Raw genomic sequence first — 576,716 nt, 5'->3', positions numbered from 1 at the left:
ATACAAAAGCAAACTAACAAATGGGATTGCATCACTATAAAAAGCTTCTGTAGAACAAAAGAAACAGTCAACAGAATGAAGAGACAATTTACAGACTGAGAGAAAATATGTAAAAACCATATATCTGATAAGGGGTTAATATCCAAAATATATAAGAAACTCAAAATAATTGACTAATAATGGGCAAAAGAAACGACAGATATTTTTCAATAGAACACAAATGGCCAACAGGTTAATGAAGAAATGCTCAGCATCAATAACTTTTAGGGATGTGTTATAATGGCTAGTATCAAAAAGATTAAAAATAAGTGTTGGTAATGATCCAGAGAAAAGAAAACTCTGTTACAGTATAAATTAGTACAGCCATTCTGGGAAATCGTATGGAGTTTCCTCAAAAAACTAAAAATGGAACTACCATATATCCAACAACCTCACTTCCATTGATGAGTCTTGTCTGAACCAATTATCATCATAATGATGCTGAGTGGTGATTTTCTATTTCTCTCTGTCCTTCTAGTTCTTAGTGATATTTTTATCACAAGGAAGAGTCTTCAGTTCTCCTACATTTATTTATTTATATATTTATATTACCATGGACATGTGGGTTTAAATTTTATTTAGTGGGTTACAATCCTTTACTATCATTGCTTACTTTAAACTCAAATTGTCTCAGATATTTGGGCAATGGAATAGAATCCCTTTCAGAGGTGGCTCCTATGTCCTCTTAAAATGCCTTTATCCTTCTTCAAACAATTCCTGATTTTCTGGCATAATGAGATGTACCAGGCTCATTTTGAATTTTCCCTGCCCCATTTCTGGAATGATCCATTTCTATAAGGATATCGTTGCTTCCAGGCCCTCTCATTGGAAAGAGATAGAAAATAGACATGTGCCCATACCTATGCACATACCAATGCTCTGAAGAAAAAAGTGACTGAGGTAGGCCATATAATGGTATCCTTAATATGTCCATGTCATTATCCCTAGAAACTGTGAATACATTAGGCCACATGACAAGGGGGAATTACAAATGGAATAATATTAATGTTGCTAATCATCTGGCTTTGGGGTGGACTCTTCAGGTAGGCCCAATGTAATCAAAAGGTCCTTAAAAGTGGAAGAGGGAGACAGTGTGAGAAGACTTAGCTAAATATAGCTGGCTTTTAAAATGGAGGAAGGGTGGCAAGGAATCAAGATTGTTCTCCAGATTCTCCAGAAAGGAACAATCCTGCCAACATCTTAATTCTATCTCAGTGAAATAGGGTTGGACTTCTCACCTGACTAACTGTAAGATAACAAATATATGCTGTTTGAAGTCACTATTCACAGTGATTTATTATAACAGCCATAGAAAATCAACACAGTGAGAATAAGTATGTCAAGTCAGGAAAAACAGGCCTGTTACCTTTGGAGCAAATAGAATCACAATTATTTTGACTTGAAAGAGTCCCCCCCCCCAACTAACCTGAGAGACAGTCAATATTGTTTAGAGTATAGAAATTGAGACCCATAATAGAAGTGGAATCAACAAAATCTCTGTCTCATGAAAAACCTAGGTACATATGGGGCTCTCTCTGAGAAGCCATTAGGGATCCATGACTTCTTCTGTCATAATGCCTCACTGATCCCATTGCAGAGTCCAAGACAGTCACACCACATTCTTATTCCAGCCAGTGGAAGGGAGAGAAAATGATAGGTATGACTCTTTCCTTTAAAAGTTTTTACATGTTACTTCAATTCACATGATATTGGCTAGAACTTAATCATATGGTCACATCTGTAATCCAGTGAGGCTGAGTAGCCCTGTGTCAGCCTAAAAATTCTATTAGGATTGAAGAAAAAGAAAACAAATATGGAAGCACAACCAGCCATCTCTTTCATATTGTATAAGTAATATTCCTCATTTATGTTGGTTCATTTATAATTGTATATAATTTTTGTCTGGCACAACTCTGTGGAAAGAGAATGCTAAAGTCAGGGATATTTCTATTTCATATATTGATTCCTTTTTTTTCTTTTTTCGGTCAAAGGAATGGCACCCAGGGCCTCATGCATGCTGGCAAAGTGCTCTGCTATTGAGCTACACCCACAACCTCCTATGGATCGATTCTTAATCAAAGAGAAATGTCATGGTTTGTATCTGGAATGTCTCCCAAAAGCTCATGTGTTGAAAGCACAGTCCCCAGTGCAGCAAGGTTCAGTGATGGAGCTTTTAGGCAATGATTGGATCATGAAGGCTCTGCCATCTTCAGTAGCTTAATCCACTAATGGCTGAATAGACTCCTGGGAAGTGGAACTTAGTTGCAGGAAGAAGATCACTGAGGCAAGCCCCAGAAGGGTCTATCTCCTGTCAGCTCCTCTCTCCTCTCTGCTCTCTTTTCTCTCTCTCTCCCCCTGCCTTTTGGCTGCCATGAGCTGAGCTGCTTCCCTTCACTGTACTCTTCCACCATGCCTCACTCAGGCCCAGAGCAATGGAGTCAACTAACTATGGGCTGAAACCTTGGAAACTGTGAGCCAAAGTAAAAATTTCCTCCTTTAAGTTGCTTATGTCAGGTATTTTGGTCACAGTGATGTAAACTGATGTAAAGTTGACTGCTGATTTCCATGGCTCAGTTTAGTGGTCCTCTTGGTGGCTTGATGTCACTTATGATTAGGGTCCTTGAATCTGGGTTTTGTTCTCTATTTCAAGTTTCTCCTAAGTCTCAGCTCCAACTTTCTAGCTTCACATCCACCTTCTCCTGTGTATCCTGAACTCTTGATGTTTCTTCCTCTATTCCTTCACTAACAAGTGCCTGCCCCAAACAAACCTAAAACAAGACCATCTCCTTAGTCTTTCTTTGCATTGCTTCTACATTCCATTTCTATTCACTACCATCACAAATTATCACAAACCTAGTAACTTAAAACATTAATTTATTATTATGCATTTCTGTAGGATAGAATTCTGACCTGGGTCTCACTCAGTCAAAATCCAGGTATGTACAGAGCTGCATTCCTTTTGGAGGTTATAGGGGACAATCTGTTTCTTCACCTTTTCTAGCTTGAAGATGCTTCCCTCATTCCTTGGCTGATGGCCTCCTTTTTCCATCTCTAAAGCCAGCAACAGCTGGGCATGGTGGTACACACCTATAATCCTAGCTACTTAGGAGGCTGAGGCAGGAGGATCTTTTTTTCTTTGTGGTACTGGGGATTGAACTCAGGGCCTTACACATGATTGGTGATCACTGTACTACTGAGCTGTACCTCCAATGTTTTTCTATCTCATTTTTAGACAGGGATTTGCTAAGTTGCCCAAGCTGGCCTCAAACTTGTAATCCTCCTGCTGAAATGTCAACATGTGTGAGTGCTTATATATTCACACAGCCTGGGTGACTTAGAGTGATCACCTATGATGTGTGAGGCACTGGGTTCATATGGAGCACTACAAAGGAAAAAAAAAGCCAGCAACAATAGTTTTTCTCATATGGCTTCACTCTGACCTCTTCCATAGTCATCTCTGACTCATCTCTTCTGTCTCCCTCTTCCATTTTTTTTTGTTACTGGGAATTATTGAACTCAGGGGCACTCAACCACTGAGCCACATCCCCAACCCTATTTTGTATTTTATTTAGGGAAAGGGTCTCACTCAGTTGCTTAGCACCTTGCTTTTGCTAAGGCTGGCTTTGAACTCACAATCTTCCTGCCTCAGCCTCCTGAGCTGCTGGGATTACAGCACTCAGCTCCCTCTTCCACTTTTAAGGACAGTTGGAATCACATTAGGCCACCCATATAACCCAGGAGAATCTCCTTAGTTTAAAAATCAGCTGCTTAGCAACCTTAATTCCACTTGCAACCTTAATCCTCCTTTGCCATGTAACAATGTGTTCAGGGGATTAGGACATGGCCATCTTGGGGGCAAATGGGCTTATTCTTCTAACCACGACTCCTATTTATATTCTTCTTCCATTGTGCCCAGAAACACAAGTGAAATTCTCCCTTCCCTCTCCTTCTGGCCTTTCTTTCAATTCTTGCTCCCACGTCAGGTCATTATTCAGTTTAAGGGTTAATACTTGAGAAACAAACTTTCTACCAATTATCATCTTATTTTGTACATAGTCACTTTTTCATTATAAATTATTCTATAAATAAATGAGTCATTTCACAAATAGCAAAATGAGAGAATAAGCCAGGCACAATGGCACACACCTGTAATCCCAGCAGCTTGGGAGGCTGAGGCAGGAGGATCACAAGTTCAAAGCCAGCCTCAGCAATTTAGCAAGGCCCTAAGCAACTCAGTGAGACCCTGTCTCTAAATAAATACAAAAAAGGGCTGGGGATGGGGCTCAGTCGTTGAGTGCCCCTGAGTTCAACCCCTGGTACCCACCCATGCCCCACAAATGAGAAAGGAAGCAAGCTTTTTTTTTTTTCTCTTCTTGTTTTTGTTGTTTGTGTTTTTGCAGTGCTGGTTATTGAACCCAGGGGTGCTCTACCACTGATATCCATCCCCAACCCTTTTTCTTTTCTTTCTTTCTTTCTTTCTTTCTTTCTTTCTTTCTTTCTTTCTTTCTTTCTTTCTTTTTTTAGATAGGTTCTTGCTATCTTTTGCTGTTGTGCACACTGGTCTCAAACTTGTGATCCAGAGAGATGGCAAACTCAATCAACATTTTTAAAACTGCCTGTACTTGAGTGCAAGTTCTAACCAGTTGACTTTGGAAATTGAGGCACTCCATACAAAGTGAGTAACAGCCCTTAAGAAATGGAACACAACCTCACTCAGAATGATTCACCAGGTCTGAGAAATGGAAGTATTAATGTCACTGTGATTTGGGGAGTTATGTCTGAGACCTCAAGGCTGTTTCTGAATAAAGGAATAAGTGAGGAAAATGGGGACAGAAGGAAAATGTCCTTGAAATGTTTTTATATTCAGATCATTTTCGTAGAATTAGCCAAACTGCAAAAGGATCATTAAGGCCTGAAGCAGTGGGATTTGGTAACAAGAACCTGGAAAGGGGAGTAAAAAAGGCTGGATTCCCACCCAGTCTTTATCACTGACTTGTAGGACTAACCATGATGAGTTCAAGTGTTATCATCTTCAGGACAAGGAGGAAGACACTTGGCGCCAACCACCTGCATGCTTATCCAGGCCAGGAAAGCAATTCTTGCTCCTCCTAGAGTCGAGAGCAGATATGAGAGAGTGTCTCTCATTTGTCACTCTGTAATAGTTTACATCTGATGGGACTGTGTGGTGGAATGACTTGGCTTGGAAGACTGCCAAGGCACCATCCAGCTGTGCCCATCTGAAGGTCAGTGACACAGTCCTTCCTCAGCTGACAGCCACTGCTCTGCCCTTGAAGGGCCCCAACCTCTGCTGCACTCTGGAACCAAGTCCCCTCTGAGGCCTGGGTTGTGGTTTTACACTGTACTTCCCTCTTCCTTCCTGAAAGATGAATCAGACTGACATGATCCTTGCCACTTTGAGGGAAACTAAGCAAATGTGAGTAAGTGTGGGTGTGTCTCTTGTGAATGTTTCTTTTCCCATGAATCAAATAGTGGCATTTAAGATCAATTAATTTTATCAAATACACTCCATGCTTTATTTTCTTGTTTAGAAACTAACAAACCAATGTATTGCCTATTTACATTTTACTCTGTTTTTTTTTTTGTGTGTGTGTGTAGAGGAAGTTTTTTATTTGGTCTAATTAGTTATACATGACAGTAGAATGCATTTGGACACATCATACATAATGGAGTATAACTTCTCATTCATCTGGTTGTACGTGAGTTATACAGGTCGTGTAATCATATATGCACAGAGGATAATAATGTCCAGTTCATTCTACTGTCATTCTTACCCCCATGCCCCCTTCCCTCCCTTCATTTCCCTCTGTCTAGTCCAAAATACATCTATTCTTCCCTAGCCCCCACCCCTTTACCATTTGACCCAGTTATCCCACTCCTTGGTTTATACCTAAAGGACTCTGTGTTTTAACAATGTGGCAGGGGGATTGTGAATAAGAAAATTGACAAATGAGATTTGGGGATTTAAAAATATCTACAGTTTTGTATGTGTGCATGTGAATATATGTCTTTCTGATAAGGTCCATAACATGTCAAATTTTTTATTTTATTGGTTGTTCAAAACCTTACAAAGCTCTTGACATATCATATTTCAAACATTAGTTTCAAGTGAGTTATGAATTCCCATTTTTACCCCAAATATAGATTGCAGAATCACATTGGTTACACATTCACCTTTTTACATAATGCCATACTAGTGACTGTTGTATTCTGCTACCTTTCCTATCCTCTACTATCCCCTCCCCCGCGCCATCTTCTCTTTCTATCCCATCTACTGTAATTCATTTCTCGCCTTGTTTTTCCTTCCAATTCCCCTCACAACCTCTTTTATGTAGTTTTTTATAACAATGAGGGTCTCTTTCCATTTCCATGCAATTCCCCTTTTCTCTCTCTTTCCCTCCCATCTCGTGTCTCTGTTTAATATCAATCTTTTCTTCCTGCTCTTCCTCCCTGCTCTATTCTTAGTTGCTCTCATTATATCAAAGAAGACATTTGGTATTTGTTTTTTAGGGATTGGATGGCTTCACTAAGCATAATCTGCTCTAGTGCCATCCATTTCCCTGCAAATTCCATGATTTTCTCATTTTTTAGTGCTGCGTAATACTCCATGGTGTATAACTGCCACATTTTTAATCCATTCATCCATTGAAGGGCATCTGGGTTGGTTCCACAGTCTAGCTATTGTGAATTGTGCTGCTGTGAACATCTATGTGGCAGTATCCCTGTAGTACGCTCTCTTAAGGTCTTCAGGGAATAGACCAAGAAGGGCAATAGCTGGGTCAAATGGTGGTTCCATTCCCAGCTTTCCCAGGAATCTCCATACTGCTTTCCAAATTGGCTGAACCAATTTGCAGTCCAACCAGCAATGTACAAGAGTACCCTTTTCCCCACATCCTCTCCAGCACTTGTTATTGTTTGACTTCATAATGGCTGCCAATCTTACTGGAGTGAGATGGTATCTTAGGGTGGTTTTGATTTGCATTTCTCTGACTGCTAGAGATGGTGAGCATTTTTTCATGTATTTGTTGATTGATTGTATGTCCTCCTCTGAGAAGTGTCTGTTCAGGTCCTTGGCCCATTTGTTGATTGGGTTATTTGTTGTCTTATTGTCTAATTTTTTGAGTTCTTTGTATACTCTGGATATTAAGGCTCTGTCTGAAGTGTGAGGAGTAAAAATTTGTTCCCATGATGTAGGCTCCCGATTTACTTCTCTTATTGTTTCTCTTGCTGTGAAAAAACTTTTTAGTTTAAGTAAGTCCCATTTGTTGATTCTAGTTATTAACTCTTGTGCTATGGGTGTCCTATTGAGGAATTTGGAGCCTGACCACACAGTATGTAGATCGTAGCCAACTTTTTCTTGTATCATAAGCAGAGTCTCTGATTTGATATCAAGGTCCTTGATCCATTTTGAGCTCACTTTTGTGCATGGTGAGAGGAGGGGATTCAGTTTCATTTTGTTGCATATGGATTTCCAGTTTTCCCAACACAACATGTCAAATTTTTAAGAGAATCCATGAGTCAAAAAAGAAAATACCAAATAGAGTATAAGAATGTTCCATTACTAGAGCATCAACATCAACTATTGTTGTCCATTGATGGAGGCAAAGGAGCTACAGAAATAAGATCATTAATAATTTAATGTATTTTATATTGAACATCATGTACTAAAAGTTCTCTTGACAACTCACTCCTTAACAGAATGTTCAGATTAACCAATGCTCTCTGTTTCATCTGTAAAATATATTCACGGATGCCCTAAACCTTGAGTCCCACATTCTCTCACATTTTTGTTACCCCTACCCCCTAGTGAGTTGATCCATGCCAAAATTCATTGAGGGCTACTGCCCATTCTATTCATGCCAGGACATTCTATTTTTGTGATTTGATGAAAAGTCTTTAAAAATAATCAGGAAAAGGAAGCTGCAAAGTTGCATTCTTTGCAGATTCTTAATTAAGGCAAGTTGATTTTTTTATATACAAAAAAAGAATCTGTTGAGTTAAATGTGGGCCAGACAACTGTAGAAGCTTTAATGAAACTAGACAAGGAGTTCTGCACTCTGATTGCATGACAGGTATCTTTCGGTTTCTGCTTCACTTTAAAGAAACACATGGAATTATATACAATGTATCAAGAGTATAACTTGTGTAAGCAGAGAAATACTCATGGAAAAGCCTTGGCCTTTCATCAAAGGATTGAAGGATTAATGCACATTTACACATTTTGAGTTAGCATGAAAAGATTAAGAGATATATGAATCATTTTTATGATTACCACATTTAGCCAGCCTTTTCTTTGAGCCAAACAACCTTCTATCCTCATTGAATTAATTCAGAACAATTCTATTGTACTGGGAGTTTCAGATAAGAAGAAACAATGGGTTCCAGGACCCATGATTTTCAGGGAAAGATGATAATATTAGTGTACTTTCACTGTTCTAGAAAAAGAAAGCGAATGGATATTTTCAACTCTACAGATGATTCTATACTCAGTTTCCATATGCTCTTGATATAAAATTTAGGCTTTTATGTCAGTTTGAGTCCTTCAAGAAGCAGATGCTAAGGTAGGCTTAGTTGTGCAAAAGGTTTATTGAGGGGAATTTGTGTAAAGGAGAAAGAATGAGGAAAGAGGCTTAGGCCAAAACACAGGTTTTAAACCTGTGAAGGAAGAAAGGAAGGTACAAGGGAAGAAAGAAAGAGTACAAGGAACCTTGGACTATAGTGTAGCTCTGAGAAAGTCTTAGCAGATGGGAGACACTAGAATAAAGACTGCCCCTAAGGGAAGTCCTGTGTTAGGCCAAAATGGCCACAGTTGCTTCTACTGTGCTCAGTCATTGCAGAGCAGTAATTTGCAAATGGTCCACAGAGGGGTGGCAGCTGCAGCCTATTGGCTAATAATGCTCAGTCATGTAACCATGACATTTTTTTCCATTATAAATTGTGGTCATTGGAAATAAACACCATTGTCTAGGTGGCCTGAGATCTGTAGAGTGTACAGAAGATAAAGAATCTGATTATGTCCAGCCTTTGAGAACTCATCTTTCTTTATCTGCATCCAAAACCATGCAGCCAAAATGATTTCTCTTGGATTTTATTATAAAACTGATGAAAGGCTTTACCCAGGAATATGAATAAATTGCTTCTTTGGTAGACTGTCTTCAGATTTAGCAAATGTTTAGTGAGCACTTGGTATAGCTGTTCCTGGTGCTATTACAGAGTTATACAGTGTTGGCCCATAGCAGAGGAGACAGATCATAAGCTAACAAATCAATGAATGTGACAGCAGTGTCTATGAAGCAAATCAGATAGTATAACATGCTACAACGGGACTATATAGGAGTGGTGGGATAGAAGGGCTATTTGAAGACAAACCATACAGGAAGAGGAGGATGAGGGTTAGGGCAGAGGAAATAGCAAAAGTAGATTAAATGGGAGGCAGTTTTTTGGGTCTATGGAGAGAAAGGAACAAGGGCCATTTGTAGAAACAGGAGCCATCTGGATCTTAATTTTAACCTTGATGGTTCCAACATTTCTATATGGCAGGATGTTGAAAGTGGTAAGATGCTGAGAAGGAATTTTTGGTGGGGGATGGCAGAGGTGTGGTGAACAAGGGGATATGGGAGGTAGAGGAAAGCTGTAGAGCACTTTGCATAAAATTGAGCAAAATATCCATTGTGCCTACCAAAGAATAGAGGTTGTGGAAGGACTCATAATAATTATGATATGATTAATGTCTCCAACTCAACTCACTCTCAGCCCTACCATATTTTAAAGATCACTATGACTACTGTGTAGACAATGCACATAAATGAGAAAGAGTCAAAGCCTAGCAGTTACTTATGAGTTTCACTGTACTGACACAGGTAAGAGATGGTAGTGGCTTCCATTAAAGAGGTAGCCATGGGAAAGGGAGTGGAATTGATAGCTGAAGATACTTGGTTTTGGGTGAGAATACAATTGGCACAGTCACTAGTTCTGTGACCTCCTGGGCATCACAGAATACTTCCCTAAGCTGTGCTTCAGTCCCTTTTCTTTATGGTGTGTTTCTGAATTCTGACTTGTAGTAGACATTATCAATGATCTACTATGACCAACCCAATTCCATTTTGTCATTTCTATGTACTCATCTTTTAACTCTAAAGTGATTTTACCACCAATGGTATGCCCTTGGGACTCTGTCAAAGTACTTCCCTTTAGCTATTGAAAAGCTTTGCTCAAATAGGTAAACAGCTGGATGTGCCTAGGACTTTCTATCCCTTGCATCCTCATCCCTTGCCCTGTTTGACCAACCCTTAGTCAATGACCAACATTGACTAAGCCTGGCTCCCTGGACCTGAACTGGGACAATTATGAGGTGCTACTTACCCTACAGAGCTCCCCTGCAGGACTGGGTTGAGTCTACCCTCTATGGGACTCTGCCTCAGAATTTACCTCACTTGACTTCTTCCCCTTCACCATCCTACTTCTTCCACATCCTGATTGGCTTCTTCTGAGAGCATTTCCTGAAAAATTCACTCATGCAAAAAGCCTTATGTCAAGGTCTTCTTCTGAAGACCTCAACCTAAGACAGCACTCTTGTCCTGGAGCTTCTTTTAGGACTAGGGCTTCTCTGATTTTACCTGTGCAATTCTAAAACTTGATCTAGAATTCTGCAATTCTGCAAGTCTCATAAGGATGGCAGATCCCACAAATTCCAGCACCCCTCCCCCTAAAAAAAACCTCTAAAATCTAGAATTTGGGTTGAGAGTGAAGCTCAGAGTACTTGCCTAGCATGCACAAGGTCCTGGAATCCATACCCAATACTGCGCATGCGCGCACACACACACACACACACACACACACACACACACACACATTTTGAAAGTTAACTTTGAATCCTTTACTCCCTTTATGAATTACACAACTGAAAAACTCTATAGGTTATAAGACTTTGCCATTTTTTTTGCCAGTTCATGTTTGAATTATCTAATTTCTTTGCCAATTTTTCTCAAAAATGAAGATAATAATATCTATCCCAACAACTCGGGGAGCTGAGGCAGGAGGATTGCAAATTTGAGGCCAGTCTCAGCGATTTAGGAAGATTTTAAGCAACTTAAGTAAGACAGTTTCTCAAAATAAAAAGTAACAAGGACTGGGAATGTGGCTTAATGGGTTGAACCCCTGGGTTCAATCCCCAGTACTAAATAATAACAATAACAATAATAAATAATATCTAACTTAGAGAACCAAAATTGGGTATATAAAGCTCTTATTATAGTGCTTAGAACAAGTAGGTACTTAATAGTTGATGGTTATTTTTAGCCCTATAATAGCTGATTAGTATCTCTTGGGCCACTGGGCCATGGACCTGAGCCAGTCCTTAGTATTTTCCCCCTACTTTGTAGCAAAATGAGTAGACTGAAGACAATGCAGTATTCTTTCACTACAGCTGAAATTGTTCTGCTTTTACTGTCAAAAAGCCTCATATTTTCTTAAATTGTTGTGCTAATATATGGAAGTTGTATTTCTAATGTTTATTATTTTAAAAAAACTAAGAAGTGGCAATCTGATATCAATTCCCAAATTTTCATTTGAGATCCCAAAACCAAAGAATCTACTTTCTGAGAATTCTACCAAATAGAGAGAGCTGCTATGAAGTGAATACTGCTCTTTTAGAGTCTTTGTTTCCAACATTTTTCTGCCATGACCTTTGTCATATTAGGGCCACATTTGTGACCGACCCTCATGGGCATCACTCCCAGGGTAGCCTTTCCTCCCCTACTCAAGAAAGTTTGTTGTGCAATTGGTTGAGAGTATCATTATTACAGGCATAACCTTGATTCTATGCTAGTTCCTTTTTCATAAGTTAAAAATCTAGTCAGGATTTTAGCTAGTACTACTAATAAATTACTTATAACATATCCTATAACCAATTTTTATTTTATAACCGAATGGCCCAAAAAGGTGGTATAGAATCACATAAGACTTGGATAACATTCTAGAAGACAACCTACTCATTTTACCCCATGCACAATTAACTCAGGGAGAAAAGGAAGAAAGTATAGTCCAAATACAGTTTCTTTTTCTGCATAAAGAAAGGCATCTTTTTATGAAAATAACAAGTATAAATAGTTAAGTATTAAGTTGAACCATATGAAATCTCCCACAGCATTTTCATATGGTTCAACCTAACACTAATTATGAACACTGGCTGGATTTTATACATTTTATAGATATAATATAGATTTAAAGAGGCCCCGCCTCACTCTTAACCCCAGCCAGAAACCTTCTTAAGTAAACTGCACTTAATTTGAAACTCACTGATCTTGGAACATCCACTCCAGTACTAAATAAATGGAGCCTAATCATTTTTTGTAGATCCAAAAGCTTCCAGGAAATTCAACTGAACCCAAGTCTTTCTTTACCCTTTAGGGGCAACTTCACTACCAATGCCTTACTCCTGCTTTGGGAATGAAACTTCAGGGCAAGTTTTGGTATTCCCCACTGCTCACTTCGTTACAAACTTCTTGAGACAAGTATAGAACAGATAATCTGAGCATGAATCAGATTCAACCATGTTCTGACTTTATGACCATAGACCCTTTTCTATCACAAACTCCTTCCTAATTTTCATACATGAATGTTTTACTCTTTTATTTCATGGCTTTAATCTACATTGTATTTCCTTCTTTCAGGCTGAGAGGAAAAATAAGCTATTGTCCTTCAACATGACTGATTTTTAAGTTATTTTTAATTGTAAAAGGAGAAACCAAAGAAGCAAGAAAAACTAAGCTCTGGCTGCCTATCCACAAGATGGTATATTCAAATAAACAGGTATTCATGACTCTTATAAAAACAGATAACTTCATGTTGTTAGCCACATTCACAGGGTTTTACACAACATTGTAAGACTTGATCTCTCCCAAGAATCACCAAGTCATGCCATACCTTGGTGTCTGCAAAATGTGGGGTAAAATTCGTCCCCACTCATTTTCCTTCAGGGAATTGGTCACAATTGCTTGCTCTGCTGTGGTTGCCCAACTTGAATCAAGTGATGCTTTGAGTCAAGTTGCTTTTTCCTTAACTGAGAAACCAAAGACAGACCGCAGTTAACAATAGCCTTAAAAATAACATCTTGGGAATAATCATCACATGCTTCTTTATTACAGGAAATGCATACCAAATGTCGTCTTGTATTTAAGCCTGAAAAGTGGGCAGGGCGTGGGCAGGCAATTACACCAGAGGCTATTTAAGGAGGGCAGGTTTTCCATGATTGGCAACAATTGCCCTTAGAACTCCATCTGTTCTGGACTTCATTTCATATGTAACTATTAGTGCAGGTGTCATGGGTTAATATAAAAACAAATTGATTGTCATGTAACCTTTTTGATGTAAGTGGCTCATTTGGATCTCTGACATGACCGCAAGTCCAATATGAGTGAGGAGCAAAAACAAACAAACAAAAAAACAATCTTGCAAGGACTGTGTCTCATGGTTTTTCAGTCCTTGCAACCAGAGACACAAATTTAATTTCAAGGCCCCTTGAACACAGAGGCCCTTTTACAATTCTCCCCACCTCCCCAAAAAGCACAGTAGCCAAATGCTGTAGCTACATCATTCATGGGGCTCAGTACAAAATGAAAACACAGGACCCCTCATTCAAACAGTGGGAAAATGAATGCTATTTAAAGGTACTAAAATCTAAAGCTTTTTTCTTTCTTCTGTGGTTTCTTCTTTGACTTGTCATGGTGTTTCTCGCTTGCTATTTAATGTCATTCTAAGTAAAGCAAAATTAAAATTTCAAATTATTAGCGTGAATTTACCACACATCTCATATAGCAGGATGCCAGTTACAAATGCAAATGTAGGAGCATTTGACCCATATGTGGAAGCACCAAAATTACACAATTTACATTTCATACATTTATGTGTATTTTGCCCTTACCAGAAGAGTGCAAATGCTACACAAAACTAATTCAGCTGTTTTTATTTCACTTGTTCATAGGCACACATTTGACCAACACCCTTCGTCAATGACTTGTTGATGAATAGGTAAGGAGAAGAAGGAAAAGGATCTATGGGTTGTCCTATCATTCTCTTTCCTTCTATCTCACTATTTTCTGTGTTTGTGGTTGACTCATATACAGAAGCAATACAAGTAAGAAAGAATATGAGCAGGTTCCTTGGTCCTCTGTGTTTCTTAGCATGTCAATGTCTTAGTTCTGAAATCAAAGCATTTCTGATTTGAAAAGAAAGTGTGGACTTTCAGAGCTGTCAGCTCCTCTGCTTACTCTGGTGTAGATATAACACACTTTGAGAGTTTTGCTGACTTCACATACAATTGTGGTCCACTACAATTCTGTTCTCAGGGGGCATCATGAACACTAAATGCTAATGGAGCATCAAGGACCAACAAACAGAAACGTGTATTACCTGCATCTCCTCTACTGACCTGCATGTTCTATTGTTCCACCAGCCCTCACTAACAGAGCACAAGTTTATAGGCAAATTTTTTAAGAATTTCAAGAAAATAACATCAGGGCATTAAGCTAAAGCACAGGGCCCTTCTGAGGATGGACTCCAGTATGACTATACAGATTGCACATCCTTGAAGCCAGCCCAGAGATATATTATTTGTTATACTTTAACATTTACTGAGAACCAGCTGATGTGTGTGTGGGGAAAAGTGAATTAGGACTGGGAGTTATGGCTCAATTGTAGAGTACTTGCTTAGCATCCACAAAAACCTGGGTCCCATTCCCAGCACTACACACACACACACACACACACACACACACAAAAGTAAGTAGGGCAGAGCATAAGAATGGTTCCATGCTATCAGCCTAGGTGGATGAATGAATAAAGAAAATGTGGCATATATACACAATGCAGTTTTATTCAGCCATAAAGAGAAATGAGATTATGTCATTTGCAGGAAAATGAATAAAACTTGAGAACATTACATTAAGTGAAATAAGCCAAACTCACAAGGTCAAGGGTCATATGTTTTCTCTCATATATGGAAGCCAGAGAGGAAAAAGTAAAAGAAAGATGTGGGGAGGATCTCATGAAAATCAAAGGAAGATCAATAGGAGTAGAGGAAAGGGACCATGGTGCAGGGAGGAGGGGAGAGAAAGGGGAAATATTAGGGAATGATATTAATTACCTGCACACAATACAAATTATACTGTTGTATTGTGTGCAGGTAATTAATATGTAACAGCAAATCCCTTTGTTGTGTGCAACTATAATGCACCAATTAAAAATATGAAAAAAAAGAATGGTTCCATGCTTTAAATCTTTGTGAGGGCTGTTGGGGTGACTGTTATGTTCACATTTCCAGTAGATGTACTACTTGCTTAGTTCCTGAGATGATGCCTACAGTTGTAAGAAAATATCTAGCACTCTTGGGGGTATGCCTTATATATTCCAAGTAGAAATCCCTTGAGACAACACAGGGGAAAATACAAGATTTGTGCAGCTGAGACTTAATGCCAAGTGAATGAGCTCAACCTGACATTCAGAATATATTACCCAGGAGGTTTATTGTAAACACACTACAGAGGGAAGAAGGTGACCAGATACCATTCCTAGCAGCTTGCCCAAATAGCAAACTAGTGAGCCCTGGTGGTAGTGTTGTTGAACTTGAAGTAGTGGCAGAAAACAAAAATTTTTACTTTATTTTTTAATTGTAGCAAAAAAAAATACCACAGAACATAAAATTTTCCATCTTAACCATTTGGAAGTATAGGTCAGTAATGTTCAATAGAGTCACATTGTTGTGCAAGTAGTCTCCAGAACTTTTTCATCTTGTAAAACTGAAATCTTATACCCATTAAACAGCAATTGCCTACTTTTTCCTCCTCCTAGCTCCTGGCAACAACCATCTCTCTTTATGTTTCTACCAGTCTGACTACTCATGTAAGTGGAATCATATAGTAGTCATTTTTTTGTGACTGGCTTACTTTTAACTTAGCATAATGTCCTCAAGTTTCATTCATATCATTTCATGTGTCAGAATAAACTTCCTTTGTAAGGCTGAATAATATTCCATTGTATGTACATACTGTATTTTTCTCAGCCATCTATCTATTGACAGACACTTGTATTTCTCCCTCAACCCTTGACTTTCATGAATAATGCTGTTATGAACATGGATGTGCAAATATCTCTGAGACCCTGCTTTCAATTGGCTATAAACCCAGAAGAGATGTCACTGGAAAAAAATCATACTGATCCATGTCTGTTGGGAGATAACATGATGTTTGGAAATATCAGGAGACTATCTTGGAAATTTGAGGAGTAAGAGAAATATTGTGGAAGTACCAAATTTGAAAAAGTCTAAGTGTATCCTATGCCATTGTTCAACAGTGTAACCCTCTGAACTGGACAGACAAAATCTTTTGACTAAAATAAGCATCAAGACAAATACTCTAACCAAAAACTTTGGATGGGACTCAAGTGAAGCTAAAATAAGTACACTGAAAACATGTAGAAGAAATACTGGCCATCCAATTGTTCTTGGAAAGATAAAACTATTAAGACAGTGTTTATGGGTTTGTAACTCAGCACTTGGAGCAATGTAAAAGAACCCTCTGTGGAAAGATAGCAATCTACAGACAAAAAACAATGTCCCTGGTGAGATATTACTACAATGCCCTGAAGTAACCCTATTGAGAATACATTAGTGTTCAACACTTAGACCATCAACAAGTTACCAGGTCCATGGTGGATGGGTTTTAGAATTATAGAACTTTCAAGCTTATAAGAGATTATCCAACTCTCCTAATTATAAAAGGAAGAAACTAAGGCTCAGAGAGGTTAAGAACTCTCCCTGGACAACAAAACTAGTTGGTGACAGCATCAGGGCTGAGTTTCTCAATTCTAATGGTGATTCTGTTAATATCCTCAAGGCCACCCTGATAGCAGCAAGTCCATGACTATTTGACAGTATAAATAAAATAGTTTCAGCCTGAAAAGATGAGAGCTTGAAGAGTTTCTTCTGTAGTATGGCCAGGCTGCCATTGATGCTGTCCAAATACACTATCCCAATCCAAGGATTTAACAGATGTTTTTTTCAAGGCACTTTTAGATGTTTGATGGTTCCAGACAATTAACAACACAGAGGCAGTAGTCAGGGTCCCAAACGGATACACTAATATCTCTCCTCTCCTTTAGGTTAATTGAAGACATTAAGAGCTCAGAAAGTTCCTGATAAAATGAAAATATATTCCCCAAGAGGGATTGTACAGTAATCCATTATAGACATTAACATACTAATAGGACTTCATTGATCAGATTAGTTATCTGTTTGTTAACTTGCCAAGCATAGTATTTCCTGGCATTGGGGGACAGGACTAGCTAGGGACCCACATATTTTTGTTGAGTATAGAGAGAGATCTAGGAGAGAAAGTTTGGCTCAGCCGGGTGTGCAAATATGGGGTGTCTGTTTGGGGGCCCAGAGCAAGAGGAAAGTACAGGACAGGGACTAAAGAACACCTAAAAAGAAGGCATAGAATTGTCAAGGAAAACTTCACTTACCTAACCATTTTATCATGAAGGACTGCTAAGAATTCTTTTCTTCGGGGATAAATGTGCACATGATTCATACTCTGTGCAACTGTGAAATAATTTTTGATCATTGAACAATGATTTTTTTAAAGGTGGATCTGCAATGTGGTGCTTTAAGAACTGGACACCAAACTGTCCATACACCCTGCTGTGGAGGCAGAAAAGGGAATGCTCCCTCTCCTGCCCTTCATAAAGGGGCATGACTGACATCTCTATAACAAAAGACAAGTTAACAAGAGAAAAGCACAACAAATTTATTAATGTGCACATGTACATGGGGAGTCACACAAAATATAAAAACTCACAGAAAGGGCCAGCTGGTTGAAACTGAAATACCTTCTTCATAGGAGACAGGGAAATGGTGTGTGTGTGTGTGTGTGTGTGTGTGTGTGTGTGTGTGTGTGTAGTGACAAGTTAGGGAAAGGTGAGGGACAAGACCTCACTGCAAATAATGGGTGTCTTATTATGGAGACAAAGTCTCCCAGGTAATCTTTAGGAGCTGCTCCAATAGCCTAGATAAAATCCTGTCTGGGTGTGGTTACATTTACTCTCCTCTCTTCTCCAGTGGTTAATCTTTCCTAGATATTTGATGAAATTTCCTGGGGAGGGAGTTTAAGACAATTGCATTTCTTTTGGAAGAAGTTTTTTTTTTTTTTTTTCAGTCAGATAAGGGAATTTCAGAGAGAGCCCCTCCCTGTCCTTCTGAGAGAAACAAAGAAGGTTAGAGAGATCTTGATTTTGAGGCATTTCTTCAGCTTAGCATGTGAAAGCCCCACACTTTGGGGGTATCATTTTTCTGAGTCCCAACACCACTGAAATATTCCTCCTTGAAAGAGAATAACTAAACTTGGCTAGGATAGCAGTCATGTTTCTATAAAAGGAAGGGAAGGAAAAATATAATGAAAAAAGTCTCTAATATTCCACCAATGGAAGAGTCCCCCAATTTGAGGCAACTGTGTCCCCTCTATTACTAGACAATTCAGAGAGATGGACATTCCAACAGACCCTATGGGAATTGGTTGCAATGAAGGCAGAGTGAATATTTATTTTCGTTACCTTATCTTTATTTTTCCTATATCCATGTGCTGCATGTTGATTCAGTCATTAGAGACTATGAAAGTTCAGATAAGCTCAGGGAAAGCCCACAGTGATGGTGGTGGTTTTCCATGTTTTGTTGAGTTCGTGTGTCTGTTTTGCAGTTAGTCATATTGGGTGACTGGTTCCCTGGGTCCAACTCCTGATACCCAGGAAATTCCAGTGATGCCAGTATCTTTGGGTTCAGACACAGAGAAACTCACACCACACCTCATCTTTGTGTGGGGAATTTGTTCCAGATGAGTCTGAGGGTATCTGAGATGATTAATTGGTTCTTGGGGAGGTCCAGAAAACTGTACTCCTCTGGGAGACTCAGAACTCTTAAGAAATTTCAAATAAGAATACTGGGCAAGCATTATTTCTCATTGCTTTCTAGAACTCTTGCTACTCCCTGGTAAACCCCTTGTTCCTCTCCTGCTTTCTCATTGACCACTAACAACATCACAACAGATGCCTTTTTTAACACTTTGCATACAGTATCTCATTTATTCCCACTATAACCTTGTTAGATAAATGCTATTATTATTCCCCCTTTAACAGAAGAGAAAAGTGAGACAGAAAGTATGGAATGAACTGCCCCAGGTCACAGACTGACTGAGAAGGTAGGACTGACTCAACCTTGTGAAACTACGAAGTTCATGGTCTTGGCTACAAACTGTTTTGTCTCCTCAGCAACTTGGTTTCTTTGGAAAGAGGGCAGGCTCCTTATTCCTCTGCTTCATACCCTATTTCTCCTATCCTGTACTTTGGAGTCTCAGGTCAGAGCCCTTCTCAGGAAGGGCTGGACTTTGAGGAAAGAATTCCTTTGCTTCTATGCACTAAAAGCTGCCGAAGGTCAACAAGGCCAGGGCCCTGCTCTGAGCCCAAGGCTTGGAGTCTGGCTGTCTGCTTAAGAGTTTTCATTCCCAAGGGACAGCTGCCCAGGAGAGATGGCCATCTGGGAACAACCTTCCTGATGTTCCTTTGGCTACACATTTTGTTGATTTCCTTAAGTGTGTTTTTTTATGGGGTTTCTGTTTCTTTTCTGGCTTGGTTTGTGACTTGACTTCATTTCTGTTTATTTCTTATTATTTGGCCCAACACACTGGTTTTCATTTGATTTTTTTCCCCTCTCAGGCTCCTGGCCTACATGACCTGTGGCTCATTATGCTGTATGATATGTCACCCTGACTGTGTGTTTTGTCTGAAGTCTTTGGAAGCTAAAACTTAAACCCTGTGAAAAATGGGATGGAGAAATGATTCCAGTCTTTCAATTTAGGTGAAGATCATCTTATGAATGAAATACACAACCATGATTAAAATCACATCGCCTTATTCTAGTGTCATGGATAACTAATTCGAACAAAATAAAAAATAAATTAAAAAAAAATCACATCACCTTGATTGTTCACTACTTTCTTTACTGGTAAATGCTACCTTTGACCAGAGAAATGAAAAGTTGTACTGCAATTGTGTACAATGAATCAAAATGCATTCTGCTGTCATATATGCCTAATTAGAATGAATGAATGAATGAATAAATAAATTAAAATTTGAAAAATGTTATCCCATAAAAAATAAAGCTGTCACTGGAAATGTGGCATCAATAGCTTTAAAAAGAAATAAGAAGGTGAAACATTTCTGGACCTTCTCTTTTGGACAGCCAGTGCTGGGGCAGAGAAGTCTGAGTGATCACAAGCTCAGAACCTGAAAAGTAGAATATAGGCCCAGTAGGATGAGATACAGAAAGTTTAACAGGGCAGGGGACACTCAGTCACTCCCCATAGAAAATCATCTGTCATGTACATATGGGATATCTTGTCTGTGTAACCTCCAATCCAAGATAATGTTCTGAAAGTTTTTTTTAAAAAAACTCAGCTAGTGGGCTGGGGATGTGGCTCAAGCAGTAGCACACTCGCCTGGCATGCGTGGGGTGCTGGGTTCGATCCTCAGCACCACATAAAAATAAAAGAAAGATGTTGTGTCCACCAAAAACCGAACAATAAATATTAAAAAATTCTCTCTCTCTCTCTCTCTCTTAAAAAAAAACAGCCAGTTTGTAGTCTGTCTGAACCTAATTATTTTCCTTACTCATCTAACCATGTGTTTGGGAGACTTCTGGAAGAAAAGAGGGGATTCTAAATAATACAATAATAGACTCTGGTTTTAATGCTACTGAGAGAGGGGAAAAACCACTCACACAATAGGCTTCCTGGGTTATAGTGGGGAAGAACTTTCAAATATCATAAAACACTTGAAGGAAAAGTCCTAGTTAAATAGTCCCCAAGTGTGATTAAATTCATGGGACAGTGAAAAGCTTGGTCTTGAATTTCTTTAGAAGTTTTAACAGTTTGCTATGTGCTAAGATTTTAAACTCAAAGGTCTGAGTTCCAAATCCTGGCTATGCAACTTACTAGCTGGGCAATGTTGGGCATTCAGTTACTTCGTCTATAAAATGGAAATAAGAATGTGTATCACTTAGAGTCTCAACTGAGATATGCAAATGAAGTGCTTAGTACAATACTGACACTTCACTTTTCAACGAGTGGTTATTCTTCTATATTATTCTACCACTGCATATATTTTCAGCTAGTATTTGTTGAGCCCCTTATGCATACAGCCTAGCACCCTGTGAATTCACAGATATTGGTTCATGTATACTTACAGTAAGTATTGGAGAAAAGTTGGCTTATTATTCACCTAATTTTATATTTATAGAAACTGAACAAGGGCTGACTTTGACAAAGGCATACACAAAGCATTCAAGAATCAAGGATAAAGTTGAAAGATCTAGAAGTTCTTATCCAATCTCCTTCTCTAGTATTCCCACTACCCCACAAAACTATAGTAGAGTGGACATAACACAGGACCAGAAGGGTCAGGAAGATTTCCCAGAGGAAATGCAAAGATTTGAAATTGTTCACTGGATGTTGGAAGGGGAGAAGGAAAACAGAGACAAGGGCAGGTAGAGCTTTCCACACTGGGCCTCACACTGGGGTCTTCCCTCCACCCTCTACCTTCTTTCCTAAAGAGTGTTCATGTCCAGGGTCTAATTTCAAAGTCCTCACACCCACTTCAATTGGGCATGTGGGGTTCAACGGACACATAGAACACTGCAATTCTCATAGATCAAAGAATGTGCCCAACAACAAAATAAGTCCATACCCATCAACTTGTGTCAATAAACATTGGATAATGGTATATTTGTAGAGGTCATAGAACAAAAATGTTCTATATACAGGTGGTCCCTGATTTATAATGGTTCAACATTATTTTTCAACTTTATGATGGTGTGGAAATGATATGTATTCAATTCAGATCATTTCTCAAATTTTGAATTTTGATCTTCATCCAGACTACAGTATGCAGTCTGATCTTTTCTGTTGATGCTGAGCTGTAGCAGTGAGCCACAGCTTTCTGTCAATCATGTGATCACTAAGAGGAAATAACTGACACTCTACAGTGTGCAGGATTGCTAATCTGTGATGTGGATTTGATTGGGTATATTCGATGAATTTTCAACTTATGATATCTTCAATTTATGATGGGTTTATCAGGACATAACTGCATGTGTAAATCAAGGAGCATCTGTAATTAAGAAATGCCCTTTGGAGTACTAAAAAACAAGCTTAAATTCATGAATAATGCTCAACTTTGGCTGGACATGACAATAATTCTGAAACTTTAGGAGCTAGGGTCAACTTGGCACTTAATCATAAAGACAAGTTATTTCAGGTCACCTAGCTCTGTTGTGCTCCCTTTTCTGAAATAGGAGAGAGAAAAGATTGCCTCTGGTAGTTAAGGTCACTGTCATGGTGAATCTTTGCTGTGTTTGTGAGCCCATCATTCCTTTTTCTTTTTCTGGTAATAATGTGAATTCTTCCTTTGAGTGTTGCTCTTCCCTGACTTCATCCATGTGATTTTGTGAGGCTGCCCTTCATGATATCTCTGAACACCCAAAGACAAGAGCATGGAGCAGAGGCCTGGACATCCATAGCTCCATTTCCCCTGGACACAGTGATGACTCAAGGGATGGATGTATGCTTCCAGTCAGGTTAATCAGCGATTCCCTTGGATTTTTCTAAATAGATCTGAGAGGAAAGAACTCTATTTCCTTCTCTGTCCCCAAGATGATAAGGACATAAATCTAAAGGAGCTATGGCCAGACTACCACCAGATGGAAAATAAAGGTAAATTAAGGATTCATGGAAGGATATTATGATTTCCATCTCCCATCTGTATTGGAAGGCAATGAAGTGGACATAGAACGAAGCTGAACAATGGTCCTGCTGGAGTAGAGCTCCCTAGTTGTAGGGGTCCCTGGAGCTAGCTGCACCCCTGCCCTTCTGTGTCTGAAGCTGGTGTGAGTTATGTTTCTGCCACTTGCAACCAAGAATCCTGGCTAATGTGGAGGGGAAATTCAGCCAGGTACACTTGGAAGAAAATACTTGACAAAGTAAAGTAGTATTCAAAGTCATACATCCATTAGAGAAACATTTAGAGGAGGACTATGAGCCAAGCAATGAAAATCAAAAGGGTGGAAGGCAGATTACATTGGTTCAGCCATGTAATCAACATTTCTTTGGCTACCTAGAAGAGCCAAGTGTCTCAATGAAACGACAAATTTGGATCTTTCATCTCTATACTTGTACTTACACTTTTATGTTTTGCATAGTATTTCAGGACATTCACAAACCTCTCAAAGCTAATTGGGAACTCTCTTCTAAAGGCTACGAAATGCACCTGGTGCTAATGATGATAGTAGTGATTTGTATTTCCCCTTAGCATCTTGATAGCTGTATGATGTTATTTATACTTCATTTAAAATTCTGAAATAATGAAACACTGACCATAACAGGGGAGTTCACAATATTAAATTGGATCATATATGTAAAGCTCTGGTACAGTGGTTGTTCGTGTTGCTGCTCAACAAATGTAACTATCATCATCATAATCATCATCATTAGATTAATGAATAGATGTTTATGAATTGATTTACTGATGGTGCAAAGATATTGTGTATCTACTTTTTATAGTCAACTTTTTATTTAATTTAGAATATGTCATTCTAATTGTTTCATTGCATTAATACAGGAGCCCTCTGGTGGTCAAAATTATTGCAAAACATTACCTTTATTTAAGTGTTTTAAGGATTCATGTAAGGATATTATGATTTCCATCTCAATAAGAAATGGGCTTATATATAGTACTATGGGCTGAATTATTCCCCCTTAAAATTCATATGTTGAGGTCCTAACCCCCTGTGCCTCAGAATGTGCCATTTTGGAAAAAAGTTCTTCAACTTATATTAAAATAAGGTCATTAGGGTAGGCCCTAATCTAGTATGACTAGTGTCCTTATAAGAAGAGACGATTTGGACACAGAGTTGTAGGAAAGAATGGCCACCATGTGAGGATACATAGAGAAGACAGCCATCTGCAAGGCAAAGAGGCTGGCCTCAGAAAGAATCAACCTCTTTAATAGTTTGATTTCAGATTTCAAGCCTCTCTAGAACTATGGGAATAGGTTTCTATTGTTTAATCCACCTAGTTTATAATGCCTTGTAACTTGGCAGCCCTAACAAATCCATATGGATACAGTTCCCAGTCAATAGACATCAGTTTGCTTGTTAGTGTAAATTTTGCAAACAGGTGTAACTTACTGTCTTCTCTGAGGTCCGTTTGTACATAACCTGGGATGATATATGACATAAAACATAGAAGTAAAGAATTTTTCTGAATGTGAGCCACATGAAGTTTACCTTGTTTCATAGTCAAATATTAACCACTGAAAATGGAACTTATCTGAATACAATGGAGAATTAGATATAGTCCAAAAACATCAAACAAAAACAATAGAAGCCTTTCTACTTTCTGATACTGGAGTTGTGCCCAGGGACATTCTAACATGAGCGACATCCACAGCCCTTTTTACTATTTGTTTTGAAACAGGGTCTCACTAAGTTGCTGAGGCTAGCCTCAAACTTACAATCCTGCTACCTCAGCCTCCAGAATAGCTGGGATTACTACTGAACATGGCTAGAAGCCTTATTTTTTTATGAAATATTTTACTGGTTCTTTTTAGTTATATATGACAGCATAATCCATTGTGATATAATTATACAAGCATGGAATATATCTTATTCTAGTTAGAGTCCCATTGACAGGGTCCAACATATGTATTGGAACTTAATCCTATAAATAATTATAATTTACAATAGCATAGTCATAATTTGCTATAGTTTTTGCTTACATTCTTGCCCAAACTTTTTAAGAGCTCCTTAGGGTTTCTATTTGTCTTATTTCTACCTTTAAAGATGATCAAGAGAAAATTCAAAGAAGGTCAGTAAGAAAGGTGAGTGACAGGTGCAATTTTGACTTTCTTTCCCAAGCTCCTTTCACTACCTCCTGCTGCCTGGCCATGTTTTCCATTTGACATGTGCCCTCATTGCAGAAAGATTATTGAAGCATCAGTACTAAATAGAAGATTTATTTTTCATGAGTAGAGTGGCAAGTCTTGTATTTATGGATCGAACATATGAAAAAAAGGTGATATAAAATGGTTAGAACTGGATAAAAAGGTGGATATTGTGATCTCTTTTCCAGAGTATCAAATTGCTTTGAGATGTACAGATCTGAGGAGGTTTCTACACCAGGAAGAGAGATGAGAATAAATAAACAATCTTTTCATCCTTATAATTTCATAATATTCTGTGCAGTCAATACAATCGGCTCTTCATAGCTACGTGTTCTGCATCCAAGCATTCAACCAACTAGAGTTTGAAAATGTATTTAGGTCACAATGGCTGTGTCTGTACATGTATAGGCTTTTTGTTGTTATTCCTAAATGATGCAGTATAACAATTTACAGAGTATCTACGTTATATCAGGTATTACAAGTAATCTAAATATATTTAAATTATATGACAGGATGTGCACAGGTTCTATGTACATATTGTACCATTTAAATAAGAGATTCAGGGATCTGTGGATTTGGGTATTTGTGGGTAGGGGTCCTGGAGCCAATCCCCCGTGGATACTGAAGATTGACTGTATTTAATGAGAATTGGTGTGATCTCTCCCAGTTCACAGAAGTATTCTTTTGTTAGAATAGGGAGTCTGACAGTTTTTTCTTAGTTTGAAGTTAATCTCTTGAATAACAGACCCTCAGTCACATTTTAATACAGAACAACTAAGTAAATAAGAATTGATAGAAAAATTATCTAACTTGTAGAATTCAGCACTAGTAAAGTGTTCCCACACCAGCTAATTAAATTCAAATGAATGAAACTACTGCATTAAATGCAGTAAGGTCTGATTGACATGGAGTCCATTTATTCATGATGATTTAATCTAGGTTAAGCTGACGTTTACCTCTGCACTTTTTCTGAAGAGAGAATGTGCTAAGGAAAATACTATAGTGTAAACCATAATGGTGGAAACCATTTTCATCTTGCATAAGCAAAAATAATTGCTTTAAGAAATCTTGGTGCATTTGTTGTTCACAAATGCATCCCACCCGTTATGTGGCTACAGAGGAGCTATGTGCTCAGTTTGTTGAATCCATCAGTGAATTCATGAATACAAAGTATGCAGCTTTGCTGCCCCTCAAAGAAGGCCCCAGAGGGAGTCTGCCCACCAGGATGGTGGTTCTCAGAGTGGGCCTCAGACCAGCAGCATCCATATCACCAGGGAACATGTTAGAAATGCTAATTCTTGGGCTTCACCTCAGACCTACTGAATCAGACACTCCTGGGGTGGGGCTCAGCTGTCTGTATTTTAATAAGCCCTCCAGGGGATTCTGATGAACATTCAAGTGTGAGAACACTGCACAAGAAAACAGTTTTTTGTTAGATGTGTGTGTGTGTGTGTGTGTTCTTAATGACACGCAAAAGAAATAAAAATGTCTTTCTGAATATTCTGTTCTTTCACTATTTCAGAGACCATCTCCAAATGAGTCATGCTGAATGTTTGTTTATAGTTATGTGAAGAGACCAAACTGATGCCCATTGTCCTGACAGGAATGATAGACAGATCAGCCTCTGGGTCTGGCAGACCTCCTACTGGTAAAGGATGTGGAAATTGACCAGGATTTGGAGTTCTCAAGTGGTTGCATTAATTACCAAATTATTTTTTTTTATCTCTCTCTTATTTAAGTTGTGTTGCAAATGAAATCCAATCCATATTTCCCCTAATTTACATTTAAAATGGTTCAAATGTTGGTAGGAGATGACTGAGTCCCCAAGAGACCTTTTGAACCTATTACATTTTTTTTCTTCAAAACAGGAAGTTGCACTTTACTCAGTGCAAACAAAGCTTAGCCTGGAAAGACCTGATTTGTATTTAACTTTCTTAGCCCCCAAATTTGGAGTATATTTTAATTTTCAGAACACATTTTTCTCCCACTCTCTTATTATCCATCACATAAGCTGCCTTTCCTTCTAATAGAAGCTAAGTTGTGAAAGCTTTAACCTTATTTTCATAATCATATTCTTGTCTTTTATGGTTAAGGGATCATGCACGAGTTACACCCCAGTTTCCCTCAGTTCAACAACCATTTATTGTTGTGTGCACAAAGAAATAGAACTGCCTGTGGGGAGGGAGGAAGTAAAAACATATTTCAGAAATGAGTTGATCTCAGCTGAGGAATGAGAATCTGTTGCACTAAATATGTTTTGGTTATCATTTGTCCTGGATTGCCTGAGAATTAGACATAGAGTCTATATTAGATTTTGGAATTTTATTGGAGATTATACAGAGCATCTCCATATTTGGGAATGAGCAATTTAATTAGTGGCTGCAAGAGGAAGAGGAGGAGGAGGAGGAGGAGGTAGAGGAGAAAGAAGAGGAGGAAGAGGCAGAGACAATCATGGCCACCTGCCTGGGTCAGATGGAATACAGTCAACTCTCTTGTATCCAACTCCTCAGTGTTCCCACAATCCTTTGTGCACACCTCAGTCCAGACTTTCCTTCAAAGCAACTGTTGGTTGACTCATCTGTTTCTCTTACTATGAATGTGAACCTCTTGAGGGCAGGGAGTTTCTTCTTTCTCCAGCAAGCAATAAAAAGGTGCCCCTTATTCTTCAATTTATTCTCTTAGCTAGTTGGCAATTTGAGGCCTCGTGGAGGATTATAGATATGTTGTCACTTGGGTCTTACAACTAGGAGTAGAGGTTTCCAGCCAATGTAGGGCAGGACCTTTCTCAGTAAGGAGGCCAGAGTTGAGGAATAAAGGGGCAGGCTGCCAAGTAGTCAAATGTGGAGGCAGAAGAGCCCTGAAGAAATATGGTGAAAATAGGGAGGGCACAGAGGTAAACATCCCTCACCTCCACCTCCATCCCTACTCCATTCAGGTGCTTCTTCCTGTCCAATGTGCCAGTGCTCCAGTTACTATTGCTGGGTAGAAGATCACCCCAGAGCCCTGGTTTAAAACAACAGCATTCATTTTATTTTCTTAGTTTCTGCAAGTCAGAAATTTAGGAAGGTCTCTTGGGAAGTTCTGATGTGAAGTCTCTGGTAAACATATAGTCAAATAGTAACTAGAGCTGGAATGATGGTGGGGGGGCTAGAGCAGCCAGGGCTTGCCTGGCTGGACATCTTCCTTTCTTCATGAAATCTCAGGCCTCCCCAAGGAGTCATTTCATATGGCCTAATGTGCTCTTCCATAGAGACTTCAGGGTTATAGATTTACAGGGAGACTCAGGATGCCACGAGCAAGGTAGAACATGAGATCCCTTTAATGACCTAGTCTCAGAGATCTTATAGTGTCATTTCTTCCATACTTTATTAGTTGAATAGTTCTGAAAGCACACCCACTTTCAGAGGGAGGGGACATAGGACATAGGACATAGGACATCCTATAGGACTGAAGGGAACTTCCCTTGTGCCCTTGGAAATTTCAACAACTGAGTCTGCTAAAATAAACTGACAATAGATTAACGAGAAGAAAATCAAACAATATTACATGCCTTGAAGGCATCACAGGAAAGTGAGTATCCTACAACCCAAAGAGATTTAGAAGCTTATGTACCCTCTTTATAGGGGAGAGGGAAATGGGGAAAGATAGATAATTTAGAGGATGAGTAAATAATTTTTAGGGGACATAAATAAGCCTGAACAATAGACAATAGCCTAGGCCAAATTTTCCCTGGACTCTGAGTGTTGTGCCAATTCTAGTTTTTTGTTTTTTTTTTTTTCTCTATGAGTTAATCCTCTAGTGGATCTAGCATTAGGATAGATAGGGAAACTTCACAGAAAGTCTCTTCCTGAACTCGGCTTGTAGCTCAGTGGTAAAGTGCTTGCCTAGCAAGTGTGAGGCACTGGGTTTGATCCTCAGCATCACATAAAAATAAATAAATAAATAAATAAAGGTATTGTGTCCATCTTCTTTAAAAAAAAAAATAAAAGAAAGTCTCTTCCTGCCCTTCAGAAGGGAAAGAGGGGTGAGAGACAGGGGAGCCAGAGAAGTTCAGAGTTCAAAGAATATCAGCATATCAAAGTGCTATATTTGAGGATATTACTTTTTCTGAGCCCTACATTCTCTGCTTCATGGTAGGATGAGAGTCAAAAGCACACTGTAGAAGAGTTAGTGAGATGGGAGACAGAGTTTTGGCCATCTTTGGGAAATATATGGTTTGTAGCAGCCAGGAAGAACTATGAGGTCCTTTTCCTCCCTACCAAAATTGTTTCCCTATAACTTGCCCCCCTCCTCTGAATACTACACTTTTTATTCCAGTTATATTTTTTCTTTTTGTTTTACACTAAGAGAATCTGGCACAATGTTAACCTTAAATACCTTAAGGTTTCTTTCTAATGAATGTGAATTCAGGTTTCATAAAACTTAAAAATACCACAGATTTGATTATTCATACACATACCCAAGTAATTTTCCTAAGGAAATACTATTTCAAGTTCTCTGTTAGGGGGAAAAAGTTAAATGAAAATCAATATTGATGGGTAGTGCTGTACAAAAAAATGTGTGTTGTAAGTTATTTTACCACAGAGGTAGTTTCCTGTGGAAACTGTGACTAGTGGTAAAGCTCAGTTTTAAAATATTTTGAGATACAAGCCAAAATATTGGGTGGGGAAATATAATTTGCTATTACCCAAAGAAAAGTCAATTACTTAGTACTAACATTTAAAAAGATATGATTAAAGTTTGTATCTTTGCTAAAGGTCATTTGTACCAAGTCCAATATCAGCTAGCATGCATAGGCAAAAAAAAAAAATACTAATAAATTCATTCACCAACTGTAGACAATTTTCTCCTTCTAGAAATTTTAGGTTGTTTTCTTTTAAATAAAGAATTGCCAGATTTTAAAATTTCACTGAAAGTATCTAAAGTAAATAGCAAGTCATTACTGAGCTTGGTGAAATAATGACTCTTATCCTTAATTACTTCACTACAAAAACCTGGTGCTATTCAATATATTCTACACACAAATTATTGCAAAGGCAAAATTCAGCCATCACAGATTTATATTTCAAAAAGAAATATTAATTACCCTTGTCTCTGCTTTCCACATTGATGATTTGTGTAATGAGCTGAAGCAGTAAGACTCGGGAAACCATTTTCATTAACAGTAAACTAAGAACAATTAATAACATTTTTTTTAAGTAGAGAGAAATCATTACTGAGGTCTGGATAATTGAATTGTATAAACTTGTTGAAGCTTCACTCTAACTATAAATGTATTTGCAAGTAATTATCACCACAGCATAAATAACTTTATAATATTTTACCTGAGTCAACATGAGTCAGATTTGCAAAGCACCAAGGAAAATAAGCTATTAGTTGATTCCTTATCCAAGAAAAGCATGTTACTTAGTTACAAATAATTCCAAAATTCCCAAAAGAATGAGTAGGTGGAGGCTAGTTCTGTATAGCCCATGATCCAACTTCAGGAGATGTGGAGGGGACCTGCCGATAGGAAGGCAATCTTCTGGTAAACCACAGCCCAAACTTCCTCTACTTTTATGAATAATGTTGAGTTACTAAATATGGAAGTCTGAGGGCTATTACCATGGCCTGAGGCAGTTTTCAGAATCTTCATGTGGATAGTACCTGAAACACATCTCTTGAGTCACCCCTAAAATCAAGTGTTCAAAGACCTTCTGCCAAAGAACTTCAAGATTGTGAGACAAAAACCTCACGGGAGCTCACAAAATTATGTGAAATTCCCTGAGTTTGTATTCACTTTAAAGCAAAGAAATAAAATAAAGTAGAAATGAAAACACTGTAGTAGTCTATAAACAATCTAAATATTATCATTTCATGTTTTTTAGTACAAATGCATTCATTTTCCTTCTCCCTACCAAAACTTCTGGGTGCTTTGCTGAATCCTATCAAATAATTATTGGGGATTCATGTTTCTGGAATGAACAGAGGGTAGGACCAACCTATCTAAAGTGAAAGATCAAAAGAACATCAGTATTTGAAATCTCACTTGTAAGACACAGCCATCTTGTACTTATAAGAATTATGCATTCAGCCATATTCTTACCCATAATTCTTGTGGACAAGGAACCAATGGAGATTTGTATTGGAATGATTATGTTGTGTAGGCTTCACCTCAGACTGGTAAATTGCTGGTCACTGATCCTCACAGAAAGCATTTCTGCCAGGATCAGTATTAATTATCACAGCTGTTTCTCTGAGGTGAATATGGGATGTAGTGCCCTAGTTCCTCCTAGGAATGTGCTCATCGGAATGAAAGAAACATGTTATCTGCTTCCTATCTGATTCTATGTTTATAAATGCATACTTACATCTAACCTTGTCCACATGCCAGTTCTGGATCACTCAAGGCATTCATTTGTTGTCTTAACTTTAGAAACTCTGTCCCAATAAGTTAAGAAAGTCTAATCAGTAAAAGCCATCAAGTTCCTAGAGATTTTTTTTTTGTAATACACAAGGTGTTGTTAAGCAAAATAACTTAGTTCACATTTCTTTCCTTGAATTTCCCATTTTCTATGAGTTGAATGTTTCTGCCCCCAACTCCTTAAATTCTCTCTGTTATAGTATTAGTAAGTGGGGCTTTAGGGAGATTATTGGGTCTTGAGGGTGGAGTCCACATGAATGGGATTAGTGTCCTCATAAAAGAGACCTTAAGTTCTCTCACCCTCTTTCTTCCACATGAAGTTAAAAAAACAAGATGACTATTTGCAACTGGAAGAGGGCCCTCACCAGGACTGGACTTCTCAAGAAATAATTGTTGTTCAAGCCACTCCATCTGTGGTCTTCTGTTGTAACAGCCCAAATGGACTAAGACACCACCTAAAAAATGTCCATTCACAACTCAAAGTGGACTGTAACTATACAAACATTACAAAAAATATACAAGTATATAAATGCCATTTTCTTTGATACTGGGGATTGAAACCAATTTTGCACTGAGCTAAGTCTCCCACACTTTTTAAGTTTCATTTTAAGACAGGGTCTTGCTAAGTTTCTGAGGCCAGCCTAGAACTTGTGATCCTCCTGTCTCAGCCCCCTAAGTTGCTGGGATTATAAGCATGCACCACCAGGCCTGACTGTACCCTCCATATTGTTTCTCCCTAAATTCTCTGTGTGACAATCCTCTGGGAAAATGAGTACTTTTCCTCCCTGTTGCCAATAAAGATGTTCTGTTATCTTGCAAGTTCTACTATCAGGGAAGAGTGATCACTAAACAACAGAAAGGTCCTCATGTATAGTAAAACACTGCATGTGGGTCTTCTCTGGATTGTTTATTTGCTGTACATAATTCTATATCCCAAAGTTTGAGACTGTTGGACCGACTGACTAGGGTAAAGAGTCAGAGTTAATCAATACCTTGTATAAAAGACAATTATATTTTTCTCTTAAGTGTTAGTTTTTATTTAAAATATTATAACCACTGGAGCAATACATATGTTCATTCATCAAACATTTTCCGCTTCGAAACTATACAATAGTATTGTCATGTGCATCTATTTTTTTCAAATTAAAAAACTATTCTCACACTTTCTTCAGGGCCCAATGGCAAGGTATTAAAGGACATGAGAAGCTGAAGGTCTCTGTTCAGTCCCCCTTCCTCCCCCAGTCCCCAAGCTGTCTCCTCCATGGTACCCTCTGAGTAATATTTGCACACCACAATAGCAATAATCATTTCCTTGATGACACCTGACCTGAATGAATGTTACACCTACAGAGAGTGACTTAGGAAGGTTTATAAGTGCAGGATGACATTTTCATATTGTTATCTCCATTCAGTTTAATCCTATCCCAGCTCCAATTTTGAATACAATACTTGATTCTCTCTTCTGATGTCATCACCTAGCAATACTGAATTTCTGCATCAAGGGACAAGAGACAGTCTCGTTTTGTAACAGCATATTTGCCACTATAGATGATAAATTCAGCAGAGTGTGCCTATTACCTGTTGGATTTTCTGAAAGTCATTCGTGGATATTATTGGGTCATGACAGTTCAGGAGGTGAAGCGAACAGAGATGTCACTTTCATTCATCTTTTTTTTTGGGGGGGAGGGGGTACCGGGGATTGAACTCAATGGCACTCAACCAGTAAGCCACATCCCCAGCCCTATTTTGTATTTTATTTAGAGACAGGGTCTCCCTGAGTTGCTTAGGGCCTCACTTATTGCTGAGGCTGGCTTTGGACTCATGATCCTCCTGCCTCAGCCTCCTGAGCTGCTGGGATTACAGGTGTGTACCACCACATCTGACATCTTTCATTCACCTTTGTCTCAGAAAAGAATATGAGCTCTTGTTTCCCTGATATTTTTGAAGGACACTGGAAGATTTCTTCCTCCACATTTATTAAAACTTCATTGAAAGCAAAACCTTTTTTTTTTTTTGCTTTATTATGCTACCATCTAGAAGGATTTCTAGGTACAGAAGCAAAATCTAAAATTAAATAGTCTTATACAAATGTTTGCAATATTATTATTACAAAGTTTAGCAACAAAACATGCATCCCTAGCAGTGTCAGTGAACATCTTAGTACATCTAAGATATTGAGATGGTTCCTTGGGACGCCCATGACTTAGAGGACTATGATATGATCCTGGCATGATTGTTGTGCGTCACACCTTAACACACATAATCTTCATCCACCCCCAATGTAAACTATCAGGTGAAAAGTGAGGAAATTTGCAAACAAATATACTCAAAAGAGCTATTGCATTATCCACACAATTTGCACTAGCATTAGTCATCCAAGAAAGAAGAGTCTTACTACCAGATATGAATTCTACTTGAGTAGTTTACAAGCATTTTATGCCCTCAGTGTCTCCAGGGATCTGCCAACAGTCGGGATACACCAATGAACACACTAGTCAGATGTCTCTGCTTGGTCCCTTCACCCCACTCTCCACCCTTCTCTTCCCTGTCCCTGCCAGGACACTGTAGGTCTGGATTCCATCAACAGGACTCCCATGCTCTCTCACTTCCAGTTGTGTTTGACCCATGGAGAGCAGCTGCACAAGATCAGAGAGACAGAAGAAAATGAAGGCAGGGAATTTATGCCTTTGGCGCCCTCTTTGCAGTTTTGCTTCAGGCTAGGGACATCCCTTAACCATCTTTTCCAGGTACACAATGCTATGACAACTCAAAATCTCACTAGCCCCTTCCCAATTCCAGGAATGATGCCCTCCCCTCAGCATTTCAGACATGGGAGTGATAACAACTTGGTTGCTATGAGTTACAGGTTACTGCACTATCCCTTGTGGTTCCTGTATGCCAACTTTGTAAATAAAACCTCCTTAAATTATTCACTTGTGATGCATCAACTATTTCCTGTTAGAATCCTGACATACATCAGTATAATAGAATGTCTGGATTTTTCAGGGTATCTCAAAGACACCTAGGAGGCAGTGCATACAGCAAAAGGTAAGGGACAACCTCTTCCCAGATCAGTGGAGAGTTTGGAGGCTGAGTTCTAGATAGGGGGATATTGGAAGAAAGCAGCAGGAAAGATGCATCAAAATTTTTTTTAATTGTTTTTCTTTAGTTGTAGATGTACACAATACCTTTAATTTATTTATTTTCATGGGGTGCTGGGGATCAAACCTGGGGCCTCACACTTGGTAGGCAAGTGCTATACCACTGAGCCACAACCCCAGCCCCTATATCAAATTTTTATAGTTTATAATTTGCTGCTATCGTAGTGCCCTTAGTGATGCAGGTGGAAAGAAACTGTGAGACGTGGAGCCAAGAAAAAAAGAACTCAGTTTCATGCCCCTTCCAGGGAACTGTGGCCTTAGCTTGTAATCCCTCATTGACTGAGGTCCTTGAGAAGGTTAGCTTCGGCCATTTTTATAATTAAGAAGTGAGTGTCCTTTGGAATGATTTTCTCAAAATCTTTTAAACTCTGCAGGAAGAAGTCAAGCAGTGAAAAGTTACAGGATGATAGGTTTATGGTAAAGAGATGGTATTTAAACACTCTTAGGAATTTTGTCCATGAATTTATGCAAATGAAGAAACATCAAGCTAGCTAATAGTACCTACCAGATGTTAATGGCTCTGCAATAAAGAATTGCAAAAGGTCACCTAGGTCAACATGCCACCTCCAGTTAGGACCAGGTTTATTCCATCAAACTCTACCCATTCTAGAAGATCTTTAGGGAAATGATAATAATCTTTAAAACTTTTTATTCAGATCCACATTAAAAGAGAAATGAAGAGTTAACAGTTATTTTTGTAACAGGCTGTATAAGTGGTGACTATGGGATAGGCCAGATCAACATCTAATCTTTAATAGAATGTTTTTCTTCCTGTCTCGCCCATCCAGCTTTGGAATTCAGGAACTAGACACCTGCCTCATGTTTAAAAATATGTATATTGTGTCTAGGCTGATGAGAAAATATCCTGGGAGGAATTTCTGAAATGAGTACATAATCATTATGTTGTCTCTTTGGTTGATCTGTCCATAGATCATCTTGCTTAGGTTTTACTACATCAGAGAGCCAACATTTATGCATGATTGCTTGATTGGGAAAAAAATGTTTCTAAGAAAGAATTTTATTTCATCATGATGTGGCAATTTAGGGATTTGGGATCAGGCACCAACTCCACTACCAAAAAAACAAACATCAAACACCAAAAATTCAGGGGTTTGTCACCTAACTAACTGCCATGGGTTTGTTATCTCATTGCCAGGGATTTGGTTCTCTCATGAGGGGATAAATATAGATAATAAGTAATGTCCCTTTCAGCTAGAATGAAAACCCTATTTGAACCCTATTTGAATATGGGAAGATAGAGAGTCCCAGGTATGTTAGTCAAGACTCTTTTAAACTAAATGATTGCACAATTATACATAATTGTACAATTAGTCGATATTCTGCATACAAGGGACTTAGTGGTAGAGCATTTGCCTGGCATATAGGAAGCCCTGGATTCCATCCCTAGAACTGCTGAAAAAAGAAAGAGTGTGTGTGTGAAAGAAAGAAACAAAAAAGAAAAATTCTGCATAACAACTCCAAAACTTGTAGCTTGTTAACAATTAGCATTTATCTCTAGATTGGGGATCTGTGGGTTAGCTGTGGCTTAGTTAGGCTTAGCTGCTCTTAGCTCTAAGTTTCAAGGTGGGTTCAGGTTTACTTCACATCTCTACTCATTGTTGGACCATCAGCTACCCAGATGTATTCTTCTCCTGACAGATGGTAGAAATAAAAAAGAATGGATTGAGTGGGAATACACAATACCTCATAAGGCCTCAGCTAGAAACTGACATTTTTTCACTTCTACATATATTTCCCTTGGCTGAAGCAAAGCACATGGCCAAGACCAAAGTCAAAGGGTCAGTAGTATATCTCCACTTAATGTCCTGAAAGACACTGCAAAATACCATGGAAAGGGTATAGATATATAAGTCCATTATAAGACAGTAATGAAAAATTAGGAACATAAATTGGATCTACTATCCTATTGTCCATTGGGCACAGCCTATGATCTCTAAATCCTCCAGCTCTGATTGGCATGCCACTCTCTTTCTATAGCAGTAAACCTGCCACATAATCAGTGAATTTTACTAGCCAAGCAGAGCTCTAGGTCTTTGAGAAGGGGTTACTGGTGGCCTGGTAGGAGGAGACACCCTACTATTGGCCAGCCACCCCAAGACAAAGCTAAATTGGCATCAGTGGTCTGAGTCAGATAGGCATTTGTTGAAGCCCATATTCATCTATATTTGGGAAAGCAAGAGAACTGTCTTCAGGTCCCAGAGACATTTCATGAATTCTGATGCAGTCCCAAATGATTCACCACAGTCTTTAGGTTATCCAGTAAAACAGATCTCTCAGCTCTTCTCAAAAGTTTTTATATAAGAGATCCAATATAAAACTATAGAAATTTCCCACAGTGGCAGGTCCAGAAGGTCTAGCAGAGTTGTTAACTGCCAGAAATGTAAATGACCAGACTTAAATCAACAGAAATCAAGAGTTTCCTCTCTCACTCCAAATCCATTGAGTCTTCTTGAAACCTGATATTTATTCTTATTTATGTGAAGATGTGCATCTGAGTCTGCGTCAGGAAAATCACCAAGCTACCCTTCTCAGAGATGGTCAGACCCATGTGGAGTATTCTCTTCCTTGTTCTTATTTTGACCCTTAGAATTATGGGTTGTAATGGAAATGTTGGCACAATCTGAACTCTAGCTGTGGATTGAATAAGGGGGCCTCACGTCTGTAATTTTAATATTTTTACATGTAATCTGCCAACACATATACCCATAATGTAAACTTACTTGGTTTGACTTTATAAATTGGGTGTTTTTGGCAACTCTAAGACCTGCAGGGAAATCACTCTGTCATTAACAACTTAGTTTATTTAATGAGCCATTAGTGAAAGAAAGTGTGGGAGGAAAGAGACAGCTCAACTCATATCATTCTTCCAAACTTCAACCCAAGAAATACACCTCCTTCAGATGGTGAGGCCTCCTTTCCATGGACAGTCATTCACCATGACTGTGAGAAACCATCATGGTCTGTTTCCAGGCTGAATGGCAGCTATGACTTCATCCTGCTGCCTCAGTGTCAAGCCAGACAACTTCAGTTGGATTAACTTGCTGGCCAGGGAGGGAGAGAAAGGCTCCCATCAACAAGCTACTGGCTATGGGCCAACCTGGTCATCTCTCAAGAGTGACATGGGTTTATAGCTACTCCTGAAAAAGAGACTGTCTCCAAAGGATATGAAATAAGCTCAAATATGAAAGAAGACTTGTGCAGAGATGAGATTCTGTTATGTGATTGCTTTAATTAATATCTTCTCTGGAAACCATTCTAGTCTATTCTGTTGATGAAAATTGATTTTTTAAAAAATATTATAAATATTTCTTAATATTTAAAAATATTAAAAACATAATATTAAAAATATTATGTAAAGTAAGTGAAAAGAAAAAATTTCTTTTCCAGAGGAAATGAGATTTAAAAAATGAAAATATGCAATCAAAGTCAGCCTTTGCTCTAAAGTTGAATTTTAATGTTCTGTGGTACTAACAATGGGCATTATCAGTGAGCATCATACCAAGCTTTACAAGAACTGTCATGGGAGAATTATTCCTACCAATTAGTAGTTCTTTTTAGTTTAGAATGTTTAGTTTATAAAAATCTTATTACTTCAAATTTTATATAGTTATATTGGAATAATGTTCTTCACAGATAGAAAATAATAGAATGTTTTCTCCCTTGACCATATGATTCCAGTGATTATGTATTAATACAAATTATCCCAAATCTTATTGGCTTTAAACAAAAATTTATTATCTCCTGCTTCCTGTGGGTCAGAAATCTAGGTGTGGTTTTCCAGGATCTCCTGACTCAGGGTGTCACACAAGGCTGCAAAGTGTTGGCCAGGGCTGTGGTTTCATTTGAAAGTTTGACTAAAGACAGTCTTCTTCCAATCTCACCCACATGATTGTTGATAGAATTTAGGCCATTGAATTGAGGGTTTCCAGTAATAGTTAGCTGTTAACTGGAGACCTCTTTTATTCTTTGCCAAATGAACCTATCCAGAGGACAGCTTCTAACATGGCAGTTTGCTTTCCCAAATGCAAATACTCCAAGTGAGAGAGAGTGTATAAGAGATCCTGAGCAAACAGGAAGTCAGTCTTTTGTAACCTAATGTCAGAAGTGATATCCCATCACCTTTGCTATTGTGTTAGTCAGCTTTTTGTCATTATGACAAAATACCTGAGAAAAACAACTTAAAGGGAGGAAAGATTTATTTTAGCTCACTGTTTCAGAGGCTTCAGCCCATGGTCAGCTGACTTCATTGTTTTCTGGACCTGTGGTGAAAAAGAACATCATGGCCAGAGGTGTGGCAGAGCAAAGTTGCTCACTGCATGGTGGAAGGGAAACAGAGAGAGAGGAAGCATCCAGGGATAAGATATAGTCCCAAGGGAATAACCTTAAGGACCCACTCCCTTCAACTAGGTTCTACCTCCCACAGTTTCCACCACCTTCCAATAGTCCATTTAACTGTGATCCCTCAATATATTGATCCATTGATGAGGACAGAGCCCTCATAATCCAATCATTTCTCAAAAGCCTGACATCTGAACTTTGCTGCACTGGAGACCAAACCTTCAATACATAAGCCTTTGGGAGACATAACAGGTCCAAACCATAGCATTTGTATTATATTTATTAGAGGCAAGTTGCTAAGTCCATTCCCACTCAAGGGAGTGAATATTAGAAGGAAGAGACCATTATGGGTCATTTTGGAGGCTGGCCAACCTATATATTTTAGTCATTTAATAAAATACAGATTTTGGTAAGGAAAAAAATATTAAGACAAATATACTAGAACTTGGAACATAAATGTATGTTGTCCCTACTGAATTTAACAATTTACAAGGCTCTAGCTATTCCAACGATGCCACCTTTACTCAAACTATTTTTCAGATCAATTTTTAAAATTATGTTTCACAGTTGCTTTTGGTACCTGTGGCACTTTCTTTGCACTTCCCCAACTTTATTCCAGACCAAAAAAGTGGCTAGATTTTTTTTTCATTACAGGTGAATTTGAATAATGGAAAGAGTTAAGACACATTTGGTTAAACTAAGATTAGATATTAAGGTTGATAATACTGTTTTTAATCTTAGCTTTCATAAACATGAAGTTAAAATTTTTTTAAAAAAAATTGGCCTAGATGGCAGCACCTGAAAAGAATTATTTTGATTTAACTTTCATTTGGATGCTTAAAATCTGACACTCATCTGAAGATTTTCAATATGCATCCTTCATTGTCAGAACTTACATATTTACATTCTTTCCTCTTCATCCACTATTCCAGGACTAATAAGTATAGGCTTTGTTGAGACAGACACTAGGGACCAAGAATCCCTCAAAACCAAGAGAGACAAAGAATCCCCCAAGTAGGCTTTGAGTACCCCCCCCCCACCAGGAACAGATAAGATGTTTTTATAGCAGTACACACTAGGGTCATCCATATGTGCTATCTAAGAACACCTTTATGTTTGCATTTGAGTCCATATAAAACTGGTAGGCATCACCTGCACCCAGCAACCCCTTTAAGGCTGAGTTGAAATCCAAGAACACCCACAGCCACTAATCTTAACCTGGTTGTGCGAAGAGGGGCAGCATAACATTACATCACAAATGAGGAGGGATTATTTTCCAGGGATCACCCTATTCACAATCTTTAGGACTTATGAGCAGAATGTTTCCTACTTGTTAAGTAAATGTTCCAAATTGTTTTGTCCAATTTAGCATAACTGATTTCCATTAAGCTCTGTTTTCCTAGCTCTGGGGCTAGAAGTGAGGGGCCGGGCACTAGTTCTGGGTTGACCTCTCAGTCTGTGAGAAATGACCTTGAGCCTATCCTTCCATTCCCTTTGGCCACTCCCCCTCCACTTCTTTCCCTTTCTTCAAACTTAATGAGCAAGCCTATTGTCCTGATACCCCTAATAATGACTATAATCATCATCATTATCATATTATTATTATTATTAATTATATTAATGATAGGGAATTTCTTTATTACTCCATGTTAAAGCACCCCTCTTAAAGCATGGAAGCATCACTGACCATGCTCAGAGCAACAAACTTCTGGGTATAGTATGTATTTGCCTTTGTAAAACTAAAGTAACAGGAAGATCTTACTAAGTTTTCCTTTTTAAATTTTTTTCTGCACCATTTCACTTTGCTGGGGACTTCTGCTCTTCAAGGACCAGAGTCTCTCACTTTTTGTGATAGACTATCACATTGGTAGCTTCTGCTGAACTATATCTCCCTGTATTTATGCCTTCATGTGTTCTGCCCCATAATGACTAAGAATTTGACAGTGTATGAAAGGGTAAAAGAAACTGAAGTTAAAATGTAAAGGACCAGGTATTGTAAAGCTTCTAAGCTGCAAAGCCTGAGTTAAAATGTAAAGGACCAGGTATTGTAAAGTTTCTGAACTGCACACAGAACCTGAAATTCCTGTAGCTGTTAAGACAATTCCCGGGACTGCCCATTAGATATGTGTAGGAATCCCCCCTGACCACTTAGTTGTTTAACAACTTGGGCCCAGTGCAGCTCAGCACGTAGGCACCTCAGGGCCCAAACCAATCAGTTTGAATGTACCCCCCTCCTTAGGACTGACCTATCACCCCCGCCCGACCTGTTCCCGCCAATGAATGTACTAATCATGTTTGAGAGTTGTTGTTTGATTTTCCCATGCCTCATGATGATTTGTTCTGATGTATGCAAAGCTCCCACCCTCCCCAAAAAGTGTACTTAAGCACTGCTTAACCCCTGCTCGGGGCTCTTGGCCGCTCTCCCTTCTTGAGTGAGCATGGAGCCCCAGTGCGCTGGATCAATAAACCCCCTTTTGCTGTTGCATGAGTCGGTCTCTTGGTGGTCTCTTCCTCCGTCTTCGTGGGTCCCTTACATTACCATGTGACTTCCTTTGGCCAATGGAATATTAGCAAGCATAATGCAAAGCAGAGACTTCAATGCTTGCACAATGGGAAGTACCTTTTAATACACTACTTGGAAGCCCATTACCAAACTATAAGGAAGCCAACATTAGGTACTGAATATTGAGAGGCCTCATGTAGAGAAATCCTAGAGGATGAGAGGGCAGCTTGGATATTCCTAGCCCAACTAAACTCCCAGCTGAATGCAGCCCTATGTCTGGCTTCAGCTATATGACCTGGAGCATAAGGTGACTCAAACTGAGTCCTATCAACTCAGAGAATCATAGGAAATAATAAATTGTTGTTTTTACACTAAGCTTCAGAGTTACTGGTTATGTGACAGAAGGTAACTGAAACACTCTTCCTTCTCTTCTGCAGCAGCAAAACAGGAAAGTGGAAGACAAGTCTTTAATATTTGAGAATCCATTGTCTGGTTGTAGGTGGTCTGAAGGCCTTACCCAGATGTTGTTTCAGCCACTAATTAACACCTCATTTCAAATTGTAGATTGGAAGGTAGGTTGTTTGGGGAAGGATCTCTTCTTATAGAAGTTTAACCCACAGGCAAAATCTGGCCCGCCACCTGCTTTTTTAAATAAAGCTTTATTGGGAAAAAAGAAAAGAAAAAGAGGGCTTACTTATTTAACTACAAATTTTAGGATTCCTCTCTGAGAAGTAGCCAGGAAGAGAATATTCCTCATCCCTCAATTCATTCCTTAACTGATCCAGCCTTTTATTCCCTTTCATCCATTTAGTATTTGTTCTTTCCTTCTTTCCTTCCTTTCTCCTTTTCTCCCTCCTTCCTTCCTTCGTCCCTCCCTCCCTTTCTTTCTTTCTTTCTTTCTTTCTTTCTTTCTTTCTTTCTTTCTTTCTCTTTCTTCTTTCTGGGGATGCACTCAGGGCCTGACACATGTTAGCCCATATCTCTATCACTGAGCTACATGCCAGCCCCATTTAGTATTTACTATTCTGTGAAAATATGTTTTTCAGATTATTTTCTCAATTTGCTCTTCCAGACCCCATGTTTATCTTTTCTCCTTCCTTCTCAGTGCCCTGAGGTTGACCCCTAGGGGACTGTATCACTTGAACTCACCAGATCTCTGGTTTCCAATTGGGTTGGGCACTAATAGGAAATCAGAGGGTTGTAGTAGAGAAGTCAGGAAATATATCTCACTCTCACCCTACCTCCCCATAAGCCACAGTTTCCTTTATAGGCAGGAAGTGCCTCTCCTCAAGATTCCAGTAACAGTGTCCTGCTCCTGCTCCATTTATCTACCTTTGTTAGTCCCTGGGGTGCATGACTAACTTTGTTGGTTCTCTTATCCCTATCAACACTTCTAGAAAGGGTGTTTTTTCCTCAATGTTATTAATAAAAGACATGCATAAACTGGGAATATTCCTGTCATCCCACCTACTTGGGAGGCTAAGGCAGGATGATCACAAATTCAAGGTTAGCCTCAGCAACTTAGTTACACTTTGTCTCAAAAACAATTCTTAAAAAGGGTTGGAGATGTTGCTCAGTAGTAGAGCACTCCTAATTTCAATCTCCAGAACTGGAAGAAGCAAAGACAAGAATAAAAGACATACATAATTATTAATAATATCACCTCACCTATATAAAGCCAAGAGCCCCCTTGTTGAATGGGTATTATTCCAGCCAAAGCAAAGGAAGGAGATGAGGTAGAAGGAGCTTTGACTACTTATTTGTGTTTCAAGAGGTAAAGAAGATGCATCTCTGCCCCTGAGATGGAGTCCCCAGAACTGTAGAGTAGAATGACATTTGCAGACCTGTGAGAGGTAGGTGCCTGAAACCCATCTGGCTGGAGGATTGTGCCCTCCTGGTGGGCCACAGTGGTCTGGAAACAGTAAGATTTTATTCTAGCAGAGCCAGCAACAGCAGGAAGATGGAGGATATAAGAAGCCTCAAGGGGCTTTGAGGGAGGGATGGCAGCCATGAAGCAGCAATCTGAACAATACCAGAAGCATTCAGGTGTCCAAGAGGACAGACCATCAACTACAGATAGAGCATGGGGGACAGCTGACACAAATAGAAGATGCTGGAACCTTTGCCAATCTGGCTCTTAAGTCACTTCAAATTTGATTTTGAGAAAGAAAATGTGGTAAGACTGGATCCCCAAGGGTTACATAGTGGGTTTTTTTTAGAGAACTACTTTGTTTTGACAAGGTTTCCAGTTATGGAAACAAAAATCTCCTGCACATGAAATAAGATTCTGCAAACATACAGGGGATCACCAAGAATCTCTTCTGTAAGTCATAAGCCATTCTAGAATAGGAGGGTATAAATTATAAGCTCAGTTGAAATTAATGATTTAATCAGGTCCAGCCATGAGTGCTTAATGAAAAAAAGACAAGTTCAATTTCTGGACGTGGTGTTTTACTAGGATTTTCATTTGTAACACACTGAGTAGCAGGATAGAGAATTTGAAAAGGTGTGGTTAAATGTTGGGAAAACTGTGAGAATAACACCTCTATATATGTGGTCTTACTTCCTAAAGAGAAAAGAATGAGAAGAGGGAGGGAGAGGGAGAGAAGAAAGGATCTGTTGAGAAAAGGCAAAACGTTTTCAGTAGAGAGGTTTAAAAATGTCTCTAGAAACATGGCCACAATCTCCCTATGTGCATCATAGCAAAAGAAAATGGAGCCCAGAGTTGTAGTGCACGTCTGTAATTCCCGTGACTTGGGAGGCTAATGCAAGAAGATTGAAAGTTCAAGGCCAGCCTGGGAAATGTAGCAAAATCCTGTCTCAAAATTAAAATTGAAAGCGCTGGTAGTTCAGGGGTAGAGTTCTTACTTAGCATGCATAAGTCCCTGGGTCCAGTTCTCTGTATCTCCTCCACCAAAAAACTATGGGCTTGAATAGTTGAATAGATATTAGTAATTATCACTCCCTAACCCCTTCTCATCCCTTGTATGAAGTTTTGAACCATAATTTTTTTTTTTGTACCAGGGATTGAACTCAGGGGCACTCGACTACTGAGCCACATCCCCAGCCCCATTTTGTATTTTATTTAGAGACAGGGTCTCACTGAGTTGCTTAGGACCTCGCCAAGTTGCTGAGGCTGGCTTTGAACTCGTGATCCTCCTTCCTCAGTCTCCTGGGCCACTGGGATTACAGGCATGCACCACTGCACCCAATTTGAATCACAATTATATATATATATATATATATATATATATATATATATATATATATATTACAAATTAGAACTTCAACCTGGGCACAGGAAGCAAAATTTTAATCTATAGAAATAGATATTGCCAAAGATCTGATACTGTACATACTTTCTCTTTCTGAATCCATGTAGCAATTCTAAGCAACAGATATCATTATTACCTCAGTTCCACAAATAAGGAACCCAAGATATAGGTTTGGTAAAATGCTCAATGCCTCATGATCAGAAAGCAATTTCAACCCAAGTTAGTGCTTTTTCACTACTGGAAATTGGGAATAGAAAATATGTGTATGGGGGCAGGGGATCAAGTAATTGACATCTTTAGTAAGTTGGTTCATGTAAATTTTCAAATTTTTTGTTTTCCAAAAACTATCATTTTGTTTAGTGATATTAACACCAACTTTATGTTAGTTTTAATAGTGGCTTATTGACTACAGACTTTTTTTTTCCATGCTGGGAATGGAACCCAGGGAAGCATGCATGCTGAGCTTGAGATCTACCACTGAGTAGAGCTCCAGCCCCAACAAATTTAATTAGGAGTAAAAAGAGTAGACTTGGGAGTAGGTGTCTTGTTCCACCAGGTTAGTTGGATAATCCAACCATCTCTCTGTTTCCTCTTTTTCAATTCCTGATGGCTCTTAGAAGGGGACAGGTTTGCTTCATTTCAATTAGTTTCAAGAAATGATTTCAGTGCCTATGCACCAAGGAATTAACATCTAAATCTACAGGATAAAAATGGTTTATATATTCATGCAAGTCTCCAAAACATTTGGTATGAATTCCAGAACAAAAAGCTTCTTTTCTTGCTAGAAAAGCATATGGATAAAATTTGAAGATGCTAATTTGCATTGAATGTGAAAAATAAACAAACTCCCAGCATGCTGTGAGCTAGGTTGAATTTTCATCTTCACCTCTCAAATGGAGCCAGAACCATTCCAACCTGCTTTACCCATTATGTGAATATAACTTGATCTAGAGACACATCATCCACAGGGCACAAAGTAATTTGCACACTGTGCTCTGGGAGTATAAATCTGTGCCAGATCAATAAGGAGAGAGGGGGAAGAAAAGGGAGGTCAAATGACTGAAAATGACAAAGTGTCATATGCTAAACCTAGTTCACCCCTGGTGTATTTTTTTTTTATTTCCTATATGGCCATAACCCATGACCTTTGCCATGGAAACTTGGTCTCTGTGGTAAGGTGAATTCTGAATGTATTATTCATCTTTGATAAGTTTTTAAATTATTTTTTAGGTTCTGGGGCTGGAACTCAGGGCTCTCACATGCTGAGCAAGTGCTCTAGCGCTGTTACAACCCCAGCCCATCTCTGATAATATTTTGAGCAGGTTGCTGATGTCTACGCATCAGGAATCTGCTTCTGAAAGTGAAATGCTAGTTTCTTCTGGATCACTTGAAATAGATAAAAAGCAAAGATTAGTTATTCATGTACATCAAATTACAGGTGTGAAAATGAAGCTGTAGGAATCTAGGTGTGTGTTAATGAGGATTAATGTCTGAGGAAAACAGTGTCAGTTTATTTTTTAACATATGTTTGACTTTAAAAACTGCCAATGTGGGAAAACTCACAGGATGTTGGCATGTGTGAATGTGGCAGGATTTGCAGTCAAAGGAGACCAGGGTGATAAAACTATCACACTGATGTCCTGTCCTATTACTCATCTCCATCCTACTCTCAACTCAAGAGCTGCTGCCTGTGGGTGATATAGAAGATCAGGAAAAATATGTTCACTTCTAAGTGAGAAGCAGAATAAAAGGCACATCACAGATATATATTTGCAGTAGTATGGTCTGTAGTGTGTTGGTAAATGTTTAACAACTGGCTCTCCAGAAAGAAAAAAAAATGATGTGTGACAGCTGCCAATTTTCATGGTATAAATATTACCATTATAGTCAATTTCAAGCTAGTAACTGGACCTTAAGGGACCCAGAGTTGGGAAGAAATGAGAAGCTGGCTCCAGGATACAACTGAATGTGACCCTCTCCTCCTCCAAATCCAAAGGATCCAGTTGAATAGGACACTCCTCTGAGTCATATGAAACGGACCAGTTTCTGTTTCCAAAGAAAAATGACTGATCAATTTCTTGGGTTTGCTCATACTGACTCCTCTATTTCAAATACTTTGCCCTCACTTGATTTTATCCAGCTATGCCCTACTCATTCTTCACATCAGTGTAACAGTTCCCAACCCCAAAGGTTGATGACATTTCCATCCTACAACACCATGGTTCCTGTCAGCTAAGGTTTGGATATGGTTTTGGGTGTGTCTCCCAAAAGTTTATGTGTTGAAATTTGAACCCTAGTGTGAGGTATTAAAAGTGTAAAAACTTAGTTCAACTATGCTGTTCAGAGTTGGGGGTCTGTGGAAGGTGATTTGCATTAGATAAGGTAAGAAGGCTGGAGCCTCCACAATTGAATCCTGGCAGCTTTATAAGAAGAGAGATACTTCAATATACACAAATTCACAGAAGCACACACATGCACATGTGTGCATGTATGCTCATGTACACACACACACACACACACACACAACCTGTCTTTATCCATTATCCATGTGATGCTCTGTGCCATCTCAAGACTCTGTCCGCAAGAAGACCATCACTAGATGTGGCCCTTAGCATTGGACCTCCACAAACATGAGCCCAAATACAGCTCTTTTCTTTATTATTTACCCAGTCTCTGGTATTGCATTATTAGCAACAGAAAATGGACTAATATTCTGCACAAATAACATTCTGTTTTCGGAGTCTGTTCACTGCTTTGGGAGCTCCTTGAGAGCAAGGCCTGAGTCTTCTGCACCATTATATCTCTGGTATTTAGCATAGTGCCTTACCCAGAGTAAGGGGTTAATAAATGCTTATGTATTGATTGGAGCAGGGCAGGAGGTAAAGGAAGTGAGGGATGGATCTTGAATTATCATCCCTGAGCTGCTTCCACCAAAAAAACACAGCTAAACAGTTGACAGAGCCGCAGAAACACTGTTGCCATTTGAAATGTGCTAATTTATTTTATCACTTTGATTACAAATCATTTATTAGCTCCCCTGCGTTTCCATGAGGACTGTAGAATATAGCTTTGGACTGAGACTCCATGTTTAAACTCAATTCCTTCACTTCCAAGCTCTAACTTTGAGACCAGCTCTGTATTTTCTCTGTGCCCTATTTTGCTCTGTTGCACAATGGAGAGAATTGGAGTATGGAGCCTGCACAGTTGACGCAAGGAAGAAGGAAACAATAGTGTTCTGCACTTAGCTGACTGTTTGGCTCACAATCAGAGTTTAATAAACGTTAACTAGTACTGGTAAATTGCTGTTCTACGTGTTTTCTGTTAATTGATTTGCTTAACCAGGAAAAAAAATTATTTCCCGAGCCATAAACACTTAGTGCAAGGATGTCATATTCCTAGGAACAATGAATTAGCTATTTCTTAACTTTCCCTTTGCCTGTCCACACCTGGTGACAGCTCTGATCAGCAACTGCAGTGACTTGAGGTGAAAGAGTGCCTGGTGTAACAGAAAAGGCTTCAAGGGTGGACATTAGTACTTCATCACTATGTCCCTGCTTGCCTCGGAGATGATTATGCACATTTCAGTTAATTTCATTTCAAGTCATTTTGTGCCTCTCTTTGTTCCTCTTTGCCCGTCTCTGTCACTTCACATAATCTCAGTTCAGTCTCCCTTCCCTCCTATTTTTCTGTCTCTCCCATTTGCAAGCTCCAAACATCCCCTTCACACCAGCCATGCACTGACCCTGAGGGATACAGAAGGCAAAGTAAAGCAACCTGGAAAATCATTATAATTAACCTCTAGAGGACTTTAAACAAACCTGGAAGAACTCCAATCAACAGTTACCTTTTTGAAATGCTTCCGTGTATGCATTTCTCTAAACCCCAGCATTCCAAATCATTAAAAACAAAACATCATTGAAAATGTTTTTCTTAATCACTCATTTTGCAAAAGCTTTTTCTCAACAAAATGATCTTATTTGTGCTAATAATATTCCTATTGTTTTCTGTTAAAAATATTACAACAGAATCCCAACTAGAGTGTACACTATTTGTTGGAGAAGGGGCAGAATAACCTGAAAACCTAAGTAACTCAATAACATGGCTTCTGAAAAATGTTTTCTAGCATAGCCCATTTGTAAATTTAGAACTCCTTGTCTATGTTGTTGATTAAGTAATTTGTTTTATGGGTTTCTTTTGTCACTAGGTATCCTTTTAAGCCCCAGGAGAACCTGGGCAGGGCAAGATTATCTCAAGTACCACCTACACAGCCATGAATACATAGTCAGGGCACAGCTTTTCTGACCTTTTCTACAAGGAACAACCCTTTGCTTTTGTAAGAGTCTTGGAGAGTGTGAAGAGGGAGTACAGCAGGACACAGCAGGCTGTGTGTTTTGCTGAAATTCAGCTTGTTGATCCTAGATGCAAAGCTTATCTGCTTTGCTCCAAAAACACATCTTTCTCAACCTTTGTAGACTTGGATGGCAGTTAACACAGCGACTCCAAGCGGAGTCACTATGCATGCTGAGTGGCTGAGGAGCCAGGTTGTTAGGAGGGGACCTGCCCCTTAGAAGCCCAAACTGAGTTCAAATATTATCCAACCACCTTAAAACTAGTTTTAAAAACTCCTCTCAATGAGGGAACAATGTCTTTACTACTCCAAATATATAATTATTGAATTAAGTACATAGTCACCATATTAAATGAAGACATATTGGTAGGCTGGCAAAAAACATCTTTAGAAGGTGCAAAATCCTGGGATGTCATCTTTTCCCCCACTTTTAAAATTAGTTTTAGTTGTAGATGGACACAATGCCTTTATTTTATTTATTTATTTTTAATGTGGTGCTGAGGATCGAACCCAGTACCTCACACATGTTAGGCAAGTGCTCTACCCCTCTGATATTCCCAGCCCTCTTTTCCCACATTTTTATTGGTGCATTATAGTTGTACATATTGATGGGATTTGTTGTTATATATTCATACATGCACACAATATAACAATATAATTTGGCCAATATTATTCTCTAGCATTTCTCCCCTCCCTCCCTGCCTTCTACCCCTTGGTCACTTTCCTCTACAAATCTCCCTTTCATTTTCTTTTTTTTTATTGGTTGTTCAAAACATTACAAAGCTCTTGACATATCATATTTCATACATTAGATTGAAGTGGGTTATGAACTCCCATTTTTACCCCAAATACAGTTTGCAGAATCACATGCGTTACACATCCACATTTTTACATAATGCCATATTAGTGACTGTTGTATTCTGCTACCTTTCCTATCTCCTACTATCCCCCCTTCCCTCCCCTCCCATCTTCTCTCTCTACCCCATCTACTGTAATTCATTTCTCTCCTTGTTTATTTTCCAATTCCCCTCACAACCTCTTATATGTAATTTTGTATAACAATGAGGGTCTCCCTCCATTTCCATGCAATTTCCCTTTTCTCTCCCTTTCCCTCCCACCTCATGTCTCTGTTTAATGTTAATCTTTTCTTCCTGCTCTTCCTCCCTGCTCTGTTCTTAGTTGCTCTCCTTATATCAAAGAAGACATTTGGCATTTGTTTTTTTAGGGATTGACTAGCTTCACTTAGCATAATCGGCTCTAGTGCCATCCATTTCCCTGCAAATTCCATGATTTTGTCATTTTTTAGTGCTGCGTAATACTCCATGGTGTATAAATGCCACATTTTTTTATCCATTCATCTATTGAAGGGCATCTGGGTTGGTTCCACAGTCTAGCACCACCATTCGACCCAGCTATTGCCCTTCTCGGACTATTTCCTGAAGACCTTAAAAGAGCGTACTATAGGGATACTGCCACATCCCTCTGATTTTCTTGAGACCTACCTCCTCCACCTTTGTTTTTCTTTTTCCTCTCTAGCTTCTGCATATGAGAGAAAACATACTTAACCTTCTGAGTTTGGCTTTTTTGCCTAACATGATTGAAGCCAGATTTACAGATAGGTAGTTCGTGTAGTTAGGTAAATCGGGTCTAATATTGAGTAAGATAATTAAAATGGAGGCCATTATTGAGAAGGGAGTCCAGGAAACAAGAGCAACACTTGGAGAAATTGAAATGTTAATGTCCCCAAGGCTGGGAGCCCAACCTAAGGAAATGTTAATGAAGTAGCTCCCAGTAAACAGGGAGGTGCTAATCAAAGCTGCCCAAGGCCCCTCCTGCCCAGATTACTCCTCCAGCCCACCTATCCCCCACCTTTCAGGCCTTTCCACCTGCATTCTATCACTGAAAGATAAAGGGAAACAAAAGACATGAGTGTGGGAAAGCTGAAAGAAGACCTTAGCTATAAAAAAGGGAAGACCTCCCCCTTCCACGGATTCTGCCTTTCGGGTCTCCTTCTTCCTCCGGGAGGAAGTCTTTTCTGCTGTCCTTTAATAAAGCTTCCACTTTCCACTCTACACTTGCCTGGCGTGCTTCTCTGGTGTTATACTTCAGCATTCGGGGAAGCAAGGACTTATCACCAGTAAACAGAGGTAACATGATGATCTCTAGTTTTATTCATTTTCCTGCAAATGCCATAATTTCATTTTTCTTTATGGCTGAATAAGACTGTATTGTGTGTGTGTGTGTGTGTGTGTGTATGTGTGTGTGTGTCATTTTCTTTATCCATTCATCCATTGATGGATACCTAAGCTGGTTCCATAGTTTGGCTATTGTGAATTGTACCATTATAAACATGGGTATGCGTGTGTCACTAAAGTAAGATGCCTTTAATTTTTCAGGGTAAACACCCAGAAGTTATATAGCTGGATCATATGGTGTTTCCATGCCTAGTCTTGTGAGGAACCTCCATACTGATTTGTATAGTGGTTGTACTAATTTATACCAACAGTGTAAAATTGTTCCTTTTTCTTCACATCTGGGATGTTATTTTTAATGTCAGTTGTTGAAAGAAGAAGCACTTCTTTAGACCAGAAACCAGATCTGAAAGCTAGGTCTTAGGTAAGTAAAGGAAACTTGGAATGTGCAGTCTTGGCCATAAAAAGATTAAGTTATCTTGAAAAGCCCTAGGTGATGGATAGGGCCACTAAATACAGTTGAGTAGGTTGTTCACTGTGTAAGAGTACTTGGTCAGTGGAGTTGGTAGAACCTGAAATTCAGGCTGTCATCTACTCAAGATCAGGAAGGGCTGCATCATCCAGAGAGGGCATCTTTGTCAAGTTCACACAAAGATGTGTTAAGCTGATCAAGTCCTTGGGTAGCAGGCTTCATGATGGCATCATCCACATGACAACAGAACCAGAAAAATAAGAGTCAGAGAAGAGCTTGACAATTTGGTTTGAGGACACAAATCCCAACACAGTCCATGAAAAGGAATATGAAAACACACTGCCCAAACCAGGGTCCAAAACCTATTCTTGAAACCTTGTACCACTATCTGTGTTTATCTTTTGTTTTTCCTTAGAATTATATAAAGCTTTCTCAAAAGTTCCAGTCTGTCTTGATTGTGCTTAGAGAAACCATGGGAAAGGTTCTGTTTGATGTTTGGGTCACATTGTCAGAGTCATCTACTCCCAGGGCCCAGAAAGGTGGTAATGGAAGAAATTAGAACTGCCCAGCTTCACCCTCACTCCCTCTCAGAGGGCCTGAGAGAGCTCAGCCTGCTTAGGAATCGTTTGGCTTGATTTTCTTTTTCAATTAGGGGAAATTAGTAGAATCTCTTTATGTCTTTTTGGAGGAGATGCTGAGGACCCTTTAGCCAACCCTATATTGGTCTTCTTTGGGAGGACAAAAGGAAATCATCCAGAAAGAGAGGAATAAAAATACTGCTTTCTGCATTTTTTTAAAGATCTTCAAGGAATTCCATGAAGTGGTAACTTGCATCTCAGCTTCTCAAAGGGAAAACTGGGAGTTCACTGTAGCAACCATCTGAATAGGAAGCCATCTGTTTGGGTGCTTTCCCCTCATAAACTTGTGAAAAAATTCTTGCCCTTTCTAGAAGTGTGGAGGCTTCCAACAGGGCCTGAAATCTTCACACAGTTGGCAAACAAGTGAGCAGAGTCAACTGTTGATCCGTTTAGTCCTTAGAGCAAGGACTTGTCTTTTTTCTTCCTGTATTATCACAAGGGATGGCACCTAAGAATGTTCAGGAATTTCAGAGATGAAGCCTAACTGCCTGCCTTGTCAAAAACACCTTCTATGGCCAAGGTACAAATCCCTGGAGTCAGCCAGAACTGCCTTTAACTTTCAGGACATTGCTCCCAGACCAGATAAAGAACAATGCCTTGCACTGTAATGGATGGACACTTGTGCACTGTGGCCTGGAAAAGCCCAAAGCTCCCCTCCCTACCAAGTACCATTATTTTCCAGTTATTTTTTACTTTTTAAAATGAAAAGGATAAAGGATTTCATTATGGTAAAATATATAAAATTTACCATCTCAACCATGTATAAGTATACAGTTAAGTGACATTAAGTGTATTTGCATTGTGGAGCAACCAATCTTCAGAACTCTTATATTGCAAAACTGGCACTCTGTCCCCATTAAATGACTGCCCAGTTCCCCTTGTCTCCAACCTCTGGCAACTACCATTCTATTTCCTGTTCTTGACTATAGGTGGAATCATACAGCATTTATCCTTTCGTGGCTGACTTCTTTCATTTGGTATAATGTCTTCAAGGCTCACCTATGTGACAGTGTGTTTCAGACATTTCTTCCCTTTTTTGTGGGGAGGTGTTGTCACGAATTGAACCCAGGGACACTCGACTACTGAGCCACATCTCCAGCCCTATTTTGTATTTTATTTAGAGACAGGGTCTCACTGAGTTGCTTAGGGCCTCACTAAGTTGCTGAGGCTGGCTTTGAACTCGTGATCCTCCTGCCCCAGCCTCCCAGCCACTGGGATTACAGGCAGGTGCCACCATGCTGGGCTTTCCTTCCCTTTTTAAGGCTGAATAAATACTTCATTATATGTGTATACTACATTTTCTTTATCCATTCATCCATGAGAAGGATATTTGGGATACCTCCACATTTTGCCCATTTTGTCTAATGCTACTACGAATGTTTTGTAGGTATATCTCTTTAACTCCGTTCTTTCAACTCTTTTGATTATATGCCCAGAAATGGAATTGCTGAATCATAAGGTAATTGTATTTTTAATTTGTTTTGGAGAACCACCATACTGTTTTCCATCACAACTCTATAACACCTCTTTTTTATTTAGATCTGTGCATCCCCTCAGTATCTTTTTAATTTTCATTCATTAAGATGGACATGACCCTCCTAGTTATTCATGACAGCCTTTCCATCTTACCCCAGCCTCCATCAGAAGCAGGATACTTTGGCAGAAGAGGCTGTTTGGGTTAGTCTCAATGACAGTGCCAGGTGTGCTGGTGCATGCCTGTAATCCAAGTGGCTTGGGAGGCTGAGGCAAGAGGAGCATTGGTTCAAAGCCAGCCTCAGCAACTTAGCAAGGCCCTAAGCAACTCAGCAAGACCCTGTATCTAAATAAAATATTAAAAAGGGGCTGGGGATATAGCTCAATTGGTAGAGTACTTGCCTCACATGCACAAAGCTCTGGGTTGAATCCCCAGCACCACCAAAACCAAACCAAAACAAAACAAAAATATTAAAAAGGGCTGGGGATGTGGCTCAGAGGTTAAGTGCCCTGGGTTGTTCAATCCTCTGTAATAACAACAACAAAAAGATGTTCAAATGCCCATATCCCCATAATGATGTTATAGATTGATCTGTGATTCTTGAAGTTCTCTGAATTCTGGCACACGATGGTAATTCCAGTGATTTCGGAGGCTGAGGCAGAAGGATCACAAGTTTGAGGCCAGCCTCAGCAATTTAGCGAGGCTATAAAGCAACTTAGAGAGAACCTATCTCAAAATAATTTTTTTTAAAGGGCTGGGGATGTGGCTCACTGGTAAAGCACCCTTGGGTTCAATCCCTAGTACAAAAGAAACAAATCTGAATTCTTGATGACCTTTTTTATGGTCCTTCACTTAGAATGATTGACTTCATCACAGGATCATAAGACTTCTCTCTCATGTAACAATGATGGTTATCATGATGAAGGGACTGAGGAGTAGAAATTGCCCTGGAAGATCCCAGGATGTGGCAGCTGGTCCAAGAAAAACAAACTAAGAGACTATGGTCCCCTTGGTTTTCTGTCTTAATCCCTAACCTGAGCATGCTCTAAGGAGCACAGTGGATCCCAAGAGAGACATGAGTTCTAGAAGTCCCTGGAAGGGACTGACAGGTTAACCAGATCCAGCTGAAGAGAACAAGAGACATTCGATACAAGGCTTAGTCTACTAAGGACAGTAGGGGCTGACTGTGGACAGTGGAAAAAAGCTCAAGGGAGGCTGTTTTCTAGGGACCAGAACAAGGAAGAAGTAATTCTCTGGAAGCTATTATAAACAAACAGGAAAGCAAGCCAATTTCAGCTCAGAAAAAGGATGCTTCTTAAATCCTGCTTCTTTAGTTAAAATGAGTGTGTGAGGGTTCACAGAGCACTCCCAACCAATGAAAAGTTGTGAGTGCATCTTGGCTTATAGACACATTCCAGTCTAGCAGAAGTAAACATGGGTGATATGGATCAACAAGGCAGCCAAACATCTCCAGGGCCCATGAGCACAGACCCTGGATCTAATAAAAAAGTCTTCATCCTGTTGTTTGAGGGGGTATACACAACTCCTTAAGGGATTCTGGAAAATTCCTTTGACTTGCCTGCAACATCCGAAGAGTCCAGTGTTTTGCATTTTCTAGATTATGTAACAACAAGGACAAAAAAATCTGTGCCCAACTACATTAACATTTGCTTATTTTCTGTGACGTGACGTTAATTTACAGTGATGCAGCGAAGCAAACATGCTCCTTTCTCACAGAAACACTGCATAAACAGAGCTGTTAATCTTTCCAATGAACATATCGTTCTTTCTATTGTATGTCTCTGGAAAATTTTCAACCGAGTTGGGGTCATGTGGGCTCAGTAAAAGTTACAAACCGGTTAGACCTTGTCCTTTGAGTGACCATGCAGAAGTTAGAGATGGGGAAAACAGATGAATTCTTCCAGGTTTTTCCTCTTGTATTGCATACACATACAAACGAGAATGTTTCAAGTGGTTAACGTCTATAAGGGCCACGGGAGTCTATTTCTGGCACATAGGTCACAAATAAAAAAATAGACTCCAATAGGAGAACTTCCTATTTTTAAGAAGACTTCAGCTCATGTGTCTCTGATCATGAGAAGCCTAAACAGAGCCATTCCTAGAGCATTGAGGACAATGGCCTTGGGATCCTCATACTAGAATGACAGGGGGCATGAGAGGGGAGCAGAAAGAAATGGATCTATCAGCTTGGGCTAAAAATAGCTAAAAACATAAGCAATTGTGCCACCTCCCCATGACTCATTCCCAAGGCCAGGTTGGATGTGCTTTCCCTTGGGCACATCCCTTTAAGCAAAAGGTCTTTGTGTGTGTGTGTGTGTGTGGTTTTAATCTACTTCAAGGCTGTCTGGGGCTTATTTTACCCTCATTTTATATTAATAAAAATGCTGTGATTGCAAGGTAGGAAAAGAGGGAGGGAAGGAGTGTATATTTTGTAACAGGGTTTAAACACTCTCCCTCTGAGTCATCTTTATTTTTTTAGGTTATATTCTATCATGTATTGTAAATCACATCCTAGAAGACTATCCAAAGAGCTTCAAATCTTATTCTGTGAAAATTTTGCACAGGCAGTTACCTGACTGATCATAAAATAGTAAATCTGAAGTCGTAAACTGGTTAAATTAGACTGTCTCTCCACAAAAGCCTCTAGCAAAATACACAGCCATGTGAATGATGGTAGCCTCATCATAAATCCAGAATTTTGTCAAGATCCTACAATGCATTATTAATTGTTTCCCAGCTTGGGGTAAATCAGGCTTCCTATATTTATTGCTTTTTTTTTAATTGAAGCTAGAAGAACAAAGCAAAAGGCATTTAAGTGAAAAATACAGGATGCGACACATGGGATTAAAAATACCTGAGCAAAAGCTGATATGACCCCAAATGCATCTAAATTTAGGAGCTAAGGGTATAGTGCAGTGGTAGAGCACTTTCTTAGCATGCATGAGGCCCTGGGTTTGATTGCCAGCACCATAAAAAATAAATAAAAGTAGGAAATAAAATGCAACCCAACCTCTTTCGTTTCCTTGTGGTTTAAAGAAGCCTCCCTACTTCGTGGTGATTGTATTTGATGTATGCCTACGATGCTCAAAAAGAAAAGCATCTGTTTTCTCCAAGTCATGGGCATACCTCTTATTGAACTTTTATTTATTTCTTTTCACCAATATTGCATTTTTTCAAAAATTGAAGGTTTGTGGAGGCCCTACGTTGAGCAAGTTTATCACTGCCAGTTTTCTAAAACTTCAAATGATCATTAGCATTTTGAGGGGAGTACTGGAGATTGAACTCAAGGGCACTTTCCCACTGAGCTACAACCGCAGCCCTTTTTATTTGATTTTTTTAATTTTGAGACAGGGTCTTGCTAAGTTGCTTAAGGCCTCACTAAGTTGCAGGCCTCAAACTTGTAATTTTCGTGCCTTAGCCTCCAAATAGCTGGGATTACAGGAATGCACCACTACATATGGCAGCAATGCACGTGTGTGTGTGTGTGTGTGTGTGTGTGTGTGTGTGTGGTACTGGGGGGGTGAAACCAGGGGTGCTTTACCACTGAGCTACATTCCCAAGATACAGGGTCTTGCTAAGTTGTAGAGGGCCACTACGGCCAACAGCAATTAAGTATTTTCAAATTAAAGTATTACATTTTTAAGACATGATGCTTTTGCACACTTAATAGACTACCATATAGTGCAAACATAACTTTAATATGCACTGGGAAATAAAATATCTCCCATGAGTCTCTTTATTGCCATATTTGCATTATTGTGGTAGTCTAGACTGACCTTGCAATATCTCCCTATAAGATATGGCTGTTTCTGCTTCCCTCCACCAACTCTAGGCAGAGATAGTCCTAATCATAATCCTCATTCTACTCACAGTTCTGGGGGATTTTGTGAAGCCAAAGAGATATAAAAATGCTCTCTATGTCCCTGGTGCTCCCTATGTTCCTGGTGCTTTCTTTAGAACTGTGGGGAAAAAAGAATCAGAACCAGGCACAGTGGCACATGCCTGAAATACCAGTGCCTCAGGAGGCTGAGCTGGGAGGATCGTGAGTTCAAAGCCAGCCTCAGTAATTTATCGAGGTGCTAAGCAACTCAGTGAGACCCTATCTCTAAATACAATGCAAAATAGGGCTAGGGATGTGGCTCAGTGGTTGAGTGCCCCTGAGTTCAATACCCAGTACCAAAAATAAAGAAAGAAAGAAACAAAAAAAAAAAAAAAAGAAAAAAAGTGGAAAAAAATGGATTGGACTCCCCAGGATCCAGAAAGCAACTAGCCTTCAAGATTTCCACACCAGTGATTCTTAGCTCCTCCTTTAAGGCCATGCCTATCTGTTCTTATTATCTCTTCTCACCAATTCTGTTCTTATTGGCCCAGGTCATCTAGTGAAGACCAGGACAACTTTTATGGAATGAGCCAAAATCACTTTCCAAGAAAAAAAATCCCATGGAAGATAACTCCATCAACTTGGGTGCCTTCTCCCTGCCTTGATTTCATTAGGACACTGAAAAGCCATTAGTGACCGGAGTTTTCCCCAAATGGGAATCAAAATAACTAACTTGTCAGGGAAGAGAGCCTGACTGGGGTCAACAGGATCCTTATATTTTGGTTCCTAAGTGCTCTGTGTTTCATTGTGTTTTGTGCCAATTAGTCCATCATGGTATGAATCTCATGTGGAGAACACACTCATAAATCTGACTGAAAACCAGAACATGGCATGACCATTTGACTATGGGAAAAATCAACATGATTTATGAGGTATTATGACCCAGTGAGCTGTACTGTACTTTTTTTCTCTGCTGCCTAGTTTAACTGTGCTGGTCATGTGTTTGGCCCACTCAACCTTACAATTGCAGGATTCATGGCCTGCTTCTAGCAGAGAGATGGGTCAGGGAGGAAAGAGTGAGGAGCGGGAGGAAGAGTTGCTGTTTAATTACTGCTTATTTGAATATTAAATTATTTTTCATTGAAAACAGCTAGATTCAGCAGTCTGTGGCTCAGGCCACATTTTTCTGCTAATGTGACCAGGGGCCCTATCTCATAGGAACTCTGAGAAAGCCCACACTTGAAGTAAGTGTTCTGGGAAATCTTGTGAATCAGGGGCAGGCTGCCATATCCAAAAGGGACACCATTATAAAGGCCTCACAATTCAGCTACTTTGGGGGACTTTGGTGGAGGGAGGATTCTTCTGAGAATCCTTCCGTGTACATACTTCTTACATTCCAAATTCCATTTTTGTGATTCTTGACTTCTTCTGCTGTGGGTTTGGGGGACAAAATGTATTTTGCTTCCATTCATATGGCTAGTGAGGGTTGACCTGAATTGGGGGAAGCTTCTACTACACAGGTTCAAAGTGGCCAATTACCAGAATGTTTCACCCAGGAACACTGCTCTCGAAGGAGGTACAGTAAAAGTGATGGATGCTTCTGCCATTTCCACAAGAGTCCAACCCTAGGGCATTCTGGGAATTCCTGGTCATGAGAAAAGAGTAAGACAAGAAAGGCTGAAGCGGGAATCAGAAGCAAAACCTTCTGGACTCAGCATATGTGCCTCTCTCCTGGGAGGGTATGTAAGAACACATCTCTAAATCAAAATGGGCATAGAAAATAATTTGTCCAAGGTTGGGGCAGGAAGGCAATGAGGCTCCCAAACAGCAGGGTTAATTGTGTCTATTGGAGCAGACACAAGTGAGCTTGAATGATGGGGCTAGGCTTAGGGAAGAGGGATGACTGAAACTACCCTAGAATTGTAAGCTCCATGAAAGTAGAGACCCCATTTGTCTGATTTTCATGCTCCCTAATTGCACATTAAGGGCTCAATAACAATGTATGGAATAAACAAGATGATGAGTCTCCCCAGCTGGCAAAGCAAGAACACTAATGGGCAGAATAATAATTGTACCTATCTCAAAAGGTAGTTATTAACATGAGTTAAGCCATGTATAGTAGTGTCCCTTTATCCATGGCTTTACTTTCCATAGTTTCAATTACCTGCAATCAAACATGGTTCAAAAATATTAAATGGGCTAAATGTGATGACCCACCCCTGTAATCCCAGCAACTCAGGAGGCTGAGGCAGGAGGATCACACATTCAAAGCCAGCCTAGACAACCTATCAAGACATTGTCTCAGAATAAAAAATAACAAAGCTGGAGATATAACTCAGTCATGAAGTGCCCCTAGGTTCAATTCAACATTACCCCAAATAAATAAATAGATAAATAAATGAATACATGGAAAATTTGATTAATTTTTAAAAACATTATAGTATATTGTTATAATTTTTCCTATTTTATTAGTAGTTATGGTTGTTAATCTTTTACTGTGTCTAATTTACAAATTAAACTTCATCATAGGTACATATGTATAGGAAAGAACACAGTATAGATAGGTTCAGTACTGTCTGTGGTTTCAGGCATCCACTGGGGGTATTGGAACATATCTTCTGCAGATAAGAAGGGATTGCTGTAAAATGCTAAGAATAGTTCCAGGTAAATAATGGTCTCTCCTGCTATGTGTACTGGTAAGAGGTCTTTCACACTGTTGATGAGGGATCTCCCACGTCAGGACAAGCCTGAATTGATTCCAGGGCAGAATGGGGTCCAGGCCACAGATAGGTGCGAATAGGCTGGCAGGGAGCAGCAGACACATTTAAGCCTGGCCCAAGTCACTTCTCAGTAGCCAAGTAGTTCAGAGATGAGGCTTTGGAGACAGACAAGTGGGTTCAAATCACTGCTGTTATGTTTTCTGTGACCCTAGGTAAGATGCAAAATTCTCTGGGCTTTAGGTGCCTCATCTATAAAATGGGAGTGAAAGCAGTCTTAACTAAAGAGTCATTGTGAGGGCTAATGGGAAAATGCCAATTTTTTATCACAAAGGTTGGTCTACAAGAAATATTTGAGGGGCTGGGGTTGTAGCTCAGTGGCAGAGCACCTGAGGCCCTGGGTTCAATCCTCAGCACCACATAAAAATAAATAAATAAATGTATTGTGTCCATCTACAACTAAAAAAAAAATAAAAAGAAATATTTGATAAATGGAAGCTAAAGTTAAGCTATAGTTCTATTCTTGGAAAGTTTCCCAAAGGTTCATATCTGGAAGGCCTGGTCCCCAGCCTGTGGCAATTAGAGAGAAGGAGTCACCTTTAATAGGTGGTTCCTATTGTGAGAACATTAGGTCATTGGGAGATGTGCCCCTGAATGGGATTGTGGGATGCTAATCTCTTCCTCTCTTTGCTTTCTGGTCACCATGAAGTGAACTGGCCTCCCCCATCACATACTCCTGCCTTGATGTACTATATCACCACAGGTCCAAAGCAATAGGGCCAAGAACCATGGCCTGAAACCTCAAGCCATAACAAACCTTTCCTCTTTATAAGTTTCTTATCTCAGGTGTTTTGTCTCAGTGATGGAAATCTGACTAACACAAGCTAGTACTATTATTAGTCAAATTCTTATCTAGCGTCTTATTATTATTGTACTCTTGCTTAGGCCCCCAAGACAGTGCATTACACAAAGTGAGTATTTAATAATTACATGTGCCGGGCTGGGGATGTGGCTCAAGCGGTAATGTGCTCGCCTGGCATGCGCAGGACGCTGGGTTCGATCCTCAGCACCACATAAAATAAAATAAAGATGTTGTGTCCACTGAAAACTGAAAAATAAATATTAAAAAATTCTCTCTCTCTCTCTCTCTCTCTCTCTCTCTTTAAAAAAAAATGCATGTGCCTAGCTCTTCTTCCCTTTCTTCACCCATTCTGCTGGGTTTGCTTACATGTCTATTGGGTAGTGTGTAGTAGGGAGAGCTGGCAGTAAGCTAAAGAACTCAGTCTCACTTCAAGATGCAGGTCCAGCTGGCTCAAGGGCACTCCAAGTGTGTTTCACCTTCTTCCTGGAATAATAGCTAGTTAAAGCATGTTCTCATGACAGTATCTGAAACATGTGAGTGCAGGTCTGGCCATGCAGCCACATTTTGAAGCCCTGCTTGAGTTATATTTGCTAGCATGTCATTGGCAAAACATGTCATGTGGTCAAGTCTAAAGTCAAAGTGTGGAGAAAAAATATACTCTGTGGGAAGAACAGCAAAGTTACATGCCAAAAGGCACAACTATCAGGAGAGGTAAAGAATCAAGACAAATAATCAAAATAATCAGAAAGCCTTCCCTGATGATGCCCCAAGATATTAAATATTATTTCTGGAGTGCTATAATTCCTTAGATATGGCTTTACACCAGGACTTTCTACAGTAGCTTCTAGATATCTTTTTTTTTCCAGCCTCCAGAACTTTCTTTTTCTGTTAATTTTCTTTCTTTCTCCCTTGCTTCCTTCCCCCCACTCCCCATTCCTTCCTACTGGTGATTGAACCCAGGGTTACTTTACCACTGAGCTATATCCCCAAACGTTTTTGGCTTTTCATTTTGAGACAGTCTCACTAAGTTGCTTAAGGCCTTGCTAAATTGCTGAGGCTAGCCTCAAACTTGTAATCTTCCTGCTTCCTCAGTCCCTGGGAGCTTTACAAAAGTAAGAATGGTGTCTTATTCCTTTCTCTGTCCCTAGCACCTATCACAATTTCTGGCACATAGTAGTAGGTATCTCATGAATGAATACTTGTTTTCATTGATGAATGTGTATTTGTTCTCATGACTGAATGGATGTTTGTTCTCATGAATGAATGTATGTTCATTACTCTCTGTTCATCATTTCACATCAGTTTCTGGGCTGTCAAAGTTTGGGGTGAATGGGGCCTTGGCAGCTTGTGATAATCCCACCTAATATCAGATCATGCCCCAGACAGCACCCCTTTTCATAAATGGCTCATAGACCTCTCTCCCTTGTGTGCCTTCTTTCTTATTCCAAAGCTCTGGCTTATGTTCCCACCTAGGTTCAGACTTAAGAACAGATCTCTGTCTTATTTTATTCACAAAGAAAGGAAATATTTTCTTTTTAAATAGTCATCACTTTTAGCCAGCCTTGGTGGTTTAACCACAACATTGTTTAGTTCTTCTGAAGTCATTCTTATATCCACACTATCAAACTCTCTTTATCAAGGAGCTCAAAGCAAGTTCTTGGAGGCAGTACCACAGACCATTTCTGTAATGACCAATGAAGATCTGAAAGCCACAGACCTTTTAGCTCTATCCTTCCCCAGGATGAGTTCCCAGTACAAATAATAACTCTCCACACATAATCCAAAGAGAGATTTATGCCTTCTGCCCTTATACAACTAAGACTGAAGTCATGCCCTGAAAGCCAAGGTTTCCAAAGGTAGATAGTGAATTAGGTTCCTTGCATGATTACATTTGGTTCATGCTGCAAGCAGACCCACCAAGGAAGTTCAGAGCTGTTGGTTTTATTATTTTAAATTTTTTTTAAAAGGCTCAGTTTACTTTTTCTTTTTCATTAGATTTCATAATAGTGGACAGTTCTATGTTCTGACATAGACTATTTGCTTTTCTAAATACACTTTTTACAGTAAATTAAGAAGTCTTTTACTCAATAGGATACTTTCTAGATTTCCAATGGGAGTATTTTTGCCCTAAGGAAAACTTGTATTGTCAAAGTTGTCTTCATGAATTGCACTTGAGGTCAAATTAAAAACAGCCTTTGGAGCTCAATTACAGAATTATGGAAATGATAGGCCTTGAAGGAAAAATAGCTCTTTTACTTCCTGGAAAAAAAGTCTAACTTGAACTTGTAAAGTTAAGCCACAGTGCTAGAGCTATGAAAGGAATATTTCTTTTCTTCTTTCTCTTATTCAAAAGCTGAACTCAAATAAAAAAGTGGACAAAAAGTGCCTTCAACACCTTTGTTTGTGACTAGCTAAGTGCTGTGGAGGAGACAAAAGAATCAGAAAACATGGTGCCTGTTCTCTAGAATCCCAAACTCACACATGAGAAGCAACCAAAAGAATACCAGAGGACTGGGGATGTGGCTCAAGCGATAGTGCGCTCGCCTGGCATGCGTGGGGCCCGGGTTCGATCCTCAGCACCACATGCAAACAAAGATGTTGTATCCTCCAAAAACTGAAAAATAAATATTAAAAAAAGAATACCAGATTACACAGTGTAATCTGGTCCAGAGCTTCTTAAACTTTAATACACAAACAAGTCACCTTTGATTCAGGAGCTCTTGGGTAGGGTCCAAAGCATTTCTAAAAAGCTCCTAGGTGATATCAATGCCTTTAGTCTGTGGCCCACACTTTGAGTAGCAAATCTCTAATTGTAGAACATGCTGGAATATTGTAGGAGAACTTAAAGCTGAGGGAGATTTAAAAAAAAAAAAAAAAGGTGAGAGGTTGAGGAATATACAGGCCAGGTACATAATGCATTTAGCAAAGCCAAAGTCCAATGGAAAATTGTCACTTAAAGTTTTGCCTATGTGTATTCTTACTAAAACTCAGGTTTAAACTCAAGTTTGCCTATGTGTATTCTTACTAAATTGAAGAAATGTAAATTGATTTTGCCCTCGCCTAAGAGGATAGAGTCCTAATATGTATATATCACATTTGATATAATATTTCATATTGTAATTGTCCATCAGTATTTGTTTAAGTCAGTTTTTTCACTGCTGTGACCAAAAGATCTGACAAGAACAATTTTAGAGAAGGAAAAGTTTATTTGGGGGCTCTCAATTTCAGAGGTCTCAGTCCATAGATAGCAGGCTCCATTTCTTAGAGCTCAAGATAAGGCAGAACATCATTGTGGAAGAGTGTAGTAGAGGGAAGTGTCTCACATGATGATCAGAAAGCAAAGAGCTCTGTTCACCAGATACAAAATATATACCTCAAAAATATGCCCCCGATGACCCACCTCCTCCAGCCATACCCTACCTGCCTTCAGTTACCACTCAGTCAATCCTGTCAGGGGATTAACTCGCTGATTAGGTTAAGGCTTTTACAACTCAATCATTTCTCCTCTAAACCTTCTCACATTGTCTCACACATGAGCTTTTGGGGGACATATCACATCCAAACACTAACAGTATCTGTGAAGGATTGGTTCCAGGACCACCCCCTATGTTGGATACCATGGATGTGTAAATCCATTAGAAGGTGGGTGAAATATTGGTGCAGTATTTGCATATAAGCTATGCACATCCTGCCCTATACTTTAAATCATCTCTAGAATATGTATAACACCTAATACAATGTAAATACTACATAATAGTTGTTATACTATATTGTTTAGGGAATGATGACAAAAATATGTATATGTTCAGTATAGATGCAATCCTACTAGGTCTCCCTATATGGTACATGTAATAACATTTCTTTTTATGATGTTTACAATCCAGGGATGGTTAGATGCATGGATGTGAACTGCAGATTTGTAGGATCAATGTGTGTGTGTGTGTGTGTGTGTGTGTGTGTGTGTCTTGTTCATCTATTTCCATTGAATATTTTGTGACAAAAACGCAAAAGTACAATCATCCAAGGCTAGTTATAATCAAATGAACTCCTGAATCCAAATAAGGTTTGGTGAGGATTGTCTACCAGGACAGATAGTTTTAATAAGCTGCATTTTGGTTTCATAATATGCTTCCAAAAAAGTCATGTGACTTGGGAAATTATGAAAGAAAACCAAAGAGAGAACAGTGACTACTTAATAGACAGAAAATTCTGTTGACTTTTTTCAGAACATTGACTCTGTTCAGCCTTTGGAAAGGAATTGGAAAATGAATCTGTTTCTTTGTATTATTTTTATTAATGAGGAAAACAGTTTTTCCTTCTATCACACATACCAAAAAATGTTGAGTAAATATTTTAAGAATATCAGTAGGAAGGAACAGCAAATTATTAGCTATTGTCCCTATCAACTCACTCTAAAAGGAAAGCATTTAGAATGGTTTAAAGGAGGAGTATTTTCAGCAGGAAGAGAGTTCAAGCAGTGGCCATAGTACTATTTGCTTAAGGCTGGAAAAGGATTGTGGAAAATAAGGTTGCCAAGGTGGGTTGTGGCCAGATGGTAGAGAACCAAGTAAATGCCCAACTAAGAATCTGGATGCTCTTCTTTAGGTAAGCACATGTTTGATCTAGAGATGAAATGAAATATGAAAAGGGCTGTATTAAAGTAAATGGTAGTTGGCACTTTGTAATGCTTGCTTGAGCCATTCACCCACTTAACAACTCCTCATACAGTTCTGAGGGTGGTTCTGTGGAAAGGACTGTCCAAGTTCAAGGTAAATGCAACAGCAGACCGCTAAAGAGAAAGGCAGGCTAATCCCCAGTGCCCTGAACTATACACAAACTAGAGACTTCTCAGACACCCCAAAAGACTCAAAGAATAAGTGATCCTCAGTGGAGCAAAATACCTACTAGGTCCCCCAGTCTCAGGGGGCATCCATATTTTTCTCATTAAGTTATTCATGACATAAAGTATTATGTCTTGCTGAGGATGGTGGAAAATATTTCACTGAAGTCTTAAGTTGGAAAAAAAAAAAAAACTTAAGAGATTTTTTTTTCTCTTTATGACCCCAAGCCAAAGAAAAAGTTTGTCACTCTGAATGTTTATGAGAGGGGGTAAGCCAGAAGAGCAGACACAGCCAAATCCTTCTGACTCATTACTGAGCTGTAGCAGCAGTGTGCTCAATTAGCAGGCAATATAATTTACCCAGCCCCCAGGGTGGGGGCACTGGGAGGTAGTGGAGGGGAAAGTGAGGTGGAAATGAAAATTTGCAAAGTTATAAATTTACTTAAGAGAGCAAGATGACCCCTCTGAGTGAAAGCCAGGTCTACATGGCCATCAGTCACTTCTGAGCTCTAATAGGTCATTTGTTTGACCTTGCTGTCTATATAGCTAAAATGAATAATGTATTAGCAATGTGGGAAGCCTCAGATCCTAAAAAGGGGGAATAAATCAGCCACAATTGTCAGAGGTGGAAGAGGCATAGATTTAGAGCTGGAACTCCATGGGGCTGGGCATGGCTTTTCTTGGTCTGAAGTTGCCAGTTTTTCTTCCTGTGGTCAGGGTAGCTGCGGTGATTCCCAATTTGAAATGAGTTCTGGACTGAATTTTCTTCTGTTTCTGCTGAGGGAGGGTTGTTGCTGATGAACAGCACCCCCCTGGATATTGAGATGATTTTGACCATTGTGTTTTTTTAAACACACTTTTGTTCTTTGTTTTTGCTCTTACATTCTCATTGATTATTCTCCTGATGTATTTATTCATTCAAATAAGATCGTTTTCACACTTCCTATATGCAAAGTGCTATGCAAGGCATGGAGAAATACAATGTTCGCCAAGATTCAGGCCTGCCCTCAATTGGGCTTTCAGTAGACATCATGCAGGGACAGTGCAAAAGTGCTGGGTTCCAGATTATTCCAGAATTGCCCACATGAATTCACTCCAGACCACAAAGGTGGTGTAAGCCCTCTTCAATGCAAATGGAATTTCTTTTCTGGTTTGCACTGTAAAAGAGGTTCCTGATTGCCACATAGTACAAGAGGAAAGGATAGTTGTTAGAAATTTCTAGAACTTTCTTCTCCCTATGTAACAAGATGACTCTACGTGAGTTTGAAGAATCAAACCTGGGCTATCATATGTGAGGCTTCACTTCCTCTTCTGACCAATATTCTGATCAAACTCCTGTATTATACATCCCAACCCCAATCCCAAGCTAATGCTCAAAGCTGTATTTGTTCTATATTGGTATTTCTGTCAGAAGTGAACACTGGCTCTTCCATAAGGGATACTATGGTTGCTTGTTGGTGAAACCAAAGAAATCTAAGAGCAATGGACTGATTTTCATACATGAAAAATAAAAGAGTATACCTATTTCAACATCTCTGAATGGAAATGTGTCTCTCAAGCAATCTATTCACTTTCTATCTAACTATGATGAGATAACTTTTAAAGTATTAATTTTTGTCCTTCCTCTCATCATGTATTTTTCCCCTTTCATTTTCCTGTTTCCAGCTGATAACCAGACTCTGAGCTTTTCACCTCAGAGAAAGCTGGCATTAGGGGAGCTCAAGTTTGTTATGTGGTATGCCATTGGGATCATAGGAAAAGCAAAGGCATATGTTTGAATGAGTGTTCCCCAAAGGTCAATATATAAAACTTAGTCCCCACAGTGGTGCTACTGAAACATGGTGAAACCTTTAGGAGGTGGGGCCTAATGGTAGGTTCTTAGGTTATTGGGGGCATGCACTTGAAGGGGATGGTGAGATGCAGTAGCCCATCCTCTGTCTCTCTGCTTCCTGGCTTGTAAAGTAACCGCTCACTCCAACATGTGCTCCTGCCATTGCCAACCACCACTCTCATCAGAGACCAAACCAATGTGTGACATGATCTTTGAGTTTGAACCTTGTTGAGAGCCACAGCCGAAGGGGCCCCAGCAAAGGGATTTGGCTGACAGCGGTGAAAGCAAAGTGAAAAATTTGCTCTGGGTAGATAAATACAAGCCAACTTCACTCAAGACTATAATTGGACAGCAAGGTGACCAGAGTTGTGCCAATAAACTGCTACGCTGGCTCTGAAACTGGCACAAGAGTTCTCCTGAAGAGAAGAAACATGCAAAGTTTGGTAAATTTGCCGGTAAAGACAATGGCTCTAGTTTTAAAGCAGCATTGCTCTCAGGCCCTCCTGGTGTTGGCAAAACCACCACAGCTTCTCTGGTGTGTCAGGAATTGGGATATAGCTACGTGGAAAAGAGCTATAGTCCTAATAAGTCAACTAAGTGTGAAAACTCAAAAGAATCTCAGCAACATTCCAAGTCATCAGGAGAATCCTCTTCTCCAAAGGCCAGTTCTAAGTTGGCACTTACGAAAGCAAAAGAAGAGAGTTCCTATAAAGAAACAGAGCCTGTGGCCTCAAAAAGAAAAGACAGTGCCAATGAGTTGAAAGGAGAGAAGAAAACTCCTAAGAAAACCAAAAGTTCTCCAGCTAAAAAAGAGTCTGTAAGTCCAGAAGATTCTGAAAAGAAACGAAGTAATTATCAAGCTTGTCGAAGCTACTTAAATTGAGAAGGTCCCAAAGCTCTGGGCTCCAAAGAAATACCAAAGGGAGCTGAAAATTGCTTGGAAGGCCTTATATTTGTGATCACAGGAGTACTGGAGTCCATTGAATGAGATGAAGCCAAGTCTTTAATTGAACGTTATGGGGGAAAAGTAACAGGAAATGTCAGCAAGAAAACCAACTACCTTGTCATGGGTCATGATCGTGGACAGTCCAAGAGTGATAAGGCAGCAGCCTTGGGGACAAAAATTATTGATGAAGATGGACTGTTGAATTTCATTCGAACTATGCCAGGCAAGAAGTCTAAATATGAAATAGCAGTTGAAGCTGAGATGAAGAAAGAAAAATCCAAATTGGAGAGAACACCCCAAAAAAATAATCAAGGAAAAAGAAAAAGTAGTCCAACCAAGAAGGAATCAGAATCTAAAAGGAACAAGCTACACCCATAGCACAAGAGTTAATAACAAGAATCAACAAATGGGACTTACTTAAACTAAAAAGTTTTTTTCTCAGCAAGAGAAACAATAAGAGAGGTAAACAGGGAGCCTACATCCTGGGAACAAATTTTTACTCCTCACACTTCAGATAGAGCCCTAATATCCAGAGTATACAAAGAACTCAAAAAATTAAACAATAAGAAAACAAATAACTCAATCAACAAATGGGCCAAAGACCTAAACAGACACTTCTCAGAGGAGGACATACAATCAATCAACAAGTACATGAAAAAATGGTCACCATCTCTAGCAGTCAGAGAAATACAAATCAAAACCACCCTAAGATACCATCTCACTCCAGTAAGATTGGCAGCCATTATGAAGTCAAACAACAACAAGTGCTGGCGAGGATGTGGGGAAAAGGGTACTCTTGTACATTGCTGGTGGGACTGCCAATTGGTGCGGCCAATTTGGAAAGCAGTATGGAGATTCCTGGGAAAGCTGGGAATGGAACCACCATTTGACCCAGCTATTGCCCTTCTCGGACTATTCCCTGAAGACCTTAAAAGAGCGTACTACAGGGATACTGCCACATCGATGTTCATAGCAGCACAATTCACAATAGCTAGACTGTGGAACCAACCCTGATGCCCCTCAATAGATGAATGGATAAAAAAAAATGTGGCATTTATACACAATGGAGTACTACACAGCACTAAGAAATGACAAAATCATGGAATTTGCAGGGAAATGGATGGCATTAGAGCAGATTATGCTAAGTGAAGCTAGCCAATCCCTAAAAAACAAATGCCAAATGTCTTCTTTGATATAATGAGAGCAACTAAGAACAGGGAGGAAGAGCAGGAGGAAAATATTAACATTAAACAGAGTCATGAGGGGGGAGGGAAAGGGAGAGAAAAGGGAAATTGCATGGAAATGGAGGGAGACCCTCATTGTTATACAAAATTACATAAAAGAGGTTGTGAGGGGAATGGGAAAAAATAAGGAGGGAAATGAATTACAGTAGATGGGGTAAAGAGAGAAGATGGAAGGGGAGGGGAGGGGGGATAGTAGGGGATAGGAAAGGTAGCAGAATACAACAGTCACTAATATGGCATTATGTAAAAATGTGGATGTGTAACCGATGTGATTCTGCAATCTTTGTAATGTTTTGAATAACCAATAAAAAAAATTAAAGGAACAAGCTAACTCCTAAAAGGGACAGTTCTGTAAAGGCAATAAAAAAGGACACACAGGCCAAACAAACAGCTCCTCAGGAAAAACCCTCAGAGCCCAACTGCCACCACCGGCTTCCCACAAGCCTCTCCCACAAAAACACAAGCCTCTCCCACTCCCACAATCCTCCTGCTCTTGAGGCCGATTGGCTGGGTCGCATGGGCGGAGCCAAAGAAGTCCCCCAATGAGCAGCTCCATGGTCTGAAAGGGCAGGGAAACAGCCCAATGAACATCACTGCAGAGGAGCCAATCAGCTAGATGTTGCTGGGGCCGCTGTGAGCCAACCATCAGCTGGCAGTCTGAAAGGGGGGGGAAACAGCTCAATGAGCATCTCCAATGAGCATCACCACAGAGGAGCCAATCAGCTAGATGTTGCTGGGGCTGCTGTGAGCCAATCATCAGCTGGCAGCTGGAAGTTTGCTGGGGCCCCTTTGGCTGTGGCTCTCAACAGAACCTCCATACTGGGAATTAAATAAATCTTTTTTCTTTCTAAGTGAGTTTCCTCAGGCATTTTGCTGTAGTAACAACAAAATTTTAGTTGAACCTTACTAGAAAAGCATGTTAAACCTGAAGTATAGAGATCCAGGGAAACCCAGAAGGGGCCACATTTTTGGCCCTCTAAGAATAATGGAGGCCTACATCCTGGGGAGAGGACCAAACAAACCTCAGATACGAAGGACTGTGAGATGCCTCTAGGAAGGTTTCCATTAGCCACAGGGGCTCCCATTCTAGGTTAGCATGCTGTGCTCTAAGCATGCATGTAGGGAGTTGGGGAGTGTGTGAGTTAGGAGGAAGAAAGCTAACCTAAATCTTAAAGGAGGGTGCGCGCGCACGCGCGCGCGCATGTGTGTGTGTGTGTGAGAGAGAGAAAGAGAGAGAGAGAGAGAGAGAGAGAGGGAGACAGAGAGACAGAGACAGAGAGAGACAGAGAAAGAGAGAGAGAGAGAGAGAGAGAGATAGAGAGAGAGAGAGAGTCCACAGACAGAAACAGAGAGTCAGGAAGAGAGAAGGGGGAGAAAGAGAGGTTTAAAATGGGGGAGGAAATTCATCCAACAATGATTTACTGAAAACCCAAAGCATTCTAGGAACTGTATTTAGTAATGGTTTGTTGCAGACTTCAGAAAGAAATCATGAGAAATGCTATAATATTGTTAATTTTTAAAAAGTAGGAAGTTAAGTTGGTTTTGAGAGGTCACATGTGACACACAGTAGGTACCTTATGGGTCTTCAAAATTTAATGGGAACAGAAAGCAGATTGGTGGTTGCTAGAGAGTAGGAGCAGGATAGGGTGGCAGTGACTATTTAATAGGCACAGGGCTTCTTTTGGGGTTGATGGGAATGTTCTGGAATTAGACAATGGTGGTGATTGTACAACACTGAAAGCACTCAAAACCACTTCATTGTACACTTTAAATGGTTAAAATATTAATTTTATGTTACGTGAATTTTATCTTCCTTAAAGGAAACATTTTTTAAAAAATACAATGGGATGGCCATGACATTCTTGCTTGTTGAATTGCTACCTGTATATTGTAAGGAACTGTACATTTCTTTTACATTAAATCAGGGCACTAAGTTTGCTGAACTTTTCTGAGATTGACAAGTGATCCCAACTTTTATTATCTAGCAGAAACTTTTGTAAAATCACATGATCTATATCTTTTAGAAAAATATTTTTAAAGAAAACAAGTAATAAATAAGCTACCTTTTGAAAGAAGCTTATGCTATGGAGAGAGCCTAAATGTTTGGAAATTGTCTTTATTGTGTTGCTTACTTCATTGTGTTACTTCTGGTCACAAAAAATGATATATGTGGGTGACACTTAAAATTTTATATTTGAACACCTATAAAAAACATAGCCATGAAATTTCCAATCTTGTTTAAGTATCTTCCAAATGGAGATATCTGCAAAATGCTGCATTTCCCCCTGGTTTTAGAACAGTCTGATATTAAAAGATAGAAATTCACTAGCCAAATTTCAATAAAAATCTGCTTAACTGATGTGATTTTGTGTATCATGTTGACTGGGCCACTGGGTGCCCAGATTAAATGTTATTTCTGGATGTGTCTATGAGGATATTTCTGGATGATATTAGCACTTAAATTAGTGGATTCAGTAAGGTGGGTTGTCTTCTCCAATGCTGTTAGGCATCATCCCATCCATTGAAGACCTATAGAAAACAAAACATGGAGGAAGGGAGAATTTGGCCTCTTCCTGCTTGCCTGGTTAAGTTGGGTATCAATTTTCTCTTGCCCTTGGACTGGAATTTATACCATCAGCTCCCCTGACTTTTAGGTCTTCAGACTCAGAACTACACCATGGGCTTCCCTGGGCCTCCAGCATGTAAGTGGCAGAACATAGGACTTCTCATCCTTTATAATCATGTGAGCCAATAGGATATTTATCTATCTATCTATGGATATACCCAAACAGAATGCTGTTTACATACTCCAGATAAACCAGAAAATGTATCCATGGCCTTGTAAGATGTACACACCCAAATATAGGCCATAATGGAAGGTTCAGCTCAAGGTTTTAATACATGGTTATCATCTTGCTTTCATATCTATCTAACTATATATTTTTCTTCTATGGATTCTGTTTCTCTGGAGAATCCTGATTAATAAAATTGATATGTGGCTTTTAAAAATATATATTATGTTATTATTCAATGCAGCCAATAATTGAAAATCCCAAAACATTTTGTGAATATTGAAAAAATGATTCTAAATTTTATAATGAAGATGTGGAAGACTCAGAATAGCCAACACAATGTTAAAGGAGAAGAACAAAATTGGAGGACTGAACTACATACTTCAAGACTTACTATAAAGCTATAGTAAGCAAGACAGTGTATTAGCAAAAGAGTACACAAATAGATCAATAGAACAAATAGAGAGCTCAGAAATTGAGCCACACATACAGAGGCAACTGATCATTGACAAAGAAGAAAAGACCAGATAATGGAGAAAAGATGATCTTTTCAATAAGTGGTTGCTAGAATAACCCAGATATTCACATGTAAGAAAAATGGATCTAGGGTTGGGGTTGTGGCTCAGTGGTAGAGTGCTAGCTTTGCACGTGCAAGGCCCTGGGTTCAATCCTCAGCACCACATGAAAGAAAGAAAGAAAGAAAGAAAGAAAGAAAGAAAGAAAGAAAGAAAGAAAGAAGAAAGAAAGATATTGTGTTCATCTACAACTAAAAAAATTAAAAAAAGAAAAATTGATCTAGACACAAATCATATATTCTTCACAAAAATTAATTCAAAATGAATCACATACTTAGAGGTAAATGAAAAACTATAAAACTCCAAGAACATAACATAGGAGAAACTCTGAATAACCTTGGATTTGGTAATGAATTTTTAGATACATTAAAGATGTATCCCTAAAAGGAATAATTGATAAGCTGGACTTTGTTAAAATTAAATCTTCTAGGCTGGGGATGTATCTAAGTGATAATTTGGTTGCCTCACAAGTGTAAGGCTTTAGGTTCAATTCCTAGTACTAATAAATAAATAAATAAATAAATAAATAAAATTAAAATAATAAAATACTTGGCTCTATTAAAAGACACTGTCAAGAGAATGAGAAGCTGGGGTTGTTGGTCAGAGGTAGAGTGCTCGACTAGCATGAGTAAGGCACTGGGTTCAAGCCTCAGCACCACATAAAAATTTTAAAAAGATATTGTATCCATCTATAACTCAAAAATAAATATTTTTAAAAAGAGAGAATGAGAAGACAGGCCACAGGCTGGGGAAAAATATTTTCAAATGAAATATCTGATAAATAACTATTATCCAAAATATACAAAGATCTCTTAAAACTCAACAATAAGAAAATGAACAGCCTTATTAAATAATGGACACAAGATCTGAACAGACTTTTCACCAAAAAAGATAAGCAGGTGGCAAATGAACATACAAAAATATGCTCAATATCATATATCATTTGGGAATTGCAAATTAAAACAATAATAGGATACCATTACACAACTATTAGAACAGCAAAAATCTAAAATACTGACCACAACACCAAATGCTAGAGAAATGTGGAGCAATAGGAACTCTCATTAATTGCTGGTGAGAATGAAAAGTGATAGGTTCATGTTGAAAGATAGTCTGGAAGTTTCTTACAAAACTAAACAGACTGTTACCAAAAATATAGCAGTCACGCTCCTTGGTATTTATCCAAATAAGTTGAAAACTTATATCCTCACAAAAACCTTCACACAAATATTTGTAGCAGCTTTATTCATAATTGGAAACGACCAAGATTCCTTCAGTGGGTAAATGGATAAACTGTGGTTCATTCACACGATGGAATTTTTTCAATACTAAAATGAAATGATGTATCAAGCCATAAAAAGACAACCTTGAGTACATACTACTAAGTAGCCCATCTGAAAAGCCTACATGCTATATGATTCCAACTATAGAACATTCTAGAAAAGGCAAAAACTATGGAGACAAGGGTCAGTGGTTGGTTACTGGGTATAAGATGGAAAGGGGATGAATAAGTGGAGCATAGAGGATTTTGAGGAAACTGGAAATATTCCCTATGAGACCATAATTGAAGATACATGCAACTGTACATTTGTCTAGACCCATAGAATGTAGAATACTAACAGTGAACCCTACTGTAAACCATGGACTTTGGATGATGATCATGTGTCAATGTTCATTGATCATTTACAAATATATCTCTCTGGTGTAGGATAAGCATAGTAGGGATACTGAGTGGGAGCAGGTGGTATGTGGGAAATTTGTACTTTCCACTCAGTTTTGCTGTGAACCTAAAACTGCCCTAAGTATAAAGTCTATTTTTAAAAAACAGAATGACCACAGTCTAAGGAAGTGATTCTCATTTCTAAAATGTGCAGCCCACCAGTAAAACATTTAGAGTATGCATATTTATCTTTTGTAAGTTTTGTTAAGTACTGAATATGATTTTATTATCTCTTATGTACAGTATAACAAATGAACTAAAAATAGAAATCTAAAAAAAGTTATTATTGCTTATTTTATGCCTATCTCACCCTTTCGGGATTTCTTAGTGTATGTTTTAGAGTATATAAAATGAGGTAATCAGGAATACAATTTATAAATAAATAAATATGCAAATATTTGGAGTGGGCTCATGATTTTTTTGGGGGGGCGGATGCCAGGGATTGACCCCAGGGGCACTTGACCACTGAGCCCCATCCCCAGCCATTTTTTCTATTTTATTTAGAGACAAGGTCTCACTGAGTTGCTTAGAGCCTCACTAAATTGCTGAGGCTGGCTTTGAATTCATGATCCTCCTGCCTCAGCCTCCTGAGTCATTGGGATTACAGGTGTGCACCACTGGGCCTGGCACGATTTTTTTTTATACATTCCAAGTTCCACCAGAAGGAGAGATGAGGAAAGAAACTGGATGCAGGGATTTCATCTGACAGGTGATCCTAGAAGCAAGGGTGAAGGAATGTGGAGGAAAAGCCCATGCATTATTCAACTGGTTACTTCTGCAGGTCACTGAGGTTCAGTCCTATTAGGGACACCCTGATATATAACCAAATGTGTCCTGGCATTTCTCTATTGACTCCCAATCCATGGAAGTGTTAACTCTGCCTTCACACACCCTCACTTCTGGTCTTCCCAGTGTGGGCTAAGTTCCAGAAAGCAGTAGAAAGTGGTTGATCCTTAGGGTAGGACTCTGTGTGGAAACTGCTACAGGGATATGGTATGAAACACCAAAAGCATTTCTTTTTTTAATATTTATTTTTTTAGTTGTACAAAATATCTTTATTTTATTTACTTACCTTTATATGGTGCTGAGGATCAAACCCAGGGCCTCGCATGTGCTAGGGAAGCACTCTACCGCTGAGCCACAACCCCAGCCCCACCAAAAGCATTTCTAATAAGGCCTATGTTAAAACACAACTTTGGAGATCCCTAGTTTGTTGAATAAATGAAAGTGTGCTAGTCCCCAACCCTTTAAAAGCAACACATCGTGCAAATGTCAATTATGACATTGTCATACTAATTATTATTTACTGTTTATATATATTTCTCTTTCTACTCTCCTGAGAGTACCTTCAGGATGTTTTGACATTGAACTAGGTGAATATCCCAGACCCTTTGCTTACTGTCTATGTGACTCTGAACAAATAATTTTATTTTTTTCTCAGCCTCAGTTTCACAATTTGTACACACTAAGGATAATAATGCCTACCTCAAGTTAGGGTTAAAATGAAAAAATATGTGTTTAAGTGTCTGGTGCAAAGACACCAATCAACAAATGAAAGCTTGTTTTGTTTTGTTTCATCCTTAGCCTCTCTTTCAGCTGGACCCAGTAGATGTATCACTTGGGGACTAAATAGTGCAAATCTTTTTTTGGGGGGTGGGGGGTACTGGGAAATGAACTCAGGGGCACTCAACCACTGAGCCACGTCCCCAGCCTTGTTTTGTATTTTATTTGGAGAAAGGGTCTCACTGAGTTGCTTAGCACCTCGCCATTACTGAGGCTGGCTTTGAACTTGTGATCCTCCTGCCTCAGCCTCCCAAGCCTTTCAGATTACAGAGATGTACCACCAGGTCCAGAAAATAGTGAAAATCTTAATACAGAAAATGTTGAACTCAACAGAACTTGACTCTGCTACCCATCGATTTCTGAATCTTGAGTGAGATCTTTCAAGTCTTATAAACTCTCTACTGAGTTAGTTCACCTTTGTCTAAGCACATATAGAATATTGAACATAAATTAAATATGGAACCCATCACAGTAAAGAAATACAGAAGTAAAGACAAGAGTACAATGAGTTCTACTAAACAACTTTGATAATTACCAATCTTCTTTCATCTACACCATCTTTCATTTCTCCCTCCCCATATTATTGTGCTGCAATCACAGACTGATATGATCATAACATCTTCTCTATAAATATTTTTGTCTTTATCTCCAAATGATAAACTCTTTTTAAAAATCACCTTAAAATTAATAGTTTAAGATAATCAAACTCTAGTCATTGCTCAACTTTCCATCTATCTCATAATTTTTAACTATTCTTTTGTTTCAACTGGTGTCTAAATAAAGTCAACATACCATGCTTGAATAATTTGCCTTGTATATCTTTTAAATTTTGTAGGTGCCTTGTCTTCTTTCTTTCTTTTCTTCTTCCATTCTCTTTCTTTCTTTGTTTCTTTTCAATTTGTAAAAACACAGGATCATCTACTGTTGTGACTGTGCATGGTATACAGCATGAACAATGAGAAGTTGTGCTCCATTTGTGTACAATGTGTCAAAATGCATTCTACTGTCATGTATAACTAATTAGAACAAATTTTAAAAAACTTTTAAAAGACACAGGATTCTTTGTTCTGTAGACTCCCTGTGGTCTGGATTGTGTTGATTACACCTCCATGATGTCATTTAACACATTCCCTGTCTTCTTATTTCTTATAACTTGGTAATGAGATCTAGAGGTTTGATCAGATTTGGGTTTGTTCTTTTTGACAAGACTAGTTCATAAATGATGGTATATTCTTTCAATAGGAAAAATATAACTTAACTGTCTCTTTGTGATGTCACCAGCCATTGATGATCAATGCCTAAATCTATTAATTTCTGTGTTGGAAACTTAGATTCTGAGCCATTAATAAAGATGGTAAAAAATGCTCATCTGAAGGTGACTCTCAACAGCTCTGTAAGATGTCTCTTTTCCAAACTGGAAAGCCATGAAAGGCTGAGTTTAAACAGGACACTTTTTCTTATCCCAACATCTCTTGTTCGTGACTTTTTAATCTGTTTGAATCCATTGGAACAACCTCCAAGTTCAAATTCAAACCAAATTTAGTTTGGTGCATACAAACATTTCCCTGGGCTCTGGAACAAATTGATAATTAAAGACTAAATGTGTGACATATTCAATATTCACTGGACCCACCACTTCTATAATTCACAGAAAGGGGATAGTTTGTTGAGGTAACAGAGTGTCCTTTTCCCCCATTCCAGGGCTTTGTCACACAGCCACTGCTGTGGGGAGTGGGTTTCACTACTGGCTAAGCCCTTATTTAACAACTTTATTAATGACCTACAGTATATTAAACTACCTATGAATGAGTGCTCCCTGAATGAAAAACAAGAATAGATCATGCCCAAAATAGAATGTCATCCCAGGACATATAGGAAAGTGACTGGCCCACCACTTACAAAAAGGTCTGGACTGAAAAACAGGTGTGGGAATAAGAAAAGGGCCTGTGTTAATATTACATAACAAAAATTGAAAAGTGATGGTCCTGGAAATTACAGAACTATATATGCACATGTTATTTATTTATTTTTCTTTTCTTTCTTTCTTTTTCTGGGGAGGGGAAATGCAGGAATAAAATTAGAGCAAGACAAACATAAGTTCTAAGAAAAAATGGATACATGAAAATAACTTAACTTTGTCAAGAATTAACAAGAGCCAGACGTGATGGCTCACGCCTGTAATACCAGTGGTTTGGGAGGCTAAGACAGGAGAATTACAAATTCAAAGCCAGTCTCAGCAATAGTGAGGTGCTAAGCAACTCAATGAGACTCTGTCTCTAAATAAAATACAAACTAGGGCTGGGGATGTGGCTCAGTGACTGAGTGCCCCTGAGTTCAATCCCAGGTACCCCGTCCCCCGTAAAAAAAACAAAAAAGTATTAACAAGAATTTCCCACCTAAAATCATTGCATAAATAATGTGTCTATAATTGCTTTTGATTTTTAAGGGCCTCGATTTTTTTAAGAACACATTCAGTAGTAAACTGGAAAAATCCATGTGCTTCAATCCAAACAGATTTTGGGAAGGGCACAAACTTAAACATCATACCCAGAGATGCATTAGGAGCTCAGTGGTCACCAAACAGTGGTCTCTTGGGTATGCCAAGTACTTTACAAACTCCATTAATTCTAACAACTTTATGAAGTTGCCATTATTGTCTCCATTTTATTGAAGAAGAAACTGAGGCTTACAGAAACAAAGTGACTTGCCCAAGATGCTTTAGCTAGTAAGTGGTAGAGCTTGTTTTAAAAATGTAGGTCTGTCTGTCCATCCAAACTTTCATATTACTGTGCTCATGGCAGTTTGGAAACAGCACAAGGCTCTGATATTTATAGAGCACCTTCATCTAAATTGCCCACCAAAAGCTACTAGGTAGCTTTCCCAAAGCTCAACAAATAAACACAGTACTCTGAACAGCTATACTTTACTACTAATGACAAGAGAGTGTGAGGCCTCACTCTTGAATAATGCCCCTTTGGGTCAGTTTTGACTCTGTTATACTTGAGACTGTCAGTGACCTGGGGAATACAATAATAAATCTGCTAAACATGTTTGCACAATACAACATTCTGCACATGGGAGAAACCAGGGAAGAAGTTACCATCTGGGGACCACACTATCCAAATCTCCTAATAAAATTAGGGAAACAGCCAGAAACCAAGAGGAAAGAGATCAGCAAAGATAATTGCTCAGATTCAAAACAAAGTAAATTCAATACAATAAAACTCAAGGCAGCCACGCCCTTACATGACTAAGACACCTGCACACTTAACTCCCAAACATGTTAGCTAAGTAGCTGTGTCATCTAATCAAGGACCATAAGAGACCATGATATGCACGAATATTGCACATGGTAATTCTACCATTTAAAAATTCAGAAAGACCTCATGAAAAACTACAGGGAAGATGAAATACTCTATAAAATCTAAGAAAGAAACTAGGATTAGACAATAGGCAAAAAAGAAAATAGGAATACTTTAATAATGGTTTCTAAGGAGATTATGAGTTTAATCTTATTGGAGGTGATTAACTATTGTGAATTGAAAAAAAAAGTTGCCAAGCATGTTCTTAATATTAATCCATTCTAATGAAATAATTATTTCTGTCAGGAAAGTTTTTCTTATTCTCAACCCAAATCCCAGATTTTTCTTATTCTTTTCTCATCCTGCAATGGCACAAGAAAGCAACTTTTTTGCATAACTCATTGTTTTTCTGTTTTTATTTTTGTTTTTTTGGTACGGGATTGAACTCAGGGGCACTCAACTACTGAGCCACATTCTCAGCCCTATTTTGTATTTTATTTAAGGACAAGGTCTCACTGAGTTGCTTAGCATCTTGCCATTGCTGAAGCTGGTTTTGAACTCATGATCCTCCTGCCTCAGCCTCCTGAGCTGCTGGGATTACAGGTGTGCACCACTGTGCCCAGCACATAACTCATTCTTTACTAATTATTTTAATTATTCTGCATTTCTATTTCACATTAAATGGGAAAACTGAAACAAACTTGTTGGCTAGGTTATCTTGGGAGGAAATTCGTATAAGAGTAATAAAATAAGTATATATATATATATATATATATATATTCATAAAGGAAGTCCCAATGGCGACAAAAAGAAGTCACATAGCACCAGCATTGTAGTCAAATTGTTCTTTCCAGATGTAGGATTGTAAATTTATCCTTTGAGCAGAAGTTTCACTTTGAAACAACCCAGAAACTAAAGGTAAGGAACTGCAACAACACTTTAGTTTCATAGAACATTTTACAGTTTACAAATCATTTTGCATTATTTTCTGATGTGGTCAGCCTGTAAATTCAGTGAGGGTTATGGTATGAGCATTGTGATTCTCTTCTCTTCTGACAGATGAAGGCTCTCTGTCTCTTTTCAGGAAATATTGATGAAATGATTAGGACATTATTATTAATAGGACATTAAAATGTGTCCTATGTTGGGGCTTTCCAGAGAAACAGAACCAATAGGATATATATATATATATATATATATATATATATATATATATATATATAGAGAGAGAGAGAGAGAGAGAGAGAGAGAGAGAGAGAGAGAGAGAACCAGGAGAGCCAATGGTTCAATCTGAGTTCAAAGGCCTCAGGGCCAGGAGAGCAGACAGTGTAAGTCCCAGAAGACTAATGTTCTAGCTTTTTCTAGCAAATTCTTCCTTTCTCCACATTTTTGTTCTATTCAGGCCCTCAACAAATTGTACCATGCCCACCCAGAATGAAGAGGACCATCTGCTTTACTCAGTCTACCAAATCACATGATAATCTCACCTAGCAATGTTTATACAGACGGTATTACTCAGCTTTCCATTGCCAAGACAAAATACCTGAGAAAATAATTTATAGTAGAAAAGATTTATTTGGGCTCATAGTATCAGATGTCTCAGTCTATGGGTCACATGGCTCCATTGTTTCTGGGCCTGTGGTGAGGCAGAACAGCACAGTGGGCAGGGTGTGGTGATGAAGAGCTGTTCCACCTCATGGCAGCCAGTCAGAGACAGAGAGACATGAAAAGACAAAAAGACATAGAGAAAATAGGGGCCTGGGACAAGATATTCCCTTTAAAGGCAAGCCCCTCCCCAAATGACCTACTTCCTCCAACTAGTCCTGCCTCCAAAAATTTCTACCACCTCCCTATAGGACTATCAGCTGGGGACCAAGCTTTTGGGGACAGTTAAGAGCCAGCCCATAACAGAGACATGTGCAAAAATGAGGTTTAGCCAAATATTTGGACACATGGTCCAATCAAGCTGACACATAAAACTAACCATCACATCCCCTCATCTGACCTTAAGAGGGGTCGTTTCTATGTCTGAGGAGCCCTAGAAAGGGCTCCATCTTAGCTCTGGCCTAGAATATACTTAGTTGGTCACCTTAAGACACTTCCTCTCAAGAAGGTCCTGAGGAAATCACCTTTGAAGGTCCCACTCAAGTCTGGACACCACAAACCCCTCCCAAGGTGAAAACAAACTCATCACCCAAAGCCAGGGCAGAGCAGCCAGCGGTGAGAATTGAAAAGAAGCTCCAAGTGTGAAGAGCAACCAAACAGGGGTCATTTAGAAAAAAAGTATCATCGAAAAGTCTTGGTGTGATGCAGCCTGAAGGAGATGTAGATGGCTCTTAAGTCAGACTCACCTAGATGCACACATGAGCCCTCCTCACAGGACAGGCTAAGTCAGCCAATCTTTCCATTCCTCCTTTTCCTCGCAGGTAGGAAGGAGATGACAATGTCTCACTAGGCACTCCTGGCCCACCCAACAGGGCTGCCTCTCACAGTCCTCATGTTGAAAGAGAGCATCCCACTATGATTCCACTTCTATGCACTTCCAGACCAGGCAAAATGAACCTATGAGGTCTATGGGGGTCAGGCTTCCACAGTGTATATATGTATCAAAATTCAACTTACTGTACCCTTAGGATCTGGGCATATTACTGGACAATGTATTTTAATAAAAATCTCCAAAAAAACCCCCATCTTGTTGGGCTATTGTGAAGAATGAATGAAATAGTATCAGGCAAAAATGTCAAGTGGAGAACCCAAACACACAGCAGGTATTCAAGAAATGATGGATAAAACATTTTTCTTAAAAGACTTAAATTAATGTCTGCATCATCCACAAATCCAAGAGGATTTCAGAGCAGGGAGAGATGGGACTTCTATTTTTGTAATCTCCTGGCTTCACTGGCCATGCAGACAGGTACTGCAGATGAAAACTGGTAATAGGCATGGACCCATAGGTGCACAGACCTGAGATAGCTTGGGGCAGAGTCACAGTTCCTAGGAGACCAAGGAGAGGCCTGGCTAGGGATTCCCACTCTATAGGAAATAGGCTACGGTTTAGAGACTCAGAGAGAGATTGAAATGGGGCATAGGAGTGAGGGGGCAGGACAAGGCTCTACCTTCTGGAAATCAGTGTCAATACTGGGCTTATGTAGGAGGTGGAGGCCAGATTCTAGGACAAAGCAAGAAGAAAATAAAGGTCTTTCTGAGTACATAGCCTGAGCATTAGGCCTATCTCAGAGCCTGGGATGAAAGCAATCCTGGAGGAATCAAGTTGGCTCTACTATCACTCAAGCTATCTAGAATTGTCCCAGATTTAACACAAGAGCAACACTTCTTAAAGGTTAGCATGCACATGAATCCTCTTGGGATACTGTTAAAAGGCAAATTTATTGGGCAAGGGGGAGTACTGGGGATTGAACTCAAGGACACTCAACCACTGAGCCACATTCCCAGCCCTATGTTGTATTTTATTTAGAGACAGGTCTCACCCAATTGCTTAGTGCCTCACTTTTGCTGAGGCTGACCTTGAACTCGTGATCCTCCTGCCTCAGCCTCTAGAGCCGCTGGGATTACAGGCGTGCACCACTGGGCCTGGCTAAAATGCAGATTTTGATTCAGCTGGTCTGAGATGATGCCCCAAATTCTGCATCTCTAACAAGCTCCCAGGTAATGCCCATGTTTTTTTTTTTTTTGGTTTACAGATCACACTGAAGTTAGCAAGAACATTAGAGAAGATGCTCTTTGTGGCAGCAATAAGATGACTGACATGATCCACTGGATCTCTTCAAATATCTGTTTCCTCTGACTCTGAGCTCAGAGAGAGGGCAATAACACCTTCTTCCCTCCACACAAAACACTAAAAACATGGAAGTCAATATTCTAGGAGGCATTCTAAGAACCCTGCTCCTATTTATTCTGGATTTAAAACACTGCTATATATGGTGTTACAAGGAGATTTATAGCTTTTAATCTTCTCATATAGCACAACTGCTAAATACAGTATAATATATGTGACAGGAATTAGTCCAGAATTTATTTAAGACTTTTCCCCCTCAGTTCATATGTCAAAAAAATTGCCATTTCCAATTATTTATTAGCAGCGTGATGTTTTTCAAGGTGGATGCATTACTCTTGTTATCTGCTTTCAATTAGCTAAGAATTTACTATGCTCAGCCAAATGTCCATTCATCAGCAAATTCCACATTCCTGGCAGTCTGATTAACTTCCCAGGGCTCTTCCTTTATAGTTGAAATAAATGAGGCTGTCTATGTCTCATGCTTTCTTGCTTATGGAAGGAAACTGAATAGATTTTGAATGGAGAAGAAGAAAGGAGGAGGAAGAGGATAAGGAAGAAGTAAAGGAGGAGGAGGAAGAGCTAGAGGAAGAGGAAGGAAGAAGAAAAACCCTCAAGCAACCAGGAGAGATTCAGATGAAGACACACACCTATCTATAAACTACTCCACCTTAGAGCAAATTCAGCCATATCAAAACCCAGCAGCTCAGAGGTGTAAGCCCTTCAGTAGAAGGTTAAAAGGCTTGAACTTGGCCTTTCATTCCCTCCTGTAGGGCCTGATGTAATGGGAGATGCTCAAGCTTTGGAACCAGTGAGGCTTTGCTCTATATCTCCTCAGCCCCTGAAAACCTGAGCACCTTGGGTAAGTTATTCAACCTCCATTTTAAATTCTCCTAAGTTTTGTCCTCTTGAAAATCAGGACAGTAATGAGTCATCTGCAGATTGGTCACGAGTTTAAGAGACATTGTGTTTATGTAATGACAATGTCAGCTGAAATAACAATGCCATTGAGTTTCAAACACAATTTGGTCAGATGTCATGCCATTTGGGCATATGGTTCATGAAATAAGAACACAATATTATAAAATAGAGCAAATGAAGAAGCACAAGCTATTGGAAATTAAAGTAGGGTGCTTAAAATTTTTATTTTTATTTTTTTATTTTTTTTCAAAAAGCATTTACTATTATTTTACACTCAGTTTTCTCTAAAAATATAGAAAACAATCTTTAATGTCTGATTATAATTTTTACTTGTTATGTCTTTCCTCCTTTAATATCTAGTTTCATTGCTGCTACAGAATATTACTGTTTATTAAATTGCTTCCAATGAAAACTTTTTTGGGGAGCTCTATTTTTGTTTTACCAGTTGAGTATTTTGTCTTCTTGGTTTTCCATGTATACTCTTGTCTAGAATCTGCTTCCTTTGGTGTCTACTGTTTCTAGAGTAATTACATCTCTTTTACCTTTTCCAATGGTGTTCTTGTTCTCAGACATTGTTGTTCCAACATATTTTCTGCCTGTGGTTTTTTTTTCTTTTTTATTAGTTGTTCAAAACATTACAAAGCTCTTGACATATCATATTTCATACATTAGATTCAAGTGGGTTATGAACTCCCATTTTTACCCCAAATACAGATTGCAGAATCACATCGGTTACACATCCACCTTTTTACATAATGCCCTATTAGTAACTGTTGTATTCTGCTACCTTTCCTATCCTCTACTATCCTCCCTCCCCTCCCCTCCCATCTTCTCTCTCTACCCCATCTACTATAATTCATTTCTCTCCTTGTTTATTTTCCCATTCCCCTCACAACCTCTTATATGTAATTTTGTATAACAGTGAGGGTCTCCCTCCATTTCCATGCAATTTCCCTTTTCTCTCCCTTTCCCTCCCACCTCATGTCTCTGTTTAATGTTAATCTTTTCTTCCTGCTCTTCCTCCCTGTTCTTAGTTGCTCTCATTATATCAAAGAAGACATTTGGTATTTGTTTTTTAGGGATTGGCTAGCTTCACTAAGCATAATCTGCTCTAGTGCCATCCATTTCCCTGCAAATTCCATGATTTTGTCATTTTTTAGTGCTGCGTAATACTCCATGGTGTATAAATGTCACATTTTTTTTTATGCATTCATCTATTGAAGGGCATCTGGGTTGGTTCTACAGTCTAGCAATTGTGAATTGTGCTGCTATGAACATCGATGTAGCAGTGTCCCTGTAGCATGCTCTTTTTAGGTCTTTAGGGAATAGACCGAGAAGGGGAATAGCTGGGTCAAATGGTGGTTCCATTCCCAGCTTTCCAAGAAATCTCCATACTGCTTTCCAAATTGGCTGCACCAATTTGCAGTCCCACCAGCAATGAACAAGAGTGCCCTTTTCCCCGCATCCTCTCCAGCACTTATCGTTGTTTGACTTCATAATGGCTGCCAGTCTTACTGGAGTGAGATGGTATCTTAGGGTAGTTTTGATTTGCATTTCTCTGACTGCTAGCGATGGTGAGCATTTTTTCATGTACTTGTTGATTGATTGTATGTCCTCCTCTGAGAAGTGTCTGTTCAGGTCTTTGGCCCATTTGTTGATTGGGTTATTTGTTGTCTTATTGTCTAATTTTTTGAGTTCTTTGTATACTCTGGATATTAGGGCTCTATCTGAAGTGTGAGGCCCTAAGCAACTCATCGAGACCCTGTCTCTAAATAAAATATAAAGAAGGGCTGAGGGTGTGGCTCAGTGGTTAAGTGCTCCTGGGTTTAATCCCCAGTACCAAAAAAAAAAAAAAAAAAGGAGAAAAAGAAAAGAGAAGAATAACAAGAAACAAACAAAACTAAGGAATGAAGCACAGGAGAAAACAATAAGAAAATCAGGTGAAAGTACATTTTATCTATCTCATCACTTCCCCTACCCCAAAGCAGGTCTGGTATTCAGCAAATACTAAGGTGAGAGCTTCCTTAGGTACCCGTATGTACTATGTGTGAAACCTTTCTCTGTGTGTATTTCACTGATGTAGGCTCTAATGCAATGTCTGAGCTACTCAGACGGAAGTCTCTTTGAGGATTGATTTTCAAAGAGCACATTGAAGAAATGCTGGGATATCAAGAGCCAAGTTTAAGATGGGTTCCTCAAAGAGAGGCCAGAGCCAAGAGAGGGCTACATGATCTGAAGAAACCAATACAAGAGAATTTAAGTTTTCTTTTATTACCACCCCTCCCATGCATCCAAGAAGAAAAGAAAGAGAGCAACAGATCAACAGAGACAGGGAGAAGGCCAAAGGAGAGCTAAATCACGTATTTGACAGCTGGAGTTATAGTTACCAATGGCCATGGAAGTTCCTAAGTGTATGGGTGGCTAATATTCATTGTAAGTGTGTGAAATGTTGCAGGGAAGACTCCCTCCTTCTCTCTGGATTGTCAGCAATAAAATCAGCTACACACAAATGACTTTGTGTGAATGGGTTGATTTTTCTTAAGACAGGGTCTCTCTATATTGATTAGACTGGTCTGCAACAATACATGAGATGGCATCAAACTAAAAATCTTCTTCAAAGCAAAGGACACAAACAAGAGCATGAAAGGAGAACCCATAGAATGGGAAAAAATCTTTACCACCTGCTTCTCAGATATGGCCTTAAAATCCAGGATCTACAAATAACTAAAAAAAAAAAACAAAAAACAAAAAAAAAACCTTAGCACCAAAAATAAAAATAACCCCATCAATAAATGGGCAAAAGAACTAAATAGACTCTTCTCAAAAGAAATGGTCAATAAGTATATGAAAAAATGTTCAACACCTCTAGCAATTACAGAAATGCAAATTAAAACTACACTGAGGTTCCCCTCTCACTCCAATCAAGAATACAAGTAACATAAATGCTGGTGAAGATGTGGGGGAAAGGGTGCACGCATTCATCATTGGTGGGACTGAAAATTGGTGCAACCACCCTGGGAAGTGGTATGGAGATTCCTCAAAAAAACTAGGTACAGAATCACCATATGACACAGCTCTCTCACTCCTCAGTATATGTACAAAATATTTAAAATTAGCACACTACAGTGATGCAGCCACAACAATATTTACAACAGCACAATTCACAATAGCTAAGCTATGAATCCAACCTAGGTGCCCTTCAACAGATGAATGGATAAAGAAAATGTAAATATGTATATATATATATATATATATATATATATATATATATATATATATATCATAATGGAGTATTATTCAGCCATAAAGAAGAATGATTTTATGGTGTTTGCCAGTAAATGGGTGGAACTAGAGACTATCATGCTAAGTGAAAGAAGCCAATCCTCCCAAATCAAAGATTGAATGTTTTCTCTGAAATGCAGAAACTAATCCAAAATAAGGGGGGGATAAAAAATGCAAGAAACATCAGTAGAAGAGACAAAGGAAAATGAAGGGAAGGAAGGAGGAATGGGATAGGGAAAGACAGTGGAATAAACCAGACATAACTTTCCTATGTGCATATATGAATACACCACAATGAATCTCACCATCATGTACATCCACAAGACACTGATTTAAAAAAAAAAAAACATAAGTAAATAGCACAAAGTACAGCAGAGCAGAGGGAAGGGAACAGGGGGAGACAAGAGGAGAAGAAAAGGGGGAGGAGCTGGGGATGTGGCTCAAGCGCGCTCGCCTGGCATGCGTGCGGCCCGGGTTCGCTCCTCAGCACCACATACCAACAAAGATGTTGTGTCCGCCAACTAAAAAATAAATATTAAAAATTCTCTGTCTCTCTCTCTCTCTCTCTCTCTCTCTCTCTCTCTCTCTTTAAAAAAAAAAGAAAAGGGGGAGTACTGGGGACTGAATCAGAAAAAAATATATTCCATGCTTTTATAATTATGTCAGAATGGATTCTAGTGTTATGTGTAATTCAAAAGAACTAATACAAAACTGAGAATGTAGTTCAGTGGGAGAGTACTTGCCTAGTATGTGTCAGGCCCTGGGTCCCATAACCAGCATGGTGGCATTAGGGTGGGTGGGAAGGCAGAATGATTTGCAATTCTAGGTCATAAAAGGCGACATGGCTTCTATTTAGTTACCCCCAAACAGTCCTTCTTCAATGATCTTCTTGAGATGCACCCTGTGGGCCTTCTCTGAGTTGCACAGAGAAGTCACATGTATAACAAACTCTTCTGAGCCCAGGTAAAACCCCAGACATCATGGAGTCATGCCCATTTTGCCCTTTGTAAGCCAGATTCCCTGCTTCAGTCACTCAGAGCAGCACTAACCAAAGTGTGAATTCAAGGAGACATATGTGATGATGTGGCTTATGACTTCTCCCTAAGTACTAGGAGCTCCTTGAGGTCAAAGACATGCTGCTTTCTTCATTTTCATGTATCTAGGGTCTAAAACAGTGCCTGGCATATGGTAGGAGCTCATTGATTTCCCATTACTCATTTATAAAGCCTCTCATTTACTATGTGTCCAGTGTCCATTATTCACTTTAGCAGAAGAACAAATATTGTCTGACACAAGGCTTAGTGGTCAGACTTTCAGGCTTAGAGTTTAGCCTTTTTGAAAGTGAAGTCTCTGCTGTGCTTCTTTTTGGTTGTGTGATCTTAGGTAAGCTAATTGTCTTTCTGTACCTCAGTTTCCTCATCTGTAAAATGGGCACGATGATTATACCTACTTTTTAGAATTACTGGGAGTATTAGATACCTGTATATGTCATATGCTTAGGACATCATTTAACATTTGGTGAGCATCCAATAACTGCTAGCTATTTTATCATCAATGTTATTATTCTATTATTATTACAAGGCAATGCCTCCAGGAACCAAATTACAAGTCCTCCCTTATAAAACCAGCTCCCAAAGGAAGTCCCCAGCTCTAAGCCAGCTGTTACCTCCACTTGACTGTTTTATTTGTTGGCTTTAGAGACTAGGGGACTTATTGAATTTGCTACTCACCACACATCTGCATGTATCATGCAGTGGGGGACTTATAAAAACTGTCACTTTTAACCCAATGAATCTTGGGTACATAAGAATCACCAGGGGACCTTGATTAAAATGTAGATTCTAAAGCTCTGCTTTAGCCAGCCTGGAGTAAGGCCCAGAAATGTGTTCATTTAATAAGCCTCCCTCGGTCACTCCAACACAGGGGTCCTTGGAAATTCTGTCTCAGCAGACGATCTCCTTAAAGCAAGAGCCACCCAAACCTTGAATCATCAACAATCACTCAAATAGATGGACTTTTCCCCAACTTCTTTAACATAGGGTATCCAAAGAGTCAAGAACTATAAACAGGATAGATGTATATTTAAACAATATCTCAGTTCTATTTAAAATAATATACTCACTATACTTTTTTTTTCAAACTCCAGAAATCTTCTAAGACAAAGTGTTCTGAAACTTAAAGCAATAGCTTCAATAGTTTATCTGTAAAAAGTTAAAAATAATATGTTAATAGGTGACAACAACTATACTATAGAATGTCTTCAATATCTGCAAATGTAGGGAAAAAGAAAGTATTCATAAGTAAACGATTATAAATGCATTTATAAATTTATAAATAAAAATATAAATAAGCTGGGCATGGTGGCGCATACCTATAATCCCAGCAGCTCTGGAAGTTAAGGCAGGAGGATTGTGAGTTCAAAGCCAGCCTCAGCAAAAGGGAGGCCCTAAGCAACTCAGTGAGACCCTCTCTGTCTCTAAATAAAATATAAAATAGGGCCGGGGATGGGGCTCAGTGGTCAAGTGCCCCTGAGTTCAATCCCTGGTACCAAAAAAAAAAAAATACACTTCAGAGTGATCTGAAAGCCTAAAAACACAAAGAAAATACTATAATTACTAGAGGTTGAGGGGAAAATATCTCAAGGTATTTTCCATAACTAACATAATAAATTTATCCAATGGTTCCTGGATGTTCAGATCCTTGTAGAATGTCATTACATCATGGCTCACTGTGGTTACATCATTCAGATAGATCAGGGACCACACACATCGTGTCTTGCTCCTTCCCTCCCTTCCTCTGTTTGTTTTCCTTCTCACAATCATTTTCTGAGCACCTACAATATGCACAGCACTCTGCTAGACCTGTGTGTGCTGTGTGTGTGGGGGGGGGTATGGGTGTACATGTGAGTCCATTCTCCTTGGGATATAAAATATAAATATCAGACACACCTAAATGTTATTAGAAGCACTCATCTGAGTTAGAAGAGTGATTCAGAAAATTCATGTTGTGAAATTCTAGGGTAGAGATGTCAAATTATCTAGGACATTTTACAGGGACAGATCATTTTCAAGGCATTTGATTGTACTATGTGAAAACTTGCTTCAAGGCCGGGCATGTTGTGCACACCTGTAATCCAAGGGACTCAGGAGGCTGAAGCAGGAGGATCAGAAGTTCAAGACCAGTTTCAGCAATTTAGCAAGGCCCTAAGCAAGTTAGCAAGACCCTAACATAAATAAAAAACATAAAAAGGCCTGGGTCTGTGGCTCAGTGTTTAAGCACCCCTGGGGTCAATCCCTCATATCAAACAAAACAAAACATCTTGCTTCAACAGTCTCTCTGTGTAGGATATACTCTATAATCACAAACAAGCTCAATAGCAGGCCATGAATGAGCCTTATGATACAGTGAGAGCATTTGTTTAATTTGGAAATTTTCAAATGAGAGCAGATTCTTGATTCAAGGTATTGTATTTAATTCTCCACACCATGAGACTTGGCCCCCAACTCAGGGATAAGGACAATGAATGACATGGTACACAGTTTCTGACAGGCTGGATATTGCCACAGGTACAGAAGTAAAATTTTCCATCTCATTTGTCCTAGTTCCTCCCATATAGATCACTTTGGGTGGTAAAGAGAGGGAAAAAATATGGCAACTTTAGCCTCCACAAAGCAGGAGAAAAGAGAAATGCCTTGTTCAAAATTATAATTCATCATCCAATTCAAAGGAACCTGCTGGAAAAAGCCTCGGGCTTTTATAGAACTCATGCCTATTCCCAATCTCCATGGGAATTTGCCTGGAGCAGAGTTTCTCAACTTCGGCCACCATTGCCATTTAGGTCTTTTTGATTCTTTGTTGTGGGTGACTGTCCTGTGCACTGTAGGATGTGTACCAACATCCCTGGCATCTACTCACTAGATGCCAGTAGCACTCGCCCCGAGTTGTGACAGACAAATATGTCTCTAGACATTGCCAAATGACTGCTGGGTGCTCAAAATTTTCCCTGGGGTGCTTTAAAAAGTGCTGATGCCTAGGATCCACCTCCAAAGTGTCCAATCCAATTAGTGTGGATGTGGCCTGGGCTTCAAGGCTTTTGAACACTTCCCAAGGGCTGATCTCAGATTTGCCTACTAATTTTGACTCTGATAGGGACCAGTACGCAGATTTAATATCTGATGCCATATTGTTTTAGTAATGTCCCTAGTCTGCATCCATCTGTTTGAATAGGCTTAGAATCGGTCTCCAGCCCATGTACCCAGCACCTGACCTTCAATCTACTTACGTTAGTCTTTCAAATCAGAACTCTATATTTTCCACAACTGTTTTTCATTCATTTATCATATCTTACCAAAGAAATTCAGACATCAACCTCAGGCCATTGGGATGCCACTTAAAAGCAAGGGATCTTTGTGACAGTTCCTCAAAACACCTTAAGAAGAATGTGCTATTGTTATGACGTGGGTTGTTCCCTAAGACTCATATGATGGAAGTTTGATCCCCAGTGTGGTGATGTTAAGAGGTGATGGGGCCTTTAAAAGAGGAGGAGCCTAGTGGGAGGTTGTTAGGTTATTGGAGGTATGCCCTTGGAAGGAATTAGGACTCCAGTCTCTATGGTTTCCTATCTTGCTGTATCATCTTTCCCTCTCCCATGCACTCCCACTGTTGTGAAGCCATTGCCATGACCAGAGCCAAGTCAAGGCAGGTGCCATGCCCTTAGATCTCCAGAACTGTGAATTAATATGCTTGTTTTCTTTATAAAGTTCACAGTCTTGGCATTTTGTTACAGTAATGGAAAACAGACTAATACACAAGGCTTCTCTTTCCAGTCCTTCTTGTGAAATTAAGGGCCATGCATAGGGTGCATGCAAATGTGTTCAGGAGAAAGCACTGAGAAGTAAAGGTGAAGAGAAAAACTTACACCTATTCCTCTCCTCTTGATATTTCCTTGGACCACCTCTGGGATGGCAACATGCCAAGATAATGAGCATCCATACTAACCCTTCCATTAACCTAACCTCATCTGAATGAATTACAACTTCAATCTACTATCTAAACTTTTCAATTCACTCTACCTCTAGCTCTACATCCAACAGAAATGTCTGCTTATATTATCAAAAGGTAAGTACTAGAATGTTTGTGGCAGTACTTTCCATAATAGGTGAAACTAGAAACTATCCAAATGCCCATCAACAGCAGAATGGATAAGTAAGTTGAGATACATTCTCACAAAGGTATAGTATAGAGCTATGACAATGAATTACTCAGAACTACACACAACATACTGGTGAATTTTACAGATATTACATTAAGAAAATAGAAGCCAAACCCAAAAAGTATGTGTGTATATATATAATAATATAAAATGTATATAAATCACCAAAATAGTTAAAACATATTGATAATGTTAGATGTCAGGATGGAGGTGACCCTGGGGAATTGGGATAGTGACTAGTAAGTATGGGGGGGGGGTTCTGGGATACAGCAGGTCAAGCTTTGCTTTTTTTGATTTTGTCAATGTATTATAGCTTTATGTAATAGTGGGTTTCATTGTTATATAATCATATGTGTATGGAATATAATTTGCTCCATTGCAGTCCCTAGCACCTCCTCCATCCCCCTTCTCCCCTCTCATCCCTCCACCTTTGCTTTTTGATCCAGGTATGGCTTATGTGACTGTGTTCACTTTGAGAATATTGATTGAACTGCACATTTATAATTTATGGACTTTTCCCTTTGTATATTATACATCAATCAAATATTTAAAACTTAAAAATTACTTTCTCGGTCTCACCTGCTGTATTGTTACTCCCCAGTTAGGAGATGGAGGGCCTTGATGTTACTGTGTCTGGAGGAAAGCAAGTACCAGAAAGCTCCTCTTGTCCTTGTCATCATCCCTGTTTCACCAGTAGAGCTCCCTGCTTAGGGGCATAGACTGGAAGCAACCAGCACGGAAGTGAGAGGACTCAGTGTCTCCTGGCCCATTTGATGGGGCTAGGACAATTCTGGCGACTATTGACCTCTGGAGACTACCAACAGAATAATCTAAACTGAGCAGAGAACTGTGGGATTCTTTTTCTTTTAATCTCCATTGTTTATCCCTAAATCAACAACCTTACAGCAATGACACAGCCAGGCTGTGACTCGAGGGTGGGATCCACTGGTGTGGCCTTTTGGTATTCATCACCCCAGCACATCTCACTCCAGGCTACACAGCAGCTAATGTGTTTTTCCCACAGATGACCCCATTGTATTCATCCCAACATCTGGGTGATATTCTGGATTGCACGAAAATATGAATCAGAGTGTTTATTTTACTAGCAGAGTACACCTGCAGCCCAAATAGTGTATGCTGAGCAGCTGTTGATGACTATAAATTGAGACCTGGGTGAGGAGTTGTAAACCCTAGAGGTTCATCCTTAGCAAGAAGGATCCAAGACTTTCAAATTCAATCAATCTGGACACTATTGAGAAAAGAGAGACATCATTACAGACAGATAATGGTTTGAAATCTCAGCCAGTGATGATTGGGGAAGCAGATGTAAGCCAGGATGATTTTTATATGTTTCGATAGCCCCTGCCGGGTGGGAGATTAAATAAGCAAAAGGTCTGATTGGTAACCACATTTGGGCCACTGAGCAATTGCAGAGAGGTAGAAGCAATCATACCGTCTGTGCTTGCCAGAGAAAAGGAATGGGGTTAAACTGCTAAAGGCAATCTGTTTTGTCACATATCTTTATGTACTCAGACATTCTAAAACCCAGTTATATAATTCTCCTAAGGTGCTGCCAATTTGAGACAGGGACTGCCCCGTTTTCAATGTATGCAGTTGTTCAGCCATTCATTCTGACATTTGAAAATTCTTTTTAGAGCATATTTGTGTGTGAGGTTCTGGGAATACAAGGAGTCCACCATCCAATTGGCCTAGTTTTGATTGCTGCACAATCAACCACCCCACAACTTGGAGTCTCAATGCAAGGTGGGTGAATTTCTTAGTCAGTTAGAGCTACTATAACAAATACCATAGACTGGGTGGTTTAAACAACAGACATCACAGTTCAGTGACTGAGAAGTTCAAGACCAGGGTGTCAGTATATTTGTTTGTTGGTGAGATCTCTCTTCTTAGCCAAGGCCCACTTACTCACACATCTGGCAGTTGATGCAGGAGAGACACCAACAGCTGAGAGATGGACAGCTGGATGTCCTTGGGCATATCTCTCTAGCTGTCTGTGATGTTTCCAAGTGGCCCTCTGGCATGATGGCCTCTAAATAGTCAGCCTTCTTACCCAAATGTTCCAGGATCCCAAAGGAGAGTTCCCGAGAGCCAGACACAAATCATGTTGCCTTTTATGAGATACATAGCATCCTTCTCCTGAATTCTAGGTTTAGAGGCAGCCTGCCCAGGTTCAAGGGGAACAGAAAGGCTCCACCACATGGAAGATTAGCAAGAACACATTGGCCTCCAAAATACTGCTGTAGCTCCTTTTTAAAGTTTTGCTTGTGGTTAAAATATTCATAAAACATAAAATGTGCCATCTTGATCATTTTTTAATATACAGTTCTGTAGGATTAAGTACATTCACATAGTGGTGATCTCTGGAACTCTTCATCTTGGAAAACTGAAACTCTGTACCCATTAAACATGAATTCCCCATTCTCCTTTCCCCCAGCTTCTAGCAACCACCCTTCTACTTTCTGTCTCTGTGAGTGTGAGTCTTCTAGATTCCCATATAAGTGGAATCATGCAGTGTTTGTCTTTTTGTGACTGGCTTATCTCACTGAGCATAAGGCCCTCAAGGTTTATGCTTGCTGTTGCATTTGTCAGAATTTTCTTCCATTTTAAGGTTGAATAATATTCCATTGTATAGATAGGCCACATGTGGCCTCCATTTTGAATATGATCTACCATACTACAGGAGAGCAGAGACCAGTCAACACAATTCCAGTACAGTGGGGTGAGTGGCTGTAACCAGAAACACAGCAGGACACTGTGAGAGCACAGAGGAGAGGGAAAGGCTTCCTGCAGGAGGTCATTCACTTTAGACAGGCAGGCATTATGAACAAGCCTTCCAGAACTACACCTTCTTAAGGCAGAGCTGACAGGAAGCACAAATTCCCTGGGGCAAGAACTCTGCAGTGCATTTGGGATTGCTGCTGATGTACTCACATGGAGCGTGTAAAACTCATAAGGAACAGGAAGCTAATGTGTCCTGGGGTGAACTTTTGACCCACAGGAGATAAGGAGATGGTAGATTCTTGTCCCTTCCTCTTCTGAAACAGTTGCAAGATGCAGTCTTTGTTCAGTAGCTTTTTTGAAGCCAATTCATCAGCTGGAACAATCAGCTTCACTTGATACTAGAGAGGGGCCCTTCAGTAACATACACTGTTGGATCTCCATCTTCCCCTGACTCTCTTCATTTGTCCTCCACCTCAACTTCCTGAGGTTGCACATTCTAATATAATAATAATAACGAGTTTTACCCCAGACTGTAGTTTCTGGGGAAATTCAGAGCTTCAGGAAGACATGATCAGTTTCGACATTCTGACTTCTGTACACTGGGTCACTTATGTGGAGGCAGGTATGGAAGTCAAGACAAACACATTAAGAAGCTCTTGTAGTTGTCCAGGTAAGAGATAATAATGCCTGAGATGAGAAGGACAGGGACACTAGACCTTGTGTCTTGGAGGCACAGATGACAAGAATAGCTAGTGGATGAGATGTGATACAACAGAGAAATCAAGAGTGACTCCTAGGTTGATGGCGTGGGAAATTAGTCAATCAATGATGGTACTTTTTCCCAAGATAGAGAATTCTGGAATAATAGAAGAGTACATACTTTTAAATGTTCGTCATATGTTTTTGGAGCATCTATTCTGTTCTAGAGCAGGCGTCCAGAATATGCTGCCGTGACGTAAGGATTATTTTGAGCTAAAGACATTTGAGAATTAGCAGTTACAGGAAGAAGCTTTTTTTTTCCTGAACTCCTGGTACTTTTCTAAAAGTATACCCTTCCCCAATAATTCAATTGCCATAAATCCCTTTCCTTGGAGTTTTACAACTACTAGGGAGGACTGACTCATCACCAAAGAGGAGAAATCAGCAGTAGTGAAGATAAGAAATAGCCTAAACAGAAAATGTCGTAAAACTATCACATCCCCCATCTATTCTTCTAAGAGCCCCTAAAAGTCATTTGTTTTCCCAGAAGTGCCCCTCTGTCCTTCCTCATCTCTTATTAAGATGGTACATAAGTCCTAAATTCTAACACCTCTTGTGACAATTTTTGTCAACTCCTATGTATATGTATGTAATTAAATCTGTTTTCTTGTCTTGCTAATCTTTTTAATTTAAAAAATTTTTTTTGGTCAATTTAATTTGCAGGTCCCCTCAAAGAGAACATAAGAGGATAAAGGAAAAGTTTCTCCTTCTCAACATTAGTCAGTTTGTTAGGTATGTGGGAACCAAACCCAAAGGCCCTGTCCCTTCAAAAAGAGCTGAGCAATGATAATACTGCAAAAAGCCATGAAAATATCATGACAGGGCATCAAATGTCACCTCCAGGGAGGGGTAAAGAGTCAGGAAAAGAACCCTAGAAAAGCTTAAGTGAAGTCCTGAAGAATGAGAATGAGTTAGCTAAAAGAAAAGCAGGGAAAGAAGGTGATTCAGGTAGCCAATGCAAATATTGAGGAATGTGGGAAGGCATGGCCCTTATCATTAAGAATGTTTGTGGTGCAGGGTAAGAGGAAGGGCAGCTATGAAAGGAGAACCTGGAGGCAAAGCCATTCTAGGCATGCTGAGACATTGGTCCTTTTGCATGACTGCTCAGGGGAGCTTCTAGCAGTGTTCCTAAAACCACACATAGACTTCACTAGTTTATGTTTTTGCTCAGTGGATTTTCTCAGCCTAGAACATTCTAGACCCCATTCTCATGCCCACCTCCTGACTCTGCTTTTAAAGTCTTCATCCCTGACTGCCTGCTCTGCTGGATCCCTGCCTCCCCACCCCTCAAGCTATGGTTCACTGATGCTCCCAGGTCCATGATGCCATGAGTCAGCTGGGATCTCACCTCTCCTTTCTCTCCCAGCCTTACTCCTTAAAATTTGGACTCTGTCTTTCAGTTTATAAGCCAACCGAAGACCAGAGGAATATAGATTCTGTTTACTAAATGGCTAAAGTTGTTGCCTTTGAAATATGAGAGAAGGTTAGAACCAGGAAAAAAGACGCCATCCATGTATGCCAGGGAAGAAAACAAATCCCTGCAGCCAGATAAAAGGAGAGGGTGAAGAGTCATCAAAGATGGCTCTCATCACTCCTGAGTTGAGAACATGGAGATACTCTCCCCTTGAATCCAAGCAGTATCCTTTTTTTAGTACTACGGATTAAACCCAGGGGCACTTAACCACTGAGCCACATCCCCAGCCCTTTTTATTTCTTATTTAGTGACAGGATCTCACTGTTGCTAAAGATCTCACTAAGTTTCTGAGGCTGGCCTCGAACTTGCAATCCTCCTGCCCTAGCCTCCCAAGTCGCTGGGATTACAGGTGTGCATTTCACCATGACCAGCTGGATCCAGCCTATCTTTAGCTTTCAAGTCATGGTGTCAGAGCTGACTGTTCAAGATAGTGATGTAGGCAGTTGCCCCCATAGATCCACTAGAACAAGACCACCAACCTTTTTTTACACAGCACAAGAAAAGGCATTCATCGAAAGGCTGATATGTTCTGCCAATTGCAGACCCAGCCTGGCTCTGAACCAATGGCTGGAGGGAGAAGGTAAAAGTTTCCATGTCTCCTTTTCTGCTCTTATTCCCTCTTGCACATATGGGATTTATTCTTTACAGGTTTAGAAGTTACATTGAAAATAACTCAAATGACCAAAACGTTTCATTGAACAACCCGTAATAAAGATAAAAGCCACCTGTGCTGGGGGAGGGACCAACAGCCAACTCTAAATTGCCCTGGTGTTTGGAACTTCCTGAATGGAATTCTCAAGCGCCTTCCCAACAATTTAAATTAGAGCTCATCTGTCCGGAGTTGATTAGAACTAGTCCAAAAATGGGGTCACCATATTTCAATCAAACAAAGAAACGAAGAAAAACAAAACTTCCTGAAAAGACAAACAAAATCAAAAGGAGACAAAATCACAACTATATACAATGGATTCAAATAACATGGAGTTGCCTTATTTTTGTACAGAATCTGGTAGCCTATGTGTCCATTTATACATACACATATGCATACAGTTTCCCACTTAGTGCATTTTGGAATCCCTAAGATTATGACCCTCTCTAAAAGAATAGCAATATAAAGATGGGACTTTTATGGTCATCTCTACAGTTAGATTGACCTCATAAAACATTGCAAATTATATACATGCATATACACATACACCAGATTCTTAACTTACGTAATTGTATGGGAATTTCCAGAGTTATATTGGTTGAGAATTTGGCTTCAGTTTCTCTTATTATAGAAATTCCCATCGACTAGCATGAGATGAGACTACACACCCATCACCACAAAGCTTCATGGGGTGAGAATCTGGCCCTCAGAATACAGGATAACGTCCATCCAAAACCTGATGGAATGAGTAAATGCTTTTGGCGTCTGGACCTCTATGAATCACTGTGACCCAGTATGGAAAGCCATAGGCTGCCTGTCCATCCTGTAGGAGCACAAGCTGTTCTTGCCTCAGTCTCCCTGTCTGTGAAATGGGTGGACCTATCTATCTCTTTCTCCCCTCAAGCTCTGAGCATTCTCTGCTGTTTATGAAGAGAATACCCAGAAAACAGGCATTACGAGCAGGAGCCAGGCATTTGTTGCTAGGGAAAATGGATTTATTTGCTAGGTTCATGAGTGCCAACACCACTAATTGAATTTGTGCCAAAACATGCATTTAAAAAAATGTTGTTCTGTTCCATTCATTATTTATAGAACATCACCTAAGGGCAGTGCGTGCTATGAGCCAAAAATCTCATCCTGCATTTTATCAGAAACCCATTGAAGGGAAGGAAAGAAGGGAAAGGGAGGGAGACAATAAAATGAGACTTCTGGAAAAATCTAAAGGAACTTGTTTGGCGTGTTTTGTCTGGACAGCCATGCCCACAGGGTGACTCGATAATAATCTCCAAATACAAGGGGTTTGGAGAGCAGCATTCTTTCTCACCAGGAAAGACAGAAAAAGGCAAACCCCCATTGCAGCATGAAAGACTTAGGGTAGTTACAAGAGAAACTTCATTATCAGGAGCCGTTACCCAGAAAAAACTGAGAACAAAGGAAGATCTTTAGATGAGAGAAGGGTCTCATGTCCGTCAGTCAGTGTAAGGGTGAGAAGGTCCGTCTGATGTTTCCCCAACCCTGAGACAATAGATATCCCTAGAGATCAGCAATGCACCAGAGGATTGTTCTGGTTTAGTCTAGTGCCGTCATCAGGGCAGGATGGCATGTTAGAAGTGTGGGTGTTGGTGGGAGAGAGCTCGCTGTGGATATCACACTTGGCAAATGACTTATCCTCTCTGCACCCATTTAAGCACCTGAAAAATGAGGATGATCATTCAACACCACCACTGCCCCAAGCACTGCCACAGACTACAGAACTTACCATCGCTAATGGAGGAGGTGAGCTTACTATAATAAGAAGAAATAAATAAGTGAAATATTCAGCAAGTCAGATGCTAAGTGCCAAGTGGGTAAATTAAGCAATGAAGGGGGGATGAGAGAAAGACACTTCGATTTTAAGTAGGGTGCTGGGGACAGGTCTCATGCTGAGACAGTGGTTTCTGAGGAAAGATTGGAAGTGCAAAAGTGAGCTAAGAGGTTGTAGTGAATGGAATATGCTCCCCAAAATATATGTCCATGTTCGAATCCCCAGAATCTGTGACTGCAACTTTATTTGGAGAAAGGGTCTTTGTAGATTTGATTAAGTTTAGGCACTTGAGATGATATCATCCTGGGTTATCTGGGTGGACCCCAAATCCAATGGAAGATTTCCTTACAGGACAAATAAGAGAGGAAGACAAAGCAGAAGGCCATATGGAAATGGAGGAAGAAATTGGAGCAATGTGGTCACAAGCCACAGGAATGCCTGGAGTCACCAAAAGCTGGAATAGGCAAGAGAAGATTTTCTTCTTGAGACTTCAGAGGGCACATGGCCTTGTGACACCTAGATTTCTGACTTCTGGTTTTCAGAGCTATGACAGAATCAATTTTTCTTGTTTTCAGCTACCATGCTTATTATAGTCATATATTATGACAACCCTAGGAGACTCATACATAACAAATCTAAGGGAAGACTAATTAAACAGAGAGAAGGGCAGGTGCAAAGGTCCTGAGGCAAGTCTTCAGTCTGCCTGCTTAGAAAGGAGCCAGGAAACCTGGGTGTTTGGGGTGGAAGGAAGGAGAGATGGGTTTTCTGCAGTTTAAGATTCTAGAGGCATTATCTCTGACAGCAAGCACTTCCCACAACTGAGCAGCAAGTCCTTGAGGAAGCAGAGGGTGCATGTCCATATCTAACATAAGCCTTGAGCCCAAGTGAGAAAGCTATCACTAAATAATGATGGGTCAGGTGGGGAAGACGGAAAGTAGTAACATTTTGACTATGTTTATGAGGGATAATAACACCTGGATTTCTAGTGGCTTGGATGTGCATAAGATAGAGGTCAAGGATGACTTTGGTCTGAGCAACTAGAAAAATGGTACTGCCATCCACTGAAATGGGCAAGGCTGGAGATGGGACAGGTTTGGGAAAAAGGCTCAGGAGTTCGGTTTCAGGCAGGTTAGGTTTAAGATGCTTATTAAATATCTAAGGGCAGATATCAGATAGTCAGATATATGACACAAGAGAGATGTCTGCATAACTTTCCTGTGTTCATATATGAACACATGACCAGTGAAACTCCACACCATGTACAACCCCAAGAATGGGAAGTGATACTCCGTGTATGTGTGATAGGTCAAAATGCACTCTACTGTCATGTGTATGTAAAAGGAGCAAATAAAAAATTATTTAAAAACTTACTTTAGCATTTCTTATAATGCTTATATCCTGGCAATAAATTCTCCTAAAAAGAGAGAAGAGGGGGTGTTGATATGTCTGATCTGCAGAGATAAATTGGGAAAAAATCATAAATTTATTGTTAAATCTCTCTCACTTTCATACTGAGAATTGAATCCAGGACCTCATGCTTGCTAGGCAAGCATTCTACCACATGGCTACATTTCTAGCCTTTTTTATTTTTATTTTTTTTTATTTTGAGGCAGAGCCTTACTGAATTGCTGAGGCTGGCCTCCAACTTGCAATCCTCCTGCCTCAGCCTCCTGAGTTGCTGGGATTACAGGTACCTCACTATGCCCTCCCCAAATTCTCTTTTCAGTTTCATGAGTTTTGAAAAAGGCACAGAGTCCTGTAACCTCCACCACCACAGTCAAGAATCAGAACTGTTCCACTATCAAAGGATTGGGATTCCCTCATATTGCCCCTGTCATCAAACCATCCCCCTTAGCCCTAGACTTTGGCAACCACAGAAGTATTCTCTGTCCTTTTAATTTTCCCTTTTCCAAAATGTCATATAAAGAAAATCACACAGTGTGTAGCATTTTGAAGCTGACTTCTCTCAGCACAATGCTTTTGAGATTCAATCATGTTGCTGTGCTTATCAATATTTCATTACTTCTTTGCTGAACAATATCTACTATGCAGAGGTACCCTATGTTGTTCACTCATTTGCCCATTGGAGGACATCTGGGTTGCCTCCGTTTACTGACAATTATGAAAAAGCTGCTGCAAGTTTTATGGGAACAAAAGCTTTCAGTTTTCTTGCGTATATAACTAGGAGTGAGATTACTAGGTCATATGGTAAGTGTGTGTTTAACTTTGTAAGATACTGTCAAGCTGTTTTCCAAAGTAACTGTGCCATTTTGCATTTCCAATAGCAACATCAGATATACATTTATTTACTTATTTGATGTTCTAATTGGTGGTGGGAGTATCTCACTGTGGTTTTCATTTGTGTTTTCCTAATGACTAATGATATGGAGTGTCCTGTGTGTGTGTGTGTGTGTGTGTGTGTGTGTGTGCGAGTGCATGTGCATGTGTTGTTGGGGATGGAACCCAGGGCCTATTGTATGTTAGGCCAGAGCTCTACCTTGTGCCATATCCCCCATCCATCTGTTGAATGTCTTTTTATGTGCTTATTTTCCATCCAAATATCTTCTTTGGTGAAGCATCCATTCAAGTCTTTGACCACTTTTAATTGGGTTATTTGCTTTGGTGGAAGATGGAAAATTTTTTATAGAGCACTGAAAAGTCCTTTGTCAGATATGTGATTTGCAAATATATTCTCTAAGCCTGTAGCTCATCTTTTTATTCCTCTAAAAGTGCTTTTGGCAGAGCAGAAGTTTTAAATTTTGATGAGGCCCAGTTTATGCTCTCTTTTTTTTTTCTTTTTTAGGTTATTTTTTTGGTGTTGTACCCAAGAACTCATTGCCTAATTCAAGGTTACAAAGGTCTTCTCCTTTATTGGCTTTTGAAAGTCTTAAAGATCTAGGTTTGACATTTAGGTCAATGAACCATTTAATTTTTTGTATAAGCTGAGGTGTAGTCAAAGTAGATTTTTTTGGCTTATGGGTATTCACTTTGTCCATTTAGGCAGCTATAAGAAGATGCTATAAACTAGGTGGCTATAAATGACAAAAATGTATTCCTCATAGTACTGGAGGCTGGGAAGTTCCAGATAAGGCACTGGTAGATTTGATGTGTGGTGAGCTCTTGTTTCTCATAGGTGGCACCTTCTTGCTATGTTCTCACAGAAGTGACAAGGATCCTCTTTTATAAAAGCATTATTCCAATCTGGAGGGCTTCTTATGACCGAATCACCTCCCAAGGCCCCTGCCATCTAGTACTATCACCTCAGATGCTATGTTTCAACACATAAATTTGTAGGAGGACCATAAACATTTAGACTTTAACAGGTATCCAATTATTCAAACACATTTGTTGAAGCTGTCCTTTATTTCTATCTCTGTGCACCTCTCTCTCTCTCTCTCTCTCTCTCTCTCTCTCTCTCTCTCTCTCTCTCTCTCTCTCTCTCTCTCTCTCTCTCTCTCTCTCTCTCTCTCTCTCTCTCTCTCTCTCTCTCCTTGGAATTAAATCCAGGGCACTTTCTCCACTGAGCTACATCCCCAGTCCTTTCTTTGAAATTTTGAGACATGGTCTCACCAAGTTTCTGAGGCTAGCCTCAAACTTGCTATCCTTCTGCCTCAACCTCCTGAGTTACTAGGATTACAGATATGCATCCCCATACCCAACTATGTATGTTTAATCCTCCTTTCCCAGGGCTGGGGGTGTAGCTCTGTGGCAGATTCCTTACCTAGCATATGGGAGGCCTTAAGTTCCATCCCCAGCACCAAAACAATAAAATAAAATAAATTTGATCTGTTTTCAGCTTCACTGTCTTCTCTTCCTGTCATCTCTATTCTGTGTTGAACTCATACCAGTGGTTTTAGTTGTTAGTATTTTCTTTTGTTTTATTTTGCCACACTGGAGATTAAACCCGGTGGTACTTCACTCCCTAAGCTCCTTTTATTTCTTTATTTTGAGACAGCGTTTCATGAAGTTGCTGAGGCTGGTCTCAAATTTGCAAGCCTCCTACCTCAGCCTCCTGAGCCACTGGGATTACTGCCATGTGCCACTGAGCCCAGATTGTTTCTTGTTTTTTTTTTTTTTTTTTTATCTGAGATATTACATTTTTCAGTCCTGAAATTTCCACTTGTCTCTGTTTTTATACTTTGGATTTCTCTCTTGACAGCTTCTGTCTTTTCATTCATTTCAGGACTGTTCACTCTAACTTCATGGAACATCCTTAGAGTAGCTGCTTTAAAGTCTTTGCTCATTCTAAAATCTGGACCCTCACCATGTTGGCATCTGTTCAGTGTTCTTTCCCTAGTGAATTGGTCAGATTTTCCTGGTTCCTTGTATGTAGAATATTTTAGATTTCATTCTGGGCACGTTGACTATTACACTGGGAAACTGAGTCCTATTAAAATCTTCTCGAGGATATCAGTAGATTTTGTTGTTGTTTTAGCACGATATCAACATGGTTGGGTTAAGACCACAAGTTTTGTACCACTTCCTCTGGTCAGTGCTTCAAATGTCATTTCAAGATTGAATGTCATTATTTCTCTTGTGTGTGACCCTCAGGAGTTTGTGTGGGACTTAAGGGTCAACCACTCCTATTATGATTTCTTTCTAAAGACTTTATGAGGTTTCTTTGGGCCTGAGCTGCTCATGCGCAGCTGACTCATGGTAAGCACAGGATTTGAGTCAGTGCATTCACAGAATTAGGAAGATTCCCTTTTCCAACTCCCTCTTCACTGATTCTCTCTGTACTCTCTGGCTTCCAAGGCCCCTTTCCCCGAATTCGTTTGGCTGGAAAAATGGGTTTTCCACCAAGTTGTGACCCTCCCCCAACAAGAACTACCCTCAGTGTGAAGCAGCAAGAGACAGAGAAAAAAAAATGATGTATATACTTGTGGAAGCCTGACCCCCATAGACCTCATAGGTTCATCTTGCCTGGTCTGGAAGTGCATAGAAGTGGAATCATAGTGGGATGCTCTCTTTGGTCTGGCTTGTTTCAATCAACATGAGGACTGTGAGAGGCAGCCCTGTTGGGTGGGCCAGGAGTGCCTAGTGAGACATTGTCATCTCCTTCCTACCTGCGAGGAAAAGGAGGAATGGAAAGATTGGCAGACTTAGCCTGTCCTGTGAGGAGGGCTCATGTGCGCATCTAGGTGAGTCTGACTTAAGAGCCATCTACATCTCCTTCAGGCTGCATCACACCAAGTCTTTTCGATGATACTTTTTTTCTAAATGACCCCTGTTTGGTTGCTCTTCACACTTGGAGCTTCTTTTCAATTCTCACCGCTGGCTGCTCTGCCCTGGCTTTGGGTGATGAGTTTGTTTTCACCTTGGGAGGGGTTTGTGGTGTCCAGACTTGAGTGGGACCTTCAAAAGTGATTTCCTCAGGACCTTCTTGGGAGGAAGTGTCTTAAGGTGACCAACTAAGTATATTCTAGGCCAGAGCTAAGATGGAGCCCTTTCTAGGGCTCCTCAGACATAGAAACGACCCCTCTTAAGGTCAGATGAGGGGATGTGATGGTTAGTTTTATGTGTCAGCTTGATTGGATCATGTGTCCAAATATTTGGCTAAACCTCATTTTTGCACATGTCTCTGTTATGGGCTGGCTCTTAACTGTCCCCAAAAGCTTGGTCCCCAGCTGATAGTCCTATAGGGAGGTGGTAGAAATTTTTGGAGGCAGGACTAGTTGTCATCACAGCAGTGGAGATCTAACTGGGGATAGCCTCAGGACAGAACCAAGAGAGAATAAAAGAATAAGGAAACATGTAAGACTGCTCCTGAACTCTCTTGCTCTTAGAGATCTCTTTCCCCAGTCCTCTAGCCAGAAAGACTAGGATTTTTATTAGAATCACCTCCAAATTTTGTGACTCAGGCCACCAATCCACCCCCATGTCAAATCAGGAGACAGAGAAAAAAAAAAAAAAACAGAACAGCAATCTCACTGGTACTGATCCTTTAGGTTTGAATTCCCTCCCATGTCCACCTACTATTGTCTACTTTTTAGAGTCCTTTGGCAGTTACTTTGTGTATTCTGTCCAGAATTTTCAGATATAATCAGTGGGAATGATAGACTCAGTGGGTTTACTTCATCTTGGTTGGCCTTGAAAGCTTTGTTCATGCATGTGTGTGTGTGTGTGTGTGTGTGTGTGTGTGTGTGTGTGTGAGAGAGAGAGAGAGAGAGAGAGAGAGAGAGAGAGAGAGATTCATTATATTTTAACAATTTAAATGATATATTAGTGATATAAAATGATCCATATGGAACAAGATCACTACCAAACAAATGGATTTAGATAAAACAGAAAAGAGGCCCTAGAATTGAGGCCCAGGGTACTCCACCAATTAGAGGTCAAGGAACTGAAGAGCTCATTCTTATGACCAGAGAGAATGAAAACTCAGAAAGCCAAGTATCCTGCCTGGTAAGAAGAGTATTGCAAGGGGGAGGGAGTGAGGACTTGGGTCAACTGCTACCAATAAATCACATAAAGATCCAGAATCTACCTTTGCATGGCCCCTATGGTTGTGGGAGAACTAACAGAAATAATGCACAGAATGCACAGTGTATGCCCAAGAAGTAGAAAGAATTATGTAGTTCCTAAACATCCCTCATTCTTGACTTTGCCTAATTTTGCTTCTTCTCTTGGTATATTCACCTTTGCTTCTCCAAATTGTGACCCAGTGTAGATCTCACCTGTCCTCTGAAATGCTTTCTGGAAACTCTAGATCTCAGGGACCTTTCTCACCTCTGGGGTCCCCTGACTCCCATGACCTGCATTGCCAGGCTGTAAAAGGCAATGCAGTATGCAGAAGTTGGCCACACACCAGCAGAAGAATGCCTGTTCTGGAATCCCAGCTCTGCTATTTACTAGCTTTGTGAATTTTGTAAGCTACTAAGCCTCTCTGACACTTTATTTTCTCATCTTTCAAATCATATAAACATGACTACTTCATCCATGTAGGTACAAGGATAAATGAGAAAATATATGCAAAACCTTTGGGTTCAGTCGATGATGGTTCTTTCTCTGCTTTTCTGCTGAACATCTTAGCATGTATGGCCTCAGCAAAGCTTTTATTTATTTGTGTTTTTTTTTTTTGTTTGTTTGTTTATTGGCAGTACTGGGGATTGAACCCAGAGGTGCTCTACCACTGAGCTATATCCCCAGTCCTTTAGTTCTATATTCTTTTTTTACTTTTATTTTTTAAAATTATTTATTTATTTTTTAGTTGTAGATGGATATAATGCCTTTATTTTATTTATTCATTTTCATATGGTCCTGAGGATCGAACCCAGTTCCTGATGCATTCCAGGTAAGCACTCTACCACTGAGCCACAACCGCAGCCCTTTACTTTTTATTTTGAGACAGGGTCTCACTAAGTTGCTGAGACTGGCCTTGAACTTTTGGTCCTCCTGCCTCAGCCTCCCAAGTAACCGGGATTACAGATGTGGCACCAATAAGTTTCCTGAAGGGTTGTAGGAAGTTCACACTTTCCCTTTGAAGGCTCTATATTTGAATCTTCTGAAATAAATTGGCAATAGGAAGATTCACAGGAGAAAAGATATACAAATTTATTTGGTCATAGTTTTATATGGCACAAAAGCCATTGAAGATCCAAAGACCTAGGATGCAATGTCCATATGTTTAGGTTAGATAAAGCATGGACAATCATGTAGAAAGCTTATTGTATCAAAGGGGCATGAACTAATAGAATATCTTTGAGGCAGGGGTGCTGGAGGTTGAACCCAGGGCCTTGCATGTGCTAGGTAAGCACTATATCACTGAGCTACATCCCAAGCAAACCAATGGTATAGAATGAGGGGAAACCCAGCAAGGCCTGTTTATTAGACTCTTTTTGGCATTGCTGTGCAGCATTTCTTCCTTCTAGGAAGAGGACAGAGCTTCTTTCTGAAATGGAAGTCTTATGGCCTATAATCAAGCAAGGTCTGATAATTAATTAATTTATTTATTCCTTTTGTTTTTTTGGTGCTGAGAATTGAACCCAGGGCTGATTTACTACTTAGTTACATCTCAAGACAGAGTCTCACTGAGTTGCCCAGGCTGGCCTCAAACTTCTGTTCTTCCTGCCTTGGCCTCTGAAGTTGCTGGGATTATAAGCATGTGCTACTATGCCCACCTACAAACTATAAAATTTGAGATGACAAGGAAATGAAAGCCATAAAGTAGTTAAAGCAATAAAATATTAGCTAATTTAAATAAAGCTAAAACAAACAGGTTAAGAAAGGAGTTCCAGAATTTGGTGGCTGAGGCATTATGTGATGGCAGAAAGAAAACTGGGTAGACAATCAGAGGAACTGGTTCTGGTCTCATTTTTGCTCCTTATCACTTAGATGGTCTATGGTTAGGATATGGTTTAATTGTGCTCCCCTCAAAGTTCATGTGCTAGATAGAAGTCTGGGCCCTGGGTGGCAGTAGTACGGAGTGGTGGATCCTTTAAGAGGTGGGGCCAAGTGGGAGGTCCTGATGTCATTGGAGACATGAGATTGCTCTCATGCAACCCTTTGAAAATTCTCAGTAGAGGATTGTTAGAAAAGGAGCAAGCTTGGCCCCACTTGCTTCTCTTTGCTTTTTGGCTGAAGATCTGACTACTTGCTCCTACACATATTACTGCCATTGTTGTCATGAGATGACAGGGGCAGCCCATGCCACAGAAACTATGCATGCAATTTGGGCTTTGAACCTCTAGAACTGTGAGATCAATAAACCTCTTTTCTTCATAAGTAGAATGTGTCAGTTATTTCATTATAGTGTGCCACAGTCTGGATGGGCACAATTCAGGAGCCACTTGTCAAAAGAAACTAACTTTATTTTTAGAACTACAAACGCCAAGCAAAACACCTCCTCAGGAAAAAAAAAAAAAAAAAAACCTCAGAGCCCAACTGCCACCACCGGCTTCCACAAGCCTCTCACCCCCACAAACCTCTCCACCTCCCACAATCCTCCTGCTCTTGAGGCCGATTGGCTGGGTCACGTGGGCGGAGCCAAAGAAGTCCCCCAATGAGCAGCTCCGTGGTCTGAAAGGGCAGGGAAACAGCCCAATGAGCAGCTCGCTGGGTCGCGTGGGCGGAGCCAAAGAAGTCCCCCAATGAGCAGCTCCGTAGTCTGAAGGGCAGGGAAACAGCCCAATGAACATGACCGCAGAGGAGCCAATCAGCTAGATGTTGCTGGGGCCACTGTGAGCCAATCATCAGCTGGCAGTCTGAAGGGCAGGGAAACAGCCCAATGAACATCACTGCAGAGGAGCCAATCAGCTAGATGTTGCTGGGGCCGCTGTGAGCCAATCATCAGCCGGCAGCTGGAAGTTTGCTGGCAGCTGGAAGTTTGCTGGGGCCCCTTTGGCTGTGGCTCTCAACAATAGTGAAAGAAGCTGACTAATACATGTGGTTCTGACTGAGTTGATAAATCACTTCTTCCTCCCTTCCGCCACCATTCATGTACCTTGGTCTTGTCTTCGAAATAGGGAAGCAGAGGCCTGGACAGGTGATCCCTAAGCTCCCTTTTAACACAAGAACCCATTCACAGAGTGGTATGGTGTGGCATGACTTTCATCACAGCTACTTGGGAATCCAGGGCAGGAGGATCACAAGCTCAAGGCCAGCCTCAGCAACTTAGGTCATCTCAAAATGAGATAATAATTTTTTTAAAGGGTTGGGGAAAAAATAAGGGGACTGGGGATGTAGTTTAGTGGTACTGATTAAACTGGGTTCAATCCCCAGTTTCAGGGGGAAAAGAAAAGAACATATTCATTCAACATACATTTGGATGCTGGGAATACAGAAGAAAACTGACATTCAGTGGCCATTGTTCTGAGGGTAGACCACAAGTATATTCAATTCCATATACTATGTTTTCTCAATTGATATAAAGAATAACCAATAAGTCAAAGTCATTTCCTGTTTCAACCATTGTTCCTAGTATAGCCAACTTCTTGCATGACCAAATACAAAAGCAGAAATGAATTTAAAAGGAGCCGGGCTCAGTGGTTAAGCATCCCTGGATTCAATGCCTAGTATCAAAAAAAAAAAAAAAAAATCTAAGAGAAAGCCAGGCACAGTGGCGCACCCCTGTAATCCCAGTGACTTTGAAGGCTGAAGAAGGAGGGTTGCAAGTTCAAAGCTAGCCTCAGCAAAAGCAAGGCGCTAAGCAACTCAGTGAGACCTTGTCTCTAAATAAAATATGAAATAGGGCTGGGGATATGACTCAGAGATCAAGTGTCCCTGAGTTCATTCCCTGCCCCACCCCACACACAAAAAAAAAGAATTTAAAAGGACAGATTCCCTTTACCGTTCTTTCTCTCACTTTAAGATAACCATATGCCATATTATATTGTCCCCAAAAGACACCAGACCTGTGTTTCTCAGGGTCACAAATGGGTGACTTGCTAGCTTCCTTCTGTCCTGATCTCATTTTCTGACACAGTTGTTCAGATAAAAGGGAAATTCCTTCAGGGAGACATTGACCTTTTTTAGGGAAAAATTAAGTTATGGTAAATCAATTTTATGCTTTGTTTCTGGTCTACATCAGCTTCACCTCTGGATTGGACCAAGCTTGGGTACACTGGGTCATTACTGTGATTTATCACAAGCAGACTCCCTGGCCCATTGTTCCCTTTCTGAAATAAACTGAGAAAAATCAAACTAACCTTCCATTCAATGGATGATATTCTAAATGGCAGCTCCCTTCATGCATACACGGAAACCATGGGCAGCTCAGATGATTACTGTGTATGATGTGATACCCACAGCTGTCTATCCGTCACAATGCTGTTCCCCAAGGGTACATCCACTTCCAATCATTTATCGCTTTCCTTCAGCTGTGCTGGTGTGCGGGCAGGCGAGGCAGGGTATTTGGGAGCCCAGGGCTGCTGCCATAAATCGGAATCCCTAATGCCAGATGCACACTCATCCTTCTGCGTTAATTTATTGCAGGGGTTGATTATTATTGTTTACACCAAGACAGGCTACATTTATTTTCCTGGGTGAAGAAATACAGCATCTCAAACATTTAAATCTCTTGAATAAAAGTCCTAAGGACAGCGAAGCCCACACTGATGGTGGCAGCAGTGGGAGGGAGATTGGACTTTGAAATTAGCAACTCACCCAGGTATTTTCTGCAGGGAAATAGTCCTCAGAGATATGGCCTTGCTTATCTGAATTCAGAAGGACATTGTCAATTTCAAATTTGGACATGGATTTTTTTTTTTTTTTTAGATTCAAAGTGGCTACAGTTCTAACCAGAAATCTATAGGGCATAAGGTTGGTCTTTTTATCTCAAGCCTCCCCCAGTGAGACACTTAGGTCCCTCCAGCTTCTCAGCAATCATGTGGGCCCCTGTGAGGGAGGAAAAGACCCTTCTGATACATTATTTTATTTAATCACTGATTTTTTTTAAGATCCCTAGATTTAATCTTGTTACACTGGGAATTAGAAAGATACTGTTTTCTTATATTTCTGAAAGGGAAACTTTTGGATATGCTGATAATAGCTAACCAGCCTGAAAAGATCTCAGCTGTGAACTTGGACTTTTAAAAGGAAAGAAGAGTCAAGTGTCAACATAAGGTATTCATGTGGATTGGCTTAAGATCAGCCGATCACAGCTCTCTATCTATCTATCTATCTATCTATCTATCTATCTATCAATCATATACCTAATATCTATCTATCATCTATCTATCCCAGAATTCCTCTGGGTAGAGCATTGTGAGGAACACACTTATAGAGGAAAGGGAAAAATAAATAAATAAAAAGTGGCTGGGTTTATGTATTAGAAATTAATATGTCTCTTTGGGGGACTAGTTTTATGACAAGTTGTATCATTTGTCGAACCGGTTGGGGGTCTGTGCACCACAGTTGTTCATTTTTTCAGGTGCTGTGTATTCCCCATGAGAAAGTCTTCATCCACCGTTAGCCTCATCCCTAATGGCCTATATTAATTTATAACTGAAGGGAATTGCAAAAATGTACTATGTTTCACAGAATCAAGGCAAGCTGTAGCAACCCTTTTAAAGTCATAATAAATTAAGCTGCAAAGAATGCCTGTCTTTATCTTGCATCATTTTTATAGTTATTGCAGCTATTTTTCTTATGCTGGCTTAATTAAGATATGTCTTTGGGGAATTAACTTCTGTTGGAAAAGAACAGAATTTTTAAAATGGCTTTGTAAAAAATTTCTGTGGATTTAAGAGTAGGTGCTGTGGGTTGATTAGATGGTAAAGAGAGGTAGAGAATTCTGGCTTGGGAGTTTCATTCAGGTTCTACCACATACTCACTAGGTGACTTGGGTGTCACTTTCCCCTTCTGGGCCTCAGACCTAGAGGAAAAAAAAAAAGATGGAAGAGCCAATCTCTGTGACCTTTTCCCTGGTTCTTTGACCACCCTCAGGTTGATAACTGCCAGACTTGTTCACATCAATCAAGAAACATACCCAAATCACTAAAACCTGTTAGTTTTTAATGACTGGACTGGGTAGGCTGCTCAGTATCCAGATTGATCGGTCCATGGCTGGTTGTTATGACAACCAGAAACATTGCTGCAAAAGCCAAGGATTCGGTGGAGAGCAGTGGACACAACCAGAGGCCCCTCTGCCATGGGAGCTTTAAAGGGACCTGGTTGGCCCCGTGGATTTGTTCTCTCCAGCCCAGAGCCGACACTGGCCCCATTAGTCTTTCTATCTGACATGAGGTTTTGTGCTTACTCGTTTTACAACAGCTTTGTATTTAATCTACAAAGCAACCCTGGCTGACTTGAAAAGCCCCTTGGTGTAGCCAACCATGGCCTGCTCTTCAAGCTAAGCTAATTATTTCTTTGTTTATGAAAAATATCCATATGCCTAGTAAATTCTTAAATACATACATCTTTATTTTCACATTAATTTGATATGACATGGCTAAAGCAATAACTCAATCTGGCTGGTTAAGGGGGCGTACAAAACCCTTTTAAGGTTTTCTGATTACTAACTCCTCTTTACTTCCTCTTGAAAAAAGACCTACTTTTCCCTCCCATCAAAGATAAATTATCTAGAAATCATTCCAGCCAGGCTTTCCTGCAATGGGCCACATTCCACCAAGCAGAACCCTGGCCTCCACCACTTTGGGTAAATCACTACATGGTGGAGCCATCTTTACCATAAGTCAGAAACATTTCCTCTCTGCTTTAGTGCTGTGTGATTGGTCGTGGGTTTGTGCAGTTCCTGGCACAAGGAGAGCCTTTTCCTCCTTTGCCAGGTTTCTTTCAGACTTGCTACAGCCTGGTTTCAACTCTGGCTCAGAAACCAACCCACAAAACTACCTTCCCAATTACTCTTTTGGCCTGGAGAAAGTTTCCTGTGAAGGCCTCAGTCAAAGGCCTTGTTGTTCCCGGAGCTGGTGCCCCAGTGGGGATAGGCCATTGCCAACCATGGCTCCCTTACCCACCCCAGCCCTGGGGACTGCTGGGGGACTCTGAGTTCCCACAGACCCACAGGCAGGCACCAAGAGTCTGGGACACCACTGAGCAAGGTTGCAAGGCATAATTTGGGGGTGCTGAAACTCCTGACTCAGAAACTAGACCCTGGTGGAGCTGACTTTGAAAATAAGAAAGAAAAGGTTGTCAAGAAACAGCAAATAATATGGATTAGTTCTCAAATTAACACAAACCAATTTGGGATTCCAGGGAACTTAGCAGGAGACCTCCTTCCATGTTCCCAAACTCCATTCCTCCCCCTGCCCATAACACACAGTGTTCCCTTTCTCAGGAAGTAATTTCTGTTAAAAAACTTTTATTGCCTACTTTATGGAGATTTTATTCTCAGATTTATAATACTTCTCAGGCTCCATATACATAAGCCATGGGATCTGGATTTCTGAAGAGAGAGTAGCTGTTATTTATTCCAAAGAAGACCTCAAATTTGGCCAATGTTGATTTCTTTAGGGGAAACTCACCACCACCACCACCACCACCAGAACTGAGAAAAGGGCAATGCTCTAAATGTCTGTAGTGGCTGAACCTCATGAATGAAGTCACCTCAGCATACAGATTTCTCCTCACCCCTCTCATTATAGCTCCCAGTAGCCTGATCGTGGCACAGGAGACATTAGGCCACAATATTTGCTGGGCACACTCTGTATACATTACAGTTCAAGACAAAAAGAACAAGGAGAATAGAATCCAAACTGAAAGCTCAGGTCCTTGCAGTCTCTCATCAGGGTTCTGGCAACCATTTCTCCTTCATACTCTAATCCAGTGGTTCTCAAACTTTAAGGGTGTTGGAATCATTTGGAGCCTTATTAAAATGGGTTTCTTGTCTTATTTAGTAGGTCTGGGGTAGAGGCAAGAATCTGAGTTACTAAAAAGTTCTTAGATGATTCTTATCTTCATAGATCTACTTTGAGAACTACTGCTCTAATCCATTCCTCTTTGTGTTTCTAGAATGTTCCTCTAGCATAGGAGTCTGATAAAATACTCTGTACCTGGTCACCATGGAGTAGACTCACCTCAACATGGCATTTAGAGCTGACACAGTTTGGTCCCAGCTGGTGTGAGCAGCCACCACCTCATACATTCTATGTTTTAGCTCTTAGATTTGTTTCCCTCAGAAGCAAACCCTAAGACAAAGATTTGAAGATCAATGCCAGGAAGCTGTAGTATGGAAGGCAATGAGTAAGACAGGGAAGGAAAGGAAAGCAAAACAGGGTGAGTTAATACGATTACTGATCCAGAAGTTGGGGCTCAGTCTTACCAGGAGTCTCTCAAGACTGCATAGAATCTACCTCAGAGTGGTCTTACTTGAATGAGGGACTGGGGGGATTAGCTATCACTTTCTTCCTGTGACTGGTTGGAAACCACTTCTAGACCAATTAACTGCCCATTGCTTCCACTGTGCCCTGTGTACCAGTCTAGCCTCACTCTGAGAATCAGAGAAAGTCTGCAGATGGGGTCCCAGGCACTAGAATTAGTAAGCCTTCTGGTCAGGGTGCACGGAATGGAGAGAGCTGAGGATTCTTTGATGGGGCATTAATAGCTTCTGCTCTCTGATCTAACCCATTCTCTTCATGTCCTGCTCTTCTGCACAGATGGGACCAAACCTACCTTCTCCAACTCGGGCTCTCTGGAAGACAGAGCTTTGTACTGGGCTGAGCCAATTCTTTGGGGCTTGGAAGGGCAGGATCCTGGGTTATCCTTAACCAACAGAAGTTTGTGTCACCAGATGAACTTAAGAAATTTAAGCAGGGAGTAGGCAGAAGGTGAGTAGAAATAGCCCTGGGAGGACCATGGACACTAGGAGGAGATGCTGCATGGTAGGTGTTGACCTCAGTTAGTGACAAAATGGCCAACATCTCTGTGGGTGGAGTCTTTTGAGATCATCAATTTTGGATAACACTTGAGCCCTTTTGCCATTTTTAGGTCAACAATGGCCACCTGCCCTGCAACAATTTTTAAATATAATAGAATATAGGAGAAATGGAATTGGAGCATCCTGGTACCCCAAATGAGCACTCTTATGGAATGTATGCTGAGCTGGTCCCTAGATGTCTTTTAAGACTCCTGGATGTGGTCACTGTGACTATACTCTGATACTTGCAGAAAGTGCCACTCCTCCCAAGTGCTGAATGACCCCCCTTTCTCTATCTATCTTTGCTTCAGGCATCCAGCCCAAAGAATTAATTCCTTGAGAACCCAATAGCATGGAGTACCAGGATCATAAATGAGTTGAGAGCATTCTGTTCCTCAATTTTTAGGCAGACTTTTTGCTCTTCTACTATCAAGGTTGTAAGAGTGCAGATTTATGGATTGCTCAAAGTGACTCAGAGAAGCAAACATGTATGACATTGGTTGTGTGGGTGGGCAAGAAAGACAAGAAAAATAAGTCACTGAAAATTCTCATTTAATGTTACATGGTAACTTAACATTCACTATATAAAAATGTCTTCTTTCTTTTTAAAAAAAAATGTATAGACATTTTTCCTAAGGAATTTCTGATCAAAACAGTCTTATGCTTATAAAATGTTAGTGAGTAGCTGGTTCATATCCCTTTTCTTAAAAAAAAATACCTTATCCTTTTTAATCACAGTTGAAGTGATATATACATGAACTTTGCAAAGCATAAGAAAACATAATTTACTTGACATGACTTGGGGAGAAAAACTGAAATATATTAAACAATCCTCAACCACATTATTTAGAAAGAAGAAAATCAGAGACACTAATTGCCCATGATGGCTATTTATACAATATACCACTGGAGTGAAGGGATGCTGGCTGGTCTTGAAATAGGCAGTTTAAATTTGATCCAGAAGGCAACCAGTAGAGCCAGGAAAGACACATAATCTGGGAGGTGACATATTTTCTCTGTTAAAGTTCAGTTATTGAGATGATAAAGAAATAATAAGAACAGGCCCTAAGCCTAGTTCAGAAACATTACATTAAACTACCAAGTGGGAAAAGTTTATCCCCTTTCCTAATTCATTCCCTACCTGAGTTCCATGATCCTGAGGATGGTCCCTAAATGCCCCAAACTCAACTGAGCAAACTCCTGCTCCATAACAACCCTTTCTTTCTTTCCTCTACATCAACCAAAACCTACCTGTTTGGTATCTTAACCATCAAAAGTTTTCTGTGTGCCAAACTAGCCATCAGCTATAATCTAATAAACAGATTCCCATGCAGGTATCAAGGTCTAATGGTGGCACAATTTCCTGCCTCAATCTGGGTATCACATAGGAAGTTGTGATAGGGAAACACATTCAGTTGCCAAATCATTTTGTTCCTGGTGTTTAAATTAAAGGATTTCTATTAGATACAAAAAGGGGAAAGGTCTATCTTCATATTCTACCAAATATATAGGCTTGCTTGAATATTTAAAAATAACAAGTCTAAGGGGGTTACCTTAGAAATTTCAGTTCTATTAAATTAGAAATACATTTACATATTTCCATGGTGGACTATAAGTGCTGATTTCCATTTCACAAATCAGTCCTTTAGGCAGTATACCTGGAATGTCATCGGTGTCTCTAAACCTTAAAGTATTTGCTTTGACTCACTGTCAGGCAATATAAATTGTCAACAGAGTAAAAGATGGGTCAACATAGCCACCTAAAAGACACTATCCAATATGTGTTAATAGTATAGAAGATTCACTCAAATTCTCCAAAAAGGCCACAGGCCCCCTCCCAAGTGACCTTCACACTCAAAACATTATCCTTTCACTCCCAAAGATGTTGTAGCTAATGTCAAATTGAATCACTTTGGGGGAGGGAATGGAATGAAGTTCAACTATGGAGCACTGGCAATATACCAGGCCATATACTAAAGGGTGTCCATCAATCTTTATTGCCTTTCTCATCTCAAAAGCTTGTAACATGGCTATTATCATTCTCCATTTCTCCAAGAGAACCATCAAAAAGAAAAAAAAAATCCTTGCCACCTAAATTTAAAGTGATAAAACCCAAAATGGCTCCATGTCCCATATGATTTCAATGAAAGCAATGGTTCTCCAGTGTCTCTCCCAGACCATTGGCATCAGCACCACCTAGACACTTGCTAGAAATACATGTTCTTGGGCCTCCTTCCAGACCAACTAGATAAAAAGCTCAGAAAAATCTCAAAAACTTGGAGAGTTGCATTTTAACAAGAATTCCCAATGATGCTGATGCTCCTTAAAGTTCGAGAACCCCTGTCCCTGACCACATTGTTTCTCACATGCCATGACCATTTCCAGTGACGAGCTGGCCACAGCTGTGCCCCTACCATGAGTGTTTAATCCTTATAAGCCTGGAGACAAGCCCACTCCTCTGTAAACACCCTGTTCTCCAATAAGCTCTTTCTCCTCTGAGCCTCAAAAGCTGGCATTGCCTATAGAATCATTTTGCCATTTATCACTTATGTGTTATGACAACTGGATTCTCAAACTCTTAGACCTTTGTACTGACTTAATATTTCACACTTGTCTCCCACTTAACAGTGCCTGACAACAGTGGTTTACAGAAATCAACAAGCTTCATAAATATTAGTTTCCATGTGAATGACTTCATCAGAAGTTCTTTTTTTGGGGGGTGGGGGGTACCAGGGATTCAACCCAAGGGCACTCGACTACTGAACCACATCCCCAGCCCTATTTTGTATTTTATTTAGAGACAGAGTCTCACTGAGTTGCTTAGCCTCACCATTGCTGAGGCTGGCTTTGAACTTGTAATCCTCCTGCCTCAGATTCTCCAGTTGCTAGGATTATAGGCATGAGCCACCACACCCATCAACTTTATCAGAAATTCTAATGATCACTTAGTATATTGTAAGAACACTGGAATATTCTTCAATCTGGAGAACACCCATTAAATGACAAATAAGAATATCTCCTCCTCAAGACCAATATTTCTTAGATTGTAATGAGCACATGGGAAAACTGGATAGCTATATGTAGAAAAATGAAATTAGACCCCTATCTTTCACCTTTACAAAACACAAATCGAAATGGATCAAAGAGTTAAGAATTAGACCAGAAATCTTACTACTGCTAGGAGAAAACATAAGGTCAACACTCCATCATATAGGTGCTGGTACTGACTTCCTTAACAAGACCCCAAAGTGCAAGAAATAAAACCAACCATCAATAAGTGGGATGCCATCAAACCAAAAAGCTTCTGCACAGCTAAGGAAACAATGGTGTAAAGAGAGCTCCTACATAATGGGAGCAAATCTTGTCCATGTACTCCTCCAGTAGGAAATTAATATCCAGAACATACAAGGAACTCAAAAAACTTAGCATCAAATATATATATATATATATATATATATATATATATATATATATATATCCCCCACAAATAACCCAATCAACAAATGGGCAAAAGAATGAAACAGAAACTTCTCAATAGAAGAAAGACAAAAGGCCAATAAATACATGAAAAAATATTTAAAATCTCTAGCAGTCAGGAAAATGCAAATCAAAACTACATTGAGATTCCATCTCTAGTCAGAATGGCAATGATCAACAATACAAACAACAGGGGCTGGGATTGTGGCTCAGCGGTAGAGTGCTCGCCTAGCTCGGGTGCAACCCGGGTTTGATTCTCAGCACCAAATAAAAGGCATTGTGTTGTGTCCATGTACAGAAAAGATTCTCTCTCTCTCTCTCTCTCTCTCTCTCTCTCTCTCTCTCTCTCTTAAAAAAAGAATACAAACAACAATAAATGCTGGTAAGGTTGTGGGGGGAAAGTTACATTTGTACATTGTTGGTGAGACTGCAGGATAGCACAGTCACTCTGGAAAGCAGTATGGAGATTTCTCAGAAAACTAAGGATGGAACCACCACCACATGATCCAGCTATCCCACTCCTGGGTATTTTCCCAAAAGATATAAAATTGGCATACTACAGCAATACAGCCACATCCATGTTTATAGCAGCACAACTTACAATAGTCAAATATGGAATTAACCTAGATGCTCACCAATAGATGAATGGATTAAGAAAACACACGTACACACAAGAGAGTTGTACTCAGCTATTAAAAAAATGAACTTATGGCATTTACTAATAAATGAATGAAAATGGAGAATATCATGCTAAGTGAAATTAGCTAAACTCAGAAACTGAAAGGTCAAACGTTTTTTTCTCATATGCGGAAGCTAGAGTAAAATAAAGGAAAGGAGGAGAAAGGATAAGATTACATAAAGAACCAATCAAATATAAATTAAGAGATGAGCAGAAGGAAATCTAGTAGAGGAAGGAGAAGAGGACAGAACAGCAGGGGAAAGGGAGGTGAGAAAGGGGAAATCATGAACTGAAATTGATTTCCATGCATGTCTGAGTTTCTAGGGGTGAACCCAACTACTATGTATAGCCATAAACATCTAATTAAAATATAAAAATAAATAAATAAATCCTAATGAGCACATAAACCATCTGAAGATCTTGTTAACTGCACATTTCATTCAGGAGGATTGGGGTTGAGCCTCAGATTTTAAATTGCTACAACTCCCAGGTGATGTCAATGCCCACAGACATTTTGAGTAGCACACACAGCCAAGGTGAATGAGATCTTAAAGGATCTGAAAACTGGGACACAAGGTCAGTTGAGGTGGGGACCAATGTGACTGTCTTTGGATATTTGGAGGTGAGGAATACCTCCACATTTAGCTGGCCTAAGAGCCATGAGGGGAACTATAGTACATTTAGAAGACTTCAACTACAGCTCACTAGAGAAGAACTTCTAAATAATCAGAATCTTCTCTACCGTAAATATATTACCTTGAAATATCTGTACACTGTCCCTGCCCCAATGTCACCAGCCCTGGAAGTGTTGCTGCAAATGAAGGATCATTGGACAGAGGAATCCTGAATGGGACAAGCTGGATGAGATGGTCCTGGGGCAATGCACAACAGGATTTAAGTATGGGGCTAGAGTGTGGCTCAATAGTAGAGCACATGCTTAGCATGCGTAAGGCCCTGGGTTTTATCCCCAGTGCTGCAAAAGAAGATATAAAAAGATTTACTTAGCATACAGTCTTATGTATATTGTCCTTGGTTTTATTTTATTTTTGGTACAGGGAATTGAACCCAGGGGTGCTTTACCACTGAATAAGGCCCTGGGTTCACAACCCCAGTCCTCTTTTGTTTTGAGACAAAGTCTCGCTAAGTTGCTGAGGATGGCCTTGAAATTGTGATCTTCCTGTCTCGGTGTACCCATTCTCAGTCACCAGGATTACAAGCGTGCATGATTGCCCTACTTCTATGATTTAATAAGACTCCTATATATAATCTCTATTGCAAGGATCATTCTCCATTTCATTATATGGGAAGATGTTTACATTTTGTGATGTTTTTTTATAACCAACAGGAGCTTATTACAAAATTCTGATTACTGTGCTGTTTGTTATTTCTTTCTGATTTTATATTTGTGATTTTCTTCCTTGAGCTTTTGATCATTACCTAATTGATACAAACAATTTACACTCTTCTTTATAAATGTAAGACCATGGATTTATGTTTTTAAAACCTTTATTTAATTAATCAACTAATTTATTTCTATGTGGTGCTGAGGCTCAAACCCAGCGTGCTAGGTGAGCGCTCTACCTCTGAGCCACAACCACAGCCCCACCATGGATTTATTTATCTTTAAATACAATGTTATTCACGTTCCATACATGTTGTAGGGTTTGTCTGAGATAGGGTCTCACTCTGTTGCCCAAGCGGCCTTCAATTACTGGGCTCAAGTGATCCTCCTGCCTCAGCCTCCTGAGTATCTGGAATTACAGGCACACACCACTACACAGGGCTAGTGTACAACTTTATTGAAATATAATTGATGCATGATAAACAGAACTAATGTACTTTCTGTCAGCATAAAAAAGTTTGCATTCTTTGGAAATTTATATAAATAGAATCATACAGAATGTGTGCTTTAATTTCTGGCTTTTTTTTTTACTTGGCATGTTTATTTTGAGATTCATCTATGTTGATGCATGTATCATTTGGATATACTACAATGTATTCATTTACCTGTAGATAGAAATATGTCTGGCTTCGAGATTTTGGCTATTACAAATAAATCTGCTATAGCATTTATATATAAGTCTTTATATGTAAATGAGATTTCATTTGTCTTGGGTTACTACCTAGGCATAGAATCACTCTGAAAATGTATGTTGAACATTTTAAGAAACAACCTATTTCCCACGTTGTTGTACCAGCCTACATTCTCACACAGTGTACCAGTGACTCCCTACATTGCCAAAACTGGCTATGATGTAATATTAGATTTCTATTAGGTATGTATAGGAATCTTGTTATGGTTTTAATGTGCCTTTCCCTAAACTATTCATGTTGAACATCCTCTTAAGTTTATTTTCCATCTGTATACCATGCAATAAAATGCTGACTAGAAGCAATAAGTTTGTACCTTCTAGATGTTTCCTGATCTTAGAAGGAAAGCAGTCTTTCATCTTTACATATGATGTTAGTTGCAGGTATTTGTGTAGGTGCTTCTTATCATATTGAAAAAGTTCCCTTCTTTGCTAGAATTTTTCAAATTCAAGAATTCTGGATTTTGTCAAAATTCATTTATAAAAATTCATTGAAAATTATTTTCCCTTTTTGATCTGCTAGTGACAAGATTGGTTTTTCAATGTCGAACCACAGGCCTTTCTAAGTTAAATTCTACATGGTCATAATGTAGTATCACTTTTAAAGATTACTGGATTTATTTTTTCTAAAATTTTATTAAGAAATGTTGTGCCTGACTAAGGAGGGTCCCAACTACTAAGGAGGCTGAGGCAGGAGGATGGCAAGTTTGAGATCAGGCTCAACAACTTGATAAGACTTGTCTCAAATATAAGAAGGGTTACAGGTAGGCCAGTTGCCTGTTGCCTGGCATATGCACACCCCAGAACCAAAAAAAAAAAAAAAAGAAAGAAAAGAGATGCTGCATCAGTGTTCTACCCCCTCCCCAAAAGTTTGTTTTGGTTGTTGTATTAAAGTAATGCTCAACTCACAATGAATTGAGAATTTTCTGGAAGAGTTTATACAAAACTGGTTATTATTTCTTGACTAAATATTTGGTACAATTTCCCACTGAATCCATTTTTCTCCTGTCTGAAGAACTATCTTTGATTTCATGTGAATTTTAGAATCAGTTTGTCAATTTCTACAAAAACGCTTACTCACATTGTGATTGGGCTGGCATTGAATCTGATCAATTTGGAGAGAAGTGCTCTTGATGAATGATTTCACTTTTTCTATATCTGGAAAAGTCCTTGTCTTCTATTAAATTTTTAAAATTAAACCTTTTATTTTTATATAATAAATTCACATGCAGTTCTAAGAAATATTACAAAGAGATCTCATGTATCATTTCCACAGTTCCCCCAATAGTAACATATTTAAAAACTATAATACTATATCATGATCAGGGTACTGATATTGACAGTGAAGACAGAGATTCACATCATCACAAGGGTTCTTCATGCTGCCATTTTATGGCCACACCCATTTCCCCTCATCTTATTTTTCATACCACCTGGTAACCTCTGGCAAACACTGATCTGCTTTTCATTTTTATAATTTTGTCATTTTAAGAATGTTCTATAAATGGAATAATACAGTGTTACAGTTTGGATCTGGAATATTCTCAAAGGCTGTATTGAAGGCTTGGTCCCCATTGCAGCAATATTTAGAGGTAGGGCTTTGGGGAAGTGATTAGATAATGAAGCCTCTGATCGCATCAATGGATCAGTTTGTTGATGAGTTCATAGTTGAATGGACTATGGAGAAGTAGAAGACACCACAGGAAGTAGGACCTAGTTGAAAGGAGTAGATACTTGGAATGTACCCTTGAGGACTATATCTTCCTTCTCTCTTAAGCTTTCTCTCTGCTTCCCAGTTTCCATGAGGTGAACAGTCTCTGTCATGCCCTTCTTCCATGATATTCTACCTCTCTATAGGCACAGAATCAACAGAGCCAAGTAACCATGGACTAAAACCTCTGAAACCATGAGCCAAAACAATCTTTACTCCTTTGTTTTCCCTCAGGTATTTTGTCACAGCAATGAAAATCTGACTAACACATACTATATGTAAGCTTTTGAGGTTGGCTTTCTAAATACAGTTTAATTCTCTGTAGACACATCCAGGTTGTCACATTGCATCAATAATTCATTGGCTTTTATTGCTGAGTGGTATTCCACAATATGGATGTGTTCCAGTTAAACATTAACCCATTGAAGGACAGCTGGATTGTCTGAGCTGTTATGAATAAAGCTGCTATAAGCATTTCTATATGGGTTTCATACCCTGGCGTGAAACTGCCATCAGGAAACTATTTTTTCTCGTCTATTCTCCCTCAGACCCATTTATCTTTCCAAAAAGTCATTTGTTTCTCCATAAGTACCCTTTCTCTCTCCCTTCTAATAAGTCATTTATTCTCCCAGAAGTGCCCCTTTGTCCCTTTCTATCTCCTGTGAAGATGGGATGTAAGCTTTAAATTATAACTGCTTCCTTAAGTTAAATTTTTTTGTGAGCAGTCATGTGTATGTACATAATTAAATATGTTTTCCCCTTAGATTAGTAATCTGTCTGTTTCAGTTCAATTTGCAGGCCCCCAAACACTGAATATAAAATGGTAGAGAAAACATTTTCCTCCCAATAACAGCTAATCATCCAACAAAGAAGGTAAAATGAAATCATAACAAAAATACGATTAACCCAAAGGAAGAAAGAAAAGAAGATAAAAGGAAACAAAAAATTGAGCAATTAGGAAACAATAGAAATATGGTAGATTTAAATCTAACCATTTCAATAAGTAAATTAAATCTAGGTAATCTAAATACATCAATTTAAAGGCAGCAGTTATCACATTGTTTATAAAAGCAAGACCCAACCAAATGCAATCTATACTAAAGGAATTTCAAATATAAAAATACACATATGTCAAAAGAAAAAGAGCTGGGTTGAGGACACAGCACTTGTCTAGATGTGTAAGGCCCTGGGTTCCATCTCCAACATGACAGAAAAAATACACCATGGTAATATCAATAAAAAGAAATCTAGAGTTGCTTTATTATCACATAATATATTTTTTCATGTAAAATGTTATTTTAATCTTTGCTAGAAACTCACATATTAATTCAACAAAAGTGGCCTTACATGAGGGGTCTCAGAGGTTCAATACCCTTGTTAGATTTCTCTCTTCTTTTAATTTTTTCCCTACATTTTGCATCTTCTGTAAGTGGTCAAAGTCAACATGTCAAAGTTGACCTGGTATGTCATGGCCAAAAGATTGTACTCTGACTCCATCTTTTTATTTATTCATACAATATTTGTTTTAAAAATATTTTTAGTTATCAATGTACCTTTATTTTATTTATTTATGTGCAGTGCTGAGAATTGAACCCAGAGCCTCACACACGCTAGGCAAGTGCTCTACCACTGAGCCACAACCCCAGTCTCACAGACAATATACACTTTAAGGCAAAGAATATTATCAGGGATAAGGAAATTCATTATATAATGATAATCAAGAGGACTTATCATTCCTAAATGTTTATGCAGGTTAAAAACAGAATTTCAAAATATATGAAACCAAAACTGAGAACAATAACTACAGTCAGAAATTTCAGCATCATCCTCTGAATAAGTGTTGGAACAAGTAGACAAAAATTAACAAGATATAGAAGATATGAACAACTTGACCTAATGGACACTTATAGAACATCCCACAAAAGAATTATAGGATAACACATCCTTTTTCAAGTGCACATGGTAGTACATTAATCAAGATAGGCCAGGGCTCGGGTTGTAGCTCAGTGGTAGAGCACTCACTTAGCCATGTGTGAGGCACTGGGTTTGATTCCCAGCACCACCTATAAATAAATTAATTAAATAAAAGGTCCATCAACAACTAAAAAAAAGGCCATATTCTGGGCCTTAAAACTAATTTAAATGAACTAAAAACATATGTCATACAAATATGTTCTCTGACCACAAGGAATTAAATTAAAAATTATCAGAAAGATCCTTGGACAATCCCCAAATATTTGAAACTAAACAGCACACTTCTGAATAACCTATAAATCAAAGAATAAATCAGAGAAATAAGGAAGTAACTGAGCAATCAAATGAAAATGAAAACACAGTACATCAAAAATTTGTGGGATATCATTAAAGCAGGATTTAGGAGGGTTTCATAGTACCGACATTAGAAAAAAAAAAAGACTTTGAATCAATGACTTTGGTTTTCAATCTAAGAAACCCAAAAAGAAGAGCAAATTAAACCCAAAGTAAATAGAAGAAGGAAATTATAATGATCAGAGCAGAAGCTGATGAAACAGAAAAACACTAGAGAGATTTAACAAAATGACAAGCTTCTTCTTTGAGATCAATAAAGCTGATTAATCTCTAGCCAGACTGACCATGGAGAAGAAAAGAATAGAGAAATTATAGTATCAGGAAGAGAGAGATGACATCACTAGAGAGCCTTCAGATAGTAAAAGGAAAAAAAATTGAACATTAATGAATAACTTTAAGTTAATAAATTAAACAGACAACATGAAACAAACAGACTTCTTTAAAGACACAAACTACCAAACTCAACAGCACAAGAAATATGTAACCTGAAAAGCCTTACATTGGGCTGAGAGTATAGCTCAATGGTAAGCACTTGCCTAGCATGGGTGAGGCCCTGCATTCAATCCTCAGCATACACACACACACACACACACACACACACACACACACACACACACCAAAAAAAACCCCTGTACTTATTAAAGAATTTGATGATTTAAACAAGCAAATCTTCCCACAAAGCAAACTGCAGGTTCAGATAGTTTCACTAGTTTACTTCTATCAAATGTTTAAGGAAGGAATAATACTAATTCATGGGGCTGGGGTTGTGGCTCAGCAGTAGAGAGCTTGCCTCACACATGTGAAGCACTGGGTTTGATCCTCAGTATCACATAAAATAAAAATAAAAACAAAATAAAAATATTGTGTCCATTTACAACTAAAAATAATATTTGAAAAATACTAATTCATGAACTCCTCCATACATTTGGAAAGAAATATTTCTCAACTCATTCTTTGAGGGCAATGTAATCAAGAAACCCAAACGAAATAATGACAAGAAAACTTCAGATCACTATCCTTTATGAACATAGGAGAAACATTTCACACAAAATTTTAACAAATTGAACCTAGTGATACTTAAGAAGAATAAAACATCATGACCTAGCAGGGTTTATTCCAGCAATGCAGCTGGTTTAACATTTAAAAATTAAGGTCATTTTCAAAGAACAGTGGGAAAAAGGCTGCAGTAAACATTTCTCCAAAGAAGATACACAAATGGCCAAGAAACACATGAAAAGATGCCCAACAGCATTAGTTGTTAGAGAAATACAAATCAAAACCATAATGAGCTACCAGTTTATACTCACCCGCATTTCTATAATAAAAAGGGAAATAACAAGTATTGGCAAGGATATGGAAACCTTGGAACCCTCCTACATTTCTGGCTGTTATGTCAAAAATAGTTTGGCAGTTCCTCAAAAAGTTAAATGTAAAATAATCCTATGACCTAGGATTATTTTATATTTTTTTTCAAAAGAACTGAAAACAAGTACTCAAACAATACATGTAACACATATTCATAGCAGCACTATTTACAATAACCAAAAGATAGAAACAATCCAAATGTACATCAATGGATGAATGGATAAAGAAATTATGATACAGCCATAATATGGAATATTATTCAGTCGTGAAAAAGAATGAAGTGCCAATACATGCTACAATATGGATAAACATCAAAAACATTATGCCGGGTTGGTTACAGAGCAGGGATAGAGCACTTGCCTATCACACATGAGGCCCTGGGTTTAATTCTATCTACACACACACACACCCCTACACTCAGACAAATGCTAAGTGAAAGAAGATTCAAAGGTCACAAATTCTATTTACATGTAATATCTAGAATAGTAAATTCATAAACACAGAAATCAGATTGGGGTTGGCAGGTTCTGAGGATAGAATAGGAGTAACTGTTTAATAGGCATGAGGTTTCATTCTGAGTTGGTGAAAATGTTTTGGAGCCAGAAGTAGTGATTTTACAACTGGAAATGTACTAAATGCCACTGAATTTTATAATTTAATTTTATGTGATATGAACTCCACCATAATAAAACATTTTAAAAATCATATCATTTACTATATTAACAAAATTTAAAAAAACATATGATCATTTTAATAGATATAGCAAAAGCATGTGACAAAATCCACTACCGATTTTATCTTTCAGTACAGTAGGAACAGAAAGGAGCTTCCTAAACCTGATTAAAGACATCTACCAAAATCCTAGCATGAACAAAATATTTTCCTCTTAAGTTCTATAAGAAGAAAGGGATGTCCACCCTTACAACTTTCATTCACATTGTACTAGAAGTTCTAGCCAGTTCAATAAAATAAGAAAAGAAACAAAAGGTACATCTATTTGAAATGAAGAAGCAAAACTTTACTTATTTATAGACTAACATTAGCGATGTAGAAAATCTGATCATCTATGATCATCTATGTGAATTCTCCATATAAAAAAATCTAATGCTATCTATAAAAAAACTGGAAGACTAGTAAATGAGTTTATTAAGATTAAGGGTCACAATGTCAGTGTATACAAATTGATTTTATTTCTATTTTCTAGCAACAGAGATTGAAATTTTTAAAAACTAGCATTAACACATAGGAAATAATGCATGCAATATCTGTACACTAAAATCTACAAAACATTGTTAAGATAAATAAGCCTTAAGTAAATAATATACTATGTTCATGTGTCAGAAGGCTCAATAGAAATATGTACATATCTATATATCTATCTATCTATAGATATAGATATTTTATATTCTATTTAGAGGCAGGGTCTTGCTGAGTTGCTCCGTGCCTCACTAAGTAGCTAAGGCTGGCTTTGAACTTGCATTCCCCCCTGCCTCAGCCTCCCAAGCTGCTCTTGGGATTAAAGGTGTGTGCACCATCACACCCAGCAGACTCAATACTTTTAATATATTTAATTAATCCTCCTCAAATTGATCTGAAGATTCAGTGCAAACCCAATCAAAATCCTACTGGAATTTTAGTATCAATACTAAAACTCATATGGAATGCAAATGGTCTAGAATAGCCAAAACTACTATGCAAACAAGGACAAAGTTGGAGAATTAACAATACTGGTTTTGAGACTTATTATGAAGCTACAGTAAACAAGCAATGTGGTTGTAACCGACATATAAATTGAGGTAGGATAGAAGAATTTTTAAAAATAGAAAGAAAAGAGACATAAAGGACAAAGAAATAACATTTCAATTGAGAAGTTCTGCATACTTTTCCAGTCCTGTCATTCCCTAAGCCAGTCTCTTTCCCAGGCTAGTCACTCTCAAATTCCTAGAAAAATCTGTAGATTTTTTTTCTTTTACTAATTATTTTTATTAGAGCTTTATAGTAATAAATAGTAGTTGGGTTCATTCTGACAAACTCATACATGGATAGAAATCAATTTCAGTTCATGATCTCCTCCTTTAAAACTTGTATATCTTAGAGTTAACTGTAAATTTATTCACTTATGATAATCACTTTGAACATTGTGAATTAACCCCCCCACACACATAAATAGAATAAGTAAAAAGAGATATGATATTTTGAGGAACCTATAATTTAGGCAACTTTATAGCTCTATTGATCATATATAATGGTGACCACATTGGCCTGAGGATCCTGAGATTGACCAGACCACTAGCACCTATCTTGAGATTACCAGACTGATATCATTTCTACATACCTTCCCATATGTGAGAGGTGGCTCTCAACAAGATTCCTTTAAAAGAAGAGCTGGGAACCTCCAAACCACATCTCTCACTCTCCAGATGGCCTGAATTCTCTCCTAAATAAGCCTCTGTCTGGCAAGTGCTAAAATTCCTTTCCATCACATCTTCAAAGAATCCCCACTGCTCCTGAGTCAAGTTCCCCCTTCTTTCTGGGAACTCCTTAGAATCTTCTCTGGAGACACGTATCTCCCTTGACAAATCCAGAAAAGAGTATATTCAAAGAATAAACTTCATTAAAATAAAAAACTTTAGCTTGCCCCCCGCCAAAAAAAACTCTGTTAAGAGAATGAAATGACAATCAGAGTTGGGGAGAAAATCTTTGGAATTCGCATATCTGCTAGAAGGTCTAAATCCAGAATAATAAAGAACTCTCAAAACTTAATGAGAAACCACCATACAATAAGACACTACTAACACACCTATTAGAATGCCTAAAATTAAAAGGACTGACCATACCAAGTATTGGTGAAAATGTGAAGGACATTGAACTTTGTACAATCTTTAAATATGTGTAGTTCAAGCCAGGTGTGGTGGCCACAACCACAACCCTGGCGATTTGGGAGGCTGAGGCAGGAGGCTAGCTCATTTGAGGCCAGCCTCAGCAATTTAGTGAGGTCCTAAGCAACTTAGTGAGAACCTGTCTCAAAATAAAACAAAAAACAGCTGGGGATGTGGTTCAGTATCCTCTGGGTTCAATCCCTAGTACAAAAAAAACAAGTGTGTGTGTGTGTGTATGTGTGTGTGTGTGTTTTTGTGTGTGTGTGTGTGTGTGTGTAATTCATTGTATGTCAAAGAAGCTGTTTTTTTTTTCCCTTTTCAAAATTATTAGTTGGTAATATGCCAGGCACTGTGATTCTCAGACAACATGCTCCTCCTGGGTTAACTTATCCAGACTCACAATTGCCATCCACACTCTGATGATGCCACTTTATCTATTCCACAGGCACCTTAACTTAGCATGCTTTAGGCAGAATTCTCCTATTTTTTCTCTGATCTTTCCCAGTACAGTGAATAGCAACACTATTTGCCCAGCTGTCTGTCAAAACTGACCCAATCAAACTGGGGATGGTGGCAAATACCTGTAATTACAGAGATTTGGAAAGCTTGGGCAGAAGGATATTAAGTTCAAGGTCAGCCTGGGCAACTTAACAAGAGCTGGTCTCAAAATAAAAAGGACTGGAGATGCAGCTCAGTGGTCCAGGGACCCTGGGTACAACCCTAGTACCAAAAGAAAAAAAAAAAGACCCAATCATAATTTTGATTTTTTTTATCTCCCTCATCTCCAACATCCTAAATGTGTCATAAATCTCTCCACTTCTCACCTACCTCACCAACATTACATTAATCCAAACCATCCATCATTTCTCTGGCAATAATCTCTTTTTTAATTAAAAAATGGTTTTAGTTGTAGATGAATGCAATATTTTTGTTTATTTATTTTTTATGTGATGCTGAGGATTGAACCCAGTGCCTCACACATGTGAGGCAAGCGCTCTACTGCTGAGCCATAACCCCAGCCCCTGGCAAAAAGAAAAAATATATATCTTTTAGTCAACCTTCTCATCTCCAAACTTGCTTGACACTTAAGGTTTGCACACACAAAAAGCAGCCAGAGATTTTCAAATATAGCCATGATGTTTTCATACCCAATATTAAAACTCTTTTAGTAACTTCTCACTCCCCACCTTCAAGCTCAAACTCTTTAAGGTGAGTTATGCACACGAGGTGGCCCCCAATCTCCTCCCAATTCCCCTCACCAATTGTCCTCTCTCGCCACTTCCTTTCTCCCTCTGCTGGCTCGGGTGATTGTTAAAACTGGGGATATCTGCAGCAGCCTGAAATGGCTTTTGGGCTCCTGTTCTGTATTCCATGGGTGGCCTCACAGCAATAATGAAGAGCAGTGGAAGCACAGGAGACAAAAAGCAGGCAAAAGTAATTTTTATCAAGCTCCTTTTTGAGTCAGATGTTCTTGTACAGGCAAAATAGGAAAAAGGAAACACAAAGATGACTTTGGGGGAAGAATTTCTAAAGGAGAATGCATTCTTGTGTTTTCTCCAAGCTACAGCTCCTCTGGATTTTAATATTATAGTGAGTGGGGTCATAACAAGAATTTCCTCTATTGTTGGCTACACAGATGCAAAGCGGTGCTCAGGAAGCTGGGAGATTGATGAATAGTTGGTTTGATGTATTTGAACCATTCACCACTTTGAGTTAAATGTGCATATTCTGTTCAAAATAGACAATGGGGAGGGGCGGTCTCCCCTTCCTTCTCTAACTTGCATAACATCAGGCCTCACTGCTTTAACTAATGAGTATTTAGAAGTAAAGACTCCTACTGATTCCAGCCAGCCATTAATTCTCGGCTTGCAGAGCCACTGTGGAGTTTTTCATCAGTCACATTTTTTAGCCATTACCAGTTGCTTCTGAGCAGTAGTGCTGACCCCTGGATTCCTGTATATGTCACACATCAGACACATAATGGGTTCCCTTGGAAGGAATTTTACTGGGCACCAGGAACAGACGCAAAGAAGATGCACATTCTGGCCACTCTGTTGACAAAGGTGTCTCAGAACTGTTAGTTTTGGGGAAATGTAACCGACTTTGAGTGAAAATGTATATATAAACCAATATGTAACCTGGTCGAAGGCAGCAGGTGGAGGTGAGCTGCAAAATTCTCTTAAACTAATCACCCAGTCAGCACTGCCCTTTGTAATAATGATGTTTGCTCCAGGTTTATTATTTTGCTCAATAGCTTCATTGATCTTGCCTCAGTGGGCTCTCCATTTTTACACATTACATTCTCTTGAGAATTGAAAAGCACTGTGTCTCTGAAGATGCTCAGTCAACTTGAAAAGACTCATTTTTGCAAAGGTCTTAACCTGCCTTCAGCTTGAAGCAATTCAGACTTTGCCCAAGCAAACAGGAGGGCAGAGAAGCATCACTGGAGTATCTGTTTCTACCATCATTTGGAAGCTGTTTTTCTGAAAGGTCATTTACAGACCGATCATGAAGGGTGTTCAAAATTCAGGGATCTATACTCATAACTAAAGAGAATATACATATAATTGGGAACAGGGCAATTCATTATTTAATGGATTCTGCATTATTCAATGTCATAAATATTTTGTGGGAAGGCCTACTGTTCCATTAAATCTCCAACTATTAAACTTATAATGAGCAAAATCATAATGTGTGGAGGAAGGGAAAGTCGGGAGAAGAAACACACAGAAAAGGCCATGAAATAACTCCCACTCAAATTAAGATAAATCCAAGTTGGAAAGGCAAGAATTACATGGCTTTTCTTTTTGAATTTGAGAGAATCTCATTTTATTCATCAATAATTCTCTGCTATTTGAAAGAAGGAAGGGCAAATTAAATATCTTAAACTCATGACTGAGGGATCCAGAAAGACAAGAAGCTCTTCAACCCCAAATAACAAAACTTCAAATAGCATAGCATTAAAAAAAATACCAAGAATGGTATATTTGACATTAATTGAATCAAAGGCAATACACAGAATAAAGTAGGCAAAATGTTCAAACTACTAGAAAGCATGAAATTTAAAGTGCTCTGCATTTCCTCTCTACTGTGTAAAAGTTTAACCATTTTGGTGAGTACTAAGTCAGCCAGTAGACTTCTCCACAGTACTTTTCAAATGGTTAGGTAACAGGTGAAAAAGGGAATAAAAGGACAAATTAACACTGCAAATTAGTCATCTTCTGACAACATCCATATTTCACAACAGTGACTCAGCAAACTACTTAATGTGAACTTCAATGGCTTTTAATCTGTTTTGTAATGAAAAGACCTGACTTGATTTGGGCTTTCATATGACTTTATCAATCATTTCCACAGTTCGGAGAATACTAACAATTAGTTCTTGGGACAAAAGTTTGCCTATATTAACCTTCCACCCACCCAGACAGCCATAGGCAGCACTTAACTTTTCCATTAAAATGAGAAAATGTCAGGAGCTAAAAATATAAGTCTATGCAAAGGTGTGAAACTTCTTTCCACATTATTACCTTGGAACAATGACAATAGTTAAGGTTTTCTCTTTTTCAGAGGGAAGAGGCAGAGATCCTAGCCCTTCTCCCCACCTCCCCCAAAGGTTTGAGTCACAGGGTTTCTTTGTGCTGAAAACCAGTTATCATCTCTGCTTGAAACCTAAGCAGAATTTGGGGACCACCTGGAACCAAGTGGGGCAGGGAGCTTTCCAGATGGATTATAAGACAATTCATTGATATTTACATAAGGAGAATAAATGTTTTTCCTAAGATAGCATGTCCCTTCAGTATCTTCAGACCACCAGCAAGAGAGGGAGGTACAGAAATTCTATTACATTAATAGTCTTTGTTTTTATGGCTTTGGCATTTATTAACTAGTGGGAGCTGTTTATTGGGTCATAAACTTTACTAATGGGGATATTATCTCTAAATTATAAATCTCCTTCAGTATATGGCTTAGTTATAAAAAGAATAATTATTTAAAGTGTCTGTATGGCTGCAATGTATCATGTTTATCGGCATGATTCCTATAATGGCTATTTCATTGTTTTGTGGGCTTGAACTAGAAATGATCAGGGCAATAATACACATCTATGCAAGAGAATAAGCAGTTGTTACCCCAAAAACTCAGAAGTGTTCTCTTTGGTTTCCTTCCCTTTCTTTTCTCCTTCTGCTTCTCAAATGAAGTAATTACAAGCTGGTATAAAGGCTAAATTATCTATATATCTCAGCTCCTGAGGAAAAGATAACCAAGTAAAGAGTTGAATAGGTAAGTGACAAATGTGTCAGCTTGAAAAGTTCCAGGAAAGTGTCATCATTCTAAAAGCTTACTCTCTGGGGAATAGAAAATCTTAAAGTGACAAAATGGCTTGGCACTGTCAGTTGTCTTCAAAAAATATAAAAATCCTGGGACAGAACTCACATAGTCAAAATTAGGGTTTATGGGTAGATGCTTCTAGTATCTTAATTGAATATCCTGGTTTATTAGAAGTTCTGTGGAGTCTATTTTAACAATGGTACATGTGTAATTAATTATCCTAGATGGCTTGTATAGAAAAGTCACCTATTGATTAGCTCAGTTTAAAAAAAAAAAGATGAAAAATCCATTGCTGTTGAGCAAAATTGGTCCACCTGAGTGCCAAGAAGCCAGCTCACTTCTAGGCAAGATGCTACAAATGTGGAATGAACGAATAAGGAGACAGGCGGGGTCCCTGAAATGTCATCAGCATCTCGTCCTCTCCTCAGAGCAGCTACTGAAAGGTGACTGGTGCAGTCCCTTCCTGACAGGGTTGTGCCATCTCTGAGAACACTGAGTAAATGGATTTATGATACACAGCATCCAACAATGGGGATTCAGGTGGACTGCAGAAGATTTCTAATACTAAGTTCCCGGAAGTCTATGGCCATGAGTTTTAATCAAATGTAGACTCTATCACAAGAATTCTGCTGAAGAAAAATAAACATAGAACCAGGGAGATGTAGTTTCAGAATATTTAAATCTCTGGGCCTGGGGGCTGTTGGTATGTATGAAAAATAGACCAAAACAAATCCTTGAAATCTTCAGCATTCACATCCTTAAATATTTTAGACATAATACACTTTTGGTCATACTATAATTATATACACATGCATATATTCCTAGGCTAAAAAGCTGACTTTAGATTCAAAAAGGGCATTAAAAATACAAACACTGCATATGTTTCAATTTTTCACCCAAGTGTGTGTGTGCTGGCAGGGAGGAGGTTCCTTTTCTTCCCATAACTTTACTAATTTCAGAAAATAAATACATTCACTCTAGAGAGGTTTAAGACTTATTTGATGAGGTGAGTTGCCATAAAACTTAATTATATAAGTAATAAACACATGTCAAAAAGATTTAAAAAATGTTTATTAGAATCACAACTTATTGCTCTGATATAATTTGATTTTAAATTGTCATATACAGCTTTCAAAAACTATTTTATTTTTATATTGCAATAAATCAAAATACATTGGATGGAAAAATTATCGTTAAGATTCTTTGGTATTCATAAATCATACATATGATAAAAATGTTCAACATTTCTTTAAATGGCATTTTAATAGTGCTGGTACATTAGTAATATAATATGATGCTCTGAAAAACGAAAATGACAAAAGATTAATTGTGGTTTATAGATTTCTATTCAATATGAACCTTGTTTCTTTTTGCTTTTAATAAAATTATATCTACTAAAATAAACTTGGCAAAATTAGAGAGGTACATCAAAGGAAGTTGATTCAAAGTGTCATGGTTCCTCCTCCTCTAAGCCAAACACATCCCTCAAAAGGTCTAAGTATCTAATGAATTTCACAGGAATAGGTGATGGCATTCCGAGCCAAACATCTTCACATTTCTAGGAAAAAACAAAGATGGATATAATTAGAGCCACATTTCAAAACACAGTTTTGAAAATTCAACATCAAATTGTTTCTTGCCATTTGGTAAACAGTTTATTTTCAAAACATAATTCTTTGCTGTCCACTTCAGGATCATGAGGACTTTGGTATATTAGATTCTTTCCTCTTTCTCTCTCTTTTTTCTTCCAGTGCTGGGGTTGAATCCAGGGTTTTGTGCATGCTAGGCAAATGCTCTACCACTCAGCTATATCCCCAATCCTAACTTCTGTATCTTGATCCTTCACTTGCTGCCTCTCTTAGAATTAAAAAGGTCCACACTCTGCCATGTGACTGCAGACCCTCCCACAGAAGAGGAGGAATGTTTTCCTGTCCCTTTGATATGGGCTTGGCTACATGAATGGCTGTGGCTTGCACACTTTTAGTGCTGGCCTGTTATACTTTTGCTACCACCATGAAAAGAGCATGGCCCTGGATACTGTTGGCTCTATAGAAAACCAGGCCTACTTGCAACCTGGAGCTCAGCCCAGTTACAGCCATCCAAGCTCACTTGACTTATAGGCCCATGGGCAAGAAACATAAACATGTCTTGTGAACCACTAAAATTTTGGGAGTTGTTTGTTAGGCAGCACTACTGTAGTCATAGCTCCACTATACTTTATTAAAAACTCAACTTTTTTCCTGTTTATTTTTAAGTGTTGCTGGGAATTGAGCCCAGGGCCTTGTGCATGCTAGGTGAACACTCTAAAACTGAGCTACATCCCCAGCCTTAAGAATTCAATTTTAAAAATTCAAACTGGTAGCTATACTGGCAGCTTGGGTCCCATTTCTTCAATAAGCTGTTAAAAGAGCACTGGATCACTCACAGTATCCTTTTAGGGATAAGCTACCTTATATATACAGTCATGTGCTACATAACAGTGTTTTTGCCAATGATGTACTGCATATCTGACAGTGATCCCATAAGATTATAATGGAGCTGAAAAACTCCTACTGCATAGTAAAGTCATAGCTGTCATGATATTGTGACACAACACATTACTCATACATTTGTGATGCTGGTTTAAACAAACCTAGTTTGCTGCCAGTCAGATAAAGGTATAGCAAATACACTAATGTACATAAGTATGAACAGTTAGAATATATTGTTGGATAATGATAATAAATGACCATGTTGCTGGTTTATGCATTTACTAAAATTTTAATCATTAGAGTGTACTCCTTCTACTTAAAAGTTTACTGTAAAACAATGTACCATGTTATGCTATGGTGGCCTCATATCTTGTGTTTACCATGCCTCTTGATTTCATTATTTTCTTTTGTGCTTGATTTAATCTCATATCACTTTATTCATTAGGGCTCTAGAGTAATAGGCTGTACTATATGTATACACACACATACACAAACAGCATATGGCCCAGGAATATACTAGCAGTAACAAGTTTGTGTAAAGCATACTCTTAGGATTCTCATACAACAGTAAAATCACCTAATGATGCATTTCTCAAAATATATCCCTATCATTAAGTGACATATAACTGTATGTGTATGTGTATATATATGTGAAAACTTTTGCATATGCTACAATGGTCAATTAATATTAATATCAACAGAGGGAAAGTCCATAACTGCAGTTGCTTATATTTCTATTATCAAGGTTATATAAAATGTTCTATTTCTTCTTTTGTTTTGTTTCTTGTAGTGCTAGGGATAGAACTGAAGGCCAGGTGCATGCTAGGCAAGTGCTCTACCACTGAGCCACACTCCTAGCCTACAAAAAGGTTTTAAATCTCCACCGGTGTTACATTAGTATCCACAGTCACAAGGTGTCACAGAAACACAGGGAAAGGCTCAATAAGTCTATGTGATGGAATTTTGGAAGCACACTGAGTCAGCAAGGTTTCAGTTGGGCCTTATGGGATGAGGAGCACGTTTGCAAGGGGTTAAAGCACTGAAGGGTGCTCCAGGCATAGGGAATAAAATAAGCAAAGGCCTAAAGACCTCAATATCTATTTTCAAGAAAGAATGAGTAGCCCAATGTGGTCTGTAAGGGATAGTTCATACTTGAGACTGTGAAGAGAGGAAGCTACTGGTTGGTCTTTTCCAGAGGAACAGCAGAAATCTGATTAGAAACTGATTAGATAACTTGTTGGGTATATGGCGAGTAAAATGAAATAGAGAAGCCAATTTGATGGTGACTGTGACAGTCCTGAGGAAAGATAACTGCACCATAAACCAGAACAGGTGAAGCTGGGCCGGAGAAGACAGGCTATGTGTGAAAGATTCTATTGCAGGAAGACACAGAATAATAAGAAGGTAAGATTTGAAATGGTGATAAAGGAAAGGGATAGTAATATGGTTTGAATAATGTACCCCCACACAAATATATGTTGAGTTCCTGACCCTCCATATCTTAGAGAGCGACTTTATTTGGAAATCAGGTTTTTGAAGATGTAATCAGGTAGATTAAGATGAGGAAGATGGGGTCATATTGGAGTAGGGTAGAGCATTACTGCAATAAGACTGGTGTCCTTAAAAGAAGATGGCCACAAGACACAAGGGGAGAATGACATATGATGACAAAGGCAGAGATTGGGATTATGTAGCTGTAATCCAAGAAATGCCACAGCTATGAGGAGGCAAGAAAGGATTGCCACACAGGTTTTCACCTGTTTTTAATTAAAAAACTACTCTGGAAAGGAACATAAAGATTCCTAAAAAAATTAGGAATGGAACCACTATTTGATCCAATTATCCCACTCCTTGGTATATATGAAAAGGATTTAAAATAGCAACACAATTCACAATAGCTAAGCTATGGAACAGACTTAGGTGCTCTTCAACAGATGAATGGATAAATAAAATGTGATACATATACACAACAGAGTATTACTCAGCCATAAAGAAAAATGACTTTATGACATTTGCCAGTAAATGGATGGATTTGGAGACTTTCATGCTAAGTGAAATAAACCAATCCCCAAAAACTAAAGGCTGAAACATTGCTCTGATATGTGGAAGCTAATGCACAATAAGTGGGGAGGGGCAAGAATAAAAGTTCAGTGGAGTAGACAAAGGGGAATGGAGAGAATGGAGGAGAATGAACCTGACATACCTTTCCTATGTACATATATACCACCATGAACCTATCATGTACATACATAAGAAATTAATTAAAAGTAACTGGATACATGACAGAACAATCAATAAATGGAAGGGAATGGAGTTATTGGAAAGGAAGGAGAATTAGACATACTAGGGACTAAATTAGAAGAATATGTATTCCATGCTTTTATAATTATGTCAAAATAGATTCTACTATCATGTATAACTAAAAAGAAACCAATAAAAATAATTCTAAATTTAGTAATAGTTGACAGTGTCCATATTAGTTTCCTAGGGCTGTGGTAATAAATAACAATAACCTGGGTGGCTTAAATCAACAGAAATTGATTCTTTCCCAGTTTAGGAGGCCAGTAATCTAAAACCAAGGTGTCAGCAGAATACACCCATGCCCCTCCCCTAGATTGTAGAGGTTGTCAACCATCTTTGGAGTTCTTTGACTTGCTGAGACAGTTCTCTGCTTCTGTGTTCACATGGTGTTTTTTATATGTCTCTATTCTTTATGTGGCTATCTTATGAGGACTCTAATCATTGGATTGACAGTCTACCCTAATCCAGTATAACCTCATTTTAATGGATGATATCTACAATGATCCTATTTCCAAATAAGGTCACATTCTGAGGGTAGATATGAATTTTGGGGCAGGGGAAATATGCAACCCAGAGCAATAGCATGAATAAAATAAGGAAAGCAGGAAGAAAAAGAGTTAAAAGAAATTTCAGTGGAGAAATGAGGATCAGAGGGAGGCAGTATGTTCAATTTTGGACATTTTTATTCCAAGTTCCTATAGGACATCACAGTGAAGATTCTGGTAAACACCTGGAAATACAGTTCTCTAGAGTACACAGCTCACATCCAGACTATACAAAGATGTGGAAGTCACTGAAATAGGAGTGATCTGTAAAATTATGGCAATTGATAATATTGATGTGGAATCAGAACCCCAAGTACTGGCCTCTTTAAAGCCCCGAATCTTAATTTAAGAGATGATTTATGATTATGAACTAGTTGAATATTTTTGCAGGGTTATAGGAATCTTCTCAATATCTAGTACTAATAATAAGACATTTATTGGTTATTTAGTATATGATAGAAGCTCTTTTAAGTGTTTTACATGAATCCCATTGTTTAATCGTCACAGAAAGTCCCCAAGAGGAAGATGATATCATGATGCCTATTTATAAAAGAGAGAAACAAGTCATAGAAGGATGAAATAGCTTATCTATAACCAAACCATCAGTCAGTGGAGAAGCTTAGATCCTATCCCTGGCTGTGAGACTCCAGAGCTATGCTTATCTACTAGGCTGCCCTCCAAGACAGCAATGGAGTGGGCCTGTTCAGAAGTAGCTAACCTCCATCCCACATAGCTACATTTGGTTCTGTCATTTTCAGCAAGAAAAGTTAAGTAGAAAAAAATATTCTTGAATTGAAACTTTTTTTTTTTCTCTCAAGAATGCCGCCTCTCAGAGACTGAGCCCAGTCCAACAACTGGCAATGTAAAGAAGGAAATGACCCTTCTGAATTCTTTCTCAAGGGTGCTTTGTGTAATTCATATCATATGGAACTTAATGAAATGGGCTTCCTCACACCAAAAAGTAGTGAACCATTGTGAACATATTAAGCAATATATTTTAATCAATGAAGGCTGAGATCAAGACATTCAACTCCTATTGAACACATTCTCAAAAAGCTGATTAAAAAATTTAGGGCAGGGATTCCCAAGATGGCCGTGAATAGAGTGCATCACACCCCGTGTACCGAGCCACTGCGCGGGTGAATAACTAGTTAGGACGACAAAAGATTATCTTGTTAGGAACTTACAGCAAAATGGGGGTGCACCGAAACCTAGAGGAAGGATTTCCAGCACCGAGGGCCGGTAATTGAGTCTCATACACGAGCCAACTGTGCAACCGGAGATCCGGGCTGACTGATCCGCGCGGCCCGCCCCGAGGCTACAGACGGCGGGGAGCCACCGAGAAGCGACCAGCAAGCAGGGAGATTGCTGCAGATTCTGTGGAATCATGCCGCCTGAGCACTCACGGAGCCCCGGGCTGAGTTCGGGATTTCAGATGGGGAAGGAAGCGGGACAGTTCTATCCCCCACAACAGAAACTCCACCAAGGAAACCAGCGGCCACCATCTTGGAGAGCTGAAGTAACCACCGCCACTCTCCGACAGATTGCAACAATAAAACAGGTGCATGTTACTCAGCTCATCTCCCATACAGCAGGGAATTCGCATAAAATCTCTCCTAGGCTCTCCGGGGTAGGGATTATCAGAGCAAGCCTGCATAAAGATGCAGGGAAAAATAGAGACACCCGACCTTCAACTCCCCCTCCCGTCAGAGGGGAAAACAAAACCTGTATTGCCAGCGCTGGGGGAGGGGCAAGCGGAAAAAATCAAAACAATAAAGTGCGGGGGGAGGGGTTCTCAATAGCCACCCTCCACGCCCAACAAATGGCAGGCCCAGAGTACAGTTTGAACTGCCGAGAGGCATCACTCAGGGGAAATCTGGTCTAGCAGGAGAAACCAGGACTAGCAGGAGAAACCAGGGGACTAGAGGCCAGGCCCAAGAGACTGGGTGGCTGGAGTCCGCTCCCCGCTGGCGACCGACCACGCGACTGGGCAGCTAGAGATTGCCCGCCCACCAGCAACAGCTGGCCCATTGCCCCTGCGACTGAGCAGCTGGAAACCGCATGCCTGCCAGCAACCAATCGCCCGCCGGCTGCCCGTGCGACTGGGCAGCTGGGGAATGCCCGCCCGCCTGCGACAGCCGGCCCATTGCCCCTGCGACTGAGTGGCTGGAGACCGCATGCCCGCAGGCGACTGATTGCCCGCCAGCTGCCCACGCAACTGGGCAGCTGGAGATCGCCTGACCGCCGGTGACCGACCGCACGACTGGGCGGCTAGAGATCACCCGCCCGCCAGCAACAGCCCACCCGCTGTCCGCGCCACTGGGCTGCTGGAGTCTGCACGCCCACTGGCGACCGATCACCCACCAGCTGCCAGAGCGACTGGGCGGCTGGTGACCGCCCGGCCAAGGGCATCCGGGAGCTGAAACCAACCAGAGACAGTCCAGTCCCACCCCTCCATTCGGACACCCCAGTAAGGAGCCTGGGGCCCGCCATAGCAGAGAGGTGACGTCACTGGAGCTCGGCCGTCGGAATTCCTTCCCAGTGGAATCCACTTTAGCAAGCATAGTCTACCAAAACAAAGGAGAGACAACAGAGATGTAAAAAACCAAAACAAATTTATAGAAGAGAGCAGAAACACAGCAATCAAATAGACCTGGAAAGTATCGTGAACATCATGAAAAAACAAGGGAAAAAAGGAGTACAAACAATGCAGGACAACTTAAATCTACAGGAGGACCTAGAAGCATCAGAAATAGGGATAGGGAAAGAACTCAAGGCATACCTAACTCAGATGGAAAGGAATATTAGAGAAGACATGAGACAGCAAGTCCAAGCAATAAAAGTATATTTTGAAAATGAATTAAACAAACAAATTCAAATGGCAAAGAATGAACTTTACCAGGAGATAGAGATCTTAAAAAAAATCAAACAGTAATCCTAGAAATGCAGGAAACTATAAACCAAATTAAAAACTCAAACAAGAATATTACAAATAGACTAGATCAAGTAGAAGTCAGAACATCAGATAATGAACACAAAGTTTATGAACTTGAAAAGAATATAGTCAACACAGAAAAGATGCTTAAATCCCACGAGCAACCTATTCAAGAGATATGGGATGTCATAAAAAAACCAAATTTGAGAGTCATCAGGATAGAAGAAGGCATAGAGAATCAAACCAAAGGAATGGACAACCTATTAAATGAAATAATTCTAGAAAACTTCCCAGAGATGAAAGATGGAATGGATTGCCAAATCCTGGAAGCCTACAGGACCCCAAACATTCAAAACCATAATAGACCAACTCCAAGACATATAATTATGAAGATAGCCAACATACAGAACAAGGAGAGAATGTTAAAAGCTACGAGAGAAAGGAGGCAGATTACATTCAGGGGTAAACCAATTAGGTTAACGACTGATTTTTCATCACAGACTTTGAAAGTGAGAAGATCCTGGAACAACATATTTCAAACACTGAAAAATAATGGATTCCAACCAAGAATACTGTATCCAGCAAAATTAAGCCTCATATTTGACAATGAAATTAAAATCTTTCACAATAAACAAAAGCTAAAAGAATTCGCAGCCAGAAAACCAGCACTGCAAAGCATTTTGAGCAAAATACTACAAGAAGAGGAATTGAAAAATAGTGCCCAAAACTAACAGCAGGAGGTATCTCAGTAAAGGGGGAGGAAAATAACCAAAAAGTAAAAACTAGCCAAACTAAAATAAATAAATAAATAAACATGACTGGAAGTACAAATCATATTTCAATGGTAACCTTAAATGTTAATGGCCTAAACTCACCAATCAAGAGACATAGGCTAGTAACCTGGATCAAAAAAACAAATCCAACAATATGCTGCCTTCAGGAGACTCATATGATAGGAAAAGACATACACAGGCTGAAGGTAAAAGGTTGGGAAAAATCATACCACTCACATGGCCCTCGGAAGCAAGCAAGAGTGGCCATACTCATATTGAATAAAATCAACTTCAAACCTAAGTTAATCAAAAGGGATAAAGAAGGACACTATATACTGTTAAGGAACCATCCACCAACAAGACATAACAATTATCAATTTGTATGCACCAAACAATGGAGCTGCAACATTCATAAAACAAACTCTCCTCAAGTTCAAGAGTCAAATAGACTACAACACAATAATTATGGGATTATGGGTGACTTCAACACACCGCTCTCACCATTAGACAGATCCTCTAGACAAAAGCTGAATAAAGAAACTATTGAACTCAATAGCACAATCAATAACCTAGACTTAACTGACATATACAGAATATATCAACCATCATCAAGTGGATACATGTTATTCTAAGCAGCACATGGATCCTACTCAAAGATAGACCATATATTATGCCATAGGGCAACTCTTAGTAAATATAAAGGCGTGGAGATAATACCATGCACCATATCGGATCATAATGGAATGAAACTGGAAATCAATGATAAAAGAAGGAAGGAAAAATCCTACATCACATGGAAAATGAACAATATTTTACTGAATGATCAATGGGTTACAGAAGACATAAAGGAGGAGATAAAAAAAATTCTTAGAGACAAATGACAATACAGACACAACATACCAGAATCTATGGGACACAATGAAAGCAGTTTTTAGAGGGAAATTCATTTCTTGGAGTTCTTTCCTCAAAAAAAGAAAAACCAACAAATAAATGAACTCACACTATACCTCAAAAACCTAGAAAAGGAAGAGCAAAACAACAGCAAATGTAGTAGAAGACAAGAAATAATTAAAATTAGAGCAGAAATCACCGAAATTGAAACAAAAAAAAACATTGAAAAATTGAAAAAACTAAAAGTTGGTTCTTTGAAAAAATAAATAAGATTGACAGGCCCTTAGCCAGGCTAATGAAGAGAAGAAGAGAGAGAACTCAAATTACTAACAAACGGGATGAAAAAGGCAATATCACAACAGACACTACAGAAATACAGAAGATAATTAGAAAGTATTTTGAAACCCTATATTCCAATAAAATAGAAGATAGTGAAGATATCGATAAATTTCTTAAGTCATACGATCTGCCCAGATTGAATCAGGAAGACACACACAATTTAAACAGACCAATAACAAAGGAAGAAATTGAAGAAGCCATCAAAAGACTACCAACCAAAAAAAGCCCTGGACTGGATGGGTATACAGTGGAGTTTTACAAAACCTTCAAAGAAAAATTAATACCAATACTTTTCAAGCTATTTCAAGAAATAGAAAAAGAAGGAGCTCTTCCAAATTCATTCTATGAGGACAACATCACCCTGATCCCAAAACCAGACAAAGACACTTCAAAGAAAGAAAACTACAGACCAATATCTCTAATGAACTTGGATGCAAAAATTCTCAATAAAATCCTGGCAAATCAAATACAAAAGCATATCAAAAAAATTGTGCACCATGATCAAGTAGGATTCACCCCTGGGATGCAAGGATGGTTCAATATACGGAAATCAATAAATACTATTCACCACATCAATAGACTTAAAGACAAGAACCATATGATCATCTCGATAGATGCAGAAAAAGCATTTGACAAAGTACAGCATCCCTTTATGTTCAAAACACTAGAAAAACTAGGGATAACAGGAACTTACCTCAACATTGTAAAAGCTATATATGCTAAACATCAGGCTAGCATCATCCTAAATGGAGAAAAACTGAAGGCATTCCCTCTAAAATCTGGAACAAGACAGGGATGCCCTCTATCACCACTTCTATTCAATTTAGTTCTTGAAATACTAGCCAGAGCAATTAGACAGACAAAAGAAATTAAAGGCATAAAAATAGGAAAAGAAGAACTTAAATTATCACTATTTGCGGATGACATGATAATATATTTAACAGATCCAAAAGGGTCTACAAAGAAACTGCTAGAGTTAATAAATGAATTCAGCAAACTGGCAGGATATAAAATCAACACACATAAATCAAAGGTATTCCTGTATATCAGCAACAAAACTTCTGAAATGGAAATGAGGAAAACCACTCCATTCACAATATCCTCAAAGAAAATAAAATACTTGGGAATCAACCTAACAAAAGAGGTGAAAGATTTATACAATGAAAACTACAGAACCCTAAAGAGAGAGAGAGAAGAAGATCTTAGAAGATGGAAAAATGTACCCTGTTCATGGATAGGCAGAACTAACATCATCAAAATGGCGATATTACCCAAAGTTCTCTATAGGTTTAATGCGATGCCAATTAAAATCCCAATGGCATTTCTTGTAGAAATAGATAAAGCAATCATGAAATCCATATGGAAAAACAAAAGACCCAGAATAGCAAAAGCAATTCTAAGCAGGAAGTGTGAATCAGGCAGTATAGCGATACCAGATTTCAAAGTATATTACAGTGCAATAGTAACAAAAACAGCATGGTACTGGTACCAAAACAGGCGGGTGGACCAATGGTACAGAATAAAGGACACAGAAACCAATCCACAAAATTACAACTTTCTTATATTTGATAAAGGGGCTAAAAGCATGCAATGGAGGAAGGATAGCATCTTCAACAAATGGTGCTGGAAAAATTGGAAATCCATATGCAACAAAATGAAACTGAATCCCTTTCTCTCACCATGCACAAAAGTTAACTCAAAATGGATCAAGGAGCTAGATATCAAATCAGAGACACTGTGTCTGATAGAAGAAAAAGTTGGCTACAATCTACATACTGTGGGGTCGGGCTCCAAATTCCTTAATAGGACGCCCATAGCCCAAGAGTTAATAACAAGAATAAATAAATGGGACTTACTTAAACTAAAAATTTTTCTCTCAGCAAGAGAAACAATAATAGAGGTAAATAGAGAGCCTACATCCTGGGAACAAATTTTTACCCCTCACACTTGAGATAGAGCCCTAATATCCAGAATATACAAAGAACTCAAAAAATTGAACAATAAGATAACAAATAACCCAATCAACAAATGGGCCAAGGACCTGAACAGACACTTCTCAGAGGAGGACATACAATCAATCAACAAGTACATGAAAAAATGCTCACCATCTCTAGCAGTCAGAGAAATGCAAATCAAAACCACCCTAAGATACCATCTCACTCCAGTAAGATTGGCAGCCATTATGAAGTCAAACAACAATAAGTGTTGGCGAGGATGTGGGGAAAAGGGTACACTTGTACACTGCTGGAGGGACTGCAAATTGGTAAGGCCAATTTGGAAAGCAGTATGGAGATACCTGGGAAAGCTGGGAATGGAACCACCATTTGACCCAGCCTTTGCCCTCCTCAGACTATTCCCTGAGGGTCTTAAAAGAGCGTACTATAGGGATACTGCCACATCAATGATCATAGCAGCACAATTCACGATAGCTCAACTGTGGAACCAACCTAGATGCCCTTCAATAGATGAATGGATAAAAAAAAATGTGGCATCTATACACAATGGAGTACTATGCAGCAATAAAAAATGACAAAATCATAGAATTTGCAGGGAAATGGATGGCATTAGAGCAGATTATGCTAAGCGAAGCTAGCCAATCCTTAAAAAACAAATGCCAAATGTCTTCTTTGATATAAAGAGAGCAACTAAGAACAGAACAGGGAGGAAGAGCATGAGGAAAAGATTAACATTAAACAAAGACAAGTGGGGGGAGAGAAAGGGAGAGAGAAGGGAAAGCATATGGAAATGGTAGGAGACCCTCAATGTTACACAAAATTACATAGAAGAGGATGTGAGGGGAAAGGGGGGGAAACAAGGGAGAGAATTGAACAACAGCAGATGAGGTAGAGAGGGAAGATGGGAGGGGAGGGGAGGGGGGATAGTAGGGGATAGGAAAGGTAGCAGAATACAACAGTCACTAATATGCCATTATGTAAAAATGTGAGTGTGTAACCGATGTGATTCTGCAATTTGTATTTGGGGTAAAAATGGGAGTTCATAACCCAATTGAGTCAAATGTATGAAAGATGATATATCATGAGCTTTGTAATGTTTTGAACAACCAATAAAAAAATATAAAAAAAATTAGGGCAATTTTTGCCCTGAAGTGGTATTTTCTAGTTTAATCTTATTATAGGGGAATGGTACAAACATCCAGATTCAAAATTGCTATCTCCTGATAGGTATTTTATAAAGTTTTTAATATAAAATGAATAAAACACATATGACTCATTTTATTATGATGGGCTATTCAAGGAATGTATCCTCTTATGAAATAAGTCAGTACTAAAGGATCCTTCTCAGAACTTGTTAGTAAAAGTGGATTTTTTTTAACATGGAATCATGATTTACATGCTAATAATAAAAGAGAAGAAATAGAAGAACTTATACTGGAATAATAACTCAGGAGTTGGAAATGAGAATCAAATTTATTAGCAATAAGTCAGACTTGGGCAAAATGAAACTCAAGTAAAGACCTAGGAGGTTTGAAATTAAGGGTAGTTTAAGATAATAGTTTATTTCTTTAAATCCTGACTGCTCCCTATAGCACCCTGAACGCCTTCCTGACTACTCTAGCTCCACTATACTCTTTGTTTAGAATCAATATCACTTCACTTGATCATTTTTCCCTTTCTCACTGTTCTCCAGTTTCTAGATGGGAGTGACTTTTTCTGTCTCAAATATTTGATAAATGCCATAGACACATTTATAGTGCTTCAGGAACCCAGGATCCATCCACTGCCAACCCCCAATTTTAGGGAGATGCCCTCAGGCTATCCAAAAATAGAGTAAAGCAGGGAGTTTTCAGAGGCTCAGGCAATGGAGTAGGGCATCAATAAAGTAGAAGGAAATGTACCTTTTTCATAATTTTGCCTTTAATTGGATCTACCTAAAGGAATTGCATGGCTGGTCCCTTTGTAAAAATAAAGAGCATTTGGGCAATTTAATAAACCCCTGCCAGGAGTGGTATGGTGGTAAAAGCTACCTATTATTTCAGAGACTTGGGAAGCTGAGGCTGAAGGATCCCAGGTTCAAGGTCAGCCTTAACAACTTAGCAAGATCTCGTCTCAAGAATAAAATAAACAGGAGGATGTAGCTCAGAGATAAAGTTTAAGGATATAACTTAGAGGTAGAGCACCTGAGTTCAATTCCTATTCCTGTCAAATACACACACACACACACACACACACACAAACACATACATATGTGTGTATCTATGTATGTATATATCCCCAAACTACCAGCTATCAGTGTTGTTCTTTCTAATAAATCTGTAAGTGTTCCAAACATTATACAAGCCTTAAGAAAATCTAGGCAGTGAGTTAAAATACTGACCTTTTATTCATCCTACACTATAAAATACAAAGAAAACTCCAGATCACGTGGTTTTCCCAGAAGTGCATGTAAGATTTTGTTTTTGATTGAGATTGAACCTGGAACTTGTGCATTCTAGGCAAGCACTCTACCACTGAGCTACATCCTAGCCCGTGCATGTAAGTTAAGTGGGAATAACACCTAAGTGGGTAATTCTACAACAGGGGGATTCATCCACAGAAGTTAATCCCTCCCATTCCAGATGAAGATGAGCCTGCTTCCATCTCTGCAATACAGGCCCTTGGTGACACGGGTTTGAAATCTATGTGTCATAGGCTCTGCCAGTGCTCCTTCCTACCCTCTTACACTTTCCACTTGGTCATACTCCAGTGTTCCTTTGGCGTTGAGATTCTACTTGGCCTCTGAGGCCCACTCTGACTGCCTCTGGGACAAGCCAAAAGTGCCAGGGAATTATTTTCTTTCCCCTGCTTTGAGAGCAGTCCTCAACCAATGACTGAAGTGAGTTGACAGATGAATACTGCAGCTCCTTTGCACTTTGGATGGGATAACTCTGAGGAATATGTTGGCTGCTGGATCCCAGCATTTCCTAACAGCCCTAAACTCCAGTCATCTACACTTATAACTGGTTTGATAATGTATCCTTTAAGTAGCTCCCTCCCTTCACTTTCTCAGTACTTCTAATCCCTTCCTAATGGTTCTTTCCTGCAAAACTGTATAAGCTCAAATCCTTGTCTTCAACATTGCTTCTTGAGAAAATCAGATGAAGACACTAAGCAATTTTGCATGTATCAAAATTAAGAGCATGTTGCCAAGCATGGTGTGCACACTTGTAATCCCAGTGACTTGATGGTGATTTACATGAGTGCACACATGTGCAACTATTCCTCAGGCAACAGTTGCATATGCCTGTAATTCCAGTGGATCAGGAGGCTGAAGCAGGAGGACTGTGAGTTCAAAGCCAGACTCAGCAACTTATCAAGACTCTGTCTCAAAATAAAAAATAAAACAGGGCTGGGAATGTGGCTCATTGGTTAAGTGTCTCTGGGTTCAATCCCCAATATCATTCATAAATAAATAAATAAATAAATAAATAAATATTTAAGGGCATGCCTAAGAAAGTCACAGCAGAGCTTGGAACAAAGTAACTTTCTGGCAAACTGACGGTGAATCCAGAGTCTTCAATGTGATTTCCAGACAGTTCCCAAATCTCAGAACAAAATTTAATGTAATCTGGAGTATTGAATAATATGTGCCACATAGCATTTTCTGGAAAAGGGAAAAACTATGAAATACAGAATGACATTCAATGATATAAAATTGTGATTCTAAAATGACTGGGAATCATCATCTCTGAGAGGGTCCTATGACATATTCCAAACTGGCTGTCACTAGAACACTTAAGATGTCAAAGAAGTTGGCAATAAATTACTCGTTCATCAATGGTAAAAAACTGTAGCTGTCGATCTGTAAAAAATCATACACCCTTGAAATGGGAAGCAAAGATGGCACTGGATGAAAACCCAGTAAACAGCAGCTGCCCAGTGAGAATAGCAAAGCTGTGTGTGAGCTAATAGGCCCTGGATTTATTTGCTTTGACATTTTTAAAAGGAAATTTAATTGGATTATGTCTTCTTTTAGTTTCAAATTTTTCTACTGTAGTACTGGCCACCAGATGCATGAGGGGAAAAGATCGGGAGCCAATTAAATTCCACGCTTCACTGAAACAAGGTTATTTTTATTCTTCCCAACTGCAAGGCTGATAGAGTCATGTTAGTGACTTCATCATGTTACTCCCTTCTACTAGCTTGGAAAAGAATGTTTCTATGGAAAATATCTATGTATTGTAGAAAAGTCCAATAGTAGTATATATGAAATCAAAATTATGGTTTTGTTGGACTCCCTTCCTTCTAATAAGGGTGACATGACCTTAGAAATAATCAAATTAGGTACAAAAATATAAAAGCAATTAAATTTTAACAAAGCAAATTAAAATTCATTTTGGGAAGGGGATCTTGCAAATACTTCTTGAGATAATCAAGAGCATTCTGGTAACATAAGGAAAAGCTCATATATAAAATCAAAAGATTGGGTTGGGGTATAGCTCAGTGGAAGAGTGCTTGCCTAGCACATGTGACGCACTGGGTTCAATCCTCAGCACCACATTGAAATAAATAAAGTAAAGGTATTGTGTCAATCTACAGCTTAAAAAAAAGAAAGAAAATTTAAAACAACAAAAAATTTGCTAATAATTTTCTGTCTTATCATGGGCAATAGCAATTTTTCACCTTCACTTCCTTATGCCCTAGACAAAGCTTCAATAGATGTCATTTACATGTAAGTGTAGCTAAGAGAGCTGTCAATTATAAACAGGAAAACCTTCCTTAGAAGTACATTATAGTAAAAGTAAGTTTTCAAGGAAACATGGAATTTTTGAGCTTTAGCCTAATGTTCCAATGCTTCAGATCATATTAGATTCCAGAAACAGCATCTCCGACTAGGTTATTGCTCTATGTTAGGTAGTCAGCATGTGTTTACCAGTTACTTTTTTCAATCTAATGAAAATGGATAATAACCTTTTATTTCAATTCTTAAATTCAATCACAAATACTACAAATAACTTCTCATTTTAAAAGTTGGCACTAGCCCCTCACTATATATGCCTTACTTTTAGGAATGCCTCTTGAGTCTTAGCTTCCAATGTACAAATTAGGAATGATATTTATTTGGGCAAGATGTTAGGATAATAAAATGTCACAGGGCATTCTGTGCTCTAAATGCCAAAAGGAGATCCTCCACAAGTAGGATGTCCAAAGATTTATCCCAAGGTGTACCCAATCACCCACTACTTCCCACTGCCAAGGCCATATATTATCCTGTTGTGAGAAAGAGGGAGCTTTAGAGCCAACTGCTAATACTTTTGCAGTTATAGTGCTTGTAAAATGAAGCCATGTACAATTTTTCTCAGAAATGTCACAAGATAAGACACCAGTCATACAGTGCAAGTTATAAAGTTTATATGAGAACCAATTTAGTGTTATTTTTTAAAACGTGACTTCTGAGATTAACCAGACAGGCTCAAAACAGTGGGACCTATTCTGCCAGCTTTATAGCTACCATCTGCAAGCAAGCACAATAGAATGGGAATGGGGTCTCCAGGCTGTGATAGCACCAGGGCAACATGCTGACACCATAGATAGTCACATAATGGAGTGAGAGGTAAATTACAGCCCCATGGGCTGTTGAGGGGCCAGACAAAGTGATGACCAAGGAATATCCCCCACCCCCAAGAATCCAGGCTATAGGCCACTGAATGTAGGCCACAGCCAATATCCATCAATGCAGGGGGGGAAAAAAAAAAACATCTGTTACCAAAGGGCAGCAGGACTAATCAAAGATAGATTAGCTATAACATAGTTCTCTTTACATTTTGTTTGTTTGCTATTGGAATCCACTTCTATTATCTGAGGCCATGTGACTATCACATGTAGGGAAGCTACATCTGAGCACTGGTCCTGACATCCAGTAGACCAAGCTCCAGGAGCTATTTATTAGTCTGGTCTGGCTTTATACCCTGGCTAGGCTATGGGGCTTGTTCTCCTGAGATAAGGTCTTTATTCTGGTAACAGATTGAGCTGGGTAATTCTCCATTTATCACTCAAGAGACTTCACCCTGCTCTTGCCCTGGGAGGATGACCTATGTGAATTACATCAGCTTCCTTAATTTCTGGCTTCTAGGGTTCAGCTAATGGGAGGTGGTGTCAGGAGATGGGGGATAGGGAGTAAGAGAAGAGAGATGTCACACTGACTTTCCTCCTCCTTGCCCTGCTCCTTCCCTTTTGGCCCTCAATTTGGTGGTGGCTACAGTAGCAGTAGTTCAATGATTATGTTCTCCAACTACTGCTCCAAATCCTTTGCTAGGCTCTAGTAATGCTGGTCCCTGCCTGCTTTCCCAGGCCTAAGCATGCTAAAAGCTTTCTACCATTGCTACTCTCTGAGTGTTCCACCCTCTTTCATCAAATCATCTCCATGACCCCTTTGAGCTGTGTGCATTTCCTGGTGTTACCTCACTGGAACAGGGACTCATCATGCTCAATCCTTGGTGAGGATGAAAGCTTGAGAGTCTATCGACTGGCTCCCTCTGATTGCTGAATGGTGCTAACTTCTAGATTCCTGTCACTGTGCTATTTTGGAGATATGCCCTTCTGGAATTCCCTAATACCCAACTGCTTTTGATCCCATATCTGTGTACCAAACCACCTCTCTACTCAGCCTCAGGTTAGACAAAGCCCTGGTCCTGTTCCTGGTTTTTGTCCTTTCCCGGCCCACTCCATGTACTATGAAGGTGCTCTAGATCCTTACCTAAACATTAATCCTATCTATTAACACCTGATGCAGGCAGAATATGTTGAATGTAGCACTCAGCTTTCATCACTCAAGAAGTCCTTTTTCATTTCTCAGTGTGTTCTTTGGTACACGGAAGAGGTCATACTGAGAAAACATTCAGCCCATGAGTAAATCTGAGTTCTGAGTGAAACTTCTAGAGAGCTGCCCATGTCATTTTTTATGTCATTTCTGGAACTTTAGCAACTGTCAGCCTGTCCATCTCATACAATGGACAAAGTGTGTGGCTTTCCAATCCCAGGCCTCCACCTACACCCTGCTTCCACACAGAAACTCAGCCTGTTATTCCTTATTCTCAGAAGATATTTAATCTCATCACTTTGTACTCAGTGCTAGGACACTGCCACAACCTGGTGAATCTTGCCTTGAAGCTCCACATGTCATTTTTGACTAGGGCAGACTCCCCAAATGTTGGTGATTCCTTAAAGTATAAGTGAGAGATTTTTTTCTGCCCAACCAGGCCCAGGGACTGGCAAATCTGGTCTAATCCCTCCATGGCCTATTGTGGCATAATCACTCTCCTATTAGTTCCCTGCCATGCATGAAAGATCTGACAACAATGGAGGAGGCTGGCTCACACTACCAGGCTCCAAACTGACACCAAAAAACAACCAACAGGGGCTTCAAGAGTGGCTGGTTACTAAGCTGTGATGTGCCATCTAGAATCTCCTTGAGGAAGCACTTGGTGGCCTAAGTCCTGAGGAAGGACAGGGATTCCCCTGAAAGGATTACCTCAACTACAAAGATGTCTTGGTTGCAAAGAGCCATACTGTCTAAGGTTATTTCTTTTCTTGAACCAACTCACAGAAATTTTTTTAAAAAGGCCAGGGGCTAGGGATATAGCTCAGTTGGTAGAGTACCCTCAGCACCACACACATGCAAAAAAAAAAAAAAAAAAAAAAAGACCAGGCTAGTTTGGCCCAACTCAGGATAACTCTGAAAGATGATTCTAGCTCCAGAGCTCTCTATGGGTCAGACAAGCTGTCTTTAAGTATATACTACACCTCAACTTCTCCCTCTGCTCACTCCTGATTCTTTCCCCTACTTTCCACAGGAGTTGATTCCAAGGATACTCTCAAGTAAACATCTGCATGTTAGGTTCCACCTGCTCTCTGGAGAACCCAACCTGTGACAAGATATGATCCACAACTATCTGGAGGCATTATTCGATATTAACATTTAAGCATACATATATTCTTCACTACCAATTCTACTGTATGAACTATGTAACACTGTGCTTGACCCATTCATAACTAAGTATTTTTACATGAGATTATAGATTCATTCATAACATTCCCAAGCTATCTTATATCCTCTTGATGAAACAATGACAAGCTTAGCAATACCAGAGTGCTTTGGAATCTGATTAAGTTCTCATTATGGGTTATACTGATTGGGTAGCATTTGATACTTGTTTTCAGTTCTTTTTAATTGATCTAAAAAAAGTTGTTGGGCTGGGGTTGTGGCTAAGTGGTACAGCACTCACCTAGCACATGCAAGGCCCTGGGTTCAATCCTTAGCACCACATAAAAATAAATAAATAAAATAAAGGTATTGTGTCCAACTACAACTTTATACACACACACACACACACACACACACACAGTGGTCCCTTCCAAATGTCTCTGGAAGACTGATATCTTTCTAGGCTCAGTAAGCAGAACTGATGGGACCATATGAGTAAAATTCATAAATGAGTAACAATTAGGAAGAGCTTGCTGCTAAAGAACAGGCTCTTTCTAATGGGACATTTTCAGCCTATAACTGTTCTAACGCTTACTGTTAAGCACAGAAAACTATCTTAGCCTTGGAAGGGACTGCTCAGGGCCAACTACCCTGACTTGAGGAAGGTAAGGCATTTCCATTTTATAAACAATGACAGAACCTAATTTAAGCCACACTATGGGAAAGGTATCACAATAAGTGCCTCATGTATATTGACTCAGTTCCTTACAACAACCTTAACGGAGAGATACTCTTATCTCCATTTTTGAGATGGGTAAACCTGAAAGGTTGACTAATTTGTACAAAGTCACCCAGTTAGTTGATGATGGAGTCAAGCATTTGAAATCAAATCCCTATGGTTCCAGACCTCTACCTTACACTCTCTCTAAAGCACCTGAGGCTCAGTAACTGTCTCAGCTGACAGAGTTGGTAAGTCATAAAATGGGGAAGAAGTGATTGCAGGAAGAGTGAATCTTTGACCCTCCCATGCAAAGTAACTCCACCCCCAATGTGTGTGGTGATCTTTTTGTGGGTCAGGAAATCAATTTAATGGGTCAGAAACAACATTCAAAAGAGAAAGAAAGAGGATGGGAGAGAGGAGAGAAAAAAACAATGGAAGAGATAAAGGGAGGAAGAGAGAAAGGAAAAAAGAAAACAAATCTAACTACATATATAATGTCGTGAGTAGTTACAAAAGCATTCTTTCATGAAACTTTTGTTCATTATGTATGTGCATGCTGGGTTGTTGTGAAAAATACATGTAACTTACCCTGGGTTGTAGTATAAAAAAGTGATTATATTTCATTCAAACTCAACAGTCATCAGGAAAATAAAAATTAAAGTAATAAGATACCACATTTTTTGAGGCAAAAACATAAAAACAACAAAAATGCCTATTAATAGAGTGTTTAAAAGATTACTATATATCCATATATACCTAATAAACAATGGCTTAGGTCTATACATATTAAGCTAGAGGAATTTTCCATGATTAGGAAAAGCACACTACAGATAAATGTATGTGGTATGATACATTTTTGTGCAAAAAAAAAAGATGAAATCTCAGAGGTGAACTGGATAGTGGATTGGGTGGAATGGAAGAAGAGAGAAGTAGAAAGCAAATCAAGGAGCTTTTGCTAACTAGCGAAAATAAGTACATGTATCATTGAGGGTCCCAAGGGAAATAGAGGACAACACACAAACAGCGTAAATAGACAAGCTTAATAAATAAAGTGACTACAATCATCATTCAGTATCTGAGGGGGATTTGTTACCAGACTCCCCACAGATACCAAAATCTTCTGACAGCTCAAGTCTCTTACATAAAATGACACAGTATTTGTATCAGATCTTTGCATATCCTCCCACACACTTTAAATCATCTCTAGATGATTTATAGTGGTTAACACAATGTAAATGCTGTGTAAATAGTTGTTGTACTGTATTGTTTAGGGAATAATGACAAGGAAACAAGCCTGCATGCGTTCAGCACAAGCACAGTTTTTTTTTTCTTGAATATTTTCTATCCATGGTTGGTTGAATGCATGAATACAGAACCTGTGGATACAGAGGGCTGACAATATTTTACAAAGTTGTGGGAAGTGTTTAGGAAAATCAACAGAGGATTCTCCAGTCCCCAAGAGTTGTAACAGCAGGGAGCCATTACAACTACCTGGGTCTAAAGGGGTATATAATGTTGGAACCTGGAGTGACAGCTATATGGACAGAATCTCCACACAGGATCTATGAAGCTTGGTAGGAGGAGGATATAACTGGCAGGAAGGGAAATGATTTCTCTCTCTTCCCACCTTCAACTTTTCTGCTGGTGCATCCCATTGGCCAATCCAACTAGACGCCTGAAAGCTAGGGAACACACTACTGTGGTCCATAATGGTCAGGCCCAGGACTGATTTGGGCAGGTTCAGAAAAGGGTAGAGTGACCTAGACATGGTACTAATAGAATAAATGGATAACAACCAACACAGAATACTAGGATGTTAAATGAAAAGGTAGAACATCAACTGAATTAAACATTTTTATATATAAAATTTTTATTTCATAATTTTATACATAAAAATTACTTTATAATTTTACATAATTTGTTCATATTTTAGTATTTTATATATACAAATAAAACATAAATTCTATGTCTAAACATTCATGTTTAAATATTCACATGGATAAGGTTTAAAAGACTACCAGGGAAAATGACAGTATTAATTTGCTTTTGTGGTGATATTTTGGATATGGGTTCATTGAATCCAGTATCTTCAATAATAATTTAAAAGATATTTTTCTTCTTCTTCTACTTTGTTTTTTGGTGATGGGGATTGAACCCAGGTCTTCATGCATTCTGAGTACACACTCTACCACTGAACTATACCCCCAGTCAATGTTTTTCTTTTATTGTTGGCAATAGACTAGACGTGAATTAAGAATCTGACTCTACCATATACTTGTTCTTTTTCTAACTTCCTCATCTCTACAATGGGAATAATAAAAGTACCTACCTCATAGGGTTTCTATGAGGGTTAAATAAGCAAAGAGTTTTTGAGATCTTAGGTCAATGGTTGGCACACAGTAAATGCTGTGTTTGCTGTTACAATGGTGACATCAAAAGCCTCCTAATGGGTTCCCTGATGACAGAATAGCCAAAAATCTCACATTGGATCTGCCTGTCTTTACCTGTTTTGTCCAGTCTACCTACCACCGTGCCAGAGCAAGCTCCCTGTGAAGGGCACACCTGATCATGTCACTTTCTTTCTTAAAATTTGCCAATAATACATATATATACATACACACATATATATTCTATTTATTTATTTATTTATTTATTTATTTAAGCACCAGGGATGTAGCTCAGTGGTAGAGCTCTTGCCTAGCATGCACAAGGCCCTGGGTTTGATTCCCAACACTGCAAAAATAAATAAGTGATTTATTTTAAAAAATGTTTAAGGACTTGGAAATGCTAACTACCCTGAATGTCATTATATATTATATATATGTATCAAATTAATACAATGTACCCCATAAATATGTATCATTTTAAAATAATTAATTTAAAAAATTACAATGAAAAAATACATATTTGTTAGTGGTCTCCAGATAATATTCAAGACAACATTCAAACCTCACCCATTTGTAGGCAACTCCAGTCATCCTTCACTCCTCCCTATGTGCCTTCACTCCAGTCACACCAATTCTTCCTGGCTCTGTTCAAGTACCAGTCTGCCCCATGTCCCAGAGAGCTCTGTTGAGAATGCCTTTTCCATATCACATCACTTTCCTACTTTGCTACTGTTACTACTCATCACTGAACTGACAAGCATTACCTCCCCAAGAATACTTCCTGTCCACTAGCCTGATTTAGAAGCAGCTTCTTGGGCTGGGGATGTAGATCAATGGCAGAGTGGTTGCCAAGCATGCACAAGGCCCAGGATTCCAACCCCCCATCCCCAGCAACACACATGTGCACACATGCACGCACACAGCTGTATCAATCCATAAAATCATGAGTGTACTGATTCCTCATCAGCAGTGGGTTCCTCAAGGATAGCAATGATGACCTTTATCTTTAGACACCAGCATAAAGCAGAGAACCTGCTAAGAGTGGACACTTAATTCTGATTTATCTGAGGATTAAATCTATAAATGAATAAAATAAGTAACTTACCTGATTCGAAGTCACTCAGCTAGATAAGTGACAGTGACAGAAATCAACTCCAGTTCTATTCAACTCCAAAGGCCACCACTGACCCTCAACCATCTGGAAGTTCTAAGGCTGCCCTTGAAACTCAGAGTAGTTGCATGCCTGAAGGAACTCCCAGGGGCACTAGATCAGCTCAGGCCAGAATGAACTGGTCAGCAGGAATAAATACCTCCTTTCTGGCAGTATCAACCACATAACATTTGCTTTATCAAGGGCCTTTCCCAAGAAAATCAATTTCTGGAGCATGTTAAAATGTAAACAAACCACCACCCACTCACCCACTCCTTAAAGATAATTGGTCCAAAGAGGTCTTAGAGAATTCAGACAATTCCACAATGTTGAGAGCACCATCTGATCACATGAACTTGTTTTCCATAACCAAGCAGTTTTCTACTGAGTTTTTATTTTAAATTTGACCCCGCCATAAAATGTGCACCTCCATCTTCTGTTGTCTCACATGGCAAACCTGTGTGTACAGCCACCGTTATGCTGGGGATTCAAGACAGGCACCATTTGAGATTTGCTCTTGTGGCTTATAATGATGTTACCAGAATCCTCTGATAACAGTGTTTATATCTATTTATAACTGTAAACTATTATCCCTTTTTCTATATAATTGGAAGCAACTGAGGTTAAAAAATTCAGCTGCATAAAAGTCATGCTCTTAGAGAACAGATGTTTGCTCAGCAAGGAAAGTGAATTAGCCTTTAACATAAATACCAAGAAACACATAAACACTCTTTCCAAAAGCACTGATGTTGATATTTTACATTGAAAAATAATTTAAAGATACAGGATGTTAAAAATGCAAGATAGTGCCTATTAATAAATATTATTTGAGTTGTTTCTAATTTGGGCTATTATGAATAAAAATGCTATAAATTAAAAAAATGCAAAGGAGGTATCCACAGCTGGTTTTAAAAACAGGTGCTATTTACCTCTTTAAGGTATGATGGGGCCGACAGTTCAGGCATTGGATTCATTCTCCAGTTCAGGGCAGAGAAAAATGACTCATAATTTATTTGATGTTCACTATCTTCAAACCTGCAAATAAATGACTTGACTTAGTCTGCAGAATTCAGGACTCAAATGCCAGTTTACATTCTCATGTATATTTCAGTATCTGATATTTTTCTTATTTTTATTAGTTTATTATCTACTCACCATCTTCAAGAATATAAATTCTGTGGGAGCAGGGGTCTCACCTATCTAATTTGCCAAAGTATTCTTAGCACCTAGATCAGTGCAGGTTCTTAATAGGCATTCAATAAACATGTGCTAGAGTTGTCAAAGAAACAAATTTCCATACTTAGTAATTAAGATCCTCATTATATTTTCTTAAGAATATTTGAAGGCCTTTTTAGTTTAATGGTTGGCATCAAATGCTAGTAAAATAAAATGTCTTTATATTTCTTAATACCTTTTAAATCTTTAAAACAAGCCTAGATTAGTTTTGTCTACTAGTATATTTTTGGGAAAAATAAAAGGTATCCTTATTATTTGTTATATAGCCATTAAAAGGGCTTATTTAGATCCATATTTGCTATCACAGAAATAAGTTTGGGGTATATTGTTGAACAGAAAGGAAGTTATAAAATGTACATACAGTTATGATCCTATTTTAAGTTTGTATTTATTTTAAAAGGCATAGAAAAAATCTGGTTCTAACAATAGGCTTACATAAGAAAGCTATCTCTGGAAAGAAAAATTATGATTTTGGCTTTTTCTTTACACTTTTATGTATCATGTGAATTGTTTTAAATTTATAATCAGAAAAAGTACATTTTCATTTTGAAAAAATTAACAAATCATTATCATGCACCATAAATGTCTAGGTTCAAAATAACCAATAGTTTTTAGACTACTTGCATGATTTATATATTTTTGTGACAACTATTTCTTAATTATGGACTCTGGCTAAAATTCATCCTTAACTTTGTTTTGGCCATCAAGATACAGTAGTTTCCATTCAATTGCTATAATGACCTAAACATTGTCTAAATACTTCTTAGTACAATACCTCAATACCACTGATCCTAAACTAGAAAAAATTATGTCAGTTTTAAAAGCCAGTTATCTATTAATCATGTAACACCATTTTTGAAGGAAATGACAAACATCACCAAGACATTCTTTTAAGCACTCTGTTCCAGGCACCTGCCTTTAAAATAACACTCATAATAAGTCAGATTTTTCTTCGTTCTTCAAAACATGGTAAGAAAATAATAGCTCACATTTATAAACTAATAAAAATCAGCACCAACAAATTAATGTTATAGTCTAATATAACATAGACTCATCAAACTAAACAAAGTGGGATAAACAGAGTGATCTGAGGAGGGGAACAGGAATTCTGTAATTCTTTTCTGTACATTTCTTGGCCAAGGCTTCTGGGATATAGCTCCAATTTGCCACCCCCTACCACTCTTTACCCTTTAAATTTTGTCTTACTCATCATTTCAACTCCTTAAAGGACATGCTCTGTTTATGGAAATATTTGTAGCCAAAATGTAGGACCATTATTTCTTTCATTTGTGTATATTTGGGGAGAAGAACTAAAACTCAATCAATTAAAGATATCTTCTGAGAAGCTTTCCTTTAGCAGGGAGCCTTAAAGAAAGCATTTTCTAACACTCTGAGTAGAAGCTGAAGTCAGAGAAGGAGATCATATAGAGCCTTTGACTTTTATTCTGAGGAAAATTAAGAGCCACTTGACTATATTGTACAGAATAGTTAGGGGACCTGCAATGTTCTGAAAGATCATATCCCCTGGAAACTCATATGCTGAAATATAATCACCAATGTGATGATATTAGGAGATGGCATTTGGGGAGAGGTGTTCAGATCATGAGATCAGAGACCTCATGAATGAGGTTAGTGTCCTTATAGAAGAGACCACTGAGAGCTCCTTTGCACTTTTTGCCATGTGAAAACATAGCAAGAAGGAGCCATCTATAAGCTGGGAAGTGGTCCTTCTCTAGATACTTAATGTAAGAGCTCCTTGATCTTGTACTTCCCAGCCTCCTGTACTGTAAATATATATATATATATATATATATATATATATATATATATATATATATATATATTTCTAAGCTACTCAGTTTATGGTATTCTGTTGTAGCAGCCTGAACAGACCAAGATAGGACCTAAGACATTTATAAAAGAGGATATTAACTGAAATACTAAGAGTAGAATATAGCAGTCAAGGTGGAAGTGGAAGGACAGCTAGTAGTCTCTTGCAGTAATCCACACAAGGAGTAATGGTAGCTTAGACTGAGGGTGGTGGCAATGGAAAGTGACAAACTCCGAAGGTATTTAGAATGTGGAATTCCTAAAGGACTGTATATAGTATGTAAGAAAGGAAAAATTCAAGATGACTTCAAGGCTTTTGCTTGAGCAACTGAAAAGATAGAACTGCCTTAACTGAGATGAGAAAGACTGCAGGATGTAAATATTGAGAATCAAGACCCCAAGTTCAGTTTGGGCTATGTTACACTTTGATGGGAAGTGAGAAATTTGGGCTATGAGTCTGAAGTTCAAGGAAGAGGTCCATTTCAAGATTTAAGTGTGGAAGTCATTAGCTATATAGATGCTATTTAAAGGCACAAAACTGGGATACTGGGTGAGATCATCAATGAAATAATTGTTTCTATCTGTTTGTATTGTACAGAATTTAATTGTCAGTAAATCCCCACATGAGTTACACAAGGCACTTACACAATCCTAGAGTTTAGAAGTGTACTATTTCAGTAATTGGGAAACCATTCAAAAGACTACCAACTAGAAATAGGATCACATCAGACTTTACTCCTCATATACAATCCAATAAGCAGTTCTGTGGGTTCTACTACCATAAGCATAGTACAGATCTATCTACTTCTTTCCATCTCTTTCACTTCTCCCAAATCCCAAGCCACTATCATCTCTCACCAGGATTTTAGCAACAGTTTACCATCTTGGTCTTGCTATTTCTATCTATATTGCAATAGACTATCCTTCACCAGAGTGATCTTTCTGTAACATAGATTTGCTCGATCATTTTCTTGCTTGAAGTCCTCCAATGACTTCCCAATATACTTAGAACACAAGCTGAACTCTCATCAGGGTTTACAAACTCAACTTAATCTGGCTTCTGCAGACTTCTCTGATCACATGTTCTCACCTGAAAACTCTCTTCTTGTTACAATGTTCCAGGTCTACTGGCCTTCTTCTGGTTCCCTGAACATGCCAAGATTTCTCCTAGAAATGTAAAGCAGTTGTGTCTTCTGGTCCCTTTGTTTGAACTCTCAATTCAAATTACAATTCATAGCCAGGTGTGGTGGTGCATGCCTGTAATCCCAGTGGCTTGGGAGGCTGAGACAGTAGAATCATGAGTTCAAAGCCAGCCTTAGCAACTTAGCAAGGTCCTGAGCAACTCAGCAAAACCCTGTCTCTAAAGTACAAAAAAGGGCTGGGATGTGGCTCAATGGTTAAGTACCCCTGAGTTCAATCCCTGGTACCAAAAATAAAATTATAATTCCTTAGGAAGATCTTCCTGGAGTCTCTCTTATCTGAGTCTCTGTCTGAATTTGCACTTGTCCTGGATGACAGTGTTGGAACTCACAGAAAACTTCTGGAAGTCACCATAGGAAGTCCTATTATTTCTATTATTTGTTACCACTCACTGATATTTGTTCATATTTACCCAGCCCCTTTCCCTGTCTAGCTCATAATGTGTCAGACTCAATATGTCTAACCATTTGCCCATTTGGAAAGGATATTTCTGAATCAGATTACACTTGAGAAGGATCAAAAGCCATAAATAAAAACTGTATGTAGCTCACAAATGATGTATAATTTTTTTTTGACAAGAAATGAAAGATGTCATCTTACCCAAATCCCAGAGCTAGAAAGAGTTAGCTAATGTGGTAAAATGCTCCAAGTTTTTCTTTTCAGTTTTGTCTTAGAAGACCTTGATGTATGTGGGAGTTTCCCCAAGGGGCAAAGGAGAGAAAAGAACAAAGAATATTTCAATAAAAGGGATAAAACCAGCTAGCTGATGCTTCTTGAAAAAATTCTGTGCTTTTGGGAAGTGGACAGACTTGCAGTAAATCATAATGGATTTTCCACCAAATCCTAGTTTTCACCTGTAAAGGAATAAAAGTGGGGATAAAAAGGAAGAAACACAATGATGAAGATAGCTGGAACAGATAAAAGTGGAAAAGAGATTTCAAAAATTTTTACAAGATGAGCTGGGTGCAGTGGTACATGCCTATGATCTCAGCTACTTGAAGGCTGAGGCAGGAGGATAACAAATTCAAGGCCAACCTGGGCAACTTAGCAAGCCTCTGTCTCAAAATAGTTTTAAAAAGCCAAAAAGGCTGGGAATGTAAGTCAGTAGCAGAATGCCCCTGGGTTCAATCCCTAGTACCACTTAAAACAATTTTTTAAGGTGAAAAGCAGATCAAGGATTGGCAACTGACTTGGTAGAGCAGAGGAAAGGAAACTGAGCTCAAAGTGTCTATCTGGCAGGGGATGAAAGGGAAAGTATCATTGAGAGACCAATCCATGTGGCCTGCAAAATTCCTAAGAGACTCCTAAGTGCAACATTCAGGTGCCAATAAAGGCAGGGATAAAGTGTGGCATTGAAAACAAGGACTGTTGGAAACTATAATTAAAGCAAGAGTTGAGGGACCCCCAAGTATCTTCTTCCACACTGTGTTTCTCCCTTTAGGAAGTAAAGAATAGCTCTATTTGACTAATTCTAAAGAGATTGCAGTCATGGAGAGGTGGCATAATGGAGACAGAGAAGAACCTGAATTTGAGAGCACTCAGCCCCCTTCCTTCCCCTTTTCTCTTTCCAGAACATCAGTGGCCATGTTTAAACTCTCCTACCTTCTCTGATCCCATCCTCCTTTCTACTAGGGAAAGGAAAATATAGGATTCTTCTCTAATATCATAAATGTTTACAGAGAAATCTCCAGATTTCAGCTTCTGGGGATTCCCCAATGAAGAAGGAGCTTCAGAAGCTGATTGATTGTGCAATGAAACCCACCAATCAACAAGACTCCCCTTCCCAACCAAAGTGTCCAACATTAAGGACAGAAGTCAAAATGGGGGGTGGGGTGGGGGGAGAACAGGAGAACAAGAGAAACAGACAGTTCAGGGAGCAGAGGGCAAGATGTGAGCTAAAAGGATATATTATTCTCCTGAAAAGAGAACAGAGGATTACAAAAAAGGAAATGTATGGCCTCAAAACATGTGCTTGGAATTAAAAAATATGAGAGTGGTAGAATGATGCAGTTAGATGGTTTGGAACACAAAGTGGAGTAAATCCCCTGATAAATACATCTAATGAAAATGAGAAAATTTGAGACAGAAAATGTCCAAATGTGGGAGATCTGAAATCTTAATAATAGGAGTTCTCATAAGATAAAAACGAAAATGGAACAGAGGAAATTATTAAATAACTAATAAAAAATTCTCAGAAACAAAGGGAAGAGCCTGCAAAGTAGAAGAGCCCACAAAGTGGTAACCACACTGAATTCACATATGAACACTTGAAGGCTGAGGCAGGAGGATAATAAATAAAAGGCCAGCCTGGGCAACTTAGCAAGCCTCTGTCTCCAAATATTAAAGTCCCTATCATGAACTTCCAGAACATCAGAGATAAAGAGCAGATCCTGAGAGCATACAGAAAGAACAGGTAGTAATGAAAACTAAGATTACGCTAAATTCTCAATCATCACAACAGGTAGTTATCATTTATCTATAAATGATAAATCAAGAAAAAATATTATGCACATCCTAAATGCCTGCAAAAGCAGCTAGAAGGGTTAAAGGCAGCCATTGATATGGCCAGAGAATGCCATTGATGGAATAAGCTCATCAGAATGATTGGATTATTTTTATTATATTTAAATTAAAAATGTAAGGGGTGTTAAAAGCAGGTGACAGATCCTAAAACATGCTTTTCTAGGTAGTAAACATGGAAACATCCATCTTGGAAAGAAAGGAGTGCTACTAATTGGGAGCTTGCTCACTTGGAATTAGTCTCTGAGTCTTCCTCCCTGCTCCCAAATTCTGCATTTAGCTTCTTCCATGGACCACTGATATGGTGAGATTTTTCCTGCCATCATTTGCTATTCTGATACACACTATACCTGTAACATGAAGTTATGAGAGAGCCCTAGGATACAAGGGAGATCTCCTGTTCTAAAAACAGAGCAGGTTGGAAAAGAAGTCAGGAGAAACAATTCAGAGATGGAGAAAGGTTTGAACATCAGGTAAATGAGGACAAGTAGGCTACTCAGTGCTTATAGTTAGCCTCGAAGGTTATTACCCCTGTCACTCATCATAGAGTCCTCCCTCTGGCCCATGACTAGATACATCATTTGCCAAATCCAAGCCATCCTTTCAAAATAGTTTGGAAAAGCCTGTGAATTATATAGAAAATATATTACCTTATTTCATTGTCATATTGGGCTTTCACTAAAAAATATGATCCAGATTCTCCACCTGAGTTCCCTACTTTATTCCTCTCCAAAGGACATTTGGGTCTTGCTAAAACTCTGATTGACAGATTTGCTACTCTGGAAGAAATTCATTTTAAAAGTCTTTGAAGGCAATTCCAAAGAAGAACTTTCTATGGCAACATTGTTGGAATCAGTGCAGAGCCTTCCAGGGTGACTGCCCTAAAGGGCAATGCTAATTCTGGCTTTTAAGTGTTTCTATGCTTGTTAAAAAGTCAGCCTCCTTACTTTCAAGTCCCAGTTCACAGTGCTAAAGTGTTTTCCTAAAGCCTCCATAAATTCTTCTTTCCCTTTGAAACTTCAGCAATCTACCATTACCTTCACTACACAAACCATGAGACATGTTTGTGCAAGAAGGGGGAGGGAAGGCAATTTCTCTGGTTCCTCTCTAAATAATAATGGCCCCCAAACATGCTCCCTGATGCTTTGCTAGGTGGGAGTTCTTAGAAGTGAGTCTAATGGGACATTTGACTGATGTTCATGCTCCCCCTTCCAAAAATGATGAATAACTTGAAAACTGCAGAAGCCATCCATCTCCTTGCCACAGGGAATAATGCTGAGCTGCTTTATTTCTACCTTCTACAGAGGTTAAGAAAAAAGGGTTAGTGGAGGCTATATTTTACTGAAGAGGAACCTGCTTCCTCTCTTTTGCAAAGGCTATCTCATCACTTTAGGGGAATGGGTTGAAAAATAGAAAAGACAGAGAAAATCCATATTTGACTCACTTAGTTATGTTTGGTTTCAGGTCATTACCAGCAAACCTGGAGGTGCACCCTGAGACACCTTGTAAAATTCTTCCAGGCCAGAAAACTTTAAAAAAAAAAAAAAAAAAAAAAAAAAAAAAAAAAAAAAAAACTAGAGTTCTGGGCCACTGCATTGACTGGTCACAAAAAGTTTGGGCTGGCAAAATGGCATTGCTCAAGCTGCCAATGAGTAACTGGTTATCTCTAAATTCCAATTGTGGATTCAACACAGAGCTCTTTGGTAAGGTGGGTTACAGCTGCCAAGTACGGACTGTGCATACTGTGCTCTGTTGGTCCACAGAGTTTGGGATTATGTAAAAGAACTACAAATTTGACTATAAAACACCTTACATCTGGAAGGACAAAATTCATCTGGGTGGGTAGGTATGAATGTGTGACACAATGAAGAAGAAAGAAAGGGGGCATGGTGAAGAGAGAGAGAGAGACTGAGAAAGCAAGCATTCTTCTCTGAAAACTTTATCAGTACATCAGTCTGAAACATCAGCAGCCACAAGGCTCAATGCTGTCCTTCAGCCTCATTGCCAGGTATTGTTGGGTGAAATTACATATGCATCCAAACCCTGCCTCTGGGAAGGGTGGGGGGCAGGGCTGGGGAGAACATAATGAGATGATTTTAAAGCCCTGTTAACTTTTTCCATTTTAATAGATCTTTCTGGATGAGGCACCAACTCTCTTGGGAGGCCAGTTCTAAGGCATTCCATGGAACCCAAAGCCAGCTATAAAAGATTGGCTTGGGGCAGAGCTGATGGGGAAAGAGTTGCACTTGAATTTCTAGTTATTCCAAGTCTAGATTCAGAAGGCCTCAATTAGGGGAGGAAGCCACCTATTTACACTCCAGTCCCACAAGAAACTCAGGATGGAATGACCTCAGAACTCTCTTCATCTTTTATGGTTTGAGAGTCAGAATTTCTTGCCTATTAGTAGTGACGAGCATTTACATTCAAATTAAGGCTCAGAGGGGTTGAGGAAATACACCAAGACCACATAACCAGAAGCAGCAGAACTAGACTTCAGAGTCAGGTCTGGTGGATCCCAAGCCCCGGGTTTTCTCCTCCATGAACAATACATCAGCACAGGATAAGTCTGTGAGGCTGCAAAGATGAATGAGACATAGTCCCTACCCCTAGGAGCTGAGATAGAAACAAAGAGGGCATCTTAGGGAGTTTTTGTTCTAATTCCATTTGAGACTCACTTTGGACTTAAGCATGTTCTTGCAGTGAGACTCTCCTTAGACCTCCATGTTTGCATTTATGAAATGAGGAATAATGGCTACCATCAATTAAAATACACCTGTTAATATGCTCAAGAATGTACAAAATATTCTTAGGTCCTTAGTACTATGTCAAGGCAAAGTGTCACTCCTATTATTAATGGGTAATAGGCACTGCTACAAAGAACATTTAAGTCTGATGTTCTGTGCATTAGTGAAATGAATTTGTGTAGTGAGTAAGGTGACCTCATACTAGCTCTCACCATACAAACTGATGGGGACTGGAGCAACTGAAGGTGAAAAGATTTTGAGGTCCAGATCTTGGCTTGGATTGTGCTAATTAGGAAAAGACCTAGCTGAATTACAATAACAATGGGAACGGAGCAGACAAGAAATCTTAGTACCAAAACACCAGGTCAGGAGAAACAACTGGGTAACAACCAGTGGGTGAAAGAAAGTACCCAATTCTTCAGTCATACAGTCTTTCATCTTGTGATCTGAATCCATGCAACAGTGCCACTTGACAACTGCCTGGACTTATCACAAAGCAGGTAAATCTACCCTTGGGCAGAGTGTGCACTGAACAAAATCAACAAACTCCATGCCTGCCTCCCATGGGAGACTGCAGACGTCAGAGGGGGTTCTGGCTTAGCATGCCATGAGGAGGCTGTGCAGAAAGAGACTCTGGTCAAGGCTCTGTAAAGCTCTGTGGAGTCTGTGGGGAACAATAAGAATGCAGAATATAAATGTAAGCTGCAGGCTGATGGGCCCATTAGGAATTAGGGCAGTCTTTGAAAGGAATCTGCGGAGATGATGCAAAACACCAAGCATGTGACCCAAATCATGGCAGGGCATATTGGAAGGAGAAGGGAATGGGAATGAGACATTTTCTAATCTGATTAGTCTGAAGTTTCCCCTGAGTGTGGAGAAGGGTCACCACACAATTAGAGGCAAAGTTAGACTGAACATGGTCTGCTTAGCAGTGGAGAGGGGTGAACTCCTTAAAGCTAAGCTGGGCAGGGAGGCAGATGTGTTTAGAGACAGAAACAACTTTGAAAGCAAGTTACAGAATCTTTTTTTTTTGCATTTAATGTCAAATTGTAAAGGCAAAGACAAAATAGTCTGCTGAGAGAATGGGAGGATGATGACTTGGTGGCCTCAGCACTGGCTAAGAAACCTCTAGGTCCTCCAGAGGCCAGGCTCCCACATTACTGGACTTTCTAGGACAACTCGTCCTCAGGCCCATCAAGAGATAATCTAATAAACATCCCAGCTTCCTGACTAGAAGACAGCTTAATGTGTGAAAAGCATCCAGATCCAACTATTGAAAAACAAGGCTTCCTTCATAAAGAAGGACACAGGATTCTCCCAGTTCATTTCTAAGTCAGACTGTGTGGTCTATGGTCCCTTACTTCAACTTCTCTCTTAGACCCTAGTCAATAGTTAGCATCAGGTGCTGTGTTGGGTACTTTATATACATTATCTCAATTACTCCTTTGAATTAGTAGGAAGTAAATACTATTGTTTGTTTGTGTTAGTCAACTTTTTTTGCTGTGACCAAAATACCTGACAAACAACTTAAAGGATGAAAAAGTTTATTTTGGCTTCCAGTTTCAGTCCATGGTTGGCCAGTCTATTGCTTTGGATCTGAGGTGAGGTAGCACATTGTGGTGAAAGGAGGTGGTAGAGGGAAGCTGCTCAACTCATGGCAGTCAGGAAGGAAGGGTGGGGAAGAGGTCAGGGACAAGATGTCTTGTCCCCAAGGGCATACCCTCAGTGACCTACTTCCTTCAAAAATGCCCCTCTTGTCTTCAGTTTCCACCTCCTCCCAATAGTCCATTTAAATTATTCATCCCTCAGTGAAATAATCCACTGGTGAGGTCAGAGCCCTCATGATCCAGTCACTTCTCAAAAGCCCCACCTCTGGACATTACTACATTGGAGACCAAGTCTTTAACCATGAGCTTTTGGGAGACATTCTGAACCAAATCATAACACTCTTTTTATTTTAATTTTTTTTTATTATTAGTTGTTCAAAACATTACAAAGCTCTTGACATATCATATTTCATACATTATATTCAAGTGGGTTATGAACTCCCATTTTTACCCCGTATACAGATTGCAGAATCACATCAGTTACACATCCACGTTTTTACATATTGCTATACTAGTGTCTGTTGTATTCTGCTGCCTTTCCTATCCTCTACTATCCCCCTCCCCTCCCCTCCCCTCCCATCTTCTCTCTCTACCCCATCTACTGTAATTCATTTCTCTCCTTGTTTTCCCTTTCTCCTCACTTCCTCTTATATGTAATTTTGTATAACAATGAGGGTCTCCTTCCATTTCCAATAACACTCTTTTTAGAGGTAAGGAATCTGAGATTTAAGCAGGTCCAAACTCTTGCTCAAGATCACATAGCTAGTAAGTAGATTCAAAGAATATGAAAAACAAGGTAGGGGAGTAAAACTGCCAAGATGTGACAATTCATTGATTGTTTACTGGTGGTAAATTAAAGGGGTTAGAAGCAAGTGTTTGCGACTGAATGGATCAAAAGTCAAGTCACAACTCTTCATTATAAGGTAAGGGATAAAAAGAGAAACATAAATAACCAAGCAAATGTGAGGGGGATTCATGGATATGGTGGCATTTGAAATGGGTCTTGAAGGAAGAGCCGGCTTTCAGTAGGTAAAGAAAATTGGGAGCTATTTCCAATGAAAGAAATAGCCAGATAAAAGGCAAAAAAGTAGGAAAACATGAGAAATATGTATAAAATGCTAGATGGCCCAATTTCACTGGCATATCGGGAAAATGAAGGAGTGCTTTGGGAATGTGATAACTACAGAGAATCCTGACTCCTAGGCATGCGTACTTCATCTCAGGTCTTTTACACCAGGATGACTTATTTATCTTTCATACTACTACTAGAAAATAAAAGAAAATGAGCTAAAACTAACAAACAAACAAAACAAATAGAACCGATAGTCTAGAAAATTACTCCAGGTCAATGTAACACATATACACACACACATCCAACGGGCTTTGCCCTTCTCTTGATTCTCCTCCTGATGCTTGGACCCTAGTTCTCCAAATGGGAATTTGTTTTTATCTGTTCCTTTAGTTTATCCTTTAGTCTCAGACAAAGGACACCCCACCCAACCCCTGCTTGAGAACAACACTCCAACTGGAAACCCTAAGTCCCATGATGAAGAAGGAGGAAAAGTAGTTTAAAACTAAAGACATTGGTCTTAGGAAGCAATGAGATACTACAAAAGGTTTGTGAATAGAAGAGTGACACAATGATATTTTTGCTCTTAGAAGATATTTAGTTGTAGTCTGTAAAGGTAGATTTAAAAATTTAGACACTGGTGGAAGAAAGACCAAGGTGGAGGACCTGAAATAGTCAAGAAGAAATGTAGATCAGAACAAGTGTAATGATAATGATAATGAAGAGGAGACAGTGGGTATAGGCAGTAGGAAGGAGGTAGAACTCTTAAGACATCCTAATATATTGGCTATTGACAATTATTCAAAATTGATAGAAGTGGGCTAGGGTTTTAGCTCAGGGGTAGAGCACTTACATAGCATGTATAAGGTCCTGGGTTTGATCTCTAGTACAAAAGAAAATTTGTTAGAATCAAGGCATGCACATTTAAAAGGTTCAGGGATCAAGTCACAATGCTGCTTCTTCTAGACTGTAAGACCTTATTTCTCTAAACCTCAACATCCTCATGTATAAGACAGGAAGGATAATAGTTCTGACCACACTACGTTATTCTCAAAAAATAAATAAAATAATGCATCCAAAGCAATGATTACAATACCTAGCATGAAGCCAAAAATGTCAAAATTATCAAGACATCTAAGTCAGTGGAGGAGCTGGAGCAATACCATAGGAAACATAAAAGATGACCAGAATCTTAGGAATGGGACAGGTGCTGCCAGAAAGTCAGAAGTCATGTTCAATAGAAGCAATGTGTTTTAGAAAGCAATTCATTATGCTTTCCTTTTATGGCATCATAATCTGTATATTATTTTTTATATAGTGCTCCAGCAAGTCCTATGCTAATAACCCTAGATCCTTTTACCACATGTTTTTAGTCATCAGGAACTACTGCTTCAAAAAACCTACCCCAAATTTTACATCTAATGTTCTCATAATCAGTCAAGTTGTACATTTAATTTTGTCTCAGAAACCTATATATATGTAAGTGTGTGATAATTTCAAAATGATAATAATTCATAATAGGCTCTCTAACATTTAAAATCATGACTAACTTCTCCTTTTATACTATTTAAATGGAAGTGGCTCTTCAATGATATAATCAAAATAGTTATGGTCAATTTAAGGGTAATTAAAGGGAGATGTAAAAGCAGAAATTGTCTCTAAAACAAAAATATGCAGAAGAATCCCATCATGGGGATATCTTACTTACCTGGATAGTAAGTTTCTTAGAAGATCATCACTCAAAGGTAACCTGGAGGACTTGCACAGCCTTTGGATGTCTTTGGTGGGTAATACATGTTTTCTACATTAAAACAAAATGTATTGACTTTTATATACTTTGTGTCTCTCTGGTAAAATTGCATGTTATAAGAAAAAAAATACAAATGTGATATGTCCTAAAAATATGCACATGAAAGTAAGTCTGAGAACTTGTATTGGAGTTCATAGTAAGGAAAAACAGTCATATTGCATTTCACCAACTTTTTCCATTTTAGAGGTCACCAGATTCTGTCCTTATGAAGGCCTCTCCTTCAAAATTCAGATTCTTGGTTGGTGATAGTACTGCCTATTAAGGCTGTAACCACGAGTGTTGCTCTTAGTAATCGATCTGCATTCTTGACCACTAGTCAAAAACAGTTTTGATATCTGAAAACATCTCCTAATTTGACAGGCATCTAGAGCCTCCAACACAAGTATGATATGACTTGAGGGCATTTTTCTGGTCTTTTTTTTGGATCCAAACCCAGCTGGGGCCTTAACATTCACTTTGATTTTGTCCAATGCAAGTCAAAACGACTCTAGAGGAGGCCCAATGGTCATTTCAGTAGTCTCACTTGGCCGATGTTTTCCCAGGCACTATGCAAAATGAGAAACAACAAGAAAGAAAGTGGGCTCTTTTCTTTGCAATGAGAATGTTGATATCTCCAATCAAAGGTTGTTGGATCTATAAGAACCCCATGCTGTCTGATTAAGCAACCCCAATACTCCCAAGAAGTTTTCATTTAGCAACGGAGGGTCAGTTTCCTCACCCTGGGGAAGGGGCACCACCATGGTTGAAGGTAGAGCCAGAATTATGCAAAGACCAGTCCAAAGATCCTCTGGGAGGTTCAAGGAACCTTAAAGCTTTAATGAAAAATAATATTTCAATAAGGATGCATTATAGATTAGACAAACTATGGCATCTTCAAAGATACTTAGGGCATGTAGCTGGTCATTTGGGTGTAGACTTCAAGTCTGGGGATGAACAAGGGGGTCAGAGGGAAGAGAAATGGCAGTGGTATGTAGGAAAAGGGCTAGAAGCTAGAGTGAGAACTAAGATTTTTCTAACTCCAGATAAAATCAATAATTTTTACGTCTCCCCACTATATCAGATCTATGGATAAGATGAAATCCAAAACATAGTGAGATGTTTGGATCCATTTGTACATAACAATGGTTTAAAAAAACTGTACACACACATGTTCACTGTACTAGAAATAGATTGCGCTAAACATCATTACATTTAAGAAGAAATGATTTATTCTAAATTTTATTTATTTATTCATTTTAGTTGTTGATGGACTTCTATTTTTTATTTACATGTGGTGCTGAGAATCGAACCCAGTGCCTCACACATTCGAGGCAAGCACTCTACCACTGAGCTACAACCCCAGCCCCAAGAAGAATAATTTCAAAGAAATTCTGTAGAAAGTTTAATTATAAATTCCCTGCCCTGTGTATTATAAAAGTCACATTTATAAATCCCAATTAGTACTAAAACAATTTAAGAAGATATCTTGGAATTAAATCTGCTAATGTCTTGATTTACTATGCTTCAGTTGAAAACTTCTAGAAGCAAATGAAAATAAAAGGGGAGAGCCTATTCTTTTAAAGACATAGGGCCTCCCCTGTCCCCTAAGTATTTAAGGTGTCTTTGCTAAAAGGTAGAGTATGATGAGACATATCAATTTTCTTTTTGCCCTTTTGGATGAATATAAATTCCTTCATTACTCAGGTTCACATAAACTTAAATGATTTATTAGAATCAATAAAACGAAGCTTACTTTTCTCGATCTTCATACACACAGTTAAAAATGAGTCTGTCAAAATTTTCAAATATATTTTTCTTGAGCTTTTCATGGGCCTGTGCAATTAAGATATTCACATCTGTACTCATGTCCTCAGGCACACGGTAGTGGCGTGCAATGGTGATAACCTCCTGGTCTATAAGCCTCCCAGATGTTACATTCATCAATAAATCTCTGTAAAGGAAATGGGAAAATGATATCTAAGAATATTTTACCTCTCCTTCTATTAAAAAGATCCAAATTTCATTTCATGAAACTTTTACCAACAGTGTAGAGGTCAGAAAATTAAAGTCTTTTAACTTAATTCTTATACTTTAGCAGCAGGAAGGTACAAATGCTAGAATGAAAAATCATCAGTACTATGGTTTATAAGCAAAATGGCATTTTTTCCAGAGTCAAATTTCTATCAGGTAACAGCCTACAACCAAGAAGTAAATTGTTGAAGTCCTTGAATGGTCAAAATACCTGTCACTAAGTTCATGACTTTAAAAATGTCTATTAAACTTCCTTACACAAAATAGTAACTGACTTAGGTTTCTGGTTTCCCAGGACACAAAATTTATGAATCAATAAATCAGAACTGTGTTTTGGGGATGGGGAAAGCAATTATGCACTTTTCTGTAATAAAAAGTAAAAACTTAAAAATAAGAGGAAAGTTAAAAGAGTTATGTAAGGATACATTTGTCTGACTCTTTAGAAGGCAAATGGCAGTGAGATTATTCAGCAGAGATAAAAATAAATAACAACAACATATTAACAATGGAGGCCCAAAGCATAACAAGACTATTTTGTTTTCAGCATGTCCTGTATGAAGCTATAGACTATGGTAGCATACATTAGGAAGAATTATATAAGTGATTAAAATGCAAAAATATTATGGTGGTTACATGAATTAGCTTCCATAAGAAAAACTTTCTTACTTGAAATAATTCAACTCCCCAAACTCCCAAATAATTCAACTCCCCAAAATCCCAAATAAAGGAATAAAATTTTATTCTAGATTGGTTTTTCAGAAGAATGGCTTTTAGTTCTTTTAGATAATTCTGGCCATTATCACTATCATTTAAGAATTCTAGCTGGGTACAATGGCACATACCTGTAATCCCAGTGGCTCAGGAGGCCGAGGCAAGAGGATTGATTACAAATTCAATCAAGCCTCAGCAACTTAGTGAGGCCCTAAACAACTCAGTGAGACCCTGTCTCTAAATGAAATTTAAAAAAAGGTAAAAATGGCTGTGGGTCAGTGGTTAAGCACCCCTGGGTTCAATCTCCAGTACAAAAAAAAAAAATTCTAGGTTCCCCTAGAATTTCTTTAGATTGAGTCTAAGAAAGCCCATAATGTTCTTTCCAAAGGAAATGCATTTTACCTACATCTACTTCTCAAGATTTTGAGTTTTTTGGTTTGGTTTTATATTTTTAATGGGAAATGAGGGCCAAATTCAATCAAGGGGAGCCCACAATTTCAGAGAGTCAGGTCAGATAATCAATCAGGAAATCTGACAAGGGGATCACTCTATGGAAAACACTATAAAAGATACTCTGGCATCTAAACTTTTCAGTCCATACTCCAAGCATACAGATGAGATCTCAAAGCTGCAAGATTGTAGAGCCAATTGAATGAAATGAGTAATAGCAATAACAACCTCTACCATTTACTGTGGTCTTGCTATATGCCTGGTCATCTGCTGCCAGGTACTTTTAGCATGGATTGTCTCATCTGACCTAAGAGGTAAGGTACTATTATCATCGCCATTTTACAGATGAGAACACTGAGACACAGAAATGTTAAGTTATCCACCCAATATCACAAAATCCAGAATGAAAACGCTGTCTGGCTTCAAAGCCCATGCTTCTGTATATTCCTCTATCCCCAGTCCTCCGTTGGGAAAGAAGATAGAATAGAAGTGGAGTGGAGCTCAGGTGAAACTTCCTAAAGGCAGTGGATTTTGAGCTGATTTTTTTCAATGTCCCTCTCTTCCTTTTACTATCCATGCTATAGTTTGAATGTGTGTTCCCAAAGTTCATGGGTTGGAAATCTAATCCTCCAATTCATGTGTTAATGGTTAGAAGATAGACTTTCAGGAGGTAATCAGGATTAGATGAGGTCATGAAGGTAAGGTAGGGCCCCTATGATGGCATTAGCAGCTTTATAAGAAGAGGAAGAGAGACCTGAGCTAGTAAGCTTGCTGTTGTGCCATGTGATACCTCCCACCATGTCATGATGCAGCAAGGCCCTCACAAAATGCCAAGCAGATGCCCACATCATGCTCTTGGACTTCACACACTCCAGAATCATGAGCCCAACATGTGTCTATTTATTGTAAATTACTGTGTCTCAGGTATCTTGTAATAGCAACAGAAAATGGAATAAGACAATTCATTACCTCTCCTTTGAGGACTATCCTTAGCCAGCACAAAAAGGTAAGAGAAAATAATTTCAGAAACATTGAGTCACCAGCCATCTCTGACAGGGTGGGTAACTGATCATAGAAGAGGTGCTACAAGGAAAGCCCTGGCTCATTTGCAGCATTGGTCATGGAATAATCAGTCACGATCATACATAAAATGAAAGACTATACAACTATTAATGCTTTGTTGATTGGTATTTGTTTGTATAAAAGATGTCTAGGCAGGGACTGGGGTTATGGCTCAGTGTTAGATAGAGCACTTGCCTAGCATGTGAGGCCCTGGGTTCAATCCTCAGCACCACATAAAAATAAATAAATAAAATAAAGGTATTGTGTCCATCTACAACTGGAAAAAAAAAGAGATGTTTGGGCTATGTTGATGTAACATTATCCCAGTGAAACTCAATATATAGGTGCATATAGAGTCATAAGGAGAAAGAAAACACAGGGACGAGATGGACCAAAACATCAATAGCAGTATCCTTCATTGCCAAGATTTCTTTTTTTAAAAGGCATTTTCATTTTTCTCAGCTTTTGTAACAATCAAATATTACTTTCATTATCAGAAATAAAACCTTTCAAACAGCTTTTTCCTTTTGCAAGTAGACTAGTGTGTGAAGAGGAGCAAGCAGCACACACCCAAGGACAAGGAAAAAAAAAAAAACATGTGCAGCAATAACTAGAAACTTTCCACACACCTTTAACTAAACTTATTATAGTACCACCAGATCATAAAAGTTTATTTTCCTTTTCATTGGATAAACTGAAATTATCCTGGCTTCACTGCAGTTAAAATTTATATCTGCTGGGATTTTGTATGCTTGGATTTTAAACAGCTCAGTATTCCACAGCATTACATGGCATTATGTGAGAGCTTCTAACAAGCTATGCCATACTTAAAACTGTCATCAGTCCTGCAGGGCATCAGAGGACTTGCAGCAGCTACCCCTGTGGCTGCAATACCCACAGGAGGCAGATTGCTGAACCAGGGATCTCAACCATGGCATCTCAGTCTCGCTTTGCAGATCTCAACAGGCTTCCACTACTTTGCCCTGCATTTGCCATGTGTGCCTTTTTTAGGACTTGCTCCATTTTATCTAGTTGGGCATGGTGGTGCACACCTGTAATCCCAGCCACTTGGGACCCTGAGGCAGGAGGATCATGAGTTCAAAGCCAGCCTCAGCAACTTAGCAAGGCCCTAAGGGAGACCCTATCTCTAGACAAAATATTAAAAAGGGCTCAGCAGTTAAGCACCCCTGAGTTCAATCCCTGGTACCAAAAAAACAAAACAAACAAACAAAAAAAAAACTTTTAATAGGCCTCAAAGAATTAGGATCTTTTAAAAAGTAGTACACTCCATTTTTATTGTGACAAAGTACACATGGCATGAAATTCACCATTTGTGACATTTATGACATTGGCAATATTGTGCAACCACCACTTTTATCTAGTTCCAAAACATTTTCATCATCTCAAAGAAACCCCATGCCCATTAAACAGTTACTCTCCTTTCCTTCCTCCCCACAGTCCTCTCTCCTACCCAGCAACCACCAATTTGCTTTCTACCTCTGGATTTGACAATTCTGGATATTTCATATAAATGGAATCATATGTGGTCTTTAGTGACTTGCTTTTCTTCCTTAATACATGTTTTCAGGGTTCATTCATGCTGTAACATGCTTAGGTATTTCACTCTTTTTTATGACTGAAAAATAAACCATTATATGAATACACTACATTTGGCTTATCCATTTGCTCTGATGGATATTTGGGTTGTTTCTACCCTTTTTTGGGGGGGGGTGGTACTAGGGATTGAACTCAGGGGCACTCGACCACTGAGCCACATCCCCAGCCCGATTTTGTATTTTATTTAGAGACAGGGTCTCACTGAGTTGCTTAGCACCTCACTTTTGCTGAAGCTGGCTTTGAACTCGTGATCCTCCTGCCTCAGCCTCCCAAGCCACTGGGATTATAGGCGTGCACCACTGAACCCAGCATTTCTACCTTTTGACTATTGTCAATAGTACTGCTATGAACGTGTGTAAAAGATTTTGTTTGAACATCTGTCTTCAGTTCTTTTGGGTATATGTACTCCCGAGTAGGATTGCTGGGTACATACAATAACTCTACATTTAACCCGTTGGGAAAATACCAAACATTTTTCTGCACACTTCACTTTTGCTGTGTAGCAATTGCAAAAACAAAGGTCCAAATTCCATCAAGCATAGACATTCCTCACTTATAACTTCAGAGTGAACTGAAATAAGATATGATGCCATCATCTGATCTCAGTACTTCTTGCTCACTCATTTAAGGGGAATAAAAATGCATTTAAAAAGTGGTTATGAATTGTATTGATCATGTGCTTGCTGGTTGATATTAGCTAATATTAAGGATTCAAAGGTCAACTTACCTTTGTCTTTACCCAACATATTTTATACAGTATAATACTGTATTATAACACTATTATTTAGTTACTTTCATAAGGGATACTGCCATGATTTTCTCTGGTTTTGTAATTAAAGTCATAAAACTGAAAAAAAATGCCAAACTGCTCTAGGTTATTGAGGTAACTATGCAGAATTTTTGAAACATGAAATGTTAAACAGTTTTACAAGACATAATTCCATTAAAGTCATCCAGTCAAGTAATAGTGAATCAAAACTTCCTTTTAAAGCTCTGAATCTCACGGTATTTTCTTACATATTGAATCATTCAAAGTCTAAGCAATGTCTTTCAAATAAACTTTAAAAATTAGTTTTGGCACAAACAAGACCTCAAGAGCCTAAACCTAGGCCCAAAGGCTTGCAAGAAAATCTGGTTGAGCCTAAATTAAACCAAGCAGCAGTTTTGATCACAACTAGGTAGCACTCTTTCTCATTCCGTTCCATTTGATGTTCATCGAATAAAATGTGTTTCCTTCCTCTAATCAGAAGCCACACACACCTGCTCACATCCTACACTCCCCCAGGCTTTCTCTTACACCTGTGGCCTAATCTGAAACTGCTGCCTTACTGTCACTACATCCTAGTATGGCATACTATTTGATTTGTGCACTGCCAGAGAGCTGTGTTGGAGTAAGGAGAGATGGAAAGATGCATCCAAGTGGGGCCAATACAAATGTCTAACCAAACAGACTTTGTTAAGGGTTCAAAACTGGACTCCAACTGGAGTTCAAAGCCATTTACAAATTCTTCAGCTTCATCAGAGAACCTTGCCATTACATATAGCCATTTGAACTGTGCAATGTCCATCTCTAGAAAGTGCATTTATAGACTTATTGTATAAGTGGTTTTCTCTGGAGTTGTGTAACATAGTGGCCTTGCCAGGGAGTCCAAGGAACTCCAGAGGAAAGGAGGCAAAGGGGGTAACTGCAGACCATAAGAAAATCATCCATTCCAGCCAAGACTGAAAACCTGTTTTCAATTGGGAGGTGATGTGGTCTAGTGAGGAAAGTGTGAACTTTGAAATTACACAGTCCTGGATTAAAAGTCCAGTTCCATTATTTCACTTTTAAATGGAAACTATGGTAAATTACTTAACTTCTCTGTGCCTTGGTTCCTTATCAGTAAAATTGGTAATCATCATATGTGTCACAGAATTTTCTTTTGCCATTGGAGCCAGGATGATCCTACTAAACATCAGGCCACTATCCTGTTCAAAACCCCCTGAGGGCTTGCCAACTCTCTCAAAGCAGAATCCAAAAGCCTCATGATGGCCCCTCCTCTTCTGTCTCTCAAAACTCATCCACTCTGACCCTCCCATCTTTCCCCTCTGAATGCACCTCACTGCTCTCCTTGCTTTTCCTCAAACAAGCCAGGCATGTTCCAACCTCAGGGTCTCTGTACTTGCCATTCCTTCTAGCTGGATGAAACATTCTTCCCCCAGAAAGTTACAGTCCAGTCTTTTACCTCTTATAGGGTGTCTTCTCACCTGCTTGGATATCAGTTTCTACATAAAGCCTTTTTTTCAACTCCTTCCTCTACAACTTTAGCCCTTTCCCTGCTTTCTTCTCCTCAGTGCCATTCATTATACCTTAACCTGGTCTAGAATGTCCTTATTTTACATATCATCTTCATCATTTCTCCACAACTAGAATGTAAATTCCACAGAGGGCAGGGCTATTGATTTATTTTGTTCACTGCTGAATCCATAATACCTCAAATGGCTCCTGGCACACAGTAAGGCCTGTATAATAAATAGTTTTCTGAACAGATCAAAATTGAGGATGAAGTTATCAAGATATGAAAAGCATTTAGCATAGTGCCTGGAACTACAAATGCTCAATAAATGCAAGCATTTCTCTATAATTCTCATCATCTCACAATGAAGTTAATTTCAACTGAAGCTACTTAAAGCGTAGCTTCTCTTAATTAAGTTTATCTTAGAGGAATGTAAAATGTTTTTGATGACTCTGAAATATTTGAATTTATCTTCAGCATATAAAGGGAAAATGGTCCACTTGTTTTAAATAGTCATATTCAGGAGTAAGTTTGAAGTGATAAAGTATCAAGCTCCAGGTGGGCATTACTTTATATACTGGATCAGTCTCAAAAGCTCCACAAATACTCAATTTTTAGAAATCAAATGTAATGCCCTCTTTCACTCTCTGTTACATATAAAGAGATGCTGTCTTCATTTGGGTCATATTTAATTGGCAAAGGAGCTCAACATCTTAGCAGCAAATTCCTCTAATTTTTATCAAGTTCTTAATGACAAACAAACACAAAGAACCTTGAAACAAATCCTTTTGAAATGAAAGAAGCTTATGATAGTATAAGTAATTACTGCCAAATTCATCTATTTTGAAAAATGACTTTTTGATAAATTTTCTAAAACAGAAGTACAGTCACATTGAAAATCATTGACCCTGTTCTCTTATTCCAAATAAATGTACACAGTTCTTGTTTTCTGTATTACTACTCTCATCCTCATTTCACATCAAATACTACAACTTTTCCTGTTTTGACATGTAGTGAAATTTACATGGCAATTTTAATTTATTTAGTTTGAAATTCAGTATGTCTTGGTACACTCAACTTCAGGGCTGTTTAAAGGTAGCCAAACAAAAAGATATTCTCATGCCATTAAGAGTGATTGCTATAAAACATTAACAGTCTATTCTTCATAGAGGCAAAATTTTAGACATGCTTCAAAACATGCATCTATAATTATTCTGCAAATTGGTATAGTATGCATTTAAATGAACTAAAGCAATAATGAATTGTTTTTTAATTTTAAATTGTGTCAACACTTCTTGGTAAAGCAAATGCAAGTCTGGATAATGGTGACTAACTTGCAATGTGGGCAGGAAAGAGTAAATATTCATTTTGTTTTCAAGCAAAGTTCCTCATTTTCTATCACCTTCCTTTTCATTAACACCTACACTGTGTTCAGGGATCATTTGTCTCCAAGCAAATTACACTTGTTTGGCTTTTTGTATTTAACTGTTTCTTGCTTGGTTACCAGATGTTTTAGAGGCCTACAAGACCAAGTGGAGCACTGCAACGATAAAGGGTCCTTATGTGCAGGGTGACTCCGTACAAACCCACCAGTACTTACTGATCACAAATGGGCTAAATACCAGATGGGCCCTGTGCCCTCTGGGAGCTTATAATCAACTTAGTAATTCAAGACTTAACTCATTTCAAACAATTATGAATAAAATAATCAGATTATTCATACTTTTGAAACACATTTTAAAATATCAAATTTATTGGCTTTACTGTATTATAAAAGTAATATATTTCCAATTATGGAAAATTTGGATAATTCATAAAAGTGAGATAAAAAGGGAAAGAGGAGCTGGGGCTGTTGCTCTGTGGTTGAGCTCCTGCTTTGCATGTCAGAGGTTCTAATTCCATATCAGTACCACACACAAAAAAAGAAAGAGAAAGAATGAAAGAAAATGAAAAGAAAAACCATACACACTTCTGATACTCCAAGTATAACTAAATAAATACCCTGATACCTTTCTTTGAGGTCTATTTTCTATACAGGGGTTTTAGCCATTCTTTTTTTTAATAGTTGAGAACTTATTTTATAATCGACTTTTTTCACTTAATACAACATTTCCATGTTGCATATATTCTTCTGAAACCAAAATACCAAACCGTACTTCTGTTATTGGATATTTCAAGGTTTTATTTCAATTTTTTATATAAATAATGTCATAATGAGCATCCATTTACATAAACATTTGTCTGTATTTACAATTATCCCCTTTAGACCATGTTTCAGATGTACAATTAGTAGAGCAAAAGAAAAATTCTTTTTGGGGGCCAGTAATTATTTATTGATTTTTAAATTTTTAATTAATGTATAGTAAGTACACACACACACACAAACACACACACATATAATATAGCAATATAACTTGGTCAGTATCATTCCCCAGTATCTCTTTCCCTGCCCTCCTTACTCCCTCTGGTCCCCCTGCTCTATTCTATAGGTCTCCCTTCCATTTTTGTGAAATTTCCCTACCTTATTTTCCCCTTTTCTCCCTCTAGCTTCTACATATGAAAGAAAACATGACCCTTGAATTTCTGAGTTTGGCTTATTTCCCTTAATATAACACTCTCAAGTTTCATTCATTTTCCTACAAATGACATAATTTCATTCTACTTTATGGCTGAGTAAAACTCAAATGTGCATATATACTACATTTTTAAAAATCCATTCATCCATTGATGGACACCTAGGCTGGTTCCATAGTTTGGTTCTCATGTATTCCATTGCTATATATATGAGTATGCATATATTATTGTAGTATGCTGGCTTCAGTTCTCATGGTGCTAAGTTGCCTTTATCCTCCCATATGCAATGGATATCATCCAAATTCAAAGTGTTTCCCAATTTGACAGGTAAAAGTGATGGTTTGTTTTAATTACTAATGATTTGATAACTAATAAACATCTCTTCACCTTATTTGTTAAGAAATTATATTTCTTCTAGTGTGTTCTGTCTATATGGGTCCCTTGCCCATGTATCTATTCATCCATCCAACAAACATTGAATATTAAACTCCAGGTCAGTTGATGGAGTATAAACACCAATGGATTAGATTTGACCTTCAGCCCTCAATCCCTGTATCCTAGAGTTAATGACAGACAAGAAGGAAAGCAAACTCAACAAAACAGAAAAAAAAAGGGCTACAATAAAGATCTGGCTAGAAGTTCAGAAAGAGGACCTGTCATCCAGTCAAGCACATGTCTATGCCAGGTAGGATTCACTGCAGAGGTGGTAGTGGAGCAGACCTTGAAGATGAATGATAATTTGTTAATCAGAGAAGTGGAAAACAGGATGGGAAGGAGGAAGATGGGAGGAATGGGAGAAAGAACCATATCCTTGAATACTAAAGAAGGCAAAAAGATGGTACACTGTAGGGAGTGGGGGCTGCACAGAATATTAATATCAGAAGCTATTGTTATTAAGTGCTCAGTGTATGCCAGACATTGAACTGTTTCACATGTATGAACTTATTTAATCCTTATGATAATTCTTTCATGATTATATTCATATTATTATTTTATATCATTATTTGTATCTGTGTGCTCAAGGGCACATCAATAGTGAGAAGATGAAGCCAAGATTTGAACTGAGATCTCTGGGATTCTTAGGATGACTAGATCTTAGACAAAACAAAGCAAAAGATAAATAGGGAGCTGGCAGGTGGGGCCCAATCATGACAGGCACACATGTGGGCCATGGCCCCCCTAGTTTTCTTTTACTGATGAAGGGAATATCTTGAAGGGTGTTGAGCAAAAGAGCAATAGAAATAGAGTTTGACATCAGACTGAGCCCTAAGGAAGAAATGGGAAGGTGGGTCTGCCATTGAGGGCTTACTGGGACGATGGAGAGAACAGGACAAGAACTAAGAGCTGAGAGTCATCAATTAGGTCTCTTGTTGAGTTTCTAGGAGACAAAGCCATCATGGAAGCTAGCTTTGGACAGTGGAAGAAACACCCTTCTACTGAGATGAAAAAGGAAGAGTGTAATGTTATAGATGTAGGGGCAGGTGGGAAGTTTATATCTCAGGATCTCTCTATTCTCTGCTTATCTGGAGATGAGGTTTTCTATTATGAATGGGAGGGAAATGATGAGGTTCAGAGCTTAAGAGTGAGAAAAGTTTGAGACATCCATGTGGGGAATGGGAAAAGGCCTTGCTGAGTCTTGACTCCATCTGTAACTATTTCTTCATTCTTTTTTTTAAAGAGATAGAATTTTTTAGTATTTATTTTTTTAGTTTTCAGTGGACACAACATCTTTATTTTATTTTTTATGTGGTGCTGAGGATCGAACCCAGGGCCCCACACATGCCAGGCACTACCGCTTGAGCCACATCCCCAGCCCCTATTTCTTCATTCTTAACTACATGCTAATTCATCAATTATTCATCTGAGAGTAAAATCATATTTCATCCTTAACTTTGATAATTAGTTAAATAGAGGTTTATAATATTTTAAGGCAATTTCAAGTTAATCCACATAAAATTCCAAATGGAATTATAGAACCTAGGAGCAAACCACATTTTACTGCCATCTGTGTCCTTGATTTCTTGTTCCCTGGTGATCCTTTCCTTTCAGCATATAGACAAGTTCATGTCACCCAACTTAAAGGGGCATCAAATCCTAATCTTTTACCTTCTGACCTGCAAAGTCATCCCAGTGGTGATCCATCAGCCTGGCAGACCCTGTCTTTCACAGAAGCTTTATGACAACAAAGAGTCACAATGGTGGTATTTGGCAGTTGTCTAACCCTCTCTTGGCAAAGAAAAATCCCTAGGGTTCCTGAGCAAGTAAGGAAGAAGGGGAAGAGAAGAGGTCTCAAGAAAAATTTAACAGAAACTATACAAGAATAATTCCTGATCCAGGCTGAGTATCTCTAATTGGAAAACCCCAAATCCAAAATGCTCTGAAATCCATTTCACATTTGGGTGTTTTTTTTTTTAAATTAGGGATTCTCAACTGGTAAAGTCTATACAAATATTCCAAAATCCCCAAAACTCTGAAATCTGAAACACTTCTAGTCTAAAGCATTTTGGGTAAGGTATGTTTCACCTGTAAGATGGCAATTGAGACTCAAGGAATCAAATGAAACAGCAAAACAGGGGATCACATGTCAACATGGAGCAGATAGATTCTGTCATAATGGTTCTAGGGGCAATCAGGGAAATTACATTTATGGTCAAAATTTCTCCTAGGCCTCTCCCTAGCCAGGCCATCTTGTTTTATGTTTCAATTTTTTACGTATTGATGTTGTTATTTTCTATTCTACTTTTCTTTTGCAATTAAGACTATATACTTGGTTTGCTCCTAGATTCTGCAATTCCATCTGGAATTCTAGGAAGATTAACTTGAAAATGTCTTAAAAATATTATAAAACTTTATATACCTAATTATTAAAGATAAGAATGAAATATGATTTTACTCTCAGATGAAATATGGGGAATTCAGCTCCTTATTCCCCTACTGTCTCTTCCTAAGTCTTGGTTACTTATCTGTGGTATAAACCATGTCATTTGTCTTTAAATTTTTTTTTTTTTAACAAGCCGGGTGTGATGGCACATGCTTATAATTCCAGTGGCTCAGGAGGCTGAGACAGAAGGATCACGAGTTCAAAGCCAGCCTCAGCAAAAGTGAAGCACTAAGCAACTCAGTGAGAACATGTCTCTAAATAAAATACAAAATAGGGCTGGGGATGTGGCTCAGCAGTCAAGTGCCCCCAAGTTCAATCCCTAGTACAGCCTCCCCGCCCCGAGATTTTAACAATATCATTCACCACTTTGAAAAGTTTTACCTTGGAATTTACATGTGTGTGTATATGTGTATCAAATCTGCTTAAATGTTCAATGTTATTCTAACTTTTTAAGATTAGTTGCCCCCCTTGAGTTCTTCATTTTGACTTTTTTTCTTGATGTTCTAAAGTAATGCATTACTTTGGGCAATTTACGAAAGAAACTATTTTCAGTTTTTCTGAAGATTTTAAAACATTTCTATTGACCCATGTACAAAAAAACATCTTGTCCCCAGTTTGTTTACCCTCAAAGCACTGAAGATTTAATCCAGTGCCTCCTTGCATTACCTGCGGTCATAGCTTTTCGGTTTTTAGGTCACTGGTTCTTCTGCTGCTGGTGGTGTTTTTAAGCTTTGTTTTGTAAGAGTCTCTTCTATGTTCCTCTACAATTTTACCAAGCTCTATTTTGTGATCTCTTTTCATATATTTTGCTTTGAATAGTGAACTCTCTCAATTTACAGACACTTTTCTTTCACATTTAGAAAATAATTTTTTAGTTGGCCATGGGCACAGTTCAGTAGTAGAGGGCATGCCAAGCACAGACAAGACCCTGGGTTCTAGCACCTCCCCAAAAGAGAAAAGGAAAAAAAGAATTACTTAGAAAATGACCTTTGAATGTCACTTTAGTTTCATTTGTTCAGTTTCCTCTCTAGTTGCATTTCTGTTCTCTTCTAGCTCATTGTTGCAATCCCTTTTTTATTTTGTTCTATTTGGGAGTGTTTCTAAAGATAGTTCTCTGGTTTACTATTGAGTCTTCTCTGGTGTCCAGTCTCCTATTAGTGCCTTCTGCTTTCAAGTTTTGATTCAGAAAATATGTGTTTTATAGGTTTTAATACTCATTTTCCCTGTTTTGGTCTGTTTCTCAAAATGGCCTGCTCTTGATGAAACTATGATACATTTTGCTGGAATCATAACTAGTTTCTAAGAATAAACAAACAAAAACCAATTTTCATCCAACAAATCACTCTTGGAATCTGCATGAGAATCCATGTTTAGTTTTTCACTGTTCATTCAACTTTACAAAGAGGTCCCTACAGCAGTCTTGCTTGGTGTGTGGCTGTGGATCACAAATCCCACAGTCTCTGTCACAGATGGGGGACAAAATCACATGTGCCTGTGTATATGCAGAGAACAGTTAAGGAAAGGGAGGATTTAACACATATATCTTAAATAAATGTGCCAATATGAAAAGATGGCACATTTATTTGGGAAAGAGAGAGACAGAGAGAGACAGACAGACAGACAGACAGACAGACTTGATTTGAAGAATAAGAAGTCACATTTGGGTTGGAAGTTTGGTAAGGAAAGAAGAGGATAGGTGGCAGAGTGAAAGTGAGATTTTTGTCACAATTCACTAACCAGTGATAGGCAAATTCAAAAAAAGACTCTCAATGCACAGTGTCCCCAGAGTTGTATAGTTCATAATAAGCACGACCTAAGCAGTGGCCCTTTCCTGAGACCACTTTGTAGACTCTTGGGCTTATACTTAATAACAGCTTGTCATTAAGGCAACTGTGTCTTCTACATGAAGATACAATTCAGAAAAGGAAAAAGTATAAGTCCATCAATGAGTAAAATGATTTACTTCCATACCAGAATATGAAGTAGAAAATTTTCTGACATTTTCACCATGGTTTATTTTTGGATTTGTTCTGGGTCTTCTATGAAGAATTCTGAGCTTGGGGGAAGGCAGCTCTGGGCTGAGGATTAAATCACTTATCTGAATTAGAAGTCACAGACACAGCCTAGGCAAACCACCCAACTGACCAAATTTTGACAGTGGCTGGAACTTTTTAAACTTTGCAACGTCAGTAAGAAATCATTTTCAGTCCAGATAATATAATGGGAACTTGTTCCTGGCTCCTTGTTTTAAACACTGTGTGCCTGAAATCTATGTAATGAATCCTAGCATGTAACCACAGAGCATCAGCCCTAAATATAGCAGTTTTAAAAGTAATAGAAGAAATCCATATGCTGATAGCTTCCTCTGTAAAGCATATATGGCTCTAAATCAAAAAATAAAATAAATATGCCCATCTATTAAGTGTTTTACATTTCTACTTATAAAAATTAAAGAAAAAAATGAGCATGAGTCAATTAAGATAAAACAAAATGAGGAAGCTGCTTGTGAGTCACAACCCTAACTTCCCTGCCACTTCAGGTCCCAGCCATATTCCCTGCTCAGGGAGGGAGTGAGCAGCTCTGGCAGGTGCTGGTGCACAGTCCCTTCCAGGTCACAGAATTGTCACTCACAGGGTTCAATTTGCACCAGACTGATTTGCTGCAACAGCAACTAGCCACAGCCATGGCCATGTCATGTCTAAGCCTGCTACAGGAGCAAATTAAACCTGCCTGGCAGCAGCAGGGAACCTCAGGACACAGTGAGCTTTGTCCACAGTGAATTCTACCCCCTCTGTGGAATACTGCATCACTCCTTTCCATATTCTCCCCATATCTGGACCTTTTCCCAGGTGACTCTGTTGTTCCAAATTCTAAAGAGGTACATTTTCTTTCCTGTTCCTTGACAATGGGGTCAGCCACAAGACTTATTTTGGCCAATAGAAGGATGCAGAACTCCAAGCATGCAGATTTCAAGGTCTTCCATGTTTTTCATTCCCTGTCTGTACTTTTGCCATACTGTAAGAATAACATTTCTGGGTTTTAGCCTGCTGCTCTTTGGAGGAGAAAGACAGTACAAGGATTCAGCTTGACCTGACTGTAGCCATTTTGAGGCATAACCACCATGATCATCCTGAGTAATCTTAGTCTGTTTTCTGTACATAGTTTCCCAGCATACTATAAATAGACAAAATCATTAGAGTGCTATGTGGGAGCTTTACTATGGGATGGTGGTGCTGAATATGCCTGACATCCTTGATATTAGCTTGAGATAAACCAGGTACATACCAACTTGGATGAAGTCACTTTTGTTGTGACCATTATATAAACTTCCCTCCTCCTGATCCACATTGCAGGGATCCACCTATTTTGCTGCCACCCAAAACTATATGTAACTCTCCAATAAACCTCACTCAGTGCAACCCTGAGTCTCTCTGCCTCTTTGGTCTCATGGTACCCAACAACTGGTTCCACCACACTGGAACCAGGTTGTTCTGGAACAGATAGACATGTAGAACAGAACAGTCCCATCTAGGCCCAGGCCAGATCAAATGACCCCTAGCCAACTTCTGGACCTGTGAGCTAAGTAAATGCTTCTTTTGTATAATACTAGGATTCTGAGACCATTTATTAAACATTGAAACTATGCCAACCAATGATTAATCCACTCTCCCAAATCCCACCCTTGCATTCTTCTTCATTCAGAAGTCAGCAAGAAGCATATTCACGCCCCAGATGAAGCTGAACTTCAGGAAGCTGGGCACCTGGGCCAGCTTCATGTTCCTAGCACAATTGTTTTGACTGAACAGCATTCTAGTGGGAAGTTAACATTTTTCTTCTAAGTAATACTATCAGAAATAGCCATCTGAGGTTCATCCCTGGGTATCTGGGGCCCAAGCTGCTGAGACCACCTACCATAGGGTCATCTTTGTGAGCAGCCAGAGAAGAATATCTTTTTTGGGCTCTGCATTAGGATTCCTTCTTGGCAAAAGGATTATTGTTGCAGTTGAAACACCATGAATCCTGTAAGTGATCCTGGTTTCCTATTTTTTAAAATAGTATTTACTTTTAAAAAATATTTATTTATTTATATGTGGTGCTGAGAATCAAACCCAGTGCCTCACACATGCTAGGCAAGCACTCTGCCACTGAGCTACAACCCCAGCCCACGGTTTCCTATTTTGTGCTGAATCCTTGGAAGCTCAGAGCCAGGCCTGTGGCTCACTGCTAGTAAATACCCCTGACTTTAGAGCCTGTAAATATACTGTCAGCCCCACTTTTAGGCCCACCATTCTTTTCTACTTTTATGTTTTCTTTTACTTTTGTTATTTATCTTTTTATGTTATAGAATTGTTCATGTCTTTGTAACCCATCTCAAATTCATTTCTGAAATAAGGCAAAATAGCAATAAATAAAAAATTAATTGAAGGAGTATATACCCCAGGAAGTTTTTTTTTTTCAAACCTACCCCAACTGTCCCCATCCCAGAAGACATCTTTCCAGAAAGGTAGACTAAAGGAAGACAATTTTGAGAAGAAAAAAGGTATCACAATTGGTGGAGGCAACTGCTAGGCCATCCAGGAAATACACATGCTTTCTAGATCCAGAGTGTAACTTTCCTGTGGCCAGTGGAAAGGGAAAGTGAATAAAACAAGTGTCCCTGGTATGTTCTGGCTTGGTGTTTCACATATGTTAACTTATTTAATGTCCCCAGTAACATCCTCAGTTATTCTCATTTTGCAAATGAAGAACCTGAGAATTACAAAGCAAGTTTAAGCTAGTTAGAATCTAAATCTTTAATTTATATAATGAAATTGTTAGACTGCCTAGTGTAAATCCCAGGTTTGCAACTTAATACCTGGTCCTGGGTAGTTTCCTTGACCTCTCTATTCTTCAGTTTCCTCACCTGCAAAATGAATTATGATAGTATTCACTTTTTAAGACTGCTATGTGGAATAAATAATATACAGTGGCGTTTTCTGTAGCATTTGCCACATAGTAAGCAACATATAAGTGTTAGTTATTATTATAATTATTAGTAAATGGTAGAATGAATTGCCCTTTGAGAAAGGCCAAAGTAAGTCTAGGAATGCCCTATTAATTGGATCCTAACTATTGAGTGAAAATTGAATCCGAACACAGGGCACTGCCTTTGATCATTCATTTATTCTTTAATAAAAAGATATGCTGAGTGGTACCAAGTAAAATGCAATGAGTTCAAAGAGTCAAAGATTACTGTGAGCTGGGGTGGTCAGAACATCTTAAGAGAAGAAATGTAATCTGGACCATATCTGCACAAGTAGGCAGGAGAAAACTGGATATCAAAGGAGACCATCTCCAAAATGGTGTAGGAAGCAAGTGACTCATCTTTGAACCTCTTACCTACCATGGGACCTGTCACAGAATAGGTCGAATATATGTTGACTGAATGAATGAATAGTGAACTTACATGGTTCAACACCATAATGAGGCACACCTTCTACACACAGAACCTTGGGTTGCAAAATTTACTTGAATGAAAATCAGTAAGGCAAGGTCTGCCTATGGGAGCCTAAATGTCATTACCCTCCTGCCCCAAAGTGTCCTCTTATTTTATATCCTACTTTATACATCATAATTCTCCCTTGGAGGAACTACAAATTAGCATTTACTTACTGTTCCCAATTCATTAAACAAAGTTTGAGATTTAATTAAAGAAGAAGGCACGGGTGGCACTAATGGGGTCATTTGTTAGCATCTATGTAGCCACATAGCTGCCTGATTTTATTCATAGAAACTTCATTTAGAAAACAGACCATTAGCACATTGTATTCTGGATGAAATAGTAGTTTCACTGTTAATGATTACCCACTCCCACAAGAATATAATCACGGAAAAAGAAATAAAATAAACACAATATAAATATATATGTATATATAAAACCTCCAAAAAGACTTGGTCCTTTTTCCACTCTTTAGAAACATAAGAAATATTCTATCTGTTTTGGCACAATATTATATGGTTTATTTATTCTTAAATGCCAAGAATTTTTTCTAGCATCCCATAAAACTCAAGGTTATAAGAATGGATATGCTTCAAAAATAGAAAGAGAAAAGCCTGAGAGTGATTAAGATTTTTAAATAGTGGAGCCGATTTTAACTAGGCCTACATGATCACAGCCAAATCCACTTCAGCATAAGTGTTAATAATAATGTGACATTCCCTAATAATAATGTGTCTAGTCAGTACTTTCCCCAATGTAATTTTAGAGAGTCTTATGGCATGGTAGAGAGATTGTGTGTGGCAAAATGGCAGACGAGGTGGCAATTAAAACTCAAACTCCTGGCTGAGCTTGCAAAAAAGGAGAGAAATTTCCCTAGGTTTTCAGGCAAAGGAGGAGCTGACAACCAGACGGGAAGGTGTGCAAGCTAATAGGGAGCAGCTGTGGGGACATGGGGATCAGCCCTTTAACAGGTAAGAACTTAAACTTTAATGCTCTCCCAGGCACAAGGCTACGGCCACCGACAGGAGCAATTTGGAACTCCTACATGTGAAATCTGTGCCAGAAGCTAGAACTGTAAAAGGCTGCAACTGATGTGAAAGAAGGATTAGTAAACTCTACCCATTGGCCAAGAGAAATGACAATGAGGCTTTTTAGAGCTTTGTCTCTAGGTATGAAAAATATTATCTGAGAGAACTCTAAGCCAACATTTTACATAATATGAATTTGAAGTACAAATTTATTTTACCCACGCACTATATAAAGCTCCAAGGCAACAAATTAACATCAAAATTAAATGAAATTTGGCCAGTTTATAAACCAGGCTAGAGAGGCAAAAACAAAACTACTCTGAAAGTTCTACTTCTGGATGCTAAAATTAGTGGGTGAAAGTTTGAGGAAAATTAGGATGTGCATAGACTCAAAATACTTCTCTCAAGTTATTTATTAATTACAAAAGGACTTTACAATTGAGAAACCTGATAGTTACCACATTAATCAAGGGATCAAGGTCAACATCACCAGCAGTAAAACACTGACATTAAGAACCCTTTAGTGTGACCCACAAAGAAGAACAAAACATCATTTCTGTGGTGTTCCTTCCAAAAACGCATTATCTCAGGCTAACCATGAGAAAATATCAGAAAACTCCAAATTGAAGGACATTCTACAAAATAAATGATCACTACTCTTTTTAAAGTATCAAGGTTATAAAAACAAGGAAAGGCTGAGGAACTGTTACAGATTACAGAAGACTAAGAAGAAACAATGACTAATGCACTGTGTGATCCTGGGTAGGATCCTAGAACAGAAAAAAGAACCTTAGTGTATAATGGTAACTGCCGGCAAGGATGTAGGGGAAAAGGTACACTTGTACATTGCTGGTAGAACTGCACATTAGTACAACTACTCTGGAAAGCAGTACAGAGATTCCTCAAAAGACTTAGGAATGGAAATACCATATGACCCAGCTATCCCACTCTTTGGTATTTATCCAAAAGAACCAAAATCAGTATACTATAGTGATACATGCATACCAATATTTACAACAGCACAATCCACAATATTCGAGTTATAATGTCTAGCCACAGATGAATGGACAAAGAAAATATAGTCCACAATGGAGTTCTACCCAGCCCTAAAAAATAATGAAATTATGGCATTTTCTGATAAATGGAAAGAACTGGAGAACATCATGCTAAGTGAAATAAGCCAGACTCAGAAAGTCAAGAGTTGAATGTTTTCTCTCTATGTGGAAGCTAGAGAACAAAAGGGGAGGGGGTCTTGTGAAAACAGAAGAGAGAGCAGTAGAGTAGAAGCAGAGGACCAAGGGTAAAGGAAGAGGGGAGGCAAAGGGGAAGAATTGGGGAATAAAGTTGGCCACATTATGCTATGTGCATATACAAATATATCACAATGCATTCCAATTTTTTATATAACTATAATGCATCAATTAAAAAATAAATAGAAAGACAACCAATAGAGTAGGGAAGGGGCTTGGGGAGAGGGAAGAGGGGAGGTAAGGGGATAGTACCAGAGATTGAAATGGAGAAAACTACTGTATATGCTTTTTTTTAGTTGTTGATGGACCTTTATTTTATTTATTTACATGCAGTGCTGATAATCAAACCCACTGCCTCACACATGCTAGGCAAGTGCTCTGCCACCGAGCCACAACCCCAGCCCTGTATATGCTTTTATGAATATGTCAAAAGAAACCGGGCTGGGGATGTGGCTCAAGCGGTAGCGCGCTCGCCTGGCATGCATGTGGCCCGGGTTCGATCCTCAGCACCACATACCAACAAAGATGTTGTGTCCGCCGAGAACTAAAAAATAAATATTAAAAATTCTCTCTCTCTCTCTCTCTCTCTCTCTCTCTCTCTCTCTCTCTCTCTCTCCCCCTCTCTCACTCTCTCTTAAAAAAAAAGAAACCAAAAAACCCCACTATTATGTATAACTATAATGTACTAAATAAAAAATAAAATTTAAATTTAAAAAAATCAGAAAACTTCAAAAAAGGTTTTTACATTACAATATTGTCCAAAGTTAATTTTCTTCTTTTGATAATTATGCTATGGTAAGATATTAATATGAGGATATGCTGGGGGAGGGGTATATGGAACTCTCTGTAGTACTTTGAAAACTTTGCTGTAAGTTTACAATTAGTTCAAAATTGTAAAAAAAAGTTTATAAAAATAACTACTCTAAAGGGCGAACCCAAGCAACAAAGGAACACTGCAATGAAAAAAGAAAGTACAATTTAAGATGATCTCATAAAACATAAAAGGAAATAATCCTCCATGAATGAGAATCAGCAGATGTAATAGAGGGTTAGTGGTACCCCTTGAATTTGGGACAACATAACAAAAATCAGTAATAAACCATGACATTATTGTGTTTAAAATTATTAAAGAGATAAAACAGAGAAGCCATTAGAAGAGTATGTGATACCATGGAAAAGCACAGAAACATACCAGTAAACATAACAGTACAGTTATTGAATCAATTAACTAGATGAAAGACTTAAGGAAAATGTCAGGAACACAGCAAATAATGGAAAACAAATAAGAACAAATGAGAGGTGAGAGAGAAGGGACAATGAGAAAAAGTGAGAGTTTAAGAAGGAAAACAGAAAATGGATGAGAGAAGCTATTTGAAGAGATATATGACTCAGAATAATTCTCAAACTCAAGAATTACAAATAGTCCCAAGATATATCATAATACAACTGCAGAAAGCCAAACACAGGAAAATGCAACCAAGAGGGAAAATGGCATAAGATTACAAAGGAATAATTATATTAATAAGAGACTTATGATGTCCATAATGGAGGGTAAAATAGAACAATGTCTTCAAAAGCTCAAAGGAAAATAAGTATAATTCTAGAATTATTTACCCATTTAAACTTCAAAAGAGAAAAATAAATTCATTTCAAAAAATAACTTTATTCCCAGAATTATAAAGCAAGTCTCAATAAATATCAAAGAATCAATATCATGCAAACCATGTTTTATACCTAAATGTAATGAAAAGTGAAGAACTAAAAGAAAGCCAACCTGTACACATTTAGAAATTTCAAAACAAACTTTTATATAATTATTTCTCCCAAAAGAAATTATAATAATACTAGAAAATATTTTATATGGAGGATAACAAACACACTAAAGGTAAAAATAGTACTTGGAAGGCACATTCAAGCCTTAACGTGCATTTCTTAGAAAAGAAAGACTGAAATCAGTGAAACAAATGTTCAATTCAAGAAGTTAGAAAATAAAATAAACACAAAGAAAGTATGAAGAAGGAGGTAGTAAAAATAAGAGTAGGAATTAATAAAATGGAAAACAAAGTTTTAAAAAGGGTTAACATGTTGAAATCTGTTGCTCTAAAAAATTAGCAGAATAAACAACTGTAGTAAAATTGATTTTTAAAAAACACACAAACTATAGTAAATTTTAAATCAGATTAAATGGAAATTCTAAAAACTATATAATTTTTAACAGCAACTTGAAAATAAATAGGGAGTTGGAATAAAATGTAATACCCTTACATAAAGTGAGTCATTAATCTACCCACTAAAGACAGGAAGGATCATATGGTTTGACAGGCAATTTATGCAAACCTTCAAAGTATTGACAAACCTGCCTATTACAAACTGCCATAAGAAACACAGAGTGAATGTTGTAAAAATTGTTTTAAAGAGCTATTATAAAACACTGCTATTTGAAGTAGATGAACACTGTAGGAGAAAGAAAAAGTACAGGCCCATCTCCTTTATGAACAAAGATGTGAAAATCCTAAAGAAAATATGCGTCTACCAAAAATCTATCACAAGTGAAGTACTTAATAGTGAAATATTATAAACATTCCTTTGAAAGTCAGAAAAAAGATAAGTATACCTCCAAATGTTATTTATCTTATATGTTGCATTGCAAGTGCTAGCCAATATAATAACAGGGGGAAAATGTCATAAGAATCAGAAAAGAAGATGCAAATCTGTTATTTTTATAGTTTTTATAATATGGACCAAAATAAAATCTAAGAGAATCTATGGGCTCTAAGAACTCAAAGAGAAAATGAGATCAACATAAAAGAAACACTAAAAAAATCAATAGTATTCAGACACACCATCAACAATCAACTAAAAATGTAATTTTTAGGTAAAAAAAAACATTATTTACAATAGCAACAAACAACAAAGTATTATAAAACAAGATATACTATATTCATAGATGAGAAGTCTCTATGTCAGAGTGACAGAAATTCTGCCCCAAAATTAACCTATAAATTCAACATTATTTTAGTCATAATTCAACTTTTTATAGAGCTAGAAAAAGTAGTAATAAAATTGATATGGATGATTAAAAGTCTAGAAAGTCAGGGAAGATTTGAAGAAGAAAAATTAGAATTTACCCTGCTATCTATGATCATGAACTAATCATGATGTTATAGTAACAAATCAAAAGAGGTGGCATGGGCCAATAGAAAACAGACAAAATTAACAACAAGATATGGCCTTCTTTCCCAAGACCACGGTTGATTTTTTTTTAATTTTAATTTATTTTTAAGTGTACATGCAGTAAGTTTCACTCCTTGGTGTACAGTTCTATAATTGTGATGGAAAAGTCATCTAAACTCATAAAACCTTCTGCCTCTATTTGGCTCAATTCAGGTGAAAGAAGGAAAGTTTCCTACTATACTTCCAGATGAAAGGTCTAAATACAAAGAATATTTTTGCATGTTCTGCATTATAATTAGATGTATGACAACAGATCTTTTCACAACAGCAACTTCCAAGGTGTGGCACAGGATTTCCCCATATCTATAAAAAGAACTAGGAAGCATGACTTTGAGGTACTAAAGGATATCAAATTGTCCCCTAAAAATCAAAGATTAAATACTTAGTTTATTTTAATTCCTTGGAATGCATTAATGAACTGCTCCAGTTAATATTGCTGTTAAACAAATTACCCTAAAAATAAAAGGCTAAAAACAATCATCTTGTTCTTTTCATGGATTCTGTGGGTCAGGAATTCAGACAGAGCCTAGAAGAATGTCTGAGGCTTTAACTTGGAAAATTCTGTAACTGGGGACTTGAATCATCCATGGCAAGGGCCATCAACAGATCTTAGCTGAGTCTACCAATTAAATTACCACCTATATAAGTTTTTTTAAGTATAGACTGAGCTTCTTCTTAGCATGATAGCCTCAAAGTGGTAGGACTTTCTATATGGTAGTTCAGGGTTCCAAAAGCAAGTGTCACAGCACACAATACATAATCATCTACATCTTTTCTGACCTGGCCTCAGAAGTCACACAGCATTACCTGTCCCATTCTATTGGTTACATATGAGTGACAAACTCACTCAAGATTCAAGGGTAAAATGTCCCACCTTTCAGTAGAAGGAGCATCAAGTTAACATTATAAGTGAGTATAATGGATGAGAAATACTATTGCAACCATCTTTGGAAACTACAATCCACCATTTGTACGTGGTACACAGTTTCCTTTAGTTAACAATATCATTAGCATTCACCAGTTAGCTGGGATAATAGTGAGGATTCTTCTGTTCTCAAGATATGGGAATGTATTGCATAAGGAAATTGCTGAAAATTATTAGGAAAAATATTTTTTTAAAAGCAGCCTTTCATGGGGCTTGGTCTATGGCTCTGCGGTACAGTGCTCACCTAGAGCATGTGAGGCCCTGGGTTCAATCCTCAGCACCACATAAAAATAAATAAATAAAGGCATTGTGTTCAACTACAACTAAAAAGTAAATATACTAAAAAAATTTCAGCTTCCTTTGCAAGGAAAATTTATAATTTTAATAGTCAAAACTATACTACAGAAGAAAAAGAATGGTAAGACATTGTCACTAATTTACTAAGAATTTGAAAGTTATAAAAACTCTTCCATTTCAAAATTATATTTTAAAGCTTTAGGTTTTTTCTTTAATATATTCTAGACCATAATATAAGTATTTCAAATACGTGTTTTAAGAATATAAGATAAACCTCAATCCTACTTCACATCACCTACAGAATAATTTGAGATGAATCATATACTTAAAGAGGAAAACTAAAATTATAAAACAGAAAAAAACACAGAAAATATCTTGGTGACTCTGAGGTAGCCAAAAGCTTCTTAAACAGATTACAGAAAACAAAGATTGGCAATTTGGACTTGGAAATATAAACTAGTACAACCACTTTGGTAAATGGTCTGGAAGATTTTTTAAAAACAAAACATATACTTATTCTATGGTCCAACAATTCCATTCCTAGGTATGTAATTAGGAGAAACAAAAATGAATAAAAGATGCCACAAAATGTACATACTGACTAATTTTATTTGTATGAAATCCTAGAACAGGAAAAAAAATCTATGGAGAAAAAAATCAGAATGCTAGGTTCTTTTTTTTTTTCCTTTTGGTATTGGGAATTGAACCCAGTGGTGCTCTACCACTGATCTACATCCCCAGTCCTTTTCATTTTATGAGATGGAAGTCACTTTAAGTTGCTTAGTGCCTCACTAAATTTCTGAGACTGGCCTAGAACTTTTGATACACCTGCCTCAGCCTCCTAAACTGGTGAGATTATATTTGTGCACAACCACATCTAGCTCAGTTGCTGCTTCTTGAATAGGAGATGTGGGCAGTGATTGACTGGGATGGAGAGTGTTCAAATTTTGTTTGGTGATGGTGATGTTCTATGTTTTAATAGAAAGTTGGGTTGTACAGATATATGCATTTGTAAAACTCAGCAAATGTATACTTAATGTTTGTGTGTTTTATTGAAAATTAAAAAAAATAGTTGTAGATGGACATAATACCTTTATTTATTTTTATGTGGTGCTGAGGATTGAACCCAGGGTCTCACATGTGCTAGGCAAGCACTCTACCACTGAGCTACATATCAAAGGAAAAAAAAACTATAAATAAGTGGCAAGCACACTGAAATATTTAGAGGGAAGTAACTATCTATGATTTTCTTTGAAATGCACCAAAATTAAGATGAATTAATGGAAGGATGGAGGGATGTATAAATGGAGAGATGTGTGAAAAAGTAAAGGGGAAAAAAAGCTGGGCATGGTGGTGCATACTTGTAATCCAAGTGATTTGGGAGGCTGAGGCAAGAGGATTGCAAGTTTAAAGCCAGCCTCAGCAACTTAGCAAGAATGGAGGTATAGCGCAGTGTAGAGTACCCCTGGGTTCAATCCTCAGTAACACACACACACACACACACACACACACACACAGCAAATAAAGTAAGATGTAAATCTTACATGGTACAAGTAGATATATGGGTGTTCATTGTTTGATCCTTTCAAATTTTTTGACATTTAAAAATCTTCATGAATTACTGGGTAAAAATGAATGAACAAGATTTTGGGTCTAATCTCATTAGAATATGAAAATTATAAAAAATTCCTCTATCTCAACATTTAATTTTAAAATTCTAGAATTTTATAATTACATATTATAAAACATTTGGACCCACAATGTAGAAATTACAAGAAAATATATTAAAAAAATTACTTGACTCTCATGAATAATTAGAGTAGAACATCAACTGCAACAATCCATAAAGTGCTCTATTATGATTCTGAGCCTCTTGACTTTTGCCCAGAACATTCTGCCAGCAAATGCCATTAGCTCTTTATGAAAATTGAGGAAAGAAATAAAAATGTTATTTTTGAAAAATGTTCAGAAAGCTCTTTGCCCAGGCTTTTTGGTTTTATTTGTTTGGGTTTTATTTCATTTTAATTTATTTTTGTTTGTTTGTTTGTTTGTTTATTTCTACAATTGCTCATTGTCAAAAACAAAAACGAGGCCCAGTCTTAAGTGTGTTGCCCCCTAGATTTCTTTAATATATGCACATTCCTTGAAATAATTATACAAATATACATGCACATACAACCTTTAAACTTTTGGCATAAATAGGACCATATTATACTTAGTTCTAAATTTTGATTTATGTGGTAACTGTCGGTGGTGTTTACCAAAATTTGATTTCCCTTTTTCTTCTGAGCACAGTGTGGGGTCCTGTGACTAGTACTGGCCAGTAAACTGAGGGTATAAATGATATGTATTTCTTCCCAGGTGAGAATTTGCTGTACTTAACCCTCTGAAGTTCTCTCCTTTCTCTGGCAAAGTAACTGGCAACATTCAAGGTAGTGACTATTCTCTGAGCTTCAGTCCCTGAGTAGATACTATGAACAAAATTCCTTTGACAAACACAATGGCTACGTAGATTGAGCAAGAAATAATCTTTTGTTGATTTAATTCCCTGGGATTTTGGAATTGCCTGTTACTGCAGCATTAAGTAGCCAATCCTGACTGATACAATGAACATTTCTTCAGGTATGCATATTTGTTCACTTCAGGTTTTCTAATGGCTAAAGAATAATGATGCAGTAGACTATATCCAACTATTTCCCAACTGTTGGGCATTTGATTTGTCCATTTGCTATATTTACTATTACAAAGTTTGCTGCAGTAAATATCATGTATGTATCTGCATGCAGCCATGCTTTTGCACCCCTTTGCAACACACATATGTCAATCCATTTGTCACAATTTTCCCAATAAAAAAATTTTTAAAGTTCAAGTACTAAGTAAAAGTGTCTCAATACTAGATGCTGGCAATTGCCCTCCCAAATGCTGAATAATTCAAATTACTATCAATAGAAAATGAGAGTATTACCTCACACACTCACCTGGAGTCAGTTACATTATTATCTTAAAATTGTACCAATATAATATGTATAAATAATGTTTTATTGTTGTTTCAGCTTGCATCATTATTGAGCAGGTTTTCATTTAAAAACCATTTGTATTTCTTCAGTGAACTATCTATTCTTATCTTTGACTCATTTTTATCTGTTGATTTTATAGGAGGATTTTTAAGTCCTTATGTTAATCCCCCAGTTCTTATGTTGGTTGCAAATATCTTCTTTCAGTCTGTCCCTTGTTTATTTTTTTGGGGGGTACCAGAGATTGAACTCAGGGGCACATAACCACTGAGCCACATCCACAGCCCTATTTTGTATTTTATTTATAGACAGGGTATGAATTACTTAGCAACTCACTATTGTGGAGGTTTGGTCTGCCTTAGCCTCTGAGCTGCTCTGATTACGGGCATACACCACGGCACCTGGCTGTTCCTTATATTTTAAAGGTTGTTTATAGCATCTTTTGCTTTAGGGAAATATAAAATTTTTCTGCAGGCAATAAGGGGAAAGCCCTTATGGTTTGTGGAACTGCTCCATCAAAAATAAAAATATATAAAACATTTTCAAATTAATTGTCAACAAAATCTCTGTTAATAACCCATTCTTTATCCAGTGATTTGAAATGTTCTCCATATCTTAAAGTCCATAAAAAGGGACCTTCATACTCAATAGGCCTAGTTCTCTCCTCAACCCTGAGAAACAAAACCAAATCTAACAACAGCAATAACAGAAACCTACTTTGTAATATTGATTGCAATTGTTTCAAATCTACAGATTAATTTGGACAGATTAGAATTTTTACAATATTGTCTTCCCATTCAGAGATATCATAAAGTTTTAAAATTGTATTCATTTTAATCTTACACATTTCTGTCCAATTTATTACCAGGGCTTTCCTAATTTTGTAATACAGTGAATAATATCCCTTTTTGCAATACATTTCCTAATTGGTTACTGCTGTGTATATAATTTTATTCTATTTAGCTACTTTTCCAAATACTTTTTAAGAATATAACCTTTATTATTTTTTTTATTTTTTTAATGTGGACTGAGGATCCAACCCAGTGCCTCCCCTGTGCTAGGCAATTGCTCTACCACTAAGCTACAAACCCAGCCCCCAAATATTCTTAATAGTTATATTTTTAAATTGGTCATTGTGAATTTTCTAGGCACACAGTCATGTTTGGTTTCTAATTTTAAAAAATCAGCCTTTAGTTCTATTCGGGGTTATTTATGCAGTGATTCCTACATGCTTATTTCCATAATACCTAGGGTAACAAAATAAAAAAATTTTATGGCTAAAAGAGGGCTTTATAATGATCTAAGCCCTGGATAAAACAATAAAGATTATAGAGACTGGGAAGAAATGCAGAGAAGTGCTTCTATTGAATGAAGACAGGTGCCACTCACCTGCAACTGATTACTGTCATGGGAAAATATAGTTCCATTTCTATTTTCCAAGAGGTACTAGATATATAAATTTTTATGTTTGAACTCCTAACTTTAAAACACTAAACAAAATAAACAACAACAACAAAATTTCCAGTTTTCAATCTTTAATCTTGTATCTAATCCAACACCTTCATTTAAAGCAATTTATAGGGCTGGGGTTGGGCTCAGTGCTAGAGTGCCTGCCTGGCATGTGTGAGGCACTGGGTTCGACCCTCAGCAACTCACAAAAATAAATAAATTAAATAAAGCAATTTATACTCAGAAAGTAGCCAAGTGTAGGGAAGGGCTTTGAATCTTGTTTAGCTGCTTGGTAAGTCAAAACAGCATTGTCAATTACTAAAACTAGGTAGGTGTATTGCTTGGTTTGGTCGCAAACAAAGAGTTTAGTCCTTAATGTCAATATACATTTGTGTTCCCTGTTTAGCTCATGTTGGTTTGGATTTGCTATCTCTAAAACATTCACAGAAAATGAAAATGGTCTCATTTATTTTAGTTTTTCCCAGTTTTATTAAAGTATGATTACAAAGTAAAAGTTGTGGGGCTGGGGCTGTGACTCAGTGGTAGAGCGATTGCCCAGCATATGTGAGGCACTGGATTCGAACTCCAGCACCACATAAAAAACTAAAAAACAAAGGTATAAAAAAAGTAAAAATTATATGTATTTATATTGCACATTGTTTTGATATATGTATGCATTGTGAAGTGGTTAAATCAAGCTAATTAACAGATCCCTCATCTCACTAATTACCTTTGTGTGTGTGTGTAAGATTCACTCAGCAATTTTCAAGAATACAATATTATTAACTATATTCACTATGCTGTACAAATAGATCTCCAGAACTTAATCAACCTAACTGAAACTTTTGTACAAATGGTACCTTTAAAGTAGCCTTTCTATATTTAGGTAAATTCCCATACTATGTTCCCTGCCATCCCAAGAGGGACATCAGCTCAATTTCCTGGCCTTCCATGCAATTAGAAACATGCACATAACCCAGAATCCACTAATCATGAAGTTTTCAGAAAATGTTGATTGAGAAGGCAATAACAGGAGAAAACCAACTCAATAGGGTCCATGTTTGGTGTCAGAGGGGTTCAGCTCTCAGAGGTAGCAAGAGGCAAAAGTGGCCAAAAGTGGTGGTAGTGATGGTTGCAAAAAAAAAAAAAATGGGAGTTCTTAGCAACAATGCAAGTGTAGCAAGGACTCATGGGTAGGGACAGTGGTAACAGAGGTCATTTTTTCATCAGGTATCTCTACAGCCCAGTTCTGGGCTTTGTTCCTAAAATTCAGTCTCAAGCTTATTTCTCTGGTCTTTCGAAAGATACTGTGAACCACCCAGAATCCTTTTAATAAATTCCCTTTCTGCCTAACTAGCCAGAGAAGATTTTGCTTTTCTAAAACTAAGCCCTCACCACTACAAACACCACCACCAGGCAGTGATAGAAGCAAATAAAAAACCTTCATCTTTTTTTGATTCCCAGGCCAGCTTTCTTTCTACCACATCACATTATTTATATTTAATGCTTTTTAGTAAGGCTCAAAATGCTGTTCTCAAAGATATGCTATGAGTACTGACAAAGCAGATGCTTTGATTCATGATAAGAACCTATGTTTGAGTGTGTTTGGAATTTATGTGTTTGTTTATCTTTGTTTTTGCTTCTGTTCATACAGATTCATAGACTAGTGGCTTCCTTAAAAGATGATAGCCTACAATAAAAACACCAACAGCAATGTACACAGAGTACTCCAAATAAAGATAGAGCAGAGCCATTCAAAGGGAGAGATAACCATCCTAGATAAATCAGAATGAGATCATTACTATGTTCTAAACACTAAATTTACAATCTGCTTCCTTGAAGTAAGGACAGTAACATGTTAGATTATATTAATGTTTCCCAACCTGGATCCACAAATGATGTTTATTATTTTCCATGTTCATGGCCTCAAAGTTTTTAAGAGATTCTTTTCCAACTTCATTTATTAATGTTTTAGATGACTCCATCACAGGTAAAAATATAGCTTACTGAAATACTGAAAATGGCATGTAGATTCATATAACTATTCATGATGACACCAGGTTACCATATTGGGATAAAGTGTTTTTGTTTTTCTTTCTTTCTTTTTTGAGTATCTACCATGCACTAGTCAGTGGACTACAATAAGAATTTTATAAACTGTATCAAATTTATTATTCATCACAACAGCTCTATGTAGTAGGCATTATTATCATTATTTTCTAGATGAAAAAAATTGTTCAACAACTTACTCAAGGCTACCAAGCTGGTAAATGAGAGAGCTGGGATTTAGATCTGGGTTTGCCGACTACAAAACCAGTGATCTGATCTATTTATAGTACACTACCTCCCTCAGGAAGAATTTCAGTTTTATAAGTGAGAACATTTCCCGAGGCTCTAAATCTTAGAAGGAATTTATTATATGGATGTTCATAGAAGAACTACTGACCCACGATTAATAATAGAGGTCTGAGGAAGAACTGTGTAATAATTCACTGAAGCCTGATACACTGGGTTCTGGAGGGACCTGGGAAAGACACAAGGGTGAACTGATTATGGCCACTGCCCTCTAAGAACTTTGCCCAAGTAGGGAGAAGAGATGAGAACACAGAGGACCAAAATATGCACAAGTTACATGAGGCCAAATGTCAACTCTGATGGGCAGATCAAGGCTCAGAAAGGTGGCCAGAGGGAGGGAAAGGCCATGTCTTCCCTGGCATTGGGCCTTCACCGCTGAAGCTACATGTAATTTACAGTCCAGAGCCTGCTCTGGAAAGCCCCACCTACCTATGTTCCCAATTTTGTGAAATACTAGCCCTGCCAAACCTAGACCCTGCCCTGCTCCCTGATGAAAGACCTCACTCTGAGAAAGACCCTCTGCTGTCTTTTGATAAATCAGAAGCTCTCATAGGTAAATCTCAGACTGTAAAGAAAGGGTTGCAGAGAAACAGATCTAGGTAGAGGCAGAGTGGGTGACCCTCACAAAGCCAAAGAAAAATGTTCCCTGCCCATGTGAAAAAAGCAGAACCACTCTCTACTGTTTCTTAACCTATCCCTGCATCCATCAAGTCTATCCTAAGACCAATGTCTCTGAGAGGCCTACCTGTTAATCTATTGTGCAGAGGTAGTTTACTGGCTCCTATCTTTGAGGTTTTCCTGAGAGGTTTTCCTGAGAGAGAAGAAAGCCGAATGCCAGGGCTTGGACAACACAGCAGGTCTGGGCTCTGAGGCACTAAGAATATACTGAGAAGGCCAGGGAGCTACACTGGACAGAAGCCTAACAATCCACCTTTGCTTGTCTCTACTCTTCTCTATGATTTCAACACACAAATTTGAAAAGGGAACACTTTATAAGTGTATTATAAACCTATATTTTAAGAGTTTCAGAACAGCAAAATATAGAAAGGCCCACAGGGACTAATAATACAGATCAAAATGCATGGTGGTGAATCTGGCTTACCCAAGTCACTTGACTGGTGAGGGTCAGGTCTATCTTTCCCTGACTCCAGTAAGCCAGAGACAGATGGCCCTTCTCTGACGCAAGATAATCAATTATTTATTTGTTTGCTGCAGGCTGTAGACTGAATGTTCCTTGAGAAATAGAATCATTCATTAAATTATTCAACAAACATCTATTGTACTTGGCAGGATCGTGGAGGCAGGGAAATAAACAAGTAACAACTCAATAGGGGGCTTCCAGTGGATGGTAGATATAAAACATTTTGGCACATTGCTTGGCCCATAGTAAGTGCTCAATAAATGGTGGCTTCTACAGACGTATCCTTCTAGCAAGATATAAATAAGGAGGAAGAGGTAGACAAGGGCCAGATCTCACATGATATGCTGAGAAGCTGGAACTAGTCCTGCAAGCAATGGGGAGCTGATGCAGAGTTCAGAGCACAAGAATGACCTAATCAGACTTCAGGAAGGTCACTATAACAAAACTTTGCAGGATGAGAGTTAAGAAAAGATCAGTTCTGCAGCTCTCCAGGAGGTCAGAGGAAACTGTGATGCAAATGAAGCTGGGAATGGATGGTAAGCAAAGTTTCCAAAGCATTCAATTCCATATGATGGATGGGAAAGGTGGAGATAGGAGGGAGGGGAGAGACAAGCTGAACCCAGGCCTGGGTTCTGGGAACACATATAGTAAACTTTACCAAGATAGCATCCCGAGCTGCAATTATCTGAAAGAAGAAAATGAGGTCAATTTAAGGGAAGTTATTTCAGGAAGCCTAAGGAATATTCAAAGGGGAGAGATCCCAGAGATGTCTGTATTTTCAAGTCTATCATTCTGGATAAGGGTCTGAGAATGAGGAACTAAAATGGAGACATCAACCTATTGGTGAGAGCCAAAGCAATCAGGCTAAACAAAATGTAGCCACTCAACTAACATTTATTAACACTGCGATAAGATTAAAGCAGAAAACAAGAGACAGAAGGTCTCCACTCTCAAAGAGATTACCTTCTGATGAGAGGAGCCCCCCCACACACAAACACACAAATAAAAGAAAGAAAAATATTAGCTAGAGAGCAAAGGATAAGATTAGAATATGATATGAAAAGTAACTAGATATGTAGTTCCTTTGTCTTTGTATAGGCAAGGGTGTGGGGAGCAAAAGAGAGGTCTGAATACAACGTGCAGGGGCCACACTTGTGGGCCAAACACAGTGGCAGACCCAAGCCCAGAGAACTCAGTGAGTATCCAACCCCAAACATGTTATATGATCCAGGACATCTTGACTCCTGGCCTATACTCCCATTTGGAGACTGCTACAGTTTATATGTGATTTGCCCCTCAAGTGCAGATGTATTTAGAACCCTGGTTTCCAGTATGGTAATGTGAGAGGTGATAGGACCTTTGCGAGGTAAGGCCTAATGGGAGGTGATTTGGTCTCTGGGGGCACTGCCCGGGAAGTGATTAATGTAGCTCTCATCATGAGATGGGGCAAAGAACTGGTAGCTGATTATCAAAGAAAAGGACATGGGTAAAAGGACTTAAAATCAGCATACTTACAGTGACCAGTCACATCAATGTTTATTTATAGCAGCTCAATTCACAATAGGTTAAACCAACTTAGCTGCCCTTCAACAGATGAATGGATCAAGAAAATGTGGTATATATACACAATGGAATATTACTCAGCCTTAATGAAGAATGAAATTATGGCATTTGCAGGTAAATGGATGGAGCTGGAGAATAACATGCTAAGTAAAACAAGCCAATCCCCCAAAACCAAAGGCCAAATGTTTTCTCTAATATGTGATGCTAATTCACAATGGGGGCGGATGGGGAGCTAGGGAAAAATAGAGGTACTTTGGATTAGACAGAGGGGAGTGAAGGGAGGAGAGGGAGTATGGGGGTAGGAAAGATAGCAGGATGAATCAGACATTCTTACCCTATGTGCATGTATGACTACAGGACCGGTGTGATTCTACATCATGTACAACCAGAAGAATGAAAAGTTATACTCCATTTATGTATGATGTGTCAAATGCATTCTACTGTCATGTATATATAACTACTTAGAACAAATTTTTAAAAAGAAAAGGAAATGGGTAGACAGCAATAGCCTGGGGGTGGGAGAGGATCATACTTACATAACACAAGCAATCACCCCCTGGATGGCTCTCTTCCTGCCTTTTGGTCATGTAAGCATGAGAAGAAAGGAAACCTAGGGAAACTGAAATCTATAAAAGGGACAAGATACCCCACTCCCTTAGGTATCATCTCTGGGCTCCCTCCTCTCTGGAGGGGTGTGTGTGTGTGTGTGTGTGTGTGTGTGTGTGTGTGTGTTGTGTATCTGTCTGTCTGTCTCTCTCTGTTCTCAGGTATTTAATCTTTAACAACAGGGGAATGAGGGCCTGATCCTGAGATCCTGATTTTCAAGACCAGTATCAATTGGACCCTGGTTAGTTCTCATGAGAGGGTTATTATGAAAAAGAAAGACTGGTCCCTTCCCACTCTATGGCTTTCTATTTTGCCATGCGATCTCTCCTACATGTTCTCCACCATGATGCTGTATCTGACATGAGATCCTCACTAGAGCTGAACTGATACTGGTACCATGCCTTTGAACCTCTCAAATTGTGAGCTACATAAATCTCTTTTCTTGATTACTTTAGATAGGATAGAGGAAAAAAAAGCCCCTCTGGGGATGAGTCCTAGGATTTACATGGAAAGGATGATGATGGGGACCTTCCTAGCAGAGAGAAGTGCACATGCACAGGCATGGATGCAGGAAAAGAGCTGGATGTGCTTGAGAAACTGAAAAGCAACCAGGGAGGCCAAAGAACAGGGCTGGAGAAAAAGAAGTGTCGATGCTGGAACTATAAACAGAATCCTATTGGCTGCAGTCAAATATTTGGATCTTATTATAAGGACAATGGCAAGCCACTGGAGGATTTCTTCAGGCCAGGCATAACCTAAGGTGATTTTAGTCTTAAGGAATTTCTGGGATGGGGAGCTTTTTCTTTCTGAGCATGCAGTGCCTTCAGGCCACCCCTCCAATAGCAGTGTGGTCTCCATCTGCAGAGCAATTTCTCCTGGTTAGAGATCCTGCTTGGCGTAAATGCTTCCCAAAAAGTCCCCATGAACTCCAATAGATTTTGCAAGAGTACTGGGAGAATGGATGCTTTTGTAAAAGGACACAAAATAATAAAACAAAACCGCTCCCTCATTTCTGATGGAAATTTCTTGTTTTCTCCTCCACTGCTTTCCATTAGTCCATGGCCTGAGTAATTAATTATCTTTGCTCTTTATTCTGCCTCCATTTATTTTCCAAAACACCATGAGTATGTGTATGTGACTATGAACAATAACAAAGGACTATAAATTCTTATTGATCCCAGAAGGTTGGGAATTCTAAACAATAAAAATATGTCCTCTGACTGCTTCTCTCCAAAGAACATTTTAGACACACAAAAGAGCTTTGTTAAAACAACAAATGAGCTCTTAGGGCACTGTGGGCCTCCTGGTGGCTCCAGGCCACCAGGTAGTGATGCAACAGGCAACTGTAGACACAAAGTTGGAAAGACCTCCCTGCTACCCTTGCCTGGGCTAGCTTCCTCATTTCTCAGTGCACATCTTGACTGCATCAAGCCCAGTTTACTATATAGCTTTCAGCCACTATTGTTTTCAGAAGCCAGAATTCTCAGCCTAAAGAGAATGTCCCCTTTGTCCTCCATCCATGATTTAATTTACATTCTCCTGAAGGCTCTGTTCACTTTGTTTTCAAGCTAAGAAGTCTCACAATTGTACTTAGACCCTGAATTTGAATTTCTCTGTGTTTCTGCTGTTTGGAAGTTTGCCTAGGTCAGTCACTGAACAGTCACGGGATTCAGCTTTACCTTAGAGAAAACCTTTATTGTTCATAATTTTTTAATGAAATGTCCAACTACGGTCAGATTTTCCCCTTCAATTCCTATGTTTTTGTCTTTAGAATCTATATATGAGAATACATATACACAGATACATACACATCACCTTTTCTCTTGCTAATCAGTAAAGTTTTCATTATCTTTTCCAACTTTATTGCATTCCTAGGGATATAGCCCTTCTCTGTCTCCCAGATTTTGGAGGGAACTCTTAACTGAACTTTTTTCTACCTTTATCATTCAGATGCACCATTCCCAGCATTCCTTGGATCTTTCAACACCATGATTTACAAGACAATGTGAGCATCTGACTTCCTAACCTTCCTTCAGTCTCTGTTCCTACCTAAAAACTTATAATATAAAGCTTACTAGAATATTAATAGCCCAAATTTGACCACAAAGTAATACAAATGCAAAATGCCAATTTCTAATAAAAAGCCTATAGTCAACTGACTAGGAGACACTAAGAAAGCAACTGTTCTTGGTGCTCTTCAGACAATCTTGAGCTGGAAACAGATTGGTTGCTAGCAGAATATTGCTTACCTGAATGTATTATAATCCAAAACCTTTGTGTGTCTAGGGTCAGCAGTTGCAAATACCTGCTTGATATCTTTTGATTTCGATTCTAAGTCTTTCAGCTTTTGTAGGGCAAATTCGATGCTGCTAAATGGAAACTAGAAGAGAGAAATGAAAGGAAAGACATATTTAAATATACCTGAAACTTCAGGAGCCCAATATTTATGATGGCCAGCAAAGAGACTGTACATGGTAAACCCAAAGTTAGCTAGAAATGCCTTTCTATAGAGACCAACACTGAGAAGAGATGGCTAGCTTTGTTATCTCTTGAGCTATGCCTTTAAGACAACAAGTGTCATTAGCCTAGGCCCCAAATCTGAGACAAATGAGCTTAAGAGACAGCAGGCTACAGAGATAAGAAAACAATCTGCTTCCACTTCAGCCTCCTCCTCCCTGTAACCTTAGACATGGGCCCAATATTTTGGCAAACCCTAATGCAGAGAATGGGGATTCAAAATTGGATAAGTAGACCCTCATTTTCTCCAAATATTAGAATGCCCCCTACAACCCCAGAAACTTTTGGCTACCCAGGCAATGCACTGATCAGAGCACAGCTAGTTGTCAAAGATCCATACAGGCAGTGTAATACTCATGCAGAAAGCCTACTGTTCCTGTCTCCTACCCTGTGATTAGCCTTTTGACTTAGGAAGAATATTTGTTATTCAATTCAGTAAAGCACAAGGTTATAAATAATTACAGCTAAAAGATCAAAAATGAGAAGATGAAATTTTAGAATAAAAACATTGGTGGTAATTTAGAATAAAGCTCCCTCTCTTCCACCACAAAATGATCCAGGTGGTTTGGCACCTATTGCAGACCCCCACTCCATCTCCTTTTTTGCATTTCCTTTCATCTATTTCCATGATATGATCTATTAGCTCTTTTGAAAAGACTCCTCGGACTGGTATTAAAGAGTATATTAATCTTCCTCTGCCTACTATGCCCTTGTTAAGAGTAGTTTTAAAATAATGTAATTTTCACTTAAGATGCTGATACTAGATAATGTCCTATCATGCTTTTATCATTCTGAAAGAAGAAAAGCTCTTTATTCCTTAAAACTATATATGTTTTGACTGAGAGTGCAACTCAGTGGTAGAACAGTTGCCTAGCATGCCTGAAACCTCAGGTTCAATCTCTAGCATGAGGAAAAAAGAAAAAAGAGGGGAAAAAAAACTATAACTACCTTTTTACATACAGGTAATCCTTGACTTTCAATGGGGTTATGCTCCAATAAATCCAATGTAATTTGGAAACATCATAAGTCAAAAATACAATGAATAAGCCAGGCACACACCTGTAATCCCAGTGGCTCTGGAGGCTGAGGCAGGAGGATTGCAAGTTCAAAGCCAGCCTCAGCAATGGCAAGGCGCTAAGCAATTTAGTGAAACTCTAACTCTAAATAAGATACAAAATAGGGCTGGGGATGTGGCTCAGTGCTTGAGTGCCCCTGAGTTCAATTCCTGGTACCCTAAAATAAAAATGTGCACTGAATATACCTAGCCCAGCAAATATCCTGGCTTAGTAACACAGCACACTGTAGAGTATGGGTTGTTTCCCCTACTGATCAGAGTTGACTGGGAACTGTGGCTTATGGCTACTGCCCAGTATTGCCAAGAGAGGATAGGACTGCACAGTATTAGCTCAGGGAAAGAGAAAAACTCAAAATTTGAAGTACAGTCTCTACTAAATGTATATTGCTTTTATGCCATGATAAAGTAAAAAAACCCTAAATTGACCAATCATAAATTGGGAACTGTCTGTATATTTTATATTAAGGCATAGGTTCACCCTCTATTTTGAAATAGAATGCTAATTTATAATAGTTACAACAACTGAACTTTCTATAGGCCACATAAAGTTAAGCACGTCACACATTATCATCACATTTAATCTTTCTAGCAAATTTATGAAACAGGCATTCTTGTTACTCTTATTTCAAAGATGAGGAAAATGAAGGTCAGGTAAGACACATGGCTTAAGTCTCTCAGCTATGGGGTCTGATTTCCAATTCAGGCCTGCTGGTCTCCAGAAATTTAACTCCCCAATTATAGAGTTTCTTACCTGAGTTCAGTATTTTATACAGCTAATGGTTCATGCTTTTATGATAACCCAAATCTCTAATATCACAAATGGAGAGATGATGTGGCAGCCAGGCTGCTCAGGCCTCCTATCAAGAGAGACCCTGTGGAGAAGAGCATCACAAGCCAACAGCCTCCAGCTGCCACAACTTCTAGATCTACACACGGTCCAAATGCAGTATCCCTAATGATGCCACAGTCTCCCTTGGCTGTCTCACTCAGTAATGGAACACAGCAGGGGGAGCAGAGCTGGGCACTCCTGCCTGACTCTGAGTGTCTCAATTGGGCAGTCTTTGCTCTGGGCTCTCCCTCTGCCTGGCTGAGACTTTTTCAAAGCTGCATGGCCCAGATGAGGTTCTTCCCATCCACCCTTCCTTCCTAGCCCCAACAGGAATTAGACCTGAATTCTGGTCTGAAGACTCCATCCACCCACTGTCTCCTTCTGCTCCCTCACTTTGTCCTTTAGAGGTCTTTCCCCAAATACACCTCTTGCATTTATAACTCTGTCTTCTGCTTCTCAGAAGTCCCAAATCGATATGGAAGATGGGATACACGTGTATTATATGGAGAGACTGATGCTAACAACTTAACCTTGAGCATTTTATATGTAAATAAGACAAAACTGGTACTGTAGTATATAAATGGCACACAAATATTGTTATGTAACAGGTGAACTTTTAAAATAAAAAATTTCCAGACAGATTTTTTTCAATATTAGGCAATGATTCCCAAATACACGTTTGCACACTGAATGAGTCCACATTCAAAATTAAGATTTTTCCCAAATGTTATTTTTACTGAACAGAACTGCCATAATAGCACTTTTAAGAACAGTAACCATCTGCCACCTTAATTCAAATTAAAAAAAAATTTTTTTTTTTCAGCTCACTAGGGCCAATTCCTCCTTAAATTCTTTTTTAGGCCTCAGGTGGCCACAGTTATAGGAAGTTGCAACCCCAGAAGCTATTGAGTTCCCTTGGGGTTTCTGTTTGTTCCGGTCTTGGCCTTCTCTGTTGCCCTGTGCCAATTAACTGGGATGGCACAGTGTGTGGCACCGGATTGTCTTCCTTTCCTATACTTGCTGAATTTCTTTCTGAAAACATTGTTAGTGTCAGCAGAAAATGCAGGAAACTTGATTCAACCCTGGGCCAGCCTCCTGCCTCTTCCTGGAATCCGTGATGCTGGGCAGTGGAGAGCCAAGCGTGTAAACAGAGGAGACAAGGACCTGGCCTCTGAGATGGGACCTGTGGCCAAGTTGCACGGATCCATTATTCATGCCCACATGTGTGAATGCACAATGTAAAACAGTGGCAAGATGAAGAAGAAAAGCCCCTAGAGAAAGAAAAACACACATTGCAGAGGGCTGAGAGGCAAGTAAAGAATTATACAAAGTAAATTCACCCTGTTTGTATTATTCTCCATGTAGTTTAAGGTGTACTCATCAGCGTTGAGCAAAAGAAATAGGTAGCCATTCACGTTCAGTTTGGCTCCAACATACAGCTCCTCAGACTTGATATATTCTGATAGTTCACTTTTAAAGATTTCTTGTCCAGGCCTCTTAACACGAATTCTTTTCAAAAACATTCCACCAGTGAGCCCTAGAGAAAGAGAGAAAAGTTCATGGGTAGTCTTTATTCTTAAAAGAACCATGTGGCTTGCCTTTAGAGTTGCTTCATCCTCAAACACGGACTATACAACTTACCTGTGAACTCATATTGTCTATTATTCTCAGACTAAAGGGAGGAATGAGGCAGTGGACAAAGAAATAAGACTTCCTAGGTGAATGTATTAAAGAAAAACATGGTATAGTATTCTAGCCTTTTTCTTCTTTCTCCCTTCCTAATCAAATAAACACATAGCAAAGACCTGCCACATAAATATTCCTGCAGCATACTGGGAGTGTGTAACATCAGGAGGTTACTCATCTTTGGAGCACATTTGAATAGAACCATTTAGAAAATGTCTCACTTGTGCTTATTTCTACTTATTTGTCTTGCACTTTTTCTGACGTGCAGATTAAGGGTAAATTGTCCCACCTCTGTGAAGGAGATTTCTTAAGTATTTGAAGACAACTGTGGGGGTCCCTTTAACTTTTTTTACATATTTTTTAAAATTTAATTTATTTTGAAGTGCTAGGGATGGAATCTAGGGCCTCAAGTGTGCTGGGCAAACACTCTACCACAATATCCCTAACCCCCTAACTTTTTTTTTAAACAGGTAAAGTATCTTTGCTTCTTTGAGTTTTTTATCATGTATTTTACTTCCCAGAATTCTCAACAACTCATCTGTTCTCTTCCAGGCATTGGTTTTTGTCCTCTTGGAAAGTAGCAAGCGGAGTTGCACAGGAAACTCTGAATCAGAACTGAAATCTACAGATCTGTGAATACAGTCTGAGACCAGATGAGATTTTGTGGTCACTACTACATCACTATCAGATCCTCCTACCACATTCTGATAACACAAGTGGTGGAAAGACACAGGCCTTGAAGCCAAGTAAAGCAACATCACATCCTGGTTCTGTCACTTGCCTGCTGGATGATCTTTAAGAGTTATTTAACCTCTCTTAACTTCTGTACATTCTCATTGGTAAAATGGAAACAAAATTTGTGGGGGCCCAGGAAAATGTACCTCTCAAATTACCTATTGTAGGGAACATGACTGGTAGAGGACCCCAGCTGTCATGTTCTGAAATCCATCCTCGAGTATATGCTGAGGTCATACTTCCCACAGGCTTCTGCCAACAAATGACTACACAAGGCAGAGATGCTAAGATTGGCCCATTCCTATAAAGACAAGGACTCTTCCAACTAGCAGCTTTGGCTCAGCCTTGCAGAAATCTTCTTAGAATTCCACTGCAGTCTAAGACCTCCCTTCTTCTTTCCCTCTGTCCTTTACCAGAGTCAGAACTGTACTGCAGTATGATGGCTCTCCCAGTCTCCTCTGGCTCTCTCCACATTTTTCCTCACCAGCATTTCCCCTAAATGAATATCTTGGAGATAATCCTGTCTCATATTTGTTTCTTGGAGAACTACTACTAAACTTAACCTCTTAAGAGTTCTTATAAGGACAATAGCAGGTACTGAGTAATGGCCACTACTATTATAAGCTTTTCATTGACTACTATCACCCTTTCTGTTTTACACATGCTGCAATTTACTTGGCCACATCTTCCCCACTCTGATGCATACACTTGATTTTTTGACTATTTAGAGTATGACTTATATTCATCCCTATTCAATTTCATATCGTAAGATTTTCTACTATTCAAATCACTGTGGAGTCTTGATTTGGTTATTCAAATTATTCATTACTCATTGGTGCGATAAGGGCTCATACCAGCTCACAAGAGCCAATTGTTGAATTTTCAAAGGTTTTGCAAGCCAGTTTTTTTAAACTGTTGGCTTCTAAAAACTGGCTGTGATTGGGGTATTCACATCAAGGAAAGTGACAAACAGTACAAATCAGGACTTTCCATTTTTTTTTTTCAAAGAGCCAGTTAACCAGCACATCACTGATTATTCTTCCCAAATGTGTGTTTTCAGCACAGATAAATGATATAAATATGTTGAGACAAAAAACAGAGTCCTGGGCTGGGGCTCAGTGGCAGAGTGTTTGCTTCACATATGTGAGGCACTGGGTTCAATCCTCAGCACCATATAAATAATATATGTGTATGTATATATATACAGAGAGAGAGAGAGAGAGAGAGAGAGAGAGAGACAGACTGACTTACAGTTCCATAGTTTGATAAATCAACAGCTCTCCTCAGCAATGGCCATATAATCAGCACAGTGTGGAGAACATTCCATTAGGCCCAAGTGCAAATAGCATTAACAGACAGAAGGGCCAGAGAAAGATGGATACTGAAGATTAAATTTATATATCTGGAATTCTTGTCAGAGCACCAACAAAAATCTGTTAGGCAGAACTATCAAGAGTATATACTTTCTCTTGGCTTGCTGGCTGAGAGTGGCACTGGTGGCAGCCAGACCTTGATTTTGAAATACTTAGGTTCCATAGAACTACCTCATGAAAAAGAGGGAATAGAAGCAAAAGGGATTTATCCCAGGCCCCCATCTCTGAGACAACCATAACTGTTCCTTGTTTATCATTTTGTATATTTCAGCTCCCATTTAAAACATTTTTGCCAAAAGAAACCTATTAATTTTTTTTAAAACCCACTACCAGGGATCATATAGGCTACAGACTCGGATCATATTCCCTAATCTTCAAAATGAAGAGGCAATTAAATGTTCTCAGGAAAATACTCTGAGAGTGTGTCTCTTACCTGAATTCCTCTCTATAGGTTCAAACACTGAAAGTGTATCATCGCTGAGAAAATATGAAATAACAAACATCCTGTCCACATCAGCACATTTGTCTGTGATTAGTTTTGCAAAAAACCGGAGTATATTGCTTACATTGCCATAGCTAAACAGAAGAGAAATAAGAAAGCATTATACAAGTAATCGACATATCATGTTGGTTGGGGGGTGGGCAGCAAGAGGCATGCTATGGTTTTAAAAATACGAGGTTGAATTCTGCAAACAGAGAGTCCAACCATCTTCTTATTAAGGTTCTCAATCTAAATACAGAGGAATTGCCTCAGTATATTAAAACACATCTTATTCATTACATGTCCTGGGTAAATGGATCCAACACACATGTCATAAACATGCTGCTCAAACCAATCACATTCATCAGTTGTTCTGTAATGACAAACCTGGCACCAATCACAGTAATCATGTCAAATATAAGGGCAAGCACCTGGCACCATTGCCTGAGCTAGTCCAGAAGGTGTGCTCTGCCCATGCCTGGGACAACCTCAGTTTTTTTACTACCCACTATCTGGCACCCATGGCCCTTCTGCCTTGTACTCCATATACCACCCCTCCCTGACTTCTCCCCTATCTCCACAGCATCACTCCTGATTCCATTGGGAGAAAAGTTAACTTTTCCCTTTCAAATGCTATAGCAAATAGCAGCCATGCCTCTTCATTTTAAAAAATATATTTTTTTAGTTATAGATGGACACAACACCTTCATTTTATTTATTTATTTTTATGTGGTGCTAAGGATCGAACCCAGGGCCTAATTCATGCAAGGCAAGCATTCTACCACAGAGCCACAACCCCAGCACAGCCTCTTCTTTTTAATAGCACTTATTACCTGTATTGCAAGTAACCATTGCAGGTCTATTTTCCAAGGGGAAGCAATGTGTCTTATTAATGACTACCTAATATAGCACTTTTTAACATTATAAGTACTATACTCAATAAATGGTTAAAGAAAGCTATACCCATACAGACTAGGGGTTGAACTTAAAACTCTGTGCATGAATAAAATAGTAGGCTGAACATGGGATCAAACTGTAGAATTAAAAGTTCCCAGAGGTGATTTGTTGGTCACTGAAGAAGTTAATTTATGGTTTCTAAGCAGAAGCATGTCTGTGCACCTTTGCTAGTGAAAGGTGGACCTTGTAACAAACAGTAAGCCTTGGGGAGGTCTTTGAAAATCAAAATCACTGCCTGAAGAAGCACAAAGTCAAATCAGGCCTTTGTCGTTTCCCTGTCATGACTCTAATCAGAGAGGTCCTTACTTGAAGAGTCTCCTATGCCAAAATACACTCTTTGTAATCACAGTGATAAAAAGCATAGTAATATTGGTTCATAGAGGCAGAAAGTGCTTTTCTCTATGCCTTTCTCAAATTATCCAAGAACCTGGGCTGAGAAAGCATGGAGCCAAGATTCTCAGCTTGAGGCCTCAAGTGAGACAGAGTGCAGCCATTTGTAAAGCTAGTTCCAAGGCAGCCTGGGCAAAACATCCCAGAGGCCATTGATGTTTTCTTAGTGCCTAGTTCTCAGGCCTCAGGAGGACCTCACATAGTGTTAGGGCCAGTTATGCTTTGTCAACTATCTTCTCTGGCATATAACTGAACTTATAAGTAACAAATAGATTTACCAGCCCACTCTCATGAAAAACCCATAACTTTTCAGATACCTGAAATATTCAAATGAGGTCTAGTCACTGGGAAAAATGAATATTACTGTTAATGTAACTTCATAGAACTTACATAAATTTACAAGTGTATAAATTAAGTGTGAACTTTTCAACATGCCAAATTTTCACTTAAATCTAGTGTTCTGGGGACCTCATCAATCAAGAATACAATCTCAGTAAAATCTTAAGACAAAGTTTATTGTGTATAAAAGTCACCTGGGAAGCTTGTTAAGTATGTAGAATCCAGAGTCCCATCCCTAGAGATATGGACTCAGTATCCAGCTGACTCTGGAAACCTGAATTATTAGTAAGCACCCCAGGAGATTCTGATGAGGTGGTCCCCAGAGCACACTGTAAGAACCACTGCAAGAGTCTTCATATACTTCCTTGACAAAGAAGCTAATTATCAAACTTCTCTGAACATTCTTTATCACAATATTCTGCCCTTCCAGCTTATCTTCTATTCAGACCCAATTTTGTGTTATATAAACTTGTACTTTTAGTTGGTTGTTTTCAAATTGTGTTTATTCCCATTGTTCCAAATATATAAATTCCTAGATCCAAGAGTCATGTCTTAACTTTTACTATATAACACAATTTTCTATAATCACCACCTTGAATTTGTCTCCCATTTTCTTTTAAATACACTTCCATTAGGGCTGCTCTACCTAAACTGTTCTTATAGAGGCTAATGATGACCTCCATAATGCCAATTCCAATGCTTAATTTTTCCTTTGTCCACATCAAAATTGACCAATCAGCAGCAATTGGCAAAAATGACCACTCCTTCTTCCATGATACTCTTGCTTCGCTTGACTTCTGGAATTCTGCATTCTCTTGGGTTTGATCTCTCCTACTTTTTTCCTTTTCTGTGTGTGTGTGCTGGTTATTCTTCTTTTTCCCAATTACTTAATTTGGGGTATCCCAAGTTTTATTCATGCACTTGTCTCTATGTATCTATTTTCTCCCTTGATGATCTCATCCAGTCTGAAGACTCTAGTATAACTTGGCATCATGACTTAAAATACTATGTACATACGGATGCCTTCCAAATTTCTATCTAACTCAGACCGCTTCCTTGTACCCCATCCTCATACATCCAACTGCCTTTCAATATTTCCACTTGATAGCTAACAAACATCTCAAACTTGTTCTAAAACTGAACTTCTGCTCTTGCCCTCAAACTTACTCATCTACAGTCTTTCCTATCTCAGTGGCTGGCAACTCCACCCTTCCAGTTGCTCAGGACCAAACCCTGAGAGACAACATTAGCTCCTCACTCCTGTTGTAACACATATCTCATCTGTCAGGAAATCCTACTGGCTCTACCCTCAAAATATTTCCAGAATCCACTATTTAATTTCATCACTTCCACTGCATTCACCCAGATCTGAGCCACCATAACTTTCCTCTTAGACTACAGCAGTAGCCTCATAACTGGTCTCAATTCTACTATTGTCTTCTACAGTCTACTCTCAACACTGTGTTGGAGGGATTCTTTCAATATGCATGTCAGAACAAGTCACTTCTCTGCTTAAATGTCCCAGGGATTCCCTCCTTCTCATTCAAAGTCAAAAGATTCCTTATAAGGCCCTCTGTGATCCCATCCCATTACTTCTCTTACCTTATTTCGGTGTATTCTGCCTTTTACTCATCTACTCTATCCAGTTGACCTTCTGGATGGTTCTTGCACATCCCAAGCATGCTTTTTGCTCAGGACCTTTACACTGACTGTTCCTTCTTCCTGGAACACATTTTCTTCCCTCGGGTGCATCAGAACACACTATTTAAAACTACAACAAGGGATGTTCATCAACCCCAAACTCCCAAATTCTCTTTATTTTCTTCACAGCAACTAAATACTTTCTTTACTTTTCCATGGTATTGAACACATTATATATACTAAATAATGTCTTTTTGTATTATTTATTATCTTTATCTTTTACATACCTCTTGCAGCTAGAATGAAAGTTCTAGGCAGACAGGGCTTTGTGTCTGTTTTGTTGTCTTTTTAAAAATAATTTTTATGTTATTGAATTTTTTATACCTTTATCTTATTTATTTTTATGTGGTGCTGAGGATCAAACCCAGTACCTCACTCATGTTAGTAGGCAGTGCTCTACTGCTGAGCCATAACCCTAGACCTTTGTGTCTGTTTTGTTCATAGAAGTATCACAACTATGGCAAATACCTAGGTTGGTCTTTGGCATGCAGCAGGTGACAGGAAACATTTGTTGATCAAGAAAATGAATGTTCATAATCTGCTTGAATCAAATGTATGAAATATGATATGTCAAGAGCTTTGTAATGTTTTGAACAACTAATAATAAAAAAAGAAAATGAATGGATCATCCCGAGCTACACATCTACTAAAAGCCTCAAAAGTAGCTAGAGCTATAGAGTCTTGTGGTTGGGAAACACATAAAGGCTTATTTTTATTGATGGGGAAAAAATTTAAAGATGGGGAATATGGCTGATGGGGATAGCAGATGGACAATATCTGGAACAAATGAGAAACTAATATTAAATCATGAGGGTTGGGGTTGTAGGTCAGTGGTGGTATGCTTGCCTCACACGAATGAGGCACTGGGATTGATCCTCAGTACCATATAAAAATAAATAAATAAAATTAAGGTATTTTGTCCATCTATACCTTAAAATATTTTTTAAAAGATTAAATCATGAATTCTGGATGCTATATAGTCATGAATAGCATAAGTATGGGATATTAACCTTCCTGGTAGGAAGCCATCTGTCCCTTCCTTCCATCTTTAAGAAATGGATTAATGGATATTTACTCTCTTACTCTGTCCACTTATTCATCCTCTCCTCTTTTTGTGGTGAGGGGGTAACTGGGTATTGAACCCAGAGGCATTCTACCACTGAGTTATACGCCAAGTCCTTTTTATTTTTTAATTTTGAGTCAGGGTCTCACTAAGTTACTTAGAGCTTCTCTAAGTTTCTGAGGCTGACCTCAAACTTAGGATCCTTCTGCCTCCACCTCCTAAGCCACTGGGATTCCAGGCATGTGCCACCACACCTGGCTCCATTACTCTTCATATTGAATAAAATATTGAGCTGCCCCTAAGTATGCAGTCAGCATTGTTCTAACTCTTAGGGAGAGCCCATAAATTGCATAAATGAGTAGTCTTCACACCTGCAATAAGTACAACTTTTGCAATAAGAAAGACATACTCCAGAAAAGAGATTCAAATCCAAGCTCAACTAAAAATTAGCTGTTTGAGTTTGGGCAAGTTACAGAGCCTCTCTGAGCCTCAGTTCCCTCAAGTGAAGAATAAGTGCAGTAATTATCTACTTTCCAAGGCTGTTTTGAGGATAAAATGATACTAAGTATTATAAAGTATTTAGTAGATAGTAACCACTAATTGCTTAATGGTATAACAGAATAGTAGTAATATTATTAGAGAAATAATCAGCAGAATACTGTGGGCACACAGAGAACAAAGTTACTAAATCAGTCTGGTACAGTGACAAAGAAATTTTTCTGGTTCTCCCAAGTCAGACTAGACAATGTGCCCAGCAGGTCATCGCAGTGATGTTTATCTGGACAATAAAGATGATCTCCATGTCTATCAAAAACCTCATAGGCTTTAATTTGAAATGATATCCTCCAATGACTCATAGTAGACAGCATTAACCTCATAACAATAGCACCCAGTAAATTTATTCGATAGCAATATATAAAATCAATATATGTCATGAATAATTTCATGTTCAAATTCACATTTTCTTTATTTGCATTAAGAAACTATCTTTATATGGTTTGTGAGATCCTCTTCCTTAGGTTCTCACAGTTTTGAAACCTTGGGTCATTCAAACTCATGCATAAGTCTCCAGCCGAATGTGCCAGTTACTATGGAAACAAGGTCACTGTGTGGGAGGAGTCTGATAGAAGTGTATTCCTAGCACAGAACAAGCAGTGGACAGAAAGAAATAAAATTAAAGACATTTGTGCCTATACCACAATTCTCTAGCTACAATAAAATGACACAAACAGAATGCTGTCTGCAGTCAGGGTTCTGTAGGCAACTTTATCCAGTGCAGACAGAAAGAGAGACTAAGTCAACTACCCACAAAGAACTGCTTTACCCCTGGGTTCCAGAAGCAACACCCTAGATAATATTTCATCATGTTTACTTATAATAAAACTTCTTTCTCTTTTTACAATAAGGACATTTTTCCTGCGCACCTCCTTTGGGTGGCAACCCTTAAAAACATCAGTTAGCGGGAAATGTCCATCAAATAGTCCTACCCTGGAACCTCATTGTAAACACTGTTATCAATAAGAGAGGAAGGAGAATAAGTTAGTGTCTCTCTTACATGATGATCAGTGGTTCTCAAACACTGATGTGCCTCAGAATCCCCTGGAAGGCTTATGAAAACAGAGTGCTGGGCCCCACCTCCAGAGTTTTCCATCTCAACTGGTCTGGAGGGAGAGGCACATAATTAGCATCTCTAACAAGTATGGGGACCACACTTTGAGTAGCACTGAGTTTAGATAATAAAAACCTGGGTTGGGGCTGTGGCTCAGTGGTACAGCCCTCGTCTGGCACTTGTGAGGCACTGGGTTCGATCCTCAACACCATATACAAATAAAATAAAGGTATTGTGTCTACCTACAACTAAAATAAATAAATTTAAAAAAATAAATAAATAGATAGATAAAACCCTAACTCCTTAAAAATAAAAGATTATTTCTTGAAAGACAAAACATCACATCATGGCAAGGGCATACTTTCCATCATTCTGTATAAGTCTCAAAAAGATTTCAACCATTTTTACAGATATAGCACAATTATTGTTCTCTCTCCTTCAAATGTTCAACAACAGCATCTGACCTCATTCAATTTGACCAAATTCAGGGTGCTGTCTTATTTCCTTCTCCTAGTTTTACTGCACATTCCCTTTATCATTGTTCTCCCCAGGATCTCCTGACTCATTATTTTCCTCATGCAGGACTCCAGCTTTTAGCGGGCATCCTATTGAAGCAGCTGCAGTATTTCCCTACCACTTTTCCCCTGGATTTCTTCTCCACAGTCTGCTCTCCCTGCAGAAGAAAAAAAGTTACCCTAGGCAGTGCCTAGATTCTACATGCATGACTCAGGAGCAGATTTTACCTCATAGAATATTAGGGATACTTTGAACATCCATCTTTTGAAATTATATGCAGCCATGTGAGCGATCTATTGTTACTGAACTTACCCAAAACTCTCAAATCAAAACAACAACATTACTTATTTTTCAAAATAACATTTTGAAAAACACTTATATATCATTGAAATCTCTATAACAAGGGCTGGCAAACCACAGTCCATGGGCCAGATCCAGCTAGCCACCTGTGTTGACATGGTCTTTGAGCTAAGAGTGGTTTTTACATTTTTAAATGGTTGAAAAAATAAAAAGAAGGATATTTTGTGATATCTAAAAATTACATGAAATTCAAATGTCAATGTTCATAAAAACAGTTTTATTGGAGCACAGTCACACATGTGTTTACATTCTGTCTATGGCTGCTTTCATGGCACATCTGGATGGTTGTGACAGGCCATATGGCCTACAAAGCCCAAAATATTTACACTGACTCTTTTTAAGTTTGCTGACCCCTTCCTCTACATCCTTTCCTAGGGATTATCTTCAGGAGAGAGACAGACAGGCAGATAGATAATAAAAAGCACCACAGATTGGGGATGATATGACTTTAGGATTCCCCAGATGATACTGTAAAATAAACATTCATGTAGGAACCTGGAAATACCTATAAGTTAATCAATTTCACTAAAAGACTACAACAACATGTCCTTGAACTTGAAATTAGATGAGCTTTTTTTTTCCTTTTTTAAAAATTTTTTAGTTGTAGATAGACACAATACTTTTATTTATTTATTTTTATGTGGTGCTGAGGATTAAACCCAGTGCCTCATGCATGCGAGTCATGTGCTTTACCACTAAGCTACAACCCCAGCACTTAGATGAGCTTTGTGTCACCTCTTTTTATCATGAGGACTGTCATAAACCCCAAACAGATTTGGAAAAGATAGGACTCAAATCATGGTTCCCTCAAGCACCTGTCTTCTTCCATGAATTTCTTGAAGTTCCTCTGGTGAGGTGTGGGCACAAGGCCTATGCAGGAACGGAGAGAATCCTCTTCAGACCCAAAGCCCGTGTAAGGTGGAAATTTCCTTTCTATTTTTGGAAGAGGAGGAGCCTTGCACGAAATGGAGGTAAAGTTCTCTATAACAAAACAAAGGAAAACAAAACATCAAATATTTTCTTTTGCCCTGATTATGGCTGTTTTGAAAGGTTTGTTATGATTTCAAGATGAACATGGAGATCTTTGTAGACTATTTTAAACTCTTTCAAACAAAACATGGCAAAATCCTGTGAGAGTAGGTTCCAATCATGTTTACAAAAACCACAGAAGTCACTTAATAATTGCCATTGGTTCAAAAGAAAAAATAAGAATCTGTGTCAAATAAGTAAACATTTATCTTTTGTCATCACATCCCAATTTGTGAATATTTTTGTTCTTCCCCTGATTTTTCCAATGATATGAAAATTCAAACTTGAAACTTTATGCCCCATTCCATATTTTAACCTGTAATTTATCCCTCTCCTATCTTCAAACAACACTCACTAATAAAATTCTTTTCCAAATAGGTCTGACTCTTGACTATTTTACCTTTCCCCTTTCCCACCCGCCAGTTCTTCCTCCTAGACCCACTTTTCCAGCCCCTTCCTTTGCCTCCAACAAACTCTAGGACATGACACTTCACTATCTAATTCAAAAATAAACACAAAATAAAACCTCTTTCTTCTCAACCACCAGTGCTCCAAGTTACTCTTGTTCCTGCCCAAGGAAAGACTATAATTTTATTCAAATGGTGAATAAAGTGTAAAGAAGCAACAAAATAAAACAACAAAAACTTTTTAATGCCCAACTGCCTACTCTCTCAAAGGGAGTGCTGAGTGGTAAATACTGCTGGTTTTCTTCACTTATCATATGAGGAAAGAGATGTAGAGAGAAACCTGGGGACATATCTGTAAAAGCCTAGAAGCTCTTAGGTACTCATTTACACTGTTGTGCAATCTCCAAGAAGCAACTGTGCTTTCCAGAAAAATAACATACTGACCAGATATCCCCAAGTCACTGTGTTTGCCCCATCACTAATGGCAAAGAAGATACCAGGATCTTTCCTAAAAACCAAACCACAGAACCTACTTTCCATTCTTTCCCAAACTTGAGTATGCTATAGGTATTTTGGTTGTGTATGATAAGCAAAGATTTTCTTCTATTGTTCTAAGAGAAGGAAAATTACATTTTTAATGCACATCACCATAAGAGAAAATGTGCTTCAATTTACTATCCAAGACAACCTAACTCTAAAATTTGAGGTGTTTTTGCTTTTGTTTTACTGAATTATCAAAACACTAAGGATCTTAAGCCATTCCTAACTCTGATATGAAAACATTTTCAGCTTTCTCTTTTCCTTAGACTTGCTAGTAGTCTTTGTGTGAAATTTCCCCAAGCACAATCCCCCCAAAAGAATACCATTCCACCCTAATAGAAACTGTTCACAGCAGATATGTTGACAAAGAGAAAAGGTGCAGCCAGTCGGCCAATATGGGGGAAACTCTCCTGTTGTTATTTCTGTGATGACTAAAGCAAAGTCTTGGTAATAAAAAGGAAAGTTCAAGTCTCAGAATTAGAACTATAGTAGACTCTACCATTGCTCACCATTTCATCAAACACACCACCATCTGATATCTTCATTTCAAGGCAAGCACCATAGAGATAACAAAGAGCTCTATGTGATTATTAGAAAATTGGGACATAAGCGGTTTTATACAACAGGGGACATATACATACAACTTTACATACTAACCTAAGCGGTCTAAACAGGAAGACACACACTTAATCACAAAGTAATTAAGAATGTATTCTACAGCTACCTTCCCCCTACCCTAGGTTTTATAACACACTGTTGTTTTCTCAACTACATAGTTTTGGCAACAGATTTAAGTTAACAAAAGAACCAATTTAGAGTTTTCCTCTGCACCCACAGTGCCATCTAGTGTATAAAAGCTGAGAACTGATCCACTCCATCACCCCTGACTTTTGTAACACCACATACATTAATTTTTGGAAACCGTGGCTCAAGACCCAACTTTAAACCATATTTTTTTCTGGGTAACACACATACATTCACAAAGCTGTGAACTTCTTCCTGAATGACGAGTTGGATGTCTCTGGTTTTGTAACATCCCAACCTCTTGCATGGTTCAGGTATTTAAAAATATTTGTTGAATAAATGTAAAGTATACATTTTTATACAAAGCATCCCCAAATGTCTTCTGTAACTGGTACTTTATTAGATCCTGAGACATTGCCTGTCTTTCAAATGTTCTGGCTTCTCTGTTCCCAAATGACTTGCAAAAATACATAAGACTGAATGCCTATCCATGATTGATTGTATTCCAATAAACTACAGAAAGATGAGGTATAAAAAGGAGTCTTAATGTTCCTTCATAGTGATTTTCTATTCACCTTCTCAGTTGGAAGCACTTCTGAGAAAAGTCTTCAATTACCTCAAAGTTTATCTTATGTTCTTATAACCCAGAGATGGAGCCAGGCTCTGGGAGACCTACAGCTTATTTGATTTGGAAGAAGCTCTTTAAGATAAAGAATATCGAGGCTGGGGCTATGGATCAGCGGTAGAGCATTTGCCTGGCATGTGTGAGGCACTAGGTTCGATTCTCAGCACTATGTATAAATAAATAAAATAAAGGTCTATCAACAACTAAAAAAAAAAATTAAAAAAAGATGAAGAATGTCAGCTGCAAACAGTGGCATGAGCCAGCAGTCCCAGCCACTCTAAAGACTGAGGCAGGAGGATTCAAAGTTCAAGGCCAGTCTGAGCAACTTAGCAAGACACTGTCTCAAAATAAAAAATAACAAGGGCTAGAGATGTAGCTCAGTGGTAGAGCATTTTCCTAGCATGGGTGAGGCTCTGGGTTTCATCCTCTAGTACTGCAGGAAAAAAATGAAAATTAAAAATGACAAATTATTGAGACAAAATTAGGCCAGGTCTTTGGGTTGGGACCCCCCCCCCCAAAGGAAGAACCTTGAAGATTTAGCTTCATTAGCTTCAAGGTAAATTCACCTCGCTTTTACTCAAGACCTAGGTCAAATTATTTCAGTGAAACATTTATTTGGGGGTCAAATGATTAGTGAATCACACAATGTTAGAGCTATAAAATCCTTAGAAACCCTCTAATCCTCAACCATCTTCTCTTCATAGGGAAGGTAAAAAAAGCAAAATTGTTAGGGTCCATCAAGGTCATCTGGTGAAATCACAAGCCAATTCTATCCCTGTTGCTGCAAGTTGGGATGGCAAATTTGCTCAAGTGATCATTAAACATTTCATTTTCGATGTTCTGCTGCTTCTAGTGCCAAAATCTCAGAGAGAGCTAGAAATGACTTACAAAATTAAAGATGCTTTAGGACTTTTGGTCAGCCTTAATCTGAGTATAGCCTACTAAGGGTTCAAAGGCAATAGGGATGAATGATCATGATACTAGTTGGGTGATATCAGCCACTAAGGATCAATGACAAGAAAATGCTCTTATAGAAAAAGAAATAATAACCCAAGGCAGAAATTTCTAGGTAAGAATAATTTACTTTCAAATCCCTGTTCCTTTAGTGGAAGAAATACCTGCTGAAGCCCCTGGAGCTTTTTCCAACCTTCAGACTATAAGACTGACATATTTCCACCAGCTTGTCTGTGTTCAACTACTTCAAACATTGAGGGAGTGACCTGCTATAACCCAGCAGGCAAGCCAGGACCAAAGGGATGGCCACACTGCCTAATGGAGGAGTCACACTGGACTGTGATGGGCAAGAAATCAATGAAATCTCCTTCTCCTTAGAATCCTTAAAGTATGTAAGAATCTCATCTTTTCAAGAGTCAAATGTCTGTTGTTCTTCATTGAAATTATTTAATGCTTATGCCAACTGTTATGGCATTTGACTGCATTTATTAATCCTTAAAAATATTTTTACCAAGATGTCACAGCCGTTAATGAAGAAAAATAAAGATCATTGATTCAAATTTTTTAAATGTCAGAAAGAACTATATCTAAATAACATTAAGTATATTAATTTAACTTTATCCCCCCAAATCAGGAAAAGCAAATGTAAAGATGATCAGAGAATATTGATCCATTCCCCTTACACTCAATCATAGATATAATTTCTAGTCATTAGTTACACTGAGTACACTGTTGTAATTCAAGAAATGTTGTATAATAATAATGTCTGTTAAGCGGGATATTTTAACATATGTTATGAGAAATATAAAAAATCAGTGTGACTATGAAATGCATCGTAATTTTGCATTTGCATAATTTTGTGTTTAAATGCAAAATGCTCATGTTCACTTTAAAGAAACAAACTACTTTTTTTAACATAATAGGGTAAGTCTATAGTGAACAAAAGCTGTAGACACAAAGAAATTAAGCACCAAGACTCAACTGAACCGGACTACGGACATTTGAAGCTGATACATTGACCCAGGATAACTCGATTTGGAGCACACAAGGGATTTACAGGGCCTCTGAAAATTCCTGTAGAAGCTGCTAAGACACAAATGATGTATCAAGTCTCTCCTGCATGATATTCATTTTCCCAGATGCAAATTTTATATTCTCAAAATCAAGCTGACAAATATCAACCAAATGCTGTGCTCTAAGTTTAAGGAATTGTATGATGTTTTAGAATCTTTACCACATCCTTTGTATTAGGGTAATCTTTCAATCTTTCACCATGACCTTTATATAAAAGTAATCTTCAGATGTAAGTTATAGATTTCAGTGGCCCATCATCAAATTTTCAACTTGCATTGAAGACTTATTGATTCTAAACAGGTATCTACATTTATCAAAGGCCAAATTCTTTTCCCCAATGATCTAAGGGTCACTAGCAGCTTCTACACCTGCACATTTCTGTCTCCCTCTTATCTAGTTGTTTTGACCCCCAAACAATTATGCTCAACCATTTCCACTAAAGAGGACCAATTTTAGAAAATAAGAGACCCCTAATTTGGTCCCTGTAGGACCCACACATTTGACTAACGTGGCATGCCGATGCAGCGGAACAAGCTCCCTTAATGAACCTAAGAGTAAAACTGAAAACCTTTTTTAATCTAAACCCATTGTATATTTTGTGTTCCTTCTCTTTCACTAGAAAAATTCCCAGGAGGCCAGGAATGCTACACAATAGGGACACCAAGACACATAAGGTGGGCTTTTGTCTCTCTACAGACAAATCACCCAGTTTGTTTTTTTGTTTGTTTGTTTGTTTGTTTGTTTGTTTTTTGATACTGGGGATTGATCTCAGGGGCACTTGAAAACTGAGCCATATCCCCAGCCCTATTTTGTATTTTATTTAAGGACAGGGTCTCACAGAGTTACTTAGTACCTTGCTTTTGCTGAGGCTGGCTTTGAATTTGAGATCCTCCTGTCTTAGCCTCCCTAGCCACTGGGATTACAGGCGTGAGCCACCACACCAGGCAGCACCCGATCTTTTAAGAAGCTGTGATTCCTTCTGGCTTCCATCTCACCCTTCAGGAAAGTGTGTTTATATGAATGCTCCAAGCTTCAGAGGGAAGCATGGTCACCCTTTCAAATCTGTGGCTTTTGCATGCTTGAACTAAACCAGCACAGACTGAAAATACTCAGGGAAAACTGTGTCTGTATTGAACATGTTCCGATATATTTTTTTTCTTATCACTGTTCCCCAAACAATATAGTATAACTACTACTTACATAGCATTTATGTTATATTAGGTATCATCAGTAATCTAAAGATGATTTAAAGTAGCCCAGCATGGTGACATGTACCTGTAGTCCCAGCTCTTTAGAAGGCTGAGGCAGGAGAATTGCAAGTTCAAAATCAGCTAAAGCAATTTCATAACATCCAGTCTCAAAAATATTAAAAAAATAAAATACATAGGAGGATATGTGTAGGTTGTATGCAAATACTATATGCCATTTCACATATAAGAAACTTGAGCATCTTGAGATATTGGTATGGGGGGAATTGGGACCAGTCCTCTGTGGATACTGAGGGATTACCTATAGGACTAAGTATCCCTATCCCAGCTCTAAACCCCGACCTGGGAGGTCAGAAACTCTCATCAACTCCTAGCAGCATACTTGGAGCCTGGGTAGAGGGCCTAGCAAGCGGGCAGAGCTGGTCAGCATTCCTTCCTATTATTATTAAATTCCTAAAAGTAGGAGTTTAATAAATGAGGGCTTGGGTTTCGGATTTTACATCATATCCTCCACCTGTTTCTAGGACTCTCATAACACCATGTATCATACTGTAGGTCCCAACTTCCCTTCTAGCCTAGAAACCCCTTCTCAATCCTTCTCTATCTCCTGAGTCTATTGCACTGACCTGTATATAATAGGTGCTTTAATAAATCACTACTTTTTATTCTGAACTGAACTAATATGATTGGAATGGAATTGATATCTATGAAGGGAGAAGCTAGAAACCTGTCTGAGCCTTATCAGGAAAGGTGAAACAAATTGGCACAAGAGAATTCCCTAGAGAATTCAAGGAAATGTTTCTATTGCAGTAAGCAAGAATTGAATAAAAAGCACTTAGATTTCCATTTTATTTGACCAACTTAAACATTTACCCCATATCGCAGTGAGGCAGACAGCCATAAGGGAAAAAAAATAGAAACCCCTGGGATCAGGCAGACAAGTTCAGATCTTGGTTCATTCTTTGCTTGCTATATGACTGGACAAATGAGTTCCTTTAAGTCTCAATTTCTTTGCCTTTAAAAAATGGGGATAATGAGGGCTGGTTGTAGCTCAATGATGGAGTGCTCGCCTTGCATTTGAAGGCACTGGCTTCAATCCTCAGCACCACATAAAAATAAAATAAAGGTTTTGTGTCCATCTACAACTAAAAATATTTTTTAAAAATGAGGATGATGAGTCTACCCATGAAGGATTGTTGTTAGGAATATGTAAGATAACAAATGCCCCAGAGCTAGCAAATGCACAGTAAACAATAGCAATTATGAGCTTAACATCTGAAACTCAGAAGTAAAAGCATAGCTAGGAACAAAAAGTCAAAATTGGAAAATATTCTCTAGTTAGCATAAGTATCACTTACCAACTCCATATTTAGCCTTAAAATAAGACTTTGTAAATTCATCACAGTCGCAGAGGAGCACTTTCCTTCCCCACACATTGATGTAGGTTCCTACAGTCAGGTCACTATCTTTGTAATACTCTTGGTCTAGTTTTCCTAGCTAAGAAAAACAAAGGAACATAGCATTGGCACCATGGACCTTCTAAAGAACTAGGTACCCTCTCCCAAAGGGGGAAAAACACTTCAATTATATTATTTATAACTAATGTTTAAAAATCAAATCCAAAAGTAACCAATCAGTGTTAACATTTGAAAGCATTATTTTAGCACTGTAGTAATTGCAAAGAGCAATGCAATACATGTATTTCTGTATGCATGCAGGCTCATTATTTATATGATAAATGCCAGTACAATGTATATATTTGTATATTCATTGATTTCATTAATACTCTCACCAGGGATGAATATGTAACTCACCCCACTGTTCAGGTTCCAGGGAAGACACACTGAAAACAGTAATAAAACATGAGGATCCTTACCTTGTATTTATCTAACAGGTAGCCATCCACTCGCTTATCTGTGAAGCCACCATACACATTGAGAACTGCTCGGTCTGTTATCTGGCCTGGTTGATAGATCCCAGGTGGGCCATGCTGGAATACAAAATCAAAGCAAGGCGGATGGCTTCTGAACATAGAGACAGTGTACTTCAGGGACACATGTAGGAAATATGCAGTATATGGTTCTTCTCTACCATCCAGAGGAAGACACATAGTCCACCACGCCTCCCTACACTGCCATAGCCCTTGTGGGCTGGCCTACACTCCATGCATTCTTTAAGGCCCTGATAAAGCCCTGTTTTGCCCTCAACCCTTCCCATTCTACAGGTAGCCATCTACACACTGAGAACTGTTCAATCCATTACTTATCCTCAACCCAAACCTCACCAGCACCTACCACAGGGTTCTACCACTTTCTCTGGTTCTCTAATGTTTTAATCAGCAGCCATCTTTTCTCTTCATTAAATTACAACCCTCCCCAAGGAAGAACCCCTGCCTCCTTGGCTTCTTTATTCTGATTAGCACCCTGCCTCATCCTGAGCTCAGTGAATAGAGTACCTGCTGGCCCACAGAGTTAGTGCAGTGAAGTGGAAGGAGCAATAGACTTGGATCAGCCTCTAACAGAAAACCCGGCCTGTGGCAAGACAGGGTACTGCCCAGTCCTGCATTCTGGGCTCCAGGTGGTCCCAAGCAGTTGTGTGAGCTGCAGGAAACACCTTAATTAACTATGTGAATTGATCGTGATCAAAAGCATCACTTATGGACAAGAAATCTGAATCTTTCCTGATACATGTGACATAAAATGGAAGTCTAAATGTGTGAAATTTATGATGCATGTGGTATAAGTAGGTCACATAATGTAGAACAGTACACTTGGATGCAAACTCTCTTTTTACCACTTACTAGCTATAGGACCTGGGACAATGTATTTATCTTTTCAGAACTTGAATTCCTTCATCTTTTTCACTACAACGTTACTTAACTGTTTCCTTTCTGAAAAGAAGCTGTGAGTTTCAAGGGAATATCCATGTGTTTTGTATCTCTCCCCGCAGGAACCAAAACTCCATGAAGCAGGACTTAATCCATTTTCTTTCTCACTGTAACCTCCAAGGTAGCACACAGTTGGTCCTCAATAAATATGTGTTGAACAAATAAATGAAATTAAGTAACTGACCCAGCTATCCCTCTCCTCAGTCTATACCCAAAGGACTTAAAAACAGCACACTACAGGGACACTGCCACATCAATGTTTATAGCAGTGCAAGTCACAATAGCTAAACTGTGGAACCAAACTACATGCCCCTCAGTAGATGAATGGATTAAGAAATGTGGCATATATACACAATGGAATATTACTCAGCAATAAAAGAGAATAAAATCATGGCATTTGCAGGTAAGTGGATGGAGTTGGAGAAGATAATGCTAAGTAAAGTTAGCCAATCCCCAAAAAACAAATGCCGAATGTTTTCTCTGATATAAGGTGACTGACCCATAATGGGATAGGGAGAAGAAGCATGGGAGGAATAGATGAACTCTACATAGGGCAGAGGGGTGGGAGGGGAAGGGAGGGGGCAGGGGGTTAGCAATGATGGTGGAATGTGATGGTCATCATTATCCAAAGTACATGTATGAAGACATGAATTGGTGTGAACATACTTTATATACAACCAGAGATATGAAAAATTGTGCTCTATATGTGTAATAAAAATTGTAATGCATTCTGCTGCCATGTATTTTAAAAAAATAAAATCAATTTTTAAAATAAATAAATAAATAAATAAAAGAAATGAAGTAACTGATGTCAAGGCATACTGCAAATGTCAGGTATATCATTATTATTTTATATTTAGCCTATCTGCAAAGTCATTCTAAAAATGGGCTTCCCTGGCTCCTCCTGGCCACCTACTGTGCATACCCCAGAGGCCTCCTCAGGAATAAATTCTGCCTCCCGCTGCCTCCAAGCAACACAGCAGGACTTTCTGGCAGCGGGCTCACAGAATCTGGGAGAACCTTCTGTGAGGACCAAATGGCCAGCGGTTGTGTGCATAGGAAATGAGTGTTACAGTAACCTTTTCAGGAACACTAAGAACTAAGTTAAAAATACCTTATCTAAATTAGAAATAAAATATAACATGGAGGAGTGTTAACACCTTATAGATATTAACAAGTCCTTAGATAGTGTTGTTTACTATCTTTTCTTATTAAATCCTTACATTTACCTCAGGAGGGAACCACTGTTAACTGCATTTTAGAAATGGGAAAATAAGCTCAGAGAGGTTAAGTGACTTGCCCAAGGTCACATAGCTATTAAGAGGCAGATCCCTAATTCTAATACAAACCTGCCTTTGTGTTGCTCCTGCTGCACCCAAGTTTCAATAGCTCTCAAATTACCAAAAGTATTTGTAGAAATCAGTCTGACAATGCTTTGTTAAATAAATATCTTTTTAAAATTTTTTAGTTATAAATGGATATAATATCTTTATTTTGTTTATTTTTATGTGGTGCTGAGGATCAAACTCAGTGCCTCACATGTGTGAGGCAAGCACTCTGCCTAAGCCACAACTCCAGCACTGACAATGCCTTTTAATAGTAAATAAAATGCAAAAGCTGTTACTGACACTAACTAGTGGCTAGTTATGTAACTAGTCACTACACTTGGAAGAATCACTCACATCTGTGCATATACTTGTGTACGTGTGTGTGCACGTGTACACACAAACATGGGTACATTTGTATGAGTATTCACAACCCAGACCAACACCATGGGCTCGCCTCAGGAGAGCTTTAGGGGCCACACACACAATGCCCCATCCAAGGCCATGAGCAAATCTTTTACTAGGGAGTCCTTTACTTTCATTTGACTGATTGTGAACTCAATGGCAAATATGTGCTTTCTCTTAGATTTTACTTTTTACCTTTACTTACCTTAAATCCAGAATGTTTCAATTCTAATTGGTCAGATTCTGTAGATTACTTTCATAGATGTATATTAACAGAGGACACAAGATGAAAATTTTCTAAATTGCACTACTATAAAAGGGTAACTATCAATACACAGTCATAACACACAACATTCCCAATAGTGACTCAGATCTCTTGACCCACAAGCAAACTTAGAAAATGGTTGTGTATCCACTGCTGACCTTGGGTAGCTTACTCCTCCGGAGGAACCATGACACAGCATCTCGGCCTGAGTTGTGTGGTATCACTTCTTTGATTTCCACAGTATCGTCAGACAAGAAGTAATGCAGGACGAGTTCTCTCCGGTCCCCAAACAACGAGTCTGAGTCATCCCATAGGCAAAAGAATCGCAAAACCTTCCCATCATATTGGAGGAACTGTTTCAGAGTGTCAAAGGACTCATAAGGACGAAAGGGATCTATACAGTCTAGTTTCTGCAAATGGAGAAAATGTCAGAAATAGTTGCAGGTTTTGCATAGTCACTTCTGGGATGGAAGCAATAAAATGACATAAAGATACATTTTCTATTGACTATTCTATGATATTTTTAAAGATTTCAACTGGCTATGACTTACATATGTATGCATCTATAACCAGTTTTACCCTTAAGTATACTGACAAGCATCAGGAAGTTTTTCCTACTTTATTAAACATTATTTTAATACACCAAATTATCCTTCTGTAATGTTTTTTAAAACTGACTTTTCTCAAAGACTTAAAGCTTTTGTTTGGGAATGGACAAAATTAACCTATGGTGACAAAAATCAAAATAGAATTGCTTCTAGATAGGGGATTTGGTCAGAAAGGGGGACAAAGGAACTTTCTGGAGTGATAGAAATACTCTACATCTTTTTTTTTTTTCATTGCAGTGCTGTAGACTGAACGCATGACTAACATATGCTAGACAAATGTTCTACCACTCTACTACATCTCCGGTCCCAGTCCAATGGATTACTCAATTGTATGCATTTTCCAGCACTCATTGACCTGTATGCTTTAATACTATGAATTTGATCCTATGCTAATTATAACTCAACTAAATAAAATCATGTGTCTTTTCACTGGAACTTCATATCTGTGAATGCTTCTGAGTCATTCAGATTTTTATGAAGGTAAAAAAGAAGAAATATATTCATGATTTTATTTTGGAAATGGAAGAGGAGCAAATGGAGAACTTCTGTTCCACACAGAAGCCCATGTCACCTATCCTCAGCCCCAGAAACAGAGAGCTCTGCAGTATTCTTTGGTATAGCTCTCCCCTCCATTTGCATGTTCTCAGCCCCATCTTGGAGCAAAACTGCCTCCATTCTAACTGATGAAGCTAAATAGGATTGTTATATAAGGAAGTACTCATTGGCAAGGGAAGTATTGTCCCAAATTGGGTTATGTAATCATTTTGGAAATTCTTGAAATGTTCTATCTGTCCAGGGCAGTCTAAGTACAATCTTACCCCCCAAGACAGGGGGAAATACAATGGCTTTCCATAGACTCTTCAGTCTTTATTCTTGATATTTAAACAAAATTAGGGAACCACCACTTTCATAGATTAAAAAAATATTGTGGGGGGACTAGATGATCTCTTAGAAATGCAGTATTGATTATACACCATTGGGATCCTTTTCAGTTCAAGTTAAATTGTCTAATTTTACATTTCAAGGCAGCAAACACTAAAGAACTAAATGCATAAAAGTCCATATAAAAGGTTATATTGGCTAATTGTCCAAGGTTTCTATATTCACTGAATATAGAATATATTCCTGAGGGAATAAATGCTAAAATGATCCTCCTAATCAGAAAGAAAATTATTTAAAACCATTTCTTGGCTGTTCTTGGTATTTATTCTCAATTCCTGGCAGAATACTTCTTTTTTCTTTATAAACTTATAAAAATCCTACAGTGCTTTTTGCAATTTCATATAAGAGATCACCATTCACAATTGCTATCATATAATACCAACGGGTAGTGAATGAGTTGAGCCATTTGCAAGGGGTGGTAATTCAAATGAGTCCATTTCCTTCAGGATCTCTCTGGTGCTTCTAATGACTTTGTATTTATCTAGACTCTTTTGTCTAGGACATTTGGAAAAAATAAAAATGAGCCTAAACAAAAAAAAAATCTCTTTATACGCTGATACACCTTCATTTTATCTTAGATACTGCAGAATCAGTTTTATATAAATTTTATTTATACATATACATGTATACGTATGTATAATTCTCAGGAGGTTTGTATGCCTATAACATTAAAGGATAATTTGGCTGATACTAGGAGACAGGTATAGATTAATAATCCTACATGCAGCTTTTAACAAGAAATCAAAGGAGAATTTGATTTTAAATTTTGTTATCTTTCTGTAAGGAAATGAATTCTAAGTTTTAAAACAATAAAAATCAGATGAAAGGAATCTATAGGAATAAAAATGAGACTAGTGGTTGTCCCTGGGTAGGGAGAGGAACTAATTAGAAAAATGTGTAAGAGAACTTTCTGGAGGGATGGAAATATTCAACATCTCAATTTGGGTATAAGTTGTATGGGTATATGCATTTGTTAAGATTCATCCATTAGTATATTTAATGTCTGTAATTCACTGTGTATAATCATATGTCAATAAAAAAGAAAAGGGAAACAAATGACAATAACAAAAATCAAGGTAAGACTTAAGAGATTTGCATTCAGACCCAGCAAGAAGACTAGTTTGGTATGTGACTTCCAATGACACTTCCCCTTTTGGATATTTAGATGTTTTTAGAAAACATAAAATTTGGGTCAAAGAATCATTTAAAATCTGCAGAAAGATAACAATAATACTAAATCTTCACTCCCTTTAGTAACTGGGATCAGACTTTGAAGAAAAGCATCTTTTCATAATAGGGAGACAATAGAATCATGACCCTCTTCACTATTTCAGGACATTTCAGCATTCAATGTCACCATAAGAAGAGATGGGAATTCTAAGGAGGAAGAAAAAGGTAGACCCACAAGGATTGGTATAGTAAGTAAGTAGCAGAGAAGCAAAGATTTTTCCAGCCAGTGTTAAGTAACTAAACCCAGGAGAGACAAGCCATGGAACTGTGGGCCCAACTTAAATGCTCTAAGTGATCACAAAGGGAATCATGGGCTCCTAGAAACTGTTCCACCTAAGCAGCTCACAGAATGCTCCTGCCTGGAAAAGAAACTCCACAGAAAAAACTGGTATGTGTGGTTAGTTAAGCAATCATTCCTGTTCTGAGGCCAACTCGTAGCCTTCCCTTCAACCCAAAGGAGAACAGGACAACTCGAGTAATGATGGCCCCAAAAGCTCTTTCCCAGCTGCATCAGGAACACCCTTTACTAACCCTCCAAGACAAGAACTCACAGACGCATCAATTTCTTACCTCTCTCCGCACCTTCATATAAGGATCTTCTGGACAATGTCCAGGGGGATTTAATTTCACTCCTATTTTCTTCAAAAAGTTTTTTGTGAATGCATCACATTCATAAATCTTGAATGTCCGGCCATAGAAGACAACATCTGTGTTGATATTGAAATGATATACAGTATAAAACTGATCATCATCAGGGGGTGGGAGAGAAATCCGATGACGGCGGATAAAAGTCCCTGTGGCATGAAGTAAAAGACAACTGTTATATCATGCAGCAGCTAACAAGAAGTTACAGTACATCTTAGTAAAAATTCTATATGCCTTCCAACAACAGGGCAAAGGGCTTGTCCTAGGAGGCATTTAGTACATTCAAACTCTAAGGGAGTCAGAGGGAGCTGAGACCTCAGAGGTCCAAAGTTCTTTTTTTTAAATTTTTTAGTTGTAGATGGACACAATATCTTTATTTTATTTATTTATTTTTTATGTGGTGCTGAGGATCGAACCCAGTGCTTCATGCATACAAGGCAAGTGCTCAATCACTGAGCCACAACCCCAGTGCAGGTCCAGAGTTCTTTGACCAGCCTGGCACGTCAGTAGAGGGGTCTGAGTGGTGTTAGGGAAGATATTTTAATAAACCATAAATACTGGGGTGGGGTAAGGTATGAAAAAAGAAGACTATAAGAAGAGTGACCAAAAATGCCACATTGCCATCATGTCTTCATAGAATAAACAGGTTCAATTTCAGCCACTAACACTCAATGTACGCAACTAACTAAGGCATTAAGGCCCCAAAGCAGAGTGCTCATAAAAATACATATTCTTAGCTCAAAAAAAAAAAAGTCAATAAGCTGAAGTATGTTAGGTGCCAACAAGGTGATTTACAGCTTCGATAAGTATGAATGACTTTAGGCTAATGTGAAGCTTCATGATTTCTTTTCCCTCTATCAATTTAATCTTTCTTCTTCCTCTACAGCCTCTGTCCACCTCCATCCAACCACTGCCATCAGGTGGAGGTCACAGGAGGCTTCATAGTTTTACCCAGCACTCTGGGTTAAATCTTGTTTTTGTTTAACCAGGGACTGAACTCAGGGGCACTCAACCACTGAGCCACATCCCCAGCCCTACTTTGTATTTTATTTGGAGACAGGGTCTCACTGAGTTGCTTAGAAAGGTTTTTAATCTCATCCCATCATCCCCTTCTTTCAGATGCCCACTTGCTTCTGAGAAAAAGGGCAGTTTATTACTTAGTAGCAGTAACAGTAGCAATAGAACATCTGCATTTTTTTGCACCAGCTTCCTAAGCCCCAATTCCCACTGGAGGACACAATATGAACCAGACAACAGCTGCACACCCAGTAGGTTATAGGACAGGAGAGGATGCTAGAGCTTAGGGAACCCGAATCTGCTACAGTGAGCGATAAACAGCCTTATTAAACTCAACAGGCAGTAAGCACATTTGCCCTTTGTTCTGGAGGGTGACACTACCTCTATCTTCTGAGGCTAAATGCAAACTAGCAAAATCTTCACTGTGCTCTAGAGGGAGAGACTGTCTTTGTCTTCCAAAGCTGTTTGTATATATAAATGCCCCTGAAGAGAGTCCAGAACAAGGAGCCTCAGCGAAAGGTACAAAAATGCAAGATACCCATGGAGAATTGTCTCTTAACATGTATAACTGACTTGGGCCTGAGAACCATCTCCAAGAGCGAGCAGAACAACCTGAGGATCTCAGGGTTCAATAATAGTTGGCTTGTGTAACCTTTCTATGGAGGTATTTTAATATAAAGATGTCAACCTATCTTCTTTGTATTTTATGTGGTACTGAGAATGGTGCCTTTTCCAAAATCTAGAAATACTTAGAAATTATTCATTCCTTATTCATTAAGGAACATTTAATTAATATCTTTATGTGCCAGGAACTGTGCTGGGCTCTGTTCCATTACTCCACTTATCATCTTTTCACTCTGTTGAGGGGAAATTAACTAAAATCATTTTCATCTTCTTTTCTTTGTAGCAATTTTTAATTACTTGGTACATTAAATTAAAATAATAAAGCTATAAAATTAGAAGTGGCCTAGAATATTTTTAAATGTACTACATAAAAGATGATATAATTTTACTGCAAAAAATATTCTTCAATTAGCCTTTAATTCATGCCACTGAAAACAGTATGCAAATTATTTAATCATTCAAGATTAGACATTTAGAACAAATTGCATACTTAAACATCTATAAAAGGATGGGCATTTCAGGTATTTTCAGGATCCATTATACACCTTTTTAAAAATACTTACATTGTGACAGTTTTTAAACTATATAAGATTAACTCAATAGTGAGGAGCTTCTTCAAAACTTCCATCTATCTTGCATTTGTAGTTCATTATAAAAATTCAAATAAGCAAGTTAGTGCTGGTTTTTGTTCTGTAAGACTCTGAAGAGGAAACCTATATTTTTCTAGATATGAAGAACTGGCCCACCCACTGGGCTTTTAAATAATAATAATCACAATCATCATCATAGCCCTAGGATAGAATTTCAGTTACATTTTCTCATTTAATCTTCAATAATCCCATGAGACACTTAATACATGAAATATGAATATTCAGTTTATGAATGAGAAAACCAAAGCTCAGAGCACTTTGAGTGCTTAAGTTGCCAAGGCCAAGGTCATGTCCTAACAAATGGCAGAAAAAAATTGAATTTGAGATTTCAGACATGAACTAAATACCATTACTTTCCATAATTTTCACTGAAATGTATATCACTGTACTGTAGCCATAAATTACTTAAGGGAAGGAAAGGAGCCATAGGCAAAACAGAATAAAAATGGGCAGAAGAGCCAGCCACCATGAAAAGGAGAGAGACTGACTATGGAGCTCTTTCAAAAGAACAGCCTAGCTCTGTTCTAAGGGCAAATTTCCAGAGAGGGCCACTTGTCCAACAGCAATCCCCACTGTAAGGACAGCATCACAGCCTTACCTGTCCCTCCCAGGAGCCTGCATATCTCAAGCTCCCATACTCCTCTCACCAGATATTTCTTAGGAGAGGCCAGGGAAGTTCTTTGTAATAACAAAAGAATCCTGACCATTCATGGGTTGGAGAGAAAAGGCAGGGCTAACACTACACAAGAAATTTTTTGTTAACCAGGATTCCAACATCACAATCGCATGTTAATCAGAAAACTGATGTGGGCCATTTGAAATGTATAGTTGCACATGAGAGCTTTCAATAATATATTCCTGGGATCTCTCAACTGTGTCCTTTGAGGATTAAAAATTCTATTTATTGTAATTTGTGTGTTTTTAGTCTTCCATGATAAATGGCAGGAGTTTATTCTGGAATGTCAAAAAATGGGCAGGATGCCATGTCTTTGGCACACAACAAAAAGCAGCTGGATCATCAAGGTAGATAAGCCAAAATAATGTTACAAAATGGAAAAAACAACTAAAGCATCATGTCTGCCCTTTAAGTTTTCTGAAGATGTTCATCTTCTTAAGTGCCCCTAATGACAACAGGGACACATGTCCAAGCATCAAGTGCCCCCTTTCCAGCTTGTCCTCATCTTCGTATTTTACATCTCTCTTCCTTTTAAAAAGCCCTGTTATTTGACTATATTCTGTAAGCTTTAACTTTCTAACATTCCCCTATGATTTAGATCAAAGTGGCCATATAACCATTTTTGTTTAGTGTGTTTTCACGTCATTCAATAGGGACCTGCCTTAGATTTGGCTCCTAGCACTAAATTTAGTTTTTAGGAACTCACCTTCCAGAAGTAAGTTTCCAACCTCTTACATCTATCTTAATTGTAAGTATGTTTATTTCATTTTTGTATCACTGCAGACCTTGGGTACATCCAAGACTAGAGGGAGGCACTTCTTAGGTGAATAAATATACAACTCGAATGTTCTCTTATCATCATGTCTACTAAGTTTGTATCAAAAAAAAAAAAAAAAACTAAGAGCCTTAATAGTGATCAACACGATAGGGTACCTTACCTCCCTTTGCCCTCACTGTATTACTCCACTAAAATCACTATTCCAGTTTTTCTATTATTTTTCAAAAATGTTATCTTTAGAGTTTTGGTTTCACAAGAATAACTTTTTTAATATAGATAATCTAGCCCCTGCCTTTAAGCAAATGAATAAACATTTTAGAATTCCATATCTCTGATCATAATGAAAACTAATAACCCTATGCATTTCCCCCTTAGCCACTGAATAAGCACCCAAATGATAGCTGGGCAGTTGCTCTAGTGTCCTCTTGCATTACCACCTTCTTACCTAGTTTTCTTAATACAGACTCTATGATCTGCTCCCAAATATCTCCCAACTCCTTACCCCACCCTTTACCACATTTTTATCTTGTGTTCTACCTTTTTCTTGCATCTTTATCTGGGGAAACTGTGTGTGTGTGTGTGTGTGTGTGTGTATGTGTGTGTGTGTGTGTATTCCTGGGGATTGAACCCAGGTATGTTCTACCACTAAGCTACATCCCCAGCCCATTTTTTATTTTTGAGAAAGGGCCTTGAACTTGTGATCCACCTGCCTCAGCCTCCCAAATTGCTATTATTATAGACATGTACCACCATGCTTGACTCTGAAGAAACATTTGAGCTACCACTCAAATGCCATCTTCTCTAGTGGATATTGGTTTATCCTCCTCTGATCCCTCAAGTACCTGGTACCATTTATGATGCCTGCATTGTTTTATAGCCTTCTCCCTTCCCCCCTTCCTCCTTTCCTTCCTTCCACAAATATCCATTGGGCAGCCACCATGTACCAAATACCTATCTTCTCAGACTAGCAACTCACCTCCACTCTTAAATTCTACATTATTCCATTCCATTACTGCTCCAATGTTCACCCTCCACATTGCCAGATTTAGTTGATTGAAATACAGGATACTCAGTTAAATTTGAAATCCAGAAAAATAATGAATACATTTTTAGTATAAGTATATCCCATGAAATATTTGAGACAGTTACACTAAAAGATTCTTCATTGCTTCTCTGAAATTAAAATATAACTGGGCGTCTTGTATTTTATCTGGCAGTCCTACTGCTACCCCCTTCTGCTTTATGAGATATAGCACTTATATATGGTGTATACCTAATATGAATGGGGCTGATTTCTATTTTGTGATTACATTTGCTTCATTCAAGTAGATTATCTCAGAGGATTAAAAAAAGAAATACTACATAATTGAGGAGCCCAAACAAATCATAAGTGAATTTATCCAAAGATGTACTAGGAACCATATAAAAGCCAGTTCTTGACCCCAAGACTCCAGAACAAAAAATTCTGGGGTGGGCTAGGAAATTCTGATGATTGCTCCCAACTGAAAACAACTGGTATGGACCATGCTGGAAGTCATGGCATGTTTCTATTCATTATCTTTTCTTTAGCATAAATTAGTTTGGATTTAGTAGCATTAGACTGACATTTATTCTGTTAGACAGGTAGAAGTTAAACTACTGGGTTTACCTCTGACATTCCTGGCCTGACATAAAATTATTTTAACTACATTCCAGCAGAAGAGCAACAAATTCTATAAATATAACATATCTACCCAAAAGAAAGTGATGTCCTAACAAGAAATGAAAGCAAGCCTTGAATTGAATCAGTGATTTACTTGACTCATAACACACAAATCTCTTTGCCAACAAGAATTTGTGAATATTAAAAATATGTTTTTCTGATTAGAAGCTGCTTGTAACTAAATGCCTATTTTGGCACCATGCTAATGGATGCATCTTTTGTTTCTGGCTTATTCCAAACTCTGGCCACCCTTTAAAAAAATTACATGGTAATAGAGACAATTAGTTTTTTTTTACATATTTATACAAACATGGAGTATATCTCCTACTGAATTGTGAGATTCACTGTGGTGTATTCATATATGTATATAGGAGAATTATATCAGATTCATTCCACTGTCTTTCCTATTCTTAGCACCCCATGTGGGGAGGGGCGCTATAATTCATCTATTTGCACTGATTTCGGAATGGTCAGGTCTATGAGAAACAGGTGCAACCAGCCTCCTAGTTCATTGGGAAAATAGCAAAACCCTGTGAAGTGACAGGAACACTATCAGTGCACAGCACCTAAACTTGACCCCTAGCCTCTTCCCAGAGCCCACAGGTACACGGAAGGAAGGCAGGTCAAGACCACTCAAACCACCCCCCCCACCCACACACACACACAAACTACCTAGCCCATCCCACCAAGGTCTGAACCCCAGGCTCATTAAATTTGTTTTCTTTTTCCCTATTATTTAATTTAGGAAAGCATTTAAAGGCTTTTTCAAACTATTCACTGTCCAGACAGAACTTTTTTAGCAAGAATCATGGTATTAAATATTTCAAGAGATACTGGTTTCTTTCTAAACAAAGTTTGACGACACAGTGGTTATTCGTGTTTGCTTTCGACAGGATTTGCTACAGCCCTCCAGGTTTCTCCACTCTGCTGACAAACTCAATGTCATTACACAGTGTGATTACTGTGTATTCTGTCCACCACCCTTGAGCTGCAACTTCACACAGAGAAATGTCCTGATCACACACAGTAAACTGATGAGAAATTCTACAATTTTCTGCAAAGATTTTAAAGTAGTCTTTCTACTCAGGGTTCTTCTTTGTCTTTATGAATAACAATCTTTCTTTATTACATAAAAATTATTTCCAAGTGCATCATTATGACTATCTTCAACTTGTCTTTGGAATCTACCTTTGTGAGATTTGAAATTGAGGCTGAGAGAATTGAAAATCTTATTAAGAGCCTTTCCAAGATCATCCTAGAGGTTGTATTTCATATTTCTTCTTGGCTGGTTTAATAAAACAAAAATGCACTGGACAGGGGCCAGTGAGCTATAGGAATATGAGTTTTGACTTAAAAAGGAATAATAATAAAAATATAATCCAGGTTTGGGATATACATAATGTAGGTTTGGGATAGTGTGTGGCCTTAATTGTATCATTTGGGCAAATTTGATGTTTTGACTGGGAAAGTAATCAGAAAATAAGCAGTTTGGTGAGAAAAGATCAGAGCAGTGTTAAGTGAAAACCTTTAAGAAAAAAAGGTTAAAGTAATATTGTCATCCACCTAATCAAATACACTTGAGTAAAACAGATGCTCACAGAAATGAAAAGTTGTAAATTATCTCTTTCTGTACTTAAAAATAATTTTATAAACATTTTTAATACATTCTTTACAAACTTTAAAAACTTATATATGTTATATGTTAAAAATGACCCCAAAATCTAAAACTACAGTCCCTTAAAAAATAAAATGTAACATTTTTAACCTTAAATTATGACAAAACCTTTTTTAATATGTTGGGCTGAGGTTGTAGCTCAGTGGTAGAGCACTTGCCTAACAGGTATGAGGCACTGGGTTCAATTCTCAGCACCGCATATAAATAAATAAATAAAGGTCCCTCAACAACTAAAAAAAAATATTTTTTTAAAAAATATTAAGGCATTTCCATATTTCCTAGACCATTCAGTCAAGTTTGGAACCAAAGAACAATGAGGACAACTTATATGGCCTTCTTCTCCCTCTACTAGAAAAACCAGCAGAGATACTAAATCAAATCCTCTTCCTCTTTGCACCACTTCAGCAGCAGCACTCCTTCAATACAGTGGAGCAGACTGATTCTGGTCATGATCTGAGTACTCATGATTCCCAATTCACATTTTTAGTCTTTATTTTTATAGAAAATTCATCCTGAAGTTCCACCTGCCTAGTGGATATCACACATAGATGTCCTAATTCCTTCAAAGGTCTCATGCCCCCAAACAAATGTACCAGAGCAACAAACCCCAATCCTGCCCCATACTCTGTGCTCCATACTCCTGGACTGTTTACAAAGGTATCACCATCCCTTTTACTAGAGATCTCTGAAGCAATCAGCTAGAACTCTGGTATAGCTCAGTGGTAAGAGTTCTTGCCTAGTAGTCACAAGGCCTTGAGCTCAATCCCCAGAAACACACACACACACACACACACACACACACACACACAAGCAAATTACCCCCTAAGCCTGTTTTCTTTTTAGTAAAAGTCACAATGGCAATACCAACTTTAGATAGTCATTGGAGGATTGTATGAGATAATAATGGTAAAGTACTTACTTTATCATTAGATATTTCCCTTTCTCAATCTCTATATTTAGTCACCAAAGGCCTATCAACTCTGCCAACCAAAGGTCTCTCAAATCTTTCCCCAGCTTTCTAGTCCTACTTCCATTGTCTTGGTTTGGACACTTAGCATTTCTAGCCAGAACAACCATAAAACTCCTGGACTAGTCATTATGTTCCCTTTCCTCTTCAATCTGGTCTGTAAACTCCATGAGATCAGAACATGATGGGTCTTAATCATCTTGTCCTTTCTCCCAAAACCCAGAATAGTGCCTAGCACAGAACAGGTATTCAACAAACACTTCTTGGCAATGCCAACTGGCTTCAAATTCATCACCCCAAGCACCAGACACAATAAAGCCATGCTATAAGAAAAGCCTCAGTCTTATTAGCATTGAGGGAAGTCCTTTGCACACTGAAATAAGGCTATATGACAAACTTTTCTCAGAGGCCCCTGGCCTCCAAATTCCTGTTTCTGCTCCCTTGAACTCATTATAGTACACCACTGTGGAAGCATCAGGCTTAAATAAGTAGTTAGTAAGCAAAAACTTCATTCAACACAGGCACAAATCACAAGATGTGTTAAGTAATGACAAGAAGGAAGTAAGTAGGATATGTATGTGTTAAAAACAGAAAGGAAGGGATGGAAGGACCAAGAGATAACTAATTTTCAGTAGGTATTAAATATACATGAGGCACCTGGGCTCTAAATATTCATGAGACACTAAATATACAAGAGACACTAAATATTCATGAACACTCAATATTCATGAGGCCTTAATTCGGCCACTCATTCATTAGCAACAACAATTCTGGCCCCATGGACCCTCTGTCCAAGAAACACAAACAAAACCCATGACTATTCATCACTCTTACTGGCGAGCTACAGCTGTGACCAAACAACTCGTCTCTCCAATAGAGAGATGATGTGCCCATGGACCAGGGCATTTTCTGTCTGTGGTTCTCCTTGCTTGACCCTCAATTCTGGTCTCCAAACCACATTATCCACAGCTGAGGTTGTGAAGGAGAAGGGGTGGGGAACAAACTATTGCTTATCTCAGGATTAAGGCAGTGTGGTCATTCTACCCACTTGAACTTAGCCCACAGTATGTAAATCTACCCTTTCCGCTATCTTCTCTCTGTGCAGTTTTATTGTGGGGTGGGGGTGGGGTGCTGCTGCTGGGAATGGAATCCAGGGCCTTGCCTATATTAGGCAAGTGTTCAACCACTGAGCTACATCCCCAGCCCTTGTTGTGCATTTTAAATTATGTAATCTATTGTATGATTCATGTATTTTAATTTCACCCACAAGTTTCTGATCTGTGGCCTCTGGGGGAGCATGTATGCATACTTTTTAGGTTGCATCAAGATAATATCCTAGGCAACACCATGGCTGGATACCACATAGAGGACATGGTAGAAGATGCAGAAATGGAGGCAGGGAGACCATAGTTGGCAGTTATTCCATCCTCCAATCAAGAGATGAGAGTAGCTCGGATTAGAATGGTAGTAAATAGGCCCAAAAGACATGATTAAGTTCAGAATATATTTTGCTAGGAGAATGAAGAACAGGAATGGTAGGTAAGTATGAACAAATGGAGAAAGTAAAAGAAGTAGAGATTGTAGTAAGAGAAAATAATTCAGAGTCTGAGATAATGGAGATGGGACTATTCCAAAAGACAAAGAAATGACACTGCACCCAAAGACTGTGGTTGTTCAAGGAACAAAGACCCTGGAAGAATATTTACATTAATGATCCAACCAACAAAGAACATTTACATCAATGATCAAACCAACACTCAACTCCCCTGCAATGCCTCCACTAAACCACCAGTGAAAAACAACACCTGACCCTTGCCCAGGGGCATCCATTTATTGCAATGAATGTGACTCTTTACTCCTCCACTCCTTCACCAAACCCCCACCCTTAATTCCATCCAAGGCCAACCAGGTCCATCCACTACAACTTCTGGCAGCTCTCTGCTTGTAAGTTCTTTCTCTTTCTGACCTCTAGCTTCCATCCTTGAGGATACAGAAAATGTGATCATCCTTCCTCCATATGATACTCCCTTAGATATCTAGAAACATTTATCAGACACACTTGAGTCCTCCTGTTACAGAAAAATATTGTTTTTCAGTATTCTGTCTTACACATAACAAACTTTCAGTCCTCACACCATCATGGTTAATTACTGTCCCATGAAGGTAGCCATAATTCAACATCATCCCAAGGGATGGACCCATAGCACAACCAGAACTAATCGGTCACTTCCCTTGATATCTTCTTCCATACTCTAATAATGCAGCCTTGGATTAGTTCCTCTGGTGGTGGCCATGTCACAGAATTAAAACACAAACACACACACACACACACACACACACACACACACGTATCTGTAGCTGAAGTTGAGTACAGAAAAAGTGAATGCTATACACAGGGTGAAGGAACAAGGACTTCCTGTTAGGGTACCATCAATGTTTTGTTAATTACCATAAATGATCTTAGTTAACAGGAAAAAGAGAGGGTAGTTTAAACAAATGACAGTAAATTCAGGAAAGAATATCAATCTAAAAGTGGCAACAGAATAGCTTTCTCTTCTCCATTGATAATGTTGTGCAAAAAGCAATTGTGGCCGTGACAAAGAGACCAAAGGATTTGAGGACAAAGTCAAAGACACATGAGAATTTGCTCATACTGGAGCAGCACCTGAAAGGATACAATATGCCACAGAGCAGTGAGAAAAATGATTGAAGTGTGTGGGGTAGAAGGCTGATTAAGTCACTATGACTAATTAAACACTAACAGCATCCTTCTATCACCATTGCCAACAAGTTAGATACCTAAGGATTAGCATGAGCTTTTTAAAAAGCTAAAAGAATGGCTGTATATAAAGGCAAGAGTTAGAAGTGAAAGAATCATAATGCTGCTTAAAATAGATACCTTGAGGCAGTCCACTATTTTTCACCTCTGGTTCATTCACTTGAATTGTGTCATCTTCAAGGTAGAAGTAGATTTTATAGTATCTTATTCTATAGTTTTCTTGGTTTTTATCAGGCACTTCATCTTCCACATAGGCATCAAAAGATAATACCTGTTGGAATCATAATTAAAAACCATGAAAAAAATCAGCAAACTTAAAAATCAATAAAGCCCATAATTGTCATTATTAAGAAAAGGGTTGAGGAGATTTTTTTCCAAGATATTCCACACATCAGCAATGAGAATGGATATACAATCAAGGTTACAGTACATACAGATTATTTTATAATTTCATCACCATCTGGTTAGAACAAAGGAATGATATTCAAGTAATAAATCCACCAATCAGCCCTACCATAAACTTAGTTAGAGTTTGTCTTTGGAATTTCACAGTGGGATTCTAAATGTATGTGTTAGACAAAATATTCTTTCTCACATGATGAATATAAGTTTTGTGATTTTTCCCATCAAAAATAACACAAAGCTACTTTGGTTCTGGGCTAAAATTATCCTGACTCTTGCTCCTACTGACTGTTTATCCTGAGGTAATTCAAACAGGCAGATCCTAAATTATTCCAAAGCAAGGAGACTTTACCTCACACTTTTCCAGGAGCCTCAAAGAGCCTAGTTCAATGCTGGATCCAGACTCATCTCATCTTACATTGTATGGCCGGGGGCAGGTGGATTCTAATGCTCTTATGGCAAAAATCAAAAGATAGTAAAAAATATCTGGAATACCCTGGAAAACTGTGCCTTTCTGCAAGTGAAACAGTCCTTTTCTCTCCTGTTGAAGCAGATATCGGTCTGCCTTTTCTTCAAGATCAGGTGAAAAAGTCTTTATGCTTAGGTGCCATGTGGTATAAATATGTACCTTTAACCTTTGGAATCATCCCCAACAGGGCAACCTGCTCACACATTGAGGAGGACATGGAAATCAAGGACACTTGTGGGAACAGTATTATTTACACTACCATTTCAAGTTTAACCTGGAACTCTCAAGGAGTCTGTGCTCCATTTAAATATTCCCATTGTGGGGCTGAGGTCATGGCTCAGAGTAGAGTGCTTACCTAGCTTGTGTGAGGCACTGGGTTTAATCCTCAGTGCCACATAAAAATAAATAATTAAATTAAAGGTATTGTGTCCATCTACAACTAAAAACATTTTTTTAAAAATATTCCCTTTGCCTCTCACTTTTGTTCAAATTTTATCATTGAAGTTGTAAAAGTTAATTATGCATATAACTCCAAGGTTGTTCAACATAGACAATATGTATATTAATTTACTTTCTAGGGGCACTCAGCTATCCTAAATAAGAATAAACATTCCAGGAGTAGTTAGCAAATTTCTATCAGAAACCCATACTTCAGAAGTAGCTAACAAAATGCCTGATCAACACAAGAAGCTTTGTTAGTCACCATGTTAGAAATGAGTTTAATTAGTAAACTGATCATATTCAAAGCACACAGATCAGTTACCAGTGTTGACCAAGCCTGTCCTTATAGGAACAGGTTCTAAGAATCTAAGGATCTGGAGAGCCCAGGGGTCTATAACCTTCAACACAGCTCCTATAACTTCATTCAAATGGTCCTATATTCAGTGGCTTTCTTGGGGAATTTATCTGGCCTGATTACAATTAGTTTAGCAAAAACCCAGTGCTAGCAGGGTATCACATTTGTATTGAGAAGGTTTTTTTTGTTCTGGGGTAATGAACATTTTGGAATTAGAGTTGATGGCTGTACAACATTGTAAATGGACTAAATGTCACTAATTGCACACTTTAATTTGGCTAATGGTTAATTTTATATTATGTAAATTTTACCTTAATTACAAAAACAATGTTAGACACTAAATTGTGTTGGACATTTTAAATTATCTGAATTATATTTGGAACACCTAAAAAGACAGAGATCTGGGGCTTCATTGAGATTTCAGCACAGTAAGTATTCAATTTGAAACCTTTTTTTTTCTTTGTAATCAGGTAGGAAAGTGTGAAGAGAATATTCTTAGCTCTCATCCACCCCTACATACTGAATGCTACTGGTATAAATTTGTGAATGACTAAACAGGCATAGGCCAGTTGACAACAATTATCAAGTACATAATCATTAAAATATTTACCGATGAAATGATGCATAAAAAGAGAAGATATTTAAGGGGGAAATAAAGAGAGAAAGACTGGGTTTCAATATGCCCAGAAGATGAACACACTGGTATTTCATTTTCTGGTACCATGAGAATACAGGGCTGCCAAACTCCAACATGAAAGAGAGAGAACAAATCTGAGAATGATGGAGATAAAAAAGGAAGAGGGAAAGGAAATTGTAAAATGTGGCAAAGTAGAATGTGAGAGAAGACACCAAATAGATTTAAAGTGATCTCACAAAGATAAATGACCTAATTGCAATGGAACCTGCAAAGAATCCAGAAAAAGAACCTAAAATAAAAACTGTTAGAAATGAAAATTTATAGAAACATAATTACAATACAAGGTTTTATCATAATTTATAAGTCAAGCAGAGACTAGATAAGAAAGGTTCTAGAAGATATAATTGGCTGCAATTTTCTTAAAAACAGAATGTCAATGCTCTTTGGCAGGGTGTGTGATCTTCAGTTCCCCACAGGCCTCCACAGGCCTTACAGTATTTATTAGACAAGGTTACCTGCCTGATCCCCAACGCATTTGGAATTTTGATATTAGCCTAGAGGACATAAAATATGAAATTGGTTAGCTTTCAATAATAGGTACATGGTTTCCTCATTATAAAGGGGAAAACATTTTCACATACATATTTCTGAATTCAGAGTCTTTTTACAATTAAACCAAAAAGAAACTCAAAGCAGTCAGGAGTGCATTTTGATGGGCAAGTAGTTACAACTTAATGTATGGTACAAATTTAGCTTTGCAGAGAAAGAATTAATCATATTTTCATGTCAATCATTTGCTTTGCACTGCATATCCCAAATAGCTGGATTTTAACATTAATTTAGATTCCTGGTTTTTATTTAAAATGTTGTAAAAAGATTCTTGTCCAGTGTGGCACTAACAACAACAGCAAAAAATACTAACTGTGTGTAGAAAGTTTTCTGTTACAGGCTAGTCCACGCAATCATAAGGCTAAAGCAAAAGCCTAATGTCTCAGAATACATCACACAATTCTTAAAGATGGGGAGGTTGGTGTGACCAATGCATGAATGATAAAGACTATTACTCAGAAACCAAACATGTAAGTGTCAAAAACTCACAGCTGTATTTTCAGCAAAGTTGTTAGAAAAGAGGATGAAACATCAGTAATGTTAAATGAGTATTGACAATTTACAAAGAGTTCAACATCACAAATCTTGTTTAAAATGTTTACGAAGCCAAGTTCAGTGATGCAGGCCTGTGCCTGTGGTCCCAGCTGTTCATGAAGCTGAAGCAGGAGGATCTCTTGAGCCCAGGAGTTGAGAAGAAGAAGAAGAAGAAGAAGAGGAAGAAGAGGAGGAGGAGGAGGAGGAGGAGGAGGAGGAGGAGGAGGAGGGAGGAAAAGAAACAAGGGTTGGGGAAGTAGCTCAGTGGTAGACTGCTTGACAGAGTGCTTGCCTAGCATGCAAGAAGCCCTGGATTTGATCTCAGTACCACAATAAACAAACAAACAAACAAACAAACAAACAAACAGTTTAGGCTCTCTGTAAAAAAAAGGGGGCTCAGACTTAAATTGTGAAGCACTCTTAGAAAAGATATGTAACAGTGAGAATAAATGCATGCTCTTCTAGGTTAGTAGATAACAAAATTTTGTTACATTTAATTCAGTGTTATTTATTCTTCCTGAAAAAAGCTATCATTAAATCAATGGTTTCTCTCACAACTATAAACATCTTAGAATCAAGGAAATAAATGATAATAAATTTTGTGTTACATATAGAAGAGGCTCCTTTATACAGGGCAATGGTAGATTTATAGAAATTTACTACATCTGCCGCAGTCTGGCTGGGCACAATTCAGGAGCCACTTGTCAAAAGAAATGAACTTTATTTTAGAACCAAACACCCGCACCACACAGCTCCTCAGGAAAAACCCTCAGAGCCCAACTGCCACCACCGGCTTCTCACAAGCCTCTCAACCTCCCCCACTCCTCCTGCTCTTGAGGCCAATTGGCTGGGTCACCTGGGCGGAGCCAAAAAAAGTCCCCCAATGAGCAGCTCCATTGTCTGAAAGGGTGGGGGAAACAGCCCAATGAGCATCACTGCAGAGGAGCCAATCAGCTAGAAGTTGCTGGGGCTGCTGTGAGCCAATCATCAGCTGGCAGCTGGAAGTTTGCTGGCAGCTGGAAGTTTGCTGGGGCCCCTTTGGCTGTGGCTCTCAACATACATCAATTCACAAAAACAAGAAATTTTAAAAAACAGAAATTATATAAATTGTCACTGGTCACAAAGTAATACAATTAGAAATGTATAATGTAACTGTTAACAAAACTTGTCACTTCTAATAACTGCAAGTGAAGATAAATTTAAAACCGCAAAAAGTACAAAATCTAATAAAATTTAAAATTATATAAACTTATAAGATATAGGCAAGCCTGTAATCTGGGGATAAATTAATGAATTTATATTATTATACAAGAGAATTTACAGCTTGAGAGAGGAAAAATTGCTAACCTTGTTTCTTAGCTTTGGCTGCACATTAGCAATTAAAATAAAAAGACCAGACCTAAGCCTAATTAAATTAAATTGGAATCATTGAGGAGAGGAAGGAATTAGTATATTTTTAAAAGCTACTGATGGGGCTCAGGACATGCTGCCCCGAAATATGACACCTTGACATTTGAGAAGTCAGAAGAAACAGGATTGTTTCCTGACCTTCCCTGCTGTTCTCCTAAGAAGCAGGTCATAAAATCTAGGAAGGTCACTTTCTGACCTTTTCCCTCCCTCTTTTCCTGAAGACCCTCATGCCACAGGAGTCTTCCCTATACCCAGAAAAGAATGCCACACAGGGATACAGAAAAGATTCTGAACAAACAGGTCCTGCTAGGTTCCCCTCAATTTATTACCATTAGTTTATACCTTTTGTTCCCAATCATACTTCTGCATGACTGTCCATAAAAAAATAGTTCTCTCATTTCTTTGAATCTTCATCTGAAGGCTCCCATGTCAGATTAAATTTTATTAACTAGATTGCATGGTTTCTCTTTTTAATCTGTCTTTTAGAGATTTCTCAGCCATGAACCATGCATGGATAAAGAAAAGATACTATTTTTTCTCAACCATGCTCCCCAGGTAATTCTGAAGAGAAGCCAGAGTTCAGAACCAATAGTTCAAAAAAAAAAAAAACTCTTGAATATGCAAAAATTTGTCATAAAGATAACAAGTGGACCCAGCAGTTCTGGAGGTTAAGGCAAGAGGATCGCTAGTTCAAAGCCAGCCTCAGCAACTGCAAGGCGCTAAACAATTCAGTAAGACTCAGTCTCTAAATAAAATACAAAATAGGGATGGGGATGTGGCTCAATGACCCAGTGCCCCTGAGTTCTATCCCCCATAACAAAAAAAAAAAAAAAGGAAAAGAAAACAAGTGGAAAGCAAAAAGCACAGATGAATTTAAAAGGAGAAAAACAACTACAATAAACAAATCCAGGATATTTTAAAATAAATTAGCTAAGATTCCAGCAAAGCTAATCAAGAAAGAAGATAAATAAAATCATAAATGAAACAGTTTGTGACACATATAATAAATTAGAGAAATTATCTTAAATTAAACCTGAAAGTAAATTTTAAATTCACAAATAAGTAATTTTCTATAATAATTATGACTCATCAAAAACAATGAATAAGCTAATAATGAAGGAAGATTGAAAAAATTATCAAAGAACTACTCTAATAAATGCTCCAGCTGGGATGATTTCCTAATGGATTCTTTCAAACTTTTAAAGAAAAAAAAAATCACCACATTATATAATTCCCCCTGGATACCAAAAAAGAAAGTCACAAAGGTGAATTCTAATGCCTAATAGATGTGCTGTAAAAAAATAAACTCTATAGCAGCAGTTCTCACATTGGCTGTACATTAAAACCACCTGTAGAATTTTTTAAAAATCCTAATGCTTGGGCCACACCCATGTACACACACACACACACACACACACACACAATCAAGTCAGAATCTCTCTGGGTGGGTCCGATATCAGTGATTTTTTTATAGCTCCCCAGGTGATCACCAAGTGCAAGCCAAGGTTCAGAACTACTGCTACAGAGCAATTTCACTACTTGTGATTTTATAGAAGAACCTAACAAAAATACAAGCAAGCAGAATTTAATAGACCACAAGAGTTATAAACCACCTACACAAAAAGTAGCATTTTCCTCATATATGCAATGATGTTTCCAAGTTAGGAAATAAGAGCAAATATGTAATGATCTCATACCATTTCCTATCACATACATTTTAAAATGCAAGGATAACTCTTGAACCAGATTACAAAGCATCTGCTTTAAAACAACATCTTAAAAAAACAACATTATATTTAATCAAATTATGTGTCTACCATAATCAGGGACAGAACAATAAAGCCCCTACAATCATCAATACTTAATACTGTTTTTAGAAGTTCTGGACAATGTAAAAAGAATCAAAGTAAAAATATTGGCAAGAAATAGACAAAAATTATCATTATAGGCAGATAAAATAATGGCACATGCAAACACTAAAAAATTAAAAATAAATGAAAAGATGTCAGTGTAACCACAACTAAGTCAAAAATATTCTTATGTACTAGACAGTTAGAAAATGCAATGGGTGGAGGGATACTTTCCCCATTGTATTTTCATAATAGAATAAAAAAATTATGAAACCACTTAAAAGTAGTTTTAATTAAAATTTTGTGACCCAGATAAAGGAACATAAAAGAACATAAAAGACATAAAAGAAGACATAAAAGAACTTGACTAAAAATATAAGTGAAGTATATTCTGGATAAGCAGACTAAAAAAAATCAAATTGATATATCACTGGTGTTTTCAAGGGACTTAAAACTAAGTCCACCTAATAAACATCAACAAGTCAGCTTATTAAAAATAACCATTAGGGCTAGGGATATAGCTCAGCTGGTAGAATGCTTGCCTTGCATGCACAAAGCCCTGGGTTCAATCCCCAGCACCACAAAATAATAATAATTATTATGATTATTTAAATTAAGGGAAATGAAGTAGACCTAGCTACTTAAGATTTTATACGTTAGCATAATACTTCAATTATTAAAATAATTCAATGCCATTGTAACAAGAGACACACTAGTCTGGAATAGATTATTAAGTACAAGAATTTAACACACATTCAAAAATAAATCACATATCAGTAAGTAAAAAAGTATTAACTTGGAAAAACACATATAGAGATCCCCAACTAAATTACAACCCAAAACAAAATAGCAGGTGGGTTACCAGCTTCAATGTAACAAATCATCAACTTTCACTTCCCAAAAGAATATTCTAGGTTTAGGAGAAAAACAAGAAAAAAAAAAACTAAAATTCAAGTAAAAAAAAAAAAAGTTGGAACTTCACCATATTAAAATATAAACAAAAACAAAAAAACATAAGAACAAAAAATTGGAAAGTATGACAAAAGTTTCTTTTATAATTTGTACATGTGGTATTGACTGAACCCAGGGCACTCTATCACTGAGCTACATCTCCAGCCCTTTTTATTTTGAGACTAGATCTTGCTGAATTGCCCAGGCTGGCCTTGAACTTGCAATCTTCCTGCATCAACTTCCAGAGTGGCTGGGATTGAAGGCCTGTACCACAGTGCCCATTTATTTTATAAAATGAGTTTTGTTATTGTTTGGGGTTTTATTTGTTTTGTACTGGGAACTGAACCCATGGGTACTTTACCACTAAGCTACAGCTACAGCCCTTTTTATTTTGAGGCAGGATCTCACTAAGTTACCCAGGCTGGCCTGGAATTGGTGGCCCTCCTGTCACAGACTCCTGAGTCACTGGAATTATAGGTATGCCTCACAGCACCTGGTTACCTGGTTTATAATTTAAAAAAAAGAAAGAAAGAAACAAGAAATGAGCATAAACAAAACTCAAGAGAGGGTCAACAAAATGTTCACTCCAAGAAGTTATCAGGTAAGTACAAATTAAAAGTACAATGAAGCATCAAGTTTGGTTGTTTCTCCCATTAAATGGACTATTTGTCATGGAGAAGCTCTCTCCCCACCCCTCTCTTTGGTGTTTCTTTTTTGAGACAGGCATCTCACTGTTACCTTGGCTGGCCTTGTACTCCTTGGGTTCAAGCAATTTTCCTGTTTCGGCACCACACCATGCTCAGCTTCAGATGGAATTTTAAATTACTGCAATCCTTCTGGGGCACTGTGGTGCTATGAGGAACCATTTAAAAATTCCTACACTTCCTCTCAGGAACTCCATTTCTGGGCATGTAGCCCAAAGAAATAAGCCAAACTGGTAAAACTTAAATGCGCAAAGATGTTCTTTGCGACATTTTTTTCACACGCTTATAGAAAAGACTTAGAATGAGAGGACCTGAAGCATTAACAAAAAAGGAAGGGTTTGGTTAATTTATGGCACCTGCAAGGACCTCTAAAATATAAAAGCACTAGTTTGATGTTTTTGAGAGCCACGCGGCAATAATACTGAATATATGCACTAATACTAAATGAAAATAACAGAGCTAAAAAATTGTTATATATCACATTTATGTTTTTTAAAGTATGTATACTATGCTTTAAAAACTATAACTAAGGTTTTTGAAAAGACTGTGGGTGTGGAAATGCCAGAAATGGTGGCAGTGATACCAGTTCAGGTGGAGTTCTGGCGGGAAGGTGGGATTCCAAGAGCCGAAGACAGAAAAGACAGGAAGTGGAAAGTAACGGAAGTAGGGGAGGGGCAGGTGGAGAGGGTACTGCCTGAGGGAAGTTTCCGACCTAGCAGGCCAGATGGAGGGATGATTGGGGCCGGCTCTCTGGTTCTGCTTCCAAACTGGTTCAGCCTTGTCTTCCTGATTGTTCTTGGCGATCCTCTGGGACAGTAGTCCAACACAGGAACCCCCTATGTGTTGTTCCTAAAACTTCCTTGTGGTCATTTAAGGACTTGGGCATCTCAGAAGTTTCTTGTAATAGGAACTCAATGTTACACTTTTGATGTACCGGAAGTGCTTTGACAGGAAATTGCGTCATCCAAATCGTCATCAAAAGCGCTTGGCAATCTGGGAAGCACATTGTGGGCTCCAACGCCAAGCTGGCCAAGCTGGGCTTTTCGTGAATCCTAGATCGCTGTGGTTTCTCCACAGCGCTTTGGAATCACAGTGAAAGGACTTTGGCATCTCTGGTACACTGAAAACTGTTGAAAAAAGGAGAAACGTGTACTAAGGTGTCAGAACCACAAAAATTCCAGTACCACAGGAGCGGTCCTTAGGTAGGAGACCCTAGCAAACAGCTACCTCGGGGAACTCAGTGAGGTGGTTTGGAGGGCCCCCAGGAGGGTGGCCCGGGTCCCCAAGGGCCTGAAAAGCCCAGGAGAAGAACTGTGTGAATTGTACTTAGAGGTTTTCCTGGGGCTGATCGCGCTGCGGAAATTTTTCCTATCCCTTCTCAGGTGCAGGTGTGGGTGGAAACGCCTCCCAAAAACTGCTTGATTCAGGTCCTGAAAGGCTTTTAGTGTGTGGGATACCCTGTGCACTCTGTCCGTGGGCCCATTTCTAAAAGAAATGGCTTCTCTAGAGGAAGCCTATATCCTTCATTCTAACCTGAGATCCCGGAACTCCATGAACTCTGACCTTGCTGCTGAAGCTGAGGAACAAAATAAGATTGAGAAACCCAACAAGTTCCAGAATGGGATGGGTAGAGTTCAGGAGCAAAATAAGATAGAGGAACCAAACAAGTTCCAGAAAGGGATGGGGAGAGTTCAGGAGCAAAACAAGATAGAAGAACCAAATAAGTTCCAGAAAGGGATGGGCAGAGTTCAGGAGCAAAATAAGATGGAAGAACCAAACAATTTCCAGGAAGGGATAGGCAGAGTTCAGGAGCAAAATAAGATAGAGGAACCAAACAAGTTCCAGAAAGGGATGGGGAGAGTTCAGGAGCAGAATAAGACGCAGGAACCAAACAAGTTCCAGAAGGGGATGGGGAGAGTTCAGGAGCAAAATAAGATGGAAGAACCAAACAATTTCCAGAAAGGGGCGGGCAGAATTCAGGCGCAAAATAAGATGCAGGAACCAAACAAGTTCCATAAGGGGACATATAAAGTTCAAAAACGAAATAAGATGGAGGAACTAAACAAGTTCCTGAAAGGGATGGGCAAAGTTCAAGAACAAAATAAGATACAGGAACCAAATAAGTTCCAGAAAGGGAAAAACAGAGTTCAGGAACCAAATAAGTTCCAGAAAGGGATGGGCAGAGTTCAGGAGCAAAATTCATTGCAGGAACCAAATAAGATTCAGAAATGGACGGGCAGAGTTCAGGAGCGAAATAAGATGCAGGAGCCAAGTAAGTTCCAGAAAGGAGCAAGCAGAGTTCAGGAGCAAAATAAGATGGGAGAACCAAATAAGTTTCAGAAAGGGATGGATAGAGTTCAGGAGAAAAATAAGACAGAGGAATCAAATAGGATTCATAAAGGGATGGGCAGAATTCAGGAACAAAATAAGATAGAGGAATCAAATAAGTTCCAGAAAGGGATGGATAGAGTTCAGGAGCAAAATAAGTTCCAGAAAGAGATGAGCAGAGTTCAGGAGCAAAATAAGATAGGGGAACCAAATAATTTCCAGAAAGGGATGGATAGAGTTCAGGAGCAAAATAAGATGGAGGAACCAAATAAGATTCAGAAAGGGATGGATAGAGTTGAGGAGCAAAATAAGATGGAGGAAATGAATAAATTCCAGAAAGGGATGGATAGAGTTCAGGAGCAAAATAAGATGGAGGAACCAAATAAGATTCAGAAAGGGATGGATAGAGTTACAGAGAAAAATAAGATAGAGCAACCAAATAAGTTCCAGAAAGGGGAAAGTAGAGTTCAGGAGCAAAATAAGATGGAGGAACCAAATAAGTTCCAGAAAATTACAGGTAGAATTCAGCAACAAAATAAGATGGAGGGACCAAATAAGTTCCAGAAAGATACAGGTAGAGTTCAGCAGCAAAATAAGATGGAGGGACCAAATAAGTTCCAGAAAGTGATAGGTAGAGTTCAGCAGCAAAATAAGATGCAGGAACCAAATAATTTCCAGAAAGGGATGGGTACAGCTCAAGAACGAGGCTCTTCAGTGATTTACCGAAAGGCTATCTATGGTATCACAATAAAAGCAACACCAAAAGAAAAGGGAGAAGCTTCCCCTAGTACAAAACCAAGGGTACTACAGTGTCCCAACTCTGGAGGAAAACCAGGCAGGAGTGTTACCTTCTTTGCTTCTCAGAAAAAGAAAGAGTCAGTCCCCAAAATGAACAGCATCAGTGATAGGAGAGTGATTATAACTCCTTGTAAGAAATTAAGTGAGAAGCCTCTTGGTAACCAAAGGACAGTCATTTTTGAAAAAAACTCTCTCCCCTTAGAAATTCAGGGTGCCAATAATTCCTTCTCAGTAATTCAAAAGCCTAAGGAAAAGAAGGTGGTAATCTACCACCCCTCTTCAGAAAGTGAATGGTCTGATGTGGATGAGAACTCCACTATCAGATTCTCTCAGAAGGAGCCATTCTCATTTAGTTTAACAGTAGTTTCAGACCCTCCATCCTTCAAGAGGGGTTGTGGCATACACCAGCCCAATTTGTATTACAGTCCTTGGAATGATTACACCAGCTGTTGGATCAGCAATACAAAGATTTCACGTTATCCCTCCACAGACAGCAGTAGTACCACTACCACATTCCAGGCTGGTAGAGGCAGACAGAACTTCCTGAGTTGTGATTATTCCTACCATCCAATGAGCTCCCAAGATACTTACAAGAGTCTGCAAATGACAGAAGGCAGATCCCAGAATCTTTGTTCATTCCATTTCTCCAGAAATTCAACAGCAGACATAAAGGGGAAAACCTATCAAGATGAAGAGTTGCTAAGTCCTTATGGAGCATATGCATTTAACTTGCAGCCAAGGAGCCCCTGGCAACCACGCCTAGTAGATGGTTTCATTGATACCCACTGTCACTTGGACCTGCTCTATTCCAAGCTGTCTTTCAAAGGTACCTTTACCAAGTTCAGAAAAATTTATAGCAACTCCTTCCCTAAGGAATTTCAGGGCTGCATCTCTGACTTCTGCGATCCTCGTACTCTAAGGGATGGCCTGTGGGAGGAACTATTGAAAGAAGACCTGGTTTGGGGCGCCTTTGGCTGTCATCCTCATTTTGCACGTTACTACAATGAGCATCAAGAAAGAAATCTCTTGCATGCCTTGCGGCATCCCAAGGCTGTAGCATTTGGAGAAATGGGCTTGGATTACTCCTACAAGTGCACCACGCCTATCCCAGAGCAGTTCAAGATATTTGAGAGACAGCTGCAGCTGGCTGTGTCCCTTAGAATGCCCTTGGTGATCCACTGCCGAGAGGCTGATGAAGATCTGCTGGGAATCATGAAAAAATTTGTGCCCTCTGACTACAAGATCCATAGGCATTGCTTCACCGGCAGTTACCCAGTCATTGAGCCCTTGCTGAAGCACTTTCCCAATATGTTTGTAGGCTTCACAGCAGTCCTGACTTACTCTTCTGCCTGGGAGGCCCAAGAAGCTCTGAAAAAGATCCCACTGGAGAGAATTCTTGTAGAAACTGATGCTCCCTACTTTCTCCCTCGCCAGGTTCCCAAAAGTTTCTGCCCATATGCCCACCCGGGCCTGGCCTTTCACACAGTGCGAGAGATTGCCAGAATCAAAGATGAGCCTCTTTTCCATGTCTTGGCCACCTTGCGTGAGAATACCAGTCGCCTCTACAGTCTTTAAGTAGAAAGGACACAGTGAAGATTCTTCCAGAAAAGGAAAACCAACAACCTGACAAAACATGAACTGGATTTGAACTCTGCCTATCTCCTAGATCAAGTCTATTGAAACCAAGAAAAGAGAAGTTGTCTTCCTCAAAACCTCTTCATAAGAACTGCTTCTGACTGGTAGGGTGGGGTACATTTGGATGAGAGAAGGGCTAAAGAAACTGCCCTTAATGTTATTTTGGATTTTCTTCCCAGGCAAAATGCTGGTCGGTAAAGAAAAGAGTTCTCTACAACCTGTTTTTAAGCAGTTGGTGAACAGTCACATTTCTACTTGTCTAAAAAAAAAGTGACGTTGAATTGTTAAAATGTACATTATTACAGAAATTCTATAATCTATAGATTGTTGTTACATTCATAAATTCAATTGCTGTTAACTTGAGACTTCTTATTTCTAAAGATAAACCAAACTAGCATTTTTGTCTTAAAGGAAACAATAGTCATGATATGTCAAGGGGGCTATGGAGGTGCTTAAGAGTGACGAAAGCCAAATACAATTGAGTCTTAGCCACTGAAGAGATGAGTCTTGAATCTAAACTAAATTCCTAACAGTTGTATAACTTTAAAGCTCTTCTGATGACCAATATATAATAATAATAGCTGTTCATTTAAATTGCCCTGATTTTTAACAAAGTACAAATGTATACGATTTAGAAATACCGTTCTTCAGAAAGACTTCAAAAGCACCAGCAGAAGAGCTTCAGCTGCCCACTTGGCAAATAGCAGTCCTCCCTGAGAAATTAAAATGAACTCACATTCTAGGGAAAATATTTGAGTTATGAAACTTAACTTTGTGAGCCAAATCACACACCTAAATCCAGGAATCCCATTACTGGATAGGCGTGCATGCCATTTTAAAGATGGAAAGTCTTTTTTTTTTCCTTGAAAATTGAAGCAGTGAAAACAGACTCAAGAGTATTTCAGATTTTCTAGTTTGCTTTATATTCATTTATCAGATCCAGAAAAATCAGCTGGCTCATCATTTAGTTCTCAGCTGAAAAGTCACTTCTACAAAGAAGCCCTCCCTGACTACCAGTCCAGGAGAGAGAAAAAAAATAGTTCATCCTGTTTTAATTTAATCATAGCACTTATATGTGAGAGACTGTTAATTTATCTGTATGTTCATGGGTTATCTTCCCTCAGTAGGTTATAAGTTCATAAGTCTTGTTCAGTACTGAATTCTTGATGTTAGCACCTGGAACAGAGCAGACACTAAGCAAAGATTTTTGAATTCATGGATAAATAAGTAACTGACTTCATTAACACTGGGGAAGATTAGTGGGAGAAGGGTGATATTATGAAGAGAATAGAGAAATAAACCATCATATTTCCAATACTCCTCTCTAATTTAAAAGCCAAGTCAAAGATTAAAGGGCATCTATAGCCCACTGATAGATGACATTCATGTTACAAAAAGAAAATCTAGCCTTACCAGGAAATATGACAGTTCATATTTCCTATAAAAAAAACAGAATGTATCTTGGATTTCTCCTTTGTTGAGAATCCAGTCTTCAGAGAAAAAGAAAGTTTAAGTGTAAAAAATAAGTTGTAGCATTTCATTTTCTTTTACTAAAACAAAAGAAGTTAATGCAGTGTGAAATGTATGACTTGATTATACTTTCAAGACAGAGCCTTAAAAATCTAAGCCACCAGTATTTTGAGCTAAGAAGCTTTTCTTCTATTTAATGTGTACTTTAAATAGACATTGCTCAAAGTCTGTCCCACAGAGGGCTTAAGCTTGTTTTTAAAGACTAGCAGAAAACAGGGTTCTATGGTCACATATTTTGGTAAAATACTGAGTTGTACAAAGTTTCAGAGTCTGGTTTTGCTTTGTTTTTTTTTTAATTTTAGGATTTCTCATGTCCTTTGATATACTAGTAGGCAACATAAGTACTCAAGATGGCATTTCCCAATTATTGATATATTAATATGAGGTATAACTCAGCAAGCTCAAGTTCTCTAGGAACACCTGCTTGAGAAATGCTACTTCAGTCACATACTCCTGGTTATGTGCCCTTATCACATTTTGTGCATATCTAGTCACCACATTCTCACATTACAGTATCTTTTTTTTTTTGGCAATGGGGATTAAACCCAGAGTCACTTTACTACTGAGCTTACTGAGCTATATCACCAGCCTTTTATTATGTTTTATTTTATTTTTGAGACAGGGTCTCACTGAATTGCCTAGGATCTCGCTAATTTGCTGAGGCTGGCCATGAATTTAAGATTCTCCTGCCTCAGTCTCCCAAGTTACTGGGATTACAGGCATGTGCCACCATGCCCAGCTCCAATATCCTTTATCATTTACCTTTATGTTATGCAAGTTCTATGAGAGAGCAAAATGTCATTTAACTGAGTCTACCAAGTGGACATTTCAAAGATGAGTGTAAATTACACTTAGGGCTGGGGATGTGACTTAGTGGTACAGCACTTGCTTAGCATGAATAAGGCCCTGGTTTCAATCCCCAGCACCACAAAAAATGAAACAACAAAACAAACCACTTGCATTTATAAGTATATATTCAACAAAATAAACAGTATCTACAGGTTATAAAGAAAGTAATTTTCCTTTCAAAAAAAAAACGATTTTTTTTACATGGTAAAAGTACTTTTTGAACCTTCTTTTCTCTCTACATTTGTTTATGGGCTTTTTCTCTAACCAGTACTAGAGATGAACTCAGGGACATTCTATTACTGAGCTAAACACCCAGCACCATTTTTTTTTGGACAGGGTCTCATTAAATAATAGACACTGGCCTCAAACATGATTTTTCTGCCTCAGTGTCTCAAGTCACTGAGATTAGAGGCATGTGCCACCATGTCCAGCTCTCTCTACATTTTGTGGCAGATGCATATACTGTACTTTGCAGTGTTCCTAACACACAGAAGAGTGCCTCACCATTATTCAACTTATCTCTTCAGGAATGGGAGTAAGCAGTGCAGTTCTGTCTAACTGGCCTAAATCAAAAGTCACAATCTGTAGCCGGGCGTGGTAGTGCACACCTGTAATCCCAGCTGCTTGGGAGGCTGAGGCAGGAGGATCGCGAGTTCAAAACGAACCTCAGCAAAAGCGAGGCACTAAGCAACTCAGTGAGACCCTGTCTCTAAATAAAAAATAAATAAATAGGGCTGGGGATGTGGCTCGGTGGTTAAGTGCCCCCGAGTTCAATCCCTGCCCCCCCCAAAAACAAGAGGCCCAATCTTCATTTCATTTATCTATTCTACATGAATGGGCAAAAGAATCTATTCATGTTACTAGCAAAAAAAAAAAAAAAAAAGTTTATGATCCAAATGTGAGAGAGATTTACACTTTGTAAATGGTGTTCTACTGCACCTCAAATAATTATTATTTAGTATTTATCTGTGTGTATGGTACTTGGTGTGTTTATTCTTCTGTTCCAGATATATCAGAGCACAAGAAGGCAGCCAGTAATCTAGAAATTCAATTTGTGGACCCTAGGCCATTGTTTGCGCCAGAGTCACAGGGCCTCTCAGGCCCATTAACAGGCTCTTTGAACCTTGGCAGTCTTTTTAGGGTACATCGCAATATTCCGCTTCACCTAAGTTTTGGAACGGCAGGGCTGGTGTTATGGCTCAGTGATAGACTGCATGCTTAGCATGAAAAAGGCCCTGGGTTTCAGCACTAAAAACTTTTTTTTTTTTTTTTTTTTTTTTTTTTGGTAAAGGCAGCTAGTTCTACCTTTAAGGCTCAAAAGGAGCAAACTTTATCTTAAAAGACAGAAGGATTTTGTTTTCACAGTTTGTTTTATTCATATCTAACTTTCAAATTCATGCCTGCTTACTGTAGAATTTTTGAGACTCCTAAATAGGACAAAGAGGGGAAAAATAGCCAATAACCCTACCACTTAGAAACAATCACATCAACATTTGGAGTAACTCTTTGGCAATTTTCCTGAATATTTCCATACTTATTGGCCAATTCTAGAATTGTATTCCTTGGGTCAATTTTGCTAGTTAATATTTATTATAGTATTCATAATTAGCATAAGCTATATGTTTTACTTCCCCTGAATTTATGATTAAAAATACACTATTCTCTGTACTTTTGTTTTCATGAGCAAACAAGCAAGAGGTTTGTTAATTCTGTTGTTTTAACCAGTCAACTTTTTGATGCTTATGTTTATTCAAATCTGTTTACCACTTTATAAAATTGAGCTTTTAAGTTCATTAACTTTTTTTTCTTTCTGCTTTCTAATGTCTGATTTATGCTTTTCCTAAGGTCTTTAGCTAAATCTTAATTTATTTTTGATTTGGGAAAGAACAAAGCATTCAATAGCATAAATATGTTTATAATTATAACTGTTGTATACATAGGGTTTTTTTCATTTTGATAGTTCACTTTTATTCCTATAAAAATTAATATATATGTACACTACAATATGAAAGGAAAGATGAACAGAAAAAAAGTGTGACATTTCTCTTACCTAGAACCCAGTTGTTCTTTTCCTTTACATATTTTGATCATATAGCTATGTTAAATTGAATATTCTTTTAAATTGATTATAAAAGTAACTTGTGCCTATACATAACTAAGAATTTATATGCCACAAAAGTCTCATCACAAAGCAATATAAAATGGTAATGTTCTGATGGATTTTTACTTATGGTCTTTTTAAAAGACATAGTTAAAAATACAAAATATGTATGTTTATTAAACAGAGTTAAATCAAGAACGATGATATACAGATAAGTTTGAGGTTTTTTTCCTCCTCCTGATAAAGAGTTTAACTCTATTTTCATTGTAATTTTTAAAATGTCAGTTCAAGTATTAATTCCAAAAATTAATATCTACTAAAACTCAATGAAATAAGAAAAGTAACTTGTTTTTTCTGTGTCCCTATCTTGAATTTGGTGCCCACTTCATTATTATTTTATCTTTCAATAAATGCTTTGAATGTTTAGATTGTTTTGAACTTTATTTATATTTCATGATTATCAATTATTTTTCATTCCACTGCTCACTACTAATCCTTTTATTTCATGACTTCCTCGTGGTCGAATTGTTTAATTTGCTTTATCTTAAATTGGCTGGCATATACCATCAAACAACTTTCTCAGGAAAAGGACATGGATGGCATGTGTATGATAGTACATAACTGAGGTCATCATTCTGCTGCTTTCACTAATGAATAACACACTAGAAAGAAAAGATGAACAGAAAAAATGTATGACATTTCTCTAGGATTTCTGGGTCACAAACTTATGCCTAAAAGTCATATACATTGCTTCAATGTCTTCTGGTATTTAATATTGAAGCATCTTCTTTGGGGTTTTACTTTTTTGAACAAGAATGTTTAATAATTTATTGGCTTTACTCTTGAAATTAAAGTTTGCCAAGAGGAAAGTACACACTTTACAGATTTATATCTTAATTTATTTATTTATGATGGTACTGGGGATTGAACCCAGAAATACTCTACCACTGAGCTACATCCACAGCCCTTTTTACTTATTTTTAATTTTGAGATGGGGGTCTCACTAAACTTCTGAGACTGGCCTCCAACTGTGATCCTCCTGCCTCATCCTCTGGAGTCACTAGGATTATAAGCATGTACCACCACACATGTGCCACATCTACATCTTTTGTAATACAGAGAATTTTGTTTTTAATGTGTTCTTATGATATATTTAATCAGTTTGGCTGTTTGTAATCTAGCCTGTAATATTTTAGAAATAATTATCTTCATGTTAGCATTCCATGCTGTGCTCAGACTTTCATTGTCTTGTTCCTCTTACATCTTACCTTTTATTATGCGTTTGGGGAGATTTTCTAAAGTTTGACTTTCTTATCACTCACCCCATTTGTAATCATCTCCCCTGTTGTGATTTTTTTCTCCATTTTTTGGTTTCCTCACATTTCTTCCTTCTTCAGCAAGCTCCCTCTCTGCCTTTTTGCCTACAGGCTCACTCAGCAATATTTTAAATTTATTCTCTTGTTCTGTTTTCTCCTTCCAGCTCTCACTTCACAAGGTTTACTTTCACTGCTTACTTTGTATTACATACTTCTTTTTATTCAACAGAAAACACAAAGCACATTGTTATAAAAAATATTCATTTCCTAGAGAAAACATAATTTTGAAATAAGTGTTTTTCTTCCTTTGCCTCTTGAATACTGTGTTCTCCATTTATGTGGCAAAGTCTTTTCAAAAACCTTATGTTGGGGTTCTTTGTTCATTCTTGAACAAAGAGCAGTCTATCCAGGCTGATCTTCTCCAACTAGGGTGCATGAGGTCTCTTTTACTCCTTTTACTGTTCATCCTAATGTTTTTAGATTCCTCATCTCAGTGGGAAACTGACAATTTGATATAAATTCATATACAGCATGTGAAGAGAAAGTAGGAGGAACTGAAGCCATGGATAGTCCCCAGTAGGAAAAACTTTAAATTTTTCCATAGAAACACTTCATAAATTGACCTGACCTCCATTCCAAGAACAGACTGTCCAGTTCTTTGTGTGCCATTGCCTGCTGTGTCAAGAGAAAAACCCCAATGCAGGGCCTGCTTTAACCTCAGTGTGACTATTCCTGGGTCTCCTACTGGCACTCGTAAGACATCAACAGGTTGTGAGAGTAAACCAGCTAAAAGCCCTTGCAGGTTATCCTGACCCCCGTTCAATTCTTTTTGCTCTCTCAGGAAGTAAAAATTTCAAGTTGGTTTTGGCATATTCCTTCGGGATAACCCCATCTGCACTGTGTCAGGTAGAAATTGTTCAAAATTTACAGCATGAAGATGAAACCCCTTCCCTAGCCTTCAATATTAACATAGTTTCTCCATGTTCTAAAATTTTGCAGTCATTTCCATTGGAATTGTGAGGTGGGAGTACATCTAAATACCAATGCTCAAGTTATAATCTCACTCCAAATTCTCTTTTTTTTCCTCTCACTTCATTTTTGATAAATTTATGTTCCTATGGATACTGTGTTTAAATAGGCATATCTTATTTTAAGAAAATTCAACTCATACAAACCTGAATCTCATTTAGCTTGTTTAACTAAGAGATGGTCAATAAAGGTAAGCTGAATAAATGAATGACAAAAAGGACAAATTATAGAAGGATGATTTCCAAAGGATTTTTTGTTATAAAAATATCATGAATCTATTTATAATTTATGCTCAACATATCATGATTAAATCTACAGTTTAAGATGAAATGTACCTGTATGGGTGGCATAAGCATTCATTAAAATATTTTTATTTGTGTGCTGCTTAAGATATGATTTTGTAATGCTTAAAAGGGGAAAGGGAAGTGGCTAAAATGCTAGAATATTATTCTTGTAGCTTTATCACAAATTAACTATAAACTGGTACAGACCACTTAAACTCTTTGTTCACTGATTAACCTTTCAGCAAAAATTAGAAAATCAACACTTGCTAACCACAGGATACTGCAGCACTATTTAAAGGATTAAGAAAATTATGTATATATAACAGTTTTGGAGAGAAGATGAATGTATAAAAATACTGAATAATATATAAAATCAGTGTAGGATGCAAAGCTGGAAGCTTAAAAATACTGTCAAAACCATATCTAAAATAGTCTTTTCCCATCCTTATGGAGTCTATTCAGCAAGGCAATTAAAAAACACTTGATATTACTAAGAGAAGAGGTTCAAACCCACTGTTTAAAATCAGACTTCCTGGAAAAAATGATACTAGGACTAGAAGAAGGGTCCACCCTATCCAACAGAAATCACATTGCTAATTATGGAGTTTGAAAAACTGAATAAAGAAAACTGTATGTTCAACATGGAATATACAAAAGAAATAGCATCGACCGTATAAAAGATAGATTTTATTTATGTGTTATAGACATAATTTTCCTTTATTTGTTGTAGTTTTATGTATATATGTGTGTATATATGTATTTTTTCCTCACAGGGAAAGATTTGAGAACCAAGGCAAAAATGCTGCTTGATGCCATCATATTGAGATATGATTTTTAAAAGGCTGGGTTCCACATAAAAGAGCAAGAAGAATAATGCTTAGATATAATGTCCTTTATATTCTCCAAAGAATTTATTCCTTAATTCTAGAAATTAAAAACTGGACTTCCCCCCCTTCCCCAGTACATTATTCTATAGGTTCCAAAATACATTATTCACTGCCCACAAATGCATCAACAGCCGAAGTTACACAATGACTATTTGGTGCTGAAAAACTCCTTTACAAAATAGTGCAAACCAACCCAGTTACAGAATATCTGCTAAATTCAAAGCTCTTTGTGGTGGACACAACACTCAATAACACAGTCTCTCCAGCTGTAAGGATTGTACAGTCACATGATGGGGTAAGACTAGTTGCAAATAACTGCAAGATGGGGTATGATGCCTTCAAATAATTACAGTGCAGTGGACATAAAGCTAAAAGTCATTAGGAAGAGCTCTTTTTTTTTTTAAGGAAAAAATCCACTGAGTACTTACTGTTGAATGCATGCCATGTGTCAGGCACTGTTTTAGGCTCCAAGAATTCAAAGCTAAGTAAAAATAACCAATACTAAGTACTTAGAATGGATCAGACAGTGTGTTAAGTGCTTTTATGCCATCTCATTTATTCCTCCTATAAAGTAGGTAATATTGTGAACTTTGGTTTATATTAGTTAAGATTTGAACTGGGATTACACTCCTGTAATCCCAGATGCTTGGGAGGCTGAGGCAGGAGGATCAGGAGTTCAAAGCCAGCCTCAGCAACTTCGTGAGATCCTAGGCAACTCAGCAAGACCCTGTCTCTAAATAAAACATAAAAAAGGGCTGGGGATGTGGCTCAGTGGTTAAGTGCCCCCTGGGTCTCATCCCTGGTAACAAAAAAAAGAGGCTAAGTAATTTATCCAATGTCTCAGGGTAACAGAATGGTGAAGCTGGGATTAGAACTCAAGCTACCAAGCCCCAGATGCTTAGCCACATCCCCTGAACTGCCAGAAAATCTTCACTCACTTTTGCTCTGTGGAGAACACTGAGACAAATAATAGCTATTTATGAAAATGCTCCAAAAGGAAGGAGGAGTGCCAAACTATCAGAAACCATCAAGAAGAAGGCATCACAGGTGACATCTAAAATGAGCCTTCAGCCATGTGCGGTGGTGCAATCCTGTAATCCCAGTGGCTCAGGAGGCTGAGACATGAGGAGTTCAAAGCCAGCCTCAGCAACAGTGAAGCACTAACCAACTCAGTGAGATCCTGTGTCTAAATAAAATGCAACATAGTCCTGTGGATGTGGCTCAGTGGTCCAGTGCCCCTGAGTTCAATCCCCAATATATATATAAAAAAAGAGAGAGAGAAAATGGACCTTCTATGGATGGAAAGGGCAAGGAAGTACAAGTAGGGAAGGGCATTCTCTGTAGAGGGAACAGCATGTGCAAAGTTACAGGAATATGGGAGTGTTAAGCACTTGGGGTATTGCAAGCCTGTAACTCCCATATTCTGTGTGGCTAACAACTGAGTAGCAGAAAACAGGACAATAGAAAAGTGCAAGAGCTAAAATATAGGTGGTCCCTAGGTCTATCTATGAAGGATTTGAAAGGATTCTAAACATTTTAGAAAGATAATTATAGCAGAGTGGATAGTTGAGAAAGAATCAGATTGAAGGTAAGGATGCCACTGAAGAGGCCACTCCCAAGTGAAAGATGATAACTAGGATAGAAGTATTGGCCTTGGAAAGAAGAAGACTAACGAAAGGAAACTTCAGAGAGGAGAGAGGACTTGCTCACTGATCAGTGACAAGGAAGGGGTAATAGTGGTTCTCCTATTTGTTTAAACAATAGACATCTAATTTAATGAGTTAACACTTAGATATAACTCAAATATTTAAGTCAGTATGCTCCAGTCTCAGCATGGTCGTATATTCAATGAAAAGGCTGTCTCACCTTTTCTTAGGTTTCTGAAAAACAATCTAAAGGTTATCCAATTTATGCTCCACATCTACACTTCTTCCACAAAAATGTCTCATTTCATCACCAAGAGCTGTTTGATCTCTCCCTCTCCCCTCCCCCCTTCTTCATTTCCTACATCCCCTAAAGTCTAAGAATCCAGCTGGAAAATTTAGAAGAATCCTTTGAGGATGGAGAAGGGGAGAAAGTGAAATGAGCAGACAAATTTTTGTTCAGACAGGGCATGGACAAAGGAGAAAGCTGGAAATGCACATTAGTAATATCTTCATTGCATATCCGTGAGAAGCGAAGCTTTAATTAATAAAACTGACTGTAAAAGCCAACTAGACCAGAATTGAAAATATGGTTGTGATTTACTGTTGGTCCATAAATGCCAAAATAAATGCCCTAGAATACCAAGTGGAAAAAAACCAACAAGCAGAAACAAAAATAGAATAAAATACCCTCAAAACAGGTTTCAGTTTTTTAATCCAGCCACACAGGAGGGAAAGACTAGGATAGATTGCAAAGTAAGTAGAATTTTGATTAAACATAAAAAGTACCTGAACAAAGTTTCTTGAGATGATTATGCTGTAAAATCTGTGAGTACAGTTCCAAATAAAAGGAATGTGAACAAAACTGTCATAGTCTATTACTGATTACTGTTAGTTCAAAAGAATGAAAAATAGTACACAGAGGAGCTGGGCGTGGTGGCACATGTCTGTAATCCCAGCAGCTCCAGAGGCTGAGGCAGGAGGATCCAGAGTTCAAAGCCAGCCTCAGCAACAACGAGGCACTAAGCAACTCAGTGAGACACTGTCTCTAAATAAAATATAACATAGGGTTCAGGTAAGGAATTAAGAAAAGCCTAAGTCAAGGGATGAGAATTAATTCTTCATGACTAACTACTCAAGGCTGGGCACTTAAAATGTGTTGCCCATACAATGCTCATGGCAACTCTAAGGTAGGTTTTGTTACTTCCACTCGACAGATGAGGAAACTGAGACTAACAGAAGTTAAGCATATGGCCAAGATGAAATAGGTAATAAATGGTAAACTTAGGTTCTAAACCCCAGAATCTGACTGACTGAAAAGCCTTGTTCTTTCCACTACACCAAAGACTTTCCCATTAAGGGGAAGGCCAGTAAGTAACAGGAAACCATGTTCCTATGATACCCTAGCCACTGTGCATGGAGTTAATGTAAGACCATTTAGGGAGGTATATGCACTCTAGGTCCAACCCTAGAAGTAAAGGAACAGGAAAACACTATCCATGGTAATAATATCATTGATGTTAATAATATCAGTGATGATGATGATGATATTCTCCTAAGAAACAAAGTCAGCAATTGCAAGGCCTGAAGCAGAAAGATGAAGTAGGGAAAGGGAAAAACATTAAATAGGGTATTCACAGTGGAAGATGAAAAGAAATGGGATGAAGTAAACAGAATGAGGATAGAGAGAAAAGTACAATAAAAGAGAAAAAGAAATGGAAATAAGGTTGAAAGATGGAAAGGACAAGGTTGAGAGAAATGGGATGAAACACAAGGGATTGGAATGAAGATAAGCATTTCTGTTTACCTCTGAGTAATATGGCAGCTATCCCCCCTGCCCACCATCACCCAATTCCTGTTGTCTTACAATGAATAACCTTGCCCCCTCAATTATTAATACATCTGATAAAAGTAGCATGTGTCCCTGGATGTTGAGAGCCACAGCCGAAAGGGGCCCCAGCAAACTTCCAGCTGCCAGCAAACTTCCAGCTGCCAGCTGATGATTGGCTCACAGCGGCCCCAGCAAACTTCTAGCTACCAACTGATTGGCTCCTCTGTGGTGATGCTCATTGGGCTGTTTCCCACCCTTTCAGACCATGGAGTTGCTCATTGGGGGACTTTTTTTTTGGCTCTGCCCAGGTGACCCAGCCAATCAGCCTCAAGAGCAGGAGGAGTGGGGGAGGTTGAGAGGCTTGTGGGAAGCTGGTGGTGGCAGTTGGGCTCTGAAGGTTTTTCCTGAGGAGCTGTGTGGTGCGGTGTGTGTGTGTTCTAAAAATAAAGTTTGTTTCTTTTGACAAGTGGCTCCTGAATTACGCCCAGCCAGACTGCAGCACCTGGAGAATCCTCTTTATGAAAAGAACTAAGAGTATACTAAATAGCACAATGAATGTGCTAGTCAGAACAGGAATTTAAATAAAGGAGTGTAATTAAAATAGATCAAAGTATACGGTCAATTTTAATATCTTACTGTGTTTTAAAACCTCTGAAGGTTAGAAGATTAATTTATTTGAAAAAATGTAACATGTTTAAAAATAAAGCAGGATTTTTTTTTTTTTGTACCAGGGATTGAACCCATGGGTGCTTAACCACTGAGTCACATCCCCAACCCTTTTATATTTTATTTAGAGACAGGGTCTCACTAAATTGCTGAGACTGGCTTTGAATTCGCAATACCCCTGCCTCAGCCTCCCAAACTGCTGGGATTACAGGCCTGCACCACTGCACCCAGAAGGATTTTCAATCCAGAGAATAAAAGGCAACTACATAAATACCCAGAAATCTTCCATGGTGCACTATTATGTGAATTTGCTGCACTTGGTTTCTGTACATATTCTCAAAGCTGTACCTCAAATCTTGAATCCCAAACAGTAAGCCAGACTCCAGGAAGGACATAGTGTAAGGTTCCATTCATATAAAATGCAAGAAAAGGCAAAACTAAACATAGTGAGAAACATCAGAACAATAGGGGATGGACAAGTGAAGGGGGCATGAGGGAATTTTCTGAGGTGATAGAGATGTTCTGTATGATCTGGGAATGGTGGTCAACACAGAGATGCATACATTTGTCACAACATGCTTAACTGTATGTTCTGTATGTTTAAAATTGGTATATTTTATTATATATCATTTATACTTTATATTTTATTTATACCTTATAATAAAGTTGATTTTTAAAATTAAAATAATATTTACCACAATAATGTTGATGAAAAGAGTCAAACAAGAAAATCATAAAGAAATACTTATTCTGTGTCCCGATTGCTGTGGTTATTACATGGATCTATACATGTGATAAAATTTCATAAAACTATAACATGAAAAACTGAATGCATGTAAAAATTGATGAAATCCATACAAGCTTTGCAGCTTAATTAATAGTACTATACCAGTGTTGATTTCCTGGTTTTGATAATATACTATGGTTATATAAGACTTTATTATTAGGGAAAGCTGAAGAAAGGGTACACAAGAATTCTGTACTATGTTCATGACTTCTGATGAGTCCAAAATTACTTCAAAATTTTTTTCTTTTTCTTTTTCTTTCTTTTTTTTTCTTTTTTTGGTACCAGGGATTGAAGTCAGGGACACTTGACCACTGAGCCACATCCCTAGTCCTATTTTGTATTTTATTTAGAGACAGGGTCTCACTGAGTTGCTTGGCACCTCTCCATTGCTGAGGCTGGCTTTGAACTCATGATCCTCCTGTCTCAGCCTCCTGAGCTGTTGGGATTACAGGTGTGAGCCACCACACCTGGTTAAAATATTTTTTTTAAAGAAAAAATACAGGTCTGGAGTTGTGGCTTAGTGATAGAGCTCTTGCCTAGCTTGTGTAAGGTGCCCTGGGTTCAATCCTCAGTACCATGTAAAAAAGATAAATAAAATAAAGGTATTGTGTCCATCTACAACTAAATATAATTTTATATATATAAAAAGAAAAAAATGCAGTTAGATTTTATGGTCAGTATTTGTATTATCAAAGTATTACAAAGGGGTAAGCTTACCACAGGGCAGAATCCTGCAAATAAATAAAATTTAAAAAGGTAAGTAATTTTTAAAAATGTTTAAAAAAAACCCTGCAGCTGGCCTAAATTCAGAGGGGTAAAGTACATACATAACCATGACCATTATAGATCAAACATTTAGAAAAAAAATGAATCAGCTTAAAATTTAAATCAACAAATGAAATGATGACTATTAGCATCAGATCAATATTGGCATAAGATCCGCCATTTTAGGTTGGGAGCCATTTTATCTAGGGATTCCTAAGTTTTTATTAAGAGCCATTTTATCTAGACATCCTGAGGCACTGCTGCTTAGCCTCCCCTAAGAACATGTTCCTGCTAAAGGGTGGACCCCTCCCCAGCCCATGGGGTAACCCCTAAGCTTGCCTGTGAAATTCCTCGTGGGCTATAAAGCTGCCCTCTGAGTGCCCACAGGCTGCTGCTCTCCTCAGAGGGACAGCCTTGTCAGTTTGCTCCATGCTCTAACAATAAATCTCTTGAGTGGGATTCTGTTATGTGGTGTGGTCCTTGGACTTGAAGTGGACTTTGCGATTTGTCCTTTCAATGACTATTAGACCCTAACTTGTGAACTAAAATGTTACAAATGACAAGGATTTATGTTCATAAAAAGAAAAATAAGTGTGCATAGATAATGACAATATAAAGAAGCAGCAAGAAGATAGTCATCTGCCAGCCAAGGAGATAGCCCTCAGGAGAAACCAACCCTGCAGGCACTTTAACCTTGGACTTCTAACCTCTAGAAATGTAAGAAAATAAATTTTTATTGTTTAGGCCACCCAGTCTGTAGCATTCTGTTATGGTAAAATATTACAAATTAATATGTTAAGCTGCAATTTAAATGTCATAAAATTTGTTAAGCTGCAATTTAAATGTCATAAAATTTACAAGTTCTAAGTGTATACAGAATTTGGTAGCTTTTTGTAAATGTATAGAGCTGTGTAATGATCACCACAATCTAGTTTAGAACATTTCTATTGTCCTTCAAAAGTTCCTTCTCTTAGCTAGTGCAGTGGTGCATACCTAGAATCTCAGCTACTCATGAGGCTGAGGAGGAAGGTCACAAGTTCAAGGCCAACTTGGGCAATTTAGTGAAACTGTCTCAAAAAATGAAAAAGGGCTGGGGATGTACTCAGAGGCAAGGTGCTCCTGAGTTCTGTCTGGAGGGAAGGAGGAAGGAAGACTGGTTCTCTTTTCCCATGGCTGGCCCCCAACAACTACTACTTTTTCTTATACTTTGCCTTTCTAGGATTTCATGTAGATTGAATCATACAATATAAAAGTCTTCTGTATCTGATTTCTTTCATCTAGTATGATGTTTTTAAGGTTCATCTATGTTTTAACATACATTAGTAGTTTCTTTTTATTGCTGAATAGTTTTCATTGTATTGGATACATAATATTTTATTTATCCATTATCAATGAATGGACATTTGGGTTATACTCTAGTTGAGATATGACGACAAATTCTGCTATAAAAATTCACATGCAGGGGGGTGGGGTGGCACAGGCCTGTAATCCCAGCAGCTCCAGAAGCTGAGGCAGGAGGACCATGAGTTCAAAGCCAGCTTCAGCAACAGTGAGGCACTAAGCAATTCAGTGAGACCCTGTCTCTAAATAAAATACAAAATAGGGCTGGGGATGTGCCCCAGTGGTCAAGTACCCTTCAGTTCAATTCTCAGTACCCCCCACTCAAAAAAAATTCACATGCATGTTTTCGTGTGAACATATCTTTTAATTTCTATTAGATAAATATGTAAGAGTGGAATTACTGGGTCGATGTTGAGAGCCACAGCTGAAGGGGCCCCAGCAAACTTCCAGCTGATTGGCTCACCGTGGCCCCAGCAAACTTCCAGCTGCCAGCTGATTGGCTCCTCTGCGGTGATGCTCATTGGGCTGTTTCCCTGCCCTTTCAGACCACAGAGCTGCTCATTGGGGGACTCTTTTGACTCCGCCCATGTAGCCCAGCCAATCAGCCTCAAGAGCGGGACGAGTGGGGGTTGAGAGGCTTGCTGGAATCCGGTGGTGGCAGTTGGGCTCTGAGGGAATTCCTGAAGAGCTCGTGTGGTGCAGCATGTGTGTTCTAAAAATAAAGTTCATTTCTGCTTGACAAGTGGCTTGTGAATTGTGCCCAGCCAGAGCCCAGCTAGACTACAGCAGGTCATGTTGTAAGTATATGTTTAATTATTTAAGAAACTGCCAAACTGTTTTTCAAAATGGTGGTACCATTTCATATTCCCAGCAGGAACATATGAAGGTTCTAGTTGTTTCACATCCTTGCCAGAACTTGGTGTAGTTAGTCCTCATCAATTATAACCATTCTAACAGGGGTGTACTACTTTTTATCAGTACAGCTCAAAAAGATTAACTGTGGCTAATGAGAATAAGCCATAGGCTCACTGACTTAAAAAAAATGTTTAGGCCTACAGTGAGGGCCTTAAAATTTTGTCTAGTTGTTAAATTCTAGGTTTCAGAAAAGGGGAGAGGATGGACTCTCTCTCTTCTTTAGTAAAAGATTCATTCTGAATCTCATTCTTTTATTCTAAAAACATTTATTCCAGATTTGGGGATTTTTTAGTTTAAACGCCTTTTGAATTTCAAAAGAAGATTAAAGAAATCCACATTGTGTAGTGAAATTAGAAACTTTATCACTTTAACATAAATTTGAAGACTGCAATTTGGTGTTTTACTCTTGTGATAAAGGCAGAATATATAGTTGAGAATTTGAGGCTTGACATGTTTGATTTTAGGCAAATGTTCTGATTTCCTCTCTAAAACTAAACAGCTAACAATTTATATAATTTTTGTGATGTTAACATGGGATTAAAATGGTAGTGTACTTCAATCACACTGTATTATGATTATACACATTGGTGTCTTTTTAAAATTTTTTAAATGACTTTTATTTATTTATTTATTTACTTACTTACTTACTTATTTATTGGTACCAGGGATTGAACTCAGGGGCACTTGACCACTGAGCCCCAGCCCCAGCCCTATTTGGTATTTTATTTAGAGACAGGGTATCACTGATTTGCTTAGTGCCTTGCCCTTGCTGAGGCTGGCTTTGAACTCATGGTCCTCCTGCCTCAGCCTCCCAAACTGCTGGGATTACTGGCATTCACCACCACTCCCAGCCATATTGGTGTCTTTTATTAAATTATTTGAAAAATAGTCAGATAATCTGAAAATCACATAATCCTAGGGAAAAGTTTCCATTTGAAACTTGAAATATGGTTTAAAGGCATAATATCTGACACATTTTCCACTTGTTCTTAGAAGTTCAATTATATTTAAAACTGAGTATATTTTATAACACTCCTAATTAGCTTTAGGCAAAACTTCAAAAATCTGTAGTTATGTATTGTTCTTTGTTAGCCATGTGAAATTCTAAAATTACAATATACTGTACCTGTGTGTGTGTGTGTGTGTGTGTGTGTGTGTGCGCGCGCGCGTGAGCGCACTAGGGATTAATCTCAGGGCCTCATGCATGCTAGGTAGGCAAGCACTCTATCACTGAGCTACATCCTCAGCCCAATATCTGATTATTTCTTAATCCCTCTGCAGACAAATTTCAAATTCTGGCTGATACTGGATAAGAAAGAGAAAAACAACCCCTGATACCTGGGAGCCAGCTTGACACCCGCAGCTGACCTTGGTATTCTGTTGTACAAGAACAATCAAGAGATCACCAACATCAGACAAGACCACTCTGTGACTTGATATATAAAGAAAAAATCAAGACCACCTGTCTGAAAACAAACAGAAAATGAATGCTGCCCAAGCCACAAAATACCAAATGTCCCCCTCTCCTGGTTAATAAGCATGACAACTGCTTTTTTTCCCCCCAATTCCTGTGGTAGGCTCACTCTAATCTACTCTTTCTGTAAAAGAGATTTGTTAAGATACCCAATCAGAAATTTTCTTGCTTCCTGGTAGCACCCAATCCAGAACAAAACCCCACTTCCTTAAACCCACCTTAAAATTACCCAACACAAGTCCACATCCTATCACAAGTTTTCTCTAGCACCTGCTTCCTTACACATCACACAGTTGCTCAGGGTGTGTGTTTTCCCACACTGCAAAGAGTGATAAACCCACTTGTTCAATTAAAAAAAAATCAAGGTGACTGAAAAGACCAAATTATTTTTATATTGTTCAAAGCAGAGATTCATATCGTACTACATAAATAATCAGCTCACTACAAACTCAATGTCAATTAGTACAAAGTTATTAAAATTCTAATTCTATGGTCAGTAGTTTTGAGTATAATTATCATGTTTACAAGAGAGGGACAAAATGAAATATTTTTAAACACATGCGTATCCCCATAAGATCAACCTTTATCCTGGCACTCACTATAATAGGATCATTTGTGAAATAGCAAACAAATTAGCCTAACTAGCTGCCATTGACAAATGAAAAGAAATGAGAATATAATTGCAGTCTATGTAAATGGTGCTTAACATCCAGATAAAAGTCATGAAAACATTTAGGCATTTGTGTATTTCTAAATATTTTGAGTTTTTATAAAAGTAGATAACCATAGGATCATTTGTGATAGAAACCACAGCATATCATAAACTGCTGAATGCCAAATTTCAATTAATGATGAAGCAGTTGGTGCCTGATGTAATTCTAAAGAGCCCCAAGCCAAGAGATCCAGGGTCTGTGCTCAGTTCTAGAATGAATGAGATAAACTTGACTTTAGACAAGTGTTAGGCATAGACTACTAGAGGTAGTCTAACTAGCCAAACCCTGTGTTATAAAAAGTGAAGAAAACTGTGGCTCAGAAAGGTAAAGGGACTAAGCCACAATCACATAGCTATTTAATGGCAGGTCATGATCAGAACCAGTGGCTCCAACATCGAAATGCAGACTCTGACCTCTGCTCCACTTATCCTTGCAAATGATTCCTCATTTATACAGTGAGGACAATTGTCTAGGCTTGCTTCTTCCTTGTGGAAATACTGGAATGATAACCGGGAACAGTTGGTGAGAGTGATGCATTTTGTGCTTGGACAATGTCTGTGTTCTGACTGTGTTCTAACCTGATATGGAGTGGTTTTGTTTGTACCGTGATATATCATGGCCTTCTTTAATTCAAGTGAATTCAATGACATCACTAGCCCTTTCCAGGTGGGCACAATATCAAGCAAAATTATTTTAGTTGTTTGTACACTGTCCCCCTCCACTCCAGTGCTAGGGGTTTTAAGCAGGTTCCCATGTTTCTCAATGGAAACCATATTGGCATTACAGGTAGAACAGTTCTTCCAAGTGTTGGGTCACTGTTCTCACATTGCAGGATGTGCAATACACACTTGGCCCCCAGCAGCACCTTCTAATAAGGGCTAGCCCCAGGATGAGGTGGTTTAAAATATAAAAACTAATGCAAAAAAATTTATAATGAACAAAATGTCAAAATACCAAAAATGTTAAATAAAGATGGGATCAGTGTGACTGATTTTTCCTTTTGCCTCAGGCTCCAATATGGCTTACCTGGCACAGTTGCTGATCCTGTCTTTACATAAAATATAGGTATTTTGTTCACCATGAATTTTCTGCATTAATTTTTAATGTGCTACACTCAAATACCTAACTTGATTGTTAAGTTCCAGGACATCCCTGAAATGGTGCACCGAAAGCAAACTCACATGCTTTACCCTAACTGAGCCCTGCTCCTAGTCATTGTGACAACCCAGAACACTTCCATACATTTCAAAATGCCTCCCAAGATTGAGAACCTCTGAAATAGGGGGTTGATATTTCTCATATAACAAGCCCAGAGATAGGCAGCCTGAGTCTGAAATGGTGGCTCCATGATGCCAACAGGGGTCTATGTTCTATTTATCTCTGCTGTCCTTACAAGATGGTTGCCAGATCCAAAGAGTTATGCCCTAATTTCAGAGGAGAAAATAAATGAAGGGTAAAGGGCAGGAAAATCATACCAGCAGAGCCTAACTCTTTTCATTAGTAAAACAGTAACTGTCCCCAAAGCCTTACTCAATAAACCTTAACAAATATATCTTTGGCCAGAAGTGACTCACATGGCTAGCCCTAGCCACAAGGATTCTGGAAAGGTGAACACTTTTAAGCGAGCACATTTCCAGCCTGCATAAAACTGTCTGTAAGAATGAAGGGTGAATGAATAAGGATAAAGAGCAAGAAGCATCCACCATGAGGATCAATCATGCAAAGTAACAAATACTGGCTCTTTTTGGTGATTGCAAACAGCATTTTCTCTGTTGGGCGTTCTTTCTCTGAGCAAGGCATTCTTACGGTCACTTTCAGAATTATGGATAAAAAAAAAATGGAATGTTATCCTAGATTGGGTTCCATAAAAGCTGAACCTAAAACCGATTAGGCACATGCAATTTCCTAAGGGCACACTTTGGAGAGAAACCTGTTAGGGAGTGAGGTAAACAGGAAAGGAGAAGGAAACGAACTAAGCAAGGATGCATTCGCAGATCAAGTTAAGCCTTGGCTAATGCACGAGGGGGCATGGACCTGAATCACAGCACAGTCACATTTTCAGGCAAGGAATCAGTCAGTCATTGGTTGCCCGCTTTGGGGGAAAAAAAGCCAGCGTAACTTCCCAGGTGTCTCTAGGAGCTGAAACTCCCATCTGTCAAGAGCAAGTCTCTAGAGAGGATTACAGGTGCAAGCTGCTTATCAAAGCATCTGCTGCAGCTGGGGGATGGGAGTAGTGCCCAGCCCCCATGTGGATCTGGGTAGCACCAAGAGCACATACTACAAATATTAATTTTAATACACTCTCCAAAGAATTGCCTTTATTTTCATTTTGTATTGTTTGAGAGCACAGCCCTAGAAATATTGCTAGGATTAAGAGCTATTGGAAAAACTGGCAACAAGTTGAAAGTGTCTCATTTTTAAGAAAAATGATTAACAGGTGTTGACTTGTTTTGTTGAACCCACTAATGGAGAAAGCACTTTATAATTTGCTCTGGGTATTAACTAGGATCTAGTCTGTAGCTCACAATCCCGTCAGGGCATGTAAATATTTCATAGTCTTAGGGTCTCGTTTAAAGCTCGATGAATATTTAATTGAAGTTGACCAACAAAATAACCAAAAGAATTATGTTGCATTTAGTTAGATCTGAAATGAACAAGCTCTTCATTTTCTCAAGTAGTCTGAAGCTAAAATCATTTCAACTTCATGAAATATTCTACATAATTTTATAAGTAATTAAAGAGCTGCAAAATAGGCTTGAAAGGCACATATTAAATATTGAGAAAAACATGAAATTTCAACTTTAAATGCAGGAGAATGGTTTAATACATTGTGATCTACATTACTTATTCAGTAGTGGATTAGTTAAAAATAATGTCAATATCCTCTTTTCGATGTAAGGTAAAAATAGATTTTTTTCTTTGACCCTTGCAAATTCAATATCCTATAAGATTGAGACTAACAGAAACCCAGGCCTAATCACCCCAAGTCAGTCAGTCCAAAATCTGTTTTTGAGCTCTAGGTCCTGCCCTGAACCAGGAACTGAAAATAATAATAATAATAATAATAATAATAATAATGAGAAGTATTGGCCCATGTTGGAAGTAGATGGTTTCCTAGGAAAAAAGGCTCCCTGTGCCCTGTTAGATCTCTATTAAGCATCAGAACTGGGCTTTGAAAAAAAATATGTGTGTGCTCTAATTGATGTACCCTATCAGATGAAATTGAATGTGTCACTTCAACCATATTTGAGGACATTTTAATTAGAATCAAAGGATTGCCAACCAATCCATGTTAAAGACTGCTAAAAAAAACCACCTGGTAAACTAGGCATACTATGATTTGAATGCTTCATCTAGTTCTGAATTATTTTTAATTATAGGGTCTAAAATAATCTAATAACAGGTTCTTTTTTGGAGAATAGAACATGGGGTTCTGATACAAGGTTTTCTGCTAAACACAGCATATCCATATAACTGCCTTCTGGGGAAAAAACTGGTTACCTTGGGTTTCTTTTCCTTTGATCTTAGACCCTCTTCAAGAGACTCAAGAGCTGGGGGTGTAGCTCAGTGGCACAGCATTGCCTAGGATGCTCAAGGCCCTGGGTTCAATCCCTAGTACCACAAAAAAATAGACACTCAAATGCATCAAATGCATTTCCTTTTTTAACTCTGTGTGTGTTTGTGTGTGTGTTCTGTGTGTGTGTATGTGTGTGTGTGTGTGTGTGTGTGTGTGTGTATTTTCAGACTCTCATCTAATAATGGCAGTTCTTCCCTTCACTTCTACAATTCTTGCCATGTCACCCTTGCCAAGTCACCCTTTAGTCCTTAGGGAATCATAATTAGTACAGAGGAAAGAAGATAAGGTAAATTTCTCTTCCTATTTAATTCCACATTCAGAATGAAGCAAAATTACTTAGCTAATGGCAACTCACTAAGCAAAAATAATAACAGGGTGACCAGACTTAGTCTACAGAACAACAGATTATCCTGTACAGAGAAAAAGAGAATATGGTCGAGAAGCACTAGCCAGGCATTCTGCAACCCATGTGCCTGATCAGAAACATCAGAGCAAGGATAATTAATCTTTGTTTAGGGTATTTTTCTCTGGAATTTGTCTTTTTGCCTAGAGATAGCCAAGAAATAGCTGTGGTCATAAAGGATTCAAAATTTCAGCTAGACAGGAGGAATAAGTTCAAAAGATCCATTCTAAAGCATGGTGACAGCCGTTAGTAGCAAGTTGAAAATTGCTAAGAGAGTAGATTATAAGTGTCCTCACCACAAAAAAAAGATAAGTATGTAAGGTAATGCACATGCTAATTAGCTTGATTTTGTCATTCCACAATGTATACATATTTCAAAACAACATATTGTACTCCATACATAGTCATCCGTCAGTGTTGGTGGAAAATTTGTTCCAGGACCCCCATGGATACCAAGGATGTTCATGAAATGGGGTGTATTTGCATATAACCTTCACAATCCTCTCATATACTTTAAATCATCTCTAGATAGCTTATAATACCTAATAAAATGTAAATGCTATGTAAATAGTTGTTATATGGTATTGTTTAGAGAATAATTACAAGAAAAATGTCTATGCATGTTCAGTATAGAAGTAATATTTTTCTGAATATCTTCAATCATAGGTTGGTCGCATCCACAGATATGGAAACTGTGCACACAGAGGGCTAAGTGTATACAATTTTTTTAGTTGTAGATGGACAAAATACCTTTACTTTGTTTATTTAGTTTTTTTATGTGGTTCTGGAGATCGAACCCAGTGCCTCATGCATGTTAGGCAAGTGCTCTACCACTGAGCCACAACCCCAGCCTCACTATATACAATTTTTACATGTCAATTAAAAAATTAAAAGAGAAACACCCAAAGTAAAGGAAATCATATGTATAAAAGCCAAAAAGAAAACAAAGAATTAGGCTTAACATTTATATTGAAGACTCTTATTTTCTCAAATCAACATGTAAAACTTTACGATTACATTTTTCCCAATGCCAGGACTTACCTGTTTATCAAAAGCTACCCAGGATGGCACATCAATTCCTTCTCCTTTAGGATATGTGCCATATTTAGGCTTTATCTTTTGCCCAATAAGTGGTACTCCACCTATTCCAGGTTTCTCATCACTTACTAGCATCCTTACATTGTTGCAAAAGCCCCAATGTTGGGATTTATGGAACTTCTCCTTTCCCACCTGAGAGGACAAGAGACAACATAAAATAGTCAGAGTTACTTTTTCTGCTATCTCATTTATTTTTCCCATCCCAAAATGCAGAGAGTGGTAAATAATTATGATCAATCTTTATCCCTAAAGTTGTGTCACATTTTAAATTCAATTCATTTTAACGAATTCAAAACTTTGAAAAGCAATAAGAATAAACCTAATGCGCCATGCTATTTAAAACATTTCAAAATAACAATTACCACAAGCAAGCATTTAGAACATTGCTAATTGGTTTTTCCTACTTATTTGCCAAGAATGCAAACAGAAGAAAAGAAAGAGAAAAAATACCCTCTACTTCAGAGTAGAAATGTAACTATTTTCCACAGAAGTCTAAACATTATTTTCACCAAAACAGAAAACAAAATCTTGTCCTCGTTAGAAGAAATGTAACAAGACATTCCTCAAAGCTGACATTCTTCTAATTGTAAAGCTTTGCCTCTCAGCTCTTTTGGTGATGTGGATAGAAAAACAGCACAGTCAATATCACCAATGGTTGGCAAGGGTATACGAACCAACATCACCTCTCATGTACTGCTGCTTGGGAACTCAAAAGACAGGGATGGCACCTTCTAGCAAGGAGAATTGTGTATGTGTCCCATGGCCTGTCAAGTCTACTCCTAAAAGTCACTTGCCCCTGAGCACAAGGAACTGGATATCAGATGATTTGTTGCAGCAGTGTTTGCAAGGGGGATAAACAAACAAAAATAAAAACCCAAATGTCTGCAGATGGAAGAAAAGATATCCCAATTGTGTTCTTATAAAACAGAATATTGACACAGAGGTCTAAAATTATGTATATCAATATAAACAAATCCCAAAATATGTCCAGGAAAAATTAAGTGGTACAAGGGAACATATAATTGATAATTCCACATATACAAAGTATTATACTTATGGCCTACACATACATGAAATGGTAAACAGCAAATTCAATATTATATAATATACTTGATAATATATGAGATACAATATAATCACTTATAATATCATAGAATGAATGTGCCACATAGCCATGCATAAGAAATAAGCATTTCAGATACAACTGAAGCCCCCTCTGAGTTCATGACCCTGCCTCTCTCTCCAGGAGGTAATGCTTATCCAGAATTTGCTGCCAGGATTGTGTATAACCAGGGCAAGAACCTCTTGCAAAGCATGATGCTTTGGCAGGACAGTCTGACAGGAGAATCAAAAATATTTCATTTCCTTTTGCAGTGAAGATGGCTGGAATAAATGGAGGAGGGTCTGGGCAGCCCTGTCCAGGGCAGCCAGATTTATAACAGCTGCCCTGGGCAGGTAGCAGTCCAACTCTAAGGCTGGGGGAGGAAAGCTAGAAGCAATGTTCAGGATGGTAAGCTATTGCCTGGCTCTGCTCCTTGGAGAATCAATTGCTAATACCTCCACCATCCCTACCCATCCTACCCCCAACATATGCACACTCACACATTCAATCAGGTTATCACTGTCAGTCCTAAATCACCATACAGCAAAGCAAAAGTTTGGTTTGTCAAAATGAATGGTGGAATAGTATAAAATTTTATAAAAATAAAGCAAGTAATTTTGGGTAATCACAAACTCACCTCAAAGCAACAAATGTTTCTTAAGCACTTATTATAGTATTGGCTTTGAACCACATATACTAGTTAAAATAAGCACAAGACTCAGTCCTGCCTTGAAGAAGAAACATACAATCTTGCCAATGAAGTAAGATTTAGATACAGAAAACAGTACAGCTACCGTTTTTGACCACTTACTATGAGCGGGATTTCTTACTAAGAATTGTACATATTTTATTTCATTTCACTGCCACAAAAACCATTTGATCTCATTATTACTACTATTTATGCCTTTCTTTGCCTTGTTTCCTCATTGGTAAAAATAGTAGTAATGAGGAAACAAGGCAAAGGAAGGCAGGCAAGCACACCCAAGGCTACACAGTAGCTAGTGGCACCTACATCTGAATCTAAGTTCATGTAATACTAAACTTTGGTAAATTTATCTGAACACCTCTGCCTGGAGTGGTAGTACTGAGGTTGTGTGGATAACTGGATACTACCTTGGGCCTGGAGGAATGGGATGAATTAAACAGGAGATGAGAGGCAAGGATGTTCTGGGCAGGGTTATGAAGATGCAAAGCAGAGAACTGACTAGTGTGAGGGTAATAGGGAGGCAAGTCTACTAAAAAGGACAAGTTCAAGTTTGGAAGAAAGGTGAGATAGAGTACAATACATCAGGAGGTCTATGTTATGGAATACCTTAAACAGTCTCTTCATCAGGCTGCCAGAAATATTTACTAAACCAGTCCCTATTTCCAGGGAATAATGCATAAAGATTATTAAGTTACCAGCCAGTCTCTACTACTTATAAGTCTGTTCCGTGGATCCCAGTTTCCATCATCACAACCAAAAAGCCCTTACCATTGCTGAAGGCCTCATCAGCTACCTGAACCTGACAAAGCTCCAGAATGTGTCAAATTGTATCCTCCTCTATGGTCAGACCATATCTCACAGCTTAAAAGACACCTTGATGTTTATTCAGTCATGTCCCTGGTCAAGCTGGACCCACACACAAGACTTCCTGTCCCCAAGGGTCAGCTCCTGTCCCACTACACAGTCGTCCCTCCCAAATACATGGTGAACATCCATAGGGTTCTGAGTTATGTGGACTCTGGGGACACTGTCTCAGGCAAGCCACAGCTCCCAATCATGGAATAGAAGCCAGAACTATGGCCCTGGATTTGGCAATGGTTTCTTAGATAAGCACAAGCAAGAAAAGAAAAATAAAAAGTTGGACTTCGTTAAATCTTAAAATATGCATCAAAGTATACTACTATCAAGAGAGTAAAAATACAACCCACACAATGGAAGAAAATATTTGAAAATCACATAAGTGTCTAGAATCTAAAATATCTAAAGAAATTTCATAACTCAGCAAAAACAAACAATCCAATTATAAATGGGCGAAGACCTTGAATAGGCATTTTTCCCAAGAAGATATTCGGAGGGCCAACAAACATGAAAAGATTCTCAGTACTATTAGTCTTTAGGGAAATGCAAGTTAAAATTACAATGAGAGCAGGGTGTGGTGGCACCCACCTATAATCCCAGGAGAATCACAAGTTCAAAGCCAACCTCAGCAACATAGAGCGCTGAGCAACTCAGTGAGACCCTGACTCTAAATAAAATACAAAATAAGGCTGGGGATGGGGCTCAGTGGTAGAATTCCCCCGAGTTCAATCTCTAGTACCAAAAAAAAAAAAAGAAAGAAAGAAAGAAAGAAAGAAAAAAACTACAATGAGATGTCACTTCGTAGCCACTAGGGTGGCCATTAATCAAACAAAAGGAGAATGACAGGTGTTGGTGAGGATGTAAAGATGTTGGAACCTTCATACATTGCTGGCAGGGATATAAAATAGTCTGGCCACTAGGGGAAATGGTTTGGCAGTTCCTCATTCAGATAAACACAGAATTAGCATATAATCCAGCAATTTCACTCCTGGGTATACACTCAAGAGAAATGAAAACACGTGTCCACAGAAGACTTGTACACAAACGTTCACAGCAAAAACAAAACAAAAATGTACATGGCAACATTATTCACAATAGCCAAAAGGTAAAACAACCCCAAGTTCATAAGCTGATAAATAAAATGTGGTCTATCCATACAATGGAATATTACTCAGTCATCAAAGGGAATGAATTCCTGTCACATGTTATAATATAGATGAACTTTAAAAGCATGATGCTACTAAATGAATGAAGCCAGATGCAAAAGGTCATATTAACACATAATTGTACTTATAAGAACTATCCAAAATAGACAAATCCATAGACACAAGAAGTAGATTAAGTGGCTTCCAGGGACTGAGAAGCAACTGCTTACTGGGTATAGGTTTTCCTTTGGAGTAATAAAATTTTTATTGAAACATTTAGAATGGTTAAAATGAACATTTTTATGTGTTTTACCATAATGAAAGAAAAACAGCCAGTGTAAATTCATATGCCACATGATGACCTTTTAGGGACAGGAAGAATTGTGAGGCCCTTACTGACCACAAGCCCTTTGTCATGTATATATACCACAGCCTGTATGTGCACTCATATTCATTTTTTCCCCGAGTAGCCTTAAACTCCTGGACTCAAGTATTCTTCCTACCCCAGCCTCCCAAACAGTTAAGAACACAGGCATGCACCAGTGTATATCACATTGTTTAAACTCTAGGATGATCATGTGTATTCTTCCTTTTTACATGTCCCCTCACCATCTAACACATTGTTGCAGATACAGGAAGTCCATAAAGCTTGAATGACACATTAAATGGTTGCCAAATTGAAAATTGTGGTCTGCATCAAACAGCCAACAAGGAGCCATTAAAGTTTTCCAAGGGATACAGAAGAAGAGTGAGGCAGCATATCTGAAGACAGATGTGCACAGGGAGGATTCAAAGGAGCATGGTGTAAAGGCAAACGAATTGTTTTTTGTTTGTTTATTCTTTTTGGGGGGGTTACTGAGGATTGAACCTAGGAGTGCTTAACCACTGAGCCACATCCCCAGCTATTTTTAATAATTTATTTAGAGACATGGTCTCACTGAGTCGCTAAGTGCCTCACTAAATTGCAGAGGCTGGCTTTGAACTTGAGATTCTCCTGCCTCAGCCTCCAGAGCCACTGGGATTACAGGCATGCGGCACTGAAGCCAGCTAAGGCAACTGCCCCATGTTAACCCAAAGATCTTAAAGAAGCTGATTAAATCATAGCATGCCTACTGAAGCTAGGTGTGGCCCAGTGGTAGATCACTTGCTGAGCATACAGAAGACCCCGGGTTCCATCCCCAGCATGGAACAAGAAAAAAAGAAAGAAAAAATAAATCCCTCTACATAAACATTTGGGCCACAATAGCCAAGTATGGTACCTCAGGTGATAACAGAGGGGATTTCAAAGTTTATGCTTCAGTATCCTCTCACTTTTGATTATTTGATGATTATTTGATTATTATTGTGCCTGGAGATAAATTTTAGTGTTTAGGTGATTCGATCTGCAGAGAGATATCAAATACATAGTGGATCTTTGGAATTGAAAACAGGTTTTAAAAATCTTAAGATAGTACCTCCTGACCCCCTGGATCAGCTTCCACAGTAGGAAAGTTTAAGTATCCAGGAGGACAGGAACTGGGTTTGGGGGAAAAAAACATCCAGGAAGCAATGTGGTTCTCAGAACCTGTGTCAGATCCCTCCACAATGTTCAGGAGACCAGGAGCAGAACAAGAAAGAAGGTGCGGGCACTGGAAATCAAGGCAAGAGGGCTAGAGACAGTGGACTGAAGATACTGAGAAGGCTCTGGCCAAAAGAGGGGATTAAGTGGAGGAAAACCACACCGGAGTCCTAAGTGCCTCTCCTCCCAGTATTGGTTTGCTGTGTCTCTGATCCCATGACCAATAGCTTTAACCCTTCCCCTACTCTCTCTAGACACATTGAGACACTCAAATCTTTTACTTTGTAGAGGAAGAAGGCCTCCTTCATCCGTGAGTCCTGCTTCCATTAATGTCTTCACTTCTTCCCATCCTCCACCTTCACATTCCACAAAATAGTAGTCTGCTGTCACTGACAGTCCTTTCTCCTTTCATTCCCTCCTGCACTTTAGACTGCCATGCTATCTAGGTGTTCTTGAAGAAGAACACCACACTATTCTAGCTTGAGACAGGTCTAGAGGACCCCTAACTTGAGACACAGGGTAAAGAGATTAAACAGGGGCTGGCCATAGAGGCTTAAAGGATGCTGGGATTTTGTTTTGAGCAGGGGATAGAAAAGATCACTATGGTTACGATACAAAGAATTGGTTTTATTGCAATAGTCCAGGCAAGAAAATGATGGTAGCCCAGATCAGAGTGATAGAAGTAGAAATAGTGAAAGTGATCAAATACTGCATATATTTTGAAGGTAGAACAAAAAGGATTTACTGATAGATTAGATACCGAGCAACTAGAATGGAGTTTTATCCTAGCATATGAAACAGTGGGAGAAAACTCAGGTGAGAGGTCTGGAGGTAGGAGACAGAGAAGTGCAGGATTCTACCTTGCACATGTTGAGTTTGAGATACCACTCAGACAGGCAAGTAGAAGTGTTGATTATCAGGTGGATATGTGAATCTGAAGTTCAGCAAACAGGTAAAGGCTGGGTATAAAAACTTGACATACACCAGTTGATGGCTAGTATTTAAGGCTGTAGTCCTGGATTGAATGACAGTGCAGAAAAGGTGGCCAAGACTGAACCTTAAAACATCCTGGTGTTAAGAAATCAGGGCCAGGGATATGGCTCAGTTGGTAGAGTGCTTGCCTCGTATGCACAAGGCCCTGGGTTCAATCCCCAGCACCACAAAAAAAAAAAAAAAAAAAAAAAAAAGATAAAGAAATCAGGGAGATGGGGTAGAACTATAGCAAGGTGAGACAGGAAGAAAACTAGGATAGTTTAGTGTCATGGAAACTGTAAAGAAAGCATTTGAAGAGGAAGGCATGTTAACTGCATCAAATGCTACTGATAAGTCAAATGAAGATGCGGCTTGAGACTTGACCATGATTGGGCAACAAGGAGATGACCTTGATGAGAATGGTGTTTGGTAGAGTCACAGGGACAGAAATATCTTCTGAACCATATGGCTTTTTGCATAGCTCTAGTAAGGTATTGCAAATCAGAACTTGAGTTTCTAGTATTTATAATTCCCTTAAAATAACCCAAGCTCAGAAAAATGTAAGAAATAAATAAAAAATCTAAACGTCATCTCCTCTTGAAGTTTTCCCTGGCTGCTTAAAGGCAGAACATTATGTCCCTATACAGATCTTCTAATAAAATCTTGAAAATCACCCAGAAGGTTGCCCATTGTCCCCTAGTTGTATACCAGCACAAGATATAGTACGTAGAACACAGGACAATGTTTAAAAAAAAAAAAAACAAATAACAGGTAAGGCCCTTGAAAGAGAAGCAGTGGTGCAGACAGAAACAAAGAATCTCACAAGGTTTGATCTTGATTCACCCATTGAACAAATGAGTCCCCATCTGCCTATCCATAATTCCTATGCAGCTATCACTGTACTTAGAATATTATATTGTAGTTCTCTATCCATGTGCTTATATTTGACACTAGACTTTGCACTTTCTGAGAATGGGGACTATAGGGCCTGGCATATAGTAGGAACTCAATAAATATCTGTTGAGTGAAGAGAACATAAACTGCCATTTAGTTTCAAACAATCTCACCTAATATTTCCTTGACTCCATTGCCTGGCTTAGACCTCCTTAAATCTTATGTAAACATTTGGAATTATGGGAAATCAAGAACAAAACCAGGGAGGAAAAGTGTAAACACATCGACATAAGGGCTAGAGCAGGAGATCTGGCTTTGGAGGCCTAATATTCACATTTCAGCTTTACCACATATGGCCCTGGGATTCTGGAACTGTCACTTTATTTCTCTAGAGGCCTCTGGCTTTGCCATTCTCTAAAGTGAAAATAATAAAACCTGCTTGATGGAACAGCGTTTAGGACTAAGTGAGAAGATATGTGTGATTGTGCCTGCCTGTTAATATTTTTCATTTTCTCAAGGGTAAAGATTTGGTACTGGCTTTTAGCAAAAACTGAGTTAGAGCTCCAGTGGAAAACAGACCAAGTATTATTCCCTCAGTAACCAACCTGAGTGCTCATATTTTCTTTTTTACAAATAGATTTTATAAAACATTTTTTTAACTTTATTTTTTTATGTGGTGCTGAGGATGGAACCCAGTGCCTCACAGGAGCAAGGCAAGTACTCTACCACTGAGCCACACCTCAGTGTGGCTATAAAAAAAAAAACATTTTTATGAATAATATATAATGACCTTTTACATGACTTAGAACTTAATTTTCTACATTTGATTCAACAATTTTATAGATTTATCTCTACTTTCATGACATTATTGGGCATATTAAATTTGTTTCATGAACAAGTATGAATCATCCAATTTTCAGTTCCTGCTCAATGAGAGTCACAGTTTTAACACTATCCTTCTTAGTTCCATGAAAGCAGAGCCACAGTCTATCTTATTTCTCATTCAGCATCTAAAAAAGGCCCAACAGAGATGCAGTCAATAATTGGTGAACTTAATATACTTTCCATTTTTAAGATTTATTTTCTTTGGCAATCAACTGTAGCAAACAGTGGACCCCATGCATATAGATTGAGGCTACAGGAATTCAAGGGATTACAGTATCGAGTAGTAGAAGCTAGAGACAAATTCGTGGAGAATTTGAGTCTTAAAATGAACTTTGAAACGTTTAGTGCATTTGTCTAACAGAATAAGAGAAAAGGTGCTAGGGCATGTTGAAGGACAGGGACCAGATTCAGCTAGATTCAGGGTCATTTCCTACAGTAGCAGGAAATAACATTTGAAAAGTTAATATGGAAATCAATCCACAGAGAGCCTTAGATGGCAAAATCAGATGCTTCAATTACATCTTATGGGAGATGAGGCTCATTTCTGCAATTTCTAAAGAAGGCCGAAGCAGTGGATTATACATGAGGAGCCTTCAATAAGGCTAGCCCTTCCTGTCCTGGTCGCCACTATAGCAGCCAGAGGTGAAAAGGGGGATGGAAGGAACAAGGGTAAAAAGTTTATCTGCTGCTTTAAGGAGAAGCAACCTACTGCAACCCCATACACACACACACACACACACACACACACACACACACACACACCTTGTCAGTACATTTTTGTCCAGCGTGTTACAATGGCTAAGAACACCATATGACAGGGTCTTTTTATTTTAAACACTAAAATTCACCAATGCTCAGAAAATTCAGGAATACCCAAAATCTATGAATTTCAGAATATTGTTCAATCAAGTCCTTGCTAAACTTAGGAACACATTCTCAACCCGAAGAGTATTATCCACATACTTATTAGATATTTACAATTCTCTTTCTAAATGAAATAAGCCAGGCCCGATCCTTTCAAAGAATACTTTTAGCATGAAAGGAACCGTTATTGAAACCTTTCCAAAATTCTTGGCTTGTCAATTCACACATTCAGACTCAAAACAACAAAAAAAACAGTCGCTTTTTAAAAGTTAGATAATACCAATTTCTATTTTATTCTAATCAGCACAGCATGAAAAATTCCACTCTTGCACTATTAGAATATTAACTTGAAATTTTAATTCAGAATCCTGTACCTTAGAAATTAACTCCTTGGAGACTTGTTTAGTATGCAGTAACACACCATAATGCACCTATTTCAAATGTTTAACACCCTCTTCCACACATACTTGAGATTTGCCATTGTACATCATAACTTCTTAGCATTACATAGCAACCTGCCTTTTACGTGAACTCATGCTGTCTCTCATTCCAAGGGAATTAGGCAAATGTCTTAGCAAATGATAAAGTTAGGAACATGCTATCTCCAGATCAGTGCTCCTCAGTATCTCAACTCTCTGGTCCCCAAACCACTTATGACACTACTTTTGGAAAGGCAGAAGCCAAATGAGATTCTGCTTCACATCAAATTCATAACTGATACCACCACCCCTTTCTTGTTGCTAAAGATTAGAAGAACAATTTTATCACATGCTTGGATTGATAAATGAATCACAGTAAATTGTCAGGGCCCCTACAGAAACCATAAACCCAAACCTAAGAGTAGACTACTATCATCAGCATCAGGAGTTGGGGATCCAGCCAGGCATGGTAGGTGGGGCACGCCTATAATCCCAGCAGCTGGGGAGCCTGACACAGGAGGATCACAAGTTCAAAGCCAGCCTCAGCAATGGCAAAATGCTAAACTACTGAGAATGTGGCTCAATAGTTCAGTATCCCGGAGTTCAATGCCAGGTACGCCCCCGCCCCCCCCAAAAAAAAAAACAACAACAACAAGGAGTTGGGGATCCATTTGATCCATTTGCAATCTCTTGCAAGAGCTCCAGCACAACAGCCTTGTTTCTTTCTAGTTTGTACTCCAAAGCCCAGATGTTTAACATGACAGGCTCCTGGCAAACGCAGGAAGAGCAAGGAGCACTATATGAACTTGACAGTTCACTAGGACCACCAGAAGCTAGAAGCCTATCTTTGCAGTTGCAAATATCATTTCTGTTGCCTTAACAGCTAATCACTATAGCACTGTTCGAAGTACTTTAGAAGCATAAAACTCTGAATTCTCAGAGAAAATCTCTGTGTCCATTCTATCATTATACCCATTTTATAGATGGGGATTTTGAGGCACAGAGAGTTTAAGTAATTGCCCAAGATTACTCAAGTAGTATGTATTGAACTCAGGATACACACCCAATACCTGAGCCCTTAGCATTAGGCCTCACATTCTTTGTGCTCTCTAGGAGAAAATAGATTTCCCCTTGTTTAAGTCACCAGGGTTGAATTGTTATTTTTTGCATTTGACAAGCGTTAATAGAAAAAATAACTACCCTGCCCTAGAAGGGAAGAAACTGATCAGGTAATTGGCTCTACATTCAATTCCTTAAAAGCAGGGCAGGTATGAGAAAACAGTGCTCTAGAAACCCCTCTACAGCAACCAGCAGATGATGGAAATTGGGGCTTGAAAACAAGCAGTTAATATGTAGTTAGGGGCTGGGGCTGTACTTTGGTGGTAGAGCATTTGCCTGCCATGTGTGAGGCTCTGGGTTCTATCCCCAGTACCACCAAAAAGAAAAATCAATATTTCAGTAAGCATGAACAACACTAATTTTTCTAACTACTTTTTTAGGTTAATCAAAAATTCAATACAGAATCATCTAAAACCATCATTTTTTGATATGCCTGCCTGATCTAGTTCTGGAACTAGTTTGTTTCTCTTCCATGAATAGTGTGGGGTTTTTTCCTCCCTTCATATCTTATTTATTTTAGAAATTCATTTTTTTCTTTTCTTCTTTTCTGTACTTTTATGGAGAAAAAGAAGTCATTCAGCAGATGCTATGAACCTCCAAGAGAAAATAACAACAAAATTGCCTCAGGTAAAGTGGGATCTTAGAGCTCAAGACCATAAGAGCGTGAAAGCTATCATTACTTATTAATAAAGCTAAATCACTCCAAAAATAAGCCCAAGTAGGCAAATAAAAAAGCATGTCAAAGAAAACCTCAAATATCTTCAAGTTAATTTTCCGTTTTCCAAACCTAGCTTGGAAAAATATTGTGCTTTTGACTCTTAACTATTGAGTTAATGTAACAATAAGACTGATTTGATACATTTAATAATGTATTTCAATCAGTAGAGTGGAAAATAAAATTTAAATCACTAACATTTAGAGAAAAGTACAGCACCTCCCTTTTCACCCCTCTAAATAATCCAACTCAAGGCACAAATCAATAAAGAGAATTCTAAAGACTTCCCTCAGAGTCAGTTAAAATCACTGACTCAATGTAGCTGATTACTACATTCATCCCCCAATTCTTTCTCCCTTGTCAGTCTCTACTTAAAACCTCCAGGAAAAAAGCTAAATGCTACACTTCTTTCCTTAGCCTCCTTTCAGAAGTCTATTTTGCAATTCTAGAAAAGGTTTTTGCTCTCTTGAGCCCAGGGACAGATGTAATCCAGAGCCCCTCATTCACCTCTACTTGCATTGAGAAGTATACATGCCTGGATCTGCAGCAGCCACCTTGGGATCACTGGTAGGAATGTGGGGAGGATTACAGAGATGCTGAGATGAAGTTGAGCCTCTGAATATATGCCAGCAACCACTTACCTCTAGACTTCTTACTAGTAAAAATTTCTATTTGTTTAATGCTCTGTTGATCGGGTATTCCACTACTCGCAGTAGGAAGCATTATAAATCAATGCATGCAGTCTCTAAAAGCTGTCTTTATTTATTTATTTGCAGTGCAGGGAATGGAAGGAACCCAGGGCCTTGAATATGCTAGGCAAATGCTCTATCACTGGGCTGCAAACAAGCCCTTGATTATTTTAAAAGAATAAAATCACTATGCGATATAAAGGATGATTTTCTTTATTCATTGGGAAACATAAAGAAGACAAAGAAAAAAAAATTTGTTGTTTTGCAGTATTAGGGAATGATCCAGAGGCACTCTACCACTGAGCTACAATCAATAAAGAGAATTCTAAAGACTCTTTATTTTTTGAGACAGGGTCTTGCTAAATTGCTCACACGTATTCTTCCTGCCTCAACCCTCAAATAGATGGGATTACAGGTATGTGCCACTACGCCAAGTAAAAAGAACCTTGACAAAGAAAAATGAAGTTGGAGAAATTACTGACCTTGATCTTAAGGTTTATAGCTACAGTAATAAAAATAGTGTGGCACTGGCAGAGGGACAGACATTGCATCAATAGAACAGAATAGAGAACCTATTGGGATGGGGCTGGGGATGTGGCCCAAGCAGTAGCGTTCTCGCCTGGCATGCGTGGGGCGCTGGGTTCCATCCTCAGCACCACATACAAATAAAATAAAGATGTTGTGTCCACCGAAAACTGAAAAATAAATATTAAAAACTTCTCTCTCTCTCTTCTCTCTCTCTCTCCTTAAAAAACAAACAAAAAAAAAAACAAAAAAAAAAGAGAGAGAGAGAGAGAACCTGTTGGGCTGGGGTTGTGGCTGAGTGGTATAGCACTCCCCTAGCATGCATGAGGTACTGGGTTCGATCCTCAGCACCACATAAAAATAAAAGATATTGTGTCCACCTAAAACTAAAAAATAAATATTAAAGAAAAGAATAGAGAACCTGTAAGGAAATCCCACAAATATACTTTTTAAAATATGATACAAAAGCAATCAATGGAAGGACAGCCTTTTCAACAAACTGTGCTGGAACAATTGGGCTTCCACAGGCCAAAAAAGTTCATGACCTAAATCACACCTTAGAAAAAAATTAACTGAAAATTACTCAAAGATTTAAATACAAACTATATAACTAAGACAGAAGCAGTAGCACATGCCTGTAACCCCAGCAACTCAGGGAGGCTGGGGTAGGAGGATCCTAAGTTGGAGGCCAGCCTTAGAGACTTAGTGAGACCCTGTCTCATAATAAAAAATTAAAAAGGCAGGTGGTGTAGCTCAGTGGTAGAGTGCTTTTCTATCATGCATAAGGCCCTTGGTTCAAAACCCAGTATTATAACTTTTTTTTCTACCAGGGATTGAATTCAAGGACACTTGACCACTGAGACACATCCTAAGCCCTATTTAGTATTTTATTTAGAGACAGGATCTCACTGAGTTGCTTAGGGCCTTGCTAAATTGCTGAGGCTGGCTTTGAACTCACGATCCTCCTGTCTGAGCCTCCTAAGCCACTGGGATTGCAGGCCACCAAGATAACTATAAAATTTTTAGAAAGAATAAAGCAACATGAAAGTTTTTAGGATTTGGGAATAGGCAGATTTAACACAATAAGCATAAAATATAAAAGGAAAAGTTGATAGATTGGACATCATCAAAATTAGAAACTTACTCTGGAATAGTAGTCCACTTGATGCTTTGAATATAGCCCTGGCTGCTCTGCCACTTGAACTTCATTTTTAAATGGAGGAGCTTCTTTTTCTTCCTCTCCACCTCCCTCATGTCTCCTTCTCTCTAATCTCCCCTCCTAATTTCAGGGGATACAGGATTACCCTTCTTCTCTGTCCTAGGCCAAGTTATTGGTCCTTGAGCACATACCCACCATAGCAAAGAAGTAGTTCTAACCCCAACCCCAACCCCCAACCCCCACCCATGTTTCTCCTTTATTAGCAAATTACTTGTGTGATGGCTCCAGAAGATCTAAAAAATCTCCCAAATTATCAAATGAATTATAACCCCCATCAGGATAGGCGTGGAATGAAGCCCTTGAGTCACCTCATTAAAAACCCTCAGTTCCCCCTGATGGGCAAAATCACAGCCTTTGGCACAGGATTCACCACCACCACCACCACTCCACCCCCCACCCCCTAGCCCCACCCCCTAATCCCACCCCTATCTCCCAGCCCCCAGCCCCTTGTTTTTCCTTTATTAGCAAAGTGATAAAACTTCTTTCTCCTTTTTCTCAAAACCTTATCCTCATTATTGGATTGCATTAGGGACAAGAACCAAGCTTTGAGTAACAACTCCACAAAAGATCCTGTTAACAGGATGCAAAGAGAAGCTACAAACTGGGAGAAAATATGTGTAAACCACATCTCAAAGAATTTTCAAGGGCTGGGGCTATGGCTCAGGGGTAGCACACTTGCCTAGCATGTGTGAGGCTCTGGGTTCGATTCTCAACACTGCACATAAATAAATAAAGGTCCATCAACAACTAAAAAAATAAAATAAATTAAAAAATAATTTTGAAAATTCAACAGTAAAAAAGCAATTCAATTTGAAATGGGCAAAAAATAAACAGACTTTTCACCAAGGTATATATACAGATGGAAAATAAGTTGAAAAGATAGATGTTCAACTCATTAACCATCAAAGAAATGCTAATTTTTAAATTGCTTCTATTAGTGCATTATAATTTTACATGGTAGTGGGGGGGGTTCAGGTTGACATATCATACATGTATTGAATATAATTTGCTCCATTTCAGTCTCCAGTACTTCTACTTTTCCTCCCTTCCTCGCTCCTCCTGTTTCACTTTTTCTACTTTACTGGTCTTCCTTCTGTTTATTTATTGTATATATATTTAGTTGTAGATGGACACAACACCTTTAGTTTATTTATTTATATGTGGTGCTGAGGATCAAAACCAGGGCCTCTCTACTAGGCAAGTGCTCTATTGCTGAGCCACAACCCCAGCCCTATTTATTGGTTTTATAATTAGTGCTTTACAGATATACATAAAGGTGGAATTCACTATGGTATATTCACATATATACAAAGCATGATTTGGCCAATTTCATTTTGTAGTTTCTCACTTTTTATGTTCCTCTTCTCTCCCCAGTCAATCCTCTTCCTCAGCTCTACTGATTTCCCTTCTATTTTCATGAGATTCCACCCTCCCCCCTTTTTTTTAATCCTAGAAAAAAAATCCAATTAAGCCCACAACGAGATATCACTACTCACCTATCAGAGAACTAAAATAAAAATAGTAATGACACAAAATGCTAACCAGGGTGCAGGAGAACTATACAGATACACACACACACACACACACACACACACACACACACACTGCTGCTGGGAATATAACAAGGTAATGTGCTCTTAAAAATGATTTGATAGTCTTAATAAAATTAAACATGCAGTTATCATATGACACAGCAATTATACTCTTGTTGCTCCAAGTTCAGTCCTTGTCCCTGATGCCATTCCAATAATAAGGACATGGTTTTGAGAGAAACGAAAATTAAGGTTTATTGCTTTGCTAGCAAAGGAGAAACACAGGGCACTCCTGTCCCAGAGGCAGTGATTCTGCCCATCAGCAGGAACAGGGGGCTTTTAAAGAGGTAACTCAAAGGCTACATTCCATGTGTTCTCTGTTGAAGGTGTAATTCACTTGTTATTTTGGGAGACAGTCATTTCTGAGATCTTCTGGTGCCATGCCCAAAGTCTGGATTACTTTATTCCTATGGTGGTTATGTACTCTGATAACTGTGTTACAGTAAACCCTCTTTCTCTTAATCTGCCTAGGATTAGGGAGGGGGAGAGATTACGGAGGAGCAGGGAGAAAGGAAGAGAAAGAAACAGGTCCATTTTAAAAATCAGTTGCAGTGGCACAGCAGCAAGGACTATATTCAAAGCATAAAGTGGGCCACAGTTACACTCTTTTTTAAAAAATACTTTTCTAGTTGTTGATAGACCTTTACTTTTATTGATTTATACACAGTGCTGAGAATTGAACCCAGTGCCTCATACATGATAGGCAAGCACTCTACCACTGAGCAACAATCCCAGACACCACTGTTATACTCTTGGGTCTTTATCTCAAAGAAATGAAAACCTATGTTCACACAAAAACCTATATGTTAATATTCACTGCAGCTTTACTCATGATAACCAAAAACTAGAAATAACTCAGATGCCCTTCAACGGGAAAATGATTAGAGAAATAGGTACATACATGGAATGCTACTCAACAATAAAAATGAATGAACAATTAATACATAAAACAACTTGTTTAATCCCCATGGAATTATGTCAAGTTAGGGGAAAATATTCTAATAGTTACCTACATTTTTATTCCATTATGTAACATCTTTTTTTTAAAAAAATTTTTGTAGTTGTAGATGGATAGAATGCCTTTATTTTATTTATTTATTTTTATGTGGTGCAGAGAATCAAACCCAGTGCCTTACACATGCTAGGCAAGAGCTCTAACACTGAGCCACAACCCCAGCCCTGTAACATCTTTTTTAAAGACTAGGTCAGGTAAAGCTGTGGGAGTGGAACAGAAATATCTATAACTGGTTCTAGTCATTACTTGTAAACATCACTGCATCTAGGCCAGTCTATTTAACATTTTTGAAATAACAATTTTTAGAAGTGGAGAACAAATTAGTAGTTGCTGGGGTCAGGAATTGTGCAGGGGTGGGGAAATTGATAGGAAGGAAGTGGGTGTGGTTATAATAGGACAATAGAAGAAATCCTTGTGGTGACAGAACTGTTCACTGTGATGGTGAAGCCAGATTTAAAGATAGGTAGTGTAGTTAGTTAAATTGGGTCTAATATCAAGTCCAATAAAGAAAATGGAGCCCATAAAGAAAATGGAGTTCGAACTGAGATCTTCTCCCTTTTATATCTAAGGTCTTCTTTTGTCCTCCCACATTCCTGTCCTTTATTTCCCTCTATCCTGCAGTGATGGGGGACACAGGTGGGAAGGCCAAAAGGTGAGAAACAGGTGGATCAAGGAGGTGGGGAGGAGAGATCTGGGCAGGAATGGCCTAAGGTGGTTTGATTAGCATCTCCCTGTTTTGCTGGGAGCTACTTCATTAATAGTTCTTTAGGACAAGACAGGCCTTGGGGATATTAACATTTCAATTCTCCAGGTGTTGTTCTGAGGGTCCACACAGGTACCTTTTATAAAGTATTAGTTATGAACATTAACGCAGCTGAGCAATAAATGATTAAATTCTTACCAAAATTATATGGAAATAATTCCATACATGGTAAAACAAATATTTCTGCTTCAATTTGGCAGGGCAACACATTTTAATTACTAAAAAGTAATAGAGAAGAAAAGTAATAGAAGAAGATTAAACCATGTGCTGGGCCTAACCTCTCCCTAAAAATCTCTTTTAACCATACCTAACATAATGAGGAAAACAAAGAATCTGGCCTTTGACTGGTCACGCTGGATGCTTTGTCACAGTGCAGTTGCCAGATGAAATTGAGACCTGGGTAAAGAGGGAGTAAAGTGGGGCATGGTGGCACACACCTGGTGGCTCAGGAGGCTGAGGCAGGAGGATTGCAAGTTTGAGGCCAGCCTCAGCAACTTAGTGAGGCCCTAAGCAACTTAGTGAGACCCTGTCTCTAAATAAAAGGGGCTGGGGATGTGGCTCAGTGGTTAAATGCCTCTGTGTTCAATCCCTAGTACTAAAAAAAAGAGGGAATAAAAATGAAAAATGTCCACTTTTTATTTTATTTTTCGCTCTGGGGAATCCTCCTTCCCTTAAAAAAAAAAAAAAAAAGTGGCTCTGCTATTTCGACAACTGTGGATAAACTCTCCAGGAAATGGCTTTAAAAATTCCTTCACATTCATGCTATTAATATATTTGTAGTCCTATTGTTGGAAGACTTGGCCTCCTAAGGATTCCTGAACTGAAGAATATACATAGAAAAATCTGTTACTTCCCGAAAAAGCCAAATAGGATGCCAACAAGGAAGAGAGAAATGCCCTTTGGCATGGCACAACAAGCCACAGAGAAGCTTCCAGTCACAACTTGCCTAGGAAATTCTTCATTCTTCCCTGGATACCTTGTATGAGCCAAGCATCCTAAGAGCCTTAAACCTTATTGAAGCCACAAAAGCAAATGACTTTCTTTCTTCTTTATATTCACTGCTGCTAAAATAATTATTGTTTTGTTCCATAGCAGCAGTGGAAGATAGCAGAGAGACTCTAATTCCAGAGATGATTTTTCCCAAGCTGGTTTTAACCATGGTTGCCACAGGTAGAGAGGGACATCTGACAATCTCCTATTCAGGGCCTGTCTTGTATAAGGAAGGTGCTGAGCACCTGGAGGGTGACTCTTTAGTCAGGTTTTTTGCTGCTGTGACTAAAAAACCCAACCATAACAATTATAGAGGAGAAAAAATTTACTTGAGGGCTCATGGTTTCAGAGATCTCAGTCCATAGACAGCGGATTCCATTCCTTGGGGCTTGGTCTGGCTCTGGCTCAGTGGTTCCTTCAACACAGACTCTACAACCATCCCTTGGGGCTTGAGGTGATGTAATCACCTGTCCCCATGCCAATCTAATAATGAGGACAGAGTTTTGAGAAAAAGAAAAAAGAAGTTTTATTGCTTTACTAGAAAAGGAAAAACACAGGGGACTTCCCTGACTCTCCCAATCAGGAGGGACAGGGGGGTTTTAAAGGAACTCTTTCAAGAGTTAAGTTCCAGGTGTGCTCTGGTAGGGGCCCCCAGGGCCCACTGATGGTGTGTTAGGATTCGCTTGTTAATTTTGGAGATATTCACTTCCCAGATCCTCAGCAGCCATCTCCTTCCTGTAGTGTGTGTGTTCAAGGGCAGTTAACTAGGGGAAGAAAAGATAGCACTGTCTCCCTAATCTTGTTGGGGAGGGGGAGAAGGGGAAAGAGAGGAAAAATTTTTAAAAAATAAGCCTTAGAGCAATGAGGGCTATATTCAGAAGGTGAAGGGACCACTGTTACAGTGAGGCTGAAATCATGGGACATGAGTGTGGCAGAGGGAAGCAGTTCAAAGACGATCAGAAAGCAGACAGAGATTCCATGTTCCAGATATGAAGTACATACCCCAAATCCAGGCCCCCAAAGCCTACCTCCTCCAGCCACACCCTACCTCCCTTCAGTTACCACTCAGTTCATCCCATCAGGGATTAATTCGCTGATTGTGTTAAGACTCTCACAACCCAATAATTTAAATCTTCTTACATTGTTTCACACATGAGCTTTTGGGGGATACCTCACATCCAAACCACAACCAACAAAACAATCAATCAGTTTCTAGTTCAGCTAAGGATTGCTATAATCACACCTAAAGAACACAAAACACAACAAAGGAAATAAAGCAATGAATGGTGTGGACAATATGAGCATTTAGGATTATGTAAACAGAGGGTATTATGATTTGAATGTGTCCTCCAAAAATTCACACGTGGAAACTTAATCCCCAAAGTCATATGTTAATGGTATTTGGAGGTGGGCTTTTGGAGTGTAATTAGGATTAGATGAGGTCAAAAGGATGGGGTTCCCAAGATAGCATCAGTGGCTTCATAAAAAGAGGAAGAAAGCTGGGTGTGGTGGCACATGCCTATAATCCCAGTGGCTCTGCTCCAGAGGTGAGGCAGGAGGATCATGAGTTCAAAGCCAGCCTAAGCAAAAGCAAGGTGGTAAGCAATTCAGTGAGACCCTGTCTCTAAATAAAATACAAAATAGGGCCGGGGATGTGGCTCAGTGGCTAAGAGCCCCTAGGTTCAAACCCCAGTACCAAAATTTTTAAAAAAGAAGAAGAAGAAGAGGAAGAGAGACATGAGCTATTATGTTATTATGTTTGATCTGTCTCACCATGTGATGCCTCTGCCTTGTTATAATGCAGCAAGAAAGCTCTCACCAGATGCCAAGCAGATGCCACACCAGGCTCTCAGACTATCTAGACTCTGGAACTATAAGAAATCAATTACACAGCATCAGATATTCAATTATAACAACAGAAAATGGACTAAGACCATGATTCTTGCTGAGATGAACAGGAAATGGTTTAATGACAAGGAGGGATTAGAAACAAGTTGGGAGGGAAGACCAAGGGTCTAGATGGGAAGAGGAAGAGGCATCAGGCAAGTGAGGGGACAGATGAACTAATAATTGAATGGAAAAGTCCAAAATATATTCAAAGGACACACAGTGAGCCAGCTGGTTTAATTGGAGTGTTAGGCTTGTTTTCCACAAAGGAAAAAAGGATGCATTAGAAAGAACAATATTGTTGGGATTTTTCCAATAATGTTACACTCATGTGTTACTTGTATAATTTTAAAATACAAACAAAAAATTAAGGAAAGGAATGCTAAGGTCAAGGAAAGCATCCAGATTCACAAGTATTAAGGCTGTGGCTGGTATGGAAAGCTTGTTGGTTCCAATAGCCCATAAAGCGAGTCCTTTTCCCTTTCCTACCTCCAAAAATAGATGGTAAAAAATCAAAATAACTTCTCAGCACCCCTGGTAGCAAAGGATAGCCATGTGAAACATTTTAGCATATAAAATGGAAGAAAGGAACCTATTTGGGATGAATGTCATTAAAGGACTCAGGCTCTTCTTATCTTTCCATTCTGCCATCTTCAGAGAATTGGCTTTTCTTTCTTAGATTTATGACCTCATGGTTACAAATAACTACTCACAAACATGTTTAAGATAAACAGGAAGGAGATGGAGGCGAAAATGATTCTTATGTAGGAAAACAAAATATTTCCCAAATAGGTTCAATAGTTAGTGGGAATAAATCAAAACAATCCTGTGATATGGTACAGTGGACACCTGTGGTTTTGTCTGCCTAGCAACCCCCACCACCATTAAATCTATGAGTTAATCAGCTTCCAGTTACTGTAACAAACACTGAGATAGTCAGCATATAAAATAAAAGGTTTACTTTGACTCAGATTTGGAGGTTTCAACCATGATTGATTGACCCTGTTATTTTGGGGCTTGTAGTTAGGCTACATATCGTGGCAGGAAGTCTATGTTAGAGCAAGCTGCTCACCTCATGGTGGCCCAAAGAAGGGGCTGGAGTCCTAATATTCCCTTCTGGCACAATCCTAATGGCCAGAACACCTCCCACTAGGCTCCATCTCTAAAGGTTCTAACACCTCCCAATAGCACCATGGGCTAGAAACCAAGCCTTGAACTTACAATCTTTTGGAGAACACCAATCCAAACCATAGCAGAAACTTTTTTTGAAATGTAACTTATGTATCATAAAATTTACTCATTCAAAATGTAAACTTCAAAATTCAATGGAGTTTAGTATTGGAGTTGTGTGGTCATCACAATAATCTAACATTAGAATATTTTCTTCATCCCCCCAAAGAAATCCCATACTCTTTGGTAGCCATTCCTCATTTTCTCTCCTCCCTTACACAATCCTAGACAACCAACCACTAATGTACTTTCTTTCCCTATAGTCTATTCTGTATATTTCACAAAAAAGAGATCATATAATATTTGACCTTTTGCATATTGTTTTTAACATAATGGTTTGGAGGTTCAACCATATATTGATGTATTGGTACTTCATTTATTTTCTTTTTCTACTTCTTTATTTATTTATTGGTACTGGGAATTGAATCCAGGGGTGCTCAACCACTGAGCCACATTACCAGCCCTTCTTTTTCCCTTTTACTACTACTACTACTACTACTACTACTATTATTATTATTATTATTATTGAGCCAAGTTCTTGCTAAGTTCCTTAGGGCCTCACTAAGTTGCTGAGGCTGGCTTTGAACATGGGATTACAGGTGTGTGCCATCATGCCCAGAACTTCATTACTTTTTTTTTTTAAAGAGAGAGAGAGAGAAAATTTTTTAATATTTATTTTTCAGTTTTCGGTGGACACAACATCTTTATTTTATTTTTATGTGGTGCTGAGGATCGAACCCAGCGCCCTGCGCATGCCAGGTGAGTACGCTACCGCTTGAGCCACATCCCCAGCCCCACTTCATTACATTTTATGGATGAACAATCCATTGTATGTATAAGCCACATCTAATTTATCTACCTATCAGCTGAAAGACATTTGGGTTGATTCCATTTGGGGGAAATTATGAAGGATGCTGAGCTAGAAAGATAGCTCAGTGGTATAGTGAATACTAAGTATGCACAAGGCCCTGGGCCCAATCTCCACTACCCAATTTTTTAAAAAGATATGATAAAAATTATGAACAATGCTGTTATAAACATTAATGTGCACATTTTTTATGTGAGTATATGTCTTATTTTCTCTTACATATATACCTAGGAGTTCTGTGTCATAAAGTATTAACTCTGTGTTCAACCATTTGAGGAATGACCAGACTATTTTTCATAACAGCAATACTACATTCTTACCATCAATTCATGAAGGTTCTAATTTCTCTTTATCCCCCCAACTTGGATTATCTGTTTTGTTATAGTCATCCTAATAGGTATGAAACAATATCTTATTTCAATTTTAGTTTGCATGCCTGTAATGAATACAGATGTTAAACATCTTTTATTGTGCATATTGGCTCTTTATACATTTTCTTTGGACAAATGTCTATTCAAATCCTTCGCCACCCCCCACCCCTTTTCCCTTTTTTTTGTTACATGAGGTTGAACTCAGAGTCATTCTACCACTGAGCTACACCCCAGCCCTTTTATTTCTTTCTTCTTTAAATTTTGAAACAAGATCTCACTAAATTGCCCAGACTGGCCTTGAACTTGTGATCATTCTACCTTGGCCTCCCAAGTAGCTGGGGTTCTAGGCATACACAACTGCACCCAGCCTCCTTTTTTTGTTTGGATTATTATCTTTTTATTGTTGAGTTTAGGGAGTTATTTATATATTCCCAAAATAAGTCCCTCATAACATATACACTTTGCAAATATTTTCTCCCATACTATGGACTAGCTGTCTTTTCATTTTTTAGATGGGGTCTTTTGAAGCATTAACTTTGACAATTTATTGCAGCATTATTTGTAATAGCACAAGAGTGGAAATAATATAACTATACATCAAAAGGGGATGAGTTGAATAAACTATTGTAAGTTCATACAATGGAGTAGCCCTATAGCTGTGAAAATAAGAAAAATAGCTCTCTCTACTTCTATGAAGTGATCTCTAAGATATACTCTTAAAATGTAAAAGGAATATGCCAGAGAATGTGCAGAGTATGCCATCATTTCTATAATAAAGGGGAAGCATGTAAACATATTTAAGAATTTGCTGATGTAAAAACCAAGGGAGAAAGGAGACAGGAGAGGAATAGCCCAAAGCTAAATAATTTTTTTTAAGTAACTTATAGAGGGAGGGAAACAAAGTGGTAAGGTGTCAGGGACATGGATAAAAAAAAGCTAGATCTCTCTGAAAGCATCTTACTTTCTAAATTTGACTTTGAACCAAAAAAATAATTTAATTAAGAATCAAAAGCACAATGAACTGAATGAAGTTAATTGGGTTTCAATTTGGTAACTTAACTACACTCCCAGCAATCAGCTAAATGAAATTAAAACCCAGCAATTTGACAGTACATTACTAGTGGGATATACTGTAAAACCAGAAAGAACTACAAAGAAATCTTAAACTATTTTTAAAATTCAAATTGCTAATAATGTCATTATTATTTTTTAAATATTTTGTTTTAGTTGTAGTTGACATAATACCTTTATTTTATTTTTATGTGGTGCTAAGGATCGAACCCAGGGCCTCACCTGTGCCAGGTGAGCGCTCTGCGGCTGAGCCACAACTCCAGCCCCTAATGTCATTATTATTAGTCAGAAACTATCATATGCATATATTTTTTATTTATGGTAAGATGGAACAATGAATAATTATGTTCACATCCTTGTGAATCAACATTTTCAATGCAAATAAAAGATAAATATTAAATCAAAGAAGTTAAATAAAAATCCTATAATCCTTAATTTGCATTGGAAATATGTTTGAATTTATGTTATATTTTATCATTGAAAATATATACATATTTTCAGGCTGGGCACAGTAGCACACAACCGTAATCCCAGCAGCTAGGGAGGCTGAGGCAGGAGGAACACAAGTTCAAAGCCAGCCTCAGCAAAAGTGAGGCACTAAGCCACTCAGTGAGACCCTGTCTCTAAATAAAATACAAAATAGGGCTAGGGATGTGGCTCAGTGGTTGAGTACCCCTGAGTTCAATCCCTGCCACCACCACCCCCCAAAATATATATATATATTTTTTTCTAGTCTCTATTTAAATGAATGAAAATGCAAACCACAGACTAGGAGAAGATATTTGTAGCCCACATATTCAACAATGGACTTTTGTGCAAATTTTATTTTGAAGGTGCTGGGGATTGAACCCAGGGCTTTTTGCATGCTAGGCAAGTGCTCTACCAACTGAGCTATACCCCTAGCCCCCAGTTTTTTGATTTTTGTTTTTTTGAGATAAGGGAGATTGAACTCAGGGTCTTGCACTCACACCTGCTAGGCAAGTACCCTAGAACTGAGTTACATCCCCAGGCCCCCAGAATATATTTTTTAAAACCATCAAAACTCAATAGTAAGGAAATAACCCAATTAAAAATATGTAGAAGACATGAATAGATATTTTACCAAAGGAGATATACCAAAGGCAAAGAAGTCCATAAAAAGCAGTGCAACATGATAACTATTAGAGAAATTAAAATTAAAATCGAGATACACTACACGTCTATTACAATAGCTAAAATCTAAAATATTGACAATATCAATTGCTTACAAGGATTCAGAACAACAGGAACTATTCATTGCCGATGGGAATGCAAACTGGAAGATAGCTAGAGGATTTCTTATAAAGTTAAACAAACATCCACCATATGGCCAGTTCTGACTTTATATGAAAGTCAAGTAGCCTGACATTCCTAAGAAAGCAATGACCATTTTGCTGAAGTCTTCAACTTCTTATATGTGTAAGCAAAGCTTCCCTTGTTTAACAGGTATGGAGAAAAAAGCCAGAAATTTCATTTCAATTGAAAATAAAATTCATATGCACTTATCACAAGTCTGATCCAGAATTGACTATTTATGTGGCAAATATATGCATAAATTTCACATTGGAAAGGTAAATATTATTCTTTCAGTTTCTTGAAAAATAGCACTCTTAGGTATGTATGCCTATAAAGAAATCAAGATTATAATTTTGTAACTGCCTATATTGAGCCAAATCACATCAGTCAGATTTTAAAAACTTTTAATTTTTATGTCCTGTATAAAACTATCTTAGATTATATTTTTATTCATATTACTTTCTCAAATGATTTTAGTAGCTTTGTTATTTATCATTGCCAACTTTTTTCTTTCTTTTTCTAGTACTAAGGATTGAAACCAGGGGTGTTCTATCATTGAGCCCCTTTTTATTTCTTCTTCTGTTTTTTAGTTGTAGATGGACACAATACCTTTATTTATTTATTTGCTTTATGTGGTGCTGAGGATCGAACCCAGGGCCTCACACCTGTAAGACAAGTGCTCTACCACAGAGCTACAGCCCCAGCCCCTTATTTCTTATTTTGAGACAGGGTCTTACTAAATTGCACAGGCTGGCCTTGAACTTGCCATCCTCCTGCCTCAGTATGCAGAGTAACTGGAATTATAGGTGTGGGCCACCATACACGGCGGAGGTAGGATTTGAATCCCTATGTGAAAAGCCCAGGTTACCAATACAGCATATTTCTTTTTTTTTCCCCCATGGGTATCAGGGATTGAACTCAGGGGCACTTGACTACTGAGCCCCACCCCCAGCCCTATTTTGTATTTTATTTAGAGACAGGGCCTCACTGAGTTGCTTAGGGCCTCACTAAGTTGCTGAGGCTGGCTTTGAACTCACGATCCTCCTGCCTCAGCCTCCCTAGCTGCTGTGATTATAGATGTGTGCCACCACACCTGGCAATATAGCATACTCCTTGTTTCCAGCCTGCCAACATGTTTTCATGTTGTAAGTAGCTTGACTAAAATGAATTTACAACCTTTATTTAAATTACTTCAAGTGAACCCACTTCTTGAAAAAATAGATCCCACCATGGATTAAAACAGAAATAATAATCTTAGTTTATTTACCAGGAATGAATTATGCTGATTTATGAGGTTTTTAAAAAAATGTATGAAAAGGAAAAAAGCATAAACTAAGCCTTACTACCTGTTTTGTTGTTTCTCAAATACTGGGTAAAAGTCATTTTTCATTTTAAACAGGAGAGAAAACTGCTCTTGCTCATACCATATGCCATTTATCATTCCTCATTAGCAATCCTAAACTATAAACTAGAGAGGACATTTAGGTCTACATGGTTAAGGTAGGAAGGAAAAACATTAAGTAGGAAATTTTAGGATAAGAAGAAACAACCTGACATTTCCTCTAGTCACACTTGCTTTAGAGTTGATGCCTTTTGTGGGAAAGAGTAAGTATAGTTGAATAAGTCACAGTGAAGTGAACAGATCCACAGAAAACTCTTATTCTTGACTCAGAGACAATTACTATTATTACAATTACTGTTAATAATAGTAATTAGCATTGATCATGCTAATGTACCATGAATTATAGAAAATAAATTATATTTATACTTTATATAATTATATATGTATATATAATTTTATATAGTTTTATATTATATAATCATGTGTGTGTGTGTGTGTGTGTATACACACACACACACACACACACACACACACACACACACACACACACGCCGTGGAAGTGTGTGGTTCTGAGGATGGAACCCAGGGACTTGCAAATGCTCGGCAAGAGCTCTACCACTAAGCTACATCCCCCATCCCTATAGATATAATTTCTATGAAGAAATTCCCTGAAGCTTAAAAATCATTTCAGGATTTAAAAAAAAAAAAAACAACTCTTGCAGAATTAAAAAAACAACAGTTGAGATTTGGAGTGATGACAACGACTTGGAGGCACACACAGTGGCACATGTTGCCTATAATCCCAACTACTCGAGAGACTGTGGCAGGAAGCTCCCAAGTTGAAGACCAGCCTGGACATTTTATTGAGACCCTGCCTCAAAATTAAAAATTAAAATGGCTGGGGATGTGGCTCATTAGTATAGTACCCCTGGGTTCAATCCCCAGTACCATAAACAAAGGTGATAGTTGTCCAAGACTGTGAGTGTACTAAGCACCATTGAACTGTATACTTTTAAATTGTAATGGTTAATTTTGTTATGCAAACTGTACCTCAAAAAAATTTAGAAATCTCAAAATTTTTAAAAGATGAAGAAAGGCTGGTTGAGATCTGTTAAGGCTTCTAGAAGGGTAGAGACTAGACATGGCCTTGAAAGAAGTTGGAGATCCAAGAGGTATGATGGTGCATACCTTTAATCCCAACTAAGCAGGAAGTTGAGACAGGAGAATTACAAATTCATGGCCAGCCCTGGCAATTTAGTGAGACCCTGTCTCAAAATAAAATAAAAAATAAACAGGGCTGGGACTGCCTCAGTGGTACTGTACCCCTGGGTTCAATCCCCAGTATAACAAGGAGAAAAACATTTTTTAAAAAAAGTTGAAGACCTGAATTTAAAACACCAAGGCAAGCCTGTGTGGTGGTGCACACCAGTAATCCCAGTGGCTCTAATCTCAGCTGCTCAGGAGGCTGAGGCAGGAGAATCATGAGTTCAAAGCCAGCCTCAGCAATGGCGAGGTACTAAGCAACTATCTCTAAATAAAATTCAAAATAGGGCTGGGGATGTGGCTCAGTGGTTGAGTGCCCCTGAGTTTAGTCCCCAGTACCAAGGAAAAAAACAAAAACAACACAGGCAAGAACTAGTAGAGGTGGCTCTAACAGGATTTATTTCCAAACACTGCAACACAGTAACAGCTATGTTTTAGTGCAGCCCAGTTCACATACACCCACATGCAGAGGTGCACATGCACATGAAAGAAAGAAACAACAATTCATGAAACAATACTTACTCTTCCCAAGCACAATACACTCTGATTGTGTTCTATTTACTCTTTTTTTCTTTCTACCTGTTTCTCCTTTTTAAAAAAATGAAGGTCATGATTTATTAAATTTCTATTTTATTTTACTATTGTGAATTTCAATAATGTTCTTTCTTCTTAAAGGAGCATTTGCTTCACTATAAATTAGATAATGAGGGCTGGGGATATGGCTCACTATGGAGTATTTGCCCACCATACTGGAGGCCCTGAGTTCCTTCCCCAGTACCACAAAAAAGTAAATAAATAAATAAATAAGCAGAGGGAAGAGTGAGCAGTTCCTTACTCATTAGAGGCATATCAGGACCAGCTATATAACCATCTGCCCAAAGTGCTATAGAAAAGATTTTTTCAGGTTTGGCTAGAAAGATCCCTTTTAACTTTAATATCCTATCATTTTGACAATATGCCTGAGATTCTCTTAGTGGAATACAAATCCAACACATAGACTGTTAGAAAAAGGCAAAAAAAAAAAGTTAGGAAGACTCTACAGTGTAGTTGTGATCTTTCCCTAAGGTTTTTAATTAATTCATATCAAAATAATTTTAGGGCTGGGGATGTAGTTCAGTTGGTAGAGTGCTTGCCTTGCATGCACAAGGTCCTGGGTTCAATCCCCAGCACCACAAAAACAACAAAAATAATAATAATTTTAATGTCACAGGTGGTACAAATGCTCGTATTTTAGAAAGCACGATACTTTCTATATTTCAAAGACAGAAACAGAGGTTGTGCACCCCCCAGTTGCAGAGAAAAATCAATCTATTACTCATGACTGATGACTAGCAGCTAAGTAAGGAGAAAAACAAGTTCCTTTTTGATTTCTATGAAAAAGCAGTACCAGCTAGCTCATGTTGGAATTTTAAACCCCAAACCGTCAAGTAATTATGCTATCTATAGGAAGCCAAGTTTTTTCATTTCATAATTTAATTCAGCAAGCTTGGGGGTGAGGAGATTAAAAGCCAAATAGTGGCTTTACTGATTTCTGACCATTCTATACCAGAAAGCATCCAATCTTATGACTATTTATAAGTCTGTAAAATTATATTAATCTTTTGCAACACATAGCACATGTAATACAATGATTTCTAAAGTGTAGCCACCTACTTTGGGAACATAGTAGGTAACACAAAAAATAATGATTTGTTGAATGACAGCCCAAGGTATCTAATAAGTGTACTGTTATTCTCTGGTTCACACACATCCCCATTGGTCTCAGGCACAAAGTAAGTAAATACACAAATAATAATAAAATTAATTTAATAAATAAAATATTGTTTTAAATATACTTATGAGTCTAGAAACACATTTACCTATATACGCATGCTTGATTTGTGGCAGAGATGGCTCAGCAGAGGAGTGGAGAAACAGGAACCTTTTCCAAAAATAGTCCTGGATCAACTGAATATCCATATGGGAAAAAAATACAACCTGACCTCTACCTCTTTCTTTCCTCTCCCTCCCCCTCCCTCCCTCCCTCCCTCCCCCCCCCCCTCTCTCTCTCTCTCTCTCACACACACACACACACACACACACACACACACACACACAAATGTATTCTAGTTAGATTGTAGATCTAAATATGAAAGGTTTCTAGCCAATAACATGACAAATATATTCATGATCTTGGTGTAATTATTTCTCAAATAGAAAACAAAAAGAAGTTTAATAAAGGAAATAACATCATCAGAAACATCATTATGGGGCTGGGGTGTAGCTTAGTGGTATGGTTCTTGTCTAGCATATGTGAAACCCTGGATTTGACCCCCAGCATTGCAAATAAAATAAAATGCAAACTGAAATTACCCCACCCCAAAAAAGGAAAGAAAAAGAAAAAAGAAACCTACCATTAAGAGAGTGAAAAGAACAAGGTGCGGTGATGCACACCTGTAATCCCAGTGGCACAGGAGGATTGCAAGTTCAAAGCCAGCCTCAGCAATTTAGGCAGGCACTAAGCAACTCAGTGAGACCCTGTCTCTAAATAAAATACAAAATAGGACTGGGGAATGTGACTCAGTGATCCAGCGGCTCTGGGTTCAATCCCTGGTTCCCCCCATCAAAGAAAAAGAGAGTGGATGAATGTACAAAAAAAGCCATGAAAATGTACAAATTACCTCTAAAGACAGCCACGGATTTGTAGACAAATCTAACAAGACATTTCTATGGATAAAAACTTCAAAAGCAAGCAAAATCTAATTATAATGATAGAAGCCAGGACAGTGGTTACTTTTGGAGAGTAGGGAAAAAATAAAAAACAGGATCATAGGAAGAGTTACCATATAAAACATAAAATGCTCAATTAAATTTGAATTTCAGATAAACATAAATAGGTCCCATGTGTTAAGGTCTGTAAACAAGTAAAAAATAACACCTGGTATTTTGCCAGAGAAATGTTAGAGTTCGTAAACAAGTCTGGATGGTGCCTGGCAAAATGTCAGAGGGAGTGGTTTGAGAAGTAACAAAAGCGAGCCATTAAGTGTGGAGATTCCTTATGGGTTGATTGATGTATCTAGTTTATGCTAATTAAGATAAACTGTGCAAAATGTATAAATAGCTCTGTTGCCCTACAATAAATGGCTCCCATTCCTGCTGTATCAACGTACACAAGTTATTTGTCACCCCCCAGCTATTTTGCTGCAGCCGGACTGCGGCACCCATGCAATAATCATGTATTTTGTGGGGTGGAGGTAGCAGGGATTAACTCAGGAGCACTTGACCAATGAGCCATATCCCCAGCCCTATTTTGTATTTTGTTTAGAGACAGGGTCTCACTGAGTTGCTTAGCGCCTCGCTTTTGCTGAGGCTGGCTTTTGACTCAAGATCCTCTTGTCTCAGCCTCTGGAGCTGCTGGGATTACAGGTGTGCGCCACCGCACCCAGCAGTATTCATATATTTTTATTTGCTAAATCTGGCAACCCTGGTCAAGGTGGGGTACTTTTTGAGTACTGGTAATATTCTGTTGATGTTCATTCTGTGATCATCCATTCTACATTTTCATGTATATGTGCTATTCTTCACAATAATAAAAGTTTAAAAACCAAGCAAAAGTACACTTAGTACAATGTGGCAGATTTTTAAATATCTCATCCAACTACTGTGTTTCCTTCCCACCCTTAATCAACATGTGAGAGCTGTGATAATTCTGCAGGTGGTGGGCACCTATAATCAGAAGTGTTGCTAGGCCAAAAGCTGTAGGCTCTATTTTCATTTTTTTATTAAAAGTTATGTTTAGACAGCATGCTTCTTTATTTCTGGAATCTTCTTTTGTATCCTGCTTCTTGGGAGCTTTTCTTATCGGCATGGCTGGCTTCATCTTATCAAAGAGCAATGCTATGCTTGGGAGGCCAACCTCTAACCATTAGCCACGAAATGCACAATCCAGTGTTCAGGATTGGACTGATCAACCCCTATGTGGGGATCCAGATCAGAATTCAGTGGCCCGAAGCTACAAATAAAACTGGGACTTTAGGGCCAGCAAGTTAGATACAGACACTGTTCAGAATTGATAGTCAGAAAACTTCAATCTTCTCGCTGCTTTCTAAACTGATCAGAGGTTTACACAAATACCTCGAGTGGCTTCATCTAATATCCCTCCCATCAGTGGGATATGATTTATTACTTATTATCTTCTCCTGTAGACCCAACTGGCAAACCCAAGTAAAGAAATAGTAACTCCATGCAAACAAAAGCCTGTAGCATTTTCACGGTGTTGTTTAAATAAGGTGCTATTTATTGCCAAGAATTCTTCAATGCTCAGCGTTTTTGTTTGTTTGTTTGTTTTTCTGTTGTTTTGTTTTATATCTTCATCTTGCCCTCCAAGGTTGGGTGTCTGTCTCTATAAATTTTGGTACTAAACTTTACAGATTGGTAGAACTCTTTCACCTGTCACCTACTCCCCTTAATTGTGCCAGGTTTCTTCAATTTAATAACAAACTATAATTAATTCTTCCAAGCAGGGTACTGAGGATAACAATTAGGTTTCTGGGCTATGAAGAAAGGTTGCCTGAAAGAAAACCAGTTTCACCACTGAGATTGTAGCTCTGTGCCTCAGTTTTTTTAACTGTAAAATGGGAATAAAAATAGTAACTCTCTAATCCAAAGGACCATTAGGAGCATCCGGTGCCATGTAAATTGATTAATGCAAAGCACTGGCACAAGTTAACTACTCAATGTTGTTTTTCATGATCACCATCACCGGCTACTTTTGGAGGTTCTGCCACCTATAAGGAAGGACCCTACTATATAAGGTATCTAAAAAAAAGGAAAGCATCCAGATGCAGAAAGTTTTGTCTCAGTTGCACCCAACCCGATGCCAGGAGGCCTCCCTTAGGTCTGGGGAGGTGTCATCGCCCCATCCCAGCCTAAACCCCGGGCTCTGATCGGAACCTCTGACCTGGGACTCCCTGGCTACTCACATCGCGTTTGAAGCTGTTGCCGGGCAGCAGCGGTAGAGCCATAGCTCTCAACTTCCCAGTTTCTAGGGTCCGACAAGCAGGGGTCGGCAGGCGGCGGCCGCCTTGGCGGCCTTGTTTAATCCCCACGTTGCCTGGAGACGGGAGGAGGCGTCATGGAAGGAGGAGGGGCTGGGGCTGGCCAGGTTCTCCGGGAGGGGCGGGGGCTCGGGGCGGGGCGGGGCGGAAACCAGCCCCGTGTACCCCTCCCCCTCCCCCTCCCCCTCCCACCCCCACAAACCGCTGAAGGCAGGTCTCCCAGGTCTCATCTCCTACGTAGATCAAGACAAACTCGTCATTCCCCGCCCTCGCCGCTTTCTGGCTTAACCTTTTCCATATAGAGCTCAAAGCCTTCCATGCATTTCAGTTTCTCCCATTATTGCCACTTTTTTTTTTGCCATTTGACTTTTAAATTTAGTGCAAATGCACAGAAAAGTTCAGAAAATAATATGACACCTGTGAACCCACTGAGCTGTCACACAAGTTAATGCTTTTCTATGTTGCATTTACATCAGCTTTTATTTTGTAATTAAAACATTCCAGATAATGTAAAACTACACACACCCACACGAAAACCCATTCCAGCGGTAACCGCCGCCTTCAGTTCCTCCCCTGTGCATTTTTGTATTTGAACTGAACGCTTGTAAGGTCCAATCAGCGGTGGCCAGGAGCGGGGTCAGGTGGCACAAAATGCAACCTCTGTCACTCCATCATATACCTAAGATGCCCAGGCCAGCGACCTCCTCAATTCCTCCACCCTAGTTGCTCCCTGAGTCCTACAGGTTGGACACAGTGCTGTCAGTCACTCCTCTATTTCTGTTGACCGCCCCCCCCATTGCATTATTTCTAGCTTAGTTCCCTTCTTTAAAAAGAAAAACAAGATCTCATTGATCTTGCCTCCAGAAACCATCCTTTTTGTAATTCATAATGCAACCATTGCTCTTCGACTTCAAGAATCTAGCTTTCCAGCCATCTTCAGAGAGGTAAATTCCCTTTGTCAAGGGGATGCCTACCAACACGCTCCATCCCTTCTTTGCCCCTTCCTCTGATCCAGCTCTGAGAAACCTCTGGCTGGTTCCAAAGCAGGCTCTGTTTCTTCCCTCCTGCATTGTGCAAATGACACCATCTTCTAGAAACACTCTTCCTCCTATATTCCACCTGAGTAAGCCCTTCTTGTCTTTCAGTGTGAAAGACAGACATGGAAGTTTTTGCTATCTTAAGGAAATGCCCCTTTACATTCTTCCTGCTCCCTCCTCCATCTGTATTAGGTGTCCATTGTAATTCAGACTTTCATTGCACTATATTGCAATTCTGTATTTACTCCATGTTTCTTTAAATGCTTGTAAGTTCTTCTAGACCTTTGGATTCATCAACAATACCATAACTGTTTTTCTGTGTTTATAAAATTTACACATTCACAGTATAAGTTTCTGCTACCTTATTTTGTTTTGGTGCTGGGGACTGAACTCAAAGCACTGTGCTATGCTACTGCACTATACTCCTAGCCCCTACTGCCTCCTTTTTCCCCCTAGGATCTGTTTTTGAGATTTCTATATATTGGCATGTGTAGATAAGAAGTCAGTCATTTTAAATGTGTTGTAGTTTCTAACATAAATCACTTATTCATCTGCTGTCATCTATTCATGACAATTAGGTTGTTTCCAATTGTTCACTAGTTAACAACGCTGCAATGAACATCATGCTCCTTTGGAGGCTACTTAAAGGTGGAATTACTCACATACAGGAGTGCATGACTTCAACTTGACTAGATTTTGCTAAAGGATCCCTAGATTCAAGGACCAATTAGAATTAGTCCTCTTTCCCCCTCCATCATCAAGTATTATAATTTTGGGTATCAATGGGTATCATCAGTTTTATAATTTTGGACAGACACCTGAATAAATAAGTGCTATACCATTGCCATTTATATTTGTTTCTACCTAGTTCCTAATGCAGTTGATCTCCTTTTCCCCAAGCTTTAGTTACCTTCTTCTGTGACTCATCTCTTCATATTGTTTGGTAATTTTTCTATTTAATCATTTGTAGTATTTATTTATTTATATTTGTTGGATACTAATCCTAGGTGTAACAACTGTCTTCTCATTGTGGTTTGTCTTTTAACTCCAGATTTAGTGTGTTGTGGGGGGGGGCTGTTTGTTCGTTTTTGTTTTTGTACCAAGGTTTGAACCCAGGGACACTAAAATACTGAGCCATATCCCAGCCATTTTTTGTATTTTATTTAGAGACAGGGTCTCCAGGATTTACTTAGAGCCTCTTAAATTGCTGAGGCTGGCTTTGAACTCTGCAATCCTCCTGCCTCCGGCTCCCGAGCTGCTGGGATTAAAAGCATGCACTACCATGCCCTGCAAATGTTCCTTATTGTACATAAATTTGTCATTTTATCCTATTCAAATGTATCATTCTTTCCATTATAGTTTATGTTTTGTATGTGAATCCAAAATCTTTTACTACTTTCAAAGAACAAAGTTATTCTCCTAAAAGTTCTTACAAGCATTTTTAAAAGTTCGTTTTCTGTTACTTTCCAAATTGGAATATTTTGAACTAATAGAAAAGTTCTAAGAATAGTCCAAATAACTTTCATGTACTTTTCATCCAGATTCATCAATTCCTCAATCCTTACCACATTTGTTTTATCATTCTCTCCATATATACAGTTTTTTCGATTGTAGAGTAAGTTGCAGACATTAAACTTTCTTTGTGATCTAATATCTGATCAATTTTTGTAACTATTCCATGTGCAGTTGAGAAGAAAAGTGTATTCTCTATTAGGTTCTAAAGTTCAGTGTAGATCATTAAGATCTATTTTATTCATTATGTTGCTTATCTTTTCTATATTTTTACTTATATTTCTGCCACTTGATCTTCTTTGCACTGAAAGTCTTCTATTAGCTATGTGGGGTATTTCTACCTTTATCTCCTTTCATCCACAGTCTTTTCTTTTTAAAGATGGTTAAGAGGCTAGGGATGTAGTCCAGTGGTAGAGCACTTGCCTAGCATGTGCCAGGTCCTGGATTTGATCCCTAGAACCACAAAATAAAATAAAGATGGCTATTTCATGCCTACACTTTCAGTGTGAGATTGGCTTTTAACATTATTGTGTTTTTAGGCACACTTAGTTATTTGTTTGTCTAAATTCTACTTTGTTCAAAATCAGAATTGCAATTCCACTTACATACTTTTTGAAAATATCTATTTGCCATGTTTTATTTTATTTATTTATTTTGTGGTACTGGGGATGGAACTCAGGGCTTTGAACATGCTAGGCAAGCACTTTAGAGCTGAGCTATATTCCCAGTCCTCCCATTTATTATTTTCATTTACCTGGTACATCTTTGTACATACCTTTATTTTTAGCCTGTTTGAATTACTTTGGCTATATGTATACTTGGATCTTGCTTTGCAAGCCACACTGAAGATATTTTTCTTTCAGTAGATGAGCTAAGTCAATTCATTTATTACCAAGACTAATATTTTGTCTCAACTTCAATATTATTTTAAGTTGTAGTCACCATGTTTTACATGTATTTATTTACTGTTTCTTTTTTAAAAAATATTTATTTTTTTAGGTGTAGATGGACACAACACAATGCCTTTATTTTTATTGGTGCTGAGGATCCAACCCAGGTCCCGCCCATGCTAGGCAAGCGCTCTACAGCCAAATCACAATCCCAGCCCTGTTTCTTTTTTAAAATATGTTTTCTTTGCTATTATAATTTCTAAATTTATCTGAGTATTTATGAAGGCTTATATTTCTGTCCTAGTGTCTAGCTTTATACTTACAACTTTTTTTGAGATAAGGTATAAACATTCTCAATTTTACCAAATAATATCAAATTCTTTTTAAAAGTTTTTATAGGTGATACATTAACCTTTATTTATTTATCTATTTATTTATTTTGGTTCTGGGGATTGAACCCAGGGGCACTTAGCCACTAAGACACATCCCAGCCCTTTTTTATTTTTGATTTTGAGATAGGGTCTCACTAAATTGTTGAGGCTGGCTTTGAACTTGCAATCCTCCTGTCTCAGACTCCTGAGCCACTGGGATTACAGGTGTGCACCACCATGCCTGGTGAAATTTAATTTTAATAAGTATATTTTTATTTCTAAAAGTCTCATTTGTTCTTTTAAAATCAATATGTTTTTTCTCTTAAATAGGACCTGAATTTTGCAATTTCCTTTGCTTATTCTCTCTCTTTCTTTGGTATTGGGTATCAAACCTAAGGCCTTGTGTGTGCTAAGCACACACTCTACTACTGAATTATACCCCTGTTCCTTACTTTATCTCTTTGATCATTTTAAAACATACATTCTTCCCCCCATATTTATGGGGAATTGGTTTCAGACCCCCCAGGAATATCAAATCCTATGATGCTGAATTTCCTTATTTAAAATGCATAGTGTTTTCATGTGACCTACCTGCATTCTCCTGTATCCTTTAAATCACCTATAGATGACCTATAATACTTAACAAAAAGTAGATGATAGAAAAATAATTATTATACTCTTCTAATATTTAATAGTACAGTAGAGTAATTATGGTTGACAATAATTAACTATATATTTCAAAAAAGCTAGTAGAGCCCAGTATGGTGGTCCAAGCCTGTAATCCCAGTGACCCTGGAGGCAGAGGCCAGAGGATCACAAGTTAAAGGCCAGCCTGAGCAATTTGGCAAGACTTAAAATAAAAAATAAAAAAAAATGACTGGAGCTGTTGTTCAGAGGTAGAGCACCCCTGAGTTCAACCCCCAGTGCCAGGGGTGAGGGCAACTAGTAGAGAGGAGTCTTAACTATTCTAACACAAAGAAGACATACATGTCTGAGGTAATGGACATGCCAATTACACTGATAGGATTGTGACACATTGTATACATAGTATACATGTATTGAAATGTCACAATGTAGGCCATAAATATCTACAATGATTATTAAAATGTCAATTATTAAATATGCCACTTAAAAATGAAGTTGGTAAATAGTTATACTGTATTGCTTAGGGAATAATGAGAAGGAAAAAAAGTCTGTACATGTTCAATATAAATGCAATTTTTTCCTAATATTTTTTAGTTGTTGATAAACCTTTATTTTATTTACTTATTTATATGTGGTACTGAGAATTGAACCCAGTGCCTCACACATGCTTAGGCAAGTTCTCTACCACTGAGCTACAACTCCAGCCCTATAAACACAATTTTTAAAAAATATTTTCAATCCATAGTTGATTGAATCCAATGATATGGAGTGTCAACTCTTAGTCATTAATCATGAATTCTAATCTCTTATGTTCATGAGGCATTGTCCTGGGGAGCCACCTCAGAAAACACGCTAAGTCCAAATTCAAACAAAAGAGAGCTTTAATTACCTGGTCGGGGACTGTCACCCACCCATAAAGACTGCTGCTCTGTGGGAAAACAGCAATTTCCTGACCTGTGTCTTGGGAATTTAAGGACAAAGACCACAACTCAGGGGCTTTTCTCAGCGTCATGCAAGCAAGCAAGTTACAGAAGCTAAGAAAAGAAGTTAGCTTACAACTTAGCTAACTGTATCTCGGGTCCAAGCAAGTTTTAGACAACCTTATCCTGAGTTTCAGCTGAGCAGGGGCGATAATCTATTTCAAAGTCATGTAGACCCATAAATGTACTCAAACCCAGGATGTAGCTCACCACGACCACCACCATATCCTGAGCTGGGTACATCCTGTGGGGTACGAAGTACAGAAAAACAATTTCTTACAAGAAGACAGCTTTCATTTCTGGTTCTTAGAAATGGGTCATGCAACTGTTATTTTTATAGAAGGCAGCAAAATAGAGTCTTGGGCCTGTGTATGACAGTTCTTGATTTATAATTGTTTTATCTCACTTATCAAAATCTTATATCGATAATCTATATTTTTGTTAATCTATAACCTATGATTTATACTCTTACTGATTTTTTTAAAGAGAGAGAGAGAGAATATTTTTTAGTATTTATTTTTTGGTTTTGGGCGGACACAACATCTTTGTATGGGGTGCTGAGGATCGAACCCAGGGCCGTGCACATGCCAGGCAAGCGCGCTACTGCTTGAGCCACATCCCCAGCCCCTCTTACTGATCTTATTGATTAGTTTACACCACAACATTCCCCACTGGTTTTAGGAGACTAAATCAAATCACTAATTTATTTAAGTTTAGTTTTATCTAAGTTTACCATGTCATAATTTTATTTTTTAAAGACCAGCAGCTTGATAGTCATTCAGTCAGTGACTATCTTTTAGAAGCAAGTGTCCTGTCTTTTTCTGGCCTCAAGAGTTTCTGAATAGAGCTGTGTGCAGGGTGTATGTCTGAAAGTGAAACAAAACAGAAAGTAAAAATCAAGAGTACTGAGTGTATCTTCTGTTGCAGCTGTCTTCTTGATTTGGGAGTGATGAATCCAATGTTGTTTTCTGGTGACTTTTACAGTAGTTGGGGTGGTCAGGATGACTGGAAAGGGTCTGTGCCAGTGAAGCTCTAAGGTAGATGGATAATGGCTTGGCTGGAATGGGTGAGTGAAGGTCTCTCCTGCAACAGGCTGTTGGACTATCTTTGTTAAAGCCTGAGTCTGTTGGGAGGCTTGCTGGAGAGCCTGTAAGGACTTAAGAAGTGAGTGGTTACTTATTTTAGTTAGTTTTTTATCTTTCAGTCTGGGAACCAGCAGGGGTGGTCTTTTAAATATTATAAACCTTTTAGATAAGGGGTGAATAAAAGGAAGGAGGTTGACCCAGTCCTTGTTAGGCTCCACCTGTAAGGGTCTTTTTTAGAGTTTTAATTATCTTTTTGATTTGTTTTAAATTTGAAGACCTATATATAATATAAGTCTCAATTAATTTTAAAAACTTTAGATAAATTTTGATCATAAAAGCTGGGCTGTTATGGGACCCCATGGCTATTGGGAGGCCAAATCTGGGAATGATCTCTTGAATAAGTTTCCTAGCTATAATAGTTGCTGTCTTTGTTTTTGGTAGGAAATGTCTCAATTTGTCAAGAATAGGTGTCCATGAGTACCAGCAAATACTTATTGTCCAGATTTTACTTCGGTAAAGTTTACTTCTCATCTTTTTTTGGTGTTTCCCTTTGTAGTCTGGTTCCTGTAAATTGGCTTACCTTTGGGTTAGGATTTACTTGAGCACATGTCTGGCACCTGGAAGAAACTTGTCTTGTTAATTGAGTTAACTTTGGAATGTAAAAGTCTTTTTGTAACAATTCAGCCATTTTTGTACTACCCATATGGGTTCCTTGATGTACTTGCTTAATTAACAATTTCCCCAATGTCTTTGGCTTCAGGATTCTTTTGTCCAGTAGAATCTTCCATCCGTTTTGATCCTCAGTTGTTTTTAAGATTTTTCCTAGAATTTTCTCTTGTTCCACATACATGGGGGAAGTGGATAGAACACCGTTAGGCAACACAGGCAAAATCTGTAAAGTCTCTACAGGTTTTAAAGCCATCTCTTTGGCTGTTTTGTCAGCAAAGGTGTTTCCTCTTGCTTCTGGTGTCTCTGTGTTCTGGTGGCCTGTGCAGTGTATAACAGCCACTTTCTCTGACAACCAGAGGGCTTTTAACAAAGCCAGAATTTCTTCTGCATGTTTGATATCTTTTCCTCCCAAAGTTAATAGTCCTCTCTCCTTATAGAGAGCTCCACGTACAAGAAGAGTAGCAAAGGCATGCCTACTGTCAGTATAGATATTAACAGTCTTTCCTTTGCCATACCTGAGAGCCTGGGTCAGTGCAATTAGTTCTGCTTTTTGTGCAGAAGTTCCATGTCCCAGAGCTTGAGCCCAGATAATTTTATTTAAAGTAACTATAGCCATGCCCACATACCTGATTCCATTTTGGACATAACTGCTGCCATCAGTGTAGAGTGTCTTGCCTGGGTCTGGCCAGGGTGTGTCCATCAGCTCCAGCTGGTCATTCTGGAGTGACCCCAAGATTTCCTGGCAATTGTGCAGCAGTTTGGAGGGATCATCATCAGGAAGAAGAGTGGCTGGGTTTAAAGCTGAGGTTTTTAAGAATTTTATTCTGGGCTGGTCTAGAAGAAGGGCCTGGTATTGGGTGGTAGTAGCATTGGAGAGCAAGCACCCTGGAGGGCTCCAAAGTAAGGTTTCCATAGCATGTGGGGCTACCACCTGTAAATCTTGCTCCAAAGTAAGCTTATCTGCTTCCTTAACCAGGATTGCTGTGGCAGCGATGGCTTGGAGGCAGTTTGGCCATCCAGCCACAACATAGTCCAGTCTTTTAGATAGATATGCCACCAGGCGTTTCCATGGCCCTAAAGTCTGAGTTAGCACCCCTTTTGCTATTCCCCTGACTTCATGTACAAACAGTTGGAATGGCTTTAGAATATCTGGGAGGGCCAATGCAGGTGCAGTGACTAGGCCTTGTTTCAGTTTGTCAAATGCCTCTTATTCTTTCTCAGTCCAAATCAAAGAGTCCTCTTTCCCTGCTTACTAACATACAGGGGCTGGGCTAGTTCAGCAAAATCAAGGATCCAAAGGCTGCAATACCCAATGGCCCCGAGGAACTCTCACACCTGATGCTTAGTCATAAGGTGAGGAATCTGCATGATTGACTTAATTCTGTCCCACAACACAGTCCTTTTTTTCTTTTTTAGATTGTAGCCCAAGTAGGTGGCTGTTGAGGTGCATAATTGGGCCTTCTTAGTTGACATCTGGTACCTCAAGGTTTCTAAGGTTTTTAACAAGTCTCTGGTGGCCTGTTTACATTTAGTCATAGTTTTGGTTGTTATTAGATCATCTACTTATTGTAAAAGTGTAGTCTTGGGGTGTTGCAGCCTGTAAGCCACGAGGCCCGGTGTGATGGACACACCCTGGCCAGAATGAGACAAGACACTCTACACTGATGGCAGCAGTTACATCCATCAAATAGAGTTGGAGAGCTTTTAAATCCCTGTGACAACTGTGTCCAAGTCAATTGTCTTGAAAATCTCCCTTCTGGATCTGACCATATAGAAATAAAAATTGGTTGGCTTACCTTAGCCAATGGCAAACTGAAGAAGGCATCTTTGATGTTCAGGACAGTGTGCACTTGGTGAGACGAAGACAATGAACTGAGAAGTGTGTAGGGATTTGGTACCATGGGATGAATGGTTTCCACTCTTTTGTTGACTTCTCTTAGGTCCGGTACCAGTCAGTAGTCTTTTGTTCCAGGTTTCTGGACAGGCAGCAATGGCGTGTTCCAGGCTGATTGGCAAGGAATCAGGATGCCAGCTGCTCGTAACCTGTGGATGTGAATATGCCGTTTTTTAGCTTCCAGTCTGTTAAGATACTGTCGGACTTGCACAGGGGTGGCAGTGCTGGGGAGCTGCACTATAATAGGTGGCCAATGTGCAGTGAAGCCAGGAGGATTAGTTTCTGCCCAGACTCCTGGGGTTTCTTTTTGGAATCTTGTGAGGAGGTCAGAAGGTGGGGTCTGGGTGTCTTATGCTAAGAGCAGGTATTTCTCCCCAATGGGACAAGTATATATAATAGCTTTGGGCCTTTAAATGACAGGTTGGCTGTGCCATTTTGGAAAGAAATGGTGGCTTGCAATTTTTGCAGCAAGTTTCTGCACAATAAGGGATAGGGGCATTTTGGCATCACAAGTAACAAGTGAGTTATTGTCCCTTTTTTAAGTTAGTTCTCATTAGATATTGGCCCTTTAGTTTCTGTTCCTGGGGGCTATTGTTGTTTAGGGAGTAGAGCCCTTGGGGGTTGTTGTCCAGGAACTTGAGGCCTTCAGGTGTCTCGAGACTCTGACATAGCTGTCACCATGACTCTTGTCAACCTTTTAGTTTGTTTTTTTCTTGAGGGGGGTCTCAACTATTGTAGACCCTTTGGGCTATTTCCACAAATTTTGACAGCGTCTTTCCCTTAAATCTTTCCTGTCTCTGTAACTTTCTCCTAATATCTGGGGCGATTGAGTCACAAAAGCAATATTAAGAGCGCTTTTATTCTCTGGGGCCTCTGGGTCCATCAGTGCATACACACGATAAGTCTTAAGAAGGCGCTCCAGGAAAGCAGCCGGGGGCTCATCTGGTCCTTGAATTGACTCGCTTACCTTTGCCAAATCGGTGGGTTTTCCAGCGGCTGCTTTGATCTCTCCTAGTGGAGCCTGGCAGTATTGGTCAGTCGCCTCCTTTCCTGTCCAATCAGGATGAACCGAAGAGAAAATGAGTTCCATGTGAGTTGGATCATCACTGGGTTGGCCATCAAGGCCAAGAACAGTTTTCCAGGCTTCTCTCCAGATTCAATCGTGCTCTTCTGAAGTGAAAAGAGTCTGAAGGAGTTGCTGGTAATCATCCCAGGTTAGCTGATGGGTATAGAAAATAGACTCCAAAAGGGAAGTAAGACCTTGGGGTATTTCAGAGAATGATGGATCTTGAATTTTCCACTTATAGAGGTCACTAATGGAGAAAGGAACATTTACCCTGAAGGGGTTCTGTCCAGCACCTTCTGTTCCCAGGGCAGAGGGAGCCTGAATTCTGAGGGGAAGTGTAGGAACCAGCAAAGTGGAGGAGTCAGGCACAGTTGGAGCAGGGGCAAAAGGATGATAGTTAGAACCGCTTCAAGTGTGAGGGGGCCTCATAGGAGGGGAAGAGGCACCCTGAGGATGAGAAGAGGCAGCCTCAGGAGAGAGAGAGGCAGCTTCCGGTAGAGGAGGAGGCGGTAACACCAGTGGGGCGGATGGATATGGAAGGGCAAGGTCCTGATCCTCGAAACTCTCCAGCAAGACCTGTTTCTTCTGGAGAAAAGGTTTTGTTGGCAGAATAGTTTTATCCTTCTTAGCTTTACCTGAAAGACAAGATCTCAACCACTTTGGTCCCTCTAGGAGGATCTTGATCCAAATCTGTATGCGTGGGATTTGATCTGGATGGCCAGGGCACTCAAAAATGGCTCTTTGAACTCTGTAGGCAGTCAGGAGGTCGGTGGTGCCTTCTGGGGGCCATATGACCTCAAATGTGGGTGAGTCCAGCTTACAGAATCTATTGAGGGAGCATGCGGCTCCATAATCAGCTGCTTTCTTGGAGAACTCCTGGAAGTTAGACAGAAAACACTCAAGGGGTGTATAAGACAAATGTGCAGTGGCTTATTCTGACCTATAAAGAGACTGAGACCAACAACAAAACACACGAGAAGGGGTAAGACACCACAAACAAATTTAACTACAACAAATCTAAATGAGGGCTTCAAGCCTCATAGAAGCTTAGATTCATTGATCCAATTGTTTTTCATTTAACCAACATTTATTGAGTACCTATTCTGATGTGCCAGGACCTTTTTCAAACACTGGAATAAATCAGTGATTAGAATAGAGTGAGACTCCCCACTCCACCCAGTTGGGGGATCAAACCCAGGGCCTTGTGTAGGCTCTGTAAGTGCTCTACCAGATTACAGCGACACTTCTAAACACCCCAGATTCCAGATAATCAGTCTTTTGTAAATTGAAACCCGTAACTTCTTGCTTTCTTTTCCTTCCATGACACATATCTTCCCATTCTGCCTCCCCTGTCACATCTAGCACAAAGGAACATCTGAAATGGCATATAACTCCTTTTGAAAATAAATTTAAAGTCAATTAGTTCTGAGAATTGCAAGACACCCCTGAAATAACTGAAGACACCTTGGGGCATGTCAAGACCAGTGCTGGGAAGCACTATTATTGATGTTCAGAGTCTGTGTTACACACCCATGGATCAAGAAAGCACAGGGGAGGCCAAAAGAGCTACCGCTTCTAAGCAAGCTCATACTGGCCTAGGAGCAAGGAAATATTTGCCCAGTTGGAGGATTTCTTTTGAGGAATGAGGTCATCCTGCAATCTGGAGCCTTTCCACAAGATGCAGCAGGAGGGAGTACCTTTGACGGTATTTTTGTTCAAACTTCCTTTTCTCCTCCAGTGAAATCTAGCCTGTCAGTTCTCCCATGTTTTGATATACTCAGAAATATCACTGCCCCATTCTTCTCAGCTCCTAAAAGCTGACATTCTTCTTCATTATTTTGTGCTTACTTGGGTTATAGCCACATCTTAAGTCCTCTTGTGCTTTTAAAGAGAAATTAGCTCTACTTCTTCATAAAACTCTTAAAAAAAATAGAAGAGACACCAAAACCAGACAGAGTCCTCATTAGAAAACAAAACTACAGACTAATATCTCTTACCAATAAAGAAACAAAAATCCTCAAAAAAAATACTAGCAAGCCAGATCCAGCAATATATAAAAAGGATTATAGACACAGACCAAATGGTATTTATTCTAAGAATGCAAACTTGGTTTAGCATCTGAGAAGCAATCGATGTAATATACCATAATAATAGAATAAAGGAAAAAAATACCTGTTCACCTCAATACACACAGAAAACCATTTAACTAAATGGAACAATTTTTTTTTCTATAAAAGCAGTCAACAAAGCAGGAATAAAAGGAAATTCCTGAGGCCAGGGGTACAGCTTAATGGTAGAGTATATGCTTAGCATGTATAAAGCCCTGGGTTTGATCCACCCTCCACCCCTCCCCCTCCAAAAAGGGACTTCCTCAACCCAATTATGGAAATTATGAAAAAACATAACTAATATCACAGTGAATAGTGAAATATTGGAAATCAATGGCAAGATAAAAACCCAAAACCACTTTAACACTTGGAGATTAAATAATACACCTTTGAATGATAAATGGATAGCAGAAGAAATCAGGGGAGAAATTAAAAATGCTTAGAAATAAATGAGAATAGTGATATGACATATCAAAATCTCTGAGATAGTATGAAGGCAGTTCTAAGACTAAAGTTTACAGCCCAGAGTTTGTACCTTTAAAAAAAATACCAAAGATAACAAAATAAATAATCTAACATTACACTTCAAGGCCCAAGAAAAAGAAGAACCAAAATCTGCAGAAGAGCCAGGTGCTGTGGCACACACCTATAATCCCAGTGGCTTGAGAGACTGAGACAAGAGGATAGAAAGTTCAAAGCCAGCCTCAGCAATTTACTGAGGCCCTAAGCAACTCAGTGAGACCCTGTCTCTAAATAAAATACAAAAAAGACCTGGGGATGTGGCTCAGTGGTTGAGTGCTCCTGAGTTCAATCCCTGGTACCCCCCCACACACCAAAATATCTGCAGAGGACAGGAAATTATTAAAATAAGAGCCTAAATAAATGAAATTGAGAATAAAATAAACAATACAAAGGCATAGTGAAACAAGGAGTTTGATTTTTGAAAGGATAAACAAAATAGATAAACCCTTAGCCAAACTAACCAAACAAATTAATTTAAAACAATTTTTTTTGGGGGGGTACTGGGAATTGAACCCAGAGGCCCTTTACCACTAAGCCATATCCCCAGACCTTTTTATTTTTTATTTTGAGTCAGGGTCTCACTAAGTTGCTTAGGACCTCACTTTGTTGCTGAGTCTGGCTTTGAACTTGTGATCCTCTTAACTCAGCCTCCTCAGTTGCTGGGATTACAGGTATGTACCACCACACCATCCCAAATTAACAAAATTAGAGATAAAAGAAACTATCACCATAGACACTACTGAAATCCAGAGGATCATTAGAAACTATTTTGAAAATCTATCCTCTAATTAGCTAGAAAATATTGAAGATTCTGACAAACTTCTAGAGACATATGACCTACCCATATTAACCATGAGGATTTAGACAACTTAAACAGATCAATATCAAGTAATGAAATCAAAGCAGGTATCAAAAGGCTTCCAACAAAGAAAAGCCTAGGACCATAAGGATTCACAGCTGAGTTCCACCAGAACTTTAAAGAATAACTAATACTTATCCTCCTCAAGTTATTTCAAGAAATAGAAATAGTGGGAACACTTGCAAGTACATTCTATGAATCCAGTATACCAAAACCAAAAACACATCAAGGAAAGAAAACTTCAAACCACTACCCTTGATGAACATAGGTGCAAATATTCTTAATAAAATACTGGCAAATTATATACAAAAACATATTAAAAAGACAGTGAACCATGGTCAAGTGGGTTTCATCCCAGGAATGCAAGTTTTGTTCAACATGCACAAATCAATAAATGTAATTCACCATATAAATAGAGTTAAAGATGAGAATCACATGATTATATTAATAGGTCATTTGATGAAGTACAGCATCCATTTGTGTTTAAAACACTAGGGAAAGTACAGATAGTAGGAACATACCTCAACATTGTAAAAGCTATATATGACAACATCATACTGAACAGAGAAAAACCGAAAGCATTTCCTCTAAAAAGAGGAACAAGACAAGGATGTCCACTCTCATCACTCCTATTCAACATAGTCTTCAACTCTAGTGAGAGTAATAAAACAAGAAAAGCAAACTAACAGGATACAAATAGGAAATGAAGAAATCAAATTATCTCTGTTTGCTGATGACATGATCCTATATTTAGAAGAACCAAAAAATTCCACCAGAAGGCTTCTAGAGCTAATAAACAAACTTGGTAAAGTAGCAGGATACAAGATCAGCACTCATAAATCAATCACTTTCCTATACTCAAATAATGAATCTGTTGAAAAAGAAAATAAGAAAAATTCCCATTCACAATAATCTAAAAAACAAAAACAAAAACAAACAAACAAACAAAAAACCCTTGGGAATCAATCTAACAAAGAGGTGAAGGACTGCTACAAAGCTATTGAACCCTACAGAAGGCAATTTAAGAAGACCTTAGAAGATGGAACATGTTCTTGGATAGTCAGAATTGATATTATTAAAATGGTCATACTACCAAAAATGATATACAGTTTCAATGCAATTCCCATCAAAATACCAATGACATTTTTCATAAAACTAGAAAAAGCAATGCTGAAATTCATTTGGAAAATCAAGAGACCCAGAATAGCCAAAGCAATCCTCAGTGAGAAGAGTGAAGCTGGAGGCATCATAATACCAGACCTCAAATTATACTACAGAGCTATAGTAACAAAAACAGCATGGTACTGGCACCAAAACAGAAATAAAGACCAATGGAATAAAATAGAAGACACAGAGACAAATTCATATAAATACTGTTATCCAATAAGAGAAAAAGGTGCCAAATAAACATTGTTGATAAGACAGCCTTTTTAATAAAGAGTGCTGGGACAACTGGATATCCATATGTAGAAAAATAAAACTTAGGGGATGGGGTTGTGGTTCAGCGGTAGAGTGCTTGCTTAGCACATGTGAGGCCCTGGGTTCAATCCTCAGCACCACATAAAAATAAATAAATAAAGGTATTGTGTCCAACTACAACTAAAAAATAATATTAAACAAAAAGAAAAAAAGAAACCTGAACCTCATCCTTCACTCTGCACAAAATTTGACTCAAATTGGATCAAAGACCTAGGAATTAGGCTGAAACTCTGCAAGTGCTAGAAGAAAATGTAGGTCCAATACTCCAGCATGTCAGCACAGGAACCAACTTCCTTAACAAAACTCCTAAAACACAAAAAATAAAATCAAGAAAAAATAATGGGATGGCATCAAATTAAAAAGCCTCTACAATAAAAGGAAACAAGATATGAAGAGAGAGCCTACAGATTGGGAGAAAATCCTTGTCAGCTTCTTCTCTGACAGGGAATTAACATCCTGAACATTTAAAGAACTCAAAAAATTTAAAACCAAATAACCCAATCAATAAATGGGCAAAAGAACTAAGCAGACACTTTTCAAAAGAATAAATATAAATGGCCAACAAATACATGAAAATATATTCAATGTCTCTAGCAATCAGGGAAATGTAAATCAAAACCACATTGAAATTTCATCTCACTCCAGTTAGATGGCAATAATCAATAATACAAATAATAATTAATGCTGAGAATGTAGGGGAAAATATACATTCATACATTGTTGGTAGGACTGCAAATTAGTACAACCACTCTGCAAAGCAATATGGAGATTCCTCAAAAGACTAGGAATGGAACCACCATATGACCCAGCTATTCCACTCCATGGTATTTATCCAAAAGAACTAAAATCAGCATACTACAGTGATACAGGCACATCAATGTTTATAGCAGCACAATTCACAAGAGCCAAGTTATAGGACCAGTCCAGGTGTCTATCAGTGGATGAATGGATAAAAATAGCCCAGGTGCTCATCAATGGATGAAATTATGGCATTTTCTGGTTAATGGGTGGAACTGGAGAATATTATGCTAAGTGAAGTAAGCCAGACTCAGAAAGTCAAGGGATGAATGTTTTCCTTCATATGCAGAAGCTAGAGCAAAATAAGAGGGAAAATGGAGGGATTCTATAAAAATAGAAGGGAGATCAGTGGAGTAGAGGAAGGGGATAGAGGGGGAGAGAGTAGGGACAAGAAAAGGGGGTAACTGCAGAATGAAATTGACCAAATTATGCTATGTGCATATATGAATGTACCACAGTGAATTTCACCTTTATGTATATCTTATAAAGCCCAGTTTAAAAAAACAATAATAAATTAACAGAAGGAACACTTGTAGAAGAGAGGAAGTGGAATAAGGGGAGGGAAAGAGGAAGTATTAAGCACTGAAATGGAAGAAATTATATTCCATGCATATATGATTATATTAAAATGAACCCCACTATATGTGTATCTACAATGCACTAATAAAAACGTAATAAAGAAGATATACAAATGGCCAATAAGTATATGAAAACATGCTCAGCATTATTAAGGAAAAGCAAATTAAAACCACAATGAGATATCACTTTTCACCTGTTAGAATGGCTATTATCAAAAATATAGTTTATCATCAAAATGATAAGAAGTAACATCTAGGATGTGTAGAAAAGGAAACTCTCGTATGTTGTCGGTGGTAGTGTAAGGTAGAATAGCCATTATGGGTGGCTGGGGTTGTAGCTCATTGGTAGAGAGCTTGCCTGGTATGTGTGAGGACTGGGTTCAATCCTCAGCACCACATAAAAATAAACAAATAAAATAAAGGTATTGTGTCCATCTACAACTAAAAAAAAAAAATTAAAGAACAGCCATTATGGAAAACAGTACAAAATTTCTTCAGAAATAAAACTACCATATGATCCAGCAATCCAACTTCTGAGTATATACCCAAAGGAAATGAAATCAGTATGTCAAAGAGATATCTGTATTTGCCTGATCAATGCAGAATAATTCACAATGGCTAAAATATGGAATAAAACTATGTGTCTGCATAACTCAGCTTATGGTTGCTGTGACCAAAATACCTAACAAGAATCACTTAGAGGAAGAAAAGTTTATTTTGGATCCCTATTTCAAAGGTACCATGGTCAGTTGACTCCATTGCTCTGGGTTGAAGGTGAGGTAGAACATCATGGCCAAAGGGAACAGCAGAGAAAAACTGCTCTGTTCAGGACAGCCAGGGGAAGAACCCACAAGAAAGATGTACCCTTCCAGGGCACACCCCCAGTGACCCACCTCCTCTAGACACACCCACCTGCCTACAGTTACCACCCAGTCAGTCCATTCAAATCATTAACCAAGCAAATGAATTAATCCAATGATTAGGTTACAGATCTCACAATCCAATTACTTCACCTCTGAATAGTTCTACATGAACACAGGAGCTTTGGGGGAACACCTTATATTCAAAACTTAGCCGTGTTATCATGGATGAATGGATAAAGAAAATGTGGTATAGGTGCACCATTGAATACTCTTGGCCTTAAAAAAAAACAATGAAATTCTGTCATTTGAAACTAGGTGGGTGAACCTAGGGGATATTATGTTAAGTGAAATAAGCCACATACCACATGATATGAAAGACACATACCACGTGATCTTATGTGAAATCCAAAAATGTTGAACCCATAGAAAAAAGAGTAAAATGGTAATTAACAAGGGCTCGGGAGAGAGGGAAAAGGGTGGGAGAGATGGTCAAAGAATTCAAAATTTCACTTAGGAGGAATAAGTTCAAGACGCTATCATACGACATGATAATGATAATTAATAACGATGTATTCTTGAAAATTGCTGAGAAAAAAAATGGTTAGTATATGAGATAACAAACATGTTAATCAGCTCAATTTGGCAATTTGATGGTGTATACAAATTACAAAATACGATGGCTTCAGGCCTATAATCCCACCTATTCTGGAGGCTGAGGGAAGAAGATCGCAAATTCAAGGCCAGCCTGGGCAACAAAATGAGACCCTGTCTGAAAATAAAAAATAAAAGGGCTGGGGATATAGCTCAGTGGTGATTCATATGCTTAGTATGACTAAGGCCCTGGTTCAATGCCCAGCAACAAAACAAGTGAATAAATAAAATTTTAAAACAATTTAAAAATTGCCTATGAATCAATAATTGCTGAATTTCACTGATGGGTATCTGAGGGCTTAGCATCCTCTTCTGTTTTAGAAAATGTTAGAAAGTTGTCAAAATAAACAGTCAAAAACCAAACCACTAATTACTCATATCTAATAAACCATTACCACACGGAAATAATGTTGTCAGATTTCCTAATTTTTTAAAAAGAATTCAGAATTATACTAATGTATAATCTTTGGTGTTTGATGATCCATTTTTAAATCACAAGGCACAAAAAATAATTACACATGGAGTTTAGATTCCACACACAGCCCCCATTTTGTAATATCCAATTTAGAATTAATGGATTCTGAGACCATCTATCACAAGACTTATCTTGAGCATATAGTTATCATTATGCATTTTTGGGGGGAGGGTACTGAGGATTGAACCCAGGGACACTTAACTAATCCCCAGCCCTTATTTTGTATTTTATTTAGAGACAGGGTCTCACTGAGATGCTTAGTGCCTTGCTAAATTGCAGAGGCTGGCTTTGAACTAGTGATCCTCCTTCCTCAGCCTCCCAAGTGGCTGGGATTATAGGCATGCACCATGGCACCCGACTGTGCTTTTTTATTTTTAAAATCACAACCAATTTCAAAAAAGTTCAAAGAATATCGCTCATGTACTTACTATGTAGCCTTAAGAAATCTTAACATGTTGCCATATGTGCTTCAAAAAAAAGAAAAGAAAATGCTATGCATATTATTAATGCCCTTTTTGTGCCTCTCCTTGATCCCATTCCCTCTCTCTCTCCAGATAACACTGTCCTGAAGTTTGTGTCCATCTTTCCTAGCCAACTTTGTAGAATTTCACTACAGCTGTTATTTATCCAAAGAACAACAAATGTGTTGTTTTCCTTTTTCTTGTCTTGAAATGAATGGTTTTATGCAGTCACACAAATTCAATTACATTTCCATTTAGCAAAAACAAACATTTAGAAAATAACTTTTTAAAGATCATTTAGAATAACATCAAGAAATAATTTGTATCTAGGAATAAACTCAAGAAAGGACAGGCTAGGGGGCTGGGGTTGTGGCTCAGTGGTAGAGCGCTTGCATCGCATGCATGAGGCCCTGGGTTCCATCCTCAGCACCACATAAAAATAAGTAAATAATGATATTGTGTCCATCTACAACTAAAAAAAATTAATTTTGTTTTAAAAAAGAAAGGATGGGCAAGACATTTGGGGAGAATGATAAACTGTATCAAAAGGCATTAAATAAGGTCTCAAGAAATGGAGATTAGGCTGGGGGTGTAGCTCAGTGGTAGAGCACTTACCTGAGCATGCACAAGGCCCTGAGTTCAATCCCCAGGACCATAAATAAATACAAATAAATAAATGGAGATAGTAATTATGTTCATGGATTGGAAGATTTAAAATTGTGAAGATATCATTTCTTCTCAATGTCATTCCAGTGATACCCCAAAAGGGAAATCATCTAGAGAGGGGGAAAAAGCACATAGAAAGATAATTTACATAAATACATATAAATGTAAACATATTTATAATATTTATATAAATATAAGGAATAAAATAAATACATTCATTTAAACAAATGTATATATATAATGTATAATGTATATAATGTGCATATAATGACATATAATGTACAATGCATATTTATATAAATGGCATATTTATATAAATTTCAAAAACACACAAAAGCCAGCAAAAGATTTTTCGTTACATAAGCATATGCAAACTAATAAAACCATAAATGGAAATAACTGATAAAGGTTACAATTGAGGAAGAGGGGACAGAAACTCAAAAATAACAATAATGTTCTTTTTCTTCTTATTCATTTATTTATTTTGCAGTACTGGAGATTAAACAAACTCAAGGCTCCTCTACCACTGAGCTACATCCCCAGGCCTTTGTATTTTTTATTCTGATAAAGGGCCTCGCTAAGTTGCTGAGGCTGGCTTGGAACTTGTGACCCTCCTGCCTCAGTCTCCTGAGTTGCCTGGGATTACCAGCCTGTGCTACCACATCCTGAAAAGTTTGGCAGTCTTTCATTTTCTCTATTCTATATCAGTTTAGGCAACATCTAGTTCCACAAGTTTGATATTAGTGTTCAAGTGAGTTTAAAGGTGTAATATTAGAAAATATGTACTTGATCTTCTTTCCCATTTCCTGAAATCCTTGGAATGTGTGAAGTGATAATGTCTGTTGTACATTAATGATTGACTGATGGCTGGAAGCCCCTAGGTAGCTTCAGGATGAAGCTTATCACCTTAAAAACCAAGGCAGGATTAGAGGACTAGAACTTTTGCTCCACCCCCAACCTTTGCAGGGGGGAGAATTACTGAAGGTTTAAATTGATCACCAATGATCAATGATATAATCAATCATAACTATGTAGTGAAGCCTGCATAAAACCACAAGGAATATAATTAAGAGGGCTTCCGGGTAGCTGAATATACAGAGGATCCTGGAGGTTGGTGTCCCCAAAGAGGGCATGGAACTTCTACACCCCTTCCCTGACTCCTTGCCCTATGTATCTCTTGTCTCGTATTCCTCAGCACCCATTGTAATATCCTTAAAATAAACCAGTAGCATAAATGTTTCCTGTGTTCTGTGAGCCACTCTTAGCAAAATAATCTAATCCACAGAGAAGGTTGTGGGCACCTTAATTTGCAGTCCAAGGCTCAGAAGCACACCTGGGGCTTGTGATTGGCATCTGAAGCTGGGCAGTCTTAGGGACTCAGTTCTTCCTTAACTTGTGGATTAGAGGTTATCTTCAGGAAGATAGCATCAGAATTGGATTGAATTAGAGCTTGCCCATTTGGTGTCTGCTAGAGGATTGTTTGCTTGCTTAGCAGGTGGGAAGATTCCCCATACATTTGGTCACAAAAATTTTTCTGTGTTGATTGTTGAATGAGAGTATAGGAGAAACAGAGTTTGTTTTCTCCTATTTTCTGAGAAAAGGAAATGTTAGAACAGAAGACAGAATACTTGGCAATAAGCTACATATAGATGACTGTCAAAACTGAAAATGAGTTCTCTTGGAGGAAATTATAAAAGATGCAAACCATAGAAGTACCAGAGAATAAACCTTGGAAAACAGCTCCTTTTACTACCACTATTCCTTACCAAAGTCAAATGACTATATAGAACAGTCAAATGACTATATAGAATATTAGAAAGACATGTATTCAATTCCCTGCTTACTAGCTGGGTGATCTTCGAAAAACCATCTAACCTCTCTGTACTCTAGGTTTTTTTGGTCTAGTTTTATATATATATATATTAGTTTTGATAGGCCTTTATTTTATTTATTTATATGTGGTGCTGAGAATTGAACCCAGTGCTTCACACATACCAGGAAAGTGCACAACTGCTGAGCCATAGCCCCAGCCACAGTTTTTAAATCTATAAAATAGATGGTGGTGAGGATTACATGAAAAATAAATGTAAAGCACTTAGCATTATGGCAAGCACATAATATGCACTCAATAAATGTCACTTTGTTTTTAAATGTTGGATTAGAAACAAGAAGATCAGAGACTGAGAAGGTTGTATTTACACACATAATTGTATGTGTTAAAACTAAAGAAATGGGGCTAGAGATGCAGCTCAGTGGTAGAGTGTTTGCCTGGATATATAGGGCTCTGGATTCAATCCTCAGCACTGCAAAATAAACAAACAAACAAACACTAAAAAATGGTTTTTCTTGAGATTTTTTAGAATAAAAGCTCTCCATTAGAGGAACTATTCAAAGCATATGATTATATGGAATATAATATTTATAAGTTTTCAATTTCCTGTGCTCTGCTAATTTTGGCATAATCTGAAAAACAAAAACAAAACAAAAATAACGAGGTTTAGCATATGTAATTTTAAAAACTATTCCATCTGTATTTACTGGCAGGCTTCATTAGAGATTATGATAGGGAACAGACTAGCTAACAAGTTAATCCTCTTCTTTGCCTTCCAGTTACCAAATTAAACATCACTTTACTCATTACTTTGATCTATTTGCTTCCTAAGTAGAAGTGCTCTTTCTTTTTTTCTTTCTAGTGAAAGAACCATAATAGTAAGAAAGCAAGGATACAGAGAAAATTTAAGATTTAAATTAGAAAAAGACTACAAAATAAATGTTAAAAATAGTTTTAAAGAAATAAAAATTTGAGAGGATTATATATCATCTAAAAAGATGAGGAATAATTGAATTAGGACTTCTAGAAATGACAAATGCAATCACTAAAATTTAAAAAAAATTACATTTGAAAAGAAAATTTGTGACTTGAAAGACATGTCAGGAAATTTGTCAGAATATCGCAGAAAGATATTAAGAGCTGAAAGATATTAATGAAAAATAAAAAGGCATATAGAAAAACATGAAAGAATCCAACATATACTTAATAGAGTTCCAAAAAGAGAAATTAGAACATAGAAAAAGCAAACTTCAATATTTAAATGAACAAAGATTTTCCAGAATGGTTGAAAGACATGTATCCTCAATTACAAGAAAAACAATAGATAATAATCCAAAAACTAAAAATAAATTTCAGCCATAAAAGCTCCCAAAGAAAACTTAAATATGTGTAGCAACATATTTAAACATTAATCACCATAAACATTTCAGAGAAAAAAAGACAAGTCAAATGAACAAAAATAAATGAGACTGGGCTGAGGATGTGGTTCAGCGGTAGAACAGTTGCCTAGCATGCATGAGGCCCTGGGTTCAATCCTCACGACCACACACACACACACACACACACACACACACACACACACAAAATGAGGCTGTGATTGTCATGTATTGCTGGTGGGAATGCAAAATGCTATAGTTGCTTTGGAAAACTGTTTTTCGATTTCTTATAAAGTTAAGCATATACTTATCATATGACCAAGATATTTCACTCCTGGGTATTTATCCTACAGATATAAAAACTTAAATGCATGAAAACCTGTGAGCATACACTCATAACAACATGATCTATAATCAACAAAAACCTGAAACAACATAAATATCTTTCAATGAATAAAAGCATAAACTCACTGGTACATACATAAAATTGAATACCATTCAGCTATAAGAAACATACAGTGAATACAACACGATGGATAAATCTCAAATGCATTTTTCTAAGTGAAGGAAACCCAGCTTAAGATTCCATACTGAACCATTTCATTTATTTATTTGTTTATTTTTCACGGCACTGAGAATGGGCCTTATTCATGAGAGGCAAGTGCTCTACCACTGAGCTATATCCCCAGCTCCTATGATATTCTTTAAAATATAAAACTATAATAATGGAGAAAAGATTTGTATTGCCAGGGGCTAGAAGTGGGGACAATGGTTCTGTATGCTGATTGTGGAGGAGGTAACACAGAACCATCCAGGCACAGTGGCACATGTGTGTAGTCCCAACTACTCAGGAGGCTGAGATGGGAGGATCACTTGAGGCCAGGAGTTCAAGAAAACCTAGGCAACATAATCTCGAAAAATTTTTTTAAATAAAACTGTACATCACACGAAAAAAAAAGCCTATTTTACTATATGATAACTTTTTTGGTTAATAGATTTATTAAAATACATAATTAACAACTCACTCATTTCAAGTGTACAACTCATCCCATCTGATTCAAATGTATGATATGTCAAGGTCATTGTACTGTCATGTGTAACTAATTAAAACAAATAAAAAATTTAAAAAATAAAGTGTACAACTCAAAGGGCTTTCATTTTTCCCTCTTTTTAATTGATGAAAATTGTATATATTTATGGTATATATCATGATGTTTTGAAACATATATGCTTTATAGAATGGCTAAATTGAGCTAATTAATATATGCACTACCTCACATATTTATTTGTAATGAGAGTACTTAAAATCTAGTCTTTTATCAATTTTCAAGTACATAATACATTGTTATTAACTACAGTCACTATATTATACAATATATCTCTTAAATTTATTCCTGCTAACTGAAAATGGAGGGCTCGGGCTGCAACTCAGTGGTTATAACTTGCCTAGACTGTGTGAGGCCCTGGGTTTGATTTACAGCACCACCAAAAACTAAAATAAATTTAAAATATGACAACATGTTATTAAAAAAAAAAGTGGAAACCCCAGGTCAGGTATGGTGGTGCATGCCTGTAATCCCAGCAACTCAGGAGGCTGAGGCAGGAGGCTCACAAGTTGAAGGCCAGTCTCAGCAACTTAGCAAGATCCTGTCTTAAAATAAAAAGGACTAGGGATGTAGTTTAGTGGTAAAGCTTCCCTGGGTTCAATCCCCAGTACCAATAAAAGAAAAGTGGAAAATGTAAATAAATTACCACCATTGAAGATATGTAAAAAGTAATTCAAGATCTACAGTTAAAAAGCCATCAGGACCAGAAAGTTTAATGGGAAATGTTTCCTAACTCTTTAAAGAACATTTGTTTTCTGTTGTTATATGTTAAAGTACTCACAAATATATGGTTTCCAACTCTCTATAACCCTAATAAAGATACCAGACAAAAAGAGTGTTAAGAAAGACAGAAGGGGGTTGAGATATAGCTCAGTGGCAGAGGCTTTGCCTAGCATGAACCAGGCCCTGGGTTCCGTCCCCAGCATGAGGAGGGGGAACTGGCTGGAGGAAAAATGGAATGAGAAAAGGAAGGGAGAGAATAAGAGAGAGGTTGGGGGGGGGGAGCCAACAAACCCCCAAACCATGGATTGATCTCACTTATGAGATCCAAAAATCCTAAATAAAATGTTAGAAAATTAGAACCTAGCAACATACTGAATGATACATCATGACAAGAAATAAGGGGAAACTCTCCAAAGAGTATTTTTAAGCTTTAGAAGAAGTTAATAAAAGATGGGCTCAAGGCAAGGTGATAAAGCAACATAATAAGACAGATGTAGGCTAAGGAAAAATGCTATGTACATGTGATGTATTTAAACAAGACTTGTTTTTTCACTCCTGGCAACACAGCAAATATCTTCTAAATCCTCTCTTGCCCCGCACCACACACACACACGCACACCTCCCTGATAAAAATACAAGGGCCCATGACCCATAATGGGATAGGGAGGGGGAGCATGGGAGGAATAGATGAACTCTAGATAGGGCAGAGGGGTGGGAGGGGAAGGGAGGGGGCAGGGGGTTAGCAATGATGGTGGAATGTGATGGACATCATTACCCTAAGTACATGTATGAAGACACAATTGGTGTGAATATACTTTGTGTACAACCAGAGATATGAAAAATTGTTCTCTGTATGTGTAATAAGAATTGTAATGCATTCCACAGTCATATAATCAATTTAAAAAATACAAGGGGCTAGTCTGCATAACTTAGTAAGACCCCCATCTCAAAATAAAATTTTCAAAAAGGGTTGAGGATGTAGCTTGGTAACAAAGTATTTGCCTAGTATATTTAAAGTTCTAGGTTCAATCCCTAGCATCGGAGCCCTCCCTTTAAATACATAGCTGCATTCAAAGGAAGTAAGGAAACTGCCAAGGTCTGAAACTGGATGCATCAAACCACAGTGGAATCAGGCAATGATGATCACCTACCCCAATGATGACTGCACTATCCCAGGTTAGATTGTTTCTTAACCTCACTAACTAGGAGATTACTTAAGTCTGTAAGCTTACAGGGTCAGGAGAGAGAAACCTCAGGCAAAGAAAGACTGGGTTCCTCCAGGGGCTACACTGTCAGTAAAATGGCAGACTAGAAGCCAATCTCTTGCCAGGAATGGAGATACAAAGAAATATGATTGACTTCCCCTCACACAGGTCAGGGTTCAAATATCAAGTCACCCCTTACACATCAACTGTTCTGACAAAGTTTAAAAATGATCCCTATATTGCCAAACCCAATGGATACTTTCCCACCTTCATTCTTTTTTTTTTTTTTTTTTTTTTTTTGCATTGTCCTGAGGTATCTGACACTGTGGTCCACTAGCTTCTCCTTGAAAGTGTCTAGTGATACAGCTTCAATGGCCTGTACTCTGTGGGTCCTCTTCTCATGTCCTTGGATATCTTCCTCGGTCTTCATGTCCTGTTTCTCTCTCAATCCATCTGGTTCTCATCTTTGTAACACTTTACATGATTTCTTTGATCAATTTTACCTGACCACATGAATTTAACTATAGGTACTTCTAAATCAATGCCCTAGCCCAGAATTGTCTCCTGAGCTTTAGAATTGAATTTTAGAATTGACATGCTATCCCAAAATATAGTAAATAGTTTAAACTTCAAGGAATGACAGTAAAGGAAGGGCTTTCTGAGCTTCCTCTGTTGCAGATCCTAAGAACCTCATGTGAAAGGTGCCCTCCCTAGATCCATAGGACCTTATCTTCCAAGATGGAAGGACACCACAAGGAATCTGAATGAATAGCCTTGCCAGTTATCCTCCAATTTACTATGCTTAGTCCATAGTCCTTTCTCCTATCAAAGTTTATTCCCCATGCTTCATCAAACCTAGTTTTAAAACGCTCAGCTTTCAGTGTTTCTTCAGGGCTTCGTTTTCTTACATGACACAGGACTCCTGTGTCATGTAAAACTTATAGGAACTTCTTTAATTTTTCTCTTTGTTGCTGTCTTTTGTCAGCCTCATATATAGAACTCTAGCCAGAGAAACTAGAAGAATCTGGCTAGTCTTGCTTCTGGGGGCCATCTGGGTAATATACCTCAATTGCAAACCTGACCTGGTCATGTAATGGAACACAATGAGTTTGCTCCTCTGTAACTGCAAAACCAACAAGCCTAGCCAGGAGACAAAAGAGTAGGGAGAGCAGCAAGTAAGGAGAGAACTATAGACAATTCTCAAAGTATTATTCTCTCTGAACGAAGAAAGCATGGGGCTTTTCATCACATGGTTTTTAAAAAAATGGTGGACACAAATGCCTCTGAGCAGAGAATTTAGTATGATGAGGAGCAAAGTTGACTTTAGGTCACCTAAAAAGAATGAGTCAGAGTGATTGGTCAATTTGGGCTGATTCCTTGTTATTTTCTCTGAAGGCCCTTGTCTAAAAACAAACAACAAAAACAATGAAATTGCTGGGGATGGTGGCAGTGGTGCATGCCTGTAATCCCAGTGGCTGGGGAAGCTGAGGCAGGAGGATCTCGAGTTCAAAGCCAGCCTCAGCAATGGTGAGGCCCTAAGCAACTCAGTGAGACCCTGTCTCTAAATAAAATACAAAATAGGGCTGGGGATGGGGCTCAGTGATTGAGTGCTCCTGAGTTCAATCCCCGATACGAAAAAAAAAAAAAAAAATTTGAAGCTGCATCATGTGTCATTTAGGGGATATAGCTTAGTGGTAAAGCACCTGCCTAGCACATGTAAGGCCCTGGGTTCAATGCCCAATACATTAAAAAAAGAGTAATTTAAAGGGGTGACAGCTTCTCTGACCTTCCCATGAGCTCCTAAGGGTTTAATTCTGAAAATATCTGCCCAGTGGCTAATAGTCATTTCTCTTTTGCAACACTTCCATGGTACCTCCTTTCCTACTAAGCCCCCTAGTATGACCTTACTGGCTTGGAGTATCAAGGAAGACTTTTTTTTTTTTCCTTCATGGCACTGGGGATCAAAGCTATGACCTCAAACATGCTAGGCAAGAGCTACATCCCCAGTTTTTGGGAACACCTTCTTGAGCTGGTGTTTGGACATTTCTAAAGTATACTTTAGAAATATACTGACTGTGCCCAGCAGATTTTTCACCAATAACCCCAATGAAGCTTGTGGTGAGCAATAGCAACCACCGTTTAAGGGAAGAGACCCCATATTTTTTAGTACTGCATCTTAGTATATCACAGAAGATCAACCAACAGGCATTTATTATCTGAAATGAATCTGAAACACACAGAGTAAAATTTTAAATCAAATAATGACATATTGATTTTATAAAAATGAGAAATGCTTTTTTTTAAAGCAAGGGAGACATCAAAGCACAAAGAAACAATCTACAAATCCCCCAAAGAGAGTCCCACCACATGGAACTAGCCAATGTCAACAGATCCAATGAAGGATTACAGAGAATATAATAACCCAGACACCCTGAAATAATTTCATAAAAATAGAATTGGACTAGACATACTATATCTATTAGAACATATGAAATTTAATAATACTCTAATTTAACTTGAGAATAGAACTGAAGAGAATCTGCAAGAATTTTCTGAACTGTTCATGAACATTTCTTCACCACAAGCAATATTAGTGAGCATTTAAAAGTGATTCAAACTCCCAGGCAAATGATCTGCATTTGGCAGAGCAGTTAGCAATTTCAATTATTGCGTAACTTTGGGATTGGTTAGGGAGCTCCCAAGAGGACAGAAAAGTTTGCACTCAGAAACAAAATGTATTGAGTTAAGCAATAGGGAGTTCAAAAACAATTATTATTAAGGGTCTTACTGTTTTTTTCTTAACTTTGCAAAATTGGTTTTCATTACTTTCACTCTTGGTTCAATAAAAAAGCTTTTAAATTGGCTCTTTTTGGAATTTAATAAGCTCCTTAAAAGTGATGCAAATATTTCTTAAATCCTGAAATAAGCTTTTCACTGCATTCAGATGTGTCCATCTGAAAAGGTTGATTACAATCAATGGAATTTAACAGATGGACCTAATTGAAGGATTACTGAGTGGGCACCTTACAGCATAGGATTCAGACAGCTACTGCCCCTGTTTTTCAGGGATGTAGAAACTGATAGAAATGTATTTATTCCTTAAATGTTTTTCACAAAAGATGACAATGTGCCTGGCACAATGAATTGCATATGGTTGTGATGCTTACGTCACACCAAAGATAAATGGAGAGTTAAGAGGTCACCTTGGACTGATACAGTTATGGAGCACAAATGAGCCTCTCTCATTATCCCTCCCCACTCTGTTCCCTTCATAAGAGTTAGATGATCTGCTCCTTTTCTTCCCTTAGTACCATATACATGTATGTATTGTGGCATGACTTGTATTACCGTTCTCTCCCTCTGATGGGACTATGGGTATCTGGAGGGAAAGGCTTATCCTTGAACATCTGAGCGGTGTCTGGCACTAAATATTTGTTGAATTAATGGACAGAGGGATGGACGAAAGGATGAAGGATGGCCATTAGAGAATTGCCTTAAAGGATGAGGGGATTCCCAATAGACACTAAAGATGGAAAGAACATACATAACAAAAAGAAAAATAAGAAGGAAGGTCCAAGACTCATTCAGGAATTGACAGAATAGTTAGACTGGCATTAGGGGTTGGCTTGGGATAATGTTGAGAATGTGAATTGGCACCAACTGAAGAGAGGCTTATAAGTGAGGCTAAGGAGTGAGGATATTATTTATTAGCCAGAGAAATCTAATTGATAGAATGGTAGATGTTATGGTTTGGATATGAGATGTCCCCAAAAGCTCCTGTGTTAAGGCAGACATGTTTAGAGGTAAAGTTTTGGATTGTGAGGCCTAATGGGCCTAATCAATCCATCCTACTTGAATGGACTAAGTGTGGGTGGTAACTATAGGCAATTGGGGTATGGCTGGAGGTATGGATCACTGTGGGGCATGCCCTGGAAGGGTGCATTTTCCCTGCAGCTCCTCCCCTCTTCCTGGCCACCATGAGGTGATCAGTGTTCCTCTGTGACACCCTTCAGTCATTATGTCCTGCCTTACCTTGGACCCAGAGCAATGGAGTCAGCCCAACATGGACTAAACTTCTGACACTGTGAGCCAAAATAAACTTTTCCTCTTCTCAGTTGTTCTTGTCAGGTATTTTGGTCACAGTGACACAAAGTTAACTAACATGGTAGAAGAAGGTAAGTTGAGGCAGGTGGACAGGTCGGGAGACTATCGCAATAGAACAGATGAGGAATAACAAGGGATATTTGAAGGGATTATGAAAGACCAGATAAAAAATAATATGAAAAGAATCTTCAGGCCTAGGAAACAGATTGGATTTGGAAAATAAAGAAGGAAGGCCCAAAGATAACTGAGATTTCTTCTCTGAAATACCAAAAATGGTAGCACGAATAACAGAGACAGGCAAGTCACAAGGGGATTGCATCTGGGATCAGTATTACCACAGTTTTTTTTTCAGTTTTCTGGTTTCACAACTTCAAAGTAAATGGTTTCTGTTTTAAGTTAACTTATTTTTAAGATACTTAGTCTGCTTTCCATTGCTGTGACAAAATACCTGAGAAAATCAACTGAGAGAAGAAAAGATTTATTTTGGCTCACACAGTTTCAGAGATCTCAGGTCATAATCACTTGGCTCCATTGATTCTGGGCCTGTGATGAGGCAGAACATCATGACAGGGAAGGTGTAGCAAAGCGAAATGGCTCATGTCATGACAGCCAGGATCAGAGAGAGAGAGAGGAAGGAGTCAGGGATAAGATAGACCCTTCCAGGGTCTCCCCCACCCACTGACCTACTTCCTCCAATTAGGCCCCACCTCCTACCATTTCTTCCTCCTCCCAATTATGAACCTATCAATGGATTTAACCATTGATAAGATCAGAGTCCTCATGATCCCATTGCTACCCCAAAGCCCCACTCTGGACATTGATGCATTGGGGACCACGCCTTCAACACATGAATCTTTGGGGAACATTCTAGATCCAAATTATAACAGATCCTTCTGAGGAATTCACAAGGAACCAGCTAATCATTAATTCTTCCAGACTCAGTACTCTACTGCAATTGGTTTTCATACCCTGAACCAAATGGTCCTGCTTTGTAGATGCTTTCTAGAAAGAGTTCTGGAGCAGTTAAGAGCCTGGACTCTGGAGCCAGGCTGAGATTCCACCCCAGCCTCTGCCCTTATGAGCTATGTGACCTTGGACTGCTTATTTAACTTATCCGTGCTTCCATTTCCCCATCTTTAAATGAGAAAATATTAACACCTATATAATAATTTGAGGATTCAATTAAATAGTAAATACCTGCTGGTTATTAACTATCAACTACAGGGAATAGAAAGAAGAGAGGTACAGGGGCTGGGGCGTGGCTCAGTGGTAGAGCACTTGCCTAGCACATGTGAAGCACTGGGTTTGTTCCTCAGCACCACATAACAAATAAAAGTATTCTGTCCATCTGCAACTACAGAAGAAGAAGGAGGAGGAGGAGGAGGAGGAGGAGGAGGAGGAGGAGGAGGAGAAAGGTACATGAGTAGCAAAAAAGTGAATGAAAATATTTAAGGGGTGGGAGGTAGAAGGAGCTAGAGAAGGGGTAGAATAACTAGAAGGTGGCTAAGAGAGGTAATGTCTTAGAAAGCAAGGGAAGAAAGTCTCAAGAAGCAGGAAGACAGGGCTGGGGGTATAGCTCTGTAGGAGAGCAGTTGCCTAGCATGTGTGTGGGCCTGGGTTTGATCCCTACTACCACCAAAAAAAAAAAAACACCAAGAAACAGAAAGTCAACTGTTACAGGTCCTGCCTAGGATTAAAGAAGAGAAGGCCACTGTATTTGTAAAGTCGGGGGTCTTTGCTGATTTTTAAGAGATCAACTTTTGAGTTTTCAACTTTTGAGTTTCAAAAATCTGGGACTTGTATTGTCGTACAGTAATCATAATACAAATTCTTAATGATGATGATTAGTAAAAATCAAGAGTAATATAGTCCTGAGCCTCAAAGTTCAGAAGAGAGACTTCTTCACTAAATCAGTTATAATATTTAGATTCTCTAAGTTTTGACAGAACATGCTGGCCTATTTGTTTATTGGTTGGTTTGGTGGTGGGGACTAAACCCAACCACAAATGTGTGCTAGGCATTTGTACTACCAGAGGTTTTTTTAAAAAACAAAAAGCAGATTCTGCTTAGATTGTATATTTGTAGCACATCAAAAGAGGAAGCTATATTGAGAAAGTGTCTAAGAGTGTAAAGTAAGAATAACTTTTAAGTAAGATCATAAAACATCCAAATCCAGTGTTTGAGAGTGTTTCAGGGTCCCACAAACTACCTTCAGTTTCCATGATTTGCTAGAACAACTTTAGGACCTAGCATATAATTGTACTTATGATCACAATTTATTAGAGTGAAAAGGACACAGAGAAAAATCAGCAAGGGAAAACACAAGGGGTGAATTCTGAAGAAGATCAGACACAAATTTCCCAGAGTCTTCACTTACTGGAGTCTCCCAGAATGCATTGAATTCTCTCAACAATGAGTTGTGACAGCCAAGTGTAAAATTCTAACTACCAGGGAAGCTCACTAGAAACAGCACTCAGGGATTTTACTGGGGGCTAGTCAGGTAGGCACCCCCTGCATGGCACATCCCCAAATTCCAGAGTCCCACAAGGAAAGCAGGCATTCAGCATACACCATATTATTTGCAAGAACAATTTAGGCACAATGAGTCACTTCTATTGGTTCTAGAAATGGTGGGAAGCAGGGGGTGTAGATCAGTGGTAGAGCACAAGCTTAGCATGCACAAGGCCCTGGGTTCTGTCTCCAGAACCAGAAAAGAGAGAGACAGAAGAGACAAGTGTTGGGGAGGGAGTGGGGGGAATGGGTGGGAGTGGGAGGAATGGGGGGAGTGGGGGGGCAGGGAGACAGGAGGGAGAAGAGAGGGAAGAAAAGAAATATAAACAGTGGGAATTCTCCTGAAACTTGAGTTCCCAGATGTCAGCAAGGGCCAACCTTGGAAGCAGGACTTTCTAGACGTAAGCAGCAAGGCATTCTTGTTTTGTTTTGTTTTCTGCACTGAGGATGATATTTTTTCCCCATGAATATTTTCTTCTCTCCCAGTGGGTTGTCATCATTTTCCCGGACTCTTAAGATCTAAAGTAAAGACCTATGAGTATAATGAAGTGACACACATTTGGGATTTGAGGGGTGTGTATGTGTGTGTGTGTGTGTGTGTGCCTGCCTATGTGTTTGTGTGTGCATATGTGTGTGTGTTCTTAAAATAGTCATCATAACTAAAAAAGCCTAAACATCATGAGTTGCAGGGGCCTGTCTGGAATCTTTCCTTTATAGTTAATACATCTTGAAGCCCTTACCCGGATGAGTAATTACAAGAAAGTGTGGTGCCTACTGTCAATGTTCTATTTTAAGTAATTCCCCAGCCATTAGAATTTGCTTCAGCTGCCCTTAACATCCGTTTTCTACATTCAGGTACTTGGTAAAAGAACAAGAAACACACCTCTGAGCAACATTTTTTTTTTCCTCATTTCAGTCACATTTTTTTTCTTTAAAGTCCACACCTCACCTGTTACGTGTCGAATGGTGACTACATTTTTAGTACTGAGTTTGCTTGTGGGTCTAATTCATACCTTTCTTCATTTGCTGTGTGGTTGATGTATCAGCAACACCCAGTCCTATAGAAAGCAAGGCCAAAGCTTCCAAGGCAAGGAAATAGTCGAAATCAATGATAATAACATTTTATTCAATTAAGACTCTTACTTCCTGAGAATTCTTCTCTGTCATCTGGTGCCTGGGAGTGAAATTATGGCATTTTCCAGTAAATGGATGGAACTGGACACTATCATGCTTGCTAAGTGAAATAAGCCAATCCCCAAAACACAAAGCTGAATGTTCTGTCTGATATATGGATTCTAACCCACAATGGGGGAGTTGGTAGAAGTTCATTGGATCAGACAAAGGGGAATGAAGGGAAGGGGTGTTGGGAATAGGAAAGACAGTGGAATGAATCAGACATTACTTTCCTATATTCATATATGAATACCTGACCAGTGAAACTCTATGTCATGTACAACTACAAGAATGGGATCCTAATAAGTTATACTTATTAGGATAGTATGTATAATATGTTAAAATGTACTCTATTGTCATGTATAACTAAAAAGAACAAATAATTTAAAAACAAAGATCATGATTGGCTTGGGCCACATCTGTAAAATGCTTCTTCTCAGAGTTGTTTTGAGGATCCTATGGATAATCCATGCACATTGTCAAGCAGACAGTGGTCTGTCACAGGATAAGTGCTTTGTGATACCTCCCTTTTTACTTCCCATATTCAACATTTTAAACTTTTATTTACTTCTTGTGTGTCACATGATGCTCATGGCAGAGCATCTGGGTGGGATGTAGGGTGTGAATGAGAGGAGCTAGTGGTGGTGAAGACAAGTATTAAACAAAATTGCAGGAAGCCTTTGGACTGAGATCTGTATGAGGCCCACACAGATCAGACTGAACCCCAATGAAGTCACACATGCAAAATGCCACATAATCGACTGAAACCTTAAGAAAGTAGGTAGATCTCAAAATAGACCAGTTCTCCACAGCCCTCAAAAACAGGAGATTCCAGTTTACCTGAGTCAGCACAAGAAAGAAGTCCTTTCAGCTCTAACCACAACAAAAAAGTAACAGAAATAACCCAATGTTAACTAAGCAGGTTTTAAGTTTATTTTTTTATTGTTCTGTTTTCTTGTTCCCAATAACAAAACCCAATGTTCTGCTATTTCCCAGTGGGAGCTGAGACCAAATTAAGACTTGTGAATTCCATATTGAGACCAATTCCAAAGGGACTAAATCCATTTATGATGGGTACAGAAAGTTACTTCTTTCTTTCTAACCAAGGCACAGAATTCTATAATACGGTATAACTAAACCATACTTTTTTTTTTGGGGGGGGGGCGGGTAACAGGGATTAAACCCATGGATACACTGAGCCACATCCCCAGCCCTATTTTGTATTTGATTTAGAGACAGGATCTCACCAAGTTGCATAGGACCTCATCATTGCTGAGGCTGGCTTTGAACTCATGATCCTTCTGTCTCAGCTTCCCAAGACACTGGGATTACAGGTGTGCACTACTGCGCCTGGCCTAAACCATACATTTAGCCAAACCTCTACTGATGGGACTTGAAGGTTATTGTCATTATAACTAGCATTTCTATTACAAGGTTCTGAAATTCCTATCCTTGTGCATTTATCTTTGAATGATTGCACAATTATTTCTGCATTGTAGAGTCCTGCAAGTAAAATCAAGTATATATTTTAAACTCTCATAATTAACATTGGGTATTTCCATTGCTCAGTGATTCCCAATTGAGTGAGAGACAGCTGCCTCTCTGAGTTACTTGGGAAACCTGATAAAAACCACTGGTGCCCATTCCCCCAGGCCATTGTGACATGCTCACTCTCTTTAGACCTTGGGGCACAAGAAAAGGGGGACAAGTGATGTGGGTAATTCTCTGGTTGATTTCCTTCCATGCCTTCCTCTCTTGAGAACGATTGCCTTGGCTCTTCTAATTAGGAGATGAATGCACTGGAATGAGTGAAGTTGGCCACAAGCCCTGCGAGAGAAAATGTTCCTTTAATATTTACAGTCCTTGTGTTCTTCAAGAAGCAACTCGTTTTTCCCTTAATGTCAACTTTGTTTATTGGACACCTCCCAGTTCTGAAGAATAGTACTGGGCTGGGTGTAGCTCAGTGGTAGAGCACTTGTCTAGCATGAAGAAAGCCCTGGGTTCCATCCCCAGCACAGTGAAAAAAAGTAATAGACAAAACAGTATAGTTGTTCTCAGCAAGACAGGAACATGGAATTGGACATAAAAGGCAAAAGAACTGCTGACCCCTTTAACCATCTTCAGGTGAACGATTTAATCTTTCTGTAACATTCCTGGAAAAAAAGTTTAACCTCAAGGGGCACTTTACTAGAATTCAAAGGCCCAAGATGTAAAAGAAAAGACTAAACTTTAGAAACTGAGATTAATTATCTAAGAAGAGGGAAAAATGGAAGGCGGGAATATCTTTAAAGCTTCAGAGCCCAGGAGACACACTGGTATGAGGGGTGAGCAAAGCTCTTCTGTTTGCACCATGGAATGAGCCCGTAACACATAGATTTGAACTGAACATGAAAGCAGATTTCAACACTCCTTAAAGCAAGCTCCTGTTATAGTTAAAGCATTTAGATACATTAAGAGAGATAATTGAAATTCCTTTCCTTTTCAAATAAGAATCTATATTAAAATTATCCTAAGTTGTGTCTAACTCAATGTGGCAGCTCCCCTGTTTTCAAAGGTCATGTTAACCCAGTAGATTTTTAAAAAGGTTTTCTATTTGCCCGTTCTTCCTGGATGATTCACTCAAAAGTAACTCCAAGCTCTGCACAGCTGCTCAGGGCAGGTAGGGGCAGGTAGGGCCATCCTGAGTCTACATTAACCAGGTGAATGAGATGTACTAAATGTGTTTATAATTTAAAAAAAAATTAGTTGTTGATGGACTTTTATTTCATTTATTTGTTTTTATATGTGGTACTGAGAATCAAACCCAGTGCCTCATACTTGCTAGGCAAGTGCTCTACCACTGAGCCACAACCCCAGCCCTACAATTTTTATTATAATTTAAAATAAAAGGGTTGTATCATTTACAGTTCAGGCAGAAGACAGAAACACCAGCAGTTAATTGAGAAGATAAAATTTGGTATAGATATTTGTCCAAACTTGGGATTGCTACATTACAATTTCTCCATATTTTTTTTAAATAGAGAAGTAATCCTAATGGATCTGAAGTTTTATTTTGATGCATTTCCAAGTAAATCAGAGACTTTCCTTCTGAGAACTTCAGCCTGTATATAATCCACTAGAGTTCAATATTTATTTATTTATATGTAAAAATCTATATAGAATGAAATGCACAAAACATCAGTGTCCATTCACTGGGTTTTGACAAATGCCTACTACTTTGTAACTCCAATCCCCTTAAACCTGTAATCTCAGCTACTTGAGACGCTGAGACAGAAAGATCACCAATTTCAAGGCCAGCCTGGGCAACTAGATGAGACCCAGTCTCATAATTTTTACAAAAAGCCTTGGGGATGAAGTTCCATGGCAGGACACTTGCCTAACCCGTGTGAAAACCTGGGTTTGATCCTCAGCACTGTAAGTAAAAAAGATATCTAGGTAGGTAGGTAGATAGAAAAGTAGATATATAATAGATAGATAAATAGATAGATAGACAGACAGATAATAGATAGTAAGAACAGAATGTTTGTTTCTGTTTTTTTGGTGCTGGAGATTATACCCAGCACCTATTGCAGGCAAGCACTCTATTACTGAACCACATCCCTAGCCCCATAAAGTTCTTTTATACCCTGCCCCAGTTAATCCCTACCCCCAGTCTTGTTCCCAGGCAAAACCACTACTCTGAATTTCTTCCACCATAGACAAGTTTCACCTGTTCCAGAACTTCATATAAATATTATCATGCATTATATACTTACAGCACCCATGAGAAAGTATGTGTCCCTCAGATGTTCAACTCCAGGGAGTATAATGGACCAAGGGCCCCAGCTACTAAGTTCCAAAATCCATTCAAGGGTTGGGAATGTTGATCAGTGGTACAGCACTCACCCTGGATTCCATCACCAGAATGGCAAAATCCTTCCTGGCACTGGTTCATTTGCCATGCCTCTCTGGCTCCTCCCACCAATGACTGACTGAGGTAGAACTTTGAGACAGGCCAGTTCCTTCCAGGAACAAGATTCCTTTGGCAGCTGGCTTTTGTCTTTAGGACAGCCTGCAGCCTTGCTGAACCTTCCATATAACACATGACAGTAGAGGATGCTGCCACCAGACCTCTTTCCTTCAATGGAGGTCACAACACCATCACAGCCTTTGGGCTCTTACAACCATTCCAAATTCCACTCCCACCCCTTTTCTCTTCTGGCCATTTCCCTTGATAAAATTCTTAACCACTTAATTTTGTGTTGCCTGGGCATCTGATTCTCAGAGGGTGGTCTATGTAGGACAGTATTCTTTTATGCAAAGTTTCTTTCACTCTACACATGTCCTCATTTGTATACTCAGAACTAAATACTGCACTTCTACAGACACTGAAACTCTCTAAGTACACCGTAGATCAGGACAACATTTCCAGCATCCCAAGGAATAGCCTTTATACTAATGGTTTCAATCATTCCCATGGGTGCTACTGCTGAACTTCCTCTCCACTCTCCTTCATCTGTTGGAGTTTTTGTTCATTTGTTTGTTTTTGTGGTGCTGGGGATGAAATTCGGGGCCTCCTACTTGCTAGGCAAGCACTCTACCACTGAGCCACACACAAGGCCCCTATACGATTGTGTTTTGAACACAAGAAGAGTTTGATAAGTAAGCCTGGCAACTTTTCCTTCTTAACAAAATAGCAAGGGAAGTGGTATGTGTGCACAAAGATGTTTGGCTCTACTTGTTTAGATGCAAAAATGTGAAAAGATTTCTATATAGGCTCTATATTCAGACTGCCTAACCCAAGTCCTTGCTCTACTACTGAACTCTATCAGGTAGGAATGCTTTAGGCTGCAAGTTACAGAAAAGCAGACCAGCAGTAGCTTAAAGAACTAGGAATTCATTTTTTCTCACATTATATGAAGTCTAAAACCATACAGCTCTAACCCCAGCAGGGTGGCATATATCTGCAATCACAGTGACTTGGTTGGCTGAGATGGGAGGACCACAAATTCAAGGCCAGCCTCAGCAACTTAGTGAGACCCTAAGGAACTTAGCAAGACCTTGTCTCAAAATGAGAAATAAAAAGGGTCAGGGGTGTGGCTCAGTAGTAGATCCCCCAGGTTCAGTCTCCCTTACTAAAAAAATAAATGAATGAGGGCTGGGGATGTGGCTCAAGCAGTAGCGCGCTCGCCTGGCATGCGCAAGGCGCTGGGTTCGATACTCAGCACCATATAAAAATAAAATAAAGATGTTGTGTCCACCGAAAACTAAAAAATAAATATTAAAAAAAATGAATGAATAAAATAATGATAAGGAGCTCCTGGCATCAGTTTGCAATTCAACACAGCTCTGCAATTCCCTTGACCTTGCCCTTATACTTGCAAGATGACGAGATGGCTGCATCACTTAAATCACCTCTTTGCATTTGAGACCATAAGAAATGCGAAGTATTTGCTGGAAGCTCCCAGCAGTCTTCTGCACTTGTCTCATTGGCTTCTTCTAGCTGCAAAGAAGGCTGGAGGAAGATAGAATTGGGTTTTCTAGTCAAATGGTAGAGGTGGACAAAAGAGAAAGATTTGGAAGTGGCATTTGTTTTGATAATCAATATAGATACTGGAGCTGCTTACCACCAGGACAATCCTGGGCAAGTTCTCATATGGGTTTCCCCATTAACAATGGGATAGGGTTGGGGTTGTGGCTCAGTGGTAGAGCTCTTACCTGGCATGTGGGAGGCCCTGGGTTGGATCCTCACCACCACATAAAAATAAATAAATAAATAAATAAATAAATGGAAAAAATTTATTGATAACTAAAAAATCTTTAAATAAAACAATGGTATAATTATAGTATTTACTTCATAAGTCTTGCTTTGAGGATTAAATCAGTTATAATATATGAAGTGTTTAGAAAAAGGCCTGGAAGATAGTGAGTCCTTAATTATGGTAGATATTATTTACCACAGGGAAAAATAACATAACCTCAATGTCTATCAAAAGGAGAAATTTCATAAATCCACCCAGTGGGGATACTATGCAACCATCAAGATGCCAATCAATTCCAATCCATGCCAAAAGATCTACCACATATTGTTCAGTAAATATAACAAGTTATTGACAACACATAAATGTCCTTTTTATATAAAATCATACACACAAACTGTACATAGTGTAGTAAAAAACATTATTTTTTATGGATCAGAGATATCCTAGAGTTTTTCTATTTCCTGCTAAAATGAATCTCATATAGTCTTCAGATCAAAAGTTGACATTGTTCCCTGAGAAAATCATTTACTAAATATTTTTTCTAAATATCCCAGAAGAATTTAAGAAATAAAAATGTCTAGTTTACCATTGAATAACTTATTCCCAGAGATGTTTGATTCAATAAGAATGCCCTATTTTTCTTTCTTTCTTTCTTTTAATTTTTATTTTTTATGGTGCTGGGAATCTAACCCAGGGCCTCACACATGCTAGGCAAGCACTGTACCCCTAAGCTATACTTCCAGGCCCATGCTGTATTTGATTAAGAATTTAGATTTTTATTAGCAAGAAAATCAGTTATTTAAGTGAAATACCTTAACTTATCTTTTTTGATAAGTTATGCCAATTGCTTGGAAGACAAGTAATCCGTAGAGAATAATACATTTGTTTCTTTTGTTTTATTTTGTTTCTAATGCTGAGGATGGAATCCAGGGCCTGACTCTACTAGTTAGCTATGCTTCCAAGAATGGGACATTTGGATTTGCATATTCAAATACTAGAACCTTAAGATTTTTTTTTCCTCAAATGCTCCAAGTAATGTAGGAACACTTTGTTTTCTCTGAAAGTTTCCTTAAATGTATGTCTCAAAGGTGACTGGTGGCTGCAAATAGACTTTCTCATCCTGTCATTGAGCCCTATTGCTTCTTTGGCTTCTTTCAAGGAAATTTTTCTGTTAATAAAATAGAAGTGTTGACCAAACTAACAGTAACTGCTCAACAACCTGTAAATTTGAGCTTCAATGTAAAGGAGCACTATCTTCAAGGATTTATTTTAAAGTTTCACTCTCTGAATAAAATATTCAGCATGATTTGGGATATCAGAACCCCTATGGAATTTGTCTATTTTATAGGTCTCTGAATTATTCATTGCTCAGGGGTGGAAAGACTAGGCAAAACTCAAAACTGGAAAGCATAATTGTAGATAAGATTTTAATGACACATGCTAATTGTTAAGAGACCTGGGAAAGCCTTGTAGCATATTATGCCACACACAGAGTAAATGGCTACAATACACAGCATCTGGAACAATCAGTGTGCTCTCTGTTATATCCCTGTCCTCTGTAATGACTTTTATAATTTTGTTTTCATATCTCCTGTGCTATTCAGGTCTCTGTCAAGATAACAAATACCTGAGATAATTATAAGGAGGAAAGATTTATTTTGGCTCAGAGTTTTAGAGATTTCAGTCCACAATTGATTGGCTCCAATTCCTTGGGCCTATATCAAAGTAATATATCATGGTGGACACTTGTAGTGGAGCAAAGTGGCTCACTTAATGGCAGCAAAGCTAAAGAGAGCAAGAGAAACAGGCCATGTTCCCACTATCCACCTTCAAAGGTACACTTCCAATGACTCAAAGACCTTCCAGTAGGCCTCATATCTTAAAGGTTCTACTATTCCCCAGTCTGGGGAAACAAGCCTTCCACACATAGGCCTTTGAGAAACATTTAAGATCTGTATTAGTCAGCTTTATGCTGCTATGACAAAATACCTGAACGAAAACAAAGAGGAAAGATTGATTTGGGCTCTTTGTTAAAGAGGTTTTAGTCCATAGTTTCTTGGCCGTATCACTGTAGGCTTGTAGTGAGAAAGCAGAGAGAACAATGGAGGAACTTGGGACAAGATATACCCTTCCATGGCACATCCCCAGTGATGTACTTCCTCCAGTTAGTGCCCACTTTGTACAGTTTCCACCACTTCCCAATAGTCCATTTAGTTATGAACCCATCAATGGACTAGTCCATTGATGATATTAGAGCCCTATTGATCCAATTACTTCCTAAAAACCTCACACCTAAGTATTGCCACATTGGGGACCAAACTTTCTATACATGGACTTTTCAGGGGACATTCCAGATACAAACAAAAATAAGATCCAAACTATAGAATCTCCCTATAGATGGTGAGAACATCACTGGTTTTCTGAGCAATTATAAGTCCAAGAAAGACTCCTTTGGTTTTAAAAAATAATAAAAACAACACCATTATTTCCTCTATGTCCAACATAATGGGCTTTCCTGTGGCAAAATGGTACCTGGATTCCCTGCCACTCTCATGTAGTGAGTTAAGGTGGTCAGAACCAAGGATCAATATCAGTAAAGGCTCAGTGCTGAACACCGAGGTAGCCATCCCCCAAGGCATGGGAGAGGTCCATGGTCCTCAAGTGTCTATACAACACTTGCCCTCACCATTTCTACTTTTCATGTCAACCTGACCTCTACTTCCAACACCTTCATTTCTTAGCCTAAGGGCAATCTGACCAGCAGAGCCAGCTTTGTCATTACCAGGAAATTAGTGTTCTCCACCAGCTCAGTAGCTGTTTGACTCAGCTTTTTCACCACTGTGACCAAAAGACCTAACAAGAACATTTTTTGAGGGGGGAGGTACTGGGGGTTGAACCCAGGGGGGTTGAACCCAGGGTTGCTTAACCACTGAATATTAAAAATATTTTTATTTAGAGACAAGCTCTCACTAAGTTGCTTATAGCCTTGCCAAGTTGCTGCCTCCAATGTGTTGCTCCTGCCTGAGCCTCCAGAGCCACTGGGATTACAGGTTGTGCCACCATGTCTGGCAAGAACAATTTTAGGGGAGGAAAAATTTATTTGGTGCTCACAGTTTCAGAGGCCTCAATTCATAGATGGCTGACTCTGTTGCTCTGGGCTTGAAGTGAGGCAGAACATCATGAAGGAAGGGTGTGGAAGAGGAAAGCAGCTCTGGACATGTTAGTCAGGAAGCAGAGAGAGAGAGAGAGCTCCCCTCACCAGTGACAAAATATAAACCCAAAGGCACACCTCCAAGGACCCACCTCCTCTGGCCACATCCTACCTGCCTACAGTTACCACCCAGTTAATCCAGCAGATTAACATATCAATTGGGTTAAGGCTCCCATAACCCAATCATTTCTCCTCTAAATTTTCTTGCATTGTCTTGAATATGAGCTTTTGGGGGACACCTCATAAATAAACCATAACAATGACCTTTCAACCAGTGAGGGACAGGAGCAGATGATATGTAAATTCAGCATCTTCCTTACCCTTCAGGCAGGATAACTCATTTTCCAAAGTTCTCCTGCAGGACTGAGCACCACTTGCTCAGAGCGGCAACTTGCTCAACAGTGTGCCGCTTCTTAACTTGTCTTCTTTTGCTTGTCTCACTTCCCTTACCAGTTTCCTAGGATCACCTCCCAAATAAACTATCTGCTTTCAAATCCTCATCTCAGAATTTCTTCTGGAAGAATCCAAATGAAAACACAGGTACAGATGCAGAGTGCATGGTGGAAAGCAACCCATAGGCTTCTGGTGAGGGCAGGCAAGTACAGAGTTTCTGGAATCATGGCTGGAATCAAATCTCTGATTGTCTATATCCAAGTTCTTTGGGCCAAACCAAGTTATATATTATCTCTGGGTCTCAGTTTATTCACTTATAAATCTCTACCTTGGGTTGTTGTATTAAACAAGATAACAGGTGTAAAGGGCATGGAACATAGGATGAACTAAAAAAGGGATGAGATTATTACAACAAAGCCCCTCAACTTCCCCTTCAGACTGTGCAAAGAAACAGAAAACCCTATTTTCTATATGAAAACAGTTTCCCAAAAAGAATTCTCTTTCACACTCACAAGCACAGCTCCAATTTCTCCCACATACCCAAAGTGGAAATGCTCCCCACTCCAGCCTGATTCCTGCAAGGCATCTGCCATAACATTTAATAGATGAAAATTCACCAAGTTTCTTGAAGAGTTAATATGTGACCTCACTCATCACCTAAAACCAAGCAGATGGTTCTCAGCTGTATACATCACTTGAGATTTTTCAACAGAAACATCCATTTATATCAGGGGAACAGTAAAGCCTATCCAATCAAGTGGTAATCAGGGAATTTGGGGAAGCAAGGCAGAATATGTCATGTCCCCAAGGGACCCCAGCATGCACTATCATCTCATCTGATCCCTAGATGAATTGGGACCTGTATTTTGATATCCGCAGCCACTATGGGACCAGTTACCTGTATTACTGCTCTGGTGTATTTTAATGGGAAAGTTACCACCATCTCCCTTAAGGGATGAATAATAATGATGCTTCCAATTTGCATAGCACTTTTACCCCTGCAGGTTTGTCAATATCTATTATTTTATTTAGTATTCAAATATTTCTCATATCAAGAAATTATTCCCCCTTTTCAATCAGAATTTCTGTAAACTGCACTGTCTCTCTCATGATTATAACCCCTGGGATATTTTTTTTTTGTCAGTTCTGAGGATCAAAACCAGGGCCTTGCTCATGCTAAGCACATGCTCTACCACTGAGCCACAGCCACAGCCTGTCCCCTGGGATTTATAGACCAAATAAATCCTCATCCATGTTAACATTTTTCAATAGCTGTAGGCTGCAGTTGAGGCCCTTTCTCTTCTCTCTTTTTGCAATTTTGATCATCATATTCACTTGAGACCCATTGCTAGGTCAGGGTGGGATGGGATTAGAATGCCATAAAGCCCCCATAAAACTGCATTGATGATGTCTTCCCATAATAATACCTTACTCATCCTTCTTTGCTCCCTTCCCCCTTTTTTTCTGTACTGAGGATTGAACCCAGGGTTACTCTACCACTGAGTCCTTCTTATTTTTCATTTTGAAGCAAAGTTTCATTAAGTTACTGAGGCTGACCTTGAATTTGTGATCCTCCTGCCTCAGCCTCCCAAGTTGCAGGAATTACAAGTCCACATGTCCTTGTGCCCAGCTCCAGTTTCTTATTATTTTCATGTCTTTTCTCTGGCTTCAAGAGAAAATGAATACTCTAGGTTAAAATTGTGGCAACATCTCTGTAAAAACAGGATTTTTCAAGTCTCAGGCCTGCAAGATCTCTTTTAAGACAAAACAAAGGGGCTGGGGATGTAGCTCAGTGGTAGGGCTCAGACTGTGCCGGCTCTGGATTCCATCTCAACACCATAAAAAGAAAGAAAAGAGTCTCAACTACCTTGCACCTTTTTGTCTTTTCTGGTTTCAGTCTATCTCCGGTTGAAGGCATGTAAATCCTTCTGCAAAATCAATCAATCTATCTATCAATCTGCAAAATTTCCACAAAGTTAAAAAATACCGTTAACTTGGATTTAGTTAATTTTCTACCTTATAGGTCATCCAAACATCTTAATTTGACATTCTTGACACTTCAGAAGACTTCCTTGTGACTGTTCACACACACACACACACACACACACACACACACCAGATACATGACCATTTTCCACACCATCCCATTCTAGCTCAGAAGCTGGACTCCATGTGACCATGTCATAGCCTATCTCCCACCAAGCTGTGTCCTAGATTCAGCTTCTGCCTCAATTAAGGAAGCATGGGAGACAAAGCGGCACTTATTTTTAAATGAAAAGGCCTCCTGGCTTCCCTTACAGACTGCCTTGAGTGTGCTGCCCTGATCAAAGAAGCTTTGAACAACTCTTCTGCTCTGGCAGGCCTGGGAGAGAACGTTGCCCATCCTAATGTTAATGGGAAATATTAAAGCATTAGCAACGTGTGAGGGGCTCAAGTTCATGTGGAAGAGACTCAAAAGTTGTTTGTCTTCATTCCAAGAATTGTTGAAGAACATGATTAAAAACAGAAGTGACATGGTTCTAAATCTTTTTACTTATACTAATTTTATAGGCTTTCCCTTTTCCATTTCTGTTTTTTTGCTGGCTTGTTTATTTATTGCTTCTTCTTATCCTTGTCCAATTTTAATACTTCTCTTTTTGCTTTCTTAATTAATTTTTCCCTTATGTTATCTTTTTTTCAAAATTCTCTTTGGTCTCGTTTTTTTCATTCACTTCCTCTTTTTATTTATTTATTTGTCTATCTATCGATTTATTTATTTATTTATTTATTTATGACAGTGGAATGCATTACAATTCTTATTAAACATATAGAGCACAATTTTTCATATCTCTGGTTGATTACAAAGTATATTCACACCAATTTGTGTCTTTATACATGTACTTTGGATAATAATGATCATCACATTCCACCATCATTTATAACCCCATGTCCCCGCCCTTCCCCTCCCACCCCTCTGCCCTATCTAGAGTTGTCTATTCCTCCCATGCTCCCCTTCCCTGCCTCAGTATGAGTCAGACTCCTTATATCAGAGAAAACATTCACCATTTGTTTTGGGGGGATTGACTAACTTCACTTGGCATTATCTTCTCCAATGCCATCAATTTACCTGCAAATGCCATGATTTTATTCTCTTTTAATGTTTAGTAATATTCCATTGTGTATACATACCACATTTTTTAATCTATTCATCTATTGAAGGACATCTAGTTTGGCTGCACAGTTTAGCTATTGTGAATTGTGCTGCTATAAACATTGATGTGGCTGTGTCCCTGTAGTATGCTGTTTTTAAGTCCTTTGGGTATAGACCGAGGAGAGGGATAGCTGGGTCAAATGGTGGTCCCATTCCCAATTTTCCAAGAAATCTCCATACTGCTCACTTCCTCTTTACTCCTAGTCTTTCAACTGCATTCCCTGTTTCTCTGTATCTTCTCTTTTTGTGGCAGTTCTGGGAATTGACTCCAGGGCCTCATGCATGTCAAATGCTCTACCCCAGCCTACACCCCCAAACCCTCCTTATTTTCCTTTTGAAGAAAAGATACAGAGTCTGGGCAAGTAGGCAAATGGTAGAACACTTGCCTAGCATGTGCAAGGCCCTGAGTTCAATCCCCAGTACAAAGAAAAATAAAAGAGAGAGAGGGATGTTATGGTTTATATGTGAGGTGTCCCCCAAAAAACTCTTTTGTGAAAGTTTAGAGGTGAAAAGATCAGAACCTTAAACTAATCAGTGCATTAATTCCCTGATAGGGATTAACTTGGTGGTAACTGAAGGCAGGCAGGGTATGGCTGGAGATGGTGGGTCTTTGGGGGCATGCCTTTGGGGTATATATTTTGTCCCTGTTAAGTGAATCTTTCTCTGCTTTCTGGTGCCAATCTTGAGCCACTTTTCTCTGCCACACTCTTCCTATCTCATCTCAGCCCCCAAAGAAAGGAGTCAGCTGTGTATGAACTGAAACCTCTGAAAACAAGAGCCCCTAAATAAACTTTTCCTCCTCTGAAATTGTTCTTGTCAGATCATTGGTCACAACAATGAAAAAGCTGAGTAAAAAAAAGGGAGAAAACAAAGAAAAATAGGGACTGAGGGTGTAACTCATTGGCAGAACTCTAGCACTCCTAAGGTCCCTGGTTTCCCTAGCCCCCAAAAAATATTTAAAAAAAAATAAAAAGTAATCACTAACCCATCTGTTATTTCTACCATTTCTCATCCCCTCTAAAATTGATTTGAAGAAAAAAAAATGTTTAGTATAGACCCAGACTGGAAACAATTCAAATATCTGTCAACTAGTGAACAGACAAATTGCCATAGGTCCATACAAGAGAATGTTACTAGCAATGGAAAAGCTAAATAATTATTGAGCAAAAAAGAAGCCAGACATAAAAGTAAATATATTATATAAATGCTCTTATATGAAGTTCAAGAACAGGTCATGCAAATTTGCAGTGATAGAAATCTGAACAGTGGTTGCAGGGACATGGAGTATTGAATGGAAGGAGGGATGAGTCTACTTTTGGAGACAAGGGAAAGAATCTTCATCTTGATTAGAGTGTGTTTGTGCTTGTCAAAAGTCATCGAATATATGCTTTAGATCTGTGCATTTCAGTCTGTGAATCATCTCTCCCCCTTGAAAGAAATCTTTTAAAGGAAAAAATGTGATAAATTAATTTTGATAATCATATAGTATGGCTTATAACAAATCATTTTTCAGTAGAATAGCAATCACTAGGGATTTGTATGAGTGCAGGGGGAGGGGAGTGGAAAAGGAGGTTGGATTTTTCAGTGCATGCTGCATGCATGTATGAAAAATCACACCGACCCCATTAATATGTACAATTAATATGTGTTAATAAGCATCATTTTTCAAAACATAAAAATTATTATTATTGTTTTTATGGTACTGGAGATTGAAGCTAGGGATGCTTTCTCTGTGACTGAGCTACATTCTAGGCCTTTGCATTTTTTATTTTGAGACAGGATCTTGCTAAGTTGACCAGACTGGCCTCTAACTTGTGATCCTCCTGGCTCAGCCTCCCAAGGAGCTGGGATAACAAGCATGTACCACTATGCCTGGTGATAAAAAATAATAATAATGAACAAAAGAATAAAAAAGATAAAATTATTTTTCAGGATATTATTTAATAACATAGGGTAATGCTTACATGTGGAAAGGTAGGGAACAAAATTGAACATGAGAATGGCACCATTTTTCATAGGAAAAATTTTATATAGTATATACATGGAAAAAGATGGAGGAGTTAAAAAAATAAATAGACAATAGCATTTTTTTTCCATATGAGAGTTCTTACTTTCCATAATGTTTGGTCCTGAAGCTTATGGAAAGCAGGATTATTTTTAAAAAAGGCAATAATTCTTTCAGAAAACCACATATTCTATCTATTTGTTATAATCACCTAGAAGCTTATATTGAGTTGCATAGAAAGTGAATGGACCCTAAGATCCTCCTTGGTTTTCTTCCCAAAGGCCCTCTGTTTGGATTGTTGACATTTTGTTTGGTTCTGTCCCTTTGTCCATGTGGTCAGAGCCCTATAAGCATGCCCGTCAGTGGTCCCACCCACCACTCATTCGTTTAAGTAATTTGGGGAGGGGGGTGGTACAAGGGATTGAACTCAGGGGCACTTGACCACTGAGCCACATCCTCAGCCCTATTTTGTATTTTATTCAAAGACAGGGTCTCACTGGGTTGCTTAGTTGCTTAGTCACTTTTGCTGAGGCTGGCTTTGAACTCCTGATCCTCCTGCCTGAGCCTCCTGAGCTGCTGGGATTACAGGTGTGTGCTACCACGCCTGGCCCTTTTTATTTTTTTTATTTAGAGACAGGGTCTCACTGAGTTGCTAAGGTGCCTCACTAAATTGCTGAGGCTGGCTTTGAACTCAAGATCCTCTTGCTTTAACTTCCCAAACCACTGGGATTATAGGTGTGCACCACCATGCCCAGCTTCATCTAAGTAATTTAAGAAAATGTTAAATAACTGTAGAAGAGAAGAAATCCCTATGGAATGCAGCTAATAAATCCACATTATTTTCAGTAAGCATTGCTGGGAATGGCAGGGCTTTTGTCCCCCCAGATAAACTTTAGCTGCAGAAGGTGCCTTCTTCAGGAAGCCTAGCACTGTGGCATAGGCCTACAATCCCAGCAATTTAGGAGGCAGAGGCAGGAGGATCACAAATTCAAGGTCAGCCTTGGCAACTTAGTGAGACAGACCCTCGTCAACTTGTGAGAAACTCAAAATATAAACAGTATAAAAGGAGTTGGGGATATAGCTCAGTTGGTAGGGTGCTTGCCTTGCATGCATAAGGCCCTGGGTTCAATCCCCAGTACCCCCACCCACAAACAATATAAAAGGCTGGGGATGTAGTTCAGCCATAAAGCCCCTCTGGATTCAATCTTCAGAAAAACAAAACAAAAAAAAAACCTGTAAGGAGTGATAAAGGGCTTGCTTCACTGATACTTAGAGTTTTTTTTAAAAAAGAAGATGGAGATCATTGTGTGTGTGTGTCTCTGTGTTCGTGGGGATTGAATCCTAGGGTGCTCTAATACAGAGCTACCTCCCCAGTTCCCCCTTTTTTTTCTCTCTCTTTGAGACCGAGTCTCTCTACATTGCTCAGGCTAGCTCTGAACTTGTGATCCTCCTTCCTCAGCCTCCCAACTGGCTGGGATTACAGGCATGCATGCACCACCATGCCTGGCTACAATCATTCTTGAAATAAAGAGACTAGGGAACACGATTAAAACAAAAAACAACTTTTTTTTTTCAGTACTTGGTATGAAACCCAGGGCCTCAGGCATGCTAAGCACTCTATCACTCAAAACAGTTTTATGAGGTTTTTAGTAGATACCAAACAAGGGGGAAGTGAATTTAAAAAAAAAAAACTTAGAAAGGACTAACTACATTCTCCCATTCTGCCTCAGTTCCTTAATTCACCGATAAATGTGTCTTTAGGAGACAATGAACCCTAATTTTTCAGGAAATACAGGAATACTTCTTCTTGATTGATTAGTCCTGTTCCTCTTCAAAGAAGGGTAGTGTCAGGGTGGATACCATTTACCTTTACAATGCCTGGAGCTCACATTACCTTTGGGTTTGGTGATCAATTTCCTTCATTCTAAGTCAGTTTGAGCCTTATTTCTGTTCGCTGGCTGGAAATAACCTGATACAGGTGTTCCCTACTTGATTAACATAAATTGGTTTTTGTATCATCTTTTGCTCACATACATACATAATTATTTATGTTGCATTCCTTGGCAACCAAGATTCTCAAAACATATCACACACAGTTAATCATGTTGATAATCTGATAATAAGACCCCAATAGGATTAACCTAAAGTCCTAAAATTCATAGGACTTGGTAAAATCTGCCAAAGAGGTCAGTTATTTATTTATTCATCCATCAAGCAGTTATTGACAACCTACTATGCATCAAGCATTAAATAACATGAAGTCTACTGCACCCTAATTCTGTCCCTTTAAATTATATTTGAGTACAAAGAAAATAGGGCAATCTGTGATTATGCATATATTCATTACAAACTACTGCACAAATATTTGGCTCATAACTATGAGTTAAATGGTATGACATTTCTATGAGAAAATTAATTACTTGAACATGTGTTGTATAAAATATGTCAAATCATTTATTTGGATGTTGTAGATTGCATATTAGTTTTTCACCAGAGGAAATACATGAGAAATAAACATGAAATGCATGCTCTATACATTGTAAATGTCATGTTATGCCCAAGGGCTTTTTGCAAGTGAACAATTTTTTTCCAGATGAGGAAAGTGGCATCTGAAAGATCACAAGATCATAGATCCAAAGAGGGAGTTATTTTGCAATGAGTTCTTCATGCATTTAGAGGTTGCACCTATTGATAACTTGTCTATTTAAAGATCATGCTTCTTACAAATAGCTATGTGTAAAGAATGGGGAGATTAATCACTTCAGATTCCAAACTGTCATCTAAAATAGTTTGGAATTCTAACTGCATAGGAATATAAAAATTAAGATTTATGGTGTGGTATGTGTACCTACATTCTGATGCTTTTTATGGTTTAAACAATTTTGAAGCAGAAAGATCTATATAAAGATCTATAAGTTAGAGGTTGTAATAAATGCCACTTGAGATAAATGTATAATAGTACAATAAATGATGGTACAAGGTACTACATTTTTTAAAAGATACAAGTAAAGTCAGATAGTGATACAAATAAAATGAAGCCTTTCTTTTTTATTGAGGGCCAAAAACCTGCTCATAAATAGAAGAAACTTCCCCAGTGAAGCATATGGACTTTGTTCTGAATGCTCCAGAGGGAATATGCTTATTTAGTCAAGCAGAAAGCAGAATTTTCTCCATATTAATATAGGTACAGGATAAGAGTAACATCCATCACATAAATTAACTATGTTATAGCAGATTTTCTTTATATTCTTTTTATATTCTGCTATAACCATGTTGTAGCAGGCTTTCTTTATATTCTCTTTGGTCTCAGGCCCCCAAATTCATCCTATAAAATATCTAAGCTTGCTTAATTAGAACATCTAATGTTGAACTTTGCATTCACTAAGTGGTATTTGTCACAGAATTTGCAAATGGCTTACTTTAGTTCTAACTTTCTTGGTTTTATTACAACCATTGTCTAGCCTGGAATTCTTTAAACACATTTGCATTGAGATTGTACCTTTTCTCTTGAGCATTTAGGTGCATTCCTTTGCTCTGATTCAGTCTTTTCCATGGGTAAATACCACTGCTATAATTGCAGAGGACAAGATGAGTTCACCAAGAGTAATGTGTGCACAGCCTGTTGGTATTTTGCTTTAGGAGGCAATGACAAGAACTTTTCTATGCAGACTTGGACAGAGCCCATGATTTGAGCTACTTTAAGCAGTGAAGGTCGAAGTCAAAGTTTAATATATATATATATATATATATATATATATATATATATATATATATATATATATGCAGGTAGGTCGATATATATGTACATATGCACATTTATGTTTTGTGTGGTGCTAGGGATTGAACCCAGGGCTGTGTACATACTAGAAATGTATGTAGCTAGAAATGTAGCTAGTCCAAATTGAAAGAGTTGTAAATAGAAAACACGTATCATATTTCAAACACATGCATGAAAAACTTATATCAAAAATTATATCAGGGGCTTTACCACTGAGCTGCACTCTCAACCCTATATTTTACAAGGATGTATATAGGGTAGAGAGGAGGAATATGTAAAGAAATGTTCTCTGGTGAAGTCAGTAACATATCTTCTAAATCTGGCATCCAGAGTGACTAATTTCTTAGTATATGGGTTTCTCTATGAGAAAAATATAAAAATTATTTTCCTAATTCTTTAGTTTTAAAATGAACAATAACAATTTCAAAGACTATATATTTCAGTTTTAATGATTGCACTGGTCTGAATGTTTGCATCCTCACAAAATTTTTGCTGAAATCCTAACACCCAAGATGATGCTGTTAGGAGGTAGGGTACTGGGGAGGTGATCAGGTCATAAGTGTGGAGTCCTCAACAATGGGATTAGTGCCCTTATAAAAGAGGCATAGGCAGCTTATTTGCTCATGCTGTGTGTGAAGACACAACAAGAAGGTACAATCTATGATCAGGAAATGGGCCCTCATCAGATAGACTCTGCTGGCACCTTGAATCTTGGACTTCCAAGCTTCCAGAACTGTAAGAAATAAATTTCTGTTGTTTGTAAACCACTCAGTCTATGGTATTTTGTTACAGCAGCCTACACAGACTAAACTAACAACATTGTTCAAATACACTAAAATATTTAATGAATGAATTAATATTTTCACTAACCAACAAAAACATTAAAGATCAGAGTTCATACTTGATTGAGTGCTTTACATTTTAAAAATAAGTACAAACTCAAAGTTGCAACATAGAGAAAAAAGAAAGAATTGGTCTATCTCATGGTCTATTTCTTCCTGTTTATAATCATTGCTATATTATTGTTTATTTATAAGCTAATATTTAATGTTAGGAATGTGTAGTACCACACTAATTACAGACTCAAACTGCACCTAAACTAGCTCTAATAATTTTGAACCATTACAAACAATCTGCAAATAAACTTGTATACCTGAATCCCCATATTTGGGGTGGGGGCAGCTGACAGCATGAGGAAGAATCCTCCAAACTGACTTTCATATAGACTACAATATCTATTAAAAGTTAAGTAATGCCGGGATTAGTGGGTTACAGGCACACACCTGTAACCCCAGCGGCTCAGGAGGCTGAGGCAGGAGGATCCTCCTCCTTCTTCTTCCCAAATTAGGGACTGAACCCAGAGTCTTGTGCATGATTGGCATGTGCTCTACAACAGAGCCACATCCCTAACCCAACTTTCAGATCTCAATACTTACTACAAGCTATAGTGGCTGAGATAGTGTAGCATAGCCAAAAGGATAGACATTTTCTGTTTGTGGTGCTGGGGATGGAACCCAGGGCCTTGTGCATAGCCAGGCAAGCACTTGACTACAGAGATTTACCACAAGTCCTTATAATCAACTCATTTGGGGGGGGGGGTATCAGGGATTGAACCCAGGGTCACTTAACTACTGAGCTACATCCTCAGCCCCTTTGAAAATTTTATTTAGAAATAGGGTCTCACTGAGTTGTTTAGGGCCTTGTTAAGTTGCTGAGGCTGGCTTTGAACTTGCAATTCTTGTGCTTCAGCCTTCTGCGTCACTGGGATCACAGGCATGCATCACTGTGTCTGGCTGTCAACTAATTTTTGACAAGGGTAACCAGACAATTCAATGGGAAAGCATAGGCTTTACATCAAATGGTGTTCAAACAACTGGATATCCACATGTAAAAGTATTAAGTTGTACCCTTAAAGCTCACCATACAAAAAAAATAATTACAAATGGACCATAGACTTAAATGTAATCGCTCAAATTATAAAACTTTTTTTTGTTGAATTGGTAAATATATGCTGGGGCTCTTACAGTCCTGGGATTGAACAATCATTGACCTAATTAATTCCATCTTGCTTGTTCTTTCTCTGACTTGTTCCTCTCTGTCAGCCTAAGGATCCTGAGAATAACCTGACCACCATAAAACATCTTGTGATTATCAGACTGATGTCATCCTCACATAACTTCCCATGTCCACCCCTCAACAAATTTCTATTAAAAGTAAAACCTGAGGGGCTGGGGTCATGGCTCAGAGGTAGAGCCCTTGCCTAGCATGTGTGAGGCACTGGGTTCGATTCTCAGCACCACATATAAATAAAATAAAGATATTGTGTCCACTTAAAACTAAAAAATAAATATTTTTAAATAAATAAATGAATAAAGGTATTGTGTCTAACTACAACTAAAACATATATATTTTAAAAAAATCTCCATGTCTTGGAATCACGAGGAAAAGAGATAAAGGATGTGGAATTGAAAATGTATTTGAAGAAATAATGGCTGGAAAAAAAACAAATGCCGAATGTTTTCTCTGATATAAGGAGGCTGACTCATAGTGGGGTGGGGAGAGGGAGCATTGGAGGAATAGATAAACTCTAGATAGGGCAGAAGGGGTGGGAGGGAAAGGGAATGGGCAGGGGATTAGCAAGGATGGTGGAATGTGATGGACATCATTATCCAAAGAACGTGTATGAAGACACGCATTGGGTGTCAACATACTTTATATACAAACAGAGATATGAAAAATGGTGGTATATATGTGTAATAAAAATTGTAGCTCTTACTCTTACTCTCTCTTACTCCCTCTCCTCTCTCTCCTCTCTCTCCCCCCTCCTCTCTCTCCCCCTCCCCTCTCTCCCCCCTCCCCTCTCTCCCCCCTCTCCTCTCTCTCCCCCCTCCTCTCTCTCTCTTCCCCCTCTCTTCTCTATCTCCCCCTCTCTCTTCTCTTCTCTCTCTCTCTCTGTCTCTCTCTCTCTCTCTCCTCCCTTCTCTTCTGCGACTGGCCGCTATGGTCCTGCTAATAAATTCTCGGACAGGTCTTTTGATCACAGCAGTGAAAAGGCTGGATAAAACACTCCTGCTGCCAGCATCCCTGGGGGCACAGGAAAGCCCCTCGGCCCTGTCCCTGGGCCTTCTCCAGAGGCCTGTACTGTCAGCCCCAGGTCATGAGTGGAAGTGCCACCTTCAGAATTCGCCATCTGCACCTCCTATGCTCAGTCTGTGTGGGACAAGTCTTCAAGGCCATGGGTTTGCTGGGCTTTGTAAATGTCCTGGACATCACTGATGGAGAGACAGGACAGCCAGCTGTCCCCAGGAGAGGCCTCCACAACTGCATTAGAACTGTGAGCTCCTAGATGGGTGAGGTGGCCACACCTGTAATCCCAGCAGCTTGGGAGGCTGAAGCAGGAAGATCACAGTTCAAAGCCAGCCTCAGCAATAGCGAGGTGCTAAGCAACTCAGCGAGACCCTGTCTCTAATAAAATACAACATATGCCTGGGGAAAAAAAATTGTAATGCAAAAAAGTACATGTATAAAGACATGAATTGGTGTGAACATTCTCTATATACAAAGATATGAAAAACTGTACTCTATATGTATAATAAGAATTGTAATAATGCATTCTGCTGTCATGTATTTAAAAAATTAAATCAATAAAATTTAAAAAAAAAGAAATAATGGTTGAAATTTTTCCAATTATGGCAAAAAACAAACCCACAGATTCAAGAAGCTGAGAGAACCTCAAACAAGATAAATTCAAAAATCCATGCCATGTCATATGATAAATTTTTAAAAAACAAAGTCTTTTCTGTACTGGGGATAGAACCCAGGTCCTCACACCTACTAGGCAAGTGCTCTGCCACAGAGCTACATCCCATGCCCTTTTTAATGTCTTTATTTTGAGACAGGGTCTTGCTAAGTCACCCAGGCTGACCTCAGAATTCTGATCTGCCTGCCTCAGCCTCTAAGCAACTGGAATTAAAGGTATGCTACCACGGCTGACTAAAGGAAAAGTCTTAAGTCAACAAAAGAGAAATGACACCTTACTAATAGGAAAAACAATTCAAATGGCCATGTGATTTCTCATTAGAAACCGTGTAGGCCATAAGAAAGTGACCAGATATTTTTCAAGTGCTAAAAAAATGAATTACTAACTCAGAATTCTATATCCTGTGAAAATACTCTTTAGGAAAGAAAGGGAATATCAAGACATTCTCAGATAAAGGAAATTTAACAGAATTTATCACCAGCAGAACTACCCTCAAGGAACAGCTAAACGAAATTCTTTAAAAATAACAGCAATGAGAAAAGAATGAATCTCAAAACATCAGTAAGGAATACAAAATAAGAGAGAGCATAATAATGATATGAGTAAATATAATAGATGTTTCCTCATCTCTTGAGCTTGTTTTTGTTTTTGTGGTACTGGGGATGGAACCCAGGGCCTCATGCTTGCTAGACAAGTGCTCTATGATGGAGCTACAATCTCAGCCATCTCTCAAATTTTTATTTTGAGACAGGATCTTGCTTATTAGCTCAGACTGGCCTTGAACTTGCAATCCTCCTGCCTCAGCCTTCTGAGTATGTGAGATTACAGACGTGTGCCAGTATGCCTGGCTCTTCTTTGACTTTTTATTATTTTTATACTGGGGAATGAACTCAGAGGTACTTTGCCACTGAGCTACATTTCAGCCTTTTTAATCTTTTTTCTTGAGGCAGGGTCTCACTCGTTGTTTAGGGTCTAGCTAAATTGTTGAGTCTGGCCTCAAACTTGTGATCCTCCTGCCCCAGCCTCTTGAGATGCTGAGATTACAGGTATGGGCCACCACTTCCAGCTCTTTGATTTTTGAAGCAAAAAAGATACCATTATATAATGTGGGCCTAAGGGTATAGAAAGGAAATATATAAGACAATTATAATTAGGGGAAGGGGAAAGATTTACGGAGAAGTAAGATTGCTATACTTCACCTAAACTGGTAAAATGTAGACACTAATAGGCTGTGATAACTCACTGATGTGCAATGTAATACCTAGGGTGATCACACACACACACACACACAAAAAAAAAAACTATACACTTACAACACTGTAGAACCTGGGGGCAGGGGTTAGAGATACTATTGTTGTCTGCTGGGTAGAGGCCAAGGATGCTGCTGAACATTCCAAGATATGTGGGACAGTGCCCTACAACAAAGACTGTGTCAATAGTACTGAGGCTGAGAAACTCTGGCCTATAGCCTTACCAATGCTGGATATTGTTTTTTTTTTTTTTTTTGGTGGCGGGGGCAGTGCAGGGGGAACTAAGGATTGAATTCATGGGCACTCAACCACTGAGCCACATCCCTGGCCCTTTTATTTTTTAATTTTGAGACAGGGTCTCATTAAGTCGCTCAGGGCCTTGATATGTTGCTGAGACTGGCCTCAAACTTACAATCCTCCTGCCTCAGCCTCTCAAATTCCTGGGATTACAGGTGTGTGCCATCACACCAGGCTTGCTCTGACATTTTAAAGAGACAGTTCTTCCAGGCTGGGGGAGGCTGATTTTGGGTAGAGGAGCTGGCTGAGAAGATGGAACAACATGCTTTATGCTTGTCCTGGGTGGCTTTGGCCTTGGATCCACATAAGGAAGCCTTAACATTGGCAGGTGCTCCCAACCCAGCATTCCCAAAGGCCCCCAGCTGTGCCCTACTCCATGTCAGATAATGCCTGCTGTTATTGCCTCATGTTAGTAACTTCTAACTTATGATCCTCCTGCCCCAGCCTCCTGAGTCCCTGGGATTATAGATCTGTTCCATGGTGCCCACTGCCATTCTTTTTGATAATATTATTTTCTTTTGTTTTCCATTTATATTTTCCACTTACACCCTATCTATATAGCTAGTGTAGGATTGGAAGGAAAGGCTTCCCTTCACTCTCAGAAGTTTCCCTGAAACGAACTCATTACTGTGCAAAAGACAGGACTGCTTGCTGCACAAATGAAAACCAATTAGAAAGGCTAGGCAGTGATGGAGAAAGAACTTATTATGATAATGAGCTAGCCAACTGGAAGATGGGGGTTGTTATGGTTTGAATGTCGTTTGTTCCCCCAAAGTCTCACCTATTAAAGACTTGGTCCCCATTGCAGCAATATCCAGAGGTGAGACTTTTAGGAAATTATTGAATCATGAGGAATCTAACCTCACCAGTGGATTAATCCACTTGATGGATTAATAATTCAAATATATTATTGGGAAGTATGATCTAGTTGGAGGAAATGGGTCACTGGGGGCACTCCCTGGAAGGAGTTTTCTTATCCCTGGCCCCTTCCTCTGTCTCTCTTTCTGTGCTTGGGTCGCTGTCAACTGCCATGAGCTGAACAGCTTTCCTCCTCCATACCCTTCCGCCATGATGTTCTGCCTCGCCTGAGGCCCAGAGCAAAGGAGTCGGCCCACCATGGACTGAAAGCTCTGAAACCATGAGCCAAAACAAACTTTTCCTTCTTTAAGTTGTTTATGTCAGGCATCTTGGTCACAGCAATGAAGAGTTGGCTAACACGGGGGCTATCATCTTAAGAACTAACGTAGCTAACAACCACAACTAAGTGCTAATACAGGACATTTAAGGAAGTGTGTTTTTAGTCATAGAGGGGTGGGCACCAGTCCTGCAGTGCTCCATTTCTTTGACACATATTCTGATGTTATCTGAAGGTCACCAGATGTTCTAGGTTCTGTAAATCTTTTTTTTTTTTTTAAAGAGAGAGAGAGAGAAAGAGAGAGAATTTTTTAATACTTATTTTTCAGTTTTCGGTGGACACAACATCTTTATTTTATTTTTTATATGGTGCTGAGGTGAGCGCATGCCAGGTGAGCGCACTACCGCTTGAGCCACATCCCCAGCCCAAGGTTCTATAAATCTAATTCCAAGATTACTGATTAGGAAGTCTTATGACAGATATTTCTCCCATTCTTTTTTCTTGCAATATGGACCCTATTAGTTAATATTTTCGATATTTAGGTATAGCTCCTCTTTAGAATTTAGAATGCAGAGCTAAAGTAAACAAAGCCAGTTTGTAAAGGACAATTTGAAAAGGACAAGTTAACCCATCAGGTGGCTTCAATTTGGCAAGAAACACATTAAACAGAAAGACTCACAAATGTATTACATGCACAGAGGCAATCACAGAGCATAATTACCCACTAGTCCAACATGATTCAGAAGCTTATATACCTCTTTTCTATAGGGAGGGTGAGAATGAAGAATGTAGACAATTTTGAGGAGTTATAAATGAATATTGAGGCAAAGAAGGTCCTGGGAACAGAAATTTGTTTGTGAGAAGATTCTCTGGAGTGGATGCCTGCAATCTCAAGTGACTTGGGAGGCTGAAGTTAGAGAATCATAAGTTCAAGGCCAGCCTAGGTAACTTAGTGATACCCTGTCTCAAAATAAGAAATAAAAGGACTGGGGGCCTTTTTATAAATAAAAAAATTAAAAAGGGCAGCTCAGTGGTAAAGTACCCTCCAGGTTCAATCCCCAAAGGGACAGACATTATTTCATAATAAAGTCCATTCAGGTGTGGTTACATTCTTCAGCCTTCTTTTCTACTATAAATAATGAGCTTCGGGGATGGAAATAGAAGGCAATGTGGTCCCTTTTGGGGGTTATCTTAAGGAAGATAAGAAAATTCCAGAGACTTGGGAAAGTCCTGTACTTGGGAAAGAGAAGGAAAATAAGGTTGGGCCTTTGATCTGAGGCAACTTCTAAGGTCTCTTTGGCATATCACATCTCCAGTCTTTGGGGTACTGTTTTCTGATGTTCTACAACCACCACCACCTTGTCATTATTGTTAATTTTGCTGATCTAGTGGTTTGAACACTAGTTTATTTTATACCTCTTCAGGAGAACAGGGTTGTTTCTTCTCCTTCTCCTTCTCCTTCTCCTTCTCCTTCTCCTTCTCTTTCTCCTTCTCTTTCTCCTTCTCCTTCTCCTTCTTCTTCTTTTGGATTCCGGGGATTGAACTCAGGGGCACTTGATCACTGAGCCACATCCCCAGCCCTATTTTGTATACTAGTTAGAGACAGGGTTTCACTGAGTTGCTTAGCACCTCGCCATTGCTGAGGCTGGCTTTGAACTCGTGATCCTCCTGCCTCAGCCTCCCAAGCTGCTGGGATTACAGGTGTGTGCCACCTGCGTCTGGCTGTTTTTCCTTCTTTAAGTATTACTTAAACTTGTTATAATGAATATGTATTATTGCTGTAATTTATGTTAAGTCATTAAAATTTTTTAAATACCATAGATAAATAAAAAAAGATTTCTAATATATGTTTAAGTAACCCACAGAAATACAGGTAACGGACCAGCAAGCAGCTTGGGAGGCTGAGGCAGGAGGATCACAAGTTCAGAGCAACTCAGCAAGACCCTGTGTCTACATAAAATCTATAAAAGGGTGTGGAGCTGAGGTGGGGATGTGGCTCAGTGGTAGAGCACTTGCCTGGCATGTATGAAGCACTGGATTCTATCCTCAGCACCACATAAACAAAACGAAGGTATTTTGTCCATCTACAACTAGAAATGTTTTTTAAAAAGGGCAGAGGATGTGGCTCAGTGGTTAAGTGCCCCTGGGTTAAATCCCCAGTACAAAAAGAAAAGAAAAGAAATAGAGGTAGAAAAAGCAGAAACAGAAACAGACAACAAACAAATAAAAACCCCATAGGAAACAAATAAGAATAAAGAAAACAAAACTAAAAACCTCAAGTCTTCATATCATTACTTATATTAAATGCAAACAGTGTGATTATATACATTGGAGGACAGAGATGAACAGAGTAGATTAAAACATGTGACCCAACTATGAACCCAAATGCAACATCGGTAGGTTGAAAGTAAAAGAATGAAAAATATATGCCATGCAACCATTAATCACAAGAAAGCAGGATTTGCTATATTCATATTAGATAAAGCCATCTTGGGAGCAAGGAAAATTACTGTGGGCAGAGAGAAATTTTACACAATTATAAAAACAACAATCTGCTAGAAAGACATAGCAATCCTAAATATGTATGTACAAACCAACATAGCTACAAAACACACGAAACAAAAGCTAATACATCTGGAAAAAGAAATCAAAAAATCTACAATTACAGTTGGAGACTTCAATACTCCTTTATAAACAACTGATAAAACTTCTAGGCAGATAATCATCAAGGATATACACACCATCAACCACCAGGATCAAATCAACATTTATAGAACATTCTACCCAATAACAGCAGAAGACACTTTCTTTTAAAGTGTCCATAGAACATAGAACAAGATAGTCCATATCCTGGGCCATAAAACAAACTTTAACAAATTTAAAAAGATTAAAATCACAGAGCATGTATTCTCTGACCACAAAGGAATCAAACCAGAAAAATAAGAGAAAAATAAAAGGGAAATATCCAAGCACCTAAAAGCGAAAGAACATGCTTCTAAGTAATATATAATAGGTCAAAGAGAAAGTCTCAAAAGAAGTAAAAAAAAAGAATAAAAAGCATTATTGAATGAAAATAAAAATATGGCACATCAAAATATGTGAGTGCTAAAAAGGAAATTTTTGCATTGTAGGAAAATATTTACATTATAAAGAGGAAATGGTCAGGCTTAGCCAGTGGTGCATGGCTGTAATCCTAGCTGCTAAGGAGGCTGAGGCAAGAGGATCACAAGTTTGAGGACAGCCTCAGCAACTTAGACTCTGCCTCAAAACAAATAAAAAGGGCTGGGGATGTGGCTCAGTGGTAGAGTATCCCTGGTTCAATCCCCAGTACAAAAACAAAAACATTGTTTCAGGAGCTGGGGTTGTGACTCAGTGGTAGAGTGCTCACCTCTCAAGTGTGAGGCCCTGGGTTCAATCCTCAGCACCACATAAAAATAAATAAATAAAATAAAGATATTGTGTTCAACTACATAAATAAATAAATATTTAAAAAAACACATTGTTTCAAAAATCTCTAGTGAGTGTTATTTTGAAACCTACTTTTAAGTGTTTGTTTTAAACCAGACATGGTGACACATTGCCTGTAATCCCAGCAACTCAGAAGGCTGAGACAGAAGGATTACAGGTTCTAGGCTAACCTGGGCAACTTAAAGAAACCTTGTCTCAAAATTAAAAAAAAAAAAAAATAGAAAGGGCTGGGATGTGGCTCATGGTAAGTGCCCCTGGGTTCAATCCTCAAGGTTGCAAAAGAAAATACAGGAAATGAAATCAGTCACCTGATCTCCTTTAAATACTACAGAAGGGCTGGGGTGTGGCCCTGTGGTAAAGTCTTGTCTAGCACATGGAAGTCCCTGGGTTCAATTTCCAGTGCCTCAAAAATCACAGGAAACAAAAACTGTACGAAAATAAAAATAGGCGCTATATTAAGTGTGTATGTGTATGGTTCCACGATTTGGGAGGCTGAAGTAGAAGGAGCTTGAGTTCAAGGCCAGCATGGGTGGGCAACATAGGGAGATTCTATCTCTTATTAGGAAAAAAAAAAAAAGGTGACACAGATTCAAGCAAAGGAAATTCCATTTCTCTGTGAGGCAGCTGTGGCTGTCCACTAATCCCCTGATGTTTACCCCACATTCGTCTACCAGCATATCCCTGCCTTTTGAGTGCAGAGGGCTAGCTGACCTCAACCTGTCATCCGCCATTTGCCTGTTTGCCCTCTACCCATGGCCCACTGTCCAAGGTCCACCCACCCATTGCCTGCCATTAGCCTGCAGACCATTCACAGTCCACCAGTGGATCATCCGCTGCCTGCTGCTGCCTAGAAGTCCATTGTCATAATACTTGCAGGTTTGGTTACACCCAGCTTCCTCCATCTTGGGACATTGGCCAGGGCCTGCAGGTTTGCTGCCGCCACCACCACCATCTTGGAGTATGGCCACCTCAGTCTGCGGACACCAGTCAGTGCTTGGAGATATATTGTCAGTGTACCTGCAGGTCTGGTTGCACCGTCTTCCTGCTGGGTGTGCTAATGGCCACCATCTGGCTGCCTCTTTGCAGAGTCTCTCCTTTGAGTGAGCAAATTCCCTGGTGGTCTTTCTGCAAGTTGGAACAGCATTGAGATCATGGGACTACAGCAATGCAGAGCCTGGGGAATCTGAAGCCCAGGTCTGCCCGATTGCACCTGGATTTGCATGGGCCAGTGTGGGCCTGGCAAGCCTGTGGAAAGCTAGAGACTGGGGACAGTTCTCTGGGGGAAGCACAGGTTGGAGAACCTGGAGAAAACCAGGCTCTCTCCAGCTCAGTGAATCCTGAAGTACACGGAGGCAGAGGGGCCAATACAACTGAGATAGGAAGACTGGAAGAGGGTATGAGGGCATCTTGCTATAGACTTGCCCACACAACCAGTCCAGTACCCACTGGATAGGAGCTACCATCAAACTTCAGACAACCCCACCTACCAGTGGAAAAGGGAAGATGAGAAAATTTGTGAAAGCCCAACAGAAGCAATCAGTCATTTTTCCATTGAGACTTTCCTTTTTTCCCCCCTCTCTCACATCTCTACCAACTTTGAATCCAAACATTTTTCATGCATCAGTTTATTGAGGAATGATATGTCTAAATAGTATATTATAGTTTTGTTGTGTATTCTTATATTTTTGCTTTTTAAAAATCCGTACATAATTTTTCTCTCACCTATCTATCTCCCTGGATTCTCTTTCTTGATTCTCTCATACTAACAGCCAACCTCTATTAATTCCTCCCTCACTCTTACTATAAATTTATCTCTATCTTCTCTCCTTTCTTTCCTTCTCCCTCATAAACATTACATCTTACACTACTTCTGTTCTCTCATTGTCTAGCATTTGAAATGGTAAACCTTTTAGGAAATTTAATGTTTTTATTGAAGACAATAATTGAACATATCATTTCTTTTTATTGTGACAAAACTGTAGATGCCTTAATAGGAGGTATTTGTTTTAAAGTTTTATATTGTTTGTATCAGGTGCTGTTAATATTGGTCTCCCTCTTAAAGGTAAGGTACTAGAAGCCTTCAGGGACAGTATAAAACTACAGGGTAGAAACTATATTGCCTAGGATCCATACCACTAGATGGGAGGACACACAAAAAACATGAAAACAACAAGGGAACAAATTACCTCAAATAAACCAAGATGTTTCAACAATAGAATCTATAGACAATACAGTAGAAGAAATGTCAGAGGAGGAAGTTAGATGGTGAATAGTTAGGCTGATCTTCAAAATAAAGGATAGTATCAGAGAGAAAATACAGGAAATGAAAGATCACTTCAATAAAGAGTCAGAGAGTATAAAACAGAATCAAGCAGAAATCCTCAAAATGAAGGAAACAATAAACCAAATTTAAAATTCAATGGAAAGTATCACTAACAGACTAGATGACTTAGAAGATAGAACCTCAGGCAATGAAGACAAAATATATACTCTTGAAAATAAAGTCGATCACACAGAGAAGATGGTAAGAAACCCTGAACAGAATTTCCAAGAAATATGGAGTGACGTGAAAAGACCAAATTTAAGATTTATCTTAAAAGACAAAGGCATGGAGACACAAACCAAAAGAATGCACAATTGTTTCAATGACATAATATCAGAAAATTTCCAAAATCTAAAGAATGGAATGGAAAATCAACTACAAGAGGCTTACAGGACTCCAAATGTACAAAATTACAGCAGACCCACACCAAGGCACATTATAATGAGAATGACTAATATACAGAATAAGGATATACTTTAAAGGCTATGAGAGGAAAAAGTTAAATTACGTATAGGGGGGAACCAATTCAGATTTCAGCTGATTTCTCAACCCAGACCCTCAATTCCAGAAGCTCCTAAAATAACATATATCAAGCTCTAAAAGAAAATGGATGCCAACCAAGAACTTTCTATCCAGCAGAATTAAGCTTCAAGTTTGAAGATGAAATAAAAACCTTCCATGATAAACAAAAGTTAAAAGAATTCACAACTTGAAAACCTGTACTACAGAACATTGTCAGCAAAATATTCTACCAGGAGAAATTAAAAAAATGAAAACCAGCAAAGGGAGGAACTGCACTAAAGGAAAGGTCAATCAAAGGAGAAACTAAGTCAAATTAAACTAAAATGACTGGGAATACAAATCATATCTCAATAATAATGCTGAATGTTAATGGCCTAAACTCATCAATCAAAAGACATAGACTGGCAGATTGGATTTTTAAAAAGACCCAACAGGGGCTGGGGTTGTGGCTCAGCGGTATAGTGCTCGCCTAGCAAGTGCGAGGGGCTGGGTTCGATCCTTAGCAAAACATAAAAATAAAATAAAGGTATTGTGTCCAACTACAACTAAAAATTTTTTTTAAAAAAAAGACCCAGCAATATGCTGCCTTCAAGAGACTCACCTCCTAAGAAAAGACATCCACAGACTGAAGGTGAAAGGTTTGGAAAAAACATATCACCCACATGGACCACGTAAACAAGCAGGGGTTTCCATCCTCATATCAAATAGACTTCAAACCAAAGTTGGTCAGAAGGGACAAAGAAGGACCTTTCACACTGTTTAAGGGAATGATACATCAACAAGACATAACAATTGTAAATATGTATGCCCCAAACAATGGAACATCTACATACATCAAACAAACACTTCTTAAATTCAAGAAAAAAAATAAACCATAATACTGGGTGACTAGAACACACCTCTCTCACCACAGGATAGATCTTCCAAACAAAAAATAAATAAAGAAATTATAGAAGTAAATAATAAAATCAATGAGTTAGACTTAACAGACGTATATAGAGCATTTCATCCATCAACAAGAGAATACACTTTCTTCTCAGTAGCACATGGATCCTTCTCTAACATAGACCACGTGTTATGTCACAAAGCAACTCAGCAAATATAAAAAAAAAATAGTAGGGACTGAGGTTATGCCTCAGTGGTAGAGCACTCATCTAGCTCATGTGAGGCACTGGGTTCCATCCTCAGCACCACATAAAGATAAATAAATAAAGGTATTATGACCTGGACACAACTAAAAAATTTTAAAAAATAGTAATACTACCCTGCATTCTATCAGATCATAATGGAATGAAACTAGAAATCAATGATAAAATTAAAAATAGAAGCTACTCTAACACCTGGCGATTAAATATCATGCTATTGAATGACAAATGGATAGCAGAAGAAACCAGGGAGAAAATTAAAAAATACTTAGAGGTGAATGGAAACACCAATGTAACATATCAAATTCTCTGGGACACTATGAAGGCAGTGCTAAGAAGAAAGTTCATTGCATTGAGCTCATATATTAAAAGAAGAAAAAGCCAACAAATAAATGACCTAACATTACATCTCAAAGCCCTAGAAAATCTACACCAAAATAGAAGGAAATAATTAAAATCAGAGCTGAAATCAATGAAATTGAAACAAAAGGAACAATTGAAAAAATTGACAAAACAAGAAGTTGGTTCTTTGAAAAATTAAATAAAACTGATAAACCCTTAGCTATACTAACAAAGAGAAAGAGAGAGAAAACTCAAATAAAATTTGTGATGAAAAAGGAAATATCATGACGGATACTATTGAAATACAGAACATAATTCGAAACTATTTTGAAAATTTGCACTTCAATAAAACAGAAAATCTCAGAGACATCAGCAAATTTCTAGAGACATATAATAAACCCAAACTGAATCAGGAGAATATACACAATTTAAACAGAGCAATTTCAAGCAATGAAATAGAAGACTCCATCAAAAGCCTTTCAATGAAGAAAAGACAGGATAAGATGGATTCCCAGCCGAGTTCTACAAAACCTTCAAAGAAGAATTAACACCAATATTCCTCAAATTATTCCATGAAATAGAAAAGGAGAGAACCCTTCCAAACTCATTTTATGAGGTATCACCCTGATACCAAAACCAGACAAAAACACATCAAGGAAAGAAAACTTCAGACCAATATCCCTGATGAACATAGACACAACAATTCTCAATAAAATTCTGACAAATTGCATACAAAAACATATTAAAGTATAGTGCACCATGATCAAATGGGATTCATCCAAAGATATAAAGTTGGTGTAATATACAGAAATCAATCATTGTAATACATAACATCAATAGACTTAAAGACAAGAATCATATGATTCTGAAAAACTTAAAGTCAAGAATTATATCAACAGATGCATAAAAAGCATTTGACAAAATACAGCACCTCTTTATGTTCAAAACTAGAAAAACTAGGGATGGTAGGAACATACCTCAACATTGTAAAGCTATCTATGCTAAGTCCCAGGCCAACATCATGCTACATGGAGAAAAATTGAAAGCATTCCCTCTAAAAACTGGAACAAGACAGGGATTCCCTCTTTCACCACTTCTATTCAACACAGTTGTTGAAACTCCTTGAAACTCAGAGCAATCACACAAATGAAAGATATTAAAGGGATACAAATAGGAAAAGAAGAACTCAAAACATCACTATTTGCTGGCAACATGATTCTATATTTAGAAGATCCCAAAAATCCACATTAATTGATTGTGAATTCAGCAAAGTAGCAGGATATAAAATCAATACCCATAAATCAAATATATTTCTATACATAAGCAATGAATCCACTGCAAGAGAAATTAGGAAAACTACCCCATTCACAATAGCCATAAAAATAAATAAAATACTTGGGAACCAATCTAGCAAAAGACATGAAAGACCTCCACAATGAAAACTACAGAACACTAAAGAAAGAAATTGAAGAAGACCTTAGAAGTTGGAAAGATCTCCCTCATTCTTGGATAGGCAGAATAAATATAATCAAAATGGCCATACTACCAAAAGCGCTATATAGATTTAATGCAATGCTTATTAAAATCCCAATGACATTCTTCATATAACTAGAAAGAGCAATCATGAAGCCAAAGAAATCCTTAGCAAGAATAGCAAAGCAGGAAACATCACAATACCAGACTTTATACTACAGAGCAATAGTAACAAAAAGGCATGATATTGGCACCAAACCAGACATGTAGACCAGTGGTACAGAACAGAAGACACAGAGATAAACCTACATAAATATGGTTATGTCATACTAGACAATGGTGCCAAAAACATACATTGGAGAAAAGAACCTATTCAGCAAATGGTGCTGGCAAAACTGGAAATCCATATGTATCAAAATGAAACTAAACCTCTATCTATCACCCTGCACAAAAATCAATTCAAAGGGGACCAAAACTTAGACACTATAAACAGAGACCCTGCACCTAATAGAAGAAAAAGTAGGTCCAAATCTTCATCATGTTGGCCTAGAATATGACTTCCTTAACAAGACTCCTAAAGCACAAGAAGTAAAATAGAGAATCAAAAAATGGGATGGATTCAAACTTACAAAGCTTCTTCTCAGCAAAGGAAACAATCAATAAGGTGAAAAGAGAGTCTACAAAGTGGGAAAAATATTGATGATACACACCTCAGATAGAGCACTAATCTCCAGGATATATAAAGAAATCAAAAAACTTAACACCAAAAAAACAGATGACCCAATCAATAAATGGGCTAAAGAACTAAATAGATATTTCACAGAAGAAGAAATACAATCGATCAACAAACCTATGAAAAAAATGTTCATCATCTCTATTAATTAGAGAAACGCAAATCAAAAATAAGATTTCATCTCACTCCAGTCAGAATGGCAATTATCAAGAATACAAGCAAGGGCCTGGGATTGTGGCACAGTGGTGGAGCGCTTGCTTAGCATGTGTGGGGCCCTGGGTTTGATCCTCAGCACCATATGAAAATAGATAAAGTAGAAATCTTGTGTCCAACTACAACTAGGCAATAAATATTTTTAAAAAAAGAATACAAGCAAATATAAGTGTTGGTGAGGATGTGGGGGCACAATCATACATTGCTGCAAATTGGTGCAAGCACTCTGGAAAGCAGTATGGAGATTCCTCAAAAAAACTGGAATGGAACCACCATTTTACCCAGCTATCCCACTCCTCACTTTATACCAAAGGACTTAAAATCAGCATACTACAGTGATGCAGCCACATCAATGTTTATAGCTGCACAATTCACAATAGCTAAACCATGGAAGCAACCTAGGTGCCCTTCCACAGATGAATGGATAAAGAAAATGTGGACATACACACAATGGAATATTACTCAGCCTTAAAGAAGAATGAAACTATGGCATTTGCAGGTAGATGGATAGGACTAGAGAATATCATGCTAAGTAAAATAAGCCAATCCCCAAAAACCAAAGGCCAAATGTTTTCTCTGATAAGCGGATGCTGATCCATGGAGGGGGAGGGTAGGGAAATATGAAGAAACTTTGGATTGTGCAGAGGGGAGTGAGGGGAGGGGTGGGGCTGTGGGGATGAGCAGGACGGTAGAATGAGACAGACCTTTTTACCCTATATTCATGTATGATTATACTACTGGAGTAACTCTGCACCATGTACAGCCAGAGGAATGAGAAGTTGTGCTCCGTTTGGGTACAATGTGTCAAAATACATTCTCCTGTCATGTATAACTAATTGGAACAAATTTAAAATTTTTAAAAAGAGGAAAAGCAAGATAAAAAAATATTCCAGGTGCAGGGGTGCAATCCTGTGATCCCAGCTACTCAAGACCCTGAGGCAGGAGGATTGAAAGTTTGAGGCCAGTCTCACCAATTCAATGAGACCTGTATCAAAAGGAAAAATTTAAAAGGGGCTGGTGGTGTAGCTCAGGGGTAGAGCGTCTGTGGGTTCGGTCCCTAGTACCACCATACCAAAAAAAAAAAAAAAAAACCTACATAAAGGAGAGCAAAATAAATGACAACAACAACAAACGCAGGATTAGAAACAATAAAAATAAAAGCAGAAATCAAATCAATGAAATTGACAGCAGAAAAGCAATAGAGAAAAATCAATAAGCAGGGAGCTGTTTCTTTGAAAAGAGCAATGAGACTGACAATCCCCTAACAAGATGACAACAAAAAAGAAAAAGAAAAGGCACAAATTACTAATATCAGAAATGAAATAGCATGACATCAAAGATTCTGCAGACATTAAAAGGATCATAAGGGAATACTGTGAACAACTGTACACACATAAATTTGATAACTTAGATGAAGTGGACCAGTTCCTTAAAAAGCACAGTAGTGTCCCAGGCGCTGTGACACATGCCTGTAATCCCAGTGGTTCAAGAAGCTGAAGTAGGAGGACTGAGAGTTCAAAGCCAGCCTCAGCAATGGGGAGGCACTAAGCAATTCAGTGAGGCCCTGTCTCTAAGTAAAATACAAAATAGGGCTGGGGATGGGGCTCAGTGGTGGAGTGCCCCTGAGTTCAATCCCCAGTACCAAAAAAAAAAAAAAAAAAAAAAAAGAAAAAGAAAAAAAAAGCACAGTAGTGCAAGACTATAGTCCCAGTGACTCAGGAGGCTGAGAAAGAAGGATCACAAGTTTGAGGCCAGCCTCAGCAATTTAGCAAGGCTCAAAGCAACTTAGTGAGACCCTGTGTCAAAATAAAAAATAAGAAGGGCCAGGGATGTGGCTCAGTGGTAAAGTGCCCCTGGGCAAATTTCTGCAACTTAGCCAATATGAAATAGATAATTTGGGTAACCTTATAACTATCACAGAAATTGAGTTTGTATTTAAAACTCCCAAGAATGTAATCCCCAGGTCCATATGAATTCTATCAAGTATGAATTCTAGGTGAATTTTATCAAACATCTAAAAATGAATGCATGCTAAATCTTTTCCAAAGAAGAGAAGAGAGGGAAACATTTCCCGCTGTTGAGTTAAATACTAATCCATGCCTAGGAAAGCTCAAAGTAATCAAAGGGCTCTCTAGAATGTGATAACAAAGGAAATGGAGAGGGGAAACTGGCCACTTCCCTTATGTCCTATCTTTAGGAGAGGATCTAAACAGAGTGGCCTGGTTGTAAAGTAAAGGAATGTACTCATCAAACACCTGAAGAACTCCACCTGCGCAGTGGCATGCAACCTAGCCTATGTATTCCCCTGCTTGTAGGCACAGTGTGGCCCTCCACTGTATCCCAGCCCTCCGCCACTGAGGAGTAAGGAATACAATGTCCAAAACTTCTCTCTTGAGTTCTCCAAGTTCTTCCTTTGGAATTGGTAAACAGTACACTGAGGCATTTGGAGCCCTGGGGCTGAACACCAAATAATTTTATGAGGACAACATTACCAGAAAAAAAAAATAAAAAACAGAAAAAAGAAAATCACAGAGTAATAACTCATGATTTATAGGCACAAAAGTACTTAGTAAAATATTAGCAATTAGAATTGAGTAACATATAAAAATAATTATACATCATGAACAAAAGGGATTTATTCCAGACACAGGCTGGGTTCATATTTAAAAATCACCCATGTAAACCACCATATTAAGAAGCGAGATAAGAAAAATAATATGATCATATTAATTGAGAGAGAAAAAGTATTTTCTTTTCATTTCTTTGTTTTTATTTATTTATTTATTTATTTTTTGGTACCAGGGATTGAACACAGAAGCATTTAACCACCAAGCCACATCCCCAACCCTTTTTTTTTTATTTTTTTATTTAAGGATAGGGTCTCACTAAGTTGCTTAGGATTTTGCTAAGTTGCTGAGGCTGGCCTTAAATTTGCAATCCTCCTGCTTCAGCCTCCCCAGTCACTGGGATTACAGGTGTGCACCACCACACCCGGCCAGAAAAAGTATTTGATAAAATTTAGCACTCAAGGAGGATTTTATTGAAAATATTGGAAGAAGAAACTTCTAAAGTCCTGACTTTCCATCAAAGCAAAGGGGGGAAAACCAGGCAAAAACTGAAAAAATAACTTCTTAGAACTCTAGAAACTAAATCAAAAGCTTGCAATTATTGCAGCAGTGCTTAATCAAGAAAAATAAGCAGAGGATCAACAGGAACAGCTGAGAGAACTGCATCAAGTTTGCCTTACACCAGCCAAAGCTCATGATCTCAGAAGGTCAGATCAATCCCCAGCACCATAAGAAAAGAAGGAAGAAAAGTAGGTAGGTGGAGGGAGGGAGGAAGGAAGGAAGGAAAGAAATAGAAAAGAATAAAGAAAAATCTGACCAGCATCTTAAATCTAAGGACAAGATCTCTACCATGCAGAGAATTCAGTGTGGGGTTCAATTGCAGGGGCCACCAGAGTCCCCTTCCATTGATGAATTCCAGTTGTGCATTTCTGAGAATGCTGGATTCCTGCCTCTTGAATCAATAAGTACAAGAAGCTCAACCTGAGCTGGGACATAAGCAAAGTGACCCAATATCCTGACTATACCCACCAGCAAGCTCAGCCCAAGGGGACTGGAGAGGGTTCTGTGGGTACCAGGAAGAGGCAGGACTCACTGAAGTTCAAGTGTGAGGGGCCTTCACATGGCATCCCTGCCTTTGAGGGGCCTTCACATGGCATCCCTGCCTTTGTCAAGAACCCAGGTGCAGTAACAGTGAAGATGAGGAATGGCATCCAGCAGGTGATAGTCAGGACCCAGTCAATGTTTATGTTTCTGCCACTCAAAGACCACAACCTGTCCTGTACCCTGGGGACCCTGGGGCGGAATGAGTCACTCAAAGCTGCCAATTGCCTCCAAGGAATCCATCCACCTTCTTCCTTTAGCATTGTGTGCTTACTGATCACTGAGGTTAAAGGCCATCTGGCCCACAGACTGCCAGCCAATTGAGTCTCATTGAGGTCAGGCTGAATCCTGCTGTATGCCTAGTGCAATGGCACCTTTAAGTCCCATATGTGCCTCTAGACCATGGAGAAATAACAGTTCATTTACAACATCTTCAAAGATGTGTAGATCTCTTTTGAAGGGGATGAGGAGATGGCTGGTTTCCAGGCTATGAAAGTTCTGGAAAAAGACCCCCAGTGGCTGGTAATACTGCCAGATCCCAGATGGGGTGAAGCACTTCAAAGGCTGGGTGCCCTTCGACTATCTCAAGAAAAAGAACTAAAGGAAGGCATAGGGTTCTTCAAGTCTCAGAGTGCCACTATAGCTGTCCACTGGAGAGTGGTGACATGCAGACAAAAGGGAAAGGACAAGATGAGAGAGTGTGGGGGAAGGACAACATTGAACTCTGCAGAATGGGTGACCTCAAAGATTATCCCCTTCAGGGCGTCCCCTAGCAGGAAGGCAGGGTGTGATGGAGGCCCACATTGAGCAGAGAAGAAATGAGCAGAGGAGTCCAAGTGTTGGACAAGAGATGGGAAGCTGAGACCCATGTGTGTCTGCCCCTTGGTGACTCCACAGATGAACTCTGCACCATTTGGGACAGGCTATGTGGAAAATCCCAATTGTGCCTTTGCTGCAATTCTGGAAATGATGTGGTTATGGGGATCCCCCAGTATCCTGCCCCTGCTTGGCCCAGTTTATGTGGCTGGCATGTACCACTGGAGGTAGTCCTTATATCATCCTAATTTGTATTTGTAAATTGTGTTGGTTTCCAAGGGATTGTCACCACTGGCAACAGATGGGTGCAATGGAAGCCATTGGTCTGGGGTTTAGAGGTGTCTCATGTGAGCTTAGCCCATCCCTAGCCAGGCCACTGTCAATATCTGTTAGTTGAAGAAAAAGCAGTTCCCAAGTGCCCATTAAAACCACCTTTCTTAGCTGTCTCTGCCCTGACCTTGGGCAGAAAGCCTTCCCTCCTCAGGGCACTCCAAGGAGACAGGGTAGATATAAACTTCAGGCTGTTCATCTGCATAGATTACCTAGGTGTTTCTGGGTAGGCAGTTCCTTTGCATGTTTCAGGAGAGGTTTATTGGTTAGGGGCTTATGTGAAGCCTTTGGCTTTGGTCTTATTTTAGAGGTTGGTTAGGGACCCAAGGGGGTCAGCCTCACATGGGAAAGAGGTGGGAAGTGGATGGGGCTTTTCTGATATACTCTTGTATGAGGGGTTTTGTTTGGGTTTGGTTTGGTTTTGATTTTGTCTCATATTCTTCCCCCTTCATAAACCAAAGTAGATAGTTGACATCATACACAATGGTGAAAAACTCAAGCTTTTTTTTTTTTTTTTTTGAGGGAAGGGGGCATTGCTGGGGATTGACTCCAAGGCCTTTTGCAAAGTAGGTGAGAGCACTCTACCACTGAGTTGGACATTGCCCAAGCATGGCACTTACAGGAGGGGTTTAGGGTTGGGTAAACCCCAGGTCCCAGATGCAGTAAAAGAGGAAACTATTCTTTTGGTTCCTGCCCAATGTAAGTGGGGCAAAAACTCTCCCTAGGAGGGAGGAGGGTGTTGTTGAAAAGGCAGACTTTTGGAGAGAAGGCAGTTTCCAGGTCACTACGTGAACACCATTGTGCACACTTACAGTAGAGAAGCAGCCATGGGCCCCATCAGGGCTGAGGAGACCCCAGATAGGTTCCCTTGGTCAGACTGGAGCAGACGCCTCCAGTCACCTCCTTTGACCTAATGACAATGCTACTACAGGTGACCAAGAAGATGGAGGATCCCTGTGCTAGGAGTTAGACTGGTCTTACTGAGGGGTGGTACCCCAGAAAAGAAAGAAATGAAAATGAAATTCCATGCAGGTCCTCTGTCAACTTTAGGTAGTGTTTTTCAATTGTTGATACTTCAGAGGGGACCCTCCAGAAGCCCAGCCACCTTCCCTAAGGATTCACCCTTTGCTGGAAGTAAATTTCCACACATGCTCTCAATTTGGGACAGATCAGACCAAGGTGCCAGAACACTGGAATAAGACCTGCTGTTTCCTACTAAGGAAAGGCCCTCCCTCATCTCAGCTCCTCCCCAGGCAGATCAGTTATGACGCAGGAACCCAGCAACTCAGTGCCTTCAAAACCCTTCCATCCATTCCCTCCCACATCCCAGACATCTTGCCTGAGAAGCCCCAAGCCCTTGTCCCTCACTGTACACTGATAGCAACTTTACCAACTGCTTGTGGTCTTTGTTGAAGGGGTGCAGTGAGATGGTTTTGTTTCCTTTGGTTTGGTGACTTTGTTTTAAGCTGAAACTATTACTTTCTTTTGCTGAACAGTATCAAGTAGAAAAGGACATTGAGTTCATCTGCTAGATTGCAAAATCAATGGTAATAGTTTAGTGTCTTCATATTAATGTTATTTGTCCTGATTTGAGCAATAACAATAAGGAAATGGTTGATTAGTTTTTAATTAATCCATTTTAACTAATGTGGAATGGAAAATAATCAAGAATACAAAGTAAATCACTTAAAGATGCAAAGTATACTTTTCTCCTTTTTAAACAGCACATATTTATTAAAAGGAAAAATGTCATTAAAAAAAAAAAAACAAAGAGAAAACAGCTGGGAATGCAGCTTAGTAGTAAGGCCCTTGCCAAGCATGTGCAAGGCCCTGGGTTTAATCCATACCACCACACAACTAAGCTAAAACAAGAAAACAAACAAACAAACAAAAAACCCCAACTTATACATGAATGTTCATAGCAGCATTATTAATAATAGCCAAAAAGTGAAAAAAATCAAATATCCATCAATTGATGAATGGATAAATAAATTTTGATAGAGTCATACCAAGGAATATTATTTGGCCATGAAAAGAAATGAAGTATTAACACATGCTACAATATAGACAAGGTTGAAAACATTGTTAAGTGAAGGAAACTGAACCCCCAAAAGACACATATCTATCATATGATTCTATTAAATGAAAAGTCATAATAAATAACTTCCTAGAGACAACAGATTAGCAATCAGCAGGGGTATTAGGGAATCACTGCTTAATGGGATCTGGTCTGGGTTTCTTCTTGAGGTATTAAAAGTGTTCTGGGGAGGCTGGGGTTGTGGCTCAGTGGTAGAGCACTTGCCTAGCATGCATGAGGCACTGGGTTTGATTCTCAGCACCAAATAAATAAATAAATAAAAGGTATTGTGTCCATCTACAACTGAATATATATATTAAAATATTAATATTAATATATATTATATATTAATATATATATTTTTAAAGTGGGACTGGGGATGTGGCTCAAGCAGTAGCATGCTTGCCTGGCATGTGCAGAGCGCTGGGTTCGATCCTCAGCACCACATACAAATATACTAAAGATGTTGTGTTCACCGTAAATATTAAAACATTCTCTCTCTCTCTCTCTCTCTCTCCCTCTCTCTCTCTCTCTCTCTCTCTCTCTCTCTCTCTCTCTCTCTCTTAAAAAAAAGTGTTTTGGGGTGGGAGATGATGGTGAACGCCTGTAATACCAGTGACTCAGGAGGCTGAGACAGGAAGATTTCAGGTTCAAGACCAGCCTCAGCTACTTAGGGAGACCCCCGTCTCATAATAAGAAATAAAAGGACTGGGGATATAGTTCAGTAGTAGAGTGCTTGCCTAGCATGAGTGAGCCCCTGGGTTCAAGCCCAGCACAACACACACACAAAGAGTGTTCTGGAATTGGATGGTGATGATAGTTATATAACATTGTGAATATACTAAAAACCACTGAATTTTATACTTCAAAATGGTTAAAATATGAAAACTTTTTATGTGAATTTTATCTCATAAAAAATTAGAAAAATTCAATGCCCATTCATGATTTAAAAAATGCTCAGAGAACCAGGAATAAATAACTTCTTCAACTTGATTTAAAAATGTCTTCAAGAACCCCATCGCAGGGCTGGAGTTGTGGCTCAGTGGTAGAGCACTTGCCTAGTAAGTGTGAGGCACTGGGTTCAATCCTCAGCACCACATAAAAACGAATAAAAGCATTGAGTCCATGCACAATTAAAAAATATATATTTAAAAAAAACCCCATAGCTGACATGATACACAATGGTGAAAAACTCAATGCTTTCTTTCTTTTTTTTTTTTTTTTTTTTGAGGGAAGGGGGCATTGCTGGGGATTGACTCCAGGGCCTTTTGCAAGGTAGGTGAGAGCACTCTACCACTGAGCTACATCCCTAGCCCTGAATGCTTTCCTCTTAAGATCCAAAGCAAGGCTAAGCCTCCAGGCAGCATAGACTAAGGATCCTTGTCCCAGGCCTCACCCCACCTCAATTAGCAGAGCTCTTGAGCTTAAAGACCTCCCTTTCATCCTGCCCTATTGCAGTTATCAGAGTAGCTGACTTCCCCCAAGTATAAACAGCAGGATCCTGTTTTTCAAAAATATTGCTCAACCAATTCCGAGAAGCACGCGCAGAGCTTTGGCACATGTGCAATAAGCTTTATGGGCAAAGCACAGGAAACTGTCAATCATCCCTCATTTAGCATAAACCACTCCTAGCAAAAAGCCCGCCAAAGGCGAACAAAGAACTCAGAAGTACATATAAGTCCCAACCCCCTCTGAGTTCATGAGTAGATGCAATTGTTCTATCCATGCTGTGCTATAGCAGTATATCTTCCTTCAATAAACTCTCTTAACTGTTTCTCTTTGTCTTGGTGAACTCTTCTCACTTCCAGCACATTGGCCATCACCCAAGTCCAGAGAAGTATGTCAACTGCCATCATTTTTACTCAGCATAATATTGGAATCCTAAAAAGTGTAATAAAATAAAAACCATACATCTCAGGAAGGAAGAAATAAAAGCATCCTTATTTTTATCTACATAAAAAATTCTAAGAGAACTAGTTGGACACAGTGGTACGTACACACCTTAATCCTAGCTACTCAGGAGACTGAGACAGAAGAATCACAAGCTTGAGGCCAGCCTCAATAACAGTGGAATCCTGTCTCCAAAAACATAAAGGGCTGGGGATGCAGCTGTAGCTCAGTGGTAGACTCCTCTTGGCTAAATCCCTAGTAACCCCCCCCTTTCCAAAAGCAAAAAAAAAAAAAGAGAGAGAGAGAGAGAAAGAGAGAGACAGAAAGAAAATTCCAGAAATCTACATAAAAACTCCTTGAAGTAATAAGTGAGTGATAGTAAAACACTGGAAATAACCCAAATGTCCTTTAACAGCTAAATGATAAAACAAACTGTTGTACATCTACAACATGTGATACTTCTCAGCAATAAAAGGAACAAACTTGATACAGCAATTTGGATGGCTCTTAAAGGTATTATGCCAAATGAAAAGAGTCAATGTCAAGGGTCACATACTGTATGATTTTACTTAAATAATGTTCTCAAATGGGTAAAACTATGAAGATGGTGAACAGGTTAGTAGTTACCAGGAGATAGGGATGGTGGGTGGGAGGGGAATGGGTGTGACTATCATGAATTAGCAGGGGGAGAGATGTTGGTAGTTATAGAATCATTCTCTATCTTGATTGTGATGGCAGTTACACAAATCAATATATGTGCTAAAATAGTATAAAACTGAGATAGGAATTTGAGGATAAGGAGAGAAAGGAGTCTCAAAAGAAAATGTTCATGAGCCATTGAATGCAGAAAGTACCTATGAAAAATTACAACTCCTGAGTGACCCACAATGCACCCTTGCCTGCAAAAAGTAACATGAGACCAATGTGCAAACACAAGGAAAACTGATGTGAAATTGTGTAACTGCACCCTGATTCCACTTCTATTCCTGCCTTTAGCAGTTGTCCTTCTATAATAAATATTAATATCCCATGCCAAGTGGGTTGCTGTTTCTCCCTCTAGAAATATCCTACTTTGAATATGTATTTCTTGCTTTTCCCAAAAAGTTTTTTACTTTCAAGGTAGCACTTATTATCCCTTGAATGTGCCTCTGCTTTCCTAAGTAAACCTCTGTCTATGTCCCTGACTGGCATGTGCTGAAATTCTTTTCCACCCCATATACTAAGAACTCCAAGAGCAACACTGGTCTTGAGTCAAGATCCCCTTCCTCTGAGGGAATTCCTCAAACCCCTCTTTGAAGGCTTTTCGTATGACAAAATTATACACATTGTACCAATGTCAGTTTTCTGAATTTGATATCATATGATGTATCTAAGATGTACTCACTGGGAGAAACTGGATAAAGAGTATATAGGAATTCTGTACTACTTTTGCAATTTTCTGTAAGTATATAATGACTTCAAAATATAAAGTTTTGGGGCTGGGGATGTGGCTCAAGCGGTAGCGCGCTCGCCTGGCATGCGTGCGGCCCGGGTTCGATCCTCAGCACCACATACCAACAAACATGTTGTGTCCGCCAAAAACTAAAAAATAAATATTAAAATTCTCTCTCTCTCTCTCTCTCTACTCTCTCTCTAAAAAAAATTGCCTTATATCTATTAAAAAATATATATAAAGTTTTAAAAATTGTTAAATGAGCTGAAATGAAAAGCAATGACTTAAATATTGAACTTAAGAAGGTAGCAAAAGCAAAGCAGCCTACACCCAAAGAAAGTACAAGAGAGAAAATAATAAAGCAAGTAATAAAAGAGAGACAACAGAGAGGATCCACGAAGTAAAAAGTTAATTTAATAAAAAGATAATACTATTAAAATCTTTAAAGAATATTTTTAGTTGTAGATGGACACAATATCTTTATTTAGTTTATTTAGTTTTTTTATGTGGTGTTGGGGATAGAACCCAGTGCCTCACACGTGCTAGACAAGGGCTCTACCACTGAACCACAACCCCAGCCCACTATGAAAAATCTTAATGTCAACAAATTTAGAACTTAGACAAAAAGGCAAAACTCCTTGGAAATATAACCAATAGAAATCCTGGGTAGTCCTATAAGTGCTGAAGAATAAAATCAATATATAAACATGCCAGGCCCAGATGGTTTTATAAGCTCTACTGAGCATTCAAGAAATCTTTCCAATATTGTAGGAATTCTTCAAAGGGAATAGCAATAGAAAGGAAATTCTCACTTTCCAACTATTACAAAGCCAGTACAACCTTGAATCAAAAACAGACAAGAAAAGTATAAGACTTGGCTGGGGTGTAGTTCAGTAGCAGAGTATTTGCCCAGCATGCACCAGGTTCTGGGGTCCATCCCTACCACCTATAGATAGAGAAATGAAGGAAGGAAGAAAGGAATGGAGGGAAGGAGGGAGGGAGGGAGAAAAAAAAACAAAAGAAGGAAGGAAGAAAGAAAGAAAGAGAAAGAAAAAGAGAGAGACAATAGCCTGCTGTCACACACCAACTCAGATATAGAAACCCTGAACAAAATGTATTCAAATTGAATCAAGCAATAGAACAGATAAACATCACAACTAAGCTGTACTTATCCCAGGAAGGCAAAGTTACTTTAATTTTAGAAAATCCATTATTTCTATTCATTGATAAAGACAGAAAGTTATCTTTTTATTATTTTATATTTTTTTAGTTGTCAGTGGACCTTTATTTAATTTATTTATATGAGGTGCTGAGAATTCAATCCAGTGCCTCACACATGCTAGGCAAGCACTCTACCACTGAGCCCCAGCCTCAACCCCCAGAAAGTTATCTTAATAAATGCAATAAAAATATTCAATGCAATTCAATGCCTATTTGAAATACAATTGCCAAACAATGTAGGAGTATAAGATAACCCAATAAAAGTTATTTACCAAAGATGCAAAACTAGCCTAATACTTAAATCTGAAACATGAGAACTTTACTTTAAAAATCGTATCAGAAACAAAATAAGGACTATAAACACTACAAATCTTGACTAGTTAAATAAGTTGAGAGGAATAATTTATAACCTTTTTAGGTTATAACAATTGGAAAGAGGGAAAATGTCAATATTTAAAAATTCAAGAGCATAAAACCTGGCTTCAGTTCAATGAAGATATTTATGTTTATTTACATTTATATTGGTAATAATACACCCCTGTCATGTTGCTTTCTAAGGGATCTAACAATGCAGAAGAAGAGCTTAGAGTAAAAAGAGCTATGTCATAGTTTGTCATATGTCTTGTGACTGTTATAACAAATTACCACAAGTGGATGACTTAAAACAACAGAAATTCATTTTCTCACAGTTCTGGAGACTAGAAGTTTGAAATCAAGTATCAGTGTAATGCGGAATATGCAGTCAGGTGGGTTCTTTGTCTTATACACTCAAAATATGAGATTCACAGGCAGCTGAAGATAAAAGCAAAGTGTGAGAATATGTTAAAGCAAAGTAAAATGAAGCTTCCATGGTTGGGAGGGGACCCAAGAGGGTTGCTAGTGAATAGCTAGGAGTTTTTTTTTTTTTTTTTTTTTTGGATCTATAGGTTTAAGGAAGTCAGCCCCAACACAATCCTAGATAAAATACTCAGTGTCCACAAGACATTCATGCAGCCTTTAGTCCAGTGAAAATATGACCAGGCATTTTTCCTTCTTTGGAGAGGCTGTGGACTCCAGGTCCCATACGTCCTCATTTAAAAATAAACTTTTTGCAAATTTCTCAGCAAAAACCTGCAGCTATGTTTGCAATCTGCTGCTCAGGAAGTTGCCCTGGGGCCCATTTCCCTATCTGCCTAGTCTTATCTCTTCCTCCTGACTTCATCAGCAGAGCCACAGTTCCTCTGGAAGATCTGGGGGACAATTCATTATTTGCCTCTTACAGTTTCTGGTGGTTACAGGTGTTCCTTGGTTAGTGGCCCTGTTACTTTGATTTCCACCTCCATGGATACCTTGCCTCCTCTTCTCTGCCTTTCTCCTTTTGTATGTCTTTTACAAGGACACCTGACTGTGGGTTTAGGATCCACCTAGATAGTCCAGGATAATCTCATGTCAGGATCCTTAACTTAGAATGGGGGTGTAACTCAGTGGTGAAGCACTTGTCTAGCATGCACAAGACCCTGGGTTCCATCCCAGCACCAACAAACAAACAAACAAAAGAGCCTTAACTCAGTTACATATGGAAAGACCCTGTTTTCAAATAAGTTCACATTCACAAATTCTAAGGGATTCAGACATGCATATAAATTTTAGTGGGGCTACTATTCAACACACCACAAGTGGTTAGTAAATCCCTCAACTGTCTCTTGAATTTCAGTAAGACACAGACTATTTGTGGCCAGGTGTGGTGGCGCATGCCTGTTATTCCAGCAGCCCTGGAGGCTGAAGCAGGAGGATCACGAGTTCAAAGCTAGTCTCAACAACTTAGAGAGGCACTTAGCAACTCAGCAAGACCCTGTCTCTAACAAAATATTTTAAAAGGGGCTGGAGATGTGGGTCAGTGGTTAAGACCCCTGGGTTCAATCCCTAATAACACACACACACACACACACACACACACAAAAGATAAAGACCATTTGTAACAAAGACATGAGCTGGCATATAGGTCAGTAAGGTACTTGCCTAGTATTCATGAGGCCCTGGGTTCCATCCTCAGCATCAAAATAAAATAAAATAGACATTTTCATAGAAAACAAGACAAATCCTTTTTTTTTCCTTCTGGTATTGATTTTGAACCCAGGGGCACTCTACACTGAGCTACATCCTGTCGCGACCCCCAGACGGCAAAGGAGGACACGACTCAGGATTCTTCTTTCAGCAGTTTATTCAGGCCTTGATTAATGTATCATCTGCTAGCGCCCGCGCCCCACACACCCAAGCACAGCCTGATAAAGCTCCCCGCATCCCAATCCCAAGCCGCCAAGTGGACCTTTCTCATAGGGTGATAAGGGATTGCGCACCAACTCTCCATATCAGGAGTTGTTTATCACAGGCTACAGTGGAAGCCGGCGCCATCTTCTAATGGCGGCCACAGTCTATAAGTACGGCTCACCACAACATCCCAGCTCTTTTTATTTTTTATTTTGAGACAGGGTCTTACTAAGTTGCCCAGCCTGGCTTTGAATTTGCCATCCTTCTGCCTCAACCTCCCTAATAACTGGGGTTACAGGGGTGCACCATCATGCCCAGCACAAACAATTCTTAATAGATTTGTGTGTGTGTATGTGTGTGTGTGTGTGTTTAATTTGAGAAACTGATTTAAATTTTTATGGTAGAGCAGAGTAAGAATAGCCCAGACATTTCTGGAGAAGAGCTACAAGTCATATAAACTTCTAGTGATTAAGGCACTATGACATTGGCTCAGAATTAGACAAATGAACCTACTTAGCACAATTGGTGGCCCAACAAGGCACTGAAATATATAGAGACACATGATACATGACAGAAGCATTGTTGTGAATTAACAATTATATATATATAAGTGCGTATATATATATATATTATGTATATATTATATGTATGTGTGTATGTGTGTGTGTGTGTGTGTATATATATATATATATATATAATCTTTAGTTCACTTCATGAAAAAAAAATCACTTCCTGCCTCAGTCAGGATTTGAATATAAACAGCAAAACTTTAACATATATAGAAGATACAAGAGAATATCTGATAATCTCAGTAATCCAAATATCCATCAATAGGAAGATTTAAAAACTCATATGCTTGTATAGTAAAATACTTGTGGACATAAATACACTTCTCAGATCTGCCTTCAAGAAAAACCTGTGCAGCCTGCGGTGGTGTACATGTGTAATCTCAGCAACTTGGGAAGCTGAAGCAAGAGAATGGCAAGTTCAAGGCCAGCCTCAGCAAGTTAGAGAGACCTGACTCAAAATGAAAAGTAAAATGGTCTGGAGATGTAGCCCAGTGGTAGAGTGCTCCTGGGTACAACTCCCAGTACCAAAAACAAAAAGGAAAGAAAAAGAAAGAAATGAACCTCTGACCCTAGCTGCTGTTGGCAATCCACCTTCAGCTCTCAGACTTCAGGGGACTGCCATAGTTACAGAGAATTGCTTCATCCAATGTCACTTCGTGCTTGGGTGGCCATATTCAATGATCAATCAGCCCAACTCAGGACAACTGCAAAAGTTCTGAAGAGCCATTCTAGCCCCATATTATTTGCTCAGGTATTTGGACAGAGCACACTGGGCAGATCTGCCTCATATGACATCAACTGGGGTCATTGACTTAGCTGCATTCTGGCAGTGATTGGGCTGAGCTAAGAGGCTTCATGCTCATGTGTGACATCTCAGTCTTTCTCCAAGTGACCTCTCTCTTACCATGGGGTCAGCTTGGACTTCCTCACAACATAGTGGTCTTAGAGTAATCTGATTTTTTACATGGTAACTTGCAGCATTCCAAGTACTAAAGGCAGAAGCTATAGATCTCTTACTTTTTAGACTTGAAAGTTATCCAGCATCATTTCTGCTACATTTTATTAGTTAAAATAAGTCACGAAGTCAGCCCAGTCCACAGAGAGGGGAAACAGCCTCATTTCTTGATGGAGGCATGACAAGGTCACATTGCAAAAGAACCTGTGGAATTGGAAATCTCTTTTCCCCCCAGTACTGGGAATTGAACCTAGTGTTGCTTTACCAGTAAGCTATATCCCCAGTCCTTTTCTTTCCTTTTCTTTTTTGATACAGGGTTTCTCTAAGTTGCTCAGTGTTTTAGTCAACTTTTTTACCACTGTGACTGAAAGACCTGATCAGCTCAACTGTAAAGGAGGAAAAGTTTATTTGAGGGCTCACGGTTTCAGACATCTTAATTCAAGACTGGCTAGGCTCCATTCCTCAGGGCTTTGGGTGAGGCAGAACATCATGGCAGAAGAGTATTGCAGAGGGAAACAGCTCATATGATGATCAGAGAGCAGAAAGAGAGAGACTCCACTTTCCAGATACAAAACATATACCCCATAGCCTTGACCCCAGTGAACCACCTCCTCCAGCCATACCCCACCTGCCTCCAGTCACCACTCAGTTAATTCCATCAGGAATTAATTCACTGATTAGATTAATGCTTTAACCCAATCATTTATCCTCCAAACCTTCTTGCATTGCCTCACATGTGAGCTTTTGGGGAACACCTCACATCCAAACCATAACACCCAGACTGGCCTCAAACTTGAGATCCTCCCACTTTGGCCTCCTGAGTACTGGAATTATGAGTCCCACTTCACCCATCTTGGGAGATATTTTTTTGTGGCCATGTTTAGAAACACAATTGATCATATAGTCTTTTACAACTTCAGAACTTATCACTCACCAGACCTCAAAGCAATCAGCTCCCTCTAGAGTTGTGAAGTCTACAAGCAATATAATTGGTGCCCACAGTCCCAGACTCACACACACGATGCTGATCACAAAAAAAACAAGTCACAGATGAATATATACAATATTTTACCATTTATAATGAAGTTTAAAATGTCAGACTGAAAAATATACTATTCATATCCATACATAAAAATGTAGGAAGAATATAAAGACAAACAAGGAAATGATACAAATTATCTTAGGAAAGGACAGGCAGATGTAATTTTTAAGAATATAGAAACCTTATGGTCTTGATAATAATCTATTACTTCAGCTATGTGATAGATATATGGGTGCTTCTTTATATAATCTTCTTTTTTATGTACAAAATCAATCACACTCAATTAAGAAAGAAAATAGGTTGGACACACTGTGCACTCCTGTAATCCCAGTGACTCAGAAGGCTGAGGCAGGAGGGTTGCCAGTTTGAGGTCAGCATGGGCAATTTAGGGAGATTCTATCTTAAGTGAAAAAAATATATAAGAATGGCTAGGGATGTAGCTCAGTGGTAGAACACTCCTGGACTCAATCTCCAGTACTCCTCAAATAAAATAAAATAAAATAAAATAATAATATAACAAAATAGAAAAACAGAGTAATTTAGTTCATAGTAGCCTCTGGACTAATGGAAAGGGATATGACAAGGGAAGGTTATACTGGGGATCCAGCAGTATTAAATTCTGTTTACAGGAGATGGGAGAGTAGTTCTGTGGTAGAGCACATGCTTAGCATGAGCAAGTCTTGGGTTCAATCACCAGCTATTCCCCAAATTTTGTTAAATTAGCTTGATGAGTATTTGCTATATTTTCCTTATAAATTTATTATATACCTTCTATTATTTGTGTTCATATCTGATAATAAGTTAATGTGTTCAATAATTTATTTATCGAGCACATAATATATGCGAGTCACTGTTCTAGGCACTTGGGATACACTAATGAACAGAACATAACACGAATCCTTGCCCTCATATGGCTTGCATTCTTTTTTGTTTTTCTTAACAAACACCAGAAAATGGTGAACTCAAGTGGAAGCAGTAAGAGTGGTCAACCCCAAATATAGGAAATAAAGGGAGACCTTGTCTGTAGAGAGTTTGAAAACAACAGTTACATTACCGAAAGTTGGTTTTCCTTTTATTACCACCATTTGCAAGCCATTCTAAACAGTATCAGTGATAAAGGATTCCTCTGCATTGGGACACAACTCTCCTACCACTTTCTCTGTGACATCAGAAGTACTCATTGCTCAGTGCATCCATTATGTTTTCTTGTATATACAACTTTGTGAAAGTTAATGATACAACATACTATATACAGTTTCACAATGTAACGTGGCTTTATATTTTCAAAACAAATTTTGGGGGTGTTGTTTAAATTTTTTGCTAAAGCCATGGTGAGGGTGAGGGAAGAGGAAAAGTGGGGTGGAAGGTAAAGAGAGAGAAGTGGGAGGTACATAGATGCTATTGGTTGAGGGGAGAGATCCTGACTGTCAGGTGTGGACCATGGAATCAGCAATGAAGGCAATGGTACTTTAACAAGGATTTTTCCCATCTGGGAATAATTTTTCCATATGGGGGCACCTTGTAGTACTCAGAGTATATAATAGAGACGAAGTCTAATCATCTCATTCTAGAAAGGCCACAGGTAAGCTTGCAAAGAAAGACCTATGTAGCTTCTTTTTCCAGGAAAAAAGATAACATTCAATTTAATCTCAACCAGGAGTGGTAAGTATAATAAAAGTTCTATCAAGTATGGAGAAAAGCGAACCCTATACACTGTTGGTGGGAATGTAAGTTAGTTCAGCCATGATGGAAAACCACATGGAGGTGCCTTGAAAATTTAAAAATTGAACTACCATATGGTTCAGCAATCCCACTCCTGGGTATACATCCAAAGGAAATGAAATCAGTATTTTGAAGAGACATCTGCACTCCCATATTTATTGCAGCATCATTCACAGTAGCCAAGATATGGAATCAACCTAAGTGTCCATCAACTAATGAGTGGATAAAGAAAATGTGATATACACCACGGAATACTATTCAGCCATTAAAAGGATGAAATCCTGTCATTTGTGATAACATGGAGAGAACTGGAGATCATGATATTGAATGAAATAAGCCAAGCACAGAAAGACAACTACTGCATGACCTCACTTATAAGTGGAATCTAAATGTTGATCTCCTAGAAGTTGAGAGTAGAGTGGTGGTTACCAGAGGCCAGGGAGTGTAATGGGGAAGAGAAGGATGGGAGAGGTTGATTGATGAATTTTAAATTACAATTTAGATAGAAGCAAGAAGTTCTGTTTGTACTATGGCACAGTAGGGTGACTATAATGGTGATAATGTACTGTCCATGTCAAAAAAAAGAAGAAAAGATATTGAATGTTTTCAATGTGAAGAAATTATAAATGTTTGAGGAGGTAACTATGTTCAACCTGATTTATACATTACACAGTGTATAAATGTTTTTGAAACATCATGTGGTACCCCCATTAACATATACACTTTTTGTTTTTATGTATTAGCTAAAAATTGTTTTAAATTTTTTTTTAAAAAATGAGTTGTGTTTTATCGGTGGGGAGGGCATCGTAATTGTCATGGAGATATTTTAGTATAAGACACATCTCTTCACAATTGTAGATACTTGAGATGGTAGCAGATACCATTCTATCATGCCTTTATGACAAAGAAGTAGGTGGAGATGGAAAGACCACTTACTGTGTTTGTATCATATTTAAGTATAAGACTACTCAGGCAAGTGAAAGGGGGGACATGTCTGTAGTTTTTCATAATATGTGTAATAGCAATAGTGGAAGAGCCTATTTACTCTTAAGGCTGTTAAATCTTCTGTCCAGCATTTTCAAGAGTCACTCAGAAGCGAAGATGACATAAATATTGCAATATTAGTCTCACATTCTCCTTTTGGAGAATCAGTTTGGCATTCTAAAGAAGTAGCTTTTGAGAAAACTGAGTGTCCCTGTATGGAACCATTGAAGTCATTTGTTGTGACAGGAAAGAGGAAATAGAATAAACTATATTTCCATGAAGAACACTTCTCAAAGAAGGAAGACAAGGACTGTAAAAGATATTGTGCAGGATGAAATCCACTCAGGGCCCAGTTCTTTATGAAAACCTTGGCTTGGTTTTCAGAGACTAGTCCATGGTTGTAGTAAAATTTACTGTGTGAGTTCTAGGCAAAGAAGTTTTCTCCAGATTTATGCAAACAGAGAGTCAATGACAGGAGAATGTTTCTGAAATTTTGAGGCAGCCTTGAGCAAAAAATGCCTAAAGTAGATAGTGCTTGCTTCTATCTACCTCCTGCTTCTCCCTTCTTCTAGAAACATCTTCCACATTAATGCTAAATTAACCCCTCTATCACTCCACTCAAGTGCTCCCAGTGTGGTAATGAGTCATACTCATGTCCTTGTGACTCATATGATCTCATATCTCTCATTCCCTTTGTGTTAGTCACGGTATTATGTATGGCATTATGACCAACACAAACAACTTAGAGTCTCCAAGGCAGAAACATCATGGCAGAAGGGCAAGGAAGTGGAAAGCTTCTCAAACTCTTGGCAGCCAAGAAGAAGAGAATGAGAGAGGAAGAGAGGGAGAGAAAGAGAGAGGGGGAGGAAGGGAAGAGAGAAATGAAGGAGCCAGAGACAAGATATAGTCCCCAAAAGCATGCCCCCAGTGACCTATTTCCTCTAACCATGCCCCACCTGCCTATAGTTTCCACCTCCTCCCAGTAGTCCATTTGAATTATTAATCCATCAAATGGATTAATCCACTGATGAGGTTAGAGCCCCCAGGATTCAATCACTTCCCCAAAGCCCCACTTCTGGACATTGCTGCATTGGGAATCAAGTCTTCCACACGTGGACTTTCAAGGAACATTCCATAGCTAAACCATAACCTTGCTCTTAGTTGGAAATGGTAGGAGCAGTCCCTCTCACGGAACAACCTTGTGGTGCAATCCAGTATAAACCACCATCATATCTCCCTTGGATTATTGCAGTAGGTCTAACTGATGTTGCTACCTGTACCCTTGAATCTCAAAAGTTCATTCTCAACCCAGAAGGCAGAGGCAAATGCAAATCTAATGTCACTCCTTTACAAGGTCCTTTCTAGTAGCTGCCCATCTCATACTCAGAGTCAAAGTCAAAGCCTTTACTATGACCCCAAAAGCTCTCCCCATATCCCCTTAGCTCCCTGGCCTCATCTCCTACTCTCCTTCTCCTTCCTCACTCTTACCCATTCTCAGACCTGTGCTTGTTCCTCACACATGCTAAGCACATACCTGGCTCCTGTCCTCTGTTTCCTCCAAACTCAGTGTTCTTCCCTCAGTTGTCCACATGTCCCATCCCATCTTTCCTTCTCTTCTATGCTCAAATGTCATCTTCCTAGTAAAGTCTTCCCTGACTCCTCTATTTAAATTGCCACCTCCACCCCCAGCCCTCCTAGCCTACTACTCTACTTGATGTGTTTTCCATAGCACTTATAGCTTTCTAACATACTATAAAATATTCCTTTTTACTTTTGTTCCATATCTAGATTCCTCACCCTACCCCCAGAATCAAAACTAATTATTTTCTTTTTAAACTTATTTTACAAATTTGTTCTTTTTAGATATCAATGACAGCAGACTGTACTTTGACATATTATACATACATGGAGTAGAACTGATTCTAATCGGGATCCCATTCTTGTGGTTGTACATGATGGGGAGTTTCACTGGTGGGTGTTCATATATTTTCTGGGTTTTCTCACCTTGCTATTCCCAACATCTAGAACAGCAGTGGGCCTGTACTTTTATGAATTGGGTAAATGAAATCTGGAAAGATGAGAGTTGTAGCTGCTATCATCTGAAATTCAGTCTTGTGCCAAAGGCTGTCTGTAAACAAATAATACCTCCATGCATTCTCCATGCTGGCGATGGTGTTGGGATGGGGAAACTAGCCTCTGTCCCTGTCCTCGAAGGAGCCAGCCCTACCTCTGCATTTACAGTTTTCTATTTGAGTCAATAAATCCCGCTTTCTGCCTGAGGTGGTTCAAGGTGAGTTTCTATCAGTTGCAACCACAGGAGTTCTAATTCATGAGTCTTCTTTTCATAGACATATTATAACACTGTGAAATATATGTTTGGTCTTTGTTCTCATTTCTGGGCATAATTCCTAAGATCCTTGGGATCTACAAAGAAATAAGTGTCTTTTTGTATGCTAATGATTTGCTGATGGCTGGCATCCCCTAAGTAGCCTCAGGATGGGGTTTGATCACCCACAAAAACCCCAACCTTCAAGTAAGGAATAAATACTGAAGGTTAAATTGATCATCAATAGCCAAAGACTTAATCAACCCCGCCTATGTCATGAAACCTCTATGGACTACCCAAAGTGACTAGATGCAGAGATCTTTCAGATAGGCTTCTTTTTTTTTATTGATTGTTCACAACATTACAAAGCTCTTGACATATCATATTTCATACATTAGATTGAAGTGGGTTATGAACTCCCAATTTTACCCCAAATGCAGATTGCAGAATCACGTCGGTTACACATCCACAATTTTACATAATGCCCTATTAGTAATTGTTGTATTCTGCTACCTTTCCTATCCCCTACTATCCCCCCTCCCCTCCCCTCACATCTTCTCTCTCTACCCCATCTACTGTAATTCATTTCTCTCCTTGTTTATTTTCCCATTCCCCTCACAACCCCTTATATGTAATTTTGTATAGCAATGAGGGTCTCCCTTCATTTCCATGCAATTTCCCTTTTCTCTCCCTTTCCCTCCCATCTCATGTCTCTGTTTAATGTTAATCTTTTCTTCCTGCTCTTCCTCCCTGCTCTGTTCATAGTTGCTCTCATTATATCAAAGAAGACATTTGGTATTTGTTTTTTAGGGATTGGCTAGCTTCACTAAGCATAATCTGCTCTATTGCCATCCATTTTCCTGCAAATTCCATGATTTTGTCATTTTTTAGTGCTGCGTAATATTCCATGGTGTGTAAATGCCACATTTTTTTTATCCATTCATCTATTGAAGGGCATCAGGGTTGGTTCCACAGTCTAGTTATTGTGAATTGTGCTGCTATGAACATCGATGTGGCAGTATCCCTGTAGTACGCTCTCTTAAGGTCTTCAGGGAATAGTCCGAGAAGGGCAATAGCAGGGTCAAATGGTAGTTCCATTCCCAGCTTTCCTAGGAATCTCCATACTGCTTTCCAAATTGGCCGTACCAATTTGCAGTCCCACCAGCAATGTACAAGTGTACCCTTTTTTCCACAAGGTGAGAAAGAGCACACACACATGTCTAGGAGGTGGCACATCTGATCTCCTTGAGGACACAAGCTCCTGAGCTTAGGACTCCTCTAGCATCCCTATCCCTATGCATCTCTTCATCTGTATTCTCTGTAATATCCTTTATAATGAACCAGTAAATGTGTTTTCCTGAATTCCTGAGCCACTCTAGCAAATTAATCAAAGCATATGAGGGGGTCATGGGAACCCAAATTTATACCCAATAGGTCAGCAGTTCCAGAAACCCAGACTTACAACTAGTCTCTGAAGTGAAGGAGGGCAATCTTGTGGGACTTGAGCTCTTATCCCAGGAGATCTGGCACTATCTCCAGGTTGATTGTTTTAATATTGAGTTTGTTAGCAGAGTCCTAGGCCAGAGGCTTGACTCTGGAGTTTCCAACAAATCAGGTTCAACCACTCATTACCCCGCCACCACCACCCCCCCGCCAAAAAAATGGAAAAATTGTGAAAAGCAGGAAAGGAACCTGAGTCAATATGGCCATATTGGGAAGGCAAAGTGAGATCAAGGGTCTCAACCCTGTCTTTGAGGAGATGACAATGGCTTTGAGGTTATATAGAAAGGGAAATGAGGATATGGGTTTGGGGTTTGCATGGCTGGAGGGTTTGAACAACTGACAAAGTGGGATCTTGATTCGGTGTGGTATGGTCCATCATCTCAGAATTGCTCCAATGAAACTTTGTCTATGATAAGAAGATTGCTGTTGCCAGGTGTGGTGACGCACGCCTGTAATCCCGGCAGCTAAGGAAGCTGAGGCAGGAGGATAACAAGTTTAAAGCCAGCCTCAGCAATGGTGAGGCCCTAAGCAACTCAGTGAGACCCTGTCTCTAAACAAAATACAAAATGGGGCTGGGGATGTGGCTCAGTGGTTAAGCACCCTGAGTTCAATCCTTGGTACCAAAATTAATTAATTAATTAATTAAAAAATAAAAATAGGGCTGGGGATGTGGCTCAGTGGTTAAGTGCCCTTGAATTCAATCCCTGGTAAGAAGAAGAAGGAGAAGAAGGAGGGGGAGGAGGGGGAGGAGGGGGAGAAGGAGGAGGGGGAGGAGAATGGGGGGGAGGGGGAGAGGAGGGGAATTGCTGTTTCCTAGGAGGTAGTTTCAACTCCCAAGGTGTTTTTTTAGTGAACGTAATACCTTTATTTTATTTATTTATATGTGGTACTGAGGCTTAAACCCAGTGCCTCACACATAACAGGCAAGTGCTCTACCACTGCACTACATCCCCAGCCCCTCTCAAGGTGTTTATTGATCAGATTTTTTGTTCCTGGAATCCAAGGTGGCTCATAGTGAAAGAGACATATGCAAAGTGGAGATAGAAATGCCAAGTTTTTTTTTTTTTAATCCTGCTTTTAATTACCCATTGGACATTTGCAAACAAAACTGAAGAGTCTTAGTCTTTATTACAAATCAAATTAGATATCTCCCCACTGATGGCCATATTGCTTGCTTGGTGGGTGGGGATAAACTCCCACATATATATATACAGTGCCAATTTTCTCTTTTATCTAGCAAAAGTTTCTCTGAGCTATCTATATCCTCTGCTCCTGCTCTGTTGCATTTTTCACCCTCAGCTTGTCCTGACGTGGCAATGGCAGTTGATTCCACGCTAAAAGCCTTCTGTTGCTACATCATTTTCAGTTATTTGAAATCTCGGTATTCACCAACCTTGTGCAAAGCCGGAGACACAGACAGGGCAGCGGGTGTGGCATCCTCTCACCCCCTCCATCGTTAATCAGCTCCATAGCAACCCACACCTCAAATGCCTGATCTATGGACACTTGCTATATTTGTTTGTGTTGTTCTATCTCCTCTCTCTACCACAGTTATCCCTAATCCTACCCTACCAGTAGGAAATTGATCACAGAGGATGAGGAAACCCAGGGCTTTGTGACACATCAAAAGTATCTTCACAGCCCACAAAAGTGTCTCAACTTATTGGTTAGGAAATAGTAGCTTGGGAAAGTAGAATATACACCATTTATTTGACAAAACAGCCAGCAGGCCAAGTAAAAAGGATTAAGAGAATTTAAGAGAACTATATAAACTTATTTATATAAGTTTATTTTCCCCATATTTTTATTGGTGCATTACAGTAGTATATAATGGTGGAATTTGTTATTACATGTTCATACATGCACATAATATAACAATATAATTTGGCCAATATCATTCCCTAGTATTTCCCCTTTCCATCTCCATCTTCCCCTAGTCCCTTTCCTTTCCTTTACTGATCTCCCTAAGAAGTTTAAAAGTCAGAATAAATATACATGAAGTTATAATGGATCTACTTTGTAACTTTTTAGCCAACAGGATGACACATACCATCGCTTGGTGAATGCCATCATTCTTTCATCCAGTCATTCACTGAACATGAATCAATTCCCTAGGTTTGAGGCAGATATTGCCAGGTGCTGGATCCTAAAGAAGAACCCAGTCATGGATGAGAGATGCAATAATAGAATAGTACTGAAGCACAAGGTGAAAGATCTCTTGAAAGCCCTGAGGAGAATCTCTTCTTTTAAAATCATTTTTGGCTTTGAACCCAAGGCCTTGCACATACTAAGCACACCCTCTACCACTGAGCTACATCTCCAGCCCGAGACATAGTCCTTGAATGAATAAGTGAACGAATGGATGGGTGTGCTGAGTCATGGGTGAAGTCCTATAAAAGATACCTCCTTCTCTTCAGACACACCCTGGTCACCTTTAGGGAAAAATTAAGGGCAGAGCTGGACTTCTCCCCTAGATAACCATTCTTAAGCGTGTTGCTGGGGTAAATGAAAGGGTGCCTCTGGTGTTTGCCACATCATTTCTGAGGAGGAACACACATGGTGATACTGCTATGGCCGTGGAAGGACAATTTGTATAAGAACCCAATAGAACTTTGAGTCTAAGTTTCTTTATTGGTATTAATGGCCCATAGCACAAGGAAAACAGACTCTAAGACTCAATTAGCATGCAGGATATTTATTAAGAAGAACCCTTGGGATCAATAACTGTGAAATGGACAAGAAGGAAGCAGGAATGGCCACAGGGGAAGTTGGGCTGCAGGGCAGACCCAGATAGCTTTGACCTACCCTAAAGGGAATTCTAAAATCAGATTGCCTGCAAAGTTGTCTCAAGTTGGGCCAAGGTGATCAGTCCTTTACACCCCTGCATTGATCAGTCATTTTATATGGGTAGTCCCCAGGATACTGTGATTTGGGGCAAGGTGGTTCCCTGTAGCTAAGGCAGGCCCAGAAGGGGTTGACAGTTGAGGGCCATCTACTCACAGTACTCCTATGACCAAAGGGGAGGGGGGAAAACATCTTGAACATATACTAAGACAGTGTGCTAGGTTGGTCACTTCATATGTCATGGCTAACCTTTGAGGTTATTTTAGAATACTCAACTATGGGCATAAAAGAAATTATATTAAAAGAAGCTTTAAATGTTTGAGGGATGGATATACAAATTACCCTAATCTGATCATTATAGTATGTACATGCATTGACATGTCACAATGTACCCCACAAATAGGCACATTATATGTTGTGTTAGTCAGTTTTCTATTGTTGTGACAAAATCCCTGGGGACAAAAAAACAAATAAACTTAAAAGGAAGAAATATTTATTTCAGCTTATAGTATCTGAGGTTTCAGTCCATGGTCACTTGGCCCTTTTGCTTTGGGCCTATGGTGAGGCCAAACATCATGGCAGGGAGCACATGGTGGAATGGATGGGAAGCAAAGAGAGAAGGGACCAGGGTCCCAGATCCCCTTCAAGGGCACATCCTCAGTGACCTAACTTCCTCCAACTAATCTCCTCAAGATTCTACCACCTCCCAAACTGCCATTAGTTAGGATCACATTAGGACCAGATCAATCCATGAGCTTTTGGGAGACAATTAAGATTCAAACCATAACATCTGTCAATTAAAAAACTGAAAATTACATCTTAAGAGATCTTTTTCAAAAGAAAAAAGGAACTTTAGTCATAGGAACAACACTGTATTCAGTTTGCCTTGGAATTCCTTAGCTGTTATCTTAGTCCAAACACCTTAAACACACCTGTGTTTGTAGTTTGCTTTCCCATATGGCACCCACAGAGAGAAAGAAGGCCAACCGAGTGCTGTCAGAACTTTCTTCAGTTATACTTGCTATTGAGAATCCACAAACAGACATTCCCTTATTTGTGTGATAAATTTATGAATTGTGGGATACAACATGGAAATTTGTGGCTCCAACAACAAACTAAAAGACTTTTGCCTCAAAGTGATAGTCACTCCAATATTTATTAAACTTTGGGTGCTAAGTGCTGTGTGAATACAAGAACTAGCAACACATATTCTTACAAAACCCAGAGGCAGATGACACAGGCCAACAAAGGACTCATATAATCAATAAGATGCAAACCATATTCAAGTGAAGAAGCCAAGAAAAATGTGCGGGATCTTGAATTTGGGCACCTCCTGCATTTATCTTCTCTCTCTCTCTCTCTCTCTCTCTCTCTCTCTCTCTCTCTCTCTCTCTCTCTCTCTCCCCTCCCTCCCTCCCTCTCCCTCCTATTTGCTACTGGGTTTGAACCCAAGGGTGTTTTATCACTAAGCTACATCCAGAGCCCTGTTTTCTTGTTACAAGGTCTTACTAAGTTGCCAAGCCTGGTCTCAAAGTAGAAGTCCTCTTGCCTCAGCTTCTTGAGTATCTGGGATTAGAGGCATATGCTACCACAGCCAGAATGTTATCTCATTTTTAATGCTCCCAACAATTCTATGAAGTAGTTATTTTTATCCTGTTTCATTGATGAGAGAAACTGAGGAATTTATGGTCACCCAGCTAGCAAGTGGAAGCATCCTAACCTTCTTAACTCCAAAATCTAACCTTTTTCCCTTTCAACTTGCCAGCTCCCATAGCATCATGCCAGAAGTACAAAAGAAAAAAAAAAAAAAAAACCTGTTGTTTGCAGGGGTTCCAAGGGAGAGCAAGTGTTTCAGGGAAAATTTATGGAATCACTGATGTCTGAGACAGGCTATGAAGTATGGGTAGAATTTAACTACTAGGATTATAAGTGTTCTGTGTGGAGAAGATAGCATGCTCAAAGGATCCCAAGGTGTGGAGAAGGCCCAAGTACCTGTCGGGTGTGTTTTCCCTCAGGTTCCCGGGAAGCCTAATCACGGTGGGGAGGTAAAGAGATAATATTCTACAGAGGACTTCAATACAGTCATAAAAAAGACCTTAGCCATTCCAGGCATGATGGTGCAGGCCTATAATTCCAGTTACCCAGGATGCTGAGGCAGGAGGATCTCAAGTTCAAGGACAACCCGAGCAATTTAGCAAAATGCTGTCTCAAAATAAAAAAGGGAGAGGCTGGAGTTGTGCCTTAGTGGTAGAGCACCTCTGGGTTAAATCCATAGAACTGAAAAAAAAAAAAGCAGGGTGACTTTTGAGTGAGCTGGTTCTTTTTAGTTGAGCGCAATTTCCAGAGCAGTGTGCATATGAAAGCTGTCCTCCACCAATACTTGTTGCAGCTGAGGAATCAAGTACCTCAGTTCTGTAGGGAGAATTGTGAATGACCACCACAAAGTCCACTAAGGGATGTGTGTGCCCTGGGCAGTAAACAGGTTGATGTGGTCAAACATAAGAATTCAGGATTAAAGGATGAGGTTGGGAAAGGAAGTTGGAAGGAGTGGACATTGAAATCTAGACTTAGTGTAGGGAGGAAGGGTGTAAGTTTTGCTGTTGTAGTTGTTTTCTGCTACTGTGGATTGAATCCAGGAGCATCCTAGCACTGAGCTATATCCTCAGTCCTTTAAAAAAAAAAAATATATATATATATATAGGGTATATATAAAATATATATTTCTACATAAAATATATATTTATATATAAAATGTATATTTATATATAAAATAGACCTATATATAAAATATATGAATATATATGTATACATATATAAAATATGTATATATGTATATATATATACATACATATATATGTATATATATGTATGTATACATATATATAAATATGTGTGTATATATATGTGTGTGTATATATATATATATATATATATATATATATATATATATATTCATTCATTCCAGAACTGGGGATAAAATCCAGGGCCTTATGCATGCTAGACAAACACTCTACCACTGAGCCACATCCCCAGCCCACTTAAAAGATTTATTTTGTAATTCCAGTGGCTCAGAGGGTGATGCAGGAGGATCATGAGTTCAAAGCCAGCCTCAGCAACTTAGCAAGGCCCTAACCAACTTAGTGAGACCCTGTCTCTAAATAAAAAGTAAAGAAGGGCTGAGGATGTGGCTCAGTGGTTAAGCACCCCTGGGTTCAATTCCTGGCAGAAAAAAAAAAAAGATTTTGAGATAGGGTCTTACTTGTCCAGGCTGGCCTTGGAATTGCTATCCTCCTGCCTCAGCCTCCCTAGTAGCTGGGTTTACAGGAGTATACCACTGTACCAGGCTGGGTCATTAAGTTTTACATGGGGCAAAGTCATGGCCAGAGGTTGCACCATCGTATTGCATGGACCCTCTGAGGATGGGGAGAATGTAGAAGAACCAATCAGTATTTGCTCTGTGGTCAAATAGAAAGTAAAGAGGGGGAAAGTGAACTGGTGGCAATAGGAGTGGGAAGGAAGAAATGGAGGTGGCAGAAGCATTGAGGCCATAGACATCTTGTGCTTAAGCATTTTCTACAAGTGGCCTATGGAGCTGAAAAAGAGATAATATCTTATCATGATTCAACCAACCCATGGAATACTACCCAGCATTTTATCATAAATTGTATATGAACAGGGATTTTTGTTGTTTTTCCAGCATGTAGAATAATGCCCAGCAAACAGCAGGTGTTTATGCCTGACAGTGTTTCTGTGACCATGCTGAGTTACAAAAATTTCACAATCTCAATGGCTTATAGCAACAAACATTTATTACGTGCTCATAGTCCTTCAATAAATTGTAACAACTCTGTTCCAGGTTGTGGCCTGGATTCACGTCTGCTCCATGTGTCTTATTTTAGGAGCCAGACTGAAGAACATGGAGGACATCCTACTCTTTCTGTGGAGGGCAGGGGCCCAAGAAGGCAGAAGATCTGCAATGCTTCTAAGAGCTTCTGCTAGGATTTGGCACACTGTTCCTTCCACCACTCCTGTTCCATTGGTGAAAGCAATTCATGTGAGCAAACTCCACATCATTGGGTCAGGGAAATGCTCCTCCTTTGGGGAGCTGAGGAAAGAATAGTGAATGTCTGCCAAACAACCGTGGGGAATCCACAATGTGCTCAACAAATATTCATTGAATTATTGCGTGACATATCCTATGAAGTTAAAAAGGCAAATTGCAAAGCAGTACATACACCAGGATCTAATTTATAAACACACATACTCAAACCAAAGCCACACATTGATATATGAACTTGGTTTTTTTCATAAATTTATAGAAAATGATGCACTAAACAATCACCAGTGGAAGTTCAAGAAAGGGGAGCAAGATTGTGTAGGAACCTAAGAGAACATTTGCTTTTTCATAATTTGAACATTTTTACAAGAAAATATTTGTGCTTCATCTGTAGGTTTTCTTTTTAAATCACTGTAGAAAAGAAGAATAAAGTAAAATGAGACAATGTCCATTGTGAAGCTTCTCACACAGTCTGGATTGGAAAAATGTCAAATGAGTCATCTGGAGGAAGGAAGTTAATGTCATAGTAAGAGTGACAAATTAATAACAAAATGTGCCCTAACTCTTATAATTGTTCAGTTACTGCTCTGACATTTAAAACATATTACAACCTTTATGGTAAGTGCCTTTATCTGGCTTATGAAATGATTATGAAATTACTTTGACAGCATCTTGCATGTACCTTGTATAAAGAGGAACATTTACTTAACCCATGCCGTGTACATAGTCGATATTCAGTGTTTGTTGCACTTCATAAGCACAAATCCTAGCAAGTCTATTAATAGCTTGTTATTTCCAGCTCACATCGAATATCACATCTCCTTCATAAAGAGTAATATCCTCTAAATGGCATTCTTTTTCCTGAGGATGCTGTCATAAGCCATACTGTAAAATAAATTGGTCGTTCAACTTTCCACTCCTTTTCTCTCTGGAATCTAATGCTTTACCAGGGTAGCCACAGATGTGAACTTTCTGAAAGACTGATCAATCACCTTATCAAGTAACTTCTTAAAACATCCTACCAGGACTGTGATTGGCCACCTTTCATAGCTAACATCTCAGCAACCATTCGAAGGGTTGAAAAGGGGGCTAGAGATTTGGCTCAGTGTTTAGAGTGCTTGCCTACCATTCATGAGGCCCTGTGTTCAATCTCCAGTACTGCAAAAAAAAAAAAAAATTTTAAAGTTTGATGAGTGAGGACTTGGAAAAGTGGGCAAGTCAGTCAACCCCCAGCCCTCATGGATAACTCACACATTGCATCCAGGACTTTGGATAAGTGAAAAGAATAAACATCAATTTCTCTCCTCCCTCAAAATAAAAGCAAAAACAAAACAGAAAAGAGCTCACTCTAGTATATTTGCATATTTGCAGTGCTGGGGATGGAACCTAAGGTCTAGCATATACGCTCGAATCACTGAACCACATCCTCAGCTCTAAAATTTGGTGCTTTAAAGGAATCTTTAAGGTACATTTGACTTACCATTAATCATTCTCTGTTTGGGGTATGATTTTCAAATTTGCAGGTAGGTTCCAAAATTCAAGTTTGTTAAATTATCCACGGGTGAGTTCTAGTGGGACTGGTTCCTGATAATCACATTTCCAGGAGGCTTACTTACCAACCAGACCATGAGTTCATTCATTTATACCTACCAGACTAAATGCCTCCCAGAGCACAGGTTTCACCTTCTCTCTCTACTCCCTTCCCAGGGAAGAAAGGCTAAATTAAGTCCAAATTGGTTGACAAACACTGATTCCAGAAGAGGGAATTGTACAGTTTAAATAAAGGTTATTGATTTGAGGTACCACAGTAAGCTCACACCTAATGAAAATATCTGCTTGGCTGATTTTATACCTGGGTTAGTGCATTAGAGCAAGCCTTTTCCTTGATGGTGCCCGGGGACCCTGACAAACTATCCTTATCAATGCCTCATTAAGGGTTTACTTCTAATGTTTGTCTGTGGCTGTTAGGGGCATCCCTTATCACCAACTAATCTTGATTTCCCATTATACTAGTGAAGATGAACACTTTCAGTTCAAAGTGTTAGAAACTATGAACTGGAACTAGGTTAAGCAAAAAATGTAAGTTATTTCCTCATCTTTGAATCAAATATAGAGATCAAGGGGATGAAATGCACTGATTGTCCAGTCTTGGGTTCTCAAATCATCCCTACCTCCAAGAAATCCTAAGGACTGAGGAAGGACAGAATTCCTCCAATGGAAAAGAAGAAAGATAGGATGCTGGGCGGGCAAACAACTGTAGCCGTCTACTACATCAACTTTGTGGTTAAAATTGTTGGCCACATTCCCCTCACCAACTTGAAGTCACTTTCAGTGGTTAGGGGAGTATTGACACCAATCACTAGTACAATGGTGAATATTAATTATTTCTGGGGGAGAAAAAGACAAAACACAAAACAGAATACTGGAATGGGCCAGGGGCTTAACTTCATTCCAGTCCTATTGACACCTGCCTTCCTGTTTGCTTATTAGCCGATTTTTTCTTTTATCTCCTTCCTAATATCTCAGAATCACAGGACCCAGAGGACAACAAGGTAACTTAACATGACAAATGAAATTTATGGAAGCCTTGTATGCTCCAGGTTAAGGATTAAAATTTCAAACTTAAAATGTTCGTGGGTTCACATGCTTTTTGCCTGGTAGAGGTATGAGAGAAGAGCAGGCAGAGTCATGAGTGTTAGATCCGTGGTGGTGACTTGGTGGCGACTTAGAACAAAGCAGCCTGGGGTGGGAGGGGGGGAAGGAACATCAATCAGGCACTGGCAGAATCACCTATCAATCAATGAGATCTCCTGACTAACGCCTGTCAATCAGCAGGACCCCCTGGCCAATCCTGGAGTTCAGCCAACTCCCCTGATCAACTCCAATGGGACAAGGGACCCTAAGAACACCTTTTCCTGTCTCAAGCCCTTCCCTTCCTGCTGTAAGCCCCATAAAAGTCCAGTCCAGTCAAGCTCCCACACGGTTTCTCCTCAGACCCTTCTCCTGTCCAGTCTGTCGGTCTGATTGAATTCCCCCGGGAGTGATAGCTCATTAAAGCCTCATTCGGCGGCCCTTTTTAAATCTGCCTCCTTTGGTTGCTACCTGCTTTGCCTGATCTGACAATGAGAATCAAGGAGCTTGTGCCATGATATAGGAGACAGACTCACAACTGAAAGGGGGAGGTGGTTAACATTAATTAAACTTCTATTGCTAATAACACACTACTACAGACTGGATAAGTTATAAAGAAGAGAGGTTTAGGGGCTGGGGCTGGGGCTCAGTGGTAGAGTGCTCGCCTAGCATGTGAGAGGCCCTGGGTTCCATCCTCAGCACCATATAAAAATAAATAAATAAATAAATAAATAAATAAATAAATAAAGTAAAGGTATTGTGTCCAACTACAACTAAAAAAACTAAATATTTAATAAAAAAAAAAAAGAAGAGAGATGTATTTGGGTTCATGGTTCTGGAGGTCCAAGGTTAAGGAGCAGCATCTCACAATGATCATCTTGGTGCAGAATTCTGAGGTGGCACGGTGCATCACATAGCAAGAGACAGAAAGAGTGTGTGTGCTTGTGTGTCCTCTGAGATTTTTCTCTTTTTATAAAGCCACTGGGAGTTTAGCATGGAGCTCCACCCTAATGACCTCATCTAATCCTAATCATTTTCCACAAGACCCACCTTTAAACATGATAGCAGGATTAAGTTTCCACATCTTAATACTTCACAATGGGGATTAACATTCATCCATACAAAGGCTTGGGAGACACATTCAAACCATATTCAAACTATGAGCTATTGCCTTCACTAACTGTGGCTGGTATTTTGAACTGGAAGAGAAGGAATCTGCACCAACAGGTATAAACTTAACTCTAATCTAGGCTTTGCCAATTACTAGCAATATAGCCTGTGGCCATATTATTGAAAAGTAACAGTAATCACCATTTGTTGAACTCTAACTCTGTACCAAGCACTTTACATATGTAACCTTCAAGTTTTGTAAGAACCTTGGAGGATATTTATTATGAAATACCTCAGTTATCAAATGTTACCGATGGTAAGATACATCATCGATTTAGTAATAGCTTGATAGGGTGAAAAATACAGGACATGAGCAATTTAAAGACACATCTCAATTTCAAATATTAAAATAAGTGAAAATAAAAGGCTGCTTAGAGCACAAGAAAATGGTGTATTATCCCATTTTACCTATGAGAAGTTTGAGGCTTAGGGAGGTTATGTCATTTATCCATCCAAAGTCACACAGTTATTCTGGAATCTAATGCAGGTCTATCTGATTTCCACTTGCCAAATCGTACCTCCAGGGTCACATTTCCTTGGTCTCCTTGTGTATATCATGGGAACAATAATAAACACCTCTCAAAATCATCATGAGCCTCAAATGGTGTTTATAGACATGAGCATGCCTAGAGGTAACTGGTGCTTGTTTTATTCAGGATCTTAAAGATTCATGTGTTCAATGTTTGGTCACCAGTCTGTGGCACTATTGGGAGATGATGGAACCTTTAGGAAGAAAGTTGGGTCATTGGATGTGTACCATTGAAAGAGACCTCATCCCTTTCCTTTCTCTCTCTCTCTCTCTCTCTCTCTCTCTCTCTCTCTCTCTCTCTCTCTCTCTCTCCCCCAACACCTCTCTTTTTGCTTAAAACCATCATGAGGTAAGAAATTCCTTTACCATGTGCTCCTGCCATGATGTACTGTGCTATCACAGGCTCAAAGCAAGAAAAGCAAATGACCATGCACTGAAACCTCTGAAACTGTGAGAAAATAAATCTTTCCTCTTTTAAGTTAATTCTTTTGGGTATTGTATCACCATGATGGAAAGATGACTAATAGTGCTTCTTATTTTTTTTAACACTAAGACAACCAAAGAAATGTACCAAGTGAATTTAAAACAATTAAGGGGTCTTGGCTTTGGCAAGATAGGAGCTTGGCAGATTTTAAATTAAGGTAATTTCCATCTTGAGCAGAAACTTCTTATGAAAGTCCTACTAGATAATTAGAAGGTAGAGGCAGGAGGATCACAAATTCAAGGCTAGCTTGGCAATTTAGCAAGACCCTGTCTCAAAAATAAAAATCCTGCTATGGAAAATGTCAGTCCTAGGATATAGAAAATCCATATTATAAATTCAGGCTTCATCAGATTGAGCTGTAGGTGCCAAGTGCCTCATTAAGGTTGCTCAAATAGCCAAGAACTTCCTTTGCTCAGACTCACCCAAATTAAACAATGAATTTTTCCCAACAGTATGTGACAAGAATAAATCTCATTAAAATGTTAAAACATAACTAAACATAAGGTCAAAAGAAATGATAAAGTCTGAGCCAAAGATGGTGAAAATTCTGAATCAATTGGGTACTTTTTTCTCTATCCTTAACTTACCATTCCTAATCTTTTTTTTCTTTCTTCTGTTATTCCCATGCTTCATTTTTTAAATATTTATTTCTTTTTAGTTGTAGTTTGACACAATACCCTTATTTATTTATTTTTATGTGGTGCTGAGGATCGAACCCAGGGCCCTGCATTTGCTAGGTGAATGTTCTCCCGCTGAGCCACAATCGCAGCCCCCATGCTTCATTTTAAAGAGGAAATGTTCACTGACCTAATTCCATACCGAAAGCCTTTCCTTAATATTAAATACCACTGCTCAACCAACTCAGTCTCTACTATTCATTGTTGATTACTTTCGTTCCCAGCCTTCTCCTAACTTGGCTTTAATGATGTTTTCTTTCAGTGTGTTTAAAGCAACTGAATGCCTTTCAAAAGGGAAAAAGATAAACTTTTTCATTAGAAAGGTCACATGTATCATAGATTGTCAACAACACATGTCCCAGACTTTGAATTTTTTTTTTGTTGTTGTTGTTCTGGGCATGTGCCATCCTCTCATAACAACACTTGTCATTGAATTTAGGGCCCACCCAGTTAATCCAGGATGATCTCATCTTGAGATCCTTAACTTAATTATATCTACAAAGAGCCTTTTTCCAAATAAGGTTATATTCACGGGTACTGGTGGTTAGGACTTTGACATATCTGTTTTGAGTGTATATATGTGCTGAGGATCAAATCTAGGGCCTTATAATGTGAAGCACAAGTTCTAGCTTGTTGCCAAAAGCTTGGTCCTTGTCCCCAATGCCAATTCAATAATAAGGACACAGTTTTGAGAAAAAAGGAAAAAGAAGACTTATTACTTTGCTAGCAAAGAAGAAGCACAGTGGACTCCTGTACCAAAGACTGTGATTCTGTGATCAGTAGGAACAAGGGGTTTTAAAGAGGTGATTCAAAGGCTGCATTCCACATGTTCTCTGCTGGAGTTGCAATTTACTTGTTAATTTGGGAGACAGTCATTTCTGAGATCTTCTGGTGCCATCCCCAAAGTCTGGATTACTTCGTTCCTATGGTGGGTTTGTAGTCAGGGACAGATAACTCTGCCTAAAATGGGGAAGAAAGGTAATCCTGTTTCCCCTGAGATTAGAGATGGGAGAGATTGGGGAGGAGCAGGGAGAGAGGAAGAGAAAGAACATGTCCATTTTAAAAATTAACCCAGTGGCAGAGCAGCAACGGTCATATTCAAAGCATAAAGTGGACCACCGTTACACTGACACTGAGCTACATGCCCCAGCCCCTAAATCTGAAAATTTTTTTAGGAGCTGGGATCTTCTGGGTGCTTTGGTGTATATCTGTAATCACCTATAAGACAGGAGGATCACAAGTTTGAAGCCAGCCTGGGCAACCTAGCAAGACCCTGTCTCAAAATAAAAAATAAAGGGGCTGGGGATGTGGCTCAAGCGGTAGCGCGCTCGCCTGGCATGCGTTCGGCCCGGGTTCGATCCTCAGCACCACATACCAACAAAGATGTTGTGTCCGCCGATAACTAAAAAAAATAAATATTAAAATTCTCTCTCTCTCTCTTTAAAAAAAATAAAATAAATAAAAATAAAAAATAAAAAGGGCTGGGGGTGTAGTTCAGTGGTAGAGTGCCCCTAGGTTCAATCTCCAGTAGAGCAAACAAATAATAAATAAATAAAGAGATGGGGTCTTTCTATTGTTGCTCATGCTAGATCTGAAGTCCTGGGCTCACATGACCCTCCTGCCTCAGCCTCTTGAGTAGCTGGGACTATAGGCATGAGCTGTCACACCTGTCTTCTTGTACATATCTTCTGGGATTACAATCCAACTCACTACACCATGCAACTCACAGAAGTATCACTTTTAATCTATCAACCCCTTAAATCCTATAACTGAGTGTTTTTCCCCACTTTTTTTTCCTTTTGCTTTTCTGTGCCTTTTGTTGTAAACATATATCATGACAGAATAAGAGAACAGTTTAAATGCATAACTATTTAAAGTTTCTCTTTTTTACTATTTGAACATCACTTAGGAGTTTATCAAGTTTCTTTCATTTATTTTTCCTTAGCTGTTCCCAGTAACACTGTGTGTTTAGTCTACAAACATTATCACTTCAGGCTGGGGGTGTAGTTCAATGGTAGTGCTTGCCCAGCATGTGTGAGTTGCTGGGTTCCATCCACAGCACTGCAAAAAGTGAAACAAAACCAAATATTACCACTTCAGAAGTAGAGAATCTTAACCTCAGAAGATCTGTCCAAAAAATCTCCTGTCGCTGTCAGATTTTCCTAAATCATTATGTTTTCATTGAACATCAGATAACAAAGAATTGTTTTTCATTATAAGTATGTATAAAACATCTTCATCTTGAGTATTAACCTTGACAGAGAAAACCCATGCAATGAACTGAATGCTGAGGTCCCTCCAAAATTTGTATGCAGAAACTCCATAATGATGATTTGGGAGGTTGAGCTTTTGGGAAGTGATTAGATCTTGAGGATGGACCCCCTCATGAATGGAATAAGTGTGCCTATAAAAAGAGGCTCCCAAGAATTCCCTTGTCCTTCTACCATATGAAGATACAGCAAGAAGACAGCCATCTATAAATCAGGATGAAGCTCTCACCAGACACCAGATCTGGCACCTTGTTCTAGGACTTCCTAACCACTAGAACCATAAGGAATAAATTTCTATTGTTTATGAGCCACCACTTTATGGTATTTTGTTGTTTACTCAATAAGGTGGCATTTAACACATATTTAGAAACTCATCAACATGTAACTCTGACCTCCAGGAGGCTCTTCTTATATTGTAATGTGTCCAGTATCGAAGCAGCAATAGCCTGTGAGTGGTTTTCACAAACATTTTCTCTACCTCTGAAATCAGAGAGGACCTACCCACGGAAATCAGGGCTTCCAACACAAACAATGGAAGCAAGATGTCTTTAGGTAACTAGACATGCTCAGTTCAGTGGGACTCCCTGGAGAGCCCAAAGAAGACCACTTTACAAAATGCACAAAAGGTGTGCTTCTCCCTTTTAGAAGGACTTTGAGGGCTAGAAAGCTGGAATGAACAGAATATAATGATGGTTTTCTTCCCATGAACTTTAGAGAAAAAGATATACAATTGCCCTGAGTAGTATAACTTTTGGACTTCTCTGGAATGCAATATCCTTTCCAAGTGGGCAAACCCTTGATGGTGTTGATTCAGTTTTATGTTTGCCACTAATAATAAAAAAGGAACTGGGAGATTTCTGGTGGCAGGCTGCCAAACCATTCATCTAAAGATTTGGTATGTGTGCATGTTTACTTTGAATTCTATGTTATTCCTGTTTAATCATTTATATTGACTTTAGGGAAGGAAACAGTGCCTATGTGAAAAGTTACATTCATCATGTGATACATTCAGAGATTGCTTCAGAAGTCTCCCATTTAAAAGAAAATAGCGATTTGTCTAATTTTAATCACATCTAGTGTGCATGGAACAGAAGATCACAGAACGAGAGATGAAATAAATAAATATCACCTGCTGGGTCCTTTGAGAGGTACATAAATTACGAGAGTGGAATTTCTCAGTAAATACAGTGCACTCACATCTCCTTCCCTCTCTCCACCCCCACCCCAACCTGCAGGCTAAGAGGCTCTGAACTCATTCAGCCTCCATTTCAGCAGAGTATGCCTGTGCAATGCCATACCCTGGGGTCTTTGAAGAAGAAAAGATGCCTTCCTAGACACACTACATCAGTTATTATCACAGCTTGCAACCTCAGAAATTTTCTATCATGAAAGTAGGTGTGTTGAGCATCTAGTTGCATTGGTTCCCTGACTCAGGAAGGGGTCATGCAGGCTGACAGCATGGCTGACATCCTTATTATGGACACTGTTGGTCCCAAGTCCTCTTTTCTGGGCCAGTGCAACCATTCCCTAGCTGCTAGGAATGGTGGTTGTTGAGAGTTTACAGCTGCCCAGTTCTCCTGAGAATTGCTCTTGGTCAAATGTAGCCACCTGGCAAGGGAGATAACACCCACCCACCCACCAGTCCCAGGCAGCCAAAGCCAATGGCCGGCTAACTGTGAGGTAATTGCCTCAAGGTGTAGTTAATTGTGTAGTGTAACCAGGCTTCAGAGCTCCTTGTGGAGTCTGGCTGAAACTAGTTTCCAGGTAACTCCAGCTCCTGTGTCTGTGTGTGTGTGTGTGTGTGTGTGTGTGTGTGTGTGTGTTTTACTGGAGATTGACTTTAGAGCCACTCTACCACTGAACTACATCCTTAGCCTGTTTTATTTCATTTTTTATTATTTATAGGGTCTCCCTAAATTATTGAGGCTGGCCTTGAACTTGCAATCCTCCTGCCTCAGCCTCCCAAAATAGCTGGGATTACAGGTGTGCACCACTGTGCCCAGTATGAAACCACCTCCTTTCTTAAAGGTTTCTTCTGTCAACCTTCTTACCTCACTCACATTCTCCTCAGAGCACTCATTTGCCAGAAGAATGCCTACCTCCAGTTTCCTTTCTAAAACTTTTTTTTATTGGTTGTTCAAAACATTACAAAGCTCTTGACATATCATATTTCATACATTAGATTCAAGTGGGTTATGAACTCCCATTTTTACCCCAAATACAGATTGCAGAATCACATCGGTTACACATCCACATTTTTACAAAATGCCATATTAGTGACTGTTGTATTCTGCTACCTTTCCTATCCTCAACTATCCCCCCTCCCCTCCCCTCCCATCTTCTCTCTCTACCCCATCTACTGTAATTCATTTCCCTCCTTGTTTATTATCGCCCTTTCTAAAACTTTTGAATAAGAATAGATATCAAGTTAGGCAATGAGCCCAGGTCCTTTTCAAATGTGAAAGACCATGAAGCTCATCTGTGGGAAAACTCCAACCAACTCTTTTGTCCCAGAAGTGGAAAAATGGGAGGTGAGAATGAACCCAAATGGAAGTTACAGGAAGAATTAAAACCCAGGCTAAAGGACACAACCAATAGCCTTGATACTTTTTCAATGCCTGTTTAACATAGATTTTGGTCAATGCTCATACCCCAAAACCATATAAGGTGCTTCTAGGCCCTGTCTGTTGTCCTAAGAGACTACTGTGTGGGGAAGGCTATGGGGATGGCTGCAGTATCTCAAGATGGAAGTGGATTAGACCTGGGCTCCCATGTATTTCGTGGGGGCAGACACAGGCCTCCATGGGCCCTGGCTCCCATGCAGGTTAGCAAGGCGGAGCTGGGCCTGGCCTGAGCTCCAGTGGGGTTCTGCTAGCAGGTGGAGGTGGTCCTGGGCTGGGCCTGAGCTCTGGTAGGGCTCTGTCGGTGGCAAGATGGACTCAGGCCTACCCTGGGCCTGAGCTCTGCGCAGGTCAGTGAGGCGGGTCTCTGAATGTCATTTCTTAACTGGACTTCCTGACTTCAGGACTATTAGCTGGCTGCTGGTGTCTTCCTGAATCATGGATGTCATCATGTCACTTCATCTTCAAAAACTTGCAATGGCTATCTTATTACTCACCAAGTAGTAGTAATAATAATAATAATAATAATAATAATAATAACCACCCTTTATTATATACCAAGTATTTTACATATATTATCTTCTATGAAGCAAAAGTACAACAAAATTCTAACTTTCCCATTTTTTTCAGGGAAGAACTTTGAGTCTCAGGAAGGGTAAGGAATTTGGTCAAAGCCTCAGTTACTTAAAGGTGGATCTGGAAAGAGTTCTGGCTGACTCCAAAGCCATGCTCTTAATCTCATCACTGAGTTGCCTCTCAGTAAAATCCAGACTCAGCATTCTGTTTCTTAAAACCCTCTGTGGACAGGATCCAAAATAGTTTTCCAAATGTATCGCCCCCAATTTATCAAAGTCCTCCCTCCAGTTATACCAGATAACTTGCCATTTTGTAACACACTTTCAACAGCTCTCTGCCCTATTCCTGCTGTTCTGTCTGATTTGAAGGACCTTTGCCACACCTTTGTCATGTCCTTGTTGCTGACTGTACCTCTTCAGGATGATTGCAACAAATTTATTTCTTTCTTGGGGGTGGGGGAATGGGGGGTACTGGAAATTGAACCCAGAGGCACTTTATCACTGAACCCCATGTGAGGTTAGCCCTTTTTTTATTTTACATTTTGAGACAGGGTCTCACTAAGTTGCTTAGGGCCTTGCTAAATTGCTGAGGCTAGCCTTGAATTTGTGATCCTTCCACCTCAGCCTCCTGAGTCACTGGGATTACAGGCTTGCACCACCACACTCCTCTTGCAATAAAATTTCTTTTTTTTAAAAAAAGTAATACCTTTATTTATTTATTTTTATGTGGTGCTGAGAATCGAACCCAGTTCCTTGCACATGCTAGGCAAGCACTGTACCACTGAGCCACAGCCTCAGCGCGCAAAAATATTACTTATCCTACCTTCTCTTCTACCATGTGACTTTGAAAGTCCTTCCACTGAAAGGTGAGGCCTTATGTTCAGTCCTTTTGAATCTGGACTGGCCTTCATTACTCTTGTTACCAGTAAAACGTGGCACAAATAATGCCATGTGATTTCCAAGGTTACATCAGAAAAGTCCATGCAACTTCTGCCTGGACCCACCATGCCAGAGGAGCCATGTGTAGGCATTCCAGTAGGCAACCCAGCTGAGTTCCCAGTTGACAGATGGTATCAATGCCAGCCACAGATGGTGTCAATGCCAGCCACATCTTGGACACCCAGCTTCTTGAACCATTGGATGACCATAGCCCCAGTCACACCTAGTTGCAATGACTTAAGAGACTGAAAATAACAACTGCTTAGCTGAGAGTTTCCTGAACTCCTAAACATAAAATTGTGAGCAAACTAGAATGATTGCTTAATGCTACTAATTTTGGGGGTAATCAGTTACACTACCACATTAACCGTGATAATACTACAATCTTCCAGTGCTCTAACTAAAAAAGGCCAATTTTTAAAAAATATTTTTTGTTTAATTTTAGATGGACACAATACCTTTATTTTATTTGTTTATTTTTATGTGGTGCCAGGGATCAAACCCAGTGCCTCACATATGCTAGGCAAGTGCTCTACCACTGAGCCACAACCCTGGCCATAAAGGCCAATTTTTAAAAGAAGCACCACTAGTAAAAACTAATTTCTACTTTTTCTTTTTTTTGGGGGGGTGGGGGGAGAGGGTACCAGGGATTGAACTCAGGGGCACTCGGCCACTGAACCACATCCCCAGCCCTATGTTGTATACTAGTTAGAGACAGGGTCTCACTGAGTTGCTTAGCACCTTGCTGTTGCTGAGGCTGGCTTTGAACTCGCAATCCTCCTGTCTCAGCCTCCAGAGCTGCTGGGATTACAGGTGTGCACCACCACACCTGGCAATTTTCTACCTTTTCCAAGTATTCTTATCAATTAGCTTCTCAAATCATGTCACTTATTACAATTGACCTTATATTATAGTTATTTACATTTGCCTTTTCCTTCTTATCCATACATCTTGAGGGTAGGAACAATATACTACTGATATTTATTATCTCTATATTCTACAACGTCTATCACAGAGCCTGGTAGCAAGTAGTCAATAAATGTTTGTCATTCTGAATTAAATTTAAGAGAGAAACCACCATATTCTGAACCCATGTAGGATGGTTGCAAATCTCTAGGTCCAATGGAACTACAGACATTTGTTGCAATTCCAGACATCAATAAAAATAAGTAATTACCAATAAAAGAGTAAAAGGCCCTTATTAAATATGAGAGATAGGAAGATAGGGTGTAGCCCAGTGGTAAAGCAGATTCCTAGCATATGCCAGGCCCTGGGTTTCATCCTCAGAACCAAAAGGAAAAAGAGAGGGAGGGAGGGACAGAGAGAGAGAGAGAGAGAGAGAGAGAGAGAGAGAGAGAGAGAGAGAGAAAGTACAGTGTCATATTGTCAAAGAGGATATGTTTCATCATTCTGGGTGGGAACATCAGCTTTACTACTTCTAGCTATATGATCTTGTTAAGCCACTTCTCATCTCAGAACCTCAGTTATCCTCTCTGTAAAATGAATTAATAGTGCCCACTTCCTGGAGTTGTTGTGGGGGAAAATGTGATAATTTTGTAAAAAGCATTTAATTTGAAGCTTCAATAATAATCCCTTAATAAATGGCTCATGTTATAGGTAGTGACTATTTATTAAAATTCCTGGAACCACATCAATTTCAGGGTCATTCTTTTTTACACAATGATTTGTCACATAAATAACTAAAGCTACTTGTCAGACTCCTTTTAAATATATCCACAGACCATAAAGAATTCTTTTTCAGAGCATTTGTCCTGGTTTTTGTTTGAAAATATATGGTCACCAAACCCATAGATCAGAAAACCAAAACATATTGTCCTAGATGGGTGCTATGAGTATCTGCATGTGGGAGCCAGGCCATAATCACTCTTTCACACTCCAGTTGTACTCAGAGAAAAAGATCATTTTAAACTGGTTTGGTTGCCAACTTCTTTTCTGACAATACCAACCTTATGTTACCGCCATGGTGGTTTAGGCTGTAGATAGTGCTCCCAAGGGATATCAGATGAAGGAAAATCCCCAAAGTGACATATGGAAGCAAAATGTGGACATTACTAAATAATGTACAACTCCAGGGATCAATATTTATGCTGTTGTAATCCAGAGGACACCATTCACGTAGAATACAATGTAATGGCTTCCTTTGGAGTTTCCCAACATGGCACCTAGATCTTGGTGAATGAATGCCTGTATACTATCATGAGCTTTATCCATTCCACCTTCCCTATTGCTCAAGAGACAAAAACTAGGAGCACACTTCATTCCCAGTCTGCATTTGTAAATTCCCTAAAGTGTAAGTGTTGAAAGGTTCTTTATTTAGGAAAAGAGGATAAATAATTGGTGCAATGATTATTTTACATGATGTGAAGACATACTCTCAAACTATTGTCCAACTCAAAAGGCTCAAAATAGTCCTGGTTTTCTTATTTTTCAAAAACAAAGAAAACTCTTATTTATCTTAAAAAAAAATTCCAATTTTCTCTTCTCCAAAAAATTCCACTTTCTCCACCAAAACAAATAAGCAAATAAACTTACAACCCTATCCATTACACACCATCAACACTTATGAGCAGGCCAACAGTGGGGAATATGATGAAAGAAGATAATTTGAAACCCCCCCCCAAATGATTTTAAACATAATGAGGGTTTTGGAAAAAATATAATTCTTGCCTTTGTTCTTAATGTGTGCATTTTGTATAGTGCATGGGGATTGCTTCGGGTAGCTTAAACAATCACAAAGCCAATGCAGAATTATGAAACTAGGCTATATTCAAATAAACCCAGAAGTGGCCGGGCATGGTAGTGTACATCTATAATCTCAGCATCAGGAGTTTGAGGCAGGAGGACCCCCAAGTTCAAGGCCAGCCTGGGAAACTAAGCAAGACCTTTTCTCAAAATTAAAAAAAAAAAACAAACAATTTTTTTAAGGTCTGGGGATGTAGCTCAGTGGTAGAGCATCCCTGAGTTCAATCCCTAGTACTATAAATAAATACTCAGAGGCAATGTGTTCACAGTATGGAGTCTTCTCGCAATAAGGGTCTGGATAAAGCTTGTTTAAGTCACTCCAAACCCCTTTTTCCTCCAGCTTTTCTATTTCCTTTTCTGTGGTACTCAGTGGACATGAGAAAACCTCTCATCATGAAAATCCCTCACTATATAATCAGTCTTTCCTCTAAGGTGCAGGTCTTTGGGTTCCCAAGCATTTTTCAGAAGAAAACATCCAGCTTCCCACATGCTGTGGTTTTTTTTATTAGCTTCTTAACCAAGACCCTAAATGAACTGGGAGATTGGTGCAAAGGGAGGAACACACTGGTCTTTATTAGTGTAGAAGGATTCGAAAGGTCAATGCCAAGAAGCATGTACTTGAAGACCAGGTAAACTTTCCCTGGGTATCAAACCCACTTTCTAGTGCTGAAATCTTTCCTCATACTCCATGAGAACTCTCCAATAATAACCCAATTTCTCCTACTACCTTTTAAATTTTTTTGCTGTACTGAGAATTGAACCCAGGGCCTTGAACTTGCTAAGTAAATGCTCTACCACTAAGCTGCATCCCCAGTCCACTTTTTTTTTTTTTAATTTTGAGATAGGATCTGACTAAGTTGCTGAGGCTGACCTGGAACTTGTCATCCTCCTGCCTCAGCCTACCAAGTAGCTGGAATTATAGGTATGAGCCACCATGCCTGGCCAACATTTATTTATTTATTTATTTATTTATTTATTATGCTATGGATGGAATCCAAGGTTTCCTACATGCTAAGCAAGGGGCCTGCCACTGAGCTACACCATCAACCCACTCATTTTAAAATATTCTTTATAGAACCCCTACCAGAAACCAAACTCTTTGAATCCTCCTAATAATTTTGCAAAATGATAGGTATGATTACTATTTTACTGAAAATGAAACCAAGACTCAAAAAGATAAGGTCACAGGGCTAGAAAGTAGCAGAGCTGGGATTAGATCCCAAATCTGCCTAACCTCACAGCTCACAGAGGGCTGCTCTAGTTTCTGTAAATTATCAGCATTGATCAAGTGTGGACCAGATGCAGAATCTCCCTAGGGGTCCCAAGGGTTCTACTGTAATCTGAATATCTTGTGCTTTGTCAAGAGAGGGAGAGAATGAGATCACTCCTTATATCTTATTATATCCTAAAATAACCGACCCTGCCTGACCTTTTCCACCCTGCCATCTGCTTTTCAACATTCTTCAGCAGGCATCCACAGCAGATAGAAAGGCCATGTGGTCCTTGGGCACATGACTGTTGAGATGGAAACAACAAATCTAAGCAGATATGTTCCCCTGTTCCTCTGAAAACACTATTTTTTAAAAAAAAAAAAGTATGGGTACACCACACCAAACGTATCATTATCAAAATAAGATACAGCATATATTCATTGTTTCACTAATAGCTGATGAACAGTTAAGATGATAAGATTTTCCCCAATAGTTACTTTGTGTCTGTGGTCCTAAGGATTGAACCCAGGTGCTTGTGCATGCTAGGTAAGTGCTCTACCACTGAGCTACAGCCCCAGACACTCAACACCTTCTTATATCACTAGGATCTGTATCTACATGGATACAATCTCTCTGGAGGGCAATTGAGCAATATCTATAAAATCTATAAAAATTGGATGTACACATACTGTTTGTCTTACAGTAGACTCCCCAGAATCAGAAGCAGAGAGAAGAACCCTATATTGATGACTTATTGGAGGAAATGTTCTATGGAGAAACATGTAAGGGAGTCAGGGACACAGGATGGCAGGTAAAGGAGCTAGGGTAAACTATGGTTTCAGAAGTCAAGCCTCAGCCAGATCCCACAAGGAGCTCTTGAGTGAAAACAGCACCATATATGTTCTACCCAAACACAAGGAGGCTGGCTGCCATGCTTATGTATTTGTCCACCATTGGCTAAGGGCGGCCCCAGAAGGGCATGTAACTGTCAAGACATTGCCAGGCCAGGCAGCAACTGTAGGCCAATAGCAGTCTACTAGAAAAAAAAAAAAAAAAGCAGGTATGAGCTTTTAGCAAGCAGCTTCTTCAAGCAGGTAAGGGATGGGTGTACCAGTGAAGCTAGAACAAAGGTCAGGCAGTTGGTATAGATAGATGAATCAAGTCAGAGGAAGATGGAAGCTGGTTCAATGGAATGTTAACACCTTCAGGACACATCCCACTCCCCTAACCAATAACCAAAATGTCACCTGCCTCTGGGGAGATTGTCCTCAATAGCAGGGAATTATTAATGAGTATTCCCTGGGGGGGGCCTACTGAATTGCCCCTCTCCTGCCTTTTTACCTCATGAGAGGGATAAAGGGAGGGAACATGAGAAGTAAGAAACCTGGAAATTATAAAAAGGATAATATTTGCCAGGCAGAGTGGTGGATGCCTGTAATCCCAACAGCTCAGGAGACTGAGGCAGGGGGATCATGAGTTCAAAGCTAGCCTCAACAATGGTGAGGCGCTAAGCAACTCAGTGAGGCCCTGTCTCTAAATAAAATACAAAATAGGGCTGGGGATGGGGCTCAGTGGTCGAGTGCCCCTGAGTTCAATCCCTGGTACCAAAGAAAGAAAAAAAAAAAAGGATAAGTTTCAGCCCTCCCACCGACACACTGCTCTGGGCCCGGTTCTCTGCAGAGAAGTTTGTGTTACTATTCTTTAAATAAAACTTGTATTTTATGCTTGTCTCGGCGTTTCCCCAAGTGTTTAATCTTCACATCTGGGAAAGCGGAACTTGTCACTAGTAACCGATGGTAACACCAGCCCCATAAATTATCTGGGCCAGGCACTAACAAAACCTGTTATCAAGGCTGGGCATGTAGCTCAGTGGTAGAGCACTTACTTAGCACGTGTGAGGCCCTGGATTCCATCCCTAGCTCCACAAACAAACAAAAAACCTGCCATCATGACCCAGCAATTTCATATTCCACATATAGTCATTTATTCTCAGTTATGTGTGCATATGTGCTATGTGATGCATGTCCAAGTTTATTCATCACAGCATTGTTTACAATGGAAAAAGGACCATTGATAAGTGACGGGTTAATTACATTGTGGTGCATCCATACAATGGAATACTGTGTAGTTGTGAGAAAAAGAAAAATAAGAATGCTTTTCGTGTATAGATGTGGAATGACTTTAAGTACATATTTTATATGAAAAAAGCAAGGTGCTTTTATAATATGTATTATAGTATGCTACTATGTTTTCAAGGACATATATATATATATATATATATATATATATATATATATACATTTCCTTCTATGCACTTAAGTTAACACTGAGACAGACAAGAAATTAGAAACACAGTGGGTTGAAGACAGAATGGGAGGAGAGTTTTCAAAGCAAAGCACTTTGTACCTTCTGAATTTTGTACTGTATTATTTAGTCACTGCTAGTATAACAAAATACCTTAGATTGGGTAACTGATAAATATGAGAAATTTCTTTCTCATAGTTTCAGAGGCTGGGAAGTGCAAGATCAAGGCACTAGCAGATCAGGGTCTGGTGAGGACTCCTTGCTTCAAAGATGGTGCCTCTTGCTGCATCTTCACATGGCCCATAGGGCAAATGTTGTCTTCACATGGCAGGAGGGCATTAAGCCCTTTTGTATAAGAGCACTAGACCCATCCATGAAGGTAGAGTTCTCCTGGCCTAATCACCTACCAAGAAAAATTGAGTATTCATATGTAGAAGATTCTTCAGGATAATAGGGGAAGGAACTAGGGTAAGATATGAATCCAATCCACTGGGTTCAATCCCCAGTATCAAAAAAATAAAATAAAATAAATAACCTAGAGATGACTTACAGTATATGGCTGGATATGTGCAGGTTCTATGCAAATATTACACCACTTGAACATCCTCAGATTGGGTATCCGTGGGAGGTTCTGGAACCAATCACCTGAGGATTCCAAAGGACTGCTATATATACATTTCAGCCTCAAATACAAGGTTTTGTTAAGTACTTGGAAGATGCTATATAAACAGCAATCTCATTTAACCAAAGGCAAAGCTGGTTTCAGTATGAACTTGCTCGGGACCATGAATCATAACTATTTGTCATAGAATCATGCTAATGTGTTAACTGCATGTTTCACTGACTTATTTTTGAAAACTGACAAATACAGCTGGTTTCAAGATTAATTATGGTGTATAAGAAGGAAAGAGCTGTCAAGTGTTCCATGTCAGCCTATTTGATAATCATAACCATTTGCAACCATGAAGGAACTGTAGCATTTCTGATCAATTAATTTCACCCTGTTTATGATACTGAACTGTGCATTATTTTTGAAACTAAATTTTGAGGGGATAAAATGATGCTCTGTGATTTACTTTTTTGAATCACCCAAACCCCAACAATCATTAATACAGGAATTTTGAGTGCTCTGTTCGGACCATCAATATTACTTCAGTCTCTCAATGATCTTTGTCTATGAAAATAAAGTTGAACATCTGGATAAAAGAAAATGCTTGGCTGGGGTTGTAGCTCAGTGGCAGAGCACTTGCCTAGCATGCATGAGGCACTGGGTTCGATCCTCAGACCACATAAAAATAAATAAATAAAAGAAAGGTATTGTGTCCACCTACAACCAAAAAACTTAAAAAAAAAAAGAAAGAAAGAAAATGCTGACTTTTTCCATTACCATTTGACTGAAAGAAGATGTCAAAAGGATTTTGTTTCATCAAAACAATGAATCAAAAATGAGAACCCTCACTTAAGCATATTATGGTGGTGAAATTCTTCATCAGCAAGTCTAAGGATTATGTAATCACTGCAAGTACCTTCTCCCCGGTCCAGTAAAATGACATTAGCAGCCAAAGCTCAGAGCATGTGAGTAATGCATAATTAACACATTATTTTAAATCATGTGGCTAAAACAAGTCTTCCCAAGCCCTCAATGTACAACAAAGGTTATATATATTCAGTGAAGAGAGGAGAGCAAAACAGGCTAGCTGAAGAAGAGGTATGAAAAAAGTGGTATACTTTTAAAAATTATTATTATAATTTTCTTTTGTGGTACTAGGAATTGAACCCAGGGGCACTCTACCACTGAGCTACATCCCCAGTCCTTTGTTAAATTTTATTTTGAGATAAGGTCTTGCTAATTTACCCAGGCTGGTCTCAAACTTGTGATCTTCCTGCCCCACACTTCTGAGTTTCTGGAATTATAAGTATTTGCCACCACACCCAGAGGTGGCATACTTTTTTAAATTGGAGGAAGGCATGGGTCCTCATCTCCAGGTTCCTGTACATATAGCAATTGTCTAGGGAGATAGAGGAAGGAAAGCATTTCTGTCCCCGCCAGCCCATCTGGGAATAATATCACTCATGGTCCAGCACTGAGTAGGTAAGTTGGGGGCAGGAAAAGATGTCCTCAAAGGCAAGTCCTAACATAAAAATCAGGAGACAGAACCAAAGGGAGATGGTTAGGGATTGGAGGGAAGATAGGTTTGTTCAGGAAAGCCAAAGTCATGAGAAAAACAAACTATGCTAAAATACTGGGGATAGCCTTTCCAATCATAGGCCAGTGGGCAAGGGGCTCTTGTCTATTTACTAAGCTCTTTTTCTTTGCTATTGAAGAGACTATAGGGGAAATATTGTGGATCATATTAAAGATTCAACATATCTTTAAAGTGGGAGGAATCTTAGAGATCATTTTGTCCAGGTATTTTTTGCTTTGGAGAAGGCCTCTGGCTCTCAACACATGACTATATTCTTTAATTCAAAGGTCCTTGGCTCAATTGTGAATTGTCCACTTTGCTTGGCTACAGCCCACTTCTAAGGCTTCCTCCATAAACTTCATTTCCTCAGAGCTCTCTGCAAGCTCCAGACTTGAAGTCATCCATGATTTCCTACTTGGCAATCATTGTAGCCAAATGCCACAGCTCCTCAAACTTCTCAGATTCTCACTTTGTTTCTGGAGAATGGGACAATTGTCCAGATCACTACTGGTTGCATGAAAATTTTGGTAATTTCCAGTAAAACTTCTGAGAACTGCCTGCCCTAGTCCAGTGCTTTATGCTGAAGGCATCAGTGTTTCTCCAACCTTCCCATTGCAGCCTCTAGACCATTCCCCTAGCTCCCCGACATTTAGGTGAGTTTTGAAGCCCCTCCCCTACCTTTTGCAGTGCTGGGAATGGAACCCAGGGCCTTGTGCATGGTAGGCCCTAAAGCTCTCTACCACTGAGCTGTTCTCCCAGTCCCATGAAGTCCTTTGATGCCTGCAACATATCTTCCTATCAAATTTTTCTTGTGGCAAGTACCCAAACTCTCCTACTGGATAGTGAAAGTCAAGATGACTACTGCAAAGCAAGGGTGCTGGGAGTAGCCAACTCTCATCTAGTGAAATGCAACAGTGGTTGTCACAAGAAGCATAGCATCTTATACCAAGGGAGGCCTGAGATACCCAGGGTGGCCATGTCTTTTGAATCCAAGTATCAGAAGCCCACCAGAACCAGCTTAAGCACAAAATTATAAAAACAGGGGAGGTATTCTAAGAACAGTAAGGTGTTTCTGGGATTCCAAGGAAGAGTTAGACAAACTTCAGGAAGGGCAGAGAACAGGGCTGGAGGAAAAAGAGGAACTCATGAATTTCTCTCTCCTCATTTCTAGGTTTTGCTTCTTTCTGCATTTCTGTTTTCTTCTTCACTGTAGGAAAGTTTTTTCTGTCTCCTAGGCAAAATGGGAGTGAATATTCTAGATCAGATCATACAGAAGAACGATGTAGAAATAGGAAGATGGCCATTCCCCTGTTCAAATCCTCCAAGGGGATAGGTGAAGGCATAATATCCATTGAAAAGAAGGCATGGTTCTGCCCCTCCCCCTGGGATTCTGACCACCAGAACCCAGTCTCTCAGCTACCACCCTACACCCATGGACCCTACTTCCTCTCCCTTGCCCCATGCAGCGTGCACACAGTTATTCCTTTGCTCTGGGGGCACTGTTTGGCCTTGACCTGAGAGAGTCCACTCTACTGGTTCCGGATGTTACTCTTATTTGCCAGAGACTGTTTTCCTGATGTTTTGAGTGCTTTTGAAAAAAAAAAAATTAATAGTCTTTATTTTTTATAGCAGTTTTAGGTTTACAAAAAAATCGATTGGTAAGCTCCCAAGTGCCTTCCTCCCCCCACTATAATCATCTTATTATCACAGTGGTACATTTGTCACAACTTGTAAACCTATAGTGACATGCCATTATAACCCAAGACCATAGTGTACATTATGGTTCATTCTTGATGCTGTGCATTCCATGGGTTTAGACAAATGTATAATGTCATATGTCCATTATAATATCATATGAAATAGTTAAAATTCACTACAAATCCTCTGGGTTACACTGATTCATCCTCTTTTCCCCCTCCACGTAGTAACCACTGATCTTTTTAATATTTCCAAATTTTTCAGAATGTCATACAGTTGGGATCATATAGTATGTAGCCTTTTCATACCATATTTGTGTATGTGTGGTGCTGGGGATTGAACCCAGGGCCTTGTGCATGTGAGGCAAGCACTCTACCAGCCTGTATGTAGATTTTTCAGATTTTTGGCTTCTTTCACTTAGTGATATGAGTTTACGTTTCTTCCATGTCTTCTCATGGCTTGATAGCTCATTTCTTTTTAGCATTGAATAATATTCCATTGTCTGGATATACCACAGTTCATTTGTCCATTCATCTACTGAAGGGCAGACATTTTGGCTGCTTCCAAATTATTGGCAATTATGAGTAAAGTGGCTATAAATATTTGTGTGCAGATTTTTGTGAGTATGTGAATTTTTCAACTCACCAGGAAGAAATAACTAGGAGCATGATTTCTATTAGTTTTTTGTTTGTTTCACAAAACTACCAAACTGGGCTGAGAGTGTGGCTTAGTGGTAGAGTGCTTGCCTAGCATGTTTGAGACTCAGAGTTTGGTCCCCAGTGCACAAAAATAAATAAATAAATAAATAAATAAATAAATAAAGCTATCAAACTATTTTTCATGCAATGGCTGTACCATTTGCCATTCCTCCTGGCAATGAATAAGAGTTCCCACCATGTCAAATTCTCATTAGCATTTGGTATTGTCAGTGTTTGTGATCTTTACAATTCTAATAGGTGTGTGTGTTGGAGTCTCACTGTTATTTTATATGCAATTCCCTAATGGCATGATATGGAGCCTTTTTCTTATGCTCATTTACCATCTCTATATCTTCTTTGGTGAGGCATCTGTTCAAATCTTTTACCTATCTTTTAACTGAGTTATTTCCTTAAAGAAATGTTTAGTTTTAAATAAATGTTCTTTTTTTTAAAAAAAAAAAAATCTTTATTTTATTTTTATGTGGTGTTGAGGATCGAATCCAGTGCCCTGCGCATGCCAGGCAAGCGCGTTACCACTTGAGCCACATCCCCAGCCCCAAATGTTCTTTTTCTAATATTTATTTTTTAGTTGTAGTTGGACACAATATATTTATTTTATTTATTTATTTTTATGTGGTTCTGAGGATTGAACCCAGGGCTTCACACGTGCTAGGCAAGCACTCTACCTCTGAGCCACAACCCCATCCCTTAAGTAAATGTTCTTTTAAAATTTTTTTCTTAGTTGTAGATGCTAAGGATCGAACCAAGAGCCTCACATGTGCTAAGCAAGCGCTCTACCACCAAGCTACAACCCCAGCTTAAGTTAATGTTCTTTTTAATGACTGGTTTTCAGAGAACCAAATGTGTGTGTGTGTGAGTATGTGTGTGTGTGTGTGTGTGTGTGTGTTACTGGGGATTGAATCCAGGGGCACCCTACCACTGAACTACATCTCCAGCCTTTCTTTTTTAAATCCTGAGGCTGGCCTCAAACTTGTGATCCTCCTGCTCAGCATCCCAAGTCGCCAGGGTTACAAATTCTCCCAAATGCATTAACTACAAGCCAGCCCACTGTCCCCAGAGATTTTTCATAGACCTTGAATTTAGATTTCCCCCCTCCAACTTTCACAGATTTTTCATCTGTGGAATGGACCATGGAACTGCAGGGGACACCATAGGTGGACTTGCTTCAGGACCCAATTACTAACTAGAACTATGGCCTTTGCACATGACCCATTCTGCTGCTGAGGGGACATTTGCAGCTCATGATGCTCAAGCACTTCTGACAAAGAAGCCATATAGTAGCAATATTATAGAAATCTGGGAAATAGGAGGTTGTTCAGAACAGCACTGAAACTCTAAGCAACAGCAACTTACTCTCTTTGACTCAGAATAGCAAGGTTTGCCCAGAATTCTTCCACCCAGAGCTGGTGAGGAATATGTAGGGAAAAAAAAAGGGGGGGTATAAAGAATCATAGGAAAGACCAAAGATAGGACTTAATCATTATGGGGGATGGGTATGATGAAGAATCTGATTCCTTCATTGACTGATTAGGATTTGAAGTGAATAATGAGCTTGTTCCTGCTTCTCTGACCATAAAGTGTGGAGGATTCTATATTAACTTAGGAGCCCTATAGTTTTGTTTTGTTTTGTTTTGTTTTTTAAATCAGGATCTGATGATAACTTCATTAAAGAAAGGAGGTGGGGGAAGACCTGAATAAACCTCTCAAAAGAAAACAAATTGCCACCAAATATATGAAAAAAAATGTTTAGTACCACTAATCATTGGGGGAATGTAAATCAAACCTGCAATGGTATTATCATCTCACCACAGTAAGAATGGCTGATAGCAATAAGACTAATGATAAAAGTACTGTACAGGATATGGGGAAAAGGGAACCCTTGCATACTGGTGGGAATGCAAATTAGTACAGTCATTATGGGAAATAGTATGGAGATTCCTCAAAAAAATTAAAAATAGATCTATCGTATGGTCCAGCCATCCTGCTACTGGGTGTGTATCCAAAGTGCCATGTTCATTGCAGCACTACTCACAATAGCCTACAAATGGAAACAACCTACATGTCCATCAGATGATGAATGGATAAAAACAATGTGGTGCATATACTTAACTGAATACTATTTAGCTTTATAAGAGAATAAAATCAGCTAGGTGTGGTGGTGCATGTTTTAATCCCAGTAGCTCAGAAGGCTGAGGCAGGAGAATTGCAAGTTCAAAGCCAGCCTCAGCAATGGCAAGGTGCTAAACAACACAGTGAGAACCCGTCTCTAAATAAAATACAAACAAGGGCTGGGGGATATAGCTCAGTGGTTAAGTGCTCCTGGGTTCAATCCCTGGTACCAAAATAATAATAGTAATAATAATAATAATAATAATAATAATAATAATAATAAATTATTGCTATAGTTCGAATCAAAGTGCCCCCTAAGACTTAAGTGTTAAAAGATTGATCACCAGCCTGCAAGCCTACTGAGAATTGGTGAAACTTTTAGGATGTGGGTCATAATGGAAGAAACTTAGGTCATTGGGGGTGTGGGGTTTTGGCCCCTTCTTCTTTCTTTGCTTCCCAACCACCATGAGGTCATCAGGTTTCCTGTGTCATGCACTTCCACCATGATGTGCTGCCTCACCCCAGACACAAAGCAACAGGACCAAGCAACCATGGACTGAAACCTGTGAAACCATGAGCCAAAATGAACCTTTACTCCTTATAAGTTGGTTATCCCAGGTATTTTGTCACAGCAATGGAATGTTGATTAACACAATAGTATTCTTGAAAAATGCCAGAAGACAGATTGGATTAAAAAACAAGACCCAACAATATGCTATCTCCAAGAGACTCACTTCATAGGCAAAGACATCCACAGATGAAAGGATGGGAAAAAAACATTACTCACATGGATGGTGTAAACAAGCAGGGGTTTCTATCCTCATATCAGACAAAGAGGACTTTATGCCAAAGTTAATACAAAGAAGGACAAATCATTCCCCTGATTAAGGGAATGATACATCAACAAGACATAACAATTGTAAATATTTATGCCCCAAACAATGGAGCATCTCGTACATCAAACAAACCCTTCCCAATTTTGAGAATCAAATAGACCACAACACAATAATACTGGGTGACTTTAACATGCCTCTATCACCAATGGATGGATTCTTCAAACAAAAACTAAGAAGCCACAGAAGTAAAAATTACAATTGATAATTTAGACTTTACAGACATGTATAGAATATTTCATCCATCAATGACTAAATACACTTTCTTCTTAGCAGCACACGGATCCTTCTATAGCATAGATCATGTTATGTAAACTATCACATGTGTTGGCATACAATTGTAATAGTACCTTAATATATTTTAGCATCTGTATGGTTATTTTGATAGCTCTGTTTCCATTGATATTAATTTTTGTGTTCTTGCTTTTTTCTTGATTAGACTTGTTTATTTTTTAATCAAATTTTAGCTGAATTATTTTTTCTCTATTTTATATATTTCTGCTCCTACTCTTATTTTTTCCTTCTTACAACATAATTTGAAAATAATTTGATTGTTATTCTAGCTTCTTTCTGATACAAGCACATTAAGTTATAAATGTTCATCTGAGTACTGTTTCATCCCAAGGATCCTGATATTTTAAGCTTTATTATCACTTAGTTCAAAGCACTTTTTATTTACATTTCTTGTGCTTTCTTCCTTAACCTCTGAGATATTTATAAGTGTGCCATTTAATTTTGAAATAGTTGACATGTGGAGGTGGGGTTCTATATAACTTAAGGTGATTGATTTCTTTTTTAAAATTATTTTTTAGTTGTAGTTGGACACAATACCTTTATTTTATGTATTTATTTATATGTGATGCCGAGGACTGAATCCAGGGCCTTGCACATGCTAGGCAAGCGCTCTACTGCTGAGCTACAATCCCAGCTCAAGGTGATTGATTTCTAATGTGATGAAACACGCAGGAAATACAGTCTGCAAAATTTCAAATTAAAAAAAAAGTAATGGAAATGTTTTTTATATTGATTGTATTGTTACATGCACGTTAAAACCAATCAAATTGCATACTTCAAATATGTGCATTTTATTGAACTTCAATTTTGCCTCAATAAAGTCATGGAGGGAAAAAATGCCAGGAGAGTAGATGCAAAGTGTTCTCTCAACAAAAGGATAACTATGTGAGGTAATGCCTATGTTAATTGGCTGGCCTTAGTCATTCCATAATCATGTATACTCAAAACATCATGTGGTACAAGGTAAAAACACAATATTATATGCCAATTTAAAAAATAAAAATAATCTAAAAATAGGAAAAAAATCACCAAAGAAGGAGAAGTTGAAGGAAGGTGGTAGGAAAAGAAGAAAAAAGATGACACTTTCAACAAAGATAAGAAATCAACAAAGCCTACATTTCCCCAAGCTGCCTTCATAGTTCTCAGTGCTGCTGAGGAGAAAGAATAACAAATGCTCTTGGGGCTTTGAGCCATAAAGAGATGTTTTCGAGAATTCAGAAAGAAAAATAGACCCAAGAAAACAAAGACTAGGAGAATAAGCCTATGGGAATTGAGGAACACCTCCCACCCCTTGCTTTCAACCTGCCTGTCTGCTTTTGACAATAATTGGCTTCAGGCAGCCACTGCCATGGTCTTTCTGACTGATTTGGGCTTGAAGCAGATGCTCAGTAAGTCTGGAAGGAAGGCTTTTCTGTGATATGAATGATGAAAGAGATTCTCTTGGGGTAGGATTGGATCAGGAATTCAGAGTTGCATCCTGTAACCCCCTCAAAGGCCTTCCAGTGCCCCTGGAGAAGCACCTATCAGATATGGAGGCATGGATTGAGAAGCTGAGCAGCCACATTGGCTCTGAGGTTCATGGCCATCTTGCTTTGTGCCCTCCCTGCAGCAAGGATCCCCCAGTCATTCTTGCTCAAGGATCCCCCAGTCATTCTTACTTCATCTTTGTGAGTTGGGGAGTGAGTCTGAAGGAGACTCTACAGAAACTTAAAGAAGCCATCAGTAGGGCAATGCCAGAGCAGATGGCCACATACCAGGACAAATGCCAGGAACAGACACAGTAAAGATTGTGAAGATTCTAGAAGAAGATAAAGACAAGGAGCAGAGGACTGTTCTGATAAAGAAGAATTAAAGGGGAGCAGAGGCCATGAAATTCCAATGGAATGATGGAATCAGGGATGGGGGTGATCTGTCTAAGGGTAAAAATGAACCTGGAGTGCTGTGACTTAGAAGGAAACAAGATGAGGTCTGGGAGGATTGTGGGAAAGTTTATCCATATGCTAAAATGCAAACTCTGGCCCCAAGGAGCATCCCAGGTGTCTGCATAAGGGGAGTAGCCCGTGTCATGGATCCTTGACTTTAATATAGACCATATTAGTCAGGGTTCCTCAGCGAGTCAGAACCAAGAGAATATGCGAGAGGGGATTTATTTAGGGAAATTGGTTCATATGATCAAGGAGAAGGCCAGGAGGTCCCACATAAGCCATGTAAGCTGGAGAACCAGGGAATTTATTCTGGAAGCTTTAGAACCTGTGAAGCTCCCAGTGCAAAGCCAAAAGCCTGAGAATCTCATGAGTCATTGGTGCAAGGCTGATTCTAAAGGCCCCAAATCCTGGGCTTCCAATGATCAATGATGTTTAAGGGCAAGAAGAGGAGAAGGGGGTCCCATTTACATACACACACACACACACACACACACACACACACACACACATATATATATATATATATATATATATATATATATATATATATATATAATACATGGATGCAATATCTTTATTTTGTTTATTTATTTTTATGTGGTGCTGAGGATCGAACCCAGTGCCTCACATGTGTGGGGCAAGTGCTCCACCACTGAGCCACAACCCCAGTCCAAGGGGATCCCATTTGGAAAGAGAAAGAGAGACAGAAACAGAGAAAGCAAGAGTCCCCTTACCTTTTAATTTCGCCTTCTCGCATAGAGGGCGGCTGTACCCATGCAGTCCTCCAGCCCCGACCCCAAGCTTCTCTGGAAACACTCTCACAGACTCTGCATCAAGAAGGCTTTATCAACCATCTAGGCACCCCTCAATCCAGTCAAATTGATACCCCAAATTAATCATCACACTGATCAGGAAGAAAGTAATAGCTCCTTCCAAAGTCATAGACTTGGCCTGGTAAAAAGGTTTTCATCCCATCAGACCCAATTGACAGGTTCACTGCTTTGCCTTTGTTAGGGAAGAAGTGTACACATTGGGACCTCCCTCAGGAGTGCTTCCTGACTACAAAGAGCTATCCTGCTGGGTTCCCCTTGGCAAAAGCTTTCCAGAAGAGCAGCTGTGTAAACTGCAGTGCCCAAGTTCGCCACAGACATTTCATGGAGCCTGAGAGCCTGGACCCAGGTCAGTTTTCTATGAATGCTTTCAATAGCACAAAAGCTTCACTCACCCATCAGCTCAGCTCCGTTTGGCAACAACTTCCCAGACTCAGTATCTTTCTCCTTCAATCTTAAGAAGCATTCCTCCATGGCAGCCTTTTTGGGAGTGGGGGTATTTCAGTCTCCAATACCAGTTTTCATAAAAACCTAGCCTCATCCTCCACTTCTATGAGCCATTTAGCAAAACAATATTCATCTAACTCTTTTTTTTTATTTTTTAATGGTACTGGAAATAGAATCCAGGGGTTCTCTACCACTGAGCTACATCCCCACACCTTTTTATTTTTTGAGAAAGAGTCTCACTAAGTTGATGAGGCTGGCCTCAAACTTGTAATCCTTCTGCCTTAGCCTCCCAAGGCATTGGGATTACAAGCATGTGCCACTGCACCAGGCTTCAGTCAAATCTTCAGGGCTGTCTTAGTCCATTTTCTGTTGCTATAACAGAATACCATACACTGGGTAGTTTATAAAGAAAAGGAGTTTATTTAGCTCATGGTTCTGCAGGCTGGGAAGTCCAAGGGCATAACTAGCTACAAGGGTCTTTATATTACATCATAACATGGTACAAGGTGAACAGGTAGTAGAGAAAGCATAAGGAATAGACTCATTTGTAAAACAGCTTGCTTTCAGGTTGGGCACAGTGGCAGATGCCTGTAATCCCAGTGGCTTGGCAGGCTGAGGCAAGAAGATTGCAAGTTCAAAGCTAGCCTCAGCAATTTAGCAAGGCACTAAGCCACTTAGTGAGACCCTGTCTCTAAATAAAATACAAAAAAAAGGCTGGGGATGTGGTTCAGTGGTTGAATGCCCCTGGGTTCTATGCCCAGTACCCAAACCAAACCAAACAAACAAAAAGCAGTTTTCTCTCTTGGTAACTAACCTGCTTCCTCAATGACAACAATAATTAATTCACAATGGCTCTGCCCTCAAGACCCCACCTCCTCTCATTAGGTTCCACCTCCCAACACTGCAGTAAGGATCAAGTTTACCTCATGTGAATTTGGATGACACACCCAAACCAGAGCAAAGGTCAACTTACAAGTCTCTAGTTCTCAACATGGGGTTACTTCTAGCAGTTCTTCTTTTGAAGGAACAATTTGGAGTTCCACTTTCTCCCAGATGCACAGCCTCCATTCACAGGCCAGTCTACCAACAGAGAGGTCCTAAATCCATCAGAGAACAAGACTGTTTCCTAGAAGCTGAACTTGGTGGTCCAAATGAAGATTCCAGTGCTGGGAGGCAGGAAAGAACAAAGTCAAGTTTGTCCTGGAAGCCCACCATGATTAGCAGCCAAGCGATTTTCAAAAATGACACACCTGACTCTTTTTGATGATCTCTGGGCTCCACAGCTGAGCTGGAGGAGGGACAGATATTAGGATGAACAGAATTCCAGGTTTGGGGTATGGAAGCATGTGTGTTTCAGAATTCCAGTATTGGGGTACAACAGTTTGTACACCTACATTTTGAATCTGCCAAACACCTCAGCATTTGGTCAGGGTACTTCAGGGAGTCCCAAAGTCCAAGGGCTCCTTCTGGCCATGAAAGGATCCATGGAATGGTCATGATATCCAGCCCATCCTCAGACTGTGTGTTCCACAGGATAAAAACCTGATCTCAAGCCATAACTGGGAGACCTAGCCTTATCTCTTTGAAATATATTAAGAACACCTAATGTGTACTCATTGTGGGGGGGGGGGACAATTTCTCTTCTGCACATGACAATGAAGCTCTTTTAGAGAAAAGACTTTTATAGATTCATCAATTGCGACACAATTGTGATAGGATTTTTAAAGGCACCTATTTTGGGCTTGGTTTTTGCCATTACCATTAACTGCACTGGATAGAAAGGGACCGATCATGGCCTGTCATATTCTAGGAAGACATAATTCCGGTGCATTTATGGTGAAGTGGAATTAGATAACTCACATCCATTTCAGTGCTTGAAGCACTTCTCAAAGCTCAAAGCACCTTTGTAAAAAGACATGTCTGTTTTTGAGACAGAGCCAATTTTATTTAGTTGAGCTTTTTATAGTTACATTCTGTAAATCTGTGACATTCTGACTTGAAGGTCATTTGGGCCTGGAAAACCAGATTTCTACTCCAGCCAGAGTTCTGGCTTTGTTTCTCCAGAGTTCATATGGGGGGACTCCAGAGCTCCAAAATTCTTGTTGGTCCAGTCTTGATCTCTTTATAGGCAGAGATTCTAAGAGGTTGCACATCCCAGATAGACATGCCAGTTTGCTTACTCTCAGAAGTCCCCCTAAGCAGTACTGAATAACAGGCCTCAGTGAAGAGTCTGTCATGTACAAATAGGCCTTGAAGTCCCAGGGCCCTCTGCACACTGGAATAATTAACTTAAGGTTCCATGCAGTTAGCCTGGAGGCTGGATCAGGAACAGATAGCTATCCTAGAATTTCTATGTCACCAACCTGTTTGCTAAATGCTTGACAAACGTCTTGACATTTATGCCTGTGAAATGTGTGCCACAAGGTATGTTTGAACTGTTTCTCCTAGCTAAGTTAATTAAAATATGTTAAGATACCATGTAAACAGTATCTGGATGAATTTTATAATTATGTGATTTATGCAAAATTCAGAATGGGATAGACTCTATAGAACAAATGACTTGTTTCCTTCCTCAAATAAATTGTTAAGAAATAAATAAATAAAAAGAAGGAAAGGGAACCTATAAACTAAAACAACAACAACAAAACACCTTAAGATACATATTGACCAAATATGATATGTGAAGCTTTGTTAGGATACTAACCTGTAGAAATCAACTATTTTTTAATAACGAGGTAATAGGGGAAATTATAGTAATTATCAGATATTTGATGAATATAAGGAATTGTTTTTAGGTGTATAATAGTATTGTGGTTATAAAGAAAGGAAGAAGGAAGAATTTGACTGGCTTTTGTTCCCAGTTCCTGGGAAGTAAGTAAACACTGGAAATTTCCTAAGTGATAGGCGTGTCTTTGTTATTCCTGGTGAGTCCCTTACATCCCGCCTGATAGTTTAACAGATGGCTAACCACTCCAGAAAGACCAACCATATGATTAGAAAGTTGGGGCTTTGAAGCTGGGTGCAGTGGTGCACACCTATAATCCAAGTGATTCTGGAGGCTGAGGCCAGCCTCAGCAATTTAGCAAAGGCCTAAGTGACTTAGTGAAAACCTGTCTCAAAATAAAAAATCAAAAGAGCTGGAGATGCAGCTCAGTAGTAAAGGGCCCCTGGCTTAAATCTCCAACAACAACAACAACAAAAAAAAGTCGAGGCTATGAGCCACATGATATCAGCCTGATTTCTGGGAACAGAGGGAGGCTGTAGATTAAGTTCAACATCACTTGGGCAATAATTCCATCATTTGTGCCTAGATACTGAAACACCAAATAAAAACTCTGAACACTAAAGTTCATGTGAGCTTCCTGGGTTGGAAGTACTCTTTTCAAATGTTGCCAAATATCCATGCCAGGGGTGTAATATATCCCTGAGAACACTGAAGCTTCACATTTGGAAACTTCCCAGTTCAAGATTCTGCCCCATGTGTCTCTTCTAATTTGCAGCTTTGCCTGTAATAAACATGGCTGTGAGTACATAAGGTTTAAGTGAAGTCTGGGAGTCTTTCTAGCAAATTATCAAAACTGAAAGTGGTTTTTTTCCTCCTTGAATTTGCAGTTGGTGTAAGAAATCTTGGTCAGATTTGGAGAATTATGCCCTTAACCTTGAGTTTAGCTAATTCCAGGTAGAAAAAAAAAGTCCTGATCTTAAAGATACATACAGATCCTGGCCTGGCAGTGCATACCTGTAATCCAAGCTACTCAGGTGGCTGAGATAGGAAGTTGTAAATTCAAGGCCAGCCTAGGCAACTTAGTAAGGTCTGCCTCAAATTTTAAAAATATATACAGAAGCATTCACAGATGAACTAGAATGTGTTTCATTTGCTACAAATGAACTAGGGAGTCAGAAAAAGGGAGTTGGGACACAAAATGGCCATTTGGAATCACAGAAGACAGGTGCTGGGATCACAGGGGCTCTTGCAACAATTGTGTCTGCTTTTGTATATGCTTTAAGATTGCCAAAATGAAAATAACAGTGATCCATGTAGAAAAATTATGGATTCCTACTTTATACCATGCAGTAGTCAGAATTCTAAGATGGCCCCCACGATTCTAGATCCATGGTAGACGTACAACTTCTCCCAGTTATTCACTCAAACACTAAATTAGGTGGTGATATGAAGGAGTTTTACAGTTGAATCAGTTGATCTTAACATGGCAAGATATCCTGGGTGGGTCTAATCTCATCAGGTGAGTCCTTAAAAGGGCTGGGACTTTACCGAAGGAGAGATTCAGAGCCAGAGAGATTTTTTTTCCTGGTATTAGGAATTGAACTCAGGGGTGCTCTATAATTGAACTACATCACCAGCCCTTTTTAGTTTTTATTTTGAGGCAGGGTGTCACTAAATTACTGAGGCTGGCCTTGAATTTGTGATCCTCCTACCTTAGCCTCCTGAGTAGCTGGGACTATAGACATGCTCCTCTGTACCTGGAACATAGAAACATTTAAAGCATGACAGGGATTCAACCCAAGGCAGGTTCTTTGTTGCTGACTATGAAGACTGAAGGGGGCCTGCAGCAAGGTACGGAGATGGTCTCTAGGAACAGAGAGCAGCCTCTGGTCAACAGCTGGTATCAAAAATGGGACTTTAGACCTAGCACTGATGGACCTAAACACTACATAATCATGTTAGCTTGGACATGGACTTCCAACTTTTAGATAAGCATATAGATAACCAACAACTTGATTTTAACCTTGTGACCTCCTCAGAGAACTTAGATATGTATGCCAGATTTCTGACCTAAGGAAAAATGAATTGATAAATTTTTGCGTCTTGTTAGGTGTGGTGGTGCACACCAGTAATCCCAGGAACTAGGGAGGATTGCAAGTTTGAGACCAGCCTAGGCAATTCAGTGAGACCCTGACTCAAGGTTAAAAAAATAAAAATAAAAAAGGCTGGGGATGTAGCTCAGTGGCCAAGAGCCCCAGGGTTCAATCCCTAGTTGTGAAATTTAAAATTATTTTATCTTAAGATGCTAAGTGTGTGTAATTTATTACTTAGTGATAGAGAACTAACACACAAGCAAGAAAAATAAATTTCAGTTATGAGAAACAAAGCTTTACCAATTTGTGAACTAAATTTAGAAAATAATATCATGATTGTGGCCAAGGGAAGGATTTCTCAAAATACAAGAGGCACAAATCTTAAAGGAAAAGGTCAGTAAATTCACCTATATGGAAATCACATACTTCTGGAGTATAAAATGTACAAAAAAATCAGGCTGAGGCTGTAGCTCAGTGGCAGAGCGCTTGCCCAGCATGTGTAAGACACTGGGCTTGATCCTTAGCACCACATAAAAATAAATAAAATAAAGGCATGCTGTCCATCTACAACTACAAAAACAAACAAACAAACAAAAAAAACCTTTAAAAAACAAGTACAAAAAAATCAAAGTGAAAAGAAAATGTATGGACTACAAAAATGCTATTTGCTACTACTTACAAAGAATATTTTAAAGAAGCTCCTAGAAATCAATGGAGGGGGGAATAAGTGAATTAGAATATGAATTGGTAACTCACAGAAAGGAAGCTAGAAAGCCAACAAATATACAAAAAGTTGTCCAATATGACTACTCACCAGAGAAACGTCAATTAAAATAGTAATGAAGGACAATTTATTCTCATTGGACAGAAAGGAATAAAAGTACAGATAGTATGGAATTTTGGTGAAAATATAGAGTCATAAACATTTTTGTGCCCTGCTGATGAGAGTATAAATTGGTACAGGCATTCTGAAAAGCAATATAATAATATTTTGTAAAATGAAAAGTTATACATCCTTTGCTCCAGCAATTCTATTCATGGGTATATATTCTAGAAAAAAAATCTTCACCATGGGTTCAGGGAAACATAAACAACTTGTGATTGCAACATGATTTGTAATATTGAAAAACTGTGAACCACCTCAATATTCATCAACAGGAGAAGGAAGTTAATTACGTTTTCAGTTTCTTTTCATTTCTCAGAAACTGAAATGAAAAGAATGCTCCTTTAATCTTCATGATCTACCCATCTGCAAATCTGTGAGTGAACCACCCCAATTGGAAATGAACTGCTCATTTCACCAGCTCTAAGAGTTACCTGTCATTCTCTCAATTGTCATCATCCACAGAAAAATATTTTCATTGACCTTGATCTTCAAAGAAGGCCTCTGAGCCAAAGGGATCAAAAGTGCCCAATATATTGGGAAATGCACTTCCATCCAAGGATGAAATAAATGGCATGCTCAAGTAAGCTGGAAATTGCTGAGCTAAAAGAGAATATGGATAATCCAAGTGAGGCAAATGGATGCTTCTAAGCCACAGAAAAAGAAATCTTCTTTTAAAAGGTACCCCATAGTCCACATAAGAATTGACTCCATTTAATGAAGCTGAGCATAAACCAAGTTTAGTCTCTAAAAGTCAATCTGTGGACAGCTCCAAATATTAGGTATCATGTTCTGTCATTTTTTTGGAGGGAGGGGAGCGGTTACCAGGGATTGACCACTGAGCCCCATCCCCAGCCCTATTTTGTCTTTTATTTAGAGACAGGGTCTCACTGAGTTGCTTAGCGCCTCACCATTGCTGAGGATGGCTTTGAACTCACGATTCTCCTGTCTCAGCTTTCTGAGCCACTGAGATTATAGGCATGCACCACCATGCCAGGCATATTCTGTCTTCTAAAACAATCCTATTTTTTAACTTGCCTCAAAACTTTACTGTTTTCATTTTGGTTTTATTGACACTTTCTTATCCCAGATGGGAAATGTCTGAATAAGATATGCATGAGATACCCCCAAAAGTCAACTGGGCTGGACTTAGCAAAAGTAAAGAAAATGGAGAAAAGAAGTTGTGTGTGTGCTTTATCTGTTTCTGACAAACTTGCTTTTAAAGGGTTATCTAGATCCATTCTAGATCCAATATTGTATTTTGTTTACATTGGGTGTTTATCAGGGGAGTACACATTGGAAGCAGGTATACATTGTATTATTATTTATAATTATATTTCTTTGATAGTATCTAACACCTTTTATTACAATAATTGACTAAATGGAACTAGCCAAGATACATTTTCCCATTTTCATTGATAAATAGTTATAATGGCATGGTATATAAAATTTCAAATAATATATTTTCCTAAGGGTGGGGGTGTACCTCATAAATAGAGCATTTGCCTAGCATGTATGAGGACCTGGGTTCAATACCCTATACTACAAAAAAAAAATCTTAAAATATTCTAATTGAAGGCTTTTGTATGAATTGCTACAAAATGTGAGTTTGATTAATGATTTTATGAGCAATCATCACATAATTTCCAGATTTATCACTTTAAATTAAATGAAAATTCTTTATGGCAGAAGGTTTGCATGAATATGAACGTGTTGATTTTTGTTCTCATTTGCTCAATTTGAACCTTGCCATATTGTGACTTGCGAAGCCACTTTCTCTATTAATCATCTAAAAGTGAGTTCAAAGTGCTTTTTCATTTACATAAGTGTGGAAAATCAAAAAGGCAATTGCTTTGGGGCATAGTGGTGCATTCCTGTAATCCCAGCAACTTGAGAGACCCATGCAGGAAGATGATAAATTCAAGGCCAGCGTGGGCAACTTAGCAAGATTCTGTCTCCAAATAAAAAATAAAAAGGGCTGAGGATGTAGCTCAGTGGTTGAGTGCCCCCAGCTTCAATCCTCAGTACGACCCCTTGACACACACACCTTAATTGTTAAGTCAAAGTACTGAGCAAAGGCTCTAGACTTTTTCAGTTCCAACCCTGTGACCCTTAATATGATGATCATTTTATCAGACCAAGGAAGGTTCTGCTACTGAACTCAGGATACTAAAATGTCTATGTATACTAAACTGATGAAAGTTTAAAATAATAGATAAAACCCTTTGTGTGATATTCAGGGAGGAAGTAGGCAAGATCATATCCTTAAAAAGTCAGTGAGGGAACAGGTCAGGGTTACATGGTAGCCACTCTTTCTGGACCAGAACCCAGCTTAAATGAAATATGACCTCTCCTTTCTCCATCATGTGGTCAGGATGTTGGCTGTCCCTCTAATCCCCCCTGGCAACCTCCACATAGGACTCCATGTTGATTTCTACTCTCCTGAGATACTTTAATTGGGCCAAGGCATCAGAAGCAACCTGAATTTTCTAAAGTAGATATAGGTAGGGATTACATGGTGCCCTACAGAACAAGCTCCATCTCTCTTGCTATTTCTCTCTTCTATACCCCATTTACTCATCTAATCACAAGAGTGTCTTTTCTGGGCTGGGAATATAGCTCAGTTGGTAGAGTGCTTGCCTTGCATGCACAAGGCCCTGGGTTCAATCCCCAGCACCACAAAAAAAAAAAAAAAAAAAAAAAAAAAAAAGGAATGTCTCTTCTTAACCTTCCCAGCAGGACTCTGTCCCCACCTGTCTTTTGTTTCTCTTGTGTTCAGCTCCCTGATATTGCCCTGTCCTTATTATCTCAGCTGATTCTTAACATAAAACAGTATACTCTTCTCCCAAGTTCAAACTTATCCCCTATCACCTGCTCAGCAAGTGAAGGATCCTCCTACTTGTGTGACTTAGGATCCTTAAGGATCTCTGAAGGGTTATTGGTAGCAACAGCTAACCAAAGGGTTTCTGTTCTCTCTGATCTACCTACTTGTCTTGGCTACCTCAAAGGATTCAGAGATAATTCAGTTGTCCTTCAGTATCCAAGGGGGATTTGCTCCAGGACCTATGAGGGCATCCAAATCTGCAGATGCTCCAGTCCCTCATATGAAATGGAGTCATATTTGCATATAACCTACTTTAAATCTTCTCTAGATTATTTATAATTCCCGATACAATATAAATGCTATGTAAATAGTAATTATGCTGTATTTGACAGGGGGATAATGACAAGAAAATCAGTTTATATGTTTGGTACAGATTCAATATTTTTTCCTTGAATAGTTTCAAACTGAGGTTGGTTGCATTCAAGGATGCAGAACCCACAGATGTGGAGGAGAGTTAATTGTAGATTTGAAAGAAAATGTTAGGCCATAAAGTGCTATCTACTTGTTCTCAATAATTATTTATTGCAACATCCACAGTTTACAGAGGATACAGCTGAAGGCCAGAGAGGTTAAATAACTTGCAAAGGCATTAGTGGTGAAGATCAGCTTTATCCCTGGTGTCTAGTTCACCATTCTGCAATCCCTTCCATTTATTTGAAAATTTGAGTAAGTAATAAATTCATGGAGGCCCCACTTTCCTACTCTCCACTGATTTGGGATTAAATGTGATCTTTCCCCTGGGGCTTTCCATCACATTCACATGGGCATGCAATCATTCATAGATCCCATAGTTAAAGAAATGGAAGAGAGACACTCTTGTACTAATTCATTCATTCAACAGATATTTATGGATCAACTACTTAGTTGCAGGAGCTATTCTGAACTCTGAGGATATAGCAATAAACAAAATAGAAAAATTAGGTCCTCATGGAACTTGCATTCTAGTGGGGAAAAGACATGGTAAACAAATACATAAATATTTAGCTTTGAATGTAGTAGAAAATGCTGTGGAGAAGTTGCGGTTGTGGCTCAGTGGTAGAGTGCTTGCCCAGCATGCATGAGGCACTGGGTTTGATCCTCAGCACCACATAAAAAATAAATAGTTATTGTGTCCACCTACAGCAGAAATATTTTTTAAATGCTGTGGAGAAAAAAATAAACCAGGAAAGAGGAGTAAAGGAGTTTTGGGAGGAGAGAGGGAAGAGGTTGCAATTTTAATAGGATTGTAAGAAAAATTTCCCCTGAAAGACATGAAGGATCAAATCATGTGGCTATGGGAATTATTATAGACCTGGCAGAAAGTGCAAAGTTTCTGCACAAGAGGCAGAGCTGGCCTGTTTGAGGAGCCTGTGTATTGGGAACAGAAGGAACAGGGTAGAACAGCAGATGAGAGAGAGATGTACCAGGAATATCATCATGTAAGCCTCAGTAGTACTTTGTAGTACTAAGGATTGAACCCAAGGCCTTACACATACTAGGCAAATGTTCTATTGATGAGATATACCCCAGCCCTTTCTATTTTATTTTGAAATAGGGTCTTGCTAAGTTGCCCAGGACACCCTCAAATTTGTCATCTCCTGCCTCAGTCTCCCAATTAGCTGCAAAATATAGGCACCCAGTTTGACTTTGGCTTTTTTTTCCTGAATGGGGTGGCAGTCTTGAGCTAAGGGGCTTGAGCTAAGGAGTGACTCCTGTCTTCACATTTCTCCTATTATCTTCCTCCTCCAGCACCACCCATTCTAAGTTTCAGGATAAGGACCTGGTGTCACCTAGGTCTCCGTGACTGCTTCCCCTTTTACAGCGTATCTGTGCTTTAAGTCTGTGTTTTATGGTGGTGGAAGGGGGAGAAGCTTAATTACAGAATGTTTGAGAATCTGAGAATATGGGAGAAGTATTTTCCAAGACTTTTGTGGGTTGCTTAAGGTCTCTTTGCAGAACAGAAAGAAAAAAATACTAGAAGCTACGAGGTAAAAAGAGGGAGCTGACCCAGGAGGCTCTGAGGATGTTAAGAAACAGGGAAACCCAATGAAAAGACCAAAGAATTAATATCTAAAATGTGTTTATCACTGTCCCATCCATTCAGTATTTCAGGGCCTCAGGCAGGACATATGGTGTTAGTCCTGTAGGGCGAGGAAGAAACAGGCACAGAAAGATTCTGTGATTTTCCACTAGCTCACAAGTCTGGACAGAAGTGGAACTAAAATACAAGTAGAGACTCCTAAGCCTAGTGCTCACAATGGCACTCTGTAAGCGCATAGGACTAGAAGATTTTGAAAGGGAAAGTGAAGGGAGCCATCTTTGAAAGGAAAGATGGGACCTTGTGTTCTCACACACAAATTTCTTTCTAATATAAATTGGCAAGAACAAAGTGTTGAGAGTGGTATATGCTCTCAACTGGAGGGCAGATCCCTTGCTCTTCTTTGCATGACTCATTCAGCATGTGCTTACAAGAAATTCCTCCTGAGTTCTGAAAATTATACTTACCCCATAATCTGTGGTCTACAGGCAGGAGTTATTTGCTTATGGGAATGAGCCCTGAGCACCTTTCTTAATGGAAGCTGTGGGGATGATTTCCCACCAGAGGAGGAGCAAGTTGGCTGGTCCAGGGTGGCTTTAGACTAGATGCAGTTGATGTTGGAACCTGAACCCTGGAGCCTGGGCCGTTGTTCCTAATTATCCTTCCTAGCAGGTTCAACTTCTCAAAATCCCTCTTATACTGAGACTTCTATCTTCTACACACTCCCTTATTTCCTCCCAAGACTTGGAAGTTGGAAAGCAAAGAGAATTAGAGGAGAAGCTGTTGCTTGAGAAACTAAGTTTCTGATGTTTGGTAAAATCACTCCCTCTTCCCAGTAAGCCAGGACTCCTTGACATGGTGTCCCTGTTTCTTTTCCCTCCACTAGCCACTTTTAGGCTTCTCATGTTTTATTTTCTGGAGAGGTGTAATAAAAAGGTATCTTTCTGTCATTTTATCACCATTGTACATTTAGTTACCATTTTTTTTTGAGAATCTGCTATGACATGTCAAGAACTACATTAAGTATGTATAATAAGTACATATTTATCAAAAACTCTGAAGAGTTGAGATTTTGCCCTACATCCAAGCTAATTTCCTGAATTCCAATAGAAGACACAAGGTTCCTGAGTCAGAAACAAAGAACAGTTCACAACAACACCAGTAACCAAAACTTCATTTGTTTGTTTTCCAAATTCCAATTTCCAAGAGGAGATGTGAGAAGCACAAGTGAAGCCTATTCACATGGTGGCTTGTATTACAGAAGAGAAGCTCCAAGCTTAAGGAACCCGAATCTTTTATAATGGGCAGTAAGTGTACCCAACCTCTGCCCCAGAAAGAGACATTGCTACACCAGACAGCAAACAAATGGGCTCTCTGCTCTTGACAGAGACACTACCTCTACTTTCCATGATTTTCTTTGTATAAAGCATCCTTGAAAAGACAGTCTGGAATAAAAGCTCTATTTTTTTTTGTAAGATTTAGCTCATAAGACCTACAGATATACAAGAGACTACAGAGAATCATCTCCTAACACTGTTTTCCCACATCAGTGGAAATAGGCATTGTTTTGCCATTTTTTAGATTAGAAAAATGAGGCTCAGAAAGCTAATGTGTCTAGGATTCTACGATTTAGGAGGCAAGGTTTAGGTGAGTCTAGAACCTGGGCTGCATACTTAAGGACCTAGAGCTGGTGACTGGAAGGCATTCAGTGTCACAGGACACAGCCTTGTCTCTGAAAAATTTACAACTGGGGAGATGAAACATGCCTTCCACATTTCTGGGAAGTGTGGTAAGCCAGGGTGGGAGCCTGAACTAACCTCTAACAAAGAGTATCCAGCAGAATAGGCCTCCTACAATAATATTTCTCTCTCACACATGAACAAATTTCTAGCAGATAGAATTTCTTATACATTGTATTCCCTTTGCTTGCTTTCTAGAAATCAACAAAATAGAGTCAATCCTCTGTATCTGTGGGTTCCAAATATGAGAATTCAATCGACTGCAGATTGAAAATACTTGAAAAAAAATGTGTTTATACTGGAAATGTACTATCTTCTTGTTATTATTCCCTAAACAACACAGCTACTATTTATGTACTGTTTACACTATATTAGGTATTATATGTAATCTAGAGATGATTTAAAGTATATGGGAGGATGTGCTTAGATCCTATGAAAATACTATGCTCTTTATATAATGGACTAAGGGACTTGAGCATTTGGGGATCTTGGTACCTGTTGGGAGTCCTGGAACCAATCCCCCAATGGATATCCAGGGACAAATGTAAAGGAATGCATAAATCAAATGTTAAGAGAAAGCAGTTGTCTTTTTTTTTTTTTTTTTTTTTTTTGGTGGTGGTGCTGGGGATGGAACCCAAGGCCTTGTGCATGATAAGGCAAGTTTTCTATGACTGAGCTAAGCTACACTCCCACTCCCCAGTTCTTTTTTTTTTTTCCAGAGACATGTTTGCTCCTGGCTGTGATTTTTTTAAGGTACTGGAAATTGAATCCAGGGATGCTCTATCACTGAACTATATCCTCAGTCACTTTTTATTTTGAAATAGCGTCTCGCTAAATTGTGCACACTGGCCTCAAATTTGCAATCCTTCTACCTTAGCCTCCCAAATCACTGGGATTGCAGGTGTTCAACAGTGTGCTCAGTTGGCTATGCTTTTAAAATTATGACTTAGAATATACTTGAATTTTGGGTTAGTGTAGTCATTCCAGGTTGCTGTAATTAAATATCCCTTATTTCGTGTCTTTCCACAAAAAGCAGCCTGATTATAGGGATTCCTTTGTCTCATTCAGACACAGAATCTCTCATGGGAGCTCAAGTTAGAATGTGACTTGTCACGTTTGGGGGTTTGAGAAACAAGAAGTGAATCTGTTTGGCTGAGGCAGAGCAGCTGTGGAGACGGGAAGAGGCTGACTAGACAGACAGGTATGAAATGGGGAACAGGTCCCAGGAGGCCTTAAATGCCAGGGTAGATTGTATTCTGAACAAACAGACAACCAATGAACAATGGGGGCTGGGAATGACTTGATAAAAGCAATGTATTAGGAAGCTGCTCTTAACACAACAGCAGCCATGATGGGAATGGATTCCAGTGAAGAGTGCCTAGATACTGTGCTTCTCCATCCTCATTGCATGTTATAATCTCCCAGAAAGCTTTTAAATAATTCTGATGCCCCTGCTCTACTCCAGGCCAATCACATTGATATCTCTGGGAGTGGCGGCCAGGCACTAATCCTTTTCCAAAGCCCTCCAGATGAATGATTGTTAATGTGTATGGGGTTCTTTTGGGGATGAAGAAAATATTCTGGAATTAGATGATAGCAATGGTTAAGGAACTTTGTGAAAAACTGCTCAGTGGTATACTTTAAAAGGGTGAATTTTATGCTATATAATTATATCTCAAGGAAGGGGTGGGGGAGAGAAGGGTCACCTATGAGGAATGGTATAGAGGAAAACTGGCCAGCAATCTACCATTTAATATCTGATTGGTTATGAATGAAGAGGAAAAGAAAAAAAGGAAGGTAAAGATTTAAGTCAATGTTTTGAGCCTCAGTAACTGGAGAAATGCAGATTTGGTAGGGGAAGGGGAAAACAGCTAGAGGTGTTGGTTACTAGCTACTGCAAAGAATTTCAGATGTTCAGCAGGCAACTGCATGTTGAAATAAAAGCTATACACAGTGACCATGAAATGGGAAGCAGGATATACAGCAACAATGAAGACCAGATGGTTCCATAGAGACCATTTCTTATCCTGTTTGCCACTTAGAGCTTGTGTAAGTTCCAACAAGCTACTTCACCTCTCTGAACCTGTTTTCATATCTGTGAAATGTGGTTAATAATACCTGCCCTGCTTATCTCATAAAGTTGTTGTGTGAATGAAATGAACACTAAAAGCTTGGAAAACTGGCCAGGCATGGTAGTGCACATGTATAATCCCAGTGGCTTAGAAGGCTGAGGCAGGAGGATCTCAAGTTCAAAGCCAGCCTCAGCAATTTACTGAGGCCCTCAGCAACTTAGTGAAACCCTGTCTCAGACTTTTAAAAAAATATAATGGGTTGGGTATGTGACTCAGTGGTTAAGCACCCCTGGGTTCAATCTCTGGTACAGAAAAAAAAAAACAGTTTGGAAAACAATAAAGTGTAACAGAATTGTAAGGTATAGGACATACACAGTCACATGATTTTCAATAAAGACACAAAAACAGTTCAATATGGGGGAGTCTTGTCACTAAATGGGGATGGAAAAACTGGATATACATATAAAACAAATATTAATCTTGACCATCTATCCCATACCATGTAAACATAAAATGTGGGTTCTTTCACATGTCACTACTTGTGGAAACATTAAATGTTCTTCACTGAGTAAAACTGTTTACCATTGAGTCCAGCGCAATGGCACACACCTGAAATCCCAGCCGCTAGAGAGGCCGAGGCAGGAGGATTTCAAATTCAAAGCCAGCCTCAGTAATGGCGAGGTGCTAAGCAACTCAGTGAGACCCTGTCTTTAAATAAAATACGAAATAAGGCTGGGGATGTGGCTCAGTGGTTGAGTGCCCCTGAGTTCAATCCCTAATACTAAAAAAAAAAAAAATGTTGAATGGTGTTAATGCTATGAATTGGTTTTGCTGAGCTAAGGCAGCTGTAAATCTTCGGCTCCATAAATCTCTGCAATTACTATCATTGTCTTACATTGTCAACAAGGGATATTAAGAATTTCTTTATCTCTTTATGGTGATGCTGGTAATATGAACTCAGGGCCTCATGCATGCTAGGCAAGCACTCTACCACTGAGCTACACCCCCAGCCCCTAAAGATTTATTTCTTTACCTAACTTGTCAGGCTGACCAAGTAGGAAACAGCTGATTAAAAAAAAAAATCAAGCAGATAAGATTAGCTCCCTGTATCTCAGTTAGATGGGGAGAGGAGAAACTTCTCTATGGCTGGAGATTTAAAGTAAGTTAACACTAACTCTAGGTCAAAATCCTGACTGAACAAAAAATAAAAATCCATTGGTGATTTGGCTCCAGGTGACACGTTTTGGAGGCCAGCTTTGGAGGTCCACTCACATGTTGAGGTGGAAGGCAGCCTTTGGCTCCTGTCAGGACTGTAGCTCTTCACAGGAACAGAAGTACAGGGCCTCTTCTATATGGGCACTCTCTAAGATGGCAACCAGGCCTCTAGGTGGGTGTCCAAAATGGCACCCGTCTACCCTAAAGTTGGGAAATCCTTCACATGCCAGGGATTGAGGAGGATGGATGGTCTGAGGCATAGCTTTTGCCATTCTCCTCTCCTCTCCTGAGGATTCCTCTCTGAGAGGGCCAGGCAGGAGATGGGGCTGGAAGAGGCAGGAAAACTCAATAACTTGTTAAAATATATCAGTGAGGGTCTGGGGCTGTAGCTCAGTGGGTGAGCGCTTGCCTCACATGCATGAGGAACTGGGTTCGATCCTCAGCACCACATAAAATAAATTAAAAAAAAAATTAAAAAAAATATATATATATAATATATCAGTGAAAGAGAATTGCTAATATGAAAATATTAGCAATGGAAAATATGAAACAGGAATGAGTAAGGCTTTCACTGTTGCTCTCCTATTCCTACTCAGCTCAGGCAATTTAGAGTTAATCTGACAACATTTTGTCTGTATTTTCTGTATTAGTTTCCTGGGGCTGCCATAACAAAGTACCACAAACAGAGTGACTTAAAATAACAGAAATTGATTGTCTCAGAGTTCTGAGGGAGAAATCTGAAATTGAGGTGTTGGCAGGGCCAAGCTCTCTCTGGAACTTTCATGACTCCTTCCTGGCCTTTTCCTGAACTCTGGTGCTTTGCTGGCAATCTTTGGTGTTCCTTGACTTGCTTTTGTTTAACTCTATTCTCTGCCTTTGTAGCCACATGGACTTCTTCCTGTGTGTCTGTCTTCATATGGCCATCTTCTTATAAAGACACTAAGTCAAATTGGATTAGGGATCTACTCTACTCCAGTATGACCTCATCATCCTCAACTTAATTATATCTGCAAAAATCCTGTTTCCAAATAAAGTTACATTCTGCAGTATTGGGGGTTAGGAAAGCCAAGATTTAAATTTTTATTTATTTATTTTTTGAACCAGGGATTGACCCAGGGGCACTTAACCACTGAGCCACATCCTCAGCCCTTCTTATATTTTATTTAGAGACAGGGTCTCACTAAGTTGATTGATATTCACTAAGTTGCTGAGGCTGGCTTTGAACTCGAGATCCTCCTGCCTCAGCCTCCCAAGCCATTGGGATTATAGACATGTGCCACGGTGCCTGGCAAATTCATATAAAATTTAATCTTGGAGTATATTTTATAAGCAGAAGACTAAATTTTTTCATCAGTGAAAAGTCTAAATAAATAGCGTTCCTCTCATAACATCTCTTTTTTAGTGATGGCAACTAAATGTGCTAAGTAATCTACACAAGCTATTCCATGTTGAATTGGATTTTGTGGACATAAAACAATGTCAGGATTCTATAGATGGCTTTAGGAAGTCCTCAGATGTTAAGTGAAATAAATGGTTAGATTGTGACATTGTTGACATGGTCAAATCAAAAGATGATTTGACAGCAGACTATACTACTTATTGCTTTATTTTCTATTTTACTAATATACTATCTTCAATTTCTTTTTTCTTTTTTTTTATTGTTGGTCGTTCAAAACATTACATAGTTCTTAATACATCATATTACACGGTTTGATTCAAGTGGGTAATGAACTCCCACTTTTACCCCATATACAGATTGCTGAATCACATCAGTTACCCTTCCATTGATTGACATATTGCCTTTCTAGTGTCTGATGTATTCTGCTGTCTATCCTATTCTCTACTATCCCCCCTCCCCTCCCCTCCCCTCCCCTCCCCTTTTCTCTCTCTACCCCCTCTACTGTAAATCATTTCTTCCATTTGTATTATCTTGTCTTACCCCTCCTTTCCTCTTATATGTCATTTTGTATAACCCTGAGGATCGCCTTCCATTTCCATGCCATTTCCCTTCTCACTCCCTTTCCCTCCCACCTCTCATCCCTGTTTAATGTAAATCTTCTTCTCAAGCTCTTCTTCCCTACCCTGTCCTTGTTTACTCCCCTTATATCAAAGGAGTCATTTGGCATTTGTTTTTTAAAGATTGACTAGCTTCACTTAGCATAATCTGCTCTAATGCCATCCATTTCCCTCCAAATTCTATGATTTTGTCATTTTTTAATGCAGAGTAATACTCCATTGTGTATAAATGCCACATTTTTTTAATCCATTCAACTATTGAAGGGCATCTAGGCTGATTCCACAATCTTGCTATCGTGAATTGTGCTGCTATGAACATCGATGTAGCAGTGTCCCTGTAGCATGCTCTTTTTAGGTCTTTTGGGAATAGACCTAGAAGGGGAATAGCTGGGTCAAATGGTGGTTCCATTCCCAGCTTTCCAAGAAATCTCCATACTGCTTTCCAAATTGGCTGCACCAATTTGCAGTCCCACCAGCAATGAACAAGAGTGCCCTTTTCCCCGCATCCTCTCCAGCACTGATTGTTGTTTGACTTCCTAATGGCTGCCAATCTTACTGGAGTGAGATGGTATCTTAGGGTAGTTTTGATTTGCATTTCTCTGACTGCTAGCGATGGTGAGCATTTTTTCATGTACTTATTGATTGATTGTATGTCCTCCTTTGAGAAGTGTCTGTTCAGGTCCTTGGCCCATTTATTGATTGGGTTATTTGTTATCTTATTGTCTAATTTTTTATGTTCTTTGTATATTCTGGTTATTAGGGCTCTATCTGAAGTGTGTGGAGTAAACATTTGTTCCCAGGATGTAGGCTCCCTGTTTATCTCTCTTATTGTTTCTTTTGCTGAGAAAAAACTTTTTAGTTTGAGTAAGTCCCATTTGTTGATTCTAGTTGTTAACTCTTGTGCTATGGGTGTCCTATTGAGGAATTTGGAGCCCGATCCCACAGTATGTAGATCATAACCAACTTTTTCTTCTATCAGATGCCGTGTCTCTGCTTTAATATCAAGCTCCTTGATCCATTTTGAGTTAACTTTTGTGCATGGCGAGAGATAGGGATTCAGATTCATTTTGATGCAAATGGATTTCCAGTTTTCCCAGCACCATTTGTTGAAGATGCTATCCTTCCTCCATTGCATGCTTTTAGCCCCTTTATCAAATATAAGATAGTTGTAGTTTTGTGGATTGGTTTCTGTGTCCTCTATTCTGTACCATTGGTCCACCCGCCTGTTTTGGTACCAGTACCATGCTGTTTTTGTTACTATTGCTCTGTAGTATAGTTTGAAGTCTGGTATCGCTATACCGCCTGATTCACACTTCCTGCTTAGCATTGTTTTTGCTATTCTGGGTCTTTTATTATTCCATATGAATTTCATGATTCTCTTTTCTATTTCTACAATAAATGCTGTTGGGATTTTGATTGGCATTGCATTGAACTTACAGAGAACTTTTGGTAATATCGCCATTTTGATGATGTTAGTTCTGCCTATCCATGAGCAGGGTATATTTTTCCATCTTCTAAGGTCTTATTCTATATCTTTCTTTAGGGTTCTGTAATTTTCATTGTATAAATCTTTCACCTCTTTTGTTAGGTTGATTCCCAAGTATTTTATTTTTTGGGGGGATATTGTGAATGGAGTAGTTGTCCTCATTTCCGTTTCAGAGGATTTGTCGCTGATATACAGGAATGCCTTTGATTTATGCGTGTTGATCTTATATCCTGCCACTTTGCTGAATTCATTTATTAGCTCTAATAGCTTCTTTGTAGACCCTTTTGGGTCTGCTAGGTATAGAATCATATCATCTGCAAACAGTGATAATTTAAGTTCTTCTTTTCCTATTTTTATGCCTTTAATTTCTTTCGTCTGTCTAATTGCTCTGGCCAGTGTTTCGAGGACTATGTTGAACAGAAGTGGTGAGAGAGGGACTCCCTGTCTTGTACCAGATCTTAGAGGGAATGCCTTCAATTTTTCTCCATTCAGAATGATGCTGGCCTGTGGCTTATCATAAATTGCTTTTACAATGTTGAGGTATGATGCAGTTATCCCTAATTTTTCTAGAGTTTTGAACATAAAGGGATGCTGTACTTTGTCGAATGCTTTTTCTGCATCTATCGAGATGATCATATCGTTCTTATTTTTAAGTCTATTGATGTGGTGAATAACATTTATTGATTTCCCTATATTGAACCAGCCTTGCATCCCAGGGATGAATCCTACTTGATCATGGTGTATAATTTTTTTGATATGTATTTGAATCCGATTCACCAGAATTTTATTGAGGAATTTTTGCGTCAAGGTTCATTAGAGATATTGGTCTGTAGTTTTCTTTCTTTGAAGTGTCTTTGTCTGGTTTAGGAATCAGGGTGATGTTGGCCTCGTACAATGAATTTGGACATTCTCCCTCTTTTTCTATTTCCTGAAATAGCTTGAAAAGTATTGGTGTTAGTTCCTCTTTAAAGGTTTTGTAAAACTCTGCTGTATACCCATCCGGTCCTGGGCTTTTCTTAGTTGGTAATCTTTTGATGGTTTCTCCTATTTCCTCTATTGTTATTCGTCTGTTTAGGTTGTCTATATCCTCCTGACTCAATCTGGGCAGATTATATGACTTAAGAAATTTATCGATGCCTTCACTATCTTCTATTTTATTGGAGTATAAGGATTCAAAATAATTTCTGATTATCTTCTGTATATCTGAAGTGTCTGTTGTGATATTGCCTTTTTCATCCCATATGCTAGTAATTTGGGTTCTCTCTCTTCTTCTCTTCGTTAGCATGGCTAAAGGTCTGTCAATTTTATTTATTTTTTCAAAGAACCAACTTTTAGTTTTGTCAATTTTTTCAATTGTTTCTTTTGTTTCAATTTCATTAATTTCAGCTCTGATTTTAATTATTTCTTGCCTTCTACTTCTTTTGCTGTTGTTTTGCTCTTCTTTTTCTAGGATTTTGAGATGAAGTATGAGATCATTTATTTGTTGGTTTTTTTCTTTTTTTGAGGAATGAACTCCAAGCAATGAATTTTCCTCTTAGAACTGCTTTCAATGTGTCCCATAGATTCCGATATGTTGTGTCTGTGTTTTCATTTAACTCTAGGAAGTTTTTAATTTCCTCCTTGATGTCTTCTAAAACCCATTGATCATTCAGCAACCTATTGTTCATTCTCCAAGTGATGCTTGATTTTTCCTTCCTTCTTTTATCATTGATTTTCAGTTTCATTCCATTGTGATCAGATAAGATGCATGGTATTATCTCTACCCCTTTGTATTGTCTAAGAGTTGCCCTGTGACATAGTATATGGTCTATTTTTGAGAAGGTTCCATGTGCTGCTGAGAAAAAAGTGTAGCAACTTGATGTTGGGTGGTATAGTCTATATATGTCAATTAAGTCTAGGTTGTTAATTGTGTTATTGAGTTCTATAGTTTCCTTATTTAACTTTTGTTTGGAAGATCTGTCCAGTGCTGAGAGAGGTGTGTTGAAGTCTCCCATGATTATTGTATGGTGGTCTATTAGACTCTTGAACTTGAGAAGAGTTTGCTTGATGAACACAGCTGCACCATTATTTGGGGCATATATATTTATGATTGTTATGTCTTGTTGGTTTATGGTTCCCTTGAGCAGTATGAAGTGTCCTTCTTTATCCCTTTTGATTAACTTTGGCTTGAAATCTATTTTATTAGATATGAGTATGGCCACTCCTGCTTGTTTCCGTGGTCCATATGAGTGGTATGATTTTTCCCAACCTTTCACCTTCAGTCTATGAATATCTTTTCCTATCAGATGCGTCTCCTGTAGGCAGCATATTGTTGGGTCTTGTTTTGTGATCCATTCTACTAGCCTGTGTCTCTTGATTGGTGAGTTTAAGCCATTAACATTTAGGGTTATTATTGAGATATGGTTTGTTCTTCTAGCCATATTTGTTTATTGATGTTACTAAACCTGATTTGTTATCCTCTTTGACTACTTTCCCCCCTTTACTGTCCTACCTCCCATTGTTGGTTTTCAATGTTATTTTCCATTTCCTCTTCCTGTAATGTTTTGCCAAGGATTTTTTGAAGAGATAGTTTTCTAGCTTCGAATTCTTTTAACTTTTGTTTATCGTGGAAGGTTTTAATTTCATCTTCCATCCTGAAGCTTAATTTCGCCAGATACACGATTCTTGGTTGGAACCCATTTTCTTTCAGAGTTTGAAATATGCTATTCCAGGATCTTCTAGCTTTCAGAGTCTGTTGAGAGATCAGCTGTTATCCTGATTGGTTTACCCCTAAATGTAATCTGCTTTCTTTCTCTTCCAGCTTTTAAAATTCTCTCCTTATTCTGTATGTTGGACATCTTCATTATAATGTGTCTAGGTGTGGATCTCTTATGATTTTGCACATTCGGCGTCCTGTTGGCTTCTAGGATTTGGGATTCTGTCTCATTCTTCAAGTCTGGGAAGTTTTTTCGTATTATTTCACTGAATAGACTGTTTATTCCTTTGGTATGGAGCTCTGTGCCTTCCTGTATCCCAATGACTCTTAAATTTGGTCTTTTGATATTGTCCCATAATTCTTGGATGTTCTGCTCATGGTTTCTTAGCAGTCTTGCTGAGCTGTATGTGTTCTTTTCCAGTTGAAATACTTTGTCCTCATTGTCTGATGTTCTCTCTTCTAAGTTATCTACTCTGCTGGTAGTATTCTCAATTGACTTTTTAAGTTGGTTTATTGTTTCCTGCATTTCTAGGATTTCTATTTGTTTGTTTTTTTATTACCTCTATCTCCCTGTGAAATTGATCTTTTACTTCCTGGATTTGTTTGTCAATGTGATCTTTCATTGTCTGATTTTGCTGTCTCATGTCTTCCTTGAGACTCCAGATCATCTGAAGCATATATATCCTCAACTCTTTATCTGACATTCCATCTGTTGCAGCTATTACCTCTTCTAATGTTGAGTTGACCTGCATTGCTTGTGGTCCTTTCTTTCCTTGTCTTTTCATACTGCTCGCGTTTCTTTCTGCTTGGTGCAACTGTTATGTTTTTGAAATTTACTCCCTATTTATTTATATTGCTCTTGTATAGTTGGGAAGTCTCCCTTGCAGGGCGGGTAGTGGCTGTGCTCCTCCTCTAATTATGGTGGTCTGTCTACCCCGCTGATCGGTCGCAGGTCTGCCCCCCCTGGGGGCACGGGTGGCGGCTCTGCTCTGCCCCCACTCCAATTGTGGTAACATAACTACCACGCCCTGGGGTTGTTGGTCCTGATCTGGATGTGGGTGGCAGCTCTGCAGGGTCCCCACTCCAATTGGTGTGACTTGTCTACCACGCTGGCAGGCCTCTAGGCCGGTGGGTCGCAGTTCTGCACAGCCCCCACTCCCAATGGGGGTACCTGACTACCTCTCCAACGGGTCGCTGAGCCCCCTCCGGACCCGGGCGGCGACCCTGCTCCACCTCTACTCCAACCAGTGTGACGCGACTGCCTCAGTGTTACGTGTCCACCACACTGGCAAGCTACCTGGCCTGTCTTTCCAGTGGGCCGCAGGTCTGCCTGCCCTGCTTGCTCAGATGGCAGCTCTGCACAGCCCCTACTCCAAATGAGGTTACTTGGCTACCGCGCCACGGGGTCGCTGGTCCTATTCTAGGCGTGGGCGGCTACTCTCTTCAGCCACAGCTGCGTTTGGTGTGTCATGATACCACGCCGGCGGGTCACTTGGCCTGCTCTGGGCGCAGGAGGAAGCTCCACTCTGCCCCACAGCACCCAGCAGGAGCCTGACTGAGAAGCAGTCAACGCTGGTTCCCTAACCTTGGGCCGAAGCAGCTTCGGTAGGCAGAACCCCGCCTCTCGGATCCCGATACACTCTCCGCTGGGAGCTGGCTCCAGCGAGCGACCCCCACGGGTTCCCCAGCCCCCAGGCCAAAACTGTTCCGGGAGTCAGAACCCAGTCGCCCCAAGTTCAGCGCATGCTCCACTTGGAGCTGGCCTCCACTGGCAGTCTCCGCAGTTTCCTCAGACCTGGGCCAGGTTAGCCCCGGGAACCAGAATCCTGCTGCTCAGTGCCCGGCGCACGCCTTGCCAGGCACGAGCCTCTAGGAGTATTCTCCACAAGATCCCCAGTCCCGAGCCTGAGCAAGAAATCTGTCTGGTAGACGCAGGCAAATACCAGCCTGAAATCACCTGTTCCGTAGCTGAATGAGCTGAGATCAGTAGAACAAGGGGATGATTACATCATCTCTCCGAAATGGCAGCTGCTGTCCTCCTCCGTGGTCCGACCGGTGTCTGGAACCAAACTGGCCCGCTTCTCTCCTCTGACTCAAAGCCAGAACTCAGCACTCCGTGCTGCCAATGTACCACTGGCGGGAGCCCCCCGAATCCGTATCGCTGCTCCCCCGCTCTGGCACCTTGCCGCTCCCCAGCGCGCGCCACAGACGCCAGCCGCGGGGCGATTGCCTGTCAGGCTATGCGACCCTCCGTGTGGAGAAATGGAGCTCCCGCAGTCGAACTACGTACGATGGAAATCTGTCCACTAGATTCTGGAGCACCTCAATTTCACTGGAAATTCCCAACAAGATAGCCTTCAGGCGATTCACATCGTCTTTCTCCCGCTCATTGACGCGGCGCACTGGGGTGATGCACTCCCTTCGCCGCCATCTTCCCTCCTCAGGACTTGACTTCTGCACCTGCCGCGGGGCCACCTGTGGAGCCGGGTAGCTGCGGCCGCGTGGTTAGGAACCAGGCGGGTGAGGCGGCTGCTCCCAGAGTGAGCTCTATGCCTCCCAGGGGAGCCCTGATGGCGGAGGCCGACTGCCGGTTCGGGCAGGGCGGGCCAAGCCTCTCGGGTGTCAGCCGCTTGCAAAAGTGGCTGCTGGTTTCAGGTCTTGACTTCTGCACCCCCCGCGGGTCCACCTGTGGAGCTGGGTAGCTGTGGCTGCGTGGTTAGGAACCGGGCAGGTGAAGTGGCTGCTCGCAGAGCGAGAGCTAGGCCTCCCGGGGGTGCCGCTTGCCGAGCGGCTGATGGCTGCGGGACTAGACCTCTGTGCCCGAGTGGCTGTCCAAGATCCACTTCTCTGGGACGAACTGTCACTTCCAATAAACCTACCAGTTCACGGCTGCTCTCCTCTTAAGGGAATTATGCTAGAAGTTCCTCCGTAAGTAGGCTGCAGCTGTTCAGGTGGGTCTTTCTTATCCCGTTAAAGTGGAGACGTTGGAATCGCTGCTTCCTCGCCAGCCGCCATGTTGGATCCCCTATCTTCAATTTTTATGTCACATTCTAATCTGCATTCTACTATGCTCTCTGACACTAACCTGAATGGAATAAGCCAATTTTATTTGAATTATTATTGTTATAACTTTTTAATTTTTTGCAATGCTGGGGATTAAACCAAGGGCTTCACACATGGTAGGCAAACCTCTATCACTGAGCTACACCTCTAGCCCCTGCATTATTTCCATAAAAAACTTAATCTTGACAGGCCAGGAGTGTTGTTTAGTGGTGGAATACTTGCCTGACGTATGTGACACCCTGGGTTCAATACTTAGCACTTCAGGGGTGGGGGAAAACTTAATTTTTGAACCTTACAGTTGATGATTTCTTGGTTTTGATTTTAATTTCTCCTTTCAGGTAGGGAAATGTATTTTTGAATTTTTATGTGAAATTTCTGGCAATGAATTGATATTCTTTGGTAGTGTGATAGGTGGAATTGGATACCCACACACTCACCAAATACATCAGCAAAAAGATATTTTGAGCCAGGTGTGGTGGTGCAAGCCTGTAAATCCAGAGGCTTGGGAGGCTGAGGCAGGAGGATGATGAGTTCAAAGTCACTTCAGCCAAAAAAAAATTTCTATATGAACTTGGAAACTTGCTGGCAGCTGGAAGTGCCACAGTCTGGCTGGGCACAATCAGGAGCCACTTGTCAAAAGAAACTAACTTTATTTTTAGAACTACAAATGCCAAACAAAACAGCTCCTCAGGAAAAACCCTCAGAGCCCAACTGCCACCACCAGCTTTTCACAAGCCTCTCTTACAACCACCAGCCTCTCCACTTCCCACAATCCTCCTGCTCTTGAGGCCGATTGGCTGGGTTGCGTGGGCGGAGCCAAAATAGTCCCCCAATGAGCAGCTCCGTGGTCTGAAAGGGCAGGGAAACAGCCCAATGAGCATCACCACAGAGGAGGCAATCAGCTAGATGTTGCTGGGGCTGCTGTGAGCCAATCATCAGCTGGCAGTCTGAAAGGGCGGGGAAACAGCTCAATGAGCATCTCCAATGAGCATCACCGCAGAGGAGCCAATCAGCTAGATGTTGCTGGGGCCACTGTGAGCCAATCATCAGCCGGCAGCTGGAAGTTTGCTGGGGCCCCTTCGGCTGTGGCTCTCAACAGAAACTGAGTAAAATAAGACTGGATCTCATATCAAACACTATGGACATAATTGAATTTTTGTAAATCTACTCATAATCTAAAGCAAGAGTTGTCAAGTTTTTTTTTTTTTTTAAAAAAAAGGACTGGGAATGGAGCTTAGTGGTGGAGAACTTGTCTAGCATATATATAATATATAAATAAATGTGCATTATGGCTATGTTCTAATAAAACTTTATTTACAAAACCAGAGAGAAAGCCAGATTTGGTCCACAGGCTATAATCTAGTTTAAATATCCCAGAAGACAGCTTGTTATATAAATTTAACTTATAGGAAGTCCTCCATTACATTAAAAATTCCTTTCAAAATGTATTTCCCATGTTCCCACCCCTGCACACTTTCTTTTTCTTGTGCTCTTTTCTTTCTTTCTTTTTTTTTTTTTTTTTTTTTTGTAAATTGAATTTAAGATATTGGATTTGCTGCAAACCTACACTGAATGTCATTTCAACTGGAAGGAATCTTGTGTAGTGATTTTGCTTAGCCTCCTAACATGAAATAAACCTGTGTCTAAATTACCTTGGAAAGATGAGAATTTGATGGTCCACTAAGAGCTATGAGAAAGATTGATCCAAAATTGCCTTAATAGTCCATGCTGTCCTCCAAATAAAACTGTTTTTTTTATGTTTTATACTCACCTCAATCTCTTGCTGCTATTTAAACCTATTTCTTCTTGACTTATGTTCTCTAGAGAGAGTGAACATCCAGTATGTCACTTCCTTCAATATTACTCACCTCTGGATGACAGTTCATTCACAAAGTTGACTAGAGATAATCAAAGATCACCTGGCTATAGGTAGCATGTCCCCTTGAACAGCCTGCTAAAGTCATAAGTATTTTCATAGAGGCAGTGCAGTGATGTCCTTTTAAAAAATATTTAAACAACAATTCAATGTTCATAATAAAAAGGATTCTACAATCAAGATGAAAAATATAAGTAAACCAAAAGTAAATATAATATAATATAAGTAAACCAAAAGTCAGATAGTGTAGATAAGAAAGAAAAAATGTTAATAAATACAAAATGCTCAAACTCACTAATAATGAAAATGCACAATTAAAATAATTGTCTCTTTTCTTTAACTCAGTCCTAAATTATTTATGATAATACCAGGGCATTATCATGCATGAAATCCTGCTAAGTGAGAATGTTAGAGTATAGAACAATACATAGAGTTTATGTATAAACATTGACACTTTTATGTATAAACACAGAAATTGTGCACACTGGAAAACATGGAAGAAGACGAACAATTGTCAAGAGAGGTCATCTTTGTGGGTTGAGATTATGAGACAGCTCACTTTCTTTTTTCTTTTTTTTTTTTTTTTTGGTACCATGAATTGAATCCAGAGGTGCTTAACCACTGAGCCACAGAGCCACAACCCCAGCCCTTTTTTATCTTTTATTTTGAGACAAGGTCTTGCTAAGTTGCTTAGGGCCTCACTAAATTTCTGAGGCTGGCTTTAAACTTGTGATCCTCCTGGAGGTGGTGATGTCTTGATACAGTAATTCCTTAATAGTTTTTTTTTCTTTTTGGTAGTACTTGGAATTGAACCCAGAGCCTTAAACATGCTAAGCAAGCATTCTACCACTGAGTTACATCCTCAGCCCTTTTAAATTTTATTTTGATACAAGGTCTCATTTCACTGTCAAGGCTGGCCTTGAACTTGAGATCCTCCCATCTAAACCCCCAGAGTATCTAGGATTACAGACATGTGCCACCACACTTATGTAAATAAATAGATACCTCTATCCAGCCTTTATTTTGATATTCTTCCATCTTTGTAGCGCTCCAAGCAGGTAAGGTATTAAAGAAATAGAAAAAACGAGAGAAAGATCAAATGGTCATTGTACTGGCTAAAATGTGGTTTTAGAACATCTATTATTTATTCATTTAACACAATTGGCTTCATGTGAGGAGCCTACAATTATTCTCTGAAAGAGAACTAGCAAAATCCGCCCAGAAAATGTAAGAGATGACTTGCCAGAAGAATTTGACAGATGTATCACAGATGGGCTTCCTGAGCGTGGCAGAGGTAAATTTACTCTGGAGCTCTTCTATGGTGTCCTTACTTCCAAGGCTCTGAACAGAGTCCTACTACGTATTCACATAGTCAGATGTTTCTCTAAACTTGGCAAAAGGATGCTGGGCGTGATGGCGCATGTTTGTGATCCCAGCTAATTTCGAGAATGAGACAGGAGGATCCCAAGTTTGAGGCCAACCTAGGCAACTTAAAATAAAAAAATAAAAAGGGCCACGGATGTAACTCAATGGTAGAATGCCCCTGGGTTCAGTGCCCAGTGTGAATAAATAAATAAATAAATAAATAAATAAGAAAATTAAATTTAGATTTGCAAAAGGCAGATAGTATCATGCCAGTCAATTAATACCACTGTCTCTTTCTGTTCCAACTTACTTTTTATCATGTTTTCCCTCCTGTAGGGCAAGGGTTGAGGGATTGTGGACATTTTAAATAAATATTATCCTTAAATTGGTTTGCTTCTAAATAAATATTCACATTCACATCTAATTTTAAATTTTCTTTTTAATGACAGTGCTTGCCTAATCCCTCCTCCCCGCCAGCACATACACACCAAAATCTATCTCTGGATGTTATCTCATAAAGAAAAAAAATACCAACTATCGGCTAGAAACCAAATCAATTAAATTGCACCTGTTTGAAGAAAGGGTGACCCCAGAATGGGTATTGTCAGGTTCCAGACTAGTAAAAGCCCAGAAACCCAGATGTGGGCATGTTTACCAAACACTGGCTGATATGAAGCACACTCAGCCAGGATGAATAAGCCATTGAGATCATTTGCTATGCCTCATTCCACCCTCCCCACTCTTTTTTATAACAACTCCATCTCCCCAGAAGCCCTTGGCTCGATGACAGTGATTCTGGCTAAGAGCCATGAACCTCTGGCAATTGACTCCGAACATTCACAAGCTAAAAAATTACCAAGTTGGCATTTTTTTATGTCTTCTACACACGGGTCAGTCCCCTCAGAGTACAGTCAATGCTGTGGCCACCGACAACATTCAGGTCTGGATCTGCAAGGCTGAAGTCAACCTAGGCATCCTGATCTGGGGAGCCTGGAACGATCTTTCATGTTGATGTCTCCACTCCCAAACTGTGGCACTTTAGGGAAAAGTTGATATCTGAGAAACCAGAAAATGACACTTTCTTTAGGCAGAATGGACCTGAGAATGAATCAGAGCACCACAACCATGCCACCTCCAGATAGATTTTCCCAATCCAAAACAGATGAATAGATTCTCAAAATGTATTCACCTTTCTGTTGATGAATGAGAATCTCAAACCATATAGGAAACTAAATTCTCAACTTGGTTATTATTGAAGTAAAATCTTCTCTGCTATGGTTCAGAAGTCTTTCTCTTTTCATTTCTGTCTCCATTTCCCTTAGGCCTACAGCCCTGTCTACCTACCAGACTCTGAATATTAACTATTTGCAGTTCTCCCAACTGCTTTGCCAAGTAAGCATTATTGTTTTCCTTACACAGAGAAACTGAGTGTTATAGAGATCAAGCAACCTGCCCATAGTTACAAAGCTAGTAAGTGGCAGAAACAAAATTAGAATGTCTTTCCTTTCCTTCCCCCACTCCCTTTCTGTACTGGGGATCTAACCTAGGGCCTCACACTGAGCTATATTCCCATCCTTTTCCAAAATTTTGTATTTTAAGAGGGAGTCTTATTAAGTTACCTGAACTTGCAATCCTCCTGCCTCAGAGTAACTGGAATTCCAGGCACACATCACCATGCCCAGCTTAGAATGATGTTTTTCAAACCATTCTTCCTCTCTCAAAGTTTCCAGCATTTTTTAGATTACTTTGAATCCAGAGGAAATAGTGAGATTTCAGTCTTATCATATATACTTACTTTTTTACTCTATTTATAATGGTGTTAGACTCCCAGGAATTCACCTGTGACTGACTTGGCAAAGGGGCAAAGGCACCAAGGTATGTATAGATATTACTTTAAAGATATACTTAGGAAAAAAAAATGTCACTGCCACTTCAAAGCTTCAGAGGAGGAGGTCTTTTAAAAAGATTTTTGGCTTCTTTAGATATCACAGAACCTCTGAGATGCTGCTAACATTCTCATCTTGTTTGGGCAGGTGGCTTCACAGATGCATACTTAGATAAAAATGCATTGAATTATATACATAAGACTTGTACCCTTTATGTTATACTTCATTTTTTCTTTTTTTGGTACCAGGGATTGAACCCAGGGACGCTTAACCACTGAGCCACCCCCCCCCCCAGGCTGTCTGTTATATTTTATTTAGAGACAGGTTCTTGCTAAGTTGCTGAGGCTGACTTTGAACTTTCGATCCTCCTGTCTCAGCTGCTAGAATTACAAAGGTGCATCACTGTGTCAGGGTTTTTTAAAGGCATGGTACAGTGTGTACAGAAAGCTTCCATTTGCATAAAAAAGAACTGGAAACTCTGAAGACATCCTTGGATAGGCATATAACGTCTGTGGAATGATGTACATAAAGCTGGCAATATAGGTTGTCAGGGCACGTAGGAAGGATATAGGGGGTTGGGGTTGTGGCTCAGTGGTAGAACACTTGCCTAGCATGAGTAAGGCACTGTGTTCGATTCTCAGCACCACATAAGGATAAATAAATAAATAAAGATCCAATGACAACTAAAAAATATTTTAAAAAGCAAAACAAAAGAAGGATGCAGAGAGGATGAAGACTGATCTGCATGGTACACCCTTCTGTATCTGGTGAATTTTTACTATATGACTGGTCTACCTATTTCAAAAATCAGTAAATAAATAATTGCAAGGAAAAAGAAACACAAAACCACAAAGTTCTCTTGAACTTTGCCATTCTGGTTGCAGTACTTTAAGAGAATGCAATTTTATTAGGGAGAACTTTCAGGTACAGTATTTTATCTTTCCAATATTGGGAGAAATGATGAGGATTTGCACCCTCCCTCTCTGCTGTAGTTGTTCTGACACTCAGCTAATGATGGTGAGGTTGGTGGGTACATGGAAAAGGAACATCTAATATATTCAGAAGCACTGATCATTACCATGAGTGAATACATGTCAGGGGTCTGATTCTACATTTTTGCTTTTGTCTCTCAACTCTTTGTTTTCCTTATGCTTTCATAAGAAATGAGCATGTCATAGAAAGTAGAGATAAGAAATTCAGAGGAAATTATTTAGATGATCTAAACTGAAATGCTACTGGAGTTAAGGAAATATGTGAAAACTAGAAAAACAGATGAATCTATGTGTTTCTTTCAGACTCCTGTTCCTATATAACTTGTCTCCTTCTTCCTTAACCCCTGAGATGACTTGTTCATTCTTCCCCGTGACAGACAGACAGACAGACAGACAGACACACACACACACACACACACAGTGCTGGGATCAAATCCAGTGCCTCATCCATGCTAGACAAGTGCTCTACCACTGAGTTACATCCTCAGTTCCAACTTATTGATTCTTTAGGAGGTGTTTTTGTATTGCAATTGTCATCTTGAAAATGTTGGTTTTTAACTGTACTGTTATCTGCATATTTCAGGCCACTTTGCAAGAAAATGCTTGATTACTTTTGATCTAAATAAGGAAAATGGGGAATGGAAAAAATAAATGATAACCATAAGATATCTCAGTAAAATTCATTTCACAAGCAGACCAAGGGAAGTTTAAAAAAGAAATACACCATTTCATCAAGTCTTTGTTTCCTCTTAGCTTAACTAAACTCCCTATAGTATGTCAGTACAACTTTACACTCCAATCTGTTTCTGAGAAACTCTAGAAGATAAATCTACCATTTCCTAAAACAGGGTTTTGCAACCTCAGCACTATGGACAATTTGGCCTTGGTAATTGTTGTGTTTGGATGAGGTGTCCCCCAAAAGCTTACATGTGAGACAATGCAAGAAGGTGTAGAGAAGAAATGATTGTGTTATAGTCTTAATTTAATCAATGAATTAATCCTAATGGGATTACCTGAGTGGTAACTGGAGGCAGGAGGGGTGTGGCTGGAGGAAGTAGTTCATTGGGGGTGTGCCACACTCTTCCACCATGATGTTCTGCCTCACCTCGGGCCCTGAGGAATGGAGTCTGCCTCCAATGAACAAAGATCTCTGAAACTGTGAGCCCTCAAATAAACTTTTCCTCCTGCATAGTTGTTCTGATTGGGTCTTTTAGTCACAGCAGTGAAAAAACTCATTAAAATAGAAATTCTTTGTTGTAGGGACTGTCGTGTGCATCCTAGGATGTTTAGCAGAATTGCTGGCCTCTACTCACCAGATACCGGTAGCACATTCCTGTCATGACAACCAAAGATGTCCCCAGATGTTGCCAAATGACGTAGAGTTGGGGAGGGTAGTGCAAAATTGCCCTTTGTTGAGAGCCATTGTCCTAAAGGATTTACCTAGAATATTTATTCTAGGAAATACTCTAGCATCTCTTTTTTTTTTTATAGAAATATATATATACACACACACACAGAGTTCATCCTTAAAGCAAAATTGATAAGCATTTAGGGGGAAGTGTGCTGATGTCTATAATTTACTTTGAAATATGTAAGAAACAAAAAGAAGATAGATCTGAGTGACAAATAGATGGCTCTGTGATTTTAAAAACGAGTATAAGAAAATGTTAATTGTGGAATCTAGGTAGTGGGTTCATTGCAACATTCTTTCAACTTTTCAGTGTGTTTGAAAATGTTCATAATAAGATGTTGGGAAAAAAAGATTCCATGCATATTTAACTATCACAGCTAGGAAATCAAGAGATTCAATTCACTTAATTATCTTACAGAAAAAAAAAAAAAAAACTCCGCAGGAAAAGATCTTTGTCAGTACTGACAGGGATATTCTTTTTCCTCCAAAACTGTGCTATTAAATCTAATTAATCTAATCACACTAAAAAAAAACTACCTAATAGTCATGGGGCAGTTCAAACTACTGAGCAGTGTCTGAAATTGAAAGAGAACTGAGATTCATTAATTGTCCTATTTTGTAGATGGAGAAGCTAAGTCCTGGAGAGATCATGCCCTGTATTTTTAGAGAACTGCTTTTTCAGTCTTCAAGTTTCAGGGATTCTGTCATAATCTTGACACTTTGTTAATTAAAAATAATCTTAAAAACTATTTTCCCTCTAGGAGCTTCACTGTCTAATAAAATCCAAGATATTGAAATATTCAAGTTAAATCAGATACATCACCTTCTGTAAAACCCTTCTTGCCCCTAATTATGATGACTGTTGCCTTTAAGCATTTCATTAGACCATAATTCAGCCAGTGTTTATTAAACTGCCATATATTAGGAACTGTGTGTGTACAGTACCCATGCAAGGACATTGGAAATTATAGATTTATACCAACGTGAAATGGCTATGCTGTTATTATCCTGAGACTTTTGGATTCAGATAACTCCATGAGTACAGACTAGGGTTTTTGAGTTCAGTCGTTTGCAACTCTTTTTTTTTTGGGGGGGGAGAGGGTACTGTGGATTAAACTCAGAGTCACTGAGAGCCACATCCCTAGCCCTATTTTGAATTTTATTTAGAGACAGGGTTTCACTGAGTTGCTTAGCACCTTGTCATTGCTGAGGCTGGCTTTGAACTCTCGATCCTCCTGCCTCAGCCTCCCAAGCTGCTGGGATTACGGGCAGGTGCCACTGCACCCAGCCATTTGCTACTTTTTAAAGAGCAGGTAAGGAATGAAAGATGCTCAATGTCTTTTTTTGTCCTTAGTCATCAGAGAAGTGCATATTAAAACTGGTGAGACACTACTGTACCCCTATGAGAATGTTTACAATGTAAACATCTAGTTGTTAGCAAGGATACAGTACAAGTGAAACTCTTCATGCTCTGCTGATAGGGACACAAAATGGCACAAATGCTTTGGAAAACAGTTTGGCAGCCCTTCTGGAGTTAAATAATCATCCTGCCACCTAGAAATCCCATCCTGAATACCTACCCAAGACAAATGAAATAAAAATAAATGTCTGAACAGAGAACTATACACAAATGTTCATAGCAGCTATAACACAGTAGAAAAAACCCAGAAATGGTCCTTATCCATTACCAGAGAAATAGATAAACTGAGTACATTTGTACAATGGAATACTACTCTGCAATAAAAAGGAGCAAGCAATTAACACACACAGCATTGGCTTGTCTTAAAAACAAGCTAAGAAGAGTATCCATAGTTTGAGAATGACTGCTTTACTTAAATACTTAGAATTCGTCAGTTCTATACAACTTTTGGTTTTCATGGTATTGTTTTCTCAGTGATGCAACAGAAGTGACACCTGTTTGCTCTGAGCTTCTGGTCTAAGAAGTACTTCCATGAGCACTACAACTCAACAATAGGTTTCAGTACTATAAAGGAATTTTGAGATCATCTACCACAAGTCCCCAATCCCTTTTTAAAAATTTCCCTGCATCTAAGAGCCAGGTGCAGAGGTGTACTCCTGTAGTGCTAGCAGCTGGGGAGGCTGAAGCAGGAGGATTGAGTTCAAAGCCAGCCTCAGCAACTTAGTGAGGCCCTCAGTAACTTAGCGACATCCTGTCTCTAAATAAAATATCAAAAAAGGGTCTGGGGATGTGGCTCAGTGGTTAAGTATCCCTGGGTTCAATCCCCAGAACCAAAATAAATAAATAAATAAAAATAAAAAATCTCTCTAAGGTCAGATAACTGATACCAAAATAGAGGGGAGGAATAAGTTCCAGGGTTCTACAACAGTAGAGTGACTATAGTTTACAATAACATATTTTATAGTTTATAAAGAACTAGAGGGGATGGAGGATGAAACTCAGTGGTAGAGTGCTTCCTTAGCATGAGGGTGGTCCTGGGTTCCATCTCCACCACCACAAGGTGAAGAGAGAGAGGGATGGAGGGAGAGAGGGAAAAAAACAGAAAAGAGGAGTGCAAAAATTCCCAGCACCAGAAATGATAAATGTTTAAGGAGATGGAAATGCTAATTATCTTGATTTGATCATTACACACTGTATACACATATTGAATTGTCACACAATACCCCAGAAGTATGCACAATTATTACAGATCAGTTATAAATGTAAATGATAAAAAACTAAAGTTTTTTAAAAATATTTTTATTTGCTCTTTTTAGTTACACATGACAGTAGAATGAATTTTGACATTATTATACATATATGCAGTTTAACTTCCCATTCTTGTGGTTGTGCATGATGTGGAGTTACATTGGTTGTGTATTCATATATGAACATAGGAAAGTTCTGTCCAACTTATTCTACTGTCTTTCCTATTCCCATTCCCCCCTCCCTTCCCTTCAGTCCCCTTTGTCTAATCCATTGAACTTCTTTCCTTCTCCCTGCCCCTTACTGTATGCTAGTATCAGAGAGAACATTCGGCCTTTGGTCTTTTGGAATTGGCATATTTCACTTAGGATGATAGTCTCCAGTTCCATCCATTTCCTGGCAAATGCCATAATTTCATTTCTCCTTATGGCTGAGTAACATTCCATTGTATATATACCACATTTCCTTTATCCATTCATGTATTGAAAGGTACCTAGGTTGGTTCCATAGCTTGGCTATTGTGAATTGAGCTGCTATAAACATTGATGTGGCAGCATCACTGTGGTAATCTGATTTTAAGTCCTTTGGGTATATAACAAGGAGTGGGATAACTGGGTAAAATGGTGGTTCCATTCCAAGTTAAAAAACTAAAATTTTTAAAAGTCTCCCTAAAGTATACCAGCAGTTTTGCTTTTTGCCTTGTGAAACCCTGAATGCTAAAAAACAGAATTGCCATCAATTTAGGATCTTGCTTTTCTTCCAAGTCTTCATCTAAAACGCCAATTTTCCTTTTACAGCATGGCCCATGTAGACAGCAGATTGATCCAGATATTTTTGCTTTCCATTTATTTCTTCTGCAATTTTCCAGCTTTAGCACCTGCCCTCAGACCTCCCCAGCCCTTCTTTCCTACCATATACCTTTGTTCCTCTAGCAATTTTTGGTCATTGTTTCTAGTTGTTTTGTACCTACAGTTATAAAAAAATTCTGCTTCCACATTTGTGCTTTTTTCTTCTTTTCTCCTGGTGGTGCTGGGGATGGAATCCAGGACCTTGCCTGTATTAGGTAAGCACTGTACCACTGAGATACACCCCAGCCTCTCTTTCTAAGGCTTTTATGCGTTGGTTTTTCTAAATCTTTTCAGACTCTCCAGAAAGCCTGCTACTCATGTGCCATTTTCTTAAAGTTTTATTGAATATCTCCATAATATTCTCACATGCAATGTGTTCTCAAACAACCCTGACTAGGGGTGAAGGATTATAAATTACTACCTGCGGGCAGCAAAGCACCTAGGGGCAATAAATTAGCCATTACCTTATTCATTCATACTTGGTCAGTTTCTCTTAAAATTAATTTGTTAGCGGAGTCTACTTTTAATCAACTCTTGCTTTACAGAAAACAAAATTACTTCTACTCCCAGAGTATCTGGGATTACAGGTATATGCCACGAAGCCCAGCTAACTTTTGAAAAAAATAGGTTATTCACTTGCATGATTCAAAAATCAAAATAAACATGGTTCCTATATGATTATTTCCTTACCTATTCCACAGAGATAACCACTTTTACTTATTTCTTATGTTTCTTTTCCTATTTCTAAGCCAATGCATCCAAACCAATATGAATATATTTCTTATGTCCCTGTCCTTGTTTCTCAGAAAAGATAGCATCCACTAGTCTCTACCTTAGTGTTCTCACTTAATAATAAAGTGTGTTGTTTTTTATTTTGGTACATAAAGCATTTTCTCATTTTTAAAATTGTCTTTTAATTTTATTACTATCCAAAACTGGGCAAAGGAATGAGGTGGAAGGGATCAAGAACTTGGGGGAACAGGTGGGTGGCACTATCTTACTCAGGAAACACAGGACTTTATAAGATTTCAAGGTGGGCTGAGGTTGTGGCTCAATGGTAGAGCACTTGCCTAGCATGTGTGAGGCACTGGGTTTAATCTTCAGCATCACATTAAAAAAAATAAATGAATAAAAAATATAGTTAAAAAAAGATTTTAAGGTATAGGAACTGGGGGAGACAAGAACAAGGTATCTTCCCTGCTAAGAACTGGCAACTTAGGGCAATACTGTGGGCCCAATGCTTCTGAGGGGAGGGTGGCACTGCTCCTAGTAAGGGGTCAATTTCTGTGACCAACATGGCTATTAGCCTAGGGAAAGTAACTAACTGGGAACTGAGATAGTTTCCTTCCTCCAACAGGAGACATGGCTGGACAGGATTGTGCAGACTCAACAAAGTGAAACCAGCCAGTAACCAGTCAGTGTCCAATGCCACTCATTAGACTCTGAAGGTCCCCTCAGCAGGGACAGTTCTTTCTGGTCAGTGACTTCTGCTAGAGCTGGAATGCTCTGGGGGTAAGGGCAGTAGAAGTTGTCACGTAGCTTCACAGAGAAGCTGAGTGTCACAAAGGGAGATGTCTATTAGGTCACAGTCCATCTCCTGCACAATCTGGGAGATAAGGTGGCTCTTCTGACCAATCGGGATCCTCTCATGAGATTCTCTGGGTACCAGAAAGTTCTGTTGGATTATCAGCTCCCCACTTGGTCCTTCCACTGTCTTCTGATGCACATTGTAGGGCACCTCCTGGGGCAAGTACTCTTAAGAGTTTCTCTTAGATTTTGCTGGTACAGATCTCTTCAGGTATCGGGCTAGTGAGGACTCCACTGTGGAACTCCCAGGCTTCTGGTTGGGCCTGTGCCAAGAAGTTTTGCTTTAGGATCTTCATATCCTCTTGGCTTAGAGCTGACAACATGAAAATCTCCTAGAAGTGGGGCCAGCCAATCCTCTGGGCATTTTCCTTAGACTGTGTGTCTTTCCTTTGACTGTGTGTCCTTAGCTGCTGGCCTAGGACAATGGGTGGCAGGCCTGCCTCATGTTGAGCTTCTTTCCATTAACCGAAGAAAATTGAATAGTGATTATCTTGTCTCTAGAAAATAATGTTATGGAGAATGCATTTTCATTTATACTTTTTTCTTCTTCAGTGAGAGCTTCTGTGAACTCCAGGAGAACTGACTTCTGCTTCAGGCAATCTTGTTCAAGATAATGATGCTGGGGACCTGGGAGAACTCAGTCAAGCCCTGGAGCATGTAGGGGCTGAGCTGGTTTCAAGTCCACTTGTCTGGGACATCCACAAAAACTATAACAAGATTAGCAGGGCTGAGGTTGTGGCTCAGTGGTAGCATGCTTGCCTAGCATGTGAGAGGCACTGAGTTTGATTCTCAGCACCACATATAAACAAATAAATGAATAAAGGCCCATCGATAACTAAAAATAAAAATAAATTTAAAAAAAGACTTAGCAGATCCTGTGCTCTTCCATGGATCTTCCAACAAAGAGAGCTCAAAATGGTGCTTTTTCTGTTTAACAGGACTGATGATTTCAGGTGTGTCAAGTAGAATCACCTGAATTTCCTTCTCTGTGATGACCCCCAGAGCCTGGCAATGAGTAGTGTGTACCTTCTTGGAGACAGGGAACACTTTTCGGCCCAGCAGCTGGTTAGAGAGCCTTGACTTCCCTGCATTGGGGGCTCCCAGGAGGACCACTCGTAGAACCCAAGGATTCTCAGGCATGTCAGGGGGACGAACCAAGAGGAGATTCTGCTCATCACTATACACGGAGCCCTTGGGGGCACATGAAGTCAGCAAACTATCATGCTGAGAGACTCCAATGAAGTGGTCCATAGCTGAGCCCTGGCCGTAATGGAGAGAGGTTGAGACCAAGTGGAGACTAGAGAAAGCAGCAGCTCCCACACAGGACTTACACCTCCTTTGACAGCCTAAGAGTGGATGAAGTGTGCCACCCATTCCCTCACCATGTGGGGACCCAGATGCCAGACTCCTAATCCAGCATGAACAAGCCGGGCCCCACACCTCATTTTCTCATTTTCTGATAGCAAAAATAGTACTCCACTGTATGACTACATCATGATTTTTAATTAGTCAATGATAAACTGGGTTGTTTCCAAATTTCTGATGTTATAAACAATGCTTCAGTAACCTGACATATGTGTCAAGAAAATTGAATAGTGATTATCTTGTCTCTAGAAAATAATATTATGGAGAATGCATTTTCATTATACTTTTCTCTACTTCTAAATTTACAATTAATATGTATCATTTTTATAAGGAAAACCAATAAATGTTCTTGTGTTTATAGGATATACTTTTTAAGTATCTAACTCCATTTGCAAACAATGGTTTTTAGTTAGAATTCTTAGAACTGTTGAAAGGTGGCAGTCTTATATCTTGGTGTGTACAGCAAACTTAGAATTGAGAGTGGACCCAGTCATCCAAAAGTGGCTTTATGGGAGTTGGCTAAGCTTCCAAAAGCAAGTCTCTACACTTACTAACTCCTCCCTCAAAATAAAATAAATGTCACCGAAAGTACCAGAGGCCCTTTTTTGAACAATGAAGGACAATGGAGATCCAAGATGGTTTGCATGTATCTATTCTCATGACAAAATGTCTCATGACATTTTGTGGTGCTTATTAAGTTCCCTAACTTTAGTATCTGCTGCCTACTATGACACGAGGCCATCTTAAAATAGCTTAACATTCCCCCACACCAAAACAAAATAGTATATTTGGGAAGAGAAGATAGTGGCTTTAACTTGCATTTCTGTGATTGTTGATAAAGGTAAAGGTGATTACCTTTTTCTGTTGACCAATTATTAGGGCTTCCTCTTCCAAGTATCCATATTCTTTTATCTAACCATGTTTCTATAATTTACTGCATTGTCTACTGTCATTTTCATTTTGACTTATTGGAGTTCTTTATATATTTTAAAATGTTTGAATATTACATATGTGTCAAATTCTTCACATCCTTGATTTTAAATTTTGTTTTTTTGGTATCTTGTATGATACCAAACTTTTAAATATTAATGTAGTATAGAAAGTTGGCATATACTATATGGTATATCAGCATAGTAGAGGAAAATGAACTTTTTAATAAACAGTATTGGTGTGATTTGTTAGGTAGGCAGAAGAAGAAAAAGTGGGATCTGATATATTCCAAATAGATAGGAGATTTTAAAGTTTAAAAAAAAAACTAAGCCATATATGTCTAGAAGGAATCATAGACAAATTCTTCTGTAACTCAGGAGCACAAAAAGCTTTCCTAACTAGGACTCAAAAATCAGAAGCAAAAATACTGGTAAATTTGACCATATAAAATTGAAAAAGAAAACCACATGCCAAAAACACCATAAAGTGAGGTAAACAACAAATGGAAAATGGGGAAAAATATTTGCAACTTGTATCACAGATAAAGGTTTAATTCCTTGAATTATTTGTTTAAAAACAGAAAACAAAAAAGGCCACCTACTCTGGAGAAAAAAAATGAGAAAGAAAAATGAACACACATTTCAAGAAAAAGAAATGCAAATGGCTTTAAGCATATGAAAAGATGCTCAACCTGCTGGTAATAAAAGAGATGCAAATTAAAGTTACACTAAGATACCATTTCTCATCTATCAGATTGGCAAAATCCAAAAGTTTAATAACACGCTGGCTAGAGCCTCCGGTACAATGTTGAATAGAAGCAGTTAAAATAGACTTTTTGGTCTCATTCCAAATGCACTCAGTATTTCACCATTAAGTATGATGCTAGCTTAGGCTTTGTAGAAACCTTTTATCAGATTGCAGATATTCCCTTTTATTCTTAGTTTGTTGAGTCTATATTTTATCATAAATAATTGTTTAATTTTATTAAATGCCTTTTTCTGTATCTCTGAGTGATAATATGGCTTTTTTCCTTTATTCTGCTAATGAGGTGAAATGCATTGATTTTCAAATGTTAAATGGATCTTGTATTCTGAAATGAATCCCATTTGGTTATATGTAATGTCCTTTTTTATGTATTGCTGGATTTCATTTGTAATATTTTTTTTTCTAGGATTTTGGAGTCTGTTCATTGGGAAATATTAGCATTTACTTTTCTTCTTGTAATGTCCTTTTAGGTTTTAGTATCAAAGTTAAGATGGCCTCGGGGAAAAAAGTTTGGTAATGTTTCTGCTGTTTCTATTTTTTGTAAAAGTTTTAAATAAGAATGACATTATTTCTTCTTTAAATGTTTGGAAGAATTCACCATTAAAGCCATCTGGGCCTGGAGTTTTCTTTAGGAGAGGCTTTATATTATGAATTCAGTTTCAATAACAGATATAGGAATCTTTGGATTTTATTCAGATTTTCTATTTCTTGTTGAGTAAATTGTGGTAAATGGTGCTTTTTGAAAAAATTCTCCATTTCATGCAAATTTTCATATCTTGCCTTTCCTATACTAACTGTATCTAAAAGTAACCAAATAGTTGATGAGGAAATATTGTTTAAGCAATTCAAATTATTTGTTCAAGATCAAAATTAACTTAGAACACTGCTATTTTATAACCCCAAATGAAATAATAGATCTAGGCAGTGATCGTTAATGGTTGTTGAAAACATTGTTATAAGCTGGTGGGAAATTGTATAATAGCTGACTTATATAATAGCTGACACCTGAAGCCATTGATCAATTTTAGCATCCTCAAAAGAGAAGTAACCAGCTATTATATGTCACTTCTTGAAACACAACATTAAGTGCACACTATTACTTATGAAATATTCTTGCCAAAAAACAAGAATCAGGGTTGGGGATGTACCAGAACATTGCCTGGCATGTGGGAAGCCCTCAAACAAACAAATGACAGCAACAAAAACCTGATCATCTGTAGATTTAACTGCCAGTTTATGGATAATACAGGGGACAAAAGAGGATGTTAACATGACAAGGAAGCAATTGCAAAATCCAAAATATAGGAAATTCTCATGACCTGGTTTCAACAAATAATTTGTAAGGAAAAAAGAAAAAGAAAATGGGTCCAATAATCAAAACTAACAGCAACCAAATACAATATCTGAACCATGTTTAGATATTGATTTGAAAAAATCAGCTGTAGTAAAAGGGAGAAAAATGAGATAATTGGAAAAATTGGAACAGTGAGAGGATGTTTGATATTACTAAGGGATTATATTGTTGATTTTTTTGGTGTGATGACAGTAACAGTATTTTTTTTAAAAAAAGAGTCCTTACCTTTTATAGATACATACAGAAATATTTACTAGTGCTAGGCACAATAGTGCATGCCTGTAATCTCCACTATCAAAAGAAATACTTAGTAGTGAAATATATTTACTAATGATATATCTTGGATACACTTCGAAATAAATTAGGGGGCTTGGTTAGAAGTAGTGGGAAAGTGTAGCTGAAATAAGACTGGCCATGTGTTGATAATTATTGAAGCTGATCAATGAGTATATGGGGTTTCATTATATTATTCTACTTTGACACATGTTTGAAAATTGCCATAATAAAAGATTTTTTAGGGAGCTGGGGTTGTAGCTCAGTGATAAAAGCACTTGCCTAGCATGTGTAAGGCACTGGGTTTGATCCTCAGTACCACATAAAAATATGTAAATAAAATAAAGGTATTGTGTCCATCCACAACTAAAAAAACATTTTATTTAAAAAAAAAAAAAAGGTTTTATAGAACTGTAACCGGGCTGGAAAACAAAGGTGCCATTCACAGACCAAAAATTTGTGAAATTCAGGATGTCTGAAGCAGATGGGATCAGATTGGAAGAGGAACCAGAAGCCAGGAAGCCACAGATCAAGTCATCAGAAGGGTTCTCGCTAAAGGAAGAAAAGGTGGAGAAAAGGTGGCTGTCTGAAGTTATGTATTTTCAAAATTTATTGGCACGAGTAGAGACATTTAGACTCTTTTCTTTCCACCCTGGCTTCACTGGAACAGAATTGCTTGCAGGAAAAGTCCATGTTCTCTTAAAAACAAAAACAAAAACTGGCCCTAATGAGGATGTCAAAACTGGAGAGAGAATTGGCACTATCCCAGGGACAGGGAATAGAAAACACAAAAGGGCTTCATCCCTCTAGCTCTCCAGGAGGTCCTTTATGGAACTGCACTTGCTCTCCTTCCCCCTCCCCCATAGTGTCTACCTACAAGGAAGCCCTCCTGCTGTTAATAATGAGTGTTGCCTTAAAGAGCCTGTGTCCAGTCCTTCTCTTCAGGGACAAATACTGCATGATTTACCTACATGTGGATCTAAAAAAGACTAACTCATAAAAGTAGAGAGTATCGTGGTCCTTACATGGGGCTGGGGAGCAGGGAGGGTTGGGAGGATGTTGGTCAAAGGATACAAAATTTTAGTTAGGCAAGAGGGATGCATTCAAGAGATCTGTTGTACAATTATGACTACAGTTAGTAGCAGTGGATACTGGAAAATAGCTGAGAGTAGATTTCAAGTGTTCTCATCAGAAAAAAAATGAAGTAGGTGAGGTAATGCATGTTAATTAGTTCAATTTAGCCATTCCGAAATGTATACATGTTTTGAAACATCATGTTGTACACCATAATTATATACAGTTTTCACTAGTCAATTTTAAAACAATGACTAAAAAAAGAAAGAAAAGGAGCCACCTGTCAGGAAAGCAGGCCAGAGCTGCTGCAAAGGAAACCCAGTACGGCTCTCTATATTAACTAAAGCAGTCCTTCTATTCATAAAACTAAACAGAAAACCATGAATTGCTAGATCTTTCAAAAAAAAAAACAAACCCAGGCCACAAAAAGAAGACTCAAAGTCAACAGAACCAGGCATTTCAGAGAACAGAAAAAAGAAAAATACAGTCTGCAGTACCTTCCCAGCATGTGGGTGGCCCTGGGTTCAAACCCCAGCACTGGGGAAAGGAAGGAAGGAAGGAAGGAAGGGAGGGAGGGAAAATAAAGACTGCAATGAAACATTCAGAGGTACAGAGAGAGTTCCTAGAAAATAAATGAATAATTATCAAACTAATTATTATATGAACAGACTAAATGACAGCCAAGTTTTTGGTCTTTTAAGACCAAATTGGTGGGAAGTAAAATTAAGGAACCGTCCCAGAAAGTAGAACAAAAAGAAAACAGAAAATATTAAAAAGCTGTAGTGGAAAAATCTAGATGCTCCAACAACTAACTAAATTACAGACATTATGTTGAAGAAGAAATAATCAAATCTATTATTAAATAAATACAATTTGGTAAACACATCATTGTGGTGTGGCAAAGGGACACAGGAACCAATGGAATGAGCTCCCAAGTAGTATTTGATTATAACCCCAAGTATAAAATAAGTATCCACAAGCCCATACTGAGCTAAATGGCAATAAATTAATGAGGGAGAATGCATACGCATTTTATGCAAAAAAATGTATGCAAGTACTCCACACTAAAAAAGGGGAGCATAATTCCAACATTTTAAAAGTGGGGGTTATTCATAATAACTTCCTTCCAACAAGTACAATCATGGAAAGTGGCGGAAAAAAGTAACTTTATAGTGGAGAAATGTGATAAACAAGACCTCAGTTCAGGTGATCAAGGAAGTACACCATCAAGTGATCACTCATGTTTGTATATACCTTTGATGTGATGTAATAAAAATGGTACAACTCTGTGGTCTTCCTCCCCAAAGTTCCTAATTCCAGGATAATCATGAAAAAAAAAATTTTTTAAATTCCAAAAGAAGGGTATTCTGTAACATACCTGACCGGTACTCCTCAAAACTGTCAAGGTCATCAAAAACAATAGAAATGTGAGCACTTGTCACTGTCTAGAGGAGATTAAAGAGACCTGATGACTAAATGTCACATGGTATCCGATGTGATCCTGGGGCAGAACAAGGACATTAAATAAAAGCTAAATCTGAATAAAGTATAGACTTTAGTTAATAACAGTGTATCAGTATTGGTTCATTAATTATAGCAAAGGAAGCATGATAATATGTTAGAGGTAGGGAAACTGTATATGGGTCTGGGGGGAGAATATATGCCAAATGTCTACAGTATCTGCTCAGTTTGACTCTGAAGCTGAAAATATTCTAAAAAAATTAAGTCTGTTTTTTAAAGTACAATTTTCTTGAAGCAAAGATAAGAATCTTCAGAATGAGAAAAACCTAAAAAATGCAGAGTGTAATGAAAGAAAAACTCTCAGAAATTATTTCATTTCCACGATTCTCTATCCCTCTCTCATGTTTACTGAGGGCTTACTTGGGGGCTTTCAATCTCATAGTCGAGGGAGTGAGTTTCCACCCTCCCACCAGCCTTGGCTTTAAAATGTTTTTAAATGTTATCTATGTGTGTGTATCTTCTCTATAATGACAAGAATGCACAGCTAAAGTACACTAACATGCACTTTAAAACCTAATTCAGTTTTTAAAAACTCACAGATTTTGAAATTTATGAAATTTCAAAACTCCAATGTTTAAAAAAAATCCATAAAGCTTACAAAGAAAGAAGAAAAGGTTACTCTGGTTGGAAATCAGACTGACATCACGTATCGGATACTAAGGTACTAGAAATACAATGAAGCGAAGTCTTCAAAAGTGTAAGAGAAAAAAAATATTGTCAATCTTGAATTGTATGAGAACAAGATATTTTAAGACACACAAGAACTTGGCAAGTTTACCTCCCACACCCTGAAAGAAATTCTGAAGAAAACAGTTTAACCAAAAATATAAGTAATCCAAGAAAGGCGATATAAGAATCAGTAAGTGCTGGGTCCATCCCAGATAGGGGGTAGGAACAGGAGGATTAAAAGAAAATTAAGAGGGCTGGGGTTGGGGTGTAGCTCTTTGGTGGAGTGCTTGCCTAACATGTACAAGGCTCTGGGTTCTAGCCTAGCAATGCCAAAAAGGAAAGAAAGAGAGGGAGGGAGGGAGAGAGAGAGAGAAAGGAAGGAAGGGGGAAGGAAGAAAGAAGAAAATTAAGCTTTATTACATCTGAATGCCTGGAGAATTCTCCGTTGAACAATGAAGTTTTATAAACATTTCCCTTTCTATGGAGCTAATCTCACTACTTGATTCAACAGAGAATGATGCTTATATAAAATCACATTGTGAATTGTTTTCTTTTGCTATGATTATAGACATATTTGGATTTATTTTGCCATCTTTTAAATGCTTCCTATTTATCCTTTCTCTGTGCTTCTTTCTTCTCTGCCTTCATTTAGACTAGATTGCTTGTTTGTAGGTCTGAAATGCATGCATACTCAAAGTGTGAGGTTAATCAATGTTTTGGAACAATACAAGGACTATATACCATTAATTCCAAATATTTCAGTTCTACATGTTTCATTGCCCTCTCACCCCACTACTCCAGTAGACATAACTATTATTTGACACATGCAGTGTTGGCTTAGGGTTTACCCACTCTAGTGGAGACTGTTGGTACCCTATCCAGACCCCTTTTATTGGGCTAGTACACCCACTGGCCAGCTCTAGCACGGGCTGATTTACACTTTTCTCCTGAAAATTGCTCTCATGAGAACAGGGCCTTCCTGGCTGGGAGGTTACCCCACCCTATTCACTGAGAGCACACTGTAGCCAATGCATAACTGGTATGGGGATACCAAAAACAAAACAAAACAAAACAAAAACCAGCCCCCTTCCACAAGGGGGGACAACTCAGTTGTGCCTGTATTTCTTGTCTATTGCAGCTGTAATTATTACTAACTTAATGGCTTAAAACAACATGAAGCTGTGTTAGAGTCTGTAAACAAGTCTGGATGGCGCCTGGCATTTTGCCAGAGGGAGTGGTTTGTGAAGTAATGTCAGGGAGCCATTAAGTGTGGAGATTCCTTATTGGTTGACTGCTGTATCTAGTTTATGTTAATTAAGATAAGCTGTGTGGAATGTATATATACCCCTCCTGTCCTACAATAAACGGCTCCCACTCCAGCTGTATCAATCTACAATCTACACAAGTTGCTGCGACAGATGGTGGCTCGTATGGGGAGCCCTGGGACACTCGGGGTAAGTTGACGAGAAAAAGCTGCCCATCCCTAGAAAGATAGGATGGGAGCAAATTTGCTCGTCCCTAGATAGGGTGAGAGGAAAAATGGCCATTTCGAGAAAATGGAGAAGATTGATACAGTATGTTTGTGTCTTGTTTTGTCTTGAAATGTTGTATTGTCTTTGTGATGAGAATATGGAAGGGGTGAGAAGTAAATTACTAAGGGAAGGAGGCACCCCAGTGGAACCAAGAGCAGTTAGGGCATGTGTTGATGGAAGCCCAGGAACTCGAGTCAGAAAGAAAAAGAAAGTTCAGAAGAAGGATTATCAGGAAAAAAGTTGCAGCAAAAGGCTATTACTGAGTACTTTTCGTTACCAGAGGGCGCGTGAAGCCGCGCGGAGGCTGCTGCGTGCGCGAGCCGGTCACTGCGCAGCAAGGACTTTCCAAGCGGCGGCAGCCGGCTCTTCCACTGCCACGAGCCCAAATCTAGACCTGACCTGGAGGCACTGTCTTGCAGGCTCTTGCTCCCTGTGCCCGGAAGCAGTTTTGAGTTCAGGACTCTCTCCGGGGCCATCTGGGGCTGCCCGGGACGCTGCAGGCGGAAGACGGCCTGCGTCCCTTAAGTTTGATCATTTCCAAGGCCAGTAACTACAATGATTCTCCCACACCTGGAAGCTAATGAGTAATGAGCACTATTAAGGCTTACTTCAAATGTAAAAAACCTTGAAATAATGTACTAAATTGTTCAGAAGGTTTTCTTAGCACCTGCTGGAATACTACAAGATTTTCTTTAGCCAGCACAGCTGGAGTTCCTGCCTTCATCCCAGTGCCAGTGAGAACAAGGGTGGAAGAATTTCCAGTGTTGCTGAGAACTGGATGAGACTTCTGATCAAGCTAGCTGCCTGCAGAACTTACCTGGACTGTGAGTTAATCTATTGAGATACTGCTTTACCTGGACTGAGACAACAAACTGTAATCTACAACAAATTGTAACTTGGTATCTTTGCTAACGGTGTCATTACTGGTATAATTTTTCCAAGGGCTTCTTGCATGGAGCCATCAATTGGCTTGGTATTGTGGCATTTTGTATCCTCCCCTTCAGCTTGTAGCAGATTGTTTGTGGTGTTTGTGTAAAAACCACTATGGTTGTTATTTAAATTAAACAAAAGGGGGAAATGAGTCTGTAAACAAGTCAGGATGGCACCTGGCATTTTGCCAGGGGGAGTGGTTTGTGAAGTATCGTCAGAGAACCATTAAGGGTGGAGATTCCTTATTGGTTGACTGCTGCATCTATTTTATGTTAATTAAGATAAGCTGTGTGTAATTATGTATATATACCACTCCTGTCCTACAATAAACGGCTCCCACTCCAGCTGTATCAATCTACACAAGTTGCTCATCACCCCCTGGTTAGTTTGCTGCAGCCGGACTGCGGCAAAGCTGGGTGCAGTACCTTACTTCCTGTAACCCCAACTACTTGGGAGAATGAGACAGGAGGATCCCAAGTTCAAGGTCAGCCTGGGCAATTTAGTGAGATCCTATCTTAGAGCAAAAAAGGGCTGGAGGGCTGGAGTTGTAGCTTTGTGGTAGAGCACTCGCCTAGCAAGGGCAAGGCACTGGGTTTGATCCTCAGCACCATATTAAAAAACAAACAAAGGTTAAAAAAAAGGGCTGGGGAATGTAGCTTAGTGGTAGAGCAACCCTGGGTTCAGCCCCAGTACCACAAAAACACGAATTTATTGTTACTAGGTCTGGAAATAGGAAGCCTAGCATGGGTCTTACTGGGCTAAAGTCAACAGAGCTGTGTGTCCCTTTCTGGAGGCAAGAAGGAACAATCTATTTTCCAGCATTTTCCCTTACTCCATTTTCAAGGCTAACATAGTATCTGTCTGACCATTTTTTTTTTGGTAGTCACATGTCTTTGACTCTCTCCTCAGCTTCCTTCTTTCTCTTTTAAGGACCTTTGAGTTTACATTGGGGCCACCAGTATAATCTTTTGAGGTCAACTGCTTGGCATTTTTAATTCCATCAGCAACCTTAATTCCCCTTTGCCTTGTAACCTAACATATTCATAGGTTCAGAGGATTAGGATGGGGACATCTTTCAGGGCCATTATTCTGCCAATCACAGTGCCCTTCATGCTCCAGAGTTATTTACAGGTTCAAGCTAAGGCTAGATCCAGCTGAACACACATTAAGGGGCCTACAGGATGATATGTCTTTATTCAATAGTAAACAGTGTTTGTCATAATAATGTATAAAACTTTACAAGAAATTTAATAAATTACTATAAGGATGTGAATTGGAAGATGTTACAGAGCTAAATCCACATCTGCCATAATAGGAAGTCCAAGCCATTTATCATAATACAAAGTCTAAGAAATATATATGGTTATAGTAAATACTAAGAGAAACAACTAATATAGTTGAAACTTCTCTGGGGGAAAAAGTCACCAAGTTGGAGAGAGGTGGAGCAGAGAAGTGCTCCTTTTCTTTAGAAGCCTTGTAATCCTCTGACTTCTTGAATTATGTCCATTGTTTCAGTTTAAAAAAAAACTTAAAAAATAAATTGTGAATGCATAAAAGTTACAGACAACCCCCCATAGCAATAACCCACTAGTCTTAAATTTCTGTCTCTGGTTCTAAAAAAAAAAAAAAAAAAAAAAACTTATTCTGTATATAAATTAATAAGCACTTGGGGTTGGGACTGTAGCTCAGTGGCAGAGCACTTGCCTAGCTTGTGTGAGGCACTGGGTTCGATCCTCAGCACCACATGAAAAATAAACAAACAATATGGAGGTAAGAGGTGCCGTATTATATTCATCTTTCATTACAGGAAATTAGGGTATATTACCTGAAGTTTGTAAAGGAAGAAAAATTAATGTATATTATTTAAACTTGGAAACCTTTGATGATAGGCTAACTTATGTTTCTACAAAGAATGTATTGCAGCCAGGCACGGTGGTACACACCTGTAACCTCAGTGACTGGGGTGGCTGAAGCAGCAGGATCCCAAGTTCAAGGCCAGCCTCAGCAAGTTAGTAAGATCCTATCTCAAAATAAAAATTTAAAGATTGGAATGTAGTTCAGTGGTCCCTGGGTTCAACCTCCAGTACCAAAAAATCTCAAAAAGAATGTCTTGCTGGGCACTGTGGTCCAGGTACTGATGAGGCTGAGGCAGGAGGATCACAAGTTTTGGGCCAGCCTAGGTAACTTAACAAGACCTTGTCTCCCAGGGAGAAAAAAGGGCTAGGGAGGTAGCTCAGTGGTAGAGCACTTGCCTAGCATGTGTCAGGCCTAGTTTCAATCCCCAGTACTATCAAAGAATATTTCATCTGTATTATATTTGAAGCAAACAAACAAAACACTCTAAAAATCATCTATTTTGTGAGGAAGGATATGGAAAAAAATAGAATAAAAATTAAAATCAGTCAAAATGTCCCTATATATCTTCCAAAACCTAAATCACAAAAATAGGTATATTCCATATAGTCAAATTTTAATAAATCTTACAAACAGCTGTTATGTCCTAAAACAGCCTGCTTTTGTGTGAAATGAAGATTATCTAAATCTAAGCTTTTCCGTGCAATGAAGCCCCACCAAGTCATTCTTGACAGACCCTGGTTCACAGCACTATTACACAGAGAAAGTAGTTTTCCATAGGGCAACACTAAATCCAGCACAGTAATATGCTTTTCACAAACTTACATTATCAACTGAATATCTACCAAGAGCCAAGCACTATACAGGTTGAGTGTCCCTCATCCAAACACCCAACATCTCAAACCTTTTGAGTGCTCACACAATGCACCAAGTAGAAAATTCCACACCTGACTTCATGTGACAGACCAGTCAAAACAGGTGGTACAACAGTTTATTGTGTCCCCAAGGGGGGTGGGAATCTCTCCAAGCCACTTTGGCTGTGATATACCCATTTTATGTATAAAAGTTATTTAAAATGTATAAATGTTATTTAAAATCTTGTATAAAATTACCTTAAGGTGTACATGAAACAAATGAATTTCACGTTTAGATTTGGGTTCCAATCTCCAAGATATCTCATTATGTATATGTAAATATTCCAAAATCTGAAATCGGAAAGAATTCTGGTCCCAAGCATTTTAGATGAGGGAAATTCCACCTACACTATGTGCTTTAGAAATTAGAGGTTGATAGGAGGAAAACAGCATAAATTTGAGGTAGAACAACACTAACAGGTATGACAGTATAGAGTGTATTGGTAATATTTTACACTGGCATACAAATATTTTCCAACATCACAAGATATTTTGAAATGTATAGGAAAATATGAAGAGTTCTCTTTTTCTGTTTTCATTCATATATTTGGACCCTCAAAGTAGTTATGTACATTTGTCACTAAGTCATATGCCAGGTTCTCTTTTTTGTTGTTTTGGTTTTTGATGTAAGCATGTGCTCCACCACTGAGCTACATACACCCCCAGCCCTATTACATAATTCTTCAATTAAAAATATTTTAGTGTCCATTTAATTAAAAGCTTGAGGTCAGGCATTTTTGTGTCCCCCACTTTCCTAGTATATCATGAAAAGAACAGATGCTATAAATATTTTCAAAATGAATGAACAAAATGAGTCAGTTACTGGAGCTCCCTAAACAGCCTGCCTCACAGTAGAGATCACGCAGATGTGGCACACAGAACAACAGCCAAGGTTCTACTTAACATGACCTGATCATACTTATGAACATTTGTTCCTTTTAATTTCACAGCAATGCAAAGCTTAGTAAGGTATAAACAGAAAAGCACAAAAAAGAAAAATGTTTGTGAACAAATCATATTAAGAAAATCTGAGTTTTATTTAGCATTATATCTGAGACACTAATGAAAATAAAGGAAGAAATTAAAGATGGATTCCACATTTAATTTTAAGGACTCTCACGATAAGGAAAGTACTCTGTAACCAATCTTGAAAGTATGAAAACATATGTTTAGAATACACAAAATATACTACAGTGATGTCCTATCAAATGACAGTAGTCTCAATATCTTCAAAGTCTTTTCAATCTAACGACTCCATGTTGTTTTTCCCAATTACAACTAAGTATTCTACAGACAAAACTAACAATGCAGAAAGCTTTCTGGGTTAAGAAAGCTGTGAAAGAATATGATGTTGGCCCTGAGAAACAAATAAACTGGCCTAGTGTTCAGCCAACATAATGCTACAAAAAGCCTGAAAGTGTTAGTATTTACATCTCAGAATAGATAAAGGAGACAATTCTCTTTAAACTACAATTTTATACTTACAAGAAAATCATGGTTCTTCAGACAGTAAATTCACATTATACTAAGTATTTTAAAGCAACATTTACTTTTTGGTGAAGGGGCCAAAATAAGAATTAGGATTTTTAGAAATGAAAAAGGAAGTACACTCAAGGTTAATAAAATGAATGAATGACCCAACTATGTGTGTTCCACTTACTTCTGCCCAGGATGACAAATAAACAAATTAGAAGCTAACATACAAGAAGTATTTTTAAAACCACAGACATCAAAATGGGAAAAAGAGATTTTAGACATGATGTAATATCTCCTCAGAAGAGCCGTCTTTGAAATGCACAGTTATTATATAAGCATAGTAAGAACTGTAGGAAAAAAACCCCCAAAGACTGGTATTACATCAGTAGAATCTATTTAATGACTTTAATAATGCTATTATTTCTAAAGTCTTTCACAAAAGGGCACCACGATTCTTCAGTTTATTGCAAACATAGCTTTAAAAAAAAGTCAGCCCTAGTATCGAAGCTAGTTTTTAATTATTGGCACTATACTATAAAGCACAATGAAGAACACCTTATTTAAATAAGAGGAGGATATTTTATTGGGCAATAAATCCAACCAATTTTTTCTCTCTCCAATGGTGATATCTTACACACTAGTTTCTAAATAGATGCAAATGTTTAAAAAATGACGAAAGCCATGGTTTGCTCCAGAATACTATTATTCACATACCATATAGGTTGTTTTACAGCAGATACTAGTTTGCCAAGCTTCAGGTGGCAAAATGCTAAGTTGTGAATCTGGTATTGTCCAGCTAGTTGTTTCTCCTTGTTCTGGAGACTCTGGTGGCATGTGCTGTTGAGTGATCACCCTGTTGCCACCACTTCCCTTCTCACAGTTGGATCCACTACTAGAGTAGAACATTCATGTCCTTAAGATGCAAGGCCTAGCAAAAAGCCTCCCACAAATCCACTGGATATCACTATGTTCTGTTTGATAAATTCTGTTGCCTGAAAAACAAAGTAAATTTTAAACAAAAACACTTTTAATTATGTTACAATATGGATTAACTTGGGAAACATGTTAAGTGAGATAAGACAGACAAAAAAGAACAGATGTATGATTCTACTTATGAACCGTTAAATTCATAAAGTCAGAAAGCAGAATAGAGGTTACTAAGAAAGAGGGAGAAACTGGAAATCTGTATTTAATGGGAACACTGAAATAGTTAAAAAGAAAGTTCTGCAAAGGGACAGTGGCAGTAACTGCACAGAAGTGTGAATGTACTTAATGCCACTGGATTGTACATTTTAAAATGGCGAATTTTATGTTAAATATATTTTACCACACAAAAAAGATACATTTGAAAAAATACTCTTAATTGTTGAACCTGGAGCTAAGTAACATTCTCAGCTTAATTTGATGACTATTCAGCAAAAATTCCTATGTACCTACTTACTACACAGGTGCCAAACAACAAGCAAAATCCCAGAGCTGTCCATTACAAATTGAATAAGCCTAGAGTCACAGCCAGGCCCAGAAAGCTCTTCAGCTACTGAAATAATTGGTATCTGAGCAGCAATAACCTCACAGGTAAAAAGAAATTTACCTATAGGGCAGATGTAAATGCCCAATCATCAAGTCATTAACAGATTATTTAATAAATGGCCACAGAAGGTCGGTATTTATTAATAGCCCATTTAGCTAGTAAAATATATATATATATATATATATATATATATATATATATATATATATATGATAAAAAATGTTGCTTAGATTAACACAATTAACCCAAACAAAACCACAACGAAATTATTAGAAAAAAACAAACTGTGGAATATTCTGCCTAGATGCTTAAAAAATGTCAAGGTCATAAAAGACTGGGGGAGGGGGAAGGATGACAGGTGAGAAAACTACTAAATGAAACTTGAGGCATATGATAACCAAATGCCTGGTCTTAGCTAAAAGGTGGAGAATACACAATTCTTAATTGGAAAAAAAGTTAAAGAAGATATTTTGTGGAAAAATCTTTATATGAACCATATATTAGAAAATATTAAGGTATCATGTTAAAATTTTTGAATTCATAATGGTATTTGTAGTTGTGAGGAAAATATCCATACTCTTAAGTAGATACATGCTAAGGTATTTAGGGGTGAAGAGTCATAACAAATTAAATAGTTCAGGGAAACTAATGTAATTGTCACCCACACAGACAAATGCAGCAAAATATGAACAATTTGGTAAATAGGTGAAGGGTGTTTGAGTATTCACTTATATCTTTCAATTTTTCAATTGGTTTGAATATTTTCAAAATAAAAAATTGGGGGAGCTAAAAGGATAAAACAAAAAAAGGGAGTATCCAATTCTAAACAGTATAAGAAAATATACAAATTAATAAAACTAATATGTTGATCATATTAACAAAAATAAAGCATATACATTTTCAAACTATTCTAGCTGAAGAAAATAATGAGTAGTTTTATTTTACTCTACACACCCCCACACACATACATCTACAATTATAAAAGCAGAGAAAAAGTTGGGGAAGAATAATGTTATCAGCTTTTTCATGTAGATCAAAATGGGTGGGAAATGAGAAAGGGAATCTGTGTTAACTACCAAAACAAATAATAATTGACTTGAAAGGTGGTTTGATCCCCAAATTTACTTAACACTCCAGATATATGACTAAAAACATCATTTTTTTAAAATAGGGAAAACCCCAGTCACATTTTCTGTGAGACCCATTAACAAAAAGAGGAACCCAAATTATATTTCTTACTTCTTCAATTATATTGTTGATTTCAGGTGCTGCTTTGTTTGCTCGTTTCTTAATCTGTCTTTTTGCTTTGTTTACATCTTTTTCAACTCTCTTCCAGTCGACCTGCACATAGCCACTGTGACTGGCAATCTGCAAAAATATAATAAAAATGGCTATTATCCAAGAATGTATTAACATTTAGATTGTAAGGAATCCATGAAACTTGTAAGAAATTGTTATTTATTCACTAATTTATTCATTCAACAGATACTGAGTGCATAGTCTGTGCCAAGCATTGAAGGGAGACATAAGCCCCACTGTCAGAGAGCTCTAGGTCAGTTAGGAAGAACAGATATTAAGCCTAAATAACTAATTAAATAGAAAAATGTAGTACATGATGGGAAAGATTCCAAAAATTATAATTATGCTATAATTCTATTATACCTTTTGGAATAGGGAATTAGTTAAAAAGGACAGAGAGTACTCAAAATTATATAGCTAATAAATAGTATCTTTTGATTAAACAGATGTTTAATTACTATGAATCAGAAGCCAGTTATTAGGTCACTAAAGAAATCTAAAGTAGCCAGATAAAAGCTCTTCACTAACTTTCTTTACTTAAGAATACTTTCTGGTAATTGCTTTTGAAAGTAGAATATAAAAGAAATATGCTCTATACAGATTCATGCCATAAATCCTTTTAATACAACTATAGCTAAATGCCTATTAATCATTAAAAGAAAAAAACTCTTATATGGTGCTACCCAGACACTGCAAAATCTGAACAGGAACAATAGTTTGAGTATAAGCCAGTACAGTAAGTTGGTGCCCTAAAATAATAAAATCAAACATAAATAATCATATGAATATATACAATATATACCATTATAATTCCATTATATATATGTGTGTGTATATCATTATAAATAATTTCTCCTGAGCTTATACTCAGTAATTTTTACTTTATTTTTTAATTTTGTAGTGCTGAGGATGGAACCCAGGGTCTTATGCATGCTAGGCCAACACTCTATAATTGGGTTACATTCCTATTTGTCTTTGTAAGCTTTTAATACATGGCTTTGACTTTTAACTACACATAAAAAGGCTCCTTTTCCTAAGGTTCATTATTTTTTTGGTTAGAATAAGCCAAATATTATCTATGCCACCATTAACCAGCAATCACCAAATCAATTGTCATTTTCAAGACTCACATTTTAAGAAATTTTTTGAAAAGTTAATCTTGAGTTACATTGGTAATAAAATAACCAAAAATCTTAACTACATTCCCTGGGGTGATGGCTTATCTACTCACCCCCAATTCTCAGCAAATGAATAAAGGAAGCCATTTAATCAGACAGATCAAATTCTCACAAACAGCATTCAAAAACACAATACATGAAAAAATTTTACATAGCCACTTTTAACCAAAAGGTAACAAATCCGGCGTTATCTGAGATGAAGATTTTGTAGAGTTTAAAGAATCCCCTGTTTTAAGGTAAAATGTCAAACAGTTTTAGGGAAAATGAAAAACCTTCAGATGCTTAGGGACATGAATGACTCTCTGGGCTTCCTTCCTGGACACCTCCAAGCAGTCAGAGCCTTTTTCCTCTGCTCTCTCAGTACCACATCCACCCTTGAGCTCGGCACTGACCAGATCATTAAATTTGTTTGCCAATACCTACTTCACCCAGTGAACTGTGAATGTCTATGTCCCTAGAGTCTTGAATAATGTCAGGCAAACAGATAAATAAAGAACAATAAATAAATGATGATAAATACTAAATCCCCAAAGCTGTATTAACTAACCTGGCTCAAATAAGAGTCTAACAAAGGTCTGTGCTAAATTATCCCAAAAAGCCCTATCACGCCTACTAGTGAGTGAGAGAATGATCTCTGTCTATGGCTGGTCAGACCACTACCACTGAACAGATTTTCTTGAGACGTTCACTGCTATCTTCCTTTGAAGGCTCATCTGATCAAACTGAAGGATACCAACAAACTGAGCGGCATGCTCCAGTGCAGAGATGGCCGAAAATAAGTAATGTGACCCAGTGGGTTTCGGGTATATATTCAACCTAATTGACAAGTACCTCCAAGAACTGACGGTACAGAACCCACTTAAATCTTGTCTACCCAGAAATCATCTGAATCTTTCCAGGGAAAAGCAAACCAAAAGATTGGAAAGAAAGTGAGGCAGTGACAATTGTTTTTTGAACAAAACTTGACTTTTCTACAACATTAAAATATTTAATGAAATTAGGTAAAGAGGTTTTATTAGAATAAAAGCATCCAAGTTAAAAATAAGGCTGGCTTTTAGGTAAAGATTCATGTCTGCTGAAAAACTATAAACAGGTAGATAGGGCTTTTTGTGAGCCTCACCATAGGTGAGTTTCAATGGGAAGACACCCCCCCCACTCCCAACTTCAGACTTTAAGATCATTTTTCTTGGACTAGTTAAACCTCCCAAAGAATGGAAAGCCTTATCACACATTTGAAGCTTCCCATCTGTTTTTTTGTGCTCAATTCTTAAATATGAATGAAGGATAATGAAGATAACAAGGATCATCATCAGGTAGGAGGAAGACCTTTAACATGAAAACTGAAGATCAAAGAAAACAAGCAGGGACATGGTGGAAGGATGCTCGAGGCCCCAGGTTCAAGCCTCATTGAGGAGAGGGGGAACAACACAAAACAAAACTTAGAGGAACAAACTATGCAGGAACCGGTTTAATAACAAAAATGAGGGCTGGAGGTATAGCTCAGTGGTAGAACACTTGCCTGGTACGTGTGAGACCCTGGGTTTGATCCCTAGCACCACAAAGGTAAGTAAATAAATAAAAGTCAAAACAACAAAACCAAACCAAACCTGATCATTGATGGCCAGATAAATTTAAAAAGATAATGCACAACTGAAAGAGCTCCCAATGGCCAAAGCTACAACAATTTGACCCAATAAAATGGTGTAAATAATGATTAAATAAAAATTAATAAAAGGGCTAGATATGGTGGCACAGTCCTGTAATCTGGTACTCAGGAGGCTGAGGCAAGAGGATTGCAAGTTCAAGGACAGCATGGGCAACTTAGCAAGACCCTGTCTCAAAATAAAAAAAATTAAAAGGGCTGAGGGATGTGGCTCAGTGGTAGCGCACTCCTGGGTTCAATCCTCAGTACTGGAAAGAAACAAAAAAAAAGCAAAGGGAAAATCTAGAATGGGATTGAAGGGAGATCCTAGGATACAAGCTGTATACCAAGCCTACAAAACAAGAAAAAAAGATGACTCTGGAACAAGTTTGTCCAGAAGATTAAACTGACGGACTATTCCATACATATGACCATAAGAGATTTAGACAACTAGGAGTTATCTTGAGAAATAATCCCAAATTTTCTATAAGAAAAAACCGCCAAAACCTTCTCAAACAAGGTTAAAGACCTAAATTCAGAGATGCGACATCCTTAGTGACCTCCAGGCAATGATCTAACACAATTATGAAATAACATCTTATACTGTGTGGGTTGTGTGGGTGAGGATGACTAGAGAGCATTCAAGTGTGTGAGAATGTGAGGAGGGGTGGGGAGAACAGAACAATTCAATACACCATAGCTAAATTCTCACATTTCATAATGGGAAGCCAATAGTTAAAAACTAAGACTGAAAGATCAAGAAATGTCCAATTAACTTGTTTATGGAAAGGGAAAATCAGCTAAGAGTTCAAAGTGGTTGCCTCAAAGGAGAGGAAAATTAGGGTAGAGAGGGAGGCAGAGGATTACTCTGATCTGTAATAAGCCTTGTACCAGTATTTGATCCTTTGACTTATGTACATATATAACTTCAAAAATGTAAAAACAGCTATATGCCATTGTCTATTTTTTTTAAGTCAAGTGAAGAAGTGGGAACAGAGAAGGAACAAGAAATCTCTAAATGGTTGTGGATCAAGTATTTGTAAACAACCCTATACTCTGACAAGTCCCATTTTTGTGGTACTGGGGATTGAGCTCAGGGGTGCTTTATCACTGAGCTATGTCTCCAGTCCTTTTGATTTTACTTTGAGGCAGGGTCTCTCTAAGTTGTCCTGGCTGGCCTTGAACTTGCGATTCTCCTGTAGCTGGGATTCTGGGCCTTGCTGTTATACCTGGCCCCATTGTTTACCTTAAGATGGCAGTATGATAAATATCTACTGAGAAACACTTAATAGTGCTATGATAAAAGTTTTTAAATTCTAAGTAAACTAATATTTATCTTTAAGTGTAAGTAAAGGTTGAAAAATCTGGAATCAAGCCTAAAAAAATATTAGGCAATTAGCCTAAAAGCCACTTGTTTCTGTATTTCCTCTTTCAGGTTCCTCCTACTGAGTTTTCAAAGCTAATTATATTTGTAGAAAAAGTAGTTTAAGGAAGATAGGACCTAGCAAAATGTGGGTTTGAATTATCTATATTCAGTGAACAGAAATGAACTTCTGAAAAACTGACATTGCACAGTAGATTAAAATACACAATTCTCTCTGTGAACATTTTAGAAAACTACTTCAGTCCAATACTTTTTTTTTTGGCAGTACTAGGGATAAAACCCAGGGGCACTTTACTACTATGTTATATCCCCAGTCTTTTTTATTTTTTGAGACAGGGTCTCACTAAGTTGCCCAGGCTGACCTTGAACTTGCAATCTTCCTGCCTCAGCCTCCTGAGTAAACTGGAATTACTGGCATGTACCACTGTGCCTGGCCCAGTCCAGTATACTCTTTTGCACCAATAATGATAATTAGTTTTCAAAACAGCTATAGAATTAAATATGTTCTTCTATACAAACCCAAGTCAAAATCAGCCTAGAGAAAATTCTCTTCTGTATATAAACACTGGCAAAGTCATCCAAAGGACTAAATTTAGACATTAACCATATTCTTTTTCACCTCTTACCTTAAGAGGTAATTATGACTAATAATGTCACAAAAAGAAAATACATATCTTTTAAAAAGCTGTTTAATAAATAACTCAAATTCAGTGCTGCACACATGATCTGGTCCCTTTGAACATAAAGGCAACTACACTGGTTATTACAGGATCAATGGCTTAGCTACTGAAGTCAAGATTTTGATTGCTGTAAGCATCAATCATTTTTTAAATCTGGTATAACTGACAGTTCTCTGTATCTTTAAAATTGTTGCTAACATTCATTCCCAAAGATTTTCAATTTTTGGATTTACTATATTTGATCTTCAGGGAACGATATTTTTGGGAAAATATATGCCAAAAAGACATGAATGCCAGATAATATCCTGATAAACATCCTCTAATGGCAAAGCATTTTTAGACCTTATACTCAGAGGAAGATGAACAAAATTAAAATTTTAATCCACCTGCCTCAGTAATAGGATTATGGATAGTTATTTTTAAACCTAATTTTCTACTTTCTATATTATTATGGTTCTTTAGTTTTAAAAAAATGTTAGAAATTGTTAATATCAGCTTCCTCTGGGGAGAATAACTGTGTAACTAGGAAACAAGGAAAAGAAGAGCACTTTTGAATTCTATAAACAGGGAAAAAGAGACCTTCGGAATTTTTATGCATGTGAATTTTAAAAGGAGGTTTAAAATGGCCAGGATACGTAGGTTATATTATTGGTGAAATGATTATTTAGCTAGGGAGATATTTTAAGAGACATTTAGGTAATAATTAAAAAAAGAATTTTTATATTCAACTTTCAAGTTTTAAATGGTATCTTTTTAATAGCTGGAAACAAACTACACTAGAACTGGAGATCTTAGAAGTATTTGATTTGTTGTCTTTCATGAAGATGCCAGCTTTCAAAACTCATTACAGTTTTTCCATATACTGACACCTAAAGGAAAAAAATCTACATCCTGTTAAAGTGGACAGAAGTAAAATGGCTAAACTTGACATTCTTAGTTCTTAAGAGCTACCTATGTAAACACAGGCAAGCATATAAAACTGACATACCTGAAGGAGAAGAAAGCCTCCTCCCACTGCAGTAGCTGCAAGTTTTCCAACCTTCTGGAACAAAAATCCTGCACACCTTTAATGAAAGAAATAATAAAAGATGAGATCAATATACTAAACCCTCTCCTCTTTTACTTTTTATTACTTTCCTAATGTCTTCCCATTCCTTTTGATCATATCCCTTGCCTGCTCAAAAACCTTCAATGTTTCCCTTTAGTCACATAGGCTAGTCAAAAATACACAATCTAAAAATGTTTGAGATTTGCTGCAAAATAAGAGATGGCAAGAGGAGGAGGATTTATAGGTAAGAGTGGCTAATGAAATTGAATGATGAATACTTAGGGGGTTCACTATACACATTCTATATTTGTACAAGCTGAAATTTCCTATAATAAAAGTGATTTGTTTTCTTTCAAGATATTCCATACACCTGGCCAACATCCACTTTACCCAAACCTTCTGCTTCACCCCAATTAATTTCAAAATAGTTTATCATCTTTGTTTGAGCTATTAATCTCCCTGGTTCTAGGGGGTTTTGCCTAACTCTGCCTATCTAAAGCTTTCCTACCCTTTAAGGTCCAGATGTAGTTCCACTTTTATGACTACACTTCAGCCCACATTTCTCAGAGCCTCCTTATCTATATCTATTTTTATATTAAATCTGTGCTGTCTCATCTATGCTGTAACAGTGTCAGCCTATACTTCAGCGAGCTCATATTCCTTAGTATTCCAGATGCATATTGTGCAAAAGAATCTCAGATTTCTAACTCTAGCATTCTGCACTGAGTTCATGTTCCCCCAAAATTCGTGTCCTTCCCAGAACCTCAAAATGTGATTTTATTTGGAAACAGATTCACTGAAGATGTAATTAATTATTCCATGAGGTTATATTGGAACAGGGTAGGCCCTAATCCAATGTGAGTCATATCACAGAATCATAGACACACAGAAGGAATATGACCATGTGATAACAACAAAGGGAGAGATCAGAGTGATATACTTACAAGCCAAAGAATGCCAATGATTGCTGGAAGTTAAGAGAGAAACATGAAAGAGATTTCTCCCTCTGAGCCTCCAAGAAGGAACCAAGCCTGCTGACACCTTGACTGCAAACTTCTAGCCCCCCAAACAGTAAGAGATAAATTTCTGTTGTTTTAACCCCCCAGGTTTGTGGTACTTAGTTATAACAGTCCTAGAAAACTAATATACCTTCCTACATTTGAAATTACATGATGGGCTTCTCCAGTACCTAGAACCACATATGCAAAAACATCTTTCCAACCAAAAAACTATTGCTAGAGTCACAATTTATTAGTACCATTCTCCAGGCCTGCCACCTCACATTTGTCTCAGGACTCTACCGTCTTCATTCTTGGTACAACTGATTGCCAAGTTCTATATCCTCTATATCCAAAACATTATCTGACTCTTTTTTCCTTTCCATTCTTAAGGGCATCATTACCTTGGTAATGGTTTAGGCTTCTATTATCTTGCTTCCAGACCATTCTAAAGGCACACTAACTGGTCTTCACACCTTCCATGTCTCCTATCAACCACCCCATCTTAATATTAGTTTTAATTTCTCATGATCAAAAATGTATAATGGGGTTGGGGATGTAGCTCAGTTGGTAGAGCACCTGCTTACCACATGTGAGGCTCTAGACACACACACACATACACACACCACAAAACTAAGGCTACCTACAGCTAAATATAATTTCCTTAGCTTCTGTTAACTGGTTAAGTTAATGTCCCACTAACCATTCCTCCTTAATATTATAATATACAACATATTAATATATACTAATATATAATATCACATCAATTTTATCCCCTCAGAAAATTCTAAAAATTTACTATATTGAATTTAAAGTCATTATAAAAAATCATCTGTATAATATTAACATCCTATTACACAGCTCTTAGGCTGGCATCTGGCTATACTCCAAAAGTATATATTACTATCAAGAATATGTCTCTCATAGGGGAGCCAGCAATAAAGACTCAGAAAAAAGAGAAGCAGCAAATAGCCAGGTTTCTACATATCCAGGTTGGGTACTCCACAAGCTTGTATTGATCAATGTTTGATGGTATTAGTCACTAAGATGGACCTACTAAATTCTGCTGCTTTGTCTCTAGGCTATCCAAGCAAACTTCTGCCAATTATGGGGCTTCTTATAAAGGAGTGTCTACAAGATGAAAATGTACAAATGACCTGATAATTCTATTTCTCAATTATTTAGTATCTTTTAATATTGGGCTTTTGGCCCTGACTTTAACCAATCACCCAGGGCATCAAATTATGGGTTTATTTAAACAGAAGGCCATACCCTGAATTATGGAGAAAGAGGTACAATCAACCTATGGCAAATTATCTAAATCAAATTATCTGAATCAGCCCTGATCAGAAATCTCTCTTCTAAATGCAGGCTTTTTTTTTTTTTTCATGCAGCAGCATTAATAAATACACATCAGTAATAAATACTGCAACTCTGTGCCACAGAATCTTCACAATAGCTGTTTCTATCATAAAAAAAGGCATTTATAAAAGGGCATAGAGGAGTGCACCATCATTCTGAGCACATAAAATACAAATCAAAAATTTTAATTTACACTTACTAAATGGAAATGTTAATATATAAATTAATGTGAGATGAATTTAACAGAGTCTAAAGAAAAAAATATTATTCACAAGGCAAGCACTCTAAATTTAAAAATTCTCTACAATCATGAACATTTTCAAAATAAAGAATTCAACTTGCTTTTGCCTACTCCATTACCCGAGTAATCTTTTGTTCCAAAAATAACAGAATTAGATCAATAGTAGCAACTGTGTAATTATGTGGTCTGATGTTACTTGGTTAGCTTATTTATTAACTACTCCTTAATGTACCCCACAATATTATTACATCAGTAAGCAATGAGTCCTTTAATTCCAACATAGAATATTCAACAGCTCTTCTTTAAAGCATTGTCATAATCTGAACCAGCCCACAAAAAATGTCGCTGTATCATCATTAATTTTTTGAAGCACTATCTCTGAGCTATATCCCTAGCCTTTTTTTTTTTTTTTTTCCCTTTAGGACACAGAATCTCCCTAAGTGGCTCAGGCTGGCCTGGATATTTGCAATCCTCCTGCCTCAGTCTCCCAAATAGCTGGGACTACTGGCATGTGTCACAGAGCCAGCTTTCATCTATAATTTTTACCTAGCATTTATACTGCTCTCTACAAGGTTGACACTTATAGAGGCCAGTTCTGCTATAGGAGTTTCTCACAGGTTTTTCCAGTTGTTGGCACTGAATGGCAAGCAAAAATTTATATATAGTTTTTTTTCATATATTTCTTCCTATCTACTATCACTGAATCAGATCCACATTTGCTAAACTTGAGAAACAGGAAATATGTTTTTAAAAAAGCAAAGGAAGGATAGAAGGAAAGAGTGAAATATTGGTGGGCATGGAAGGGGATCACCAAAATCCAACAGGAAGTCTCTGAAGATAGATCACACCACTTGGATCACAAGGAACCCCCTCAAAGTAGTACTCTTCTGAAATTAACAGTGTACACCCACGAATGTGCATGGTGACTCTGGCCCATTTATAGAAGGACAATAGTCAGGCTCTCAATGAAATTTAATGAAAAAGATGTTCTCACCAGCCAGTCACGCCACCCATTACAATCTGGGTAGCTACTGAGTATTTTTCTACCATAGGTCCCGAACTGTGGCCAAACACTCGATTCCACCAGTGGTGTCTTCTTGCATACTCAGTTAAATCCAACACTTCGTAAGAGTCGTCATCACTTTCATATTCTTCAAAACACAAAATAGAAAAAATAAAATTGAGTCAATGGAAAGTCAGAAATGTTCTATACATTTTTCTTTTAATCTAACTTACTGTTCCTTTTGGCCTAAGGTAAAAATGCCCAGATAGAAATTAATAAATTTGTTTAACTCAGTTCCTGAGACTAGCCAGGCATAGTGGTGAACAATTGTAATCCTGGCTACTCCTAGGGAGGCTTGAGGCAGGAAGATCCCAATTTGAAGGCCAGCCTGCACAATTTAGAGAGACCCTGTCTCAAAATTAAAAATAAGGCAGCTCAGTGGTAGAGGACCTCTGGGTTCAATCCTAAGTACTGGGGGTGGGGGGAGGGGAGGGCTTCAACAGTAGAGGGCCTGGTAATAAAACCCCCACCTCCTTTCCAAAGGCCCAGGAATCGCCTGGGGACCCCGAGCCAGTGTCAGTTCAGAATTACACAGCAAGTGAGGGTTCAACCCAATCTCAGAGTTGGGTCAGGGTCTGAGCGGGGTCCATTTTCATCAGTGGAAAGAGAGGGTCTTCCTCTAGGAAAGGAAAACACTTCAGAATGGGACTCAAATAAAAACAACACGTTTGAAGATGGAGATGAAGTGCTAGAGGTGAAGGTCGGGTAGGGCTGTGTTGGGGGTGGGGGATCATTCTCCGCCTGAGTTCCGCAGAGCGGATAGGGAGAAGTCTAATTCGGAAGGGGTGGTCATAGGGAAGGAATAAGCGCTGTGGGCACAAGGTCGAGTGCTGTGAGCCGCGTCCCAAATACTACTTCAGGCCCTGGCCGCTCACCTTGGGGAGGGGGGTTCCGGGACGCCATGATACCGCCGGCGGCCAGTTCTGGGGTGGTCCCCGCCCGCCCTCCTCTCCCACGCACTTTAAGGGCCGCTCTAGGCCGAGGTAGAAGTCTATGGTCTCTTCTTTTTCCTCCACCACCTCCTCCTCCTCCTCCTTCAGGCGCGTTGTCGCGTCCCCGCCCACTTCTCGCCGCGCAAGACCATCTGCGCAGGCGCGTGGCTCGGTAGGTTGGGGGGAGGGACAGTCGGCTCTTAGCCCCGCGAGGGCTATGGGAGTTGTAGTCAGTTGCCCTCCTCCTACGTGGCTTTGGATCCTCCCAACCCCCTCTAGAATTTCCATAATCATAATTTCAGTTATTTTGTTTTAAAGAGCCTCGGGGCTGGAGAAATGGGTGGAGGGGCTGCACGTGGTAGTGTAGAGGGAAAACCAGGTTGGTATTGACAGAGACCAAACTTAAAGGCTCTTATGAAGCTCTTTTTAAATTTTCCCTAGGCCACCCACTTAGGTTCTGTCCTTGGCCTGCTTCATCTACTTGTAGCAAGATTACTGCTAAATGGGGCTGGGGTTGTGACTCAGTGGTAGAGTGCTTGCCTAACACATGTGAGGCACTGGGTTCAATCCTCAGCACCAAATAAAAATAAATAAATAAAGGTATTGTGTCCAACTACAACTACCAAACAATTAAAAAAAAAAAAAAAGGTTACTGCTAAGTCAGGTTAGTGAGAATCTCCTGACCCCTTGATGTCAAATCACCCTCAATATCCATTCAAATTCCCCATCCCGCATGTGTTATCTGATCACACAGACCTTCACTGACTATAAATCCTCAGCTGTCTTTGCTGTATTTACTGTTGAGCTGGACCCTTCATCCTCATTGTAGTAGTCCTGACACCTATTTCAAGAGTCCTGAATAAAGTCTTCCTTACCATTTTAAAAAGTGTCAAAATAATTTTTTAAACAGTGTTTTGAGCACTAATGGATTCAATCACTTGAGGAAAAAGGATTTTAAAAAGATGTAAGATAAATGCTGTTTCAAGCCACATTTTGGTAAAGAGGCAAGGACTCACTGTTAGGTGCAGAACAGGCTGAACTATGTTATCTGCAGGGCAGGCTGAACAAATGTTAGCTGCAGGATGGCCCACACACTTAAACCTCCTTCTGTCTGGTCCTTTATCACCTGTTTGCGTCAAAGCTGAACATTCAACCCCCACTCAAGGCTGAACACTTAACCCCCCTTGTGCCAACAAGGCAGCTTGCAGACCAGAGATTTGGGCTATAAAAACTCCCTCCTGCTGGGCCCCTCTCTCTCTTGCTCTCTTTGTCTCTCTTGCTCTTGCTTTTGCGCTCTCTCTCTCTCTCTCTCTCTCTCTCTCTCTCTCTCTCTCTCTCTTCTCCTCTGTTGCACTGCTGCAAAAAGATCTCATGGTCGCTCCGAGTGTTGTGGTCACTTTCCTTTCACTCACCAAAGGGACAAATTTTTCTAATACCCTGCTGCTGGGAATCAGAACCTTATTACCTGCTTTCTCTCCATATACTCTGTCGGGAAGTCAAGAGGAAGAAGAGGAAGTCCTTGGATTTGGCCTCATAGGAGTTACTCAAGAGCACATAATTTTAAAAAATCATTCTATTTAAATCTGACAGAGCAATAAGGTCAAGTTTTTTTACTCAAAAACTCCATGGGATTCTACAGAATGTAAAAGCATGATGGTGACCAAACAGCTAACCCAAGTTCATATATCCTAGCCCAAAACCATTTATTTATTTGTTTGTTTGTTTGTTTATTTATTTATGGTACCAGGGAATGAACCCTGGGCCTCTCACATACTATGCGAGCACTCTGCCACTGAACTATGATTCCCAAATTCCCAGCAAACCCTCTTTTTTTTTCTTTTTTTGGAGACAGGGTCTCTAAATTACTAAACTTGGCCTCAAACTTGCCATCCTTCTATCTCAGGTTCCCAAGCCAGGGGATTACAGGCATGTATCACCACACCAGGCTCTGAAACTTATTTCCAACTTGCATTGTATCTGAATTTGCTGTGCAATTAAACAAAATGGCCCTCTCAGTATTTATTTTAATAGAAGATCAAGAATATCTAGTATACACTGTATTACTTAAAACATTGACTTGCATTATTTCACTTGACCTTTCAAATCCTGGTACTTTTAAAAATAATATTCTTATTTACTAATATTCTTTTCATTTAGATAGCTTGCAAGTTTACATTTCTGTTATTTGTTGAGTGAGAAAGAATTTTCTTAAGTATGTAATATCCTTATAAATCAAATTGTTTACCTTTATTATCATGTGTAATCTGATACTAATTTCCATTAACTATTAAGAAACTTGTGTTTGTTTAGTTCTTACTATATCTGTGCAAATAATTAACCTGTTAGCTTCAATTATTTGTTCTCCTTTCATTTAAAATTGATTGGAGGATGTGTAACCGACGTGATTCTGCAATCTGCATTTGGGGTAAAATTGGGAGTTCATAACCCACTTCAATCTAATGTATGAAATATGATATGTCAAGAGCTTTGTAATGTTGTGAACAACCAATAAAAAATTAAAAAAAGAAAAAAATAATAAATAAAATTGATTGGAAGCTGAGTGTTGTGGCACATGCCTGTAATCCCAGTGACTAGGGAGGCTGAGACAGGAGGATTGCAATTTCAAGGCCAGCCTCAGCAATTTAGACAGACTCTGTTTCAAAAAATAAAAAGGGCTGGGGATGTAGTTCACTGGTTAAAGTACCTCTGGGTTCAATCCCCAGTACCAAAAATAAAATAAAATAGATTGGAAAAAGCAAATTATCTTTGCTGTGACTATAGAGAGTAACTAGGAAGAGATGAGGGCAATACTAACAGTAATTTTATTTACATTAATGTTCATGAAGGTGGTTTACAGAGTCTTGGGGGTTGAGGAGCAAGGTGATAAAAAGTAAACTCTCCATACACATGGCACAAAGAGAACAGAAGAGAGTTAAGTGCCTCAAAGAGGGGGAGAATATTAGAAAATTTGGACATTGATAGAAAACACAGTGTTTTTTTTTTTAATTTTATTTGTAAGACAGGGTTTTGCCAAGTTGCTCAGAGCCTCTCTAAGTTGCTGAGGCTGGCTTTGAACTTGTGATCCTCCTGCCTCAGCCTCCCCAGTCAGTGGATTATGAGTGTGCACCACCAATCCAGCCACATAGTATTCTAAATTTAACAAGGACTTCACTTTTGACTGCATCTCTGCCTCCATTTTGTATCTGTTTCCTTTGCTCTGAGTCACCTAGGAATCCAGAAACAACAGATGTGATTGATAAACATCTTGTGATGCATGGAAACTACCTCCCAGGCAACAGCAATTTTCTTATTGCTGACAGGCCCCACCTGACCAATCCTGAGATGATGAACCAGATCAAGATCTCCTGCTTTAGCAGCTGTGCAAATCTTCCAGCTAGGCAAACCCCAACCCTTGTGCTTATTCCCCTTTCTGTAAAACATTAAAGTCATTGTCAGCCTCTCAAAGACAGGGCTAAGGACCCAGGTCCCTCTTGCCTTTCCAGTATAGCTACAGTGATTAAAGTATGTTTACTGTTTCACAATTTTTCTATTTTTTGTTCAGGGCGAGTGGCTGGGTCTATTTGTTGAATCCCTAGAGTCAGGCCTCTGGCTTAGGACTCCAGTAACATGAATACAAAAGCATTAAAATAATCTGCCTATTCTAAGGTGATTAAGTCCATAGTGCTTCTGATTCCAAGAAACAGCATTTTATCTAGAAATAATGACTAGACAAAAACTTTAAAATATTAGTGTAACAGAACCTATATTTATCCTATATCTCCCCAAATTCATTTCTACATTGAGAATAGGACCAAGAAGGATAACTTGTTGAAGATTTTTTTTCTTTCTTTCTGTGTACTGGGGCTAAAACCCAAGGCCTTTTGCAATTAGGAAACACTCTATCACTGAAGTACACACCCAGCCCCTTTTAAATTGTATTTTGAGACAGGCCCTCAAACTGGCATTCTTCCTGCCTCAACCTCCCAAGTAGCTAGGATTACATGAGTGTACCACTGCATCCAACTCTTGTTTAAGATTTTTTTTTATTTATTTTTTTCTGGTACTAGGTACTGAACCCAGGGGGGCTTTACTACTGAGCTACATCCTTAGCCTTTTTTATTTTAGCCTTGCTAAATTGCTCAGACTGGTCTTAACCTGTGAGCTTTCTATTTCAGCCACCCTAGTAGTTGTGATTAGAGGCAAGTGCCACTGTGCTCCACTTGTTCAAGATTTTTAAAAATTGGGCTCTTGAAATTGATTAAAGTGGTTATTTCAGGACATAGGTTAAGAATTTGTGAATCAAGGAAATAGCCACTGAGATACTTTATTTGCTTTTACTTTTTATAGATATTTTTGGCAGTTCTGGGGACCAAACCCAGGGCCTTGTGCGAATTCAGGAAGCACTTTACCCCAGCCCCCAAATTTTGGCCCTTTAAATTCTCTAAAGTTCCTCAGCCTGTGATCCCTGAAATTCAATACTAAGACTGGCTATAAATTTTGAATTAATAAAAACTGAATAACTGCAAATGAGGTCTTAGGAATTGTAATTTGGGAGACAAAGATTCAGATACCTCTGAATCCATGTTCTGAGGAGGCAGAAAAAGTGAGAGTTTATATGGTGATTGAAAGTTGGGTAAGAACAGGGGCTATATGACCCATAGAAAAAAAAATTTAAAAAAGAAAATACAAGCCAGGTGCCATGGTGCACACCTGTAATCTCAGTGGCTCAAGAGGCTGAGGCAGGAGGATCACAGGTTCAAAGCTAGCCTCAGCAAAATCGAGGTACTAAGGAACTCAGTGAGACCCTGTCTCTAAATAAAATACAAAATAGGGCTGGGGATGTGGCTCAGTGGTCGAGTGCCCCTGAGTTCAATTCCTAGTATCCTCCCCCCCAAAAAAAGTACAAAAAGAATGGAAGTGTCTATAAAAGAAGAGTCCAAAATCCTCTTGATATGCATCGTGAACCTTTGGGAACCATGTAATTGTCTAGTTTTTCTTGTCATCCCAGATGACTGAGGTCAAAGCTAAGAGATGACCAAAGTTCATGTTCCAGGTAGCAGCTGGTGATGTGTATAAGTCCCGCTTCCTATTGGCTTCCTGACTTCATTTTGAAAATCTCTTTTGATGTTTCTTTCATTGTAATTTTCCTTTTATAGTTTGGATAAGTGTCCACCAAAAGTGTATGTGTTAAAGCCTTGGTCCCTTGCTTTTGTGAGATGGTATAACTTTGAGGGAGGTAGGGTTGAATGAGAGGTCCTTAAATAACTGAGGGCATACCCCTCTAGAGGATGTAGGATCCTGGCCCATCCTGCCTCTGTTCCTAGTTGTGATGTGAGCAGTTTGCTTGGACAGGTGTTTGCTGATATTACCATCTGGTGCCCTCATCAGAGGTCCAAAGCATGGGACTGCTACTGGACTGGACCCTTCAGAATCACAAACGAAATAAACCTTTTCTCTTTATAAATTAATTATCTTAGGCATTTTAGTATGGTGATGGAAATCTGACAAATATACCAGCCCATTCCTAAAAAGGTGCTAACAAATAGAGAAATAGCAAATGGCAGGCTACTGAGAGAAGAGAAAGGAAAATCATAAACTGGAAGAACAAAATGAAGGGTTATCTGGGTTAAATGACACTTTGACATATTCTTAGCAATATCTGCCCATTACAGAAAGAAGCCTTTCTGCTGTCAGGGAAATGGTATTTAGAACCAAATGGCTATGGAGAAATGAAAGAGAATGAAAACAAAATACTGCCCTTAAGATACCAAAGAATAGACCTTGATATACCCAAAAAATGAATTAAAAGGCAATCATTTCTCTAAAAACTTTAAGTGTTGAGAAGGAAGTTTTTAATGGTCTCCTTTCCATCTTGGGGAGATATGCCCTTGCTGTTACCTTAAGGAAGTTGATTATATAATGTATTTTTCTAGTGTGGATTTTCTTCCTCCTCAGTAATGAAAAAGCTGTCATTTTGTTGGCTGAATGACAAGTTGTTTATTGTGTAAATTGTATACACAGACTTTTCAAAGTCCTATGATCCTCCTGGTGTACTCAAGGGGGTGACTTTTTAAAATTTCCACTTTAAATGGTATGTTATGCTTTAGATGTGAGGTATCCCCTAAAAGCTCATGTGTGAGACAATGCAAGAAAGTTTAGAGGTAAAACAATTAGGTTGAGAGCCTTGACCTGATCAATACATTAACTGGGTGGTAATGTTAGGCATGTAGGGTGTGGCTGGAGGAGGTGGGTCATTGGAGGCATGCCCTTTGGGATATAACTTTTGTCCCTTGAGAGTGGAGCTGTCTCTCTGCTTCTTATCCTGAGGTATTCTCCTCTACTCCTTTCCACCATGATATTCTGCCTCACCTAAACCCAGAGCAATAGAGTCAGCTGTCTATGGACTGAGACCTCTGAAATCTTGAGTCCAAATATTATTGTTGGCAGGTCTTTTGATCATAGCAGCAAAAGCTGACGAAAACATGGTATAATTTTTTTTTATCAGTTTGCACCTATAAACATTTTCATTGTGAACACCTATATCTACAGCTGCAGCAGAACATTATTTGGGTAGTCCCTAACTTTTCAATGGGTATTGTTTCAAAAGTTATGACAAACTTATATGTTGTTCAAAACAATTTAGCTCCGATTGCCAAAAACAAAACAGGACAGCAAACAACACTTCCCACTCAATGGACAATCTTCTTCCTTATCTTGGTGACACTAATCACATCTTACTAGATATTCCAAAACAACTCTTGCTATCTTTTTGGTTTTGGTGCTGAGATTGAACCCAGGGACACTCAACCACTGAGCCACATTCCCAGCCCTTTTTATTTTTATTTTTTAATTTAGAGACAGGGTCTCACTAAATTGCTTAGGGCCTCAATAAGTTGTTGATGCTGGCTTTGAACTCGAAATCCTCCTGCCTCAGCCTCCTGAGCTGCTAGGATTATAGGCACATGCCGCTGCTTGCGGCAACTATTGCTATCTTTAAAGCTGCCCAAAGTAATAAGACAAATTTTAAGGTCAGTTACTCCTTTTTCACCTCCCTTATCTCCCAAAGGTAAGCAATTTTTCTCCTTCTTGACTATTTAGCAACAATTGTCCTTATAAGACAATCTTTACAAGATAAAATCTAAACTTCTCCAGGCATAATGCAGAGAAGTGGCAAACTCTTTTTGTAAAGGGCCAGATAGTAAAAACAGTTGTCCTCTGTATTCACAGGTTCCATATTCTCAGATTCAACTTATTGCAGATGGAAAAATATTTTGGGGTAAAAAATGTCTGTACTGAACATGTATGTGCTGTTTTTTTTTCTTGTCACTATTCCCTAAATTATACAGTATAAAAGTACTTACATAGCATTTATATTGCATTAGGTATTATAAGCAATCTAGAGGTGACTTAAAGGATATAAGAGGATGTGCATAGATTCTATTCAAATACTGTGCCATTTTATATAAAGAACTTGAGCATGAGCAGATTTTGGTATCCATGGGGTTTCCTGGAATCAATCCCCCATGGATACAGAGGGACAAGTATATTTTAGACTTTGTTAGCAACCTATGGCCTTTGTTGCATCATTTTCTTTTGAAACAATTGTTTAAAAATGTAAAAAGTTCCAGTGTTGGTGATATACACCTATAATCCCAAATACTTGGTAGGTCGAGGCAGGAGGATCCAAGTTCAAGGCCAGCCTCAGCAACATAGCAAGACCCTGTCTCAAAATAAAATGAAAAGGGCTGGGGATATGCTCAGTGGTAAAGGACCCCTGGGATCAATCTCCAGTACTGGGGAAAAAAAGTGAAAACTGTTCTCATTTAACAGACAACAAAAATGATGTGTAGGACAAATTTGTCCTATAGATCATGTTTTTCTGACCCCTGGCAAATAGGACCATTCACAGTTTTGACCCAAATTACCTCTCAGTTCTCTTGCTGCTGCTTGTTGCAATTTTCCTCCTCTTCTAGGCCTTCTGAATTTATTCAGTTTTCCAATATCTGAAACACTTGTTTTATGTCCTTACCTCTGTATGAAGGAGTGACTCTTCCCTGAAGACAACACCCAAACATACTTTAAAGACACTTCTTAAAAGGTGACTTCTAAGGATGTAGGGGGAAGGCACACCCATACATTGCTGGTGGGACTGCAAATTGGTGCAACCAATCTGGAAAGTAGTTTGGAGATTCCTTAGAAAACTTGGAATGGAACCACCATTTGACCTAACTATCCCACTCCTTGTCTATACCCAAAGGACTTAAAAACAACAAACTACAGTGTCACAGCCACTTCAATGTTTATAGCAGCTCAATTCACAATAGCCAAACTGTAGAACCAACCTAGATGTCCTTCAATAGATGAATGGATAAAGAAACTGTGGTATATATTCACAATGGAATATTACTCAGCATTAAAAGAGAATAACTATGGCATTTGCAGGTTAATGGATGGAGTTGGAGAATATCATGCTAAGTGAAGTAAGCCAATCCCAAAAAAACAAAGACCAAATGTTCTCTCTGATAAGTAGATGTTGATCCTTAATGGGGGTGGGGGGTGTAGGGAGAATGAAGGAACTTTGGTTGGGCCAAGGGGAGGGAGGGAAGGGGAGGGGGCATGATGCAATAGGAAAGATGGTGGAATGAGATGAACATCATTACCCTAGGTACATGTATGACTGACTGCACATGTGGTGCGACTATACATCATGTACAACCACAGAAATGAAAAGTTGTGCTTCATTCGTGTATGATGAATTGAAATGCATTCTGCTGTCATGTATAACTAATTACAGCAAATAAATTTTTTTAAAAAATAAAGGTAACTTCTAGCTGGGTGTGATGGCGCATACCTGTAATCCCAGTAACTCGAAAGGCTGAGGTGGGAGGATCGTGAGTTCCAAGCTAGCCTCAGCAATTTAGGGAGGCCCTAAGCAACTCAGCAAGACCCTGTCTCTAAATAAAATATATAAAAAGGGCTGGGGATATGGTTCAGTGGTTAAGCACCCCTGGGTTCAATACCAAAAAAAATGTATTTAAAAGATAACTTATACATAGTTTTTCTCTATTTCCCCCAAAGATCACCCTCCTTTCCTTATGATCCTTGCTAAGTTTCAAGCAGGCAGACTCAGTGTTTTGATTACCATTTGGATAAACTTTGGAGTCTTCTAGTCTTGAATTCAAATTGAACTCTGACCTTCCTAGCTTTGTCTTTGAAGAAAGCGTTATCCTTCCTTAGCTCCAGATTCCTTCTCTCAAAATTTGGAAAGACAAATTGAAAATAAGATAATACAATCAAGTATGTAAAGAGTTTGAGCCGGGCATGGTGTATGAGAGGCTGAAACAGGAGGATCACAAGTTCAAGATCACAAGCAACTTAGTGAGATCCTAAGCAACTTAGCAAGACCCTCTCTTAAAAAATAAAAAATGGGCTGGGGATGTTGCTCAGTGGTTAAGTTCCTTTGAGTTTCATCCCTGTTATCAAAAAGAAAGTTTTGATCATGGCCAATAATTAATATTTATTAAAGGTTAGCTTTTATTATTCTACCATTAATTCATTCACCAAATATTTATTGAGTACTATCAATGGGTCAAACAACATGCTAGGCACTGTTACTGATAGATTAATAAACAATATGGGCAAATTTGGGTCTTCCTAGACATTACAGTAATAAAGTAAAACACAAATACAAATTAAAATTAGTGCTGAGAAAGAAATATAAATGGCAGAAGGCCTGACATATGTAATCAATAATTTACTGGAAGTAAAATGAATTCAAGTCTTATATTTAATTTAGGCCACCCTTGTGAATTCTTTGGACCCCTAACTATAAAATAAGGATCAGATTTCTAAATGCCCTTCCAACTCCCAATTCTATGTATAATATCCACGGTCAATTCTGGTATTTCCCACCTCCCTGCCCAAGCTACCAATATTAGCAAAAACTCTAGAGGTACCAGCTACCCTCTTAAGGTTCCTATTAGAGAGTAAATTCTGACCCCCTAAAATTCATATGTTAAAGCCCTAGCCTGCAGTGTGACTGCCGTGAACAAGCTACACCATTAACATATACCAAACACATTTGTGTCTTCCCATAATGTCAAAATTCATTGAATAACAATGAATCCACAGGCTACACAGGCTATCCACAGGCTTTCAGTGATGGCAGTTCACCAAACACTCATGAGTCACCTGATAGTCATAGGCTGGGCAATCACAGATTCTTTTATTCCAATCTTAACTCCTGTATCTATGACACTCAAGTCACACTTTCATATATAGGGTTATAAAAAGACTAAAAAAGAGTTAAGGCAGCCATAGGGTTCAGGAGGCTGAACTGAGAGCAAAGGCAGAGGGCAGATATGAATGCGAAGAGTCACCATAGGTGGTCAGATGAGATTAGGAAGCAGCCAAAGAATTTATTCAGGGTGCAGAGCTGTCAAAGCGCAGGAACTTATTCTAGGGCTAAGGTCCTGAGGGATGATAGTTTCAGAGTCTCAGCTTGGAGTGGGCTGTTGTGTGGTTGTCAGTAGAAGAAGAAATGATGCTATGCTGAAGCCCAAGGACAGATTCAGAGGTTTGTCATTGTGGTGATTTTCCTGGGCAAGACTCATGACCAGCAAGCAGGTGATGGAGTCAGAGTGCCTCTGTGTCCAGTCTTAGGGATGCTCCTCCTTTTATGGGCCTCTGGTGAAGGGGTTGCTTCATTCGGTAGCCTTGTGTGTTCGATAAACTCATGGGTCCGGTGTTTCTGATATGAGTCTAATAAACCAATGTATCTATGTGCTTCTGATTAATTCAATATGTATGTAGGTGGTCATTTTTATTAGCATGATTAATTGATCTATCAGTTTGTGCCATATGGTCAGGTTAGGCAGATGATGGTTGTTTACTTACAAACAAGGTGTAGAGTCATTCTGCCTCAGTATTTATACTCAAAATGGAGTAACTCATGGCAAACTTCTGTCTTATAAAATGGAGTTAAATCAGGATAAGGCAAAGTCTGAAGACTATTCTATACATCATGGAGTAACTTAGAACTGTTCTCCACAATGACTGTATTTGGAGATGGTGCCTTTAAGAAGGTAATTAAGGTTAAGCAAGGTCACCAGGTGGGACCCTGATCTGATAGTACTGGTATCCTTAAAAGAAGAGGGAGACTGACTGTTGAGAGCCACAGCCGAAGGGGCCCCAGCAAACTTCCAGCTGCCAGCTGATGATTGGCTCACAGCGGCCCAGCAAACTTCTAGATGCCAACTGATTGGCTCCTCTGCGGTGATGCTCATTGGGTTGTTTCCCCGACCTGTCAGACCACGGAGCTGCTCATTGGGGGACTTTATTTGGCTCCTCCCCCGCGACCCAACCAATCGGCCTCAAGAGCAGGAGGAGTGGGGGAGGTTGAGAGGCTTGTGGGAAGCCGGTGGTGGCAGTTGGGCTCTGAAGGTTTTCCTGAAGAGCTCTGTGGTTTGGCATGCGTGTTCTAAAAATAAAGTTCGTTTCTTTTGACAAGTGGCTCCTGAATTATGCCCAGCCAGACTGCGGCACCTGACAGAGCTCCTCCTATCATCATCTGCTCACAGAGAAAGGTCATGTGAAGGCACAGAGAGAAGGTAGTTAACTGCAGGCCAGGAAGAGAGGCCTCACCAAGAGAGTGACACTGAGGGCACCTTGACCTTGGACTTCCAACTTCTAGAACTGTGAGTTTAAGCCACCTACTTGTGGTATTTTGTTAAGGCAGTCCAAACTGACTGATATAGTTCCTCAGTCCCTTCCCACTCTCTGTGTGTCTAGAGATCTCTAAGAACTTACCAGAAGTTCAAATGAGAGACGTACCATTCAGATGGATCCAGCTTGGAATCTAAACCCAAGTGGAGGGTAATGTCAGGGAAGGAGGTTCACAGACAATGAAATAAGAATTTCAGCCCCTAAGACAACCAAGAAAATCAAACAAATTCTATTTGTAGGTGGTCATCCTGTTCTGGAATAAATTCAAAGAGCTTCACTGATCACTCTCCCCAAGGTTGCTCAGCCTCTGGAATTGAAGGACTTTACCTCTTCCTAGTTCATGCCAGGGTTTACCCATTAGTTTCATTTCTCTTAACATTTCAAGATTCTTATTGGTTACTTAAACCACTGGGCCTTAACTAGTACCATCCTAATCCAACCCTATAAAATGTTCATAATTCAAATCTCCAGAAGTATTTTTTGAAGGGGTGGAGGGAAGGAGACTTATAAACATAAACTCCCAGAAGTTGCCTGGGCCACTATGTAAATAAATCTACATCTACCCAGAGCGTAACAGCATTTGAAGATGGAGAAAACTTGTACAAAACTTATTTTTTAAAAGATTCCATTCTACCCCAATTCCAACACCATGGGGCCCACTCATCCCCTTATTTACAGCATTTAAAATGTCCTAAGTGACCTTTCAAATGACTGAAACAATGAATTGCTGTTGAACAAAGTGTAGCAAAATTGATACTGTATATGCTAGTGTGCTGAAATGTAAATGGCTACATCCCTAAATGGCTACATCCCTAACCCACATATCTACATCTTAAAGATGTTGTAGTGAGACATGGTACATACCTATAATCCCAGCTATTTGGGAGGCTAAGGCAGGAGGATCACAAGTTTGAGGCCAGCCTGGGCAATTTAGCAAGACTCTGTCTCAAAATAAGATAAAAACCGGGTGTGGTGGTGTGGGTCTGTAATCCCAGCGATTTGGGAGGCTGAGACAGGAGGATCATGGGTTCAAAGCCAGCCTCAATAAAAGCGAGGCACTAAGCAACTCAGTGAGACCCCATCTCTAAATAAAATACAAAATAAGGCTGGGGATGTTGCTTAGTGGTTGAGTGCTCCTGAGTTCAATTCCTAGTGTGTCTCTCTCTCTCTCTCTCTCTCTCTCTCTCTCTCTCTCTCTCTCTCTCACACACACACACACACACACACACATATGGCTGGAGGTTAGCTCAATGGTAGAGCACCTGAGCACTCCTGGGTTTAATCCCTAGTGCCACAAAAGAAAAAGAAAGCCTATATGTTTCCTCAATAATCCAAATAATCAGTGCCAAAGATCCGTAATGAGTTTTTATGCTTAAAGAATTGCACAGTTGGTTTTTGTTTTGCTTTGTTTTCCATAAACAATAAGGGAAAATAGAAAATGTCCAACTATTAATGGATGAATACTTGAGGAAATTATGGAACATTATGTTTTAAAAGACTAACAAAATTATATCTCAAGTGATGTAAACAGCTTTATTGTAAGTTTTTTTCAATTCCTGCTAAAAATGCATTTTGACATGATACTGTAATGAATTATGTAGCAGACCTCAGTCTGGACCCTTGGCATTTATCCCCACAACAGGGTGAACTAAATGGCTTATAAGGTCATAATAGAATAGGATTGGACGGAAAAACAAACAAAAATATCCCGGAAAACTCTGAAAAGGAAGAGCAAAGAGAGAGGAAAATCTGATTTTTTAAAAAGTCAATAATTAAAACAGTGTTATGGTTTAGATATGAGGTGTTCCCCAAAAGCTCAGGTGGGATACAATGCAAGAAAGTTTAAAGGTAAAAGGACTGGGTTAACAAAACCTTAGCCTAATTGGTGCATTAATGCATTTGAATGGATTAACTGGGTGGATGAAGGTAGGGTAGGTGGCAGGTAGGGTGTGGCTGGCTGGAAGAGATAGGTCAATGGGAGGTATGCCTTTGCAGTATATATTTTGTCCCTGGTGAGCAGAGCTAGCTGGAGTCTGTCTCTCTCTCTCCTCTCTCTTCTCTCTTCTCTCTTCTCTCTTCTCTCTCTCTCTCTCTTTCTTCCTGATTGCACACCCTTCCACCATGCAGTCCTGCCTCACCTCAGGCCCAGAACAAAGGAGCTGCCTCACCTCAGGTCCAGAGCAAAGGAGTCAGCCATGTATAAACTGAGACCTCTGAAACCATGAGAGCTGAATAAACTTTTCCCCTTCTAAAATTCTTCTTTTCTGGTCTTTTGGTCATAGCGACACAAACTATTTGTTTCAGTCAGACTACCAGATGGACAGACTAAAGGGACAGAATAAATAGCACAGAAATAAAAATAATATATATATCAGAATTGAATATATGATAAAGGTGGAATCTTAAATCAGGTAAAGGGATTTTTATTAAAAACCATTATTGGAAAATTAAGATTGATATTTTGACATCTGGAAAGAGATGTATCTAGATCTGTACATACAAACATATACCAAGATGAACTCCAAATGGCTCAAGTAGCTAGATGTAGAAATTCAAACAATAAAAACTCTTAAAGAAAACATGGGCAATCAGGTGTGGTGACATACTCCTGTAATCCTAGCAGTTTGGGAAGCTGAAGCAGGAGGATCGTGAGTTCAAAGCCAGCCTCAGCAATTTAGGAAAGCACTAAGCAAGAGTGAGACCCTGTCTCTAAATAAAATACAAAATAGGGCTGGGAATGTGGCTAAGTGGTTGAATGCCCCTGAGTTCAATCCCCTGTAACAAAAAAAAAAAAAAAAAAAGAAAGAAAGAAAACACAGGCAAATTCCTTTGTCTCCTTTGTCACTTTGTAGAGGAGATGGCCTTTTATGAATGACCCAAAAGATTGCTCCCCTTGTATATAAAAGCTCCCAAATAAGAGAGATAAAATGATCAACCACACCAACAGAAGAATAATAAAAGGTATATAGGCAATTCACAGACAAAAAAAATGGCCCTTACATATGTGAAAAATCCTCAAGATTAGTCATAGTAATTGAACATAGTAATTCTCATTTGCCAGATTACCAAAAATCCAAAGATGTATCAGCAGACTTGATATCCCCATGTGATACCTTCACATGAATGTGAGTTAGGGATTTAGGGATAAATAGAGAACACTGAGTCTCAAAAAAAAAATGCTCATAAACCACTGGGAAGCAGAACAAACTTCTTGAGAACAACCCATACCATGTGTTTGTGTCTTTGTCTTTGCCCAGAGCTTGACTACAGGATAACCACAAGGCATCTGGAGGAACCACTCCTTTAGGAAGCATGCACTTTAGAGACTTTGGTGACACAGGAATGACCCTAACTCATTATAATAGAAAGATGCACACCCTTGGGAGGCAATTTAAGATGCTAATGAGACATACATTGTAGGAAATAGCATGATCAGAAGATGGGATGGCAATGTGTGACACAAGGCACAGTGGCACAAAATTGCATAACCCTGCCCTGACTCCACCTCTAGTTCAACCCTCTAGCTCCTGCTCCTCTAAAATGTTAAAACCCCAGACGGAGATGAAGTGACTCTCTCTCTCTCTCTGAGATCACCCACGCTCCCATTCTCAAGTGTGTACTTTCCTTTTATAATAAATCTCTTGTAAGCCTGTAGCAGAGGTGCATGCCTATAATCCCAGTGACTGGGGTCGGGTAGGGGCTGAGGCAAATTTGAGGCCAGCCTCAGCAATTTAGCGAGATCAATCTCCAATAGTGCTAAATCAATCAATCAATCGATCAATCTATCACTTTCTCTGCTACTCATAGCTGACATGTCTTTAAATCTTTTTTGCAACATGGCCAAGAACCTGGATGGTCCAAGTAGAGGTCTACTTAGCTCCTGGAGACCTCCTCAGACTCCTATATGGTGACAAATGGCCAAGGTAATTCACTATAGCACTGTGTGGAATAGCAAAAGATTGGGTTTGGTTAATAAACGCTAGTAATCCATATAATCACAGTTATAGTGAATAAATAAGTAGGAATGAGGAAGTTCTCTGTTTCCTGATCTATTTATCCATCTAGGATAAATTGTTTTTGAAATATAACTCACATTCCATACAATTCAACCATTTGAAGTGTACATTTTAGTGCATTATTATTTTTTTAAAATTGTGCTTAAAGATATATACATATAACATAAAATTTCCCATTTTGACAATTTTTAGTGTACAACTCAGGGCATTGAATACATTTATGAGATTGTACAACCATCATCACTATCCATTTCCAAAACTTTGTCATCACCAGGAACAAACTCTGTCATCATCAAGCAATAACTCCCCATATTCCCTCTCTCTAGCCCCTGGTAACCTATGGTCTAGTTTTTGGTCTTTATGAATTCCCTAGGTATGTCTTAGAAGTGGAAACAGGGGCTGTGGGTATAGCTAAGGGGTAGAGCATTACCTAGCATGTACAAGGCCCTGGGTTCCATATCTAGTACCACAAAAAAATTAATGTGAAATTTTATATTTTAGACAAATATTTTGTTTCTGGCTTGTTTTACCTAGTGTACTGTTTTCCAGGTTCATACCTCTGTAGCATACACCAGAACTTCATTCTCTTTTATGACTAAATAATATTCCATTATGTGGATAGACCACACTTTGTCATCTGTTGATGGACATCTGGTTTCTTTTCACATTTTAGCTATTGTAAATAATGACAAAATCTCTAAACATTGGCATTCAAATTTGTTCAAGACCCTGCCCAGTATGTTACTTTTGTGTAACAATCTTTAATCATAACAAATACATTTTTGCTTGTAGCTTGTTTCTATATATAGAAACAATGGAAGATGGAAGAATCTATAAGACATGAATAAAACTGGTCGAGGGTAGGAAAAGAGCAGTGTAGATAGAGATGGGGAATTAAGATTTCTCATTATGTATACCTTTTTATATTGTCTTAATTTTTTATAATATTAAATGTACTACCTAAGAAAAATCCAAATCTTGTGAAATTCTTATTAACCATGAAAATAACCTATTAATAAAGGTAGAAACCTATATCATATATGGGGAAGTGTAGAGGAGATAAGTAGAAATGAATAGTAAATCATCTATTATATAGTTCATGTACTCTTTCTATAAGTTCAAACTGACTACAGAATAATTTAGCTACTTAATTCATTCATTCAACAATATAGTAGCAATGTATTAAGTTTTTCCTATATCTGAGAGACAAGAATGTCAAATTTTATTGAAAATTTTTACCTCAAATGTTCATATTAAAATAATGATTCTTGTAAATAGCACATAGCATTGCCAATACTGTTTGTTATCTTGCTATTTTTCCAGGTACAGTATCCTGGAGTACAAAATAAAAATAACCACGATAGGAGGAGGTTGAAGAAAATCAGTTGCCCAAGGAAAGAAATGAAATGAAAAATAAAGCTAAATTTTCCTGGTACTGTCAGGAATACATAGCATTGCCAGAGAAATTAAAACACACAGCCTCACACCTCCTTCCAAAAAAGTGTAGGGCTCTAATGGCCCAGGACCAAAAAGAAAAAAGAGAGACCCAGAAGATATAGTTTTGTATTGTCACCAGAAAACCCCACAGCATGAGAAAAACGATTCATTTTTCAAAGAAAGGCACAGAAGAAGACAAGATTAGTAATAATGTCATCCAATTATTTAACAAAAGGAAAAAGAAAGCAGCTCTCATCTCAGATCAGTAAACATGCTCCTATTAAAGAATACACCGAGGAGAAAATTGTTCACATGAGTCAGATGGACGAGTTAAGTAAATAACCCACAATCAGATACAAATCTTTAAAGTCACAGGCAGAATTTGCTGCAGCACCCGGTTGATCAGAGGCTGTCCAAAGCTTGTAGATGGATCCAGAAAAAAACTCCTTCTGTGGCTTTGTCTTTTCTGGCTAGCTTTTCTGTAACTCAACATACTTCCCCAGGGGACGAAAAAGCAAGCACGTGGCCAGTGCAGTCAGCCCTGGGTATGGCAGGAGATGGGAAGGCTGCCAATAGCCCCATTCCCTGATGTAAGCCTTCCTGCCCATAAGCAGATTTCAAAATAACATTTCTCACTCCAAAAGATCTAGTACATTCTGACAGTTCTTGGATGGGTGGAAGTGGGTCTGTTCTTTTAGGGTACTTTGAGAGTTCATTTCTTATAAACATTTTGAGACCCTACATCAATAGAGAAACATCCAGAACATCAAACCACCTAAAACAAAACAAATAAAACAGAGCAGTCTTAACAGCAATTTACTGTTCCTTAAAACCACCGTGTGATGACCCATTAGGAGTTCCCAGATTAATCATTCTTCCACTCCTTTGTGCCTGTAGGCTCTGCTCTTCCAGCTCTGGTAAATGTTTGATCATGACCCTGGGTTTTTATGGGGGGAAGATGAAGAACTTTTAATGCTGGTACTTTTCAATTACATTCCTAGTCACAAGAGTTTCAGTTCAATTTTTTTAAATTAGCTCTTCTTTATAATTGCTAAATATGACCTCAGCAGCCAGTGAAAGGAAAGCTCCAAAGACAGCTTGGGCCACAGGCCCGGATAGGGCCATGAGCTAAATGAGATGATGCCATACCCAGAGTAGGCAGCCAATTTCCTTCCACTGGTTTGAACCCTTCCCCAATTTGTCTTGTTGTTTATGCCCTTGTCACCTCGACTGGGCAGACTAAATATTAAGCAGGAAGTTTGCTGAAAGACTCATATAATCTTATGGTCTTTGTCTCACTCAAAAATAGATCCAAACATTCCTCAAATAGGCAGGAGAGGTAGGAGAGTGTGAGGAGGGAGGTGAGCTAGGCAGGGTTTTTCTCACAATTGAAAAGTCATCTTAGAGAAAGTACTTCTCTCTCCTTTCTACAAGGTGTAGTTAGTAACTAGGGTTCGCTTCTATCTTCTCACACTCATAATTATTCTACCATTTGATGAATTTTAAAAATCCTTGCAAGCCTTAAAAGAATCCAACTTAGTATAATTATCTTTTACCGTAATATAAGAGATTATTTAGTAGCTTGTTTTGAACAGATAGTCTACTTTGGTGTATGGGGGCAGGGCGACTTTGTAATTCTTTTTCTTAAAGAAGAAACAGGGAAGCCGGGCATGGTGGTGCATGCCTGTAATCCCAGTGACTGGGGAGTGAGGCAGGAGGATTACAAGTTCAAAGGCAGTCTCCGCAACTTAGTGAGACCTTGGCTCAAAATAAAATTAAAAAGGGCTCAGTGATTAAGTGACCCTAGGTTCAATGCCCAGTACTTTAAAAAAAGAAGGAATGGGGAAAATGAATTCTTTTTTGCATAGAAAATATTTTAAATATTGGTCATTCTTTTTATTATTGAAAACAAAAAAAGGAAAAAGTTGCTATTTTGCTGGTTTTATAAAGCCATTTGTGACTGGCTAGATCAATTCTATGGGATTTTTATCTCACTTATGATTTTCTCTATTTTCCAAATTTTCTACAGTGACTTTAAAAAAATTTTTTTTAGTTGTTGATAGACCTTTATTTTATTTATTTATACACGGTGCTGAGAATCGAGCCCTTCTCCAGTTTGTCTTGTTGTTTATGCCCTTGTCACCTCGACTGGGCAGACTAAGTGCCTCACACATGCCAGGCAAGTGCACTACCACTGAGCCACAGCCCAAGCCCCCTACAGTGACATTTTTATTTTTACTTTTTATTTTTTTTAAGTTACACATGCCTATAATTTCAAGCAATAAAAGAACTGCTTCAAAGAACAGCAGCCCCCCAATTGCACAAACCCATTTTTCTAGAAGAAACAACTTTTAGTTCTGATTATTAGTATTTACCACAATATCTCCAAACATTCTTTTATCTGTTTGTTTACTTATTTATCTCTGCAGTGCTTGGAATTGAGTCCAGGGGACCTATACCACTGAGCCATGCCCCCAGCCCTTTTTTACATTTGGGGGGTGTGTATTGGGAATTGAACCCAGGGGTACTCTACCACTGAGCTACATCCCCAGCCCTTTTATTTTCATTTCTCACTAGGTTTCTTATGACCTTGGTAAGTTGCTGAGGTTGGTCTTGAATTTGCAATCCTCTTGTCTCAGTCTTCCAAGTCACTGGGATTATAGGCATGCACCATCATGCTTGGCTACATTTTATTTTGAGATGGGCTAGTTAAGTTGCCAAGACTCAAACTGGCAATCCTCTTGCCTCAGCTTCCCCAATAGCTGGCATTACAGGCACATGCACTTGGCTTTCCAAATATTCCTGATTTTGTAGTTTCAGGGCCTATGATAGAAATTTCCCTCTATAGCAGAAGAGGTCAAATGCCATTGACCAACAAGCCATATCTTGTGTATTCTTTTTCTTTTCCTTTTATTTGGTGCCAGGAATTGAACTCAAGGGCGCTCAACCACTGAGCCACATCCTTAGCCCTGTTTTGTGTTTTATTCAGAGACAGGGTCTCACTGAGTTGCTTAGCACCTCATTTTTGCTGAGGCTGTCTTTGAACTCACAATCCTCCTGCCTCAGCTTCCCGAACAGCTGGGATTACAGGTGTGCATCACTGTGCCTGGCTTTTTGTATTCTTGATATATAGAAGAATTATATTCTTAGCTTTACAATATGGGGAAAAAAAGGAATTTACAATGGCCACTTTGGAAATGTAGGTATCTCATCTGCATACTGTGTTATTCAAAGACCAGGAATTGAAGAGAGCTTTTGGCCTGACCATCCATCTGGAACATTGCCTTGCATTCAATAAGTAGTTGTAGAATGATTAAACACAGATGAACCCTCAAGTGACCAGATAAGTCTGAAACTTGGGTTCTTCATCTGTCAAATGAGGAGATGGAGCCGAGTTCTCTATGTTTCTGCTATCATTTCCAATTGGCAAATAGGGAGACAGAGGTATGAGTACCTTCTTGAAGCCTTGCTTCTGTAGCTCAGCTCCATAATCCTTTGACATAGCTGCCTACTAATTTCCTCCTTTCCCTCAAAGAGAACCATCCTAACCCATCCCAACCAGGGCAATGGGTAGGAGGCAGCCTATCTATAGATGGTAAGGTGGCTTCAGAGAAAAAAAGCAATGGAACAAATTTTGTTCATTCATTTTCATTAGATCTGAAGTATAAGATTATTATTTTCACAGCTCCTGTGATTTCTCTCCTTTTCTCTCTTATTTTGGTACTAGAGATTGCATCCAGGGGGGGCACTTTACCACTGAGCTACATCCCCAGCACTTTTTAATTTTTTTATTTTTTGAGTATGGTCTCGCTAAGTTGCTTAAGGCCTCTTTATATTGGCCAGGCTGGCCTTGAACTTGTGATTCTCCTGCCTCAGCCTCCTGAATCACTGGAATTACAGGCATGAGCCATTGCATTTGGAATCTCTCCTTTTTCTTTCTTTTTAAATTGTTTTTTTTTTTTTTCAGTGCTGGAAATTAAACCCAAGGCCTTATGCACACCGGGCAAGCATTCTACCACTGAGTTACATCACCAGTCCTCTGCGATCTTTTAATGAGCATTACCTGCTTAGTGTAGCTGGGGAAGAAAGAAGAGGTACTCAGGAAGGATCCCAAAGCAGATCCTTCAAACGAGTTAATTTCTCAGCAATATATAAAGTCCCTTGTTGGCTTGACAGTTGTTAATATTGTGATGAAAAGCTATTAGGTGAAGGAGAGGGAAAATCTAGACCTTAACAAAAGCAGCAGTTATCTAAAGAGTTTAGGCTATTTTAATATGTCCATAACATGTTCATTATCTTACTAACCAGTGTCTTAGTCCATTTTCTGTTAGTATAAGAAAATACGCTAAGGCTGGGTATCACACCCACAGCCCAATTAGGCCAGGGCAGTGGGGGTAGGTGGTGGGAAAGTGAAAGAAAGTGCTTGAGGACAGCATGGAAGACACGATTAATTGGGGAACGCTTATGAGAGATCAGTGATTGTTCCAAGAAGAGTTCAAGGGCAACAGGCTGAACAGACAGCCCCTCAATCATCATGGTGCTTAGCTAAGCAGCACCTCCCCTTCTTCATGGCATCCTGTCCAGTGGCAGTTGGCAGGATGAGTGACACCATCCTTTCACACTGCCCTCAGTTCCACACCTGACCCCACTCAGAAAGGGGTTCTATGTTAGGCTGCAGGAGCAGTGATATCATTAGCATTGGCTTGCCTGTATGACCAAGATCCCAAGTCTTGGTGTACATGCAAGAAAGTAGCTTTCTACAGATAACAGTAACTTTCGCTCATTTCCCAGTGTGCAAAACAGAAAACCAGTATCCTTCAAGATAATATGCATCTGCACTTTGCAGCTTAGGCTTATTTTCATTGTTCCCTTAACTTGGCTATATTATTAGGAACAGAAAGGAGGCCTTCAAGGACATGGTGTTTTACTGTTCCCCTTTTCTTTAAGGATGATATACTGGGTAGTATATAAAGAAAAGAGATTAGAGGCTGTGGTTGTAGCTTAGTAGTAGAGCACTTGCTTAGCACACATAAGGCATGAAAGAAAGAAAGTAAGAGGGAGAAAGGAAGACAGGAAGGAAGAAGAGAAAAGAGGTTTATTTAGCTTACTGTTCTGAAGATTCAAGAGCATGGTGTTAGCATCTGTTTGACCTTTGGTGAGGGTCTTCTAGCCGCATCATTACCTGGCTGACAACATCATGGTGGGAACACGTGCGAGCAGGAGAGGTCAGGTGGCAAGACAGGAAACCAGAGATTCAGGGGCCAGACTTGTTTTGTCTTTCTTTTTAAAGATCTTTAATTTTTTATTGACATAAAAAGTTTACATATTTGTGAGGTACCATGTGATGTTTCAATACATATATGCATTGTGTAGGCTTGCTCTTTTTATAACAACTTGCTCTTAAAGAAGCAAACTATATTAATCTCTTTTAAGGATTAGAAAAGATTCTCTCTCTTGACCTTATCTCAGCCTTATCTCTTCTCAGTTCCACCACCTCTCAACATCTGCCCACTGGAGACTAACCTTCTAGTACCTGAACCTTTGGGAGGGCACACACAAACCATACCCAAACCTTAGCACAGTGGTATGGGTCTACCCATCCCCCCATTAGGCATGCTTCCCCTTGTGTTCTGAACTTACATATTCATCCTGCATAACCAGTTCATCACTGTTAACATTGTTAACAATGTTGCTGGGTTCAGCTAATATTATCTCACATTGTTTCCAAGCTATTGAGTACATCTGTTGAATTTGCATTTTTTCCATAGTTATTGTTGTGCTATTAAGTTGAATACACAATTCACAGAAATGGGTCAATGATTCACAAGTGGTTTATTGAAAAGCAGTGATGACAAAAGGTTTATACAAGCTCCAACTTAAAATAATGTCATAAATATAATCAAAAGGGCTCTAGTCTCACTTTTACTATGAATCTGTAAATGCTAGGACAAGTGAATCTTCTTATGATTTCTGACAAGTAGCTAAAAAAGAAAAGTTTCCATTGTAAGTATAATGAATAATATCTAAAAATCAGATTTTTATTAGATCTGTGATCTATTTAAAACTCCCCAGGACATGGTCTGTTATATAACATTTTAAATAGTAGAACAAAGGCACTGAAACTCTGTCATTTCAAATCAAACAGTGTGACCTCTCTGGTATACTGTGTTTAGTCAAAACAAGCAGAAAACAATGCTTCTTATTATGCAAATTAAAAATTTATACCTAAAGATAGAGAAGAGACCAACTTAAAGTGGTATGATTCAAAATTGTTCTTATGGGAAACACACTTATAAATCACATTACTTCTGGAAGCTTGTAACAGCAAATTCAAAATTGATGATATATATCATGTTCAAAGAAAAAGCAGAATTAGCTATTGGCAAAAATAATATGTGCTTCGTTGATATTTTGCTTTATAGTGAGGTGTACGACTCAGCACTTAGCAAACATGTCACACATATATGAAGAGTAAGAGCTGGATGACAGCTTGTTCTGATTATAACTGAGAAATCACGCTACAGGAGAAGAGATGTTTTGTTCACTAGTAGTTATTTTAGGAGCTATGATGTAGCCTGGCCAAGTGAGAGGTGTTCCTGGGGCAATATGAGGATTAGTCTTTAGGTACAACTACCTTTATTTACAGAGCAGATTCAACTTGATGCCAATCCATACCATGCTATATTCCCAGAAAACAATCCACAGGGAACTAACCAACATCCTGACTTTGATTGATTGTTGCAAGTGTTAACTCTGCAAATAATTAAATCAGGTGCTTTCTCAGCATCATGTGTGAAGAAATAAGCAGTGCAGTAGTCCCCCCTGATCCATGGGGGGATATGTTCTAAGACTCCCAAGTGGATGTCTGAAACCATGAATAGTACCAAGCCTTATATATTGTTTTTTCCTGTGCAAACACATCTATGATAAAGTTTAACTTATAAATTAGGCACAGTAAGAAATTAATAATAATTATAAAATAGAGCAATTATAACAATATAGTATAATAAAAGTTATATGAATGTGGTCTCTCTCAAAATATGGTCTCTCTCTCTCTCTCACACATCTTCTTGTGATGATGTGAGATGACAAAATGATGAGATGAAGTGAGGTAAATGACATAGGCATTGTGATATAGCATAAAGCTGCTATTGACCTTCGGACCATATATCAGAAGGAGGATCATCTACTTTGGGTGATGCTGATTTTCAGACCATGGGTAACTGAATTAGAGGAAAGTAAAAGCACAGATGTGGGGGATTACTGTATATAGAAAGAAGTCTGCTTTTCCACACTAAAATATGTTCCCTAGAGAGAGGAAAGATGCCCAGAGTTTGGGAAATGAGGAATGAGACGCAAAAGAAATTTTTTGACACACTGATGTCAGTACAAACTATTTCAATGGCTTCAAATGTCTTGACTTCACATAGTATACCTCAAACAATCAGGGTCTTGAACAGACTGAACTTGTCACTTGAGTGTCAGGCTGTGTTTAATCATTCTACAACTACTTACTGAGAGCCAGATATGCAATGTGCCAAAGAAATGATCAGCCCCAAAACTCTCTTAAACTCCCAATCTTTTGAGTAACACAGTATGCAGATGAGGTACCTATATTTCCAAATTGCAAATTTTTCTGCATATCAGGAATATATAAATGACGGCTTGGTGGTTGTGTTAGCTTTCATTGCTATAACAAAATACCTGACATAAACAACAGTTCATGGTTGGCTGGCTCTATGGTTGCTAGGCCTGTGGTAAGGTGCTACATTATGGAAGATGGGCATAGCTAAATTAAGCTGCCAACCTCATGGCAGCCAGAAAACAGAGAGAGCAAAAGGTGCTGAAGATAAGATATAGTCCCAAGGGTATACTCCAAAGGACTCACTCCCTCAACTAGGTCCCACCTTCTAGAGTTTCCACCACCTCCCAATAGTTCATTCAGCTATGAATCTATCAATGGAGTAATCCACTGATGAGGTCAAAGCCCTCATGATCCAACCATTTCCTAAAAGCCCCACCTCTGCACTGTGCCTAAGCCTTCAACACATAGACTTTGGGGGACATTCCAGATCTAAACCATAACAGTGGTCAACAGTATGTACATAGTCATAATAATATAAATGCCTGATTGACTTACCTAAAATTAAGATATAACTACTTGGGGTGAATGGTTGCAGTGAGGTGGGAGAGATGCCGCTGTAGAAGAGAGAATCTTTTACTATCAAGGGAAGTCCAGTCTCCAGATGACTGCAGCAGTATGAGGGAGCCAGGTCACACCAATAGGACTAGACAGCCAACCCACTGAGAAATATTGATCATCCCTGCCTTGATCCACTAAATTTTGAGGTGATTTGCTTCTCAGCAATAAATAACCAAAATAGAGTTAGTGACATACTGACAAGAACCAAGGCCACTTCGGAGAGCATAAACTCTGCATTCAGACAGATGTGGGTACAATCTAGTTCATTAATTCACTAGTTATATGAGCTTGAGTATGTTCCTGAAACTTTTCTGGGCCTCACTTTTTTCTTCCATAGAATGGAGAGAACCCTGACTATCTGATAGCATTGTTATGCCAATGGACCTTTCCAGTTTACAAGTGCTGTGCTAAGCACAATGCCCAGCAGATACTAAGCATCCAATTCATAACTTTTACAAAGCACATAAATAATACTCAATAAATACATGATGTCTATCATTACTTTGGAACTCTTACAACATTCTGCTTGCTTTTACCACTACTACAACTGTCAACATTATTTTGCCATTATTTATGCACAACATCTCTGCTACTGTATGGTTCTTAAATGTCCCCAAAGGCCCATGTGCTAAAGGCTTGGTTGCCAACCTATGGCTCTATTGAGAGGTGGTGGAACCTTTAAGAGGTAGGGCCTAGTGAGAGATAGTTAGGTCACTGGGGGAGTGCCCTTGAAAAGGATATTGGGAACTCAGACTCATTCTATCTCTTTCTTTGCTTTCTGGCCATTATGTAGTGAATAGGCTTCCTCCCCAAACGTGTTCCCACCATAATGTTCTGTGCTGCTGCCACAGGCCCAAAGGCAATGGTGTCAAGTGACATAAATGGAACCCTCTGAATCATGAGCCAAAATCACATTTCCTCCACTTTTTTTTTTTTTCAGTAGTGGGGATTGAACCCAGGGGCACTTTGCCACTGAGAAACATCTCCAGCCATTTTTCTTTTTCTTTCTTTCTTTCTTTTTTTTTTTTTTTTTGTGGTACTGGGGATTGAATTCAAGGATGCTCTACTGAGCTACATCCTCAGCCCACTCCCACCTCCCCTTTCTCGAAATAGGGTCTTGCTAAGTTTCCCAGGTAGGCATTGAACTTGCAGTCCTTCTATATCAGCCTCCTGAGTTGCTGGGATTACAGGCATGCGCTACATCTTTCCTAAACGGATTCTCTCAGGCATTTTGTCACAGGAAGGGAAAGCTAACCAAACCTTCATGCTAGATTATAAACTTCTTTAGGGAATGGTGTGTCTCACTCATATGTATATATGTCCCATTGTGTATTCCCTCAATATGTATGTGTTAAGGGATTCCATGTTTGTAAAATAGATCAGTGATCATAATGTTACAGTCACTTCTGAGGGGAATGATTACTACATTGTGAGCAAATATGAACAGTAGCCTTCCCTATAAGAAATATTATACAGGTTCTTGCTTCCTTTAGTATAGTATAAAATACTATATTTAGTTAAGTAGATGTCCACTTAAACTAGTAGCTGGTCCAACCACCAAATTTCTTCTTTCATAAGAGAAATATTAATTTATTAAATAATCATTTCCCTTTTTAGGCAGTAAAATATTCTACTATATTCTATGAAATATTCTATTTATATATTCTATAAAATATTCTTCTGTATTCTACTAATTTATAATGCGGTATGATATTTTATATATTTCTATGTCTAATCCAATTTATGTAAGAAATATTTCAAACTTGCATAGATAAAAATTATTTCTATTTTCTCTAGAAAATTTTATTAACATGCTAATGAGATAAAATTGAAAAACAATAGAATTTCAAATCAGAACTGACATTGCATATCATGCTATTTTGTTTTTAATGCAACAAGATGTTTGGTGTTTTCAATAAATGCAGACTGCATAGTGACAACAGATGTAATAAATAGAAAATATAAAGATCCACTTTGTCACTGTTTCATTGTAAACAAATTAATGTTGTATTTGTCTCCAAAGAAGGCAATAGTAACACTTTGCTTACTCAGATAAAGAACTGCATTTTTATCCAAAGGAAAAATGAAATTAAAACTCAAATACAACAAAATTCATATAAAACTGATTCTATGCTTGATGCCAATATATGTGTATATGTATATTTAGCTAGAACCACAACCCACAGAGCAGCTGCAAGATTTGGGAGTCAAGAGGCTGGAAGGAACTATAAAAACCCATCTAAAATAAAGGTTGCTTTATGGGGTCACCTACTGAAAAGTTACAAATTTAATAATATAGCAATGAAAAAAAAATAGAGATGGCTCCTGCCCTGAGGGGATTAGAGTCTGAGGTATTAAAAAGCTATGTCAGAAAAATTAAACTAAACCTTCTACTGTTTAAAAGGTTACTTTCTAAATAGTAGATTAACAAATAAAAGCTCAGGTGTGTATATATGTATATATTTATTTCTTTGTAGACTGGGGATTGAACTCAAGCTCAGGACTGAACATGCTAGCAAATACTCTACCATTAAGCTACATCCCCAGCTCTTCCTCCCTCTGTCCCTCCGTCCCTCCCTTTCTTCTTCCTTCCTCCTTCCTTCCTTCCTAGTACTAGAGATTTAACTCAGGGTTGCTTTACCACTGAACTACATTTCCAGCCCTTTATTGTTTTTTGTTTGTTTGTTTGTTTGTTTTTGTTTTGTTTTTTAAATTTTGAGACAAGGTCTCACTGAGTTGCTTAGGGCCTCCCTAAGTTGTTGAGGCTGATCTTGAATGTACAATCCTCCTTTCTCAGCCTCCTGAGCTGCTGGGATTACAGGTATGTGCCACTGCACCTGGCCCTTTTTACTTTATTTTGAGACAGTCTTGCAAAGTTGCCCAGGCTGGTCTCAAACTTGTGATCCTCCTGCGTCAGCTTCCTGAGTACCTGGGATTATAGGCATGCCACTGTGCCCAGCTTGAGCCTAGAAGAATTTTAAGGAGCATAACAGAGAAAGCTTAAGTCATCTTGAACAGATTGTTACTTAGAAATCTAGACGTTGAGGATGCTGCTTGTGACTGATCTAAGGGAAGTGAGGCGCTCTTTATCGGAAATTGGAGGAAGGGGGAATCCTTGTTATAGAGTGGCAGATGGGTTAGTCTCCTTCCTCCTACCCTGTGAAAGATATCTTGTAAGTGACAGACTTGGATACAGTCTTGTGCTGTATTTAACATTTTGGTCAATGAGTGGCCATGTATATGCTTATGGTCCTATAAGGTTATAATGGAGCTGAACAATTCCTACTGCCTTGTGATGTCATTGCTGTCCTAATGTCACAGTACAAATGGTATTTGTGTCTGTGGTGATACTAGTATAAACAAATCTATGCCACCGGTTGTATAAAACTAGCATATGCAATGATGTACCATAAACAATAATTAATAATGATAATAAACAACTGAAAATTACTGGTTTATATTTTTACTACACTATACTTTTATCATTATTTTAGGTACCCCTTTTCTACTTATGAGAAATGTTTGTGGTAAACTAGTGTGCTGGTTTACACTGGCAGTAGACTCATATACCTCGTGTTTACCATGTCTTTTGATTGCATCATTTTCTCTTGTGCTTGATTAATCTCATGGATTTTTGTTGTTGTTGTTGTTGTTTATTATGGTGCTTGTAAGTGTACAAAATCCACTGCTACTGATGCCAGAGGACAGTCGAAGCCAGGCAAGGGGGCACATATCTGAAATTCCAGCTACTTGGGAGGATGAGGCAGGGAAGATGGCAAGTTTGAGGTGAGCCTGGGCAACTTATCAAGACTGTCTCAAAATAAAATTAAAAAAAAAAACAAGGGATGGAGGTATACCTCAGTGGTAGAACATCCCAGGGCTCAATCACCTATACCGAAAAATAAGAGAGGTGGGGGGAGAAGACATGCATGTTGAGTGAGCGACATGGAAATGAAGTGATTAAATATTACAAAGGTAGAAACCCATGATGTCCTTTTCCACCATCTTTTTCTTTTTCTTTTCTTTTTTTAAATTTGTGGTGCTGGGGATTGAATCCAGGGCCTTGTACATGCAAGGCAGGCATTCTACCAACAGAGGTATACCCCCAACTGCTTTTCCACTATCTTGAAGAACAAGGAAAAATTGATGGAAGCTGATAAAGGAGTTGCTTCATTGAAAGAAATGAGACTCACAAAGATTCAAGAGGAGTCTATATCAGATATAGAGAAACTTCTGATGACCTCAATTGAAGATGAAAGAATTATACCCCTCAGCACCACAATGATCGTGGCCAAAGTAAAATGTTGGCTAGAAATGTTCAATGAAAAGGCTGGACTTAACTACAATGTTGAATTTACTGCTAGCTCTGCATGGCTTACATAATTTAAGAATCTTTATTCATTACACCATGTGAGAGTGAGTGTTGATCATGAGTTCTGACACGAAAGCAGCTGCAAAATTCCTGGAAATTTTTTTTTTTTTTTGATACATTGGATTTTCATTTTTATTTTTTTTTTTTATTGGTCGTTCATAACATTACATAGTTCTTAATACATCATATTACACGGTTTGATTCAAGTGGATTATGAACTCCCCCTTTTACCCCGTATACAAATTGCTGTATCACATCAGTTACCCTTCCATTGATTGACATATTGCCTTTCTAGTGTCTGATGTATTCTGCTGTCTGTCCTATTCTCTACTATCCCCCCTCCCCTCCCCTTCCCTCCCCTCCCCCCCTCCCCTTTTCTCTCTCTACCCCTTTTACTGTAAATCATTTCTTCCATTGTTATACAAAATGTCATATAAGAGGAATGGAGGGGTAAGACAAGATAATACCTGGAAATTTTAGATAAACTGATTATGGAGGGAAATTTTTTGGTACTGGGATTGATCCCAGGGATACTCTACCACTGAGCTACACTTTCTGCCCTTCTTGTTTTTTATTTTGAGACAGGGTCATTCTAAATTGCCTATGATGGTCTTGAACTTGCAATTCTCCTGCCTCAGCCTCCCAAATTGCTGGGATTGCAGGTGTGTGTTACCACTCGCAGCATAAATCTTTAATATGGATGGAAACTCCCTATTCTGGAAAAGGATGTCTTTAAGGCCTTTCTTCAACAAGGAGGCCAAGTTAATGCCAGGCTTCAAAGACAAGATAACAATCTTGCTTGAAACCCTTTGTGATCTGGTACAGTGAGAACTCCAGGGTCTTCAGGCACATCAATAAGCACACAGTGTACTATAGGGATAATCAGGTCATGGATGACTCTGGACCTCTTCCAAAATGCTTCCTGAATTGCTGTGCCAGTGAAATGGAGAAGTACTGCTTGGAGAACAACATACCTTTCAAGATTTTATTTACTGTTGATAATCCTCCTGCACACCAATTTTTTGTGCATGTGTGCATGCCAATTTTTTGTACCAATTTTTTGATTGGGCATCAAATCCAGGACCTCATACATGCTAGGCAAGCACCGTTGTACACTGAACTACATCCCCAGCCCTTTTTAAAATTTTTATTTTGAGACAGGGTCTTGCTAAGTTACCCAGGTTGACCTTGAACTTTTGATACTTCTCCTCAGCTTCTAGAGTAGATGAGATAGTGAGTGCCACCACTGTTATCTAGCCATATCCTCCTTTTATTGGTGGTCTTCACCCAAAATGTTGTGTTTCTCCATTCAAACACCACCTTTTTGTTCTAACCAATGCATAAAGGAACTATAGAAGCTTTCAAAGTCTACTCTCTGAGGAGGATCTTTGGCCAAGCTATTTCTGAAACTGAGGACCATACTGAGAAGACACTGATGGAATTTGGGAAGGATTACATCTATGACTGTATCAAGCACCTTGGTTGGGCTTGGAGTGATATCAGCAAGGAATGTATGAATGGAATGTGGACAAAGACAGGAGGTATGTCTATTACTTCAAATAATTTGCCAAGAATGAAGAGATTGCAAAGATCTAGAAGGTAGGCTGCACATAGAGATCAATGGTAGAGCACTTGCCTAGCATGGGCAAGGTCCTGAGTTGGATCCCCATAACAGAGAAAAATTTAAAAAAAGGTTACATTGAGAAGATCCTACATGTGGTTTCTGGGAAATTGGCTAATGAGGAGTTGCTGGAACTGAAACAAGAACATAGCTGAAGAAGAGGCAAGAGAAAGGAAACTGCAGAAGAAAAATGAGACCAACCAAGAAAATTCACACTAAAGGGTTCAGCGCAAGCTACTGCAGACCTAAGAAGCTCCTTACAAAGCTTGAAAACATGGGCCAGGCATGGTTGCACACACCTGTAATCCCAGATCCTTGGGAGGCTGAGGCAGGAGGATCACAAGTTCAAGGCCAGTCAGTAAGATCCTGTCTTTTTTTTTTTTTTTATTGTTGGTCGTTCAAAAGATCCTGTCTTAAAATAAAATTTTTAAAAAGACTGGGAATGTAGCTCAGTGGTAGAGCACTTGCCAAGCATGTACAAGGCCTTGGATTCAATCCCCAGTTTAAGAAAACATAAACTTGAAAACATGGACTCCAACATTAAAAGGCTTTCATTAATAGAGAGGAACACTCATGATGCATTATCTGCTTACAAGCAAATCTATGATGGTAAAAAAAAAAAAAAAAAAAAGAGAAGTAAAACACCATGGATGTACTTCTGAATAGAGAAGAGTCTCAGGCAGCGGGCACAGTGGTACATGCCTATAATCCCAGCTACTCAGGAGACTGAGATAGGAGGATCACCAGTGTAGCCTCAGCAACTTAGCAAGATCCTGTCTCAAAATAAAAAAGGGCTAGGGATGAAACTCAGTGATAGAGCATCCTGGGTTCAATCCCCAGTGCCATCCAAAAAAAAAAAAAAAAAAAGAAAAAAAACGGATCTCAGGCAGATCTTTCAGGAGATACTCCAGAAGAAAGTGTTATTATCATAGAAAATGACAATACAAAATGACAGCTCCATGGGTGTTATTACCCTGAAGAACCTCCAGTGGAACAAGATGTGGAGGTGGAAGATAGTGATATTCATGATCCTAATCCTGAGAAGGCCTAAGCTAATGTGTGTGTGTGTCTTTGCTTCAAAATTTAAAAGTTTAAGAAATAAAAAAATTAATATAAAAAAGGCTATACAGTCTGGATATAAAGACAAAAGTATTTCTGGATAGCTGTAAAAATTAAGCTAACTTTAAGCTAAATTATTAAGAGTTAAGAAATTTAAAAGTCCATAATGTAAAGATGTTACAGTAAAATAGGGCTAATCTGTTATCAAAGAAAAATTATTAAAAATAAATCTATAGGGCTGGGTTGTGACTCAGTGGTAGAGTGCTTGCCTAGAAAAAGCCCTGGGTTTCATCCTCTGCACCACATACAAATAAGTAAATAAAATCAATGTATTATGCCCAGCTACAACTAAAAAATAAAATTTAAAAAAAGTTAAAAAAGAAATCTATAAACATTTATGTGGCCATGTCCCTGGAGTATGCTATTTTTAAGTCCTTTGAGTAGACCAAGGAGAGGGTTAAATGGTGGTTCCATTCCCAGTTTCCCAAGGAATCTCCATTCTACTTTCCATATTGGCTGCACCAATTTGCAGTCCACCAGCATTCTGCTGTCATTTATTTTTTTTAAAAATCAATTTAAAAATTAAAGAAATTAAAATACATAATAAATCAATTAATCTAGTGTTGCCTCAGTGTACAGTCTACAATAGTGTATAGTCAGGTTCTGGGCCCGTACATTCACTCAGCCCTCCTTCAATGAGCTATGTCCAGTCCTACTAATTCCATTCATAGTGATACCATCTTTGTCTTTTATATCATATTTGTACTGTACCTTTTCTAAATACTTACCATTGTGTTACAATTGAGTACAGTATTCACTACAGTAATTTGCTATATCGGTTTGATAGCCTACAAGCAACAGACTGTACTATATAGCCTGAGTATAGTGAGCTTACCATCTAGGTTTGTGCAAGAATACTCTATGAAGTCCATATATGCCTAACAATGTATTTCTCTGAACATACCCTGTTGTTAAGCAGCACATGATTACATAGCCAAGGAGATTTCCAAGCTAAATGTTAAAGGTACCACCTGTTTACCTGCTGCTTAAAGTAAAATGTAAGAGGAGAGAGTACATTGAGGGAAAAACTGCTAAACAAAAAGGAATCAGGGAAATTCAACCTATGCACATGGCAAAAGTTTTTATAATTTAAAATGTGGTTTAGATAAAAAGTTGAGGGTCTTCCTGTAAGATCTTTTGCTAAAACCTCAGAAAAAAACAAAGGACTGGAGTATCATACAAGGGGTTCTTTCAAGACATTAAGGGTGTGCCTCACGGATCCTCTAAATTAAACCAGAGGGCCTCTAGGAAACCTAAAGGTGCTGTCCCTCAGTTATCTGAGCAGGATCCCAAGATATACAAGGGATCACAGAAGGTGAAGCTAAAATCTATGGTTGCAGCTTTTATCTAAGGGAATGAACCCCATTCAAATCAACCAGAAACTCAAAACCTTCTTGAGAAAATTATTTCAGCAGAAACACTGCCAACTTAGACTAAAAGGGACAGAGAGTACAGAATGAAGGGAGCCTGTTGGATGCCCAAAATTCTACTGGCAAGAAGTGTGCTGATAAAACTACTCAGCTGAAAACACATGCTACCTTTCCTGAAAAAGGAAGGATGACTCAGAGGATGCAAACAAGGACCTTCAGGGTGGAAACAAGAGCCTCAGAGAATAAATGATTCCCAGAACTTCAAACCTAATCAAGGAAATCCCAACATTTGCCCAGGTACCTGACCCACAGAAACTATGAGATAATAAATGTATATGGTTTTAAGTCACTTGGTTTTGTGGTAATGATGTTATGTAGCAATAAATAACATACCAGTCTTATCCTATTTCTTCCCATCCCAAGACCAAGTACTATCATGAATTTGGTATATGTCTTTGCTCCCATGTTTAAATAGCTTTCCTACATATTTACCAATACATACTGAATGTTATTTTTATGAGTTTTTAGATTTACATAAATGCTATCACACTATACATATTGTACAACTGGCATTTTTCTCTCAGTATACTATTTTGAGAAACATCCAGATGCTCCATTGAACAAGTATACAGTATTTGTTTATCTACTCCTTTACTGAAGGACATTTAGTAGATGTATGTACAGCAGTCCCTCCTGATTCAGTTTTACTTTCCAGGTTTAATTACCTGGGGTCAATTGTGGTCCAACAATATTAAATGAAAAATTCCATGAATAAACAATTCATAAGTTTTAAATTATGCACCATTCTGAGTAGCATGATGAAATCTCATGCTGTCTCACTCTATCCTGCCCAGGACATGAACCATCCCTTTGTCCTGCATATTCCCACTGTATGTAGCCACCGTGGTTATAAGAAAAACTGTTGTGGCTATGGGTGTGGCTTTTATCTAAGGGTAAGCCTATTTGTCATTCCTGCAAGTTTCCTTGTGCTCCTTATATTTAAGTAGCCTTTTTTCATTTAATAATTTTCCCATAGTGCAGGAATAGTGATGCTGGCATTTCAGATATGCCAAAGAGGAGCCATAAATTGCTTCTTTTAAGTAAAAAGGTAAAAGTTCTTGACTTAATAAGGAAAGAAAATCCTATGCTCAGTTTGCTAAGATCTGCAGTGAGTTATTGTTAATATCTGAGATAATCAATTTATAAGAAAGGTTTATTTTGGTTCACAGTGTTGGAGGTTTTAGTCCATGGTTGGTAGATGCATTGCTTTTGGACCTTTCACAAGTCAACATACCACGGTGAGAAGCACAAGTGGAGCAAAGGTCTTCATCTTATGGTGGCCAGGACAAAAGAGAGGAAGTGCCAGGCATGGCGGTGCATGCTTGTAATCCCAGGTACTTGGGAGGTTGAGGCAGGAGGATCACAAGTTCCAGGCCAGCTTAGGCAACTCAGTGTGACCCTATTTTGAAATAAAAAGGGCTTAGAATATCTCAGTAGAAGAATGATCTTGGGTTCAATCCCTAGTCCTGAAAAAAATAGAGGGGAAAAAATAAAGAAAGAAAGTGAAAGAGACCAGGATCCTATAACCCCTTTCAAGGGCACACTCCCAGTGACCTAAGACCTCCCATTATGCCCCACCTCTTAAAGTTCCCACCACCTCCCAATAGACACCATACTGGAGAACAATACTTTAATACATGGGCCTTTGTGGGACATTCCAGATCCAAACTACAGCAGGTATTAATGTTTTAATTTTACTGTATGTTGTCAAATTGTCCTGGAAAGTATTTTTACCATTTTATATTCCTATTCCCAGTTGTGAAAGCTCATTTTTTCCAAAGTCTCACCAATGCCTGGTATTTATTTTTGTCAGACTGGGGATCTGAAATGGTAACACTGTTTGGGTTTTGTTAGTAACACTCTCATTGGGACATAATTGACATATAATAGGATGCACATAATTGAAGTATATAAAGTAAGTTTTAGCATGTGCACCCATGAAACCATCACCATTATTAGGACAAGCCTATTTGTCATTCCTGCAAGTTTCCTTGTGTCCCTATGTAGTCTCTGTCTTAGTCCATTGGGCTGCTATAATAAATATATTGTAAATTAGGCAGCTTAGAAACAACACAATTTTATTTCTCACAGTTCTGAAGGCTGAGAAGTCTAAGATCAAGACATTGGCAACCTGTGTATGATGAGGGCCCATTCCTCCTAGAAGGTACCTTCTAATTTTGGTTGAACATAGTCAAAGGGATTAATTCATTCTGGGTGTATTTGGGATAGCTGTATCATGCTGGTGGAATTATGTCCTCATTATTATCTTTATTTGATTTAATGAGATGCATATTGGAACTAAGTTGACAAGAGGTAGACTTTTAAAAATTTTTTTAATTTTTTTTTTAGTTGTTGATAGTCCTTTATTTATTTTACGTGGTGCTGAGAATCAAACCCAGTGCCTCACACATGCCAGGCAAGTGCACTACCGCTGAGCCCCAGCCCCAGCCCAAGAGGTAGACTTTTGATGGTTACACTTTTGTTTTATTTGTTGGATTTTTGCAGTGCTGGAGATCAAACCCAGAGACTCAGGCACGCTAGGCAAGCCCTCTACCAATGAGCTACGTCCCCAGCCTGATGGTCAGTTTTTAGGTTAAGGGATACCGGGAGCTAGTAAAGCACTATTTCTGGGTGTGTCTGTGAGGGTGCTTTTGGAGAAATTGGCATTTGAATCAGTGGACCAAATAAGGAAGATTCATTTTCACCAACATGGGTGGACATCTTACAATCCATTTATGGCCTGAATAGAACAAAAAGACATAGGAAAGGTAAATTCACTCTCTTCTGGGTCTAGGACATGTATCTTCTTCTGTCCTTACACAGCAGAGCATCTGGTTCTCAGGCCTTCAAACTTTGAGTCTTTTCCCAGTGGCCTCCCAAACTCTCAAGCCTTTGGTCTTAAACTGAGAGTTACATAATTGCATCCCCTGCTTCTCAGGCCAGGGTTCAATGCTGAATTAATTTTTCTGGGTCTCTATCTTGCAGATCTGCAATACTGTGAGTCTTGTAGGCCTCCATAATCACATGAGCCAGTTTTCATAATGAATTCTGTTTTATATATCTATATATGTATCTCATTGGTTCTATTTTTCTGGAGAACCCTAACATATCCTTCTGCCTTGCCCCAAGTTCCACTGATTTGCTTACTTTGATACAAATTCATTTACATTTCCTGGAATTTATGTAATTATATAGCATGTACTTTCTACTTTCTTTCATTCAGTATAATTATTATGAAGTTCATTCACGCTATTGCTTCTAGTTTTAATTGCTTACTAGTATTCCACTGAATAGATATACTACAATTTATTCATTCACATATTCATGAATATTTGGGTTGTTCCAGCTTTTGTCTATGACAAAGCTGCTACATACAAGTCTTTGTGTGAATATAAGCTTTCATCTCTCTTGGGCAAATATTTGAGAATTGTGTTACTGGATCACATGGTAAAACACTGCCAAACTGTTGTAATTCAACAGTGGTTGTACAATTCAACATTCCTACCAGCAGTATATGAGAATTCACATTGCTGCACAACCTTGTTGGTACTTAAATGGTCACATTTTTTTTTACATTTTAGATATTATATTATGTATACATAGAAAACCCATTGTGGTTTAGTTTGCATTTTCCTAATAACTAATGATGCTTATCATCTTTTGAAAAACTTATTTGCCACCAGAATTTTTTGAGGGGGGTTAAGTATATATATGTTCAAGCCTTTTGCTTATTCTTACATTGGGTGGTTTATTTCCTTACTATTGAGTTTGAGAGTTCTTCATATACTGTCCTTATAAGATATGTGGTTTCCAAATATTTTATCTGAGTCTATGGCTTGTCTTTTCATTTTTTTAAACAGTATCTTTTAAAAAAATATTTATTTTTTTAGTTGTAGTTGGACACAATACCTTTATCTTATTTATGTATTTTTTATGTGGTGCTGAGGATTGAACCCAGGGGCCTCACACATGCTAGGCAAGCGCTCTACCACTGAGTCACAACCCTAACCCTTCAACAGTGTCTTTTGAAGAACAGAAAATTTTTAATTCTGATTAATAACACATATCAATGAGGGGGTATGACTGTGTATTAGATGTAGTATAAAAAAATATTGCCATAGCCAGATTTCTGAACACCTGTAATCCCAGCAACTCAGGAGGCCAAGATAGTAGGATTGTGAACTTCAAAGCCAGCCTCAGCAACCTAGCAAGACATAGCCTCAAGATTAAAAATAAAAAAGGCTAGAGATATAGCTCAGTGGTAAAATGCCTCTGGGTTCAAGCGCTGGTACTGAAAAGAAAAAAAAAACTTGCTCTAACTCAAGATGACAAATATTTTCTCCTATTTATCTGCTGGTGAAGGGAGATATATTAGATAGAAGACAGCAGAGGAATACCTTTTTTATTATAATTACTCACTCATGTTAATTGTATAAGTTAATGGGTTTCAATGTGACATTTCCATACATGTATATATGAGGAATATCTTTAAAGTACTGGAATTCCATATCTAGTGAAAATCTTTCAAAACTCAGGCAAAATAAAAGATTTTTTTTGACATACAAAACCTGAAAGAATTTATTACCAGCAAATCTGCACTACAAGAAATGTTGAAGTCCTCCAGGCAGAAGGAAAATGATACCAGATGAAAATATGGATGTATTCAAAGGAATGAAGAATGATAAATTATATATATATATATATATATATATATATATATATATATATATATATAATGATGGACACATATTAGTTTGCTATTGCTGCTATTAAAAAATAACCATAAATGTAGATGATTAAAACAACACAAATTTATTATTTTACAGTTCTGTATACTGAAAGTCTGACACAGTCTCACTAATCTAAAATCAAGGTACTGGCAGGGCACTGTTGTTTTCTGGAGGTACTAGGGAAGAATCCATTTCCTTGCTCACCATCTCTTAGGGTTCTCTGGTTCTTACACATGACCTCCTATCTCTGACGATTCTTTCCCTATGACTCACTCTTATAGTCCCCTCTTCCACTTTTTTTTTCAATACTGAGATTGAACTCAGGGGTGCTCTTCCCCTGAGCTACATTCCAGCCCTTTTTAAATTTTTTTAAATTTTGAGATAGAGTCCTGCTAAATTGCCCAGGCTGGCCTTAGAAATTTTGATCCTTCTGCCTCAGCCTCCCAAGTAGATGGGATTACAGGCACATACCACCATCCTGGCTCCCCTCTTCCACTTTTAAGCTCTGCCTATCACAGTGGTAAATATGAAAGACTTTAAAATTATTATTATTTATATACCCTTGAAAGATAATTGACTGTTTAAGGCAAAAATAAAAACAATATGCTGTGGGGTTTATAAGATAAAATTTATGACAATGATAGCACAAAGTCCTGACAGGAGAAATAGAAGTGTAAAACTAAAGTTCTAGTATTAAATACAATATTTAATATTAAACACAATATTGAAGGTTGTTAGTTTTTTTGTTACTGTGACAAATACCTGACATTATCCACTTATAATGAGAAAAGCCTTAATTTGGTTCACAGTTTTGGAGATTTCAATTCATGATCAGTTGGCCCTACTGCTACACAACATGGTGGTAGGGTATGGTGGAGCAAAGCTGTTCACTTTAGAGTTGGGAGTATAGCTCAGTGGTAGAGCAATTTTCTAGCATGTTCAAGGTTCTGGGTTTGATCTTGAGCACAATTGCGGGCAGGGAATATTCACCTCATGGACAGAATGTGGGGGAACAAAAAAAAAAAAAAGAAAAGGAGAGACCATGGTACCAAAATCCCCTTCAAGGGCATGCCACCAACCACCTAAAACCTTCTACTAGGTTCCATCTCTTCAAGTTTCCACCACCTTCTAATAGTACTACAGGCTAGGGTTCAAGTCTTTATCACATGGACCTTTGGGAGACATTCCAGATCCAAACTATAGCAAGGGTAGACTTGCTATAGTTAAAGATGTTTAGCTATTAATATCATTACTGCCACCACTGCCCCAAAAAATAAAAGAAAAAGAAAAAATATGTATATCCTTTTCCACATTTCCCGTGTATGTATAAATGAAAACTTCTTTGGCGTTCTATTGATGAAAGAAATGTATGAGGTCAAAGAGCATGTACTTACTCAACTTCACTAGAAATTGCCAAACTGACCATATTCATTTACATTTTTACTAGCAGTGAATAATGCCCATTTTATCATAATTGCACTTGGTATTGCTGCATTGTTCGACTTTTGTCAACCATATGGGGTATGAAAATGATATTTTATTTTACATTTTGAGCATCTTTTCATATCCTTTCACATGTTCATTGGTCATCCAGGTTTCCCCATCTGTGAAAGGCCTATTACCCCTTTTTGGTTTTTTGCCCCTGGGATTTATAGGAAGTCTTTATGTATCTGTGTAAAAATCTTCAGTCAGTTATATAGATTATGAGTATATTTTTCTTAGTCTCTGAGTTGTTTTTTCCTCTTTGCTTATGGGTTGTTGTTTTTTTCATAGATTTGAAATTTTTAATTATTCTTGGGTATTTTTTGGTGCCAGGGATTGAACTCAGGGCCTTGTACATGCTGAACATGTACTATACCAGTTACACCTCCAGCCCCTTTTAAAATTTTTAATTCAATCAAATTTATTGATCATTTATTTGGTGATTTTTATTTTTTATATCTTGCTGAAGAAACCTTATATTTTCTTTCAAAAGTTTAACAAGTTTTCTTCTCACACTTAACCTTTCAATTCACCTGGAATCCGTTTTAATTTAAGGATCAAATTGTTTCTCCATTTGCTTTAGTTGCTCTAGTATGAGGCCTCCTTTCCCTGTCTATGCCATGTCTGCTACATATCAAATTTCCATAATTGTCTGGGTCTGTTTCTGAATTTTTCATTATATTCTCTCAATCTATTAGATAGTCTGTGAACTATTACACAGTGGTTTATTTCATTGTAGTTCTGCAGTAAGTCTTAATGACAGAGCAGATCTCACCTCCTTGTTCTGCTTTAGGAGATTCTTGACTGCTCTATAGAATTTCTTCATGTGGTAGAAAGGTTGATTTTACCATTGTGAGTAAGATTAGGACTAGCTTGCTCAAAGGCATCAATTAGTTCCCACCACACTTGAAAAAGAAATCTAAATTCCTTCCCCTGACCTGCAAAGTCCTCTGTGAGTTATACCTGATATCTTCCATCTTACAACCTCTAACCTTTCATCTCAGTTTAGAATTTGGTTGTCAAATTCCAAGAAAACTATGTTTAGTTTTTGTTTGGAATTGCATTCCTCTTGTAGATTTCATGTATTCTTTGATGCCAAAAATCATAAGGCACATCATTACTACATGTGCTACCATGAAAGAAAAATTGATGCCCATTAAATTGTGACATAGCACTTTATCACTTTCTTTTTTTCTAATCTTTATTAATTTATGTGGTGCTGAGGCTCAAACCCAGGGGCTCACGTGTGTGAGACAAGTGCTCTACCACTGAGCCACAACCCCAGCCCACATTTTTTATTTTATATTTATTTGAAGGCTCCTTTAAAATTATTTAGTTGCGCACTTTCATCATATATTTTTCTTGTGTGTCCATAATAAATGAAAACATAATTGAAGTAAATTGGTTAAGATACCCCTAAAACTTCTTGACATTTTGAGTCTGACTTCTTTGAATCACTGTAAAACTTTAATATCCCTGCTTTTCCAAACAACAATAGCCTCTGTGCCATCAAGGACATTGGTAACACAGCATTTATTATAAAAACAGCCCAACCACTGCTATCTCCGAAATGTTCTTCTTAGCCACAGTATAAAAATTAATTCAGCTTCACCTAACTGTGGGTATCTCCTGGCTTAGGCCCTATGAAGCTCATGATTATTCTTTGCAAGAAAATATGCAATTTCAGTCACTGTTCTAATAACAGGGATTTGCTTCCTTGCTATCAATTTTATGCCTGCTGCTCTGTTTCTGTGCTCTTTTCATTTTAGTGCTAAATCATGGTATTATCATTTTAAGATATTTTCAACAGCCATTAAACAGTCCAAAAATGAATGTAACTCAATTGAAGTGACAAGAATATGAACAATTATGACCAAAAGTTTACCCAGACTCAGGCAATGACAGCCACATCATCTACCCTGGGGGCAAAGATGTAAAAAACCATTGGTTGTAAAGCACAGCCCATTTTTAGAGCTGGTTTTAAAAGTGTTTATAATTGTAGCACAACTATCTTTTAAAAATGGATTTTCATAATTCTTAGATATCATAAATGGAGATAATGTGCTTTTCCTTTAAATAATTTTTGTATTTTTTTCTTATAATTTTTGCTATTATAAATGCTATATTTTATACAACAGTATTTTATAACTGATTATTGAGTTTATGAATATAATTTTAGGGGCCAAGGTTGTGGCTCAGTGGTAGAGTGCTTGCCTAGCACACATGAGGCACTGGGTTTGCTCCCCAGCACCATGTTAAAAAAAAAAAAAAAAAAAAAAAAAAAAAAACTATGGGGCTGGGGTTGCGGCTCAACAGCAAAGCACTCATCTAGCACATGCAAGGGGCTGGATTCAGCTCCACATAAAAATAAACAAATAAAATAAAGGTATTGTGTCCATCTACAACTAAAAATATTTTTTAAAAGATTATTTTTGTTTTATAGATTTTTGTATTCAGCAACCCTACTAAATTAATCCTTTAAATTTCTTTAGATTTCCTATGTAGACAAATCATGTTATCTACAAATAACAGGACCATGTCTCTTCCCTGGCAATCTATGCTTCCTAATTACTTTTTCTTTCTTGTTTCATTATCTAGGACAACTAATACAATTTGTAATAGATGTGATTATAATGGGCATATCTGTCTTGTTTAAAAAGTTAATGCTTCTTGAATTTCACTATCAAACTGGAAGTTTGCTCTGGGGTTTTTCTGGACTCCATTTCCCAGTTAAGCCATTTCCTTATATTCCTATACTTTGCTGGAAGTTTTAAACCTGAATCAGTGCTGAATTTTAATCATGTCTTACTACTAACATGACCATATGGTTCTTCTAACTGTTAATGTGGTAAATTCAGTTCATAGAATTTTCTGATTTTAAACAACCCTTGAATTCCTGGAATAAACCCTACCTAGTCATATTATATTACTTCTTTATTCAGGATTGCATTTAAGTTGCTATTATTTTATTTAGGAATTTTGGAATGCATAATTAGATGTAAGTTTAGCCTATAATTTTTCTTGTACCTCATACAATCAAAGAAGTAGGTCTCTCTTTTTCCATTCTCTGGTACTGCTTGCATAAATGAAGCTTAGGGATTTTACAAAACTCACTTGCAAAATTATCTTAACCTGGGACTTCGGTGATGTTACCAATTAAATTTGTATTCATACTTAGTAGTCTGCTCACATTTTCTACTTCTTCTTGAATGAACTTTGGAGATCACAAACACACACATACATATATGTATATATACACACACACATATTTTACTTACCCATTTTATATGTTCTTTAATTTATTAAGACAACTTCATTGTTATTTTATCACTTCTAAAGTTCTATAGTAGTTTAGTAATAATTGCTTTTTGTTCCAAATTTCCTTTCACTCATTTAGTTGTTTGATCAGTCTTGCTAGAATATTTGTTAATTTGCAAAGAAAATTTCCCATAAGCATTTTATATTAAAAATAGTGTCTCTTTATTCGTAGGAATTTAATTTGTTATTTTCAGTAACTTTATTAATGTTTTCTAATTTAAAAAGTAATATCGGCTCAATATTTTAAGATTTCAAAGGTAACTAATGTGTTGAATGTAGCAAGTGATCTATTTGCTTATTTATTATTAGCTTTAAAAATATTATCTTACAGTACATTATTGTATTACAATTTGCTATTATGTTGTATGGTAGTTCCTTTTTCAGATAAAGATATTTTACTTAGAACCAGGAAATTATTAACCTTAATGATAGTAATTTAAATCTAACAAAATAAATGAATTTGTTAACTGTTATTTGAGCTACAGACATTAACCTCTGATTTGCCCTATACATTATATTCAGGATGAATCTTGCTACATGGGTAAACATTTAACTCTGCTGTTTTAACTTGCAATCATGTATATTAAGTGTCTTTTTCATCTTTCTTTTTTTTTCTTAAATTGGCTTAATAATAGCTCACATTTCACCCTTAAATATATTGGTTTTGAATTTAATCAATTTTATTTTTTAATGTAACTACTTTGTTTCATTTTCAAAATATTTGGATTTATCTTTTCTGGTTTCAGAGTCTCAATACACTCTATGCGGACATCTGTCCTAGCTCCTCCAAAGCAAGAGACTCAGGTCTTCTTGTTGATGACTCTCCAGCCTCTGGCACAATTCCTGGGCCATGAAAGACAAATACATTATTAATACCCATCATTTATTGAGGACTTGCTGTATTCTAGACTTTGTGCTAAGTTTTTGCATACATTATCAAAATTTATTTTGTTTTATTTGAGATATAGTCTTGCTATATTGCCCAGGCTGATCTCAAACTCTTGGGCTCAAATGATCCTCCCACCTCAACCTCCCAAATGCTGGGACTACAGACATGTCACTGTACCCAGATTTCAAAATTTGTCGAAAAAATAATAATTTCTATTTAAAAAAACAGGCTCTCGCTGGGCATAGTGGTGCCCATTGGCAATCCCAGCAACTCAAGAGGCTAAGGCATAAGTCCAAAGCGAGCTTCAGCAACTTAGTAAAACCTTTCTCAAAAGAAAAAAATACAAAGGACTAGAGATATACCTCAGTGATAAAACACCCCTGCATTCAATCCCCACTACAAATACAAAGGACTAGAGACATACCTCAGTGGCAAAGCACCCCTGCATTCAATCCTCACTACCAAATAAATAAATAAATAAATAAATAAAATCAGGCTCTCTTAAAACTAAAACTAGATTGGTAGCTGCTGTGTCTGTGGGGAGAAAGAATGGGGGAGAAATGGGGAGTTGTTTAATAAGTGTAGAGTTTCAGTTTTATTAGATGAAAATGTTCTAGAGATCTGTTGTAAAACAATGTGAATAAAATTTATGCTACTGTACCGGGTGCTTAAAAATGATTAGGGATCTGTCAGTCTAGAGCAATGGGACAGTGCTTGCCTAACATGCTTGAGGCCCTGGATTCCATCTCCAATACCAACCAACCAACAAAAAACCTTAAATTAAACAAATAAAAACTATCCAACAACAATAAATGATTAGGATGGTAAATTTTTTCTATAACTCAGTAACTCCACAAAAATATTTGATTTTTTCCTTAGAACTATAAGGAGATATCACCTCACAACTGTTAGCCTGGCCATTATTAAAAGAACAAAAGATGACAGGTGTTGGTGAGGATGTGGAGAAATTAGAATCCTGTTGCCAGTGGAAAATGTAAAATTGTGCAGCTACTAAGGAAAACAGCATGGGGGTTCCTCAAAAAATTAAAAATAGGACTACCATATGATCCAGGAATCCAATTTATAGGCATTCAGTTAGCCTTCTTTATTCACAGATTCGGTATCCAGGGATTTAACAAACCTTGGATTGAATATATTTGAAAAAAAAAGTATCTGTGCAGACCTTTTTTTCTTATTATTCTATAAAACAACTCAGTATAGCTACTACTTACAAAGCCTTTGCATTTTTAAAATTTTCCTGATGCTGGGCATTGAACCCAGGGCCTTGTGCATGCTAAGCACACACTCTACCACTGAGCTACATCCCCTGCCCCTATATTGTATTTACACTGTATGAGATATTACAAGTAATTTAAAAATTATTCAAAGTACATGGGAGGATGTACACAGATTCTATGCAAACAGTATTCTGTTTTTATAAGAGGGACTTGAGTTTCTGCAGATTTTGGTATCTGTGGTGGTCCTGAAACCAGTTCCTCAGTGCTTTCAGTACTGAGGGAATGAAATTAGAATCTCAAAGAAGTATTCACCTACCCAGGTTCACTGCAGCATTATTTATAATAGTTAAGAGATAGAAGCATTCCAAATGTCCACTGTCAAATGAATGGGGAAAGAAAATGTAGTACATATATACAATGGAATACTATTCATTCTTATAAAAGGAAGGAAATTCTGGCACATGCTACAATACAGATGACCTTGAGGACATGATGTAAAGTGAAATAAGCCAGACACAAAAAGGCGTACACTGGCTGGGCACGGTGGCACATGCCTGTAAACTCAGCAGCTTGGGAGGCTGAAGCAGGAGTATTGCAAGCTCTAAGCCAGCCTCAGCAAAAGTGAGGGACTGAAGTTAGGCAGAACTCTGACCACCGGCACATCAGGCCCAGCGGCCTGCTGAGGGGTGGAGCCGCCCCCTCCCTCCGTGCCTGCAAGTTAGGCGGAACTCTGACCACCGGCACATCGGGCCCAGCGGCCTGCTGAGGGGTGGAGCCGCCCCCTCCCTCCGTGCCTGCAAGTTAGGCGGAACTCTGACCACCGGCACATCGGGCCCAGCGGCCTGCTGAGGGGCGGAGCCGCCCCCTCCCTCCGTGCCTGCAAGTTAGGCGGAAATCTGACCACCGGCACATCAGGCCCAGCGGCCTGCTGAGGGGCAGGCCCGCCCCCTCCCCCGTGCCTGCAAGATAGGTGGAACTCTGACCACCGGCAGATCAGGCCCAGCGGCCTGCTGAGGGGTGGAGCCGCCCCCTCCCTCCGTGCCTGCAAGTTAGGCGGAACTCTGACCACCGGGACATCAGGCCCAGCGGCCTGCTGAGGGGCGGAGCCGCCACCTCCCTCCCTGCCTGCAAGTTAGGCGGAACTCTGACCACCGGCACATCAGGCCCAGCGGCCTGCTGAGGGGCGGAGCCGCCACCTCCCCCCGCACCTGCGAGGTAGGCGGACCTGCGACCCACCGGCAAGTCAGGCCCAGCAACCTGCGGAGTGACAGAGCTGCCCCACGCGCCTGCAGGGTAGGCTGACCTGCGACCCACCAGCAGCGCAGGTCCAGCGGCCTGCTGAGGGGCAGGCCCACCCCTTCCCCCCGTGCCTGCAAGGTAGGTGGAACTGCGACCCACCAGCAGGTCAGGCCCAGCAACCTGCGGAGTGACAGAGCTGCCCCACAGGCCTGCAGGGTAGGCGGACCTGTGACCCACCAGCAGAACAAGTCCAGCGGCCTGCTGAGGGGCAGGCTCACCCCCTCCCCCAGTGCATGCAAGGTTGGCGGAACTGTGACTACCGGCAGATCAGGCCCACTGGCCTGCTGAGGGGCGGAGCCGCCCCCTCCCCCCGCCAAGCAAGGTAGGTGGACCTGCGATCCACCGGCAGGTCAGGCCCAGCGATCCACCGGCAGGTCAGGCCCAGCAACCTGCAGAGAGACAGAGCTGCCCCACGTGCCTGCATGGTAGGCGGACCTGCGACCGACTGGCAGAGCAGACCTAGCGGCCTGCCAGTGTGGAAGACAGATCACCCCAACTGGAGGAGGATCACAGCCACTACCTGCCCTGCAAGGGAGTTTTTTCAACTATACAAGAGCAATATAAATAAATAGGGGGAAAATTTCAAAAACACAACAGTTTCACCAAGCAGAAAGAAACGCGAGCACTATGAAAAGACAAGGAAAGAAAGGACCACAAGCAATGCGGGTCAGCTCAACTCTAGAAGAGGTAATAGCTGCAACAGATGGAATGTCAGACAAAGAATTCAGGATATACATGCTTCAGATGATCTGGAGTCTCAAGGAAGACATGAGACAGCAAAATCAGACAATGAAAGATCACGTTGACAATGAATTACATAAACAAATCCAAGAAGCAAAAGATCAATTACACAGGGAGATAGAGGTAATAAAAAACAAATAGAAATCCTAGAAATGCAGGAAGCAATAAACCAACTTAAAAATTCAATTGAGAATACTACCAGCAGAGTAGAACATTTAGAAGATAGAACATCGGACAATGAAGACAAAGTATTTCAACTTGAAAAGAACATAGACAGCTCAGCAACTCTGCTAAGAAACCATGAGCAGAACATCCAAGAATTATGGGACAACATAAAGAGACCAAACTTAAGAGTCATTGGGATACAGGAAGGCACAGAGCTCCAAACCAAAGGAATAAACAATCTATTCAGTGAAATAATATGAGAAAACTTCCCAGACTTGAAGAATGAGACAGAATCCCAAATCCTAGAAGCCTACAGGATGCTGAACATGCAAAATCATAAGAGATCCACACCTAGACACATTATAATGAAGATGTCCAACATACAGAATAAGGAGAGAATTTTAAAAGCTACAAGAGAAAGGAAGCAGATTACATTTAGGGGTAAACCAATCAGGATAATAGCTGATCTTTCAACACAGACTCTGAAAGCTAGAAGATCCTGGAATAACATATTTCAAACACTGAAAGAAAATGGGTTCCAACCAAGAATCATGTATCCAGCGAAATTAAGCTTCGGGATGGAAGATGAAATTAAAACCTTCCACGATAAACAAAAGGCAAAAGAATTTGCAGCTAGAAAACCATCTCTTCAAAAAATCCTTGGCAAAACATTACAGGAAGAGGAAATGGAAAATAACAATGAAAACCAACAGTGGGAGGTAGGACAGTAAAGGGGGGGAAATAATCAAAGAGGAAAACAAATCAGGTTTAGTAACATAAATAAACAAATATGGCTGGAAGAACAAACCATATCTCAATAATAACCCTAAATGTTAATGGCTTAAACTCACCAATTAAGAGACACAGGCTAGTAGAATGGATCACAAAACAAGGTCCAACAATATGCTGCCTACAGGAGACGCATTTGATAGGAAAAGATATATACAGACTGAAGGTGAAAGGCTGGGAAAAATCATATCACTCATATGGACTGCGGAAACAAGCAGGAGTGTCCATACTCATATCAAATAAAATAGATTTCAAGCCAAAGTTAATCAAAAGGGATAAAGAGGGACTCTACATACTGCTCAAGGGAACCATACACCAACAACACATAACAATCATAAATATATATGCCCCAAATAATGGTGCAGCTGTGTTCATCAAGCAAACTCTTCTCAAGTTCAAGAGTCTAATAGACCACCATACAATAATCATGGGAGACTTCAACACACCTCTCTCACCACTGGACAGATCTTCCAAACAAAAGTTGAATAAGGAAACTATAGAACTCAATAACACAACTAACAATCTAGACTTAATTGACATATATAAAATATACCACCCAACATCAAGCAGTTACACTTTTTTCTCAGCAGCACATGGATCCTTCTCAAAAATAGATCATATACTATGTCACAGGGCAACTCTTAGACAATACAAAGGAGTAGAGATAATACCATGCATCTTATCTGATCATAATGGAATGAAACTGAAAATCAATGATAAAAGAAGGAAGGAAAAATCATGCATCACTTGGAGAATGAACAATAGGTTACTGAATGATCAATGGGTTTTAGAAGACATCAAGGAGGAAATTAAAAAATTCTTAGAGTTAAATGAAAACACAGACACAACATATTGGAATCTATGGGACACATTGAAAGCAGTTCTAAGAGGAAAATTCATTGCTTGGAGTTCATTCCTTAAAAAAAGAAAAAACCAACAAATAAATGATCTCATACTTCATCTCAAAATCCTAGAAAAAGAACAGCAAAACAACAGCAAAAGAAGTAGAAGAAAAGAAATAATTAAAATCAGAGCTGAAATTAATGAAATCGAAACAAAAGAAACAATTGAAAAAACTGACAAAACTAAAAGTTGGTTCTTTGAATAAATAAATAAAATCGACAGACCCTTAGCCATGCTAACGAAGAGAAGAAGAGAACTCAAATTACTAGCATACGGGATGAAAGAGGCAATATCACAACAGACACTTCAGAAATACAGAAGATAATCAGAAATTATTTTGAAGCCTTATACTCCAATAAAATAGAAGATAGTGAAGGCATCGATAAATTTCTTAAGTCATATGATCTGCCCAGATTGAGTCAGGAGGATATAGACAACCTAAATAGACCAATATCAATTGAGGAAATAGAAGAAACCATCAAAAGATTACCATCTAAGAAAAGCCCAGGACCGGATGGGTATACAGCAGAGTTTTACAAAACCTTTAAAGAGGAACTAATACCAATACTTTTCAAGCTATTTCAGGAAATAGAAAAAGAGGGAGAACTTCCAAATTCATTCTACGAGGCCAACATCACCCTGATTCCTAAACCAGACAAAGACACTTCAAAGAAAGAAAACTACAGACCAATATCTCTAATGAACCTAGATGCAAAAATCCTCAATAAAATTCTGGCGAATCGGATACAAAAACATATCAAAAAAATTGTGCACCATGATCAAGTAGGATTCATCCCTGGGATGCAAGGCTGGTTCAATATACGGAAATCAATAAATGTTATTAACCACATCAATAGACTTAAAAATAAGAACCATATGATCATCTCGATAGATGCGGAAAAAGCATTCGACAAAGTACAGCATCCCTTTATGTTCAAAACTCTCGAAAAACTAGGGATAACAGGAGCATACCTCAACACTGTAAAAGCAATCTATGCTAAGCCTCAGGCTAGCATCATTCTGAATGGAGAAAAATTGAAGGCATTCCCTCTAAAATCTGGAACAAGACAGGGATGCCCTCTCTCACCACTTTTGTTCAACATTGTTCTCGAAACACTGGCCAGAACAATTAGACGAAAGAAATTAAAGGCATAAAAATAGGAAAAGAAGAACTTAAATTATCACTATTTGCAGATGACATGATTCTATACCTAGCAGAACCAAAAGGGTCTACAAAGAAACTATTAGAGCTAATAAATGAATTCAGCAAAGTGGCAGGATATAAATCAATATGCATAAATCAAAGGCATTCCTGTATATCAGCGACAAATCCTCTGAAATGGAAATGAGGACAACCACTCCATTCACAATATCCTCAAAAAAAAATAAAATACTTGGGAATCAACCTAACAAAAGAGGTGAAAGACTTATTCAATGAAAACTACAGAACCCTAAAGAGAGATATAGAAGAAGACCATAGAAGATGGAAAAATATACCCTGTTCATGGATAGGCAGAACTAACATCATCAAAATGGCGATATTACCAAAAGTTCTCTATAAGTTCAATGCAATGCCAATCAAAATCCCAACAGCATTTCTTGTAGAAATAGATAAAACAATCATGAAATTCATATGGAAAAATAAAAGACCCAGAATAGCAAAAACAATTCTAAGCAGGAAGTGTGAATCAGGCGGGATAGTGATACCAGACTTCAAACTATACTATAGAGCAATAGTAACAAAAACAGCATGGTACTGGTACCAAAACAGGCGGGTGGACCAATGGTACAGAATAGAGGACACAGAAACCAATCCACAAAATTACAACTATCTTATATTTGATAAAGGGGCTAGAAGCATGCAATGGAGGAAGGATAGCATCTTCAACAAATGGTGCTGGGAAAACTGGAAATTCATATGCAACAAAATGAAATTGAATCCCTTTCTCTCACCATGCACAAAAGTTAACTCAAAATGGATCAAGGAGCTTGATATTAAATCAGAGACATGGCATCTGATAGAAGAAAAAGTTGACTATGATCTACATACTGTGGGGTCGGGCTCCAAATTCCTCAATAGGACACCCATAGCACAAGAGTTAACAACTAGAATCAACAAATGGGACTTACTCAAACTAAAAAGTTTTTTCTCAGCAAAAGAAACAATAAGAGAGGTAAACAGGGAGCCTACATCCTTGGAACAAATCTTTATTCCTCACACTTCAGATAGAGCCCTAATATCCAGAGTATACAAAGAACTCAAAAAATTAGACAATAAGATAACAAATAACCCAATCAACAAATGGGCCAAGGACCTGAACAGACACTTCTCAGAGGAGGACATACAATCAATCAACAAGTACATGAAAAAATGCTCACCATCGCTAGCAGTCAGAGAAATGCAAATCAAAACCACCCTAAGATACCATCTCACTCCAGTAAGATTGGCAGCCATTAGGAAGTCCAACAACAACAAGTGCTGGAGAGGATGTGGGAAAAAGGGTACACTTGTTCATTGTTGGTGGGACTGCAAATTGGTGCAGCCAATTTGGAAAGCAGTATGGAGATTTCTTGGAAAGTTGGGAATGGAACCACCATTTGACCCAGCTATTCCCCTTCTCGGTCTATTCCCTAAAGACCTAATAAGAGCATATTACAGGGACACTGCGACATCGATGTTCATAGCAGCACAATTCACGATAGCAAGATTGTGGAACCAGCCTAGATGCCCTTCAATAGATGAATAGATTAAAAAATGTGGCATTTATACACAATGGAGTATTACTCTGCATTAAGAAACGACAAAATCATAGAATTTGGAGGGAAATGGATGGCATTGGAGCAGATTATGCTAAGTGAAGCTAGCCAATCCTTAAAAAACAAATGCCAAATGACTTCATTGATATAAGGGGAGTAACTAAGGACAGGGTAGGGACGAAGAGCTAGAGAAGAAGATTAACATTAAACAGGGATGAGAGGTGGGAGGGAAAGGGAGAGAGAAGGGAAATTGCATGAAAATGGAAGTTGATCCTCAGGGTTATACAAAATTACATATAAGAGGAAAGGAGAGGTAAGAGAAGAATAATACAAGTGGAAGAAATGATTTACAGTAGAGGGGGTAAAGAGAGAAGAGGGGAGAAGAGGGGAGGGGAGGGGAGGGGAGGGGAGGGGGGGATAGTAGAGAATAGGATAGACAGCTGAATACATCAGACACTAGAATGGCAATATGTAAATCAATGGAAGTGTAACTGATGTGATACAGCAATCTGTATACGGGGTAAAAATGGGAGTTCATAACCCACTTGAATCAAACTGTGAAATATGATGTATTACGAATGGTGTAATGTTTTGAACTACCAACAATAAAAAAAAATTAAAAAAAAAGTGAGGGACTAAGCAACTCTGTCTCTAAATAAAATACAAAATAGGGTGGGGGATGTGGCTCAGTGGTCGAGTGCCCCTGAGTTCAATCTCCGGTAACACCCGCCCCCCTCCCCCCAAATGACATATACTATATGATTCCACTTCCAGAAAACATCTAGAGTAGTCAAGTTCTTACAGAAAACAGATTGTTGCCAGGATGATGAGGGAAAATGGAAAGGTGCTTAAATGGATATAGAGTTTCAGTTTGGTAAGAGAAAAGAAGATCTTGAGATCAGTTGTGCAACAATGTCAATACATTTACTGAATAGAAATGGTTAAGATGGTAAGTTTTAGGTTATGTGGGTTTTTTTCAACCACAATGCAAAATTAAAAAAAAATTAAATCAGGCCCTCTCATTCTGAGAATTAAGACACTAAGTCTCAGGGGTTACATGGCTTATCCAAGGGCCAGGAACCAACTCTGAAGTGCTGGTCTGAGACCTGAGGGGGTCCAAAGCAAGACCAAAGAAAGATTTTTTACTGACTTTAAAAATACTAAAAATTTCCTTCTTTTAAAGGAGGAAAGAACACATTTTTATTCTTATTTTTTAGTCAGCATGACATAAAGATTTATCTTCCTAAAATGACTCACCCTGGATAAAGCAAAATATGAAAGTTTCAAAAAGCAACATTCATTTTCAAATACAGTAATAGGATAAAAATGAATAAGATAATTTAAAATCTTTAAGTACCCTGAATTGTGATTTTTAAAAAAAAAAATCTAATAAACTTGGTGATATAGAATGTGTGAGCAGTGGTGTAAAAATAGAAATGTTCCACTCTAATAGGAGTTTAAGCTCTTTCAGATTTATATTGGCCTCTCCCTATTGACTACAAAGAATTCCTTCTTTTTACTCTTTCCCTTAGTGAACTTTTCTAACTCATTTTTCTCCTTTCATCTTAAGGGTCTCTGTAACTTGTCTTTTCTCAGTAGTTTTTGCTCTGTGAGATAAAGAGACTAATTCATAAATTATTACAGTAGGTTCATTAATGGTCACTGAAAGATATCAAGTGCTAATCCCTAGAATTTGTAAATGTTATCTAATTTGGAGAAATAATCTTTGTAGATGTGATTAAATTAAGGATGTTGAGATGAGGTAATAATCCTGGATTATCAGAGTAAGATTTACATGCCATCACAAGTGTCCTCAAGAGCAAGATTTAATAGGAAACAATGCAGATACACATAAGAAGGTGATATGAAGACAATATGAAGACAAGGCAGACATTGGAATGATGCAGCCACCAGAAATGGGAAGAGGCAAGGAACAGAGTCTCTGAATCACTCCCCATCAAGAGGGCATGACCTGGCCAGATTTCAGATTTCCAGTCTCCAGAACTGTGAGAGAATAGATTTCTATTGTTTAAGCCATCAGGTTTGTGGTAATCTAAAACAGCAGCTTCAGGAAGCTAATGAAGGTATATTCATGTGTGCCATGCTTACTTTCAATGTTCACTGAAATTGACTACACATAAGCAGTAGATATGGGAAGAATGAATATCCATAAAATAATTTATAAAACATCTTCTCAGCTAGAGGGGAAATCCAATGGGAACTCATGATCAAAACATCAAAAATCAACACATAAAGTTTAAAAAATGCATTTCCCCTGATCTTGCATAAGTTCCTCTTTGTTTTAAACCGTAAGATTGTACTTAGAACAAAATTCTATGAAGAAAACACACTATAGCTTGAATCCACTGGGATCAGACAACAAAAGACATGGATTAGTAGCCAGAACATTACTGCAGACTCCAGAGTTATGATTATCAATAGAATTTCTGATGCCAAGTACCAGCCATGGCTGGATCCTGAGCTTTTGGGCTGCGTGCCTACTCTCAGGGCCTGTGGAACTAACCCAGAACCGTTGAGCCCATTAAGGTTGGCCTCCATGGTCCTCATTTTATTGTTCTGGAGTAAGGACTCCAGCCTTTCCTGAGACAGACACAGATAATGACCCCAAAAGGTCAGAGATGACTAAGGCCTACAGTTGCCAGATTTAGCAAATAAATATATATAGGACACTATTCAACTTGAACTTCAGCTAAACAATGAAAAAATAAATTTAGTATGATATGTCCAGTGCAATATGTGGAACATATTTATGCTAAAAATAGTATTTGTTATTCACATGGAATTCGAGTTTAACAGTCTGTTTTAATAAGGAAACTCACAACCTCTGCCTTCACAGACTTTAAGCTCAGGTGAGTTTGGGGGGACAAATAAAATAAGTGCAAACAACTGTGGTAAGGACCACAGTTTGTCATGAGATGGGTACCATCCAAATATTAAAGACCCACTAAGGAGCTTAATTCTGCCTAGAAAAAGTAATGAAAGCTTGGTGAGGATGTGGCATTAGAAAAATGAGGAAGATCTGGGCCAGCAGAGATGTGAGGAGGTATCAAGGTCTTTTAGGCAGTGAAGTCAACCTAAGCTGGGCAGAAAAGTGGGAACCGATACTGAGAAATTAGAAGATGGCCTCAAAGATGACAGATGGGAGACAATGAAGAAAGTCCAACAGCCAATGAGGATGTTAGCTTTGGACCTCGGTAGACAAGAGATTGAAGTGAGTAAAGATGTCTTCATCAGACCTGTCCACTTTCCCACAAGACCTAGAGCTTCTGATGTCATGGAAGAGGCAACATGTCCATAAAACAGTGGCGTTTCCACTCTCTTAAGAGATGTGTTAACATTTACTATACAAGGCATTAAGACTATTTACAAACTTAAGGTTGGAAATAAAACAATCCACTTTGAAATCTATTCAGAATTGTAGAGTGGTTAAGAAAAAGGAATAATCTTTTTGTTATAGAAGGAATCTCTGAATTGAGTGTCCCATTCCATAGAAGTTGGAAGAGGAAAATAGGCAAGGAATGAATTGGAACAACAAATCATATTCCAGTTGTGATGAGGATCCTTGTAGAGAAAAGGGTTGGGAGAAGAGGCTGGTACTATTAGGAGTGGGGACAAGAAAGGACTTCAAGGATTACTGCTGATTCCTAGATTCTCATTAAAGGACTTCTTAGGGGGTCATCACTTCGCTCCAGTGCCAGGGGAAAGGAATTGAGGATCTTGCACCTTGGTTCCCACCTCTTATAGAAACTCTGCCTTGGAAAGTAAGAACTATGCATGGGCTCTGTGTTTTGGAGTGTGGAGGTGGGTAGGGGTGGACGAGGGAGATGGCTAGATGCTTCCATTTTTAAATAGAAAGCACAAAGCCCCTGTTTTGAAATAACAGTAGGATGAGCTTTCAGAAAACTAAAAGTCCACTTTTCGAGGGTGCTCAGCAATCTGGTGCAATCAGAAAACTACTTATTCTTACCTCCATTCTTCAGATTACAAAAAGTATATTTAATTGCAGGTGATTTAGTAAACTATAACTATTTACTCAGTATTAAGGATCATATATGGGCTTTCTTCATCAAAACACGGAGTTTTAGAAAGGAGATTAATAATTATTGAATGCCAGCCTGTGTGTTTATGTTCATTCTTCTTTAATAAAAAATCTCAAACCTTTCCAAATAGCATCCCAAAGTTCCATGATTATAATTTATGGCAACATTTGTCAACTTCTGAATAGCATACATCATTGTCAGATTATGTTTTCTTACTTCTGCACCATTTTCTGAGTGCCCATCCAGCCAGATACATATAAATCTTCATTTTTCATTGGGATGTATGAAGGAACATTCAACACTAATGTATCATTTGTTCATATCTTATGCTAAAATTTATTTAAAATGAGTGGGTTTGTACTGTCATTAGGGAGGCCATATGTTAGCATAGCCATATGTGGGAGTGTTTTTATTCTTTTAAGAGTTCAAAAAAGGGCACCTCTCAAGAAACATTAATTACGTATCCAAGTACAATATGAAAAAGAAACAATAAATGAAGTCCTGGCCATGCCAAATATCTATTTATTTTATTCCATTAATTTCCAACATGAAGTTTAACATCTAAAAGCAAAACAAAACAAAGCAGAAATTTTATACAGCTAGACAATGTATAATCTGTGCCTGGAAAGACTATGGGTATTTGCATGTTCTGAGCATAACAGCTCTATAACCTGATCAAATTATAATTTAGACTAGTAGAGCAGTCAGACCTGCAAATAATTTCCTGTTGTTTTAGTCAGCTTTGCTTTGCTATGACAAAATACCTGAAATAAACAACTTAAAAGAGGAAAAATTTATTTTGTCTCATGGTTTCAGAGGCTTTAGTTCATGGTTGCTGGGCACCAATGCTTTTGAGACTGTGGTGAAATGGTACATTATGGTAGAAGCATGTGGGAGAGAAACCTGGTCATCTCATGGTAGCCAGGAAGCAAGGAGAAAGAAAGGAGGGTACTAGGGTCCCTATGTCCCCTTCAAGGGCACAGTTCCAATGACCCAACTTCCCCAACTAGGTCCAACCATTTTTTGGTTTTATTAGTGTATTACAATTTTACATAAATATGGGGTAGGCCCCAAATATTAATGGTTCTACCACTTCTCAATAGTGTCATCAGCTGGGTACCAGCCTTTAACATACAGCCATCAGGGGACATTTAAGATCCAGAATGTAACACCTTTCCATGTAGTCAAAAATAAGAATTATGTCCTAATATTGAGAAGTGTTTACTGTCCTTTGATTTAATAACTGGTTTTATCTTTGATACTACTTACAAATTGTACAAGTGTATAATTTTCCCAAAGTAAAGCTGCCGCAGTCTGGCTGGGCACAATTCAGGAGCCATTTGTCAAAAGAAACAAACTTTATTTTTAAAACTACAAACGCCAAACAAAACAGCTCCTCAGGAAAAACCCTCAGAGCCCAACTGCCACCACCGGCTTCCACAAGCCTCTCCCACACACCAACAACCACCTCCCACAATCCTCCTGCTCTTGAGGCCGATTGGCTAGGTCGCGTGGGCGGAGCCAAAGAAGTCCCCCAATGAGCAGTTCCGTAGTCTGAAGGGCAGGGAAACAGCCCAATGAACATGACCGCAGAGGAGCCAATCAGCTAGATGTTGCTGGGGCCGCTGTGAGCCAATCATCAGCTGGCAGTCTGAAGGGCAGGGAAACAGCCCAATGAACATCACCACAGAGGAGCCAATCAGCTAGATGTTGCTGGGGCCACTGTGAGCCAATCATCAGCCGGCAGCTGGGAGTTTGCTGGCAGCTGGAAGTTTTCTGGGGCCCCTTTGGCTGTGGCTCTCAACATCTCCCCCTCTCTGTTTAAACAACAAGCATGTGGCTTAGGGACCGTGCCTGCCTTAGGTTGTCCAATACTACATATGGTCCTTACCCGTCTTCGGATGAGCTGACCTCAGGGCGTCAGCCTCCTGTCTTAGGTTGGAACCATTGTAATTGGATCTTACCCGTCATTGACTACCGGTCCAGTATACAGCCACACCTGTGGAGAGGTACCAGCGGGGGGGTGAGGTTCTTTGCCTCACCTCTGTTGGCCCCCAAATAGCTGAACGATCATGACAAGCAGAAGAGAGGAAGATATACCAAGCCAATTGACAGCTCTTGTTGGAAAAATTGTACCACCGATGACATCATCAGCAAAAATACTCCAACACTACCACAAGTCGCTGCACCAACAGATAGTTCACAATGCATACAAGTGAGTTCACAATGCATACATGTGACACATAGTTTAGGCAAGTTCTGTAAGCGGTTCAGTGATGGCTATTGCAGAGATTGTAGATTAGTTTTATCTTTGTCTTCACCGGCACAGGGATGAAGATAGGAATTCTGGCAATAATGGCTAAAGAAAAAATTATATAACATTCTAGAAGGTACTAAAAGAAAACAATTTTCTTAACAATTTACATTGTCTTCACTGGCACTGGGATGAAGATAGAAATTCTGGCAATAATAGCTAAAGAAAACATTGTGTAACATTCCAGAAGGCACTAAAAGAAAACAATTTTCTTAACAATTTACATTATCTTCACTGGCACTGGGATGAAGATAGGAATTTTGGCAATAATGGTTAATATTAATAATTGTGTAACATTCTAGAAGGCACTAAAAGAAAACAATTTTCTTAACAATTTACATTATTTTGAAAAGAATTATTAAATATAATAAAAAGAATAGGTGAAAGTAAACAAACAGATCTGTTAACCTTCTTAACAGTTATTTACCCAATTTAAATTAAACCATTTAAATCACGTGAATAAAAAAAAAAATTTTGGATCCATTTTTTTTTTATGAGCGCTCAATCATATATGATATATGGACATATGTACATTCAAACATATAACACAAAACACAAGTGTGCACACATAATATAATACATACAACACATAACATAATAGTAAAGGCCTTATAACTTTTTACAGGTGAAATCTCCATTGCAATGTTTAAAAACTCTATAGTAAAAAAAAATATATATATATATATATAGAACTGATCAGCAAAACATTAACCTAGGTCTATATGAGCTCAAAAAACAAAATAGAATAAAATAGATATTGAAAAAAGCATCCTGGTTCTGTTGCAGATGTAAGGATAGCCAAATTGGAGTTTTGGATATCAGCTGTTATGGATTTGAGCCAAATCATCTTCTTTTTGGTCTGTAGAAATTGCTTTAATTAATCTCTCTGGAATCCAAATCGGCTGCTGTTCTCCCTGTGGAAACACAAAAACAGGCCCCCGACTCCAGACAATCACTGGGTCAGGACTTTAGTTAATCTCTCCGGAATCCAAATCGGCTGCTGTTCTTCCTGTGGAAACACACAAACAGACCCCCGACTCCAGACAATTACTGGGTCAGGACCTTTCCATTGTCCTGTTAGAATATCTTTCCAAAGTACCTTGGGCTTATGTACATTTTTTGGACACATATGCCTTTCTGCAGCACTAAGTCCTGATGAATCCAAATTTAAAAAGTTTAGAGTAAAAAGGGTTATTTTAAGTTTATCTTTGGGGAATATATACCCCTTCCCAATTCCGTCTTTTTGCTTTAATAAGTACATTTTAATAGTTTGATGAGCTCTTTCAACTATGCCTTGTCCCTGTGGATTGTATGGGATTCCTGTTATATGAGTAATGCCAAATGATGAGCAAAATTGTTTAAAAGAAGTAGATGTATAACCAGGGGCATTATCTGTTTTTAACTGTTTTGGAATGCCCACAGTGGCAAAATTTTGTAAGCAATGAGCTATAACATCTTTAGTTTTTTCTCCGGCATGAAGGGAGCCCATCAAAAATCCAGAAGAAGTATCAACTGTAACATGCAAATATTTTAATTTTCCAAATTCTGGCAAGTGTGTGACGTCCATCTGCCAAATATGGTTAGGTATCAATCCTCTAGGATTGACTCCAAGATTAACTTGTGGTAAAAAGGTCACACAATTTTGACATTGTTTTATTATTTGTCTAGCTTGTTCCTTAGTTATTTTAAAACGCTTTTGTAAAGTATTAGCATTGACATGGAACCTTTTATGAAAATTTATAGCTTCTTCTAGTATAGAGAAAATATGTACGTCATGTGTAGTTTTATCTGCTAAATCATTGCCCAAACTAAGGGCTCCAGGCAATCCTGTATGTGCCCTGATATGTCCTATAAAGAATGGATCTTTTCTGTCCCAGATTAAACTTTGTATAGTGGAAAACAAAGAGAAAACAGTAGAAGAAGGGGAAATCCTACCAGCATCTTCAAGGGATACTATAGCATTAACTATATACTGACTATCAGAAAATAAATTAAATATAGAATCTTTAAACATCACAAAAGTTTGTAATACTGCATTAAGCTCTACCTTTTGAGCTGATTGTTTGGGTACTAAAAATGTAAAAGTTCGATCAGGGGTAACTATTGCTGCTGTACCATTATTTGACCCATCAGTGAATATATTTGGAGCATTCATGATAGGTGTTTTTCTTGTCATTTTTGGAAAAATTACAGGATGCAATGACCAAAAAGACAATAAAGGATTAGATGGTAAGTGGTTATCAAATGAAACATTAGATTTGCACATGATTATTGCCCAAGTATTTAACTCATTAGCTAATTCATCAATTTGATTCATAGTATATGGAGTAATAATTTTATTAGGAGAAATTCCAAACACTGCCTTTGCTGTTTTTATTCCTTTGAGTATTAATTGTCCTACAGCCTCAGGATACCTAGTAAGAATATTGTTAGGAGAATAAGATAAATGTATCCATAATAATGGACCTTCTTGCCAAAATACTCCTGTAGGAATATTTTTTGTTGATAGTACAATAAATAATAAAGGCAAACTTATATCAATTCTATCCAAATGCATATTTTCCATATATGTTTCAATGATTTTTAATGCCTTTCTTGCTTCAGGCGTTAACATTCGGGGTGAATTTGGATCTGATGGACCTTTTAGGATATCAAATAAAGGTCCCAATTCTCCTGTTGGAATACCTAGATAAGGCCTTATCCAATTTATGTCTCCTAATAACTTTTGAAAGTCATTAAGTGATTTGAGTTGATCTACTCGTATTTGAATTTTTGGTGGACGAACCATGGTTGAGGATAATAGAACTCCCAAATAATTAATTGGAAAATTTAATTGTACTTTATCTATTGCTATCTCTAGATTATAATTTTTTAATAAGTTTGTAAGTGTGGCATAACATTCTAGCAATGTGTTTTTAGCTTTGTGTGCTAATAATATGTCATCCATATAGTGAAATATTTGTAGCTCAGGATTTTGATTTCTAAGTGGCTGGATTACTTTGTTAACATAAATTTGACACATAGTTGGGCTGTTAGCCATCCCTTGAGGGAGTACTTTCCATTCATATCTCTGATCAGGACCTTCATGATTCAGTGCAGGGATAGTAAATGCAAAACGTGGACTATCCTCAGGATGAATTGGAATTGAAAAAAAACAATCTTTAATATCTATAACTAAAACATACCAAGTTTTTGGCAAAGCAGACAACTGAGGAATCCCCGATTGAGCAGGTCCCATAATGACCATTTCATTATTAATGGCTCTTAAATCTTGCAATAATCTCCATTTACCAGATTTCTTTTTGATGACAAAAATGGGAGTATTATGGGGAGATACAGAAGGTTGTATATGTCCTTCCACTAATTGTTGTTTGACCAGATCATGGGCTACTTGTATCTTTTCTTTAGTCAAGGGCCACTGAGGGACCCATACTGGTCTTTCTGATTTCCAGGTAATTTTTATTGTCTCAGTGGCCCTTTGTGAAAATCCAACCCATGTCTGTCTGTTCCTTGATTTATTTGTATTGGTGCTGCTATACCTTGTTCTTGTTTTTCTAATCTTTTTCCTTTCCTAAAACCTTGTCTAGCCATAATAGTGGGCGCATTTTGATTGATATTATTTGTTAATGTCAAACCTAATTGATCTAAGACATCTCGTCCCCATAAATTTACAGGAAGATGATCCAATACATATGGCTGTATAGTTCCTTCACATCCTTCAGGATCCTTCCAATCTAATACCATTGCACTTTTATCGGGATTATTCGCCACTCCTAGGCCTCGAAGCGTTTGAGTGGCTTGTTGTAATGGCCAATGTTTTGGCCATTCTTGACGAGAGATAATGCTAAGGTCTGCACCTGTATCCAGTAGCCCATTAAATTCATGTCCTTGAATATTTAGTTTTAGCATGGGGCGAGAATCTAAATTTAAAGAAAGCATAGCCCAATCTACACCTGTGGAGCCTAATCCCTTGGAACCTCTTTCTACAACATGACTGGAAAATTTATCATGTAGGCTTGGTATTATTAGTAATTGTGCTATTCTATCTCCTGGTGAAATTACTGATATACCCTTTGGAGAACTGGCTATAATTTTTATTTCACCTTCATAATCGGGATCAATTACCCCAGGACTTATCAAAAGTCCTTTTAGAGTAGAAGAGCTGCGTCCCAATAATAAGCCTACTGTTCCTTTGGGAAGAGGTCCTTTCACCCCTGTGGGAATGATTTGAACTCCCATCTCTGGAGTTAGTACTGCTCTGGCAGAGGCGCAGATGTCCAACCCTGCGCTCCCTCTGGTTTGTCTGATGAGGGATCTGATGCCCTGGGCACTACCCTGATGGGGTTGCTGGGGTTGCTGGGTTCCTCCAGAGCTCCGTATATTTGTGGTTTGGGGCCCCGGAGCATTGGGGCCCCCTGTCCGTTTTTTGGCAACGGAACCCGATGCCTTTGTCCACGATATTGTGGATAAAAACCTTGTCCTTGTTCGTTTTTTGATAATGGAGTACCCTCTATGGTGGTTTGAGAACGGCATTCATTAGCCCAATGTCTCCCTCTACGGCATCGTGGGCAAATACCCGGTATTCTATTCCTTTGATACCTAGTATTGTTAAACCCTCCTCCTATGGGGCAATTCCTTTTAAAATGTCCTGCTTGTTGACAATTGTAGCATGTTCTTAGCCCGGCATCTAAAGCCTGTTTTACTGCAGCTGCCACAATTTGCCCTTGTTCATTAATGTCTCTGGCATCTAAAGCCTGTTTTACTGCAGCTGCCACAATTTGCCCTTGTTCATTAATGTCTCTGGCATCTAAAGCCTGTTTTACTGCAGCTGCCATGACTTGCTCTTGTTCATTAATGTCTCTACACAATTTAATATATTTGTTTAAATCTTCCTGTTTCCATGGTCTAATGATATCTCTGCACCATCGATTTGCTTGGTCATAAGCCAGTTGTTTTATTAATGGCATTGCTTGTTCTGTATTCCCAAAAACTCTGGTAGCTGTTTGAATAAGCCTATCTACAAATTCAGCATAAGGTTCATTAGCTCCTTGTATTATCTTAGATAATTGACCTTGTAAACCTCCATGTCCTTGTAAAGTCTTCCATGCCTTAAGTGCATCTATAGCAATTTGTGCGTATACACCAGGATCATATGCAAGTTGTTGCTGCCGATCCTCATAAGGTCCCTTTCCTAACAACATATCTAGATTTCTCTGAGGATAACCAGCTGCTGCATTTCCCATAGCTGTCTCCTTGCAAAATTCCTCATTAGCAACCTTCCATAACAGGTATTGTCCTCCAGTTAGCACAGCTTTACACATATTAGCCCAATCTGCTGGCGTCATGTTTAAGTTGGTAATGGATTCTATCAAGCTTACAGTGAAGGGTGCTTGAGGACCATAGGTTGTTACAGCCTCTTTTAGCTCCTTCACTGTTTTGTAAAATAAACCCTGGTGAATTCGCTGCCCTCCTACCTCAAATACAGGGCATACTTGAGATCCTGTCTCAGGATCCCAACTATCAACTGCGGGGGTTGGGAG

General features: G+C 38.7%; 2 protein-coding genes, 2 non-coding genes and 3 pseudogenes across 4 annotated transcripts; 3 read left to right on the top strand and 4 right to left on the bottom strand.

Moving 5' to 3' along the window:
• Positions 1 to 136,407: 136,407 nt before the first annotated feature.
• On the bottom strand, positions 136,408 to 345,740 carry Efhc2 (EF-hand domain containing 2). The gene is made up of 21 exons (XM_026387597.2): positions 345,633 to 345,740; positions 330,245 to 330,485; positions 329,511 to 329,593; positions 328,599 to 328,692; positions 326,561 to 327,798; positions 325,106 to 325,139; positions 319,386 to 319,516; positions 286,992 to 287,180; positions 250,837 to 250,987; positions 239,774 to 239,997; positions 236,582 to 236,833; positions 233,418 to 233,531; positions 232,900 to 233,038; positions 225,776 to 225,941; positions 217,978 to 218,120; positions 215,091 to 215,287; positions 211,579 to 211,709; positions 175,140 to 175,337; positions 173,306 to 173,398; positions 160,321 to 160,426; positions 136,408 to 136,515 (listed from the first exon to the last, which is right to left on the bottom strand). The coding sequence occupies exons 1-21, from the start codon at positions 345,738 to 345,740 to the stop codon at positions 136,408 to 136,410; spliced, it is 4,140 nt and encodes a 1,379-aa protein (XP_026243382.2).
• LOC113181876 (3'-5' RNA nuclease TATDN2 pseudogene) lies at positions 260,573 to 263,779 on the top strand (annotated as a pseudogene).
• On the bottom strand, positions 311,334 to 311,406 carry Trnaa-agc (transfer RNA alanine (anticodon AGC)). Its single transcript has one exon. It is a non-coding gene; the product is annotated as a tRNA-Ala (tRNA).
• A 3,732-nt stretch (positions 345,741 to 349,472) lies between the features above and the next one.
• On the top strand, positions 349,473 to 445,617 carry LOC113181909 (ubinuclein-1-like; annotated as a pseudogene).
• Trnaa-ugc (transfer RNA alanine (anticodon UGC)) lies at positions 368,710 to 368,782 on the top strand. The gene has a single exon. It is a non-coding gene; the product is annotated as a tRNA-Ala (tRNA).
• A 38,880-nt stretch (positions 445,618 to 484,497) lies between the features above and the next one.
• On the bottom strand, positions 484,498 to 485,998 carry LOC113175457 (GTPase Era, mitochondrial pseudogene; annotated as a pseudogene).
• Positions 485,999 to 498,742: 12,744 nt separating this feature from the next.
• Positions 498,743 to 512,676, bottom strand: Fundc1 (FUN14 domain containing 1). The gene is made up of 5 exons (XM_026379703.2): positions 512,512 to 512,676; positions 511,568 to 511,724; positions 507,913 to 507,988; positions 501,981 to 502,109; positions 498,743 to 500,202 (listed from the first exon to the last, which is right to left on the bottom strand). The coding sequence occupies exons 1-5, from the start codon at positions 512,537 to 512,539 to the stop codon at positions 500,125 to 500,127; spliced, it is 468 nt and encodes a 155-aa protein (XP_026235488.1). The 5' UTR covers positions 512,540 to 512,676; the 3' UTR covers positions 498,743 to 500,124.
• Between the last annotated feature and the right edge of the window lie 64,040 nt (positions 512,677 to 576,716).

This window comes from Urocitellus parryii, chromosome X (genome assembly GCF_045843805.1).
Source record: "Urocitellus parryii isolate mUroPar1 chromosome X, mUroPar1.hap1, whole genome shotgun sequence".
NCBI classification, from domain to species: domain Eukaryota; kingdom Metazoa; phylum Chordata; class Mammalia; order Rodentia; family Sciuridae; genus Urocitellus; species Urocitellus parryii.
Note: the sequence above shows the minus strand (reverse complement) of the source record. Positions and strands in the feature narration are given on the sequence as shown.

Excerpts from the sequence above, each read along its gene's own strand:
- Efhc2 (XM_026387597.2), bottom strand. The coding sequence starts at position 345,740 with ATGAAGACCGAGGAAGATATCCAAGGACATGAGAAGAGGACCCACAGA. Across the intron at positions 329,594-330,244 it reads GTTGAGATCTTGTCTTTCAG|GAAAGGAGGCGACTGACCAA; the intron begins GTAAAGCTAAGA and ends CTGATTGGACAG. Across the intron at positions 236,834-239,773 it reads ATATGAAGGTGCGGAGAGAG|AAACTAGACTGTATAGATCC; the intron begins GTAAGAAATTGA and ends CTCCATTTGCAG.
- Fundc1 (XM_026379703.2), bottom strand. The coding sequence starts at position 512,539 with ATGGCGTCCCGGAACCCCCCTCCCCAAG. Across the intron at positions 507,989-511,567 it reads ATGGGTGGCGTGACTGGCTG|GTGTGCAGGATTTTTGTTCC; the intron begins GTGAGAACATCT and ends CTTTCATTAAAG. Across the intron at positions 500,203-501,980 it reads TCAACAATATAATTGAAGAA|GCAACAGAATTTATCAAACA; the intron begins GTAAGAAATATA and ends TTTGTTTTTCAG.